We start from the raw sequence: 576,716 nt of genomic DNA on the forward strand, positions 1-576,716 counted from the left end.
TTGTTGGCATAGGTGCCTGTTCCTTTGTTGTACTGTTCTAGGTTCAACAAATTACTGCTTTGCAGTCTATCATAGAAAAACCCACAGTAGTGTCAATGTGGTCGGACGATAAATTGTTTGTGATAATTACATCTTGGAAATTGTTGCATTAACAAAGGATTAAAAATTCACACCATTTTCTTCTTGGCCTTCTGCCAATTGTTTTATAACACATGAGCTGGTTAAAGTCCAGAGCAGGTGTACCAGATGGTGGGGGGTAATGGGTCAGTCGTGAACTGGCGATAGCTCAGCAGTGGAAGGGGGAAGCAACCCCTACGATTAAAGCCCAGCGTCGTTGGTAAGACACTGGATCAGAGTTTAGCACAGGTGGGAAGGTCATCAAGGTCAGAATCTAACAATGACGGGGGAGTACAGGGTAATGTTTGGATTGCTATTGTCAAAGAGTCACTGGATTACTGCACAACATTGGTGGGAGCACACTTTGATCAAGAGTCCAGCGTAAAAGGAGGTGGGGGGATTGGAATCTACTTGTACTGGGGGCAGGGTGGCCTTGGGATCAGAACTCAGAAGAGCAAAGATAACGGTGGGATCAGAGGCAGCACCTTGTGTGGTCTGGACTAGATAACCTGCGCTTGGGAATAAGACCAAGATCAGGGTCTGATCATGTGTGGTGAGATCAGGGTCACTGAAATGATGGAGATGGTTTGAGAATGGTGGCAGTGAGGATGGTGGGAAAGGAGAACGTGGGCTGTAGATGTCTTCTGTGAGCTGGAAACAGAGATTGGGGAATGTTGGGGAATGGGACGCATAAATGTGAGCTCTGCAATAATGGAGAGCATTTCAGAGGGCCATTGGTGTCGGGAGCATGTCAAGCACAATAACTAGACCAGGTTGCTTTGGTCTTATTCCCAAGCGCAGGTTATCTAGTCCAGACCATGACAAGAACCAGAAGTACGACTCAGGGAATGACATTCTCCCTTGCATTGTTCAGATGAGGAGTAGATCCCAGTCATATTTTCAAAGTGATACGATACAATCTGGGAATGGTCAATATCATGCTTCATTCACAGAAAAATTAATTGCAATTAAAAAACGACTGAATTATTTGACCAAAATTTGTGGGCAACCATTATAGTATGATTGAAATGAAAGGACAGTGTTTTTTGATTTAGTTTAGTTTAGAGATACAGCGCCGAAACAGGTCCTTCAGCCCAGTCTGCAACAACCAACGATCCCCGCAGTTTAACACTATCTTACACACACTAGTAACAATTTTACATTTATACCAAGCCAAGCAAACCTACAAACCCACACGTCTTTGGAGTGTGGGGAGAAACCGAAGATCTTGGAGAAATCGCACGCAATCTCGGGAAGAATTTACTATCTCCGTACAGACAGCACCCGTAGTCGGGATCGAACACGGGTCTCTGACGCTGTAAGCATTGTAAGGCAGCAATCTATCGGCGCGCCACCGTGTCGCACTGATTTGATCAACAAACCCATATCTTTTAACTTATATATTCCCACCTTCTAACAGTAACCTCAGCAAAGAATTTTGATTGTCCCTGGATAGATTATGTTGCCAATGCTTTGTATTTTCCTGGATCTTCTGCCAGTATCATGGTGTGGAAAATCAGTCAACCCTTTCTCAACACCTCCTCCAATTTTCAATCTCTGCAGAAATGGTTACCTGGGTCTCACCCCTTCTCCCCTTTTATACCGGCTATCTCCCTTCTCCATTCTCAGTCCTGATGAAGGGTCACGACCCGAAACATTGACAATATTTCCCCCCCCCCGACAATGCTGCTCAACCCGCTGAGTTCCTCCAGCAGATTGTCTGGTGCTCTAGGGTGAAAGTTTGAGGTTAGCTTCAAACAAACAGGACAGACTGAGAAGGGGAATCTCCTCTTCTTCCAGAGGATTCCCATTCATAAAATCTCACAGTCAATAGAAGCCCTTGATTCTTTTTACCATTTTCCTCTTCTCACAAAGACTTTAATAAGAACTTATTCTGCTTTCTTAATATGATCAGTTGATTCATTTTTTATTGAGTGCATTTAGTACAATACTTTCCAAAACTTAACTGTTACAAACTTAAACATACTTCACACAAATAACAAACTGGGAATGTACAGGGAAAGCAAAGCAAAAAATAATATTTTACAGAATTTCATTCCATATTTACAGGGTGCTGCTCGCAACATGCCCGTGCGATTTGAGGGAGCAAATGTGTAAAAGTCATGGAGTAAGAAAGGAAGTTGGGCCGTTCAGATACAACCGTGGGCTGTGGATACTGTTTATCCCATGGGCTGTGTGTTCCTCGATAAACGACTCCCACCTCCTTCCACTAGCTCTCATGCCTTTACCCTACAATCAAAGAGGACAAAGGACTGTTATTGTGAGCGTGTTTATCATACATTTCAGAACTTCAACAGACATTTGATCAATTTCAACAGACAATTGATAATCAATGGGTACTTTTGAAATAAAAACTGAAAATGCAGGAAATATTCAACACATCAAGAGAGAGCGAAAGAAGAAAAGTTTCAAGCTGATCAGAAGTGAGTTTTGAAATGTAGTCTTTCTTATAGGCAACCTGAAATTTATAAAACCCATAAAATGCACAGAGACACTAATCAGATAATCAGTTTTAATGTTGCTAGTTAATCAATTACAATATCCATGAGCGCAAAGCAGTGAGCACTCCAATCTCACCCACTCTGAATGCACAGTGCTCCGCTCACTCAGTATCAATCCAAATATTTTTATCAATCCGCCAGTGAAGGAGGTGCTGTAGTAGTCTGGCAGGCTGACCTTCAGCGTACTGAGGCCAGGTGACAGCTCTTGGACACCTCCCCATACCTACTTCTTGACAATGATCCTGCAGAGGAACACCAGGCAATCATCTCCCAGACCGTTACTGATCTCATCACCCCTGGCAATCTCCCCTCCACACCCCCCAAGCTTATGGGTCCCCAGGCCCGTACTGCCTGTTATTATCTCCTACCCAAAATCCACAAACAGGATGCACTTGCAGACCAATTGTTTCTGACTGCTCCTGCCCCACAGAAATCACCAAATATGAGTGGTATGGTGGCGCGTTGGAGAGTTACTGTCTTAGAGTGCTAGAGACCCGGGTTCGATTATGCCTGTGGGTGTTTGTCTGTACAGAACTTCGGTTTCCTCCCACACTCCAAAGACGTATGGGTTTGTAGGTTAATTGGTTTGGTATAAATGTTTTAAAAAATGCCCCTAGTGTAGTGTTAATGTGTGGGAATCGCTGATCTGTGCGGACTCAGTAAGCCGAAGGGCCTGTTTCCGCGCTGTATCTCTAAACTAAACTAAATTAAACACTTTGATTCTTTCTTGTCCCCCTTTGTCCAATCTATTCTGGTCTACATCCGAAACACCTGACATGTTCTTCAACACCACAACGGCCCAATTTGCCCATGCTGACTAAGTTCTGGATCTGAGCTAGTCCTATTCACCTGTATTTGGCCTATATCCCTCTTCACCTTTCCTGTTCATATACCTGTCCAAACGTCTTGAAATATTATAATTCTACCCCTCTCCACCTCTTCTTCAATCAGGTCCTTCCATATGCCCTCCCCTCGCATGTTAAAACGTTGCCCCTCAAGTCTCCATCTTCTTTGCCCTCTTACCTTAGATTACTGCCCTCAAGCTTTAGTCTCCCCTACCCTGGAAGAAATGTCCCATCGTAGGGAGTATTGCGTAAGGGAATGGAGACCGTTGAAATTGATGCACAAATTCTTGAAGCATTCCATATGTTTAAGGAATATTCTGAATGCCTTGTGAGAGAATGATATGATGTATCTTGTGGCATGATTTCCCTGAACAGACTGAAAGACACACTTTGGTTTGCTTAAACTCGTTTGTTTTCCAGTACAGTGAGATATCCATAGGGAATACTGTTGATTTTCACATTCCAGTCTGCAGGATTATGTAGTGAATGGAGCACTGAAGTTTGGTGCAACTAATGCAAAGGCTCTGAGGGAAAGAACTGCAGTGTTAAGGAGCTGCCAACACTAGACATTGAAGGACTTAGCCATCTGTAAAAGCCTCTCAAACATTTGAAGTGTAAATCAATCAAAAGGGCACGACTGGCAATGGTGCCTTGTTACACAGTATGTGCAAGGATAATCCGATAACCCAGAACCTTCCAAACCCATAACCTTTTCGGAGATTTTTAGAAGCAAGAGGGTAACTCGAAAAGTTACTCATGTAACTTTGAGAAGGTAACTCGGGAAATTGATAGATAGGATGGTTTTCATGGACTTTAGCAAGGCTTTTGACAAAGTCCCACATGGCAGGCTAATCCAAGGTGTGTAGGGAAACTAGATCCAAAAATTCCTTGGGAACTGGAAGGGCGCTTTCCCAACTGGATGTCAATAACCGATGAATGTAGGATGAATTTATATATTTCTATATTTAAGAGGGAGTTAGATGTGGCCCTTGTGGCTAAAGGGATCAGGGGTATGGAGAGAAGGCAGGTACAGGATACTGAGTTGAATGATCAGCCATGGTCATATTGAATGGCGGTGCAGGCTCGAAGGGCCAAATGGCCTACTCCTGCACCTATGTTCTATGTTTCTATGAATGCACTGAATCTTTTACTCAGGTATGGGAATCAAAAACCAGAGGACATAGATTTACGGTGAGAGGGGCAAGATTTAATAGGAACCTGTGGGGCAACCTTTTGACTCAGAAGGTGGTGGGTATATGGAAAGAGCTGTTAGAGGATGTTGTTGAGGCAGATTCTATAACAGCATTTAAAAGACACGTGGACAGGTACATGGATAAGAGGGATTTAGAAGGATATGGTCCATACATGGACAAATGGGATTACTTTAGATGGGGCCTCCTGTTTGGCATGAATGAGTTGGGCTGTAGGGCCTGTTTTGGCAATTAACAGAGTTCAGAAGCAGAGAACTTGTATTCCACAGAGCCCACAGCACATACTCGAATGAGGATACGGTGGCACTGCTTAGGTTTTATCAAAGGTCATTTAGAAAAGCGACTGAAAGCACTTGAACAGTATGAAATATAAAATTATGAGGCATAGATTGTGTAGACAGTAAGTATCTTTTTACCAGGGTAGAAATGCCAAAGGGCATAGGCATACGATTAGAGGGGAAAGTGTAAAGGAGATGTGTGGGACTTGTTTTTTCATGACTCTTTTTACATACCCAGTGAGGGCTGGAAATATGGAAATCATCAATGCATAGAAATCGTTGACACAACGTTCAGGGGATTTTAGTTAAGCAGATGAAAAATTGGATTAGAGAATGTGTTATGTTGCTACAGGCACCGTTTGGGTTTAATGGTCTGTTTCAGTGCTGTAAATTATGTATTGCCATGGAATTTACAACCACCTTGCTCGTCAGTAGCCATAGGTCACAACTAGAGATGAGCTCGACGATTAGTCACACACAACATTCTGAACTCATGGCCAGAAACACTGAGAGAAAGGTGTGAGCCCCCAACAACCTTCTGCCAACCAAGGACATTAAATCAGACATTGAATCAAAAAAGATATTTGGATAGGAAAGGTGTAGAGGGATGTGGGCCTAATGTGGGCAAATGTAGACTGGCATCACGGTCACTTCCCACCATCAAAGGGATCTACAGAAAGCAGCTTTTATCATCAAGAAGGCAGCTAATATCAGTAATGGCCCACACCTATCTGGCCACGCCCTCGTCTCGTTGCTACCATCGGCAAGAAGACACAGGAACCAGAGAACTGTTGGTTCCAGGTTTAAGAATAGGTTCTTTCCATCAACCATTAGGTCTGGAACCACTCTGCATAATCCTGACCACAACAATTACCTCGTGTACATTTTGTACAGATTGCATTACATGCTTTTCTTGCACTATTATGGTCTGGTGATCTAGTGTAACTGATAATTTATTGTATTGTTGTTTATTGTATAGTTATTAGTTGTGTTGCTGTGTTAACGTGCCTATAAAGCTGCAGCAAGAATGAATTTCATTGTTCTGGTCCCGATGCCAATGACAATTAAGCACTCAATTCTCCTGCTTGAGTGTTGCGTGAGCTACATGGCCCAGGCACTGTGTGGTGCATCTGCTCACTGACGTCTGTGTTCAGCCTGGCCTGTTGCTCGGCTTCCTGTGGTCAACCTGAAACACTCACTGAGCCATTGTTCAAGCCAACAACCTGACAACTGTTTCAGGCCCCTGGGTGATATCAGCTGGCAAACCCTGCACTCTTGGGCACCCAACAGCTATTTATGAACAGGACACCAGAGGCCACCAACCAACCATAGGTCAACATTGTGCTGTTTCCTTCCCCTGAATGTGCAGGAATGTCTTTTGAAAAACTGAAAGCCACAGCTGTTATTGCTCAAACCGCCCTCCCTATAACTACCCCTTCTACACCTTTCCAACCCATTTGCTGCCTCGACCAAGGGCAACAAGGTCTGGGCTGTAGCTTGCATAGAGCTATAAAGCTATACAGCATAGACACAACGCATCCATGCTGAACAAATTGGCATTCTGGGCTCGTCCCATTTGCCTGCATTTGGCCCATTGCCTTCTAAACACTTCCTATCCACATATCTGACCAAGATATCTTTTGAAAGTCGTAATTGTATCCGCTACTATAGCTTTCTCAGGCAGCTCGTTCCAGATACAGACTACCCTCTGAGTGAAAAAGTTGCCCCAGAGGACCCTCTTAAATTTCTCCCCTCTCACCTTAAGCCTATGCTCTCTATGTATAGAATCCTCTACTTTGGGGAAAATACTGTGATATTCACTTTTTCCATGCCACTTATGATTTTGTACACTTTATTAAGGTCATCCCTCAGTATCCTACCCTCCAAAGAACAAAGTTCCAGCCTATGCAGCTTCTTCCTATAACTCAGGCCTGCAAGTCCAGGTAACATCCTAGTGTGTAGGAAGGAACTGCAGATGCTGGTTTACATTGAAGCTAGACACAAAATGCTGGAGTAACTCTGCGGGACAGGTAGCATCTCTGGATGGAAGAAATGGGTGACGTTTCGGGTCGAGACCCTTCTTCAGACTGAGCCAGGTGAATCACTTCTGCACCATCTTAATGGCATTCTTCCCAAAGCTGGGCAACCAGAACCACACACCGCATTCCAAGCATCCAGTTAGCATTAGCACACACAAACTCAAGTTTGATCAGCTGTGAGTAGACCTTAAGGAAGAGTGAGGTGTATGTAGGGAATTCCAGGCCTAGGCAGCTGGAGCAATGTCCCCTGGTGGCACGACTCAAATGAAAGATGCTCTGTATTACAGAATTAGAGGAACATAAATTTGGTGAAGGATTTTGGGGATGTGTAGAATATAATTTATAATGCCCAGGGCCATGCAATATCAGTGCACATGTTGTATTCTATCCATTTGAGGTTCTCACAATGGATTTACAGTAAAAACTTCATTATCCCCTACCAGACCATTCAGAAATCTGTCCCACTGGGTGATGTTTGCTGAGCACCCTACCCACTCGCCAGGCACCCAAGTTCTCATGCTTTCTTTAAACTAATGTGGTCTCTTTAAAATCATTGGTTCACTGAAGTATTACTGTGCAACATAGTTTAAAGTAAGTGATTTAAAAGTGTGCTGAAGCATTAATAAAATAACATCCAATCATCCTGATAATCTGCTAGTCAGGCACCACCAATGTCCCAAACGTTCTGGATTAACAGAGTTTTACTACAATTTGCAGCACATGGTGTATCAGTCATGATTCAAAGAACATCAATTCAAATGCCACCCTGGCAGCTGGAGAATCTGAACTAATTTTCAACCAACTGTTGGATTAAAATAAAAACGAACTGATCCACTAGAACCCTTCAGGGAAAATAAAACGTTCTGTCCTTACCTTAACTGGTTAACATACGAGTTCAAACCCACATCAATGTTTCTCTGAATATCACTGAGCTCTATCCTACTGACCAATGGTTCAATAAGGCAGCTCACAACCACCATCTCAGAATGACAAGGGATGGATAAAAAACACAAGCCTGATCAGTGTGTTCCACATCCAAGGTATGAACTGAGAATGTAATGGGCAGATGCTGGAAGAGTTAGAAAGTATAAGCGCCAGGAAGTCATATTGTAGCTTTATTGGGAGTATTACGTGCAGCTCTGGTCATCCTTTTACAGGAATGATGTGGAGGATTTGGAGAGGATGCAGGTTTACCAGGAGGCTGCCTGGGTTAGGCAAATTTGCGGATGACACAAAGCTGGGTGGCAGTGTGAACTGCGAGGAGGATGCTATGAGAGTGCAGGGTGACTTGGACAGGTTGGGGGAGTGGGCAGATGCATGGCAGATTAAGTTTAATGCGGATAAATGTGTGGTTATCCACTTTGGTAGCAAAATCAGGAAGGCAGATTACTATCTAAATGGCGTCAAGTTGGGAAAAGGGGAAGTACAACGGGATCTGGGGGTCCTTGTACATCAGTCTATGAAAGTAAGTATGCAGGTACAGCAGGCAGTGAAGAAAGCGAATGGCATGTTGGCCTTTATAACAAGAGGAATCGAATATAGGAGCAAAGAGCTCCTTCTGCAGTTGTTCAGAGCCCTAGTGAGACCACACCTGGAGTATTGTGTGCAGTTTTGGTCCCCTAATTTGAGGAAGGACATTCTTGCTATTGAGGGGGTGCAGCGTAGGTTTACAGGGTTAATTCCCGGGACTGTCATATGCTGAGAGAATGGAGCAGCTGGGCTTGTACACTCTGGAGTTTAGAAGGATGAGAGGAGATCTCATTGAAACATATAAGATTATTAAGGGTTTGGACACGCTAGAGGAACGAAACATGTTCCCGATGTTGGGGGAGTCCAGAACCAGGGGCCACAGTTTAAGAATAAGGAGTTAGCCATTTAGAACGGATACGAGGAAACACTTTATCTCACAGAGAGTGGTGAGTCTGTGGAATTCTCTGCCTCAAAGGGCGGTGGAGGCTGGTTCTCTGCATACTTACCAGAGAGAGCTAGATAGGGCTCTTAAAAATAGCGGAGTCAGGGGATATGGGGAGATGGCAGGAATGGGGTACTGATTGGGGATGATCAGCCATGATCACATTGAGTGGTGGTGCTGGCTTGAAGGGCTCAATGGCCTACTCCTTGTGTCTATTGTCTATTAGAGTGCATTAGATATAAGGGGAGGTTGGAGAAACTTGGATTATTTTCTCTGGAATGTCAGAGTTGAGGGGAGACCTGATCGAGGTTAAAATTATGAGAGACATTATACATGTAGAGTCAGAACCTTTTTTTCCAATGTGGAAATGTCCAAGACCAGGGGTGTAGTTGTAAGTCAGAGAGAGAAAATTTCAAGGAGATGTGTGGGATGTGTTTTTTACACAGAGAGTGGTGGATGCCTGGAATTTACTGCCAGGGGTGGTGATGGAAGAAAAGATGACAGTGACATTCAAGAGACTTTTAGATAGAGGGATATGGATCACATGCCCAGGACATTAGTATAATTTGATAGCATGTTCGGCACAGGCAAATTGGGCTGAGGAGCCTGATTCTGCAGCTGAATTGCTCTCTGTTTTATGTTCGATGTATAGATATTCACGTTTAATACAGGATTGTTTGCGATTCCATTTATTGTGCACTGTTTAATATCATTTTGTATGGCAAATTCAGGCAAGAAATCTTCTGGTCAACGATAATCCTTTGTCACAATGGTCACTCTCTCAGCACAAATGCATCTAATAGCCTACTTAACCCCCAGATATGGCCTATATCAATCACGTTCCCTGGAACTTATCCAGCAAGTCTATTATCTGTTCAGTGAAAAAGACATTCCCTGACCTCTCCTTCCTCCCAGACTCCTAACTCTCAAATTTGTATCCCTTGGCACTTAGCCCTCCCCCACCTTGAGCAAATGGTCTGTCTGAGCTGTGTCAGGTCCCTCTAATCTTCAGAACTTCAATTCAGATATTGTGTCAAATAAATAATAATTTGTGTCCCGGGATCTGATTGAACAAAGACCGTGAGCTGAACTTGATTTAGGAATGTGACCCTCGTAGTCTGATAATGCTTTTGCCAGCAACGGCAGACAGCATTCAGTGACCCCTGTGCCCTCTGCCTCGATAATATATCACCACCCGCCTAATTACAATCAATACAGGTATCATCCATTTCTTTTGTTTGACTAAGAACATAAATCATTCATTGGTAGCTCAACCTTTTCCTTTTTTTTGGCCATTTTTGCCATTTAATTTATACACTGTGTATGGCTGGTTGCTTTTTATTTACTTCTGTATGATGATTAATAAAAGACATCTTAAACCCTATTTACTTTGCAAACTAAAATGTTTTTACTGCTGAGATTTAGGATTGTCAATTCCCTAATCGACAGGAATTAAAGATAAATGATCAGAGATAACAATTTATTTCAATGCTCTTGTAGCATTTGTCATAAAATTATCCAAGCTGGAGGGGGAAATAAAACGACTGCATCTGATGATGAAGAGTCTATTCCTGACAAGGAAAGTGGCAAGTTTGAATGATCATGTTAGCCAACCAGTCATTGGGAGTGGCGTTGGATTATGTCATTTAGACACCTCCAGGATCCACCTAAAGCAGGCAAGCCTGCCAAAGGATGCCAATGGATGCTGAAGCTCAAATCCATTGGTAAAATCAGGAGGAATGCCTTTGGCCAGACAATGCTGGGAGTGGGTCAATTGCCACTAGAATATGGCGGTGGGATGTTGATGGGAATGTGGGGAGGCTAAAATTGATTTGACTAGGATTTGTGTAAAAATGGGTGATGAAGGCTGGAGCTGCATTGAAGGCTGATGGGTCTACTTCTGTACTGTGTGACACGAAGGAACAGTTCAGGCAAATTGTATAGATGCATTAAGAGAAAAAGCCAAATAAGCTAATTGAAAAGGAACAGAAGGATGTGGAAGGGGAAACAGAGTCTGTTGGTGCTGAATGACCCGATTCTCTGCTGTAAATTTTGCTGTGTAAATGTGCAGAGGAGGGGTCTCATGGTGAAATGTGTACTCGCTGTTTGGATGGATTTAGTGCAGTGCAGCAGAGCCTGGTCAGAGGGTGGATTGTGTTACTTGATGTGTTTGGTTCCTAGGCTGGGGAGTTGCACCTCAGCACCTGTGAATCTAATCATCACCACAGTTCCCCAGTTCAGAGACTGGCTGCCACTGGGCCCTGTCACAAAACAATCACTCAACAAGCACTTCCTCAGTCGTTTGTCAAATTTTGACAGCGACTCCCTCGAGTTGAGATCCAGGGTTTCTTTTCCTTCTACTTATTTGTTTAGCTTGAGGTACAATCTGTCATACAGGTCAGTTTCAAAAGTGCAGCCCTTGAATAAGGTTCAAAATCAGGAATGTACTGACTGCCTATCTGCCGCACCAAAAGAATATTTAAAACATCACTGTAAGAACGAGGTCTATTTTCTGCTTTGACCTTCCATTCCTGTATAATCCATAACCATATCTTCTTGAGCTCTCTCGTACATATATTCCTCTTTCAACAACACATACTTCATTGTTGGAATAAGAATAACTTTGTTAATTAAAACTGTGTAGCGGGGACTCGCTGGAGTCCAGCCAAAAACTAGTCGGACACGAGTTGTGTGCACTAGGCGTGTCAAGGGCGCTTACCACATAGTGATAGCGAGTCTCGTCGGGTGTAATGCCGCGGATGTAAAATTGGGATTCGGCCTGTCGGACCCCCGGCTGCGTAGTTCAAAATGTTGGTAGCTTTAGGGACACCGCGTTGAGTCCGGTCTCGTCAGCCTCATAGGCAGCAGCAGCAGAATGCATTGTTTCCTCAAATTTCCCTTCCAGGATTAAACTCCTGGGCATCGGGGGTCACCAGTATAGGGGGGACTCCCAGGAGTCCAGCCAAAAACTAGTCGGACACGAGTTGCGTGCACTAGACGTGTTTAATCTCTTTAATTCATTTCCCTACTCCTTCAAGGACACGGGCGTTGCCCGGCCTTAAATACCAAATCAGGTGCCGACCCGTGACTAGCGCCTCCCACACCAAGACACCGCCTGCTAGAGCTGATGGTTGGTTGTGACCTTGGGTTGTCACCCGGTGCCGCCACAACTGCAATATGAGTGTGAGCAGTACTAAGGGCCTTTCCCAATGGGGAACCAAGCATAGCCCGCATTGTGTCCACTACAGCTCACTCTGCTCTTAATCATACAATCTCCATCCTGTTAACCCAAATCAGTCAACAGTTCCTTCTTGCGTTCAGTCTGATCTGTAGCCTTTATCTATCTGGTGGAAATGTTCATCAAAGTTAAGCAGGAGGAGTTTCCTCATATTACCACAACAAGTAAAACTGAAATCACTGCGAATACAGGGAAAGAGTCTAGTGATTGGGGACAGACCTTGCACAAAGGAAGGCGGTTGTGGATGTTGGAAGTCAGTCATCCCAACCCCAGAACATATTGCAGGAATTTGTCAGGCCAGTGTCCTCGGCCCAACCATGTCTGGCTGCGTTATCAATAACCTTCCCCCAAACAATGGGTCAGAATTGGAGATATTCACCGATCAACGTGGACAACGTGTAACGATATATTTGCATCAGCACAAGTAAAGCAGTCGCACCAGGACAACATTTAGAGCACAAACCAAAGCATTGGAAGAACATGATAGGTTGAGCAGCATCTTTGGAGGTAAAAGGATAGTTGACGGTTCGGGTCAAAACCCTGCATCAGATCTGCTGTCACCTGTATAACATTTAGATATGGACTGATAACATTTAGATGTTGGACTGATAACATTTGTATCACACTATACCATGCAATAACTGTCTCCAACAAGAGCGGGCTCGATAATGGGAGCACCACCATCTGCAGATTCCCCTCCAATGTATTCGCCTGCCATGGTAAAATATCATTGGCCCTTCACCAGGAGCTGTTGTGGGCCAGTCCGCCCAATCAACCTCATCCACATGAAGCTTGGCTTCAACACTAAATTCCAGCTCTTCTCATTCTTCTTGACTCCCTTGTAATTTAAATATCTGCAATTTCTGCCTTGAATATATTCACAAGTTTTACCTCTGCAGCCCCTTTGGCCAAGTATTACAAAGGTTCATGATTTTTCTTTATATCCCCAGCCATTAGCTCCAGTAATCTGATGAAGGGTCACTGACCTGAAACAGTGACTCTGTTCCTCTTCCCACAGATGCTGCCAACCTGCTGAGTTTCTTGCATTTCTTGTGTTTGTTTTAGATTTACATCATCTTGCAGTTTTGGTGATTTTCAGCTACATTAATCTGCTAGACACTTTTCCTAGTGAAAGGGAAGGTTATAAGTTCCTCCCTCCAAACAGACCCTTGAATATCTATTATTACCGGAACACTATGGACAAAGAACCAAAATAAAGTTCCATCAGTTCCCTTCAGGCTCTAACATTCCTATGCCCATTTGGGGAAATATAGAGCGGCCAGTAAACCTACCAACCTGCACGTCTATGGGATGGTGGAGGAAACGGAGGCACCCAGAGGATGAAGAGAATTGAGACAGTTAAACATTGGATGAGATAAATGAGCAGGATTAGGCCACTCGGCCCCGTGAGACTATTCCGAATTTCAGTAAGATCATGGCTGATCTAATTGTAACCTTAAATCCACAGTCCTGCCTATCCAGACACCATTCACCCTGCTGGTTTATCCATTGACCTCAGTCTTGAAAAATTCAGATTCTGCTTTGAACACTCTTTGAGGAAGAGAGTTCCAAAGATCATGGCCTCTGAGGTTGAAAAATGGTGACCTCATGGGTGCCATCGACTTAATTGTTACCCACTTACTTTTGAACAGTGATCCCTAATTCTACATTCTCCTAAAAGTGGAAAAACATCCTCTCCACCCTGTCAACAAAACTCAGGATCTTATGTGTTGCCCTCAAATCTACCTCACTCTTCTAAACCCCATCAGACACAAGCCTAATCTGTCCAAGATCTCTTCATGAGACAACCTGTCAGGCAGCATCTCTGGATAGAAGGAATGGGTGACATTTCTGGTTAAGACCTTTTTTCAGAAAAAGACTCTTCCTGAAGAAACCTCTCGACCCGAAACGTCACCCATTCCTTCTATCTGGGGATGCTGCCTGTCCCTTTGAGTTACTCCAGCATTTTGGGTCTATCTTCGGTGTAAACCAACATCTGCAATTCCTTCCAACACCTGTCCTTTCCAAGTGTTGGTTAAATAAACATTCCTTAAATTATTTCCAATTGGCATCCGTTCATATCGAAAGACACCAGCATAGTATACAGAGGTTCTGAAGTAGTTTCACTAATGCTCTGAAGAACTGAACATAATTACTCTAGTTTTGTATTAAATTCCCCACACAACAAGCAATTGTATTCTATTATAATTCGTAATTACTCACTGTACCTGCATTGACACGTTTTGTGAATCAAACACAAGGACATCAGACCTCTCTTAGAGCTCTGCAATCTCGCACCAGGACCTTCTAGCAGTAAAGAACATCAAAAACTCCAACCTGTGCCACAGAACAAATACTAGTCCCCAAATAAACTTCAAGAGGAGGTACCTGTTTAAACTGTGGAAAGGATATCTGGCTTCTTACTGTGAGGGGGAGAAACAAATGCATTAACGTAATAAGGGTGAATTAAATCCCACACTTACCAGCAAGTTGATGCAGCAACGCTCTGAAGACTGGGTTAAACGGACATCACTAATTCCAACAAGTACTGACACACAAATTAAAAAGTCCATTGAAGAGAGGTGCAATGTAACACCAGAGGTACTTCATTTCGCTGTCCAACAACACCTCTCTTGCCAAGCAAGTTCAGCAGGTCTGTCGCTTGTACCGCTTGCAAAGATTCACATCTTTTCTGTACAGTCATTCAAAAACAGCCAACAAGGAATCTGATCAGCAAGACCTGCCAGCTGCATGTGGATCACATGATAAATACCTACTTCCCTTTTGTACAAGTGCGGATGGCTCAAGATTTGGCAGCATTTAGTGTCATTGCTATCAAAACACAGACATAGTTGCAGAAAATGCAAGCAAAGAATGATTACTTCTTGTCATCTTCAATATGAAGATATAAAGGACTTAGAATCCATTTCAGGGAAGGGGGCAGTCTATTATTGGCACCAACATCTGAAGAAAATCATTCATGAAAATAAAGAAACGCATCTAACAAACATCAAAGAAATAGCACAGGATGTTCTTTGGAAAATTGGGATACTTCCTCGATTCCAGTTTCACAGGCCCTTATTTCGTGAAGAGTTTTTTAATTCTTTTTTTAAAAAAAGATTGTCCAGTTAAATCTGGAAACTGTACTGTTTTGTGGACAGGATTTGCATGGTTTTGGAGTAGGCTGAGGATCAGTCTGGTAGACAGTGACAACGTGTTTCCTTCATAAGAATGGTCCGGGGCCATGAGAAATAGTCTGGGTCTTTGTTTTGCTTTCCTCTGGTGCTGCTCAATCATGTCCCTTGATTCTGGAAGATACCCTTGATTCCCCCGTCGTCATGCCATGGCCGAAGTAGATTGGCTGATCTGTCCTCTCATTGACTGAATGCTGTTCAAAATTTTCTTCTGGTGACCGGCCAAAGTGACCCCTATCCTTAGCAAATCCCTGCAGAAAAATATAAATAGTCATTTGTTTAAATTAACACTGTTGAAATGTGGCCGCAGTTGTGTTCTGCTTTACATTATTTGTGCGCGTGGGTGTGTGTTTTTTACATGCACCCTCCCTTACTGAGGAAATACATTGTTTGTGTGACATGCCTTGTTCCTTGCACCTCCCATGCCCCAACATGAATGGCTCGCTTCCACTGAGCAGCCATCTTTCTGATCTCATCAAACCACATCACACTCGTGGGCACTCAACAGTGCCAGGCAGCTGCTTCACCAGGAGGAATAGGGAGCAGAGGAGGCGAGCATGGGAAAGGCGCCCAGCAAAACCCATACTTTGGCATGTGCCCACCCATGGCCATCATCCAGCAGAGGAATGCACCTCGCAGGCATGGATGGACGGGTATTAAGATCTTCAAATGAAGGGCGAGTTTGTGATTCACAGCACCAACTGTACCCTGAAACAAACTCCTTGGTGTGCAAACTTTCCTGTCATAAGCTGGATGGGGAAGGGAACAATTCAAAACAGCTCAACTGAAAAGACAGCAGTTCTTCCTTGTTATTTGGGCATGAGTATAGGAGGCATGATATTAATTAAGCTGTTCACTCTCCTAACTTCATCTTCCAATGAAGTTTTCAGGAGGGCTCTTCATACTTCACCCGAGACCTGGTCTTGGAAGGCTGCAGCTGGGGGAAGAATGGGATTGGGATCAAAACATTTTTTAAATTTTGGATGGTGAACAGGACGTCATTTTAGATCTTTCCTGGTTCCTGGTCAAAACTGGGACAGGGGGTCAAAACATGGGCTGACCAGATTGAGAACTTGGGGTTGACTAAAATGGTCACAGGCATGTTTTGATTCGAAAGCAGTAAATTGTGAGTTTGATGTTCTCCCTCAATGAGATGTATCTGCGATACTCACTCTGAAGTCATCTGTGTTGTTAACTGGAGTGAGGTGAATCCGGAGTTGAGGAAATTATCTCTGTACTGACTCATCTTGATTGCACTGAGCCAATCTTCTACTGAGGTAAAAGCAGTGAAGTCAGGAATGCTACGATCCAACAGGGGCTGAGAAGGCCTGGATTCATTCAAAAACAACATAAAGCAGCATTACTAAGCAGGTACAAAGGGCGGTCTCAAAATTATCTCTCAGTTATAGGTTCAGGATAAGCTTGAGTTGTTATCTGGTGATGGGTTAGTGATGGAATCTAGGGGGAGTGCATGGGAATGTGGGAAGATAAAATGGGTTAGACTGGAATTAGTGCAAAGATGGGTGCTTGATGGTTGGAGCGGAACATGTGGGCCAAAAGGTTTGTTCCACACTCTATCCCCAAGAATCAATGATGTGTTTTTCTATACATACTCAGGCTGCCTCTTCACTCTCAGCTTGCCTCTGTGGGGAGCACTCTTACATACACCAGAAGGCCACAGACTCAGCAATTCAGTGCTGGACAGTTAAGGAGGTTGTACCTTTGGATCAGATTGTTAAACAAGGCCTTGTCTGTCCCATCAGCTAGATGCAAATAGCATTAATTAATTAGTCATGGAATGGGTAACTGCCATGTCAATATATCTCCTTAAACTATCACCACAAAGATATTGCACAGCACTTGTGGCACTGTGTGCAAATTGGTCTATTTGAGTACAAAATCACAGTAACAACATTTCAAAAAATAATTAATTGGCAGGAAAGCACTTGGGACACCTTGAAGACATGAGAAGTTATATCGAAATAAAAAAATGTTTCTTGTGCTATTCATTCTCCTTAAGAAGAGACAGTCTGGCCACACTCATTTCCATAGCCATTTCCAAGGTCATTCCTCAAATAAGTTTGAATTAATCAGCCTTGGGCTCGGGAGGTTTTCAGAAAAGGAACCTGGAACACACGTCAACTTTTTTCATGATTTATGAAAGTCAGACAGTCTGTAGACATGAGTTGAAAAGTCTAAGCATCACTTGGTTCCAGTTACTGAGCTGTCCTGGTTCTCATTACAGTTATTAGATTATAAGTTCAGATGAATGAATGGGGGGTTTGTTTATAAAAGAAGGTTGCACTGTAATGGAACACCACTTTGGGGGCCCTGGAAAGAATTAATCCTTTCGATTTCATGAGAGGACAAAATGACCCCTGGCCCTTTTGAATTGACTTTTGCAGGACAGAAATGGCTGGGGGTGGGAAACCTAGGGCATTAAGAAGACAAACCTTGGTTATAAATCCCACAGTCACAGAAAAATTGATGTTAACTTGCCTCTGATCTTCCCTGTGGCTTATCTATTTATTGGCTTTTCCTGCCTCAATTGTTTTGATAGTTCGACCGGAGAGTTTAAAAAAAGTTATGGTTTCATCACCTAATCCCAGTGGGTTTAAGAAGAGGTTGGATAAAAATGTTGATATTAGTTCCTGGGCTTGCAGCAGGATGTTACAAATATAGGTTGGGAAAAATACATGGTTGCATTGACAGGATATGGGAGTTTTATGACATGGAGAGTTTGATGTGCAACAGGACTTAACGCTTCTCATTGTTACCTAAAAACTGATCCTTCAAAGCAGTTAAACCCATAACAGTCAGATTTTGTTTGTAGAGGAAAGTGCATTTTAGCACTGTTTCCAGGCACCACCACATTCATTATCTGTGCCTTCTTCCAATTGAGGCACCTTGTTTTGATGTAGTGAGCAGTACATCTTACTAAGAAATAAATTCTCCATAACTTGGCCTAAAAATTTAAGGAACAGTAGAAACGAGCATTGGATTGTTTTCTCTGAAGCGTCGGAGCTTGAGGGAGAGTTAATAGCAGTATATAAAAATTAAGAGACACAGATAGGATATAGAACCTTTCTCCCAGGGTGGAAATGTGAAGACTAGAGGGCAGAGCTTTAAGGTCAGAGGGAGAAGGTTTAAAGATGTTGCGAGGCAAGCTTTTTTATTCAGAGGGTGGTGGGTGCCTGGGTTGCGCTGCCTGAAATGGTGGTGGAGGCAGATATGATAGTGGAGTTTGTGGCTTTTAGATAGGCACATAGGCAAGCAGGGAATGGAGGGATATGGGTCATGTATTGGCAGAGGGGATTAGTTTACCTTGCATCATGTTCCGCACAGATATTGTGGGTTGAAGGGCCTGTTGCTGTGCTGTACTATAAGAGGGTAGAGCAATGTTAGCACCCAAGATGGGTAGAGATAATAAAGCCTGTGAGAAAATTGATCTGGCATCTAAACATTAGCGCTGACAATTGGATTGAAAGCCCTAATTCTGACCTGCAGATTATGAGTAATTTGATTTAAATACACCTGACAAAGTCATGCCCACTTTGTCTTGGCATTTTTCATGCACAAATTGAGAGAGCAAGAACCTGCAGCCACATAACATCTTTCATCATCTTCAGATCATCGCAGTTACTCAAGAACTATTGAAGCATAGTCATTAATGTCTGAAATTATGGCAGCGCATCTACACATACCAACATCACACAAACGGTGAAGAAAGATGAATATTGAATTAATTATTTTTTTGGTCATTCTAGTTGAGGGATAAATATTGTCCAGGGTATTGGGGAGATTTTCCATCATCACCTTTAATTAATGCCATAGATTTGGTTATGAAGGAGAATGCACCTCATCCAACTAACAGATTGTCTGGAATATACCACTGAGTATCACAAGTCTCAGCTTTGGATGTGTGGTTGCAAGTTCTTGCTCACTCAATTTGTGTGTGTAAAATGCCAATGTAACATAGGAGTGACATGGCCAAGTCTATTTAAATCAAATTTCTTGTAATCTGTAGGTCAGAGGCAGGGTCTTCAATCCAACTGGTCTGTGCTGATGCTTTGATGCTAGACCCAGTAGTTCACAAGCTTTATTATCTCTACCCACCCTAGCCTCCCATATGCTGATGGAGAGGCTGGCACCCTTTTGCTTGTCAAAATGGATGCAAAACGAATTCAGATGCTGTGAGGATTATAATATTTAGTATTATAGTATTATATTTTAGGGTTTTAAACATAGAAAATTGCACAAATTCTTCCCTTATGTGACATCTGCATTTCCTTCAGGAAATATATTATTGCTTAAAAGACAATTTCCTGAAAGTTCACTGTGGTCAGTTGCGATAGATATGCTATATGGACAAATCATAATGTTTCACTCTGCCTCAAATTTTTTTTTCTATGACTTCAATATTCTTTCATATTTAATGCTTATATTCTGCACTCGGTTTTCATTCTCTTTGCACTACCAGTTGTATTTGTGCACTTATGTATGGTATGATTCGACTGAATAGCATGCAAAACATGCTATCAATGTTTTTCAATGTTTCTTGGTACACATGACAATAATAAACCAAAAGCAATAAAATAAATTTGGAATCCAGAGTACAATTATAGTCTACAGCTGACACAACTATTAACTGGAGATGAATTTCGAGACAAATATATTTGTCTCTCATCACAGGAGATTAGTTTAACTTGGTATCATGTTCAGCATAGACATTGTGGGCTGAAGGGCCTGTCCCTGTGCTGTACTGTTCAATGACTAAGACTATGACATAATAGCGTAATATAGCATGCATTATATTTGAAAAAAAACGAATGGACACTACTTCCACATCAAAAGTCAGGAGCGAACACCTTGGAGAAGGATTTCATTTTTGTTGCCTCTCAAGACACTAAATAGACAATGTAGGGATTGGGATGAAAATTTGCCCTCAAGGAACAAAAGTGTTAGTCTGAAAACTGTGGTGGTATCAAGGAGTGGAGAATCTGACCGCCACAATAGGCAAAATCAAATGGACAAAGTGGCAGCATGACCAGACCGCACAAGAGAAGATGATCAAAGCCTACACTGTGGTGATGGTGGCCATGGTTTTGAGGCTGGCTGGGTTCCGTATCATTTTGTCCAAGGTGTTGACATTCTGGGCAAATTTAGGCCTGGAATTACGGTCTTTCTGCCAACAGTCCAGCATCAGCTGGTGCAGGGCAGCTGGACAATCCATGGGTGGTGGGAGACGATAGTCCTGATCGATGGCATTGATGACCTGAAAATACAGACAAAGTAGATGCTTACAAAATGGTCTGAAAACAAATACCACAAATAGCCATGGCTTTTTAACTTTTGGTAAATAAGGTGGTACCGAGCCACTGAGAATGCATGAAGGATCTGACAACAAAGGTCCTTCACACCACCGGTCAATTCTATCTTTCTGCTTGCAAACAAGAAAGATTGAGACACCAAACTCTCGAGCCAAAATGAGCTGCTGGAGGAACTTAGTGGGTCAGGCAGCATTGGTGAAGGGATATGGAAGGTTAACCTTTCGGCCCAACCCCTCATTCGGATTGAAATGTAGAGGGGGGATCGCCAACATAAAGAGGTGATGGGGAGAGGAAGGGCAAGGGCTGGCAATTAATAGATGGATCCAGGTGAGGAAAGGTTTATTGACAGATGAAATCAGGTGGGGGAGGGAAGTGCAAAGATAGCGACAGAGGCTGACATGTGATAGTTGGAGACAACAAAGGACTGCAGATGATAGAATCTGATAGGAAAGGAAGAGAAGTATGGAACGGGCTAAGGGAAATAGGGTGGGCAGATGGGAACAGTGTGGGGAGGGGATCCAGTGGGTGATGGACAAATGGAGTGAGCAGGGAAGGGTAAACTGGGTGATATGGGGCTGGGGGAAGGAGGTGTTTGGAGAAAAGGGTGTGTGTGACAGGAGAGAGGAAAGGACAGAGGGGAGCAGGTTTCTGGACAATAATAGAGGGCACAAATCCAGCATAAAAAGGTGGTTCGCTCATCCCTCCCCACCATCCATCCAACCATGCCGGCACTTCCCCATAGGAGGTATTACACCTGAGCCTCTACCTCCTCCCTCATCACAATTCAGTACTTAAAAAGACCTTTCTGGTGAGACAGAGATTCACATGCCCTTCCTCCAACCTTGCCTACTGCATTTGGTGCTTTCAACACCAAAAACAGCTTCTTATGATAGAATTGAACAATCCAATATCGAAAGGCTTGAGGCAAATTCCTACAACAGGAACAGTGCTATAAACAGGGAATAAATGCCGATCAGTTAAATGGTGAGGAGGACCAATAGTGAGCATGCTTGGTGAGGAGGACCAATGATGAGCATGCTTGGAAAGGATTACCAGATGGAGGAGTGCCTTCTTGGATGAACAAAGTGTAATGTGCCAAAAGAGCTGCCTCATCCCCAAAGATCTAGATGAAGGTGGCATTGTGGCACAGCTAGTAGAGCTGATGCCTTATAATGCAAGAATCATGGGTTTACCTCAGGTGCTGACTGTGTGGAGTTTGCATGTTCTCCCTGTGACCATATGTGTTTCCTCTAGGTGCTCTGGTTTCCTCCCACATCCCAAAGGGTTTGTAGGTTAATTGCCATTTGTAAAATTGCTCCTAATGTGTAGGGAGTTGATGCGTAGTTGGGATTACATAGATCTAGTGTGAATGGGTTATCGATGGTCAGGTTGGACTCAATGGGCCAAAGTGCATGTTTCCATGCTATATTTCTAAAGTTCAATGGAAGGTGAGATAGATTGGGAAGCAACAGAGAGCTGATAGGAAAGCAGGATTTCAAAGTAAGTTGCTTCAGAAGTAGGGCTGAAGGAATTAATGAAGGCTTAGTTACAGTAGGATATAATGTGGGAATTTAGATTTGAGCAATGAGTTTATATGTTGTCCATCCCAAGACTGCCCACTTCTCCTCTCTGACACTGGCTTGTCTGAGGTCAGCTGCTAGTGAGTACGTCAGCCATAGCTTCCCTCCAGGCGACAATTCCAATCTTCCTTTGGCCAGTTGTTCACCGCCCACTCGGCATAAAGTTGGACTTGAGCAAAATTAATCTCCTAACCCATATCGACCCACCGAGTTATTGCCTGTCATTACCTGAGTACAGCCAATGTTTAATTTTCACCTGCACGTTCAATTCCACTATCTACTTTGGTAATATCCCCAGCAATAAACCCCTCCAACGTTTTCACTCTGTTGACCTTCTTTGCAACTTCAATGATACTGCCCTACTGTTGTCAGCCTTACTTTTAACTTTGTTCACTCTGAGCTTCAGAATTCCTTCTCTGATTCTTTAGATAGGTCTTCATAAAATTAACCTCTTTAGCAAAGTATTTCATTATCTGCTCTGGTACTTATTTTGTTTCAGTATCAATTATTGTGCCTGATAAGATCTCTTTGAAGTTGCTTGGGGTATTTTACTGTGTTAAAAGCTTTATCTCAATTCAATGTGTTGTAGAACACGGAGCTGGAAAAACATGCATAATGGAGCGATAAAAGAATGTGGAGTTAAAGCTTAAGAGCCCCTCCATCTTGTATAGATTCCTTTATGTGCCTTTTTCTTTTTAACATAAATCTTTTGTGAGCATAGCAAATGCAAGTATATTATGCAGATGCTTTAGCAGGATAAAATACGCCCTTCAATTTGAGATTGCACTGTTCGGTAAATTGCCAAAATTGGTAAAGTGATAGAAGTTAATTATTGGCATATGTGATTGTTCATTGACCTTAAACAGTCTCACTGTCCTTGTGTTTCCTCATGTTGATTAAAAAGGAGCATTTGTTTGAGGGACACAACCTCCTGGCGTGACTGGAGGAGTGGAGCTGATTTCCATATTCAGTCAAAGCATCTGACCTCAAAAGGCTGTCAGACTCAATAATTCCTTCTCACCAGTTCTCTGGAGGCCCCCCATAAAAACCAAGTGTTGGAACAAAAATAAACGGTAAAAAAAAAATGAAGTAACCTCACTAATGCTTGGAATAATTATTTTTAAATAGATTATTTCTTGGCAGAACTGTTGGTGAATTGTACTTGAGGGGGCGATTTGATTCAAAGGTTTTATGTATGTTTGATCTATTGCCCCTCATGACCAGGAGTTCTGTGAATTTAACATTTGAACTACATTAACACTCGCCGCTTGATAAATGTCAAAAATTCTTTCCAGCTGAAAATATCAGCTTTTTTTTGTCAGCCACAGACATTCTGTTGTGTGTCAGACAGTGCTGGTGAGGAACACTTAGCACAAACTAACTGCCAAGTATATCAGACGGCATTTCCTCTGATATGATTTACTTTGTAATGTGCCAATTAAGAAATAAAATGCAGGACGGGAAGACAATAATTGCCATGGATAGGGAATGTATGACAAATTGGTTCGGGCACCTATTGCTCTGGAAACTTGTGATGGCAGTTCCTAAAATGCATCTCCTTCATCAAATTTCTACATGGACAAGGCACAATATAGTAACACCCATGGTGCAGTGCTCATTTTGGTGCATTGTAGCAGGACTAATTAGTCTCAGGTGTGATCATCGTTCGCGATTCCTGGGAAAATCATGTTTTGGAAATGCATTGTTGGATCACGATATCTTGAAGGCTGGTTGCCTACTTATCCCAAATCTGACTAGTGGTCCCAATACCAAACCAATGACCAATACCACTCTTATGATCTCCCTCTTGACTACGTGGGGCATGTCCTGACTTCTCAACCCTCCGATCCTCCCAAAGGTTCCAACTGCCAACTCTAAATCCCGCACCTCTCCCAATGTCTCAAAATACAGCCAACACAAATTCTTCCTCCAGCCCTTTGAAAAAGCCTGTCTCCTGACCTAGGGTCTAGTTCTACTGTCCTCCTGATTAAATGTTACTGATTGTATACCATGTTGTCACCTTTCCCTCAGCTAACAAAGAACCATTCTACATTTCCTTCAAGAAAGAACAGCAGATGCTGGAAAATTCGAAGATAGACAAAAATGCTGGAGAAACTCATAGGGTGAGGCAGCATCTATGGAGCGAAAGAATAGGTGACATTTCGGCTCGAGACCTTTCTTCAAACTGAAGAAGGGTCTCGACCCGAAACGTCACCTATTCCTTCGCTCCATAGATGCTGCCTCACCCTATGAGTTTCTCCAGCATTTTTGTCTACCTTCGAATTTTCCTTATCATTATATGCTTTGATCTGTCATTTTCACACATTAACCTTCTATATCTCTAGACTCCCTCTCACCAGACTCTCAGTCTGAAGAAGAAGTCTCGACCCAAAATGTCACCCATTCCTTGATCCAGGGATGCTGCCTTCCCACTGAGTTACTGGGGTCAAGGAAAGAGCGTTCACGTCGCGGCCCTGTTTCAACCAATCTTTCCACCACCACGCACAAGAAGCACAAGAAGCGCAAGACAGACACCATTGTGCAGATGTCGAGAAGTGTGTTCAGCTCTGGCTGAACAACTTCTAATCCTGTGTGTGGACTCGATAAGAAGAAGACTGAGTTACTCCAGCATTTTGTGTCTATCTTTGGTATAAACCAGCATCTGCAGTTCCTTCCTACTCCTGACCCAGGGGATGGACCACGGAGGTCTTGAAGAACAGCAGCTGGTGCTATCATGAACTACACTCCTAACCCCTTCCCTGATACTCAGGGAAGATATTCCCCATGTTCCTGATCTTCTGGGATGCTTGACTCCTACCGCACCCAATCATTGGCAAATTGCCCATTACAATCCTGATCTTCAGTGATGACCTACATAAACCACAATCCTTTGTGAACTGTTCCTCCAGACTTCGTCTGGTTTGTGGATGTCCCCGGCCAGTATCTTGAATCCCTGGTGCTTGGTAAAAGTCCCTCAAACCACCACCCGTTCCCCAGGTAGGCAAGCCAACCACAGGCTCCATCCTTATCTTCCAGGTGCCACCCCCATTTTCTTCCCAGACCCAGTTTCAACTCTGTGTAATATACTTTCCACTGCGGAAGCTGGATACCTGTCTAAAAGACATTAAAGACCTGGATCCACTAAAATCACTGGTGGCCAATGATTGAGAAAAGTGTTGGCGTTTCTTGACGCAAAACACACGTACCACATTACTTTAAGCGTAAAAGAATGGCTAATCTACAAGTTTCTGGTAGATAAAGGCATCAAGTGATGAGAACAAAAATAACTAAATGGAATTTTGCTGCAGATCAGCCATGAATGACTGAATGGGAAAGACAACTCAATTAATTCCGATGTCCCCTTCTTCTTGATGGCCTTATCGGAAGAAGTTGATTAGTTTTTCAAGATATTAAAGGGAATTAATAGGTCTGCCAGATTAAACTTGTTTGGACGAGTTTAGAGCTAGGAGATAGGATTTTAAGATTAAGGCCAGAACATTCAGGCATGATATTAGGAAACATTTTACAAGCGGGGAGTGATTTAAATTTGCAATATACGTCTGCAAATTGTTAATATTTGGCTAAAGTAGACACAAATAGCTGGAGTAACTCAGCGGGACAGGCAGCATCTCTGGAGAGAAGGAATGGGTGATGTATCGGGTTGAGACCCTTCTTCAGACTGGGCTAATTGTTAAATTCAAAGTGGTTCAATGTTTGTTATCTAAAGGCATTAAAGCATATGGGGGAAAATACATGGAATCAAGTTTTAGATCAGGCAAGATCTTATTGAATAGTGAACAAATTTGAGTCTTTTACCTTTTGCCTGCGTTAATTCAAGGAATATAAAACAGTTTATGCAATCTCTACCATCATTTAATCTTTTAAATGAAATTTCATTCTTGAGATAACAGTCAAACTGAATATGGTTCTCCAGATAGGCTGTACAACTGGATAGGATCATATGGAATCTTGACAGGGTGGATGTAAAGAAGATGCTTGCTCTTGAGGGAGAATCTATAACTAGGAACCACGGTTTAAAAACAATGACTATTTAAAGAGATAAGGCAATTTATTTTTCTCTTGGAGGATCAGGTATATTTATAACTCTCAAAGATTGTTAAAGAAGAATCTCTGAATATTTTTAATGCAACTGTAGATTGATTCTTAGTACGCTTGGGGCTTATATGGGCACTAGTTGCAGCGGGAAAGTAGAAGTACGGAGTTAAGGTGACAATCAGCTGAGTCATTGAATGGCAGAACAACCTTGCGGGGCTGAGTAGTGTAATCTTGTTCCTGCAGGGTCATATGTTAGAGACTTATCGCACAGAAACAGGCCCTGTAGTCAACCGAGTCTGTGCCAACCATCAACCTCACAATTACCCTAATCTGTCTCAATCATTTTAATTTCCCCACTTTGTCATCAATTCTCCCCCTCCCACACACTAGCACACTTGCACACCAGAGACAATTTGTAGTGGTCAATTAAACTTCTAACTGTCTTTGGGATATGGGAAGAAAAGGGAGTACCTGGGGAAATCATTCAGCCACAGGGAGAAAGTGCAAACTCCACATAGACAGATCCAATGATCAGGATTGAATTGGTTTATTGGTGATACAGCACGGAAAAAGGCCCTTCAGCCCACTGAGTCCACCCTGAGTCATCCCAGCACATTAACACTATCTTAAAAACACTTGGAACAACCTACATTTATACCAAGCCAGTTAGCCTACAAACCAGTACGTTTTTGGAGTGTGGGTGGAAACAGAAGATATTGGAGAAAATCTACGTGGTCACGGGGAGAACATACTAACTCTGTACAAACAGCACCCATAGTCAGGATCGAACCCGAGTCTCCGGCGCTGTAAGTGCTGTAAAGCAGCAACTCTACCGATGTGCCACCATGCCGGCAAAGCTAACACAATTTTTTGGGGGTATAACATCCACCCGTCCGTAATTCAAACCCCAGCCATTAAAGCCTAGTATGAAACAGTCTCTACCTCTTGCTGCCATTCCATTTCTTCTACTACCTAAACTTCTCCAATTCATCTTTCTCCCGTTTTTTTTGGAGACTGCACCAGCCCAAAGGCAAAGCTGAGAACCTCGGCTGACCTGTCTGGTGTCAGCATCTGTCAGAGACTCAGACGCCACAGGACTGATTCCCAGGCTCAGAATCCTCAAGCCACCACTGTCTACAACACCTGCTTGAAAGCCGAGGAGCTCATGTAGGCAAAAGCAAATCGCTAATCAAAGTCCATTAGCTGCTAATCAGTTTGTCATTATGCAGATCAGCACCACTGCTGTGATCAAGACAAAGAAATGATCTCAGTTGCAGTTATCTCACGCACTCTCAAAAATAACAAAGACTGACAAATAGAAGAAAAATATGAGCATATTCGTATGGTAAATGATGCAACAAAATCAATGCACTGTTCCCATAGGGTTGTTGTTTTACATAACAAGACTGATGAAAAAGAATAGGAATAGATTTCACGAGTAGATTTTAACTCTACTTGTTCCGTGGACCAAGTAAACTTCTGTCTGCCACACAAAAATCCAGATTTGAACCTGGTCTGAGCAAAGATTGCAGGCATTTGTTTAATAAAAGGAAATGAAAAATAGGTGCTGGAGATCTGAAATGAAAATTGAATGCTGGAAACTCCGCAGTCAGGCAGCATCTGTTGGGAGAGGAATTACACTGATGTTTCAGATCGAATGTTTCGCTTTCCACGGATGCATCCCGACCTGATCAGCGATTCCAGCACTTTTTGTTTCAGTTTCAGGGTCCTTCTTTAAATGCGTAATTCAAAGCTGTGACCAAAGATCCTATAGCAAGCAAGATAGTCCACTCCTGCTAAATCCAATGGGCTGGCGCGTAGTACGCAACATGTGGGCCATTTCAGTAATATCGACCCGACTTTGGTTATCCCACTCGCAGTGTAATCAACGTTGCGGGGGAACAGTTTGTGTTAATAAATTATAATTCACACACACATATATTTCTCCCGATTTTTATATATAATGATAAACTTTATTTCGGACTCAAGGCCCAGACAAGGGACAACATTGCATAAAAATACATTGCAAACCTCCCACAACTTTACCCTGGCGTCCCAGCCGTGCTGATCCGGGCCAGACTTCCCACACGCTGTGGAAGGAACATAGGCATCTTTTTGCTTTTTATTGTGAGGCAGACAGGCAGAAAGAAAATGAGGAGAAGATTTTTACCAAAGATCTTTGATTTTTACGAGGATGTTTCCGTAACCAGCCTCCGTCTCCGAACTAGTATATTTGCTCCGCTGTGGGATCTTTGGTGCGGAGACAGAAGCCAGTTACGGAAATGGGGCCGAAGATTACCCATGACTCTGCCCATGACCCTACTAGGTATTTTTCATCGAGTGGACTATCTTGCTCGCTGTAGGATCTTTGGCTGTGACGTTATCCTGACGGTGCCCTTCACTTAGCTCTGTGTGAGGGGTGCATAGTTAACATCAGGCCAGTGCTGCTCTGAAGAAGCCACAGACTAAAAGACACCCTGACAAATATGGTTGTCGTTTCTTCTGTGATAGGTCCATAGGATCAGAAGTGTTCCTGCCTCCACCACCACTCAACCTCTCTGCAACTCTGGACTTCCTTCAACTCCTTCCTATCCAAGATGTGGGTCACACCCCAAAGTTGGCTCCTTCAAGATGGTGGTAACTTAATCAGGTCCATGGGTTAAAATAACTACATGTCTGTGGTGCACTTTTCTACACCAATGGAGGTAGTTAACACTGAATCTTGAGGAGGATGACTATTTTCACATGTACTATTTCCCCCAACACTGCTGTGAGCATCCAGCACCCCTTACTCAGTTCGTAAAGAAGATTATTACAGTGCTGTGACAATATGTGTAGGAAGGAACTGCAGTTAGGGAACCAGTCTGAAGAAGGGTCTTGACCCAAAACATCATCCATTCCTTTATCCAGAGATGCTGCCTGTCCCACTGAGTTACTCCAGCTTTTTATGTCTATCTTCTGTGACAATGTGCAATAGGTCACGAAGGTAAACAACATGCGAGGCGCTGCATCCATCAGTCTTTGCTCTGACAGAGCAGGTATCAAGTCAGTGTCTGGCCTAACCCATTGGTAGTTCCAGCAATTTGATTTCCCTGAGCCATGTGCTTTCCCACAAACTCATTCTAAAAGCAATTTCTTATACGTGTTGGTGCTGAATTACATGACAAGGTTGAACTTACATCTTGATTCGACATGTCCCAGTAGGGTCTCTCTCCAAACGACATCACTTCCCACATGACAATTCCATAACTCCACACATCGCTGGCTGAGGTGAACTTGCGGTACGCAATCGCCTCCGGTGCAGTCCATCGCACAGGGATCTTCCCGCCCTGCACAAGCAATTAAACACCGTCCATGGTTAGCTTTTACAATCATTGTCATGGAATCCCCATTAAGTCCGTCATATCAGCAGAAAGCTCTCGGATAAAGAAAATCAGTTCAGAGGCCAGTACTTCCTTACATCAGCACAAAAAGTCAAAAACATAAAGGAAATGGTATAAGGAATAGGCTACCAGGCCCCTCAGGTCTGCCCTGCCATTCAATATGATCATGGCTGTTCTATGCTGGCCTTAACACCACGTGTACCAGTTCCCCGTAACCCTCAATTCCTTGAAGTTTCAAATATTTAATTATCTTCAAATTAAATACATCTGCTAATCTGGACTGCAGCACCCTCATGAGCAAAAAGTGATTTGCTACCCTCTGATAGGAGGTACATGACCAGAGTGACAAAAAGATCTTCCACAAACACAAATCCATGACCTTTAGCACCAAGGAGGACAAGGACAGCAGGTGTACAGCAATACCATTACTTGCAGGTTCATCTCCAAGTCACAACTTGGAGAATATATTGGCATCCCTTCAATGTTGCTGTTCCTGTAAATAAATGTGGGAACACCTTTACGAGAAGGACTGTGGTAATAGACGAAGGTAGCTCATCCCTGTTTCAGGTCTGAGATTTGAACCTTTCTGTTTCCTACATTTTGTTTTTTGGATTCTATTTGTCAACCTGCCCTGGCTCACAAAGGTTCCAACTTTTTGGACCAGTGAAATTCCACTTTGAATTTTGTCAAAGGTCCCAGTGAAGTCTGCTCTGGCTCCCTGGTAGAATACTGATGACCATGCATTCTGCAAGGAGTCAACATTTGAATGAAAAGCATGCCGGAATAGAATTTTATTCCTGATCTGACTATCTTGGCAAATTAAGACCGTGAGACAACATTGATGAATAGATGACCTAAGTGCTAGCAGAGTAAAGAGTCAGGAAGGAACGCATTCATGTGCTTTTTCATTACTATCAAGGTTGCAGAGAGAGAAAGCCAGGCTCAGCTTCTGGCTCTCCCACTGAGAATAGCCACACAGTGCATCCTTGCCTCACAGAGTGGAGTATGGAGACATCAACTAACCCTGCCACTGTGCTGGATCTTTAGGAACCGTTGGATGTAAGCTTGCTGCACAGTTGAATATTAAAAAGAGAAAATGGGAAAATACTGCTCAAGTGCTACAATCTATGTGAAGCCTTCAGTCCTGTGGGAAGGAGTTGGGATAATGTTTTTATATTTTGTCTAAGTTAGCCCTATTAACCTCTGCTCTTTTGTGTAAGTGGAAGAAAAGTAACATCTCATCATCGCACTGAATCCTTGAATCAAAGCGGTAGTTACGTGAAGTGATTTGAAAATATTATACTTCACAAATCTGAGCTAAATGTTTGTGGTGATCCTCGGGGCATTTATGTGCCTTGAGGGACTGCAGGATGGGCCAGTGTATTTTGCTCAATCATCTAAGGGGGCAGTGGGCCGCCAGGGCATGTAGCTGAAGGTCAAGTATAGTCCTTCTCCTGTTCATCTCTGCAGACCAGGACATGTCTGTGCCTTCTGGGGCATAGTGGTATTTGCCTTTTGCAATTTGTATTCCTGCTTAGTCTAAAAACAAGTTCCTACACTCAACAATGGGCCCACTGTCTACTAGAGCCAAAGCATGGAAACATCCATAGCCTGCAGTTCTTCCTCTACACAGCATGGAGCACTCTGCACCCTTGTCACCAACCATCACATCCTTATCCCCTCAGATCCTTCAATACCAATTGAGACTGCAGAAAAAAATGTATTGAATTTACAATATGGAAAATGAGCAGCTTAGCTAAACACATAAGCAAAACATTCAAGTCACATTTACCAGCTCTTTTTCAGAGTCAGTGAATCATACAATATTGAACTAGGTCCTTCGGCCCACCTAATCTGTGCTGATCACCAGGCGTGCATCTACAGTAATTTACATGATTCTCCACATTCCTATCAACTCCCTCCAGATTCCGTGACTCCCCTACATACAAGGGCAACTAACAGTGGCCAATGAGGAACTGAAGCATGCAAAGGAATCCCATGTAAATTCCACATGGTCAGGATGGAAACAAGGTCACTGAAGCTGTGACGCAGTGACTCTGCTACCTGCACCAGTTTCACTGCATCTCATTTCCATCCATTTTCCATTCTAACATTAAGAGAATTATGGATATCCTGACCTTGTGAAAGAGACACTGGAAATATTCCTCAGTTTTACAAGGTTCATCTTCTCGCGCACATCTATGAGGATTTCTGCAGTTCCCCATTTGGTTCTTTTGTACAACTTGGAATTGAACTGCTGCATCACCAGTACCTGTTCTCCAGCTCCATAAACCTCTAACTTGCCTGCAAAAAATCAAATTGCTGGAAGAGAGTTTGGCAGAAGCCTGTGGAGGGAAAGGGACATACCATGATAGGACAGGTTTGGAGGGATATGGAGCAAATACAAGCAGGTAGGACTAGTGTAGCTGGGACATGTTGGCGATGTGGGCAAGTTAGGCCGAAGGGCCTGTTTCAACACAGTATCATTCTATGACCATGCTTTGGGTCGTACCATGTTTTCCCTCCACAAATGCTGTCTGACTTGCTGAATTTCTCAGCAGTTTGTTTGTTGCACAAGGTTCCAGTATCTGCAGTCTCTTGTGCCTTAAATTTGCTACCTCTTTCCCCTTTGCTGTTTACCGTAGAACACAACATTTAATAGTGTTCGTGACATCTGCACTCTTGGGCCTTTATGCTTTTCAATATTACGCTCATATTGAACATTTCTTGGGACACTCAACTATGGTGGGAGTTCTAGGAAAGCTATATACATTCAAATGTGTTGTTTTCTATAAATTATGGAAAGCAGATTGACATTTTAGACTTTAAAATTCAGAGATACAGCAGGGAAACAGGCCCTTCGACCCACTGAGTGCACGCCAAACACCAACCACCCCATACACTAACACTATCCTATACAATAGGGACATTTTTTATAATTTTATAATTTTAATTTTAATAGCCAATTAACCTATAAACCAGGAGGAAACCAGAGCACATGCAGTCACAGGGAGAATGTACAAACTCTATACGGATAGCAGCCGTAGTCAGGATCGACCTCAGGTGACTGGAGCTGTAAGGCAGCAAGTCTACTGCTGTGCCAATCTGCCGCCTAAGAATCAAGTTGCCTCTTGCTTCTGCACTACATTGCAGAGTGAACAAGCCAGACTATCCTTAGGTTCCTTTTTTCATTGGTGGGGGGCACCACAGACTAACTCACCCCATAGAACACTCATAATGATAAACATAGCGTATTTCATCGATCGACCTTAATGCTTAATCCACTTTCTTATTGGTTCTGGAGTAGACAAGAGGGAGGAATTGTGAATTGATGCCAAAAGGTGGATGAATTTGAACTAGAGCAACAAATGTAACGACAACAGTAGTAGCAGAGTTGTTACAGTCTCAAGGTGAAAGTAGATATTAAAATCGAGGAGCCCACATGTGAAAAAATAAGACCCTTGTGGAAGGTATAGGAGAAAAATGTTACAAAGTAGTGGACGGTGAATTAGCAGCCTTGATTTACTCTGCTGATATAACTTCTCCATCACGTTACAGACCAGTCTCTCCCTTAGAAGTGGAGGAGAGTTACATTTTCTAGATCAGTCTGGTCTTCTGAGTTCCTCGAGCACTATATATATTATATCTAGACCCCAGTATCTGCAGTCTCTTGTACCTCCAATTAAATGTTCTACCTGCCTTCTAAGGCACTGAACTGTCCCACAGCACCTACTGAACCTGGCTGTTATATTCAGGAAGGCTATCATTAAGGCATTTGGGCGAGTTTGAACAGTGAGACCCAGAAGTCCTGCTGTTACCTTGGATAGTTGCCACAAGTCTTTACTGCCCTTCCCAACTCTGCTCTGAGTGTGAGGCAGCTGCAGACAATCTCTCAGTGCAAGAGGCCCTTCCCAAAAGCTGTCTGAACAGATTACTTCAAAGGGAGATGGCTCATTCCTTTTCATTCTCGCTCCTTGAAAATATATTTTCTCTGTTTCAAAAGTTAAACCTCCTATTAAGCATCTGTAACTCGTTTGTTCAAATTGAGAATGACGACAGAGGCATCCTGTCAAATTTATTGTCTACTGACGTAAAGTCAGCAAAGTAATCTCATCACAATGTCAACTTCTTATGACCAAGGGACCAGAGCCTGGGAATTGCTTTACTGGCAATAAAGCAGAGTTGTATGTCATCCTAATTGCAGGCAATAGTGGAGTTGCTGCCTCATAGCATCAGAGACTCGGGTTAAATCCTGAACTCAAGCGCTGTCTGTTTGGAGTTTGCATGTTCTCCCTGGGACTTTGTGAACTTCCACCAGGTGTTTAGGTGAGTGGTAGAAGAGGGCTTATTTCTGAGCTGTCTCTTTGACTTTATGACAAACAGTGTGAAAGACTAATACACATTGAGATGTTCACCGAACAGGGCTGTGGTCATTGCAAGTGTAAGATCATGCTGTATCACTTCTAGCATGATGCTTTTCTTCAATTCATTGCAGTTTTAGCCCAGCTTGAGAGATCTTTCCACGTGGTTCTTAAAGGGGCACAACATAATCCAAGCTGCACTCTTCCTGGTAATTGGGAAGTGTTGATAGGACAGGCCCTATGGCCTGACATCAACCATGATATCAAATTAATCTAATTCTATCTGCCAGCACATAGTCTATATACATTTGTCCACCCCGGCCTATTCTTGTGTTTGTCGAAATGCCTCTTAAATGTTGCTATTGTATTTGCAGTTCAACAGCAGCCAGCAAATCCATTCCCTTCCATCATGCTGGCCTCCCAAATGGTTGTTCATATGTACGGGGTGTTTCTAAGTCAGGCATTTGTAACCCAGGGAGGATCTGTGCTGCTGCAACATAACTTCTCAACTGTTATGCTCAATGCCCCAACACAGTACAGATGCCATTACGCCTTTTTTTCACTCTATCTAGCTGCATTGCCACTTTCAGGGAATTACTGTATGGGCTTGCACCCCATGATTCCCCTTTACCTAAATAAGCATTTTACCTTTTGCAGTATACTTTCCTCGTGCATTTGACTGCTCAAAGTGGTACACCTCACACTGTCTAGATTAAACTTCACCCGTCAGTTCTCCGCTCATATCGCCAACTGATCTGTATCCTGCTTGGCCAACCTTCTCATTGTCCACAACTGTGTCAATGATTGTGTTACTATTCATCATAAAGGTACATCATAAAGAACATGAAACATGTTCATGATGCATAGGATGGGGCAATATAGAAACACTCAGGGGCTACTGGCGTCGTCTCCCACCATGAGCTGCCAGAGAGGACATGAGCGCATCGTTTGCATGGCCGCACTTGATTTTCAGGATGCTCAAGTCAAGTCAAGTTTATTTGTCACATACACATACGAGATGTGCAGTGAAATGAAAGTGGCAATGCTCGCGGACTTTTGTGCAAAAGACAAACAACCAAACAACCAAACAAACTATAAACACAATCATAACACACATATTCTTTTACATAATAAATAATGGAAGGAAAAACGTTCAGTAGAGTTAGTCGCTGGTGAGATAGGCGTTTACAGTCCGAATGGCCTCTGGGAAGAAACTCCTTCTCAACCTCTCCGTTCTCACCGCATGGCAACGGAGGCGTTTGCCTGACCGTAGCAGCTGGAACAGTCCGTTGCAGGGGTGGAAGGGGTCTCTCATGATATTGTTGGCTCTGGAGTTGCACCTCCTGATGTATAGTTCCTGCAGGGGGGCAAGTGAAGTTCCCATAGTGCGTTCGGCCGAATGCACTACTCTCTGCAGAGCCTTCTTATCCTTGGCAGAGCAATTCCCAAACCAGATGGTAATGTTCCCGGACAAGATGCTTTCCACCGCCGCTGCGTAGAAACACTGGAGGATCCTCGGAGACACTCTGAATTTCCTCAATTGCCTGAGGTGGTAAAGGCGCTGCCTTGCCTTACTCACGAGTGCTGAGGCGTGTGATGCCCATGTAATATCCTCGGAGATGTGGACTCCCAGATATTTAAAACAGTTCACCCTATCCACAGGATCCCCATTTATCCTCAATGGAGTGTACGTCCTCAGATGATGTGCCCTCCTAAAGTCCATGATCAGCTCCTTCGTTTTTTTGATGTTCAAGAGGAGGCTGTTATCCTGGCACCAGAGTGCTAGAGGCTTGGCTGAGATCAAGGAGGTGCTGTTGGGTTTCTTGTAGCGGGTTCAGGTGGATAAATCCCCAGGGCCTGATGGAATTTATAAAAGATTATGGGGAGAGGTAAGGGAGGAGATTGGAGGGGCCTTGATGAAGATCTCTGTATCCTCACTACCAACAGGCAAGGTAGGTCCCAGATTGAAGAATGGCCAATGTTGTGCCTTTATTTTACAAGAGATTATCCAGGAAATTATAGGCCAGTGAGCCACATGTCAGTGGTGAGGAAGGTTTTGCAGAGGATTCTTCAGGGGAAAGGATTTATTCACATTTGGAAGTGAATTAGAGACAGTCAGCATGGCTCTGTACACAGCAGGCCATGTCCTAGTATATTTATTGATTTTTTTGAGGATGTGACAAAACTGACTGATGAGTATGGCAATGGATGGAGTCTACATGCAATTTAAAGGTATTTGATAAAGTCCCTCCTAACCTCCTCAGGACAATGCCCAACACAAATTGCTCATTCAAGATCGATTCCAGACTGCCATAAAACTGTGACCACCACCTTCTCCGTATGGTAGAACAAATATTGAGTGATAAGTTTGAGCCCTTAATATAACCAAAGTTCCACAGGTATTCGCAAAACAACATTTGAAAGCAATTTGATGCAATTGATGATTTCAGATTTAATTTTGTGATTTTGTCTATTATAGGAGTTAAGCTGACTGAATATCCAGTAGATTTTAATAGACATTCCAAACCTTTGACTTGATGCCAGTCCTAAAATCGTTCTTGAGCATCTGCTTCCTTTATTTATGAGCAGATTTCATGTGGGATTGCTCAATGTGAATCAAAGCCTTGCTAAACTATGACATGAAGAGTAATGGGTGCAGGAAGAATGTACCATATGTCTAACTTCCAACACTCGATTACAGGTAACGGTTAGTTTGGTCTGCCCTTGCCTTTTCTCACTGACAACGGCTCAAAAGTTTGCAGATCACTAAGATACATACAATTCATGGCTCTCTCATGCGCAAGAGGATTAATGTTCACAATGTAACTGTGTAGATTCCTATCAGGAAGCAACCTGTAATGAATTATGGTGAAATTCAAAATCCAGTGTGCATAACAAAACTTCAAAAGTCTTCATTCTTGCTGTTTCTGGAACATGCAAGATTCAGGTTTCCACTGGAATCCCTTGTCGCCCTCAGTAATGTGAAATACTATAGGGAGAGAAGTTCAGTAATGTCAGCTCATGAAGTCACGTCTGTGATAATTAAACCCAGCAACAGCAGAGTTCCTGGGCTGATTAGGTTGTTAAGAATGTGGGGAAATACCTGCCATCCAAAACTGTTTCTAAAGAATAACAGTGTGTTCTTAATTATTAACTCAGCACAAGGTGTGATTTGCATGGGAAATCTAAGACACAAAGTCTCCAGTCTCAGCATATTAGGAAGTAGCTGCTGATTAGCACTTCCCTTTTCCGACTGTCAATTGCACTCTTGACCCATGAAATGGCTTTTGCATTTTAACATAGCTTTGCAGCAAATAAGAATCAAACATTTTCTTTCAGATTGAAAATGGTTCTGAATGATACTAGCTGTGTCTCGGAAGGCTGATTCTACACGATAATGTAATTGGGTATTTATCACTTGTTGTAAGGCGCCTCCACTTGACAACACCAACCAATATTTAGCTGTGCCCTCTGTGGGTTATCAGTAATCTGGCATGCAATTGCCTTTAATTATTGCCTATTAATTGAATTCACATTCAAAGATAATACAACTCTTTGTCACATAAAAATCCAGGAATTCCGTAATCAAAACCATGAGGTAAATCACGACATTTAAAACTTCGACAGGTACGTGGATAGGTTAGGTTTAGGGAACTAAGGGCCAGGCTCAGGCATGTGGGATTGGCTTGGTTAATTAACTTGGTTGGTATGGACGAGTGGGGCTGAAGGGCCTATTTTCATGCTGTATAACTTTATAGCTTCAAAACAACTCGAAGGAAACCATTAGCAAGCACAGATTCTCAACACATGTCAGAGTAATACTTGAGTTCACCAGAAGAATTTAGTAAAAATTGTAGAGGCAGGTAAGGTCAAAGGATCTATAGGACTCAAGGGCCTGAGCTATAGCTAGATATAGGGCAAGGTAGGACATTATTCCTTGGAGAGCAGCTGAGGAGTGATCTAATAGAGGTGCATAAAATTATGAGGGGAATTTACAGGGTGAATGCACTATAGTTTTACACAGAGTAGAGGAATCAAGAACCAGAGGACATACGTTTAAAGTGAGAGGCCAATGATTTAATAGGAATCTGAGGCACAACATTTTCACTCAGAAGGTGATGGGTACATGGAGTGAGCAGCCAGGGGAGGGTAGTTAAGGCATGTACAATAACAATGTTTAAAAGACAATTGAACAGGTACAAGGTCAGGAAAGGTTTAGAGGGATATGGACCAAACGTTGGTGAATGGGACAAGCTTAGAGGGGGCATCTTAGTTGGCATAGGCAAGTTGGGCAAAGTGTTTGTTTCCATGCAGTACAAACATTCCGTGTAAATAATATCTCAGTATCTCCCTTATTCACTTTCTAATACACTCTGCATTGAGATATAGATGGTCGCCTTCAAGAAACAATTATTTTCACAAACCATTATTGTTTCTGACACAATGAAATGCAAATAAGTAACAAAGAAGATTGATGAGGGCAAGGCTATAGACAGTCTGTATGGACCTCAACTAGCTCTTGATGGGGTTTTGCATGGTCGGTTGCTCTGGAAGATTTGTTCGAATATGATCCAGGGAGAGCTAGTTGATTGGATTCAGAATTGGCTCGAGGATAGGAAGCGGAGGGTGGTCGTGGAAGATTGTTTTTCAGATTGGAAGCCTATGAGTATGGTGTGTCTCAGGAGTGAGTGCTGGGCCAATTGCTGCTTGTCATCTATATCAACGATTGTGATGAATATGTACAAGGCATAATTAGTAAGGTTGCACACAACACTAAAATAGATGGCATCATATTGAAGATGGTTATCAAAGATTACAGCGGGATCTTGATCGGATGGATAAGTGGGGCATGGAATGGCAAATGGAGTTTAATGCACATAAGTACGAGGCGTTCCATTTTAGTAAGTTAAACTGGAGTAGGATCTTCACAGTGAACTGTAGGGCCATGGGGAATGTTACAGAGCAGTGGGATGAAGAAGTACAAATGCACCGTTCCCTGAAAGTGGCATCGCAGATAGCTAGTGATGAAGAAGGCTTTTATCATGCTGGCCTATATCAGTCAGGGAATTGAGTATAGAAGTTCAGACATTATCATATAGTTATACAAGATGTTAATGAGACCGCACTTGCCGTATTGGATTCAGTTTTGCTCTCGCTTCAACAGAAAATATGCCATCAAGCTGGAAAGAGTGCAGAGAAAATGTATGGCAATAATGCCTGGACTTGAGGGGCTGAGCTATTGAGAGAGGTTGGGCAGGCCTTGGATCACAGTGGGCTGAAGGGTGATTTTACAGAGGAATATAAAATTATGTGGAGAATAGGTAGGGTGAATGGACAGATGTTTCTAGGATTGGGGAATGAGGAACTAGGGGGTATAGGTTTAAGGTGAGAAAAGGAAAGATTTAATAGGAACCTGAGGGCATAGTTTTCACACAGAGGGTGGTTGTTATATGGAATAAGATGCCAGTAGAAGTCATTGAGGCAGGGACTATACAACATTTAAAACATATTTACAGGTACATGAGTAGGAAAGGCTTAGAGGGGATTTGGCTTAGGAAGTAATTACCAGAACCGATGTGGAATAATGATTTAAAACAAGGCTTTCCATACAAGATTTCGAGGTGCTTAAGGGAGAATTCACCTTATGCATTTTCTAAAATGAATTGTTTTAATTGAATTATGAGATGGGGGTGCCACTGGAAATGATTTTCCTAACTGAGCAAACTCACGGTGTTTGAGAAACAATCACATTCATAGGTCTGGGGGGGGAGGGGCATAATTTAGACTTTAGAGATACAGTGCAGAAACAGGCCCTTCGGCTCACTGAGTCTGCACCGACCAGCTATCACCCCGTACAAAAGCGCTATCTTACACATTGGGGATAATTTACATTACAATTTTACTGAAGCCAATTAACCAACAAAACGTGTACGTCTTTGGAATGTGGGAGGAAACCAGACCACCTAGAGTTAACCCACACGGTCACGGGGAGAACTTACAAACTACATACAGAGCTCATAGTCAGGATCGAACCCGGGTCTCTAGTGGTGTAAGGTAGCAACTCTGCCACTGCACCACTGTGCCACCTGGAATGGGTAAGAATGGCACATTTCCTTCTTTGAAAGACATTAGTGATCTAGATATTTTTTTGGCAACGTGGTGGTGTTGAGTTAATATTACTGCTACAATTTGAATTGTGAGAAGATATATTTATTTATTCAGTTTCATCATGAATGGCCAAGGAAAGCAATTGCTTTTATTAACACATATTGTACAATGATAGTCTACTAAACAATGTAACATACAGCCGTCAGTATTTTTAACTTGCAGTAGCAAAAATAAATATATAGTTATTAAAAAGACCTTTTGTATTTGAGGATCATACATGAAAAATAACTCTCTAGCCTCCAGACTCTTTTCCTTAAAGGCATAATTATTTTTATAATGCAATTTTCTAAAATTAAATCATCATCATCGTTGAAAACATCAACGGGCACCGTGCTTTACAATGCTATGTACGACAGTGATCGCAACTTCTACTGAAGTGTGGATGGCCGTTGGCTCGCTAGGAGCTCATCCGCCCTTTGACAGGTCTTGTTTTTGGTCCTGCTGGGGGTCCACAGCCCCCTCCTCACCTGGCAAACCAGGTGGGGGAGATGGTTTAGTCGCCGACTATCCAACCATGGAGCGGGTGGCACGGGATTACATGGTACCCGTGGCGGGGGGAACTCCCCCCGACCTGACACAAAATTAAAGGTTTCTCAAAAATGGCACTATTGCATTATAGCATAACTGTCTGTACTGAACCCTGTAGAATCACATTGATAACAACTCTCAAATCACAAAAAAATCCATCTAGAATGATTCTTTACTTCCTGGATATAGACATAGAAGAGCAGCATTGGAAAGCACTAGACCAGTAACAATAACAAGTTTCAATGTCCTTTATACTCAGCATAAAAGTTTTAGAAAAGGACAAAGCTGAAATAGGAGTAAAGGTTCTAAGCTGAGATAAGGCCAGTTTTATTAGATTTAGCAAGAGTGCACCGGAAACTGCAATTTCAAGGTGAATTAGCATCTGCGGACATTAAAGGTAATTCAAGGGATTTGGTATAAATCTGTTCTCAGAAAGCTTATGCGAGAGAGTAACACCGTAAAACAGCGGAAAGCCTGGAACAGTTTAGAAAGTGTAGGAGTGAAATTAAAATTGAAGTTAGGAAAACAAAGAGACACAAAAAAATTACTGGCATGTAAAGTCAAAGAAAATCCAAAGATATTTTACTGGTATACGAAGAACGAAAGATTAACTAAAGGTAGAGGAGGGCCGGGAAGGTCATCTGTTCATGAGGTGGACATTGGTAAAGGGGTTATAGGAGAGATGAGGAGAAATTTCTTTCATCCAGAGGTTGGATGGGTGAATGGAACTTATAGGACAGAAATGAAGATAGCCTGATTGTACCTGCTTGATCACATGGTGTGAGATGAACTTACAGTCTTTCAGCGGACAACCTGTTGTTCAAAATTAAACAAATTGCCAATTTGTTTATGAGAACCTTAAAGGTAGTTAGATCTCTGGAGAGAAGGAATGGGCGACGTTTCGGGTCGACACCCTTCAGACTGAAGAAGGGTCTCGACCCGAAACGTTGCCCATTCCTTCTCTCCAGAGATGCTGCCTGTCCCGCTGAGTTACTCCAGCATTTTGTGTCTACCTTCGATTGAAACCAGCATCTGCAGTTCTTTCCTACACAGGTAGTTAGATCTAAGCCATGAGGCAAGAATGATCTTAGATTATGTTTAATTCATTGGATTCTCCAGTTAACCTGCAATGACCACACCAATAACACAGGGGCTAATTTTCCCCTGTTTAGTCGACATCTTTAACAATTTTATCCACTGGTTAGCAAGCTGCTGCAACGTGTGGCATTTACATTCCATGACAACCTGAGAACGGCCTTAAAGCAAGTGTTTTGGGATTCTCTGGTTACAACACAGTGAACTTCACAATGGGGTATCTACCGAACATCTCAATGCACTGCAATTTATCCAGTCAATAAAATGAAGATTAACAGCTCTCTATTCTCTGAAGCTTCTTGCTAACACTGAGATTTCGAGTTGTCCAGATACGTGAATACTAAAGAATGATATTATTTCAGCCGCTCTTTACATCAACTCAGCTTAAATGTCAGGGTTCATCTTGTTATCTGCTGCCCTTGTATAAATTTTTGACATGTACATTCTCTTTTCCTTTTTGCGGTGACAGGTTTTTTATCAGACATCTGCCATTTCAGTTTTACTATGTTTAGCATTTCACTCACAAGTTAGTCTGAGTGCTATTGTCTACTTCATGGCATTTGAGAAGAGGCACAAGTTCCTCCAACATGGGACCTTAGTAACGGAAGAGAGATTATGGGACAATGGCATGCCTGAGGTTTACTAGAAATTCTATATTCTTGATTGGTTTTGAGGGAATAGGAATCTAAACGGGAAATTTTCAATCTCATGTTATAGCTCTGAGACTTGATCTGCATGAATGCTCATGCTAAGCCGAATTCCCACTCTTGTGTATTGAGCACAAAGTTTAGGCTGAGGATTCAGTGCAGTGTTAAGGGTGTGCTGTGGTCTTTTAAGGTGACCAAGTATTTTCTTGTCAAATGTTGATTCAAGATCCCATTCAAAAGATACTAGATTATAACACAGGGGGCTATTTAGTCGATATCTTTAACAATTTTTTCCCCCGGTTATATGCAACCTCAGAGTCTGGCCAATACTTATTCTTCAATTAAACGTCTAAACAAATCATAGGGCCACGTATCTTAATTCTGTTGGGTAGAGATTATTTTAACATAAAATGGCTGCTCTATTCATGAAAGTACTTTTTACTGACTTCAATGGTGAGAAAAACTGAGTAGGCAGCATAACCTGCAACCAATCAGTAATTGTGGGCTCCATCGAAAATTAATTTTCACAAAGACTGGTCATTGCATTCAAAACTGAGAGTTGGAATATACACGTCCTTTTCAGGATGTAACTAGTGGAGTATCCCAAAGATCGTTTCTTGGCCCTCAATTATTTATAATTTATATGAATGACCGAGAGAGGGGACAGAGTGTAAGGTAGCCAAGTTTGCTGATGACATGTAAATAGGTGCAGGGGCATGTTGTGATGAGGATATTTGGAGGCTGCCACAGGATAGAGACAGGTTGAGTGAGTGGGCAAAAACTTGGCAGATGCAGTTTAACGTGGGAAAGTGTGAGGTCATGTACTGTAGTAACAAGAATCAAATTGTGGCTAACGATTGAAATGGAGAAAGATTGCAGGAACAAATTACAGAGGGACCCAGGTGTTTTTGTACACATAGAAAAATAAATGCAGGAGGAGGCCATTCGGCCCTTCGAGCCAGCACCGCCATTCAATATGATCATGGTTGGTCATCTAAAATCAGTACCCATTCCTGCTTTTTCTCCATATCCCTTAATTCCCTTAGGCCTCAGAGCTAAATCTAACTCTCTCTTCAAAACATCCAGTGAAATGGCCTCCACGGCCTTCTGTGGCAGAGAATTCTTTGGGTGAAGAAGTTTTTCCTCATCTCAGTCCTAAATGGCCTACCCCTTATTCTTGAACTGTGACCTCTGGTTCTGGACTCCCCCAACATTTTTCTTGCATCTAGCCTGTCCAATCCTTTAAGAATTTTATATGTTTCTATAAGGTCCCATCTGAGCTTTCTAAATTCCAGTGAATACAAGCCCAGTAAACCCATTCTTTCATCATATGTCCCGCCATTCCGGGAATTACCCTGGTGAACCTACGCTTCACTCCCTCAATAGCAATAATGTCCTTCCTCAAATTAGGAAACCAAAATTGTGCACAATACTCCAGGTGCGGTCTCACCTGGGCCCTGTACAACTGCAATCGGAACTCCTTGCTCCTAAACACAAATCCTCTCGCAATGAAGGCTAACATGGCATTAGCTTTCTTCACTGCCTGCTGTACCTTTCAATGACTGATGTGCAAGCAATCCAGGTCTCGTTGCACCTCCCCTTTTCCTAATCAGACCCATTTTCCTAATCAGACCTGGTCCTAATCACCAAGGCAAATTCCTTGTATGTGTAAATACTTGGCCAATAAACGTATTCATTCATTCATTCAGATAATAATCTGCCTTCCTGTTCTTGCCACCAAAGTGGATAACCTCACATTTATCCACATTATACTGCATCTGCCATGCATTTGCCCACTCACCCAACCTATCCAAATCACCCTGCATCCTCATAGCATCGTCCTCGCAGTTCACACTGCCACCCAGCTTTGTGTCATCTACAAACTTGGAGATGCCACATTTAATTCCCTTGTCTAGATCGTTAATATATATTGTAAATAACTGGGGTCTCAGTACTGAGCCTTGCGGCTCCCCACTAGTCACTGCCTAACATTCTGAAAAAGACCCGTTAATTCCTACTCTTTGCTTCCTGTCGGCCCACCAGTTCTCTATCCATATCAATACCCTACCCCCAATACCATGTGCTCTAATTTTGCACACTAATCTCTTGTGTTGGAACTTGTCAAAGACTTTTTGAAAGTCCAGATACACCACATCCACTGGCTCTCCCTTATCCACTCTACTTGTTACATCCTCAAAAAATTCCAGATCAGTCAAGCATGATTTCCCCTTCATAAATCCATGCTGATTTTTACCAATCCTGTCACTGCTTTCCAAATGCGCTGCTATAACATCTTTAACAATTGACTCAAGCATCTTCCCCACTACCGATGTAAGGCTAACTGGTTATAATTCCCCATTTTCTCTCTTGCTCCTTTCTTAAAAGGTGGCTACCCTCCAGCCCACAGGGACTGATCCAGATTTGAGAGAACATTGGAAAATGATCACCAATGCATCCACGATTTCATGGGCAAGCTCCTTGAGTACTCTTGGATGCAGACCATCAGGCCCTGGGGATTTATCTGCCTTCAGTCCCAACAGTTTACCCAACACCATTTCCTGACTAATGTGGATTCCTTTCAGTTCCTCCCTCCCACTAGATCCTCGGTCCCCTGGTATTTCTGGGAGATTGGTTCTGTCTTCACTAAGGAAGACACAAACAAAGTACTCATTTAACTATTCTGCCATTTCCTTGTTTCCCCATTATAAATTCACCTATCTCTGATTGTAAGGGAAATACATTTGTCTTCACTAATCTTTTCCTTTTTACATACCTGAAGAAGCTTTTAGAGTCAGTTTTTATATACCCTGCAGGCTTTCTTTCATGCACACATCACAAATGTTAGCCGGCAGGTGCCATTATTAGGGGTGGAGTTTAGTTTTCGGTTTTTGTTTGTTTTAGAGATACAGCGCGGAAACATGGCCTTCGACCCACCAGGTCCGCACTGACCAGTGATTCCCATATATTAACACTATACACACACCAGGGACAATTTTTACATTTAAATCAAGCCAATTAACTTTCAAGCCTGCATGACTTTCGAATGTGGGAGGAAACCAAAGATCTCGGAGAAAACCCGCGCGGTCACGGGGAGAACGTATAATCTCCGTACAGACAGCACCGGTAGTCGGGATCAAACCCGCGTCTCCGATATTGAAAGCACTGTGAGGCAGAAGCTCGAACATTGTGCCACCGTGCCGCCCCATATTAGAAATATGGAAATACTGTTAAATTGGACATGGTACCGGTGAGGAAACACCTCGAGTCCTGTGCACAATTGTTTGATACAGGTGCACAACCTTTTATCCGAAGATCCAAATAACGAAAACCTCCGAATAGCGGCCATTTTTTCGGTCCTTGAAGAAAGGTCCTTGAAAACGTTCGCCGAGGGCGGCCCGCAGAGGTGACAGCGGAACCTCCGGTCGGTCCTCGAAGAAAGGGGAACTAAATCCCCATTCATAAAAGAGAAGATGAGGGTATATTGCGCGGGAGGGTTAATAATTGACAATATGCTGCTGCCTGCCCGCTGAATTAAAAAGTTCCCACGGTAGACTCACGATATACAGTGTTTCGTGAGTCTTGCGTGGGAACTTTTTAACTCAGCGGGCAGGCAGCAGCAGATTGTCGCTCCCTTCAGTATCACCCCACCTACACCCCTCTGCTTCCCGGCCATGTGTGTGACCCCTTCCCTCCCCTCTCCAGCTCCCCGCCCATTGCACCGGCGCGGGGGCTTTGCACTGTCTTCACGTCGGCGATTTCGCAGGACCGTGTCAGGACCAATTGGACACCGACCACCAGGCCCACCGCAAGCACGGAGATCCCAGAGACCCACAGCCAACAGCAGCCCAGCCCAGCCCCACTCCAACTACAGAGGAACCTGGGTTGCGGATGACGGGGCGCAGCTCGGGGCGTCGTAGGGGCCCATCGGGGAGCAGCCACTCAAAGCCACGCCGGGAGATGTAGGGCCCTGCCCCGGCCTTGATGTTGGAGCCCCCGGCGGGCGCTAGCAAGTCCACGGCAATTTACAGCCGCGCCGGGCGTTGTAAGGCCCCCCTCCAGGTCACTCTCAACCTCTATGATGTTTGCTCTCAACCCCGTAATTTGGGCGGGAGAAGTCGCCGCTGCCGGTGCCCCGCAAAGCAGTCTCCCACCGGAGACCCGCGAGCTCCCGGTGTCACCATCCACCGGAGTCGGGTCGCAGCAGCTCGCCCCCGCAGCTCTCCACGCTCCGAAGCTGGCTAGCTCCACGGAGGTAGGTCCGTAGGTCCACAGCTCCCACCGCCGCCCACCGACCCCCAGGCCCACTGCAAGCACGGAGATCCCAGAGACCCACAGCCAGCAGCAACTCCAGCCCAGCCCCGCTCCAACTCCAGAGGAACACGTAGGGGCAGAAGCTGATGGTGTGCAAGGTACGTCTTGTTCTTGGGGTGGCGGATGAGGGGGCGCAGCTCGGGCTGTGGGCGAACTGCCACTTGTCGCTGTAGCGGCCAAAGATCATAGAGGAGCTCCTCTATGATCTTTGGTAGCGGCCCATCGGGGAGCGGATTCCTCTGGAGTTGGAGGGGGAGGGGGGTATTGTGCTGTTTGATCGCCCCCTGCTATCCCAGGGACAGGGAGACACAGCGGCTTTTTAGACTGATGGGCAATCACTTCCAAAGTTCTGCCCACACAGTCAGTACACTTCTCCTACACTGTATTTCATACAAACATTTATTCTGCAAGAAAAAACGACATTGAAGACTCAAACTCGCGATCGAGTAACTGCCAGGATCAAGGCGCAAACTCGCGACCTTGCGGATATGAGCCGAGCACTCTACCACTGAGCCAGCCATTAAAATCTACGCTAAAAAAATTCCATTCCGAAGACCGACAAATTCTGAATTACGAAAAGTGTCTGGTCCCAAGGCTTTCGGATAAAAGGTTGTGCACCTGTATACTTATTTAAGAGAGGATATACAAGCCTTAGAAGTAGCCCCACTAGGAATTACTGGGATAGGAGCATTGCCGTATAAAGAGCCCTAAAGCTTTGGAAAGGGTCCAGAGGAGTTTTACCAGAATGCCTGAATTAGGGGTATTAGCTACAATGAGAGTTTGAACAAATTTAGATTGTTTTCTCTGGAATGCCAGAGGTTGCGAGGAGATGTGATAGAAGTATGGGGCAGCATAGTGGCACAGCGGGTAGAGTTGCTGCCTCACAGTGCCAGAGACCCGGGTTCAATCCTGACTACGGGTGCCGTCTGTACGGTGTTTGTACCTTCTCCCCGTGACTGTGTGGGTTTTCTCCGGGTGCTACGGTTTCCTCCCACATCCCAAAGACGTGTGGGTTTGTAGGTTCATTGGCCCTCTGCAAATCCCTAGCATGTATGAAGTGGATACGAAAGTGGGAAAATATAGAATGGGTGATCGATGGTCAGCGTGGACTCAGTGGGCAGAAGGGCCTGTTTCTATGCTGTATCTCTAAACAAAATTAGAAAACGAATACAATCCAAACTAAACTAAACTAATCCAAACTAAACAAAACTAAACTAAATATGTATGCAAATACAAAGTACACCACACGGACTTCCCCAACAATACAGCTGTTATTCCAGCAGTTTGTGTCTTTTTCTTAGAATAAAGGGGAGGTCATTTAAGACTGAGGTGAGAAAAAACTTTTTCACCCAGAGAGTTGTAAATTTATGGAATTCCCTGCCACAGAGGGCAGTGGAGGCCAAGTCACTGGATGGATTTAAGAGAGAGTTAGATAGTCAAGGGATATGGGGAGAAGGCAGGCACGGGTTATTGATAGGGGACAATCAGCCATGATCACAATGAATGGCAGTGCTGGCTCGAAGGGCCGAATGGCCTCCTCCTGCACCTATTTTCTATGTTTCTATATGTAAAATCATTAGAGGCATGGATGGAGTATACAGTCCGAATCTATTTCCTAGGATGAAAAAAATCAAATACTAGAGGGCATAGATTTAAGATGAGAGGAGCAAAATGTAAAGGAAATGTGCAGGGCAAGTTTTTTTACACAGCGGGTGGTGAGTGCCTAGAACACACTGGCAGGAGTGCTTGTTGAAGCACATAAGTCAGTGGCATTTAAAAAACTTTTGGATAGGCACATAGATATGCAGGGGATGGGGGGGATATGGGTTATGTGCAGGTGAATAAGTGATGGACTTGGCATCCTGTTCAGTACAGACATTGTGGGCTGATGGGCCTGTTCTCATGGTGTACTTGTGGCATGCTATATGGTCTATTTCTTACAAACTAGGAGTCCATTCAGCCCACTGTCATGCTGGATTTTAGAGTGTTGTTAAGGTGACACATTGCCTTATTTACTTTTCAGAAGCTCTTCTCTGCCATATATCCATTGACTCCCACTCTAGCCCCCCCTCCTCCTGCCCCCCCCCCCCCCCCCCCCCCCCCCCATTCTGCTGCTCCCTATTTGCTCTCGGGTAACTAGCCAACTAACCAATCAAAGAGCATGTATTAAGGATGCAAGAGGAAACTGGGGAAACCACACAGTCACAGGAAGAACATGCAAACTCCACAACAGACAGCACCCAATATCAGGATTGAAACTAGAACACAAGTTTAAGGCAGCATCTCTGAATACTGTGCATTGTGTCACCTCGACAACGGGAAGGTACAAATGGTGTTTCCTAGCCGAACCAGCTATGCGCAGGGATCTCTGCAATTGGATCCTCGACTTCCTCATTCACAGACCACAGTCTGTTCGTATTGGTGGAAATGTGTCAGCCTCGATAACAATCAGCTGCGTGCTCAGCCCCCTGCTGTACTCACTCTATACTCATGACTGCGTAGCCAGTCACAGTGCGAACTCCATCATCAAGTTCGCTGACGACACCACTGTTGTGGGACGTATCACTGATGGGGATGAGTCAGAGTATAGAAGAGACATCGAGCAACTATCCATATGGTGCCAGCGCAATAACCTGGCCGTCAACACCAGCAAAACCAAGGAACTGATTGTGGACTTTGGAAGGAGTAGGAGGCGGACCCACAGCCCCATTTATATCAACGGGTCGATGGTTGAAAGGGTCAAGAGCTTCAAATTCCTGGGTGTGCACATCTCTGAAGATCTTTCCTGGTCCGAGAACACTAATGCGATTATCAAGAAAGCTCATCAGCGCCTCTACTTCCTGAGAAGATTACGGAGAGTCGGTTTGTCAAGGAAGACTCTCTATAACTTCTACATGTGCACAGTAGAGAGCATACTGACCGGTTGCATCGTGGCTTGGTTCGGCAACTTGAGCGCCCTGTAGAGGAAAAGACTACAAAAAGTAGTAAACACTGCCCAGTCCATCAGCGGCTCTGACCTTCCTTCCATCGTGGGGATTTATCGCAGTCGCTGCCTCAAAAAGGCTGGCAGTATCATCAAAGACCCACACCATCCTGGCCACACACTCATCTCCCTGCTACCTTCAGGTAGAAGGTACAGGAGCCTGAAGACTGCAACAACCAGGTTCAGGAATAGCTACTTCCCCACAGCCATCAGGGTATTAAACCTGGCTCGGACAAAACTCTGATTATTAATAACCCATTTTCTGTTATTTGCACTTTATCCGTTTATTTATTCATGTGTGTATATATTTATATTACGGTATGTGGACACACTTATCTGTTTTGTAGTAAATTCCTACTATGTTCTGTGTGCTGAAGCAAAGCAAGAATTTCATTGTCCTATACAGGGACACATGACAATAAACTCACTTGAACTTGAACTTGGTTAGCAATGGAGACAGGAATGGGATGGCACCATATGAGAACGATAATGAGAGTAATGATGGTTTCAAATCTTGCACAGTGTATTCTCAGTCGGAGGTGGCCAGCCCCATCCTGCAAAATTTAAATTCAGATGACTGAACCCTGGAACAGAAGTTGAGGGGCAAAAAATGCTTGTCACATAGCATCTCATTTTGAAAGCTTGTCAACTGGAGACAAACATCACACTGAATTGCTCAGGCTTTTGGAGACCATGAAGCCGTTACACTGTCTTTTAAAAATATAAATCATAAGGAATTTCTATTTGCCTTCAATCAACCACTAGTTTATTTCTATCTGTATGCTGGTTCATTATTTTTCCCCTAAAAGTAATATAAGTATTTGCTTTAGATTCCATCAGGGGAATTACCGAACAGTATCACTGAGTCAAACAGTGCCCATGGAGTGAACCAACAAACAATTGAAATGCTTTATCGGAAGAAAACTGCACTGATTAGTGATTGTAAACCAACCAGTGTTAATCCATTCTATTAGTGCTAGGGACTCCAATAACCCCTACACGGTTACATTGCCCTGACAATGTCAATTTGGACAGGATCTTTCCCTCCAAATCATTGCATAAAATTTGTCAGCTTGACAATGTCGTTACATATTCGGTGTAAGAAGGAGACTTCTTTATTTCTCTACATGGTAGAAGGCATGGAATAATTGTACCACTGCCTAGCTTTGAATGTATTGTCAATTTTGCTGCTTTTTCTTCCATGGAACATCCAACCTCAATGAAGAATGTACAGGTAAAACTTAGTATACTTATGCAGACTGGAAGGTTTCTTGGTGCACTGTTTAAAGCAGGGTTCTGCAAATAAGTGCACTCCATCATTCAAGTCAGCTTGGCGAGATAGAGGACAATAGAACATTGCTCCCGATTCACGTGATGTTAATCCTTAATAGATCAATTACTGAATTGTCAGTGAATTATTTTCCATAGTCCATGGTTTTAAAACATCTTTAACTGTGCTGATACCCTTTTGTTTGCCTTGTTTATCAGATGGACGATAAAAGGAAAATAATAACCAGATTAATTATCAAACAACTCTGTGTTTCCATCTTCTTGTTCCGTGTATGTTTGGAGCTGGAAGTTTATGGCACCTGTATGCTGTAAAGTTACTAAAGAGAACTGTAAAATGTATCAGCTCGTGCTGCTTTTAAACAGATCCTGGAGTCAAGCATTATAAGCTACTAATTCAACAGCTTCTGTGCTTACATGTGTTTAGCTTTAACCCTTAATAAACTTATTTTTTGCTTGGAACCAGAAATAAACGACCTGCTACCATGGTCTACCATCGATCACAGAGATTACAGTGCACATTCCTCAGCAGTAACTATAGCACACAAGCTCAACGCTGAAGAATTCTATGTTCACTGAGGGACTCATTGCTTTCTTTATTTGGTGGTTTCAGAAAGGAGGGAGAAAGAGAGGGGTTTGTAAACAGTATGGATTATTGTTTGGATGGATGCAATAAGTATGAAGATATAGCACAATGTTTAATATCAGCATGACTACCAGTTCACTGGGGTGGAAATGATGCAGCTGGTCCCTGGCTAGCCTCTCATTTTTCTGTTTCATTAACGTGTTGGGAATTATTGTCAATTCCAGCCCATTTATTGTTGACAAAACTGAGTATTACATTGCTGCTTGTCAGGCAACAGCTCACTCTCACTCAATTGTCTCAGCCCTGAGCACAGTACCAGATCGCAGCCTCGCGGAAGGAGCTCCCACATTTCCAATCAATCCTTCATCCCATCTGCTGTCCTCCGACTCAGATCTCTGCTCTCACCCCACACAGCCGCTTACCTGCTCCCTGATCTTGTGATCTGGTCTGGAGGCAGCAGGCTTATTTACTCTTAGATCCTTTAGCAATGGCTCTTAATTTGATGTTACATTTGCTTGGAGCTAGCCTGGGTATAAAAGAGCTGCACCTCAAAACAATTTTATACAAAACATTTCAGTGTAGGTGAAACACTGTGATGCTTTCTACAACCTTAGGACATTGCAAGGAAGATGGAGGATGATTTATGGGAAGTCTCAGTTGAATGCAGGCATGTGCACTAGCCAGTTTATGCACAGCAAGATCCACAAATCATCATTTAAGTGATCAAGTTATCTGTCTGATACTGGTTAAGAATAGCAATTTGGATGGAAACCCCTTTAGTTTAGTTTAGAGATACAGTGCAGAAACAGGCTCTTCAGTCCACCAAGTCCACGTCAACCAGTGATCCCCCACACAAATAGTATAACTGACTCCAGTTATACTAGTATAACTGACAGTTATAACTGACTCCAGCATCTTCCCACCACCAATGTCAGGCTAACTGGTCCATAATTCCCTGTTTTCTCTCTCCCTCCTTTTTTTAAAAGTGGGATAACATTAGCTACCCTCCAATCCACAGGAACTCATCCTGAATCTATAGAACATTGGATAATGATCACCAATGAATCCACGATTTCTAGAGCCACCTCCTTAAGTACCCTGGGATGCAGACCATCAGTCCCTGGGTGTTTATCAGTCCCATCGGTCTACCCAAGACCATTTCCTGCTTAATGTGAATTTCCTTCAGTTCCTCCGTCATCCGAGGTGCTCTGCCCACTAGTACATCTGGGAGAATGTTTGCGTCTTCCTTAGTGAAGACAGATCCAAAGTACCTGTTCAACTCGTCTGCAACATACAAATTGCATACAGACAGCAGCGATAGACTGGATTGAACTCGGGTTTCTGGCACAGTAAGGCTGCAACTCAACCACTACGCACCATGTCGCCCCTGCGGAAAGTTCTGTGTACATTTCTGCCTGTGAATGCAGGTCTCTGGAACCTGGTCTCATCTGTACAGAGAAATACTTCACTGCAACATCAACCATGATGAGTCAAATGTTTGGGAAGGACCTTGAGGCAGAAACTGTAACAGCCCCATTTCCATCAGTAAGGCAGAGTGGGTGACATATGTCTTGACATCATCATCATCACACATGCACGTGTCAGCTGTGAAACATGTCCCCAGGTACCTGGCCCTATTTCACCTTGGGTAGAGTTTCAACACAAAATGGTCGCTACAACAATAAAAAATACATAAAGTGACTTTTATGGATGTGATTTGCACACGGATTCCGTGGCTGAGATACTTCTATTCCCACTGTAAGAGCAAGCCAGAAAATGAGAGCCCAGGTGTATCCATCACGTCGAGAAAGTAGAACGGAAGAACACTGAACCATTCCAAATATATAGGCAATGTATTGAATGTACACATACAGACAGGGCAGATGAACCACATGCTCTTTACATAAATCACAAAGTAATACATTGCAAATAAAAAAGTTATTGCATTTTCAGGGCCATTCATTCTTTTATTGAGTGTGAAAAGCAAGTTCCCCAATGACCAATAAGTGAACATAGGCTAGACTTATGAAAGATAAATGGACAAAAGTTACGTAATTAAACAAGATGGCTTGCATATATTTAGCTGCACTGAGTTGTTTATGTAAGTAATTTATCAAAACTAGTTGGGTTTCAAGCATGCAGATGAATGTACCAGGTCTGTAACCTTAAATAACACCAGTAAGTGCTGTGGAATCTCAGGCAGTTTTCCAGCATCTGTTTAACAGATCAGTGGAATTCAAGCAGTGGACTCAAAAAGAGTGAAACTCTCCAAAATGAAAATCAGAAATTAAAGGATCTGTTCTGAAAAAGGGTCATCAAACTGAAGCATGAACTCTTGGGCTCTTCATAAATGCTGCCTAATCTGCTCAGTAACCCCAGCAATTTCTGTTTAGTTTCAGGCCTATAAAATATTGGTCATTATCTTGAGGAAGTGGAATACAAAAGGGATGGTTCAGCTGAAGTACATGGCAGGACAGAAGGGTGGGGCTACAGATGGAATACCTGAGATGGTGAGCTGTCAACCGGTTAAGATTAAACTTGGACGCGTTGTCAGTTAAATTGCAGTAACAACCTGCCAAAGAAACAGCTAAGTGATCTCACAATCAATGGATGGGGTGAAAGCTTTGCAATCCTGCCACTTCTGGTTTTGTATGGAGAAGGCATTTGGGAACATCCCCATCCTCATCAATAGCAGGTCAGTGCTAAAGACTGAATTGGAATCAGCTGCCAGTGGAAGTGGCTGAGGCAGCATAATAACAACATTTAAAAGTCATTTTGGCAGGTACATGGATTGGAAAGGTTGATTTTGGATGGTCAGCCATGATCATGTTGAATGGCGGTGCTGGCTCGAAGGGCCGAATGGTCTACTCCTGCACCTATTTTCTTTGTTTCTATGAGAGGGATATGGGTCAAATGCAGGCAAATGCGATTTGCTTTGAAGTGGCATCTTGGTTGAAATGGACAAGTTGGGCCGAAGGGCCTGTTTCTGTGTTCCATGACTCTATGAAGCATTTGCAAGCATGTTCAGCCAGAATTGGATGAGGCATTGTGATTCCTTCCAAGATGCCCATCATCACAGAAGCCAGGTGCCAGCTAATTTGATTCACTCCACATGATACCAACAAAGGGCGGGTAGCACTGTATACAGCGAAGGCTACAGGTTATGACAATATCCCAGCTGTAGTAGTGAAGACCTGCGCTCCAGAATTAGCTGCAATTCCAACCAATCTGTTCCAGCACAGCCACAACACTGACACGTATCCTCCAAGGTGGAAAATTGCCCAGACATACCCTATCCACAAAATAACTCAAATCCATCTGTCCAATCAGTCCCTTCTCAACAACCAGCAAAGTGATGATGGTGTCAGCAACACTGTCATCAAACAGCAAATAATCATCCGCTCATCAATGCCCAGTTTGGTCTTTGCCAGAATCATTCCACTCTAAGAGACATCATGTGTTTAGTCCACATATGGACCACAGATCTGCATTCTGGAGGTGAGACTGGAGTGATCGCCCTTGAAATCAAGACGCATACAACCATTTGTGGTATCACGGAGTTGTTGAAACACTAAGCATCAACATGACCAGGTCAGCCGTTGGATTCGTACCTCACACAATGGGAGACAATCATCCCAGCTCCAGGACATCACTGCAGGAGTTCCGCGGGGCAGTGTCTGATCGAACCATTCTCAGTTGCTTCATCAATGACATTCAGGCATGGCCTGATAGGTGGCCTGATGGTACCTCAAAAATCCTAGGGAATAACTGGCTCCACCAGAAAGTCTGACAACCACTAAAATTTCAGAGATATTGGCAATGAAATGCTCAGGGTTACATTTCTCCCAGCTATTTTCTAATTGGCTCCTAATACACACATGGAAATGGTACCAGAAAGGATTGTGAACTGTCATGCAGCTATCAATGAGAATGAAGTCACAGATCAAAGTGTCTCAAACAGCATGTTGCCCACACATGAATATTGCTTCATAGCGAATCATAATTTCCAAAGTTATTTTGATTTCACAGAGAATGTAATTAACAAACTAAAAGTGCCACAGTAACCTGTGACCTAGATTTTCTCACAATATCAATCCATCTCGATTTACATGTAACGGTACATAAATGTTGGAGCATGTTTTAAAAAAAATAACCAATCATCTCTAAATTACTGGTTCTGCAATTTCCTTTTCCTGGGAATTCATCCTGAGCTACAGGAAGTACATGGACAAAAGGTACAAAAACATTGCACTTCAATGTTTGCTTGTGTATGATTTAATCCACTGACTGCACTGGAAAAGTGAAAGTGCAAAAGTGGGACTGCAGTTTAAAACTGGAGATCTGTCTAATATTGGCTAAGTCTGAAATTTGTCAAAGGTAATTCTGAAGAACAGTGTAAATCTTTATTTAAAAAGACATTGATTAATCAAAGGTAGTCAGCATAGATTTGTGAAGGGAAGGCCAAATTGAATTTCTTGACGAGGTAACGAAGTATATTGAAGGGGGTAGTGCATTTGATGCAGTTTATCTACTGGGCTGACTAACTATAAAAGTATAAGCTTATGACATCCAAGTGAATGCAGCAGGTTAAATCAAAACTTGCTGCAGGTTGGAATTTGCAAGTTCTCCCTGTAACCACATGGATTTCCTGGATGTTCTCAGTTCCACCTGCCTCTCAAAGATGTGTGACTTGATGGGTCAATTGGCTGCAGTGTACGGCAGTATTGGGGTGGGGAGATAATGGAAATGTGGGGAGAATAAAGTGGGAGTTGGTCAGCCAAAGGCTGTTCTCCATGCTACATAACTAAAAGTTGTTCAGTGGTAGAAAACAAAGGCCAATGATCAAAGGAAACATAAATGACCAAATGGTTATGAGGATTGATAATAATCACTGCAAGGTCCTTTTTTTGTGGTATATCAAAGATATAAAAGCTGACAGTGTGGTTGACAAAGAAAAACATATTGAAGGCTGCAAGAAGAAATCAACTGGTATCCAAAAACTGGAATTAGAAGTTTCAACAAGGCTTGAAAATAGTGGAATACACAGTGAAGAGTGAGATAGTGGACCATGGAATCGATGAGATGCATAACACTTCGCAAATGCAATGCTAACATTTATTTCAATAGGACTAGAATATATAGAAAGGTATAAGTCATACACTGTGGAAACAGGCCCTTCGCCCAAGCCCACACCACCAACAATCACCCAGCTACACCAGTCCCACTTGCCTGCGCTTGGTCCATAACCCTCCAAACCTGTCCTATCCATGTACCTGTCTAACTGTTTCTTAAATGATGGGATAGTCCCAGCCTCAACTACCCTCTCTGGCAGCTTGTTCCATACACCCATCACCCTTTGTACAAAAAAAGTTACCCCTCAGATTTCTATTAAATCATTTCCTCTTCACCTTGAACCTATGTCCTCTGGTCCCAGATTCCCTTATTCTGGGCAAAAGACTCTGCATCTACCCGATCTATTCCTCTAATGATTTTGTATACCTTCATAAGATCTCCTCCCATCCTCCTGCGCTCCATGGAATAGAGACCCAGCCTTCTCAACCTCTCCTTATAGCTCACACCCGCTAGTCCTGGCAACATCCTCGTAAATCTTTTCTGAACCCTTTCAAGCTTGACAATATCTTTCCTATAATATGGTGCCCAGAACCGAACACAATATTCTAAATGCGGTCTCACCAATGTCTTATAGAACTGCAACATGACCTCACAACTTCTATACTCAATACTCTGACTGATGAAGGACAAAGTGGCAAAAGCCTTTTTGACCACCTTATCTACCTGTGACTCGACCTTCAAGGAACCATGCACCTGTACTCCTAGATCCCTCTGCTCTACAACACTAGCCAGAGGCCTACCATTTACTATGTAGGTCCTGCCCTTGTTAGACATCCCAAAATGCAACACCTCACACTTTTCTGTATTAAATTCCATCAACCATTCCTCTGCCCACCTGACCAATCGATCCAGATCCTGCTGCAATCTTCCACAACCATCTTCACTATCTGCAAAACCACTAACTTTTGTATCATCAGCAAACTTGCTAATCTTGCCCGGTATGTTCTCATCCAAATCATTGGTGTAGATGACAAACTGTAACGCCCAGCACTGAACCCTGAGGCACACCACTAGTCACAGGACACACCACTAGTCACTAATCACTAGCATGTAATGCTGAGGCTTTATAAGGCACTGGTCAGACCTCATTTGGGGTATTGTGAGCATTTTCGACACGAAACGTTGCCTATTCCTTCGCTCCATAGATGCTGCCTCACCCGCTGAATTTCTCCAGCATTTTTGTCTACCTTCGATTTTTCCAGCATCTGCAGTTCCTTCTTAAACAATATCTCTGGATCTGTAGGTTTAAAAAGCCCTGAACCAAATGTGGGTAAATGTGACTAGCATAAGTAAGTGAAAGGTTGGCATGGACATGTTCAGAACTGCCAAGTTTTGTCAGAGACATGTCAGTATTCTAGTACCTGAAAATCAGTATCTTGTTGAGGAAATCAGTATTTTTACCCAGTGCCATTTTGCTGAAAAAAATGGGTTTTTTTAATGTGCGGTCATACCCATGTAAGAGTACAAGAATGCATAACTTTGCTACCAATTGACATGTCTTCTACGCACCTTACTTGACAGTGCATTCATTGCCATCTCTTTGTATACATCTGTTTGAATGGCTGCTTCCTGCTTTTAGCACCAGATGATGATGTCGAAGCCATTTTGGAAGCCTCCCTCTCCCTCCCTCACTCTCCCTCCCTCCTTCCACTCTTTCCCTCACTCTCCCTCCCTCCCCCTTTCCCTCCCTCCCTTCCTCCCTCTCTCCTTCATTTTTTCCCCTCCCTCTCTTATTCTCTCCCTCTCACTCCCCCTCTCCGACCAGTCTGTGACCCATAGCGCTGTGGCCATAGCGCTATGTTCAAAGGCAATAGCGCTCCAACTGGTCGCGCTATAATTAGAACACATAGCGCTGTTCGTTTAAATTCCCACGCGCTAAACTGACAGCACTGTTTAAACCTGTAGCGGGACAGGCAGATCAAAGCATACAAAAATAATCATCCAGATCTTGAAATTTAAAATACTAATCTGCTATAATTTTTAGAGTTACAGTCTGACTTTTTATATCCTTGCATTTTTTAAGCAGCAAGATGAAACAGGAAGTCGGGACGATTTAAAAAAAAATCCATATTTTACAAAGCAAATCCGTATATCCGTATTCTTATCGCATTTCCGTACAAAACACGGAAAATCTGTACTATTTGGCAGCTCTGCATGTTCACTGTGCTGTACGACTTATTGATTCCATGACGTAAATTGTTTGGTAGTAGAATAACAAGAGAGACATTTATTTCATCCAGAGAATGGGTCAGGTCTGGAATTCAATTCCCAAAAGGATGGTGAAGGGAGATTGCTTCAACACATATAAAAAGGACCAACAAGTTACAGGTTGTGAAAATTAATTAAATAATTTCTCCTTTGCCCACCATGGTCACAATGAGTTGAACAGCCTTCTGCTGGGCTACAATTCTATGATTCAATGTTCTTATGACTTCCATATCGCAGGGAACACCCATGACCATGCTATCTATTTGTTACTAATATGTACAGATAGACTGTTGTACTAACTAAAGCACCCACCCAACCCCCACCCCACATCCAGACGGCCTGATGTGCCTTGGAAGTAATTGCTTTTCCATTTCAGTACTTAATTAATTGTTAAACGTGGTCAAGTGTCAGCTTCTTCTGCTTGAAGTGAATGGAAGAGAGGGGAAACAGCTGAATGGTAGTGGTGTGCTCTCCCTTAGACAGCAACACCTGCATCACTGTCACCCACTGACATTGGTATGTATAAACTAGGCGAAGCAAGCCTTTCATATTATACACTGGCTGTCACCGACTCGCTTGGCTGCTTACTGACATTACTTCATACCCGATAGAGGCATTCCGTTTGTATCATCCCACAGCCTGTCAAATACAGATAGCAGAACACTGCCAACATGGTGTTATGCATTTGTGTGTGTGTGTGTGAGCGCTCAGGCTGCCTACCACAGGTCAATAGATTGATCGTTTTATTTTTAATGTACAGGGTCTGTGATGAGAACCTGTCCTGTTGGGATTTATTTTGTTTTGGCAGCAGCCAGAAAGTTAGTGAAACTTTGGAATTCTCTGCTCAAGAGTGCCGTGGAGGATTGATTGTTGAAGACAGAGGTGGAGAGAATTTGCAGCATGAAGGGAACAAAGGGAAGGGGAAAATGGAGCTGAGATACGAGATCAGCCATTTTAGTAGTGGACAAGGTGTGAGGAGCTGAATGGCGTGTTCCTGCTACCATTAATTTGCATCACCTTAATACAACAATAGCTCCCCCACACAACATACTGGTCTGAAGAAGGGTCTGGACCCGAAACGTCACAATTTCCTGCTCTCCAGAGATGCTGCCGGTCCCACTGAGTAACTGCAGCATTTTGTGTCTATCTGTGTAAACCAGTATCTGCAGTTCCTTCCTACACAACATACTCCAACGCGCCTCAATATCTCTTCATATCAACACATCCCTCCCCTCACAACACACCCTTTCCTCTTCACCACAAAGCACTGCAGCACGCCACCGCAGTTCCCAAAATACTCCTCAGCACCCCCTCCGATGACACCACACCCCCAAGCAGCCTTCCCCTGCACAACTACCCCAATCCCATCAAACCCCCTCCACGAGTGACCCCAGCCCACACCCCCACTTCCGTCAGTCCCACCACTACTCACCACCATTTTCCCAAGCCCAAATACCACTAACAACACCGACCCGCCCTGTCCCCCCTCCATTGCCCCAACCCACACTCTCAACGCCCCCCACCCCCATTCCACGCTGTCCCAGCTGTGCCCCCAGTGTGGGTAAAGTGAGAGTTTGACTGACCAGAGAGCTGGTGTAGGTGGGGTCCGAGGTGTCATCCTGGAGGTAGCGAGACAGGCCGAAGTCCGACACTTTGCACACCAGGTTGCTGTTGACCAGGATGTTGCGTGCAGCCAGGTCCCGGTGCACGTAATTCATCTCCGACAGGTACTTCATCCCTGCAGCAATGCCCCGCATCATCCCCACCAGCTGGATCACCGTGAACTGCCCGTCGTTTTGCTGTGGGAGGCGAACAGATCCGTTAGAGGCCGCGCAAAGGTCAACAAGACGGAGAGTGTTCTGTACTGCCATGGGGGGGGGGGGGGGGGGGAGGAAGACCAAGCCCAGCTTTCACCTCGCCCCTCACACCAACCCGAGTCCACCTGGCCTGTGCATCACACAACTCGCACCCCACAACATGTACACCCTGCAACATATACACCCCACATGCACATGCCACAACATGTATACCCCACAACATGTATACCCCACAACATGTATATCCCACAACATGTATATCCCAAACATGTTCACCCCACCTCACAATGTGTACACTCCACACCACAAACCCACACGCTGCACGCACCCCAAAGCATAACACCCACTCACCTCACAAGAGTAGCATACAATATCTAACTCCAAATCAACCGCATTTTCCCCAATCCCCATATTCCAGTTATTATTGTCAATAGTCTAGTTTGATGAGTTTTGTAATTATGTGGTGTCTAATTCTCAAAACCACCATACATTGGCACAATTACAGTTTGGTTGCTCAGCTGGTTACATGAGCAAATAACGAAGCAATTCAATTTGCTCTTTTGTATGGTAGAGGAAAAGAACGTGTGTAAAACAGTCACGTGTGAGATTCTGTACTTAGATGTGTATATAATTAGTCACTTAAATGCCCAAATCTGACAGATTTTTGCATTGGCCGATATGTGACAGGCAACCCAATTGAAAGAAAAAGTAATTGAGAGGCTAGGTTAGCACCCGTTAACAAAGGCGTGGAAGGTCCCAACTAAGGAGGGCCATCGGAGAGCTGCCAGAGGTGAAGGAGGGCTGCAGATGAGTGAGGAGGGGCGTCAATAATGAAGGAGGTCCAGGTGGGGAGAGGGGAGCCGACTGAGAAGAAAGGGGGACCCGACAGAGTGAGGGGGCGACTGCCACATGTGACAGCAGGCAGCTGGTAGGAATGTTTGGTGAACTTTTGTAACTTTGTTGGTGCCAAAACCTGACGACACTTGTGTACTGCCTCAGTGATGTCTGCTGTATGATTTTATTGGGTTGTATTCAAAACAAAGATCATTGTGTACCCAGGAACACGTGACAATAAACTATCAGTGAATCTTTCCCCTCTCACCTTAAACCCATGTCCCCTGGTTCTTGATTCCCCTACTCTGGGTAAAAGATTGTGCATTTACCTTGTATATTCCCCTCATGACCATAATATATACCTCATAAAGATAATTTTTGTTCTCCTGCGCTCCAAGGAATAAAGTCCTAGCCTACCCAACCTCTCCAATTATTTTAGGCCCTCAAGTCCTGGCAACATCCTCGTATATTTTCTCTGCACTCTTTCCATCTTAACAGCATCCATCCTATAGCAGGGTGACCAAATCTGAATACAAATCTGACCTCAACAACATCTGGTACAACTGTAACATAACATCCCAACTTCTATACTCAGTACCCTGACTGACGAAGGCCAATATGACCACCTTAATCTACCTGCGACACCACTTTCAAGGAACTACGTTCCTGCACACCTAGTTCCCTCTGTTCTGCAACACTCTGCAGGGCCCTGTCTGTAAATGTCCTGTCCTGGTTTGACATCCCAAAACACAACACCTCACCCTTATCACACGTTAAACTCCATTAACCATTCCTCAGCCCACTTGCCCAACTGATCAAGATCCTGCTGCAATTTCTGATAACCATCCATGATACCTGCCACTTTAGTGTCATCTGCAAAGTTATTAATCATGCCGCCTACATTCGCATCCAACTGGGCACAATAAATTGCCCTGCTGTGCAGCTAGTGAAAGAATGTGAGGAGATTCACAGAGTCATCGAGCTACACAGCACAGAAACCAGCCGTTCATGCCAACCAAACTACTCAACTATCCAGTCCCACTTGCCCATGGTTCATATCCCTTCAAACCCTTCCTATTCATGCATCTGTCTGTGTATCTTTTAAATATCATAACTATACTCACCTCTACCAGCTCCTCTTGCAGCTTACTCCATGGACCCACCAACCTGTGTGAAAATGCTGGCCCTCAAGTCCTTTTCCAATCTTTGCTCTCTCACCTTAAACTGACACCTTTTAGTGTTAGACTCCTCTCCCTGGGGGAAATGTTGTGGCTATTCACCTTATCTACAGCTCTCTATAAGGTTACCCCTCATCCTCCCACACTCCAGGGAAAAATGTCCTAACCGCACCAACCTCTCCTTTCAATTCAAAACCTTCAGTCCTGGATACATCCCTGCACAGTGGCGCAGCTGGTCGAATTGTTGCCTCGCAGCGCCAGAGACCCAGGTTTGATCCTGACCTTGGGTGCTGTCTGTGTGGACGTTGCATGTTCTCACTGTGACCACTTGGATTTCCACCGGGGGTTCTGGTTTCCTCCCATGTCACAAACACGTGTGGGTCTGCAGGTTAACTGGCCTCTGTAAATTGCTCCTTGTGTGTAGAGAGCAGGAAAGTGGGGTAACATAGATCTAGTATGAGCGGGTGATCGATGGTTGGTGTGGTCTCGGTGGGCCAAAGGACATGTTTCGACGCTGTATCTCCAAACTAAACTAAAATCAATGTTGTACCCTTTCTAGTTTAATATCATTCTTACAGCAGGGTGACCAGAACTATACAAGGTACTCCAAGTGTGACTTTACCAACATATTGTACAACTGTAACATGACATCTCAACTCCTCTATTCATTACCTTGGTCAATAAAGCCAAGTGTACAACATGCCTTCTTCACTACCATGTCTATCTGTGTTTCCACATTCAATAAATAATGCTCTTGCACATATATGACTCACTGTTCTGCCCTAGTGCAATAGTTTGCCTTTATTTGAATTAAATTCCATCTGCCATTCCTCGACCCATTGACCCAGTTGATCAAGATCCTGTTGCGATCTTAGCTAACATTTTCCACTGCATACTAATTATATCACCAATTATAGTATTATCTACAAACTTAATGCCTCCCATGTTGTTATCCAAATTGTTCATATAATGGATATACATTAAACCATGTATAAATTAATGGGTATGTGGAGAGAATAAATATAAGATTAGTATAAATGAGTGCTTGAAGGTCAGGTTAACTTCAATGAGCTGAAAATTTGGCATGATTTTATAGGCTATGGATATTTCAAAGTGGAATGACAAGAGAGTGATTAACAGAGGCCAAGGTTCTCATGCGTAAATCCTGGACCATGGAAGTTAACGATGGTGCATCTTTATACAGTGTTGGAAGCCTTCTGTTCCCTGTGAGTTGATGCTGGAGAACACGTTGGTTTTACCAACATACTTTGAAAATAATTTATTATTCTCTATTAAATCGCATGCAAATGCTTCAGCCCAATACTAGCTTCAGAATCTATTACTTGAATCTTAAATAACTTGTCAGCTTACTGACTGCAAGTTGCTGACTTGTCGCAGTTGTAAAACTAAAGTCACATTGAAGCAGTCTCTGCCATAACTCAAACCACAAACTCTTGCTGTGAGCTCTCAAGACGGCACTGTTCCATTTTTGATTTTATCAAAATATTTTAGGAGCAGGAGTAAGCCACTTAGCCCCTCAAGCTTGCTCCATCCACTATTTGATACAATCATGGTTGATTTGATGGTAACCTCAATCACATTGCACTATTTGCTTATCAGGGCTACATCGACCTCTGCCTTAAAATCATTCAAAGATGTTGTTAAGCTGTAATGGGTGCAGAAAAGATTTACAAGGATGTTGCCAGGGCTCGAGGGCCTGAGCTATAAGGAGAGGTTGAGCAGACTAGGACTTTATTCCTTGGAACGCAAGAGAATGATGGGTGATTATAGAGTATACAAAATCATGAGACAAAAAAATTAGGTAAACACACAGAGTGTTTTGATCAGAGTAGGGGAATCAAGAACCAGACGACATGGGTTTAAGATGAGGGAAAGAAAATGTTATGGGAACCTGATGAGCAACTTTTTTTACACAGAGGGTAGTGAGTACTTAATGCAGATGCTATTGCAACATTTAGGAAGCATTTAGACAGGTACATGGATAGGATAGGTTTAGAGCAATAAGGGCTGAATGGAGGCAGGTGGGACTAGTGTAGATGGGACATTCTGGTCAGCGTGGACAAGTTGGGCTGAAGGACCTGCTACCACACTGTACGACTATGACTCTTAGTTCAGATTCTCACAGCCTCAGAGAGAGAAAAAAAATCTTCACTTCTGTGTTAAATATGGAGACCCCTAAAGCCCCTCTCCCACTGTACGAGGCAATTCACGACTTCTCCCGAGTTTTCCCCCGATTCGAACTCGGAGAATGTCCGTAGCGGGTCTGTAGGAGTTGATGGATGTCTCGTAGCGGCTGGTAATGCTAACGGTAGGTATAAAAAGTAACACATTTTTTCATCACGAGTATTTATTTACTCGTGGACATTTTTTGCAGGGATGAAATAACGTCACGAGTTACCGGACATCCAGAGTACCTACCGTTAGCATTACGAGCCGCTACGAGACATCCACGAGCTCCTACAGACCTGCTATGGACATTCTCCGAATTCGAATCAGGGGAAAACTCGGGAGAACTCGTGAATTACCTCATACAGTGGGACAGGGGCTTTATTCTTAAACAGTAACCCCATGTTCTAGATTCTTCCAGAAGTAGAAACATCCTTTCCACATCCATCCTGCCAAGACATCGCCCCTCTCTACTGTGATTTTAACTATAACTGCCTCTCGTGAAATGTCCCTAAAATTCATCATCCCTTAAAATATTTTTGAACATTTGCCTTACATCACAGCCCGAGCAGTCTGAAACATAGTGGCACAGTTATTGCTTTGCACGGAGCATTGGGGAATATGAAAGCACTGGTTTGAGCAGGATGACACTAGTACAACAGCAATAATGGACTGGAAACTGGGTCACTGATTACAGCTCGTCCCACTCTCTGGTCCAGCAAAAGGCTATAAATATTAAACCAAAGCCTTTTCTTTGTTTTTCTGAGTATAAACCTGCTGTCCAGAAGGACTTGCTGTGAAGCACAGCCTTACACAGCAAGCTCTTGGCCTTCAGGGGCAGACCTAATATTTCTGACATCATTTTCACTGTCTAAACATAGGCATACTGACTGACTGTACAGAGAACCCCTTGGGCCTTGTGAACGGGCCAAAAGGAAAAGGGCTGCAGAGGGCCTAATTGGGGTGGGTGGGGGAAAAGATGTGAGTGGATAACCCTGAAGGAGGACTGGAGAAGGAGAGGAGAAAAGGAGGAGGTGAAGAAAATCTAGGAGAAGATATGGGAGAGGGTAGCAGACTGGAGGAGGCACTATGTGGGTTTCCTCCAGGCACTCTAGCTTCCTCCCATGTCCCAAAGATGTGTGGGTTAGTAGTTTAATTGACCATAATGAATTGACAGTGTGTATGTGAATGGTCAAATATGGTGGGAATGTGTGAAAGATAGAAATGGGGATAATATAAAGTGAGTAGTCAAGAATCAGCATAGACACATTAGGCCGAAAGCCTTGTTTCTGTGGTGTATCTCTCTCCCCGACTAGAAGAAACCAGGAAGACGTTTTGTTTAGTGTAGTTTCGCGAAACATCGCGGAAGCAGGCCCTGTGGCCCATGAGTCTGAGCCGACCAGCGATCCCTGCACACTAACACTATCCTGCACACACTAGGGACAATTTACAATTTTACCAAGCCAATAAGCCTGCAAACCTGCACATCTTTGGAGTTTGGGAAGAAACCGGACCTCCCGGAGAAAACCTAAGCAGGTCATGGGGAGAACATACAAACTCCGTACAGACAACACCCGTTGTCAGGATCGAACCTGGGTCTCTGGCGCTGTAAGGTAGCAACTCTACTGCTGCCCTAGTTGGGAATTATTTGACCAGAGGTACTACCAGCAAAAAGCTGCTTTAATAATTACCCTTAGGAAGGAATCGAGTGCTCCATTCTCCATGAACTCTGTGATGATCATCACCGGTCGGCTTTTGGTGACCACTCCTTCCAAGCGGATAATGTTTGGATGGTCAAACTGCCCCATGATGCTAGCCTCGCTCAGAAAATCCCGCCGTTGCTTCTCAGAGTAGGCGGCCTTCAGGGTTTTAATCGCTGCATAGATTTCCCGCTTTGTTGACAGCTTGAGGCGGCCCTTATACACTTCCCCGAATTCTCCTGGGTGGGGGAAGGAAGGGGATGTGGGTGCACAAGAGCAAAGGTAGGTAAACGGAAGGGAAATCAGAAAGACAATTTACAAACCAAAAACAAAAATACTTCAATTATAACACCACCACCACAAAACCAGTCAAGATATGTCCCACAAGTGAGAAAAAAAGTCAATGCGCACAACATTTCAAACACCACAAGACGTACCTGCTCCAATTACTTCTTCAATTTTCACACACGAGACATCAATCTCCTTGGCAAACTCTCGTACTGCCTCATTTGGGTCCTCGTAAGTGAATGGATCAATGTAGATCTTCATCCCAGGAGAACCTATGGAGAGCAGACAGTAGGTATCAATTAAATCAGCTGACGGGTTACAAAGCTGCCAAGATCCTCCTCTCTAATTGTGGTGCTTGTAATGAATATAGAACACTGATACTCTACGGAACATAAAAATTACACTTTTATTTTAATGTTAGAAAGATTGTGGTTAAGAGATGGCTTTTGCATATCCCCCCCCCCCCCCCCCCCCCCGATTGAGGGAAACCCCTGGTTTATAAGATTGCTTCAGTTTTCAATGCACAAATATCTTGTCCCTGCCATATGGGTTGACTGGAGGAATTTAACAACTTGAAGTAAGTACAACAGAGAGGTAATTAGTTGCAAGATGGTGGATCTGATTGCGTGAAGAGAATTTTAAATTAATCTATCAAGTTTACCGCTCCACTTTCTCTTAGCATATTGCACATCTGTCAGGTCCATCAGCATACATTGGCATTTCTTCTCACCTCATTACAACACCATCAGGTCCCAGTGACCAAGAGGTCAAGTATTTGGAGTGAATCTTAATTATTCTGATCAAATATTCGTGTTCAGATGTATGAACGGTTCATGAAATATTAATTGCAGCTATTATATTCTTTTCTTAACTAGCTGCACTTATGGAAGTCACATTTCATGCTGGAGAGCAAACTGAATGACAAGCAGGGCAGTGCTGAGACCCCCATCTCTAAGGGATGTCAGTGAAAGTCACTCTTCTTCCCACATCCCTCCGCCGCACAAGTCCGTCTTTGTGAGAACTTCATCCAGCTGTGCACATCTGGTAAGTGTGAATGAGACTGGGGGGGGTGAACAGTGACTCCAGATAATGAGCATCCTGCCTGATATCAGGAAATGTACTTGATTGAAAGGCCCAGGGTGGCTGAATATTGTAGATTGGTAAATCTGTGCACACCTCTGCCATGAGGGAGTGCTTGGAAGCAAAATGGATTTAAAATTATTCTGGGTGTAATCAGCCCTTTAACTTTGAGGGAACCTGCAAACTCCACCAGCAGAATGGAGAAGTACAGTTTGGTGACCAGCGAGTTACCCTCCAAGTCACACACCACCCTGATTTGTAAATACATCGTCAATCGTCCATTGCACTGTGGTGATACCTTCACCAGAAGGTCAGCTGGGGTTTAATAATCCCGCTTTCTCCAAGGAAATAAGGTTGGTCCATATATAACAGATTTTCCCGTGAAAAAAATGTTCAAACACACATTTTAACCAAAAACTGGCAAATAAATTGGGACTATTCCAAAACAAAAAAAGTTAGGTTAATGGAGCATATGTGGTGCAGCTGATAGAAATGCTGCCTCATAGTGCCAGGCACCCGGGATCGGTCCTGATCTCGGATGCTGTCTGTATGGAGTTTGTGCATTCTCCCTGTGACCATGAGAGTTTCCTCCAGGTGCTCTGGTTTCCATCGGAATCCCCAAAACATGCGGGTTTGTTTAATTGACTTCTGTATATTGCCCCTAAAGTGTAGGGAATGGATGCAAAAGTGGAATACCATAGAACTAGTGTGAACAGGTAATTGATAGTCTGGTAGGTAATTGATAGTGGACTTGGTAGGCCGAAGGGCTGGTGTCCATGCTGTATCTTTCAATCAATCAATCAATCGACTTTAGTGGCATTTTTTGTGAGTGTTATGGGGAATGGATGAAGGTGCTGTGAATGGAACTCAGGCACAAGTGGTAGTGAATGGTGGACAGACCTGAGGGGCTGAATGGCCTGTTCCTCTTCTGTACTACCTCTGACTGTACTCAGTCTGAAGAAGGGTCTCGACCTGAAACGTCACCCATTCCTTCTCTCCAGAGATGCTGCCTGTCCCGCTGAGTTACTCCAGCATTTTGTGTCTACCTCTCAATAATGTCTCAAAGTGCTTGCATCCGCATCATGTTCATGACAGAGGGTGAGCATCACCATGAATTGTGATCACTAAACCCACTAAGTTTTTGCTGGCTGCTAGAAGCATCCGTGCAACATCACCCATGGCCCTGCAAGTATTCTCCTTTCACATGGACCCAATTCTCCTCTGAAAGATGGTAGAATTAGATACATCATGGAAACAGGCCCTGTGGCCCATTGTATTCACACAATCATCAACCATTTACTTAACCTACTCCTCTCATGATCCCGATTTTATTCTCTCATACCTTTCACCAACTCTCTCATGATTCTAACACTCACCTATATTCTGTGGATAATTTACTGTTGCCAATTAAACTACCAGCCTGCACAAGTTTGGGACATGAAAGAAAACTGGAGCACCCAGGGGAAACCGACATAATAACAGGGAGAATGTGTAGACTCCACATGGACTACACCCGAGGACAGGATCAAACCCAGCTCTCTAGAGCTGTGGGAAGTGGCTCTACCAGCTGTGTTGCCTATTAAAATGGTATCTGACATTCTCTTAACGCGTCTCATAACTTGTGTAAAACATTTATTTTCCTTTGGTTCACTTGCCAGAATCTTTGCTAGATTTGCGACAAATTCTCAAGTCCTGTTTATGTGAAATCAGTTAAGGTCATTGATTCACACAGTAGAGAAACTAGCCCCTCACCCAACCAGGCACATGCTGACCATCAGGTACCTCTGTACACTAATCCCATTTATCTCTCATACTTGGTGAATCAAGAGGTTGCCTAAATACTTCTTAAACACGATGAGAGCTCCTGCCACCACCACCTCTCAGGCAGTGGATTCTAACCATCCTCTGGGTGAAGAGGTTCTTCCTCAGATCACCTCTATCCCTTCATGCTAAACCTACAACCTCAAGTTTTATATTCCTCTGCTTTGGGTGTCTAAAGTTCTTAAATCCCTTTAATTGCATTGTTATTAAAACAAAATTGAATAAGGTTAACAACTTATCCTTCCCATAGTGTGTCCACTACCACAAATCAGAATTTCTAGGGACACACTACTTAGTTGTTCAGAGTAGTACCCAGTCCAATTTACAAGCTGCAGGGGAGTAGGGGCAAGGGGAATGGCATTAAATCATCTATTACGTTGGTCATTCCCAATCCACCAGTTAGTATTTAGGGCCTGAAAACTGATCCAGAGCCCACATCGGTAACACAATCTTTTTCGTGCATTATAAACCATCCCCAAGATGACGGCTGATATAATATTGTGACTGTTATGCAGTAATAGGAGTATTGATTGCACATAAATCTATTCTCTAATGTTAAAGCTCTTTGACATACTGTACTTTACATCCAATTTCACAGTGCCAAAGTTTAAGCAGAGATCTTTGGTAGGATAAGGTTACCCCATATGAAAGTTTGCTATAAGACGCTCATGGAATGTTAAGTGCAGTTCAAATGATATCAATCACAAGCACTCTATCGCTGATAAGATCTAGTTGTGGGGGATTGGGGAAAGAAGGAAAGGGGATTTTACAATGCCCTAAAATTAGAGAATTCAATGTTTATACCATTGGGTTTAAGCTACCCAAATGGACTACCAGATGCTGTTCCTCCAGTTTGTTTGTGGTCTCACTCTGGCAATGGATGAGTCTGAGGACGGAGAGGGCAGGATGGGAATGGGGAGTTAAAATGGTTAGCAACCGAGAGATCCAGTCAGCCTTGGTGGAGCGAGCACAACATGGTCACCGGGTCTATGCTTGGCCTCGCCAATGTACAGAAGCCCACATCTCACTAGATGCAATGGATAAGGCTAGAAGAGATGCATATGAACCTCTGTCTCAGCTAGAAGGACTTCATTACATTAAAATACTACTGCATCCCGGCTGAGAAAACTCCAACTGTACCCCAAGGCAGTGAATTCAACATTCAACAAAGCCAATCCTCCGATATCCCAATACAGTTCCCTTACAAACAACTTTAAAAATCCAACACACTCTTTTCCATGATATTAAATCCAAACTAATCTTCAGTATTCCAGTACAACATACTCGGCAGTTGCTTGGGATAACATATTTCTAAAAATCTCTGATATTCTTACAGCTTAATCCTTCATATCTTAGTACCGTTCTTTTTCTGATGTTCTAATTATTCCAAAACAGATCATTTGTTACTAACCCTGATATTCCAATAATTATTCCTTGCCATCTCAAACCAGCTCACTTGCTGATATCCCCATTCAATCTGTCTCCTGATATCACTGTGCTGCTCTCTGTTTTCCCAAGCTCTCTGTTCCTTCCTTCATGTATTCCCACATTTCATATACCCTTCCTATAGCTTTCCCTCACTCCAATCCAGCCATTCCAGTGCTTCCCTCACTATGGCTTGTCATGTTCCAGGTCAGTCTCTTCCTGCCCCTCACGCAGTGCCCTGGGCCCCAATCACCTTCAATTGTGGCATCAATAATGCTCCTTCCATTATAAGCTCTGAAATGGGGATCTTCGTTTATGATTATGTTCAATTCAGGTCGCAACTCCTCAGAAGTATCGGTCCCTACCAAGACCTTGACGACATTCAAGCATGGGCTGAGGAATGGCATGTTCACTGCACAGCAAGCTTATTAAGTCCCGTAACAATGTTGCACCTTCAAACAAAGTTATTTTCTTATCCTCCCCACCATCTCGAACAGGAAATCCAACAAACTACTCTCAGCATTCAATGGAAAAATCATCACAATGGCACAGAACCACAGGCACGGGTACAATCTGCGTGGAGTTTGTACGTTCTCCCCGTGACCACGTGGGTTTTCTCCATGCACTCTGGTTATCACCCACATAAAGACGTGCAGGTTTGTAGGTTAATTTGCTTCTGTAAGTCACTCCTGATGTGTAGGATTCGAAAGTGGGATAACATAGAACTAGTGAATGGGTGATCGAAAGTCAGCATGGACTCAGTGAGCCAAAGGGCCTGTTTCCACACTGTATCTTTAAAACTAAAAAAATATAGTACTATGTGCTCCAGCTCCCAGTAGCAACTCGGCTATAAATAAATAAAAATATTGACCTCATCTCTCCTACTATCCTTCTCCTATTTATACGTGTAATTTCATTTTCTACTGTAGTCCCTTTCCTGATATCCCAATACTGCCCTCTCTCCAGATATACCAGTCCTCACACTTTCCTGATTCACAATGCAATTCCCTTTCCTAATGTCCCATTGCTGTCCTCTCCTATTTCCCAATGCTACTCCCTTTCCTGATATCCCAATACTGCCCTCTCCTGATATCCCAGTGCTATGCTCTCTCTCACTATCCTATTGCACCCATCACTTCATATATCCCAATGCTATCCCCCTTTGTTACATTAACTACCTATAACCTGTGTTATTCTTTCTTCTGATATTCTGGGCTTCCCCCCTTTCCTGATCTCCCAGTACCTTCCTCTCTCCCTGATGCCAAAAAAACCAAGGCTGTACTTACTCCCAGTCCCTTTACCAGTTCACTTAAGTGAACAGTTGAAAAATCTCTTCATCTCACCTTCTGCTGGCTGGGAATAACACCATTCACCACACCCGCAAAAGAAAGTCATGGATCCATTACAAGACAAAGAGGAAGAAAGCACAGAGATCCCAAATCACTGCTCTGACCCACTCTTAGTCAGTAGACCCACGCAGCCCGCAAAACACAGAAAGCTTGAGGGAGTGATCTAATAACACTCTGTGCCTTGGCTATCTTGAATGGCCTTGAGAAACAGAATCAAAATGAAAAAGCAATGACCAGCAGTTTTTGTCAATGACTAACGCAATTAGAGCAAAGTGCTTAAGGTGAGCACTCGGCAAGGGGATGTAAAATGTGCTGCTACTGGGGAAAAGACTCACAAATCAGCCGCCCTGTCTTCATAATACAGCAATTTGGAGGGACCGCATCACGTTAAGTGTCTATATTAAGGCTCACCATATTTCAGAATTTCCTGACACTTTCATGTAAACTGAGATTACTCGGGAATATATTCAATCTTGAGCTGTGACAGTGTTTATTTCGATATATTTTCAGATGAGTATGATTAGCCAGCTGGCACCATCTGGGAGCCTAACAACTTCCCATTAACAGGGTGCTGTGTATACATCAGTGCCATATAAGCTGTCAGACACATTACCATTTACTGCTGGTTACACACTCCTCTGAATTTACTCTGCACTAAACATGCAGTCATACATCCTTTAAAGAACTGTTGTCTAATTCCATGCTCACGGTTCACCAATCACTAGTCATCCACATCTTTGCTTAGTTTAGTTGAGTTCAGAGATACAGTATGGAAGCAGGTCCTTCAGCCCACCAAGTCTGTGCCAAACAACAATCATCTGTAAACTAGATTTATCCTACACACTAGGGACAATGTACAGAAGCCAATTAACCTACAAACCCGCAAGTCTTTGAAATACGAGTGGAAGCTGGAGCACCCGGAGTAAACCCACACGGTTACAGGGAGAACTTACCAACTCTCTGTACAGGTGGCACCTGTAGCCAAGATCAAACCTGGGTCTCTGCCATGGTAAGACAGCACCTCTACCGCTGTGCCACTCTTTGTTTCTGCACAAGTTTCATTATTCTCATTTCAGGGTATTAACCCAGTAAATTTCCACGGCCTGAAATTCATCTGCACCAAGGAGGTGAACTACAGTTGATCTGCAGCAACCCTCCTGGTGTTTTGGCCCTGGGTCCCAAGAAGTTGTCTGCATGCATTCCTCCATGGGCTGCACCACTGCTGACAGACGTGAAGGAGTGTAGAAGGCCTGGAGAGTGACGGGGTCATAGAGAGAGAGGCAGGAATCAAAGCCTGAATGGTATGCAGTCTGGCAATGCCTGGATATGCAGGATGGGGACTTAACATGGGAATGGGGTGTCACAATGAGGCTTCAGTTGAATCAGCATTCAGGATGTCCTGACAGGTTGTGTCATGGCCTGTTGTGGAAATTCCAACATACCAGGAATGCAAGAGGCTGCAGAGGGTGGTGGGCTCAGCCCAGAACATCAAAGGCACAGTGAAAGTATCGATATGAGGCACGGCTTCAATAAGGTGGCGACTTAAGCCTCGGTCAGGGGTCAGATTGGGAGTTATGGTGGTGATCATGAGCCAATCTGTGAGTTGGATCAAGAAACCAGGAATAGAATTGGTACTTGGATGTCTTTCAAAGGGTTGGAATCTGGATCGCAGGTTTTATTGGAGTTGGTGCCTTAGTGAGATAGTGAACAGGATATTGGGGCCTGGATCAGGGAAGTGGACAGTTGGTTCTGTGCATCGGGGCCCGGCCTGATGTTGAGGCCTCGGTTGAGGGCCAAATCGCAGAGTCTGGATCTCACTTTTGGATTGGATTGGGGGTTGGGACCTTAGGCAACAAAAGGGTTCTCAGATAGATCAGAGCTGTTCTCTCATGGTTGTTCTATGCTTACTGTAAAGGAACGGTGCCTAGGGAATTACCTTATCCCATGTGTGTCAGACTTGGAAAGGTGTCACAGGTTTATATGTGTATCAGGACAAGAGTTGCCTGGTGGAATTCCTGAAACGGCACACTTCTGTCCAGGAAACTGTCAGAATCCTTTGGTTTACTGATGGATTGTTTTACCTGTAGCACTGAACAAAACAATTTTGCTCGTCCCATGTGCTCAATCACTGTGCTCCTGCCACAGGCTGATGATGAAGGGTCCCGACCCGAAACGTCACCTACTCATTTTCTCCAGAGATGCTGCCTGATCAGCTGACTAACTGCAGCATTTTGTGTCTATCTTTGACAGAAGCAGGCAACTTACCCCAACCTACTCTTATTAACATTTACCCCACACAGGGGCAGCACGTCAACTAGCGTCACACTTTGCCACCATACACCCCTCATTTCCCTTCAGTTCAAACACCCACGTAATGTGTTTCTAAATGGTGACAAGACCATTGCATCAAGCACTGGTTGTGTATGTGTATTTCATTGTCATGCCATCCTCTGTGCAGTGCCTCTCTTGGTTCAACATTCAAGTTTATATCTGTGTTCCTTTATTCTAGACCCTCCACTACCACATCCCTTCATAATTAGTTAGTCATAGTCATAGAATGATAGTGTGGAAAATGGCACTTCATTCCAACTTGCCCATGCCGGCCAACATGTCCTAGTTACACTTGTCCCACCTGCCAGCATTTGGTTCATATCCCTCCAAACCAGTCCTATCCATGTACCTGTCTAAGTGCTTCTTAATTGTGGGGATAGTCCCTACCTCAACTACCACCTCTGGCAGCTTGTTCCATACATCCACCACACATTGTGAAAAAATTGCCCCTCAGATTCCTGTTAAATCTTTTCTCCTTCACCTTAAACCAATGTCCATTGATCCTTGATTCACCTACTCTGAGCAAGAGATTCTGTGCATCTACCCGATCTATTCCTCTCATGCTCTTATACACCTTTATAAGATCACCGTTCGTCCTCCTGCACACCAAGGAATAGAGTCCCAGTCTACTCAACCTCTGCCTGTAGCTCAGACCTTCTAGTCCTGGCAACATCCTCGTAAATCTTCTCTGTACCCTTTCCAGCTTGGCAACATCTTTCCTATAACACGGTGCTCAGAACTGAACACAATATTATAAATGTGGCCTCACCAACGTCTTATACAACTGCAACATGACCTCCCAACTTCTGTACGCCTCCATCAAATGATCTTCCTAATTATTCTAACAAGGGCAACTGTAATGTTTTAATCCCCCCATTTCAACCGGATACAAGATGGTGGCTCTATCAATGTCTGACTCTCTGGAGCAGGGAGAGCTGAGGATCCTGGCCTGGTCATGCATCCCTCCATCTCTCCCATTGCACTTCATGCAGTTGGAGCCAGCTAATTGTTTGCAGTTAGCCACCTCTGCTTCACATCCATTGCTAACTCACCTAACAAAACTCTCGCTTTTTAATCCTGAATGCTTCAGTCACAGCAACATCTACAGCCATTTAGGAGCTGGAAGTACCAATCAACACTAATTTTAGACAGAAAAAAAATGCCTTCTGATTTTACTCCTAAATTATCGAGCTCTAATTTACTATTCCGTTAGCCTTTCTGCAGCTTTTTGAATCCTGCTGCAAGTCTTTAATAATTTGTGTACTCCACATAGTGCTTCAATCCTCACTGTCCACAAAACACTCATATTTATCTCCTTTCAGTCCACGGTTTGTGATTTCACACTCACACTCTCTGCTCATTCACTTAACCTTTCTGCATCTCTACAACGTTGTACACCCACCTGGACTACGTAGCCGGCATCCTAGAAACATCCACCACAAACTGTCACCAAAAGTGAGATGTCAAGATCCACCCTGCTATCCTGACATAAGCCGTGACACCTTTAGTGGGCAACTGGCAAAGTCTTGTAATTTCCTATGGTAATTCCCTATGGTCTGGCAGCGATACGAGCCACATTGGAATATTTACTGCATTAAAGCTGCTTTAGAAATACAAGTTGTTATAGTTCATAGATTCACGGAGTGATACATCTGAGGAACAGATCCTTCGGCACATTGATCATCAATAATCCCATTTTCACACTAATCCTACCCTCATCCATTTTATTCTCTCCATATGGCCATCTCCCAAATTCTACCAATCTTTGAGGTGATTTAAAGAGTCAACTTAACCTACCCACCTGCATGACTTCGGAATGTGGAAGGAAACCCGACCAATCTCCATGTTGTGTCTCAAAAATAAACTAAACTAAACATTCAGAAGAACCCATATGGTCACAACTGTACGTTAAAACTCCACACAGATAACATAGAATTGGTTCTGGATTCCTGGAGCTGTGAGATATTGGCTCGACCAGCTGCACCACTGTGTCATCACATTTGAAATCAGTTAAGATTCTTCTGTGTTGGAGTAAGACAGGTACATGTAGCCTCAACGAGGAAGGATTCTGCCAGCAGACAATCCGGCTATGTTGTGGTCACTGCAACTGAGGCCAGCTTTCTGCTCCCAGTTGTTTTTTCCACATTCCTAAAGGAAGTGGTAAGATTTGAACTGTGTCGTTGGTGTTTTCTCTGGGGGCTCACTCACCTCGCCCAGTGCTGTAATGTTGGAGTTTGTCGCTGTACACAGCCTCTTTACCATAAGCACGTTTCCTGCAACAAAAACAAAGGAGTGAACCCTCGTGGTTGGAACAGCTATGTTGTCTGAAGAGACACAAGAGAAGTAAATGATGTGATTATTTAGACCAATGCCAGACTGTGTGAAATATTTGAAATTATCTTTGAGCATTTCTGCCGTATTTTCAATTAAAACTCTGAAAATGTGACACATATTGTTGTAGACTGGGAGATTTTCTGGACAATTGGATGTTGTCATTATTAATCATCCACCACACATTCTCTTCGCTTTATTTTGGGTGTTGCACAGTGGCATAATAATTTTGACCTGTGCTGTCTCCGGACATAAGACATCTTACTCCTAACTTTCAGTACCGTCAATAAAAATAATACAGCTCTATTTCTGAGTGTTGGACGATTCACGTTCATAACAACCTGCTGCAGATGATGGAGACGGCCACCAGCGAGACAATGAAGACCACTCCCGCAGCTGCTGAGCCTGCGATCAGCGGCAACTGTTCCCTCAGGTCAGACTTGTAGTCATCTGCAAGGAAGAGTATTGGAACATGGTGAGAAAGTTCACTGCCAACCGATGCAGTGATAAGTGAGGCGATCAAAATAAGTTAAGACTGGAGGCTCTGATTCAAATGCATCAGCACCACTTTGTCCTAGTTTATGTTAATATAGAATGCATGTCAAATGCACTCTGACAGCATCACACTCAAACCCGCGGCATCTTCAATAAGTGTATTTCCTGCCTATCACTGCCTTTGCTTCTAGGCTTCAGTTTAAATTGCCTTGTAATCGAGTTAGCCTAACTCATCCCACACTGTATTTCATTTCTGCCTTCTAAATTGCAAAGCTCTTGCTTCTAGTTTGTTGAAGGTCTAAAAAAAAATTGATTCTGGGAATCATGCTTTCTTTAAAAGGAGATCAGTCAGAATTGCATTCCAAATGTTTGGAATTATGGTCAGAGGGAAGAACAGGGTCACGGATCAGGAAGAGCCAGATGCTGGTTGAATGGTAAGGTTGGATGTCACAAACTATGCCGGGGCTCTAACTGAATGAACTCTGCATATGAGAAAGAGCACAATTAAAAAAAACGGGAAATGCAGGGAATGCTCTGCAGGTTTGGCAGCATATGTGGAGAGAGAATCAGGATTAATGTGGGAAAAACGTGATTTGTTCAAGAGTCAGAAAGCAGTATGGAAGAAACTGGTCTTCAGCTTGGATATCCAGGCCTTCAACTTCTGTGTCTTTTCCATAGGTGTAATCAAGAGCATTTCCTTGTCTTTGTTTGTCACAGAGGCAGTGTAGTGAAGGTTCACTGGATGATGGGTCCACCATAATGGAGAGATTGAGTCAACCCAGCCGATATTCTCCAAGAGTTTCGAAGAATGAGAAGAGGTCTCATTGAAGTATACAAGGTTTCACAGTTAATATTCAGAATTGGTGCATCTACTACTGACTGAGGAGTCTGGGACTAGTGGCACAGTTTGAGACCAAGAGGTGGGCTGTTTAAGAGAAATGTGTTCACTCCTAGGGTGGAGGACTTTGGTATTTACACCTGGGAAGGCTACAGAGGCTCAGTTGCTGTGTTCATTCAATGCACAGGTTGATAGATTTCTCGATAATAATGATGTGGACGATGTTGCAAGAAAATGGTGATGGATTAAAGATCAGCAACGGTTTTGATGAATGGCAGAGCGAGCTAGAAGGATCGATGACCTACTCTCTCTCCCAGCTCTTAAGTTCTCATCATCCACTTTGAGGGCATGGTGTTGAGTTTTTATGGGTTGGTTCATAGGCATCACCTTGTATTCGGGTCAATGGGAGAGTCATCTTCCTCTGCATGTTACCAGCTTGGATTTGCCCTGCTTTACAAACCATTGAATTGCTATTTTCCCCTCACATTCTGTAACTTATCTGCTCCTGGTAAAACCAGAATGGACCTTCAATCTTTTGACTCACAAGCTCAGTTGATGATTCTCAGTCCTGTTTATTTATTAATATGCTGCAGGCATCCTTCAATGAATATATTTACTCTATTTTACTGCAAGAAAAATTCTGCGTTTTTTCACTTCCCTCCGACATCCAATAATCCTGAATTTTTCAGTCGATAATAAGATTTTGTGTTGCACAAAATGATAAATCCCCTGTCGTACTGCACTGCAGACAAAATGGGAAAACTGTCCAGCATAACATTAATCTGTCCAGCTGCACGGAAAGAAAATCCATTTCAGCTAATGTACAGCTCTGATGTCCATGTTGTGATCAGCGAGTAAACCTCACGACTCTCAAAGATCGCAAGGTGGTGTGAGCAGGGAGGAGGCGAGGAGCTGTCCTTGTGGGAGAGAGTTCACTGCTGTATTGATCTTTGCCACTCCATCTTTCCCAGCACTGAGAATGCGCCAAATGGAATGGACACGGCAGGTAAAGCTAGTGCAGAAACACTGGTGACTAATTGTCAAGCTCCCGGCCCAATTCTCAAGCGTCAGAAGGAGATTGGGAGGGCTGTACTGCGAGTTGCCAAAAAATCCTCTCCACTGGTCACAATACAATACAATTTTATTCGTCACATTGCACATAAAGTGCAAGTGAAATGAATTTGCCAGCAGCGGTACAATGATAAAGAACACACAAAAACACAATAAAAATTTAACACAAACATCCACCACAGCATTCATCACTGTGGTGGAAGGCACAAAAATTGACCAGTCCTCCTCCATTTTCCCCCATGGTCAGGACCTCAACCCTCTGCAGTCGCTGCCAAAGATCCTATAGCGGAGCAAGATAGCTTACTCCTGCGAAATGCAATGGGCTGACGTGTAGTACGCTACGGAGGGGATCCTGGGCATTTTCCCCCGCCCATTTTAGTAACCGGAGCCTACCTGACCCGACCCGACTCGCAGTGTAATCAACTGCAACAGTTTGTGTGTGTGATATAGGGTTAGATTCATAATTCTGTCAGTTCATACTTCTGTTAATTCTTGTTAAAGAATAAAAGATCTGTCAAGAATAAAATTTGACTCTGGTAATTGTCTTTTTTAATGTTTTTTAAATCATTTCTTTTTAAATGGCTCACAAGCAGTGTTTGAGTTGATTTTGTAGTAACCGGAACCTACCCGACCTGACCCGACTCGCAGGGTAATTAACATTGCGGGGGAACAGTTTTTGTGTGTGATATAGGGTTAGATTCATAATTCTGTTAGTTCATACTTCTGTTAATTCTTGTTAAAGAATAAAATGTTTATAAACACACATACATGAATGTGATATAAATGTATATAATCATATAACACACACAATTATATTTCTTCTGATTTTTATATCCAATGATGAACTTTATTTCAGACTAGACAAGGGACATTAAATAAGAAACATTGTAAACCTCCCCGCACCTTCACACACACTAGGCCCTATCTCACCCCTCAACTCTCTCTTCCCCCCCCCCCCCCCCCCGCCCCCCCGGCACTCCCTCGCCTCCCCCCACACTACAATGTCTCCCCTCCTATGCCCCTCTCCCCGCTGTTCCGGGCCGCACACCCCCTCTCCCCGCTGCCCCGGGCCGCACACCCCTTCTCCCCGGGCCGCACACCCCTTCTCCCCAGGCCACACACCCCTTCTCCCCGGGCTGCTCTCCCCGCTGCCCCGGACCCCCTCTCCCCGCTGCCCCGGGCCGCACACCCCCCTCTCCCCGCTGCCCCGGACCCCCTCTCCCCGCTGCCCTGGGCCGCACACCTCCCTCTCTCCGGGCCGCACACCCCCTCACCCCGCCCAAGTCAAAGACCAAAGCGAAGATACGGGTGCGGAGGCGGATGTAAAGAGCTGATCTTTGGCCGGAAGCAAGATGGCGGAACAAGATGGCGGAGGCTGGTTGCTAAAATGGGTCCTATAATCACCCATGAATCTGCCCATGACCGTACAACGCGTTTGCGTGAGAGTAAGCCATCTTGCTCTGCTATAGGATCTTTGGTCGCCGCTGCGGGCGTCCAGATGAATGAAAGTCAAGGTAAGTCCTGAATCGGTGCCTCCCCCACCGGAGACCATGGCTTCAGGTTGGTGTAGGCCTACATCAGGAAAACCAAATTTCACCCTCCAAATCTCAGGCCAGTTTAATTTTAATTTAGTTTTAAGCTGCAGCACGGAAACAGGCCCTTAGGCTCACGGAGTCCGCACCGATCAGCAATCCCCGCACATTAACACTGTCCTACACACACTAAGGACAATTTACACACTTATATCATGCCAATTAACCTACAAACCTGTACGTCTTTGGAGTGTGGGAGGAAACCGAAGATCTCAGAGAAAACCCACGTGGTCATGGGGAGAACACACAAACTCTGTACAGACAGCACCCGTAGTCGGGATCGAACCCGGGTCTCTGGTCTAATTTGAGGAAGGACATTCTTGCTATTGAGGGAGTGCAGCGTAGGTTCACAAGGTTAATTCCTGGGATAGCAGGACTGTCATATGATGAAAGAATGGAGCAACCAGGCTTGTATTCACTGGAGTTTAGAAGGATGAGAGGGAATCTTATAGAAACATATAAAATTATTAAAGGATTGGACACGCTAGATGCAGGAAACATGTTCCCAATGTTGGGGGAGTCCAGAACCAGGGGCCACAGTTTAAGAATTTGGGACCACAAACCAACTGCAACAAAAATCAAATTAATTAAGTTGCAATAAAAGTAAACCAAACATTGCGGTTTATTTCCAAAGGAATTCATTGAAAAGTAAAGAAGTCGTGTAATTTTTTATAGAAACATATATCATGGGAATGATATTCAACACGTTGCAATGATATCTTGATATTAAATCAGGTAGGTTTTACTGCTGTCAGCGTAACTTATTCATTGCTGAACTGCGATTCTATTTCACAGGCTGTAAATCGCAACCTTCGGATATTATTCGGATGTGATATCAGGTAAATACCACTATAATATGCTCTGTGCACATTGATGACATTGGCACTGGGGGGGGGGGGGACTGTGCCTGAAAGTACCAGGTCCAATATTTCCATGGGAGGTGCTGAGAGTCATGGACTTATCCAGCATGGAAACAGGCCCTTTGGCCCAACTTGCCATGCTGACAAAGTTGCCCCATCTAAACTAGTCCCACCTGCCCCAATCCCTCTAAACTTTTCTGATCCAAATACCTGTCCAAATGTCTTTTAAATGATGTTATAATACCTGCCTCAACCACCTCCTGTGATAGCTCATTCCATATACCCACAACCCTCTGTGTGAAATAGCTGCCCCTCAGGTCCCTATCACATATTTCTCCCCTAACCTTAAACCTATGTCCTCATGTGTTTGATTCCCCTACCCTGGGTAAATAACTGTGCATTTATCCTAACTATTTCCCTCATGATCTTATACAGCACTATAAGATCACCCCTCATCCTCCTGCGCTTCAAGGAATAAAATCCTTGCCTGCCTAACCTTTCCCTTAAGCTCATGCTCTCAAGTCCTTGCAATATATTTATAACTCTTCTTTGCACTCTTTCATGCTTAACAACATCCTTCCTATAGCATGGTGACCACAACTGAACAGAATACTCTAAATGTGGCCTCACCAATGTCTTGTACAACTGTAACATAACATCCTACTCAATACCCTGACTGATGAAGGCCAATGTACTGAAGACCTTTTTGACCACTAGTGATGCCACTTTCGAGGAACTATGCACCTGCACTCCTAGATCCCCCCTGCTCCACCACACTACCCAGGGCCCTGCCATTCACTGTGAAGGTCCTGCCCTGTTTGACTTCCCAAAATACAACACCTCGCACATAAACTTCATTAATAGTTCCTCAACCCACTTGCTCAACTGATCAAGATCGCGCTATAATCTTTAAAATCCATCTTCGTTATCCACAAGACCATCCACTTTAGTGTCATCTGCAATCTCACAGATCACGACTTCGATATTCTCATTCAAATTGGCGATATAAACCACGAACAGCAATGGGCTCAGCACCGATCCCAGAGTCCCACCACGAGTCACAGCCCTCCAGTCTGAAAAACAATCTTGCACCATCACCCTGCTGCTTCCTTCCATTAAGTCAATTCTCTATCCAGTCGGCTAGCTCTCCGTGAATCCCATGCGATCTAACCTTCCAGAGCAGCCAATGATGCAGCACGTTATCAAATGCCTTGCTAAAGTCCACTATAGACAATGAATTTACCCTCTTCAACCTTTTAGGTTACTTCTTCAAAAAACTCAAGATTCGTAATGAATGATCTGCAATATTCCAGGTGAGACTCCACCTGGAGTATTGCGTAAAGTTTTGGTCTCCTAATCCGAGGAAAGACATTCTTGCCATAGAGGGAGTACAGAGAAGGTTCACCAGACTGATTCCTGGGATGTCAGGACTTTCATATGAAGAAAGACTGGATAGACTCGGCTTGACCTCGCTAGAATTTAGAAGATTGAGGGGGGATCTTATAGAAACGTACAAAATTCTTAAGGGGTTGGACAGGCTAGATGCAGGAAGATTGTTCCCAATGTTGGGGAAGTCCAGAACAAGGGGTCACAGTTTAAGGAAAAGAGGGAAATATTTTAGGACCGAGATGAGAAAAATATTTTTCACACAGTGAATCTCTGGAATTCTCTGCCACAGAAGGTAGTTGAGGCCAGTTCATTGGCAATATTTAAGAGGGAGTTAGATGTGGCCCTTGTGGCTAAAGGGATCAGGGGGTATGGAGAGAAGGCAGGTACAGGATACTGAGTTGGATGATCAGCCATGATCATATTGAATGGCGGTGCAGGCTCGAAGGGCCGAATGGCCTACTCCTGCACCTATTTTCTATGTTTCTAATATACAAAACCATGCTGACTATCCCTTATCAGAGCCTGCCTATCAAAATCATTCAGAATACTTTCCAGTAACTTACCTACCACAAATGTTAGGCTCACTGGTCTATAGTTCCCAGGCTTTTCATTGCAGCTGTTTTTCAACATACACACAACATTAGCCACCCTCCACTCTTCCTGCACCTCACCCATGTCTAGTGATGATTCATATTTCACCGGGAAATGTGCTCAAATACTGGAAAACGTTCCCAAATGCACATAAAATAAACAAACACAAGTGGATTTCCTCTAATCTATTTTCTAGGCTTTCCACTTGATTACAATAGCTTTGCTTTTTTTTAAATATTTCAGATGAACATTTTTTTTAAATAGCTGTAATGAAAGCTGAAGAGCCAGAGGTTGCAACAAACTAGCTGTAACCAGATCCCAAACAGAGAACCCAACATGAGAGATTGATCACCTTTGGCACTATTTCAACACAGGTGCTGGTGCTGGAGTGGCAGTGCCAGTCCTCTCTCCTATGGGCATGTTCCTGGCGTGATCCACTCACACTGCCAGGAACTCATAATGGCGCCAGGCCAGGAATCTCAGATGCAGAAGGAGAGACAGAGCCACAGGTGGAAAACATCAGATAATCAATGAACTGGAAGACCCTTTTTTATTCCTTTCTCCTTCCTTCTCCGGCCTCCCTCCCTGCCTGCCTGCCTGAAGATGGCCACGGTCATTGGGGGAGGTTACATCTCCCAGTTAATTAAGAGCTTTGCAAACACCGCGATCGACTTCCCTTGGCAGCATCCCACTTGCCAGGCTTACCATCTGTCAGTGTTTGGAAACACATTTTGCCGCTGTATCTCCCGAAGCCGGCGACTGTCCGGGCTCGCACCTGCACCACGTACACCACTCCAGGCCGGAGGCCCTCAATCCGAGCTGTGTTTGTCAGGCTCTTCACCATTGAGGAATTGAACTCGTTCTGATCCTGAAAGACAAAGCACACTCACCCGCTTTTTATTGCAGAATAATACATCAAAGTTGCATGCATTTACCTCATGGTGCCTGCGCTGACCTGTTGGAAACAATCTCCTTCTTTCTTGGCCTGCAGGCTTTCAAACTTATCCAATTCCCTTTGGAGTGTTATCATGGGCTCTGCTTCCTGTGCCCTTTCATATCTTAGGAACTCCCTGCATAAAAAATGCCTCGAAACTCACTCCCACACCAAAGCACCCGAAGTACTACAAAGTACAGGCTGCCCCCGGCTACAAATGCCTGACTCACACTCCCTACCTACGAGAGAGCTCCCATCATATTAATAAATGTAATTTTGATGTACATTCATACACTTATAACTATGGGTGGCATACCTAGTTTCCTCCACCTCCACTGCTATTTTACTTCGGAGTCACGTGAATGACTACGTGAAGAATCCCGCCAGGACGCATGCGTGTCATATCGCTACACGCATTGCAATGAGTCACAGCAGGGGGAACGACGTTCCCCTTAGCTGCAGAATTTAAAAGCCGGGAACAGCAGGTAAGGAGACTCTGCGTTCTTTCCACTTACTTTATCACAGGTGGAGGCATGGACAGATCCAAGAGAAACAAGAAGGCTGCGAAAAAGCTGGCGGGGGAGAACCGCGGAGAAGCGGGCAGCCAGCAGCAGCCAACGGCACACCAATCTCCCGCAATGGGAACATCTGTGCCCGACTTCGCCCCCGCACCGGCCAAATCAACACCGCGGCCAGGCGGTAAAGCGAAGCAAAAAACTGACAGAGCCGTTGACTCCGATGAGTCCGACTTTGAACTGCCACGAGCGGCCAGTGCCCGTGAGTATTGGGGCCGGTTGGAGCGGCTTCAGGAGTAGCCGCGAGCGGCCAGTGCCCGAGAGCATTGGAGCCGGTTGGAGCGGCTTGAGGAACAGGAGCAGCCGCGATTGGCCAGTGCCCGAGAGCATAGGAGCCAGTTGGAGCGGCTGTTGGAGCAAATACTCCAAAGTGGCAGGCTCCGGGAGATGGAGACTAGTCACAGTGGGCAGCTAGTAAGTCCTACAGCAGTACCTCTTGTAGGGCTGCACAGTGTTTCTCCCTCATCAGAGGGGAGTACGGGGGGTCAATTCTGGGCTGACCCTGAAGAGGGGTGTGCAGAACATACTCCTAGTGTGCATGGGGTGCAAGAAAACCTATTGGATATGGTGTCCCAGTTCATTCAACCCGACTAAACTGGCCAAAACCTGGAACCTAAAATAGCTGCGTATCGACTACATGTCATTCAATCAGCTACAAGGACAGGCATTACTGGACACCACAGCAAGACACTTACCACCAGGGAACTGCAAATCACTGAATGTTCCCAGTGTCAACCAGTGTATTTGGAAACATGTCGGAGCATCAATCAGAGCCAGGGACTTGAAACTACAAAAAGTTCTGAAAGTCCTAACAGCGGGAATTACGGCTTTCGCCCGCACAATCAACGAAAAAGACATGACACAAGATCACCAGGATGCACTGGCTTTATTTTGCAACTCCCAATACGAGTTAAATAGTATTAGGAAGAGTGCCATCCAACCGGCTTTAGACCCCAAATTTGCAGGCCTGTGCAAACCTGGAACCTCCAAACCACCAATATTACTATTTGGAGGTGACTTATCCAAACAGGTAAAAGAACTTAACGAAGAGGCTAAAACCCTGGGGCTCATTAAAGCAACGTCTAAAAACTACTTCGGCCAGAAACAGCACCCCTACGCACCCACCAGCCGGACAAGACAAACTGGTGAAAGCTCGAAGGCCAGGTACACTCAACATCGGTCTTTTTTAGGCCATGGCCCAGGCCGGCCTTCCTGGAAAATGCGCAAACCCTCAACACCGACCCAACTACAGACCCAGACACCGGCGCCTCATCGTCCACGGAGGATACTGAAAAAGTAATAAACCTACCACTGGTAACCATGGAGGTAGGTGGGTCTGGTTCCTTACGAATTGAAGGGAGCATGGAGGTTGGTGGGAGATTACACTCCTATCTGGATGCATGGAATAAGTTAACTACCGACACTTATATTTTAAGCAGTATCCAGGGTTATACCATAGAATTTATACAAAAACATAACCCTCCAGTTCAGCATGTACCGAACCGAATGTTCGTGCTTACAGGCAAAGAAAAATCAAAAGCACACGCTGAACTACAGCGGCTTTATAAAAAAGGAGTAATTAAGAAAACCCAACACGAATCACAGGAATTCGTGTCCAATATCTTTATCAAAAACAAGAAAGATGGTGGTTGCCGCATCATCATAGATTTGACTCATTTGAATACTTTCGTACAATATATTCATTTCAAGATGGAAACCTTTGTTACTACTAAGCAATTGATTTCCAAAGGTTACTACATGGCAAGCATCGATTTAAAAGGTTACTACATGGCAAGCATCGATTACCCATCAGAGGTGACCACAGATGTTATTTAAAATTCAACTGGATGGGTCAGCTCTGGCAGTACAGGGCACTACCTAATGGTCTAACATCAGCCCCCACTAAAATTTTGAAACCAGCCCTAGCGTTTCTGCGGAAACAAAAACACATGGTAATGGCATATCTAGATGACATACTTATTGTGGGCAAAACTTTGGAATTGACTAAACAAACCGTAACAGCCACAAAACAATTATTTGAAAAACTGGGGTTTATCATCCATCCAGTTAAATCTAAATTAACGCCTTCAACCACAATGGATTATCTAGGGTTCACCATTAACTCAGTTCACATGTCAGTGACTTTGCCGAAAGAAAAGGTTACAGCCTTAATAGAGGCTTGCAGCAAAATCATTGACATCACTAAACCATCCATCAGATTGGTAGCAAGAATAATTGGCAAAATAGTGGCTGCGTTTCCAGCCACACAATTCGGATGGTGGTCATTTTGACAGACCAATGAAGCTACCAACAGAGGCCATAATGGAACTAAAATGGTGGAAAGATAACATTAGGCATTGTTCCAATCCAATCATTATCAGCAGACCCTAGGGCAGCAGCAACAGATGCATTTTCGCTGCATTGGGGGAAATTGTTTATTTATGCATTTCCTCCTTTCTGCCTCATCAGTCGGGTATTAAGGAAAATACAGCAAGACTCTGTGTCTGGTATTTTGATAGTACCCGATTGGCCTACTCAACCATGGTTCCTGGTGATACTCGACATGGTATTAGAACCATGCATCACCATCCATCATAGACCTAATTTACTGGTTCATCCCGTAACAAGGGAAAGTCACCCATGTCATAATTATATAAACCTATTAATTTGTAGAGTTTGAAAGCACCTCTACTACACCTGGGACTGACGGACCGAACAGTGGATATTATTTCAGCGGCCCACAGACAGTCCACCAAAAAACAGGACTTGGTGTACATCAAGAAATTGGAAATGTACTGTCACAACAATAACATCACCCACAGATCTATGAACATCCCGTCTGTTCTGGAATTCCTGGCAAGCCTCCATTACGATGAGGGGCTCAGTTATAGTGCCATCAACTGCGCCAGAAGTGCTCTGTCAACATACCTGTGGCAAGGAACAGAGCGGCATTCTGTTGGGACACACCCCCTGGTAACTAAACTCATGAGGGGCATTTTTAATGTTAATCCCCCAAGAACCAGGTACTCCCAAATATGGGATGTGAGCATTGTACTGACCATGTTAAAAGAAACTGGTCTCCAGCTACAGCTCTGTCCCTACAGAAACTGACTATGAAAACAGTCATGCTGATGGCCTTGGTCACGGCACAAAGGGTCCAGTCGCTACAGAAACTAAGGCTGGACAACATGACTACTTCATCTGGAAATTTAACTTTTCACATCAATGAATTAGTCAAACAGAACAGACAGGGGTCAGCAGGCCTAAAAATAGAATTCAGGGCCTACCCGACAGATGATCGTCTCTGTATTGTAACACTTGCTATTATATATGGAGTATACTAAGATCATCAGAGGCAAAGAAATGGCACTTTTAATCAGCTACAAACAGCCACACAAAAAAGTGACAGTCCAGACCATCTCGAGATGGCTAAAACTGGTCCTAATAAAGGCTGGAGTAGACACTAACATTTTTAAATCTCACTCCACCAAGGCTGCAGCTACATCGGCAGCTATGAAGTTGGATGTTCCTATGGACCAAATCCTCAAGACAGCAGGATGGTCAATGGAGAAACTTTCCAACGATTTTATAACAAACCAGTAATTGAACCTGGAACATTTGCAGAAACAATTTTAAGTTCTGTAATATAAATTTACCCCATGAATAGGGGCTATAATTTGGTGTTAATAAATTTATCGTTGTTTTTCAATATCGTATTGATGTCTAGTAATGTTAACACTATTCTCCTCATAACCAAGGCAGATGTGATGCATGGATTCGTTTCCATGGCATGGAATCACAGAGCTTTAAAATCTTCACGTAGTCACTCACGTGACTCCGAAGTAAAATAGTAAGATTAAACGAGAACTTACCAGTTCGAAGTTTGATCATTATTTTATGAGGAGTACGTTGGGGGAATACGTGCCCTCCGCTCCCACCCTTGATCATATACTCAACTGGTATCTTCTTCTCTAATCTTACTATGTTTAGTCATTACAGTTATCTTTGATTTCACACCGCTGCTTTGAAGAATGACACGCATGCGTCCTGGCGGGGTTCTTCACGTATTCCCTCAACGTACTCCTCATAAAATAATGATCAAACTTCGAACTGGTAAGTTCTCGTTTAATCTTACTATTAATTGTCCTTGCTTTGTCACCATTCATCACATTACTGTGGAAGTACAGTTACCACAGAGTGATTTTAGTGTATTTTCTGACTTTTCGGACAAAATCATTTACAAAAACGTACAGTAATCTGTTTGTTACATGGGGACAGTCTGTAGTGGAATAACTTGAATTGCAGAGACAGGTTAACCTATTTGCTGCTTTTATTTAGCACCAGCAAAGGGGAATGAGCTTAATATTTGTGTTTTCCACTCACCCAGTCTCTTGTCATTTCTGCTGCGGGGGGATTTATCTCTTCCCAGAACTAATCAATGACTGCCCAGATCAGCGTGGTTACATAAGAGCAGTTCCCTAAAGTTGCTGGCAATGGTTTAAAATGTGTGCAGCCACCACAGTGTAAATCACACCAACACAGTAGGATGACTTCATAAAAATGATCTCAGCTGAGTTACTGAATTTGACTACACACAAACATCGGGAGAGTTCAGTAGATTAACACAGAGCTCTGGCTACCGAGAAGCTCTGGACCTGACAGGATGTACAAGGTGGATTAACGTTAATTGTGACCTGGCCATCTACATGTTAATGCTGGCTGTGAGAAATAAGGCAGCCTAGTACCATCCTGGGGTGACACCGTGGTGCAGCCAGTGGATCCGCTACCTCACAGCACCAGAGACTTCGGTTCATTCCTGACCTCGTACCGTTTGTATGGAGCTTGTACCTGACCCTTGTTTCCAGCTTGTCTCCGGGTGCTTTGGATTCCTCCCACATCCCAAAGACTTATGGATTGTGCAGTTTAGTTTAGTTCAGTGTAATTTAATGTAGTTTAGTGTATTATAGTCACGTTTACTGAGGTACAGTGAAAAGTTTTTTGTTGCTTGCTATCCAGTCAGCGATATGACTATACATGATTACAATTGAGCTGTGTACAGTGCACAGATACAGGATAAAGTCCAATAAAGATAGGGAGTGGTAAAGAGTACTACATGATAACTAGAGTGACCCAATGGAACCTCTATACATGGTGGATGATTTTATAAAATGAGGAGCAGGTGTAACGCACTCAGCCCCTCAAATCTGCTTTGCCATTAATCAAGATCCAGACTGATTCCTTACCTCAGCACCAAGTTCCTGCAGTATCCTTATAACCCATGGTTCCCTTAATATCCAGAATGAACTAAATGACTGAGCTTTTATAATATCTGAGGTGGGGAATTCCAAAAATTGAAGTAATTTCTCCTCCTCACATCCTAAACTGTCTACATCGTTATTCTGAAATTATGACTGATTCTAGACTCCTCAGCTAGGGAACGTATCCTCCTTACATCCAGCCAGTTGGGCTCTATAAGTTTCAATGACAATAGACAAAAGACAATAGGTGCAATAGTAGGCCATTCGGCCCTTCGAGCCAGCACCGTCATTCAATGTGATCATGGCTGATTATCCACAATCAGTACCCCGTTCCTGCCTTCTCCCCATATCCCCTGACTCTACTATATTTAAGAGCCCTATCAAGCTCTCTCTTGAAAGCATCCAGAGAACCGGTCGCCAGCGCCCTCTGAGGCAGGGAATTCCGCAGACTCATAACTCTCTGTATGAAAATTGGGAAGTCTTGCATTGGGAAGTCTTGCATTTATATTGCATCTTTCCAAAGCTTTCTAACATCCCAGAGCACTTTGCGATTAAGATGTATTCTTGTAGCGTTGCAACCAATTTGCACCTGTCACGGTCTGAAGAATGGCAATGAGATAAATGACTAGACAGTCCAATCCAACAATATGATTGTGGTTGGAAAGACTCGATGCCAACCTGTTGCTCTACTCTGAATAATAAAATGCCATATTTTATTCCCATGGACACTTTCACCTTAGCTCTTTTACCTCGGAGTTGAAAGATCATCGATTCGATGCCACTACTAGGATTTGAGCGGAACCTCAGTTAATGGTTTAATGTTATCCCAGGTGAATTGCAGTATTGAATGTGCATTCTTTCTGGTGAAATATTAATCCCTTAACATGAAGAATTCAACTGGACAACTGAATGAGAAGTTGGAGGTTCCACTCTCTTGGCAATATTTATCCCTTCTTCAACACCAAAAAAGATATCAATTCATAATATAATTGCTATTGTGCGCCTTTTTGTAGAGTTTAGATAGACAGCATCGCAACATGCCATTACAGTGGCACAGCGGGTAGAGCTGCTGCCTCACACAGCTAAAGATCTGGGCTCGATCCTGACCTCTGTGCTGTCAGTGAGCAGTTTGAACATTCTCTCTTGACTGCATTGGTCTAGTCCGAGTGCTCCGGTTTCCATTCACATCCAAAAGACTTGTGGGTTTGTAAAATTGTCCCTAGTGTGCAGAGAGTAGATGAGAAAGTGGGAAACATGAATAAGAATAAATGGGTGATTCATGGTCAGCGTGGACTTGATGGGCCAAATGGCTTGTTTTCATGCTGTATCTTTCAAGGCCCTTTCTCCCACTAGGTCCACGTCAACCATTGATCACTCCTTCACACAAGTTCTATGTTGTCCACTTTCTCATCCTCTCCCGACACGGGATGAGGGGCAATTGTATTTTTAGGGGGGGGCAATTAACCATTCTTTCGGCTGCAGGGATGATTGGGTGACTTGCTCTTCCCTTCCTATCCCATTTTAATTCATTTCAAATCCCTGAATAAGTGGCTGGAACTCGGAGTGAGCGATTTCTCTTCTGCCACATCTACGTCATGTCTGCGCGGTGCAATTGGAAAGCTTCAGAAGATTGCACAGAGCCATTTTGCAACAATGGATTTGTGGATGATAACAGCTAGGAAATTTCCAACAGCAAATTGGTTCCATCCTCCACACAACCGTGGGCACTAACTTCAGAACCACTTCACCTGGCAGATAAGGTAGCTTTAATGAAGACGGAGGATATGAAAGATGCTAAATAAAGGCAAGCTCAGTAAACCTGTTACATTACTTGCTTCAAATTATCTAATTTGTCTGGGTATCCAGTGGCACTATATTTTTGTGCTATTTTTCCAGTGTAGGACAACTGTGCCAAATGGCCAGATAGGGCACTATAAATACTATGCTGGTTCTTTATTAAGATGCTATGTTGGATACAGCAATTAAAAGTGTGCCACAGCAACAGTATGAATGACACAGAGGAAATTCTGAGCTAGAGTGATTAATAAGACATTGTCTTTGGTTTCAGTACAACCCTGGCTAATTGGAAACTAATTAGCCACTGATGCTTTGAACAGTTTATCAGGTCTTATACCAGCTGACTTGAAGCAGTGGTTCACACTAGACATATTTGTCAGTGATGGGTCACAAATGCAATCGCAGTCAATCTAAAACTAAACCAATTTGATGATAATGAAATGATTTGGTTTGGAACAGGGGGTATATTTACCCTCTTTGTTTCATGCTTTGTCCTTTGGAAAGGTTGGCTGTGGGCTAAACACGTAGGGTTTTTCCCTCATGAGCTCTGCTGAAAGAGACAAGTGACCATTCCCATCCCGATGCATTGGCCCAGAACCACGCAATCAAATTACAAAGCGATGGTTCCTGCTGCAGGGATGACCAGGACCAGTGTTAGCAAGGGCTCAACATATTTTACACTTAGGCTTGGCCTAGCTTCAATCCCAGAAAGTTACATCACTGGGACAGAACAACCAGCCCATCGTGTACTTTCTGATGTTTGTAAGTGCTTCTTAAACGTGTTGCACTCTCCTGCTCTTTCTCAACATCCCTGTGTTATTTATCCAATTCCTCTCTAAAATTCACCACTGAATCCAGCATTCATCTCCCTTTCAGTTCATAACAATTGACAACAGTCTAAATTACCAAATGAACTCTAAAATACTGAATTAATGTGGGTGACACAGTGGCTCTGCTGCCTCAGAGCCTGAGCTCTGTTTTGATCCTGACCTCAGGTGCTGAGTGTGTAGAGTCTGTATGTTCTTGCTGTGACCACATGGGTTTCCTCCAGATGTTCTGGATTCCTCCCACATCCCAAAGATGTGCGGGTTTGTAGGTTAATTGGCCTCTGTAAAATGGCTCCTAATGTGTAGGGAGTGGTGAATGTGAGCTAACATAGAACTAATGATCAATAGTCGGTGTCAACCCGATGAGTCAAAGGGTGACACGGTGACGTAGCTGCGCCTCAGTGTCAGAGACGCTGGTGCAATCTGGACATCTACTGCTGTCTGTGTGGAGTTTGCACGTTCTCCCTGTGCCTGCATGGATTTAGTCTGGGTACTCCGGCTTCTTCCCACAACCTAAAGGACGTATGGGTTTGAAAATTAATTAGTCTCTGTTAATGCCCATAGTGTGAAGGGAGTGGATGAGAAAGTGAGATAAAGTAGAATTAGTGTGAATGGATGATCGATGGTCGGTTTCAACCTGTTGGGCCAAAGGGCCTGATTCCATGCTGTACCTTGAAACTAAACTAAACCTTTGGTCCGCTTCTGCATATATCATGCTTGCCTTATTCGGTCGGATTATTGAGTATAAAAATCAGGACATCATATTGCAACTTTGATTAGGCCATATTTGGAGCTTTCTGTGCCCTATTATAGGAAGGATGTGAAGACTGGAGAGGGTGCAGAAAAGACTCATCAGGATGCTGCCTGCATTAGAGGCCATTCACTATAAGGAGAGGTTGGGCAAACCTGGATTGTTTTCTCTGGAGTGTTGAGGGCAGTGTATGATAGAAGTATATGAAATCATGAGAGGCATAGGTAGATAAGAGTCATTTTCACAGTGTGTGCATTTTAAATACTAGAGAGCATAGGTTGAAGGTGAAAGGGTGAAAATCTAAAAAATATTTGTAAGACAGTAATTCTGATACAGTGGTAAATGCCTGGAATGCACTGCCAGGGGAAGCATACGAAAACAACATTTAAGAGGCATTCAGACAGCCATATGAACTGGCAGTGAATGGAGGGAGAGACCGCATGCAGGCAGATATGCAGTTTAAATTAGTGTCTTGGTCGGCACAGACATTGTGGGCCAAAGGGTCAGTGCTGCACTATTCTATATTCTCTCACCACAGATGTTGCCTGCCCCGAGTATGTTTGTATCCCCTGAAGTTATTTAAGCAAAGGATGCTTACTAAACCAGTGGTCAGTTTATTTTTCCACACTACGCACTCTTCCATTCTCTTCTGCCCTCTCAAGAAGGTTTTACTCTATTTCCAAAGTTCCTAACATTTCTGCAATTAATCTTAAATGGGATTGAGATTAGAAAGGGCAAGTTTTTTCTCTTATACTGCCTGATCTGCAATGCATTTCCAACATTTGCATTTGCATTTCTCTACTGATAATTACTCAATACTCATTTGCTTAGATTGCCTCTCTGCCTAGCAATAAGACCAGTGCATGGAGTACGGCAATGTGGCTCTTCAAAATATGCTATGTGATCTTTTAAACCTTTGTAAGAGGGGAGAAAGACTGTTACTCTAAACGACAGTACTTCCCTGTTCTGAGCAGTGTTCCCTATTCAGGATGCAGCTGAACTATTACCCTACGATTATGAAGACAATTCCTCGTGTAGGATTTGGAGCCACTGCCTTCCTGCGAGTAAGATTGCAACTAAACTTCACAAATTTAAATAAGTACTTCCACAGTTGAGAGAAAAAGTGGAATGCTAAACAATGTGTGCCAACTGTGAGATTAAAGTGGCAGATGTAGACATTACAATGGTTTGATGGGTTGAAGAGAATACCTTTTCTCTGTGTTGTCTGAGAGTCCACATTAGGTTCTGAAGGGATGTGAAAATGGAACAATTTGAATGAAGACTTTGCCATTAAAATTCTACCTATCTCGGGAGGTACGAAATGAAAAAGCAATGGCAAATTACCAACGTATTGAAAATGGCTGTAATTCCTTAATAACTGACATTTTAAACCATTATGCTCACTCTGGAGGAAGTACAAATAGTTTTCTTGTCAGTTAGACCACAAAAGATGCAGGAGTTTATTTGATGGGAAATTTTAAATCAAAGCAATACATCCAAATGGAACAATGCATAGCTCTGGATATCATCAGATCAATACCTCTGCTAAAGGCATTCTCACTGAATTTACTGGGGCATGCCTCATGTATATAATGAGCAGAATGCCTAGAACTTCACTTATTTTATGTTCACAGGTGCCATGATGAAAGGAAAGCAGAATTGACTTCCCACAGCTGAAGGGGGTGCGAAAAAGGGAAAGAAACAGCAGGCCCAGCACAAATGTCCAACCTTTAATGAGCTTAACATTTAACACTAACTGGATTTGCCTGAGATGGTTGATCTGCTCAAGTCGTCTGCCACATTGACCACTAAGATATAAGAGCATTAATCCACAGACTCTGACCAAGAGTCCTGAGAAAGATAGCATATCTAGCTTTTTTTTTAATTCAACTTTTTTTTTCTGCCTCTGCAACAAAACTTTAGTGGAAGCTTAATTGCCAATTACTTGCACACATATAAGAGCAGGAGCAGAAAATAATTAAGAATAAGAAAAATGAATTATTTAACCACTTGATCCTGCAACTAGTTAAAGGTTTGATATCATAAGTAGCAGTTGATAATTCCATAACCAGTTGATGGTCAAAGTAAAACTATCAGAAATTAGTTGTTGATGGATGCACCCTAGCAGAAAAAGGTTGTGCTATGAAACCATTTTTTCCATCTAACTATAGCACCACACTTATCAATTTTATTTAGAAAGGTTAAGGGTGTTCATTGCTGGCTCTCTGAATGACGCAGTTTAGCATATCTCGGGGCCCTCGACACTAATCCAGCTCAGAATGATTGGTTGAGAGGTTCCTCTGATCTTTGTCAACTGGAAAATGACTTTAGGGCACTCACAACCCAATTTTAATGATTAAATTGTGCCTCAAAATATCAGTGTCACCTGGGAGTCTCTGAGGAATGTCTGCTACAGGAAAGTGAAAAAGAAATTGTTCAGTTTCTATTCTAGATAGAATTAAAATACATTCACAAAGCTAGGTCGAGTTTTACTTTTCATTGGACTCAATTCTTCATAAGAGCATTGGCTGCAAAACAAAAAGATACTTCATTCCTTGACTTTTATATTGAGCCAATTTATCAAACATTTCTGGAACTCCACATACATAATACCAAACACACTACCCTCATCACCCCTCGCTATCATGCTGTCAATGAGCCAAATTGTGTTCAGCAAAAGTGATTTTCCTTTAAACCAAGGGTTCCCAACCTGGGGTAAATTTACCCCCAGGGAGTAAATTTCACTTACCCATGGCATAGATTTGTTGATTCTGGATTTGTACATATTTTTTCTCATCGACTGACTGTGTTTGGTTCTGGTATACCAGTATCTGTTCATCTGGGGTCCTTGCGTCCTTATGGCATTAACATTGAATTCTCCCAATTTGGCTAGCCCTTGCTGTCTCCTCCCCTTCCTTAACCCTCTAGCTGTCTCCTCCCACCCTCCCATCCGCCCGCCCTCGGGCTCCTCCTCCTCCTCCCCTTTTCCTTCTTTCTTTCCCCACCCCCCATCAGTCTGAAGAAGGGTTTCGGCCCGAAACGTCGCCTATTTCCTTCGCTCCATAGATGCTGCTGCACCCGCTGAGTTTCCCCAGCAATTTTGTGTACCTTCTGTTCATCATTAGTTGTTCATAAATAAGTGAAATAACATTGTTGTGTGCTATTAAAGTTGCCAGGGGTAAACGGGACGAAAGAGGTTGGGAACCCCTGCTTTAAACCATAAAGTATTGGCCAATCCTCTGGCTAGCCAATTTACACGAGGCCTAAAGGTTTAAATGGTGACCGGAAGATTGAGGAGAAAGACTAAGAGGATTTTTTTTTCATTGTAAACTTGCACTGCAAGTTTGAAAGATGTTGCCATAAATGTCTTGGTGAATACATAATACAACACAACCTATGCTTCTTTAATACCACATGATCATGATCCAATTTACTTAGAATAACTGATCATTTAACATATAAACTTATTGTTGTTGTTGCATTTAATGTAACCTATGAAGCCACAGCAAGTATGTTCCAGGTTCATATGAAAAAATAAACACTTCTGAATCTTGAATCTTGAAATTGTTCCAGGATCTCAAATCTCTCTTCATGCTGTTGTATCCCAATATTAATATTCTCATAGTACTCAAAACTACATTCATTGTTCAAACCAGACACACTTCTATGAGATGTTACAAGTGTAATTCATGCAAGTATGTGGAACAATAAGCCAATAAATATTATAGGCAAAAGGAACAGTGGCATCTATAATATGACAGACAATCGGATGGATTTCTGTACCTTTTCATAGTATCGTAGTTCATAGTCCAAAATGATCCCATTTGGTTGATCAGGCTGTGGCCAGGATAAGGTGATACTGCTCATTGTGGAGCCCACTTGATGCATGATGGGAACCGTGGAAGGAGCTGCAAAAAAATCGAGAGAAAGGGAGAGTTAGTCTGTTTTTCCTTCATAGAGAAATCTGCTTTCAAATCCAACCACTTATTTCTGGCCTTGTTTCAAAATCATCTACATTCTGGGCATCCACAACTGCAGTTCAAGCCATAATTGTTAAACAAGTTCTTGCTCACAATCAGGTGGAAGGGAATCTTAACTTTGAAGTTGGGAAAAAGTGACAGGATGGTCAGAGAAAATCAAAAAAGTACTCATAGCTCAAATTGTTTTTATCTTTCAGTCAGTTATGTTTGTGGCTCTATTTCCAATTCTATACAGTAGTGGAGTGCCCCACCATGAATATTATTTAATGCACATTATTTTAGATTGTTCTTTTAAGAAGAACTCTGAATGGGTTTTCCATTCAGCCAAAGGGCGACCAATTTCCTTATCTGGGAAACTAATTCAATTCTATAGTCATAGAGTGTGGAAACATGCCCTACTGCCCAACTTGCCCAGCCGACCAAAATGTCCTATCTACACCAGTCTCAGTTGCCTGCATTTAGCCCATAGCCCTCTAAACCTGTCCTATCATGTACCCGTCTAACTAATTTTGAAGTGTTGGATTAGTCCCTGCCTCACCTACAGTATCTCCTCTGGCAGCTTCTTCCATACACCCACCAGTCTTTGCATGAAAAAGTTACCCCTCAGATTCATATAAAATCTTTCCCCCTTCCTCTGAAACCTATGCCCTCTGGTTCTCGATTCTCCCACTCTGGGCAATAGACACTGTGCATCCCCCCCAATCTATTCCACTCATGATTTTATACTCCATGATATTTTATACACCACTATAATATCATCTTCATGCATTCCAGTGAATAGTCCTAGCCTGCTCAGCCTCTCCCGATAGCTCAGATCCACGTGTCCTGGCAACATCCTTGTAAATCTTCTCTGCAACCTTACCAACATCTTTCCTATAACATGGTGCCAAGACCTGAACACAATAATCTAAATGTGGCATCACCAACATCTTATATAACTGCAACATGACCTCCTGACTTCTATATAATACTCTGACTGATGAAGACCAGTATGCCAAAGGCCTTTTTGACCACCCCATCTACCTGTGACACAACCTTCAAGGAACTATGTACCTGCACTCCTAGATGCCTCTGCTCTTCAGCACTTTAAGAGCCCTACCATTCACTGTATAGGTCCTGTCCATTAGACTTTCCAAACTACCACATCGCACATTTATCTGTATTAAATTCATGGCAAGAAAAACTTAGTGCTCTCAAAGGATCAGCAGGGTGTGTTCTATGATATGGTCTCTGAATTCTGAGGAAAAGTAGAGAAGCTGATGGTTTGCACAATTTGCTAAATATGAATGTTAGCAATTGTTCTACTGTGCAAATGTCTGTTTGCATGGAAATCCACCTTGTTAAAAATAAAAACAGGAAGAGCGAGAATGCACACAAAACTTCAGTGATCATCCACAGAAATGAAGTTGTTTTAATTGATTGACTGAAAGATACAGCATGGAAAACAGGCCAGTGCTCACCCACACACTAGTTCTATCCTACACTGTAGGGGCAATTTACAGAAGCTAATTAACCTACAAACCGGCACGTCTTTTGGAATGTGGGAGGAAACTGGAGCACCCATAGAAAATCTGCGTGGTCACAGGGAGAATGTGCAAACTGTGAACAACAGGATCGAACTCGGGCCTCTGGCACTGTAAGACAGCACCCCTATGGCTGAGCCACTGCACCACCCTATATCTGGCATCATTTGAGGATCATGCTGTTAATTCCCTTTATCCTGATGCCACCCTTTGTTCGGAGATATGACAAAGCATGAGCCTTCCAGACAGTTAACCTTTTCATAACATGTCGTGTTTGTGCTTGGGTTAGATTTGGTGAGATGATGTCATGCCGCACATATATTCTAGTCCAGTCAAAATAATAATAAGATTTTAAACAGCTCATATGAGGAGTAAATAAATCCAAATGCTTTTCTCTATTGGATTTTCTTTCTGGCAACAGATTTAGGTACGTGTGAGCCATCCAGGGGTGAGTTACCATTCAGGAAATGAACCAGCAATGAGTCCTTCTTTAACTAACAAGAGCTGCCACTTCAGGCCCATGTGTTGCACATCTCCCAATTTCCCTTGCTCTGGGCTCTAGACTTTCTTGAATGTTTTCATCCCACTATCGGTGAGCGTGCCTTCAATTAGCTGGGTCCAAAGCTTCAGAATTCCCCTTCAGGCTCAATCTTTCACTCTCTTTCCTTAAAATCAAACTCCGTACCGACAGTACCTGTAGTCAGGATCTAACCCGGGTCTCTGGCACTGTAAGGCAGCAACTCTACCACTGCGCCACTGTGCCGCCCTTTGTTTCAAAAAGTTACCCTTCAGGTTCCTATTAATTCTTTCCCCTCTCATCTTGTGGGAGGGGAAATTTGTAGTAAATGCCTACTATTTTCTGTGTGCTTAAGCAAAGCAAGAATTTCATTGTCCTATACAGGGACACATGACAATAAACTCACTTGAACTTGAACTTGAACTTAAATAACTAGCTTGTGATTCCCAAAACCTGGGTAAAAGACTCTGCGCATTAGCCCTATCTATTCCCCCCATGATGATAGACGCTCCAAGGAATAAAGTCCTAGACTGCCGAACTTCTCCCTATGACTCAGGCCCTCAAGTCCTGGCAACATTCCCAGGAACAAAGAACTGCATATGCTAGTTTACCAAGGAAAGACACAAAATGCTGGAGTGACTCAGTGGATCAGGCACCATCCTTGGAGAAATGGATATGTGACGTTTCAGGTCAGGACATTTCTTCATACTGATTGCAGGGGTGGCGGGAAAGAAAGCTATAAGAGTGGAGTGGCAGGACAAAGCGTGGTAGACCATGGCACGGGGGAATTTGATAGGCAGATGGTTGGATGAAGACCAGAAATGAACACACGATCAAGGTGTGGACAAAGGATTAGAGAGTTGTGAATCATGTAATTAGAGGATTGACGAGGTGTAAATTATTTAGGAATATTGTTTAGGAGTTGTTTGTTCCTAAACAATTCACACCTAGTCAATCCTTTATCTTTACAATTCACAACTCTCTAGCCTTCTGCTACATAGTCAATCCTTTTGGCTCACACCTTGTGTGTGTTCATGTAGAAACAAGGAACTGCAGATGCTGGTTTATAAAGGAAAGATACAAACTGCCAGATCAATCACCCCCACCCCTGCAATCAGTCTGAGGAAGGGTCCCAACTCCAAATATCACCTATCCATGTTCTGCAGAGATGCTGCCTGAACCGCTGTTACTCCAGCATGTTGTGACTTTTCTTGTGTGTAGTTATCTCTAGCTTTTGTCCAACCATTTACCCTTCCACTTCTAGCTTTCCTTCTCGCCACGCCTGAAATCTGAAGAAAGGTCCCGACCCTAAACGTCACCTATTCATATTCTCCAGGGATGCTGCCTGACCCGCTGAATTACTCCAACTTTGTGTCTTTCCAACATCCTTGTAAGTCTTCTCTGCATTCTTTCCTGCTTAACATCCTTCCTATAGCAACAAAAGGAATTTCTTGATGAGAGGGCGATGAATCTGTGGAATTCACTGCCAGACGGCTGCGGAGGTCAGGTCGTTGGGTATTTTTTTAAGGAGGAGTTTGACAGATATTTAATTGGTAAGGGTGTCAAGGGTTATGTCGAGAAGGCAGGAGAATGGGTTTGAGAGGGGAAGATAGATTGGCCATCATTGAATGGTGGCACACTCTTGATGGGCCGAATGGCCAACACCTGCTCCTATGACTTTTGAACATGAACATTCTTCCTATAGAATGCTTCCTATCTTGTTACATACATGTACACGGTTTTAGAACAATCCTGAATGAGCCAAGCATATCTTCAGATGTCTCTGCATTTCCTACCCTTGCTTGTTACGTCACAAATAAGCCCAAATATGACGGATAGAGAAAAGAATTGAAGCTACCTGAAAGAATGAGGTTGCAGAAGTGACTGTCTACATGTAGATTTCAGATGCGTCACAGTGCGACCCAACCACTTGACTTTAGGCTTGAACACAGACTCAAAAGTGAATGAGACCACTGAGTTAAGGCTCAAAACTATTAAAGATAGCTCCTCAAACCCACTCCAAGTACATTAGGAGTCTTGGATGCCCGTGATAAAAGTGGGAGCCCTTCCCTTCTATGCTGATGGTCTTCGGGATTAAAAAAAAGAGTTCCAAATGAAGAAGAGGGTCAAAAGATGTTTGGTCGAATTGAGCCAAAGGGGAACTGAAGAAACTGAAGGGGAACTGAAGAAGACGTCTGAAGAAGGGTTTCGGCCCGAAACGTCGCCTATTTCCTTCGCTCCATAGATGCTGCTGCACCCGCTGAGTTTCTCGAGCAATTTTGTGTACCTTCGATCTTCCAGCATCTGCAGTTCCTTCTTGAACACTCTTGGGAACTGAAGAAAGCCGTCTTAGTGATAGGAAGCAGTTTGGATACGATCACTGGTGCAGCAGACCCCGAGCACCGTGCTAGGTGAAGGATGCTTAATGAGAATACAAAGAGACTGTGGGGAGCCATTAAACTGGTTCCTGGGGTGTAGAAAGTATTGCATTCAGGACCAGAAATGAAAGGTCGGGTGAGATGATTAGTGACTATTTGCTTGTGCTGAAGAATTTGTCACGATTTGGAGCCTTCCTGAATTGAACACCCTGGGGCAAGTTCACTTCAATCAACTTTTAAAGGTTTAAAAGTCAAGTAAACTCAATCTATATGATTCACAATTCATGATTTAACTTCTATGTTTGCATGTAGAGTGGATATTTTAGTGGAGATGGCTTCCAAAATCACCATACAACTTTTGGCTGGTGCATTACAATGAGACATTAGTATCAATGAAGTGTGTTGCTTCACAGCAGCAACAATAAGTAGGAACTTCAACATTATGCACCATGCATGTGAGTGTCTTTGGCATGAAAGACGAGAAGATGGGGTAACATAAGATGGGAAATCGCTCATCACAGGGATCCCAGTTACAGCGGCAAGAATACTTCTCTCATAAAAGGAAAGGGCACAGTGGCCTCAATGTGCTTGGCAGAGTCAGGATGCCAAGCCAGAATATTGTCAGCCAAGGAGGTTCTCAGTCCAAGAGAAATGACAGAATCACCACAGGAAATGCCTGCATGATGCTGAAGCCAACGAGCAGTGTGAAGAAGGGGCAGTGACAACAGCCTCTCTGCCACTGGCCACAAACACGAAAATGCAGTTATGTTACAATCAGAATAGTACAGCTGCCGACTGCTTGATTATGGGCAGAAATATGGGCACGAGAAAGCTCAGTATAAGGTGGCCTTAGAGAGGTATATAAAATCATGAACAGTGTACATTTGGTGGATGGTCACAGTCTTTTTTCTCAGCAGAGGAGAGTCTAAAATCAGAGGGCATAGATTTAAAGTGAGAGAGTAAATGGTTAAAAGGGATGCGAGGGACAAGTTTTTCACATAGAAAGTGATCGGTATATGGAATGAGATGCCAGAGGCAGTGTACAGAAATGAGTGCAATTACAATGCTCAACAGATATTTGGACAGATACATGGATAGGAAAGGTTCAGGGGAATGGGTCAAACACAGGCAAATAGGACTAACTCAGATAAACATCTTGGTTGTCATGGACCTGCTTCCATGCTGTATACCTCTATAACTATGCTGGATGGTTAACTGGTTGGTGTAATTTACCCTTCAGTGAAGTGAAGCGGTTAGAATCAAAGCAATACGGATTTGTTGTGCATGCGACAGAATAAGTTACAGGATAAGGGAGAGGGGGAATGGGACTGGTGGGATTTCCCTGAATGGGTCTAATAGGCAAACGGCCTCTTTCTATGCTATAATAAGGAAAGGAAGACATAGTCTGATGAGATGCTGAAAACCCTGGGTGAGATAATAATCAAAAAGGGAAGATACTACTCACAATAGTCAACAACAAAAACAGACCAATTTTGTTAGGAAAAGATCGGCTCCAAAAGTGAGCTCTTTGCAAGTAGATTAGAGAGGCTTCCAGAGCAATATTCAGATTTAATTATGGACGTATCCACTGGTATTAAGAAGCAACTCCACTGGGGAGTAACTGAGCAGATTGGAATGATGTGGTGTGCTGGTGATCTCGGCAGGACTTCATCATGTCACTGACAACCCATCATCGCACAGGAGGAGGACAGACCACGACAGTGGACTTAGATCAGCACAAGGCATGGGATCTCTGTAAGTGGCACAGTGATGCAGCTGGTACAGCTGTTGCCTCACAGCTCCAGCAACCCAGCTTCGATGCCAGTATCAGGTGCTGACTGTGTGGAGTTTGCACATTCTCTGTGACTGGGTTTCTTCGCCGCAAGCATCTAATTATGTAGCTGGGGCTCATTTCTTTACCTTGTGAACTATGACAAGGAGTAAAAGAAACTAAACCCAGAAAGAGAAGCAGCCATTGGCAATTATATTTAAGATCCCAATATTCCATTGGTTCCCCTTTGTAGGTCAGTGACCACAAAGTTCCGCCTGGCATTAACGTCATAGATTCATAGATATAGCATGGAAACAGGCTTGTTGTCCCATTAAGTTCGCTACAACCAACCATCTACACTAATCATGTCCTGACCCCTTTTATTCTCCCCATATTCTTATCAACTCCCCCCCAGATTCTACCACTCACTCACACACTGGTGGCAATTTATACAGGCACGTGTCTGCAATGTGGGAGAAAAGTAGAGCAAAATCACGCAGCCGCAGAGAGCACGTGCAAACTCCATGCTGGGCTCACTAGAAATCCGGAGAGAAGTCACGTCACCAGTGTTGTCAGGCAGCAGTTCTACCTGCTGCATGACCATGCCACCTCTTACACACATCCCTATACTGTGGTTCTTCAGCTACTCAGCCACACGAAAGATAATCAACAGCAACTAATTAATTTACCAGCATATCTTTGGGATAATGGGAGAAAACTGGAACACCTGGAGGAAACTCACATGGCCATAGTGAAAATATGCAAACTTCACACAGACAGCACCTGAGGTAGGGGTTAAACCCTGGAACCATGTGGCAGCAGCACGCACTGCTGCACCTGACCACAATCTGCAGTCAACATCAATTTGGGGTCCAAGTACATTCTTGAAATAAAGTCTGTGATTTCCACAAAGGCAACTTTGAGCCAACACATAGAAATACGATATGCACCAAACATCTTGGTGCTGTAGATACCGTCGTATAAAGACACTGATTCAGACACAGAGGGTGCAACATACACCCTACAAGCAGAAGGGGACAATCTTCTTGTAACAAGAGACGGCGTATCCAGTATCCGCATCAAGCATGAAACTGGACTGATTCTGATATATAAAGCATCACAGAGGTTATGAATTTAACACAATTCAAGGCTGCAGCAAATGGGACCAGAGAATAGTTATAGCCAATAATGCAATAAATACAATAATGGATTGCATCTGGGGTCAGCATGAGCAGAGTCTACCAAGAAGCCACGGACAGCAATGCTGCCAGTTTGAGTCACCCGGGGGCTATTCCAGCAATTCCACACAGACCACATGGGAAGGGTGTGGACCATTCCCTGGTGCTGGTGCACAGCCATTCCAAGTGGATCAAACGATAGCACGTGGGCTCACACACCACCACTGAAAGCACTAGAGAGGAACTCAGATTCATATATGAAACACCTTTGGGCACTTTGCAACTGGACTGCCTTTATTTCCAACTGATTTTAAAAGCATTGAACTCGAGTTCTCAAGTTGGAATGGTGGAATTTGAATTGAAATGTATTATTAGCCCAAGCCTCAGGGTAACTAGTTCACTAACACAAGCGCTCCAGTCTTCTACACTCAACTCGCTGAATGGCTATCTGTTTCTCACTTAAAAGGTACAGGAACTGGCAATTACCCCCTGCTACAGCCTGGGTGAATGAGTTGGCAGAAACTCAACTCGACAACTGGACTTTCTCTCTCAGCAGTTAGCCCTTTCTTTCTAAGGAGGAGAATGTGTGATTAAAACCAAATCAATACGATGGGACTTTTGCTTTTTTTAAAAAATGAGAATTCTTGTCTGGCAAAAACACATTAATCAGGCTGCGTCTCACATTTATGACTGAGGTCCCATGAGATGCAATTCAAGTTATTTCTGAAATTGTCAATTAAAGTTTCAATTCAGTGTATGTATCTAATTGATCAGTGGCCTCAGTGAATACAAAGGAGGGCTCTTGTCTTTTTTCCCCTTTTCTTTGCTTTTAAATGTCAGTAATTTTGTTGGATAATGCTGGCAGGTGCGAGGTGTGTTTAATCACCGTGTCCAGCCCTTAAGGTCAGGTTAGATTCTGTCAGCATGAAATACCAGTGGAGCAAGCTGGTAAGCTGAACAAGAGCACTAAAGACAGGGAAATGTATGAAACAAATAGCTCTGTCAGGGGTCTAATCATCATGTTGTCAAGCCTCAATCTTAGTATCTGAAGCCAAGTGCCTGACATTTCCATCTGTGCATTTGTACCACAGGTATACTGCATACAATCAGCAGTAATTACACAAGGAGCACTGAGGCAAGCAATACCTCTCATGGCACACAGAAGGGTGCTTATTCAAAGAGAAAGTGCTGCAATAATATTCTGTAATTCTCTAATCCTTGCCTCGCTCTGAATCCTGCTTAATATACAATTAACTTGCACAAAATCCTGAACAACAAAATCAGTGGCTACTGAATAACATCAACAAGATGCATTGCAGCAACTTGTCGAAGCTGGTCCAAACTTGCGAGTTTAGTGAGGAAGGCTGTCAAAGGACACAACGGAATATAGATCAGTTACAGATGTGGGCGGAGAAATAGCAGATGGACTTTAATCGGATCAAGTGTGAGGTGTTGCACTGGGAGATCGAATACAAGGAAAAAATGATGGCTAGCCCCTTAACGGCTATTGCTATACAGAATTAATGGCTAGACCCTGAACAGCATTGATGTGCTGAAAGGTCTTGGGGAGCAAGTCCATGAAATAGCGTATGTAGAGAGATTGGTAAATAAGGTATATTGTATGCTGCCTTCATCAATGGGAGCATTGAGTATAAGAGACAGGAAGTTAATTTTATAATACACAAGACTGTGGGACCCGTTGGGTCCCATGTTCACATGGGAGGGCTGGTCCCCCAACGCAATATTCCACCTCTCCACCAATTCCAATATCTGTGGCCAGTGGGGGGCGGGGGGCTTTCTGGAGTGCTAGTATGGGTGTGGGCTGAAGAGACTGGTTTCCAGAGGGCTAGTATGAACATTGTGGGCCAAATGGATTCTTGGGGTGGCAGCTCAGTTACTCAAGCCTGATGTGCTGGCAGCTCACTCACGGCTGGTGGGCTGGCAATTGACTCACGGTTATTCCTTGAAATACCATTTCAAGCAGGGTGCAAAGCTACCAAATTCAAATGCAGTTTCCCACCATTTCAAGCAGGATGCAAGGGCACCAAATTCAAGTACAGTTTCATACCACTTCAAGCAGGGTGCAAGGCCACCAAATTCAAGTACAGTTTCATACCACTTCAAGCAGGGCGCAAGGCCACCAAATTCAAGTGCAGTTTCATACCACTTCAAGCAGGGTGTGCAGTTTCCTACCACTTCAAGCAGGGTGCAAGGCCACCAAATTCAAGTGCAGTTTCATACCACTTCAAGCAGGGTGCAAGGCCACCAAATTCAAGTGCGGTTTCATACCACTTCATGCAGGGTGCAAGTCCACCAAATTTAAGTGCAGTTTCATACCATTTCATGCAGGATGCAAGGCCACCAAATTCAAATGCAGTTTCATACCATTTCATGCAAGGTGCAAGACCAACACATTGAAATGCAGTTTCATACCATTTTAAGCAGGGTGAAACCACCATAAACCACACAAAACACCACATAAACACCACACTCCCAGTTCAGTAGACATTCAGTATGTTCAGTTGAGACAAAGCCGTGACCTCTCCCTCCCCCATCTTGCAGAGACTGAGCCACACCCACACTTCCGGGTTTTATAATCCCTCCCCCTCCCACCAGAAGGGGTGTGGCCTTCATGGCGTGATTGACAGGGGAGAGATTCTCAACTTTTTTTAAGCACTAACAACACTTTTATTTTTAATTGATGGGAAGAATCCTCTGCACCTGATGAGCGTAGGGGGACTGAGTAAGATGGCCAAAAATCACAGTGGTCGCGTTTTATCTAAAATCAATATACAGTGCAAACAGGAAGTCAAGTTTAGACTTTCAACCGTTTGCTGTGCTTTATTTCAAACCAGCCATCACCAACAACCATTTGCTGTGCTATATTTCAAACCAGCCACCACCAACAACCATTTGCTGTGCTTTATTTCAAACCAACCGCATTTTCATTTTTAAACCACATTAATGGCACTCAAGGTCAGTAAAACCACACTCACAATTTAGTAGATATGTGTTCAGTTATTCACAGCTCAGACTGAGAGATGTGACTCTCTCACTTCCCCCATCTTGCAGAGACTGACTGAGGCACTCAACACTTCTGGGTTTTATTGTCCCTCCGGAAGGGGCGTGGCCTTCAGGAGAGAGAATCTCAACATTTTTTAAACACTAATAACTCTTTTATTTTTCATCGATGGGAAAAATTCTCTTGTCCTGCACAGCGGAGCGGGACTCTGAGTAACATAGCCAAAAATCACAGCCGTATGTGGCAGCGTTTTTTCTAAAATCAATATATAGAACAACAGGAAGTGGTCAAGGTCAGACTTTTAGTAATATAGATTGGTCAGGTCGCATTTGGAATATTGTGTCCAGTTCTAATCGCCAAGAATGTGGAAGCTTTAGATAAGGTACTGCAGATATTTACCAGAATGTTGCCTGGATGAGAAGATATTAGCTGGGATAGAGTGGACAAACTTGGATTGCTTTCTCTTCAATGTTGAAGGTTGAGAGGAGACCTAATGGCAAGATCACCTTGGATTCCATGCAATCTAACCTTCCAGACTAGCCTACTATGCAGCATCTTGTCAACGACCTTGCTAAAGTCCACGTAGACAACATCCACTGCCCTGCCCTCATTAATCATTGCCCAGACCTCTTCAAAAAAGTCCATCAGATTTGTGAGATATGATCTTCTAGGCACAAAGATATGCTGATTATCCCTAATCAGTCCATTCTTTTCCAAATCCTGATAGATCCTGTCCCCAAGAATACCATCCAACAACTTTCCCACCACTGATATCAGACTCACCGGCCTATAGTTCCATGGCATCTCATTGCAACCTTTCTTAAATAACAGTACATTAGCCATCTACCCCCGTCTACCACAACTTCCCCAGAGTCTAAAGATGATTCAAATACCTCTGCAATTTCCTCTCTAACGTCTCACAACTCCTATGCCTCAATTTCTTAGCTTCCATGATCTTCTCTTCAATAAAAACAAATGAGAAGTATTCATTTACTATCTTCCACATCTCTTTTAGTTCGACACAAAAACGACCATGCTGATATTCGAGGGGAGGCTTTTCTTTCCCTGGTCACCCTTTTACTCTCAATATCCCTGTAGAATCTCTTGGGACTTTCCTTTGCCTTGCCTGCCAACATTTTATGTCCTCTTTTTTCCTTCTTAGGTGTATTCCTATACTTTTTATACACAGAGGGATGTACTTGATCCTGACGGTATAAATCTGATGTATGCCTCCTCTGTCGTGTTCGTTCCCCCGACTTGCAAAGAAACATAGAAAATAGATGCAGGAGGATGCCTTCGAGCCAGCACCACCTTTCATTGTGATCATGGCTGATCAGCCGCAATCAGTAACCCATGCCTGCCTTCTCCCCATACCTCTTAATTCTGCTGGCCCCAAGAGCTCTATCTAACTCTCTTTTAAATTAATCCAGTGAATTGGCCTCCACTGCCTTCTGTGGCAGAGAATTCCACATATTCACAACTGTCTGGGTGAAAAAGGTTTAAATGGCCTCCCCTTTATTCTTAGACTGTGGCCCCTGGTTCTGGACTCCCCCAACATTAGGAACATTTTTCCTGCATCTAGCTTGTCCAGTCTTTTGATAATTTTATATGTTTCTGTAAGATCTCCTCTCATCCTTCTAAATTCCAGTGAATACAAGCCCAGTCTTTTCAATCTTGCCTCATTTGACAGTATCGCCATCCTGGGGATTAACCATGTGCACTCCCTCAATAGCGAGGATGTCCTTCCTCACTATGGCAGAGAATTCCAGAGATTCACCACTCTCTGTGTGAAAAATGTTTTTCTCATCTCAGTCCTAATAGACTTTCCCCTTATCCTTAAACTGTGACCCCTTGTTCTGGACTTCCCCAACGTCGGGAACAATCTTCCTGCATCTAGCCTGTCCAACCCCTTAAGAATTTTGTAAGTTTCAATAAGATCCCCCTCAATCTTCTAAATTCTAGCGAGTACAAGCCGAGTCTATCCAGTCTTTCTTCATATGAAAGTCCTGCCATCCCAGGAATCAGTCTGGCGAACCTTCTCTGTACTCCCTCTATGGCAAGAATGTCTTTCCTCAGATTAGGAGACCAAAACTGTACACAATACTCCAGATGTGGTCTCACCAAGGCCCTATACAACTGCAGTAGAACCTCCCTGCTCCTATACTCAAATCCTCTTGCTATGAATGCTAACATACCATTCGCTTTCTTCACTGCCTGCCGCACCTGCATGCCTACTTTCAATGTACCATGGCCCCCAGGTCTCGTTGCATCTCCCCTTTTCCTAATCGGCCACCATTCAGATAATAGTCTACTTTCCTGTTCTTGCCACCAAAGTGGATAACCTCACATTTATCCACATTATACTGCATCTGCCATGCATTTGCCCACTCACCCAACCTATCCAAGTCACCTTGCAGCCTCCTAGCATCCTCCTCACAGCTAACACTGCCCCCCAGCTTCGTGTCATCCGCAAACTTGTAGATGTTGTATTCAATTCCCTCATCCAAATCATTAAGGCCTGGAATGGAGTGACCTACTCCTGCTCCTATTTTCTGGTGGGTTGGTAGGGTAATTGGCCACTGTAAATTATACCTAGTGTGTGTGTGTGTGTGTGGTAGAATCTGGTGCGAGTCGATGGAGGTGTAAGGAATAGGATTAGTGTGCAATTTGTTTAAATGGGTCAGTACATTGAGCCTGTTGAGCCAAAGTTCCTGCTTCCTGTTTTGTGTCAGTTACCAGTTGATCAAATGTCTAAAGTCAAATTCTGCTTTACTCCCTATGATTCTTTCCAAAGATTGTTTTCACTGGAATAGGAGGGTTAAAAATATATAATTCCCTATTTAACCTAATATGTTTAGGTGTGCCCTAATACGTTTGTGCATTTTTAATAAAGGTTTGATTTAAAACCATCTCAAAAGAACAGTTTATCTGTGCCTGTGTTGAACCTTAACTTGTAAAACCACTGCAGATTTATGAAAATTGGTGTAGCATAGTACAATGTAACTATTTGCTACCCACAGATCTGGTGTCTTTTCTTAGAAGAAAATGAAACATTTTTTCTTAACCACTTGGAAAATAGTGCTGCTTCATGAATAAACTGCAAGATGCTTCGCTTCAACTATCAGTGTACAGATTATTAAATTGCCATTTTTCAATCCAGACAATCGCAGGAGCAGATAGCATTCAATCATTCCTGCCAGGAAATTACTATTACTTATCATACAAAGTTCCAGTATCCAAAAAGATAAATCAAATTCCCACTGACCCAATTAGAAAAGGTAAGAATTATTTTGTGATGGTGATGAATTTAAATATGAGACAATTGCAGCATTTTATGTCCTCTTTTCCTATGTCTATTTCTCTTATCCCTCTGCTCTCAGGGAAATATCCAACTTAGTTATAAATATGCCAACCATCCATCACCCATTCATACAATGGGAGGGGAGCTGAGGGCAGCACAATGGCACGGCAGGAGATTTACTGCCAGTGCCACAGACCCAGGTTTGATCCTAACTATGGGTGCTGTACGGAGTTTGTATGTTCTCCCCGTGACTTACGTGGGTTTTCTCCAAGATCTTCTGTTTCCTCCCACACTCCAAAGACATGCAAGCTTGTCGGTTGATTGGCATGGAATAAATGAAAATTGTCTCTAGTGTTAGTGTTAGTGATAGTGTTAATGTGCGGGGATCGTTGGACAGTGTGGACTTGGAGGGCTGAAGGGCTGTATCTCTATACTAAACCAAATCTACAATAATGCCAATTTTTATTTTCTACACATACAGTTGTACATAATATTGATGCCACAGAGTATTTTGATCACTCAGCTATAGGAAAGAAGCTGGAAAGAGTCCAGAGAAGATTTATGAGAATGTTGCCAGGACTTGAGGGGTTGAACTAAAGAGAGAGGTTGGGCAAGCAAGGACTTCATTCATTGGAACACAGGAGGCTGAAGGGTGATCTTATAGGGCAGGGTTGTGGAGTCGGAGTCATCGAGTCGGAGTCGGGGCAATTTTGATGCTGCTGGAGTCGGAGTCGATATAAAAAAATCCTGACTCCGACCTCAACATAAATTTCAGAGAACATAAATCGTAGTAAATTCTGCTTATCCAGAAATAATAAAATTTGCAGCTATGATAGTAACAGCCATACCACCCACTCAGGTCAGCGTGGAGAGACTGATCTCCGCACTGAAAATAATTAAATCAGATTTAAGGGCTTCAATGAAAGAGGATCTGGCAGAAGTAATTCTGTTCCTAGGGATGTTATTAATAAATTTTAAGTATGTACTTTTGTAGCAAACGTAACGACCTATGCATTTAGTTTTAATTTCTATTGCACGAGAAATTTTTGTCATAATTTAGCCATTTAGTTCATATCTGTTGCCTGTATAATAAATGTTGTTATACTTCTTTAATTTTTATTTAATCCAATGGAATTTTAATTTTGTCATAGTCCTATATGTTTTTTTGTTCTTTTAGTATATTGATGTATGTTTTTTTTCAAGAATGAACAATAAAAAAGCCACACCAGCATAGCTACAATCATTAGACTCAAAACTTTAAGGACATGGGTTTAAAAGGTAGCCTGATAATTCATGTTGTTCTTATGTAATGCCATCTAGTTTAATGTCATCATAGCAGATTTAGAATTATTATACCTAGGGGTTGGGGTCGGAGTCAGAGTCAGGTGTTTCGGGTATTGATTCCACAGCCCTGGTAGTGAAGCGGATTCAGGGAAAATAACTGGCATTGCACTTAGCTCAAGGGAAGTTGTCTGTGGTTGTAGGAAGCCCATACATAACATGCCCAGCCAATCACTGTAGTTCTTCAGCAAGTATACTCAGGCCAACCAACTTCAGCAAAGATCTTCCATCCATCGAAAGGTCAGAGGAAGAGATGCCCATAAAACATTCTGTATCTGTGTACACCAAGATCAGGGCAACATTCAATCTTGGTAAACAAAATCAAACCCAACAGAGCAACCAAACAGATTGACGGATGGCTTTGTGCTTGGTCAGCAAAGATGACCCTAAAGGGCCTGTCCCACTTACGCGACTTTTCAGCAAACTGCAGGCGACCATCAAGCTTGGGGGCACTCGCCTGAAAAACCGTGAGCAGGATCGACTGTCAGCGCTAAACACAAACACAAACACAAACAAAAACACACAAAAACACACACACACAAAAACACACACACACAAAAACACACACACACACACACACACACACACACACACCCCGCAAAGGCGGGGGCCAGGGAAAGCAGGGTTGCGCTGTCTGAAATTCATACATTGCAAAGCAAAGGTGATACCCGCGACGAACAGGAAGGTTAAAGACGGCTGGCACAGTGTACGGTAAGTCCTTTAAAAGAGTGGGGGGGGGGAGGGGGGAGAGAAGGGGGGGGAGGGGGGGAGAGAAGGGGGGGGGGGGGGTGAAGAAGGAGTGGAGATACTTTTATGAAGACAGACAACTTTTATGAAGCCAGAGATACACAGCTGTGAAGTTTAGCGGGCATTTAACATTACCAGTCAGTTTTCCTTAGTTTAGAAAACTCTTGCTTACGTTTTTTTCCACCTAATGAGCCAATTAAAATGCCCGGTCAGCCAGGGAGATTACCTACAGCTACCTCGACTACCTACAACGACTTGTCGACCCCACTACCACTGCACTACGAGTTCAAAATTATCGATTTTCTCCATGCTGACCAATTTTTACTCACAGAAAAATGTTCAGCTTGTTGAAAATTTTTCTTGACCAAACTGAGGCCGTGAGTAGTAACCACTATGGCCATGAAGGAGACTTACCAGTTGTAGCGGCCATTTGGCTTGTTTTGTGTGTCATTGATAATGGCATGTGTCTTTAAATTTTAGACTGCCCGTTATATTGTGGGTGGGATTTATGACGTATTTTAGGGCGTGTTTGGAGCTAAGTTTCTTGCGCAGAAGCTTAGTTTTTAGTTTAGTTTGGGAACAGCATGAGGAAGGCATACCCTTTGACCATACGAAACGTAACGGAGACCCAAGGTGTTTTCTAACCTTTAAAGCGATAAGCTGGAGTTCGATGAAGATTATAGTAACGAGTCGGAAGAAGTTTGGATGCACCTTATTGTTTTTCATCAACAATAAAGAATTTATTAATCAAAGGACTGTGTTTTGAAGATTTATCTGTGAAGAAGCTCTGAAGGTCTTCGACGGAGAGCTCGCATGTGTACAAAGACATTCCCCTTAACCATGTGGTCCATTTAGCGGCGAGAGGGAGTAATCTCTTGAATGATATAAAAATCTGCCGCAACACCAGTGACCACCTACTACCATGTGTCGACCATGCTGTGAGCTTGTGGCGAGCGCAAACTCTCCTCGCAAATAAGGTCGCCATAGTGGGACAGGCCCTTGAGTTTTCCATTGCCAATCACTCTATCATTCTTAATCCCACTCCCATACTGGGATGTGTGACTGCAGACTCCGACAAAGACCAAATACAACATAAAATTAAAAAAATATCTTATCCTCCACCTGGGCAATTATTTATTTTCTGGAATAAAGAGTGAATTTTCCAACTACAGGTAAACTATTCCATCATAATTTCCCATTATTATGTTTAATGACCTTTCTCATCCTATTTCTAAAACATACCCTGCTTATGCTCCTCATTACCTAATCTGTCGGAAATCTTATACCTTACTCCTGCCCCCAGCTTTAGTTTCCAAACTGACATCCCTCCACTCTTTCCCAGTTCTGAAGGTTTCTGACCCTACACGTTAACTGGTTTCTCTTTCCACAGATGCTGCTTGACTGTCTGAGCTCTTCCAGTATGTGTGTTTTTGTTTAACATTCTGTCTTGGACTGACAATTGGAAAATTTTATTCACCCCACACCTAAGGCTACGTAATGATCACCATTTGGGAGAAATTATTTTGAGACACCTTCCCAAAAAATCTCAGATGAAATTTAACTGCGAAAAGTCGAAAACTGGCAAGTCAACAGTGTGCATCTGTTCTAATAACTAACAGTCTACGAAGTCTATGTCAGAAAGTGCAATACACCTCAATTGTGTGGAGAAAGGCAATTCCAACAAGTTCCACACCATCCAAGATAAACCAAGCCGCTCAAGTAGCGACCTATCTACCAACCAAAACATTCACTCCCTGCACCGCCAGTGTACAGCGCATGCAGTGAATTTCATCTGCTTGTGTGTTGCCGAAACTCACAATGACTTTGCATACCCTGCAATCTGTACCACCTATAAAAACGGCAGGTTCATGGGAACCATATCCACCTTCACTTCCTGTTCACACAGAGCTCCTTTGTCACTGCTGAATCAAAATCTTGGAACTCCCTGTTAAAACTGTGGAACTTAGACTTTCACCACACAGACTGGCGCTGTTCCAAGAAGTCTGCTCAATGTCAATTAAGGATGAACAATAAACACTGGCCTTGCCAGCAACACCCATGTCCTGTAAATGAATAATAAAAATAAACCTGGAGCTACCTCAGTCCCAAAGATAAGGCATGACCTCCCCTCCCCCTCAACTCCAAGCGATTAGTTGACCATGAGATGAAATACAGTTGCTGGTTTGAGCTCCTACTGGGTAAACAGCAAGAAGCGGAAGCTATTTACGAAATGCACCGAGGATACGCACTTGAACAATACCTGGTCAGTCCTCTGTCACTGTCTACCATCTTCCTCACTGAAACATGACTAAAACAATGCCTTCAAATAATGGGTTTTAAAATTGGATGAAACAATTGGCCTTACAACTATGCCCTCTAGTTTTATGCTTCCCTACCTTGTGAAAAACACTGTGACCATCCACCTTATCGATGAACCTCATGATTTTATATACCTCTATAATGTCAGTTTTTGGCCTCCAATACTCCAGAGAATGTCATAACTTATCCAATCAACCCCAATAAAACAAGCCCTCCAGTCTTGATAACATCCTTGTAAATCTTTTCAGCACCCTTTCCAGCTGAATGACATTGTTCCGATAATCAGGCAACCAGAACATCACACGATACTCAAAATGTGGTCTCAGTACCATCATATATATTTGGAACATGAAGTTAATTCCTTGACCCACTTTCCCACTTGACCTAGATCCTATGTAATTTTAGATAACATGTTTCACCATCCACTAAACTACCTATACCATCAGTGCATATGGGGCTTTTTGGATATTAGCACTGAGCCAAACTCTAAAGGACCTGTCCCACTTAGGCGACTCGTTAGGCGACTGCCAGGGACTAGTTTTAATGGAATTCACCTACGACACTTGGCGACAGCCTACGACAGCATCTACGACAACACCTTCGTCAACCTACAACACCAAAAATTGTCACCACGGTCACGAAAATGTTTCAACATGTTGAAAATGTTGCGGCAGTCGCCTGTAATCGCCCAAAAAAATCGCCTGTTGGACAGGCCCATTAGTCTTTCTTAGATTCATCCCACACCCAACAATGTCACATCTGAAATGTAAATACTTTGTAAATATACTAATTCCTTGCCCTCATTAGAAATCACTTTAATATCAATTTAATGATCCAAAGTGGTAACGATTACATTGCATCTAGAGAGGGAAAAACTCACCACGGAAATCAAAATCCCAAATTGGAACAAAGTAGATTTTAGCTAGAAACCAAGGATTCATTGCAGAGGAAGCCTATATGCCCGTGTGCCCTCTGAGGCAGATTTAAGTGTTTTCACAGCAATAATTTGGAAAGAACAGCAGAATTCTTCCTAAGCACCCTATTGGGAAGAAGGTACAGGAGCCTGAGAGCTATTACTTCCATGATCGAGAACAACTTCTTCCCATTAACCATTAATCTCCTAAACGACCCTGCACAACCCTAACCAAAAATCCACCTCAGCACTGAACTACCATAGAACTACAGGTTGCACCACATGCGTCAACTCAAACTATTATGGTTTGGTGGTCTAACATAAGTGATAATTTATTGTAATATTTTGTATTATATATCTGTTGTGTTGTGTTAATGTGCTCGTAAAGCTGCAGCAAGCAAGAATTTTATTGTTCTATCCCAGTGCATATGTAATTAAATACTCTTGACAATCTTGTGGTCAATATTTATGCTTTAACCAACATCTAATCCAGACATTTATTACTTGGTACTGTTCAGTATCTAAATCTGCTGCCATGCTTCCTATATTACCGTCGTGACTGTTGTACCAGAATTATTACAAATTGTTTTGTGATTCTCGGAGTTAAAGATACAAAAAAAAACAAGATTTAATGTAGATCTGCTTCACAGAGGGGCCAAAAGTTCAAAAATAAGATCATGCCTACATTGTAATAGAAACATAGGCATACAGTAGGTGCAGGAGTAGGCCATTCGGCTCTTCGAGCCAGCACCGCCATTCAATATGATCATGGCTGATCATCCAGAATCAGCTTTTTCCCCATATCCCTTGATTCCGTTGGGCCTACGAGCCATATCTAACTCTCTCTTGAAAACATCCGTTAAATTGGCCTCCACTGCCTTCTGTGGCAGAAAATTCCACAGATTCAAATAATGTCCACGGAAAGTGAGGTAGTGTTAATAATTCCGACTGAGGATAAATTGACCTTATGGCAACCATGCTCGGTGATAGTAAATAAAACAAGATGCATTTTAGTTTATGTTAAAATGTAATTATTCAGCCGAAATAGCGAAATGATACATTGCCAATGTATAACATAGAACAACATAGCACCATACAGCACAGGAATAGGCCCTTCAGCCCACAATGTATGTGCCAAGACAAACTCTTATCTGCCTGCACATAATCCATATCTCTTCATTCCCTCTATATCCATGTGCCTATCCAAAATTCTCTCGAAACATCACTATCGTATCTGCCTCCATCATCACCTCTGGCAGCACATTTTAAGGACCCACCTCCCTCTGTGTAAAAAAACATGTCGAGTGCATCTCATTTTAAATGTTCCCCCTCTCACCTTAAAATTATACACTCTAGTATTTTACATTTCCATCCTGGGTAAAATATTCTGATTCTATGCCTCTCATAAATTTATATACCTCTATCAGGTGTTCCCTTAATCTACAGTGTTCCAGAGAAAACAATCCAAGTCTGTCCAACCTCTCCTAGTAGCTAATACCCTCTAATCCAGGCATCATTCTTGTAAACCTCCTTTACCCCCTTGCCAAAGCCTCCACATCCTTCCTTTATTTGGGCGACCAGAACAGTATGCAATACTCCAAATGCAGCCTAACCATAGTCCTATAACACTGCATGTAATTTGCACTTTTGAACAGGCACTGTAGGAAGGGAGTTGGTTTGTACCTTAAATATGAAAGTCAGATCTGATGATATTGTGGACATTCTTATCCAAGCCAAGATATAGAATCTGTTCATGAGCCAAACCTGGGGCATAAATAGTGTTAGTGCATATGGTCAGAATTCCCCACCTTGCAATGAACTGATTACAGGAAACAGAGAACTAACAGGCTGGAACATCCATGTGATACTGTAATGTTTCACTGGCACATCTTTAAATGTTCAAGTCATCCCAAAATGCAATACCTCATCTTGGCTGGGTTAAACACAACCTGCCATTTCTCTACCCATATTTCCCTTTGATCGATATCCTGTTGTATCCTTTGATAATCATCCTCACTATCCATATTTCGTGTCATCTAACTTGGTGAAGATGTTAAAAAATATTTAATTTCTAGAAAAAAATTAATCAGTTGTTGGCAAAAAGAGGTAAAGGAGATGGTTTCAGCTCCATGCAAGATGGCTCCCTGCATCCACAGAATTAAGGAACAACTTTAGCACAGGCGGTCATTTGGCCTATCAAGTCTTCGCAAAAGCAATCCATAATTTCATTTCCTGCCTTCTCTCCTTTTCCCTTAAGATGCTTAGCTGCAATTCAATTCATATTTTTATTTCAAGCAATTAATTTTGATTCAAAAGTTCTGATGTTTTCAATAATCCATGTTATTCTGGTGTTAACTGGTTGTGATATTCACTGAGGAAAAATGGAGGAGGACTGGCCAAATTTTGTGCCTTCCACCACAGTGATGAATGCTGTGGGGGATGTTTGTGTTAAATTTTTATTGTGTTTTTGTGTGTTCTTTTTCATTGTAACGCTGCTGGCAAATTCATTTCACTTGCACTTTATGTGCAAGTGACGAATAAAACTGATTGTATTGTATAGTGGAATGAAGAATACTAGCACATAAATAAGGAATTAACTCAACTTGGGTGGCAAAAAGTGATGGTTTACCAAGAAATGTGACAATGCTCAATTGGAAGACAAATTAGTTCATGTCCTGTCAGGCAGAGATGATTCATGATGGGCTCAAGGGTTGGAAATAATTTAATTGTTTCATGCAGGATTAGCAAACACATAAATTTGAAACAAAGGATGGGTATTAATACTTGCAGAAAAAAAGATACTTAGACCCAGAGATATTAATTCACTTAACTATGAGCTCTTCGAATGTATTTTATTTTGCTTTGCTTCTTAGGTTGGATGAATAAAATATTTATTTCTTCTCCGCGTGTAAGAGAACTGCGAGTGTTGCAAACATGGGTGGTCCCAAATCTATTCCTTCTGAGTCTCGCATTACAGGCAGAAAAAGAATTAATTCAGGATTAAAACATTATCCCACTGAGGGAAGTGTGGCAATTTCACAGGTCAGCAAATGATATTCTGTAAGTTGCAGCAATATTACAGGGACTCTCACACTTAGAAGTGAGGTAACTTTGGGGTTCCTTCCAAGTGCCTGAAATGATGATTTGCCTTGACCGTCCATCAATGCGAAACAGTGAAACGAGGTTAGATAGGAAGATCAGATCACCTCAAGTCAGCGTAGCCAGTCCTGGCAACATGAGCAATGGTTGATATTGGAGCATATGGATGTTTCAGTAAAAAAAATGGCACCGCAGAATGTGCAAATAATAATAGGTTTCAAGTCCTTGTGTGAGTGAGCATGGGGGTGGGGGGAGGAGGTGGTGAAGGTTGCTTTGAATAACACTCATTGCTTAAGTGGTCCATACTTGAAATTAGAACATCCAGATTTGGGCCAACAATGTCATGCAAATATTGGGCTATAGCGTCCCTCAAGCAATCACTGCAACTCAACACTCAGTGACAGGTTCATAGCCAAATCCCCAACCACAGCATCCTGAAGATGAGCACTGACAGGAACATGTTCAGCTGTTTTCTTGAACACAATCTAAAAAGCACAAGTCAGGACTGTCAGGAACACTATACATCTGCTTTGCGGCTGAATCGGCAAGACGATGCCAGGCAGGCCAAAGACATCAACAGTGAGTCTATCCACTGCATCAGACATATCCACTGCATCAGACATACACACTCCACCATATGCACAACCCTGCAGAAATCCACCAGGCTTTCCTTGAAAGCTTCTCCCAAACCCAGTACCCCAGAAAACCCAAACCCAGAAAATGATAGCAGTAGGTGCATGGGAATATCACCGGCATTGCACACCCATCCCAATTTGAATACATATCACCAAACCATCACTATCATAAGGGTCAACATTTAGTAACATCATATTCAATAATACTCACAACCTGAGTCAGGGTGGCAGTTCTCCAAGCACATTCCTAAGGACCGGAGAAACAAGGAACTGCAGATGCTGGTTTACAAACATTTTTTTTTTAAATGCTGGAGTAACTCTTCAGTCGAAGAAGGGTCCAGACCTAAAATGTCACCTATTTATGTTATCTAGAGATGCTGCCTAACCCACTGACTTACTCCAGCTTTTTATGACATGCCTAAGGAACGTTCAATTACGTAGTCAAAGAAGTGATAGTCACTGAATCAAACAATACGAAACAGCCCCTTCAGTCCATTAAGTCAATGGTGCCATCAACCATCCATTTACACCAATCTGCACTAATCCTATTTTATTCTCCTCACTTTCCATCAATTCCCACAGATTCTACTACTGACCTGCACACTAGGAGAGATTTGCAGGCCTACCAACTTGCAAATCTTTAGGATGTAGGAGGAAACCAAGCACCTGTGGGAAACCCACACATTCTTAGGGAGAATGTGGGTGGCACGGTGGTGCAGTGGAAGAGTTGCTGCCTCACAGCGCCAAAGACCCAGGTTCGATCATGGCTACGGGTGCTCTCTGTACAGAGTTTGTACGTTCTCCCCGTGAGCACGTGGGTTTTCTTTGGCTGTTCCAGTTTCCCCTCACATTCCAAAGACGTACAGGTTTGTAGGTTTATTGACTTCGGTAAGAAATGTAAATTGGCCCTAGTGTGCAGGTTAGTGCTAGTGTACGGAGACTGCTGGTCGGTACAGACTTGGTGGGCCAAAGTGCCTTTTTCTGTGCGTATCTCTAGTTACCTAAACATCCAATCTCCAAACACACATCACTGGAGGTGTTCAAACCTAGATCTCTGGAGTTGTGAGGCAACAGCAACATTACCACCGTGCCACCCACTATGCACCATGGTTGGATATTTAATTAAAATCTTTTGACTTATCTTACTTTACTGCAAATGTAAAGGTGTGTAGGTAAATTAATTAGAAAAACTGAGATAGAGTTCAAAGGATTAATATCTGAAGTGTGAAATAGTTATCATAATTAGTTTTATACACAAAGTAATTAAACATAGAAATACAGATGAAGCATGGCAACAGGAAATCTTGAAACTGTTTAGATTGGTAGGTTTTTCGGATTAAAAATGAGGCAAATGTATATTGTTTTTGGTGCCTTTGATTAATGATAACTTGTGTTGTCAACTGTGTCTCCACGCCAACATACGTCCAAGCGAGTCATAAGGTCACAGGTTCAAGTTCCATTCTCGAGAAGGTAAAAATATTGTTTGTCCCTCTGAATGCAGTATTGAGAGATTCCTAAACTATTGCAGGTACTTAGGCTCCACTTGCCTCATTTAAAGAATATCAGAGAGGGGCAGGGGAGTTCCTTTACTGTGATAGCCAATATTAGTCCTTGCGCCAGCATCAATGAAACATATGACTGTTGTTTGTGTGTCAGGCAGCACAAACAATTGGGTTTCCTACATTTCACATAAAAAATAAGTTATTGGTACAAGGTGCTTTGGGATCTCCTGAGGTTTTGAAAGGTTCTAGAGTTTAATTTTAGTTTGGTTTAGAGATACAGCACGGAAATAGGCCCTTCGGCCCACCGGGTCCGTGCCGACCAGCATATTAACACTATCCGACACACACTAGGGACAATTTTTACATTTACCAAGCCAATTTACCTGCATACCTGTATATCTTTGGAGTGGAAGTCCTTTAGAGATGGAAGTGCTCTCTACATCTGTAGGTGAATAGCTTGATTGAGTAACATGCTCAATGACATAATACAGTCTGCTGAGGTGACTTTGTGCTGGAAGTAGACAAGGTCAGAGACTCGTCAGTGTCTAAAGGGCTAATTTTGGCGGAGGGTAAGCAGGATCAGAGTTTGGGGTACTCCTTAACAAGTGAGTGCACCAGGCTGTACAGAGATTTATGCTGGTGAGCAAAGTCCATCTATTCTCCCTAGTAGGAAGAGAATTGCCTGAGATAGATTGTGTGGCTGGGAGAGAAATTGGTATGTCAAAAAAAATAATGAAAATGAATGGACTGCCGACCAAAATCTGAATATGTTATCTCCACAGCTGGGGACAATCTGTCAAACTAAGTGTGTCGAGGGATTTTCTAGTTCATTATTTCTAGCCAAATTCTATTTAAGTAAACAGCACATTCTTCAAATAAGAAGTGTAAATGAGGAGAAGGGGATGATTATGTTTTTTTAATTTAATATTCATATTCACTTCCTGATTAATGTTTATTAAACACAGAGTTTGTTTGTTTAATGCTTGGTAATTATGAAGCTATAATAAAGGAAATGCTTTAAGACATCACACGTAATTCATTACATGGAGCACGTGGCTAAAGGGTGATTGCCCTGGAGTTGGGGTTTTAACAGTTTGTCCCTCTAACTTCACTTGAATTACTTCTGCAGCTTGTCATTATCGTTGAACGTATATACACATTTCTGTTTCATAAAAACACAGTAAGTAATGTGCGATTGGGAATAGAGGGAGAAACTATTATTTATTGCATTGCTTCCTGTCCCTTATGAGCACTATTTACAACCCAATTTCTCAATTTTGTGCCAGAAAAGTAATCATTCCTCTCAGTCGAAGCATGTGTATGAGACACAAATTATAATTTATCAGCCAATCCTACAAATACTCCCATAGCCCGTGATCATGCTTTCTCCCTCCCTGTATCTAACATATGCCTTTCCTCTCCCTAGCTAGAAGGTGGATGCAGTAACAGCACACTGTAAATATCCAGGGAACACAAATGTGAAATCTGAAATTTTTATTTATTGTAATTGATTCATGGTCCCATAAAGCTTGTCGCAATTAGGTTTCAACTCTCTTTCAAGAAGATAACAATACAAATTGACTTGACAAATTGTACTAGATTTTACTTAATAAATCTGTCTTAAATGTACCTTCCAAACAAAACCAAGGCATTCATTCAAACTCAGTTTGCTCCACTCACATTCAACAAACTTTCCCTTTCATACACAATTTAGTGATGAATAGTGATTGTAGAAGGAGGGGGCGTAACGTAAATATCACTGAGGAATACTAGTCTGCTGTATTGACTGAGAACTTGCCACTTCTCTGAACCCAGATGGATTGGTGACCCTGGAGTGTTTGCAGGCTGTTCCAACCAAATCTGTATCTTTCAAAATAAATATTTTTACAGCTAGAAAGGTCATGGCAGAACCTATAGTTTGTTTCAGCAAGGGGCATGGTTATGGCCTTGGGCAAGTTACACAACACTCTACTTACAACTTTGTTGTTGAGCTGGAGTCATTCAGTGTTGGGCTGCAGTGTGTTTGTCATTTGGGAGGAGGCAGTTGCACATTATTCATGGGACAGGACCTAGCAGGAGGAGATCTGAAGGATAGTGCCTTAACCCCTTGCATCACACAGTGCCGAGCTGCTAAATTAAAGAAAATGGCAGAACACCAGCTCCTTTCAAAACACAAGCGGTTGGGATGGAGTGGTGGGAAGGAGCCCCGGGTTTATCTCTCCTGCCTTCCACTCTCTGCTATCCAAATCAAAATGGTCAGGAGATGGGGAGGGCTGCGATGATGAAGGCCACCCATCCCAACCAGTTGGTACTGGATTTGCCCAACCAGTCCCATCCTCCTTCAGTCTCCGTACATCATACAAATTATTTTCCTTCAGATACTGATCCAACTCCAATCTGAGTGTTACAGTCGAACCCCCCTCCACAAAAAAAAGGGAAAGCTGGAAAAGATAGTTGGGGGCAAGGCAAAACCTGGCAAGTACACAGAGGGACAAGTGACAGGTGGATACAGGTGAGGGGGTTAGGATTATCTGTTTGTTTGTCAGATGGGACACAGGGTAGATGTGCAGAGGAGATAAAGGGTCTCAGGTATGGAGAGCAGCGGAGTGAAATGTAGAGCCAGAGGAAGGGATAGAGGGTGGAGGGGAAAAAGCGTTGATATAAGATTCAGGGATGGAAGATAGCCTCCGGCCATTGAGGCCAAGCACAGAAAGGTCGGTAGGGAACGGGAAGGGTAGTTCAAATTGTTAGCAACCAAGGGGTCGACCAAAAGAACGCAAGTGTTTGGCAAGAGTGTTGTGTAGTCAATGCTTTGTCTTGCCGATGTAAAGAAGCCACCTATGGAGCATTAAATGCTGTAGCCAAAATTTGAGGAGGTGCACGTGAACCTTTTCCTTCTTGCCGGTTGGTGCAAGAAATTGCTGGAGATCAGGGGCTGGATTAGGACAAGCGGTTAAGGTGGGCAGTAGTTTGATGGAGATTAGCTCCTAGTGGAAAAGTTCAAGACAGAGACCAAGCGTGAATTGTGGATCCAAGGTGGGTGGCAGCACTGTGACAATCAGCATTTTGGGGTTGAGATTGTTGGGTGGAGGAGCTGAATGTAATGGAGGTGGCTGGGGACTGGGATGGGGGATATTTGAAAGGGGGTAGGCTCCTAGCTTACAAACCTGCTGGTTCTGTGCATGTTCACAGAGGGCCCACCAGCTTAATGTGAACAAAATTCTCCAGCAACACTACAATACAATACAATTCAATACAATACAATTCAATTTATTGTCATTTGGACCCCTTGAGGTCCAAACGAAATGCCGTTTCTGCAGCCATACATTACAAACAAATAGACCCAAGACACAACATAATTTACATAAACATCCATCACATTGCTGTGATGGAAGGCCAAAAAAACTTATCTCTCCACTGCACTCTTCCCCCCCCCCCCCCCCGATGTCAGTCAAAGTCAAAGCCCCCGGCGGGCGATGGCGATTGTCCCGTGGCCATTAAAGCCACGCCGGGTGATGCAAGGTCGCACACCGGGTCTTGTTGTTGGAGCCCCGGCGGGCGTTTGCAAAGACCCGCAGCCATTCCAAGCCGCGCGGGGCGGTGATGTAGGCCCCGCTCGAGGAGCTATTCAACCCCGCAACTCGGGCGGGAGAAGTCGCCGTTGCAGGAGCCCTGAAAAGCGGTCTCCCTCCAGGGACCCGCGGGCTCCCGGTGCCGCCGTCCGCCAGACCCGCAGTTGCAGCCACCGAATCTCCGGGGGTCGGGTCGCAGCAGCATCCACCACCGCTCCACCCGCTCCGGACTCGGCCAGCTCCGCGACGGTGAGGTGAGTAGTCGGCACCAGTGCTCCCGGTCTTCCTGTTGGAGGCCGCTCCTCGTTGCAGCCCCAACGACAACGGACCCGACAAAGAAAAGGTCGGGTCTCCCGTGCAGGGAAAGATTTAAAAGTTACCCCCTCCCCCCCACACACATACCCCAACAAAAAATAACAAAAACTACATAAAAACATAGACATAAAATAATAAAAACGCAGACGGACTGCAGAGGCCGCTGCTGACGAAAGTAGCGCCGCCCACCGGCACTACACTTCAAAATAGCCATGGTAGAAGGGATTATATTTCTTGATGCGTATCCAACGTGGAAATAAATGCAGGTGCATGAGGGCCAATAACAAGTACCAAGGAAAATGATCTTGCTTGAGCACTACAAGAAACCCACATACTAACAGACAGCACTGGAGGTCAGGATTGAGTAAGGGTCTCTGGCAGTGTTGGCAGTGGCTATGCCACCACTTCTTGAAGTCTGCAAGACTATGCTTTACGGTTCTAAAATGTCTCTAGTATTGTGTAGCATACAGAAAATATTAAAAGTGGTGTTGATGTTAAAAATCATGATAACAACAAAAGTAAAGAACTAAAACACCTTAAAATACTTACAAATCATTTGAAACATTAAAATGTAGGAAAACTAGAAAATAAATATACCTGCTCTAATCTGCAGGGCAATCCCCATTGAAATGTAAAGGACTCAGATCCAGCACCAAGTTCAGCAAAGGTCTGGAGAAATGGGTGCTCCTCTCCCAAGTGGTATAACAACATTTAAAAGACATTTGGCCAGATAAATGGATAGGAAAGGTTTAGAATCCTACTATGCATAAGCACAAACACACCGAAGTACAAGAGTGTAATAATAGTAGATTTCATTGAGGCAGTTTGTGTACTGGCTCGATGTTTGTTGCCACGTGTCCAGTGCCATCAAGTTCAAAGTTCTTAAAAACAGAGTGCCAACTTGGTCCAGGCGATGCTACTGGGTCAGAGTTGCACAGGTCGGCCTGGTGTGGCAATAACGTCGGTGTCCTCAACCATTGCTCCATGTTGTTGTAGGCCACAGCGATTCGCGTGATGAAACTGCATATTCCCCAGCAGGCATATGGTGGGCTGAATGGCTTCCTTCGGAGGCATTACGGGTGTTTGGCGACAGAGGAGCAGCAGCCCCAGACACCTCCCACCACAGTCATCATTGTCAGTTTATATTTGGAAAGATACAAAGTAAAATAAGCTTGAGCAAACTCCATGAAGACCCAAATGGGCATGACTCCAGCAGAATATTACAGAATATTCCCATTTTATTGGCTGACGTTTTTGAGTTTATTGTGCTGATTTTGCAGAGTCTCCACCCTTACTTAGGTTCTATTCAGGAATTCAATGGCCAGGATAATGCTGCTCTTCAACTAAATCAAATTCTGGTTGATCCATGTACCAACCTGCCTTTTGTTTGTTACTTTCACTGAATAAAAATCTAATAATCTTGAGTCTAAAAATTTCAGTTGTGATCCTTCCCTCAAGCCTGAACAGTGTATCCAGATAGAGTACTATATTGGTACAGGCCCTTGCATCTAAAGTTCTACCTAACACTGTCTGGTTTGGCTCCATTTTAAAGATGATGAGGGTTAATTTTAGGAACCCACCGGAAACAATTTCTCTGTAATTGCATTTTAAATCAGTTTAACATTTTAAGCATCTTGACCCCCGTCACACTCAATCTTCAAAACTCAAGGTAATAGTTTATGCAAGATGTCACTGCAGTTTACCCTATTAAATCTGGGGCCATACTGTTAAATTTGCCCTGGATTCTGAAATAATCCAACATAATTTCCATAAGTTTCAGGGCTAACTCAAAACTCAGGCTCCAGGGAATGGCTGAGGTCAGATACAATTGAAGCTGAACATCCAACACTTAGGTATTCAAAAGGTACTTTGTCTGCACATTGAGCCAGACTGCTTAGAGGAAGCGCCTTAGACCTGAGAAATTTGCCTTTTTTTCCCTCTCCACCTGGCCTGGTTATTGCTTCCAGAATTTTTAGATGCTATTTCATATTGTCAATAAGAGCACTATTTTGTTCAACATGTACAGCTCCTGCTATATCTTTTTTTTCCTTTCTAATTATTTATCCTTCTCCTTTGAAGATGCTTCCATTGCACTTTTACGTGGTCCATTATAAATTCTGGCAACCCACAGTGTAAAGAAAATTCTTACTTTCTCTCTGGGTCTTTTGCCAATTATCCTAAAACCATGTCCTCTGGTTACTGACCCTCCTGCTGGTAGAAACAGTTTCAACCCACCTTCCCCATCAAAACCCTCCATTATTCCGAACACTCATTGATTGCAAAGGAGTAAGAACCTTTTGTGAGGTATGGTTTGATCACAGGTCACCAGCCATCTGGATGGTGTTCACCTCATGTATCCAAGGCTGGAGGGGTGCAAAAAGGAGGGAAGTAATGATCATGGGAAAATACAGACCAAAAAGAAACAAGCCTATGAGTTTAGAGCTAATATAAAATTCCACACATCCAGCATGAAAAAATGCTGACAGCAAACATTTTTGATTTAAGTTCCACATAATTATGTAAAGGTGAACAGGAAAACAGGAGGCTGCAAATTGATTGCCGGTCTTACAATTAAACTGCAAGACAAAACCAATTGCCTTGAAATTCATTCCTGGTTAATGCACTAATCAACTATATGGTAGCATCAGTGAGTTATATTATGCAAAATTCATTCCAATGATATCAATGGATTGAATGTTGGAATCAGTATATAAGGCACTCAAGTGGTTGTACAGCACAATTAGCACTATCAACAATGAATATAAACTTCCAGTCAAGTATCAATTTGTTATTAAATTAATATCTTCATTAACATATTGATTGATTTTTCAGTTGAGGATTGATTTTTAATCTATAATGTCCATGTTCTTGATTAAAGAATATATTGGATTTCTCTTGTCATTTGGTTTGTTCTGGTGATTTGCATAGGGTGGCGAAATAAATTATCCAGAAATAATATTACATGGAAATGTCCACAGGGACTGTTGGATTATTGATGACAGATCCTATGATAGTGCCACCCAGATTTGCAGGTCCTGCACCTGCACTGACAGCTCATCAACAACAGGGTTTTATTTCCAGAATAAGTAGGTTACACTAATGAGGGACCACTTCACCAGCTTTCACTGCAAGCTAACGTTGCACCCACTGGGAGCATGCGGAAAACAATGCACTCTCCATAAATTCAACAGGTTCCATTCACAGCTGACACGTTTGAACTAATGAAAGCAGCCGATTGATGGACGAAGAGATCACACAAGCAGGAATGGGATATATGAGGGAGCAAGACACAAAATGCTGGAGTAACTCAGCGGGTCAGGCAGCATCTCTAGAGGGAAGGAATGGGTGACATTTTGGGTTGAGGCCCTTCTTCAGACCCTAGTTGGATGTTTCTCAACCCTAAACGTCACCCATTCCTTCTCTCCAGTATATCTGCTGCCTGTCCTGCTGATATAGTCCAGCATTTTGTGTCTATCTTCTGTTTAAACCAACATCTGCAGTCCTTCCTACACTTATGAGGAAGTAATCTCTCTTTGGGTTTTGAAAGAAAAATAAATGTAGGTTGGATATGCTGAGCAGAAGGGCATGTTTCTGAACTGTATGATTCCATGACTTCAATTGCTGGAGATACGGTGGCTGCTCCTCTCAGAATTTGTTTCAGGCAACTTCCTCTTCCATTTTGAATTTATTCAGTACAAAATGGAGGCATTGCTGGCAAGACCAGAATGTATTGCCTATCATCATGCACTCCTGTTCAACAAGTCAGTGGTGTGCCAACATTGTCAGTCCATCTGGTGAAGGTGCTCCCTCAGTACTGTTGGGGCAGGAGTTCCAGGATTTGGAATAAGAAACGATGAAGGACTGGTGACATAGTTCCAAATCAATATTGCATGTGACTGGGAGGGGGATCTGAATGTGGAGGGGATCCCATGTTCCTGCTGCCCTAGTCCTTTTCGAAGTTGAAGATTTCAGAGATGCTGTTAAAGATGTCCAGCGGATAACTACAGTGCACCTTGTAGATGGTACACACACACACCACAACCACTGGCAATGCAAAGCATAAATGCTTAACGTGCTGGTAGGTTGACTGGGAGGGTAGGTGACACCTCACACAACAGACATTGCAGCATTCTCTCAGCACCCCTCTCAGACTGTCAGCCATGTTTAATATTCAAATCTCTGAAGTCAGGTTTGAAGCCATGAATCTCTGACTTTGTTTCTCACAGTTGATGTCTCGGATGCATACTGTTGGTGTTGCCACATATCCCAATGAACATTTGTGGTGACCAGCTTGATCTAGTGATCCATCTAGTGATCCATCTAGTGATCAATACAATCCATCATCGTACACAAACTACAAATAAAGCAAGGACAAAATAGTGCTGGACCATAAATAACAACCAGCAAAGCCAGTAACCAACCAGGTACAATGGGCCTTTATAAGAATATCCTATATAAGAATGCATTTTACCACCAATTCCTCCAGTGCAGTTGGGATGTGGAACACAGATCAGTCTTATCTGCAACACACACATACTAAGAATAATTTTAAAATATACGCATGACCGCATTATCTACATGTGGGAATTGTGGCGCTGGGGTTAAATTACCAGATTAGTAGCCCAGAGACCTTGATACCAACTAGAGACACGAGATCAAATCCTGCCATGGCAGCTAGGGAATTTAAATTCAATTAATTCAATATTATGGATCTTAAATAAAGATTGTCAGTTATGATGACCATGAAATTATTGTATGCTGCACTAAGGAGGACAATTTACCTGGCCTTAATGTAAAGCTAAACCCTCAGTAATATGGCAACCTTCAAATGGTCTTACAAAGCTTTTGGCTGAATCAAAATACCTTTCCCAAGGGCAGCTAGGGATAAGCAACAGATTGAAAAAAAAGTACTGGAGGTTCACACTCGATCAGGCAGCATCAGTGAAGGATATGGACAGATAATGTTTTGCGTTGGGACCTTTCCTCAGACTGACGGGTCCTAATCCGAAACATTGTCTTTCCATATCCTCCACAGATGCTGCCTGACCGGTTGAGTTCCTCCAACACTTTTCTTTGCTCACGATGCCAGCATCTATGGTTTCCAGTGTCGCTATACGCAATGGATTGGACTTGCCTGTAATATTACTTCCCAAAAATGTATAAAATTAGATAAAAGTTGTTTGCAACGTTAATTTTAGGATACAGTGAGGATGCTATGTAGGTGTAAACCATGTACGAGCAACACCATAAATGAGAAAGGCAGTCAGTGGCGTCCAGGTTGTGGTGCAAGCGCTTGGTGAATATCAAAACATCAGCCAACAAGCTGCTCTTGTGCACAAGCTCATTGTGCTCTCAAACATCACCAACATGTCAAATTATTGATGAACATGTCCTTGGAGTCTCCTCCATCCATTAATATTCAATTGTTCATTTTTGATGTTGCAAACAGGACTGCAGAGCTTTGATCTGATCTTCTTCTTGCGAATGAAACATTAACCAAAGGAATACTTAGATCTCAAGCCGGGTGTTGAGCAGCCAGGTTGTTGTCTCTGCGTTAATGTCTGCCAGGCCCTGAGCTCCATTTGGTGGGTGGTAGAGCGGGCACCCAGAGATGAATGACATGGTTGGCTGTCTGTTGTTCTGCTCCGCATTCACAGGCTGGGCTCTGGCGGAGTCCCCATCTCCACATGCTGGCATTGAAACGCCCAACTTCAGTACCAAGTCTGTTGAGCTTCACCCATGCTCTTCTGGGGAAGTCAGATCCTGGACAGCTTTTATCTGGTGAAGAGATGTAGCTGTGTAATGGAGATGAGATTGCTTACCACTCCTGTGACCATTTGGTGGCTATCCAGTGTGCTTTTGTCTCAGTTGGCTGGATGGATGCCAGGAGTTGTTTTCCATGTGCAGCAAAGGGGTGACGGGACTCCAGTAGAGGTGGCCTCTGTTCTCTGCTGATAGCCTGATGGAGGAGGTGATCTGGATCCATGGCACGACAAGATAGTTGCTGCTTGCCTTCGGATCCCTGCAGGCAGAATGCCTGCAAGTATAGGGAGTTGCTCAACTGAAGTAGGTTGAAGGCACCCAGTGATGGTTCGTAAGATGCTGTTCAGGCTCGAGTCTACCAGGCTAGTATGTCTACTGCTACTCCATAAGGGTGCGCAGTACTCAGCTGGGGCATACACATGAGCTAAGGCTCCCCAACTTGTTCCTGCCAGGCGTCGGATGAGGCCGCTATGTGTCATGACCTTGTTGCGGAGACCAGCCAGGTGTTGACGAAATGTAAGCGACCTGTCCAGCTTTATGCCGAGGTAAGTGGGTGTTTGTTGGAAGTCCAAGCACCTGTTGTTGATCTGATCTGTTGATAGTGAATCATTTAGCTCTAGTCCATCAGATGATTCTTTTGATGCTCAGCATGTACTTCAACCTTTGATGCAGCATCACCAGGTTTGCACATCATTTTTCAGTGTCCCTGGCTGATGTCATAATCATACAGCATGGAAAGAGGCCCTTTGACTTAATTTTCCCATGCAGATCAAAAGACCTAGTCCTCCCTGCATTTGGCCCATATCCCTCTAAACCTTTCCTATCCATGTACCTGTCGAAATGTCTTTTAAATGCTGCTACAGTACCTGCCTCAACTACCTCCTCTGGCAGCTCGCTCTATACACCCTATGTGAAAAAGTTGCCCCTCAGGTTCCTATCAAAACTTTCCCATCTCACCTTAAGCTTCTCTCCTCCATCCCCCTCATGATCTTATACACCTCCATAAGATCACCCATCATCCAACTACAGTCCTAGCCTACCGAACATCTCTCTTTGCTCAGGCCCTCAGGTTCTGGCTATATCCTCATAAATCTGCTCTGCACCCTTTCCAGCATCACAAGTTTCCTCTAGCAAGGCAACAAAAAGTGAACACAATACTCCAAAGGTGGCCTCACCTGTGCCTTGAACAGCTGTAATGTAACATCCCAACTTCTATACTCGATATCCTTACTGTTGAAGGCCAATGTGCCAAAAGCCTTCTTGACCATCCTCTCCAACTGTGATGCCACTTTCATGGAACTATATACCTGCACTACAAGATCCCTCTGCTCTACAACAATTCCCAGAGCCCTAGCATCCACTGTGAATGTCCTGCCCTGGTTTGACTTCCCAAACACTTATTTGTATTAAAGTCCACTAACTATTCCTCAACCCACTTGCTCAACTGATCAAGATCGTGCTGTAATTTTTGATAACCAAATTTGCCATTGACAATACCACCCACTTTCGTGCTACCTTTCAACTTAATAATTACACCTTGCACATTCTCATTCAAATCGTTGATCTAAACCACAAACAGCAATCGGCCCAACACCAATCCCTGAGGTAACCACCAGTCACAGTCTGAAAAACAACCCTGACCTTCCTCTGCTTCCTTCCATGAAGCCAATTTTCTATCCAGTTGGCCAGCTCTCCCTGGAACCCATGCAATCTAACCTTCCAGAGCAGCCTGCCATGCAAAATCTTATCAAAGGCATGACTGAAATCCATATAGAAAATGTCTATGGCTCTATCAATCTTTTTGGTAACTTCCACAAAATATCAGATTGTGAAAATTCAATCAACTGTGTTTTGGCACATTTTTCTGCAATCCTCATGGTTGATCCACTGGCCTGATAGTAATGATAGAGTAAGGAATGTGTCGGGTCATCAGGTCACCGACTGTGGCAATAAACTTCTCTGCTGCTACTGATGGTCCACAGTGTCTCATGGATGCCAGTATTGAGCTATCACATCTCTTCTATACCTACTTCATGTGACACAAAGAAACAGCCAGGACAAAAATGTCTGTGAAATGCAACAACATCTCAACTTCAGTGCTGATGATCTGGGTTCAGAACTAGCTGAAAATCACAAATTAATTATTCCAGTACAGTAACAACACTGGCGTTTATCCAACAAAGAGTGCTGAGACATGGCCTGTCAGTAAAAAGCAGAACAAAATACAAAAATCAATCCTGTCCAAATGCTTTCCTACCATTTGCATTCATCAGCAAAGAGATGGAAAGTTCAGCAGCAGCTTCACGGAGCAGTAACCTGCAAACAAGAAGCAAATCACTACGCTCAGTTTTAGTTTAGAGATACAGCAGGTCCTTTGGCCCACCAAGTCCATGCCAACCATCAATCATTTACAGCACTTTGATACCCCACTTTCTCACCTACAACTTGGGGGCACTTCACAGAGGCCAATTAACTTACAAACCCGAGCATCTTTGGGATGTGGGAGAAAACCAGAGCAGCTGAAGGAAACCCATGTGATCACAGGGAGAAGGTGCAGACTCCACACAGACTCCACCCTGATCCTCACTGGATGACATTCACACCACTGTGCTGCTATGACACACATTCACAAGGACAAAGCAACATTTATACACAGGAATGTCACACAATGACTATCTCCAACAGAGAGTGACACAGAACATTTTTCTCAGGGTGGAAATGGTCAACACTAGAGGGCATAGCTATAAGATAAGAGGTGCAAAGTTTAATGGAAATGTGCGGGTCACGTTTTTTTACAGAGAGAGGTGGAGGCCTGGAACACATTGCCAGGGATGATGGTGGAGTCAGTTCGATTTGTGACATTTAAGAGGCTTATGGATAGACATATGGAAAGGGCCATTCCTGTGCTGTACTGTACTATGTTCTAAACAGTCTGGACGATCCATTGGACAAGGCCAGCAGATAATTGATAATATCGTCATGTGCAAGTTAAAATGTATTTACCTCATCAACCTTGGCCAACATATTTAAGTGCACTACTCAACCTCATTGCACCATCACCAAGCAGATTACTGCCAGTTTAGGAAGGTGTCTCACAAGGATATTTGTGGATGGCTCAACTTACATATAATTCCCATGTCTATTAAATGGATCATCAACAAGAGCATGAATATCTGGATTGTGTTTTACTCGTGAAGGATTCCACCCAGTAAGCTTTAAGTCTCGGTTCTGGAGAAGAAGACTGTGGCTGATTTGCCATTGAGAAGGGAATGATGACCGAGCCACTGGGAGGTCTGGCCTCCAATTACAGTATCTTCACCCTGGAGCTACCCTCAAACTGCTGATTCAAAAGCAAAGAGAGACTCATAGTAACTCAGCGGGACAGGCAGCATCTCTGAAGAGAAGGAATGGGTGACATTTCGGGTCGAGACCCTTCTTCAGCTCCAGTTTTATTTAAATATTTGAATTCATATTTTCCAGCTGCCATGATGAGATTCGAACTAATGTCTCAGAACTTAAGTGGTCTAGCACTCTGGCTGCTAACCTGCTAACTTAACCGCTACACAACATGCCTCATACAGGCACCTGCAGCAATGTAGGGAGGACTGGTGATTGACCCTACCCTTTCGAGAAATAACCAACTGCAATGCCGAATTCTGGATAGCTTTCAACAAAGGGAGATAGGAGAGTGGGTATTGAGGCGCACTGTAAAAAATGAACTCAGGATGCAATGAACCACTGATGCTGAAGAACATTGATCTGCAGTGAAGAGACACAAAACACATTCATCAATATAAAACCTACGATCCATTTCAGGAAATTTTAGAACGCATGAGAATAAAGAAAATAATTCAAGATGCTGACCTAACTTCAAGATTAAAAAACATGGACGTAAAGGAAAAGAAGCTTTAATGCTGAGGACAGTTCTTTTTAAACCATTTTCAAAGGTTCGATCATTGACACAATCTAATGGCAATAGAAGAATCAGTTAATGGACTGGAAAGAGCACATAACTGTGTAAATCATACAAAAGCAAACAAAAATCAATGGTATCTTCAGGACACAGAGACAGAATTTGAGCAATTTACTCCATTTATATAGGCCACAGTTATTTCCTACCATTCGCCGGGAAAAAAACTGGAGCATCACCCTAATATCAAAGATACATATTCCATTATAGAGGGTCATTAAGATTCTGACTGGAATCATTTGTTACAGAGAGATAATAGAAATGTAATGATTTTCCAATAGAAATTCAGGGGACCATAACAGTTTTGAGGTGGTATGAGTTGATCAGGACTGCAGCAGCACTTGAACAGCGAGCGGGGTGTTAAAACAACCTAACATTGCTGGAAATGTTCCTGTTGCATTAAGGATACTGATGATGAGAATGAATGATCCTTCAGTTCAACGTATTGATCGTACTGGTGCAAGAAAATGACCTAAAATTTCACCATGTCATTTAGAGGCAAATTAAAGCAGTGTTATGCCAGGGTCATAGTGCTGGTTTTTGAGGTGGTGGATAAAGGGGTGTAAGGGGGAAAAGAGGATTGTGCGGGTGTCAATATGATAGACCCTTCTTCAGACTATGTTTCTTTCTTCAATTTCTTATTCGATGCTTGCAGCATTTTCTGCATTTATTTCATATTTTTAGACCAATGAGTTTTTAACAGGAAATAATAATGGAAGTTGCTTGTGAATCCATCAAATTGATTCAAAACCAATCAATTTCTTTGAAGTACAATGACTGCCAAAAGTAGCAAACCATTTTGCTCAAAGGAGGGAGCCACCAGCAAGAATCACACCATTGTCCACCTCAGTATTTCGGTGTAGTAGAGGAAGGGATGTTGCTCTTCCTTGCAAGCACACCAGAAAACATCAGCAAATCTTTCCACATAAACTTCAGTACAGAACTAACTGCTAAGATCAACCAGTTTCCTTTCATCTCTCATCAAAAGGCATTCATGCAAGTTGTACAGCAGCCAAAAAAATGTGCTAGCAGTAGATAGTAACCTATATTAGTGTTTCTCAACTTGTTTTAATGAAAGCCTCAGTTTTTCACACTTGTAATGCATATGCATCTTACAACACCATGACAGCTAGCGTACTGAGTATAATTTCATTTATTTTTACCTTTCTAAATAATGTTATTAGCATTTCGCAGATGCTTTGTAACCTTTGATGATTTATCCCACATTCAAGAATGTTGCACACCCCAAACTGGGGCATACAAATAATTCTGCTATAACGTGGGTTGGATATAATGTGATCAACGAATTAGGGAACAAAATTATTTACATTACGCAGGCCATATTGAGTACATTGCGATTTTAATTAGGAACTAGGGGACTACTTAAAGTTACTTTGGAAATTGGGAAACAGAAGAAAAAAAAGCCTTGTAACCTCCACACAGTAAACAGACACCATTGAATCCTAAGAACACAGCTACTACTCTCACTGCAGGTGGCCATAGAAATTGGCAAGCAATCATTTCTACAGACACTTGTAAAATAATATTCTATTAAACAATGTAACATACAGCCTTTACTATTTTTAGCTTGTAGTAACAAAAATAAACTTCCAACTATTGAAAAAATCTTTATTTTTGAAAATCCTGCGGGGAAAATTAACTTGGTCATTGCGAGTCTGAAACTCCCCTCTCCTTTCCCCCATTGACACAATTGTTTCATTATGCAATTTTCTATACCACAAGGTTTCTTCTGAATATAACAATCACATTAGAGCTGTGCAGGAAGGAGAACTGCAGATGCTGGTTTAAACTGAAGATCGACACAAAAAGCTGGAGTAACTCAACGGGTCAGACAGCATCTTTGGAGAAAAGGAATGCGTGACGTTTTGGGTCGAGACCCTTCTTCACATCTGAGTCTGAATAAGGGTCTTGATCCAAAACATCACCCATTCATTTTCTCCAGAGATGCTGTCTGACCCGCTGATTTACTCCAAGTTTTTTGTGTCTATTCAAGTTAGAGCTGTATTGGTTTAGATTATACCCACTGGATTCATGTGCAAGTGTAAGACTAAACCTTTATTTGACTAAGTTACTTCCTATATTCAATTGCCGCAAAATAAACAATTTTCATAATATTTGATAGCTCAAACAATGATATAAAGATGAAAGGGAATGGTGGTCGGATACAATGTAAACAATGAATACAATTACCTACCTTCCCATAATGTAATTTCTACATGGTTCAACAGTTATAGATTTACTAGCAAATATTTATATATCTTCAAAACCCTCGCTCTAGTAAACAGTTCTAGTGTAGATTATCTTTGTGTTCCATGTCCATTTTGCAATGGACATAAAAAGCTTCTCCACATCATTAATAATGAAAAACATACCGAACAGGAGATAAAACAATTAAGATGATATTTACTTCTCAAAAATGGAAAACACTGATTTCTAAAATAAGATGTTCAAATAATTGTTTATAATTCTTCTAGATATTTTTTCGTGTTTGTTTTCTGAGGAGTTCTGCTACTGAAACCTTGGTTGCAGTATTTATACACAAAATGTGATGTTTCGAACTCTATATCACAGGTTCGCATCTCAAGTGCCATCGTTCGACTGTAGCTAAGGTCAGGACCATTACAAAGGTACATCCAAATACACCCAGCTACCTAGTACACTACTACCCTACCTAGCACACAGGGTAAGTTATCAGGAATGAGAGCTCAAATGGAGCTAAGCTAAAGGAGTCAATACAACATTTATCGAGGGGTTACTGACAGACTACCGTACCTGTTGTGAATCCTGCATTGAAATGCCACATGTTTTGGTGTGGAGAGGGCTACTGTGTGACCGCTCAGTGCTGAGACAGATGGTGTCATAGAGAGTAGCAGCATAGAGAGTAGCAGCACACAGCACAGCACAGCACAGCACAGATGGCTGCCGTGAAGAGAGAGTGGACGCTGGCGCGCTTTGGCTGCCGCTGCTCTCTCTTCACACTGTGTTTTTGATTTTCTGTTTTTGGATTGAATTCTGTTTTTAATTTGTGTCTCTGTGATGACTTTATTACTTGCTATATTCCGATTATATGTTTTTATTCCGATTACTATGTAAGGTGTCCTTGAGATGTCTGAAAGGCGCCCATTAAATAAAATTTATTATTATTATTATAATAAATCTACACAACCATTTGTTTCAACCCCTAGCTCTTCGAATAGTAAAAATCTACCTCATTATCTATGATCAATCTACCTCAATAGTGAGCCTCCGATGACCCTTGATCGGACTTTGCTGGCTTTACCTTGCACTAAAGGTGATTTTCCCTTGTATCTATACCCAGTAAATGGCTCGATTGGAATCATGCATTGTCTTTCCACTGACTGAATAGCACGCAACAAAAGCTTGTCACTGTACTTTGGTGCATGTGACAATAAACTAAACTGAACTGATCTGGCCATCAAAACTTGCAGATACCATCATTGACAAATCACACGATTGGCACAAAATGCTGGCGTAACTCCGCGGGTCAGGCAGCATCTCGAGAGAAAAGAAACAGGTGATGTTTCGAGTGGGAACCCTTCTTCAGTCTGATGAAAGGTTCCGACTCGAAACGTTACCTGTTCCTTTTCTCCAGAGATGCTGCCTGACCCGCTGAGTTACTCCAGCATTTTGTGTCTATCTTCAGTGTAAACCAGCAGCTGCATTTCCTTCCTCCACTGAAAAAATCATAAAGTTGACTGACAACTGGTTAGAGTAGTAGTTAGCTAAATGTGCAATTGTTACATTGTTCAATGGCACAGGTATTTTGGAAATAGCTGTTTCTTTACCTGTTTGAGGTTTCACTCAATAGGTATCAACTAAACAGAAACAATTCCACTAAACCTTAGGTCAAAACAATGTGACATGGCCCTGTTGCTGTGAGTCTCTTCCCATTCCATTTTCCTTTTCCCACCTTGTTGCCAACATTCCTCTTTTCTTCGTCTGAAATATTCACTGAATCTACCCAAAAGCTTCAATAATTCCATAGAGCAGACAGGCACAAAAGATGAGCAGTCCTTGTCGCTTGTCAGAGGAAAGGCCGTTTACTTACACATGTCAGTAAGTCAGCCTGGAAAATACATTTTATGAAACTGCTGTCTGTCCTTTGACACTTTCATTGACTCTGCAGTCACGATTGTAAAAGACGACGGCTATAATTATATTAATGACCGTCTTACAGCCAATTCTGTGGCACACACTGACAGGCACAAACGGGCTTTGTAATTGCACGAGATTTGATTTTTTTGCTGGGCATTATTTCACTGAATAGGAAGGCACTATTAAATACTGTAACCATCTGGCAATTGTGGTAACTGCTACAATGGGGGGTGATTTTCATCACAAGGTTCAAAGTAAATGAACGACCAGCGACAACAATGGCACCAATTGATAAAGACAACTGAATCTTCACTTAGCACTACAGTAAGGCTTTGGAATGGAACTTCCTGCAAAGGGAAAGCTTCTCACTCATTGGATTTAGTAGTTTCTGGAACTGAAAGGGATGTTAGGGCATCTTTCAGAAAGTTTCTGCTTTGCATTTTCAGAGTTAACTTCACCAGAGACTTTGGTCTGGAGGTAATAAGAATAATTGTCATTACATGCTACATACAATAGTGTTAATGGCTTCCTTCAGTCCCCTGTATGTTACAATAGTGCGTTAATGGTGCATCTAGTCTGCATGTAGCATTCTCACCCTTAAGTTTGCAGTCTGTGAATTTGAGACACGAGCATGCAAAACTACACTGACATTCTCTCACACCGACACTGACATTACGGGAAAGTAGTACTATGGGAAAAGAACAGGCATGATTTTATTGACTGTAGAAACAGAAACAAGGGGTAAAATGGCCTCCTCCAACTATTATTCTTTCTCAAACACAATTTCAAAGAAGAGCAGGGAGCTGTCCTCAGTTTCCAGGCCAATGTCTTTACCTCACTCAGCATCACTAAACATAAATAATCTGGTCATTATCACAGTAATGTTTGTTGCATCTTGCTGGGCACAGACTGCCAAGCTTTTCTCTTACATGCCAACAACAGCTGCACTTAAAGCAGCTCACCGGAACCTGGGACACATTTAACCGAGTTAAATAAAATTATAACAGACCCAGACAGAATCGAAGAGAAGCAGTTTAATTTTCCTACTCCGCAAATAGCTCAGAGGCGTCGAACTGTACAGCATTGGTAGGAGGCAGAGTATTGGAAGGAGAATCAGAAGTGAAATAAAGGAATCACATGAGGGATGGTGGGAGTCTGGAATTCACTGTTTAAAAGGATGCATTGGCGATGTGTTGATGAAATTGATTGAAAATGACAGAGGGAGTTTAATTCAGGCACATTTGAGGTGATGCTTTTTAGAAGTTTGAATATTGCTAGAACATACAATGTGATGGAGGGTTGTAAGATTTGGGGCACAATTAGGCCATTCGGCCCATTGAGTCTACTTTGCCATTCAGTCCTGGCTGATCTATTTTTCTTTCTCAACCCCATTCTCTTGTCTTCGCCCTATAACCTTTGACACTCTTATTAATCAAGAACCTATTAATCTCCGGTTTAAAAAAAACAATAACTGTCTCCATAGCCATCTGAGGCAATGAATTTCACAGATTCACTAAGTTCTGACTAAATAAATTATTTCTCATCTCCATTCTATAGACACGTCATTTGATTTTGAGGTTGTGCCCTCTGGTCCTAGACTCTCCCACTACTGAAAAGACCCGCTCCCCATCCAATCTATCGAGGCCTTTCATTATTCAGTAGGTTTCAATGAGACCCTCTTCATCCTACTAAACTCGAGTTCAGGCCCAAAGCCTTCAAACATTCCTCAAATGTTAACCCAATCATCCCTGGGTTCGTTCCCTTAAATCTCTCCTGGACCCTTTCCAAAATCAGCACACCCTTCCTCATATATGAGGCCCAAAACGGCGCATTATGTGGTCTGAACAACATCTAATTATAAAGTTGATGCCAAGATAAAATAATTTAATACATTCCATATCCCTCCATTCCCTTCATATCCATGTGCCTATCTAAAAGCCTCTTAAACACCACCATCATATCTTCCTCCACCACTAATCCTGGCAGCGTATTCCAGGCACCCACCACTCTCTGTGTAAAAAAACTTGCCCTGTACATCTTCTACAAACTTTGGCCCTCTCACATTAAAGTTATCAACTCTAGTCTTTGACATTTTCAGCCTAGAAGAAAGGTTCTGACTTCTTCTCCTATCTATGCCTCCATTAATTTTTTATAATTCTATCAGGTCTCCCTTTGACTTCGTACATTCCAGAGAAAGCGAGAAGAGGACATTGCTGGGTTGGTAAGGATCCTTGATGACAGATGCTGCTTTCATGTGGTATCACTCAATATAGATGGTGGGAGGGTTGTGTCCATGATGGATCGGACCAAATCCACCATTCTCTGCAGCCTTTTTCATTCCCATGGGTTGGAATTAGCTTTTTTCCATTTTAGACCCACTAGGCTCCTGTAGATTATTTATCAACACATTTGCTACTTGGTTTAAAGCACTAAGCACCACCTACCAGCCTGTGCCAAGTTCCCACTCTCGCCAAATTCCCTTCTTTTCTATTTAACACATTTCTGCTCCAGTGGATTCTCTGTGCACGACGACAGTATCCCTGGCCTCTGCCCATGTCACACCCAGCCAGCGGCCCTCCAATCCCTCACCAGGAAGGGAGCCTCCATCAGATGACTCATAGTCATCTGGGACTATAGGCGTACAAAGTTCACAGCATTCAGCCTGACTGAACGGAAACTGAGGAACAATTGTGAGCCTCCGAGGTAGCTAAGGTCAACATGGACACAAAGTCACTGCTCCAAGGAGAAGCGGAAGGAATTTCCTTTGTTGTACAATCTATATTCTAAATAAAGCAACGAGTTCACAGAAAAAGCCACTATAAAAAAAGTCACTTTTAGCAATGGGGACATTTGTCAGCTTCATTTCATTTCGCAAAGTGTGTGGAAGCACATTCTACTTCATCCTAACTTTCTTTTAATGTGTGCATAGTGACCACCAAAGCAAGAGTTAGGCTTGAAACACATTACATGCTGTTTACTGTTGAAACCATCTTATACAACCATCAAGGATGTCTATCGCTCGATCCCTTGCCTTCACTTGGGGAAATCAGACCATTAAGCGGTGCTGCTTCTACCTGCATATAGGCAGCAACTGAAGAGCGCAACCCCAGAGGTGAGGACTGCACAGAGCTGCTTTGGGGAGGCAGAGGAATAACTACAGGACTGTTGGAGTCAGTAGACTGGGCAGTGTTCAAGGACTCGGCAATGGACCTGAATGAACACGCCACAGTTGTTACAGACTTCATAAGGAAATGTGTGGAGGACTGTGTTCCTACAAAAACCTTCTGAGTGTTTCCTAACCAGAAGCCTTGGATGAACCATGAGATCCGCATTCTTCTGAGGACCAGATCCCGGGCATTCAGGTCTGGTGACGCAGAGGTCTATAAGAAGTCCAGATACGACCTTGACAAGGCCATCAAAACGGCTAAAAGGGACTTCCATTCAAAGCTGGAGGATGGGGCTGATGTTCGGCAACTGTGGCAGGGCTTGAATGCCATCATCTCCTACTAAGCGAAACCAGGAGGCAGCTCAATTGACAGCGAGGCAACACTCCCTGACTAGCTCTTTGCGTTCTACGCACGCTTTGATTGGGAGAACACTGATGTGCCTTCCTGAGCCCCCATACACACGGATGGTATTACAGTCACAGTCACAGAGGTCGATGTCAGAATATCCTTCAGGGGGGTGAACCCTCATAAAGCGCCTGGACCTGATGGTATACCACAGTTCTCAAAACCTGTGCAGACCACCTGGCTGGAGTTTTTGTGGACATTTTCAACCTCTCATTATTGAGGTCTGAGGTTCTCACTGTTTTAAGAGGGCATCAATAATACCAGTGCCCGAGAAGAGTAAGGTGACGTGCCTCAACGACTATCGCCCAGTGGCACTAATGTCTGTGGTGATGAAGTGCTTTGAGAGGTTGGTTATGGTGCATATCAACTCCTACCTCAACAAAAACCTCGACCCATTACAGTTTGCTAACCGTCACAACAGGTCAATGGAGGATGCGATCTCACTGGCTCTTCACTCCGCACTGGACCATTTGGACATTAAAAAAACACTTACGTCAGGCTGTTGTTTATAGACTACAGCTCGGTGTTCAGTACCATCATCACCTCCCAGCTGGTTACCAGGCATCTCCCTCCGAGGCAGGGAGGCGTGTCCTGTACGGGCTCCTCCTCCACACCCTGCACTTCATCGCCCTGGTCCACCGTCCGGACACCAAGTGGCGGTCGGTGTTGCCTTCCGGTCGCAAGGGGGGGGGGGGTCCCTCTACGCAGGGATTCTCCCCCTCTACATTGGGGACCTGGAGAGGAGGGTATTGCACCGAGCTGTTCCCTGCAACCTGTTTCTCTCGCGGTTCACAGACTCGCCAGCCACTTGCCACTTTTGTGGGCTGGAAGAGTCTGTGTACCACGTGTACATGGAGTGCGTGAGGCTGCAGCCACTGTTTGAATACCTAAAGGGGCTGCTCCTTGCCTTCTGGCTGCATTTTTCACCCACCATCCTCATCTTTGGACACCCTGTGCGTAGGGGAGAGGGTAGGGCCGAGGATGTCCTAGTTGGGTTGCTCCTGGGCCTGGCCAAACGGGCCATCCTCGAGTCACGGCGCCAGGCGGAAGAGGGCTTTGCCCGAGCCGGCTGCCTGCCCCTATTCCAGGGTTACGTCCATGCCTGGGTAGTGTGAGAGGGACTAAATGCTATCCTGGGGGATTTCCAGGACTGCTGGGCACCGCGGGGGGCTGAATGCATCCTTGACAAGGAGTGTAAGTTGTTTAATAGTGTATCGTTTGTCGTGTATTATGGTGGTGGTTATGTTTTATTTTTTATACTGTACTCTATATACTATTTTAATATTTGAATAAATATTTTTGATTAAAAAAATTAAAAAAGCTGGGTACCAAACTCACGGAACTGGGTCTCTGCACATCACTCTGCAATTGGATCATCGACTTCCTCATCCACAGACCACGGTCTGTTCAAATTGGCAGAAATACTTCTTCCTCATTAACAATCAGTATGGGAGCACCTCAAGGCTGCGTGCTCAGCCCCCTGCTCTACTCACTCTATACTCATGACTGTGTAGCCAGATACAGTGTGAACTCCATTTTCAAGTTCGCCGACGACACCACCGTTGTTGGACGAATTACAGATGGTAATGAGTCAGAGTGTAGATGTGAGATCGGCCGACTGACCAAATGGGTCTCAATATCAGTAAAACCAATTAATTGATTGTGGACTTTGGAAGAAAAAGGATGAGGGACCACAATCCTGTTTATATCAACGGGACGATGGTGGAGTGAAAAACATCAAATTCCTGGGCATGCATATGTCCAAAGATCTCTCCTGGACCCAGCACACTAATGCAATTATAAATAAAGCACATCAATGCCTCTACTTCCTGAGAAAATTACACAGATTCGGTATGCCAAAGAGGATTCTCTTGAACTTCTGCAGGTGTACAGTAGAGAGCACTGGTTGCATCGTGGTCTGGTTCAACAAATTGAACGTCCAGGAGCGGAAATGACTGCAAAAAGTGATGAACACTGCCCAGCCCATCACTGGCTCTCCACAATATCGAAGGGATTTATCGGAGTCGCTACCTCAAAAAGGCAGCCAGCATTATCAGAGACCCACACCATCTTGGCCACACACTCATTTCACCCCTGCCATTGGGAAGAAGGTACAGGAGCCTGAAAACTGATCAGCTTCTTTCCTACACCCATCAGGCTATTAAACACTACAACCTCAAATAAGCTCTGAACTACACCAGAATATAATTATTATTATTATTATTATTATTACTATTACACTACTATTGTTTTGTGAATATGTGTGTATGTGTACATAAATATATATATATGTATATATACACACACACACGTGTGTGTGTGTGTGTGTGCGTGTGTGTGTGTGTGTGTGTGTGTGTGTGTGTGTGTGTGTGTGTGTGTGTGTGTGTGTGTATACACACTGAACTTTTTTTTTCTCTTGTTTATCATATTGTTTACAGTGTACTATGTTTACATATTCTGTTGTGCTGCAGCAAATAATAATTTCATTGTTCTATCTGGGACATATGGCAAAAAACACTCTTGACTCTTGAAATCCTTTTGAATACGGCTGGGAAATGGCATATATACCCCCTTCTCCTGGGAATATTTGGATAATAGTGTCCTTCAACACTTATTGCAAGAGTAATGGAACTGCAGAGGCCTGGACACAATTCACAACTAAAGATGACATCCTGTCCCAGTCCTTGCTGTTACAATAATAACACGTATTGCAGTCAGCGGGCCAAACTCACATTGTTAGTCACTACCTAACCAAAGCTTCAGTATGAGGTTATCATTTCTATTTCTGAACATAAGAAAATAGGAGCAGGAGTAAACCGCCAGGCCCCTGAAGCTGTCCCTCCATTCAATATGATCATGGCTGATCTGTGCTGATCTCCGCTGTGCCAGTTCACCATAGCCTCAGTTCCCTTCTTTCAGCAAGTTAGAGCTGGTAGAGCTGCTAAAGCGGGTTTGACTGCTGATGGTCAACATGTGCAGCGGTCAGTGCTGCTGGCTCACAGTTTCAGTGTTTGATAGCAAACTTGGGAATGTGGAGTTCGCACGTCCCACCTGTGGGTTTTATCTGGGTGCTCTGAGTTCCTCTCACATGCCAAAGACGCATTAGGAAATCGGGGACTAAAAGATAGGAGAGGTGGGAGATGAGCACATTGAGCAGGGAAAAGGACCAGGATAACTGGAGGGTAGAAAATGGTGGGAGAAATGTGTGCCCAGTGGAGTGGGGATGATGTCGGGAAACGGGAGGTGGTGTAGGGGAGTATGACTTGAAATTGGCTAATTCAATATTCATATCATTTGGGTTGTAGGGTACCCAAGCAGAATATGAGGTGCCGTTCTTCGAGTTTGCGTGTGGCCTAATTCAGCCAAATTCAGCAAGTGATATCAGCACCGACCGATCCTCACCACCCATCCCGACACGGACTGATGTCAAAAGCAAGGTTTCACCATCTCCACAGGTCTGTGACGTCCAAATGATGAACACTTGATGCTAATCAACAGTGAGTGTCTACTTTCAAATAGCGAATACTTCCACCTTGTTAAGCTGAGAAAAGTGTTGACAGAAATAACTAATAACACTCCTAGTTCGACTGCCATTGGCTATCTAACACCAAGCTGCTGTGCTCAGATCTCAGAATCTAATTTCAATCGTCTCACCTCTGCACTTGACTCCCAATGCTCAATCAGTGGTGTGAACATGCACTTGCTCATTTATGGAGGGATATCATGTCAAGTGGAGCCAGAAGCGAGGAATCCTACTCATTAGGGAAACAACCTTTCTTCTCCCAGTAACAATCAGTTGGCAAAAAATTCCACAACACTACATCTCCTCACACATCTCTGCACATTCATTAGATGCTCGGCAATAAATTGGCTGGTTTTGGGGTCAGTCGAGGTTTATTAGGATTGTGCGATGTGTGGTAAATCACACTTATCGCCTAGCCTTGCAGTATGTCATTTGAAATAAATTGAACCTCTTCTGTCAAACAAAAATATGAGCTCAAAGATCATTCTACAGAACGCAATTATTAAAATAGCACTTCTAATGCTTGAAAAGTCTTCACACATCTGGGAGATGTACAATTTTGCATGGAAGTTAGAATCCTTTATATCACCTTAATGATAGTAAAGCATTTTTAGGTGTTGCCTATGACACAGAAGGAGTCCATTCAGCCCATAAGGTCCATTATAGCTCCCATCAAATCAATCCAACCAGTGATGAATCAATTCATACCCTGCATATCCATATACCTATCCTCTCTAATAAGCCTGAGACATCACCTTTAATCACCCCCCCTCTAACCTTAAAGATACCTTCTAGTCTTTGGCATTTCACCCTGGGAAAATGTTTTCCACTCTTAATTCCATTTAACCCTCCTCCAAATCTCTGTCACATCCTATCAACTTCACTTTGAGTTTTGTTACCACTGATTCCCACCAAGGGGCAAATTACAGTACCCTATAAACCAAAATGCATATCTATGGGATGTGGAAGGAAACTGGAGCCCACTTGGCCACAGGGAGAATGTGTGAACTTCACTCAAATTGTACCAGAGATCAAGATCTAACCTGGGTCACTCGATCTGTGAAGCAGCAGTATAATTATTGCACCCCTGTGCTTCCCAAAGAGAAATATCTGACAAAATATATCAATAAGATTCTATGACGGGTGACCAATAGGTTCATTAAACACAAATGTTTTAAGGAATGATTTAAAATTGGAGAGGGGTGCAGAGGTTGCAGGAGGGAATTCCAGAACTTCCGACCAAAGAATCTGGAGATATTGACAGGACAGCACAGTGACACAGTGATTACAGATGCTACCTCGCAGCTCCAGAGACCTGGGTTTGACCTGACCTCAACTTCTATCTGTATATTGTTTGCACCTTCTCCCTATGACTAAGTAGGATTTTCCCATGTGCTCCAGTTTCCTACCACATCCCAAAGATGTGGGTGTCAGTAGATTTGCTATAAATTCTCCCAATGTGTAGGTGGATGGTAGAATTGTAGGGCGGGAAGTTGGGGGGAAGGTGATCTTGAATGGAAGATGAAGATTATAAAATAAGATTACCGTAGAATTAGTGTTATTGACTGATTGGTAGTCACAATGCATTTGGTGGGTTGAAGGCTTATATAAACGCCCAATTATAGGAAGGATGTCAACAAAATAGAGAGAGTACAGAGGAGATTTACTAGAATGTTGCCTGGGTTTCAACAACTAAGTTACAGAGATAGGTTGAATAAGTTAGGTCTTTATTCTCTGGAGCGCAGAAGGTTAAGGGGGGACTTGATAGAGGTCTTTAAAATGATGAGAGGGATAGACAGAGTTGGCGTGATCAAGCTTTTCCCTTTGAGAATAGGGAAGATTCAAACAAGAGGACATGACTTCAGAATTAAGGGACAGAAGTTTAGGGGTAACATGAGGGGGAACTTCTTTACTCAGAGAGTGGTAGCGGTGTGGAATGAGCTTCCAGTGGAAGTGGTGGCGGCAGGTTCGTTGGTATCATTTAAAAATAAATTGGATAGGCATATGGATGAGAAGGGAATGGAGGGTTATGGTATGAGTGCAGGCAGGTGGGACTAAGGGAAAAAGGTTGTTCGGCACGGACTTGTAGGGCCGAGATGGCCTGTTTCCGTGCTGTAATTGTTATATGGTTATATGGTTATATCACTACATAACAAGTGTTTCTAAAATAATCAAGTTTGAGCAGATCAAAAGTATTCACTAAATGAATTCCTCAGAGGAAGTGTCAGAGGGATAAACCCATTGGGTAATTTTAACACATGGATGACAATCTTGGAATGTTGCTGTTGGTACCATAAGTCAGTACAGGGCATTAGGTGGGAAAAAGGGGCTTGAAGTGAGGTAGGGCGTGGGAAACAGAACTCTGTTGTACATCAGTTGATGCAAAGACAGGGATGGAACCAGGAGGAAATTACAAATGATGACAGTGTCCAGTCCTCAAATATTTTATAAATAAAAGAGATAGATTCATGATAAGCAAGATGGTTAAAACATCAGCAGGGGTTGGAAACTGAGATTGAAGTACAGAGCAGCCTGTTCCCAATTGCGATGTCTACATGCTTTGAAAGATAACTTCTGTTTGCTGGTGTTTCAGAGATTGAAGCTCATCCCTACTCTGTTCATAGACTGAATCTGAATGGCAAATAGGATTTAGGGACAATTGTAAAATTTAGCTAGAGGACAGGATTATTTTAGAAAAAAAAGATTTTGAGTAAATTATTTCAAAAAAACTTACATCAGCTAAATTCGCTGGATTGCCAGAGATTGAGGGGAGACCTGATAGAAGTATATACAATTATGAGAGGCATAGATAGATGGACATTCAGAGGCGTATTGGGTAGACAGTCAGAACCTTTTCCCCGGGATGTAAATATTAAAAACGAGAAGGCATAGCTTTATGAGAAAGTTTAAAGAAGATGTGCAGGGCAAGCTTTTTCACACTGAGAGTGGCGAGTGCCTGGAACTCACTGACAGGGATGGTGGTGGAAGTAGATATGGTAGTAGCATTTAAGAGACTTTTGGATAGACACATAAGAGTTGGTCTTGGCATCACACTCAGCACATATATTGTGAGCCGAGGGGCCAGTTCCTCGGCCATACTGTTCTATGTTCTATGACAGCTATGCTTTATCTTTACTTCTGCCAACAAGATAAAACTTTTGGTGGTTACTGAAGTAACACGCTAGAGGAATAGTTTATACTGCGGTGTTGAGCAGAATAATAGCAAGAGCAATTTTGGAATAGTTATAGGAATACTTTGTTGTCACATGTGACTAGGCACAGTGAAAGTATTTGCTTGCTTGTATTGTGTTAAACAAAGTGTTAGGCAAGGTGTTGAGAGACTCATTGAGTTGAGTGTTGAGCTGTGCAACACACTGTACTGGTATGCATGTCCTTGAAAAAGGAAAAAGGGGGAAAAAGGATTGATAAAAATTGAGGAATAATTAAAAGGTATCAACAGTGAAGATTTGGCATGAATTATCAGGTTAGGTTCCTGGATCATAATCCAAAGGCTGAGGATTTTCAATAGAAATAAGTGAATTTGAAATAAAAATAAACTGCTCTCAGCAGCAGTAACCATGAAACCACTGGATTGTTGTAAAAACATATTTGTTCACCAATGGCCCTCAAGAAAGTAGCCAACTTAATCACGGGCCACTCACACCCTGGTCATTCCCTCTTCTCCCCATTCCCATCAGACAAAAGATACAAACGTTTCAAAGCACGTATCCACAGATTCAATAACAGATTATTTTCCCACTCTCGAACGGACCTCTCATATGATAAGGACAAATTCCAAATCTTCCAACCTACCTCATTGCAGCCCTTGCACATATTTATTCTGTACTTTTTATGCAGCTGTTACAATATATTCTGCACTCTGTTTATTTTATTTTTTGCACTACCTCATTTACTCCCTTATGGTATAATTTGCCTGGACAGCTAGCTGCAACACAAACCTTTTCATGATATCTCCTGTACATGGCAATAATAAATCAATACGAACTGTGAACAAACCAAAAACTATCATGGAGTTAGGGGCAGGGTCTTTACGCTCACTTACCCGCCTGATTGGTGGTCACATTGACCGACACATGCTGTGGTAAAAATGTACTCTTGCCCGAGACTCCGTTGACGGCCTGAATCTCAAAGGTGTAGGGCGTGTGGGCCCACAGACTGCTGATGAACACTCTGGTTTCGGTCAGGCCGAACTGCCGTGGCACAAACTCCACATTCTCGTCACAGCGGGTGCACAGCTTGCGGTTGTTGTGGCACTTCTTGCAGACGATGTTGTACATGACGTCGTCACGCCCGCCAACATCACGCGGCGGGTGCCACTCAAGGATAATGGACGTCTCGTTCACGCTGGAGATCACATTCCGTGGGCCGGATGGAACACCTGCAAACAGAAGATAAAATATCGTGAGGAGCTTGCCCAAAAGAGAAAGGAAACTGGAAGCAGGCAGCACATGGCACAGGCATGGATTACATTCGTAAAATAAATCACAACAAATGAGGTGGTCATTTGGCACATGATGCCGGAGTTGGTGTGATTAATCTAATTCGAACCCTTTGTAACCTAGCAAATTCCTCCTTTTTTTTTTTTAAAGGCCTGCCCAGCACCTTTTCAAGTTGTTTATAAAATGAGCCTCCATCACTTCTTCAGCAATAGCATCCCAGGTCCTCAGATTCACAGAGAGCAAATATTGATTCTCATTTCTACTGTATGTTTGTTGGATCTTGAATGACCTGGCATTCATGGCACTCAATGATGGGAGTAGGGTTTTTTTCTTAAACTTATCTGAGAAAACACACTCATCATTTTATAAGTATCTGTTAAATCAGCAACACATTTCTATTCCACCAAGAACAATCCAGTCTATGACTTTGCTCATCGTGAAAGAGCCCCAATCCTGCTAGTGCCAGATGATTGTCCATTATAGCCTTTCCAAGGCCATGGCAACATTCCTGAAAGTGTTGTGCCCACAGGATGGCAGCTTAGTTCTATCCAGGAATCTCCAAATGTGTACCTTTATCTCAGTGATTTTATAGTCTATGTCATATAATAAATGTACATTAGTAACCATTATAACATTGTCATCATCAAGGATTTGTGTCTGGTTGTGCAATGTTCGTGACCCTCCAGAGCTTCTGCCCTATCCCTGCATCAGAAGGGAATTGGAAGCCAACTATTTTATCTCCATTCTATTCAGTCAATGCTTGTTCTTTTCATTTGATGTGGGAGTCACTGGTAGTTAAAATGTCCTATTTCTTTGAATAGCCCTTGAAAATATAGCTTACGTGGCCATCTTTGACTGTTAGAGTCTATTTGGTGCAGGTTCTAACAGTGTTGGAACACAGAACATAGAACAGTATAGCACAAGAGCTTGTCCTTTGGCCCTCAATATTTGTGCCAAACATGGTCATCCAGCATGGAAACAGGCCGTTTGGCGTAACTTGCCGATACCGACAAAGATGCCGCATATGCACATCCCACCTGCCCGCATTCGGCCTATTTCCCTCTAAGCCTTTCCTATCTATGTACCTGTTCGAATGTCCTTTAAATGTTGTTATGTTACCTGCCTCAACTATCTCCTCTGGTATTCAAGAAGGAACTGCAGATGCTGGAAGATCGAAGGTACACAAAAATGCTGGAGAAACTCAGCGGGTGCAGCAGCATCTATGGAGCGAAGGAAATGGGTGACGTTTCGGGCCAAAACCCTTCTTCAGACTGATGGGGGGTGAGGGGGAGAAGGAAGGAAAAAGGGAGGAGGAGGAGCCCGAGGGCGGGGGGATGGGAGGAGACAGCTCGAGGGTTAAGGAAGGGGAGGAGACAGCAAGGGCTAGCAAAATTGGGAGAATTGGGAGAATTCAATGTTCATGCCAACCGTACGCAAGCAATATGAGGTGCTGTTCCTCCAATTTCCGGTGTTGCTCACTCTGGCAATGGAGGAGACCCAGGACAGAGAGGTCGGATTGGGAATGGGAGGGGGAGTTGAAGTGCTGAGCCACCGGGAGTTCAGGTAGGTTATTGCGGACTGAGCGGAGGTGTTCGGCGAAACGATCGCCCAACCTCCGCTTAGTCTCACCGATGTAAATCAGCTGACATCTAGAGCAGCGGATACAGTAGATGAGGTTGGAAGAGATACAGGTGAACCTTTGTCGCACCTGGAACGACTGCTTGGGTCCTTGAATGGAGTCGAGGGGGGAGGTGAAGGGACAGGTGTTGCATTTCTTGCGGTTGCAACGGAAAGTGCCCGGGGAGGGGGTGGTACGGGAGGGAAGGGAAGAATTGACAAGGGAGTTGCGGAGGGAGCGGTCTTTGCGGAAGGCAGACATGGGGGGAGATGGGAAGATGTGGCGAGTGGTGGGGTCACGTTGGAGGTGGCGGAAATGGCGGAGGATTATTTGTTGTATTTGCCGGCTGGTGGGGTGAAAGGTGAGGACTAGGGGGACTCTGCCCTTGTTGCGAGTGCGGGGATGGGGAGAGAGAGCAGTGTTGCGGGGTATGGAAGAGACCCTGGTGCGAGCCTCATCTATGGTGGAGGAGGGGAATCCCCGTTCCCTGAAGAGCGAGGACATTTCCGATGCCCTGGTGTGGAACGTCTCATCCTGGGAACAGATCCTTGTTCAATACGTACCAGGGCCCCATCCCCGACCTTTACCTCCGTTACATTGACGACTGCTTTGGGGCCACCTCCTGCACCCACACACAACTGACTGACTTCATCCACTTCACCACCAACTTCCATCCGGCATTCCAATACACCTGGACCATTTCCGACACTTCCCTACCATTCCTTGACCTCACCATCTCCATCGCAGGGCACAGACTTCTGACCGACATACACTACAAACCCACTGACTCACATGGCTATCGTTTCGCCGAACACCTCCGCTCAGTCCGCAATAACCTACCTGAACTCCCGGTGGCTCAGCACTTCAACTCCCCCTCCCATTCCCAATCCGACCTCTCTGTCCTGGGTCTCCTCCATTGCCAGAGTGAGCAACACCGGAAATTGGAGGAACAGCACCTCATATTCCGCCTAGGTTGCTTGCGTCCGGTTGGCATGAACATTGAATTCTCCCAATTCTCCCAATTTTGCTAGCCCTTGCTGTCTCCTCCCCTTCCTTAACCCTCGAGCTGTCTCCTCCCATCCCCCCGCCCTCGGGCTCCTCCTCCTCCCTTTTTCCTTCCTTCTCCCCCCCACCCCCCATCAGTCTGAAGAAGGGTTTCGGCCCGAAACATCACCCATTTCCTTCGCTCCATAGATGCTGCTGCACCCGCTGAGTTTCTCCAGCATTTTTGTGTATCTCCTCTGGTAGTTTATTCCATATACCCACCCCCCCTTCAGTGTGTAAAAGCTGTATGTCAGGTTCCGATTAAATCTTTCCCCTGTCACCTTAAACCTATGACATCTAGTTCTTGATTCCCCTACTCTGGGTAAAAGATTCTGTGCATCTACCCTATCTTTTCTCTTCATGATCTTATACACCTTTATAAGATCACCCCTCATCCTCCTGCACTTCAAGGAATAAGTCCTAGCTTGACCAACCTCTCTCTGTAGCTCAGGTCCTTAATTCCTGGCAACATCCGACTGATGAAGGCTAATGTGCCGAAAACCTTCCTGACTACTATATCTACCTGCGAACTATGTTCCTGTGATCCTAGATCCTGTGATCCTAGATCCATCTACTCTACAACACTCCCCAGGGCCCTGCCATTCACTGTGAAGGCCCTGCCCTGGTTTGACTTCGCAAAATGCAACACCTCACACTTATCTGCATTAAGCCCCATTAACCATTCGTCAGCACACCTGTCCAACTGATTAAGATCCTGCTATAATTTGTATAGCCATCTTCGCTATCTATAATGCCACCCACTTTAGTGTCATCTGCAAACTTACTAATGCCAAGATCATCTCTTAGCTACCTGCACAAAATCCCTCCATTCCCTGCATATCCATATGCCTATCCAAAAGTCTCTTAAATGCCACTATTGTGTCTTTAATATTCAATTTCCATTTGAACCAAGTATCAGACGGTCTGGAGATGAAAAGTCTTCATGATTCTCACTTAGCACCAGTCACAAAAAATTCCACACAGCACTCCATTCATTTTACTGATGATTATGAAGAAGTGGTATTGTGACAATTGGCTTTGCTAGATCTGTTCTGCATTGTCAGAACAAAACTCTCTGTACAACTGTAATTTACAGTGTTCCGACTGTATTGCAACAGATTGAACTGGAATTAGGTTAATTCTGTAGCAAAGGCTCTCAGCACTGTAGTTGGTACAAGTATTGGTTTATTATTTCAGTCATGTGTATTAAGTTACACTAAAACAACATTGTTTTTGTGTGCTATCTCGGCAGAGCTTGCCACATATAAGTACACTGGGTAGCGCAGAGATAGAAAATAAAGAGTACAGAATATAGCGTAACAGCTGCAGAGAAAGTGAACGTAAAAAAGTGCAAGTTCTGCAACGAGGTAGGTTGGAGAATCCAGAACTTCATCCAAGAATATGAGAGGATTGTTCAAGAATCTGATGGCAGCAGGGAATGAGCTGTTCTTTAATCTGGTGGTACTTGCTTCCAATTTTCTGGTGTTTTCTGCCTGATGGGAGAGGGGAGAAGGAGTGACCAGGGTGAGTGGCTCTTGATTATGTTGGCTGCTTTCCTGAAGCAGCCTGAAGTGTGGATGGAGTGGAGTTGATGGCAGTGAGGTTAATTTGTGTGATGGAGTTTGCTGTCCCTACAATTCTCTGCAATCTCTTACAGTTGATATATGGCCGTGATCTGTTTGCAGAGAGATACAGGAATATTCAGACTAAAGGTAAAGCAGCCATGCAGTGAGAAAATAGCAAGACATGGAATGACAGGTGGAGGGAATATAGAGAGAGGAAAACAGCCAGGGAGAAAGTGAGCAATAGGTGGGGAAGAGACAGTTGGAGATCTGGTTAGATTATAAAACGTAAATAAACAGATTAAAATGTAGAGTTTGGCAATCTGTGTCAGGCAGAGATCAACAGCTTGATAATAAGATGGAGAGATAGAATATTGGATGCAAATGTCAAGTGAAACAGGTTAACAGGGGGACTGAGAGAATGAAAAATCAATAGATATGCAATGCGTATAAACAAATATGCAGACGGGTGAAAAATTCAATAGATGGACAAGCAGTTTAATAGATGGATAGAATTTCAGAGAATTGGATAGACGGAAACAGAGAAGAATAGACACGTGGGAGGTAGATAATAGACAAGCAGACAACTGATGGTTGGGGTGGGCAGACAAACAAAATGATGCAATGGGAACCTAGGTTACTGCACCGATCAGCAATGCTGTCTTCACTACTTCATTAAGTATTTAGTGAGATTTTTTAAGCAGGTTGAAACATCCATTAGAACACCAGAAAGACACATCCAGGCATAAGCCCTCAGGGTCCGCTGATGCACCATGTGTAATTTCACACATCAATGGAGTGAGATGACATCATAGACCACAAGAGTAAAGCTCGAGTGATTTATCAACACTGCCCTAACCCAGAAACGTCTCTTGCAGTGTAAGATGCTGTGGAGCAGTACCATGTTGTGGCAATCTGTCACGGTGGGCAGATGGCACCTCACATCCAATCATGTGACTCTACAGGAAGCAACACATGAGCAATGGCGTTGGGGAGGGCAAAACACCACAACTCAGAATAACGGAATTGAATGGCAGAAATTAATTTTGAGGAAATCTGGATAAATGGATGAGGGCGCGTGGAATGGGAGGGTATCAATATGTGGGATGAGGCTCCAGTGACACACATATCCACATGGACTAGTTTGGTTGCACTTACTCCCATCATCACCAAGTGCTTCGAGAGGCTGGTCCTGGCACACCTCAAAGGCTGCCTACCCCCCACATTGGATCCCTATCAGTTTGCCTACCGCAAGAACAGGAGTACGGAGGATGCCATCTCAACGGCACTTCACTCCGCCCTCTCCCACCTCGACAACAGAGACACTTACGTAAGAATACTGTTCATCGATTACAGCTCAGCATTCAACACCATTACACCCTCTAAACTGATCACCAAACTCGGCGACCTGGGCATCGACCCCTCCCTCTGCAACTGGATACTGGACTTTCTAACCAACAGACCCCAGTCCAAGCACACCTCTTCAACCCTCACCCTGAACACCGGTGTTCCACAGGGCTGTGTGCTGAGCCCCCTCCTCTACTCCCTCTTCACCTACGACTGCACACCTGTACATGGTACTAACACCATCATCAAGTATGCAGATGATACAACGGTGATTGGCCTCATCAGCAACAACGATGAGTCGGCCTATAGGGAGGAGGTCCAGCTCCTAGCAGCATGGTGCGCTGACAACAACCTGGCCCTTAACTCCAAGAAGACCAAGGAGCTCATTGTAGACTTCAGGAAGTCTAGGGGCGGCACGCACACCCCCATCCACATTAACGGGACGGAGGTGGAACGTGTCTCCAACTTCAGGTTCCTGGGGGTCAACATCTCCGATGACCTCTCTTGGACCCACAATACCTCAACTCTGGTCAAGAAGGCTCACCAGCGTCTCTTCTTCCTGAGGAGACTGAAGAAGGTCCATCTGTCTCCTCAGATTCTGGTGAACTTCTACCGCTGCACCATCAAGAGCATCCTTACTAACTGTATCACGGTATGGTATGGCAACTGCTCTGTCTCCGACCGGAAAGCACTGCAGAGGGTGGTGAAAATTGCCCAACGCATCACTGGTTCCTCGCTCCCCTCCATTGAGTCTGTCCAAAGCAAGCGTTGTCTGCGAAGGGCACTCAGCATCGCCAAGGACTGCTCTCACCCCAACCATGGACTGTTTACCCTCCTACCACCCGGGAGGCGCTACAGGTCTCTCCGTTGCCGGACCTGCAGGAACAGCTTCTTCCCTGCGGCTGTCACACTACTCAATACTGTACCTCAGTGACTGCCAATCAACCCCCCCCTGACACTCCTCCCACAGGAAAAACACTATGACTGTATGCATGTAAATAAATTTATTTATTGAAATCATATTCTATGTCGCTCTTCCAGGGAGATGCTAACTGCATTTCATTGTCTCTGTATTGTACACTGACAATGACAATTAAAGTTGAATCTGAATCTGAATCTGTTGAATCTGAATCTGATCAAGCAACTCCGCTGGCAATTCTATGCAATGGATACTGCAGCCATTCTGGAGATAGATCGATTCTGGATATGGTCAATTATTTCACATAGCTGCATTTATGGCAATCTCCTCTTAAATAATAGACTCAAGATAAGCTGCAGAGAATACTTAGTCCTCACAATAGACAGAATCAAAACCTTTGCTAGCCAACTGGCATAAGAATTGTTTTGTGACAAACCAGGATGGAAGCAGAAATACAGGCCAACAAATTACGTTTCCTGAAATATGGAAGATGTTCAATCTGAAGAAGGGTCTCGACCCGAAACATCACCCATTCCTTCTCTCCAGAGATGCTGCCTGTCCAGCTGAGTTACTCCAGCATTTTGCATCTACCTTTGATTTAAATCAGCATCTGCAGTTCTTTCCTACACAGATGTTCAGGTCCCTTGGAAGCAGATTGATTCTGAAAGAATGTATTTTCTCCGTGTGACTCACAGACCAGAGGTAACACTCAGTAACTGGCTCTAGATCTCAGCAGCATGCCCCTAACAACCTCAATAAAATCCCAATCTGTCGCTGCTGTACCTTGGGTATCTGGAGGTATAAAAGTCTACTTAATCGTGCGAAACTTTGAAATAAATACAAAGTCTGATAATCACGAGAACAGCAGCAGTTACTCCCAATCCTGAAGTAATCTTCCTTGAAAACTTTGATAACACAAGCATTTTGAGTGAAAGTACATTTCGAACTTCGGATACATCAGCCTGCGTAGGTGGTGAAAGATTGCTTACATTTCAACTGTTGACTGATTGGCACCTAATCAAAGAAAGGGGCTGAGAGTTTTGGGTTGAAAACAATTCGAAGGAGCTCTTTGCATCCAATATTGTACCTCACAAAATGATAGTGTCTACAACACGACAGCTTCAAATTGGGGGGGGAGAGAGAAAGAGGGGGGGGAGGGGGCGAGGGATAGGGCGAGGGAGAGGGCGAGGGCGAGGGAGAGGGAGAGGGAGAGGGAGAGGGAGAGGGAGAGGGAAGGCCGATCGTTCTCTTTCTCTTTCCTTTCTCTTCTTCTTTTCTCTTTCTCGTTCTCTTTCCGCGCTTTTCTTTCTTTCTCATCCTCCTCCCACCACTTCGCTCCTCGGCCAAAATTCAAAGATGATAGCCCAGAGTGGCATTGGTTTAAGAAATCAACCACAACACAAATAAATCTTATTGGTGCTTCCCATATAGCTAGAGATGTTCTCCTGCACATGTGCCTGTCACTGCCCCACACAATCCCAGTTGCAAACTTCAGACTCTAGATGCGAACACCCTCTGACTGTCAACATTTCTGACTCTAGCATGATCCATTGCATTTCACCCCGGTCTTCCCCGAGATCCTCAGAGTACCTCTAACTGCATTGGGCCAAGCTCCACTCTCAAGGTGCTGTGAGTGGCCTTGTGAGCAACAAACTGTTGCACCTCACACCAGCAAGCTTCCAACTAACAGCTTCCTTCAAACCACAATTGCAGTTACAATTCCAGAAAAGGAATTATTTTCATATTCCTGAGACAGGAACTCAGAATATGGTTTTATTTTTGGAAATTCATTGTATCTATACCTCACCACATCTGTGCATGTGACAATAAACTTGGTTTGGCTTGACAAATCGTGTGTAATAAAATAATATGGGTAAATAAAATTGGAGAAGCAAGCTGAAGGCCTCGTGGGAGAAATGTGTTACAAGTTGTGGAGCAATGGCACCAAGACCGGGGGAAGACAGGGCTGTTCCACTGGGATGGGCATCAACTGAACTCTGTTGGGACTAGGGGCTTAGTACATGGTACATCTAGGATTAGAGACTGGGCTTTAAACTAATTACAGTGAAGAAGGTGCAACTGATGGGAAATATAATAAATCAAATAAAAATGGCACTGAGTGGGAAAGTGGTGAAGGGAAATCAAAGCAGGTCATGAAGGAGTGGAGCACGTAAGCAAAGGTATGCATCACAAATTGGAATCGGAATAAGTAACAACTTAAAAGGTCAAAGCTTAAAGACCTGAATGCATGTACCATTTGTAACAAGATAAATGAGTTGACAGCACTGATCGAAATAAATGAGTTTGATTTAATAGCAATTACAGATGGTGGTTGCAGGCTGACCAGGACTGGGAGCTCAATATTCTAGGTTGTTCTATGCTCGTGAAAGTAGGCAAAAAGGGGATCGGAAGTGGAGTAGCTGTGTTAATGGAAAGCAGTATCAGTGTGGTGCTGAGCGGTGATATAGACGCAGTGGATCATGACGTGGAATTGTATCTCCCAACATTGACACCTAACACAGGTGCATGGCATCATCATCTCCTGCATTTTTCCCCTCATGTCCCACACCATCTGACTTGGAAATACAGCGCTGATCCTCCATCATATCCAGGTGCACAACTACCTTCCCAACAGCAACTGTGAGAGAACTAGCACCAGAAGGATTGTTCTGATTCAAGAAGGCAACACGCTGATATTTTCTCTGGGGCAATAAGAGGTGGGAAATAAATGCTACCATTCCTGAGACAAGAATCAATCGAGAAAATAAAAGCTCATGTTCCTCAGACAATTCAGCAACCCAATTCATCACAACTGGGTCTCTAATCTCCATGAGCCTCTGGTCCCAGATGGGAGAACGGGTCTCCCCGGACTACCGGTTGCGGACCCTCTACCTGGACACCAGGCTGACTGGCGGCGAGGCTCAGATGCCACGGATGGAGGTGATGGACTGGGCGGGCAGACACCGCAGCCCCCCGGGCCCGGAGAAACGGGCGCTCCTTTTTTCCCCCAAATCATCCCGCGGGTTGGATTGGACCCTTCGCGAGTAGTTTAACACCCCCGATATAAAACAAAGATTTTTATTACTCTGGAAAAAAGGGGGGGGTGCGACCGCACCCATCACCTCCAGTTTAAATTCCATTTGGAATATTTTGGAGGACCAAGAAACCAAGAACCAAGAACCTTTGGACGGCCATGATTCAGATGTTGCTGTTGAGTCAAGGTTGTCCTGGACTAGTGAGATTAGCATTCAACCCAGACCCGCCAAGACACTGGAACCAGTATGGTCTGCCTTGACTTGATGGCCTTCCTGTTAGCAACACATTTTACAAAGGATCTGATTTTAACGGTTACTTAACATTAAGTCACCTGGTCTCACCCTATCAGAGATAACACTTTCTTTGTCCTACCCATCCCTCTCAACCCTCTGCTACCTAAAATTATTATTTTTTCGCTTGTTCCCAGTTCTATTAAAAGAGTCCCGGACTTGAAACATGAACTATTTCTTTTTCCACAGATATGTCCTCACCAACTACGTATTTATAACATCTAGTCTTTGTTATTACTGGTGACAGAAGGCCAAGGGTATCAATTCTGGGCAGGGGGACCGTACCAGAGAAATCTCATACCCCTTCCGCTGCAACTTACTTGTAAAGGTGGAATATAAAGGTTACTAAGTTTACACTGCACAATTTCCAAACTTCTAAGAACAATAGCAGTGATAAGGGTGGATAAGGGTGGATGAGCTTAGAGTCTGGATAGACACCTGGAAGTATGATGTTGTGGAGATCAGTGAAACATGGTTGCAGGAGGGCTGTGATTGGAAACTAAATATTCCAGGATTTCGTTGCTTCAGGTGTGATAGAATTGGAGGGGCAAGAGGTGGAGGTGTTGCATTGCTAGTCAGGGAAGATATTACAGCAGTGCTTTGGCAGGATAGATTGGAGGGCTCATCTAGGGAGGCTATTTGGTTGGAACTGAGAAGTGGGAAAGGTGTAGCAACACTTATAGGGGTGTATTATAGACCGCCAAATGGGGATCGAGAATTGGAAGAGCAAATATGTAAGGAGATAGCAGATATTAGTAGTAAGCACAAGGTAGTGATTGTGGGAGATTTCAACTTTCCACATATAGACTGGGAAACACATTCTGTAAATGGGCTGGATGGTTTGGAGTTTGTAAAATGTGTGCAGGATAGTTTTTTGCAGCAATACATAGAGGTACCTACTAGAGGAGGGGCAGTGCTGGACCTCCTGTTAGGAAATGAGACGGGACAGGTGGCGGAGGTATGCGTTGGGGAGCACTTCGGGTCCAGTGATCACAATACCATTAGTTTCAATATCATTATGGAGAGGGTCAGAACTGGACCTAGGGTTGAGATTTTTGATTGGAGGAAGGCTAACTTTGATGAGATGCGAAATGATTTAAAAGGAGTGAACTGGGACATTTTGTTTTATGGGAAGGATGTAGAAGAGAAATGGAGGACATTTAAAGGGGAAATTTTAAGAGTACAGAATCTTTATGTTCCTGTTCGGTTGAAAGGAAACAGTAAAAATTGGAAAGAGCCCTGGTTTTCAAGGGAAATTGGACATCTTGTTCGGAAAAAGAGGGAGATCTACAATAATTATAGGCAGCATGAAGTAAATGAGGTGCTTGAGGAGTATAAGGAATGTAAAAAGAATCTTAAGAAATAAATTAGAAAAGCTGAAAGAAGATATGAGGTTGCTTTGGCAAGTAAGGTGAAAGTAAATCCAAAGGGTTTCTACAGCTATATTAATAGCAAAAGGATAACGAGGGATAAAATTGGTCCATTGGAGAGACAGAGTGGACAGCTATCTGCAGAGCCAAAAGAGATGGGGGAGATATTGAACAATTTATTTTCTTCGGTATTCACCAAGGAGAAGGATATTGAATTATGTGAGGTAAGGGAAACTAGTAGAGTAGCTATGGATACTATGAGTTTCAAAGTAAAAGAAGTACTGACACGTTTGAAAAATATAAAAGTGGATAAGTCTCCAGGTCCTGACAGGATATTCCCTAGGACATTGAGGGAAGTTAGTGTAGAAATAGCCGGGGCTATGACAGAAATATTTCAAATGTCATTAGAAACGGGAATAGTCCCCGAGGATTGGCGTACTGCGCATGTTGTTCCATTGTTTAAAAAGGGTTCTAAGAGTAAACCTAGCAATTATAGACCTGTTAGTTTGACTTCAGTGGTGGGCAAATTAATGGAAAAGATACTTAGAGATAATATATATAAGCATCTGGATAAACAGGGTCTGATTAGGAACAGTCAACATGGATTTGTGCCTGGAAGGTCATGTTTGACTAATCTTCTTGAATTTTTTGAAGAGGTTACTAGGGAAATTGACGAGGGTAAAGCAGTGGATGTTGTCTATATGGACTTTAGTAAGGCCTTTGACAAGGTTCCTCATGGAAGGTTGGTTAAGAAGGTTCAACTGTTTGGTATAAATGCAGGAGTAGCAAGATGGATTCAACAGTGGCTGAATGGGAGACGCCAGAGGGTAATGGTGGATGGCTGTTTGTCGGGTTGGAGGCAGGTGACTAGTGGGGTGCCTCAGGGATCTGTGTTGGGTTGTTTGTCATGTACATCAATGATCTGGATGAAGGTGTGGTAAATTGGATTAGTAAGTATGCAGATGATACCAAGATAGGGGGTTTTGTGGATAATGAAGAGGATTTCCAAAGTCTACAGAGTGATTTTAGGCCATTTGGAAGAATGGGCTGAAAGATGGCAGATGGAGTTTAATGCTGATAAATGTGAGGTGCTACACCTTGGCAGGACAAATCAAAATAGGACGTACATGGTAAATGGTAGGGAATTGAAGAATGCAGTTGAACAGAGGGATCTGGGAATAACCGTGCATAGTTCCTTGAAGGTGGAATCTCATATAGACAGGGTGGTAAAGTAAGCTTTTGGTATGCTAACCTTTATAAATCAGAGCATTGAGTATAGAAGCTGGGATGTAATGTTAAAATTGTACAAGGCATTGGTGAGACCAAATCTGGAGTATGGTGTACAATTTTGGTCGCCCAATTATAGGAAGGATGTCAACAAAATAGAGAGAGTACAGAGGAGATTTACTAGAATGTTGCCTGGGTTTCAACAACTAAGTTACAGAGAAAGGTTGAATAAGTTAGGTCTTTATTCTCTGGAGCGCAGAAGGTTAAGGGGGGACTTGATAGAGGTCTTTAAAATGATGAGAGGGATAGACAGAGTTGATGTGGACAAGCTTTTCCCTTTGAGAATAGGGAAGATTCAAACAAGAGGACATGACTTCAGAATTAAGGGACAGAAGTTTAGGGGTAACATGAGGGGGAACTTCTTTACTCAGAGAGTGGTAGCGGTGTGGAATGAGCTTCCAGTGGAAGTGGTGGAGGCAGGTTCGTTGGTATCATTTATAAATAAATTGGATAGGCATATGGATGAGAAGGGAATGGAGGGTTATGGTATGAGTGCAGGCAGGTGGGACTAAGGGAAAATAATTGTTCGGCACGGACTTGTAGGGCCGAGATGGCCTGTTTCCGTGCTGTAATTGTTATATGGTTAATTCAAATAATCAACCGGAATAAGAACATAAGCAGCTGGTCTCAGCAACAATAGCCATAACACAAACCGCAGAAACACTTTGTTTTTTGCTTAAGAGTTCAGCATCTGTGGTCTCCTGAGTCTTGACAGCCATAAATCTATTGTTATAAATACCAATCTGGCTCACAAATGTCCAAAGGGAAGAAAATCGACCATCCTTCCCCAGTCTGTACATTTCCTAGAACTTATTTATTGCTCATAAAAATCACTGAAAGTGGATTGTAAGGGTTAACACTGACAGCGAAGAATCTTGTTGTACAGAGAGACCACTGACAAGACGACACGCAGGGGAGGAAGGAAAGCTGCAGGAGCCATGTGATGGAACTGGTGCTTCCTTCTACCCAGACATGGTTGTGAAGGGCAGGATAGTAATTATGGGAGATGGTACTTTCACCACTGTGACAGATGACCACCTATGCCCCCCCCCCCCCCCAACACTGCCTGACTTTCTCTAACAGGTAGCAGGTAGTGTGAGTCCCACAGACTAAGGGAGATAGCTGTGCACATCAGGCCATCAGTGACATTCATTGACTGTGACCTTCCACTCCGCATCAATGGCCAGGCCAATTCCACCATCGGTCTTTGCTGTAGTTTCACAATGCGTCATTTAACGCCAGTATCCCCTGACAGGTTTGTCATCACAGCTTCACTCCACTTTGTCAGGGTGGCTCGCACTGCCTATGAAGAAGGGTCTCGACCTGAAACGTCACCCATTCCTTCTCTCCAGAGATGCTGTTTGTCCTGCTGTGTTACTCCATGTCTATCTTCAGTTTAAACCAGCATCTGCAGTTCCTTCCTACACGGTTAATCATATTGGTTGTGCCTGCCTGTTGATTTGATTGAGTTGGCTTCCCTCACTGCCTGCATTCTGGCTAATTTGAATGGTTGAATGTCATGACATTTGATCCCAGGCGAGACAGGCTAATTTCCCTGCTGAAACTGCCCTTTCCACAAGAGGATAATCCAACTCTTCTTTACATCAGATTCCTCCTTCCTTACTTATCAAATTCCCGTATTTGCAGCCTCTTTTTCCTCCACTTTCAACTTCCACCCTCTGTCTCTATTACCACTCTCCCCTACACCCCATCTGGCCCCAATTGCACCAACCACCAGTCACTGCATAATACCTCTTTGCACTGGCTATTATCCCTCTTCACTCTCAGTCGATGCAGGGCCTCGACCCAAAGCATTACCGTCCATCTGTCTTCATAAAAGCTGCCTGATCCACTGAGTTCCTCCAGCTGTTTAAAACTAAATCTAAACTCTTCTGCTCTGTACGAAATGGCCTCTGCCTGTTACCTCAGGGCAACATGGCAGCTAAGCAGGCTGTAGATAGACTGTTTGGGAATAGCTCTAATGTTCCCTTCACAAAGTTGGTTTTTACCCACTTTACTAGTTTCTGGGATTCATTTAGATTTGGCTTTATGTGGGGATTTTGTTTTATTGATATAAGTAAAATTGTTTCAAGAAAGAGCACTTTAATTCCCATTTCCATGTCAGCCAGTCTGTCCTCGGCCTCCTCCACTGCCAGAGTGAGGACAAATGCAACTGGAAGAACAGCACATCCTATACCACTTAGTTAGTCTACAACCCAACAAGATGAACATTGAATTCTATTCAATTTCAGGTAAACACTCCTCATCTACCCAATTTAACTACAACCCATCACCCGTACAAAACTTTCTTTCCAATCCCGCCACCCCTGTCACCCAGTTCCTCCCCCCTCCTCCACCGTCTCTCATAAACCACCCTTCCCTATTCCGGGTCCACCAGTTTTCTTCATCCTCCATTCCTATCCCTATCCCACCTTCCAATGCTACATTTCATTCTTCACCTTCCTTTATTATCAGATTCCACCACATGCACTCTTTTATCTCCATTTATCACCTTCAGTCTTGATTACTATCACCTCCCCTCTCTCCTCCACCTGACTCATCTGGCAACTATACCTTCTTTCCCTGATCCACCTGTCACTAGCCAGCTCTTGCTGCACCCTTTCCCCTCAACTCTTTATTTCAGCTGTCTCCCATCTACTCCATCAGTCATCTGCCATTTCCGGCCACAGATGCCGTCTAAAGGTCTTATTTGCTGGGGGGGACACTCGCCTCATGAGCAATGTACAAGTAATCCAATGAGAGGATGTTAACCCCAAATGTAACCCCAATAATATAGGGCATAGTACCTTTCAAGGCATTGTGCTCTTGGTTCTTGGTCTTGGTCCTCCAAAATAATCCAAATGGAATTTAAACTGGAGGTGGCGGAGGGTGGACTTAAGCAACAAAGCGTTCTTGGAGAAGAAGAGCTACCTTAAATTTAGTTGCATCTGGTTGGGTAACTATGGTAGGGTGAAGACTATTCCATGCTTTAATTGTGTGGGGGAAGAATGAATTGCTGTACACATCTGTCTTGGTAGCTGGTATCTCAAATTGGATCGAATGCCCTCGTCTGCTCCTAATAGGTTTGGGTGTGGTGTAGGTTTGGTAATCTATGTCGAGCTGACCATTTAACATTTGTAAAAACAGGTCAAACGGTGAGCTTTATGTCTGTCTTGGAGGAGGTTCCACCCCAGTGAATTCAGAAGTTCGGTAACACTCGCTTCTCTCTCATAGGTATTAGTAACAAATCGAGCTGCCTGTCTTTGGACACGTTCGACGAAATAAATGTTTTTATTTGTGTATGAGTCCCATGCTGCAACTGCATAGTCCAGTAAATCAAACATCAGGCAGGGTGCCACCTACATGATGTGGCACAGTGCTGTTACCAACCTCCCAATTCTGATACAACGTCAGGTTAGCAATTTGACATGCCTTGCTGCAGTGTCTGAGCCAGTCTCGTTTGCAGTTAGTACTTCCTTTGAGAGGCACCAGCTAAAAACAAAGGTGGTGAGAGTACTCACTAATTGTAAGCTTGCAAGGGGACAGAGAAGGGTATTATACTCAACTGTACCAAAATATTGCTCTCACGTTATTTCTCGAGGGATTAACACCATTTAATGTCAGCTTGCAGTGGGGGTGGGGAATACTAAATGAATGCTGCTTTTTAAGCCAGATAGACTGTGTGAAATAGGAACATGGTTGCAAATAATTTCATTGGACCGGGGAGAATATGCTCCACCTCAACCGAGAAAAATGTTGAGATATGTTTTTGTTCAAATGCAGCTGGTTTGGGAGCTGGAGTCAGGATATGAGAGAGAGACAGAGAGAGAGAGACAGTGGCAAAGAGCCAGAGATCTTTCATGAAGAATGAGGGAGCAGAAGGGGAAGTTAGAGACACTTGTGAAATTCATTCAGTTGGAGGCTGGTTTACTGAATCCCTTTCCCTCCCTGATTTAGTCTTTCAGGGCTCGAAATTAACGGTTGCCCGAGTGCCAATGACCACCCAAAGTGCCGCCGGGCAACCTAAACGCCGCTGCGTGCCACTCTGCCAAAGGCGCTTTCAAAACAAACCCTCCCGCACGCCGAGGCCGGGAGGAGGGAGGGAGGGGGAGGCCTCCTTCCGCCATCTGAAGCAGCTGCACCATAGATCCTATAGCTATAGGATCTTTGAGCTGCACCGCTCGGTCCCGCACCTTGCTGTTGGCTGGCGGCGGAGGGGAGGCGATGTCGAGGAAATCCTAACCGCCTCCCCCTTTGGCGTCGGCACTTGGCGGTGGACAGGGAGGGGCAAGGCAGCGGGCGATGTTGTCCGAGGAGCGCTGACCTTCCTTCCTCCACACCTCCCCTTTCTCTCTCTCTCTCTCTCTTGTCAGCCCCCTCCACCCCCCCCCCTTATCCTGAGACCCCTCCTCTCCATCCCGCACTGATACCCATTCCCGCCTCTATTCAGTCCTCACTGACATCCCCTGTGCTCCCCTCCCCATCTACCCCCCCCCCATCTATTCATCCAGCGTTGATCACCCTATCCACCTCGCATTGATTCTCCTGTCACCCCTCCATCCATCCTGCACTGCTCTTCCATTCATCCTGTACTGATCCCTTCATTCATCCTGTACCGATTCCCTCATTCATCCTGTACTGATCCCCCATTCATCTTGTACTGATCCCACCATTCATCCTGTACAGATCCCCTCATTCATCCTGTAGTGATGCCCCATTCATCCTGCACAGACCCTCTGATCCACACTGTACTGACCCCCCCACCCATTCATCCTGTACTGATCCTCCCCCCATTCATCTTGTGCTGACCCCCCCCCCCCCATCCATCCGGTACTGAAGAAGGGTCTCGACCTGAAACATTGCCTATTTCCTTCGCTCCATAGATGCTGCCTCACCCGCTGAGTTTCTCCAGTACTTTTGTCTACACCCATTCATCCTGTACTGACCCCCCATTCATCCTGTACTGATCCCCCATTCATCCTGTACTGATCCCCTCATTCATCCTGTAGTGACCCCCCATTCATCCTGCACATACCCTCTGATCCACACTGTACTGACCCCCCCCCCCCCCCCGCATTCATCCTGCGCTGTTCCCCCCCTCATCCATCCTGTACTGATCCTCCCATTCAAGAAGGGGGGAATAGTCTGAAGAAAGGTCTTGACCCAAAACATTGCCTATTTCCTTCGCTCCATAGATGCTGCCTTATCCGCTGAGTTTCTCCAGCATTTTTGTCTACCCCCATTCATCCTGTACTGATCCACCCATTCATCCTGTACTGATCTCCCCCATCCATCCCATACTGATCCCCCCATTCAATACTACTGACATCCCCCGTGCTCTCCGCTAACAATTTTACATACTGCAACCAACACGTACTAATTCACCTGCCTCAATCCATCCATTCCGCACCGATTGCCTTCTCACCCCCCCCCCCCCGCCGCCATCTATCTACCCCACACTGATTCACACACACCCTCCCCCCCACTCCCTGACCGTATTGTGCTAGCAATGTCTTCAGAGCGAACATTGACTATGTTTGATAACGGAATGCAATCAAATGTGTTTTAATTCCCAATGTTATTATTTATTTTAGTCCATAAAGATGGATTAATTAAATTGTGAACACGTGAAACATTAAAACCGCAGTGTTCGATTGTCATTGCTACCATTGACACGTTATTACAGAATTAATTTTAACGGCAAATCAATGCTCTTAATATGGAGTATCAGTACTGTAGTTATTTAATGAGCAACATTCACAACTATACGTTGGATTTATCCAGGTTTACTTCTACAGTCGGTCATATACATCACAAATTTGGTCAGGAGATGTTTCAGTTGAAATTTTAATGTTAATTCTGAAGTGGGAATGATGGAAACAACATTTATCAATAATTTTCTTTAATCTGGTGCGTACAAACAGGGTATCTTCATTGCTGTTCACAACACGTACATCTAATCTGAATGTCTGGTAATGTGGCGTTTTGACACCTTTAAACATATTGCCAAAAGAATATTTGCTGCAGTTATGTCCTTTGGCCATCCCTTGTCAGTTCATGTAATGTTTAACCTGTCAGATGGGTATAGTCGGTTTAACAGCTATTATCATAAAATGCCTTTAGAAATTTCCTTGCAACCTGTATATTTTGTTATGGATAAATTATGTGGGAAGTGAGAGTGTTTCTGTACCAATAGCAATAACGACCCATGCTATGGCCATGTCATGTAATTTTCAGTCCTTCATAGAAAACATGCTTGCATCAATCTGTAGTGTGCATGGTTAAGCATACATGTTACCATAGTCCAGGATTTATTGACACAGGTTGATCATGCGCTGAATAATCCAACCACATTTTTGTTTGGAAGTGGAAAGAATAGAAATTGCATTAATTGCAATGTGTAAAAAGAGTTGAGATACTGTATTATAATTTTGCTGCATGTCATTGTGGTATATATCATGTCTTGATTGGTGAATATGTTTAGTTTGTGACTTTATTTGAATCAAAAATAATATGTGAATGCTTCATTGAGCATAATTCCGACTGGTAACTACGCACTTCGTCCGAGCACATTATCGCACGTGTCATGCAAACCGTCTTAAATGACCACCTAAACTGTCATTCGGCAACCTAAAAAGCTACCAAGGTTGCCCGGCTGGCAACAGGGATAAAAAGTTGTGAGAGTCCTGTCTTTGCTTTGCATCTTAACTTTCACGTCACTTCAGAAAAGATCACAGCAGCAGGAGGTGGAAATGTATCGGTGACTTGGTTCTCTAACTCATTCGCGAGGACTGCAGGCTCATGGAACTAGGACTCACAAAGCACATCCATGAGACTAAGTTGAGAACTAACTGCACATATGTATTTTGCTTCTTTAAAAGTTCAGGAATATCAAGTACACCCAAAATGTAGCCTGACATTGTGCACTGAAGAGTTATAGTCATAGAGTTATACTGTACGCAAACTGGCCCTTCAGCCTAACTCATTCATGCTGACTAAGTTGCCTGCATTGGGCCGATATACTCTGGACCTTTTCTATCATGTACCAGTCCAAATGTCTTTTAAACATTGTAACTACCTGCCTTTACCACATCCTGTAGCAACTCATTCAATATATCCATCTTCCACCATTACACAGTGAATGGTAGAGCTCTGGAAAGTGTTGTCGAGCAAGGGGATTTAGGAGTGTAGGTACATAGTTCATTGAAGGTGGTGTCAGAGGTTGATAGGGTGGTCAAAGAGGCTTTTGGCACTTTGGCCGTCAGTCATAGTATTGAATATCAAAGATTGGAGGTCATGTTGCAGTTACATAAGACGTTGGTGAGGCCGCATTTAGAGTTTTGCGTTCAGTTCGGGGCACGATGTTAAAGGAAAGATGTTGCTAAGTTGGAAAGGGTGCAGAGAAGATTTACAAGGATGTTGCTAGGACTCAAGGGTCTGAGCTATAAGGAGAGGTTGAGCAGGCTGGGACTCTATTCCCTGGAGTGCTTGAGGATGAGATGTGATCTTATAGAGGTGTATAAAATTGTGAGAGGAATAGATGGGTGGAGCTTCTTCCCTACAGCCATCAGGCTATTGAACACGGCAACAAATAAGCTCTGAGCTCTGAACTGCAAAAGACTATATTATTATTGCACCATATTTGTTATTTATTGAACTTTTTTTTTCTCTTTTCCTGTTGTGTACTATGTTTACATATTCACATATTCTGTTGTGCTGCAGCAAGTAAGAATTTCATTGTTCCATCCGGAACATATGACAATAAAACATTCTTGACTCTTGACACACAGAATCTCCTGAACTAGAGGACAAAGGTTGAAAGTGCGTGCGGAAAGATTTTAAAGGAATCTGAGGGGTAACTTTTTCACGCAGGTGGGTATATGGAATGAGCTGCTGGGAGAGGTAGTTGAGGCAGGGACTATTGCCACGTTTAAGAAGCAATTAGTCAGGTACGTGGCTCAGACAGGTTTAGAGGGATTCGGGTCAAATGCAGGCATGTGGGATTAGTGTAAATGGGACATGTTAGTTGGTGTCGGCAATTTGGGACAAAGGGCTTGTTCCACACTGTATGACTCTCTCTCACTGTGACTCTAGCCCCTTCATGTCCCTTTTAAATCTTTCCTGTCTCACTTTAAATCTATTGTATGCCCTCTAGTTTTCGATTCCCCCATTCTGGCAAAAAGACTGTGATCATTCACCTTATGTACAACACACAAGATGTTTTTTATATGGCCATAAGGTCACCTCTCTGTCTTCTATGCTCCAAGGAAAAAATGTCTGAGCTATCCAGTCTCTCCTTATAACAGGTCCCAGTAAAATGCTTGTGCAGCTTTGCTGCACCCTTTCCAGCTTAATGACATTTTTCCTATACCTAGATGACCAGAACTGCACACAATACATATTGTACAGTTGGTGAGACAACACAAGTGCTGGATTTAGGGAATGCAGGAATGCAGCTCCTTAACTGACTGTTATACAATCTTCCTCTCGAGGCAGGATTTACAACATGGGACGATACTCCCAGCAAAAACTAATTGGCATTTGGCTTATGCCACAGTTTTAAAGTGGATGTGTATTTGTTAAAAGCACATTGTGTTTGACCAGCCTGTTTAAATACTTTGACTGAATAATAGCATGTGGTTGATGAGGGTAGTGTGGATGAAGTTGTGAAGAACTTTCGCAAGGTAGGTAACAATGTGCTATGTGTTAATAATGGCCCATGGGGGCATTGGGCAAAATAGGTGCATGGAGTGAACCATCAAAATTTAGGGCACAGAAGGACATCTGACCATGACAGGCAAAGGTAGATTAATTCTTCTTGGATGAGTGGTTGATGGTCGGTACAGACTTGGTGGGCCAAAGAACCTATTTTTATTTATATTTTTCTTATGATTCTATGACACTTTCCCAGTTCCTAGTTTACAGTCCTGCAAGATGTGGTCATTTGAGTATTGAAGATATGAAATTGTGCAAGGATTAATGAAGCAGAGTAACTGATGGGTTGCTTTTCAGCTGGAGGGACACACATAGTGGTCTTCCTCAGTTATCAGTTTCAGCATCATTGTCCTTTATTAATTTGGTATTCCGGTGTCTGGAAGGATATGGGGCTTAATCTCAAAGCTTTCACATGTCACAAAACATGAAAGTATTATCAAGAATGACAAGGAGGACAGCAGTAGAACACAGACACACTGGCAGACGTAGCCCGGTGACATTTACCAGCGAAGACAGGGTGAGCAAGGAAAGGTAATTGGAACCAGGCTATCATTATAAAATGACTGCAGAAACAAAGATCACTGGGCCTTTGAATGTGATAGCACATGCTGAGAGGGCTGCTAAATATGCACATGGAGCCTTTGGTTGAATACCAGAGGCACAGGAAACAAAATCAAGAATGTTTCACCAACCCTTTCCCAATTGCAGGCAGAACTTCACCTGGCACAGCATATTCAGATGGAAGTTGTCCGGCAGCAAAAGAGACCACACAGGAAAATTTATTTTTATAGAACAAATTACTGTCATTCAAATGGCTGTGCCTGAAAGGGCTGTGGGGGAGGCTGCTAATTGAAAGAGAAACTAGATACATTCTCCAAGGGTAGAAAACAAACGGATTGTGGCAAGCGTCAGGGAATGGAACAGTTCTAATGAAGGGTTAGCAAAGGACTGCTTGGCTGAGTGGCCTTAGAACTCTACTCAATATGCAAAGGATATTGTCTGTATAGCCTTTAGCAAGGCTTCTTACAAAGTTCCACATGGGAGGATAGTCTGGAAGGTTATAGTTAACATTATTCATAAATTTGTAGATGACACCAAAATTTGTGGTGGAGTGGACATAGAGAAAAGATCCCTATGGTTACAACAGGACCCAGATCAGTTGCGGAGGTGTGCCAAGGAATGCCAAATGGAATTTAACTCTAAAAAAACCAGGAAGAGATTTACACAGTAAATGGTAGAGTCCTGGAGAGAGCTGCAAACAGAGAGATCTGGGAGTACTGGTGCACAGTCCGCTAAAAGTAATGAGGTGAACAGTGTTGTGAAGAAGGCAGTTGGCATGCTAGACTTCAGTAGAAAGAGTTTTAAGAGCAAAAGAAGGCACATCATGATGCAGCTGTAATAGTTGGTGAGATCATATTGTACCGTGTGCAGTTCTGGTCGCCCAGCGATGGGAAGGATGCCATTAACTTGGTACGGGTGCAGAAAAGATTTTCCAGGATGTTACCTTCTTTGTGGGCTTGAGTTATAGGGAGAGATTAAATAGACTGGGACTTTTTTTCTTTGGAACGCAGAAGGTGTCCTTACTGAGGTATATGAAATCAAGAGGGGCAAATGAAAGCTCACAGTCTTTTTCCAAGATTAGAGGATTCTAAAACTAGAGGGAATAAGCTTAAGGTGGGTAGGAAGAGATTTAAGAGAGGTTTCAGGGCCAACTTTTTTACTCAGGTGGTAGTCTGTATCAGGAATGAGATGCTAGAGGAAGCTAGAGAAGTGGATACAATTAGAATTTTTAAAAGGCATACACTTAAATAAGCATATATGTGCAATTGAGCACATGAACATCAACTGCACATTTGAATGTACATACATATGTACCTACACTAGATTGTATGAGTACACTTAAAGCTGGAGTTACTCAGCAGATCAGAGAGCATCTCTGAAGAAAAGGATTAGGTGATATGTCGGGGGTGAGACCCTTCTTCAAACTCAGGTTTTCTTCGGGTTTAAACCAGCATCTGCAGTTCCTTCCTACACATTGTATGAGTATATATATATATATATATATACTGGAAGCATATACGAGTGCATGTGCATTTTCATGTAAACACAGATGATGATACACTCCCAGGAATGGGAGCATTAATAGAATCAGTGTCAAAAAGGGCTATTATGGTCAATTTTATGGCACGATGTATAACTGACTGCTGCTGGTGTGAACATTTCCCCTCTCTGGCTGCTGCGCCTGGTTGAACCAGCAGTCAGCTTGCTGCCACAGAAAAAACTGGACTTAGGAGAGCGGGGCAGCCAAGCAGATCTTCCACCATGTCCGCCCACTGAATCTGTGCCGTCTGTCAACATAAAGGGCAGGGTCTGTGACAGGCTGGCCACCTTTGATTGAGCATCGGACCTCAGTGGTAGGCAGTCACACTGCTCGGCACAGGCCCCTCCGCACAAGCTCTGCCAGGCAGCCTCTCTCTCCGCACCATGCTGTGGGAGATTCGTTATTGGGGGATTGGGAAGCAGTGAATCGTGCCGGTTTCCTGGCATAGCAACGAGCAGGATGGGGAGTGCAGGCAAATGTATGTCTTTTTAACCATACCAAGTTTTCACCTGAGCACAAAAAAAAACTGCTGGAGCAACTCAGTGGATCAGGCACCAACTGTGGAGGGAAATGGATAAATTCAGGGCCCGTCTTCAGACTGAAGGGAGTGGAGGGGAGATGGCTGATTGAAAGAGTTGAGAGAAGGGGTGGGGTCAGAGCCGGCAGGTGAATCCAGGTAAGGAGGAGCTGATGGACAGATGAAGCAGGTAGGGGAGAGATGGGTGGCGATAGTAACCAAGGCTTTGGGAAATAGGAGGAGAAGACAAAGGGGTACAAATGATGGAATCAGTTAAGAAAGGAAGGTGGAGAATGAAATGTAGAACAGAGGGAGGGTTTTGGGCACATGGGAACGGGGGAAGTAATAAGGTGGAGCTGGTGTTAGGAGAGATGGGTGATGAGTATTTGAAGAGGGTGAAGGAAGGAAAAGAGAAGGAATGGATGATGTTTTGGGTTGAGACCCTTCTGATCTGATTAATATTGTTATCTGGGGCAGGGTCTTCACAATGTTTAATAAAGAGGCAGAGGCACTGATCCAGGTGTTTCAAGCAAGAGCGGAACTCGCTATCAAAACATGGAGGGGACGGGGGACACAATTTTTTGGTGGTCACGCGCGCCTGCGCACACTCACACACACACACGCATGAGGCTTCAGAGGTTCAATCCAGCGCTAAATGCAGCCCAACTCTGCCTGTATCGCCGGGTTAACTACAGCCCTGTCTGGACTGACGGGACACCAGCGCTGCTTCTCCACGCTGGCCATATTTCCCGCAAGTCCAGGGAGGGCTGTAGGTTCACCTGGCGGGACACGCAGAGTTGAGCTGGGTTTAGCGCTGCTTCTCTGCGCTGGCTGTGGGCCTGTGGGCCTGGGGGTACAACTCCCGTCTGACTCCTGACCTCTCTGGCCACCCGTGGAGAGAGGGGGGGGCACTCGGGTTGGGACGGGACAGTGCCGGAGACCCGGCGGGATCGATCCTGGCTGCGGATGAGGTGCAGGTCTGTGCCACGTCTCCCTCCTCCAATCCCCGTGCTCTATCCTCAGCCCCACCCTCCCCTGCCCCCCCACTCCTCCCTCCTCCAATCTTCGCGCAGAATCATCATGCCCCGCCCCATTGCCTGCTGACTGACGTCTCTCTCGTCCAATCGGCGCCCTCGATCATGAGTCCCACCCCCACTGTCTCGCGGAAAGCGGAGATTTTAAAATCCGGATTACAAAAACTTGGGGGGGATGTCCCCCACCTCTCAAAAGATGGGGGGGACGTGTCCCCTCTGGACCTCCCCGGGTTTTCCGCCCCTGGTTTCAAGCATCGCCACATTCCTTGCATGTATTCAGCCTTCTACTTACTTGTACAAGACATTGCAGGCAAGTCGAAGGCCGCTCGATAATATCCGTTACGACATAAACACACGCTGGATGCCTCAATCAAAGACCTGCTGTTGGCAGGGCAAGGGATGCACAGCTCACTGCCTTGGTTTGCTTTAAACGTCCCAGAATGGCACGCTGGAAAAGATAGAGAGAGAAAGTCACTTAAACTGCATCTCAGTCGTGAAACAAGCACAGATTTTCTCACATCTCAGGTCTGTACCGCACCAAGTCCGCACACATCTCCTTACCACAGCAGACACTTGCCACCTCGACAGGTCTGTGGTGTTGGCCATTGGAGGATGTCTTATGGAGGATAATGGTCCTCCAGCCTTATCTGACACAAGTTAAGACCCAAGGCAATGGATTGCAGGAAGCAATTTTCCCGAGAAGCCATTATTACAAATTCTTACATCATTTCAGAATACCCATTCTTGCAGAATTAGGTTATTTAATAGTAAACCAATTGTAATACCAAGTAGGATGTTTAATAGTAGAAATTCTGATTTAGATCCAAACTGTCTCAAAAATACCCAGGAATACCGAATACATCAACAGCAAAGATATAAAGTGCTGGAAAAGCATCAGCAGACAGAAGGTGTCGCAAGAGAACCAATCAACGCCTTGGGGTCTGCAAACCTTTGTCAGTACCGAGAGGTTGATTGCTTCTCTCTCCATAGATGCTGTCTGTATTGATGAGTTTTTATCCTACAGCAGTATCTGTTTTTATTTCACAGTTCAAGAATCTGCAGCTTTTTAAAATATTTTCTAGAACATTAAGAGGATGCCTAGCACGTCTCAACCCAACTACTCCAGTGGGCATACATGTAAGAATATATACACCTATTGCCTAATACGACTACCCAAAAATTCAATCCCATAATGATACATTTTCTCTGTTAAGCAATTGAAAATTAATATTTGTTGGAAAAAATTGATTTAACGACCATTTGCGTTGTTTAGTGACACATCAGAACTTGCCCAGCGTTTCATGCTGTGAATCATCCTTGAACTCTGATGTGATTTCTGAGTTGGGGAGACAGGGATGACATCATTCCTTGCACAGGCTCCTCCTGGAACATTCCCCATGGCCAAAACATCACCGGTTGTGTGAGGTTGGGTCCCCAGGCAACACAGCAAGACTATTTCTGCAGTGTTGGACTAGGCTTTACGTGCCAGGTAAATTAATGACTTCAATGAAAATCCAATCTGAGACATTCCACTGCGATTCTTCCCACAGACATGGCTGGACCTACTGAGTGTTTCCAGCTTTCCTCTGGGGATAGAGTCACACAGCATAAAATCTGGCCCTTTGGCCATTCATCTGCACTGTCCTTCAACCACCTGTTTACACAAATCCCATTTTACTCTGCCCATATTCCCATGAACTTCCCCCAGATTCTACAACTCACCCACGCACTAGAGGCATGGTACAGCAGCCAATTAAGCTAAAAATGTTTGGTAACTTGCCCCGAGTGTGTGGGTGAGTGGGAGGAAACCGTAGCATCTGGGAGAAAAATCACACTGTGAGAGGGATAACGTGCAAACTCCATACAAACAGGATTGAACATAGGTCAGGATTGAACATAGTTCACTGGAGCTGTGAGGCACTAGCACCACCTGCGGCACCACTGTGCTCCCAGGTTTAATTTAATTACTTACCTGCATCCTCTGGGGACCCCCCCTCCCCCCACCCCACAGCTAACCTTATGACCACTTCTAACTCCAGACACTGACCAAGGTTTAGGCCTCTGTCTGTGGTCCCTGAATTCCCACATGCTAGTCCTCTCCCCATCACTACAAATCCAACTATGTTCCCCCATATTCCAAAATGCTGGACTGATACATTGGACCCCCGACATGTGGCTGATGACTCCCTGAACGCACCCTGCCGCTGGGTCCTGCAGTACATTCCCTGGGGTGCAGTGATGTTTCTGTGCGACAGGGACCCCAGAAATCCTCATGTTTTAGGACCACAATGCGCCTCTTGGAGTGGATGTTAAACCACCCTCTCAGCTGGATGTGAAAGGTCCATAATGAACTAGGCGGCCTGGCATTCCATATGCAATAATAAAGAACAAATATACAACAGTCTGGGACTGTCACACACAGAAGCTTAGAGCACAGAAACAGGCCCGAAGGCATATTGAGTGCACACTGACCATCAAGCATCGGTTTATGCTAATTCTGCATTCATATCTTTTTATTCCGCCCACATTTCCACCAACTCCATTTGCATTCTATCACTCCTCTACATGCTAGGGACAGGTTGCCTATCAATTAACCTACCAAACCGTATGTCTATGGGCGTAAACTGGAGCAGCTGGCAGATACCCACGTGGCCTTAGGGAGAATTTGCAAACTCCACACAGACAACAACAGAGGCCAAGATTGAACTCTGGTCGCTGGAGCTGCATGGCAGCAGCTAGTTGCATGACTGCGCCTCCCAAAGCCTTTTGGGTTTTTATACCCTATTGGCCCTGTAGGAGGGAATAGTAATCACAAATACTGATGTTCATACACGTGGCAACATGCTGTGCATTGTTTCAGTCTGTGTACAAATGCTATGCACACACGGTATACAGTATTAAACACAACATGTACTAGGTTGTTCAGGAAGTCTACACTAGCGAGTCATTAAAGAGCTTTCTCAGTCGGTCTATTACTAATTGTCCCTCTCACCACACCACTGTAGAGCACTGGGCCAATTACTGGCAGTGAACCGCTTGGGTTCATTTCTGAAACAACGTAGCTTGTTCTGGCTGTTCACTTCTCAGCCATCTTTCACTCATACTATCAGCATAAAACACTTGAATTAATAAACTGCAATTTCTCAAACTGTCACGCTATGAATTTGTCAGATCTGTCAGTTCCTGTTACGGCTCTGTCAAATGTTAGAGTACCAATAAAACTAAAGTCCTCATATTTTATTTCCCTCTCTCATTCTGCTGAGTACTTCGTATCTGGTTAACAGTTCTCATCTCTCCCCTCAAATATCACGGGCAGGGAATGAACAGGACACTGGGCAAAAGTCCGTCAGGGGAGTGGTCTCGACAGCAAGGTTGTGTCACATAGTTGTACAGCACATGTCTTTCGGCCCGATTCATCCATGCCAACCCAGCTGCTTATCCGCACTATTCCCATTTTCCGGCATTTGGCCCCCATTCCTCTATTCCTCTCCTATCCATATACCCTTCAAAATGCTTTTTAAACATTGTAATTGTATCCGCTTCTACAGTTTCTCTGGCAGCTCATTTCATTCCATATTCCCTTCACCCTCCATGTGAAAAACACAACCCTCAGCTCCTCTCTAAATATCTCCCATCTCACCTTACACCTGTTCTTTAGTTTTAAATTTCTTACCTTTGGAAAATAACTGTGTCTGTTCACCTTATCTTTGCCCCTCATAATTGTATAAACCCTGCACTACAATGAGAACAATCGCACACTATCTAATCTATCCTTGTAACTAAAGTCCTTTATTCCACGCACCATCCTGGAGAATGGTTTCTGCAGCTGCAACATGATGTTTTCTGGTTGGTTTACTCACTACCTCTGCAAGCAAGCAAAACACTCCTTCTCTACCTTATCCACCTAAGTCACAATTTTCAGGGTGCCATGAATTGTGTCCTAAGGTCATCCTGCACATCAACCCTTCTATGCTCTTTGCCATTTACTGTATATGTAACATAATTTGTTTACAGTCATGCATCTGACGGGTTTGAGGAGATATAAAAAGACTACGGTCCAAAACAACATCTGTGAGGTTTAACATAGGTTCAAGAGCAGGAGGCTGTGAGACTCTTGAACGCGCCATTAGTAGACCGATCGTAGCATTTATGAAGAGAATAATTGGCTGAAAGGACATGGATCTGAGCTTCAGCTCACACAAAGTGTATGTACCAGCACCTAACTCCATGCCCTGCTTTCTAACCAGATTGCTGTGAGCCACCAAATTCTATCTTTGACACATTAACACATGCAAGAGTGCTACCCATTTATCACCCTCTTGAATCTTGTTGAATCTTTATGCTTTTGCATGGCTTCTACTACAGCCAAACTTCCCATCAATACCACCGGGGGGGGGGGTACCGAACAATGGCTGCCTTGCAAACGTTCTGTCTCGTCTTTTTCCTTCTTTGTGTTTTCAGTTTGTTGTAAAATGTATGTTTTAGTTTATCTTTAATTGTGTATTATGTGCGGGGAGGTGGTAAGGGGTGGGGGAATGTTTTTAAAATCTCTTTCCTCGATGGAGATGCCACTTTTTCCCCATCGTGTCTCCGTCTGCACTGCAACCAAACATCGTGGAGCTGGCAGCCTCTTGCTGGGGGCCTGTGGACTAAAAAACTCGGAGCTGGCAATCCCTTTGCCAGGGATCGACGTCGGAAGCTCCAGTCGTGGGGGCCTGCGAACTTAACAACGTGAATCTCGCGGTCCCTGGTTATGGATCGGCTTCGGGAGCTCCAACCGCAGGAGCTTTGACCGCCCCGATCATGGGAGCTTCGATCGCCAGCTGCGGGAGCTTCAATCGCCCCGACTGCAGATGGTTCAACTCCCTCGACCGTGGGAGTAAAGGAGGAAAGAAGATAAGACTTTATTGCCTTTCATCACAGTGGGGAATGGGGAGGAGCCGCTGTGGTGGATGTTTATGTCAATTTTTTATGTAGTTGGGTGTCTTGTTGCTTTTTTGGTACGACTGTATGGCAAACCAAATTCCTCGTATGTTGCAAAACATACTTGGCTAATAAATTACGATTATAATTATGATCAGGCAACAGTAGTGGATACAATAGCTATGAACCCCTAAGGTCCAGAAATTCCTCTCACTACAACATAATGTTGCATCATACATGGTCCAACTGTGAAAGTGAGACCACTGCAGAATAATGCTAAGTTGCTCAAGTGAAAAGACAAGGGTGAAAGTAGTTTATCATAACATGAGGGGAATAGATAAGGGATGGTCACAGGCCTCTTCCCAGGGTGGGAGAGGCTAAAACTAGAGGATATGGGTTTAAGGTGAGAGGGGGAAGATTGAAAAGAGACTTTCACACAGAATGTGATGGATATATGGAACAAACTGGCAGTTGATGTGGCAGAGGTGGACACAATAGCAAAGTTTAAAAGCATTCGGATAGATGCAAGGGTAGAAACGGTTCAGATGGATCTGGGCCAAATGGGACTAGCTCATGTAGGCAATTGGTTGGCCAGGGCAATTAGGGCTGAAGGGGCCTGTGGTATTGCTATATAATTCTATGACTTTATGACTCTTTCATTGGACTGAGCACCATTGTGCTGGGAGAGAGAGATCGTCTTTGAGATGTTAATCAAACACAAACTCTGCTCTCTCTCAGGTGTGCATAAGCAATTCGCTGCCAATCATCAGAAGAAGATTGGAGAGAATGTCTGCAGAGTCTTGGCCAATAGTTGCCTGTCAACGTATCTCCTTGCTTTGCATGGAATGGTTCTATGTGCGATTTAGCTGACACATGATTTGATGACAGCAGTGACCTAATTAGCAATAAAGGGCAAAGGCATCTCCTGCGATCCCATTGAATTTCCAAAATAATTTCAAAGTTTTGGAGAGGGTGACCCCAATTCTTGGTCACCTTTCATGGACTCTCGCAGAAATTCTTAGGTGATCACAGGGAATGTGTGAGCAGCTGCAGTCTGCTTCGACCTAGGGCAGCTTGCAAAACTGCTGGAAGTAACACCCATGAGTTTTAACCACGGGCTTTGAGCCAGATCATTCCAGTAACCTCACGCAGCCTGTAATACGGTTGCACAATGTGATAAAAGCTGGTTCTGGTAATTGTGAGATTAAGAAAACACTGATAGTCTTGAATTGGCTGATACCCAGAGTTGATAAATGTATCAGCCAATTCCCAAACACCTCTCACAGGAAACCACTGAAGGATTACTACCAGTTCCCTGCTCCCTGAAACATTGGTTGTGCACTACACATCCATGATGAAGATAATTCAGAATGTTTATTTCAATCTTCTCCAGGGCAATTGGCTCTTTTATATAGACCATCGCTTGAAAATTGGGCACGATTTCATATTCAACCGAATTACATCCTTCTAAAGCTTTCCTTATGAAAATAAGCCAGTTATCTGATCAAAATAAATTGCTTCACTTATTGCATCTAATTTATATGAAAAAGCAATATCGCTTACTGTTGTTTTCATATTTGTCTTGAGTTATTAAAGAGACATTACCTGCAAGAAAGATTTGAGCAATTTTGTCTGAAGCAAGCTCTGTGTTTATGAAAAACATTTTTCCCTCCAATGACAACAGCAAGCGGGAAAGTGAGTATGATGTCATCTACAATTCTTCTCTGCATTTTCATGCAAATATCATTCATACATCTCCTTTAATTCAAACAAAGTATCTACCCCCAACCTTTCATCTGTCTCCTCGCTGGTCTGAGACCCTTCCCCCTCAATCGATCTAATTTAAACCATCCTGAATAGCACTGAACAGTCCCTCATGGTAGGCTGATCCAGAAGATCAAGATGCATGTCCACAGTGACCTGGTAGCTTGGATTCAGACCTGGCTTATCCATAAAAAATAGAGGGTAGTGGTGGAGGTATTTCCAGACTTAGGAACAGCTTCTTCCCCACCGCTATTCGACTGCTAAAAGTAGGGCTTGCTCTAGGGGAGCGGCCTGTTGGAGAGCGGCCTTGTTGAGGTGAAGTGTGTCTTTGGCTCAAGAGTCTTCGGCGAGGAGGCTGAGGCAAGGAGGCTACACTTGATTCAAAATTTGTGATTTTTTTTTGTCCAAGAAATGGCAGGCAAGTTGGTACAGTGTGTTTCCTGCAGGATGTGGAAAGTCTGGGACACTGCTGGTGCTTCTGACAACTACACCTGCAGAAATTGTGTCCAGGTGCAGATCCTGAATGAACGTGTTGGGGAACTGGAGCAGCAGCTGAATGACCTCAGGGCCATCCGGGAAAACAAGAGTTTCTTGGACAAGACCAACAGTGAGGTTGTCACATCAAGGATACAGGAAGAGCGAAGGCGGGTGACAATGAGAAAAAGGAGTAAACGTGGAGTACAGGAGACCCCGGTGGCTATACCCACTGTAAACAGGTGCACCCTCTTGGGAGCAGATGACACAACAAGATTGAGTTGTAGCCAGGCATGTGATTCCAACTCTGGTGACGAGGCTCAACGGGGAAGAGTGACGTCAGGCAGAGCCATAGTGGTGCGAGACTCCATCGTCAGAGGTGCGGACAGGAGATTCTGCGGTAGCAGGCGAGACTCAACAATGGTGTGTTGTCTCCCTGGTGCCAGGTTCCAGGACATCTCGGAGCGGCTGCACGGCATCCTCAAGAGTGAGGGGAAGCAGCCGGAGGTTGTTGTGCATGTTGGCACAAAAGATGTAGGTCGAAAGAGGAAGGAGGTTCTGCAACAAGAATTTATGGAATTGGGTAGAAGACTGAAAAGCAGGAACTGCAGGGTAGTGATCTCAGGATTGTTTCCAGTACCTCGTGCTTGGGAAGTTAACCATAGGAAGATTGGGGAAATGAATGTGTGCCTGAGGAGTTGGTACAGGGGGCAGGGATTCAGGTTTCTGGATCATTGGGATCTCTTCTGGGGCAGGGATGACCTGTATAAAAGGGGCGGGTTATAAAAGAAAAAAATGTATAATGTATAAAATGTATAAATGCAAAAATGTATAAAAGAAAAAATGTCGGCGCCCATTACAGGGCACCATAATGTTTGGGACACATGGCTTCACTGGTAATGTCCATGAATCGCTGACTTCAAGCAGTCATTGCATGCAAAGGATATGCAACAAAATACTGAACATGACTACTTACATTATGGTGTCCTGAAATGGGGGGGGGGGGGGGGCTATGTATAAACACTGCTGTAATTTCTGCATGGTGAAACCAAAATGTATAAAAATGGCCTTTATTAAAATCTGACAAAGTGAACTTTATCCACATATGATTTTTATTATTACAAATCTCAAATTGTGGAGTACAGAGGAAAATAAATAAATGACAGGTCTTTGTCACAAACATTATGGAGGGCACTGTACATAATATAAAATAATGAAAAATAGAATAAATTAATAACTGTAATACTAGGTAACTATAATAATGCATAAACTGGTCAACAAAGCCACAGTCCACAGAAGATCAAAGTTGCTGAGGTTAATGTTGTTTTAGTATTCAAGAGCCTGATGATTGCTGGCAAAAAACTATTAATCGCCCTCTTGATGAATCTTCTAACATCACACTTGGTGATTGAGATTACAATGCCATTGGGGGCTATGAAAACAAGTGTAGCCTTTTGGATACTGTTGGGGAGGGTGATCAAGCAGGAAAAGCAGGAGCAGCAGTCAGGTCTGTGTCAACAGGCCTGGCTCTGAGGCACAGTGTGGTAAGATGAAGGTAGACACAAAATGCTGGAGTAACTCAGTGGGACAGGCAGCATATCTGGATAGAAGGAATGGGTGACGTTTCGGGTCGAGAGGTAGGATGAAGTCAGACAGGGACATTTGCTCATGCTACTTTGAAGGATTTAAACTAGACTGTCGGAGGGAGGGGTCCCAGGCCAGAAAGGAGACAGATGAGAAGTTGGGGGCAAATACTGTAATCAGGGAGAGCAAGATTATCAGATAGGACAGGCAGGTACATGGCAGAGAGAGAAGACAGACAGCTAGCTTAACCTTTATTTCAATGCAATGCTCAAGGCAGACAAACTCAGTGTGTGTTAGCTCAGGGGACTGGAAGATTATAGCTTTTACAGAAACATGGCTGAGAGACGGGCATATTCTTGGATGATCGTCCAGTGAGATTTTATGGGTAGCACTTTTCAGCAGGAAGGGAATATTCACTTTGATGGAACTGTTTTAGTTGGAGATTTTAACTTGAAAAATAACTTGGACAGGGTGTAATTTGTTAAATGTGTCCAAGAAAGCTGTTTTAATCAAAATATAGAGGGGCTTAGGAATGAGGATGCAACACTCGACCTCTTCGGAAATGTGGTAGGGCAAGTAACAGAAGCATCAGTGGAGGAGCATTTTGGGACCATTGACCATGATTTTATTCATTTTAAAGTAGTTATGGAGAAGGATAGGACTGGCCACGAGTTATCTTAAATTCGGGAAAGGCAGATTTTAGAGGCAGAAACTTGCATGGGTAGATTTAGAGAGTCCGTTTGCAGGTAAGGGGGTGGCTTGCAGGTGGGAGGCTTTCAAAAGTGAAAAAGAAAGAGCACAGGAGTAGTATGTTCTTGTTAGGGTGAAGGGGACAACCTCATCTACTGCATCCATTGTTCCAGGTGTGGCCTCTTAAATATCAATGAGGCCAAACGTAGGCTGGACGATCGTTTAACTGAACACCTTCCCTTGGCTTACTGATCTCCCGGTTGCCAAACACTTTAAATCCCCTTCCATTCCCACACTGACCTTTCTGTCCTGGGCCTCCTCCATTGCCAGAGTGAGACCAAATGCAAAATGGAGGAACAGCAACTCATATTTCGCTTGGGCAGCTTACAACCCATCGGTATATTGATTTAACTAACTTCAAGTAACCCCTGCATTCCCTCTCTCCGTCCCTCCCCTACAGAAGTTGGTGTAATAATTTCACTGTCATCCTGTTGAGCTTTATTGTCTCTATTAACTCGTTATCACCTACCCCACAACCAACAATGGACCGTTTCCTTGGTATTGTTACTTTTTGCACATCTTTCATTCCTTTGTTTTATATTTCTCTATACCACGGTCTTCATTTCTCATTTCCTTTCCCCCAGACTCTTAGTCTAAAGAAGGCTCTTGACCCGAAACATCGCCTATGCCTTTTCTCTAGAGTTGTTGCCTGACCCGCTGGTTTACTCCAGCTTTTTGTGTCTATATTCAGTTCCTTCCTACACATTTTAAAAATTCAATTGGTTTCAAAACCTGTTAAAGCAGACAGTGAACTTTATGTCCTGGTGGCTCCTAATGACCTGGAACCAGGATGGTGGAACAAAAGCAAATTACTGATTTAAAAGTTCAGCATTTCAAGGTCATACTGTAAACCTGCGTAGCAATGGCGATTGGGAATTGGAACCGATTGGATTGCTGCACATCAAGCCAAATGGCCTACTTTGTGAAGTGAGCCTAAATTCTTTTCAAAACCAACCACACTTACACTTGTCGACAACCTCCCCACCTGGGGAACCTGGGTTCAGATCTGCAACTTGTAGCTGGACCTCGAACATTCTGCTGTGGATTTTATCCAAACATAATTAGTTCTGCTCATTATCTTTTATTAGCGCAGTCTGCAGGTTAATGGAAGTTTATCAAAACGTTCCCTTTCCATTTCCCCCAACCTCTCTCCCTCCTGGTGACCTTTGGTGGAATTACACAGACAAACAGAGGCCTGTGATAACAAGACAGCCATATGTAGAGCTGCCTGATGACCTGGGTCAGCTCCACGATAACCTCAGCACGGACCATGCAATCATTGGAAGGAAACAGCAATTATTTACATCCTTCGCGGTGTTTCAAGCAATCAAAGCCTCTCAGTGGCATTGCTTCCCCCCCCCCCCCCCATTACACAGAGAATTCCAAAGCATTGGAAAAAACAATTATTTTTTTCCCAAAACTTCATCGCTCTCCTGACCTCATATCCTAACAAATGACTGCACGTTGAAGGGAAATACCTGCATTTTCCTGCACCACTTCACTGCACAAATAGTAGCAACTTCAGGGTCTGTATGCAATGGTTCAGTGCCTTTCTGCTGATGGTGCTTTGATTAGTCCAGTGAAGAGAAAATAAATTTGCAATGACTCTCCAGGACATGGACACATTTGTCTGGTTAGACTGGACACACACAGGGGATATTTTCCATTCATTTTAATGGGAAGCAGTTGCTGTGAGAAGACAATAGACAATAGACAAAAGACATTAGGTGCAGGAGTAGGCCATTTGGCCCTTCGAGCCAGAACCGCCATTCAATGTAATCATGGCTGATCATCCCCAGCTAAGACAAGCACAGGTCAATTTAGATTTTAATATCCTTGCAATGATTCAAATGTTTACGTATTTGCAAATATTTTAGAATTTTTAACTTTTATTCTTATGTGTTTAAAAAAATTTCAACTCGTATTTAACAAAAACATAAAGTGGTGCCAGAACTCAGCAAGCCAGGCAACATCTGTGGAGGGAATGGACAGATGACTTTTCGGGTTAAGACACTTCGTCATATTTTTCAACTTTAACCATCTTTGAATGCTTTGGAATCTGAGAAATATTCAAGTCTAGAAGTTTGTGTGTGTGTGTGTGAGGTTTTGTTTCATTGGTCAACATTAGTTCACATGAAGAAATGTGCAATTTTCCAGCATGGTTGATGAAATAATAAAGCAGAGGCATTTTAAAAGGTAAGAGACTGGCAGACATTGGTCTCCTTAGGGACTGGGATATATCTCTAGTCACAGACCACAGTACAGTGACAAAAGATCATGAATGGATGATCTGCAGTTAACCCTCATTCTTAAATCCTTTAGAGTCAATGAAACAATTTCCCAAATTATTTTAATGTGTGAGTATACAGAATACAGAAACCAATTTCCAAATGACAAACTCTCAATAAACACTGTTTATGATAACGATCAGATAATCTGGAGGTGGGCTCAGCAAACAGTTAGAAAACAAGCAAATGATACTGTAGTGATTATTCTCATGGATCTTTGAATAAACCTGAAAAAATATCATGGGTCTTGATATGTAACCTGGAAAAAACTACACCTGGAGAACAAAGATTCTTTGAAAAAATATATTTACTACAAAAAATTGTATCAAAGATTCATGAGATAAATTCTGATGATCAGGGTCTAGGTCTATGATGGTTCTTGGTTCTTGGTTTCTTGGTCCTCCAAAATATTCCAAATGGAATTTAAACTGGAGGTGGTACCTCATGGTGGTACCCCATCTCCCCCCTCCCCCACACCTCTCACCCCCTCCCCTCCCTCCTCCCCTCCCCCACCCCTCTCTCCCCCCCTCTCCATCTCCCTCTCCTCACCCCTCTCCCTCTCCCTCTCCTCCCCCTCCTCCTCCCACCCCCATCCCTCTCTCCCCCACCCCCTTCCCTCTCTACCCCACCCCTTCCCTCTCTCCCTCCGCCCCCTTCCCCTACCCCTCTGTCCCTCTTCCACCTCTCCCCCTACCCCTCCCTCCCTACTCTTCCACTTCTCTCCCACCTACCCCACCCCTTTCCCTCCCCCTCCCTTCCCCTCCCTCCCCCTACCCATGTCCCTCTTCCACCACTCCCCCTACCCCTCTACCCCTCCCTCCCTACCCATTCTTCCACTTCTCTCCCCCCCTCCCCCTCCCACTCTCCCTCCCCACTCTCTCCCCCCACCCCTCTCCCCATTGGGAGATGGCATTATTGGAAATAGAAGCAGGAGCAGGCCAATCTCTTGAGCACACTTGGACTTTCAACAAGCTAATGACATCTTTCAACATATCCATTTCCTGTCCTTATATCTCCTTTCTTAATATTCAGAAATGTATTTCATCTCAGATCTGGATCCAAATAGTCAGAGGGTTTCCAGAGCCCTCTGGAGTAGAGAGTGAAATGCCATCAAAGTGTGTGAAGAAATCTCTCCTCACTTCAGGTCCTCCCCTTAACGGAACACAAAGAGTCCTAATTCCTGTGAATACTAACGTACAGGTACAGCAAGTCAAGTCAAGTACTTTATTGTCTCACGCACAAGTATGGTGAGGTCCAATGATAATCTCATTTGCAGCAGCATCACAGGCAGAATGACTCAGTCCACACAAACATAAATTAAACATTAGTTCTACAAGTCAGATAAAAGAGGAAACAAAAATACATACAATGATACAGCATAGAAACAGGCCCTTTGGCCCAACATGCCCATACCGGCCAACATGTCTCAGCTACACTAGTCCCACCTGCCCGTGTTTGGTCCTCATCTCTCCAAACCTGTCCTTTCCATGTATCTGTCTAACATATTTCGAAAACAGCTCCATGATAGTGCAAGAGGTGTCCACTGTAATATACTGAATCTCTTTAAACTTCGAAGAAAGTAGAGGCCCTGGTATACCTTCTCCGTGACTCCATCTAGATGTTATGCCCAGTATCAGGTTATTAAAGATGTTAATGGCATGAAAGTTGCTGTTAACTCTCTCCATCCCCAACCCACCTATGAAAGGTGCTGTGTGGTTTCTAGATTTCCCTTTCCTGAAGCCAGCGGTAAATCGTATGTCAGTATTAAAAGTTGGCGGAATTGAGTACAAAACAAAACATGTTTTCTTGCAATTACATAGGCCCCTATGAGTACACACCTGGAACAATATGAACAATTTTACTCTCCTTAGCTAGAAAGGAATGCACTTACTATAGAGGCAGCAGTGCTATAATTTACCAGATTGGCTCTTGGCTTGGCAGGTCTGTCAGACACGGAAAGATTGAGAAGCTAAGCTTTTATTCTTCAGCATTGAGAAGAATAGGAGGTGACCTTAATGAAGCATGCAACATTCTTAGAAGGCTCAACAGAGTAGATGTAGGGATAATGTTTTTCCTGACAACTAAGTTCAAAGGCGCATAGTAACCCCGTAAAAATATAAAATTCTGCTGAAGGATTTAGGATATGAGACATCCCTTTCCACAGATGGTGCCTGATCAGCTGCGTGTTTCTAGCAATTATTTTATTTAGGTTTTTGTTCAAATTTCTAGCATCTGCAGGTTTTTTTGATTTTCAGATAAAATTCCAAAGATACTTAACAGGGTAGAATCTGTCAATTGACTCGACTAGAAGACTCAGAATAAGATACTAGTGCAACTGGTCGAGCTGCTGCCTCACAGTGCCACAAACCTGCGTTCAATTCTGAATTCAGGTTTTGACTGTTGTGGAATTTGTACATTCTCCTTGCGAATGTGTGGATTTCCTGTGGTGTTCTGGTTTCCTCCCACAACCAACATCCTAAAGATGTGGGATTTGTAGGTCAATTGGCCTCTGTAAATCACCCCTAGTATGTAGGGAGTGGATACGATTGCGGGATAACATAGAACTACTGTGAACGGATGGTCAGCGCGGACTTGGTGGGCCAAAGGGCCTGATTCCATGCTGCATCTTTCAATCAATCTTTGGGACTGAGAACCTCCAATTTACTATAAGACTTGTGACTATCTATAACTAAGTTCCACAGAGAGCAGTGGGTGTTCAGTCAACAGGTACATACACAAGGATTTCTACCGCAGACACGTAAAAAGTACAGGAAAGTGAAACTAGCGCCAAGGATCCATCATGGCTTTATTGAACGTCAGCGTGGACTCAAAGAGTGAAATGGCCTCATATTTCTTATGCTCCCCTCTGAATGAGATTGAGGGGCATGTAATGAGATTCTGACCTGCGAGAGTTGATTTAAACATGGTTCCCATTGTCTAAAGTAGGACACCAGCCCCCGGCAGGAATTACAACAACTAATATTCAAAGCAATAGCAGCGAATGCAGATGAAATCGCCAGCAGCAGCAGCAGACAGAACAATCTATTTGCTTGGTTACTCTCGAGCCGCAGTGCTCAAACCTACATCCATGCCATGAAACTGGAGGTTATGATATATATCAACCGGCCAAGCACCTTTTTTAATTAAGGCCATTGGGTTCCATAGCCTCCATCCATCTGCAACAGAGGTCGAGTGCAACCCATCATCAATTAGCTCTGGGGCAGAGCCGGCTGATCACAAGGAGGGAAGAGAGAACACATGAAGAGGTAATATTCCAGCACAGCGTGGCCATCTGTTTGTTTAAAGCTGATTGGGCTTCTCTGGCAATGGGAAAGAGACCATAACAATACATTCTCACCACAATAAATCAAACTACAGCAACACAAGGAGGGTGCGCTCGTGAAGACAAAGTTGAAAATTATATCGCCATGGCAACGCTGCCAAATTGAGAAACATTATTTGAGTTGTTTTCTTGGGAAGCTCCATCCCTTCCAGAGCTCTTGTCAAACCCAGGTGGAAAGGCTGGCAGGTTTGCTGTGGGTCCCAGATCCTCAGCGATCACCACAATCACATTCAGCCGATGAAGAACTTTGTTATTAAAAACCTTCACATCTCCGCTGATGAAAAGGTTAATCTTCACACAGTTAATCTTCACACAGCAAGATCCCACACCTACCAATAAAATGAAGGGCTGTTCTAGTGATCTTTAAGTTTAGAGAATAAATATTGTCCAGGTCTCAAGAGGGAAGTGCCTCGCTATTTTCTTATCTGTGATGCATTACTACCAATTGTGTGAGGCTCTGTCTTTTAGACTTTAGAGGTACACCGCGTAAACAGGCCCTTTGGCCTACGGGGCCCACACCGACCAACGATCACCCCGTTGCACTAACGCCAACCCTATCCTTATGCACTAGGGATAATTTTACAACTTAACAAATTCAATTAACCTACACTCTCTTTTGTCTTTAGAGTGTGGGAGGAAACTGGACTACCCGGAGAAAACCCACGTGGTCATTGGGAGAAAGTACAAACTCCATACAGACAGCACCTGTAGTCAGGATCAAACTCGAGTCTGTGGCACGGTAAGGCAGCAATTCTTTCGCTGTGCCACTGTGCCGCCTTGCATCAGAATGTTGGTCTTGGTTTTATGCTCGTGCCTTTGGAGTGGGACTTGATCTCATTACCTTCTGACAGAAGCAACAATGTAATTGTTGAGCCATGACTGAGCACCGCATATATAGGAACCCTTCCCATCACCCGTACAACCCATTACCCCTTCCTCATTTGCTGGCTCTTCTTCAAGATGTTTCAAGGGGCCCACTCAGACTCCTTACACTTTTGCTATGCCTTAATTCGTCACTGGGGTCAAGGAAAGAGCGTTCACGTCGCGGCCCTGTTTCCACCAATCTTTCCACCACCACGCACACGAAGCACGAGAAGCGCAAGACGGACACCATTGTATGCGGATGCCGAGAAGTGTGTTCAGCTCTGGCTGAACAACTTCTAATCTTGTGTGTGGACTCGACAAGAAGAAGAATTCTTCACTTGAAAATCGAGAAAACTTTCAGATCAACATCTGATGTTCAATCTTTCTAACACCCTTTGCTCTTACTCACCAACACCTGTTCCCCTAATGGCTCACCAAGGCCTCGTTCTCATGCACTTTGTAAACTGACCGGGGGCCAGCTTTCATCAATCCTTCTGAACTCCCAAGGGTCTGCTTCCACGTCCCTGTTCACTGAAGCATTTATCACACTGGATGTAACATGCTAGTATAACACACTAGGTATAACATGTCACATATAAGCTTGGTGGATTTAAACTGGGCTTGGTTATTTAAATAATTCATTTCAATACTCTGGAAAATCTGCACCAAAGTCACGAGGTTGTCAGGTTATTGAGGTTTACTGAATAAACAATGTTCATAATCCAGTCCATGAAACAGATGACATTCTGTTAAATATTTATTTTAAATCAAAGCAATGCACAAAAGAGCAGGTTTGAAAGCTTTCCCAGCATAGGGAAAGAGAGGGATTTTGGCACGCTGCAAAGTTCCTCAACCAGTCGCACTGTTATCTGTATTTTCTACTGACCTATTTAAAAAATATTTGCTGGACCTGCAGGTTCTCAGCACTGACTACCCTCTTTAGCAAGGGTCAAAGGTTAGCACTGACAATCACTGCTCCATGGCCGACAGAATTCACCTCAACAAACAGAGGCTCTGGAATTGTCCAGAATTATTTCTTTCTTACACCATTTGCACTGGTTTCAACATTTCTGAGTGGTTGACAATGTTCAGTCAATGTTGTTCACAAAAAGCAAGACGTAGACTGGGGGCAGTTGTCTAAGTGACTAGTGGAGAATACAGCATCCTCTAACCAAATCATCAAAATTACATAACAATATATTTCTTCACATATATAGTGCATGTATGTATGTGCATCTACAGAAGCACACACACTTACACATATGTACCTGCACACATAGTCTGTGCTTAGAACTAGACTTTTCCCAGCAGTATAAAAAACCTATGTATACCATTTTACATCAAGCCGACACTATGTTTTAGCAGATGAATATCTTTCTACCTCAGCAGTTTACAAATTGCTTTGATTAACACTAAATGCACCCACTGAGCAGAGACTGGTTAGTCCTGGGAGGATTCCACCAACACAACAATCACTCCCGGAGCTTCTCATTAGAAGCCTTTCAGTAAATGAACACAGCACAAATACACGAGGTCACGCTAGAAAATGACACTTGACCTTTGGGAAAGTTCATGCTGTGTTCTGAGCAGAGAATGCCCAGTGAAGTTTTGACTGTCTGTTCTGACAGGATAGGCAGGACAAAGCCCAGAGGCAGTCTAATCTGTGGGGGTGGGAGTGAATAATTCACATTGTATTCATGACCTTTGTCAGGGTGTAGGGAAGAGTGCAGAATGTGTCCGCTCTCACACATTGTTTTTGGTGTAATTTATATCACTCTTTGAATCCTCCAATTGTCTTGGTTTTCCCCATCACTCTTTATACATCGCTGTGCTGAGGCTTGAAGAGATTGATCTTTGCAACGCGCTCTAGGATACAAACCTGTGAGATTCCGGCAATTTTCTAATTGTATCATATAAAATCACTGCTTTCTTTACTCCATGACTGCCGTGCCTCCAGCTAGCAATGAAGCTGGTGCGACTTGGGTGGGGGAGGGATAGAGAAAAAGGGAATGCTGGGGCTACCTGAAGTGAGAGAACTCAATATTCATACCACTTGGCTGCAAGCTGCCCAAGTGAAATATGAGATGCTGTTCCTCCAATTTGCGTTTAGCCTCACTCTGACAATGGAGGAAATCTAGGACAGAAAGGTCTGTGTAGGAATGGGAAGGAGAATTAAAGTGTCCAGCAACTGGAGATCAGGTTGGTTCAGGCGGGCTGAGCGAAGGTGTTCCGCAAAACGATCGCCCAGTCTGCGTTTGGTCTCGCCAATGTATGAGAGTCCACATCTTGAACAACGGATAGAGTAGATGAGGTTGGAGGAGGTGCTAGTGAACCTCTGCCGAACCTGAAAGGACTGTCGGGGTCCAATACCTTCTGAATTTGTAGTCAGCAGGGCAGTACTCTGCATATCGTCAACTTGGATGTGTTGTGCATTCTAACGTGCTGTTAGTGCCCCCTTAATACTGTCTAGTGAAGGTGATTTGAATATATTGTTGTCTAGTTTATTCCATTCCCTTAAGGATCTAACAAAGAATGAGTTCTTATAAATATCTGTCCTGGCGAATGAGATTTCTATTTGCATATTATTTCTCTTTCTTGTTCTCCTTTCTGTTGAGTACGTTATGTATCTATCTGCAGTAATGCCCATGATCCCCTTTTGAATCTTGTACAACATGGCTAGTCTGTTCCTTGCCTTTCTTGTTTCCAGCATTTCTCACTCCAATTGGAACAGCATCTGGGTGACACTATTGTAGTTCCCGATGCAAAAGCGTGCTGCTGTATCCCTTCTAGTTTGTTAATATGACCAGTTTTGTATGGGTCCCCGGCACATGAAGCATATTCCAGTAAGGGTCTAACCAATGTTGTATATGCTGTGGTTTTCACTTCCTTCGGGTAGAACCAGAGGTTTCGTCTAAGGAATCCTAGTGACCTAGTTGGCTTTAGTGACCGTGTTGTTCACGTGTTCACGCCACGAAAGCTTGTTATCAAGATGAACTCCAAGATATGATTGTGAATTTGTACGATGAAGTATTTGTCCACAGAAGACGTAGTCTCGAGTAGGGGGTTTCTTCTTGTTTGAAATGACCATAATTGAACATTTGGTTGAGTTGAAGCTCATCTTCCATGTGTTTTCCCATAATTTGGACTTAAGGTCTTCTTGTAAGGTCTTCATATCCTCTACATCAGTGACAAGTGTATGTATAAACAAGACAATCATCTGCGAAGAGTCTTGTTTTACAATTTATGTGTTCAGGTAGATCATTAATGTATGTCAGGAACAACAATGGTCCGAGGCCTCATCTATGATGGGAGAGGGGAACCCCCTTTCACTAAAGAATGAGGACATCTCGGATGTTCTAGTGTAGAACGCCACATCTTGGGCGCAGATGCGGCATAGACGGGGGAATTGGGAGCAGGGGATAGAGTGTTTGCAGGACGCAGGGTGGGAAGAAGTGTAGTCGAGATATTTGTGGGAGTCAGTGGGTTTGCACTAGACTTAACACCAGAACTGCTCCCCCATCCAGAATTCCCCACCCATCTAACTCGTCCTTCCTTTAACACTATGTTTAACCGACCACTCTTCCCAACCCCCAAATCCTTGCTAATCTGGTCGATATTACTCTAAAGGTGCAATTTGAACTGAAACTCCCTCCTTCCCCTCCCCCGCTCTCCCACAAGCCTACTGTCTCCGCCTCTTCCTTTATTTTTCCCGCTCCCCCCCCCCCGACATCAGTCTGAAGAAGGGTCTCGACCCGAAATGTCGCCTATTCCTTCTCTCCATAGATGCTGCCTCACCCGTTAAGTTTCTCCACCATTTTTGTCTACCTTCAATTTTTCCAGCATCTGCAGTTCTTTCTTAAACACTAAAATGCTCTAATGATTGGTAAAATCTAGGGACATTTTATAAGAATGTGAGGGAGAGTTTAAGAAATGGGATTACTGAAGAGTAATCTATACATAACTAAAACTCTGATCTTGTTATCTTCCGGTTTGGCGGTCTTTCTATTTGCACAAAAAAGGTTCACGATAGCGCTTCGATTTTTCACCAGTTCACCCACCGATCTCCTGTGCAGCAAGTGTACCAAGTTTTGTTCCGATCGGTTGAATGTCGTAAAAGTTAGCAAGGTTTAAAAATCTGGGTGCGCAGATCAATCTCTTCTCCTGCCAGTCAGCGCCACGCGGATTTGTCTTTTCCCCTGTCACTCCCCAGGATGGTCCGCCCCTTCCTGCGCCATTGCGTCTTTACTGGAGCTGAGGATGGCCGGCGGAGGTTTCCAACCGGACACAATTTTCGGAGGGACCCAAAGCAGCCCAGCCCCAAGCAGCCCAGCGTCGGAGACCCGACCCAGCCCAGCTTAGCTCCTGCCCAGACTAGTGTGGGAGACCAAGCCCAGCCCAGAGTCAGAGTCGGAGGCCCAGCCCAGCCCGGAGTTGGAGATGTCGCTGAAGTCGTCAAACGAAGAATCTGATCCCGGCAGAGGTGAACGACCAGCACCCAGCGCCCGCTGTGAGTCCCCATCGCACCGCCAATTCCAGCCACTACCCCTCTGGTCCCCCTCGCTGGCTCCTCCCCACTCCCCCGTGTTGCCCCCCTCTCCCCCATGGCTCTCCCCCATGGCTCTCCCCCGTCTTTTCTCCGAGCCCAATCCTCTCTCTCTCTCTCTCTCTCTCTCTCTCTCTCTCTCTCAAACTCCATGGAAACATGAAATGATTTATTTGGTGGGGTTTATAGAAATGCTGAATATTTTTCAAAAGACGAGAGACTAGTAAAGGTTGATATTCGGAGAGCTTATTGTCTGACCAGTGTGATCCACATGCAGGCAATGTGGAATTTGAGCCTTTTGTTTGAGGGGACAGGAATATTAGGCGGTCTTGCTAGAATTCCAGAGAACTATGATGAGCACACCTGGAGTACCATATGCCATTTCAATCAACATGTCTAAGAAAGGAAATACTTGCCTTGGGGCGGTGCAATAAAGCTTCATTAGACTAGAATGAAAAGGCTGTTGCATCAGGACGGTTCCAGTGAGATTATCTCATTGAAACACAAGACTTTATTTGCATGGTGAAAGATTTTGTCTGAATAGAACTGAGGAAGAGTATTAGAATAAAGGATCAGTTGTTTTTGATGGAGAGGAAGAGAAATTCTTCACTCAAAGTGTTGTAAATCTTTGGAATTCTCGACCCCAAACTATTTTCACTCACTGACTGCATTCAAGGCGAGGACTGATAGATTTGGATACTGATATAGCTAATGAATACAGGGCAACAAACAATCTGCTAGAGGGACTTAGCAGGTCAATCAGCATCTGTGGGGGTGGGGGTTATTGTCAACATGAAGGAATATGCTGATCAGGCAGGAATGTGGATTTTGATGCAATGGTTCAGGAATGGTCTAATGAATGGCAGGACAAACCTGAGCTCCAGATGGACTTGTCCTGTTCCTAGTTCATGAGATCTTTAATTCAGTGCAAACCAGGTATACTAAGAAACAACAGTAAAACAACAGAAATGCCAGTTCAATCGCTCTTATTTACTTTTATTGGTTTTGAAATTTTATCGTGAAAACATGCCAATGAACAAATTATCTGGAATAAAATAAAATCACAGAGGTCCTATACTTCAGGAGCTTTGCAATGAACCTTAGATGTCATTTGGTTGTGCCATGAACCAACTGCCTGTGCACAAGCATCAGAGATCAGTCAGAATGTTCTAATTTTTCATGCTGCCCTTTTTCAGAACTGCAGAATATATTCCACGAAGGCTTTCCTGAAGAACTAGCAACAACTGACCAGCAACTTTAGGTATTCCATTTAGTCTCATTGCCCCCTCGTAACACAGCAGCGCTAATGAACTAAAAACCATGTTTATCCAGATGTCTACACATCAGGGTTTCTGCTTCAGGCCAAAGAGCTCCCTCTGTGTTTTAAACTTACAACATGATGAATGCACACCACTCTGTTTATTGTCGGATTAAAGATTAAATACCTATGGCATGAGTTCTTATTGAAGTTGTGCACAAGTGTAGTTAACACATGGACCCAGACATGCCGTCAGCAATGAGTCACCTGTATTATTGGTATCTCTGTAACATGAGAGAACATCACTGAGATCACCCCAATGAAGTATTTAAAATATAGAGACAAAAGCGGCTGCAGATGTTGGAATCATGAGCAAAAAAAAACAGGAGAAACTCAGCGGGGCAGGCAGCATCTGTAGAGGAAAATGGACAGACAACGTTTCCTTTCTTCAGACCTAAATTGGCTTCACTGAGACCCCGTGTCTCTTATCATTCTGATATCCTTGCGGAAATACATTGAATGTTCTGACTTCCCCAGGACGGAGACAAAGACAGATGCAAATGAATGAAGATATAATGAAAGCCATTCAGTCACAACATTACGTTTTCATGCCCACCCATCCAACAACTCAATAATTCAGCAAACCCAAGTCACACCGCCTCTGGGACTAATTTCCACTTATGACCCTTTTCTGCCATTTGCCTAGCAATTCCCACTCCTCTCCAGGAATCTTTACTGGGCATTTTGTGTTGAACACAATTGGAAGGTGAAAAACACTCAACTGGGCTACCATCCCGAGGCAGTAGTGGTCTATGTTTCTATGCTTCTATGATCTCTATCCTCAAACACGAAGGCCGATGACTTATCCAAGGTTTGTGAGGTGATGGCACCATTCAAATGCCAGTTTAACATGCTGTTCAAGAGATATTTCTGGCTGTAAAATGTTAACCAGTGAAAAACAATGCACAACTCAGTCCAGATTTCAAGAGAGTTCTACTGAAATTTTTTGGCAACGTGCAGGTGTAATGGCCAGGGAAAGTGCAAACCACCATTTCCAAACAGTTCAAATGTGAAATGTACAGAGAGCTGAACTTCAGTTCGGTATCTTCCCTCAGGCCAATGTGCTCCTGTGGTATGTTAAACATTCCACTTGATGAATGCATAGCACTTTGTTCAAGGCCTAATTAAAAACTAAGTACATATGGAATTCGTTCTCAACAAAGTTTACCCAGGGCAGTGGTGCAGTGAACAGCATGGGAAGGCCAAGGGCTAGGAAAGCCCTTGCTCTCCTGGATTAAGAAGTGCAGCAGGTGATGGATCTGATACACATTGTGCCCAGCTTGCAAACAAAACTCATAAGCAGTTCTTGCAGCCTTTAACAAATCCAATTATTACTCCAAAAACGTAGGCAAAATAATAGCATGAAAATGTAACAGAGAAAATGTACACAGAATTTTAACCGGTTTATGATCACAACGATGGAAAAAAATACTATTTTTTCCTGCTCATTGTTAAAATATCCAACATCAGGGTACAATGTCGCAAAACATGATAACAATACTAGTGGACTTATTTAAAATACCACCTGATTACCATTTTGAAAACCTTCTCCTGAAAAAGTTTCTGCATGTTACTGAATAGTCCAACAAAGTTCTAAAGATGCACTGTAGAGAGTATACTGACTGGTTGCATCATGGTCTGGTCTGGTATGGCAATTCCAATACACAGGAATGCAAGAGGCATGCAGAGAGTGCTGAACACAGTCCGATCCATCACAGGCATTGCCTCCATCAAAAGCATCTACATGTAGGTGCTGACTCAAGAAGGCAAGGACTCATCAAGGATCCCCATCATTAGGGACATGCACTCTTCTCGCTGCTACCATCAGGCAGGAGTAAAGAAGCCTGAAGGCCCAAACGATGAGCATCAGCAACAGTGACTTTCCTACAACCATCAGGCTATTGAACCCACCTGCTAATCCCATCTCAAAGACATAAACTTTAAATTAACTCTTGTATTTGTTTTCTAATTGTATATTTTTCAACTAAACAAAGGAAATTTAGTAGGATGTGTCTTGGACTTGCAAGATTGATTTACAGAAAGGTGGGATAAGCTGGGACTTTTATCTTTGGAGTGTAGATGGTTGAGATGTGATCTTATTGAGGTCATTCGAGGCATAGATAAAGCGAATGCTCACAGTCTATTTTTCCTGAGTAGAGGATTCTACAACTTGAGGGCTCCATCTACATAAGGTGAGATAGGAGAGATTTAAGAGGGACCTCAGGGCAATACTTTTATTCAGAGGGTAGTCATATCTGCAATGAGCTGCCAGAGGAAGCCAGAGAAGTGGATCCATTTACGATGTTCTAAAGACCAGAGATCTGGGATGAGCTCAGGATGCCAAAATTATTGGCATTGGCAAGTTAGGCCAAATGCCCTGTTTCCATCCTATGAATCACCGTATTTGTACATATGATTAAAAAAAATCAACTTGACCTGGCCAACTTTACTTTGTTAACTTTCTATGATACAATGCCAAGCACTATCATGTTATTTTAATATTCTGTGCCTGTGTGGCAAGTAAATATTGTGGAGGCTGGGAACAGGTTTGGGAACTGCTTTGTTGGTTAATTAAACCATCTCAGCAAGAAATCACATGTACAACACCTACGAAACATGAGGAAATACCTTGCCTTAAATAGTAATATTGGTCAATTATTTCTGGATTACTTGTTGGGTTAAAAAGGAAATTGCATTACACATTTTAGAATTTGCTTTAATTTAACAAGTTGAACTAATTACAGCCCACACAACTGTCACAGATCTACCTCCATGTTTCACACAATACTTAAACAACCTGATGCCCAAATTACTCAGAACACTAACACAACAATTCAACCACAACTCTGCAGAAATATTAGCAAAATGTCATTCGTACAGTTGGCTACGCAATCATTAGTTGAGAGGAGTTTGAAATCACTTACAATCACCTCTGATATTTAACATCTCATACAGCGATACCATGTTACATGCAGAACTGTATCTTTTGTGATCAGATGTTTAATGTTTGAATATGTCTCTCAATCTATGTTTTGCTATTTTATAATAATTTCTGTTTTATATATATTTACAAAACTTTAAAGAACAGAATTTCAAGTTTATTTTAGTTTAGAGATACAGTGTGGAAACAGGGCCTTTGGACCACCAAGTCCACGTTGACCAGCGATCACCCATACACTAGTTCTAGTACGACACGCTAAGGACAACTTACAGAAGACAATTCGCGTCCAAACCTGTATGCCTTTGTAGTGTGGGACTAAGCCAGAGCTCCCAAACAAAACCCACTTAGTCACAGGGAAAAGGTACAAACTCCGTACAGCCAATTGCCTGAGTCAGGATCAGGTTTCTGCCATTGTAAGGCAGCAACTCTCTCGCTGCGCCACTGTTCCGCCCCTAAGTTAAGTGAGCTGTTGCGATACAAATACTGAAATGGGCTTAACTTGATTCCATAAACACCTCAATGCAAAAGAAACACCATACAAATGGTGAAAATTTCAGTTTCCCCTGAAATAGTTTTCTTTTTTTGCAGAAGCTGGTGATTTTAAGCAGCTGTAGATTTTAATCACAATGAATATTTCAGTTTCATTCTCCATTCCACTGGCAACCTGGCATTTTTGTCCTTTACTCTTTCTGACTGCTGGTATTTTTCCATATATATTTGATCGTTTCGCCCAAACATGCCTAAAGAACGAAGAGTCATACAAAGGTAAATGATGTAAACAGGCCCTTCAGCTCCATCGTCATTATCACCCACCATCAACAACCTATTTGTAACAATCCCATTTTATTCGCCCCACATACCCATCAACTCCCCCCAGATTCTACTTCTCATCTTTGTACAGTGGCCATTTAACATGCCCATCTATCTTTGGGATGTGTGAGGAAATTGGAGCACCCAAAGAAATCCATACGGTAATAAGGAAAACCTGTCAGTATAGACTGATTTGTCACCGTGGGCTGTTGTACATCAGCCTCTTCAAGGGCACGCCAGCTTTGGAAGAGTTTCTCTAAACACCTGTGGAGCTAGGTTCAGGTTCATTGGGAGTTCCAAGCTCCTGATGTAGCAAAGCTTCAACTGGCCAGGGCCAGGGGTGTGCATCTGTTGTCACAAGGTGCGGTTGCTCTTGTCTGTTCATGGTCTGTTCAATGCGGGGTTAATTAAGAGCTCTTGCATTGACCCAGTGACACCCAAAAGAGTCAGGGTCGAGGGTCAGTGGCAGTTGTTAATGTCTGAATTGTTCATTGAGAATTATGGGCTTAACAGCTGTGGAGGAGGGAGGGAGGGAGAAATGAATTTCTGGGTGATGTAGTAGTAGTGAAGGGACATTGTTCTCTTCATTCCCTCTTCATTCAAGTTCACAGATCTGAAACATTACAGTACATCACATTACTGAGGGGTTGATTTCCCAGAAAACTGACCACATCACAATGTTCCGTAACGTGACCCCATGATAAATATTGAGAACATTTGTCATCTCTTTCACGTCTTGTTCAATGGTTTTTTTTCGCATATAAATTCCATGAGAGTGAACTTTTATTCCATATTTCTATTTTTTTTGGCGGTGATTTGAGAATCTGTGAATTTCCGTTACCCAAACTGCCATTAGATGGGGATAAACTGTAGATAGTTTAAGCCCTCTGCTAGATCTTTGCTCTGCAGCATTCGATAACCTGAATAAGTATTCAAGTACCCTTAGATCAGATGCAATCTTAGCTGCCTTTCCGCCAGTTCTTTCAAGGGGACAAACATTTATTAAGTAGCAGAGTACTCCAAAATGTTGCACGTGGTAATTCTCAAACAAACTTTGACACCCGCCCCTGAGAGAGATTCGTAAGGCAATCAAAGACTGGGTAAAAGAACAAGTTCTTAATGGGGTGCCAAAGAGGAGGAGCAAGGCCACAGACATCCATCAACACAGAATTGGGAATCACAAATCCCAGACATTTCCAGAGAATGCAATGTAACAAACATGGGGAAATAGATTTCAATTAGAGTTAAGTTAGCAGCCAATAAAATAATTCAGAGCATGCCTCAGGGCCATCTCCCCGATATTGGTTATGCAGCAGAGGTGATAAGTGCTTTACTCAACAGGCAAGGGATGATAGTGATTGCAGCTTCATGATTCATCCCAGTTTGTTGACTGCTGAGCAAATATGAACCCTCATAGGCAAAAGCACAAGCTTAAAAGTTTAATGTGCATGATGCACCAGTTGGCACAATATCAAATATTGCAACTGGTAACTTTTGACACATGAAAGAACAAGGCCAAGGGTCAATGTTTTTTTTTTTTAAGTACTGGTAGCTGCCTGCTTAAATTAGGTTTATTTTTTATCTAGTTTCATTCAAATTATGCTTGTCCATATGAATGAGGATGCACTTGAACCTCCGCAGTGCAAACTATCTTGCATTGATCAACTCATGTTTAATAAAGAGGGTTGGTGTGGTGGTGCAGTGGATGTTAATGAAGCCTGGATTGATAATGTCAAAACATAAATTCAGATCCCACCATGGTAGTGGAGGAATTTAAATTCAGTTAATCATCTGGAGTTTAAAGCAAAGCTAGCCATTAGCAATAAGAAGCACAAGACTGCCAGATTCTCCATCCATCCAGCATGTAAAATAAAAGTCATATCCTTCCCTAGATACCATGTACGTCACTCCAAATCAACAGGAGCAGTTGGCTCTAAAATTAACCAGCAAGCCACCTACTTGAAGGGCAATGGACAGGCAAATGCTGGCCCTGATAAACCCACAATCTCTTGTAAGATAAATAAAATTAATCTCCGAGTTGCAAAATTGCAAGTTCAAGATCTACTTGAAAGCTTACATATTTAATCGAAGCTGGCAGGAGACATTAAATCAAGGCCCCACCACGCTTCTCAGATGGACAAGGCATCACGTAAACACAGCAGAGTAATAAGCGAGTTTGGTATTCCGACTGCGCATGCCCAGGTCATAGGTCACTGGAGGTAAACATTGGAGGGTGCGGATCTGCTGTGTGTTATCTTTGGTTATCAGACCTTCGTTTCAGTGAGTGCTTTATGCTTCGTGCTGCTCCGTGGGGTCGGGGTCCATGGTCGGGGTCAGACACAGGTCTCCGGCGCTTTTGACGGACAGGGGGGAGGGGGCGTACTGCCGGCCGTGCCTCTCTCCTTGTCCAGTGGCCGTCGGTTTGCCCCCTCGGTGGAGGGCATGTCAGTGAGTCAGTCGGAGCTGGGACTGGCAATTAGTTACACTGGAGCTGCTTGTATTCTTCCGGCGTCAAAGGCCCTGCTGGTGGAGGGTGTTGTGGCTCAGACGGAGAGGTTTGGTGGCGGAGGGAGCCGAGCCCCGGCCACTGGCGGGGACACACACCGGGTGCCGCGGTGGGCCAGGCAATATCTCCGCAGAAGGGTCTTGACCCGAAACGCCATCCATTCTTTTTCTCCGGGGATGCTGCCCGTCCAGCAGAGCCACCGCTGCACCCCCTGCATTTTACCCCTCCTACAGCTCAGATTTTATCTGATGTCCTCAAAGGAATACTCACTTCTCAACTCCCCCATCTAAGCCAACTATGCAGGCAGCACCATGCCTCACAGCTCTTGAGACTATGGTTCAATCCTGACCTTGGGTCTTGCCTTTGTGAAGTTTGCACGTTCTCCCTGTGTCCGTGTGGTTTTCTCCAGAGTGCTCCGGTTTCCACCCACATCCCAAAGACATGCTGGTTGGTAGGTTAATCATCAACTGTACGTTGTCCCCAACGTATGGCTGAGTGGGAGAATCTGAGGGGAGCTGATGGGAATGTGAGCTGAATAAAATAGGATTAGTGTAAGATTGGGCAGCACATTGGTGCTACTGGTAGAGCTGCTGCCACACAGCGCCTAACACCTGGGTTACATCCTGACCTTGGGTGCAATCTGTGTGGAGTTTGCACATTCTCCCTATGACTGTGTGGTTTTCCTCCAGGTGCTGTAGTTCCGCCCTAAAGACCTGCAGGTTTTCAGGTTAATTGGCCTCTGTAAATTGCCCTTGGTGTGTAGTGTGGATATGAAAGTGGGATAACTAGAGTAGAACTAGTGTGACTGTGTGATTGATGGTTGGCATGCACTTGGTGGGCCGAATGGCCTGTTTCCATACTATCTCTAAACTCTAAATTAAATTGCTGCTTCATGGTTGGCAAAGACAAAAAGGGGGTGACACAGAGGTAGAGTTGCTGCCTTACAGCGCCAGAGACCCGGGTTCGATCCTGATTTATGGGTGCTGTCTGTACGGAGTTTGTACGTTCTCCCTGTGACCGAGTTGGTTTTCTCCGAGAGCTCCAGTTTCCTTCCACACTCCAAACACGTACAGGTTTGGAAGTTTATTGGTTTCAGTAAAAATTGTATATTGTCCCTAGTGTGTAGGATAGTGCTAATGTATGGGTGTGATCGCTGATCGGCGCAGACTCGGTGGGCCGAAGGGCCTGTTTCACGCCATTTCTCTATATTCTAAAAAATAAATAAAAACATATTGGGCTGCTCTGAGTTTTTATGGCTCTGCAACCCCAAATCTTTCTTACACCAGTATCAACAAAAACCTAAAACAACATTAGCAACTTTACCATGCAGACCAATTTAGTACAAATTGCAATCTTACTGCTTGAGGACCTTGGCAAAAACCTAAAACAACATTAGCAACTTTACCATGCAGACCAATTTAGTACAAATTGCAATCTTACTGCTTGAGGACCTGTCTCTCTCCAGCAGGTTACCAAGCAACCACTTGATCACACCACTTACATTAAATATACTGTGTATGTGAAAGACAACAGATCCTTTGAATTTGCCATAAAATAAAATTGATGCAATAGTGTTGCTCACTGCAGATATGCAGGATGCACATAAATAACAGTATTTGACCCATGCAAAATGACATGGTGAAGTGTTTAAAGAGCTCAGTGCAGCTTATAGCATCCTCCTGTGTCTTATTTAAGTGCTTCATTGAGTTGAGCTAACCTTTCCTGGTGCTAGGAGAATTTCTGGATCTCGTAAACTGAACATGAAGTGTACTTCCAAGACAGTTCTGTGAGACTTGGATTGGGTTTTGTGAGAAATTTAGGAGTGTGTTGGTACTGGTAAACTTCTACTGCTAAAGTCTCTCCTGGTTAATATTAAGCTGGGCTAACTAAACAGTAGAAAGAGAGAAAGTCACTGAGTAAAATTTTAACTTAATGCTATATATATTTGTCTGGGTTTAATTTAGTTTTGTGATACAGTGTGGAAATAGGCCTTTAACCACCAAGTCCACGCTGACTAGTTTCATCTGTTGAGCTGAGTTTTCAGAATACCTGAAAATTTCTAGAATGCAAACACGTAATAGCAACTGCTAGAAGCAGTAGTTGTGGCGATGTCTCTTTTTATCTCTGACCTTTGTCCACCATCTGCCTATCAGCCACCCCCTACCCCTCACCTGTATCAACATTGTCTGCCGAGCTTTGCTCTGGACACAAAGTGCTGGAATAACTCAGCGGGTCAGGCAGCATGTGTAGGAAGGAACTGCAGATGCTGGTTTAAATCGAAGATAGACACAACATGCTGGAGTAACTCAACGGGACAGGCAGCATCTCTGGAGAGAAGGAATGGGTGATGTTTTGGGTTGAGACCCTACTTCAGACTGAGAGTTATGGGAGAGGGAACTAAACAGGCTTTGTTCTTCCCCTCCAGTTCAGTTTTTCCTCCATGTGTTTCCATCCAAAGACCTGAAGGTTGGTAAAATCAGTGGCCACTGTAAATTGCGCTTAGTGTGTAAAATATGGCGGGGAGTTGAGAATGGGGAAGAATAAATAAAAGTTATGGTGGTGTGAGTAGGAGTGGCACAGTCTTGGTGGAACAAAGAGCCTGTTTCCACTTTGCATCCCTCAATGACTTTATGGCTTGTTTAGTTTAGTCTATCTTAAAGATACAGAGTGGAAACAGGCCCTGCGGCCCACAGTCCACACCGACCATCAATCACCCATACTCTAATTCTATGTTACCACAATTTCCCATCCTACGCATTAGAACCAATAAACTTACAAATGTGCACATCTTTGGAATTGGAAAGAAACCACAGCATCTGGAGAAAACATATGCAGTCACTCGGAGGGCATGCAAACTCTGCACAAACAGCACCTGTAATCAAGATTAAAGCCAGGACTCTGGTGCTGTGAGGCAGCAGCTCTACTGCAGCATCACTGTACCACCCTCTGGGACTGGAAATGGCTCTACAAACCTCTCCGCCTCACACTCTCCTCCTTTAAGTCTCATGTCCACAAAACATGTCCCCTTAACCATGTTTTTTGTCATTTACCTGAAAATCTTGTTATGTGATTTGATAACTCTCCTTAAAACATTTCAATTCATCAGAGGCACTATATGGTACGCACTGCTGTTGGTGTTCCAGATGTCCTGTGAGGTAAATGCATTTCAGCATTCACAGGCTCACTAATGTGTTACTTCAGTGTTATTGAATGCTTTCAGCAATCACAGCACTTTACCATTACGCAGCAAACATTAAATGGAGATTCCCAGCAATGCGCGGATATTTATAGTTTGCTTCTCATATTTACAGTCTATATTTTCTGGCGCTTCACGATAATGAAAGCTTTGTACTAATTTTTCAACATAGACACACACACACACATGCACAGTAACTCATGTCTGCCCCAGCTCTGTAGGCTTTGAGATGAATGTTCTTCTTGCGTAAGGCGTGCACAGCCTAAAGTTGTAGGACAACTTGTTCTATTTGATCATATTTAATTGTGCAAGCCGGGTTGATTGCATTTGTCGAAACAGGGCGTGATGTACCACGTGAGACCATGTGAAGGTTGAAGTCATTGTGAGTCATGTAGCCTCTGCCACAAGTGGGACAAAGGTTGGCAGTTTGGGGCAATATGGTCTTCTTCTGCTGTTTGAAAATGACCTTCACATACCCCAGGTGAAGAGAATAAAGGTTCTCAGTGCCTTCCCGAATGTTTCTTCCCTGTTCTGATGTACCATGTGCTAGAGGAAGAAAGTCTATTTCCAAAGGGTCCATTTCCAAGCTCCATCATACTGTGAAGTGAGAGTAATAATGGATGCTTGATTGGTGAGTATGAATTCGATGGGCTGTAGGGTCTATTTCGAAGCTGTATCACTATGTGGCGTGGGGTCAATCCACAGGAATTATTAACATGTGTTCTCTCCACTCAGAACCTTGAGGAGCAGGGTGGCGCAGCGGTAGAGTTGCTGCCTTACAGCGCCAGAGACCCGGATTCAATCCTCACTACCGGTACTGTCTGTACGAAGTTTGCGCGTTCTACCCGGGACCTGCATGGATTTTCCCTGGCTGCTCCGGTTTCCTCCCACACTCCAAAGACGTATAGGCTAGTTGGCTTGATAAAATTGTAAATTGCCCCTAGTGTGTAATGGTGTTAGTGTGTGGGGGTCGCTGGTCGGCATGGACTCAGTGGGCGATGGGCCTGTTTCTGCACAGTATCTCTACACTAAACCCAAATCTCAGTTATGAGCTGCATGGTGTTTTCCTTTGTGGTAATGCAGAGCCAACTACATTTGCTTGTTACATTTTCTATTAACAAAGAGAGGTTGAGACTGTGCTTCCTCTGACCTCCTGGCAATTTTGTGCTGCAATGGGATTCGGAGTGGACAATACGATTCCAGCGTCAATGTGGCCACTCACCAGAGCTGGCTGAATGTGATGAGGGTCTGGATGCTGGCTGCAAGACACGGGTGATTTGGAGGACTTCGGGCGACTGATTTATTCAATATCTCTCCCTGATGCTTTAAGGGGTGGGGAGGTGCATGTTGTCTGACTGCAGCTGGTTGGTCAATGACCATTGTCTTCTGGATGTTTAATTTAAGGTTCTTTCTTTCACAGATGGCAGCAAAGGAATCTACAATGAATTGGACTTTGGCTCTGAGTTGGCACACAGGAAAACATCATGCAGCTCATGACTGAGATTTGTGTTAACATGGTTCTGAGTGGAGAGAATGCACATTAATAATTTCAGTGGGTAAACCTCACTCCACAGTATGATAGAGCTTGGAAATGGACCCTTTGGCCTATCGGGTCTATACTCAGCCATCAATTATTACTCTAATCGTACACTGACCATTTTGTTTTCCCCACATTCCCGATAACTGAATACTTTGGGACATACAAACTCTACATAGTTTGCATCCAAGGTTGGAACTGAACCCAGATCACAGAGCTGTGGGTGGCAGCTTCATAAGTAGTCCCATACGCTCATGGAGTGCAGTATTACAGTATGACAGATGGCCAAGCAGGTTGGTGCAATGACCCATCTTTCCCCTCTGCTCCGATCTGTCTTGGGAATTTTGGTTAGGATATACCATTCTGTAGCGGATTAAGGATGGTGATGAAAGTTGGGAGTCATACAGATCTACGGAGAATTTCCTGTGACTCATCACAGTTGATCGCTGCCAAGATTTTTGTGATGTTGAAGAAGGCCGTTCCCATCATTGATCTTGGCATTACGAAACAGAGAGGATCAGGTCTATTGCTCCTCTAGAGGGACAGAGTTTACATTGTAACTCTGGGAGCAACCTTTTCTTCTCTAGGAGGAGGTAACTAAGGACTGTTTTAGGACGGCACAGTGGCACAGCAAGTAGATCTGCAAACTCGCTGAACCAGCAACTCGGGTCCAATTCTGACTGCTGTCTGCGTTAAGTTTGCACATTAATCCGGTTTCATGGGTTTTCTCTGTGTGCTCCAGTTGCAGCCCAAAGATGTTCGGGTTGGTAGGTTAACTGCCTGCTGTAAATTTCCACTCGTGTTAGCCGAGTGGTAAAATCTGGGGGGTGGGAGGTGGGGATAGTTGATGGCAATGTGGGGACAATAAAGTATCCACCGCCTCATAGAGGACGTGGACCGAGTGGATTGAAGGGCCTGTTTCTGTGGCGCATGACTTGATGACTTGGCAATGGCGCTCCCTGGGGCAAGCAGTAGGAAGACCTGCTTCATTTACAATTGGCCCTGTCTCCTTTCTTAAAGGAAAATGGTGCCTATTACACCAATTCTGAGGTTGAGACACCCCAGCTGAAGATCAGGAGGGTTGCAAATTCACACCATAAAATGGAGCATGGCGCATAAGGAGGGCGCTGTTTGGAATGTTTTACAAAGAATGAGATGCTCCAGTGTTTCCGAATGATGCTGTTGGCAAGGTCAGATTTTCGCTCAAGTAACAAGTTGCTCAAGAAGAAGTGTTGCTGGGCCAGTATCCGGTGCTTATGGTGATGGGGCCTTTATGGTCCTGCCGGGGCAGATATACAGGATTTAAACCCAGCAACAACGAAGAAATGACAATACAAGTTAGAATGGTGTACTTATTTAAGCAGTGCTGCTGTTACACATACTTCACTTCTCAAAGAAGGGAGGAGGGGTGAAATTTCAGAGAAAGTTTATAGAATGATTTATCAGTATTGTGTTGGTTGCATATTGGTATTTCTTGGCTACTGACACCTTCCTCACAACCTGCTCCTCACTCAGCGAATACTCACATCATCAAATCCTAATTCTTGGCTGTTGACAGCAGGCATAGATAACTGACCAAACTATAGATAAGCTTGTCCACCAGGAATGACTTCAAAGCTCTTTTACCATCCACTCTGGTGATGGGCTTTCACCACAGTGTGTGATATTGTGTGTGTCTTTGATGAATAATCATCCCCATGGGTACAGATCACAACAATATAAAGATCCAGCCTTCTCTCCTCTGTCTTAATGAGGCAGTCACTCGTCCGAACTGTGTCATACCACATTAGAATGCCCACATTAGAATAATGGAATGAAATGCCATTGCCACTCACTGCATGAAACATTTTCTTTTGCTTATTTCAAGGCCAATTTAACAGCGATATTTTGTCAACACTTATAAGCTTCCTTCCTTTAACTTCATTGCGATATTTTCTTCATTTTGCATTATGTAGCTTTAATGTTTCTTTGTTTGCATACTCTCTCGAATTGCCCTCATTGTGTTGCTGCTGTTCAGTTTCTGTCTCACTAATTCACTTGATGACCCCTGGCACTTATCCTCATTGTAATCCGGGCCTACCAAAAATGTTCCCATTGTCTTTGCACAAACCCCCTTCCAACACCAAATGATGGATGCAACCTTAAACCTTTGTTTTCTTACTTTCCCAGTTTTAACAAACGTTTCTCTCTCCACAGATGCTGCCTGACCTGTTGAGTGTTACTAGACCTTTCTGGATTTTTATTTCAGATTTCCATCATGTGTAGATTTCGATCACCTTACAAGAAAATATTGGTCAGTTGAGGGTTATATTAACAGAAGTTTAGAAAAGAGAGGAGATGATTAGAGTAAATGTCCTGGAATCTAAAGCTTTTGGTTTCTGTTCACCCATTTGAACCAAAATAAGGCAAAAATACTTATCTCTACGAGTGTCAGGGGCCTTTGGAATTGAATAGAAGGTAATAGAAGCAGTGCCCCTGAATATTTCCAACCCAGAGGTGGATAGATTCCTGATGAGCATGGGGTGAAAGGTCATCCTGCATGGTCAGGAATCTAGAGTTGAGGTCAGTCATGATATTAAAAGAGCAAAGTGTGCAGTCTTAATCCTGGTCCTTAACTGTGTGTTCTTACGAGTGACAGTGTTTAAATGCTACTGTGGGTATATTATTTATATTGTTCATTGGTGTAGGCCATGGAATTGGTCTGCAGGCGGCGTGATGGCAGAACCTCCCAGTGGGGTGCGGTGTTTTAGCGGAAAGGGGCCAAGATGGCCCCTGCTCGCACCGGGGGTCAGGCGGGCTGCGGTCAGTTGGGGGAAAGTTACCGAACAGGCTTTGCTCTTTGCTGAAGACCAGGGACGAGGAGGATGGAGTCGGCGATGACGACGGATGCCACAGGTGAGGAACAAGGCTGGTATGAGAGGAAACTGGGCAATGGCCTACCCCACCCTCATGGTCGGCTGCGGGAGGTGCCCCAGGAGCCCATAGGTAAATGGGTGAGGAGAAGGACATCAGTTTGCAGGTCAGTCCAAGGATGGTGAACGCTGAGTGGCTTGCAGCAACCTGGGACTTGCCTCAATTGGGCAACGCTCATAAGAACTAGAGTGAGACTGGACATGAAAATGGTGCCAAAACACAGCGGACTCAGTGGACTATTTCAATGCACTTTGCTAATCGGGAGGTGCTTAGTTATGGCAATTGTAGGTAAGAATGTTGGTCTTGGACTGCTTGTAAGAAAATAATTTCAGTGTTTGCACGCTACAATAAAGCACCATTGAACTATTGTACCTGCACCAAATTCCGCAAAGACTGAGTTTATGAACAGCTGGTCTTAGAACATATGACATGGAAACAGGCATTTTGGCCCAACCCGCTCTTACTGACCATGATGCCCACGTTTGGGCTGCTTCCCAAGGACTATCCTGTATCAGGAACTTCACAGACTGGTTATAACGCACCTTCCCAGTGGCCGAACCTCCAGCTTGCAGCAACCTCCATCTGCTCTGGGCCGGCCAGTGGTGGGTTAACAGCTGGAATTGACAACAAAGGTTTGCTGCTCCTCGCACAAGATAAATGAGACTCAAATGCTTGCACACAATGAGCTGCATTTGTTGCCACTTGATGAGCTGGCCCCAATCACCGCTCTCACTCCTCCGACTTACTAAAATGCTGCTGCTGTGACCGCCGATGTTATATTACCGTCTGCAGCCCCGAATGAGCAAGATCTTCAGAACAACAACCATCTGGATGAATTCGGCAATGATCACATTTTGCCTATTTGCACAATTAAATACAGCACGGAATCTGTCCCACTGACACTCGCCCACAACAAAGTGCTCAATTTTCCCCACCACCCACTGCTCCCAATGTAGTACAGTACATTAAATAGGTCACTGCAAATGTCAGCGAGCCCATGGGAGAGAGGCAGCACGCCACTCTGTGTGGTTAAATCACTTTCCCTTCAGACACTTGACCTCAATGCAGAAGACAGCTCTCCGCGAGCTTCACACCGTATCCACAAGGTGCAAGAGCTACGTCCCAAACGTTTAAAGAACAAATGTTTAATTTGTCACTTCCTCAGACAAAATAAAACACTGCTCGGCTTTGCAATTGTAAGTATGTCAAAGATGCAGAGCCAGTGAAAACGGGACAGCGGCAATGCTGACTGCAGGCAGCGAGAACAGTGTGAGGTGACAGTGTATGAACCAGGGCAGTAACATGAACCTATTGGCAGAATGCGAGAGCAGTGAATCTGCTTCCTGACCAACTGCTGAGAAACTCACCCCCAGCCCATCCCACTGGCACCCCACTCGCCGGGACTCCTCCCACCGGGTGCCCAACCCCACCCTCACTCACTCGGACTGCTGAGCAATTCGGCCCACGATGTCTGTGCCAAACATGATGCCAAGACCATTACTTACCCACCTGCACATAACTCATGTCGCCCCTTCCCTGCATATCCATATGCCCATCCAAATGTATTTTAAATGCCACTAACGTACCTGCTTCAACCACCAACCATGGCAGTTTATTCCAGATGCTCACTGCACCCGTACATCTCCTTTATACTTTGTCCCTCTCACCTTAAAGCTATGGGGTCAAGGAAAGAGCGTTCACGTCGTGGCCCTGTTTCCACCAATCTTTCCACCACCACGCCCAAGAAGCACTAGAAGCAGAAGACAAACACCACTGTATGCAGATGCCGAGGAGTGTGTCCAGCTCTGGCTGAACAACTTCAAATCTTGTGTGGACTCGACGAGAAGAAGACCTTAAAGCTATTCCCTTTAGTATTTGATTTTTCCATCCTGGGATAAAGATTCCGACTCTACCGTATCTATGACTCCCATAATTTTATATACTTCTATCAGGGTTCCCCTCAACCGCCGGTGTTCCAGAGAAACCAATCCAAGTCTGTCCAAACTCTCCTTGTTGCTAACACTCCCTAATCCAGGCATCTTTCTGGTAAATATTCTCTGCAACCTTTCCAAACCCTCCACATCCTTCCTGTAATGGGACGACCAGAACTGCACACATGGAGCCAGAACAAAATATTATAAAGCAGCATCCCCCCATGACTTCTTGACTCTTAAATTCAATGCCCCGGCCGATGAAAGTAAGCATACCATATGCCTTCTTTATCACTCTATTTACTTGTGTCACTCCTTTCAGGCAGTTATGAACTTGGACCCCAAGAACCCCTTGTACAACAATGCTGTTCAGGGTCATGCCATTAATTGTACATTTTCCCCTTACATTTGACCTACCAAAGTACAACACCTCACACTTGTTCGGATTGAACTCCATCTTCCACTTCTCCACCATTTCTGTAGCTGATCTATATTTCGCTGTACACTATGACAGCCTTCTTCACGTCTTCTGATTAAATCACTATTAATTCGATGCATCTTAATCTTCTGGAACAACTACCATGGGGAATTTAATAAAATCCACATAGACAACATCAACCACCCTACCCTCATTGATCACCTTTGTCACCTCCTCAAAGATCTCAATCAAATTACAAAGGCATGACCTGCCAAGTACAAAGCAATGCTGACTGTCCCTAATTAGCCCATTATCTTCTAAATGGGAGTCAATCACATCCCGTAAAATCCTCTCCAATAGTTTCCCTACACCCAACATGAGGCTCACCAGCCTATAATTCCTCTACTTCTCTCCACTTCCCATCTTAAATAAAGCTACTCTCCAGTCCTCCAGGACCTTGCTTGTGGCTTGTGCAAAGATCTTCGTCAAGGCTCTTGCAATCTCCTCTCCTGCTTCTCTCAATACCACAATAAATCCAATTTAGTCCTGGGGATTTCTCCACCTAAATGCTCTTCAAAAGCCCCAACATCTCCTCCTTCTTGATCTCAAACTGCCCTTGTGAGCTTACATACTAGTATTCTCCACACCGAATCTCACTGGCCCCCATATCCTTCTTCTCGGTGGAAACAGATGCCAAGTACTCATCTAGAATCTCGCCTACATCCCCAGACTCCAAGGTCATATTCCCTCCTTTATCCTTGAGTGGTACTACCTTCTCCCTGATAATCTCTTGTTTTTAATATTGGAATAAAAAGCTTTGGACAATTCTCTAATTTGACTCACCAAAGTTATTTCATAGCCCCGTCTGGCCCTTCTAATCAGCCACTTGAGTTCTTTCCTCCTTTTTTATATTCCTCAAAAGTCCGGTCGTATTCCAACCTCTTAAACCTCACATGCACTTCTTCTTTTTGACAAATGTACAACCTGTTTGGTAGCACGAATGAACCTTCTTGCAAGGATCCAGGTTCAAGTGCAGGATCACATCTCTTTTTCTACCAATGTCATTTGTGCCAACGTGCACAACGACTTCCGACTCCTAGAACTCCCCCTTGAGAATGTTCTGCAACTGTTCGGAGACATCTTGGACCCTGGCATCAGGGAGGCAACACATCCTCCTGCAGTCTCGTTTGCTGCCATTCGAGATACAGCGTGGAAACTGGCCCTTCATCCCACCGGGTCTCTGCCGATCAGTGATCACCCCGTACACTAACTCTGTCCTGCACTCTAGGGATAATTTACGATTTTATCGAAGCCAATTAACCTACAAACCTGCACGTCATTTCTGTGGGTACTCTGGTTTCCTCCCACACTCCAAGGATGTACAGGTTTGTGGGTTAATTGGCTTTTTGGTAAAAAATTATAAATTATCCCTAGTGTATAGAATAGTATTAGTGTACTGGGAGATTGCTCGTCTGTGCTGTCTAGATGGGCCAAAGGGCCTGTTTCCATGCTGTATCTCCAAAGTAATGTGTACTAAAAGACTTTGGAGTGTGGCACGAAATCTGAGCACCTAGAGAAATTCCACACGGTCACAGAAGAACATACAAACTCTGTAAGACAGCACCCATAGCCAGGATGGAACACTAATCTCAGGCACTGTAAGGCAGCAACTCTACCGCTGCACCACTGTGCTAATCTGAATAGAATAGAATCTGTATGGACTGCTAACTAACTCTGTCTGATTCTTCGCCTCCCCACTGTGCCTCAGAGCCAGGCCCGACACCACAGGCCAAATACTGCTGCTGCTGCTCTCCCATGAACAGTATTCTGCCACAACAGTATCCAAAGGAGTATACCTGTTGTGGAGAGGAATGGCCGCAATGGATTCCGCTTTCTACCTACTACCTTTCCAGGTGGTCACCCATGTACTTCCTGCCTGCATCTTAGGCATGACCACCTCACTGTCACTCTTATCTGCAACACTCACACTCACCCGGATAATCCGAATGTCATCGACCTTAAAGTGGTCCTTAAGGAGCTGCATTTGAACACAGTCCTTGGAGGTGTTGTCCTCAGGGTGACTGGACATGCCCCTGACTTCCAGCAACCTGCAGGAAGAGCATTCCACTATCCCACCTGCCATCTCTATGACACCAAAAGCCTAGGATGAATGATCCAGAAAAACAGATCGTACCTTAACCTGCTATTACCCGCATCTCGGCTCTCTCGCCAAATGCTCTTGAGCTAAAGCCTCTGTCCTACACTTTCCCTCAACACAATGCTTCACCTCAACACAGCCTCTCTCACCACTGTCTGCTCCGCTAAACCTTCTCTGCCCTTTATCAGCTGCTGTGTCTCTTCCTCTGCCTAAAAACACCTGCTTTTTAAATATCTCACCTTCACATAAAGCCCCCCCTCCCCCTCAACTCGCTGGGTCTTGGACCCAACCCCACTCATCTGGACCCCCACTCAGTGCTTTCATACAAATCATAGAGCTGACAACTAATTTTAATGTGAATTCAGAATTACTGAAAAGCAGATGGTACGAGAGCGAGTAATTATATTTGAACTATTTGAAACATCCTTCTATAAATCAGAAAAATCCTTTTATGAATCAGTGATCCAATTATTCACAATTATGCAAATAGCCTACATGTTTGTCATTTGACCTTTGAAAAGAGCCATGTAGCCCATCAAAACAGTCTGGGCCAGAAGGGTTAATGCTGGTCTGCCATCGGTCTTTGTTGCTCACCCAGCTGATGATATTCTCTCCATAATGAAACCTTCTCGCCCTCCAAATTTGCAGAAGAATATTTCACAGATTTGAATGTTAGTATGGATATGTCAGCGCTATCTGTCTCTCTGACATCCTGCATAACAAACTGTGTCACATTTTATCATCATGCCATTATTCTTACACCTTGAACCATTACACATTTCCGCTCCACTCCCTGATCCTAATTAATGATCACTGCACCTGGAAAACCAGAACCTGCAAATTCCGAGGCTATTTTTATTTTGTAATGTAACTGACACTAAAAAAAGCGTTTAAATCTTTCTAAAGGCAGATCAGATAGCTCCGCAGGAGTAGAGCACGGGATTCATCATCAAAACCTCCCTCATTACTCAGTGCTTCCTATTCTTTAATGAAGTGCAGAATATAGAACACGGAAAATTACAGCACAGGAACAGAGCAATTGGCCCACGATATATTTGCCCTACATGTTTAATTCAATTTAATCTCCTCTGCCTATACGTGATTCATATCCCTCCATTCCCTGAAAGTCCACATGCCGATCTCAAAGCCTCTTGAACGGCACTATCATATCTGCTTCTTCCACCACACCTGGTCATGCAGTGGCGGCCTGGGTCTAAAAATATTGGTTGCCAGGAGACAAAGGGGGCCCACCCACAACTACAATGCTATCATTCAACAGGGGCCCACTTGCCATCACTTGCTATCACTTCATCAGGGGCCCACTTGCCATCGGGCAAGCTGACACTCTGGCCAGTCTGCCACTGTGGTCATGTGTTCCAGGCACCAACCCACTCTGTGTAAAAAAACGTGCCCTGCACTCTCCTTTAACTTTCTCTCCTCTGAACTTAAAGCTATGCCTTCTCGTCTTTGCAATTTACACCCTGGGAAAAAGTTTCTGACTGTCTACCCCATCTGTGCTTCTCATAATCTCATATATTTATTTCAGGCCTCCCTCGGTCTCTGACGCTCCTAAGGAAATAATCCAAGTTTGTCCAACTTCATAGCTAATATCCTTGGATTGAAGGTGAGGAGCGGAGGATCGTGGTGAAATGGTTTTCCTAACTAGAGGCCTGTGACTGTGCCTCAGGGATCAGTGCTGGGCCCATTGCTGTTTGCCATCTATATCACCAAAGTGGTTGAGAATGTACAAGGCATGATTAGTACAGGTCGGTAAGCCCAAGGGATCATTGGTAGGGAAGCTATTGGAGAAGATTTCCTGGGATAGGATTGCCTTCGCGATAATCAGCATGGCTTTGTCCGTGACAGGATATGTCTTCTGAGGTAGATTGTGCTTTTTTTAGGAATTGACGAAGGTGATCGATGAACATAGAACAGTAGGGTGTTGTCTACATGGATTTTGGTAAAGCATTTGATAAAGTCCCTCAAGGTAAGCTGATGCAGAAAATTAAGATGCAAGAGATCCACAGTGACTTGGCTGTTTGGATTCAGAATTGCCTTACTCATAGAAAACAGAGAGGTGTGTGGTGGAAGGGTATTATTGTGGCTGGAAGTTATATTCATTGAGTCATACATCACGGAAACAGGCCCTTTGGCCCAACTTGCCCATGCCAACAAAGATGTCCCATCTACTCTAGTCCCATATCATTCTAAACTTTCCTAACAATGTAGCTGTTCAAATGTTTTTAAAATGTAATAATAGTGCTTGCCTGAACTCTGTCTTCTGGTAGCTCATTCCATATACCCATATACCTCTGTGTTAAAATGTTGCCCCTCAAATTTCCCTTCCCACCTGAACCACCCTCTCCGGGCACTTTCCCTTGCAACTGCAGGAAATGCTACACTTGTCGCTTTAGCTCCCCCCTTGACTCCATTCAAGAACCCAAGTCCTTTCCAGGTGCGGCAGAGGTTCACCTGCACCTCCTCCAAACTCATCTATTGCATCCGCTGCTCTAGATGTCAGCTGCTCTACATCGGTGAGACCAAGCATAGGCTTGGCGATCACTTCGCCGAACACCTCCGCTCGGTTCGCAATAACCAACCTGATCTCCCGGTGTCTCAGCACTTCAACTCCCCCTCCCATTCCGAATCCGACCTCTCTGTCCTGGGCCTCCTCCATGGCCAGAGTGAGGACCACCGTAAATTGGAGGAGCAGCACCTCATATTTTGCTTGCGCAGTTTGCATCCCAGCGGTATGAACATTGACTTCTCGAATTTCAGGTAGTCCCTACTTTCTCCTCCCCTTCTCAGCTCTCCCACAGCCCACTGGCTCCACCTCTTCCTTTCTTCTTCCCGCCCCCCCCCCCCCCCCTCACATCAGTCTGAAGAAGGGATTCGATCCGAAACATTGTCTATTTCCTTTGCTCCATAGATGCTGCCTCACCCGCTGAGTTTCTCCAGCATTTCTGTCTACCTTCGATTTTCCAGCATCTGCAGTTCCTTCTTAAACACTTTCCCGAATTTCAGGTAATTTCTTCAAAGTGTAAACACTGTATAAAGGTTCAGAATTTCAGAATATTGAACAGAGAAGCTTTGACAAATAATCTTGGAGAAACTGTTTGTGTACAAATGGCTTAATTCAATAGCAAAGGGAAGTTGAAAAGCTTCCTCACTCAAAACATGCTCCTATTGTCATTATGAAAGTTGTAAATAGTGGTTAACACACAGGAACTAGGTAAGAGAGGGGTCAAGAGGTGGTCGTGTTTGCTCAGGCCAACAGAGATCAAAAGGAATTCTGCAATTGCTGCTGATTGTGGCTGGGGGATTGTATCTCAAATGTGAAAACTCTCAGTCAAGCGGCCTTTTCACGGGGCGACTTGACGCAAGAGTTAACCAGAGTTTAACATCATGAGAACCTCGTGCGATAACAGTACGGCATTCGTGGACCACCGTGGACCACCGTAGCGCTAACGGCAGGTAATCGTGTATCTTGGTCACTCGGGAGAAAATTCAAGAAAGTTTGAATTTCTCCAAGAGTGACTTGTACACTTGTGGTTGAGCATTGCAACATTGTATGAACATAGTAGCCAGTGCGATATCCGTAATAACTCTTGCGGGTACCGTGGGAACTCCTGCGAACGGTGAACCCGGAAGCTGGACAGAGGGGACAGAAGGTGAGTAAAAATTGTCTTCTGTGGGATTGAATTTAAAAAATAAATAAAAATAAAGATTTGCATCTGCATATGGACATCAATTTATTCATGAGTTATGTTAATGAGATTCAAGAAAATAACTATAATCTTTAAAAGGGACTTTAAAAGGGACTTTACTGAAAGGTTACGCATTTTTATGGTCCGTGAGAAATTTTTCACATGTACTTCTTTGAGAGATACAGCTCGGAGTCCTCGCCGACTAGCGATCGATGCCTTTCCGAAGCAGGGTCCGGAACGCTACCGATCAATGTTGTACAGAGACCCGTGTAAGGAGTGAACTGCACATGCTGGTTTAAACCGAAGACAGACACAAAAAGATGGAGTAACTCAGCGAGTCAAGCAGCATCTCTGGAGAAAAATAGCTGATGTTTCGGGACGAGACACATCTTCAGACTCAATTCCGATTAGGCTGTCTGAAGAAGGGTTCCGATTCGAATCGCCACCTATTCTTTTTCTCCAGAGATGCTGCCTGACCCGCTGACTTACTCCAGCTTTTTATGTTTTTCTTCCCAGATCTGACTTACCTCCTGAGTTACACCAACATTTTGTGTCCTTCTGTGCGTATTAACCAGCATTAACCAGCGTCTGCAGTTCCTTTAGACATTACCTATCTTCAGATTTTAGAGATATAGCGCGTGGGAACTCCTGCGAACGGTAAACCCGGAAGCTGGACAGAGGGGACAGAAGGTGAGTAAAAAAGGTGGTCTCAATATCGACAAGGGAACATGTGTCCTTCGAGGACGTCCCACCTAATTGTCATTGTTGGATAATCTTTTTAACAGGAACACTTGCAGAGATGGCTCCCAGAAAATCTCAAAGAAAGGGGGTAAAGCGTGTCAGAGATGTTTTTGCCATGCAGGAGAATGAGGAGGAGACGCAGCAAGAGAGACAGGTGGAGAGGCAACAGGAGATGCCACAGATAACACTGCCTGTGGGCTCCTTGGAGCAGGGAGAGGGTGAGCAAGGTGGATTTCAGATTGCCTCCCCAGTAGCCATTGTAGGAATAGCCTCTACAGACGCTTATGTAAAGGGAAGATGGCAGAAGGTAAGGCCATATGACTTCACCAGGGAACAAGAGGGGGAACTTGTAGAATGGTACCAATTTAACGAGATTCTCTACGATAAATCCAGAGAGGATTATAGAAACAGGGAGAGAAAAAGGAACCTGCTGGAGACGAAGGCTGCCGAGTTTCCCGAGTGCTCATGTGAGTTTATATAACGATATATAAGTTCATCAAGAAGAGAACCATTTAATGTTATCCAAGATTTAAAAACATACATTGCTATTGATGTAAAAGTGCTGTGTTTGCAGTTAACTTAAACTTCTCTTATAAGTCTGTCTGTGCCCTGCAGCTGCAAAGTAAAAAAGTCGCAGACAGCGCGTCAATGAAAAAAACCACCATCCTGTACTCGAAATTACTTAGTATAGGCATGTCTCCAAATGAGCCAATTCAACCAAGGGAGGATATTTATAGTGTGTGAAAAAAAAAGTTACATCATTTGTGTCACGTGTAGTTCACGATGTTCATTCAAGATTTAATGCGAAAGCTCGGGAGACGGACAAGTCACTCGCACAAATAACAGAAATGCCGAGTACCGTGGGAACTCTTTATCTACCCCCCGTTATATCGTGCGAGACTCGTGCTGGACCACGACCACTTCACTCTGGTGACATCTTGCGTCAACTCGCCCCGTGAAAAAGCCCCATCAGGGTCAGGGCAAGAGAACTGTGCAATTTGCAAAAAAAAGTCAAACACTGAGATGGGGACTGCAGTTAGGGAAGTGAAGTGGACATTTACTGGGAGCAGTGTATGATTGGATCTTAGGCTGATTGAATCCCTGGATGTTTGTGTATACTCGAGGCCTGGGTTACAGCAAGAAAATACAAGATCTACATACATTTGGAAAGGCAACGACTGATTATGGATAGCAAGCATGGAATTGTGTGTGGGGATATCATGTCTCGATACTATACGATACAACTTTATTTTTCTCAGGAGGGAAATTGAACTTCCAATAGTCATAAAACACAAAATACATGAAATTAAAGTGACCAGTGGAAAGGATTGAGGATGCTCCACAGTTTGATGAGCATCCTCACCTCCAAGACCACCTCCCATTAATCCAACTCCGCCCCTGGGACAGAGCCATGAATTTGAATCTCATGAATTTGACTTATTTTGAAGAGGTAAGTAATGAGAAGATTGATATGGTCAGTGTGGTAGATGTTGTCTACATGAACATTAACAAGGCACTGCATAGTATGGAAATAAAATTGGCTTGAATGTTGGAAAACAGACAAGATTTCAGCCTAGATTTACAGTAATTGGTAGGGCACAAATAGGCAGGATGTTGCAAGTGGCATTTGTCACGCTTCGTCAGTCAAGGCTTTTATTAGAGGAGTTAGGGCATCGTGTTACAGCTATAAAATACATCAGTAAGTCCACGTTTGGAGAACTGTGTATAGGATGTGATTATACTGGAAATTCTCATGAGGATGTTACCAGGTCTGGAGGATCGAGTTATAAGAGTGAATAGTCTTTGGTCCCTTCTCCCTGGAGCATCGCTGAGAGGTGACCTTCTGGAGGTATATAAAATCATGAGGGGCACAGTTAATGAGAATGCCTGTCTTTTCACTAAGGGTTGGGAGTCTAGAACTAGAAGGCATGTTAAGATTAAAAATGGGAAAGATGTAAGAAGGACCTAAGGAGCAACTATTTAATGGAGGGTGATGTGTATATGGAGTAAGCTGCCAGAGGAAGCAGTAGAGGTGGGTACAATTCTGACATAAAAGGCATTTAGACAGTTAAATGTATAGTAAAAGTTTGGAGGAATATTATCGCTCATGTGCAGGCAGACGGGGCTACTCAGCTGGGCAATTTTGGTGACATGGATGAGTTGGGCTGAAGGGCCTGTTTCCTCGCTGTGTACTCTATGACTTTGAGAGGCAGAAATAAATCATATGCCAATTGGTACATTAAAGTTGGACAGCACAGTGCTGATACTGGCATAGCTGCCGCCGCGCAGCTCTCATGGTTCGATCCAGACCTCAGGTGCTGTCTGTGTGCAGTTTGTCTTGTTCTGCTGGCAGTGGATTCCCCAAGGTGCTCTGCTTTCCTCACACATCCCAAGGATGTATGGGTTGGGAGGCTCAGTTCTCAGTGTGCATTGTCCCTAGTGTGTGGGAGAGTCCAGAATCCAGAGCACGGTTTTAGTGGGAATGTGGGTAGGCTCAAATGGGATTCATGTAGGATTAGCATGTACTAAATGGCCGACATGGACTCATTGGGCCAAATTACAGAACTGTCTGATTAGCATAACTTTAATCACTCAACCTCGAGGAAAGACATTTCACTGCAGAATAAAGAATTTTGATTTGCTTTAATCTTGTAAAAAAGTCAGGACTTCTGGCAAGCCGACAATAATCATATTACTGCTCCACTGCAAGTGTGCAGAAAAGGGGGAGAAACACCAGTCCAACATCTGCAATGTTGTGTGGCCAGGAAACTCGGCAAACAGCCCTGCCATTCTTCCAAATATCAGACAAAACTGTTTATATCCAAGAAAGCAGAGAGGGTTTATGGTCTCATCTGGAACATCACACTCATGGCAATGCACCTCACTCTCAGCCCTTAGCTCCCACTGGGAAACTTCTCCATGTTAATTAAACTGAGAGATACTGCGGAATAAACACATCTGCTCTGTGAATCAGAAACTGTGGGTTTACCACCGCTGGACTCTGCATCAAGGATTGCGTGTAAACAGAAGGCATCCAAACCTTTGCTCAGCTGAAGGATATTTGCAGCTCTGATGTCCATTAAGATTTGTAAATGTCTCCCATCGGCTGTGACACATTGATTGCAGTAAATCTATTCAAAGGTAATGGCTCACAAACGGGCTGCAAGCTGCCACAAGCACATCGACTGGTGAAGTTACAGGTTGGCAGTTTATTACTAATGATTGTACTGTTGCACCATTAAATTGCTTACACAGGAATCAGGCAGCTCCACAATGGGATGAGGGAAGCAAAGGCATCTGAGTAAATAATGACAGTGAGCAAAACACAAAGTGCTGGAGGAACTCAGTGGGTCATGCAGCATCTGGGGAGGGAATGGAAGGCAACATGGGCAGCAACCCCAACGCTGTTAACTACTCCTTTGCCTTGGTTCACTGAGTGGGTATGAACCTCTCTAGAAGGAGCCTGGCATAGGTGTCTTAAGACAGTGGTGTGGGACCTCCATGCTAACCCATTGCAGAGGGTGGCAATAAACTGGGGTTAGAGTCACATACAGATCGCACCAGACAAGGGAGAGGGTATCTTTCCCTGCAGAATATCAACCAATCAACGGCGTTTACACGGAATCACAAGTTCACCATTATGTGTCCTGATTTACTGCAATCAACTACATACTTACCTATGAAAAGTTGAATTTAAATGCTCAAGCAACATGGTTGAACTTGAGTTGAGTTTGAAACAAGAAAATTTTAATTCTTTAACTTTTTTGCTTTCTTGGTCATGATGTGCTTTTTCCAGAAGTGAACTATCCAATAGTCTGACCAGGATGTTAATGATCTCAATAAATACCACTCCACCAACCTACTCATCTCAGACCCCCTTCTCACCCACCCACCACACCTTACTGACACAACATCAATCCCCATCCACCCCGTCTTCCGCCCCAACACACATTCTGCAGCATCACCAGAGATTGTGTCTATAATTTGTTTGGTTGTTTGGTTGTTTGCCTTTTGCACAAAAGTCCGCGAGCATTGCCACTTTCATTTCACTGCACATCTCGTATGTGTATGTGACAAATAAACTTGACCTTACTGACACAACTGACTTGACTTGACTTGACTTGACTTGACTTATTGCCTTATTAAAGCTGCAACAGAATGAAGCTCGTACTGCATAATTTAGCAGCCAATCATTGTGGAAGGTGTTTACAGATTATCAGCATAAATACAGTGCTTTATAAACAGTGCTTGTATTATTAGATTAACATTCAGTGGTATAGGTTTATTGCAAATGTACACAGTGCAATAGGTTTACATTCTGGTAAATACTTAGAAATAACATTCAATAAACAAGACCCACATTCCCACAGAGGTTACCCACGATGGATGTGGTGAGAGGACAAGAAATCCTGCTGCTGATCGCAATGGATTTATCCACTCGTCCAATGGTTTGTGGCCCTATTGCTTTATGTTTTCCTGACATCGTAGAAACATAGAAAATAGGTGCAGGAGGAGGCCATTCAGCCCTTCAAGCAAGCACCGCCATTCATTGTGATCATCCACAATCAGTAACCCATGCCTGCCTTCTCCCCATACCCCTTGATTCTGCTAGCCTCAGACCTCAGCTCCTCAGTCTGGTCTTCCATTCCACAAGACCTAGGCAGGTCTATACCAAAATTCTATTTTCCACTCAAAGGCACCCCAGCCTTGGTCAACACAATCTCTTTGGGAAAGAGATATTCTCCGTTCTTTGTGTGAAAAAGTGTTTCCTGGTTTCATACAGCGAAAGCCTTAATTTAATGTTATCATTATGCCTCACTTCCCAGACTCCATACCACGGGAAAGAGCGTTGCTCTGACAACACTAACAGCCGTTAAACACCTGTGTAGGAAGGAACTGCAGATGCTGGTTTACATCGAAGATACACAAAATGCTGTACTAACTCAGCAGGACAGGCAGCATCTCTGGAGAGAAGGAATGGGAATAACATGCTGGAGTAACTCAGCCTTAAACACCTCCAGTGTGGAATCAGTGGGTTAAGTGATGTGTTGTGTTATTGCATGACTCCACAATGCACAGCCATGGCCGTAAGTTCTATAATAAACACAAAAGGAATAAAGGATAGGTTGAATTTTGGAAATTGCCTTCCACAAGTGTCATTCACGTGTTATAATTCCCATGGCATAATTTGTTAACACAAGGTCCCAAAAGTGTTTTGGCCAATTGGTTTTAACAGAGATTAAAATGGGAAAAGCTTTAACTAGTGAATAGATGAGACACACAAAACTAAACTACAGATGCATGAATCTTGAACAAAATACAAAGTGCTGGAGAAACTCAGGAGGTCAGGTGAATGGACAGACAACCTTTCAGGTCGGGATCCATCTTCAGACGAATGGAGTAGGGGGTAAAAAGTTGAAAAGAAGTACGGGTTGGGTAAAGCCCGGCAAGTGATAGGTGGATACAAGTGAGGGGGGGGGAATTGGCAGATGGGTGGAGTAAGTGAAAAAGGCTAAGATGTGAACATGAGACAAATGGGTGTCAGATAAGGAAAAAAGAGGAGGAAAAAAAAGTAAAGCTGGAGAAAGGTTCAGTGAGTGAGTGAGCAGGATGACTCGGGCAGTGTTGAGATGGTGAGATAAATATTTGTACAGAGAACAGGAAATTTTCAACTCAACAGATTCATTAGGTTCCAATTAATAACTGAATATTTCTAATCTCTGGCCCACGTACTATTCAACACTTTCACACTTGCAAATTGTACCAGCATTTAGTTTTGATAAACTCCCCATTGGATTGCAACCTTGTCGTAGTGGGGAGCTTGTGTGTCTCAGTGACCGCTTGAGCTATGCCAGCAGGAGATTCGTCTCCTGTTAGGGTCTCCCATGCTGGACAGGTCGAAGGGTAGAGGCGAGACGAAGAGCGATCCACTGGTCCTCCAGGTTGGAGGTTGAGCACAGGGCTAACAACCCTGTCTCGTAAAACAAATATGTTACGGAAACAGCCACTGAAGGAATCAACACGACTGGCCGTGATGGACTTCCAGGGCTATCGCCCAAGAATCGCCCTGCATTGGACACCGGAAGGGAAAAGGAAAAGAGGGAGATCCAAAACCACCTGGTGTCGAACTGTAGACCTGACCTGGGGTAGTGTCCAGAAGCTCGCCCAGAACAGACAGGAGTGGAGGTCCTTCGTTGCTGCCCTACATGCCAGGAGGCATAATAGGCAGTAAGTAAGTAAGTAAGTAAGTTCGTTTTGATAAAACCAGTGAGAAGTTTGCACTGATATCACAAGGAGAGAATGGATCATATTAAAGGCTTTGGTTAATGCTGGAACTGAAAACAGGAGACAAATCTTATAAAACCAATGCAGGGCCTTGAAGATCCGGTCCATGCATAGTTAGTGTTACCTAGGACAAGTTACTGGAGAGCAGTCACAGATATTAGACACTTACAGAAATGTGAAGTAGCTTCTCTACAAAACACACAAGATTCACGCACATTTCTCCACAAGAGTGGCTGTTGCTGTGGCTGTGATCAGTTCTGAGTCTCAATGAGTTTGTGGAGCTTTGCCTGGTATGGGAATTTAATGTATAAAGTCGTGGCTTGGAGCAGCCCGTAAGACACAAACTGTTCACCACCCAATATTAGCAAAAAAACAGCAAGGCTGATTCACTGACTTGTTTAAAGGGCTGTCAACATCCAATTTTTGGAAAAAATATAAGTACTGCAAATTGCACAATTTTTTTAAGCTCTTAAAATTCTTGAAGTTTTCATATTAGTTGTCCATGTGTCCCATTACACCAAATGTAATGCTGGACTTGACTCTTCTCTTTCACCCCAGGGCTGAAAGGAGCTTTGTAAAACAATTGCAAGAGTCATAGTGTAATACAGGGTGGACGCAGGCCTTTCGGCCCAACTTGTCCATGCAGACCAAGATGCTGCATCTATGAATCAGAAAGCTCAAGTTTGCCATAGTTTGACCCATATTTCTCTAAACATTCTAAACCTTTCCTATCCATCTTTTGGTCCATGTCCCACTAAAACTTTCCTTTCCACTTGTTTAACCCCTGTCCCTCTCTAAACCTTTCTTATCACTGCCTGGAAGGGGGTTAAAGAAATAATCAAATTGTTATAGTCAAATAGACTCTTCCTCCCCAATCCATTGAGTCATGGAGAGATAGACATGTAAACAGGCCCTCGTCCCGGTGAGTCTGCACCAACCACCAAGCACCCATTTACAATCATTTTTCTTATTTCCACCCCCCATATCTCCATCAATCTGCCCAAATTGACACCAGGGACAAATTGACACCAGGGCCAACTAATCTGCCAGCCTGCACGTTGCTATGTGAGAGGAAACCACAGCACCTGGAGGAAACCCATGCAGTCACAGGGAGAACATGCACAGGAGATGACACCAATGTATTATACTGAGGGTGTAATGCCCAGTGAGAAGTGTTGTTTTTTCAGCTAAGGATTTTAATTCAAGGCTTTGTAAGAGGTTGTGAGCAGCAGGGGAGGCCCTGGCCAGGCAATATCACTGCAACAGATTAGTTGGTCATTCATCACTCTGTTGTTTGTGAGAGCTTGTTTAATGTGAGAGAGGGAGATCTGGCTCTCAGTCTGCCTTTGAAACATGGCAATCCATCTAACTAAATGCTTCAGCCAGGTTTTGCTTCACGAGAAAATTAGTGAACAAGCTGCTCAGACAGACCTGCGGAAACCTCTTGAAATGCACAAAATTAAAAATGATTTGCAGTTCTGCTTCGGTTGATACTGACTGGCTCTGTCTGCGAGGGCTGGACAGACCTGCCAAGAAATGATTGTTTAACTTTTCATTAGCAAGGCTGCTTAGTTCCTGCTTTTTTAAAGTGAACCTGAATTTTGTAATTGAAAACTTTCTACCATCCTAACGCTCTTTAGATCCAGTCTTTAGATCCAGCTGTCTCCATGGTACCTATGGATCTTACAGTTTCCAGAGTAAAATCACAGGTCAGGCAGCATCTGTCCTTCAAAGATGTTGCCTGACCTGCTGAGTTACTCCAGCACTTTTTGTTTTACTCAAGATTCTAACATCTGCAGTTTCTCGTGTCTCTACCTATGCATCTCCCATATGGATCACTTGGCTGCAGGTTAAACAAGGAGAGTGATGCTGAACTGCCCCAGTAATGTGGGCAGCACCCTGTCTTTTTGTCTGTTTTATGCAACAACTGCAGGGGCACCTTACTTCTGAGAGTTACAGGAAAGGCCTTTGCCAGGGTGACCTTGCAGTCTTCACGGACTCGCTGACAGGATATACCCTGAGGCTCAGTGCGGTTTCTGCAGTTGTAGATCCATAATAGAAATGGTCTTCTCCCTGCGTCGGATTTGAAAAATGCAGAGAGCAGCATACCCCATTATACATCGCCTTTGCGGATTTTACAAAAGATGATCCAGATAACTGTTGCTCAGTTTGTAGTAGACGCAGTCAATAGTTATTCTCCTGTGATGGAAACAGAGAGATGAAGAGCGGGGAGAGAGGTGTCAGAGATTGTCCAAGTAAATTTGAGGGCAGGGTATAAGTTAGTGGTAAAGTTAATGAAATTACCAAGTTCTGCACGGGTGCAGGAGTGTACAGGGAATTGGTTCTGGCAGATTATTAATTGGGTTTGTGTGCTAGTACAACATTTTCAGCAACAACACAGGCACTCTCTCTTGGCACGGAAGCACAGCAAATACCTTGTGCTATTCCTGACAGTGTTCCTTGTCGGTAAGTGGCTGTTTAGTTTACTTTAAATATATCTATGAGGCTGAAGTTGGCCGAGTGCGATAGCGGTTATTTCTTTCCACAGACATCTCAATCCATCTAAAACCAACCTGCATCATTCCAATTCTACTCAGACATGGCTGTCATATCGATCCCACTCAGAGAACGCTTCAGGCCGCAAAGCACAATAGTTTACAAACTGCACTTTGAACAAAGGTCAGATACACATGGACAGATAGTTCACATTTCTCTATTTAACAAGAAGATGCACCAATAACCAAATCTTAAACCAATTCCTTTCAGTTCATGCAATATCAAGAATTATCTCCTAAAGGCTATGAGACCAGGTTAATGGGAATCAAGAGGCAAATGTTTCTCTGGCTGGAATCTTGGGTTACTAAGTGCAGAATAGTTGTAATTGTTGGAGGTTGGTTATTCCAGGCCCAGGCCAGATCCAGCCATCTTCAGCTGTTTTATCACAGACCTTCGTGGTGAAGACCAGAGGTGGGGGTGTTTGCTGATGACTGTATAGTCTTCAGTTCTCGTTGCCACTCCTCAGCAAATGAAGGAGCCCATGCATGCATGCATGCAGCAAGCCAGAGGCAGCACTGAGGCTGATAAGTGCCAAGTAATAATTGTGCAGCAAAAGTACAAGGGAATTACCATATCCATTTCCAATAACAAGAAGCTCAATACCAGTCAGGACAAAGCAGCCAATTTAACTGGAATCTAAATTTCATAAATTAGCACCTAAATTTATCACTTTGCTTCCATGGCTACTACATGTATAATTTCCACAGTGCTCTGCAGTTACTCACTTGTTTCACCCCCCAAACCTGTGACATTTCCTACCCATGGTACAACACTATTTCAAGTTGCATACCATCCTATCTTGGAAAAGTATCATTGCTCCCTCATCATTGCTTGGTGTAAATCCACCTAATAGGCACGTGGGAATTCCCTCACCAGAAGGACTGCAATGATTTCAGGAAGGCAGCTCATCGCTACTTCCTAAAGACAAAATGCTGGCCTTGCCAATGACACCCAGGTAAAGGAAGGAACAAATGAAAGGCAGCCACGGTTCAATATCTCATCTGAAGGACAAGATCTCTGACATTGTAACGAGTTGCACTGAGCTGTCAGTTTAGATGATGTCTCTGGAGTGGAACTTCAACTGATCAGATTCTGACTCAGAGGCAAAGGTCCAGCCACACCTAACACATACAGCGACTTCAAGGTCCAGTGTGAAGAATTAAACAAAAGTTCATTCAGTGCCAACTGTAGGGGTGGAGGTGCTCAGAAAGCCTTGAATTTGTTTTACAGGTGGACCAGCAGGTGTTGTAGTAATTGACATTTCGGAAGTCCCACGAATGTTAAAGTTGTCAACACCTGAATGTGAATGTGTAGAGGAATCCTTTGTGAGCAGACTGGCCCAACAAACACCGCTTAACATGCAACAATAAAGAGTCTCCATTTCTCACCAACGGGAACTTGTGTTTATTTTAATTGGTCTCCACCTGACTGGCATGGCTCATATTGTCAATGTTAATTAATAAGAAATTCCACAGATGAAATATCATTTTTATGCTGTGTAATTTGTCACACAAGATAAAAAAATATGCTATGACTGAAGGATGTACTCATTTTTCATTAATATTAACTGTAATAAATTTTCTTTCAAATTGGATGATGGATCAGTTTTCATGGCTCAGTGTATATCTGAATGTCCAATGTTTTAGCTCTGGTTGCCAGCTTCACATCTCAGAGCTACAGGAACAAGGCAGCCCCCGGTGCTGATAATACATTAAGCAACAATTATTCACTCTCATTCTGTTGATTACACTGAAAAATTAATTTATTTATGCGCACGCTCCAGACTCCACGACATCTTTCACACCGAGAAGACGATGAAAGGATTGGTGTGATTTACTGTCTGAAATCCTAACCCCACTTCATTTATTACCTTACATGCCCAAACTTGGTTGTTTACAGCTAAACCTTTGCTCCTCTTTGTGGTATCAGACAGTGAACTCAAAAGTGGAACTTAATAAGATGTTTACCTCAGAGACTAATCCAATTTGAACAAATCAATAAAAGTCAACAGCTTCAGTATTTGACTATTCATGGAGTTGCTGAATGCCTGAAACTATAGTTTGTGCATACGTGTGTCAGAAGCAGAGTGTACAAAAAGGCATCTGAGTGTGTGCATGGGAAAGCATACATACAAAGGGAATAGTGGATATGTGCATGCTCGTGTCAGTATGTAAGAGCATGCACTTTTGTGCGTATGTTTGAATGTGTCTTGTGCACTTGAGTGCAGGTGTATGATCCCGTGTACATGTAAGTGTGGGACAGCATGTGTACAAAGGTGTGTGTGTATATGTGTGTGTATGTATAGATGTGTGCTTGAGTGATTGGGAGAGGGGGCATGCGCCAAATGGAGGAATGTGCATGTTGGAGAGCATGGAGTGAAATTGTTGTGGGTGTCAACTTACATAACTGTGTGGGTCTCATTATTACAACTCTTAGCCCTCAGCAGACATCATGAGGGATGACTGGCAATTTTAGAGAGAAAGTTACATGTAAACTTGTACAGCGCTTTGTACCTGTTGTATTTAAGTAACACCTCCTCTAAATTAGCAATCAAGCTCCATGATAGATGCTCAACCGCCAACATCACTTGGCAGTTTATGTTAACAAGTCTTTAACATGCAGTGTGTGACCATTGCCTGAGTTTCTGGAACTTGTGATTCAACCAGTTACAACATAAATTGACTCAATTTTAGTATTATATACACAAAACATCTAAACCTCTCAATTAATGGATAAACATCTGCCTCTCTTGGATGGATATCTGTGACTTTGTTATACAGGGAACAAGATCACAGGGTAGGCGGTTATTTTTGCATACCAGTCACATCCAGAATTAATCTGCATGTAAGCATATTAAGCTCTGGAGAGGGTTCACAAAGCTCTGCAGTCTTGCAGAACAAAGACAACCATTTGGCCCATTGCTGCCTTGCTGTTTCTTTAAAACACTGACCTTCGCCCCTACTATCAAGTTTATCAAATTCCCTTTTGATCGAGATTTATTGAATTTGCAATTCTGCAAGCTTTGTGAGTTTAGTTTAGAGTTTAGTTCAGAGCACAGCGAGATCATGACAGCTTTGCGACATCTTTCATCCGTTCAATTACAATGATGCTTGGGTGAGAATTGCACCCATTTACAAAGAAGCAGATGTAATGGAATATAGCACATTGCTTCTATACTGTGAAACACGATGAAAGTGAATCGCTCCATGGTCAAAGAGTTTGCTGACATTTAATTCCTCACCCCATCATTCCAATCCACTTGACCAGCATCTCAAAGATTGAAACGCAGCCCACTATAGCGGAGAGAAGAGGAGTGCTGTGGATATTAATCCTAATTTTATTCCAAATGGTTTAAACCAATATAATCCCAGCTATATTTGGTCTGATGCATTACAGTATTACATTAATGATGTCCCTTTGCACATTTAAATTAGGTTAATTCAGATGAAGTTCATTAAAAGTCAGAAGATGTATGACAAAGTGTATGTTTGAAAGCCTTGGTAAATATAATTGTTTAGCTATAAGCGATAACATGGAATGAATTATGGTGATTGCAGCTGATTTGCATTAATTAGAAAACACACATTTCTCTTTAACACAGAATTAGCAAATGTTATAATTGTGAAACTTTAAGAATTTAATTGTAATGCCTACAGGGATTGTACATGCAAATGAGCTTAATTAGAAACCAGATTTCTCTATTATTTAATTAATAACAATACATTGTGCGATCACACAGTAGCAAATGTAGAAAGGGTGTAAGTGACCGAACTCCATAGAGAAATCCTGAAATGAATAATCGGCTTATTTCCTCACACTCTGTCAATCAGAATAGTGCTTGTTCAAACCCAACATGCAGACCTTCGCATGTTAAACACACGCCTGGACATCACAATTAAACATCAGCAGCCTCCCATCAGTCAATCTCAATAGGCACCATAACCGAAGAGTACGGCATTCCACAGACCAAATATTTGTATTAGATGAGAAGTGACCTAAACAAGCTGACCCTGTATGCTGCGAGTTAATTATTACATACAAAGGTGATGAGGTTGGCAACATTCTGGAGATGTGGGCTCTGCAATTAGGCCACGCACACAGGATGAAGTCTCATTTCACTGGAAGTAAGGTCATAATCTGGGTTGATGTTCGAGCTGGGAAAGGCCAACTAAATCACATCCTGCCATTACCTGTTGTTGTCTGAAGTGATGCACAGAAATGGTCCTCCACTGAGGTCCAAACTTTGGGGTCAGTGTTTGGAAACAATGGAATTAACTGGGGAAACGTTAACAATCTCCAGTTGCAATCAATGCAATGTCACAGTTGATCACAACTTCCTTGGATCCCGGACTTCTCATGGATTCCACATGACTAGCTTGGGAAGTATTTGCAACCTGCTGGTGCCATCCATTTTTTAAAAAAACTCCGATACTCCCAACATGCAAAAGAGCATTAACTTGATCCGAATGGCAAAAATCTCTCCCAGCTATCATGGGATTTCAGCTCACAGTTCAGCTGATGTTACCAGTTTCAATTTATAGGCTTCCACTGTTTTGATGATATGGTATCACATGGCATTCGTTTTATACTGAAGATGATTCTTGCACTGTTACATCAATATTATGAGAAAAGAAATCCATGTGGTTTTTAAAGGAAGTCAACTGGGATAAAAGAGCTGTTAGTCAATATTAAGGCCAGTAAAGCAGAGGCTGTTAGTGTATTAAATTTTGACTTTTCGTTATAACTGATGTTCAGAAATATTTGAAATGTCAGAGATAAATGTCTAGTCCTCTGGGTGCTAATTTAAATGTTTAGCAGATCAATTGTTAATGCCTAAATATTTTAGTTATTCACAAGATGAATGAAGAGACAGCACAGTGGTGCAGCTGGAAAACCTGTGACATTACAGCGCCTAAGAGCCAGGTTCAATACTGACCTACAGTATTTGCTGTCTGTGTAGAATTAGCTATTCTGCATGTGACGTAGATTTCCTTTGGACGCTGTGGTTTCCTCCCACATCCCAAAGATGTGCATATACGTCTGTTAATTGGTCCCTGTTAAATCTGAGGGGCAGTTGATGGGAAAGTGAATAAAAAATGGGATTAATGTAGGATTAGTGTAAATGGGTGGTTAATGGTCAGTAGAGTCTCAGTGAGCCAAAGGGCCTGTTTGGGTGCTGTATCTCTCCGTGAGACTGTGGTGCACTGTGGTTAATTTACTGGATCAATAGGAATAGGCGTTTGGTTAATCCAGAATTGTGCGTTCAAATCCTACATTGGCAGATGGAGATTTCAAATTTGATTTTCTTTATTCAATTTTGGTCACCCCACTTGAGGAAGGATGGAAGATTCCCAGTGACGTTGTTGCTAAGATTCACCGGATAGGTATCAGGGCTGAGAAAATGTTGCTCCAACATAAGAATAGGAAAAAGCTGGATTTCTCCTTGGATCATTCATGGACCAGGATCACAGGCTAAACATTTTGCACAAAAATACAAGAGGAATGCTGGGTGAAGAATGCGAAAAAAACTTTGAAAACATATTTTTTAACTGAAGAATAGTTTCAATCTGGACTTCATTGCCTCTGGAAGGGGGAAAGGGAGGGAAGAAACGGGTGGAACAGAATCAGTGCCTTCAAGAGGGAAGTGGATAGTTCAGTTCAGTTTTGTTTATTGTCACGTGTACTGAGGTACAGTGAAAAATCTTTTTGTTGCGTGCTATCCAGATAGATACTTGTGAGAGAATAAGATGGGGCTGTAGGAAAGAGCAAGGTAATGGCACTGACGGGGTTGTTAGATTACAAGCTGGTATGGACTTGATGGGCAGAATACCTCCCTTTTATGACATAATAGTTTTCTGAGGAGATCTTTATCATCCACATTGCTTGAGGACGTCTGGGGTAATGAAGCACATTATATAAATGTAGGTAAATGTAAAACAAGCAAGGATCTTTGAAAATTCAGCTGGGAACACTTTACGATAAACAACAACTTGCTTTTTAGTACTAAATCTCCCAAAATTTGCAAACTCGCAGTCATCTCAGTGGGAATATTAAGCAGATAAAAACATCTTCTGGTCTGTCTTGGGACGAATGATAAAAAGAAAAGTTGCGTAAAATTTTATCTCTGGTTGTTAGTGCCAACCACACTGCATGGCTGTATTAGTATGCTGCACTCACACACTGAAGTCATAGATTTCTAGGCAGGTACATTTGTCATTAATCCATATTCATTCCCCTTACTAAAATAAGATGCCATTAGTCATAAATATGATGATCCATGCACATCATCACTGGCTGACAATAGGTTGCCTTCCCCTGGTTTATGGGCTGGAGCTTTAATACTTAATTGGTCTTTAAGACTGCAGGTCTGATCTTTGTTTGGCTCCTTCTCTGCAAAGGCTGCACACACTGTCAATTTATATAAGTGGTTAACTCAAGAATTAGCACATCTCCCTTCTTTGTGTTATTTCCTCCTTTAAACCCCACTCCCTTTCTCTGACACCATGTAAATGTTGCTCAACAACACCATCGTGGCTGCAGTAATCTTGCTCTGCCTCTCAGAAGGAATAATATTAATCCACCTACTCTGAAGTATTAAGTTATAGTGGACACAAGAAACTGCCGTTGGTGGAATCTAAAGTAACAAACAACCTGCTGGAGGAACTCAATGGGCAGACCAGCATCTGCTGGGGGAAACCCACATTTTGGGTCAAAACCTTGTGTAGATGGTTTATGCATGCAACCTATAATGTAGCTACCTCATCACCACTAACCACGCCCCATCATATTAGTATAACTGTAGTATCCTCCCTTTGTTCCTCCCACTAGGTCCCAGTACGCCTGAAGGCTGGATGCAGTCAGTGCTGGGACGTGTGTGCCATGTGCTATAATAAACTCCTAGTAAAGGTTACAGTGTGTCAGCTATCACTCCTTTACACCTTGCATCAGGACTGACTGGAGAAGGGAGATATATGGCATAAAGAGGAGAAGATTTACACAGATTTTCATTAGCCAAATAATCTGGCAGCACTTCTTCGAGAAAGCTTGAGGGTTTGATGAGACCCCCATGGTCGTGTGGTGACGTTACAAACTCCACACAAACAGTACCCAAGGTCAGGTTCAAATCTGGGTCTTTTGAGGTGCAAGGCAGTAATATGAACAGCTCTGTCACCATCCAACCCTGCTGCATCACTGTGCAGTGTAACTTTCTTTGGTGTAGCTCACAATGACAGAAACGCAACCTGGATGGATTTACCTTGAAGGATGTTTTATTGCTGTGACGTATGCTAAGGCACAGATTTAAACGTGATAAGTTGTTCTGTACTGATCACAGTCAAATTGCACACCTGCTCTCTGATTTAGAGTCCATAGAGACATATATGAAACAGAACGTTCAGCCCATCAAGTCCATTCTGGCCATCAGCCAGCCATTTATACAAATCTTACATTTTCTGCTCCCCATATTCCCATCAACTAGGAGAAATTTTACAACGTCAATTAACCTACTAAACTCCACTTCGCTGGGATGTGGGAAGCAAACCAGAGCACACACTGGAAACCCTTACACTCACATTGAGAACTTAGTTCAGGATTGAAACCAGGACTCTGGCACTGTGAGGCAACAGTTTGAACTGTTACACCACTGTATTACCCACATTTTGAATAAGAAATAACAACTAATTGAATTGGGGTCAAGTAAAGAGCGTTCTGTCGCGGCCCTGTTTCCACCAATCTTTCTACCACCACGCACAAGAAGCACAAGACAGACACCATTGTGTGCAGATGCCGAGAAGTGTGTTCAGCTCTGGCTGAACAACTTCTAACCTTGTGTGTGGACTCGATAAGAAGACTAATTGAATCAGGACTGGAGAGCTCATAACATCTGTGAAACACTGCCCAGCACAAACCGTTAACAGAGAAAGAGAGGAATAAAATTCAAAACTTTAGTAACAGAAATGAGATAGCAGAGAAAAGAGAGCCACATATAGAAACATACTGGTGACTTTAAGTTAGGCTGTTTCCTTACTTCTAAAGCATATGGTGAACATGACCTGGCATCAATGTGTGATCTAGCATCAATCCGTCAAGTTGCTGAGCTGGAGTTTGCGATAGAACGGCACTAACAGGAAGTCACCAGTCAGCTAAATATGCTACTTGATCAAGGAGTCACTGATTCGTTACAAGTCCCAGCTCGTTTATCATCTCCAGTTTAAACCGCCTGGCACGTATACAGCATTAACATAAACTCTGCCTCTCACGTGCCCTCCGTTCTGCTGCTGAAAGCTTTGTTTCTCCCCTTCCATGAAAATGATTTCTCATCATATCACTATTCAGCGTGGATCTAACAATTTTCTTTCTGCTAAGTTCTCCATGACTACACTTTTCATATCGTCAGTGACTACACAAATATATTCATGTAATATTATTAACAGCTTTTGAAAAATGGAGCAAGTGAAGTGACCAGTGTGGCTCCAGTTCCAGCTAATGATTCATCCCTTATATGTATTCTGCTGCTGACTTGGAATTGCATCACTTATCTTTTCAGGGACCTACCTAGCAAAAGGATGGTGATGCGCTGAAGACGATAGAAAGGATAGGGATAATGAAATAATGGCATAAGAGAGAAGGTAATGGGCTACCCAGTTTAGTTTTAGTTTAGTTTAGAGATACAGCACGGAAACAGGCCCTTCGGCCCACCGAGTCAGTGATCCCTGCACATTAACATTATCCTACACACACTAGGGACAATTTACAATTTTACCAAAGCCAATTAACCTACAAACCTGCATGTCTTTGGAGTGTGGGAGGAAACGGAAGATCTCGGAGAAAACCCTCGTGGTCATGGGAAGAACTTTCAAACTCTGCACAGGCAGCGCCCGCAGTCAGGATAGAACCCGGTTGCTCCTGATGCTGTAAGGCAGCAACTCTACTGCTGCGCCACCGTGCCGCCCTTTCATCAAACATCTACCACCATTCAATTAAATTTGGATGCCTTGCAACAATATTCAATAAATACATAATGTCATACAGCATGGAAACATACCATTCAGCCCACCAAGTAGGCACAAGCCATTAAGCACCCATTTACTCAAATCCATCTTTACTTTTTATCATATTCCTTGATGTCTTAATCCTAAATTCATCGATCTAATTGGAAATCTTCAACACCCACTATCCCTTGTATTTGAAAAAAAAGCTTTCCTTTTTCATTTCCTATTGGACATAGCACTGTATTTAAGGTTATGCCATTTTGAACTTGATTCACCCACCATGAAATAACTTTTTTGTGTAGCCATCCCATAAACCACGATCATTTTATGTCGGAAACAGAGGCTTCTCAATCCTCAAAATCAAAGGAAAACAAGAGAACTTACAAACTCCACTGAAGATGAGGGAACTTGGGAAAGTTAATGGCGATGCCTTGAGGACAGTCCATATTACAGTTGAGGGGGTATTGGGGGTGTTATGAAGATAAATCTCCTGGGCTTTATAAGGTATATCCTGGAACACTGTGAGCAGTTAGGGAAGAAATTGCAGGAATCGGGTTGAGATACATTATAAAAATCATCATAGGCTGAGCTGCCAGAAGACTGAAGGGAGGTTAGTTTTGTGCCTCTATTTCTCGACAGGCTGCAAAGAAAAACCTGGAAACTATAGACCAGTAAGCCTAACATCTGTTTTAAGCAAATTACTGGAGATGATTCTGAGGGATAAGATATAAATGCATTTGGAAAGACAGGGTTGATTAGGGATAGTCAGCATGGTTTTGTGTTGGTGGAGATCGTCTCACAAATTTGATTTGAGTTTTTGGGTGAAGTAATCAAGAAGGTTGATGAGGGAAGGGTCGTAAATATAGTTTATTTAGACCTTTGTTAAGGTTCCAAATAGGAGGCTGCTCTGGAAGGTTAGATCCCATGGGATCCAGGGAGAGCTCACGAACTGGATGCCGAATTAGCTTCAAGTTAGGAAGCAGACGAAAGTGGTGGAAGATTGTTTTTCAGACCAGAGGCCTGTAATTAGTGGTGCATGTCAGGGATCGGTGCTAAGCCCATTGCTGTTTGTGGTGTATATCAATGATTTGGATGAGAGTATACAAGACCTGAATAGTAAGTTTGCAGATGACACTGAAATAGGTGGTATGGTACACAATAAAGACGGTTATCAAGAATTACAGCAGAGTTTTGGCCAGCTGGGCTAGTAGACCGAGGAATGGGCATTTTGGGAAGACAAATTATGGTAGAACCTTCACAATGAATCTGAGGGGCGATTGAATAAGAATCTGAGGGTGATTTTTTTTCGCACAGAGGCTGGTAGGTACATGGAACCTGTTGCCAGAGAAAGTGGCAGGTGCAACACCAACATTTAAGATATTTGGACTATACATAGTTAGGAAAGGTTTAGAGGGATATGGGTCAGAAACAGGCAAATTAGACTAGCTTGGATGGGCATCTTGGTTGGCATGAACGAGTTGGGCCGAAGGGCCTGTTAGGGTTAGTATGATTCTATGATGCACAGAAAGTTCTTAAGGGCAGAACCGGATGAAGCTTTCCAACTCATTTCAGTGCAGACTTTTTACAAGGATATAATCTGCAGCTCTGACAGAGGAATTATGGATTGTAGATGGAGGCCATTCAGCCCTTTAAGGATGTTCAGCCACTGTACTCTATTTACCCTACTTTTCCCCGTAATTAAAGAACATTAGTAACAAAAAGAAACCCATTCATCTATCCCACCAATTTGGAGACATATGCAAATTTAGAGACCATGGTTAGTCATGTCAACTGTTCCGTATTACATTTGTCTAGATGCTCCTCTATTCTCTCCTTTCATAGGGATTTCATTCGTTTTCCTTACACCCATGTTCTAACATTCTTAAGTACAAACATTGCATTGGTATTGGTTTATTAATGAGATACAGTAAAAAAAAAAATTTGCGTTGTGTGCTATCCAGAGAAATTACACCTTACATGATTACAACAGATACAAAAGAGAAAGGAACCAGCGTGCAGGAAATAGTGTCATTGCTGCAGAGAAAGTTCCCAGATAATGGCGTGCAACGGCTGTATTATAGTAGATTGGGAGATCAGGAATACATCCTTATTAGTCATCTGGTGTTTTATATTATATTTAATAATTCATTATTCTCTTTAATCTCTTCCCTGGATTCCTTTAAAATGCATGGGAGCAATCCATTGGGACTAGGAGTTTATCCTCTTTGATTTTGATGGATTCATGCCACGTATCCCCCTATCTAAATGCATTTATCTCATCTTTCATCTCAAAATCCAATGTCATGTCTACCTTTTCACTCATCCTGGTGAGCACCAAGATGAAATAATATTTTAATATCTTTATCTCCCTGATGTTACAACAGTTTGGATTGTCTATCCACTAGATACCCTATTTCCATTCCAAACATCCTAATTTATTGATGTACCTACAAAATATTTTACGATTTTGCTTTGTTCTGAGATGATATATTTTTATATTTCCTACATCTACATAATTGTTTTTCATCCTTCTTAATGCCCTCAATTCTCTCTCACCTTGAACTCCTATGCTGTATTAGTTCTGAATGTCTGTTTTTTTCTTCTTACTCTCATGTGTTGTTCCTGGTGCCATTATTTATTTATGGAACTTCATGAGTGTTTAATTTGTTTTTTCCTTTTCACAAAATGTTTATTTATCCTTCACTATATTGAACACTGTTTAAATGTTACACATTGTTATTTTATCCTGTTCTTTGCCAATATGAAAGTCATATATCACAGGAACAGGCCTTAGATTTCTTCCTGAGCTAGTCCCGCTTGCCTAAGCCTGGCCATTTTTTCTCCGAACTTTGCTATTGATGTTCCTGTCCAAGTGTCTTTTAAACACTGTAATTGTACACGCCTCTATCGCTTCCTCACCACAACCCTATCAAATTCCCTACCTCCATATTCTCCACACCAGCAAAAATTTACATTGTCCAGTTAACCTATCAACCCACACATCTTCAGGATGTGGGAGGAACCAGAGTACCCATAGGAAACCCACCTAGTTACAATGAGAACAGCCAGATTCCCACCGACAGCACCCGAGGTCATGATTGGACTGGGGTCTCTGCAACCGTGCAACAGCAGCTCGACTAGTTACGCTACTGTGCCATCTTGGTACAGGAGCTGTTATGCTGATCTGGTGTTAAGCCTCTCTCCTCATCCAGAATATGGACTGCTCTATCTGTTTACTCATGCTTCTTTAGTAAAACAATGAAGTACATGGCAAGTTGGTGGACGTGTTCTATGAAGACCTTGCACTTACTTCAGGAATGAGTCCCACTGAGAAGGAAGGTCATTTTGAAGCAGGAAAAAGGAATGTGTGGGAGATAAAGCAACTATCAAGCCCCAGTGAAATGAGACAGAGCTTAATGCTCATTTCCACTCTTTGGCTCATCTGCATTGATCTACGAATCAATGTCATTAACCATGGTGACTCAACGCCCGATCCTCTCAGGCACAAACTTGTAAATTAAAATCAGCTTTTGCTTCTTATTAACTCAGAGCTTTTTTTCCCCAATTGTTGCTAGGATACACCAATATCATTAAAATAAATACAGACAGCATGTAATGATAAATGGTAAAAGTGATAACAGTTTCAGAATATCGCACGGGTATGATAGACATGGAGGGAGAAGTCTGCTACCCAGCACTTCAACCGTCCAAACTTGATTAGTACAGGTGTCAGAAGGCAGGAGAATGGAGTTAGAAGAGGGAAATAGATCAGCCATGATTGAATGGCGGAGTAGACTTGATGGGCTGAATTGCCTAATTCTGATCCTCTTACTTATGACCTTATGAACTGCCCCAACAAAAGACCGGCCAAATCTCAGTCTCTGATGCACAAAATATATGTGATAAAACCAGAATTTCCATTCAGCCCATCGTCTACTCCGCCATAAAATAATGGCTGATCTATCTCTCCCTCCTTATCCCATTCTCCTGCATTCTCCCTATAATCCTTGACACCCGTACAAATCAAGAATCAAAGGCCACTCTGTGCTCAAGGGATGGAAGTAAACACATTAAAAATATACCCCATGCAAACAAGACAAACCATTATAATACTATTGGTATCACGTGATCACGGCCAGGCATTAGCGGCTGGGGTTCACATTAATAATATGCATTTTCTATGTTAAACTTTATTCTGAATTCGCATCTACCATAAACCTAGAGAGACACTGAGGCCCTGAATTAACCATATTTGAGAACATTTACCATTAGAGACAATTTTGTCCCATATACGAGAGATTTAGTCTCAAATGTGAGATGCTGGAGAACAGTGTCAACCAACATGATGATGAAATGCTCAAAAAGGAGGAACATTCCAACATGACTTTAGGCTACAGAGAGCCCCCAGCTCTAACTCTAAGGCCATTGTCTGGAAGCGCCAGACACTAGAATAGTTCATTCTGTATCCTGGCAGGCATCAGCAGAAGAATTTATAACTGGCAGACTTTCCTCGTGTGGCGTGTCTCTGATCACTGCCATGCACACTGCAGGGACCGAAGTATTCACTGTGGGAGTTATCACACATTCATTGACTGAAGTTCGCCAGGTAACTAGCATGAGCTTCTACCCCTTGTTTTAAACAATCAACAACAACCAGCAGGATTTGGGGATGCAGTTCCTTTGGACACAAAGTGAACGGTTGGATCGAATTTCAATGCTGATTTGCCCAAACCAAAAATGAGATATTTTCTGTAATTCCCCAGTTACCTTATTATTAACAGATTATTATTTTCTCCTTGTTCTTTTAACTGAAAGTCATTTACATTATTCCCAGAGAGTTGTGAAAAAGAACGAAACTGCTATCACACAGAATAATAGACAAATGGTAAAGATGCACACAAGGGGACCCCCGGAGAGCTCGTGCCAGAAGAGAAAGAAAAAATGCAGGTTGATATTAAACCATAAACTTCAGCATGGAACTGGTTGAAGCAAAGGTTTGTTGTAAATTCCTTACAATTCTGTGTGTTATGAAATTTCAAGCAAGAACAGTTAGGCAGGTAGGAATGGCATAGTGGGATAAGACAAAGCAAATAGCATAGGCATCCCAATCAGTGTGTATGAGGTAGGTTGATAGGGCCTCTTTCTGTGCGACACAATTTTATGGTTCAGTAAGTTCTCCCTTTCGTCTACAATTCACGATGCTTAATTCAAATTATTTGACAATTCCAGTTTTTGAGCTCAGGTTAGAACATTAAACAGTACAGTGCAGGACCAGGCCCTTCAGCCTATAATGTCTGTGCCACACATGATGCCAAATTAAACTAATCTCTTCTGTTTGTATATGATTCATATCCCTCCAGTCCTTTGCATATTTATGTGCCTATGTAAAAGCATCATAAAGAGATTCCGCCCCCACCACCACCCTTGGCAGCATGTTCCATGCACCCACCATTCTCTTCGTAAAATATTGCCCTGTATATCTCCTTTAAACTTTCCTCTTTCACCTTAAAGCTAGGCCTTCTATAATCATATTTAACATTTCCACCAGGGAGAAAGGGTCTGTCAGTCTATCCTTGCCTACCAATTTGTCCCTGAATCCTCAGCATGAGCCTGCAAAGAATGTGACTCCCATACGAGATGGGTGCTTGAGATTCAGTGAGTAGATAGGCATTCACATGTTTGGAAGGTTAAGATGGCAGTGCTATGCAGAGGCACTCAGATATAGCAGGGACAGGGAAGACATCAACCTGAGTACAGGTGTAGGCCAGCCAATTGTTCCATTAATTATTCAGATCATAGCTATGGGGAATTGCACGGGCCCCAGCTATGCCAGTCTTTTTGATGGTCACATTAAACAATCCACGTTCCAAACTTACCCCAACTCTTCCTCCATTACATCGACAACTGCATTGGGCCTGCCTCCTGTATCTGTGTACAACTCATTGATTTCATCAAAATTATCACAAACTTCTACCCTGTCCTCAAATTCACTTGGACTCTGTCTGACACTCTCCTCTTTCTCAATCTCTCTGTCTCCATCACATGCATCAGTAGATGGACGACTGACATCTACTTGGGATGACAGATGGCACAATGGGCTAAGTGTTCGGCTGGCGACCGGAAGGTGGCCGGTTCGAATCCCGCTTGGAGTGCATACTGTCGTTGTGTCCTTGGGCAAGACACTTCACCCACCTTTGCCTGTGTGTGAATGTGTGTGAATGTGTGTGAGTGATTGGTGGTGGTCGGAGGGGCCGTAGGCGCAGAATGGCAGCCATGCTTCCGTCAGTCTGCCCCAGGGCAGCTGTGGCTACAGAAGTAGCTTACCACCACCGAGTGTGACTGAGGAGTGAATGAATAATGCGATGTAAAGCGCCTTGAGTATTAGAAAGGCGCTATATAAATCCCATCCATTATTATTATTATTACTACAAACCCACTGACTCCCACAGTTACCTTGACTACACCTCCTCTACCCTGCAAGGATGCCATCCTTTGTCAATTTTGCCATCTTCATTCTAGGACATGCAAAATGACCTGTTTTTTTTCAATACATTGAATCAAGGAACTACAGATGGTAGTTTACAAAAAAAGGCACAGAATACTGGAGTAACTTAGAGGGACAGGCAACATCCCTGGAGAACATAAATAGAAAGCTGGAAAACAAGATCAGGCCAAAGCGGGCAGGTAATAGGTGAACGCAGGAGAGGGGAGTTTTGAAAGGCAGATGGTTGGACAAAAGCCAGAGATGAAAAACGGAATGTGTGAGACAAAGGATTGAAGAATTGTAAATTGTGAAGCCAGAGATAGGAATGTGGGTAGAGGGGGAGGGGAAAAATAGGTGCTGGTCCAGATAGGACACAGGGAAGTGGGGAGAGGGATGAAAGGAAGAAAAGGGGGAGAGGAAGGGAGGGCTGTTAGAAGTTACCTAAATTTGATGAATTCAATATTCATACCGCAGGGTTGTAAGCTACCTAAGCAGATAAGAGATGCCCCATCTACTGCTGAAATGCTGCCTGACCTGCCGAGCTACTCCAGCAGTTTGCGTATTCCCGAGATTGGTGGATTTGTGCTGAATATGGCTACGGAATGCTATAGAACTCAAGTAGATGGAATTAAGATATCGATCAACTATAACCTAATTGAATTGTAGTTCCGTTTTAAGGGGCTGAATATTCTACTTCTGGTCCATTGTTCCCAAGTGAAAAAATAAAAAGCACAAAACTCACAGTCAGAGTTCAGAGAGTTGATGATGACCAGGTCAACAAAAAAAATCACAGAGGAAAAGAAAAATGTAATTTATTTTCAATTATATGGGTACTTCTGGCTTTCAAAGTGCCACCTGCTCTGTGAAAGATCCCTGAGGGTATCTAGTTCTTAATCCTGACATAAATCGTTCCTTTTCACTCCCTGAGGTAAACTGCAAATCCAGCAACTGGGTCTAGATTTACGGCACAAGCTTTTAAATCTGTTTTGGTGTTAAACGTGCTCAGTTAATGCAGTCATAACATGCAGTTTAGTGTGGACCAATATGTACTGAGTTGCTATAAGTGATAAAATCAGAGTAAAATAAACTTTAATTGAACCAAAGATTCAGTATCATGCAGTCAACCTTAAAACCATAGAACCATAGATAAAAACATAAAAACAAACAATAACTACCAAAAATCAAAATTGAGAGGATGAGGGGCAGAAGCAAAACTTAACCAAGACAAATGGAGATTTCTCCAAAGGCAACTGAATTTCTCACGTTCTCCAACAGGCTCATATTCAATTTTATTGCTGCGTGTTGTGATGAAAATACGAAAACCCTTTCATGTTTATGAGCTTGTTCGGTCTGCTCCTATTGCTGCTGTCCCACTTCGGCGAGTTTTTGGACGATTACAGGAGACTGCTGCAAAATGTTCATCATGTTGAACATTTTTCGTCGACAGTGGAGACAATTCTTGCTGTCGTAGGTTGTCGTAGGTTGTCGTAGGTGCTATCGTAGGTTGTCGCCAGGTGTCGTAGGTGAATTCCATTAAAACTAGACCCCGGCAGTCGCCAAAAGAGTCACCTAAGTGGGACAGGCCCTTTAGTAAGATACCTCCCCTACATTCTATGTCGATGCATAGTGGTCTCTGTTGCAGCTAAATTCTTATCCTGATTAACAGCCAATGTTGCTTATTAGCCCAAGGAATAGAATCAAGAATCATGCTGTTGAGGCCTTTATTCTATTTTTACCTATGACATTGGGGCCAAGCAAAGACTCTTATCGTAAACAGTTTAATTGAGATGATGCTCTCCTGGAATCTCACAAAGCTTACACTTGACTATATGATGAATGGTTTATCAAGAAAGCACGCAGCACAGGTTCAAAGATCATAGAACAGTACAGCATTGAAATAGACCCTTCGACTCACAATGTCTGTGCTGAACATGTTGCAGATAAACTCTATTCTGCATGCACATGATGCATTTTCCTCCATTCTCCGCATGAGCCTATCTAAAACCATTATAAATATCACTATTGTATCTTTCCATATCACCCCTGACAACACGTTCCAGGCACCATCACCCTCTGAGTAATAATTGCCCCGCACATCGCCTTTAAAAATTGCCCCTCTCATCTTCAAGCTATGCCAGCTAATCTTTGACATTTCCACCCTGAGAAAAGGCTTCTGACTGTCTACCTTATGTATGCCTCTCATAAACTTATCGGGTCTCCCCTCAGCATCTGATGCCCCAGAAAAATCAATCCAGGTTTGTCTGACATCTCCTTGTATCTAATACATCTCCAAAGCTTCCACACCCTTCCTGCAATGACCTTCTGCTATGTTTTAGCAGCTCTCTCCGCGAATATTCTAGATGTTGATGCAGGCTGCTGGTCCGTCTAGCAGAGCTAACAACAAACTGGATGTACCCTCTGCAGTCCCATGGAAGCAGTAAGAAACACTAGAAAAAGAACAGAACCTTCGGTCCACAATAATTATGACAAACATCATAATCATACTTTATTAGCCAAGTATGTTTTGCAACATACGAGGAACTTGATTTGCCATACAGTCATACCAATAAAAAGCAACAAGACACACAAAACACATTTTAACATAAACATCCACCACAGTGACTCCTCCGCATTCCTCAGTGATGGAAAGCGAAAAAAATAAGTTCAATCTTCTTCCCTTCTTTTGTTCTCCCGCGGTCAGGGGCCTCAAGCCTTCCGCTGACGGGATGATTTTGGATCCCGTAGCCGTCGGACGGGCCCTCTGCATCAGGGCGATCAAGCTCCTGCATCGGGGAGATCTCAGCTCCCTGCACCAGGCAGTCGGACCCCGGGCCGGGGCTAGTCGAACCTTCTGCGACTTTGGAGCTGCCCGACATCGGTCTCTACCCGAGATTGCGAGCTCCTCAACGGTGAAATCCGCAGGCCACAGTTGGAGCATCGATCCCAGGCAAGGGATCGCAGGCTCCGATGGTAAATCCATGGCCCCGCGGTGGGGCTCAAAGTTAGTCTTAAGCAAGGCGGCCAGCTCCATGATGTTAGGCTGCAGAGCGACCAGAGATACGATCCGGAAAACAATCACATCTCCGGCAAGGTACGAGATTGAGAAAAAAATTTCCCCCAACCCCACCCCCCACCGCCCACATAAAACAAACCAGAGAACATTAACACAAACTTTTTTAAACACATTAAAAATAACAAAAAAGATGAAAAGACTGACAGACCGTTGGCGAGGCTGCCATCGTTGATGGTGCCACCCGGTGATGCCAAGTTGAACTCCTCTGCGTGCATGATCCATATCTCTCCATTCTCCGCATAAGCATTAATTCCACTATCATCTCTGCCCCACCATCACCTCTGGAAGCACGTTCCAAGCACACACCACCCACTGTGCAAAACACTTGCCCTGTACATCTTTTTTAAACATTCCGCCACTGACCGTATACCAATGCTCTCTAGTCTTTGATATTTCCACCCTGGGGAAAAAGTGTCCTATCTACCTCTCTCTTCAGCAACCCTGCAGGTGAGGTAAAGCAACACATTTTGTTGGTTCCAAATAATCCTGTGTCTACAAGATTACGAACTGGGTGAAAGGCACCCTCTGGTCCGCCCAGAATGCATTGCTCCTCCCTTGCAAAGACCTAATGTTGCAGAATTCCACGATCCAAGGTCCAGTATTCTTGTGCTGGGAGTTGTACTAAGGCTTGGTGCAGCTGCTGTGTAGTATTTTGTGGAAAGGCTACAGTTTCAGGCCAGGAAGCCAGTGCCGAATTACTGCTGGAACCCCCATAAATGCCCTTGTACTATTTATTGCTCAGTTTATCTAGAGGAAGTGATTTATGACCTGCTGAAGTCACATAAATCTGCAGAATGAGCATGACTATAATAAACTATGGACAGTAATTCACAAATGCATTATGTACTACATTACTCATAAATTTTCATGAATAATTTAAATTTTGGAGAAAAAAAAGTGTCACCTCTGTCAAACCTACCTTGCACACGATGTAAGGGAGCACAGCCAATATAGTGTTCCAAAATAAAAAGCACACTGTTACGACCAAGAACCTGGTGGATTCACCAAAAGTAACAATGTTGCCTGTCTTAGCATGGATGGTGTATGTGTGCATCCTTTCATGGTTAGTCATACAGCGCACATGCATGCATTTTTTGCCCACCATTGTAGATGCCAACAGTACCTGTGACTGAGAAGACTACTCACGACCATACAGGTGACAGCCCGGCGACCATGTGGTGACAGCCTAGTTGCCTGTAGTCGCCCAATAAACCGCCTAAGTGGGACAGGACCTTTACTCCTCATCTTAAATAAATAACCTCTTGTTATCTTCGTTAGATATCTTATATAGATATCTTCATTATGGAGACATCCACTGCCATGAAATAAATAATTTCACAGAGCATTGAACAGTACAGCAAAAATACAGGCTCTTTGGCCCACAATGTCTCTGTCGAACATGATGCCAAGACCAACACTTGCCAGCCTGCACATAATCAAAATCCTTCCATTACCTGCATAGCTATGTTCCTGTCCAAAAGTCTCCAAAATGCCACTAACACATCTGGCTCAACCACTTTTCGGTATGAACCAAGAGCAGGGTTCTTACATTGTTCTCCAAACCCTCTTCGCACATTCACACCCTCTGCAAAGAGATGGACGGCTGTTTCCTCTCCATGATCCTTGAAGATAGATGCTCCCTCCTTAAAGCAGCATCCCATGTAAATGTCTTCGATGGTATGGAGCATTGTGCCCCTGATGGACCGGTGCACAGATTAAAAACTTGGGGTAAAATATACAACATTAGGAAAAATATTAATTTTCAGAGAATGAGATCAACCTGGAATTATCTTGACTTTGAGATAGTGGAAACAGAATCATCCAGGGCCTTCAAAAGGGATTTGGACAATCTGTAATTTGCAGGGGGAATAGGACATGGAAATGCTCTATCGGAGCTGGTATTATTGTCTTGAAGGGCAGAATAGCCTCCGTCCACACTGCAGCAATGGGATTCGCTGTGATCCAGAAACTATTCCAGTCTATTCCTATCGCCCACTATGTTCATTCTGAAGTAGGAACTGCAGCACAAAGGGATTTCTTGGACAACGTTCCTGAGGCAGTGGGTCAGGGAGGTCATGCCTTGAAAAACAATCTCCCTGAATGAAAGCCTGTGACTGAATGACTCTGAAAATAGGTCTCTCACTGCGGGACAGCTGCTCTACGTCTGAGTGGGTTTTGTTTGAATAGGGCCCCTTCTCGGCCTCAAATGTTCTGCTGAAAATGTGTCAGACAGCTTTTCAGATGTGCCTTTACTCTGTTCAAAAAACCAACACTTACCTTTTCTTTCACACACCATTCCTGTTTGTCATTCATAGCGTGCTCTAATTATCTCGCGTTAATTATTGTTCGCTGTCCAGAAAGTGGGGTAGAATCACAATGCGTATTGACTTCCCTGAGAGCTTTGCATTCTCAGCTCAAATTATTGATCAAATCTTCCCTCCCCCTCTCCAATTTAAAGTGCTGCAGCCCATTTGCTGTACAAATTCAAATGAGACTGGATGGATAACAGAAAAATAATAATAAAGGCAGCTTGTGCAAGCCAGCACCCTTACACTCTGAACATGGGGCACACAATTTGAAAAGCGAAGCTTAGATAGAGTACAAGGTGTCCAGTCCCAGCACATAGTCAACATTCAGCACAATGCATCAACACATATTGATGTGTGGCACAGCGATGGTGTTGCTGCCTTACAGCGCTTTCAGCGTCAGAAACCCAATTTCTATTCTGACTACGGGTGCTGGCTGTATGGAGTTTGTATGTCTCTCCGTGACCGGGTGGGTTTTTTCAGAGATCTGCGGTTTCCTCCCACACTCCAAAGATGTACCGGTCCATAGTGTGTGTAGGATAGTGTTAATATGCGGGGATCGCTGGTCGGCGTGGACTCGAAGGGCCTGTTTCTGCGCTGTATCTCTAAACTAATCTAAACATCATACACTGTAACACACAGCTCCAACACACAGTTCCTGGTTAATACTAGCTCGTCATACAGACGCAGTACCAAGCATGTTCCTAAAATAAAGCACAAGGAACTGCAGATGCTGCAATCTTGAACAAAAAAAATGCTGGAGAAACTCAAGCCATATGTGGAGGGAAATGTTTCAGGTCAGGACCCTTCTTCAGACTGATGGGGTTAAGGGGAGTTTGCTGATGGAAAGAGGTAAAGGGAAGGGTTGGGGTAAGAGCTAGCAAGTGACAGGTGGATCCAGGTATGGGTGAGATTAATGACAGATGAGTCAGGTGAGGGAGAGAAGGGTGGTGATAATAACCAAGGCTGGTTATTGTGTATTCCCAATATATGTGTTCCCAATGTACTGCATTGGACCCAGTGATCTGTGCATTGCTGATCCACATCTTCACAATCTTTCAGTGACCAGGTCTCTATCTTTCATTTATCTGGTCTGTAACATTCATTCCACAGTGCATTCTTCTGCAGAAGATATCAGATGATTATTTAAATTTGCTATAGCCCCGAGCAGGTAAAACACATTCCTCTGAAATGAAACTGGAGCTCTACTGCAGTTTAGTAATGTATAAAAAATAAAGATACAATCAGAACTGGTTAACTGAATAACAACTCAAGTGTGAAAAAATGTAACAGCCCTATCTTTTATTCTCCTTTTTATTCATTCCTCTTTACTAAGCCCCTCACACCTGCCATTTCCTATTACTTCAGCAGGTAGGTATTTACTGTTTTTATAGCTCTGTGATAAACATCAGTTCATATTAATACACAGAGAGTGAACACAGCTAGAATACTAGCAGTGTGCCTACATATTGTGTCAAAGTCAAAGCAACAGTAAATGCCAAATTCCAAATTCCTGTTAGGAGAAGACTATTTTTCTGAAAGCTGGGACTTTTGATGCTTTCCCTCTAACATAAGTGAAATTTATGTTTCTTTCGTGAATTTAAAATCCATGTAAAGAGAAAGAATGAGGTCATCAGGTCATAAATGACAGGAGCAGAATTAGGCCATTTGGCCCATCAAATCTGCTCCGCCACTCAAGCATGGCTGATCTATCTCTCCCTCCTAACCCCATTCTCCTGCCTCTCCCCCCAACCCGACACCTCGGGTTGATTAGGACTTGATTCCTGACATTGGCCAAGTGTGAATTTCAAAAGTATTGAAGATCTCAACACTAAATACTCAAAGGTGGAAAGATTGGAACTTGTAATTAATGCTGACATTTGACAGTGGTACTTATATTTAAGAGGGAGTTAGATGTGGCCCTTGTGGCTAAAGGGATCAGGGGGTATGGAGAGAAGGCAGGTACAGGATACTGAGTTGGATGATCAGCCATGATCATATTGAATGGCTCGAAGGGCCGAATGGCCTACTGCACCTATTTTCTATGTTTCTATGTTTCTATGTTAGGGAGTGCCACACTGTTTTTGGTACAGCTTTAATGCATAAGCATAACAAATACTAGGAAATGTTACCAACCTCCTGGCCAGCTGACATCTCCACATACTATTACCCAGTCATTCTTCAGATTAACAGTTTCTAGGTCCTTGTTGTATGTAAATTAATTGCTGTATTTGTCATACAGATCGGGAAGGTATAACTTGTGATATGCAAAGCAAGTTCATACCAATATGGAAGCCAGGCTTTAGATGTCATATTTACACTTAGGTTTGGTATTTTAGGAGGCTTGTTGTTTCCATTGAACAATGATGTAGTCCTCCGGAACGGTAGAGATGAAATAAGAAAAAAATAGAAAGGAAGTACTTGGTTAAAATTACTCTTGTGTGATCTGAAACAAATCTGCTTTTGCTACAATCTGTTATCATTGAATCCTTGAGTAGATATGGAATCAGGTCATTCACCACACCCATCAACCACCCTTCTACACTAATCCAATTTTATTCTCCCCACATTCTTGTCATCCCTTCCCAGATTCTACCTCTCACCCACACTCCAGGGAATATATATAGCAACCAATTAACCTACCATCCTGCACATCTTTGGGATGTGGTAGGAAACTGGAGCACTCTGGGCAAACCTTTCCAGTTACAGGGTGACGGCTTCTGATCAGGCTCCCACAGAGCAATATTGGCACATATGAGGATGAACAGATTTGGAGGTAATCTTGTGAATTGGGATTCACAATTCATGATGTTGGAGCAGTTCATGGAAATAAAGAAACATGTTCAAATTGGGGAACACAAATTGACTGATGCCACCAAAGATTTGTAAAGGGAGAGGAGCTATTGTGGGGATTTCTCAGCTTGTCACCACATTCATTATTGGTTTGAGACATTAAAAATGAGAATGTTTATTCAAGTTCAAAAACAGCAATAAACCAGGAGGCACGCTTTTGTGTGTGGACGGGAGATGTTATAAAGGGTTTTTGACAGTTCAGTAAGGGGATAAAACCGGGCCAATATGGGGAATTAAGATATCCTCCAATTTTGGATCTAAGAAAGATTGGATCAGAGTGCTTCCTTATGGATGAGTGATTTAGAAATTGTCATACTAATAAGAGAGTTAGAGGTCAATGTAAAATCAGGTACATAGGAAAACTGGTAAATTCAAAAGGCTAATGAATGATCGTGTGAAAATAGGAAGATGCTTTAATTACATGGACAATGTGGAACATTGGATATTCACCACCCCGGTAACGTGCCCGTAAAGTGGCGTCACAAGTCAAGAAGGCTTTTGGCATGTTGGCCTTCATTAGTCAAAGTGTTGAATTTAGAAGTTGGGAGGTTATGTTATAGTTATGCAAGACATTGGTGAGGCCACATTTGGAGTATTATGTTCAGTTGTTTCACCCTGTTTTAGGAAGGGTGCAGTTAAGCTGAAAAGGATGAAGAAAAGAATGTTGCCAGGACTCAAGGGCTTGAGCTATAGGGAGACCAAGGCCAAACGCAGGCAGGTGTGACTAGTGTAAATGGAGCCACTTGGTCAGCTTGGGAGAGTTGGGCCGAAAGGCCCGTTTTCTACACTGTACGACTATAACGGCGTCATTCAACTTCCGCCTGATAAATGTAAAATTAGAGCAGTCAACCAGACAAACTTTTCACGCTGGAATTTCCGAAACCATCTCCAGGAATAGTAACGTACAGTTTCAAAGCGTGGAGCTGTCAGATTATTATGAGGTGAAGGAAAGGGAAACAGAGTCAAGGAACAAAGGATTAACTGAGCCGAGGTACAGACTAGCCCTGACCTGACTCAATGGTGGAATAGGCATAGGGTTAAGTGGCCAACGTCTCGTTGCACAGTCTTCTCCTTATGTTATTTTATTTACATGAATCCTTCTATTATTCCCTCTCACCCTTCCCCCCCCCCCCCCCCCCCCCCAAAAAAAATGTTCAGTGGCCCTTTTAAGGGAAGCTCAGGCACTTTAATTGAATGGAATGTTATGTACTTAAACCTTGAGGTCGCAGCTCTTCGGAGTCAACACACCAAAGGGCCCAAACGCCTGCCTTGTTTAATATCTAGCGGCTGCATTAAAATCACTTCCTGCGTGCCAGCGACGAGCACGATTTGTTTTTGGGAGGGAAGTGGGAGCTGTGAAAAGGACTTGACTGGGCTGATCATACTTAATGGGGGAAAAACCATGTCAAAAAGGCTCACAAAATGCTGTTAAAGCAAGTCTGTCAGCCGGAGGGCATAATTACAGTATGTGATAACTGTCAAGTCAACTGAAGGTACAAAGAGTTTCTGTCTAGCAAGTGAATGCATAAAAAGCAATACTTGCATAACTGTGCAACTTGACAAGTGTAAGAGGACCTGAAAAGAGTAATAACATATTCGTTGCTTTGCCTCATTCTGTGTTCAGAATTGACATTAGCCTAATTTACTCTCCAAATGTAAACCCCGATATGCAGGCAGTGATATTTTAGTACAACTAGGCTGCAACACTCACCTTCTTGGATTATATTAGTGCAGCTGTACCTTACTGCTAGTCAAATTACACCCCATTGTATTTATAGTGCATTTTCAAAGCCTTTCACAGGACTGAAACATCAGAAAGGCAGGTCAATCGTTATTTCAATGAAGAGGGAACATATCCTTGAAAGATTATATCTGAGCCAAGTAGTTTCTTCAACTCAGTCCAAGGGACTGTGTTGCTCAATGCAAAGCTGTACAAATGGGACAGAGGGAGGGGGCAAAATGGCTCATATCAATTATAGGAAGGATTGACAAACCACTACCCTTGGGAAAAAGTGGTGCAGCTGAGGTTATTTCAGAAGAGATTAATACTGAACCACAATGGTTACCACTGCATCCAATTTGCTCAGCACTATGTAGCCTGTAGGGTTATACAGTGTCTGCAATACTCAGTTAATTTGGAGCATAAGCACACACACACACACACACACACACGCATTGTGTGGGGATTATGTAATATTTCCCACCTTTTAACATTTGTGATAATCAAAGCATAATAATTTCCTGAACAAATCCTGTCCAAACCGAATGACTAAAGAATAAGAGCTAAAGGAATAGGCTGAAAAATAGGAGTTCCACTCCAAGGACTACTGGCATAGGAAGGAGCAGTGTTTACGGAACATAAATGTGGAGTATAAGCTGATTAGAAGACAAAAAAGTGCTGAAGTAACTCAGCAGGTCAGGCAGCATCACTGCAGAAAAAGTTTTGGAGATGTTTTGGGCAGAGACCCTTCTTCAGACGCAATTTTTTTTTTTTTGGGAGAAGGTAGAAGTGGGCCGTGCTGCGCTGGTGAATGATGAGGTTGGAAACTGTGGAGGGCAGATCACTAGAGGTGATGAAATCAGAGATAGTCCTGGAGATAATGGCCAGGCGCTCATCTGTGGGGTTATGGTCGAGGGGTATGTACGGAGACGATGGAGAGCTAGCATCTGACCTAAGCATGGCCGAGGTCAGTCCGGTGTGTGGCCCAATGGATTCCTAATAAAATTCACGGTGCATAAAGAACAATTGAATGAATTACAGGCAAGGATAGATTGGTGACTGTCAGGACTTGGAAGTAAATGAATCAAGAAAATTGTATATAGGAAAAAAGTCATATCATGGGGAAGAGAAACAGCACCAGTGATTACGAATGAATTTACTTCTGCAATAAGAAACCGTATCACTATTACAAGTAGGCAGTTAAAACATTATTGACAGAATTAGGAACTAGAGGAAGATTTCATTTTGCTGTGGGAGTTGTGTGTCTAATAATATTTATTTAATGGCAGTCATTATGCAATTGAGTTTAATGTGTTTGAAAGGAAGAATAGTATTGTGGCAGAGTGAATCTGGATCTAGGTAATGCAGAGTTACAATACAATACAATACAATACAATTTATTGTCATTGTCATTTGAGCCTCAGTGAGGCTCAAACGAAATTCTGTTTCCACAACCATACAAAGACAATTCCTAGACATACACACAATTTAGTTCACACAAACATCCATCACAGTGGACCCACTGTGATGGAAGGCAAAGTCTTTTCTCTCCCCTGTTCTCCATGACTCTCCCGATGTCGAAGCCCCAGGCGGGCGATGATAAGTCCCACGGCCATTTTAGGCCGTGCCGGGCGATTTACGGCCCCGCTCCCGGTCTAGAAGTCTCGAAGTTGGAGCCCCCGGCGGGCGCTGGAATGTCCCACGGCCATGAAGCCGTGCCGGGTGATATATGACCCCGCTCCAGGTCGTTCCAACCCCGCGACACGGGCTGGAGAAGTCGCGTTGCGGGAGCTCCGGGAAGCGGTCTCTCTCTCCCCTCGGACCCGCGAGCTCCCGATGTCCCAGTCCACCGGACCTGCGGCTGCGTTGCTGGAGCCTCCGAGCCTCAGGAGTCGAGTCGCAGCAGCGAGTCACCACCGCTCCCCACGCTCCGAGGCCGGCCAGCCCCACGATGGTGAGTAGTCCGCAGCTCCGCAGCTCCGCAGTCTCCCGAGCCCCCGGGTCGTTCAGGCTGGAGGCCGCTCCACGGTGCTAGGCCCCAACGACAACGGAGACCCGACAGGGAAAAGGTCGGATCTCCCAGACAGGGAAGAGATTTTAAACAGTTTCACCCTCCCGCCCCCCACATACACATTTAAATGTGTTTGAAAGGAAGAATAGCATTGTGGCAGAGTGAATCTGGATCTAGGTAATGCAGAGTTCAATTGGATGAGGCAAAAACCATCTACAATAAAGTGCACAAATCTGTATGTGGGTAAAATGACAGTACATCGTGGGATGGGAAAATAATCCCAAGTGATGAATAAAGCGATCTTTCAATCAATTCAATGAGGAACAAGACCTCTCATTGCACTTGGGTAGCTTACAACCCAATGTTATAAAAATTGATTTGTCCAATTTCAGGTTAGACACACCATTCCCCACCCTCCCACGTCCACGGTGTGCTCAAACAGTATCTCTCCCACGCATCCTGCTTCATACCCCTCCTCCATAAACTCATCTCCCTTCCCCAAGTTTCATATTTCTATTTTATCCCTCCCTATCCCCTTACACAGATATCCCTTTCTCCAGTTTTACATTACATTTGGGCGGCATGATGGTAGTTGCTGCCTTACAGTGCCTGAGACCTGAGTGCTTGTCTGTACGGAGTTTGGACATTCTCAACAGTGACCTGTGTAGGTTCACTGAGATATTCGGTTTCCTCCCACACTCGAAAGACGTACAGGCTTGTAGGTTAATTGGCTTGGTATAAATGTAAATTGCCCCTAGTGTGTGTAGGATAGTGTTAATATGTGGGATTGCTGTTTGGTGCGGATTTGGTGGGCCTAAGGGCCTGTTTCCACGCTGTATCTCTAAACTAAACTAAATACTCCTTCTCTACTTATCGGACACTCTTCACTGAAGGGTCTCGACCAGAAACATCACCCATTCCTTCTCTCCAGAAATCCTGCCTGTCCGGCTGAGTTGCTCCAGCTTTTTGTGTCTATCTTTGACACCCTTTTATCTTCTTTTCACTCTCGCCATTGCAGCTTACTTCACTTCAGTTGCTAACCAAACCCTCTTCATCTGTATCCACCTGTCATATCAGTCTGAAGAAGGGCCCCCGCCCGAAACGTCACCCATCTGTGTTCTCCAGAGATGCTGCCTGACCTGTTGAGTTACTTTGGCACTTTGTGACTTTCTTTTTAAACCAGCATCTGCCTTTCCTTGTTTCTCCATCTATCCCTCACTTGCCAGGTTTTGCCCCACCCCCACATCTCTCTTCCTGCTTTCTCCCGCCTATTCTACGAGTCTGAAGAAGGATCCTGACCCAAAACGTCGTCTGTTCATTTCCTCCAGGAGATTCGATGTGTACAAGATGGTGACTGGTTTAGATGAGCTAAATAGGGAGAGGCTGCTTACATTAGTAGATAGACCAGGGACAACGAGAAGGGCAGAAGATACAAGCGAGGGGGCGAGATCATTATCCGCAAGAGCCCTCCATGTCGAATCAGATGAGCACATAGAAGGAAACAGAACAAAAGGATGGGTGGGACGGTGGAAGTTGAACTGATTTGATTACTCCACAGGGATCCAGAAAATAGGAATACAAGAAATTGAAGCTGAAGGCCATTTGACCCCCTCATTCCTGTCCCACCATTGAATACAATCACGGCAGCACCATTTTCTAGCACTATCCCAGCTTCCCTTTAATACCCTCATGATCCAAAATCTCTCAATCACTATTCGGAATATACTCATCAACTGACTTCCACAGCCCTTATGGGTTCAGTATTTCACCATTCTCTGGGTGAAAAAAAATATTCTCATCTGTTTTGACCTGCTGATTCCTTATTTTGAGATCGTCAATCAAGGTTCCACATTGCAGTGGTTTCCTCTTGCATATACCTCTGCCTCCCTGCATAACATTGCTACATATGGACATTGCCAAACTGTATTATAAACCAGATGGAAGCACAACAGTCAGTGGAGCAATATAACGCGTATGGTATGGCAACAATGTACTAAACAAAGACACATAAGGAGAAAGGAGAGGTGTCAGCTCATTACTAATCACTAATTTAGCACCAGACAATCCAGTGGTACTGAGCATCAAGACAGTGACACGGTCCCAGACTGATTGGCCTTATGGTGAGAGTTGTCAAAACAAAACTGGAGCTAAATCTCTCTTTGCCATCCGAGAGTGGACACCATCAATTAGACTAACACCAAAGGATGGCAGGAAAAGGTGATCAGCATGGATACCACCTCACAGGGGCAAAGGGAGGCATGGAAACAATTGAGGCTGTAGAAAGGGCACTCACCTCTGCACGACGTGGTCTTTTCTGGCTCGTACCCTGCCTTGCAGGTGCAGCTGCCAATAGGCACCATCCATTCTCCGTCCCCGTTACAGTACAGCTTGATGGGCACGTCCACTTCCTCAGCGTTCTGCACACAGGTGCCCTTGGCAATGACCAGCGAGGTGCTCTCTGTGCCCGTCATGGTCTCTGCAAAGGTGGCATAGTTCTGAATGATACTTGGACACGTCTTGTAAAAGACACGAACAGAGAGCAAGGACATGCAGGCGCCATAGTCCTGGAATGCCAAATAAAATCCATTCCTGCTCAGTGGTCCAAAGCTACGGATCTCCGTGTTGACCTTCATCAGCCTGCCACCAAAGTCAACCTGGGAGAAGCTCTCATCGGCAGCGATGGTGTCCACTTTGAGATAGGGCATCTCTGTCCACAGGGTAGCACCTTTCATGCTCAGTCCAGAATCGGTCTCATAGTAATACAGGTTGAATGTTTCTTTACAGGAGCCTGGGACATTTGGGATGCTGCTGCAGTCACGCACCGTAAACCTCATCTCCACGTAAATGCGCTGGGCTCCACGCCGGTTAACAAAGGTGGTCCACAGCCAGTTGTTCTGGTTGGACTCAAAGACATTGCACACCTGGTAGGTACGGATCGTGTTAAGATTCTCATCGTAGCCGCTCACCTCTTCCCACTACAAAGCAACAGAAAGAGACAAGAACACAGGTCATTAATTCAGCATTATCAACATCTGGGTTGAAAGCTCCTTAGGTCTGTACTGAACACTGAAACACACGCTCAGAAACAAGCTCCTTGTCAAGTGTCTCGTTCAAAAAGAGATTTACCCGTAGGGCCACGTTTAATGTGGGAAGACATGACCACATCTTTTGTTTTTAAAAGCTTCGCTCAGATTAAAGCATAAATCCTGAAAGAGGATTATCTGGGGACACATCAGTATTTTTCCATGTCATCGCTGACATTTTCCTGCATGAAAGTTTGCATCTCTAGGATTTCCACATGAAAGCACAAATCCCAAACATTCAGTGAGTAATCTAGTGTTATTTCGCCCACAGCCCTCCTTTGCTGGCATCCTCACGACCTCCAACATGGGGCACGAATATGCGGCTGGTGACGTGGAAATTCACAAATATAAGATGTTTAGTCAAGTTAGAGTCATTAGTGTACAAAATCATGAGAAGAATAGATTGTTAGATGCACAGAGTCTCTTGCCCAGAGTAGGGGAATCGAGGACATAGGTTCACGGTGAAGGGGAGAAGAATGAATAGGAATCCGAGGGGTAACCTTTTCACACAAAGGGTGGTGGGTGTATGGAACAAGCTGCCAGAGGAGGTAGTTGAGGCTGGGACTATATTTAAGACATTTTAAGAAACAATTAGACAGGTATATCGATAGGACAGGTTTGGAGGGATGTGGACCAAGTGCAGGCAGGTGGGACTAGTGACATCTTAATGATCCTCAGGATCTGATATGCTTGAATATGAACTCCCTCAGTCTTCTAAACTCCACAGATCTGTTTAGCCTCTCTTAATAGGACAATCCTCTCACCCCAGGAACGGGCTTGGTTTTGGACTTCCTCCAATGCTACTATATATTTTCCAAAGTAAAGGAACCAAAACTGTGCTCATAATAATAATAATAATAATAATAATAATATATTTTATTGTCATTGCACGTCAGTGCAACGAGATTTAGTATGCAGCTCCAACCGATGAAAAATCATCGCTCCAACCTCATCATTGCAGATGTGGCCTCAACAACACACGTGTAAGTTGTAACAAAGCTTTCTTATTTCTAAACTCCTTTGCAACAAATGCCAATATGCCATTTGCCCTCTTAAACCTGCCTCTAATCTACAGAGTACATTGGTAACTCCAATCTAGCCAGGAGGCACGCCAGAGAGCCTGATGCCAATGTTTTCTCATCTTCTGTGTGGGCAGGGTCAGGTATCGTAGTGTCCCTATTACATCTCAGAAGGTCTTGGCCACATTCAGCAGCATCGATGCTTCACATGGAGTTGTTAATGAAGTCAAATATTCCTGTGAGATGATCTTATGCTAATGCAGAGCCAAATGGAGAGATTCTGCAACATGGTTTTAAAGAGAATCTTGGTGGAGGAAACAAAAGTTGCTTCAGAACTCAATCTGAGTGCCAGAGAAGACTAGAATTGGAAATGGCCAGTAGGCCTGAGGGTCACAAGGCTGCAGAAGATGGGAGATGAAGGATGTACAGCCAGTAAGGCATTTCCAAACTCACCAAGCACTGAGTGCTTATGTGATATACCCAGGCCCGCCAGTGTTCTCCATGTGGAAAGTTGCTATAGTTACCCAAACGGGACCAAGTTAACATCAACACCAGACACAAGGTGCTGGATCTCTGGAAAACATGAATAGGTGACTAAAATCTGAAGAAGGGTCCTGACCCGAAATGTCACCTATGCGTGTTCTCCAGAGATGCTGCATGACCTGCTGAGTTGATTCAGCATGTTGTGTCTCAGTGAACCAGCATCTGCAGTTCCTGGTTTCTACTTTTAACATTAACCCCAGCACTGAAATACACAATGCAAAAAAAGGATAATTGAGGGCATACATATTCATGACAGTTTCATCACATAATCACACACAGGAACTTCTTTGTGTTTCCAGGAACATTCTGGCTTATTTTGGGATTAATAATTTCAGAGAATTCCAATTGAACGCCTTTCTCTCACAGTCAATGAAGTAGCCTATGCCTGTATATTGTATGTGTCTTCACATTGTGTTTTTAATTTTTTGTCTTTGGAGCGAATTCTGTCTTTAATTTGTGTATTGGTGATGTCCTTATTATTTATTTTACTCCGACTATATGTTTTTTCTCTCTTGTTAATTTCTGTAAGGTGTCCTTGAGACTTTGAAAGGCGCCCGCAAATAAAATGTATTATTATCATTATTGTATACAACAAGGCAAAGACCACGGACCACCGTAAGTTGATTTGTAGAAAGTGACATTCGCACCACAAAAGTGTCATACAATGATCTCCACCGAGAAAGTCTAATCACCTACTCTTAAGTACGGCAGTCCCTCACCATCACCATCTTTGAGACCAGCCACATAAATGCTTCTCGAACAAAATCACCATGTCTTCCATCCCATACAAGCTGTAAACATTTTTGATCATGCTATACCACCATCAGCTACGCCTATCTCTTTATTCCGTGCTGGGTTGTAAGTTTCCAAGCGAAGTATGAGCAGCTTACAACCCAGTATTATGAATATTGATTGATATTGAAATGCAGCTTACAAGTCAGCATTATGAATATTGATTGATATTGAAATATTGAAATCGAACTTCAAGTAACCCTTGCATTCCCTCTCTCTCCGTCCCTCCCCCACCCTAGTTGGCCTATTAGTTTCACTGCATCCTGCTTAGTTGCTGGCTTTGATTTGTCCTTATGCATACCTTTCATTCATTTGTTCTTTGTACCTTTTCATATCTCTAATTTCCCTCTTCCCTGACTCACAATCTGAAGGGTCTCGACCTGAACGTCACCTATTGCTTTTCTCCAGAGATGCTGCCTAACCCGTTGAGTTATTCCAGAATTTTGTTTCTACCTTTGGTGTAAACCAGCATCTGCAGTTCCTTCCTACACAACCTGGCCCTTAATGTTAGCAAGTCAAAAGAGTTGCTTGTTGACCTCTGAAAGCGAGCGGTGAACACAACACTCTCCTCATCGACAGAGCAGCTGTAGATATGGTTGACAGCTTCACGTTCATAGGCATCCGCATCACCTGCTTCCTGACCTGGTCCTTTTACACTTATGCAGTAATCAAAACACACAGCGGTGTATTTACATGTCCACAAAGATTCTCTGGAATTTCTACAGTTGCATTATGGAAAGCATTCTGACAGGATGCACTTCAGCCTGGTAAGGTAACTGCTGTGCATTTGAACACCTGAACCAAAGCGATGAGCTCAGGCTGGTCCATCGCGGGTTCATCACTTCCTTCCATCCAATGTATTTTCATGGTGCATTGCATCGTATCAGGAAGGCTGCAAGTATCACCAAGGATGACTGCCATCCTGACCATACTCTTTACTCTGTTCCCTCTTCTACTTTATCAGAGAAGATACAGGAACTTGAAAGACCAGGCATCCAGGCATCACCTCTTTCACATCCCATTCCTAAATATTCTGCCACATACCCTTACTCTTTACCTTATTTGGTTATTACATTATTTTATTGGTTTTTTTTCACCACTTCAGATTGCACTGGAATCTTTGAACCATGCTGTCTTGTTGAATTTGTTGTTACATTTATCATTGTCATGTAGACTGCTTACTCTATGAGCTTCACGCTAACACGGAATTTCATGCACCTTGATGCGGATGACAATAAGCTAATCTAATTTGAACAAATACCATACCAACGAGAGCAGGCCAGAGGCTGGTTATCCTAACTTGCTGACAACCTAGAGCCCTTCCACGGCCCAGAAGGCAGGGCAGAAGTACGATAGATACTTTCCGTTTTCCCGGACAAGCGTAGTTCCAAAAACTGTCAAGAAGCTCAGTAACATCCAGGACAAAAAGCCGACTTGATCAGCACCACATCCCTCCACCACTGGCATACATGGCCGCAGGGTGTATCATCTACAAAATGCACCACTTACTAAAACACAGGCCCGCTCTCATTTGTTCTGTACCTGATTATATCACTAGTTTGCCTCACCCTTGACTCTCAGTCTGAAGAGGGATCTCAACCCAAAACGTCACCCATTCCTTTTCTCCAGAGATGCTGCCTGACCTGCTGAGTTACTCCAACATTTTGTGTCTATCTTCTGCTCTTAATAGCATCTCCAAAATATTTGAACTTCATCATCAAGAAAAACAAGGGCAGCAAGGGCTTGGGAACACCACCTCTTGGCAGTCGCTTGGGTCTAAATCTTGGAATCTTAAGCACCTTAAGCTGAGGAAGCACCTTCACCAGAAGGAATGCAGTGGTTTGAGATGTTAGCTCAGCACCACCTCTCAAGGAGAGTTAGGGTTGGTCAAGGAATTCTGTCACTGCTAACGTTGCCCAGATATAAAAATTGAATAATTTTTTTTAATCTTCCATCATCGGCAGAAACCCCGGTACAATGTCTGCTTCCTGCAATACACTAGCAATCGCTCACTGAGTTCACAGGGTAGAAGAGAAGCTGCAGCTCTCACTTGGGCTTCTCCACAGTATGAATAATTTCATTTTAAAGCGTTATTGTTATTTGTTATGGATGTTCCATATATGTCAATTATGCCAAAACTTAAACAGTTATAATTAAACTGTAAAACTATTTAAATCCAATAAATATATTAAGTCATATTTAATATAATAGATATGGCTCATGTTTCTGAGAGCATTTAACGATCCTTGCAACATAAAATACATTGAAGATAACAGAATTGAAGGTTATAAAGCAAATATAATCAGCATCCAAGCTGCCATGCATACACATTGCTGATATATGAAGATAAAATTAGAGTCAGTCATACAGCACACGAACAGGCACTGCAGCCTAACTTGTTCATGCTAACCAACCTGTTCATTACAACTGCTAGTCTCATTTGCCTATATTTATCTATTATCCTTCTTGACCCTTCCTACCCATGTACCTGTCCAAATGATTTCTTCTACCCTGGGGAAACAACAAGGTGTCCATTCGCCTTATCTGTGTCCCTGATGATTTTATATACCGCTATAAATTAATTCCTCAGCATCCTACACTACAGGAATCCTGGTGATTCTTTTCTGTACCCTTTCTAGCTTAATACCATTCAATAGCACACCAATTACAAGTCCACAGAAAATCCAGAATACCGTATGGTCTTACCAATGTCTTAATGTCTTATACAGACTGTAGCCCGACACCCCAACTTCTGTACTCAATACCCACACCAATAAAGGTAAGCATGCCAAACACCTTCTTCCCAACCTTGTCAAGTTCTGGACCATACCCTTCAGTCTCTTTACTCTCAACACTTTCCAGAACCCAACCACATACTATTGAAGTCTGGTTTGACTTACCAAAATGCATCAGTTCACACTTATCAGAGTTACATTCCACCTGCCACTTTTTAGCCCACTTCCCGGGTTGATCCAGATTCTTTCGTAAACTTAGATAGCCTCATCACCGTCCCATATACCACCAATTTTGCAGTCAGCTACAAATTACCCAACCACAATAATTACATTGTCATCCAATTATTTGAACATAGATGATAAACAACAGGAGACTCCGCATCAATGCCTGCGGCACTAACTGGTCACAGGCTACCAATCAAAACAACCTGTACCACCCTCTGACTCCTTCAACTAAGCTAATTTGGCTTAGTTGGCTGGCACACCCAGGATCTCATGTGATCTAACCTTCCCAACTGGTCTACTATACGGGACCATGTCAGCGGCCTTGTTAAAGTACACATAGGTAATGTCTAATGCCATGCCCTCATCTACTCTCTTGATGAACTATATCAGATTCGTGCAACCCGACTTCCTATGCACACACCCATGCAGACCATTTCTAATCAGTTCTTGCCTTTTCAAATACTGGCAGATCCTATCCCTCAGAATCTCTTGCACCTTCATCAGAAGGACTGCAGTGGTTTAAAGTGATGGCTCACTGCCACCTTCTCAAAGACAATTCTATCTGGGTGATAAATTATGGCTTTGCAAATAAGCCCTCAATCCTGAAAAATGAATTCATAAAAGCAAACAGTATTTGCTGTGTTTGCAAACTCTGTGAAGTCTTGCTTGGAAGGCAAAGCTGGAAACTCTCCAAATTTCTCCGAGTTATTAAACACATTTTATCAATGGGAGCTGTTGTTACGTGTGCTGTAATCAGGGTTCGTGACAATGCACATGAGGTGCTCTCTTCCACCTACCTTCACAATAATACATAGTTCATAGAACACTACAGCACAGGAACAAAACACTTTGGCTTGCAATGCTTGTGTTGAACGTAATACCATATTAATTTCTAGTCCTATGCATGATCCAGATCCCTCCATTGCTGCATATACATGTGCCTGATCTTAAAGTTATGCTCTCTAATCTTTAACATTTCCACCCGAGGAAAAAGGTGATGGTTGTCTACCCTATTCACACCTCTCATAATTGTATAACTAGATTATAACTAGACATAATTATAACTAGATCTCCCCTCAACCTCTGATGCAGCAGAGAAAACATTGCAAGTCTATCCAATCTCTTCTTCTAGCTAATACACTCTAATCCCAGGAGCACCAATACTGAAATGGCTATCAAAGAAATATGTTCAAATATTTTTTTAATTACCCTAATTTAAAAATATACTCATGATTTTTTTTCTTGCATTCACAAGGCAGTGCCCAGAGTTAGTCAAAGAGTCAAGGGGCTGTGCAGCACAGAAACAGGCTCTTAGCCCACCTTGTCTGTGTCGACCAAGTTGATATTCTGGTCTGGTCCCCCCTTGCCCACATTATCTCCTCTTAACCCTTCCTATCCATAATAGAGTCTTTAAGTCCCTGAGAATTCAGAGCAATCCTAGAATGCCAGTACCAATATGAGAAATCTTATTGCTGCTTTTTCAGTTACAAATCAGGGAAGAAATTCAAGATTACCAAGGAGGGTTAATGGAGGGAAAACTATTAGATTTCTTTGTGTTTCAAAGCAAGAGTGCCACCAATTGAGCCAAGCAGTATGCCTTACCTCCCATCGGCTGTGACAAATGTTGGCCTGATCTTTTCCATGCATCTGAATCATTCCCAGAGCACCACAATGAGCCTATTTCATTCCCTATTCTTCTGCCCTGCCCATCAGCCAGCATTAGTTGGCAATTCTGGGTTCAGTGTTCTTTGTCTCACTCCACGTCAAAGGAGAGAATTGAAAAACAATGTTGGAGCCTGGAGGATTGCCAGGCACACAGCATGCACAAAATGAAATTCTAATTATAAAAAGCCGCACTGTTAATCTGCTTTTCACTCAGACCACTTTCCCGCTTTGCAAAGGAGCTCACTTAAATTCTCTAAACAGAGAGGGAGAAAAGCACGGCTCAGTTTCAGAATCAGCAATAGGTGGGGTAATATGGAGGGGTAATATGGAGGGAAGGGGCAGGGAGTAAACATCACCAAGCGAGGGAAGTCGGGAACAGAAGAGCAGAGGGAGAAAAATAAAACCAGCAAACAGAATAGAGGGGGAAACAGAAACAGAGAAGAATAGAACAGAGAGATCAAAGGGAAACATATGGATTGGTGGCTTTGGAGATGGATTGGAGTGGAAACAGAAGAGGACAGATGGATTGGAGTGGCTTTGCAGGGAGGGATAGCATAATATCTCAACGGTACAGAAGCCAGGCTCCTGTTTCTCCTCTGCTCATTCTTTCATGGAATATGTATGGCAGAGTTGATATTTAAAATTATGTCTTATCACCATTTAGCATCCCAAGATAACCCTTCACCTCCACAATGAGACACTTGTATACATATCATGCCAGTTAGCAGGAAATAACAAACATCAGTCACTGGGTGCCCTCTCATTAAGCAACACTCGCTGTCTCTACTTAAGGTTTATTCTTGCATTCACTGCTCTCCAAACATGTAACTTCGCAGCTTTAATGTGATTTTTACGATCTATCAAGGAATTATGCTGCGGGCTGTTCCAACATTTTTTTTCATCTGCACAAAGGAATTAATCACAGAGCTTTCAGCCAGCACAATCTTTTATTTATTTATTTCCTGCGCAATTGAACTGTTTGTTTTTGCTGAGCAATTAATGTTAATTTGCCTGAAATCAATAAGTGCTGTTCCGCAGCTGCCGAGGAAAACACAGCGAAGCTAATTTTGTTTTAATGACAACTGCGAAGAACATATCGATTGTGTCTACATTTTGGCAAAGATAATTGTTCTGGCAAATCAGTGATGTTCAGAGAGTCCTGCGCATTTTCAATTAAATCTGCATTTATTGTCATCTACTCTCTCCTCCTGCCTATACCACAGCAAACATTCATAGAAAGCCTTGATGGCCACTTGGATGATGACAAGTCCTCCCCAGCTCAAAACCAGCTTGGAAAATTAATCCAGAGAACATGTGTGTGGGAAGGAACTACAGATGATGATTAACACCGAAGATAGACACAAAATGCTGGGGTAACTCAGCATCACTGGATAGAATGGGTGACGTTTCAGAAGAAGGGTCTCGACCCAAAGCGTCACCCATTCCTTCTATCCAGAGTCAGAGCAAGTGTGTGCTTGGTTTATCCTCTGCTGAAGGAGGCACTGCGGTTCCGATATGCCATACATTCCTCTCTAGGTTGCATAATCCAGGCTGGCATGGAGTGGAGTACTGAGGGAATGCCACCCTGTCAGACACACCACCTTTCAGACTTTGTATTGCACCTGTATCTTGTTGCTCAGTCAGCAGGACACAGACAGGCGGGAGATTTTAATTTGTGAAAAAGATCAGAAGGACCAAGCCAAGATATAATTTATCCAGAGGACGACAAAAATGCTGGCGAAACTCAACGGATGAGGCAGCATCTATGGTTCAAGTTCAAGTGAGTTTATTGTCATGTGTCCCTGTATAGGACAATGAAATTCTTGCTTTGCTTCAGCACACAGAACATAGTAGGCATTTACTACAAAACAGATAAGTGTGTCCATATACCATAATATAAATATATACACACATGAATAAATAAACTGATAAAGTGCAAATAACAGATAATGGGTTATTTATAATCAGAGTTTTGTCCGAACCAGGTTTAATAGCCTGATGGCTTTGGGGAAGTAGCTATTCCTGAACCTGATTGTTGCAGTCGTCAGGCTCCTGTACCTTCTACCTGAAGGTAGCAGGGAAATGAGTGTGTGGCCAGGATGGTGTGGGTCTTTGATGATACTGCCAGCCTTTTTGAGGCAGCGACTACGATAAATCCCCTCGATGGAAGGAAGGTCAGAGTCATTGGCGACCATTCGGGTCGAGACCCTTCTTCAGACTGATGTGAAGGTGTGGGGGGGCGGGAAGAAGAAAGGAAGAGGCGGAGACAGTGGGCTGAGGGAGAGCTGGGAAAGGGAGGAGAAAGCAGGGACTACCTGAAATTGGAGAAGTCAATGTTCATACCGCTGGGGTGTAAACTGCCCAAGCAAAATATGAGGTGCTGCTCCTCCAATTTACGGTGGGCCTCACTCGGGCCATGGAGGAGGCCCAGGACAGAAAGGTCGGATTCAGAATGGGAGTGGGAGTTGAAGTGCTGAGCCACCGGGAGATCAGGTTGGTTATTGCGAGCTGAGTGGAGGTGTTGGGCTCGGTTCGAACCATCCGTCGGGGCGATTGAAGCTCCCGCGTCGGGGCGATCGTAACACTCGGGTCAGGGCGGTCGAAGATCCTGCGGCTTGGAGTTCCCGAAGTCGGTCTCTGACCAGGGGCCGCAAGCTCTGTGATGTTAAGTCCGCAAGCACCCACAGTTGGAGCTCCGAGGTTGATCCCTGGCAAAGTAATCGCGAGCTCTGCGATGTTAAATTCCCATAGGCTCCTCAAGGTGGAGCTCTGAAAAGGTGGTCTGCAGCAAAGGCCGCCAACTCCTCGATGGTAGGTCGCAGTGCGGACGGATATACGATACAGGAAAAAAAAAATTTGCATCTACAACGAGGTAAGGGATTCGAAAAAGTTTCCCCCAACCCCCCACCCCCCACATAAAACAAGCTAAAGAACACTAAAAACATACATTTTACACATACTATTAAAACAAAAAGAATGAAGGGACAGACAGACTGTTAGCAAGGCAGCCATTGCTGGCGCCGCCCAGTGGTCAATTTTACGGGAGTAAAAATTAAAAATGTACACAAAAGTTGAGGTCAAGGACGAGCGGACTCATGTTTTGGTTGCGAGACTGTCAGAACACCCTCCGCCGTCCCATCCTCGACCGTCGGCGCCCGTGACCTCGACCACCATTGCCCGCCCTAGACCTCGACCCCTTACTCGATCGCTGGTCTCCTTCTCGATCTCGACGACACCCTTCTCGACTGCCAGCATCCCCCCCCCCCCCTCCCCCCCAAACATCAGCCCAACTTACTCATGCCGACCAAGCTCGCATTTGACCCATATCCCACCAAACCTTTCCTATCCAAGTACCAGCTATTCACTGCAATTTTACAGACACATGAGAGGCAACAACAACAAAAATAAATATACAATGAATTATCATAAGGTCATAAGTGATAGGAGCAGAATTCCGCCGTTTGGCCTAATCAACACCACCATTCAATCCTGGCTAATCTATCTCTCCCTCCTAACCCCATTCTCCCACATAACCCCCGACACCCATAGTAATTAAGAATCTATCTATCTCTGCCTTTAAAATATCAATTGACTTGGCCTCCACAGCCTTCTGTGGCAAATAATTCCATAGATTCACCACCCTCTGACTAAATAAATTCCTCTTCATGTCCTATAGGTTATTCTAAGTAAACTAGAATATGAATGTGGAAAGTATGTAGAGCAACCCTAGTAGTGCACAGTTAAGGGGGAAAAAAACAGCAGTGCACAGTCGACAGTGGTTCAGTGCTGAGGTAGGGCACCTATAGCTCCTGTTACAGAAGTTGAACCCAAAACCTGGGAAGAGGTCAGCAGGTGATAGTGTGGGCAACTAGATAAAGGTGTTCAGACTAGGTGTGTAACTACAAGATTTGGAATTATACTGTGTGGAAGTGTCTAACACTGAAAAGGAAGTCTCCAGCTGCAAGAAACCAAATCATTACATGGAATGTTTAGCAAAAGATCCAGGAGGGAATGGGGCCATTATAGTGGGGATGGCTCAGAGTGGATGTGCAGCCCACCTGAGTCTTCTGCATAATATCTGAAGTATAACATCCATTAGGGACCTGTTGCCCTACCCACTGGCCTGGATGAGTTCATTCATGCCTTGTGATTCACTGCATGTAGAACTTGTCTCAAATTACTTGAAATGACCAGTTCTGACGGGTTTACAGATGACACCGGCCAGGATGGTCCATCTTATTCATCCTCTGAGTTTTGCACCTTCACTTCCAGAGGCAGAGCTGGTCTGGTTGCTGCGAGGAGACCACGGGATGATGGGAGAAGGATCATTGGACATTGGACATGATCCGACCACCTTCCTCAATGAGCTCCAATGCACCACTGACTCTACAGATGCCAACCACTAGACCAAACGCTCCTTGGACAACTTCAGTCAAAGTTGAACCCACCAGCCCCCTCCCAATCTCCATACCCACCCTTCCAATCTACTTGTGCAGTCAGCGATCATGGGCTGCCTTCGTAAGAAATGGTAAAAAAAATGTTGGTAGGTATGTGCTGTGTGTGTTTGTGTGTGTGCGTGCGTGTGCAAGTGAGCGGGAGGGAGTGATATGTTTGCATGATGGAACAGCTGTAAACATGGCTGAAGTTGTGCTCAAGAGCAGGCCCTTCAGCCCCACAATGTCCACACTGAACACGATACCGTTAAATTAATCTCCTCTGCTTACACATGTCTATATCCCTCCAAAGATAGATACAAAATGCTGGAGTAACTCAGCGTAACAGGCAGTATCTCTGGAGAAGGAATGGGTGACGTTTCAGATCGAGACTAGACTGAGAGAGTCAGGAGAGAGTGAAACTAGAGATATGAAAAGGTGCAAAGAGAATGTAAGGTGTGAAAAGGATAGATCAAAGCAGATGATGTTCAAGGAAATATAGAATGGTCCGTTGTTGGCTGTGGGGAAGGTGACAACGAGGCTCACAAATATTAAAATTAATCAGGACAATAAAAGTAGTTGGAAAACTAGGACGGGGGAGGGACCGAGAGAAAGGGAAAGGAAGGATTACTTGAGGTTGCCTCTATGTGGCGACTCTTTGTATGCCAAGGTATACAAAACTATGCACCTGACTTGTCACATGTGACAATAAAATCTATCTCAATCTCAATGCAATAATAATACTAATGAGGTGTAAGCTGCCCAAGCAAAATATGAGGTTCTGTTCCTCCAATTTCCTCTGTCCTGGGCCTCCTCCAATGGAGGAGGCCCAGGACAGAAAGTTTCAGTATGGGAATTGGAAGGTGAGTTAAAGTCCCTCCATTCCCTGCATATCCATTTGCCTTTCAAAAAACCTCTTACTGTAAATGCCACTATTGTATCTGCCTCCAACACTACCCATGGTAATATATTCCAGGCAGCCACCACTCTGTGAAAAAGACTTGCCCCCCACACCTTTCAACTTTGCCCCTCTTACTTTCCCTCTAGACTTTGACATTTCCACCCTGTGAAAAAAGTTCTGATTATCTACCACATCTATGCCTCTCATAAATGTATACATTTCTATCAGATCTCCCATCGACCTCTGACGCTCCGGAGAAAACAATCCAATGTTTTTCAATCTCTCCTTTTAGCGAATACCTTCTAATCTAGACAGCATTCTGGTAAACCTCTTCTGCACCCACTCCAAAAACCTCTACATCCTTACTTTAATGAGGTGACCAGACTGAACACAACACCAAACGTGACCTTCCCTTGCTGTTGATAGGCAGGGTTATCTGCAGAGTGTTTCCAAGGACTTACAGACCATTAAATGTTCTTTAATAACACAACCTTCTGAATGTCTCCATCCCTTTAAAAACATTCAGTTTCATATTCCTATGAATAATATACTTCTGACACCTGTCCAATTGCAATAATTACAGAAATATATTATGGCAGTTTAGAGCCACTCACTCCAAACCTTTCATTCTGGTTGGCGAAGGTCAGTTCCTTGATGGTTTATGCCAATGAATTGAATGTATTTTTGGTCATTTGCAGGGAAAGCAATGAATATTGTGTTTCTACTGTGTTGCTGTTTCATCGCATTGTTGCTCACTTTGTAATTTAATAGAAAAATTAAATCAGGCAGGTAGTTATATTGTTTGATACATTCGTAGTGATGCCTAGGCACCAGGAAACGCTTCCAGGGGCTTTCAAATCATATCTCCGCAGCTCCACATTTAAATGAATCCCATTGGAATTCATGGATAATTAAGATTGCTTCCGTTGCATTTTAATCCTGGGATTCTGCAGTAAAATTATACCGATTTTCAAAATTAATTTATTAGCAGCTATGACAAGTTCCTCATTGAGCAGGCAATTTGAGTGCAGCTTATGTATAAAATGAAAACGTACATCTCTGTACATCTTTTTCAAATTAATTCCCTCAAAATGCTGACCTTATTAATTCACTATTTGTACTGAGGTCAGAGATGAACTGTACACTTCCACTTTCTGGTTCTCACTGAGCAAATTAATCAAGTTCGAAGTAATTAATTGTTCATGTAACTTTTACAATTAGTATTGGTCCCAGGAAGTTTTGACGGGGTGTTGGGAAGTGTTCAGTTTAAGTGAGCCCCTTAATCTCAGTGCAAGTTTTAATTATTGCAGTTTTAAAAAATAGGCGCCGACAGTAATCACTTGCTAATGGAACCTCTAGGTCAAGTTTGTTAATAGAATATATCAGCCACTTTAATCATTATTTACTTAAATGAGGTTAACAGTTCCACAGCATCAAAGGAATTAAAGATGATAAAAAAAAAGACCATTGAGTTTACTTTTTACCATCTGGCAGTCAACAGTAATGGAACGATTGATTAATTAAGGAACTATAGCGGATGCTCAGCACATTCATCCCAACTAAATGCCAGCCTTTTATTCCATCTTCACAACACCCCGACACCACCCCTAACCTACCACTTCCAACCACCATTATAACCTCACATGCCTCTCGCCTTCTTCGGCTTGTGTGACAATCCTTAAATGCATCAAATTAATTTAAGTGAAACAATGTTTATTATTGCAAAATAACACATGATAGTACAGACAGAGGCCATTTGGCCCCTCATGACTGCTTTGCCATTCCGTGAGATCATGGCTGATTTTAGACCACAGCATCTCTTTCCAGCATTTACCGCACCAAACTCGATTTGTTTAATAACTAAAAACCTGTCCTGAATATATGCTTTCCCCAAGCGTCTTGGCTGGACAATTCCAAATGTTCACCATTTACTGGGCAACTAAAGTTCTTCTCATCTCTATATTATTTGAGATGGTGACCCTCTGATTCAAGAGAGTCTGACAAGGGGCAGCACCATACCTGCATCTACCCTGTTAAGTCCCACAGTTTAAAGCACTGGTATGACCCCAAAAGGAATATTGATACCGTTTTGGTTGAGCTATCTAAGCAAGGATATACAGTGCATTCAGAAAGTATTCAGGTCCCTTCACTTTTTCCACATTATGTTACGTGGAGACCACTTACGAGCATGAGAAAGAGTTACGAAGACCTCCTACGACCTCATGGCGACCATGCTGCAAGTATGAGTCAAGGGCAAACTCAGCATAGGTCGCCAATTAGGTTGTGAAAGTGGGACAGGGGCTTTACAGAGCTGCATCATGACTTCCTGACTCTTGCAATGTCCCTAGCAATGAAGGTAAGCATACCATACGCTTTCTTTACCACCCTATCTGCTTGTGCTGTCACCTTCAGTGAGCTATGAACTTAAACTACAAGATCTCTCAGCACATCGATGCTGTTACCATCGATGGTCTTGCCATTAACTGTATACACTCCCATTACATTCAATCTCCTAATGTGCAAGACCTCACACTTGCTTGGATTAAACTCCATCTGCCATTTCTCCGCCCATTTCTGAAGCCGATCTCTGTCCGAATGTATAAAAGTCTTGTGTTATAGAATCATACACAGGAACAGACCGTTCTTCACACTGAATGCATGCTGACCACATGGCGCCCATTTACACTTGTTCCATTTTAATCTCCCAACATTCCTATCAACTTCCCAAGGTTCCACCACTAACCTACACAGTAGGGACAAGTTATGGAGACCAATTAACGTACAAATCTGTACATTTTTGAGATACGGGAGAAAACGGAAGCATCTGGAAGAGACCCACTTGGTCACAGGGAGGATATGCAAACTCTACACACAGCATCGGAGGTCCGGATTGAACTGAGTCTTTGGAGTCGTGAGTGAGCAGCTTTAATCAACTATGAACATTGAGGAACCAGGGAGTCTGCAAAAAGACCTGGACAGGTTGGGAGAGTGGGCAAGGAAGTGGTAAATGCAATACAGGTCAGTTATATCACTTCTTGTTACCAATCACTGCACATTCAAATTCACCAGGACATTGCTGGGGTTGCAGGGCTTCAATGACGGAGAGGGATTGGATATCCTGGCTGTGTTTCCACGGGAGCGAAGGAGGCTGAGAGGCGACATGATATAAAACATTATATGAGGCATAGATAGGGTAAATAGCCAGGATTTTATTGCCATGGTAAGGGCATCAAAAATAAGTGAGCAGAGGTTAAAGGTATAAGGAGGAAACATTAAAGGGGATCTAAGGGGAAAGTTATTTTTCCACAGAGAAGGGTTGATATCTGGAACTCGCTGCCAAAGGAGGTGGTGGAATCCAACAAAATCACTGTGTTTACAAGACATTTGGACAGATATTTAAATAGGCAGAGTATATGAAGAGCATTGTGAGTAAATGGGATTAGTGCAGATGGGGAATGTCAGCATGGATGTGGTGGGCCAGAGAGCATGTTTCTGTGCTCTACAACTCTGCAACTATGACTAGGTACCAGCCTTCCCTGCACTCAACCTCATCGCCAACAGCCTATTCACGGATCACCATGGCCCTGGTCTGCTGGACTCTCTCCAAGAAGCTCATCTCCCTCTGTGGTTCTCTCCAGGGCCCCTAAAAAAACAGTCTCTTTAATTTCCCAGCTTTTTACCCTTGTAAAATGTTTTCATACCAAAAGTCCTATGAAAATGTAAACTGATATTTATCAGATAACAGCAGCTCAGCTGATAGTCTTTGCAGCCAATTCTGAACTGATGATTTGATGTTAGGCAGGCAATGTAAGTCTGGACCACCAGGGAAAGGAAGCTGATTAAGTGTGAGAGAAACAAAATGAAACTACACGGTCGACTGGAAGCAAAACTATCAGCACAGGTTAATAATGAGACTGATCAAACTACAGGGGTTTTGCACATATTAAACTTACTAAACTCTGTTTAAATCCCTTTTTAATTTAAGTGTCAGACTGCGCCCAGGGAGTAGCTCTTGCCCTTGATACAGAGGATGTGGGATATATCATATTCCAAAGACGACACTCCAAACTGATTACAGAAGTGGTGAAGAAGTTGACAGCCTGTTTGTGGATGAATAGAAACAATCCCATGCCAGCACTATAAGGACAAGAGAGTAAAGGATTCCCAATAACTATGGTGGCACAGCGGTAGTGTTGCTGCCTTACAACGCCAGAGACCCGGCTTCAATCCTGAACACGGATGCTGTCTGTCTGTACTGAGTTTGTAGGTTCTCCCCGTGACCTGTGTGGGTTTTCTCTGGGATCTCCGGTTTCCTCCCACACTCCAAAGATGTACAGGTTTGTCGGTTAATTGGCCTGATATAATTGGAAATTGTCCCTAGTGTGTGTAGGATAGTGTTAGTGTGCGGAAATCACTGGTTGGCATGGACTCGGTGGGCCGATGGGCTTGTTTCCGTGCTGTATCTCTAACCTATACTACTTATTAATCGATTTGCTATTGGTGTGCAAATTGGCTGTTGACATTTGCTGCATAAGAGCAGTTCACATCATATCACCTTAAAGATATTGTAAAAGGTGTTTAATTTGCTGACAGTGTGTACGGTTGGCTTTCTGTCACTTCCTAAAGTCTCACTGTAAGGTGGTGTAATACTATTTATCCACTGAAACTTAGATTGTCATGTGCTATCATTGGATATCTCAAAACATTACCAAATGATCATTATTTTAAACTGTTGTGCAACCAAAAATGTTCCACCCCATTAACAATCCAAATCTTGATTTTTAGTGTCCTGTTTTGCTCAAAATGCTTCCTAAAACACATGAGAATGTATTATGCAAACAGCTTGTGTAAATCTTTTTACAGATAACCACAATACTCATGACCAGGATTTGGACGAGATTCAATGGAATTGTTTGTAACTGTGCATTAGGCAGCTTTAAGATAATACCTTCAGTTCCCTCTTGATCAATTAGAATGAATGTGATATTAACCAGTTTAACCACTTGCCAAAACAGTTTTAAACTCTCAGCTGTTATAGAGTCATAAAGTTCATGCATCATGGAATAAGGCCCTTTGGCCCAACATGTCCATGCCGACCAAGCTGCTAGTACAACTGCTACAACTTGCCTGCCTTCTCAGTTCAGCTTTCAACTGGATCTATTTTAAGCACCGATTTAGACTGATTGGGGCAATTTCAAGCTGTCCTTGCTTAGGACAATGGACAACATTATATGAGAAATTTCCTGAAGCTGAATGTTGACTTTGGAATTGTCTACCTCAGATGCTAAGATTGCTCCATCATTGAAGTCAGAGATCAATGAGGTTTTGCATCCATGAAAAGGGAATTGATCAGAGTCACGGGACCCAGATAATTACATCAAACAAAGAGTCTTATAAAGTTACCAGAAATGGCATAGAACACCCAAAGTGCTGTAGTCTTCAGTTTGGATTTCAATCTGAAACATCATCTCCAGAGATGTTGCCTGACTTGCTGAGTTACTCCAGCACTTTATTTTTAATGCAAGATTTCAGCATCTAGAGTTCCTTGTGTATGCCAGAAATACCAATAAGCTTTGAGGATGTTGAGTATAACAGAACTTGGCAAAAGAGATATGAGATTTTGATGAACACCAGACAGAATGTGAGTAACATAAAAATGTTAAAATCTTTAATAGGTCTGTAAAAGTGAAAGAGCAAGTGAGGACAAATGTTGGGCACTGCCACGGAATGGCAAATTAAAAATGGGGAATAAGGAAATGAGAGAGGAATTGAATTATTTTATGTCTGTTTTCACAGAAGAAATATCTGCCAGATATATTAAACAATCAAGGGTTCAGATCAAATTCAAGTAGGTTTATTATCGTGTACACCAGGCTGCAATGAAATTCCTTGTTCATATGAAGCTGACAGAGTAAACAATATACATGGTAATGATAGATACAACAATTAATGAGGACAAGTGCAAAAGCAGCAGAATGTTGCATGATTTGTACCGCAATTTGCAGAGGACAAATACTGAATGAAGTAGAGTCAAGTATGTAGCAGCACCTCTGGGAAGTGGTGAAAGAGGCGATGGATTCAGTAGTTTAATAGCAGAATTGATAGGAAGTTGTATGTACATTTATGATTGATCATTTTTCAATATGACCAACTTCTCTTGTGCCATTTTTTAAAAATGGGTCACGTTCAGCCTGGCAAGGCTTGATGCTGTGTCCAAAAATATCCAAACTATAACAATGGTTCAGATAAAGGGATCAAGTGTCTCCTTGTAAAGTATCCTAGTTTGCTCACATTATAAAAATAAAATGGATGACTCCAAAGTGTATGGATAGGCTGAATGAGTAGACAAAGAGATGCAGATGGAGTATATTGAGAGGATTTTTTTCCCCATAGATTCTGACAACATAGAAACATAGAAACATAGAAATTAGGTGCAGGAGTAGGCCATTCGGCCCTTCGAGCCTGCACCGCCATTCAATATGATCATGGCTGATCATCCAACTCAGTATCCCGTACCTGCCTTCTCTCCATACCCTCTGATCCCCTTAGCCACAAGGGCCACATCTAACTCCCTCTTAAATATAGCCAATGAACTGGCCTCGACTACCCTCTGTGGCAGAGAGTTCCAGAGATTCACCACTCTCTGTGTGAAAAAAGTTCTTCTCATCTCGGTTTTAAAGGATTTCCCCCTTATCCTTAAGCTGTGACCCCTTGTCCTGGACTTCCCCAACATCGGGAGCAATCTTCCTGCATCTAGCCTGTCCAACCCCTTAAGAATTTTGTAAGTTTCTATAAGATCCCCTCTCAATCTCCTAAATTCTAGAGAGTATAAACCAAGTCTATCCAGTCTTTCTTCATAAGACAGTCCTGACATCTTAGGAATCAGTCTGGTGAACCTTCTCTGCACTCCCTCTATGGCAATAATGTCCTTCCTCAGATTTGGAGACCAAAACTGTACGCAATACTCCAGGTGTGGTCTCACTAAGACCCTGTACAACTGCAGTAGAACCTCCCTGCTCCTATACGCAAATCCTTTTGCTATGAAAGCTAACATACCATTCGCTTTCTTCACTGCCTGCTGCACCTGCATGCCCACTTTCAATGACTGGTGTACCATGACACCCAGGTCTCGCTGCATCTCCCCTTTTCCTAGTCGGCCACCATTTAGATAATAGTCTGCTTTCCTGTTTTTGCCACCAAAATGGATAACCTCACATTTATCCACATTATACTGCATCTGCCAAACATTTGCCCACTCACCCAGCCTATCCAAGTCACCTTGCAGTCTCCTAGCATCCTCCTCACAGCTAACACTGCCCCCCAGCTTAGTGTCATCCGCAAACTTGGAGATATTGCCTTCAATTCCCTCATCCAGATCATTAATATATATATTGTAAATAGCTGGGGTCCCAGCACTGAGCCTTGCGGTACCCCACCAGTCACTGCCTGCCATTGTGAAAAGGACCCGTTTACTCCTACTCTTTGCTTCCTGTTTGCCAGCCAGTTCTCTATCCACATCAATACTGAACCCCCAATGCCGTGTGCTTTAAGTTTGTATACTAATCTCTTATGTGGGACCTTGTCGAAAGCCTTCTGGAAGTCCAGATACACCACATCCACTGGTTCTCCCCTATCCACGCTACTAGTTACATCCTCGAAAAATTCTATAAGATTCGTCAGACATGATTTACCTTTTGTAAATCCATGCTGACTTTGTCCAATGATTTCACCACTTTCCAACAACCTTATGTTGAAGAAGACCATTTTGGCCCATCAAGTTTATGCTGCTCACTGAGCAATACCATCCACCAAATTCTTCTGCCAGATTCTACCCCTCACCCACGATAGCAATAATTTACAGTGGCCAATTAACCTACTGATCTACAATTCTTTGGGAGGTGGAAGGAAACCGGAGAATCAGTGGGAAACCCATGTGGTCATGGGGAGAGCATGCAAACTCCACCCAGATAGCATCGAAGATCAGAATTGAATCCAGCTCAATGGAGCTGAGGCAGCAGGTGTGTCTGCTCAGGTATGAAGTTGCCCACATTGGTATGAAGAATAGACCATAGAATATTGTTAAAATGGTGTGAAGTAAATGCATGTTGATGTTTTGAGATGACTGAGTTCCCTTGCACAAGAAACACATGGGGTGATTTATAGAAGAGCGGTCAAAATGTAGAAATAAGTAACTGCAAATCCCGGTTTACAAAAAAAAAGACATAAAATGCTGGTGTAAGTCAGTGGGTCGTGGAGCATTCCTGGAGAATGTGAATAGATGATGTTTCAGGTCAGGACTTCAGACTGATTGTGTGTGGGGGGGGGGGGGGCTAGCAGAGAGGAGGAACAGGACAAAGTGTGGCAGGTAAATTGGTTTGGAGGTGAAGATAAGCAAGGAGGGGGTTGCGAGAAGCAGACCGATGGACAAAGGCCAGAGATGAAAAAATGGTGTAAGACAAAAGGATTGAAGGGTTGCAAATTGTGAAACTAGAGAAAGGAATACAGGTGGAGGAAGATGGGAGAAATTGATGCGAGTCTGGGTGAAGCTAGGGGAGGTTAGTTGTAAATGCAGCAATATTTCATATGGAGCATGGAATGTTCCCTTTCATGCAAGAGGATGGAGTTTAAAAGAGGGGAGCCTTCTTGCAAATGTAGAGAGCATTGGTAGATCATTGGTAGGCAGTGAAGAAAGCAAATGGTATGTTAGCATTCATAGCAAAAGGATTTGAGTATAAGAGCAGGGAGGTTCTACTGCAGTTGTACAGGGTCTTGGTGAGACCACACCTGGAGTATTGCGTACAGTTTTGGTCTCCTAATCTGAGGAAAGACATTCTTGCCATAGAGGGAGTACAGAGAAGGTTCACCAGACTGATTCCTGGGATGGCAGGACTTTCATATGAGGAAAGACTGGATAGACTCGGCTTGTACACGTTGGAATTCAGAAGACCGAGGGGGAATCTTATAGAAACTTACAAAATTCTTAAGGGGTTGGACAGGCTAGATGCAGGAAGATTATTCCCGATGTTGGGGAAGTCCAGAACTAGGGGTCACAGTTTAAGGATAAGAGGGAAGACTTTTAGGACCGAGATGAGGAAATAAATTTTTACACAGAGAGTGGTGAATCTGTGGAATTCTCTGCCACAGAAGGTAGTTGAGGCCAGTTCATTGGCTATATCTAAGAGGGAGTTAGATGTGGCCCTTGTGGCTAAAGGGATCAGGGGGTATGGAGAAAAGGCAGGGATGGGATACTGAGTTGGATGATCAGCCATGATCATATCAAATGGCGGTGCAGGCTCGAAGGGCCGAATGGCCTACTCCTGCACCTATTTTCTATGTTTCTATGTTTCTATAAGTGGAATAGTGTACGTAGTTTTGATCTCCTTATTTAAGCAAGGATGCGGTTGCCTCAGGGTATGCATATCGAAAATCGAATTAGAACAGAAAGTGCTCATCTTATCACTAAAGACAAAGCAAAATGGGCCTATCCATGGAGTTAAGGACAGAAGGCGATCTTACTAAAACATATCATGTTCTGAGGGGCAAGACAGGGTGGAAGCTGAGAGGTCTTCACTGCTGGGGAGTGTTTAGTACAAGGGGCATAATCTCTGTTACATTAGATGGAGATAAACAGGAACCTCTTCAGAAACCTGCAAGTCTTTGGAATTCACTGCGGAAGCCGAATCACTGTGCATATTCAAGGCTCGGACGTGAGATTTTTAGTCTGTGTGAGGTTTGGGACCCATGGGGAACTGGCAGGAAAATGGAGCAGAGGCTTTGCTCTGCCAAGGTGCAATCTTATTGAATACTGGATTGAATTTATGAAAAATATTAATGAACATAATTTTTTACATTTACAGTCAAATAAAACATACCACGATAATGATATGAACTAATCATCCTTGCATATCCCCTTGGAGACAGCCTTCCAACTGAGCTTACTCCTACTTGTCCACATTCAGCATTCTGGTAGTTTACTCCCTGCTTGATTGTGTTCATGTACAGTCTGATTCCACAGGAAGGCACGTAAACTCGTTTTCACTGCATCTCAGTACACTTGGACTCAGTTTATCTCAGGACAACAATAAACAAATACCAATAACAATTTTATCCCTTTGGAGCCAGGCAAGGATGGTGACTCCTGGTGCCTGTAAAGGTTCACTACAACCAGTGCATTTTTTGTGATGGTACCCGCCAATCTGGCGTGCTGCCTCCTCTAAAAATGTAAAACGATAGATTTTCACATTTTTTAAATTATTAATATTACAAAAAGATTACTAATGTTTTAAAATAATATGCATTAACTAGTTAAGCAACTTATAGAACATAGAACAAGTGCGGCACAAGAACAGGTCCTTTAGCCTATAATGTCCATGCCGAACATGATGCCAAGACCGACTCCTATCTACCGGTATATGATCCATATCCTTGCATATCCGTATGTCTATCCAAACATCTCTAACATGGCGCTGTCATATTTGCATCTTATACTCTTTGCCTCGAACTATGAAGGCAAGCATTGCATATGCCTTCTTTGCTACTCTATATACTTATGGAGCAAATTTCTGGGAGTTATGGATTAGGGTCATGACATTACTTGTATATTTTCTTCTTAGAATTAATGATGATGATCACCACAAACACCAGCAGCAAGGAAAATATATGTGCCCGCACAAAAAAAAAAGCACTGACTCCAATGAACTCTAAAGCTGGACATATGGTTGTGACTGCACAATTTGGTTTTAACAGATGCAGTTACATTCAAGGGCATTGAGAAGAAACTATTGGCAGTCCTCCCCCTCCAGCAACAATGAGATCCCAGATCTCACTGAACAAACCTGGAGGCAGAAAGCAGAACTCTACTGTTATCCAGATACTTCAGCTGGGATGTTGTTGCAGGCTAGCTCTGTGAGCACCACGTAACCATGAGAGTTTGCCCTTGACTCATACTCGCAGCATGGTCGTCACGAGGTCGTAGGTAGGTCGTAGGAGGTCGTGATGCTAGTCGTAGGTGCTCGTGGCATCAAGTAGGTCGGGGCGTTTTTCTAGCATGATGAAAAATGTCCACGAGTAAAAAAGATCATGAATTAGGTCGTGAAAGTCAAGTCAAGTCAAGTCAAGTTTATTTGTCACATACACATACGAGATGTGCAGTGAAATGAAAGTGGCAATGCTCGCGGACTTTTGTGCAAAAAGACAAACAACCAAACAAACTATAAACACAATCATAACACACATATACCTTTACATAATAAATAATGGAAAGAAAAACGTTCAGTAGAGTTAGTCCCTAGTGAGATAGGCATTTACAGTCCGAATGGCCTCTGGGAAGAAACTCCTTCTCAACCTCTCTGTTCTCACCGCATGGCAACGGAGGCGTTTGCCTGACCGTAGCAGCTGGAACAGTCCGTTGCAGGGGTGGAAGGGGTCTCTCATGATATTGTTGGCTCTGGAGTTGCACCTCCTGATGTATAGTTCCTGCAGGGGGGCAAGTGAAGTTCCCATAGTGCGTTCGGCCGAACGCACTACTCTCTGCAGAACCTTCTTGTCCTTGGCAGAGCAATTCCCAAACCAGATGGTAATGTTCCCGGACAAGATGCTTTCCACCGCCGCTGCGTAGAAGCACTGGAGGATCCTCGGAGACACTCTGAATTTCCTCAATTGCCTGAGGTGGTAAAGGCGCTGCCTTGCCTTACTCACGAGTGTTGAGGCGTGTGATGCCCATGTCATATCCTCGGATATGAACAGTACTATAGTGGGACAGGCCCTATAGTCACACTCGCAGTCATATCCGTTCCATTGCCCAGCTGATCAAGATCTCACTGTAAGTCTTTATAATCATTCACACTCACACTGTCACATCCACATTCACCCACACACTTTTTTACAGTCACACACCCACGCATGCATATACTCCCACTGATACATGAACACTCACTCACACTGATGTTGATACATGCACACACGCTCATACTCGCACTGTGCTGCAGATGCATGTGAAAATCCTTGGCTTCTTGGAGGTTGGGAGCCCCCTTGGGAGATTGGGGGTAAGAGCATGAGGGAAGAGCACGGTGACAATCTGCTGTGAGAGATGGAAGGTCCAAATCAGAAGCTCATCGACTTTCCTGCAGTCAGTTGTGATTCCATGGCCTAACAACATCTTCTCAGGCAGAAGGTGAGAATCGAGAAAGATTTGCTTCCATGCCAATTTAGTAGCTTCTGAAGATGGTTGATGAGGTCAATTTGGTAACCGCGGATGGGTCTGGTGAATAGGTGCTTTGAAAGTGATCCACTCCTTCTGTCTGCTTATCAAGGGCTCCTAGGGCGCAGCTTTGCCATTCTCAACACCCTCCCCTCTCACCTTAAACCTTTGCCCTTTAGTTCCTGATTACCCTATTCTGAGAAATAATTTCAGTCACCCTATCTATTCCCTTCATTATTTTATACACATCAGTAAGATCATCCCATAGCTTCCTGCATGCTAAGAAAAAAAGCCCTAGCCTGTCCCCTGCTCCCTATAGCTCAGTCCCTCGAGTCCTGCCACATCCCCGTCAATCTTCTTTACATTCTTTCCAGCTTAATGGCAAGAATGCCAAACTTAATGGCATGTAGATTGGTTAATGCATGTGAACTAATCATAGTGTAATAGCATCACTAACCCCACCTTACTGTACGATTCATACTAACACCCACTTCCTATACTGGTCAGTCTTGGTAGCGGTAACGATGAACAAACAACTAACGACCTGCTATACCGCTATAATATGGGTACTGATTAAAGATGATCTTGAACTCCAGACTGTGTAGTCTGAGTATTTACATGGTGTCAGAAGTGGGAAGTGTGTTTAGCGCATTCAGGAGAAACACGACATCCAGAAACGATCACATGACAAGTCCAGCAAACCACTTAAACCACTACTACCGGGCCAAGTCGTCCGCTTGCAAACTACCGTCTAGGTTGCGTTTTCGGCCCGTCCAAAGAACCCCGATCCTACCTTGTTGACATCGATGGCGCCTTGTACCGTCGGAGCCGCCAACACTTGCTGGTTGTGAAGGAACCACGTCCCCCACCAGCCGATCCTTTCGCTCCACCTCTACCGTTCCAGCCGTCTGCTGCCATGGCCACCACTAGTTCCAGCATGTCCCTTACTCCACCACAACCGGCGGCCATGACTAACAACAACACTACCTCACCCGCATGCTCCCCCTGTCGGTCAGCACGAGTGTCCCCAGCTGCTTTCTCACTTCCGGGTTCACCGCCTCCCTCTAACTTTTCTGGCGAAGGGGGAGAGGACTTGGTCCGTATGCGTTTGGGCCGTATTAGTAGACCGCCTGATAGATATGGCGAGTATGTTTAAATTCCAGCTGCATGTGTGTTTAACTATATTCGCTCTTTACGGGGAAGGATGTAGATTGGTAATTGCATGTGAACCAATCATAGTAGAATAGCATCACTAACCCCACCTTACTGTAAGATTCATACTAACACCCACTTCCTACACTGGTCAGTCTTGGTAGCGGTAACGATGAACAAACAACTAACGACCTTCTGTACCGCTATAATATGGGTACTGATTAAAGATGATCTTGAACTCCATACTGTGTAGTCTGCTTATTTACAGTGACCAAAACTGAACACAATACTCCAAGTGTGGCCTCATCAATGTCTTGTACAACTGTAACATATCGTCCGAACGTCTATACTCAATACCCTGAATGATGAAGGCCAATGTGCCAAAAGCCTTCTTCACCACACTATCTACCTGTGACATCACTTTCAGAGAATTATTTACTTGAACACCTAGACCTATCATTCACAGTGCAGTTCCTGCCCCGGTTTGACTAGCCAAAATACATCACCTCGCCCATCTGAATTAAACTCAATTTACCAATCCTTGGCCCATTGCCTAGCTGATCAAGATCTCACTGTAATTTTTAATAATCATCTTCACTGCCTCCGATACAATCTACTTTTACATCATCCACAAACTTAATAATCATTGGGTTCAGCCCCAATGCCTGAGACATGCTATTATTCACCGGCCTCCAGTCTGAACAAAATCCTTCCCCAACAACCTCTATTTCCTATCAAGGAGTCAGTCTGAAGATGGGTTTCGGCCCGAAACGTTGCCTATTTCCTTCGCTCCATAGATGCTGCTGCACCCGCTGAGTTTCTCCAGCATTTTTGTGTACCGTCAATTCTGTATCTGGTTAGCTAGCTCTCCTTAAATCACATGCGATATAACCTTCCAGAGTAACCTACCACACGACTTTATCAACGTTGATGTCCATATAGACTACATCTATGGCCCTGGCCTTGTAAATCTTTTTGTTAATCTCTTCAAAAAACTATCAAATTCACAAGGCACGGTCCTCTATACACAAAACCAAGCCCATAGAATTGTGGTCGCTTATCCCAAAAGCATCAACAACTGACTCTCCAGTCACTTGCTCTGTCCAATTCCCTCAGAGTATGGATGAGTAGAGATTTGATGTGAAGAGATTATTTCATCTAATCATAAAATGCACAAAGGCACCAATCTACTCAGGAGTGAAATCAGAAAACACAACTCTGGGAATATTGGAACTTCCAAGGTCAAAATAAATATTTTTTTATTAAGGTAAGAAGAAAACGGTGCTGAGGAACAGACATGAGCAGCTTCTTCAAGCTTTCATGTTCCCCAAAGACCGACCATATCCAACAAGTGAGGTTGATTATCTGCAGACATGAAAACTAGAGTATCTCCCAACACAACCAGTGAATTGACAACAGCAGCTAAATGACAGCACAGCACTGCATATAGAGTCCATGTAAAGTAAATGCATTGGACAATGGTAATGTAGCAATACATAGTTAACGCCTAAATTATGCCGTGTGGTTCTTCTCAATTGCAAAGTAGAAGCATGGCCTGAATAGTCACATCTTCCTTCTGAAGTATTTTGCTGGTGCTGAATGAAGTGATTGTTGATTCCACCGGACACAAGAAAGTAGCCCATTTATCACTAGAAATGTCACGCAGAGGAACCTTGACTGCATATATCTGATTGCTCCATCTTACTGCATTCCAGCCACCCGACTCCATAGATGTTTAACTCTGAGTTCATGTAGCATGGCAAATACATTTCAGTAAGGTTAGCGGATACCACAGAAAAGACTGCCACATACTCATGCAGGCCAGAGAGAAACATAAATTTGAATTTCAAGTATCTATTTACGTGTACCTCATTCTGAAAGCACGCTCTTGGTATTATTGTGAACACAACCAAGGGCAATTCCATTCTCGACTATTGTGCTGACAGCTAAGCTTGTACGGTAATCAATAATCTTTTGTTAAGCTTAAAATTATTCAACTGACTTTGTTGGTGAGCTGCAGCAACTCCTCCCTTCCGCAACACAACTTCAGCCAAAACGCTAAAGTGGGTCTGTGACCAGACTCACTCTATTCCAGAGTATCATTGGTTGCTAAGCAACATGACCCTGAGAATGTAGACTAGGTCAGGGTCTGGTCAAAGAATGTGTTTGTCCTGTACAGGTAATTTTGATTCATTGCTGTTACCTTCACACAAAGTTGCCCCTGTTTTATTTTCTGCATTCATTAACTCTTGCCCCATGCTTGTGTTATTTTAAACTGATTAACAGATGCATTAAAACAGGAATTTGGCAGATCCCGTTAACCCGAGCTGTGAAAATAGAGCTCAGAGTAAGTGAGACTCAGGTCTCCAAATGCACTCATTAAATTGTCACTCATGAATCAGTTTTTTTTTTAAAGGGAAGATACACTCATGTAAAATCAATGTAACAGGTGAGAGAAGGCCTCTTCATTTGGCAGTGATCATTCATTACTGACAATGAAATGCTTGTCAGCACCTGTTTGAAACATGAGTTGATCTCCCACATGAAGAGCCGAGTCCAAGTCAAACATGCAGGTGAGCAGGCCTGGAAGTGATGGCATTGATGGGGGTGGGATGAGACTGCTACAGCTTGTATTTCCTTTATAAATTCCTGCAAGCACATGGAATTGAATCATCCTGTAATTATAGTGTCTGTTGTTCCTTTGTATTGTAGCTCACATAAGGAGATACACAGAGACAAAGCTACAGGCAGCCAAAACCTTAACTGAAGACAGTAGTTGTTAACTAAACCGAAATGCCTGGTATAATAACCTATAAAGGTCACGTCACACAGTCAGGCAGGAGGTACAGAAGCCTGAAGTCCTACACCACCAGGTTCAGGAGCAGCTACTTCCCTACGACGATCAGATTCTTGAACTGACCTGCACAACTTTAATCCTACCTCGGCAGTGGAACACTGCAGATCATCTCCACCATGGACTCATTATCTATTTGTGTTTTACTGTGAATGTTTCTTTTGCAGTCTTTTTCTTTTCACACACTTGTATAATTTATGTTCTGTGTGTTGTCTGTGTGTGAAGCTGCTGCAAACACGATTTTCATTGTACCGATACCTCACCGTACTTGTGCATATGACAATAAAATCGACTTGACATTTGATGTTCTACTCCCTTATTTATGCAGCCTGCTCAGAAGGTAGCACCTTCCTGTGGACCTTGACCTCTAACAATCCAAGTTTAACAATTGCTATGACATCTTCTGCACAGATCAACACCGACTCTGAGGTTAGACATAAAAAGCTGGAGTAATTCAGCGGTTCAGACAGCATCTCTGGAGAAAAGAAATAGGTGACGTTTGAGGTTTGTTCTCAGCACTCTGCCCTACCCTCACACTGGCTGCTAATTCACGACACTCACTAATGAACTTACTGTGGGAGGTTCATCATCAGAATGCATATGATGTATCTCAGTCACCAAGAGCAAACCTCTGCCAGTCCAGAAAATGGAAAAAGGCTAAAAATTGCTGAGAGTTGTGGATGCTGTTGTGGATGCTGTCCAGTCCATCACACAAACCAGCCTCCCCCACCCCTCCATTGATCCACCTGTATTACACACTGCCTCAGTAAAGCAGCCATCGTAATCAAGGACCAATCACACTCCATTCATTCTCTCTTTTCCCCTCTCCCATCAGGAAGTATCAGGAAGAAGATACAAAATATTGAGATCATGTACCAGCAGATAGTTATCAGACTATTGCACAGACCTCTCATACGCCCCAGATAAATTCCCCACCTCCCAATCTACATTGTGTGGCCTTTGCACTTTAAAAAAAAATCTGTACTTCCTCTGTAGACATGATACTATATTCTCTGTTTCCTTTCTTTTCAGCACAACCTGTTGTACACGCATAATATATGATTGTGTGATCTTATTGTATGATCTTATTGTATGGTCCGCGCAAAACAAAGATTTCACTTTATCTCTGTCCATGTGACAATGGTAAACCTATACCAATACCAAGGTTGCAATTACCTTCAACTACGTTTCTATTTTTGTGGACAATGAAGACATTAAATCCCCAAAGGAACATTCCCCATCAGCATTCTATCTTCATTTGATATTTCTTATTGGTCATTGGTTATCCTCAATTATAACAGAATCTGCAGATGCCAATCATTCACATGTATCTTTCTCCAAGCAGTGCAACTGCGAGAACCTTTGAACAACACATTCTGGTCAAATTCTCTCCTATATTTAAACTAGTGACTTGCATGAAGCTGAATCTATTTCCCTGCTGTAAGTTCAGCAGCCGTGTAGCAGAAACTTCACCTCAGAAGAAATTTTGGCAATGCTGAGCAACAGCTATGAAGAAGTTCTTGGCTGAGTCCCAATTCCATGTAAGATGAACTCACATTTAATTAATAATATTTAAAAGAAATTAAGAGAGTTGACCTCACTTGTGCTTCCCGTCCATCTTAATGCCACTATGTCTTACATTTGTCAGGTCCATAAAACTTGTGCTGCTAACCAGCTATTAATGGGACAACTTATTCTTTCAGTTTATGATGTGTATGCAACCCTATACTGCCAGATTTATACCTCCAATGAAGCTGTAACTTCACCAATTTAAGAATAACACTGAAATTTACATGTCACAAATCAAACAAAAATCTTAGAGTCATTCAGCCATTATTTCATTAATTCAGGTTATGACAGGGTTAATTCATTAATTAATTAGGGCAGTCATACAATACAGAAACAAGTTGTTCACAATGTCTTTGTCAACCATTAAGAGCCTATCCATACTAATCACATTGGCCAACACCTGGTCTGTAACTTACAATGCCTTCATGATTCAAGTGCCCGTTCAGTTACACCTTGCATGTGAGAGTCTCTTCCTTCACCAGACAATGTGCTTCAGATTCCAACCACCTTCTGAGTAAAATTAAATCTTCAGATCTACACTAAATATCTTACTCCTTATCTTAAACCTATGGCCTCTGGTCTCAGCCAACTCACTTAGATAGGTTTCTTCCTATTTATCTTTGCCGTCTTAATTAGGAAATACATGAATGGAAGAGTCTAGCACTGGAAATGTGTGCACTATTCAATTGACACTATTAACCACTGTTTATAAAAAAAAATACGAAGTAAAAATAAAATTCTCAACCTCTTCCAGATTTGGAATTTCAAGATCCAACTCAGAGGCAACTCTGCAAGCATCTTCTCGGAAGTCAAAAGAGGTTTAGGGAAAAGATGAGTATGTTTAATGCTGTGACCTCCACACACTCAGTCCTTTTCAAAAAGGCCTTTTGATGGTCCTACCATTGATTCCATTCTGCTGGCTTTGCTTGACATTACTAAATGCCGGTTAGTTTTTTTTGTTGGTTTCTTACTCATTTTGTGTCCCTCAGGGTTAAACAGCAATGACCTTTCCTATCCTATTCTTTTATATTCCTCTGCTTTTAAAAATAGTCTATTGGCCCTCAGCACAAACATTCATTTTACATCAGGTTGCAAGAAATGACAACAAAGTTAATTAAGGGACGAGCATGCACAATTGACCAGGTTTCTTACGTCTGCTTCTGTTCTTGAAATGATGCCAAAACTGCACCCGATTATTCGGTTAACTAATTAACAATTAACAAATCTCACCAGCAATCGGAGATTTCATTTCAATAGACAATAAACAATAGACAATAGGTGCAGGAGTAGGCCATTCGGCCCTTCGAGTCAGCACCTCCATTCACTGTGATCATGGCTGATCATCCCCAATCAGTACCCCATTCCTGCCTTCTCCCGATATCCCCTGACTCCGCTATCTTTAAGAGCTCTATCTAACTCTCTCTTGAAAGCATAGAGGAAATGCTGGAGTAACTCAGCAGGACAGGCAGCATCTCTGGAGAGAAGGAATGGGCGATGTTTCAGGCTGAGACCCTTCTTCAGACTGATGGTTTCTGAATCCCTCTCTGCTTTTACACTGTGCTTTCTGAAAAGCCTTCTCACTGCCCAGATCTCCCCACACACAAACATCAAACAAGTGATGACCAGTGCCTCTTGCAGGTGAGGATGCTGTGTAATGTGTCCATTTAAGTAGTACGCAAGCGGGAATTAAAAAAGTATTCTCCATTGGGGCAACACAGTAACACGCTGGTACAGACCATCAATCTAGGTTAGATCATGACTTTGGGCACTACCAGTTTGGAGTTTGCATTTTCTTGCTGTAATTGTGTAGATTTCCACTGGGTGTTTCGGTTTCCACCCCCATACCAAAGACGCATGTGTTGGTCGGTTAACCCGGAGTTAGATGCATAGAGTTATACAGTGCACAAAAAGGTCCTTTGGCCCAACTCATCTGTACCAACCAAGATGCCTATCTACAGCAATCCCATTTGCCTGCTTTTGATTCAAATCCCACAAAACCTGTCCTATCCTTGTACCTGTACAAATGTTCTTTAAATGGTTTAAGATTTTTGTAAAGATTGGAACTGAAGCCAATATTCTGCAACAACTCCTCAGGATACAAGGGCTGATGAATAAATTGGCTACTTTGCAGACAAATGAATTTGTTAGGCTATTCACAGTTAAACATCTTGAAAAGGGGCTCCCAACTAAGTTAGGAGAGACCGTTGAATGCCCTCAATGATTGCGTTAGCCAGTTTCAAAGAACCAGCACCATAGAAATACTGTAGTTCCTGCATTGTGTGGAGAGTGGGGTGTGGTGGGATCTGTCTGAAGACCAAGAATATTTTAGGGCCGGTCTGCCCACTGTCTGTCTGTGTAGTGTTTCTGATGCAGTTTATGTCTCATTTCTGGTGGTGATGTGTTTGATGGGTTAAAATACCGCAGTAAGGAATTTAATACACAAGCACAATAACCAGTACGGTTCAAAGCACCCAGAGGAAATAAAATCTGGAGCTGTTTCTATCCCTTATCTTACATTTTATTAATCATAAGTCTTGGTTTCGTATTTACGTGTTCATCTGCTAAAACGTTTCAAAATGTTTGTTGCAATGAATCGTCATTTCACCACAAAAGGACACAAAACGTTGGAGTAATTTGGTGGGTCAGGCAGCATTGGCCTGGAGAATATGGATCAGTGACGTTTTGGGTCAGAACCCTTCTCAACTTATTATGGTGCACTGGGACACACTGTTCAGTGGGAATGGATTCTGAGCCAAAAGATTCCATGCTCCCACACAACCAGAGCCCATGAGCAAGTCGACTGCAAGAGCAGTAACTGTTTGAACTGAAATATCCACAATAGAAAAACACTGAATTATAAACCCAACAGAAAAGGTTGTCAGGTGTGTGTGTAAGAGTGATGTAATGTAGATAATGCATTCCTAAAGTGCTGACACTCTCCCCACACTGAGCCATTTAGCAGAGAAGGCATTCAATCTTTGGCATGTTAATATCTGTATGGACTGAATGCCTGCAGGCCAGTATTAACCTCTATTTAGGTGACTCCGCTGGTATCTATTATTGCGTGGGTTGATTTTACTTTCCAGCTGTGCACATCCAGAGATACGCAGCTTCACCGCAATATATTCATAAAACTCGGACTTGGAAAAGATTAGCCACCCCTGTGAAGTGACAGTCTGCGTGCATTCTGAACTTGAGCAGAGGAAGTAGTTCTTGGCAACATGCAGGCACTCCCCTACTTGCATAATAGGCGACTTACGTAAACTCGCACTTACGTAAACAATTCACAATAGGTGGTCTAATTTTCCTGCATGACCGGTGTTATTGCAACAGGAGGAAGGCAAGGGCTTGCAGCCCCCCCACTTCATAGATATAAAAGCATCACCCGTGCTTGCTGCTCTTCCAGTGTTATGGTGGAACAAAGTGCTGGAATAACTAAGCAAACTGAATCAATCTGAAGAAGGGTCACCTCCCCATGCTCACCAGAGATGTTGCCTGACCAGCAATTTGTGTCATTTTGTGCATTATCCAACATCCACAGTTCTTTGTTTCTACCTAGTTTTAAGATGATTCTGATATGCGTAAAATCTGACGCGTAAGGCTTTACAGAACTCCCTTACGTGAGTCAGGCAGTGACTGGAAAAGGATCACACAGTTCTCTATCCGATCCATCAAGAGGGCACTCTGCACCAGTAGCAACATTGCATACATTGTTCCACTGTATGGCTTTGGTTTTTCCCAATCTCTCAGCTCAACAAAAGCATGGCAAAACCTACATTTTCTAACCTTACATGAACCTCACCACTTCTAAAGCATTTGATTGTATCCCAATTAAAGTATTCCAAATACACATGTCATAAATAATTGTCTTTTGTACCAACCAGATAATTCCAATTTCTTGTGTCCTGTGCAAACAGTTCTAACTGCCTATGTTCTAACTTAATGACTATATACTAAGTGTATTCAAACCAGCACTACCCTTGCTATCACCTGTATCCTGACCAGAGCACAGTACAGCCTCACATTATGGATGGGTTGTATTCCAAGAATAATATCTATATCATAATTTTTCATAACATGAACGCATGGCCAAAATATGACAACATTTATTTTACATTTTGTATTTACTTAGTTATATTTTTCTCATATTATTTCAGTATAAGCACATTTTTATTTTCAGTTTTTTGGCTGTAATTTGTGAATTCTGTAAGGGTGAATTATCATTGCCCAAACTGCGGGGTACATAGTCTGATAACAGCCAGGGCAATTCTAAATTACTGTATATTAATCTGAGTCACCCAATGGCCTCTATAGAAACCAGGGCATTTCTAGTGTATTTCAATGTCTTCATTTTAACTGGTTTATTCCAACTGGATTCCAAGCAGATGAGGCCAAACCAGTGGACACTTCTGCAATTTTCAGAATTTGAAGTCCCTGACCCAAATCACAAAGAAATAGTTATGTATTCATTTTTATGTATCGGGTGAAAAGTTTAACACTGTTCATTTAGTTTTAAGTTAAATAGCAAAATCCTTTTAACTTTTAATTTGGAGCAGAAGATCATTTCACAGGTCCATGAGAAAAAGCATTCAGCCCAAAATGTTCCACCTTCCCTGGATGCTTCCTGCCCTGCTGAGCATTTCCAGAAATCTCGGTTTATAATTCAAAAAGCTAAGATAACAATGATTTTGATTTATTTCTCTCCAACTCCAACTTGGTTGTTGTTGCTGAACTCAGTACAGCAGAGGTTATGTGTAGTCAAGAAGTTTTGAAATGTATTCCAGATATTTGTAATTCTTTTTGTGGAGTTTAATGACTCTGGAGACTATAACAACAGGTGAAGGAGAATGCTGTTGTAGCCTTATCTATTATAATATAATTAGAATTTTAATTGCCTTCTCTGCAAATAAGCTATTTGATATTCCAAAGGAATTATGTTTTTTAAAGCCCAATGCGTTCACATGAGAGAATGTTTTTTTTATCAACTTCTCCCATTGTGTTTTAACCTTCTTTCATGTTTCAATAGTGAAGACAGGTTCCAGGCAAAAGATACTGGAAGGAGCTACAGAGAATTTAGACTCCTGAGTGTGAGAATGATTTGAGTGGCTTTAGGCAAACTTGCTGCAATATAATCTGCAGAATAGTCCAATGTATTAATTTGGTTCTTGTGCATATCAGACTGGCATCTCATGTGTGTTTTAATGGTTTTATAAAAAATAAAGCACTGGGCAAGTCACGTGAATAAGCTTAAACTATTTATCTGAGTCTAAATTATACGGTGTAAAATTAACCCATTAATTAAACTATTTATTTTACTCCGGCATCCTCAGGTTATCTTTATAACTGAATTAGAATACTCGTAATAACTTTAATAGTGACCATAATGACAAGGGATTACACAGTGGATACACCAAAACAGACCATTCGGCCAAGTAATTTATGGTTGCCTGTATGCCCCTTCAAGCAAGCTTCTTTCCAACTTCCACATCTAGAATATCCGATTAACCTTCTCCTCTTCTCCAACACATGCTTGCTCAGCTTCCTCTTAAGTTCACCTTCATTCCCACTTCAGCTCATCTGCTATGAAATCATTATCGTGAACTCATAGCCTCGACTCCAGAGTGCTCCATTGTTGTCCTGGACAGAGTAAAATCTCAAGTAATTTGTACTCATCCAAGCTGTATCCCATCTCACACTAAATCCTATTCATCAGTCACTCCTTGCTTGTTGATCTTCTTTGGTTCAGTCATGCAATGTCTCAGTTTTAGTAGTCTTATTTTTGGCTTCAAATCCCTCCACTGCCTCCCCCCTCCCTATCTCTGGTGTGCACTCTGCTTCTTCAATTCTCGTCCAGTTGTGGTCGTTTACACGTGCCAGTTGTAACCTTCCACCACAAACCCAACCCAACACCCTAAATGGGATGCTGTACCTTCAGCTGCATAAAACCTCTATGCCCTTCTCTACTTCACTCTCCTCCTGTAAAGTGTTCCATGACACCTAACTTGTTGACTCAGCCATTGTCATATGCCCTACCACCCCTTTATGTACTTAAAGACAAAACTTGTTTGCAAATGCTTCTGTTAAGTACAATGTAATTTTTACGTGATACTGTATAATTGCAATTTTTTTATTGTTTGCTACCAATTAGGAATATCCATGAGAAATAGATTTTTTTCACAAGGAATATACAAATTCACTGTACATTAATCAAGAATATTGAATGTGGATAAACAGAGGCTAAAAATTCACAGAGGAAGAGCAATATATAGTTGTATGGATTGTTTTTAATGTCGGATCACCACAAAGACCTTTACCATTAGTGAAGTATTTTTAAAGTGCAGTCACTGGAAATTGCGTCAACAATGAGATGATATCAGAATAACTTTTACATAAATGCTGTCCGTGACAATGGGGAGAACTCTGCCTGTCTAAAATAGGTCTACATGCTGTTCAATAGCCACCATAGTGATTGATTTACCAACCCATTCAAAGGATGGCACCTTAGACAGTGCAGCAGTCTCTCTGTATACTATTGAGGACGTCAGCCTGGGTTTACATCCTTAGATTTCTATAGTGTTTAGTTCAGTTTAGAGATAAAGCGTGGAAACAGGCCCTTCGGCCCACCGTGTCCATACCAACCAGCAATCCCCGCACACTAACACTATCTACACACACTAGGGACAATTTTCACACACCAAATAGCCATGTAACCTACAAACCAGTACGTCGTTAGAGTGTGGGAGGAAACCGAATATTTTGGTGAAAGCCCGTGCGGTCACGGGCAGAATGTAGAAACTCCGTACAGACGGCACGCATAACTTTGGAACTCAGGGACACGAGTGTTTACCGAAGGACCATGAATAATATCTTGGCACTGACTGGTTACGAAAGAAAATACTTTTTCGGCAGACAGTATAATCAAATTTCCTGCCTCTCTGTGTTAGACAATGCGGAGGCTCATATCATGTTCCATGCTGGATTTCTGTGTAACGATGATCCAACTTGCTTCAAGACATTGCATAAACTACATCATCGCAGAGAAACATTGTAATGGGCCTGTCCCACTTAGGCGACATTTTAGGTGACTGCAGGAGACTATGCAGTCGCCACATGTTCGTAGGTGGCTGCCTGGCCATCGCCTTCATGGTCGTGAGGAGTTCCCATATTCTGGGAATTAGTCACGGCCTCGTTATAGTCGCCGCAAATTTTTCAACATGTTGAAAAATTAGCGGCAACTAGAATGAGGCCACCATGGAGAATAGAGAAAATTCTTGTGCCGTAGGTGGGTCGCCAACGGTCGAAGGAATTTAATTGGCTCATTGGGAGAAAGAAAACATAAGCAGTAGTTTTCAGAACCAAGGATAACCGACCGGTAATGTCAAATGTCCGCCGAGCTTCACAGCTGTGTATCTCTGGCTTCTTGAAAGTTGGCTCCACTGCTTCTCCCCCTTTCTCCCCCCTCTCCCCCCCTCTTTTAAAGGTCTTACCGTACACTGTGCTTTAGCCATGTTAATTACAGTGCGAACCTTCGTATTCATCGCGGTGTGTGCCTGTATCACCTTGGCTTTGCACCGTGTGAATTTGACTCAGACAGCGCTCCCCCGCCTGCCCTGTCCCCTGCCTGCATAACGGGCTGGTGAAGGGGGGGTAGGGGGGAGGGGGTGGTGTGTGTGTGTGTGTGTGTGTGTGTGTGTGTGTGTGTGTGTGTGTGTGTGTGTGTGTGTGTGTGTGTGTGTGTGTGTGTGTGTGTGCATTCCATTCTGACAGTCGCCGTTCCAGACACCCCCCCACACCTTGAGATATTCGCTGTAGAAAACCCAGTCAAAGTGGACAAGAACAGGTCTTCAGTCTCAAATGTCTGTCACATAGTCAAAAGTAAACCACACCACAATCAGGAATGTAATGTTCAGTCTTCATAAGGAAGCACAGTCTGGAAAACAGAAGGGCTGTTCTGGTTCAGTGGAGGTTACTGTACACATAAATAACCCGTTTGACCCAACTAATCTATCTTCTAGACACAAGAAAGTTCAGATTCTGGTAAGCAAAAAAAGGCATAAAGTACTGGAGTAACTCAACGGGTATGGCAGCATCTCTGGCAGACATGGAAAGGCATGTTTCGGGTCAGGGTGGAGTTGGAGGGGGGGGCGAGTTCTTTGGCAGATGGGTGGACAAAGGCCAGAGATGAAAAGAAGGCAAAGGGATAAGAGATATGGAGAAACAGTGCAGAAAATACATTATTCCCATTTAGTCTGCGTTGAGTTGCATTGAGCTGAATAAACTGCTGTCATGGTCGGAACCGGCTCTTTTCTGTTTTATTGATTCCTACTCCTTGAATCTCAGACACATTATAAGAGGAAAAACATTGACTAATAATTGCCATAAACAATAGGAGTAAAAGCTAGCTTGCGAAACAACAATTGAATATGATTAATCTCATGATTTGGAGGAACTAAAGAGTTAATACCATGCAGAATATTACAGTTACAAAAGTGCAGATTAAAAAAAAATGAAATGACTTCAACACGGGTAGGTTGGAAGTTCAAGAAGTATGGTTGAAATGCCGGCAAATAGAATAATTTGACATTTGGGATGGCTATTGAAGTACTAATTAACAAGGACTAATTTATAGCAGCATTTATTCTCATTGCGCGTCTTTGGAGTGTATGAGGAAACTGGAACCTGGGGGAAAATGAGGCGGTCACAGGGAAAATGTGAAAACTCCGCACAATCAGCACCTGAGGTCAGGATCGAACCTATGTCGCTGACACTGCGAGACAGAACTCTATCAGCTATGCCATTGTGTCGGTCCTGAATGAAGAACAACTTTTCAAATTTGGGGTGACACAATTTGCATTTTCAGTGACTTTGGGAAGAACAATCTGGCAGAGAAAATTGTGAGTTTTGATAATGATGGCCCACCGGGGAAACTGAGTGACCATGGTCCATCCTCCTGTTCTGTTACCCATGAAGAAAGATCAACATAGAGAAACAACCTCTCACACTCCAAAATCCTGACACCTCCCACAGTAAATGAAGCACTGTTTGCAAGTCTCATTATTGTTTGAATTGTGTGTGCCAAAGTCCCCTGAACAACAGCAAGACCAGCGTCAGACAAGCTGTGCACTGGATGTCGATTGCGGGTTGGCCAGACACCCGGAGAGTCTAGTATTTCCTCACAGACTGCCTCAGGATCATTCCAAATCATCTAGCCAGGCAGATACGTGTGTGTTTTAATGTTTTTTTGGGAAAGACGGCATTTTCCCCAGTTCTATCCTGAACTATAAGCAGCGGGATCCAAAAAACAGCAGTGTGTGCAAATGACCAGGACTTTGTAAGATTCTGGAAGCTGGGACGCAGACAACATAGGTTCATAAACTTCAAGCCACTCCTTCAGGGTTAAGATGTTTCTCAGGAGAAATGTGGAATGATGCAGGTTAAGCGGTTTGAGGAGAAGTTTGTTAAATTGAGCTTAAGAGGAATTGTGCAGGGAGCTTGTTAATATAATTAAGGTGTGGGTGCCAAAGGTGAACGACCGACAGTGGCAAGAAAAGGACAGTCAGGATAGGATCCTGGAAGGAAGTTGAGAGCTGCCCAAAGAATGGATCTGATATTCAAACAACCGCAGGTACATCCTCCGCCCACCCCTACACCCACGGCCTGTAAATACACCCTGCCACCCCTACACCCACACAGCCTAACACACACTATCCAATTACCTATATACCACACAGCCTGTGTACACACACACATCAACCACCTCTAACCACACACAGCCTGTACACACACACCCACCAAACCACCCCTACACCCACACAGTGTGTAACACACCCTCACAACCTGTGGGACTTGTCCTTTAACGGACACATCCTATGGGCACACCATTTATTTACCCCTACACCCACAGAAGTTTCCAACACCACAAAGTTAAGCCTCGTTGCCACTCCCTGCTTTCATTGTCTTCCTTCCTGCCCCTCACTCACAGCTTCATTTAGATTATGAATAAAGACTTTATTCATCCACTTAACTTCATCCACTCAGCCAGTGTTGTAGTCAAATACAAATATACAATAGACCACCAGTACCATTATATTACAATACAAATAGATTCCTAGGCTGGTCAGAACCCTGAATAGGTAACGGAGCTTATGTGGACCATGGTTATGCTTCAACAAGTATGCACCAACATCAAGGAGTTATGGTATGTAATAACAGAGGTCAAACTACCACATGGTAGTTTATTTTGCTGCAGAAACAAAGCTTCCAGTTGAATCTCATAATCTTTGCTATTAATCCAATTGAAAAGGACTAACCTCATCTGTCTGAATCACTGAGACCTGTTTACAGGTGGCTGTGACTTCATGAATCTGACCAGAAATATCCTGTATGGATGGGGATAATACGGGACTAAGGAATTCACATGCATTTGAAACAAACGGCACCACTAATTGCATCCTGATAAGATATGAAAGGACACGGCCTTTCATAGAGTTTAGGCTGGATTAAGCCAGGTATTACAAGATTCATAACTGCCTTAAAGCTTCCACCAGGCCCTCCCATTACCTTTCAAAGCCATCAAGGTTAAAGTAAGCCTTCAATTATCTTCTGTCACTGTTTGCCCACTGACAAGCAGGTTAAAGGTCCTTACACGGCGTATAAAATCTGTTAGTTAACTCAGCATGGCTCTGTGTCTCTCTCCCTGCCACCGCTTGTAACGCTTCTTGATTGTGTGAAAGTAGGGGGGGGGATGAATTCCAAAGAATGTGGTAAATGGAAGAAGCACGTGAGAGGGATTTGGTATGAAAAAAGGGAGAGGCCAAAGAGCACCTAATCATTCATCTCAAATTGCTTTGCAATTCAAGCTTTCATTATGTCTTCACGAACAGTCCTTCTCCTTTCAGTCAGTTGGTACCCATTTGTGCAGTACATTGGCAGTATTGTCTTGTCGTGAACAATGGACTGGAGGTAGACAAGGCAGCGAAGCATGCTTATAAAAACAGCTCCACGGTGTGGAGAGGAATTGGCCAGGGACCCTGCTCCTAATTACAACCCAATAATGCCAGCCAGCAGAGAACATGTGCAGAGGTCAATAAAGGGCCAGATAGCGTTAGCATGAAAGACTTGCTGACTCTCGCACTCGAGAACAGTGCTTCTCAACATATTTTTGAACTCGGACCCTTGTGAAAAAAAATGTTGGCCAGTTGTGACACTGTAAGCAGTTTAAAATACACAAGTAATTTGGCCCCAAATTAATCGATTTATTGGTACAGACAGTTGGAATAACACCTCTTAGAGTACGAAGCACTGAGCTTGACAAGTTGCTTCTAATTTTTGGGAGAGATTTATTCAAGAGGTAGGTTCTTTGCATTGGTCCGAAGTTGACCTTCAATAAGATGGATACAAGCCAGCTTTGGCTGACGCATTATGTTTAAACTGAATTACATATTAATAGGCCACAGAAAACCAAATGTTTCTAATAGTAGGATGGTTAGCATGCAAGAAAATATAATGCTAACTAGACGATGTACCTCTCATCCAAACTAAAAGAATTGCTAAGTTCATGACGCTGAACTGGATTCATATTGGAAGCCAGGAGAGCATAAAATTGCTTCCACCCTGCAAGAAGGAGCAATGACTATCAAAAGTGAAGGAAATCATCTAACTACACTGCAGACAATCACCATCTATCAGATAAAACATAGAAAAGATTCTATGCCTGGCATGGAACACGGGAACCTATTTAAGGGCGAGCCGTGTGTTTTCAGCTGCAATCCATTTTCCCCGCCACACTCTCGGGCCGCAAGCCAAAGACTGAAAGACACTGGCCTGATGTAAATCTTAAGATGCAGAGGAGATGAGGCCTACAGAATAGCAGCCCACTCACAGGATTACATCTGGAAGACTGCAGAGTAATAAAACAACCAATACTTAGTCAGGCGTAGCAGAATGTAACAGAAAGCAAGATCTGGTGATTGAAAATACATTTAATGTCCGCTTGATTGAGTTGGTGGATGGACCCAAGATAGAAATGGGCAAATACTGCATCTTGGTCAATTTTCAGATGAAACGTTGAACTGCACATCCCCAGCAGATGTATTTAAATATCCCATGGCAACCAATGGAAGATGACCACAATCCTTTTCTCAGGAGTCCTGGTCAATATCCATCTCTTGAACAGCATTCCCCATGCCAGGGTGTCTGCTCATTTGTCTCACTCCTGTTTGTCAGACCTCGCGAAACGTACACTGATGGGCTGAAGGACTTCCTTCTATGCCAAAGCTGTTCTGTAATTCCACGCTTGCCCATAAACAGTTTGGGTCTACGTTCAAAAATTAATCAGTCAGCCATGAAGAACTCTTGAATGCTCTGATGACGTGTTGTAAATAGCAAGCTTTTGCACTTTCTTCGTTAAATTAACAAGGCTGGTTAGACAATTTTCCCTCTGCTTGCTATTGAACATCAGTAAGATTAATTGCAAACCACAGAAAGAGCAGCACAACTATCTGCCATGTGGAGACTGTAAAAGTATTTGAGGTGATGTTTTCCATCATTTACTGCTCTGCAGATACGTGCATTGAGAAGTAACTTTAATAATGTGTCTGTGTGAGGAGAAAATCGACACTTGGAGACCGATCTATTGGTAGGCTGAACATCTCCAAGCTGTTAATGCAATATGTTGAAATGTCACCTCGAAAAGCTGTGTCACTAATGCTTTTAAATCCCGTCCTCTAAAACGACACAACCACAAACCCATCTAGCAAAGTGGTTTACTTTCTGTCAGTAACATATCAATCTAAAATTAATCATTAGCTTGCAATCCAAAATCGCCCTTGTATCTCCTCTGTAGGCTGGTAAATTACACCAGACAGTGGTCCTGCCACGCGAGGACTTCGCCGACACTTCACCCACACTTGTGCAGGCGGCAACGGGCAGCCCCACAAGTACATTTCCAGCAGCGGTGGTAGATATCAGTCTTCGATTACAGAATCAGAGGGTCAGAAACATAATTCGCATACAATTACACAGGGTTGTCAGAACACATCACCAAAACTCCAGGCTCCATGTCGAAAAATCTGTGATAATCATCAGGGCCCCTCAGCATGCTCCTATTCCTTCATTTTTTTATAGCCACTCAGCATCTCCTCGCTGAGGTCAAATCCTTTCTATCACAGTATCTCCCCTGTGATATTTGTTATCCTTCCACACCTCTTATAGAGTCATCGGGTCCTACAGCAAGGATACGGGGCCCTTTGGCCCAACGTCCCATCCACACTAGTCCCACCTGCCAGTGTTTGGCCTATATCCCTCTAAACCTTTCCTATTCCCATACCTGTCTAAATGTTTCTTAAACATTGTGATAGTACCTGCCTCAGCTACCTCCTCCAGCAGCTTGTTGCATTCATCTACCAGCCTTTGTGTAAAATAGTTGCCCCATAGGTTCCAATTAAATCTTTCCCCCTCACCTTAAACCCAAGTCCTCTGGTTCTTGATTCTCCTAATAGAATCATAGAAATATAGAAAAAAGGTGCAGGAGTAGGCCATTCGGCCCTTCAATATTGATCATGGCTGATCATCCAAAATCAGTACCCCGTTCTTGCGTTTCCCCCCATGTCCCTTGATTCTGTTAGCCCTAAGAGCTAAATCTAACTCTTTCTTGAAAATATCCAGTGAATTAGCCTCCACTGCCTTTTGTGGCAGAGAATTCCACAGATTCAGAGCTCCCTGGGTGAAAAAGCTTTTCCTCATCTCAGTCCTAAATGGCCTACCCCTTATTCTTAAACTGTGACCCCTGGTTCTGGACTCTCCCAACATGGGGAACATTTTTCCTGCATCTAGCCTGTCCAATCCCTTAATAATTTTATATGTTTCTATAAGATCCCCTCTCATTCTTCTAAATTCCAGTGAATACAAGCCCAGTTGTACCATTCTTTCATCATATGTTAGTCCCGCCATCAATTAACCTGGTGAACCTACACTGCACCCCCTCAATAGCAAGAATGTCCTTCCTCAAATTAGGAGACCAAAACTGCACACAATATTTCAGGTGTGGTCTCATCAGGGCACTGTACAACTGCAGTGGGACCTCCTTGCCCCTAAACTCAAATCCTTATTTGGCTAAATTGCACAGATGGGCTGATTAATCTTTTGGCTTAATCTGGCTAAAATTGTGCATTTACCCAATCTATTCCTCTCATGACCTTGTACAATTATAAAATTATCCCTCATCCTCCTGCACTCCTAAGCTATCTCTCCTTGGATTCTATGCAATCTCATCTTCCAGAGCAGCCAACCATGGTCAAATGTCTTGGTGAAATCCAGATACGTCTAAAGCTCTGCCGCCATCAACCTTTTTGGCCACATCTTAAAAAAACAATAACATTTGTGAGACATAATCTCCTATGTAGAAAACCCTACTGACTATCCCTAATCAGCCTCTGTCCATCTAACTGCATGGATATCTTATCCCTCAGTATCCTTTCCGACCACAGATATTAAACTCATTGGCCTGTAGTTCCCAGGCATTTCCCTGCAGATTCCCAGGCTTTCCTCTGCTATTCCTCTGTCCTCCTTTTCCTTTACGTTTGTCCCTGAATCATCATTGAGAAGAAAGACCATCAATCTGAAACATTAACTGTCCCCACAAATGCTACCTGACCTACTAAGGATGCCCACAAGTTTCCATTAGTCTTGATCAGTCTTCCAGAATTTTGTTAGCTTTTTGGTCACAATGAATGTGCACCCTAACATCTCTCTGCACTGGTATGGATCCTGTCATTCACTGTATATTTTCCTCATACACATGAATTCTCAAGTGCAACATCTCACATTTGTCCAGTTTAAACTCCACTAGCTATTAGCTCCACTAAATCCACTAGATATATCATTTGACAACCTTCCTCACTATCTACAACTTCAATGTTTTATTACTCGAATACACATATGCAAACATACAAATCAGCCCATCTACATTTTCATCCAAATTATTTATATCTAATCATAGAGGTTCCAGCACTGTTCCTCAGGGTGGATCACTGGTGCTAATGAGTACAGGTCCAATCTGCTCCATCTTTCCGCATCTGTCAATGCTTAATCCAAGAATCATTCAAGCGAACCTTCACTGCACTGCCTCCAAGACAAATAAATCCTCCTTTAAAGGATTTCAAGATCTGAAGGGTTCTGATCTAAAGGCACTATATCCATATTCTCCAGCGATGCTGCCTGGCCCGCTGAGTTATTTTATCATTTTGTGTCTTTAGTATAAACCAGCATCTGCAGTTCCTTTTTATTACATCATCTTTCCTTAAATATGGAGATCAGAACTCTGTACTATGGGAGCAGTTTCACCAGCACCCTATAAAACTGCATCAAAACTTGTTACTATTGGTTTACTCCAGAGCTCCCCCAAACCAATAAAGCCAAATATTCCATTATTATCCTTCCTAATTACTTCCATTATTCCATTAAAATATATTCAAATTACTCAAACACTTTTTTTAAATCACAAAACAGTATAGTCTCACTTCTTTGTTTTGTCATTGCTTCATCTGCCAACATATTGCTTATTCTCTTAACCTACGTAGGCTCTTTGTATTCTTCTCACAACTTGCTTACCCACTTATCAGCCAGCATGACCACAATATATGTAGCCCCTTCATCCAACTCATTTATATAGTTAATAAATGCCAACGCTCCACTACTAACTGTCGCACCCCACTAGTTAGTGATTGCCAATTGGAAAATGAGCCACTTATCCCAGCTATTTCCTATACCGCTTACAGCAGCACCGTGGCACAAGGGCAGTATAGTGGCACAGTTGGTACAGTCATTGCCTCACAACACCAGGGACTCAGGTTAGATCCTGACCTTGGGTGCTGTGTCCATGTGGAGTTTGCTCGTTCTCCCTGTGACCACTTGGGTTCCTTCCAGGTGCTCATGTTTCCTTCCATATCCCAAAGACATGAGGTTTTGTAAATCATTTACTGTCTGTAACTTGCCCCTAGTGTGTAGGGAGTGGATGAGAAAGTGGGATAACATAGAGCTGGGTGAATGGGTGATCAACGGTCGATGTGGACTCGGTGGGCCAAAGGACCCGTTTCCATGCTGTTTCTTCAAACTATTTGTTTACTAATTACCATTATACATTTTTAATGGTGATTTATTAATCATCAATCCATACAATCTCCGACTCCAGTGACTCTTAAGCTTCAAGTACAGTGCAAGACTGTGTAAATAAATAATTAAAACCATTCACTGTATAGAGTAGACAAACGTCAGTTTAACATCTCCAAAACAATGTATCAGAGACTGCTGCACTCCCATGGTACTGCTCTGAAGTGGTCGCTTTGATTTGATTTGGAGTTTCTGCAGTGAGACAATGAGTGGGACCACCGTGCCAAAGCTGGCATTATCAGTTGCCAAATTAAGGAAAGAGTCCCATAGTTGTTGCAATATCCACAGAGTTCACTTTGTAAAATATATCCAAACACAGTCGAATGGAGGACAACAGTGTTACACCTGGATGTTGTCTATGCTGAAGGTTGCATCTTTTTATCCGGTCTGGGCAATGCAACAGACATGGTCCTTTACCATCTCCCCGCCAATTACACGGATAACATTTGCCAGGTGCAGGGTTTCCATAAGGCTCTGCTGAGACGGAATTCCAAGCATGATGCTTTGTTAGAATGAAGAATAAAGATAATTACTGTTTTCACATCTAGTGAAGTGCACCGATTTAATGATAGGTTTGAAGATATTCAAGTAGTTCTATCTTTTCAGTTCTTTGGCAGCATCTTTGCACCAATTATATCAAAGGAAAGTGAATATTCTGCTCCCCCTTCTGTTTTCTCTGCAGGGTAAGCAGCACAGCTCAGAGCAGAGCAGAGCTGTTGCTTGTTTGCTCAGTTCTCCTCGAGGAGGAGATGTTGGACTTGGAGGAAGCACAACTTGCTTTCACCACAATGCTCTTGGGATTAATGGTGCTAAATTAGTGGTACAAACCATAAACATATCACTTATATTCTCATGAGCATAGTGATCTGACTGTACTGAAATGCTAAAACACTATTTAGATTAAGAACTACAGGGGAAACAAGCAAGGGAACATCATCTTAAAGCACAGTAACAACTTTTCGTTCTAGAGTAATAAGATCATGAGCTCTCTGCCCCACAACAAAAAACTGGATGCAACACACAATTGGAGGTTTTAAGTTCAAAGTCATCAGTTTGGCACTAAACAGGCATTATGTTGAAGGAAAATATCTTGATGTCCTGCCCAATACTCACCATCACATTGTTCAACCAAATATTGCTCAAAAATGGAGATGTACCACAATATCTTTTAATGATGCTTTACTGAATGCCAATTTTGAAATAATTAGATGGCTATAAATTGTTTTGCAGTGTCTTATCAATGACTGGCTGTCTGTCCTCCTGGCTCCCACTCAATACTCATCTCCACATACATCCTCCCACTTACAAAGATGCACCATTGTTGTCAAATACACCGTGGTCTGAATTGTTCTTACCCCAGTAGAAGGAAATGCTGTCCAACCCAGTTCAGCCGTGGCTATCCGAGTGTCCAACAGGGTCTCTGAAAGACAAAGAAGACAACTGGTTAACCATTGAATGTCAATCCAGTGAGGTTGCAGTTCTGTTGATGAAACGTATCCACGGCATCACTTAGCTCGCTCTGATAAGCTGAGTTACCTGGAAGTCTTTGACAATCGGGGTGGAACCAACACTCTACAATCTTCGATCGGCTTCAATCTGGATCACTAATCTGGGTTTTATTTTAGTGACAGATGCCAATTTTCACATTAAATGGCAAGGATTTGGACATCCAAGGTGAAATTGTGAATGGGGATTAAGTGATTAACCATAGGTTGAGACCAGGGTGTGGCAGCTTAGCCTGTTAAATTACCAAACTGATGATTTGGAAACAAAGTTCAAATTCCCGCACAACAGGTGGCATTTTAAATCTACTTATCAGGGATAATAGGGAACATGAAGGAATTTCATGAACTGGTTTAGTTTAGATTAGATGAGTTTAGAGATACAGCGCGGAAACAGGCCCTTCGGCCCACCGAGTCCACACTGACCTGCGATCCCTGCACATTAACACTACCTTACATGTACTAGGGATAATTTACATTTATGCCAAGCCAATTAACCTACAAACCTGTACGTCTCTGGAGTGTAGGAGGAAACCGAAGATCTCGGAGAAAACCCACACAGTCACGGGGAGAACATACAGACTCCATACAGACAGCCCCCGTAGCCGGGATAGAATCACGTCCTGGTGCTGCAAGAGCTGTAAGGCAGCAACTCTACCGCTGCGCCATCTTGCCGTGGTTCACTAATGTTCTGACAGGAAAGACCATGTCTTTGTTCAGTTCTGACCTATGTATACATGATTCTCCAGCCACACACTAAAGGCCCTGTCCCACTTACATGTCCTTGGCACGCAAATTACGTGACCTCGTCGTCGCATTCAGGCGCACGGGCATCGTGTGGCCGCACGGGGCCGGTCCCACTGAGAAGCGCGGAGGGGTATGGAGTTGTGCGTGGTATACTGTGGCGCTCCGGGATTTTGGACCGAACAAAATCTTTGCGCGCAACCGGCCTGTTGCGTAACTGACGGCCAAAGTGGGACAGGCCCAAGACCCTGGCACGACGCAATGTCTCACCTCCAACAGCAGCAGAAGCAGGCAAACAATCGTCGAACTCGGCCTGGGGCTCTCGGCAGTTGCGGATCCAGTCCGCCCCCACTTCTACTCCCAGAGCGGGGCCAAGAAAATTGAAGATAGACACAAAATGCAGGAGTAACTCAGTGGGACCGGTAGCATCTCTGGAGAGAAGGAATGGATGACGTTTTGGGTCAAGACCCTTCTTCCAGACTGAAGAAGGGTCTCTACCCGAAACATCACCCATTGCTTCTCTCCAGAAATGCTGCCGGTCCCGCTGAGTTACTCCAGCATTTTGTGTCCATCTTCAAATGACGTCATGCGCTCCAGACGGCCGTGCGGGCGCATGAAGACGCGCGCGACCTTCGCGGGACCGTCGCGCCTCAATGCGACGACGAGGTCGCGTAATTAGCGTGCCAAGGACACGCAAGTGGGACAGGGGCTTTAGTGTTTGCCTTTCATTTCGTTTCTGGAATGACAGAGTAAAGCACCCTGACTGAGGGACAAATTTCAAATCTGTAAATACTTCCTGTGATTCAATTTGAAACTAAAAATTGCATTCAGAGTCCAAATGAGACAACCTCCAAGCTGAGAGCCCGAGTCATGGGATGGAAGATAGATACAAATTGCTGGAGTAACTCAGCGGGACAGGCAGCATCTCTGGAGAGAAGGAATGGGAGACCCTTCTTCAGACTGTGGAACCACACAAAGCAGTGATCCAAGTTGTGATCCAAGCTGTCAGCATCCTCAGCTCTCCAAACAGTTCCCAGGACTGGTGCCATGACCCCGCCATTTCTCTGACAATGAGAATACAAGTAACACTGAAGACTAGCCCTGTGTAGTTCATTGTCATCATATAGGAGGCTCTTAATGAATTAAAGGTACAAGGAAGACAAAAATCCTAGCAAAATGTCAGAACTCAAATTTCCCATAGGGTTCTAAGAATCTAGATGATTTGAATCTAGAAGCTGGGCACATAAGGAACTAAAAAATCAGCTACACCTAAAAAAAACACCTTACTCCAGTCCTCGTGCACAAGGGTCGCCGACAGTGATTGCAGATATTCTGGGCAGTTTATCGTATGATCTCATCATAAATCATCCCGCTCCCAATGTTCAGAGCTCACTGGCTTCCCAAATCAATTGGAAAGCAAACTGACTTGCCATTGACCAACTAATTGATTTTGAGTGCCAATCACAAAGCAATTTTGCTTTAACTTAACCATATGCATAACTAACAACATTCAAAGAAAATAAACCCACAGCATAAAATTATTTTTGAACTACTTTATTTTCCTATGATGTCATAGAAACATAGAAAATAGGTGCAGGAGTAGGCCATTCGGCCCTTCGAGCTAGCACCGACATTCATTATGATCATGGCTGAAATCAGTACCCTGTTCCTGCTTTCACCCCACATCCCTTGATTCTGTTAGCCCAAAGAGCTATATCTAACTCTCTCTTGAATACATCCAGTGGATTGGCCTCCACTGCCTTCTGTAGCAGAGAGTTCCACAAATTCACAACTCTCTGGGAGAAAATGTTTTTCCTCAACTCAGTCCTAAATGGCCTATCCCTTATTCTTAAACTGTGACTCCTGGTTCTGGACCCCAACATCGGGAACATTTTTCCTGCATCTAGCCTGTCCAATCGCTTAAGAATTTTATATGTTTTTAAAGATTCCCTCGCAACCTTCTAAATTATATTAAATTAAATTGAATATAAGCCTAGTCAATCCATTCTTTCATTATATGTCAGTCCCGCCATCCCGGGGAATTAACCTGATGAACCTATGCTGCATTCCCTCAATAGCAAGAATGTCCTTCCTCAAATTAGGAGCCAAAACTGCACACAATACTCCAGGTGTGGTCTCACCAGGGCCCTGTACAACTGCTTGCTCCTATACGCAAATCCTCTCGCTATGAAAATACTGATGCCCTTCACTATTTATGTTTGACCATGTTGACTATTTTCAATGACTGAGCAACAAGTCTGCTTTCAGACTAAGATGCAAAGACCGACAACATTTTGTGAAAATATGTTTTCCTTGATCTCTGAGCCCAGCTTTTGACCTGTGATCATAGCTCGTAGTTCCCACCCTTTGAAATATCCACCCAGCCTCTTCCCTGTCAAGTAACTTTCAAACTACTTATTTCAGGGGATTCACTCCTCATTATTTTTCAGAATGCAGTTTAGTCTTCTGAAATTCTCCTTGTTGAACAATGCCCTTAACCCAGGGTTCAGGATATGAACCTCTGTTGAACTCCGTATGAGACAAGTATTTTGTCATTATTTAATGGCACCAAACTATAGATAGTACTCCAGACACAGTCTCACCACGGTCCAATTTAACTACAGCAGGTCTTCCATGTTATTACCCTCTTTTATCACGGCTAAATATTGTTTAGCCCTAAATGCTTGCTCTCTTTCCCCAGACTTCACACAGTATGCGCATTAGGACAGGTCCATGTGAATACCAACAATCCTCAGCCTGACAAATGAAACAGCGCCAGGCCTGTGAAGGTGAGCAAGCAGCCAGTTTGCTGAGCATTTGTTCCTGTCCCACCAGTTCAGCATGCAAATTACAAAGTGTATGCCAGAAGTATGTATCTTCTGATGCTGCTTTGGTCAATATTGCTTAATATTCCTTAAAGTAGTCCATGTTAATTTGGTTCAGAGGATGGATGAGCCGTGCCTTTCTACTGGCCCATCGTTGTGCAACATGTAAAGGATGTTGATTCGGTCCCTGCTCTGTTGAGGAGCCAAGGTGAAGACAGCAATAGTCGGAGGAGTGGGACAATAGGAAGGGGCAGGACTTCAAACCTCATAGCCAATGGAGGTGGGCAGTGGGGGGTCCACTGGGAAAATCAGATGGAAGGGTGTCAGATTAGAGTGGTGCATGGATGGATGTGTTCCAGGTGAGGATTGTAAGCTTTGTGGAGGACTATGTAGGGTGGAAAGCAATAGGTACCTGCTCAACTAGGTTTCCCAGCACTAACCTGGGAAGCTCTGATAGTCCTGACCCTGTCTGCACTGGTCATACCATAGCTGTGTTCACTGATGATGGGGGCAGTCCATCGCTGCCAGGGAGATTACTGAGGGAGTGACAATGTAACGAATGTAAATGTTTATTGTTTAGTTTTACAGTCGTTTATAGTCACGTGTACCGAGATACAGTGATTGTGAGTGGGATATTTGTTATTCTGAATGTATTGGGAAGGGTGATGGGTTGTATATATGACTAAGAGATACTGTATAGTATATGAGGGGGTTTTTTAAAACTTTTTTTCTCTCTTTTTTTGCATGGCTTTGTAAATATTTGATTAGTGTATAAATGTAAATAATTTGGTGTACATATAGCTGCTGGTGTACATATGGTGTACATATAGCTGCTAAATTTGTATAAGACAATTATAAGGAGTTGAATAAGGGGTGGGAATTAATAAGCTTTGGCTTCTTCCTGCTCCTTTTCGGACACATACAATTTCATTTATTTATAGATATTGTTTATTTCACTTTATAAATATTCTTGTTTTGTTTTTTCTATGCTGTTTCACTTGCTTTTTATTCTTTTATTCTGTTCGCAATAAAGAATTAAATAAATAAATAGATAAACAGTGAAAAACTTTTGTTGCATGCTCTCCAGTCAGCAGAAAGACAATACATGATTCCAATCGAGCCATTTACAGTGTATAGATTTAAGAGTGTAGAGTGATTGTAATATATGATTGCAGATCCGCTTTTGTGGCGAGCCCGCAAATAGTCGCCTGGGTTTTGGCGCCATCTTGGAAGCATCTTTGAGGGTCAACCAAGTTCAGAGGCCTGAGCTCAAACACTTAGGTCACAGTCTATTCAGTACTAAAGGACTGCTGTATTGTCACCCTGATGAAGTATTAAACGGTGCAAGATTACCAGCAGACACAAGGTGTTGCAGATGCTGGAATCTGGAGCAAAATAAAATTACTGACACTCTTCCAAAAACTAGCAATGGATGTATCTGGCACTCCAGCCAAAATTTGTGACTCAGCCATGGGAACAAATGAACTAATCACACCCATAATTCAATTTGAGGCAATTCAGCCAAAATAACATGTAAAGAATGTTGCATAGAAAAGCAACAGAAGAGATTGTTCTGGCGTTTACTTCTGGCATATACCTTTGTCATTGTATGCACCCTACATCATTGACTCTTGTTTTTATCATTTTCAGGCCCTCCGAAGTGCACAACTTTGGCAGCTCCATCGCAAGTCTCAACAGGAGCCTTATGGGCAACACCTGTTCTCAGTTGCAGGCCTTCCTTACACACAAATACACGTTCATCCATGTACCTAGACGTGACACAATGGTTAATCAGAAGCATTTGCGTCATTAAACTGCTGTGATTAAAACCTATTTTCCAACTCCTAATTACTAACTCCGAAACTCAATCGGACTTTTTATTTGTGCATGTGCCAGTATAATGAGTGGCACTTCTGCTTAGCGGACTCCAGTGGGAGATTACAGAGATAATCTGGGTTCACATCAGCTGGTGTGCCAAACAGCTGTTAGCAAGAGAGGGCACCATCCCATATGTCTGAGAGGATTTGAACCCAAATCTCCAGACCCTGTGACGAAATGCAGCAATCTTCTTCCAGAATCATTTAAATGTGCCCGTCTCAAAAAAGCTACAAGACACTGCTGCTGTTATTTCTTCTCTCATTTATTTTGTCTAAACTGCTTTTTATTTGGTATTGTGGTTAATTTGTATTAATTATAGAGTTCAAATCTCAGGGTCAGCACTTAAGAGCAAGGAAACAGGCCCTTCAGCCCAATACATCCATGCACACAGCAGGCTTACCAAACGAGTACCAGTGGTCTACTGCAGGCCATATCCCTCCAAACCTTTCCTGTCCATGTATCTAAGTGTCCTTTAAATGTTGTAACCATACCCACTTCTACCACTTCCTTTGGCTTCTCATTGCAGACACCCACCACCTTCTGTGTAAAAAGTTTTCCCTCAGGTCCTCCTAAAATATTTACCCTCTCATATTAAACCTATTTAAATATTTAAACCGAGATTTAAAGACCACGTGGGTGAACTCCAAAAATTGTTCATCCCTGTCTGGCGAGAAAATAAAATGGTGGAAGGCGGTTCAACCGTGGCTAATGAGGGAAATCAAGGATAGTGTTAAATCCAAGGAAAAGGCATATAAATTGGCTAGAGGAAGCAGCAAACCGGAGGACTGGGAGTAATTTAGAGCTCAATGGAGGAGGACAAAGGGGTAAATTAAGAGGGGGGAATAGAACGTGAAAGAAAGCTTGCAAAGAATATAAAGACTGACTCTAAAAGCTTTGTTAGATATGTAAAAGGGAAAAGATTGGTGAAGACAAATGTAGGTCCCTTATAATCAGAGACAGGTGAATTTATAATGGGAAACAAAGAAATGGCAGAACAGTTAAACAAGTACTTTGGTTCTGTTTTCACTAAGGAAGACACAAACAATCTCCCAGAAACACTACGGGACCAAGGATCTAGTGTGAGGAAGGAACTGAAGGGAATCCATATTAGTCAGGAAATGGTGTTAGGTAAACTGTTGGGACTGAAGGCAGATAAATCCCCAGGACCTGATGGTCTGCATCCCAGAGTACTCAAGGAGGTGGCCCTAGAAATCGTGGATGCATTGGTGACCATTTTCCAATGTTCTCTCAACTCCTGTGGACTGGTGGGTAACCAATGTACCCCAACTTTTTAAGAAACGAGGGAGAGAGAAAACGGGGAAATTATAGACCAGTTAGCCTTACATCAGTAGTGGGGAAGATGCTTGAGTCGATTGTTAAAGATGTTATAGCAGCGCATTTGGAAAGCAGTGACAGGATCGGTCAAAGTCAGCATGGATTTATGAAGGGGAAATCATGCTTGACTAATCTTCTGGAATTTTTGAAAATGTAACAAGTAGAATGGACAAGAGTGTACCAGTGGATGTGGTGTATCTGGACTTTCAAAAAGCATTTGACAAGGTCCCACACAAGAGATTAGTGTGCAAAAAGAGACCACGTGGTATTGGGGATAGGTTATTGAGATGGATAGAGAACTGGTTGGCAGACAGGAAGTAAAGATCTGGGAATAACTGTGCATAGTTCCCTGAAAGTGGAATCTCATGTAGATAGGGTGGTAAAGAAAGCTTTTGGTGTGCTGGCCTTTATAAATCAGAGCATTGAGTATAGAAGTTGGGATGTAATGTTAAAATTGTACAAGGCATTGGTGAGGCCAATTCTGGAGTATGGGGTACAATTTTGGTCGCCTAATTATAGGAAGGATGTCAACAAAATAGAGAGAGTACAGAGGAGATTTACTAGAATGTTGCCTGGGGTTCAGCAACTAAGTTACAGAGAAAGGTTGAACAAGTTAGGGCTTTATTCTTTGGAGCGCAGAAGGTTAAGGGGGGACTTGATAGAGGTCTTTAAAATGATGAGAGGGATAGACAGAGTTGACGTGGATAAGCTTTTCCCACTGAGAGTAGGGAAGATTCAAACAAGGGGACATGACTTGAGAATTAAGGGACAGAAGTTTAGGGGTAACATGAGGGGGAACTTCTTTACTCAGAGAGTGGTGGCTGTGTGGAATGAGCTTCCAGGGAAGGTGGTGGAGGCAGGTTCGTTTTTATCATTTAAAAATAAATTGGATAGTTATATGGACGGGAAAGGAATGGAGGGTTATGGTCTGAGCGCAGGTATATGGGACTAGGGGAGAATACGTGTTCGGCACGGACTAGAAGGGTCGAGATGGCCTGTTTCCGTGCTGTAATTGTTATATGGTTATATGGTTAAAGAGTAGGAATTAACTATTCACAATGGCAGGCAGTGACTAGTGAGGTGCCGCAAGGCTCGGTGCTGGGACACCAGTTATTTACAATATATATTAACGATTTAGACGAGGGAATTAAATGTGACATCTCCAATTTTGCGAATGACACAAAGCTGGGTGGCAGTGTGAGCTGCGATGAGGATGCTATGAGGCTGCAGGGTGACTTGGATAGGTTGGGTGAGTGGGCACATGCATGACAGATGCAGTATAATGTGGATAAATGTGAAGTTAGCCACTTTGGTTGCAAGAATAGGAAGGCAGATTATTATATGAATAGTGTCAGATTAGTAAAATGGGAGATGCAACAAGGCCTGGGTGTGTTGTACTTCAGTCACTGAAAGTAAGCATGCAGGTACAGCAGGCAGTGAAGAAAGCTAATGGCATGTTGGCCTTCATTACGAGTGGGTTTGAGTTTAGGAGCAAGGAGGTCCTACTGCAGTTGTACAGGGCCCTGGTGAGACCGCACGTAGAGTATTGTGTGCAATTTTGGTCTCCTAATTTGAGAAAATACACTATTGCTATTGAAGGAGTGTAGCTTAGGTTCACCAGCTTAATTCCTTGGATGTCGGGAATGACATATGATGAAAGAATGGGTTGACTGGGCTTGTATTCACTGGAATTTAGGATGAGATAGAAACATATAAAATTCTTAAAGGATTGGACAGGCTCGATGCAGGAAATATGTTCCCGATGTTGGGGGAGTCCAGAACCAGGAGTCACAGTTTAAGAATAAGGGGTTGGCCAATTAGGACTGAGATGAGGACAAACTTCTTCACCCAGAGAGTTATGAATCTGTGGAATTCTCTACCACAGAAGACAGTGGATGCCAATTCACTAGATGTTTTCGAGAGAGTTAGATCTAGCTCTTAATGCTAAAGGAATCAAGGGATATGGGGAAAAAGCAGGAATGGAGTACACATTTTAGATGATCACAGGTGAATGGTCTTCCCTGTGCCTTTTCCGGTTTGTATCCAGTTGTAATAGTTCAGGAACTCAACACATCATCTGTGGGGTGAAATATACTGACGATGTTCGAGTTAGGACCCCACCCAAAAGGTTTCGACCCAAAATGTTGACCCTCCATCTCTCTCCATGCATGCGGCCTGACCCGCTGAGTTCCTCCAGCAATTTGGTTTTTTTCTCAAGATTCCTGCATCAGTAGTCTCTTGTGTCTCCGTAATAGGTCAGGGGTGGGTTACAATATAAAGCCGATTCCACCACCTCCCAAACTAGGAACTGAGCTGATGTCATGAAATATGCAGCATGACATTGGAAGCGTGTTGCAGTGGTGTCTGTGGTATATGTTTAACAGAATAAACTCATGTTTAAATTCTTAAAATTGTTCTCTGATTTTTCCCCTTCCTCTCCAAATTGAACTGATTAGTTTGCAAATGTTGGCATCAAGCGCAGGCTGGGTAGTTCACCAGACTTGATATCGCAAAACCAATCTCAGCGTTGACAAACTCAAACTGGCGGATAACTGTGATCAGGACCAGGAATCATGATGGAGTTTCCCTTTCTCCAACCTGAGCCCTGATGCTCAAGTTGTGTCCGAGCTTAGTTTCAACCTTTCACTTAATTTCAGACGCCTAAATTAGATTGTTCCAAAACTATCTATTAATGTTTACTCACACACTTCAAACCAGACTTGTATCATCATTTCCATGGATAGGACAGACACAACTGCTATGACTGCACAAACGTGGGCAGGTGGGACTAGTGTAGCTGGGACATGTTGGCCGATGTGGGCAAGTTAGGCCGAAGGGCTTGTTTCCACACTGTATCACTCTATGACTCTATTTCTCAACTTTATTGTACTGTGACAGCTAACAAGTTAACTAGCATCATGTTGAGAAATACAAACAGGAAGCTCACAATTCCAATCAGTTTGTATACCACAGCTTCCAAAGAACCCAGCCCAACCCTGCAACTATTGTCATACGGCACTGTTATTGTTTAAAAATGAATGTGAACTATATTAATAAAATCTACACTATCACTCACACTGAATGTTATTCTCCTAGATATATATTATTTATGACTGCACAAGCTAAAGGTCCATACGGTATCAACCAAAAACCATTACACAGCGCTCTTGCATTTGAATCAAAACACCTTGAAATCATTTAAAATCTCTCGCCAGAAACCTGGACGTTATGTCTAGGCCAACACTCACATGAACTGCTAAGCAAGTCAGAGGACCCTTCTTTTGGATGAGATGCTGCACCAAGATCCTGCCTGGAGTCTCAGGTGAACACTAAAGGTCCCACGATACCATTCTCAAGCAGAAACTGGAAGAACTTCCATGCAGCTAATCCTATCCCTCGGAACAAAACTGATCAATTCATTTATCTTATAGAAACATACAATTCTTAAGGGATTGAATAGGCTAGATGCAGGGAAAATGTTCCCAATGTTGGGGGAGTCCAGAACCATGGGTCACAGTTTAAAAATAAGGGGTAGGCCATTTAGGACTGAGATAAGGAAATACTTTTTCACCCAGAGAGTTGTGAATCTGTGGAATTCTCTGCCACAGAAGGCAGTGGAGGCCAATTCACTGGATGTATTCAAGAGAGAGTTAGATATACAGTAGGGCTAATGGAATCAGGGGCTATGGAGAGAAAGCAGGAATGGGGTACTGATTTTGGATGATCAGGCATGATCATATTGAAGGGCTTGAAAGGCTGAATGGCCATCTCCTGCACCTATTTTCTATGTTTTTAATCACAGAATCACTATTGTCTGTGGAAGCTTACAGTATGCAATTGGTTATACAGTCGGTTCTCTGCATTGCTTCAGTAACCAGACTAACAAAACAATTTTGGTTATTTACTTTAGGCTGTTGCATAAGATGTGAAAAGGCACTATATAAATGAAAAACTCATTCACATTAATTCATTGTACAGAATTTTTTTTTAAACTCTCAACGTTCTTTGAAGCATTTTAATTCTGTTGCACCTTGAGATATCCTCCAGGAAATCTGATCTTGTGAAGCCATGAAAATTTTATAAAGTTACTGCATACATAGCTACATGATTAATCAATAGCAAGAATCTGGCAGATTTAGCTTGGCACTTACAGCATTAAATATTGATACTCTGCAGACTTGATCAATAGTGTTTTTTTTAATTAAAAAGTTGAATGGGGTAATCAATTTTATACACCTCAAACTGGTTTCCCCAGATCATTAGAGGGTTAGGCTGTTAAACAGTACTGGGTGATATAATCTGATGGGGCAGTGTAGGAAGAAGATATACTGCCCTGGGAACAAGGCTGCTCGTTATGAGCAGTGAAGAAAGGGGCAGATGAATGCCCTCAACCAAAAACATCCACCTACAGAGGCATAAGCTGAGCATGGTGCAGAACAAAATTACATAATTTAAAAAAATCAATAATGTTGAAAGAGCTTAATAACAGTATGCCATAGACCTATTAATAATACCTTCCAGCAGAATGTTTTGGAAGAGAGTATCATTAAAATGAAAGTTTTAATGAACAAGTTATGTTCGCCAACTATGGTTTAGGTCTTATCAGAACCTTAAACACTTTATTCCCACCTCCATTTTGACCCATACCCCGTGCAATGTCGTCAGCACTATATTACAGCTTCACTGTCTGATGAGCCACTGTTTGCTCAGTGGAAGCGCTTCCCTTTGAGACAAGCGAGCCTCGGCATCTGCCACCTCCACATTGACCAACAATGTGAATCACACCGTACCACTGAGGTTCCAATCGTCCACAACTGAGCTTACACCACAGCACAGAGATCACCAACCCCTGCAAAACTGGTCACTTCTGACCCTGTAACATGGGGCAGTTTCCGTTCCAGGTTAAAAGTGCTATCCAACCAGTGCCAATGTCAACATTTTTATTAGCTGAACATGGCTCAAAACTGAAATTCGGTTTCTCTAAAGAAAATGAAACTAAATAAGCAACTTGAGAGTTTCTTCTCACATGACAGACCTTGAAATTACTCGTATATACTGTATTTGAACTGAAATCTTTATGTGACAAGATTTAACAGTAATAATAATAAAACAGATAACTAGAAATTATTGCCAATAAACGTCAGCTGAATGTGACAGTAAAATACATTTGTAAATGGGCTTCATATCACAACAGTGGGAAATGTGTCAGCCAGTTAAAACAAGTTATCTTCTTTATAACAAAGACACCAAACTGCAATGCACCCAATAATACATATCATATATTTATTCAAAATACAAACATGTTAAATGCAATTCAGATGAATTGCATGATATTTACAAATGCAGGATGTGCAGTAATAATTTTCAATTTTCAATTCAATCAACTGTAAGAACACGAATTGCAACTCTCTTGAATGTCTGCAGTAAGTAGTAACATGCCCGATGTTTTGTCTCACTGGCATTAACTCAGGAATGCTGAGAGCAGATGAATGAGGTTTGTTCTCAACACGGCTGCTAATGGACACATTGATCTGCTATCCCTTGGAAATCATTGTAAAGCAAAATAATTAGATCCAAGAAGTTTCAGCGGGTTCCAAAAATAAGAGAGGACTTTAAAAACTGATGCAGGACGAGGCTACTCAGCCCCTCTGGCCTACTTCGCCATTCTGTAAGATCCTGGCTGCTCCTTTACCTCAGCGCTACTTTTCCTGTAACAGCTCCCTTAAGGACTGAAGAGTCCCTGTCAACAGCTAAAATCTGAGGAGGTGGCTGCTGGAAGGCAACACTAATGGGCCTGTCCCACTTAGGCGATTTTTCAGCGGACTGCCGGCGTCTGTCAAGTTGCCGGCACTCGCCTGAAAAACCAGGAAGTGGAATGGCGACTGTCAGAGTGGAACACACACACACACACACACACCGCAAAGGCGGGGGACCAGAGCAAGAGGGGGGAGCGCTGTCTGAAATTCACACGGTGCAAAGCCAAGGTGATACAGACACACACCACAGTGAACTGGAAGGTTAAGACGGCTAGCACAGTGTACGGTAAGTCCTTTAAAAGAGGGGGGGGGGGGGGAAGAAGGGGGTGAAGGGGGAGAAGGTAAGGAGACACTTTTAAGAACAACTTTTAATAAGCCAGAGATACACAGCTGTGAAGTTTGGCAGACATTTAACATAACCAGTCGGTTATCCTTGGTTCTGAAAACTCGTGCTTACGTTTTTTCCCCCCAATGAGCCAATGAAAATGACCGGTCAGCAAAGGCGATTAACTAAAACTACCTACGACTGCCTCGACTACCTATAACTACATGGCGACCCCACTACAACTGCGCCTACGACTACTGGATTATTGATTTTCTCCATGGCGATCAATTTTTGGTCGCAGAAAATTTTTCAACATATTGAAAAATTTACGCCGACCATACTGAGGCCGCGACTAGTTCCCAGAATGCAGGAACTCCTCACGACCATGAAGAAGACTCACCAGAGACCACCAGCGAAAATGTGGTGACCATGTGGCGACCCTGTGGCGAGCGCAGTCTACTGCACTCGCCTAAAAAGTGGGACAGGACCACAAGTGGGCCTCAACCCCCAGCTTGCTGTAAGGCTTCCTCCTCTCCTTAACCCCCACTTCCTCCTCATACACTGAGCTTGCCAGGCACTCCAACATAAAGATTCATCTGCACAAATATAGGACAACCTGCACAGTGCAGACAATGTTTATGGCAACATACAATTTTCCCCTGCTCTTGGGAGAGTTGACGTCAGTCGTTATAAGGGTGTGAAATAGGAAACATTTGTGTGGCCTTGCCTTGTTCTTTCCCTCATCAGGTTGCCCAAATGATGCCCACAGTAGGGCATTGGTTGGATGTGGAAACTCACTGCTGTGGCATTATCCAACATCCTGGTGCTAGATTCCATGCAATGGAATGGTCTATGTGGCCAGAAGCAGGGTACTGAACTGCCACTAAGTTATGCATAAAAAATCATGAAACTTGAGTTGAAAAATGACAAATAAAAGAGTCAATTGAGAGGAACAATATATGCTCATATCCAATCTCAATACAGCAGGCAGTGAAGAAAGCGAATTACATGTTGGCCTTTATAACAAGAGGAATCGAATATAGGAGCAAAGAGGTCCTTCTGCAGTTGTACAGAGCCCTAGTGAGACCACACCTGGAGTATTGTGTGCAGTTTTTGTCCCCTAATTTGAGGAAGGGCATTCTTGCTATTGAGGGAGTGCAGCGTAGGTTTACAAGGATAATTCCCGGGATGGCGGGCTGTCATATGCTGAGAGAATGGAGCAGCTGGGCTTGTACACTCTGGAGTTTAGAAGGATGAGAGGGATTTCATTGAAACATATAAGATTGTTAAGGGTTTGGACACGCTAGAGGAACAAAACATGTTCCCGATGTTGGGGGAGTCCAGAACCAGGGGCCACAGTTTAAGAACAAGAGGTACGCCATTTCGAACAGAGACGAGGAAACACTTTTTCTCACAGAGAGTGGTGAGTCTGTGGAATTCTCTGCCTCAGAGGGCGGTGGAGGCAGGTTCTCTGGATGCTTTCAAGAGAGAGCAAGATAGGGCTCATAAAAATAGCAGAGTCAGGGGATATGGGGAGAAGGCAGGAACGGGGTACTGATTGGGGATGATCAGCCATGATCACATTGAATGGCGGTGCTGGCTCGAAGGACCGAATGGCCTACTCCTGCACCTATTGTCTATTATCTATAGCATATGGGAAATCTCCCCTGCCTTCCTTCCATGAATGCCACGGGATCCCGACTTTAGATTAGTTTAACTTAGAGATACAGCGTGGATCAGGTCCTTCGGCCCATTGAGTCAGTGCCGACCAATGATCACACATACACTAGTTCTATCCTACACCCTAGGGACAATTTACAGAAGCCAATTAACCTACAAACCTGCACGTCTTTGGAATGTGGTAGGAAATCAGAGCACCCAGTGAAAACCCAGGCAGTCACAAGGAGAATGTATAACTCCGTACAGGCAGCATCCTAGTCAACCGAGGTCTCTGGTGCTCTAAGGCAGCTGTTCTACCACTGCGCCACTTCTTAATTAATATTTAATTTCACCACAAGTTCAAGGAACAGACTGCACTCAAGGTATTAGTTACACCATGGTCCTCTGCACTGCCTGTTAAATGATGTGGTCTCTCGTGTTTGCAAATACTTGTGTTTACTTTGCCAAAACCCACAGGATATTCTAACTAAACAAACACGTTCCCCAAACCAGTCATGAATCTCATCCCCATCTCCCAATTACGACTGATGTTCTGCTGATTTATAGATTCTGACAGATGCCAGATTTTTATGAATATATTAAAAATATATATGTACATGTACGTAGGTACCAGTAATGTCGTTAGCTTCAGGATTTCCATCACTTTAGCATCATAAGTCATTATCCTTTATCCTTGTAAACCGATCCATGCAAACACAATCCAAATTTAGCAGGTAATTAAAGTCAAGTGGGAGAAAAATGCTTTCTTGGTCAATTGAAAGATTCATGATACATCCCACGAGACATCACATCCATGCCCATGAGCCTCGCTTAACCCTTGGCAGCCCCTCACACGTTATTAATGATGCTATCACAGCCATCCCTTTGGGCCAAGCCTCGGAGGGCCAGTGTTACATCTATCTGCATGGAAAGCAGAACTGCATTTCAGACACACAGTAACATAAGCAACTGTCGAGACCAGAGTAAAGTTAAAAGCTTTGCAACCTAGCGAAGGGGAACTTCTCCACACATGGAACCACGGCATGTAAATTCACTCTTCGGGATTGGTGGTAGAAGAATAATTTCCCTCAACATTCAAGATTCAGATATGCGCACACGCATCCAAACAATGCACATGAATGCACCCAAGCATCCAAACAACTATGCACAATCATGCAGACAGCAAAACACACACACACACACACACACACACACACACACACACACACGCACGCACGCACGCACGCACGCGCACACACACACACACTGCTTCTGATCGTGAATCAACATACAACCCTGCCATTCACACTATTGAAAGAGTACCAGGACCCCAACCACATTCAATGGTCTGAAAACTAAGCCCTAGCAGAACTTCTTTAATTAGTTTTACACGTAAAAATCTGTAGTGTTATCATTATTTTTGTTTCCATTTATTGGCTGATGTGACGGTATGATGAGCACCTGTCTCGCATGCTTATTATGCAGTGTTCTGTGTATGTCTCTGTGCTCTGCTGTGTGACTGTAAAATAAATCACATAACTATACCTTCAGGTGTTCCAACATCTTCAAGTACACGTCAAGAAATACACTGAGGTGTCACTTCATTTGCTGTTCAGCTACCTCCTTGGAATTATTTCATACATAGTCTAACGCCTGGAATAAACCTCCTTCAGGAAAGTCTCACCCTGGAATTTTACAGTGAAACAATCCCCATTAAATGTCACAGGTAAGATGTGTTCCTTAACTATGTGCTGTGTTTACAGAACTGAGCTGTCCTCTTCTGTTGGGAATGATGGAGATTTTGTTTATAGGTTCGAGATTTCTTGACCATCCCGAATTGAGCTTGTGAATATGGTGATGAGCTGCACTCTTGAACTGCAACTGTTTACCTGGTGGAAATGCTCCCACAGTGCAGTTAGGGAGTGAGTTCCAGGAATCAGATTCAGCCACGATGAAGGGCCTGCAACATATCTCCAAGTCAGGATGCGTGTCATGTAGAGAGGAGCTAGATTATGTATGTGCGCCTCTTAATGGCAGAGGGCATGGGTTTTGGGGTAGTAGGGCGGGTGAGTAACCACAGTGCATTTTGTACGTAGTAGACACTGCAACCATTGTGCTCCAGTGGATGAATATTTAGTGTAGTATATGGGGTACCAACCAAGTGAGCTGCTTTGTGTTGAACCGAGGTGTGGTCTTGAATGTTGTCAAAGCTGTCCACATCCAAGCAAAAATGCGGGGATGGGGAAAGAAAGGATCTTGATCCTAACTTGTGCCTTACAGATGTTGAAAAGGCTTCCGGCTGTCAGGAAGTGAGTCACGGACTGCAGGGTACCCAATCTCCGAGCTGCTCTGTATCTGTGTCACTGACGCGGTTACGTTTCCAGTCAATAGTGATCCCTGTCCAAACACTAGGATATTGGCATTAGCAATCCCTTTGCATGGAGTGGGTAGATATACAGACTCTTGTCGTACTAGGGAGGACTCAGATTGTTGGGAATTCAACAAGTGCAAGGCCGGGTGGTCTAAGCATTCCTAACAGGGTCTGGATCAGTGTGTATTCACCAAGAAATTTAACATTTCCCGTGCTGGGCCTAGTTTCGTCAAATAGGTTAATTAGACTACACAAGTTAAAATTATTATCAATTCCCAGTGATATCTACAAAGTCTAACTTACATACAGTATTTGGATGAGTATCAAGCTGGCACATGGCAGGATTGTCACCACCTGTTAATCAAAGGTCCGAGATGCAAAGGCATGGATTTCCACCTCCATTTAATGACTCGCACCTCCATTTAATGACTCGTCCCATCAATCACCTATTCACACTAGTTTTATATCCCACTTTTTCACTCCCAACACACTAGTGCCAATTTACAGAAACCAATTAACCTACAAACCTGCATGCCTTTGGTGCGTAGAAGAAAACCGGAGCACTCAGAGGAAACCCATGCTGTCACAGCGAGAATGCACAAACTCCGCACAGGCAGCACCCAAGATAGGAATCAAACCAATGTCTCTGGCGCTATGAGACAGCAGCTCGACCAGCTGCACCACTGTACAATAGGAGCATTCCGACTCTTTTATGTGAAACAATTTCCAGGCCAGGCATGAGTTTTCATCATGAGTCTGAAGAAGGGTTTCGGCCCGAAACGTCGCCTATTTCCTTCGCTCCATAGATGCTGCTGCACCCGCTGAGTTTCCCCAGCAATTGTGTGTACCTTATGAGTTTTCATCAAACAGCTCCTGTTTCTTCCCACATCCCAAAGATATGCAGGTCAAGAAGTTAATTGTTCATTGCAAACTACCCCGAGTGTGTAGGTGTGTGGTAGAATCAGAGAGAAATAGGTGGGAATGCATGGGGATAAGATGTTCAGAATGCTGCACGTTGAACCAGGATTTACGTATATGTGTGCTTGATGGTTGACACAGATTCGATGGGCTGATTGGCCTGTTTCTGTACTGTAATGATTTTTGTTACTGAACTGTACTCTCCCTTCATGACTTTACCTGATCTGTCATCTGCAACCTGTGCTGTCAATACAGTAAATATAATGGCTCTTCAAACTGACCCATCACAGCATAAAGCGCTTCCAAACTGAGGAGTCACTCACATAATCTTATAGTTTGTTCTTGCCTCCCTGTCAACCACCCAACTCAAAAAAGGGGTGCATTCCAGCTAATTGAATGTCAAATTATAACTCGGGATACAGGGTCACGGCCCTTCCCTTGCTAACAGTCCAGCATGTGTAAAGGGTTACAGCATTTGGGTTAGAAATGAACATCATTAATCCTCTGGGGTACACAAAATTGCTGGGGAAACTCAGCGGGTGCAGCAGCATCTATGGAGCGAAGGAAATAGGCGACGTTTCGGGCCGAAACCCTTCTTCAGATCCTCTCACTGGATCTGCTCTATGGAAGTGGCTGTAACCCTCTTCACTGAGTGTAGTGTTAATAAAAACTATTAACTTCTTCTTCAAGGATTCTGTTAGTTAAGAAAGGAGTGCAACTCTCTCTAACGCAAGTGTATATTTATCTGTTGGATGCTGTAACCCTTTACACTTAATGTACTGTTATCTAGGGATGACTACAACCCTCTACACTTAATGCACTTCCACAGCACACACTAGCTATTTTGAACTGTCTAATGACTTTGAAAATTACACAGTACAAAATTACAGTAATAAGTATTGTGGGAGAAAGAGTATAGACAGAACTTCACATGGAAAATTGTTTAATTAATAGTATTCTACAGTTTGAGTTACCATGTCATTATTAGCAGCTGGATATAAGATGGTTCCTTCACTGACAGAGCAAACAAGACAGGAGAACTTCAGATTACTACTTGCTCCACATCACTGTTTTGGTGGGTGATGGAGCAGACAAAATCTCTAATGCACAAAGTACACCTTTTTGTAAATCCCAGTCTTCCTGCCTCTGAACCTCTGTATAAGTTAGGGAAGTTCAAAGGCCCTCTTATCGTCCCGTAGTGTGGTATAGTTCCATGAATCTAGTAGAAGTCCTTAGAATGACATCAATGTTAATAGTTCTACGTGTAGGAAAGAACTGCAGTCGCTGATTTAAACTGAAAATAGGCACAAATGTTGGAGTAACTCAGTGAGTCAGACAACATCTCTGGAGAAAAGGGATAGGTGACGTTTCGGGTCGTGACCCGTCTTCCGATTGAAGAAGTTCGGAAGAAGTCTTGACCCGAAACATCACCTATTTCTTTTATTCAGAGATGCTGTCTGACCCACTGAGTTTAGTTTGTTAGTTTAGAGATACAGCGGGGAAACAGGCCCTTCGGCCCACCGAGTCGCGCCAACCAGAGATCCCGCACATTAACGCTATCCCACACACACACACGCACACACACACGCACGCACGCACGCACACGCACACGCACACACACACGCACGCACGCACGCACACGCACACGCACACACGCACACGCACACACGCACGCACACACACACACACATACACACACACACATACACACGCACACACACACACACACACACACACGCACACACGCACGCACACACACACACACATACACACACACACATACACACGCACACACACACACACACACACACACGCACACACACACACACGCACACACACACACACACACACGCACACACACGGGACAATTTTTTATCAAAGCCAATTAACCTGCAAGCCTGTATGTCTTTGGAGTGTGGGAGGAAACCGGAGCACCCGGGGAAAACCCACGCAGGTCACGGGGAGAACGTACAAACTCATAACGTTCGTAACAATAGGATTTCAGTATAGGTGTAGAGAGATCCTTCTGCAGTTGTATAGGACTCTGGTAAGACCACATCTGGAGCATTGTGTACAGTTTTGGTCTCCTAATTTGAGGAAGGACATCCTTGTGATTGAGGCAGTGCAGCGTAGGTTCACGAGATTGATCCCTGGGATGGCGGGACTGTCATATGAGGAAAGATTGAAAAGACTAGGCTTGTATCCACTGGAGTTCAGAAGGATGAGGGGAGGATCTTGTAGAAACATATAGAATTATAAAAGGACTGTACAAGCCAGATGCAGGAAAAATGTTCCCGGTGTTGGGCGAGTCCAGAACCAGGGGGTCACAGTCTTAGAATAAAGGGGAGGTCATTTAAGACTGAGGTGAGAAAAAACGTTTTCACCCAGTTGTGAATTTGTGGAATTCCCTGCCACAGAGGGCAGTGGAGGCCAAATCACTGGATGGATTTAAGAGAGAGTTAGATAGAGCTCTAGGGGCTGGTGGAACCAAGGGATATGGGGAGAAGGCAGGCACGGGTTATTTATTGGGGACAATCAGCCATGATCACAATGAATGGCGGTGCTGGCTCGAAGGGCTGAATGGCCTCCTCCTGCACCTATTTTCTATGTTTCTATGTTTTTAACTCTTCACAGATAAGCACCCGTAGTCAGGATCAACCCGGGTCTCTGGTGCTGTAAGGCAGCACTCTACTGCTGCGCCACCAGCATTTTGTATCTGTCTAATAGTTCTACATTCGTCATATCCACCACTCTGTAGGCTGACACAGATTCCACGCCATCTTTATATTTGCCAATTACACCATCATTATTGGCCAGATAATGGGTAACGACGAGTCCGAATACATGTGGAGGATGGATAATCTGGTTTGTATGGGTGCCTGAACAGCAATCTTGCTCTCAATGTTAGGAAGACCAAGGAGCTGATTGTTAACTTCAGAAAGTGAAATCTGAGGGTACATGAATCTGTCTTAGATAAAATATACAACATAGAACAGTACAGCATAGGAACTGGCCCTCCAGCCCATAATGTTTGTGCTGAACATGACGCCTATCTGAACTGATGTAATCTGCCTGTAATTGATCCACATCCCACCATTCCCTGCAAATCCATGTGCCCCTCTAAAAGCTTCTTAAACGCTACTATCGTACCTGCCTTCACCACTACCTCTGGTAACTGTGTAAAAGACTTGCCCCACATATCTCCATTATATTTCCCCCCCTCTCATCTTATATGCCCTCTAGTGCCCTCTAGTGCTAGACATTTCTACCCTGGAAAAAAGGTTTTGACTGTCTATCATATCTATGCTTCTCATAATTTTATTAGCAGGGTGACTAGGGTGGGGCAGGGAGGGAGAGAGAGGGAATGCAAGGTTTCCTTGAAATTAGAGAAAAAAATATTTTTACCGCTCCCCCACCCTCGTTGTCGTGCTAGTTTCACTGTTCGTATCCATTCGTTATCACCTCTTCCGCAGCCAACAATGGACCATTGTGGGCTCCACCTTTCCTTGGCCATCGGTGCCGGCACTGATTTATTTTGAACTTTTCATACCTCTAGTTTCCCCTCTCCCATTGACTATCAGTCTAAAGAATGTCTCCACCTGAAACGTCACCCATTCCTTTTCTCCATCGATGCTGCATGACCTGCTGAGTTACTCCAGTATTTTGTTTCTCTCTTCGGTGTAAACCGGCATCTGCAGTTCCTTCGTACACATTCTGTCCTGACCAAACCTCTCTTCCAGTTTTCTCCCTCCACCCCCACCACAATCAGTCAGAAGAATGGTCCTGACCAGAAAGGTTACCTATCCATGCTCCCCAGAGATGCTGCCTGACCCGCTGAGTTACTCCAGTACTCTGTCTTTTTTTGTAAACCAGTACCTGCACTGCCTTGTGTCTCCAACCATACGACAGCCTGACTGTGCAGAATGTGGAGCACAATCAGGTACTTGTGTTACTTATTCCCACTGCTGCTTCTTGCATAAATGCAAACATTATTTTCTCTTTATTCAATTACCCCAGGTGAAATCCTACACAATCCTTTCCTGAAACCATTTAATCCCAGTGGAATATTCCCCCATAATTGTTAGAAATAATTAAACCTGTACAGTCCATCGAGGAACTTAACAGAGTCATGTGTCATTACCCTGGAAACAAATAAGATTTGGGTAAATAAAATATTCACAGAAGGAAAAATGTAAACAGCTGAAGTTATTCACTCCACAGAAGTGAGCAGAGTGGCTGGAGACAGCTAGCAGTATGTGTGATTTTAAAATCTATTCAGAGTCTGTGCTTACTGACTTCAAAGGGCACTGCTAGCTCACAGGGGAGTGTCCTAACAAGCCCTTTTCCTCCGATCGCCCAGAGCAAGGCATTGTAATTCCTTCCTTTCCAGCTGCAACACGTTCAATGCTGAGCAGAAACAGCAACATCAATAACCTGTATTTATACGGCACCTGAAATGCAATAATGCAACTCAGGATGGTCCACAGCCATCAAACAAAGCGCGATACCACGTCCCATGATGAGATTCCAGATCTTGGAACAAGCAGCAGGCATCCGGGAGCCTTGTAATGGAGGAAAGAGAGGTACGGATTTGGAGTGGCTTAAGGAGCCAATTCCCAAACCTTGGACGGAGGATGCGAAGACACAGCTGTCAGCCGTGGATGGTCAGGCTCACAGGCAATCATGAGACCGGAATCGAAGCTGTGCGGAAGTCAGAGAGGGTCTCACCGGGGGAAAGCGCTGAGAAACATGCAGAGGTGGATTTTTTTTTTTAAATGGGATAGGAACTGTAAATCAATGATGTTGGTTATCTAGTCAGTGAGCACAGGAATAAATAAAGAGGAAATATTTTGAGTTAGTAAATGCAGAACGGATTTTCAAAGGACTTGAAGTTTACAGCCCATCGAGGAACTTATGGGCCTGTCTCATTTAAGCAACATTTTCAGCGACTGCCGGCGACTATCATAGTCGTAGCAGGTTGCCGAAAAACCGGCGACTGGACCCCCCCCACAACAATGTCTATAACAACCTACGACATTGTCGTAGTCAATGTCGACATCCAGCAACGGCAAGCTATCGACAACCGGCGATCCATTAGGACATCCACCTACGACCTCACCTGCGACAACCCACGTCCACCCGCGACAAGCTACGACAAGGTAAGACAATTCAGTCGCCTGTACCTGTAGCTGGTTGACATAGGTAGACGCCAATAGAATTCACCAAAGTTAGCACCGGCGACAACCTCGGTCATCCTGGCGACAACCTATGACAGCACCTACATCAGGAGGTCAAGCTACGCTCATTGGCGTCAAGCCAACTGTCGCCGAAAAGATTTGAACATCTCAAAATCCAGCGGCAAATATAAAAACGCTACTATTCTTTGGGCGACAGAGGAGACTACTCACGACCATACAGGCAACACCCCGGCAACCATGTGGCGACAGCCTAGTCGCCTGTAATCGCCTAAAATATTGTCCTAAGTGGGGCAGGGGCATTACTGTAACAGAGTGATTTGTGCCATAACGCTGGAAATGAATAAGATCTGGGTAGGTGAAATATTCACTCAGCAGAAGTTATTCACTTTGCAGAAGTGAGCAGGCTGGCTGGACTGGAGAGAGCAGTAAAAAGGCAAATGCAGAAGTAGATATGGAACAAATATTGTTTTCTTTTTCTTGTCTTGCTTACTTCCTTCTCATAACATAAAACTAGAGGTTGTACATAGAATGGATTACGGTATGACATAGTTGGCACCTAAAATTAGGTTCCACTGTACTGTTTTGTACTGTATTAACTTCTAATAAAATAAACAAAAAAAAAAAATAAATAAAAATAAATAAAATAAAAAAAAGAACAAATGAATGAAAGATATACAAAACAGTAACAATGATAAGGAAACAGGCCATTGTTAGCTGTGAACAAGGTGAAACCGAGTTACATACAATGAGTCTCAACAATCTGACTTTGAAACTAGTACAATGACTGCTGTGGGAGGGGGATGCAGGGAAAGGTAAAGCAAGGATTACTTGAAGTTAGAGAAATCAATATTTATACCGCCAAGTTGTAGGCTGCCCAAGCAAAATATGAGGTGCTGTTCTTCCAATTTGCGTTTGGCCTCACTCTGACAAAGGAGGAGGTCCAGGACAGAAAGGTCAGTGTGGGAATGGGACGAGGAATGAAAGTGTGGGAATGGCAACCGGGAGATCAGGTCGGCCCAGGCGCACTGAGCGAAGGTATACAGCGATACAGTGAAGAAAACGCTGGAAAACCGCAGGTCAGGCAGCATCTGTGGAAAGAGAAACTGCTAACATTTTGGGTGTCTGGCCCTTCCTCGGAACTGGGAAAGAGCAGGATACGTTAGTTTTAACCTTGCTGGTTTAAGTTGCCTCCATTTCAATTGCTGATGTTAAATGTAATTGATTCCATCTGTTCTCTCAGAGACTTAGGGAATGAAGCGGCAATGGAACGATTTGAAGAATCGATGAAGAATTTCAAAATGGGGCTGTTGCCACTATGGAAACCAATGTAGCTGTATGGGCACAGTGCTAGTGGGGGAACACTACACAAGCAGCAGGGAAGTGAGTGTAGGAGACCAAAGTTATTGGGAGAGGTTCAAGACACTAATTTGCTGACCAAGTGGTGTCAGTGCTGCCTACATTAATTCTAGGTGTCAAGCCAGCTCATCTTACTCATTGGGGCAGTGCAAGATACTCAATGACAGAGCCAGCTACACATCAACTTGATAAAAGGTCATCAACACGATAGGTCACCAAGCTGAAGCATCCGTTTCTGCTTCCACAAACCCTGCTTAACAGAATGTAGACATCTACATAGTCATTAAAACCAGGCCCTTTAGTTCAACAAATCTCTGCCAACCATCAAGCACACACAGGGAGTGATATAGTACGAAACAGGCCCTTTGACGCATCAAGTCCTCATTAACCCATCAAGCAACCGCTTGCACTATCCCCACACTAATCTCACTTTATTCTCAACATTGTTCTCAATGTCCCCAAGAATCTATCACTCACCTACATGTTAAGGGCAATTTAAAACATCCTATTAAACCATCGACCAAAACTTTACATTTTTGAGATGTGGGAGGAAACCCATGTAGTCACAAGGAGAACGGGCAAACTTCACACAAACAGCATCAGAATTCAACCTGTGTCACTGTTGCTGTACTAACTGCCTAAAGCACTCGTTGACACTAATCTTACACTAATCCCACTTTTTAGTGAGATGCATTGTTATCAACTGCCCCTCAGATTCTACCCCTCACCTCCACAATAGTGGAAACTCACTGTGCCAATTAACCCATGTGTCTTTGCAGAACCTGGAGGTAACACATGCGGTCACAGGGAAAACAGGCATACTCCACACAGACAGCAGCCAAGTTCAGGATTGAACCTAGGATGCTGGAGTCGTAAAGCAGCAGTCCACCAGATGTACCACTGTATCATCCCACTGATCCACTGAGTGTTTCAAGCATTTTATCTGCCATTTCTGCCTTTTGTATTTTTACTCACAAATTGATGTTTGGGTCTGATGGGCCAGAGAGAAACAGGAGAAGAAACAAATCAAGAAGATGCTGAAGTAATTTTTTATGAATAGAAATCATTTTCCAGGATCATTCATCTACAAATATCATTCATTCCACTCACGCCTTGTGAATTCAAAAGGTTGGAAGATTAGTGCAGTGCAATAATAGTAAACCTTGATTTGTTCATAACTGGCTGATTCTTTTAGCCACTTACTAACTGATGAAGCTTTTTATCAGCAATTAATGGTGGATTCTGCAGAGTCAGAATGAAGTTCTGTTGGTATTGTGAGTGGCACTTTGTATACCTATCAGTGAACTGAAATATATTCCACCAACAGCTTGCAAAACACATTAATCAGAGAAAACCATGACAGTGGACCTCACGGAATCGCACTGGGGGGGAAAAATCAGCAAATAGACAAAGGGAAAACTACAGGATGGAGGACAAAACGTTTGGATAAAGAGTAATTCAAGGGTAGCTCAGAGCCACAGAGGATGGTGGAAGTGTTCACAGAAGAAATTCCTGAGCAAGCATCTCAAGTCTTTGATGGCATAGTTCCAGTATGTGAAGAGAAGAGCAACAGACTAAAGACCATCCAAATAAGTGATTTACAGTGTCAGGAAAGTTGTTTACTATAGATAGCATGCTGTACACGAGAATGTTAAGCACTGGGGACAGGGACCATATCTAAACCACAAGGAGCTGAGCTTGTTATCAGTATCACATTACCAACTGACAGCAAGCCAAATCACCATGATTTCACACACATGTTACTGACAGTGGATTACAGGAACAATTTACACAGGCTCTGGTGGGACAGTCTAGAATGAAGGGCCAGTCATAGTGTCAAGTTCAAGTTCAAGTGAGTTTATTGTCATGTGTCCCTGATAGAACAATGAAATTCTTGCTTTGCTTCAGCACACAGAACATAGTAGGCATTGACTACAAAACACATGAATAAATAAACTGATAAAGAGCAAATAACAGATAATGGGTTATTAATGCTCAGAATTTTGTCCAAGCCAGGTTTAATAGCCTGATGGCTGTGGGGAAGTAGCTATTCCTGAACCTGGTTGTTGCAGTCTTCAGGCTCCTGTACCTTCTACCTGAAGGTAGCAGGGAGATGAGTGTGTGTCCAGGATGGTGTGGGTCTTTGTTGATACTGCCAGCCTTTTTGAGGCAGCGACTTCGATAAATCCCCTCGATGGAAGGAAGGTCAGAGCCGATGTTGGACTGGGCAGTGTTTACTACTTTTTGTAGTCTCTTCCTCTCCAGGGCGCTCAAGCTGCCGAACCAAGCCACGATGCAACCGGTCAGCATGCTCTCAACTGTCATAGAGTAATGCAACACAGAAACAGGCCCTTCAGGCTAACCTGCCTGAAGTTCATTTAAAATGGAATAGATAGAAATTTCATCCCACAATTGGTAGAGAACCTCTGGAATTCACAACAGAGGGGTTGTGGAGGCTAGATAATTGTGAAATGGACATAGACAAATTATGAAATGTTTGGGGAAATGTGGACCATGGAAAACTAGCACAGTGGAGGAGTTGAAGCCTAGGGCAGATGCAATGATCATATTGAATGATGGGACAGGCTTGAGGGCCGAGTGGCCTATTCATGAGCTATAACACATTTGGAACAGAACAGTCAGCAAGGCTTTGGCTGCAGCTTGTCATATCTTATCAACACAAATGAGTTTTTTGAGTCAGTGATGAAGGTGATTGATGAGGATACAGCAGGATATTGTCTTCATGGATTTTGGAAGGTCTTATAATAAAGTCCCTCGTGGTAGGCAGATCCAGAAGATTAAGTTGCATGGGATCCATTGTGACTTGTTAGCTGGCTTGGTAAGTAGAACTGGCTTACCCATAGAAAACAGAGGGTGGTTGTGGAAGCGTCTTATTCTGGTTAGAGGTTGGTGACTAGAGGCGACATGGTGTAGCGGCAGTAGAGTTGCTTCCTTACAGCGCCAGAGACACAGGTTCGATCCTGACTACAGGTGCTTTCTTTAAGGAGTTTATATGTTCTCCCCATGACCGCGTGGGTTTTCTCCAGTTGCTCCGGTTTCCTCCAACACTCCAAAGACATGCAGGTTTGTAGGTTAATTGGCTTCGCCAAAGATTGTAAATTGTCCCCAGTGTGTAAGATAGTGCCAGTGTACAGGGATCGCTGGTCAGCGCGGACTCGGTGGGCAGAAGGTCCTGTTTCCATGCGATATCTCTAAACTAAGAGTGTTCCCCAGGGATCTGCACTGAGACCTTACAGTATATATATTTATAAACGTAAATAGAGATGTGTTAGATAGTAAGTTTGCAGACTGCACCAAAATTAACAGGATTTGCAAATACTGCGGGAGGCTATCAAGGGATAGAGCGAGATATAAATCAGTTACAGATAGAGTTACCAGCGTCCCTCTCCTCGCCTGACTGTCTTTGTGTCCTGGGGTGCCTCCTGCAACTGATCTTGTAGGTGCTGGAAGCAAAACCCTGGTCCCTCTCCTTACGGCCCACTACTCACGTCCGTCACCGCCTCCTTCATCCTCGGCTCTCCGTTTCACGGGGCTGAGCTCAGCGGCTTCTGGCCTTCCCCCCCCTTGTGGACGCCGCTGCTTGCCAGGTCCCTAATGGCAATGAAAAAGGGCTGCCGCCATGTGTAGCCGTGGACAGTCCACGTGTCTGTTCATTCAGCCCCACGGCACATCCCGGGAGTCTTCTGCCGCAACCGCAGCACATCCCGGGAGTCTTGACAAAGTGGTGAGAAACTGTTTTCTTGAACCCTGCGGTTCATCTGGAGAAGATACTTCCACAGTGCCGTTCGAGGAGAGAGTTCCACTAATGAAGGACCAGTGATCGTTCAAACGAAGATAGTGGGTAACTTGGAGGGGACTCTGGAGGTGGTGGTGTTCCCATGTATCCACTGCCATTCTCCTTTGTTTGATGACGACAAAAAGATTCTGTGACAGGACATTGATGTATTGGATCAAAACCAAGCAAATACAGTTTAATGTGAGGAAGTGTGAAGTCATGCACTACATTAAGAGGAATTGAAAGGCAAGATTATAATCTAAATGGAGAGACACCGTAAACAAGTGAACTACAGAGAGACCGAGGCACTCGTGCATTCAAGACTCACAAAATGTTAGCAGGCAGGTCCAACAAGTAGTTAAGAAGGCAAATGGTATGCTGGCCTTATTGCAAAGGGCTTGGAATTTAAGAATAGGGAGGTTATGTTACAGTTGCCCAGGCTGTTGGTGAGACTCCACCTAGAGTACTGTGTGCAGTGTTTGTCGTCGGACCTATAAAGGATATAGCAGTATTGGAGGCAGTCCAATGGAGATGTCAACTAGCTAAGTCCTGGAATGTCTATTCAAGAGAGGGGTACAAAATAAGGAGCTGGTCATTTAAAACTAAAGTGTAGAGAAATTGTTCATTCAGAGTAGTGAATCTCTGGAATGTTCTGCCTCTGTGGGTGATGAAGACCAGACCATGAGATATATTTAAGTGAAGATGAGTAACTGCAGTGTATTGCAAAGATGAGGGGTACTTATTGCAGTCACTGCTTTTTTACTTTAGTTTTAGTTTAGAGATATTGCACGGAAACAGTCCCTTCGGCTCACCGACACTATCCCACACACACTAGGGGCAATTTACAATTATACCAATCCGATTAACCTACAAACCTGTACATCTTTGGAGTGTGGGAGGAAACCGGAGAAAACCCGCGCAGGTCACGAGATAACGTTCAAACTCCGCATAGACAGCAGCCGTAGTCAGGATCGAACTCAGGTCTCTGGCACTGTAAGGCAGCAACTCCACCACTACGCCACCATGCCACAAATGTGCTGAGTAGGTGGGAACAAATGTCTTAGTGATTGATAAGGTGCCAATCAGTCAGGCTGTATAATCCTGAATTGTTGCAGCTCCACTCATCAGAGCAAGTGGAAAATATTTTATCATATCCCTCACCTATAACTTGCAGTGGATAAAAAGGATAAACATTGAGTCATTTGATATTGGATGCCCAAGATCAAATCCATCCTTGATATTTAAGTGGCTCTGTCGGTTTGGGTTCTTCGCTTGTGGTGGCCCCCAGGACAGTAGGTGGTAATCGATATAAGGTTTGCTTGTCCGTATTTCATCTGAAGCACTGAGACCTGAAGGGGTTTGGAATTAATGTTGAGGACTGCAGTGCTACTCACTCCCGCCTTTCCACTGCAGAGCCTTCCCATCCAGTGGGGCAGTCCTGTCATGCTGGTGGCACAGGGCATACCCAGGTTTGTGATGGGGGAGTCTGGCAGCTTTGTAAGGTCTGATTCTGTGACGTGGTGGTGCAGCGGTAGAGTTGCTGCCTCACAGCACTTGCAGCGCTGGAGACCCGGGTTCGATCCCGACTACAGGTGCTGTCTGTACGGAGTTTGTACGTTCTCCCCATGACCTGCGTGGTTTTTCTCCAAGATCTTCAATTTCATCCCACACTCCAAAGACATACAGGTATGTGGGTAAATTGGCTTGGTAAATGTAAAAATTGTCCCTAGTGTGTGTAGGATAGTGTTAATATATGGGGATCGCTGGTCAGTGCAGGGCCAAAGGCCCTGTTTCCGAGCTGCATCTCTTAACTAAACTAAGCTAAACGGTGAGAACAATTATACCAGGCTGTTGCTTGACGAGTCCATGGGACATCCGTCCAAATTTAAGCACAGCCCCTGAATGTGAGGTGGACCTAGCAAAGTCAGCTGGACTGGGAGAGATCGCTGCCATGTTGGAAATCAACGTCTGAGTTGGCCACCAGTACCGTTTCATTCCCTCTGTGTTTAAACATTGCAGTAGTGGGCAACCTGGCTATCTGGATCACTGCCAAGTGCAACAGCATTGCAGAGTCTGGAGTCACATATCAGCAGACTAGGTTTTTAGAGATACAACATGGAAACAAGCCCTTCGTCCAACCGAGTCCTCATCGACCACACTGGCTCTATGTTATACCACCTTCTCATCCACTCCCTGCACATTAGAGGCAGTTTTGCAGATGACAATTAACCTACAAACCCGTTACATCTTTCAGATGTGGGAGGAAACCAGGTCACCCAGTGGAAACCCACGCAGTCATAGGGAGAATGTGAAAACCCACACATACAGCACCCAGGGTCTGGATCAAACCCAAGTCTCTGGTGCTGCGAAGCAGCAACTCCACTAGGTAAGGACAGTAGATATCATCTGTGAATGACATTGGTGAATGAATGGGTTTTCAACCACAATCTAGTGATCTGTATTCTTCATTATTATTAACACCACTTGTTTAGTTACAAATGCAAGATTATTTACAAGTTAAATTCCACAGCTGCTGTGAAAGGATTTGAACTCAAGCCTCTGCAATTGTCGGTCGAGGTTCCTGTGCAAGAATGAGACAGCTGGGCTGCGGACTTCAGAGAGACGCGCACTCTCAGCTCTCTGGACAACAAAGTGCAACTGTGTGTTTGGCAAGAGTAAATCTGTGTTTGTTGGCACACAAGGATGAATTCCGAGACCTCCTGGGAACAGTCACCAAAGGCTGTTGGAATGGCTGTCAGAAATTCTTTGGGCTGCTCTGTGAATAGCGCCACTCTGTTCCACACAATCCGAAACAGAGGCAGCCCTGAGCTACAGCCCAACATCAGCCATCCCACAGCTTGTTGGGCCAATGCAAATGCACAACATCAGTTGTGTGAACAAGGTTAAGAAGCAAAGAATGGCCAATTCTCCTTTCTTTGTTCGTCATTGGAGAGGAGGTTAAGCCTCTTACAATGAAAAGAATTCTCATCCATTCTCAAACAGTCTGTCTAAACTTTTTCTACTCAGTCAGTCCTAGCCATCACCTCAACTATCACGCCCACTGTGGACAAATCCAGAAATGCAATATGATTTTACCATTACACCAATATCAATCACAGTTTTAATAGGATGGAGATGTAACGGTATTGGAGAGCAGAATGACACTGAGCAAATTATGCTTTCTGATAAAGGGCTCATTATGGATCTGCAGTCCAAGACGCTGTGTTTAGATAGTAGCCTCCACTGGAGGTGGGGTTCAATTCCCGCTCCTGGCAGTTAGACATTTTACTGCAGAGTTGTACGGCAGAGTGAACACATCCGAGTCCATCACGCAAACCACTCCTCCCATCCCTCTCTGTTAAAATCTTCATGTGCCTTCAGAGCAAAGTTTTCTTTTGCAAACATCATCACAATTGCTGTGATTTCTCTTCCTTGCATTTGTCATGGAGTGTGGTCAGCATTTCAGAATTAACAAGATGCAGTTTGTAATATTTTCACATCATCTCCCAACCTCTAGTTCTGAAAATTGTACGCAATCTGCTGCTGGACCACATTATTCAAGCTGTGAAACTGAAATTGATATTAACATGATGGGCAATGACAAAGAAGGAAAAGGAATGCATTCGGCTTCTCTACGTTGCAACGTTTCAGTTGCAAAATACTTTAAACTACATGAAAAAGTCATAGAATTCCAAATCTATGATTCTTTTTACAACCCAACAACAGGGACTTTCACGAACACAATATAGGTATCAGTCCTTTCATTGAATTCTGTCTCAAACACACATTGGTAGCAATCGCTTTTTATGCATAGATATTCAAACTCTCTGTAAACAGCTTTGCATGTTTTCTTTCTCCCACACAAAAGGATTCCTTTTTTTTTTTTTAAATGGATAGCGAAGAAAACTGCATTCTGAAACACACGCACACACACACACACACACACACACACACACACACACACACACACGCACGCACGCACACACACACACACACACACACACACACACACACACACACACACACACACACACACACACACACACACACACACGCACACACACACACACACACACACACACACACACACACACACACACGCACGCACGCACACACGCACACATGCGATATACAGCCTAAAGGGCAGAAAAAAAGCATAAAGATAATTAAAATTTGGGTAGCACCTAATTATACTGCTATTGCTTATCTCGTCCTTATTTTTCAAATGCAGGGAGCATCCTAGGAGCTTTGTTCTGGCTCCTTTCCCCTTTCTGCTGGGCTGTTACACAGAGGTGGGCAAGATTCTGCCTCCAATCCCCAACACATTCAATCCCCATTCAGATCAACAGATCTCCACTGGTGGACTAGACGTTAGGGATTTCTGCTGTATTTTGATCAATGATTTGAGTCACGCCAAGCAACAGAATAAGGGAAAACATGTCAGGCTTTACAGTGGGAATTCAGTTCCCAGGTGGATTAAAAACACTAATTCACATGCTGTTTTGCCAAGTTTCCTGGGCCTCTGGGCTAATGATCTAATCATCATCATGTTAAAAAGATGTTTGTTTTTGCTCAATTTCTCCCTTATTTGATCTGTGTGTGTTCTCTCTTTGCTTTGTCTTATTTCAACATTCATTTCCTCCCACTGCCTGGCTCACTCCTTCCCTTCGTTCGATCTGCTAGAATTTGCTTGCTGTGCAGCCACTGTTCTCTATGACAGCCCTACTGCTGGTGCAACGTAAAGTCTCCAAGTTGGCAATGTTTGACAAAGTACATCAGCTGCCAAACAGTTTTGTCAGAAGCTAATGCAAAATATTTTTTACCACTTAACTAACATATATTTGGAAGCAGCATAATAAGTATAATCACTGGGTTACTCTGATCAAGATCATACGCATCTGATGAAATAGTAATCATGTTTCCCCTTCCACAGATATCGCCTGATCTTTTTAGTTTAGTTTAGTTTAGAGATACAGCGCGGAAACAGGCCATTCAGCTCACCGAATCCGTGCCGACCAGCGATCCACATACACTAACACTATCCTACACACACTAGGGACAATTCCAATTTTACCAAGCAAATTAGCCTACAAACCTGTATGTCTTTGGAGTGCGGGAGGAACCGGAGCTCCTGGAGAAAAACCACGCAGGTCACAGGGAGAACGCACAAACGCTGCACAGTCTCTGGAGCTGTAAGGCAGTAACTCTACCGTTGCGCCACCATGCCGCTCGATCAGCTGAGTATCTCCAGTGTTTTCTGCTTTAATATCAAATTAGCAGCATCTGGATTTGTGTTGCTTTTAGATCGCACCAATCCTACCTGTCTAATTGTAATGCTCGTTAAAACTTGCTACGGCAATTTTTCAGCTGACCTCCAAGATTTAAAACTAGCAAACATTGTTACACAATTCTCCATGACAGCTAGTCATTGTCTTCTTCTCCTTCACCTTTCCAAGGACACAAGGAGTCTTGCCCTTGATCTGCACAATGGTTTCCGGAGTTGCTGAGAAGCGGGATGAGGTGCCTCACTGCAACCGATGCCCCAGGATGGGTTGATGTCTGTGCTCCTTGGTTCCAGATTCATGGTCTGAGTCAACGAGCCACTTCCACAGTAGGCAGCGTGGGAGGAATAGAGAGGCCTGGTTAAATCTGGGGATCCTGATAAGTTGTTAGTGACAAGATATTGTTCTCTGCATTGCGTGTGATTCTCGCAGATGTTGTTAGATCACTGTGGGTGGAAAAAATGCTGATGTGGACCAGCATTGGGTGGGGCAGTGGGTTGAAGGGCCTGGCGGCATATCTGTACGTTGATGTGGGGATCGTGATGCAGGACGGTGTTCCACACCACAGGGTACCATGCCCTGCACTGCCCTCAGACTCATCCACTATGTCCCGACTTGTCTGGGCCAGGTTCACCACGGCTTTTACTTTCTCGTCAATTTCACCAAGAAGATTGGCTCTGTGATGCAGCTAGTTGCGCTGATGGCTGCTTCCCAACACCAGGGACTGGGTTCAATCCTGACCTTGGGCGCTGTCTGTGTGGAGTTTGCACATTCTCCTAAAGACGTGCGGGTTTATAGGTTAATTGCCCTCTGTAAATTGCACCTGGTGTGCAAGGAGTGGATGAGAAAGTGGGATAATATAGAATCAGTGGGAATGGGTAATTGATAGATGGCATGGACTCGATGGGCCGAAGGGCCGGTTTCCATGCTCTATGTCTATATCAAAACTAAACAAGCAGGTTGGTTGGACAAATTGTTCTTAGTGTATATTTAAATGGTAGAATATGGGAGGAGGAAAGAGGAATGGCGGGAGATGGTTTAGGATTGGGGTAAATGATTGTTGGCATGGAGATGTGGGTCGAAGATGACTGTAGGAGCTGATATCTGAAAGTTCCATCAGGATCCAGGTCTAGAAATATAATTCCAGCTGATACGTCAGACAATGCTGAGAAATTAGCCCACTGTGCTGGGTGCTTGACCCTAAAGTTTAATAGACCCCAATTTCACTTTTACTCTTAGTAGGCACTGTCCACCATTGGAAAGCACATTGCTACTTCAGTTTAACCTGGTTCAAACTCACTAACATGAGCACTACCATTTACACTATACCGTCACTAATCCCATACTATTCTCTTGCCAGTCCCCCTAATTCCTACCATATTCTGCCACTCACCTATAAACTAAATGTATGCAAAAAAAAAAAAATCACTGTACTTAGGTAATGCGAGAATAATATACCATTGAAGCAGAGAAGAATAATTTGCAGTGGCTGATTAACCTCCCAACTTGCATGTCTTTGGGAAATGGAAGGAAACTAACATGGTCACAGGGTCAGTGTGCAAACCAAAGATACTAGGATCTTTGATGCAAACACCAGACAGGAGACGACGTCAGGATTGAAGCCGGATCGCAGAGGCTGTGAGGCAACAGCGTCACCAGCAGATGAGGTGTATTGCCTATAGGAACATAAGAAACTGAAACAGTAGAAGGCCCCACTCCCCCCAATGTCTGCTCCACCCTTTAATAAGATCATGGATGATCTGACATCAACACCACTTGCCTGCATAACTCTACAAATATCAATTTCTTTGATGTCAAAAAATCTATCAACGTCCCTCCTGCACATATAATGTTTTCCTTATTCAGAAACATTCCCATTCTATTTGAAACCTGTTAAGTACCATGTTACAACAAACCAACCCACACCCACAGTATAGATTCTTTTAAGCTTATAAAATCATGAGATGAATGGATAAGGTGTCGAGACAAAGAACGGCAGATGCTGGTTAATACACATAAGGCACAAACTACTGGAAGTAACCCTGCAGGTCAGGCAGCATCTCTGGCGAACATGGATCGGTGATGTTTTGGGCCAACCCTTCTTCAGACTCAAGGTGAATAGCCACAGTCTTTCCCCAGAACATGGGAGTCTAAATCGAGCGGGCATAAGTTTAAGGTGAGAGCCGAAAGATTTAAAAGGCCCCAAGTGGCAACTTTGCACACAGTGGGTTGTGGGTGTAATAAACAAGCTGCCAGAGAAGAGTTGGAGTTTGGTACAATTACAATGTTGAAGAGACTGGTACAAGGATAGGAAAGATTTGGATATATATGGGCCAGGTACAGGCAACCGGACTAGCTCTTTGGACAATAGTGTCAGCATGGACAAGTTGGGTTGAATGTCAGTTTGCTTGCTGTAGACCATGGCTCTGTTACACATTGATGGGAATATGGAGAGGATAAATGGGTTACTGCAAGATTAGCATAAATGGATTGGCATAAACTCTGACTATGACTCAGATGTGCAAATTTTTAGACGGGCATCAACTCTCAATAAATTTGGAAAATCTTACTGCCATTGATATTGATTTATTATTGTCATGTTTACTGAGGTACAGTGAACATCTTGTTTTGCATGTTATTCAGGTAAATCATACTATACACAAGTGCAATGAAAAAGGACACAAGTACAACAGTGCTAAAGAGTGCAGAATATAGTGTTTTACAGCTACCGAGAAAGTGGTGCACGGGTCACAATGTGGAAGATTGGGTATTAGCTATGAGGTAATCTAGAAGGGAAGATTATATAATGACTTCAATAAAACTCTGATAACCGGTTACTTGACCATACGGAAATCATGAATGTGATCACTGGGTGACATTTGCATTTCCCACCCGGCCAGGCTTCCCATCTGACAAGCGCAAGGATCGCAGTGTCAGTGCACCGGGGGATAGACACCGGCGACCACCCTCCTCCCATTGCCGCCCCCTCTCCCATATCAACTCCTGTTTGTCAGCTATAAAAACCTGGATGCAACATAACTTCCTCAAACTCAACAGCGATAAGACTGAATTCCTCCTCATAGGCTCCAAAGCCACACTCAGCAAAATCAATAACCCCACTCTCACCATCGACGGCACCACTGTCTCCCCATCTCCCCAGGCCCGCAACCTTGGCGTGATCTTTGATTCCACCCTCTCCCTTGAGCCTCACATCCGCCATGTCATTAAAACCTCCTTCTTTCATCTCCGCAACATCGCCAAACTCAGACCCTCTCTCACACCTCCCGCTGCTGAAAGACTCATCCATGCCTTCATCTCCTCCCGACTGGACTATTGCAACTCACTTCTCCTTGGCATCAGCTCCACCTACATCAACCGACTCCAACTGGTCCAGAACACAGCCGCCCGACTCATCACCCACACCAAATCCTGGCATCACATCACTCCAGTCCTCAAACAACTTCACTGGCTTCCCATCTCCCACTGGATCACCTACAAAATCATGATTCTCACCTACAAAGCCCTCCACCATCTGGCCCCCCCATATCTCACTGACCTCCTTTTCCCCCTACCAACCCTCACGGTCCCTCAGATCCACATCAGCCGGTCTCCTCTCCATCCACAAGTCCAACCTTCGCAGTTTTGGGGACAGAGCCTTCTCCAGGGCAGCTCCCAGGCTCTGGAACTCCCTCCCCCAACTGATCCGCAATTCCGTGTCCCTCACCATCTTCCAGTCCCGCCTCAAGACCCATCTCTTCACCTCTGCCTATCCTTAGCCCCACGTCCCCGTCCCTTTTCATCTGTGCATTAATTGCCTCATATTGTGTTTTGAATTGAATTCTGTCTTTACTTTGTGTACTAGTCATGTTTCTACTATTTATTTCATTCCCCTTACATGTTTTTCCTCTACCTGCTAAATTTTTGTAAGGTGTCCTTGAGACTCTTGAAAGACGCCCATAAATAAAATGTATTATTATTATTATTATTGCCCTCCCCAGCCAACAGTGCACCACTGAGAGCCAGGAGCACAGGCAGCTGAGACCATCAGCATCCAGCTCGCCTCCCATCGGCAGGGAATCACAACAGCCGCTTTGTAAAGTGACGATGTCCCAATTTTACTATTTAACAAATGGGCAAAACATTGTTTCAATTTTTCATGTCCAAAACTTGTGGAATCTTTTATATTGCCCCTTTCTGCACGAGTTAATCCAAATGATTAAACTAGATTTCCTTTCCCATAGATTTGGACAATATACAACTTGAAAAGAATTCTCGTGCAAAGAACATGTCTCAACGGTTTGTTAATCACTAACAAAGCCTGTGGCAGAATCACGGATTAATACATCAGACATGAAGAGCTCAAACAAAGTGTACATCATTTATTCAAGGCTTTTCATGGCTCTAATATTTTCAACAATGTTTCAACCTAAATAGCAGTTAATTCCAAAATGTAAACAGTTAACAGCTATAAAGTAGCAATTGCTCTTCACAATCAATAAAGTTACTCCATAACTTCAGTGGCAGAAAATAAATGAGGCCATTGGTTAGGTTAATATTATAGAATGTTGTTTTTGGATGATGGCAGAATTAGACTCAGCTTTCACCTCCGACTGTAAAAGACACTCCCTAGACTCTCAAATGGTTGCTCAAAGGAAATTCTTGTCCTCTGATGTGAATATTTCATTCCCGAGATGATGCACCTCGTTCAGGCCTGCTGCTTCTTAAGCGGAAGATAATTCTTATTTATTGTCACTTAGATCTGGGCATTCCATCAGATTAAAGCCTTGATTTGTATCTTCGTTATAAATGCACCTGGGCACTGCGCAGATGCAATAATGACAGTGGAAAGCGATACGGGGATAGGTGTAAAACCTGTGTGTGGTTCAATATCTTCAGAGTCCTAACGGGCAGGTTAAGCACAAACCACCCCACTGTAAAATGGTGATCGGTGAACTACAGCAATGCTCAAACCATGTTAACCTCTCGTATGTCTGATTACCCATTATCAATCCCTCGGGAGATCAAATAAGGTATGGATAAACGTATCTCTACTTTAGGCACATCTGACAAGTAAAGCAGTCCATTGCTAAAAAGACAGAATGAGATTTAATAGCAAAATTGTTTCTTATGGTTCCACATAAACCATTCCACCATGCCATACCACACAGGCCTGAAGAAGGGTCTCGACCCGAAACGTCACCCATACCTTCTATCCAGAGATGCTGCCTGTCCCATTGAGTTACTCCAGCATTTTATGTCCATCTTCACTGCTTCCTCAGTTCAGGGGTAATAATAGAGGGGCAATACAAGTTTGTGACATCCCCTCCCATGTACATCTACAACAAAACTACATGACAACATTAAGGGGTTAGTCTAAATAAATAATTTATATATTTTCAGAAGAAAAAATGGGATGAAGGACATTGGCCAGAATGCTGGGCCTGTTTGGCTTCACACTGGTTGAATGTTTCCAGCAGTTTCAGTTTTTGTTTTATAGTTTCAGCATCTGTAAAAAATTTGCTCTCAGATAGAAGTATGTTGGAGGTCTTCTCCATCGAGAGCAAACTTAAACCCTTCAGCAACCTTCCCGTCCATAAAGCAAATCAAAACTCATTGAGTCGAGTGTTCAATGGTCTATGCATTCCCTCTTTTTGAAACTATCCTGTAGAGAGATACACGGGCTTTCCTGTTAATCATTGTTCTGTTCTTCTCCTGACCCTCACACCACCAATATCATATTGTGAACATCTTCCCACCTCTGTCCTACTTTTTCTATCTCTCCTTGCTGGACTGCAGGAGTGGGGCGCCGTTGTGTATGGCTGCTCTGCCTGCAATCCGTCCTTTCACCTTTTTTAATTTTAATTTTTAGTCCTGTTAAAAACAAAATGTTTGTTGGAGGTCTTCTTTTATGTGGTGGGTGGGGGAATCTTTATTTCCTAGTCCCTACCTGGTCGGAGAGACGGCTTCCCTCCGAGCTGCTTCTTTGCCCCTTCCTTGCAGCCTACCAGCGGACTGGAGCGGCGGCGTTTCCTGTCGGGACAGGCTGGAACCCCAGCTTCGGCGGCAGCACAGCGCTGGGACACCATCACGGAGCGGGCGATGCCCTATCCGGGTCACCGTGCGGTAAGCGTCGGAGTGCTGTGACCGCCAACTCCAACATCCGAGGAGCTGTGGCTGCGGGTGTCCAGCCGAGGGCAGCGCTGGATTTAGAACGCCGCGGAGCCTGGGATCCGAGATCGCCAGAGTCGGAGCTCCAACCAGCGCAGCCTGAGGACTTCGGGTGCCGCGGTCTCCGGGGAGGAAGCGGCCGCTCCAGACATTCCAAGCCGCTGAGGAGTGCTCACCCATGTTCCATCTTCCCGGCAAGAGGGCCTATAACATCGGACTGGTTGCAGAGGCCACAAATAGGCCCCGACCTCGGGTGAGCACAGAAGAAGAGGACTGAATTTTCTGGTGCCTTTCCCCACAGTGGAACATTTTGATTCTGCTGTGGGGGGGACGTTTGTGTTGAATTCTATAATGTGTTGTGTCATTTTTATTTATTTTTTATTTTTCTATGGATGTACAGAAACTTAATTATTTCTTCTATGTAAAGCACTTTCGTTTCAACGCGAGTTGGTTTAAACGTGCTATATAAATAAAATTTATTTACTTACTGACTTATGCCAGTGATGATACTCCAAATTGTGTCTCACTGGGATTTGAGCCATTTTGGATTTCCTCAGATTGTGGCAGGTTTTCAGATAATTCATTGCGTAGCAATATGAAACACTCTCATTTATTTCAGTTTTCTAGTAGTGCTGTATTTCACAGTTCTGGCACAATATTTTCCCTACAGACAGAGTCATACAATATATGAAAGCCGGCCCTTCAGCTCAGCGAGATCATGCCAGCTATTTACAGAAATCCTACAGTAATGCTGTTTTCTCTCCACAGTCCAATTAATCCACAGCCAAATTTTGCCACACACCTAAGTGTGAGGGACAACTTACGGTGGCTGGTTAATTTACTAACCTGTTCACCTTGTGGAAGTGGGAGGAAACCAAAGCATCTGAGGGGAAACCTTAAAGATATTTGGCAGGCAGAGTGGTGGGTGTAGCCCAGTCCATCACATCAATGAGCTCCTCCATCCCCCCCCCCCCCCCCCCCCCCCCCCCCCCCCTTCAATTCCATCGACACTTCACACTGCACAGGAAATTAGTCAACATAATCAAGGACCATTTTCACCCGAATCATTCAGTCATCCCCAGCTCGTCCTTTGGGCAGCAGATACAAACCATTGGGAGCATGTTCCACCAGATTCAGCAACAGTTTCCACCTGCAACTGTATAATCAAACTCCTGAATAGTCTTCCCATGACCATGTGTGTGGTGTACATCTTCCAATCTACTTCATTGCAGACCTTACTCTTTTTTTTATCTGCACTTTCTCAGTAACTGTAACGTTATAATCCTGTAACATTATATTCTCACTCTGGTGTTTTTCTCTTTGCACTGCCTGTTGTACTTGTGTATGATTTGATTGTACTCATGTACAGTTTGATTTGACTGGATAGAACGCAAACTGTATCTCAATACACGTGACAATAACAAACCAATATCGATTCCACACCCATGCAGTAACTGGGAAAAAGTGCAAACTCCACATAGACAGCACTGGACGCTGGAGTGCTGAGCTGCACACTTGTGACACTCCCTCCTTTCCGGAGATTCATCTCCCTGTTTACACCAGCTTCAGACAGATAAACTGTGATTAATAATCCTTCCACCCTCTCCCAGCCAGAAGCCCCATCATTTGTCTTCCACTCTACCCTATCATAGACATCCCCTTTGTTCTCTCCTCCCCACCCTCTTCTCTGCAACTTAGAAAACCCCCAGTTTCTCACTTTTCCCAATTCTGATGAAAGGTCATCAGCCTGAAACGTTTCCCAATACTGTTGAAAGGTCATCGGCCTGAAACTCTGACCCTGTTAGTCACGGAGATGTACAGCATGGAAATAAGCTCATCGGCCCAAATTGTTCACATTGACTAAGTTGGCATACAGCTAGTCCCATTTGCCTGTATTTGACCTGTAGCCTTCAAAACCCTGTCTCCCCATATAACTGTCTAAATATCTTTTAAGAGCCACAATTGTAAACACGTCAAAAGCTTCTTCTGGCAGCTTATTCCAGATACAAATTACCTTTTGAATGAAAACGTTGCCCCCGAGATCCTTCCCCCTTCCCCTCTCACCTTAAACCTCTGCCCTTTCGTTTCAGAATCCTCTACTTGCTCCCAAACTTGGAAAAAAATGATCTTGTGGTTTCTCTAACGTGGTTCCTCTCTCCACACGTTCTGCATCACCCCCTGCTAAGTATTTCCAACATTTCAGTTTTAATTGAAGAATGCGAAGTGCAACTGCAGGTTGACATATAGTGTAAAAACTGCTGCCCTCTTAACATCGGAAACAAGAAGCCCCTCCAGATGTTACCCAGCCAAAGACACTCACTTCTGACCTTCATGCATTCTTCCAACATAGTTTGCTTGCATTTACCACCTTGGTGAGGGTAGAGGGATGAATACACAGAAAGTATGGGTGGGTGACAGCACAGGCACATTGACTGGTTCAATCCTCATCTCTCATGGTGAAAGCTTTGTTTGCTTTTGAGGCCATATTCAGAACCAAAGACATGCCAGTCAGCATTCTACTCTGGGGCTGAGCTTGAGAGGGGGTGGTAGAGGTAGAAGGGTTAAACAGTCACCAGCCAACACACAATTGGGTTAGTGACAGAGGGAGTGGTGGCATGAGGGATACACATTGGACCAACACAATTTAGGCCTGCGTGTAGATAAGGGAGATTAGGGTTCAGGTTGCATGTGGTTTATTGGAAGGAACCATCAATGGCCACAACACAGGTTGGGTGGAGATTTGAAGGATGGGCTTGTAAATTATCAGTGTGGTGCAGGCTGGTCCAAGGGTGAAGCCAGATCAATCACTTCTATTGCCAATCATGCTGCAGTGTGTGGACCATCTCCCGAATTTCTGAGCAGATGTCCTCATCATTCCTGCAAGACCAACTGCATGAGCTTGTGATTAATCGACGTCAGATTGCCAACCCCAAGCCTCGATCCTTGACTCTTGACATCCCAGAACAATTTAAAAATCCATCAATCTCAACATTTATAATTTAATCCCAGTTTCAATGGGATTTTGGGAGCAAGTGCTTCAATCTCCTTAATGTGAAAAATTGCTTCTGGCATAACTTTGTCTCAGTGGTTGGGCTTCAGGAAAACATTCCCTTGTTCTGGACTCCCCCACTCTCTATTCACATTCAATTCATTAAACAGCAATCTATCAATCTAACATGGCAAGCAAGGATGCTCTATTCCCTCAGTTGAAACACTGCAGTCTGAATGGACTGGGGAATACAAAACAAAGACATTTGTCGACTAATCTTATTGGGAAATTACTCAAAATGCATAATAATGTAAGGCAGATAACACTTTGCAAGAAAAATTAGACTTTACCTGTTCCAACCCATTGTTACCTTAAACATTTACAGTACAGGACACATGACCTACGAAGATTGAATAGTTTTATATGAACCAGAGCAACAAAACCAGAATCCATTTATCATAATCTTATTCAAGAGAAACAAAGCAAACTGCTAGCAACAGGCTGACTGAAAACAAATTACCAACCGCAAGAGAATAGCCTGGGTGAAGTGAGCCGGAGGATTTATTGACAATGAATGGGTAATGAAACGTGAGTCCCTTTTCTTTAGACTCTCCTGTCACTCTCTTGCGAAGGAAAGCAAATAAGAGGAGTCATTGTGTGTTGGGCAAAAGGAGTGAAGAATAAATTCTGCAGAGAGCAAAAAAGAAAACAAAGAGGGCAGAATATTCCACACCCACCACTGCCACCCTGACTAAAAATAAGGAGCTGAGTTACCCAGGTGTTGGTTGAAGAGCTCTAGTACATAAAGGAACAAAAAAGGCAGCTTTTTTTCCCAAATAAATAATGAAGCAACTGTTTGCAATGCCTGCTACTCGGGCAGGGCAAGGAAAAGCTGTTCGACTCATCAAGCCTCTCCCTTTCACAGTGCATGAGCGAACTCCTTCACAGGGGGCAACAGGCCACCCACATCACCTCCCGATGGGAAGCCCTCTAGCCCCAATACTGATTGTGTCAACATTATCAGGCTCTTAAAATCCACCATCAATTTTGAAGCCAAGCCTTCTAATTTGGTAGGGCATGCAACATGAAGCAAGAGAAGCACTGCAGTGAAATGCAACGCATGGTTTGTCTGTTGTGCACTCAACCACTGAGTCCTGAGTTAACGGGAACACAAAGGTGCAACCCAAATCCCTGTTGTCAGGCTGGGCTGTTAATGTAGACCAGGACTGACTCTCTCTGGTATCATTCACTTCTATTAGAGATGCTCCTGATTCATGTAACATCTCATAGTCATCGAGCTACACTGCATTAGTGAAGGGCCTGTCCCACTTGCGCGACTTTTCAGCAAACTGTCTGCGACCTTCAAGCTCGGGGGCACTCGCCTGAAAAACCGCGAGGTGGATCAACCGTCAGCGATGAACACACACGCAAACACATCGCAAAGGCGGGGGACAGGGAAAGCGGGGGAGCGCTGCCTGAAATTCACACGGTGCAAAGCCAAGGTGATATCCGCGATGAACAAGAGGGTTAAAGACAGCTGGTACAGTGTACGGTAAGCCCTTTAAAAGAGCGGGGGGGTGGGGGGTGGGGAGAAGGGGAAGAAGGGGGGGAGGAGGGGGGGAGAAAGGGGATGGGGAGAAAGGGGATGGGGAGAAGGGGGATGCGGAGAAGGCTGATGGGGAGAAGGAGTAGAGACACTTTTATGAAATCAGACAACTTTTAATAAGCCAGAGATACACTGCTGTGAAGGTTAGCAGGCATTTAACATTGACAGTCTGTTTTCCTTGGTTCTGAAAACTCGTGCTTATGTTTTTTTTCCCCCAATGAGCCAATTAAAATGCCCGGTCAGCAAAGGAGATTGCCCAAGGCTACCTCGACTACCTACAACGACATGTCGACCCCACTACCACCGCACTACGAGTTCAAAAGCATCGATTTTCTCGATGCCGACCAATTTTTACTCGCAGAAAATTTTTCAGTTTGTTGTAACATCGAGTAGTAACCACCATGCGGGAACTCCTCTCGACCATGAAGAAGGCTTACCAGTGACCACCTACGACCATGTGTCGACCATGCTGCATACTTGTGGCGAGCACAAACTCTCCTAAACTCGCAAATAAGGTCGCCATAGTGAGACAGGCCATTAACAGACCCTTCAGCCCAACTTGTCCACGTCAACCAAGTTGGCTAACTGAGTTGATTCTACTCGTCTGCAATGGCCTATAACTGGACATGTGAGATGCCTGTGTGCTGAGTATCTCAGACCATTCTATCTAATGGCGCTTCTAGCATTCAATCTAAACTGCCCTTGAATGATCAGATCAAACCAGGAATAAATCAATTAGTATTTTGAACTTGATTGTATGATTTGATTTCATTGAATAACATGCAAATCAACGATTTTCACTGTATTCCGCTGCACATGACAATAATACATCAATACCAATCCTATACAACTCTTTCCCTGAAAATCTCAGAGCTCAGCCACAACAGCTGAATTCCCCAGAATTGCTGCTAGTCACTTTCTGTTCTGCCTCTGCCTGGTATCCACTGTAGTATACACCAGTACACAGGTGCAGCTCACACACCGTCTCCGTGATAGCTCAGTCCTTTCCTTAATATCCTGATGTAGCCAGACCTCTCTGCTGCTCTGGTAACCTGCTACCTATGCTGTTCCTGGTTCAGATACATTTTATAGCCGATTTGGAATTTGAATCACAAAAAGAATGATATTTAATTGGGGCGGGCTGAAAGCAAAATAAATTCAAAGCATTAAGAAGATGTTGCAAAGTCCAGAAAATTGCTGCACTGACAGGTGAGAAGAATGAAGCAAAACCTACAACAGACCAAGAAGAGCCCAAGGAAAGCTGGCTTCCCATCCCCACCATGTTTCACAACAACACTTCTGACATCAAGCAAAAACTGCAGATGCTGGAAATTTGAAACAAAAATAGAAAATGCAGGAGCAATGCTGACTCAGCACAGTGAAAGTTTCAGAGTTAGAGGTTCAGTAAGAAGTGCCTGACAAAGGGTCTTTGGTGAACCATTAACTGTTTCTATCTCCTCAGGCAAAGCCCAAGCTGCTGAGTGTTTCCAGGTTTTCAGGCGTTTATAACATCCAGTCTTCTTTGGTCATGATAGATATTCACAGGTTACCTGTCGAGAACAATCCATGTTCTCACCCACAAACACATCTCTGACAAAGGGGTATTTTTAGACAAGTTAAAAGTAAACTGACCAACATTGGTCTATTGGAACAGATTATTATATCATCTTGATTTTATTCAGCCTTTAAACAATTCCCATAAAGAGGACCACACAATTATGGTTATGCTGTACTAATACAGCTGGAAGCACTTATACTTCTGGCACAAATGCCCTCTCACACCCCTCCCACGTATGTCGTGAAACAGCTTATCCCCACGCCTGGTTTGTTTTAGAGTCATACAGTGTGGAAATAGGCCCTTAGGCCCAACTTGCTCACACCAACCAACATGTCCCATCTACACTAGTCCCACCTGACTGCATTTGGCCCATATCCCTCTAAACCTGTCCTATCCATGTAAACCTGTCCTATCCATGTACCAGATAAACAACTTGCCCAAGCTTTCACAGCACCAACATCCAACCCATGGCCTCCACTACATTACAGGCAACTTGAGTAACAAAAGCTCCGCCCGCCATACCGCCTTCGTTTGTACAGAAATTACAGTTGCTTCATTATTGCTGGATCAAAATCCTGGAACCCACCTTCATTTGATGTCTCTTTCTTGACAGCCCGGAGGCAGACAAACAGATAGCATTGGTTCTGGAGTACAAAAGGTACAGCGGACTCATACAACGGAAGATGGGAGCAATAAATGGGCTCAATGGTTGTTTGTGACTTTCCCATGCAAAGACTGAATAAAGCAAGGCAAGGAATTCAATGGGCAAAATAATGCAGTAAGGATCAACTGCTGTGAAAATTAGGCGGTAAAAGCCTATCGGGGGGAAATGAAAACACTTATCAGTAAGGGCTGAATGTACAAGATGCATCAAACCATACAAAGATTGTAAGGATGCAAATGAATTTACAGCTCACAATGCAGTGGTGAAGGCGTTTCAAGTGACACATTCAATAAGTCACTCTCCTTCCATGTATAAAATCACAGCATTGTTCCAACCTACCTATTCCTTTTTGCAGCTCATCACAACAACTGATAATCGAGTCAACTACCAAAATCTCAAAATGTACTTGGAGATACCAGAACCAGGGCCTAACCGTGAGGGAGAGATACAAAGACAAGACTACTAACTAAATCAATTGACTGCCTGACAGGGGACTGAGGGTAGGAGCTGGGGGGTTATGGTGCGAGCAGCTAGTGAACCATGATCCGTGTTCATTCCTGACCCCAGGTCTTATCTGTGTACAGTTTGCGTATTTTCCTTCTGACTGCATGGGTTTCATGCAGGTAATTCAAGGCCCCTGCCACATTCAAAGACGTGCGGGTTGGTAGGTTAAATTCTGCTGCAAATTGTCCCTGGTAAAGATAGGTGGCAGGAGAACGAACGGGGAAGCATAAGCATGAGAGAGAGAATAGGTTACATGCGCCTTAATTTAGTTCAACAAAGAAACTGACAAGTTAATAAAGAACTGAAAATGGGATTCCTCGATGAGCCAAAGAGCCTGATTCTACATTGGAGAAGAGTATGATGGAATGTGATGGTCAGGATGGTCTTGGTGGGCCTTCGGGACTATCTGCAATCCACCATTGGCAACACACAACTACCCAATGAGTACTCAGTGGTAGGATGGGACCTCACAGAACATACTAGGATGACATCTGTCTTTCACAGGGCATTGCCATCTACTGTAATTTAAGGGCATGAGGATGGAACAGTTGGCTATTGGCCCCAGATAGCTGTTCTGCCATTCAACAGAACCATGCTGATCTTTAAACTCAGTGTCACTTCCTTACATTAACCCCATATTACCTGTTGCCTTTAAATTCCAAAATCTTATTGATATTTCTCTTAGATATTCTCAGTGCCCTCGTTGTTAAATATGCAGTAACCACAAGAACCACAGATTCAACTCAATTAACAAATTCAACCGAACATCTGGACTGAGGCTCATCAATCACACTGAGGTTCGACGACAAAGCGCAAAATCATCTTTGCCATGTTTTCGTGTTCCAAACGTCCACCATCGGCCATTCTCCATTTGTCCTGCCCAACAAGTCACGTCCCCTATTGCTGGACTAATCAAGCTCCTTGCACCTCCCTTATACAAAGTACATGGATCAGTGGGGTGCATGACCCCCACCAACCCACTGAGGATTCCACAATGCAACTTTGAGCTCTGTGCAGTTTATTCAAGAGCTGCACATGTCTCTGGAACCTTCCACAAAACATTGCCATTGCATCAACACCAGCTCATTGTATGACGATATCCCCAATGGTGCTGTTGTCTCAAAATAACAATTATTGCTCACAACTATATTTTACCTTCATTGCTCTGCTTTCCCATATTTAAAAAAAAGCATAAATTTGGATTTACTCTGGAGCATCCGGAGGCTGAGGAGGGCCTTGTTCTTGTGCTGTGTTGTTCTATATTCAATGTTCTTCACAAGTTTAACTCAATGACCAGTTTCTCTGCTACTGGCAATCATAACAGCAGTAACAGTGACCAAGGCTCAGACTCATCAGCCGCCGTTGGAATAACCCCCACCAATGCCACCTTATCATGACTCCTGGCAGTAACCTCACACATCGAGTGCTCTTCAAAATCAGGCAGGCTCACTTCAGAAAAATTGTCAACGTGCACTTTTCAATCACTGGGAATGAATATCAACCTGCATTTCATGGAGTTCTAATTTTCACAATTTCCAAAGATATGTTTTTACTAGCATTTCAATGTCCCTTCTCCATAGCTCCAAAGTACTGTGTGTATCTTAGTACACGAACTCCATCATGCAAGCTCAATATCGTCAAACCTTTGCATCAGGGACTGGTATTGCCTTTCCACATTTCCAAGGAGCACAGGAAGGAGATAAAGAGCTTAGTAGCATGGTCTCAAGACAACTACAACTACCCCCCCCCCCCCCCCCCCCCCTCCGCAATGTCAGCAAAATGAAGGAGCTTGTCACTGACTTAAGGAAGCGGGGTGAAGTACACACAAAATGCTGGAGTAACTCAACAGGACAGGCAGCATCTCTGGACAGAAGGAATGGGTGACGTTTCGGTTTGACGAGAGTGATGTACACACTCCAGTCTGTATCAATCATGCTGAAGTGGAGATGGGCAAGAGGTTTCAGGATGAATCATCACCAACAATTTGTCCTGGTCCAATCACATTGAAGTTATGGCAAGGAAAACACATGAATATGTCTACTTTCTCACAAGGCTAAGGAAATTTGGCTTGTCTCCGTGAATCTTACCAGTCTCCACAGAGGCACTATAGAAAGCATCCTATCGGGGATACATCAAAGTCTGATAAGTTGCAGAGATTTGCAAATGCAGCCCAGTCCATCACGCAAATCATCCTCTCCCACCTCCAACTCCATCTACACTTCATACTGCCTCAGGAAAGCAGCCAACATAATCAAGGATCAGTCACACCCCCAGGCATTCTCTTTTCTCTCCTCTCCCATCAGGCAGAGTTACAATAAGTGAAAGCACATACCACCAGATTTAAGGGCAGCTTCTTCCCCGCTGTTACCAGATTTTTGAAGGACCACACATATGTTAGGGATGAATTTCCTGATCTTCCAATCTATCTCAGCCCTTGGACTTCTTAAATTTGCACCTTCTCTCCAGCTTTAACGCTATATTCTGAAGACTGTTATTTTCTCTTTTGGTCTACCAGATGTGCTCATGCATGGTATGATTTGCTTGCATGTTACAATAAACAAAGTCTTCACCGTATCTTGGTACACATAACCAGTAAATCAATACTTTCACTTTCAAGCTGGCTTTTGTGACATGCAACCCAGTTATATTCAGACATGTGTCTCTGGAGCAGGAATAGATCACTGGCTTAACTTCAGGATATTTACATCATATGCGCAAATAAAAATACATGTCAACCATCGTTGGAGAGTAAGAGTACCTAGTTTCTGGGGTCACCAGTCTTTCAGTGTTGTGTGGAACATGATACATCATAGCACTCTTCAAATCCTTCAAAATGTCTTAATCATCTAAGTGTCAGTCCCGGCTTAACCACAGGCATTCTTGCCCCCAAGGCAGCGTGTTTTGGGTTCAAGTTCCACTCCAGAGATTAGATCAGATAGTCTTTGCTGACAGTTCAATACTGCCTTTTGTAAGATCCATTAAACCAAAATTTGGTCTGGGTTTCTTATGTGAATACAAAAATCTTTTGAAACTTTAGGAGCAGATCACCCTGGCCTATATTTGCCCACTGTGAAAATAGATATTTGCTTGTTTCCAACAAGATTGAGATGGTTTGGAACTTCCTCTCTAAAAACGACATGGTAAAGTGATGCAAAGCCAGTTAAATCTTGCCCAGACAACAATGAGTCATGGCCCACCTGAATATTAAAAGATATTGGGAACAGGGTCGGGAATAAGTTCACGCTCAGTTCCTTCCTCATTTCTGTGTGTGACCACACAATATTACTGTAGTATTTGGTATTGGCATTGTTATTGGTTTACTATTGCCACATGTACCGAGATACAGTGAAAAACTTTGTTTGTGTGCTATCCAGTCAAATCATACAATACATGAATACTATGAAGCCATGCACAAGTTCAGCAGATAGTGCAAATAGAAAAATAAAGTGAGTGCAGAATATAGCATTTTAGTGTTCCAGTTACAGAGAAAGTGCAAATAAGAAAATATGCACGAGCCCCAGTGAGGTGAAGTTGGAAGATCAGGGCCACACCCTTAGATTATGAGAGGTACTTGCATTCAGTGGTACGTCTACAGCGGGGAAAAGCTGGTCCTGAGTTTGTCGGTACATGATTTCAAGCTTCTGCATCTTCTACCTGATGGTAGTGGGGAGAAGAAGGACTAACTAGGGTGAAAATGGTGCTTGATTATGTCAGCTGCTCGCTTGAGGCAGCATGAAGTGGAGATGGAATTGATGCAGGGGAGGGGCACATCTACAACTCTGGGCAACATTTACAACTATGCAATTGCCTGCTGTCTTGTGCAGAACATTGCTAAACCAAATAGAGTTGGAACCTCAGGATGCTTTCTACAGTGTATCTGAATGATAAGAGTCCTTGGAGACATGCAGAACTTCCTTAGTCCACTGAGGAAGTAGAAGCGTCGGCGTGCATTTTTGACCGCTTTTTTGTTAATCAGCTTTGTGTGGTTGATCCAGGACAGATTATTGGTAATATTTATGCCTATGAACTTGAATCTCTCAACTATCTCCACTTCAGCACCATTGATGCTGACTGGTAGTGTATGCCACCATTTCATAAAGTCAATAACTTGCTCCTTCATCTTGCTGACATTGGGAGAGGTGGTTGGCACCATGTTACTAAGCTCTCCATGTCCTTCCTGTCTTAGGTCTCATCATTGTTCAAAAGCCAGCCCACTGGTACCAATGGCAAACTATTCCCCAGCAATTTCCCTTCAACAGTAATTAACTGTCTGTAATACCATTGCCTGATCCACTGGGCATTTCCTGCAGTTCCACATTGCACAGCTTCTACATGTTATTCTGTTTTTGCCTTTCTTGTCTACTAGCCTCATTAGCCAATCAACCAGATATCCAAAACTTATCACCAGAGCAATGGGCAGGGTCAGCACAGTGGTAGAGTTGCTGCCTTACAGAGACAGAGACCTGGGTTCGATCCTAACTGCAGGTGGTGTCGTTATGGAGTTTGTATGTTCTCCGTGTGGGCTTCCTCCGGGTACTCTAGTTTCCTCCCACACTCCAAAGACATTCAGGTTTGTAGGTTAATTGGCTTCGGTAAAAATTATAAATTGTTCCTAGTGTGTAGGATAGTGCGAGTCTACGGTGATGATAGTTGGTTAATGAGGAGTCAGTGGGCTGAAGGGCTCGTTTCCATGCCGTATCTCTATAGTCTGAAGCAAATCTGGCCTTACACTATCAAAGATATTCATTCAATTTTATCCACCCTTCTCTGCTATTTACAGCCAACGTCAGTCTGAAGAAGGGTCACGATTCGAATCATCACCTATCCATGGTCTCTAGAGACGCTGCCTGAGACGCTGAGTTACTCCAGCACGTATGTCTTTTTTTGTAAACCTGCATCTGCAATTCCTTTGGGTAATATTGTTTTATCTCTTGCCTCGTTGTAATGGAGGGTGTTCGAGCCATAACATTAACCGTTTCTCCTTTCACAGATGTTTCCTGATCTGCTGAGTGTTTCCAGATGTTATGTTTTTAGTGCAGTTAATGCAATAAATTGAACATGTCAGGGAGGGACAATCAACAGCACCGCAGCAGAGGGGAAAAAAAAAAACCTAAAGGGGTCCTCTTCTGAATTGTCAAAGCTTCCAGAATACGACAGATGGATTAATGGTGCAAGTAGATAATTTGATTAAATAGCCATGCAGATAAAGCTGCATGATGTGCAAAGATGACTGAAATTTCCCGAGTACTTCACACTTTGTAACGGTGGAGAGCATCAGAGAGCAATACAGGTTGACATTAGGGAAGTAGTGAGGGAGAAACTACTCAGGGGATTGGGAAGTAGAAGCAACTTGGGTGATGTGAGAAATAAGAAGGGGACAAAATCATTGGTGGGAGTAATCTACAGGCCCTTCCAACAGATAGATAGTTGGAAGGAGTGTCAATCAAAAACTAATTGGAGATTTGTAACAAAGATAATGCAATAATCTCAGGAGACTTTCATTTTAATACAAATTAACTTAATACATTTGGAAAAGGTAGCTTTGTGGACCAGTTCATGAAATGCATTTGAAGTAATTCCCTGGAACACCTTGTCTGGACCCAAGCAGGGCAAAAGGCAATTTTAGATTCAGTCCTGAACAATGAGACAGGATTAATTAGTAATCTTATAGTAAAATATCCTCTGGGGAACTGTGATCACAGTATGATAGCATTACATATTCAGTTTGAAACAAGAGTCTTTGACTTAAATATAGGCAATTACGAAGTTATGAAGGGCGAGTTGGCCAAGGTAGATCGAGAAATTAGATTATAAAGCACAACAGCAGATAAGCAATGGCAGGCATTCAAAGAAAAAATTCTGATCTTTCAACGAATATACATTACATTAGAAATAAATTCTCCATGGGAAAACCATCCGTGGCTAATCAGAGCAGTTAAAGGAATTTGCGAGGCCGCACAGATCCTAGATCATTCTACTCTACAACATTCCTCAGGGCCCTGCCATTCACTGTAAAGGTCTTGCCCTGGTTTGACTTCCAAAAATGCAACACCTCACACATATCTGCATTAAAATCCAATCATCATTCCTCAGCTCACTTGCCCAAATGATCAAGATCTTGCTGTAATTTTTGATAACCATCTTCGCTATCTATAATACCACATAATTTGGTGTCATCTGCAAACTTACTAATCATGCCTTCTGGATTCTCATCCTAATCATTGATATTTAAACTATAAGCAGTAATGCGCCCAGCACTGATTCCTGAGGTACACCACACTGATCACGGGCCTCCAGTACCAAAAAAACAACTTTCTACCTTCACCCTCTGCTTCCTTCCATGGACAATTCTCTATCCAGCTATAGATAGACACAAAGTGCTGGAGTAACTCAGCAGGACAGGCAGCATCTCTGGAGAGAAGGAATGGGTGACATTTCTTCAGACTCAGGGGAGAGGGAGACTAGAGATATGGAAGGGTAAGGTGTGAAGATAACAGATCTATCCAGTCAGCTAGCTCTCCCTGGATCCTATGCGATCTAACCTTCCAACGCAGCCTACCATGCAAAACCATATCAACTGCCTTGCTAAATGTTTTGCCCTCATCAACTCTTACGTCAGATTAATAGGACACGATCTCCGACATACCGCCACGCTGACTGACAATCCCTAATCAGCCCGTCTATCCAAATGCATATATATATATATTATCCCTCAGAATCCTTGCCTACCACAGACGTTAGGCTTACTGGACTACATTTCCTAGGCTTTCCTTGTAGCCTTTTTTAAATAGAGGCAAAACATCAGCCACCCTCCAGTCTTCTGGCACCTCACCTATGTCTAATGATGATTCATATATCTCAGCCAGGACACCGGCAGTTTCTTTTCTATCTTCCCACTGTGTCGTTGGATATATCTGATCGAGCCTGGGAGATTTGTGCGCAGGGAGATAGAACAGAGAGGAGAGGGGGAAATGAAAAGGGAGAAAAAATGGCAAGGGAAGAGAAAAATGGGATGAAAGAATTGTAGGGAGTGAAACTGAGAAGATGGAAAGGGAGGATAGGAAAAGAAAGAGGGGCAGGAAAAGGGAGAAGGGGGGACAGATAGGAAAATAGAGAGCAAAAGGAGCAGAAAGGAAGGGGAAATCAGGAAATGGATAAACAAAGGGGAAGGTGATTGAGAGGGGGTAGGAAAATTAGAGAGAGAGGGGAAATTAAGAATTTGTCCTTCAGGGTGACTACTGAGAGAAAAAGACCACACCAGGGCCAACATCTGCTGCTCTCCAATACTTGCACAAACCAGATTTATGAAAAATTAATGCAAAAAAGCAGGCACAAAATGTTCTCTTTAAATCCAGTTTCAAGTCTCCCAAATCTTGTCAACTGAAACTTAAGCTGACTATAATGTTCAGCAATTCAAACATCCTTTAGGCTGAAAGTGCAGAGGCAACACGAGAAATTAACAAAGAGGAAACCTCAGACTCTGCACTGATGAACGAGGAACCAGCTAAATGTAGCAAAGGGGCAAAAGCAAAGGAAACAGTGGAATCCTCACACTGACCAGAGGTCTCTCAGTGATGGACAACTTATCAGCCGACTTTTGCCTCCCTTCTGTAATCAACAGAGCCAAGAATTTTCTTGTCAGAATGTGAACTATTTCTGGCGCTGGTTGAGTTCAAAGAAAAAAATCCTGAGGAGAAAGTAAATTATATCCAAGGCACCACAGACCATTACTTTCTGGTGTTTTGGAAACACGTCACTTTGAAGTGCAGTGAAACAGGACTCCTTACTCTCATTCCTCTCAGAAAACTCTGCCTCCAGTGAAAGGAGATCTGGCCCACAGAGAATTACAGTTGCGTGCACTGAGAAGTTTGTGAAGTTGCTTCAACAGCACGCCTCAAGGGAGCCACAGTTGGATTCTAATGCAGAGGGGGATTAGGAGGAAAGGGAACTTGCCACAGGTTTACAAACTTGAATGCCGGAGAGTGTGAGGTGCATGCAGCACAAAGATCCCTTTCAAACAGGAAATCATTCCCAGCCATTCCTCAGTTAGTAGAAGAAATTTTGAATCCTGTGGGCTCTGTTATTTTCTCACTCCAAAGAAAAGCTGAGAGGCCAACAGTGTACCTGGCTTACGTCCAGTCTCAGAGCAAGCACAGTGCTGACCCAAGCCCAGACACAAACCCCCAGACTCATCAGCACCAACCCAAGCCCAGACACAAACCCCCAGACTCATCAGCACCAACCCAAGCCCAGACACAAATCCCCAGACTCATCAGCACTAACCCAAGACCAGACACAATCCACCAGACTCATCAGCATTAACCTGTCCAAATGCAATCTCCCAGACTCATCAGCACAAACCCAAGTCCAGACACAATCCCCCAGACGCCACGATACTAACCCAAGACGAGACACAATCCCCCAGACTCATCAGCATTAACCTGTCCAAACACAATCTCCCAGACTCATCAACACAAAACCCAACTCCAGACACAATCCCCCAGACTCCACTAACCCAAGACCAGACACAATCTCCCAGACTCATCAGCACTAACCCAAGACCCGACACAATCTCCCAGACTCTGCCTTATTAGGCCAGTCCAGGCAGAACCCCAGACTCTGCAGCACTAACCCACACTTTATCTCTAAACTAACAGTAAGCATGCAGGGACAATAAAAGGTAACAGAAAAACCTGGAATAAAGGTGTGAAAAGGATCAGTAAAGACAAATGAGACCCCTTCCATTCAGAAATAGAGGTATTTATGATGGGAAACGAAGAGATGTTAGAACAATTGCTTTGGATGTGCCTTCACAATGTTACAGTTTTAAGTTTGCAGGTGGCGCAAAGCAGGCTGAGATGCGAAGTGGATGAAAAACAGCCTCCTGAGTGATTCAGACAAGTGCGTGGTTAATACAGTATAAAGTGAATAAAGTCCAGCATGTGCTTAAAATGGCACATGTTATGTTGGCCTCACAGCAAATTTGCTGCAGCTGTATAACCACCTCCATCTGTGGTTTTGGTCTCTTTATCTGAGGAAGGATGTTCTGCATGGGGCTGCTCAGCAACGGTTCATCAGAGAGATTCATCTGGCCTCACCGCACCAAAGATCCGGGTCTGATCCTGACCTCAGATGCTGCCAGTGTGGAGTTTGCACGTTCCTCCTGACAGCATGGGTATACTCAAGTTTCCTCCCACATCGCAAAGATACGCCAGTTAGCAGTTTAATTGCCCATGTAAATTCCCTCTGTAGGGAGTGGATGAGAAAGTGGGATAACATAGAACTAGTGTGAACAAATGATCAATGGTCAGCATGGATTCGGTGGGTTTCTTTCCATGCTGTATACTTCAATCAATCAATTTCTGAGATGGCATGTCTGTGATGTAGAGATTGGGATGATCAGGTTTATGTCCATTTGAGTTTCTTAAGAATGAGAAGGACCCCATTATAACTTCCAATGAGACTGGGCAGACCAACCGGATGCAGGACGGTCGGTCTTGATGGTGAAGAAATCCAGAACTAGGAGTCACCGGCTAAGGAGACTCCCGAGTGGATGGGAAATTTCTTCACTTTAAAATTGGTGAGCTTGTGGAATTCTCGACAACGAAGGTGGCTAAAGTCAAATCTTTGAGCAGACTCAAAGGACTGAATAATCTGATACTAATTTCTACATTTCTGTGTTTTAAAACAGCATCATTGATAAACACCACTGGACAGAAGCTGCAGCAATATTCTCCGCTGACCCCATCAGAAAACCGCAACCTTGTAAATGAGAACAGGCTTCGGCCGGGCTGGCAGATTGGAGCCATCCTTTGTGGGCCAGACTGACATGCTTTTGTGACAAGACTTCATGGCAAACATGGGTACCAGGGGGTTATGGGGAGAATGCAGGAGAATGGGGCTGAGAGGTAGATCAGCCATGAGTGAATGGCGGAGTAGACTTCTTGGGCCGAATGGCCTAATTCTACTATGAACAAACAAGCAGTGCCCCTGCCATTAAGATTCAGACAGACGCCCTAATCTCCTTACAATTCATTTTCACTGAATTTGAAATAAAATGGGATCAAACCTCTTTAGGTGACCTTTTTCTGGCCAAATGCCAAACGCGTGAAGCTAGAAGTTTAAAAAGATCGATCCATTCCTCGAGGCCAAGTGCTCCTATTCCAGCACCCTACCTATAAATGACCCCTTTTCTAATTTTATTTTTAACATGTCTTTCACATTTCTTCTTTCTCAGTTTTTAATCTCCAATTATCCATTTCAACAGCAGGAGCAGGAGGGAGAGCAGAACGATTCCACCCATACGACACTGGGACAGCTGTTCGTGTCAATTCATCTCCAACCGGCGGGAATTGCAATGATTTGTTGTGAGCTTTGGCCTTCTCTACTCCTCCTTCCTCATCGCAACCCCCGTCATTCAGATGGAGTTCTTCATTCTTCACCATGCTTAATTAGACAGCCCAGCCGAGAGCGAACAGAGCTCATTCAACCAAAAGGAATGAATTGGCGTGACAGGCCACTGTGGGACATTAAAATGTCGCAACCTTCTGATTAGGAGTCAAGCACTTTGCAGGCCCCACGCTACAAAATCATTGGGGACATGTCAATCTCCCCACTGCCTTACCTGTCCCCAGGGGAAACATAGGCTTAGGCACAAATTAAATTAAATATTAATACAATTAAATATTAATGCCAAACCGAGACCAGACATACAAGGAACAAAGGTTAGTCAACACCTGTCAAGCTGCAAGGGACATGAGACGAATGTCGGAACTCCGTAAGCACTGCCATTCCCTCATCTTCCTGAAAATATGAAGGCGTTTATCATTCCCTCCACTGATTTTATTTTTGTTGAGGATTTCTCATTTCATTTCACTATATTTTTATGAATGAGAGTCAGAGATTGGATCAGCATTGATCCAAATCATCCTTTCATTCCAACACTGCTGACTAGTATTTCTCCAGGTTGACCTTGCGATTTACATTTATATTGACTAGAAATGGTGAGGGTTGGTCACTCTGTTAGCCCACTCTGGGTTTTAACTAATCTGGATGCCTGCACCTTTGACCTAATCCCATAGTTTAATTTACAGCCGAATAACAATGGGATTAATGTAAATAAATGCATGAGGTACACAGTGTCTTATGGTCTGTTTCTACGTAATAAAAGAGCAGAAATTGACCGCTCCACCCCTCAAACCCAACCAAGCAATACGATCATGGCTGATCTATACTAGCCACAACTCCTCCTCTGTCCTTATACCTGAAACATGGCCAGTTTTTCACAGCCTTATCCATCAACCATGGTCCTCCAAAGGCCACAGTTCAATACTTTTCAATCATTAAAGTCACAGAACCCAAAAAACTAGTGGGCATCGTTTACGGTAAGAGAAGTGGCGGTGCTGTTAACAGCTGCGGCTCGCCTGCAGTCCGTCTGTCTTTACTTTTTTCTGTTGTTTTTTTTGTTTTGTTTTGGTTAAGTTTTAGTTTGTTGGGTTGTGTTAGAAGGGGGGTGAACATGTTCTCTGTCTCTTCCTTCGGGGGAATGCGGCTTTTTCGTGTCGTATATCCCCATTCTCTGCCTCCGTCTGCGCTGAGGCCTAATGGCGGAGCTGGCGGCCTCCAGCCTGCGACTGACCCCGAGGCTCCGGAGGCAGAGCCAGCCAGGACTCACCAACGAGAGGCTGGCCGTCTTCAGGGCTGAGGCAGCGGTGGCCCGACTCGCTGATGCGGCGTTCTAGCTTTTGGCGGCGGCCTGGAGCTGATGCAGCAGGGCCCGGAGCTGGGGCAGCGGCCTGGAGCTGGGGCGGCTGCCCGGAGCGGAGACTGCGGGACCCGGAGCTGGGGCGGCGGCCTGGAGCGGAGACTGCGGGACCCGGAGCTGGGGCGGCAGCCCGGAGCAGAGACTGCGGGACCCGGAGCTGATGCTGTGGCGGGCCGTCTCGGAGCGAAGACGGCGTTCCGGCTTTCGGCGGCGGCGACATCACCACGGAGGTCCGCTGGACTGGAGGGCGGCATCTCCGGCCTGGATCGATCGCCTCAGCGCAGAGGGAGAACAAGGAGGGAAGAGACGGAGACTAAGACTTTGCCTCCATCACAGTGAGGATGTGCTTGGTGAACTCACTGTGGTGGATGTTTAATTTGTGTTTATTGTATGTTTTGTTTTTATTGGTTCTGTGTATGACTGCAGGCAACATAATTTCGTTCAGACCGAAAGGTCTGAATGACAATAAAGGAATCAAATCAAATCAAATCAAAGAGAGATTTAAAAGAGTTCAGGGGCAAAATTTTCACTTGAATAGTAGTCTTTATTCAGCCTGTACATGGTAGTCTATACATGGCTGTGATCAGCCAGGTCACATTGAATGGCGGTGCTGGCTCAAAGGGCCGAATGGCTTACTCCTGCACCTATTGTCTATTATATCTGAAATAAGCGTCAGGAGAAAGCAGATGCGCGTACGGCTTTCAAAATACATTTTTAGAGGGATTTGGGCCAAATGCAGGCAAATGGAAAGTTGCACTATCAGAGGTGCCGTCTGTACAAGATGTGATACAAGAGTTGATGTAAAAGCTCACACTGAATGATATTTATCTTCAATCAGTATAACTAAAGCAAATTAATTGTCACTATCACCTCTTTGTATAGTTCAAACTTTGTTTCCTGAATTAAACACTGCACCTTGAAAGGTTGGTTTCTGAGACTTTATAGGGTGAACACAATGCATGAGCCTTTTTTTAAATAGCTCTCAGGCACAAGAACATACCAGCAGAGGAACACTGCGGCCAACTGCAAATGATCCATCCTCAATGAGATAACCCCACTCAGACTTGGCTCAAAGATGCTCAAGGTCTGTTTGGCTCAGTTTCACACGCAGCTATCCCTAGCAACCAGTCGCAGGGAGCATGGCTTTTTCTTGCCCTACGTCAGTTGCCAGGAAGTGCACATCAATGGTTCGACGGATAATCTAAAGACCTTCAGATCAAACCACGGAGTAGATGTGCAAATCTGTTTAAATGAAAAGCTGATATCAATAATAATATCTGATTTAGCTGTTGGTTTACTAAGGTGCTCGGGAAATGAAATCTACCCTCTTTTATCTGACTGACATGCCCACAATCACAACATGATTGCAACAGTCGATGTAGGCAGTCCAGTATCATCTTCCCGGGATCATGTGGGTTATAGCTGGAGCTGGTGGAAAATTCTTTCCTCCACTCCAATAACACAGAACTAAAAGCAATCACAAAGAATAAAGAAACACGTCAATTAATGGCTGCGTAATCTTTCTTCCTAATGAGCCTTTAAACTTGGAACACCATGTCAAACCTGAAGTATCAGCACTAATAATTCCAGCTGATGGAAACCTGATGTAATATTCCTGAGCGACTCTCCATGCAATCACCTTCCACCAGCATCATCAAATACCCTATCTACTCCATTTTTGTTTTCCCAAACCCCAGTTATTCTCCCTCAATGCTTCATCCACAACTCAGCTCTTGACAGCCTGCATGTGATTGTGTTAGAGCAGACATGAAATCTCTCGTTTCCCTTTCCCCTGACCCTAGTCTGAAGAAGGGTCTCGACCCGAAACATCACCCACTCCTTCTATCCAGAGATGCTGTCTGTCCCGCTGAGCTACTCCAGCCATTTGTGTCTACGCTTGTGGCGGTCCCTGGTGGTTAGCCACTCGTGGTGTGAACCCTCGCCTCTGAGGGTTGGGTCATGTGACTGGGTTTGGCGGGAAGAGCGGGTCACGGGTCTCCCCTGGGGTATACTGCTGGTAACACCCTTGCCCCTTGTTGTGGTTCTGAGAGCTGTCCTGTGTTAATCTAATAAAGATCACTTGTTTGACAACACGCGTCTCGCTATATGCTCTTCTGGTTTCCCGATTACAAGAGCGATATCGAGCTCGTCCGGTTCACACAAGAGCTGGAGGGATACGGTTATCAGAAGAGGTTGTGGCTCTTCTCACCAGTGAAAAAACTGATGGGTGACATCATTGCAGTGTTAAAAATAATAAAATGATTTAATAGCTGCAACTAGAGATTGTGGAACCTAAAAACTAAGGCCCATAAATAAAAGGTAGACTTTAAACCTTTCAACAAGACATTCAGGGGAAACTCAGAAAGGGGATTGCATACCATAAGGACGTTGCCGTGAAAGGTATTAGAGGCATTTAAGGGATGGCAGGAGAAGTGTGAGGAATAGCACAGTGTTGGCTATGAGATGTTTGCAGCCACACCTCTGCCCAAGTGACACTGCCAACAAAGAGGTTATAAATTTGGTCAAAAAGAAAAGAGAAGTGCATGCAAGATTTAAGAGGATGGAATCAGACAGGGCATTTGGGAATATAAGGACAGAAGGAAAGACATCAAGCTGGTGATCAGAAGGGCCAAAATGAACCACGAAATGGCTCGGGCAGCTCAGATGAAAGAAAATCAAAAGGCTTTTTACACCTATATAAAAAACAAGAGGATAACCAGAGAAAAGAAAGAACCATTCAAGGATAAATGAGGGAATTTGTGCTTAGAGTCTGGGAATGTAGGCGAGGAACTAAACAAGTACAATTCATCTATTTTCACCAAAGAGAAAGATATGGAGAACAGTGAGATCAGGGTGGAGAATGCTAATATGCAAGGGCAGTTTGAGGCAAAGTACAGAAGAGAAGGAGGAGCTTTTGGGAGACTTGAAGAGCATTAAGGTGGACAGATCCCCAGGACCGGATGGGATTTATCCCTGGTTGTTGAGAGGCAAGAGAGGAGTTTGCGGGAGCCTTGACAAAGACCTTTGTGTCTTCTCTAGCCACAGGCGAGGTCCCAGAGGACTGGAGAGTAGCTAGTTGTTCCTTTATTTAAGAAGGGAAGAGGAGAACATCCAGGGAATTAAAGGCTGGTGAGCCCCGCATCTAGGAAAGTATAGGAGAGGATATTTTAGGATAGGACTTACTTCAATTTTTAAGAGAATGAGTTAATTAGGAACAGTCAGCATGGCTTTGTATATGGCAGGTCGTGTCTTACTAATCTGATCAAGTTTTTTTTTGAGGAGATGACAAAGGTGATTGATGAGGATAGTGTGTTGATGTTGTCTACATAGATTTCAGTAACGCATTTGATAAAGTTCCCCCACGATAGGTTGATCCAGAATGTTAAGAGGTATGGTGTTAATAGTGACTTGGTCATATGGATTCTGAACTGGCTGACTGATAGAAGACTGAGGTTTATGGTGGAAGGACAACATTCAGGCAGGAGGTCTGTAACCAGTGGAGTTCCGCAGGGATCAGTGCTGGGACCACTGCTGTTTGTGATACAAATAAATGACTTGAACGCAAATGTCGGCAGGTTAATTAGTAGATTTGCAGGTGACACTGAGATTGCTGAGGTCACGGACTGTAGGAAGGCTGCTAAAATATACTGCAGGATTTAGATCATCAACAGAAATTGGTGGAGAAATGGCAAATGGAGTTTAACCGGAGAAAGTGCGAGATTTCACTTTGGGAAGTCAAATGTAAGGGGAATAATACAATGAATGACATGACCCTTAACAGCATTAACAACAGGGTTTTGGGATCCAACTCCATAACTCTCGGGCAACACTAGTAGATAGATTAGTAACAAAAGTATAAGGTATGCTTGCTTTTAGAGATTGGGGCATTGAAGAGAAGAGTGAGGAAGTCATAATGCAGCTTTATTGGGCTTTGGTTAGGTCACGTCAGGAGTTTTCCGTGCAATTCTGGTCACTCCATTACAGAAACGATGTGGAGGGTTTGGAAAGTGCGCAGAGGAGGTTTACCGGAAAGATGAATGGATAAGGGGCGATTAGCGACTGAGAGAGGTTGGACAGACTTGGATTGTTTATCTCTGGAACACTAGAGATTACAGGGAGACCTGATAGAAGTATATAAAACTACATAAAAGTATGAGAGATATAGATCGGGTAGGCAATCGGTATCCTTTTCCCAGAATGGAAGAGTCAAATACTAGAGAGTAGAGGATTAAGGTGAAAGGGTCAAAATTAAAAGGAGATTTGCGGGGCAATTTTCTTTGCACAGAGGGTGTCGAGTGCCTGGAATGCGCTGTCAGGAGTGGTGGTTGAAGCAGATATGTCAGTGGCATTTAAAATACATTTGGATAGGTATGTGATATGCAGGGAATGTTGTAACATGGTTTGTGTGCATGGAGATAAGTGATGGTCTTGGCATCTGTTCTTGTACTCTTTTATGTTCTCTGTTCTATAGGCTGAGAGACTGACATGGTTCTGGACTGTCCAGGAGGTTTGGATGACAACAGGACATGGTCTATAAATGGCAGACCTTCTCACATGCGACAGCAGAATTATTTAATATTTTTTTAATTCATTTTCAGAATATGAGATTGCTAGTGTTTAGCACTGTCTTGTAAATTGGCTTTAGAATTAGCTCTGTCACTTACTTTATTGGCAAAGGGAGGGGCTTCCTTGTATCAGGCAATGATCCAGAAGGAACAGATGGCAAAATACGGACTGATTAGGCAAAAGTTCTCAGTCAAACATGCAGCGTAAAAGAGAACCAGTGTTCAGCACTCGCTGAATGTTACCAACATTCAGGCACATGGAACTTGAGTTCTTTCCTGCAGACCCCTTTCGCTATAATTGGAGGTTATTCAATATGAAACACTTCATATCCAGCCTTCTGCTCTAGAGATTCAAAAGACAAAGAGATGTCACTGGATTGATATAATCTCAACACAATCTAGCCTGTGTAAGCATCACACATTGAAGGATCTAATTATTCTGCACCCGCAGAGTGAATGTTGATTTTTTTTTGTCCCTCGCTCTTACAGTGTGCAAATTTTTTTTTAATGATTTCAGTGAAGCCTTCTTGATATTCTTCCATATTCTTCCAACTCCCATCCAAAACACTTCAGCTTAATGTTAATGCAAAGGCAGGGGGTGTGGAAACCAACAAGACATTCGACTGATTATTGAGGCTGGCTAAACTGATTATAAAAAGCTGAAGAGAAATGTATTCACAAAGGCAGCAAGATCCAGGAAAGGCAGCTTTTATCCTCTCACAGAAACCTTCTGAACCAGCTGTCAAAAGTGAATTAACATCAGATATAGAGAGGGAGTCCCCACATATTGCAAGTGACAGATAGGAACAGTTCAGGTCACTTTCTAGGCAGCTAAACAATAAGAAGAAGGCAGAGAGTAAACCTATACTAAACATGAAATACAGACCTGAAGATAGAAAGACATTCTCAGGTAAATTAACAAAAGTAGCTTCAGGGAACTGGGGGATTCTTGGGGAATTTCTAGACTACCCCGCACTTAGTAAAACACTATATCATATGTTTAAGCAAATTACGTTATTACTGGGTTTAGATGTGATTATTTTAAGGCAAATGTAGAATACTAAGAAGTATTCATTGGAAGATCCAAAAGTTAGGCTGTGGATAAATAAAAAATGTTGTTCTTAATTCTGCTCTTAATGAAAGCAAAGAGAAATTGAACGGAGTGGTAGACACATGGTGCTGGAGTAACTCAGCGGGTCAGGCAGCATCTCTGGGGAAAAAGGATGGGTGACGTTTTGGGTCGAGCCCCTTCTTCAGACTGAAAGAAGGGGGGAGGGAACTGGAGGTAAGAAAAGGCCAGATCAAAGCAGGGCCAGCAACAGTTGACAAAGGAAGAGTGGAGCCTATAATGGCCCTTTGTTGGCTGGGGAAGAGGTGATAATGAAGGGATACAAGCATGCGAGCAGTGCAACTAGTCGGATCCCCTAGTTGGGTGCGGGATGAAGGGAGAGAGAGAATGCAGGGGTTACTTGAAATTAGAGAAATTAATGTTCATTATGCTGGGTTGTAAGCTGCTGTTCCTCTAATTTGCGTGTGGCCTCACTCTTGACAGTGGAGGAGGCCCAGGACAGAAACGTCAGGGAATGGAAAGGGGAGTCCTACTGGCACCCCCCCCCCCCTGCCCTAGTCATCCTACTTGTGTCCCTCTCTCTCCCCTACTCCACCCTAGTTGTCCTACTACTTCCACTGTTCAAATCCTTATATCCCTTTGTTATCACCTCTTCTCCAGCTAACAATGGGCCACCGCCCTTCCTTCGTCATGTATTGCCAACCTGCTTTGGTCTGGCCTTTTTCTCCTGAGATTTGTGTCGACCTTCGGTATAAACCAGCATCCGCAGTTCCTTTCTACACATGTTGAAAGCAGTGATCCTGTTGCATGTCAGCTGAGGGTCATTGGGTTGTACGTGAATCGAGAATTTTGCTTACAAGTCCCACAAATCCCGATGCAGTAGAGATGGTGCCCTTTGGAGAGTCTACCACCCTTCAAATTGATTAAAAGTATTAAAGCCGTTCTGCTCAGGTGGATGGAAGACTCCATAACAGCATCATGAAGGTCACCCGACTGTTTACTCTATTTACTTAGATGAAACCTGTTGATGGGCCTTGTTGCCTTCAAAACGCTTAAATGACCGCAGAGCTCTTTGGGAAGTTCTGACATTGTGAAACGTGAGGCCTTCCTCTTAAGGTTGACAAAACAAGACAGACCTCCTTGGATCTCTTCTGCCAACAGCTTTGTAAGCAGCGGAAACAGACACAGTCCACACGCCAGGAAGTTCAACGAGTGTTGACAGCAATGTTCTGGCGTGATGGTCTAAGTAAACACTAGTAAATCACATTCAGTGGTTCTCTGGAAGGCAGAGTTGTTTGAGCATTAAACTCCTTTTAGTTTTGTCCTGTTTACTAGCAATTGACTAATTATACTTAACTCACAAGAACAAGGCTTCCATATTTTGTTTCTTTATAAATGTGGTTCTTACCCAAAAAACAGAAGAGCACAGCTGTAGGGAGAGATGACTCTGAATCAATTCCATCACAGTTTCCCATCAGAACAATTCCATTAATTGGAACATCTGCATTGTGCAATTCTCACAGTTCTGAGCAAACTATTTGTACGTCCGAACAGAACGTTCCATTAGAAGTTGAAAAATCTAGAACATGGAACAGTACAGTACAAGAACAGGCTCTTCAGCCTACAATGCCTGTGCTGAACATGATGCCAGGATGTTAACTGCCTGTACATAATCCACATTCATATCATAATCCATATCTCTCAAGAGAGAGCTAGATAGGGCTCTTAAAAATAGCGGAGTCAGGGGATATGGGGAGAAGGCAGTAACGGGGTACTGATTGGGGATGAACAGCCATGATCACATTCAATGGCGGTGCTGGCTCGAAGGGCCAAATGGCCTACTCCTGCACCTATTGTCTATTGCCTATATCCCTCTATTCCCAACATGTCCATGTGCCTATTCAAAATCACTTAAATGCCAATATTGTATCTGCCTCCACCACCACCTCCGGTGGCGCGTTCAAGGCACCCGCCACCCTATGTGTAAATAACTTGCTCAACGCATCTCCTTTAAGCTTTGCCCCTCTCACCTTAAAGATATGCCCTCTAGTATTTGATATTTCCATCATAGGAAAGAGTTTCTATCTACCCCATAAATGCTTCTCATAATTGTATATACTTCAATCAGAATATAAATATATAAAAACAGAGGTGACCTTTGTGCATCAGAGCTAATTGAGTTGGGGGCGGCTATATTGATTTTCTCTAATAGTTTCCTCATGCTGACGAGTTTGCCAAAAAGAAAATCCAACTCACACTCTTGAGAATGCAAAACTGGATTGCACTATAATCTGAGACCATTCTGCTGTTTTGCACTCATTGTATTTAAAGATAGAGTCATACAGTGCAGAAACAGGCTATTTGGCCCAACTGACCTATGCTATCCAAGATGCCCCACCTACACTAGTTCAACCTGCATGCGTTTGGCCCATATCCCTCTAAACATTTCCTATCTATGTAGAAATGTCTTTTAAATGTTGTTATAGTACCTGCCTCATCTACCTCCCCTGCAGCTCATTCCATAAACCCACCCCCCTCTGTGTGAAAAGGTTGCCCCTCAAATTCATGTTCCGGTTGTCTCAAGTTAAAGATCCAAATTCTTCACTGGCCACATCGTGTACCTGTCTATTGGAATAACTTCAAATCTAATAAAACCTTTTGTAGGCAAGGGGATCAAAACTATGACCTGTATTCCAGCTGTGGCCTCACAATTGTGACAAACCATCGCTATTTCTACTCTTGGCTACACTCCTCAGTACGTGCCTCTTTTATTCAACTTATTGTGCCTGCCCTTGGTCGACATGGTTGAGTTGGGCTGAAAGGCCCGTTTTCATGCTTTATGGCTTTGCAAGACTAAATCCCCTATTTCAACTTGCCACTTTCCCTCCACAGTCAGCCATTAATTATTCCTGTTGCAAATGAATAACTAAAAATGATCAGCCTCATGTTTAAGAAACCAATTCTCGGAATTCTCATTATATTTTTAGCCAAGCGGCGCCCCGCTGAATCAGGGACAGGAAGAATCTGTCCTCTGCCCCATTTGTGCTGGATTTGTGATCAGCTCAATGTGATAATTTTTGCATGCAGGCATGGTTGCCATAGAAATAGCAGCTTCTTTCTTTGTCCCTTAATTCTAAACTAAAAAATTAACTAACTGGGTTAGCGAGTGCCGCCTGCACCTATTTTGCACGCACTGATTCTTCTCTCCTTAATCACTTCGTTGCAGATTGATTACATTCTTTTTAAACCTCCTTGTGCAGTGGATCCCATTTAAATTCTTTGTTTGACAAGAGCATTAGATATTTGGGTGGAGGAGGAATAAATGGAGGAAGGGAAAGAGAATTAGACTCTTCCAGATGGTTTGCAAGCCACTAAATAAGAACAGCTGAACCTACCACAGCAGGAGGAATATTTCGCCAACAGCTCTTGTTCTGATGAGCCCTTTGTTGGACAGGTGTTCTCAATTCGATGGGTAACTGCGCATTGCATATTAAGGGTTGCTCCATATGAGAGACAGACACTCTCCCAATGATGGGGAGAAAAGAAAAGAGGGGAAGAGAGAAGGGGAGAGAAGGGGAGAGAGAGAGGAGAGAGAGGGGAGAGAAAGAGGAGAGAAAGAGGAGAGAAAGAGGAGAGAAAGAGAAAGAAGAGAGAAAGAGGAGAGAAAGAGGAGAGAGAGAGAGAGAAATGGCACGAATAAAGCAGAGGATCAGTTAGCTCATTCGGTGGAAAACCTACTAGTTGACCTGGTCACTACTCTTTCCTGACAGCTATTTTGTTCCCTGTTCCCTAATGAAGTATAAAATCGTGTAACATGACTTTCCTTTCAACTCCATCAGTTTCCCACTGGGATATGGGTTTTCCATTGAACTGGTTACAATTATAGCTATAATAATGCTGATCAATTGTCTCATGGCGAATTACACTTCCCAATTTAGTGTCAGTTTAGTCATACAGCACAAAGTCAGGCCTTTCAGCCCACTTGAGTCCATGCTTGCCATCAAGCACCCAGCTACTTCACTCCCATTTTTATTCTCCCTAACCCATTGACTACTCTTCCCCCCCCCCTAGACACTTGAGTCAATTTACAGTGACCAACTAATCCACCAACCCACAAGCCTTTGGGATGTGGGAAGAAATTGGAGCCCCCAGGGGAAATTTAGACTGTCACACGGAGAACATGAAACTCCACACAGATAGCAAGCACCAGAGTTCAGGATTGAACCAGGGTCACAGGAGCTGAGAGGTAGCAGCTCTGATAGTTGTGTCATTGTATCACCCAAAGATATAAATCTTATGCAGCATACTGAAGCAGCAGCGTGAATGGTCACACGCGACACTAAATATAGAGTACAAAAATGCCCTTTGGTCCAACTAATTTGTGCTGGTGTGTAGGAAAGAACTACAGGTGCTGGCTTAAATCAAAGGTAGACACAAAATGCTGGAGTCTGAAGATGGGTTTCGACCCGAAACATCATCCATTCTTTCTCTCCAGAGAAGCTGCCTGTTCCAATTTGTGCTGGTGATTGTGTCCCTCCTCCTACACCCATACCCAGTCATATAGTTATTTTATTTTGTTCCCAATATGGGGTCTCCCACTTTCTAACTATTTTAACTCTCCATCCTATTCCCATACTGGCTTTTCTGTCCTGGGCCTCTTCCATCGTCAAAGTGAGGCCACATGCAAACTGGAGAGCCCACACCCCATATTCTGCTTGGGTAGGTACAACACAAAGGTATGGACATTGAGATAGATGTTGGTACAAGGAACTGCATATGTTGGTTTAGGGAAAAAAAAGGAAGAACAAGGCACTGGAGTGACTCAACAGGACAGGCAGCATCTCTGGAGAACATGGATATAGGTGACGTTTCGGGTCGGGACTCCTTCAGACCAATTGTCATAGGGAGAAGAAAGCAGGAAGGGAGGTCGGGGCGTGACAAAGTCTGGCAATGATTGGTGTATACAGGCGATAGTTCTTTTCCCATTGGCAGATGGTTGGACAAAAGCCAAAGATGAAAAGACAGAAAGTGTGAGATAAGGATAGAAGATGTACAAAATATGAAGCCAGATGAAGGAATATAGGTGGAAAGGGATAGGGACAATGGCTGTGCATCTAGGCAGTGCACAAGGAAGACAAGGGGAGATGGGAAATCAGGGATCACAGGGAGCCTCCTGTGCTCCAAGGAATACAGTCCTAGCCGGCCCAACCTCTCCCAATAGCTCAGGCCCTCAAGTCCTGAGGAGGGGGGGGGGGGGTATGTAAGTTGGTTACCTTAGAGTTGTACAGCCACACAGCCGCCCAGAGTTTGCACCGACCAACATGCTCCATCTACATTTGTCCCACCTGCCTGCTTATAGCCCACATCCATCTAGACCTATCCTATCCATGTACCTGTCTGACGTTTCTTAAGTTGTGATAGAACCTGCCTCAACTACCTCCTCTGGCAGCTCATTACATATACCTATCACCCTTTACGAAAAAAAGTTGCCCCTCGGGTTCCCCTCTCACCTTAAACCTATGTCCTCTCGTTCTTGATTCCCCTACTCTGGATAAATGATTCTGCATTTACCATGATCTATTCCTCTCATGATCTTATATACCTCCATCCTTCATTCTTTTGCGCTACAAGGATTAAAGTCCCAGCCTGTTCAACCTAACCCTACAGCCCTCGAGTCCTGGCAACATCTTTGTATCTTTTCTGCAGACTTTTGAGCTTAACATCTTTCCTATCACAAGGTGACCAAACCTGAACATAATTCTCTAAATGTGGCCTCACCAATGTCTTATACAACTATAATATGCCCTCCCAACTTCCATACTCAATTCTGTGATTGAGTATTGTGCCGAAAGCTTTCTTGATCACCCTATTAACTTGTAATGCGACTTTCAAGAAACTCTGTACCTGCATTTCTAGTTCCATATCCTCCACAATACTTCCCAGAGCCTTGTCCTTGGAGAATTCATTGTTCATATCACAGGTTGTAAGCGACTATGCTGGTAGCATAAGGCGAATATGCTGTTCCTATACCTTCGGCACCTTCTGAATTTTGTAGTCGGTAGGGCAGTGCTATGCATAGCGCCAATTTAGACAATTTTACATTTTTATCAAGCCAATTAATCAAGGCAATTAACCTACCAACCTGTACGTCTTTGGAGTGTGGGAGGAAACCGAAGATCTTGGTGAAAACCCACGCAGATCGCAGGGAGAACGTACAAATTCCATACAGACAGCACCCGTAGTCGGGATCGAACCCGGTTTCTCTGGCGCTGCATTTTGCTGTAAGGCAGCAACTCTACCGCTGTGCCACCATGACTGCGTGTGTGTGGACTCACTTTGGCAATGAACAAGGCACATGTCAGAAAGTTTAGTATGGCATAGGAAGAGGAGTTAAAATAGTTAGCGACCGGGAGGACAAGTGGTCGGTGAAATGGTCGCCTAGTCTACCCTTGGCCTCATCAATGTAAAGGAGGTCACATTGGGAGCACCAAATGCAGTAGATGTGGTTTGAGGAGGTGCATGTGAACCTCTGTCTCACCTGGAAGAACTTCAGGTCTCTGGGTGGATGTGCGGGAGGAGGTATAGGGACAGGTGTTACATCTCCTGTGCTTACAAGGTAAAGTACCTTGGGAGGATTTAGGGATGGGATGATTGAACCAAGAGTTGTGGAGGGAGTGTGGTCTCTGCGGCTGTGGGTGCAAAGATGTGACGTTGTGGATTATGTTGAAGGTGGTGGATGGGTTGGAGAATGATACGTTGGCTGGAGAGGAGGGGAGACGGGGTGGGGGCAGTGAGGTAAGACCAAGGGAACTCTATTCATTCAATCATGGTTCATCTATCTCTCCCTCCTAATCCCATTCTCCTGCCTTCTCCCCATAACCCCTAGAATTTACAGACCTGTTATGCTACTGCAAGAAAGAAGTTCATTGTTCGGTTTTCAGATTCCTATAACTTCTTCCCAATGGCAGCAGTGAAATGATAGCATGGCCAGAGTGGTGTGGGGTTTTTGATGATGCCGGCTGCCTTTTTGAGGCCGCACATCTTCTAGATCGCTTCGATGGTGGGAAAGTCAGTACATGTGATGTTATCCACCATTTTGTGTAATCTTCAACAGTACTTATCAACATACTGAATTTCATCAATCTTTTAAGGGAGAAGAGGCTTGATGAGATTTCATTATTATAGCATCAATGTGCTGGGCCCAGGACAAATCTCCAGAGATATGCATTCCCAGGAACTTGAAGTTGCTGACTCTCTACATCACCTATGCATGTTCTCCAGAGATGCTGCCTGACCTGCTGAGTAACTCCAGCACTTTATTGTCCTTTATTTCTGACTCTCCCGTGGAAAAAAATTTGTGACTATCTACCCTCACAAGTTTTAAACCTCTGGAAAGTTACCCCTCAGCCTCCTTCACTCCAAGGAAAACAGTCTCACCCTATTCAATCTACCCTTGGCAGCAACACAGTGGTGCAGCTGCTGCCTCTCAATGCCAGAGACTTGGATTTGATCTTGTCCTCGGGTGCTCTCTGAGTAGAGTTTGCACGTTCACCCCGTGACCGCGTGGGTTTCCTCCGGGTGCAACGATTCCCTCCCACATCACAAAGACGTGCAGGTTGTAAGGTTTATTGGCCACTGTAAATTGTCCCCAAGTTTGTGGTGAGTGAATGAGAAAGTGGGAAAAACATCGAACTAGTGTTAAAGGGTGATTAATAGTCGGCATGGACTCAGTGGGCCAAAGGGCCTGTTTCCATGCTACATATCTCTAAACTAAACTAACTCAAGGACTACAGTCCAGGAACATTCCTGTGAATCATGTCTGCACTCCCTCTAATGTAATCACAATATTCCTGTAGCGTAGTCACCAGAAATGCACACACCGCAATATCATTCAACAATCTGGAAATCAAAGACCAGTTTATTTGAAATTTTCAGTAAGAAAATTAAATGAATGCACAAGTAGCTGGGAAAAACCATTTAAACATGACAAACTCATTTCACGACTGTATCTGAACTGCCTCTGACAGAACTGAACACTAAGGCAGCCAGATAACCAGGAGCATTGGATAAATTATTGGAAAATGTTCTGAAGGACAGAGAAATTGTTTTTGAAAGGTAAAGATTAATGAAAGGCAGCGTGAATTTAAGAAAAGGTCACATTTGACTAACATGCATGAATGTATTGAGGAGATAAAAAATGTCAACGTAGGTTACACAATTGATAGCCTACATTGATTTTAGCAAAGCTTTTGATAAGGCCGGTCAAAGAAAGTAAAAGCTCATCGGTTTCAAAGAAAAGTGGCAATTTGTATTTGAAATATTGGCTCTGTGTTGGAAAATTAGGGCAATAGTTGGCTCGGCAATTGTGTGCAGTGAGGTTGTGTGGGGCTCAGTGGTTTCTGAGGTAATCATCAGTAACTTGTTCAAGTTAGCACTGGAACTGTAATTGAAAGGTTTGCACCTCACCATACTAATACATTTGACAATACCTTGAGCTTCAATTGGCCATCAGCTTGATGCAGAGGAAATTGGCTTTGAACTGTGGGGATGTGCAAAGAAAACTGGGTCATGGACAGGTTGTTGAGTAGAGAGACATGGAGCGGAGAGGTGGCAGTGGGTTGCAGGTCTGGAGATGGGTGGAGGGAGCAGATATCTGGAGATGGGAGGGTAGGTTGTGATCAATTGCTGGGAGGACTCATGGTCAGAATTGGGTTCTGTTTAAGACTGTGGTTGGATTGGGAGTATGCTGTTGATTTTGGATGGCCCAAAAGGAAGGCCACCAAGGGGTGGATAGTTATCTGACAGATCTATACAACACTGGTGGTACACAAAAATGCTGGAGAAACTCAGCAGGTGCAGCCGCATCTATGGAGCGAAGGAAATAGGCAACGTTTCGGGCCGAAACCCTTCTTCAGTCTGAAACGTTGCCTATTTCCTTTGTTCCATAAATGCTGCTGCACCCGCTGAGTTTCTCCAGCATTTTTGTATACTTTCGATTTTCCAGCATCTGCAGTTCCTTCTTAAAAACAATATACAAAACTGGTTTTCAGTGCCATCCTTCACAAATTGAGTACAATCTCTTTAAGAAACATTGAGGCAAGTCTCCTCAATGACTCTGAAGTTTACAGCTGGAGGGGCTAATCCCCAGTCCTGGATTCAGGTTACAGAGGTAGCAGCCCTGCCTGCTTACATAGGCACAACCACCTTCCAAGCCCATAACTGCATGAGAAATAGGAGCAGAATTAGGCCATTCAGACCATTGAGTCTGCTCTGCCATTCAATCATGGCTGATCTATCTTTTCCTCTCAACCCCATTTTCGTACCTTCTCCGCATAACCTCCTTCCTAATCAGGAAAAGCCAAAGTGTAATATGGCATGGAAAAGGGCCCTTCGGCCCAACTCAAGCATGCTGACCAAGATGGCCCATCTAAGCTAGTCACATTAACCTGTATTTGGCATATATCCCTCTAAATGTTTCCATTCCATGTACATGTCCAAATGTCTTTCAAATGTTGTTTTTGTACCTACCTCAACAAATTCCTCAGGCAGATCATCCCATACACCCACCATCCTCTGTGTGCAAAAATTACCAGACAGATTCCTATGTTTAAGAAGGAACTGCAGATGCTGGAAAATCGAAGGTAGACAAAAATACTGGAGAAACTCAGCGGGTGAGGCAGCATCTATGGAGTGATGGAAATAGGCAACGTTTCGGGTCGAGACTGAAGAAGGGTCTCGACCCGAAACGTCGCCTAGACAGATTCCCATTGAATCTTTCTCCTCCCAATTTAAACCCAATTTATTCTCCAGTTCTTGACCCTCTACCCTTGGAAACAGAATCTATGCATTCACCCTATCCATTCCCCTTATGATTTTTTTCACCTCGATAGGATCACTCTTCAGCCTCCTGTGCTCCAAGGAATACAGTCCTAGCCAGCCCATACTCTCCCAATAGCTCAGGCCCTGGAGTCCTAGCAACATCCTTGTAAATCTTCTCTGCATGCTTTGCAGTTTAATGGCACCTTTCCTATAGCCGGGTGACCAAAACTGAACACAATACTCCAAGTGTGGCCTCACCAACATCTTTTTCAACTATAGCCGTTCTGTGTGTTTGCACTCTCAGATTCCTCCACTCTGCAACAATTTCCAGGGGCCCTACTGATCATTGCGAAGGTCATGCCCTAGTTTAACTTCCCAAAAGGCAACAACTTGCACTTATCTGCATTAAAATCATAGCCATTCTTTAGCCCACTTGCTATAATTTTTGATAACCATCTTCACAGACTACGATACCATGTAGTTTAGTGTTATTTGCAAACGTACTAATCTTGCCTTGTATATTCTGATCCAAATCATTGACAAAGGTAACAAACAGCAATGGCCCAGCACCAATGCCTGAGCCACACCATTCATGAAAGGCCTCTGGTCCAAAAACAATCGCCCATCACTTCCTTCTACGTCTACCATGAAGCCAATTCTGTATCCAGTTAAGTCCCTGGATCCAACGATATAACCTCCCAGATCAACCAACTATGCAGAACCTTATCAAAGGCCTTGCTGAAGTCCATATGATCTACATCTACGATCCTACCTGTGTCAACCTTCTTGGTTATTTAATTTAGTTTACTTCAGAGATATGGTGTGGAAACTGGCTCTTTGGCTCAGTGTCCACACCAACCACTGATCAACTGTTCACACTAGTTCTTTGTTATACCAATTTCGCAACCACTCCTTACCCACTAGGGGCAATTTACAGATGCCAATGAATCTGCATACCCACATGTCTGTGACGTGGGAGGAAACCACAGCATTCGGAGGAAACCCATGCAAACCCAGGGAGGACATGCAAACTCTACACAGACAGCACCCAGGGTCAGGATCGAATCCACGTCTCTAGCATGTGAGATTTCTTTGAGCATTTCGAGAAACAATGACATTCATGAGAAATAATATCCCACGTATAAAACAATTCTGACTATCCCGAATCAACCCCTGTCTATCAAAATACATCTATTTTTTAACCCTCAGAATATCCATAACGTTTCTACCACAAATGTTAGCCGCACTGGTCAAAAGTCCCCAGATTTTTATTTGAAACCCTTCTTAAATAGAGACAAAACATGAGCCACCCTCCAATCTTCTGGCACCTCACCCAAGTCCAACATTGATTCATATTGCAATTTCTTCTCTAGCTTCCCAGAGTGTCCTCGGATATATCTGATCAGGCTCGGGAGATTTGTCTACCTTCATACCTCTTAGGATGTTGACTATCTCCTCAACTTATTATGGGCTGGCCTCATTACATCTCCATTAAATGTCCCAAGTTGCCTAGTCTTCATATCTTTATCCATGGTAAAAACAGAGGAGAAATATTGTCAGCACAGTCTAGGTATGTTGCAAAGCCTACCTGAAGCGTCTTTGAAAATCTGCCGCTGCGGGTGTGAGCGATTTTGGCGCCGTTTAGAGGGGGCGGGTTTAAAACGCGATTTTCTCTAGGCTGTTCAAATCGAAGATGTTCAGCCTAGTTAATTATTAACGAAAAATCGCTGGAAGACCCCGTCGCAAAAGCTATTATTAGGTTTAAAGGCCTTGAATAATAGTTATAGTAGTTTAAAAATCAATCTTTAAACCCGCGACCGTCAGCAACCGCAGGGTCTCATAAAGAAAATAGCAGAAGGTAGGTTGTATATTTTTACATTCAAAAGGGCTTCTAAAGATCCTTTTATACTAAGTTTAATATTGCGAGTAGCTCAATTTGGGCCCATTATATCGCGCAGTATTTTTCTCGGCATTTGAGGCACAAATCTACCGCAATGTGAACGTTCTAAACCAGCGCGTTCCACAGGGACTCACTGGAAAGCTGATTTAAATGGGCATTTATTTACAGCAATTAAACACTGAATTCCTTCCATTTGGCCTATAAATTAATGTAAATGAGATTTAAAAATCATGTTTTATTGTGAATTATTTGTGAATATTATTTGGACATTTAGGCTATTTAAAAATGTTAATCATTTATTAAGAAATGGATAGATGTTTAGATCTAGTAATTGAAGTCTGAAATTAGCTACAATTAGGTAACTAACTAATTATATGCTTTAATTTCAGGTCATCCAAGTAAGATTATTTTATATTTGTTTCAGAATGCTTCAATCTATGATAACTGAAAATTTCATTCAGTTCTCTTAATTTTTAAGAAAGTTATGGGCTTTTGACTGTTCACGATCACAACTTTTTTGTTATGTCCATAGAAAATCAATAGGGAACAAGATGCTCATTTCCGAGTATGAAAATGGCCATAACTTTTTAAATACTTGAGATATGAAAGTGAATTAGGTGTCAAATTAAACTTATTTTTATGCTTTATCTGATGGGATAAATTACAGACTTGATTTTTAAAATCTCAAAATTTTGTAACATTGCTACACAGTCGGTGTGCAAAACAGAGTGAAAACTGGGCATTTAGTAACTCTCCTCAAGCCCCCATTTTTCTTCACTTGAACATTTTTCTCAAGGATCACTGCATCACATCAACATTAAAGTCATTTCTATGCCATGAACTTGCTTGTTCCTTGTGAACATTTCTCTCCATAATTAATGCCAATAACATGCGAAAGTAACTGTTGAAAGTTAATTCTCTGAGAAATCAGTGTTTTTGGACTGGACCCATTATAACTTTGGCAAGACATTGTAAACTCAAAACTCCCAGTGGATCCAAATGTTTTTACTTGAGTGTTGCATAATGTGATATATTGTTCCATATGAAATGCTTTAGTCTCAGCATGTACCTTACTCATCAGTCAACATAAACACGAAGAACAAGTCTGTGAGTCCTGTAGTGTCGGTCTCACCCTTTTCCCCGGTTTCCCCAATTCCAAATTGTTCAGCTCGCTGTGGAAAGAAGAAACAAAGGGAGGGGGCCTGAACCACTGCCAAACAAATGCAAGAGTGAGCTTCCTGCCCCAACACTTGCACATATTACTGGTAATTAGGGGCTGCTGGGATTCACCTGCAGTTTTGTTTTAAGTTCTGCAGCTCTCTCTAGATCAACTTCTCCTTGCTTCTTTCCTGATTGCTTTTGCTTCCACAAGTATCGCTGTACATGGTGTGTACAATTGACTAGTGTCGTGCTTGTCCTTCCCCATCTCAGATTTCCTTTATCGAAAAACTAGCGACTCAAATGATGCTTCTCGAGAATGCTCACATGCCAAAAATAAATAAACAGGGCAAAACTCCATCAAGACGTATTTATTCTTAATGTTTTAATGTTTTATGTTTTATTCTTAATGGTTCACTGTATGTCGTGTTGTTACTTGCGAACGGTGCACCAAGGCAAATTCCTTGTATGTGTACATACTTGGCCAATAAACTTATTCATTCATCCAGTCATTGAAAGTAGGCGTGCAGGTGCAGCAGGCAGTGAAGAAAGTGAATGGTATGTTAGCATTCATAGCAAAAGGATTTGAGTATAGGAGCAGGGAGGTTCTACTGCAGTTGTACAGGACCTTGGTGAGACCACACCTGGAGTATTGTGTACAGTTTTGGTCTCCTAATCTGAGGAAATACATTCTTGCCATAGAGGGAGTACAGAGAAGGTTCACCAGACTGATTCCTGGGATGTCAGGACTTTCATATGAAGAAAGACTGGATAGACTCGGCTTGTACTCACTAGAATTTAGAAGATTGAGGGGGGATCTTATTGAAACTTACAAAATTCTTAAGGGGTTGGACAGGCTAGATGCAGGAAGATTGTTCCCGATGTTGGGGAAGTCCAGAACAAAGGGTCAGTTTAAGGATAAGGGGAAAGTCTTTTAGGACCGAGATGAGAAAAAAAAAATTAACAGAGAGTGGTGAATCTGTGGAATTCTCTGCCACAGAAGGTAGTTGAGGCCGGTTCATTGGCTATATTTAAGAGGGAATTAGATGTGGCCCTTGTGGCAAAAGGGATCAAGGGGTATGGAGAGAAGACAGGTACAGGACACTGAGTTGGATGATCAGCCATGATCATATTGAATGGTGGTGCAGGCTCGAAGGGCCGAATGGCCTACTCCTGCACCTATTTTCTACGTTTCTATGTTCACTCATTTCAGGTGGTGTTGGTCTAGTAGGTTATTCAGACAATCGTATGGTTTTCTACCACAACAGTTTAAGTAAACTTTTTTTATGTAGAAGATGTTATCCAGGAGAATAATACACTTTGTGGTTTATCTGAATTTGGAGTGTGCCGCATAGAATCAAGCCAGTTTAAAGAGAGCAAAGGAAACGAGGTTCCAGTGAGTGAGAATGTGGGAGCAGGGGCCCCAGTGAGAGGACGTGGGAGAAACGGAACCTCGGTGACTGGGATTGGGGGAAAACAGGGCCCCAGTAAGTTAGAGTGCAGAAACTGGGGGCCCAGTGAATGGAAAGTGAGTTCAGGAACTTGTGTCTTGGCGAGTGGGGGTATTAGAATCAGTATCCGGTACTGAATCTTTGGGATTTCCAAACAATCGAACAGCAGTTTAACGAGTACTTAATGAAGAAAGATGGAAGGACACAAACACTCCTCGGCGCTTCCTGGAAACCTAGAATTCCTCATCTTGCTGAAGAGCTGCAATTTATTTTGTCAGTAAGTGGTGGAGCTGTTGGGCAGATAAAGGTGGATCTGATAATGGAACAATCAACAACATGTTGATGAAAGGAGTGACCTTCCTATTCAAAGACGGCATCTGATGTAAAACCATTAATTCTGCTTTCAAAAATCTCTTTAGGAGATGATATCGTGATGAAGTGCTCTGCAAACGTTTGTGTGCAGAATGTTTGTCAAAGACATGGACAATTTGAACAAAACGATCACTGTAAGTAATTCATTATCTGTTAATCAAAACAAACTGTTATTCCGCTGAGTCCACCGCGTGCATGGAGCCTCAGAGTGGTGGTGCATAGTGCCTACGACTTCACCAGGGGCCAGGCCGACTCCTACACCACTGATCTGGTGCCACTGTCAGGTCAATGGGCTTCAAGGCCAAGGCAGTAGCCACAGTCTTTTCCCCAGGGCACGAGAGTCTAAAACTAGAGCTTTAATGTGAGGGGGTAAAGATTTACCAAGGACATGAGGGGAAATGTTCTCATACAAAAGGTGATACATACATGGAATGAGTTGCCAGAGGAAGTGGTGGAGCAGGGTAACATTAGGAAAGCTTTGGGAGGGATATAGGCCAGGTGCAGACTAGTGGGGTTAGCTCAGTTAGCAAATTGGTCGGTATGGAGGGGTTGGGCCAAAGGGCCTGTTTCTTTGCTGCACAGCTCTATGACTCCATAGCTCTATGACTCCATAGCTCAATTAGACTGTGCTGCATCTGATAACACCTGTGGATTTTATCTTTGCATTCAATTGTATTTTCCCTTCACTTCTCATTCTTCCACTTCTCCTAAATTCCTTCAAATGCTCGTGGGCAGCAGTTGAGCAACTGACACCCAAGACACCACCTATCCATATTCAACAGAGATGCTGCCTGAACTGCTGAGTAAAAGGTCTGTCCCACTTGGGCGTCATTTACGCAACATCATTTATGCGTCATGACGCACGACGCTCGTGTCGTGACGCGCACGTGGTGCGTGGTGACGTAGCCAGTGACGCTATTGTCGCTCGCGGCGCCCCCGGATTTTGGGGGTGTACAAAATCTTTGCGCGCCAACTGCGTGATGCACAAATGACGCCCAAGTGGGACACGCCCTTTACTCCAGCACTTTCAGTCTCATTTTTTCTGCATCCACAGTTCCTTGTTTCTGCATTTGGAGGATTAGCCTTTGAGTTGTGGCAGGTGTGATTTGAGTTTCTCTTTCACTACCTGTTGTATGAGCATGGTATGATTTGTCAGGGCAACACACAGAACAGTTTTTCACTCTATCTCTGTACGCGTGATAATAATACACCAGTACCGATACCAAAAATGCTGAAAACTCTCAGCCGGTCAACCACATCTCTGTGTAGAGAAAGAGAGGAGATATCTCAGGTCAGAGACCCTTTGTTCAGTTCAAACAAGCATTTACTTCTTTATTTTCACATTTCAATGTTTAATTGGTAACTAACTTTTCAAAACCAAATTATTGTCGACAAGCAGTGAGGATTCCGAATTAGATGTCCCTGTGTCTGCAGCCAGTGACTACTTTTACGTAACAAAACTCCACAGTATATTCTTCCATGCTGATCTTAAGTACTGGTTCCTTGCTAAATCAGATTGAAGTGGGCAGTTTCACCGTACACACATTTCCAAAATCAATACACACTGACACACAATTTTCTCTCAGAAAGAAAGAAAGGAGCCCTCGACAGCCAGTGCCTCCATCACAACAAGGATGAACAGCAGGGATCGTGATCGCCATGCCTTCTCCAAGACCAGGACTGAGCTGCCTGGACAAACTCGAGATCGTCAGCTCCACTGCACATGCACCTGATGGCGAAGAACTCCGCCTCTATGCAGTCCTGGACCAATGTAAATTAAATATACCATGCTAGTTCACCCTACTGCAGATGTCACTGTGATTACTGCCAAAACCCGTCGCCACACCTTCCAAACCTGTCTTACCAATGTAGCTGTCCAAATGTCTTCTAATTTTCAAAACTGTATCCACTTCTACCACTTCCTCTGGCGTCTCATAACATATACACACCACCCTCTGTAGGAAAAAACCTACCACTCCGATCCCAATTAAATCTCTCCCCTATCATCTTAAACATATGCCCTCTCATTTTTGTCTCCCCTACCTGTGTAAAAGACAATGGCTATTCACTTTCTGCCCCTCATATAACGTTTTATAAACCACTTTAAGGTCACCCCTCGGCTTCCTGTACTCCAAGGAAAAAAGACTCAACCTTTCTTCACAGCTCAAATCTTCCACACATCCACATAAATCTTTTTTGCGCCCTTTTCAATTGAATGACATCCTTCCTTTAACGGGATGACCAGAACTGTACAGTACTCCCAATGTGACTTTACCACCGTCTTGTCGAGCTGTAACATTATATACCAACATGTACTTGAAGAGGGAACCTTAAGAGGACTCCTTAAGAGGGCTGTGATGATTCCAGCGTGTGCACAGCTCTATGTATTGGGATAACACTAATTTCCCCCTATAAGCCTCAGCACCTGCCATTCTGGTCTCAGTTCAGTAACTTTCGGAAGTATTCTCCAACCATTTGGTTGACAAATAGCTTCACAAAACAAGTCACAGATAATAAAGGTAGCACGATTGTGCCAGCCAACTCACATAAACCCCTGAGTTAAAAGTCAAATATTTACCTCCTATGTCAGTGGTACTTGCAATAACTGGACTGCCGCACAGCGCACAGCATTTGCTGGATGGTATTTCCAAACTAAAATTCACAAAAAGCATTTTTCAAATTCTACACATAAATATAGTTATGTTCTTGTTCTGCAGTTAAATTAGTGTCGAAACCTTTGCCAGTGTTAGGGCAGTAGTTAATAGCTTCAGCTGACATTTGAGCTTCATACTTTACTCTACACCCTCCACACCCAGCCACTCCTATACTCCTCCTATGTACACTCGGTACTCATCGTCCTCCCTAAACTCTCCAACCTAATAGTACTCTTTCAGCCTCTGGCTACAGGCTAAGGAAGTAGTGCATGCCTTGACAGATCCCCGCAGTTAAGGTAATTGAGAGTAGACATCTCTCTCCCCTACCCACCCAAATCTTATGTCTGCAGCTGATTCACAGTAGCTGATTCACAATTACCGTTTGCAATTTTAACAAAGGGATCTCAAAGATAACTGTTGTAAGACCACAAGTTCCCACAATAAAGTAACACAACTCTCTCTGAGGTCTTTCATTTCCCCATTACATTCTGCCCTGCAGCATCTGTCTTGTGATGGTTTTCATTAACAAGCTACTTGAGTTCCTATTAAATCTTCCCCCTCTCACCTTAAACCAATGTCCTCGGGTTCTTGATTTCCCCTACCCTGGGTAAAAGACCCTGTGCATTCACTCTATCAATTCCTCTCATGATTTTATACACCTGCCAAAGATCACCTCTCCTAGGCCATTTGGCCCATCAAGTCTACACTGCCATTCAATCATGGCAGATCTATCTTTCCTTCTTAACCCCACTTTCCTGCATCTCCCCATAACCCCTGACACCCTCACCAGTCAAGAATCTATCTATCTGTGCCGTAAAAATATTCATTGACTTGGCCACAGCCTGTGGAAGTCTCACAATGCGGGTCACTGCAGACTAAAGTTGCCTCAAACGGAAGGGGTGAGGTGAAGGTTTGCCTCGGTATCTTTGAAATCCAGCTTTCAGTTTCAGACTTTGTTTGCTCAGCAAAATATTACTCATTTCCATCATTTGTATTTTGGTACTATTGGTAAATCATTAATGTATTTCCACATAACGATAAGGATTGTCCTGAACTGCAGTTGTATCCAGCAAGAACTAATTTTTTGCAACTAAACAGCCACCATGAACTGGGTTTATGTAGTGGAGTCACAGTCATATACAGCTCAGAAACTGGCCCTTCAACCCACTGCATCTCTGTCAACCATTTTGCTCATCTACACCAATCTCTTTGGCCCTCATTAGGTCCTGATTTGAACAATGTCTGTTTCCCAGAAATGGCCTGAAGTCAGAGTCATACAGCATGGAAATATCCTCTTCAACCCATTAAGTTTATGCTGACCACCGATCACTCATTTATATTCACCTATATTCCAATTAGCTCCCATCTTCATTCTTGGAATGTAACAGAGCAAGTTCCAATGCAAAAGCACTGGAACTAATTGGACAAATGGGATTGTGAAGGAGGCCTTAATTAATGAAGGCAGAGGCATGGCTTGAAGAGAAAGGTCAAGTTTTCACAGAAAAGTATTGGGTGGATACTGAGTAATTCAGGGTATAATAGTGTAGCAATGAATAATGCTAAAATAAAAGATTTGAGGCGCTGCATCTAAATGCACGACACATTTTATTTTAGATTTCCCACAAATGCAGTGTTTTGCTTAACTAAACACATAGTTGAGCATCACCTGGTCTGTGGTGTAGATTTCAGTCCTCACCCCTGAACCGGTAAGACCACAGGAGTGAAAGGCCTGGAGTCCTCAATGCTAACCTGCTAACATGGTGTACCTACCCCCCCCCCCCTCTACATTGGGGACCTGGGGTGGAGGGTATTGCACCGAGGTGTTCCCTGCAACCTGTTTCTCTCGCGGTTCTCAGACTCGCCAGCCGCCTGCCACTTTTGCGGGCTGGAAGAGTCTGTGTACCACGTGTACATGGAGTGCGTGAGGCTGCAGCCACTGTTTGAATATCTAAAGGGGCTGCTCCTTGCCTTCTGGCTGCATTTTTCACCCACCATCCTCATCTTTGGACACCCTGTGCGAAGGGGAGAGGGTAGGGCTGAAGATGTCCTGGTTGGGTTGCTCCTGGGCCTGGCCAAGCTGGCCATCCGCGAGTCACGGCGCCAGACGGTGGAGGGCTCTACCTGAGCCAGCTGCCTGCCCCTTTTCCGGGGTTACGTCCGTGCCCGGGTGGGATTAGAAAGGGAATACGCCCTGTCTGCGGGCACCCTGAGGGAGTTCCAGGACCGCTGGGCTCCGCAGGGTGTTGAATGTATCCTCAATAAGGATTGTATCATAGTTGTATAGTAGTTTGTTACATGTTTATATTGTATTATGGTGGTGGGTTCTGGCTTGTTTTATTGTAGTGTAATATTATTTTTTAATAATTGAATAAATTTTTTTTTTTTAAAAAACACAAAAAAAACAACAAAAAAAACATGGTGTACCTATGGACGGACCATTGCCTTGGCTCTGTCCTGAAGGCGGTTGCTCAAATACTCATACTCACTCGTTCACGGCCTATTGACAACCCCGATCCCGACAGTGAGGCCCAGACGCAGAAGGTGCGCCGCCGTGCCGGCAGCTTTGCGCAGGATGCGGTACAGCCAGAACTCAGTGCTCGGCCACTCCGCCATTGCGGCTGCCTGCGCCACTGCGCCTGGGCGCCGCGGCCTCTGTCACGGGAGGTACCGGAGATGAAGGAGGTCTGCAGGCCGAACGATTACGGAAAAAAAAATACGACTGCAGGCCGGATGATTTCGGGTTACGGGCCGCATTAGGCCCGGGGGCCGTAGGTTGTCGACCCCTGCCTTAGGTCATTGAGTCATACAGTGTGGAAACAGGCCCTTCAGCCCGACTTGCCCACACCGACCAATATCCCATCTACACTAGTCACACTAGCCTGCATTTGGCCCATATCCCTTTGAACGTGTCCTTTCCATGGACCTGTCTAATTGCTTCTTAAACATTGCAATAGTCCCTGCCTCAACTACCTCCTCCGGCAGCTCGTTCCATACAGCCACATCCAAGAGTCTTTTTAAAGACTCCAGCATTGGACCATGTTGAGAATGAGAGTGGGGTGGACCACTTTGGAAGCTCGAATCCTCTGCATTCTTCTAGCCTTGGAGGTTATTTGGAATGCTAATCCAATCTACCTAGTAAAAACATTCTCCCATTAATTCTACAGTGCAGAGAACTGCATGAATGATTTGGGCTGAAGGGCCTGTTTCAGTACTGTATGATTCTGTGATTCACTCATACCAACAGCATGGAACATGACACAATCCCATGAAATACAATGTATTTCTGCCCACGATAGAGTAGGTTCCTTTCTATATTTTCATCCCAGATTTAAACTTTGGATGGATTGTTTCAGAATTTAAGCCATGCATTTCTCATTCATTTTTTTTCCCTTCCCTGACCCGCTGAGATTAATTAGCTTGCACATTCCCATAAATAATAAGAAATTATTAGTAGCAACATTGAGATTTTTGCAATGATGGCTTCTCGAAGCACATCACAGCCACCGTCTGCAATAAAACTGCACTGGAAACATCCAGAACCAGGGGTTTGCGCATCCCCGTTGATTAGCAGGAGTGCCCAAGATCACAGTGAGGTAGTCCTAGCAGCGATGTTCCACTGTCAAGGCTGTGAGTCGTCAGACTCCATAATCCAACTAATTCTGGCATTGTTAAGCACAACACTGACTTTTAAAAGACTTCCTCTTCCCTGCTGCCGAAAGGAACTGTGAGCAGGTTCCTGCCACCCTGACGTGAATTTTATGTGATGTAAAGCAGCTCCAAGAAAATTCAACCGCGTTCTCCCTCCATTTCCAAGCCTCCTGCTGCTCGCTGTTCTTTTTCAATCCATTCTTTTCATGCCAACAAAAGATATACAGTCTGTGTAAGCAGCAATCTGCAATTACAGCCCCGCCAACCTAAAGATAGTGCAGATGATGGAGGACGTGATAGCACACCATCTGTCAAGAAGACAGACTGCCTTCTGAGAAAATGCTTGCACTTCTTCAGGTATGAATGAATTAGATCCTCTCCACAACACAACAGATGATGGTGCTGCACCTGCTTCCCTTCTCATGTCAGGTGGAAGCCCTGGAACATCAGTTATATACAGAATCATAGAATGATTATAGCACAAAAGGAGGCCATTCAGTCCATCAGGTCCACACTGGTTCGCTACGAGAGAAATTCTCTGCATCCACTCTTGGCACTTTCACTGCAACCTTGCAAACAATTCTCCACCATATATTTATCTAATTCCTCCTGTTGAAGGCCACGGTGGAACACTACATCTGCAGTCAGTACATTCCAGATTGCAAACGCACGCTGTTGAATAATAGCATCTTTGGCACGACCATGGGCTTGTTTTCCAATTGTGTATTTTAAATGAATGCCTTTTATTTTTGCCTAGTCTGGTTCATTTCACTGTTTTGCGAAATTTGGGTAATCTATGTGTAACTTATGTGATTTGTTATTGTGCTTCCTCTGAGTCTATGCATCTATGATGTTGCTGTAAGCAAGTTTTTCATTGTACTTGTACCTCACAGTACTTGTGACAATAAAATCGACATAAATCTGGAAACAGGGTCTCGACCTGAATCGTCACCCATTCTTTCTCTCCAGAGATGTTGCCTGTCCCGCTGAGTTACTCCAGTTTTTTCCGTCTATCTTCTGTTTAAACCAGCATCTGCAGTTCCTTCCTAAATAAATTGTCAGATGCTGGTTTTTATTTCATGTGTGGGATGTGGATGTCAGTGAGGTGGTAGCAATCCTCGCTCCTCCCAGGACAGGAACACAAAGAAAGCACGGTGACACGATTGAGTTGCTTATTGGGCTACTTCAGGGCGAGCCTGAGAGTCAACTGCTTTCAGATTTGTTTCAGGACGCATGACAGAATGTGGATTTCTTCATTATCTTCATAGACCATTCGGAGATCTGTGACAATGATCACCCTCACTCTTGCTGGCACCAGGTTTTTATAAGTCTCAGATAAATGGATGCACCAATTGGATCTGAGTGGCCCTGTTACACAACTTGCCAAGAAGTCTGCAAAGAGTTAATGCAAGTATATTGACTCCCCTCATGACGGTCTTACGAACCCTCCGACATATGAATAAGCTCCCACAAAATAGTTGGGTTGCAGGAAGTGTCGTTTACCACACTTTTAATGAAGAGTCCAATCAGATACCAGCCTGCACATTTCTCAATTGTCATCACCCAATTCACAACTGTGGAAGGTTTTGACAGTGTAAACAAGGAGCAGCGGTTCAGGAGTGTAAAAATTGAGTTTAAATATGAAAAGCTGCAAGGTGTATTAAGCGAGAGAGGTTTCTAGTGTGGGTCTTCTTAAAACTCAAGGTCTCTCTCCTCAGACAATGAATACGGATAAGAAGGGATGCAGTGTGTCAATGATACCCAGTGTGGAGTATTACTCGGGGCTGTGTACTCCAGCATTCATCTGACTGACAAGGCAGTGAGGGGTACTGTGGGAGAGGCAGAGTGAATCTTCAGCAGTGAAATTCCCTCACTGTTTCTTTAGAAAGCTACCTTGAATACATTACTGTTGCTACTCCCAAACACTCACCATAACCAGTCTGGCAATTACTAGTAATCACTGTCCAATAGCTTGAAATAACGTCATTTGTCTCTCCTGCAGACAAGCAGTATGTCAGGGCGCTGAGTTTTGGCAGAACAAATATATTCACCATCCTTAACAATGCTGAACATATCAAAGTAAAACATGTCAGATGGGATTGAAACTGCATGGGCGCCAGACATGTTCTATCCCCTGAAAGACATCAGTGAACTAATTTTAACAGCAGTTCTGAGGTCATTCTTTTTTGATACTATCCCGATATTCATAAGCTTTAACAAATTTAGTTTTATAGCTTACAAGGATGGGGTGCAAGCTGGTCTAATACAAGCCAATACCCAATAACCCTTCCAATCTTTTGTGAATGCATCAAAAGCATGCCTTGTAAATGGAACGCTAAAGCACTGTAGTCAGCAATGGTTGCTTCTTTGCATAACCAGCTCAAAACCTGATTAACTCTAGTTCAGATCTGCCTTCCTTGCTTTGTAACCACTGTCCCTGCTCTCCCTGTCCTGCTTCTCACAAAGAGCTTGTGGACTTCTCCATTTGAGGTGCTTCACAATTTGAACAATCTGAGTTGGTGACCCCCTCATTGTTTCCTTCCAACCTCCTTTCATCGGCATTAAGAAGTTTGGAAGGAAAAGTGCAGGTTGCTTCACACTGACAGGAGAGACAAGATCACGAGCACCTACAGACAGCTCAGTGGGCCACTCCACGATGGCCCTCTTACGTCATGGTCCCGATCTTGAAGACTGAGACTGAAAAGCACCGCGTCCCAAGGATAGTACAGAATCCAGGCAGAGCTTTTCCTCTTCACCTGTGTGAAATACCAGGCAAATCCAGGACCATGGCCATGCCCAGGGTGTGACTGGTGGGGGGGGGGGCGTTATGGATGGGTAAAGGATGGAGTTGCTGTAATGGTTGACTTACAGATCTGCAGGTGGTAGACTTGTGGAGAACGTCTGGGTGTCAATTCTGGCAGCTGCCACAAGTCGGTGGGAATTTTGAAGTAGTCTTGGGTTGGCTCATATGCTCCTGGCGTTTGTATCGGATGATGTAGCAAGTGAGTTGGGTGATTGGTGAGGGGGGATGACAATGAGGGTCATGAGCTGGGTTGGGGTGGAGCTCAGTGCTTTATGGCGAAGAGAGGGGGTGGGGATTGAAAGAGAGCTGATGAATAAATACTTTAATATGGAGCTGCCTCCTGAATGAGTTGATCAGTGCTGTTCTGGACCCCCGGTGACCCCCGGTCAGTCCATTAACTGACAAGCTTCACAACACCATTAAACATTTGAACAGCAGCACTCTATATGAGCAGACGGTAGGTGGCACAGTAAGGTAACTGGTAGAGACACCACCTCCGAATGCCAAAAACACTGGTTCAATTCTGACGTCCGATGTTGTCTGGGTGGAGTTTGCATGCTTCCCCAGAGACCACATGGGTCTTACAGCACAATAACAGGCCGTTCGGCCCACAATATCTGTGCCAAAAGAGATGCCAACACCATGTCTTAGCTACCAGGATATAATCTATATCCCTCCCATTCCCTGCATATCAAAATACACATACAAGGGTCTCTTAAACGCCACCGACATATCTGCTTCAACCACTACCCCCAGCAGAGTGTTTCAGGCACTCACCATCCTCTGCGTAAAAAACACTTGCCCCACAAATCTGCATTAATTCTACGCCCTCTAGTATATTAATTTTCCTTCCTAGGCTTTCTAGACAGCCTACCCTATCCATGCCTCTCATCATTTTATATACTTCTATCAGGGTTATCAGAGAAAACAATCCAAATTTGTCCTTACCCTCACTGTAGCTAATATCCCCTAATTCAGACATCATTCTGATAAACCTCCTCTACACACTTTCCAAAGCCTCCACAACCTTCCTGTAATGGTACTCACAAAATGGGCAGAGTTGCTGCCTTACAGCATCAGAGACCCGAGTTCAATCCAGGTGCAATCTGTGCAGAGTTTGTACATTCTTCGGACTTTCCAGTTTCTTCCCACATTCCAAAGAAGTGCAAGTTTGTACTTCTGTAAATTGTCCCTAGTGCGTTGGATAGAACTAGTGTGCATGTATTTGTTGCTCATTGCAGACTCGATGGGCCAAAGGGCCTATTTCCACGCTGCATCTCAAAACCAAACTAAACTAAACAAAACAAAACCTGTAAGTCAGTTCTGAATCCATACAACCAAGTCACTATCAATCCCATACATCTCAATCTTCTTGATCAGTTTACCATATTTATCATACACCTGACTAAAATCCCTGTAGACAACATCCTCCACCTTAGCCTCATTGATCACCTTTGTCACCTCCTCATAAATTATGATCAAGTTAGTAAAGCACAGCCTGCCGTATTTAAAACTATACTATCCCTAATTAACCCATTGTCTTCCATATGGGAGTAAATCCTATCCCATAGAATCCTCTCTTATAGCCAATAGCTAAAACAATATCTTGTTTTCGGCGACCTCACATTCGCCACTGTGATGGAAGGCGAATAACTTCTACCTTATTCTTCCTTTTCTCCTGCGGCGGGCCGATCAAAACATCTGCAGTCGGGGCGATCAAAGCTCCCGTAGTTGGCGATCGGATCCCCCGCCAAGGGGCGATCGAGGCTCCCGTGAATGGGGTGGTCGAAGCTCCTGCGGTTGGAGCTCCCGAAGTTGATCCCTAACAAAGGGGCCGCCAGCCCCATGATGTTAGACTGCAGTGTGGACGGAGATACAATGCGGAAAAAGTCGCATCTCCGTCAAGGGAAGAGATTAAAAAGGTTCCCCCCAACCTCCTCACACACATAATACAAAAATAAAGATACACTAAAACATACAAATAAAACAGACTAAAAACAAACAAAAAAAAAGGACGAGACAGGCTGTTGGCGACGCTGCCACTAACGGCGCCCTTTTTAAAATTTATTATGTTATAATGTTTTGAGAGGTGGGGGACAATCCCCCCACCTCTCAAAACATTATAACATAATAAATTTTAAAATGTTTTGTAATCCGGATTTTGAAATTTGGTGAAAAAAAATCTATTAAAAATCTCCGCTTTCCGTGAGACAGTGAGGGCAGGACTGATAATCGAGGGCGCCAATTGGACGAGAGAGACGTTGGTCAGCAGGGAGTGTGGGGGGCATGTGCTTCAGCGCGAGGATTGGAGAAGGGAGGTGTTGGTTAAAGGCGGAAGTAGGGGGGTGGGACTGAGGATAGAGCACAGTGATTGGAGGAGGGAGCCGTCCTGGTGGAGCAAAGATCATAGAGCGGAGCTTGAATCGGCCCGTTCGTGGGGCCTTTCATCGACGGCGTGGCTTAAATTCAGCCACGGGATGTTCCATCGCCCCGGGGTCAAAGTCCAGCATTTTTATCTACCCTCGATTTTTCCAGCATCTGTAGTTCCTTCTTAAACAGGTCAGCTCCCGATGTTACCGTCCACAGGGCCCACGGCTGAAGCCTCCGAAGCCTCGCGTGTGCGTGTGTTTGCGTGCGCGCGCGCGTGTGTGTGTGTGTGTGTGTGTGTGTGCGCGCGTGCGTGTGCATAGCCACGAAGAAATTGTGTCCCCCCATGTTTTGATAGCGATTTCCGCCCCTGTGTTATACAATGAGTATTATGTTTACAAACCTGTTGTGCTGCTGCAAGTAAGAATTTGTAATTAGTGTCAACTGGTGATTGATGGTCAGCATGGACACACTGGGCCAAAAGACCCGTTTCCGTGCTACAACAATGATGTCATGACACAGCCATGAGCAGCGCAACCCAATATCGAATTCCCAGTGTCATTCAGTCTCCACTAAAAGCAGCATGTTCATGCTCCACTCCAAGGTACATTTGCTGTCAATGGCACAGCAGTAGACAACGTCTCTAGCCAAACAGTTTTAGACAAATGAAGGCAGAACCTTAATACAACAATATGGTACCAAAAGTATCAGTCACTGCAGGAAGCATCCCTGCTGGAGATGCAATCATATCTTCAAAATAGTACATGTGTCCTTTGCATACAGCCCCATGGACTGTTTTGTAGAGTGCCAGTGAAGCTCTTAATGGGTGTTCCAGTCAGTATTCGCTTGTTTCAGTCACTTGAAACAAGTGAATGAGATTTACTGTACCTGGTTGTTATCTCAGATCGTGAGAATTAGCTCAGTGTGAAGTAGCTACTCATTCCTCTAGTAGAGCAGAGATTCTAATTCAAAAGTACTTCAGTGGTAGCAAAAGGCAGCCTTACGCCGCAGAAAGTGCTACATCCTCGCTGTTCATCCTCACTGTGTTCAGCGCACTTGTCAATGCTAACGAGATGGTTCTCAAAGCGATAACCACAAGCATACACATTTCCCTGGGGTTTATTCAGATACCATCAGATGTTCAGTTTTCTTTTTCTTCCCTCCTATGGGGTCAAAACACCATGGTACCAGGAGGAACAGCACCAGAAGAAAGAGGCGACTGGAGCAGGAACCCCGTTTGAATTTGCTACAAAGCGCAAAAGGCCAAGGGAAATTATATCACAGATTAAATGTTGTCCTCAGTCTGACCCTCGGATGACCATTTTCTCTCTACTCCAGCTTGTGGTGCTGAGATAGCTGATGATGCCAGTGGGAACTGCAAACTCTCCTAGAGATGGGTGCGTTTTTCGGTTGGGCTAAACACTTTAAATTAGTTCCATAAAAGATGTAGAACCAGTTGAAAGACAGAACCCCACATGAGAGGAAAGACGGAAATCATTAGTTAACATGTTCGGCAGAGTGGTGCAGCTAGTAGTGCCATTGATTCAGAGCTCCTCAATCCTGACCACTAGCACAAGCACAGAGTCCTACAGCGTGGAAACAGTCCCTTCGACCCAACTTTCCCACCAGCCAACATGCCCCTGCTGCACTAGTCCCACCTGCCTGTGTTTGGTCCATATCCCTCTAAACCTGTCCTATCCATGTATCTGTCTAATTGTTTCTTAAACGTTGTAATAGACCCTGGCTTAACTACTTCCTCTGGCAACTTGTTCCATACACCCACCACCCTTTGTGTGAAAAGTTACCCCTCAGATTCCTATTAATTATTTTTCCATCCACCATAAACCTATGTCCTCTAGTCCTCGGTTCCCCTAATCTGGGCAAAAGAGCTACCCAATCTATTCCTCTCATGATTTTATACACCTCTGCAAGATCACCCCTCGTCCTCCTGCACTCCAAGGAATAGAATCACTATTCAGCCTCTCAACCTCTCCCTAGACCTTTGAATCCTGGCAACATCCTCGCAAATCTGCTTTATACCCTTTCCAGCTTGACAACATATTTCCTGTAACATGGTGCCCAGAACTGAACACAATACTCTAAATGCGATCTGACCAACGTCTTATATAACAGCAACATTACCTCCCAATTTCTATACTCAATATTCTGACTGATGATAATCGGTATTTGTGGAGTTTCCAGGTTCTCGCTGTGAGTGCACAGATTTTGTTCCAGGTGCTCCAGTTTCGTCCCCTATCCCAAAGACATCCTGATTGGTATGGTAATTGGCCTTTGTAAATTGCCACTGGCATGCAGGTGAGTGATCAAATCTGGGGGAGGGGGAAATGAGGAAGTGTAGGGGTTGATAGGAAGGTGGGGAGAATAAAATAGACTGAATGGTCGAATTAATAGAATGAATAGGCTCGATGGTCAGCAGAAACTAGATGGGTTGAAGGGCTGTTTCCATACTATAATTCTATGAATTCAAGCTCATCTGTAACGAGGCATCACTTCAGCCTGAACTCAAGGATCCTTAGTCCATGTGATTGTTTAGATCCAAAGGAAAGGCTCGTTTTTGCTGGGTGCAATTGCAATAAAGGAGAGTCTTTATTGTTATGCAGGAATGTTTGCATTTAATGGGATCATTTATGGGTCGCAAGAAAACAATATCTAACGCGTTTAAGAAGGAACTGCAGACGCTGGAAAATCGAAGGTAGACAAAAATGCTGGAGAAACTCAGCGGGTGAGGCAGCGAGCTAACAGATATCTAACGCGATCTAGAGTTGACTGCAGAGAATGCAAGAAAGAAAGACATAGCAGATAAGTTAAAGGAAAGACAGAGATCACCAATGAAAAGATAGGGATTATATGTTAAATAAAAGAGATCACTTGTGAAAAAAAGAAATATAGTACTCGTTAATGAAGAGATAAAGATCGATATCTCATACAACAAATCATTAGCTAAAGGCAAAAATAGTCAAACAAAAAAAAGTTGCTGGTTAATGAGGAGAAAATATCACTTAGAAAGATCAAGATTACATTAAAGAGCAAAGAACAGCAGTTAAAGACATCACCATCCTTCTTCTTCTTGCGTATGGTGTGCACAGCCTAAAGTTGTAGGTCAACTTGTTCTATTTGATCTTATTTGATTGTGCACACCAGGTTGATTGCATTCGTCGAAACAGGGCGGACCACGTGAAGGTTGCAATCATAAGAAAAGGAAGACACTCCTGGTGTAAGATAATACAAAGCTCAATAAAAAAGATATCAATATCAAAAAGTGGCCACAAAGGCATAAATTGTCAAACAAAGTCAGAGAATATAGTTAATGAAACGACAACTGCCAAATGGAGAAAGCACATCATCAGTTAAGGAAAATTGATTACCAGTATAACAAAAGGTAGTGATTACTGGTTACAAACGGTAGTTCTTGTTCATTCAAAATGGGACACTATTTTTTTTAAATGTCATTATTTAAGGAAATGGCTGAAATACAATTAACCGAGTCGGTTAGCTAAAGAATAAAAGAAAATATTTTTGAAATGTGTTCAGCAAAGCAGAAAACACTAGTTAAAGACAGTGATTACTAGTTAAAGAAAACATATTTTGAGCTAAAGAAAACAATCATAGAGGGATAAATGTATATTTAAGGAAATGACAAAGAAGCTACTTAAAACAGAGACAGAATTCACCAGCTAGAAAGGCAGAGGTCACTAGTGAAAGACAGTTAATTATAATTAATGAACATATACATATTACCCGTTAAATCAAGCCAAAGATAGATAGTTGAGGCAAAAAAAAGTTAAAGAAAACTGAGGTCACTCGTCAAAAGAGATAAAACACTAATTTAATCCAAATCATTAGTTGTAGACAAGTCAAAGGCCACAGCTAATGAAAAGTCAGAGTACTACTTAAAGACAATGTGATGTTTTTTTTGTAAATGAAAAGACAGATTTCTAAATTAAACAGCAGCATAGCTTGCTGCCATACAGCTCCAGTGAACTGGGTTTGATCCTGACTCCTCGTGCTGTCTGTGTGGAGTTTGCACATTCTCCCTGTGACTATGCAGATTTCTAACAGTTCTGGCATCCTTCCTTATCTTTCTAAAGTCCAGCAAGTACAGGCCCAGTCATATGCTCCAAATACATTAACCCATTCATCCCTGGGATCATTCTTATAAAACTCTGCTGGACCCTCTCCAACCCAAGCACATCCTTCCTCAGATATGGAGATCAAAACTACTCACAATACTCCAAATGCTGTCTGACTAGTGCCTTATAAAGCATTAGCATTACACCCTTGTTTTTATATTCTAGTTCTATGGAAATGAGCACTAACATTATATTTGCCTCCCTTACTACTGATTCAAGCTGTAAATGAACATTTTGGGAATCCTGTACCAGCACTCCTAAGTCCCTTTGCACCGCTGATTTCTGAATCCTCTCACCATTTAGAAAGTAGTCTGTGCCTTTATTCATACTACCAAATTGCATGACCACACAATTTGCTACACTGTATTAACTATCCAGCCACTTTTTTGCCCACTCTCCCAACCTGTCCATGTCCTTCTGAAGACTCCCTACTCGCTAACTACCTGTCCCTCCACCGATCTTCATATCATCCGCAAACTTGACCACAAAGCCATCAATTCCATCACCATAATCATTAATATGCAACATGAAAAGTAGTAGACCCAAACCCGACAAGTCACTGGTGGCCATCCAGAAAAAGTCTCCATTACTTTCATTTGTTGCTTTCTGCCATTTGGCCAATCTTCTGTCCATGTTAGCATCTTCCCTCTAATACCATGGCTTCTAATCTTGTTTCGCAGCCTCACGTGTGGCACCCTATCAAAGGCCTGGGTGCAAAGCAAGCAAATCACAGGAATCTCCTGACTAACAGGGTCTGGATACAAACAGATACTTGATAAAAGGGAGCATTTACCTTGCATAAATATGTGCTACAACACCAATTGGAAATATTGGTGAAGAAGTCAACGCAACTACTGATTCCAGTAGTATTCACAATGTGCATGCATCTCCAGGCCAAATCATTGTGGAGTTAGCCCTAACTTTCTACCTCAAAGAAACAAAATGTGCCTGATGTGCATCGGCTTGTAAAATAATGACTGAGTTGGAATTTCAGGAAGTGGCAAAAAGCCAGCTTGGACATCAGGCATTTTAAAGTCAAGTCAAGTCAAGTTTATTCGTCACATACACATACGAGATGTGCAGTGAAATTAAAAGTGACAATGCTCGCGGTCTTAGTGCAAAAAAACAAACTACAAACAGAATGGAACAGAATCACATATTCTTTTGGGCGGAAGGAAAAAAACAGATACGTACTACCTAAAGTTCGATGTCTTCGTCACAAACTCAACAAATTATCTTGTATATTAATTTAGCCCACCAATTCATATGCTTTAACAGACCCATAGCCAATGTGAAAATGTGGCACACAAACAATTAACCTTTACCACTAAGGCTCAAATCTCAAAGCAATCTTTCGACACAAGATTCGGTTTTCCAAAGACAACACTGGTTGGGTTTCAGTGAGATCCCACGATAACAGCCGGCTTTTGCGGTGTTGATGCATTGAGGGGAGTGGAGTTACTATAACTGGTGACAGAGCCACTCTGCACCTGCCTCCTTCCATCCTCTGTTTTCAATGGCAAACTTTCCGGTGTCAGCTGCAGTTCAGTAGTGGCACTCTCCTCTCAGAGTGAGGAAGTCAAAGGTTCAAATTCCACTCCAGCTGCTTGAAATTCCAAAGCAATGCTGATAGAGTGCAGTGCTGGTAAAGGTGCCCCCTTTTGGAATAGGTGTTAAACCAAACACCCTCTCCCTTCTCAGGGACAAAGGTATGTCAAAGAAAACAATGTCATAACTCAGATTAATCGGTCACTTATTCTGCCACTGTCCAAGGGAACCTGCTATGAAAGAATGCCTGACATCGTACGTTACAACGGTAAGCACATCCCTAAGCAAAATAAATCCCAAGACTGGTCCAGAAGCACTGAATTCTGATGAAACGTAATTGGCGGCAAACACTAACCACTTCTCTCTATATACATGTCGAACTTCCAACAAACTCTGTTTCTATTTTATGAAAATAAAAACTCATATTGTTTGATAGTGTGTGCTTGGATGGACTGCCCTTGAATTCCCAAGTATAGATTAAGAGCTACGTAAACTGACTACTTCAGACAACGAAAGGGCTTTAATGGAATATTTTGGAGAAAGGGGAGAGATGGGTGTACATGTTTCAAATGAATGCCTGTTCAATCAGGTCTGTTTGCAGAAAGCACTTCCTTTACACAAGGACAGTGAAAATGTGAAGCACTTTTTCGCAGGAATGCTGCGAGGTTTGCGCTTCCATTGGAAACCTCCAAGAGATTCACAGATTTGTTTGTTCATTGGAACATTGCAAAACCAAGGTCCATGGATGCTGTGACATCACTGCACAGTGGGCAGGCCTCATCCTCCACCTCCTCCTCTTGGGCTCCAGGTGCTATGCAAATGTATTAACTTTGCTTGTGGATTCACACAGCATAATCTCAGAATGAATTAATGTATAGCACAAGATCACTGTAACGATTGTATTCTGGCTACTGGCCGTAGAGTCTGAGTACAGTAACATTCTAAAATATAGCAATTGCATGTGGTATATCACAGCCGATGTGCATGCTGCCTGACTCCCTGTATACAGTAAACCCATTAGTGTGCTTTCATGCGATGACAGATTCATCGCATGAAAACAGGCTCTATGACCCAAATCATCCATGCAGTCCAAGACTAAGCATTAGCCCACATTTGCCCCATACCTCTCTAAACCTTTCCTATCCATGCACCTGTCCAAGTATCTTTTAAATGCCGTTATAGTACCTGCCGCATCTACCTCCTCTGGAACTTTGGTCCATATAAACCACCACCCTCTGAGTGAAAAGGTTGCCCCTCAGATTCGTATTAAATCTTGTCCCTCTCACCTTAAACAAACGTCCTCCCCCCAGAGAGCAAAGAAAGTGGAGCCACCCCACCTTGCATCTGCCCACAACCAGAATGGCCCTGGCTGCAAAACAGCACCGCGTCTGAGGAGAGACAAGCATATCAACAAACAAGGACCCCTATAGACCTTCCACACCAGTACTGCAGCCGATCAAGTTATCAGCTACATATTGCCTTCTCAGGGGTAAATATCAATGTGCATTAACTGCCAGACACACCACGTTCTTCTGTAAACCCATGTGTTAATCGTAAATCATCCTCTTGTAGAGAGGGCAAAATCTGCGCTGACAAAACACGGGGAACATGTTCAAACTTTAAGTTTAATGGACCCTTTTATTCACTGTTCGACTTGCGGTTTTGTGGAGATAACACAACGTTTAACTGCATTCACAGATCATACTTGGGGCGAAAAGCCCGTATGAGACCTTCAGCTCCAAAGAATTTCTGCCAGCAGAAGTTCAGCATCTGTGCCATGCTGCAGATTCAGGCTGTGTGAACCCGTCACAATGTTGCTGCAGTTGTTCCAAAACTCAGTGAACAGAAGCCGTGGAAGTGCATAATATCTACACAGCCAGCACAGTTGACACCAATTAGAACGAATGGCTTTTATCAGAACATTAATTCACCAGGTAGATTATTTTCAGGCTGGTGTTAAATCTTACTTTTATTTACCATCTGTTATTGGATTAAGTGTAATGAAGGGAAGTGATACCCACTGACTGTGATAAATACCTTTCACCAGGTCATTATCAAGGTTTTCATTGCACATGAAAGCCATATCCGTTTTCCCCCAGTCTTCTGTGGAACACTTTGCATCATGGTTCACATAGCCACTGTTTGCCAGCAGAATCACACACAGCTCTCCAATAAAACTATCAATAGCAAGTGTCCTCAATACAGCCTCCAATACCACAGGCCACTCTGCCCTGCTGCTAATCCCAAAGGAGTGAGATTGGGTGTTTGCCAAACTGATAAAAAATAATTCTCATGCACAACACAACGTCTCCTAAAGATGAGCAATTGTCCAAAGTGTAAACGTTCATGGAAAACCAAGGAATAATACACCCTGGATTTATTATGTTATTGATTAAGGAGAAGAATGGAGTTTAAGTACTGCCTTTCCTTTGTTTTTGATCACCCTTTCCCTCCAGTGGCTGAAAGTCACATTGGCATACTGGGGACAGTGGTGATGGACGTTAAGAGGTTTCTCTCCATATGTGAAAGGTGATCCCTCTGAACCAAGTGGACTCTTGACTGTCAGCAAGGAATGGTATAAGACCTCAATCTGCCAGGTAAACATGGGCAACAGTGCTTCCTCCACCCCTCTATGATCCGAACACACGGACAACCTACAGCAGGCAGCTCAAAGTATTGGAAAGATACCAATTGTGGTAAATTCTCTGCTAAATTCCCCAAATACACAAACAATACAATGCCAGCAGTCCATCCCAGGTCAATATTCCCAGCACTAAGGTTTGATCCACTCAATCAACTCCGATGGGCTAAACACTGTACATGCTCAACCATAGATACTGAAGCAGGCACTTTCCTCCGATCACATCACAGCAAGAAGTTACTTTCAAGGATAATCCAGCACTCTCGTGACCATGATGGTACCAGATTGGCAGATTCCCTGGGTTATTGGATGTCACTTCTATTAACAACATACTTTTAGCTCACTTTGTTTTGGTTTACACTGTAGAGCAATATTTTTTCAGTGAACTAGGTGCATTCAAGGAGAGCATAGAAATAAAGTCTTATGAGTTTAGGTGCGATGGAACAAGGCACAGATGAGTTTAAAAGGAGCAAGGCAACATCACCCAGTGAGTGATGCTGAATCATTGGGATTTCCAAACAATGGGATAGTGGATTATCGGAATTTTAGTGCACAAACACCGACAAGACAAGACTCCAATAAATATAGGAATTGCGCAACCCCAATTGTTGGATTCTCAATGCAAAATATATAGCTCTTTTGAGGAGAAAGAAAACAATGGAAAGTCTAGTGTCATTTTTTACAGTTAAAACCACCAAAATGGAACCTCGTTTAGGCTCAAATTCCTTTCTCAAGGGAGAAAGAATATAACAATAAAAAGACATACAGTGTTTGAGTAACCCAGCGGGATATGTGGTGTTTCAGGTCAAGACTCTTCTTCAAGCTGATGTAGATGGGGTAAAAAGATGGGAGTCAGAACAAAGTCTGGTGGGTAATAGGTTGATGCAAGTGAGGGAGGATTTTGATAGGCAAATGGTGGACAAAGGCCAGAGATGAAAAGACAAAAGGATTGAGTGTTGGAGTCAAAGGAAGGAATGTAGGTGGAAGGAGATGGGGAGGGGAGAAATAGGTGCGAGTCCAGGTGGCACAGGAGACGGAGGGTAGATGGGGAGAGTTCTGTGGTTACCTAAAATTGAAGAATTCAATGCTCATACTATTGGGTTGTAAACTACCCCAGTGGAACATGAAGTGTTGTTCCTCTAGTTTACATGTGGCCTCACTCTGGCAGTGTAGGAGGCCCTGTACAGAAGCGTCAGTATTGGAAGAAGAGTTAAAATGGTTTGCAACCAGGAGATTCAGTTGGCTTTGGGTGACTGAGCGCAAGTGTTCAGTAAATCGATGACCAAGCCTATGCTTGTCTCACCGAAGTACAGGTGGCCAAATCGGGAACAGCAGATGCAGTTGGTGAGGTTAGAGGAGGTGCACGTGAGCCTCTTTCGCATCTGGAAAGGTCGTCTCTTTTTGTAAACCAGCATTCGAAGTTCCTTGTATTCTCAAGAATATGACAATGTTTGATGAAATACCTCCACCACTTTCTATGCAGAGGAACAGACGGAAAACTCTAAATGTATTATGTGTCTTCTTGTAAAATAAACATTCCATTCTCATAACACAGTCCTTGAGAGTTGAGTGCTTGTGTGTTTTAATGAGTTCGATGTAGTATTGAATATCCCCAATGGCCCAATATTGAGGTTGTACAGCATTGCTGGAGAGAGCAAACTGAGGGATCTATAATGACCGCGAGATGCTGTATAATCTTATAATGGTGTCTGGTTCCTCATCCTAAATCTGTGGAGCTGTCAATATTATGCTTTGGACTGTAGATGTGGTAAATTCAACAGTACTAATGAAGATGACGTGCTCGGTTGTTTGCATGTGAGTGATACAGCGATTTGTGAAATGCTATTCGCCACAAGTTGACGATTATGTTTCCCACTGTTAACCTTGTTCAACAGCACTATATCCTTAGCAGCAACATGAATTTCCTGACATTATGCAGTCCACGCCAATTGTCAATGCAGAAAGATGCTTAACAGCATAAGAACTATTTATATCACTGTAGTAACTGCAGGAAGATTTAAACATACAGAAAATGTTTTATTCCTATTTTTCTTTCCCAACTCTTTTTTCACTCTAACAAATTTCCCCCCCGTTATTTCTCATTCTCTATCTGATAGCGGTAAGTCTTTCCAAGAAAATCATTAAATCCCACCTGTTATAGAGATAAACTGCAAGTTTCATCATACACTCTGGCCCCAGCTGTCCCGTGATCTTGCTGTGTCATTATCAGCTCATGTTTCCAATCCCATGGGCTATTTTCTTTTTAGCTCTAATGTGGGGTGCAAGGTCAAACTACTGGGGCACATCGTAAGATGCCATGTTCCAGCAAACCCTGGACCCACCACTGGAAGAGCACACTTGCAGATTTACAAACATCTCTGTGCACGTACAGTGCTTGGGACTTGCTAAGTTTAGAATGCCCTGTATTAGGGGCTGGGAGGTTGCTATGGAAATGGGTTGTGTTTGTTCCATATAGCAGTAGAGATCACAGCCCACTCACCGCATTTCTGACAAGAGGCAAGCAGGTAAGCAGAGTTGGGAGGGAGACACGATCGTGTCTGATGGCCCATGTTAATTCTGCAGAGAGCGGAGTGAGACCCCTGAAGTTCAGGACCCCAGGAAAATATTTCTTATACTTTGCCCCTCCCCCCTTTATCCTTTTTGTGTGCTCTGAAGCAGCATGTAAAATGGCAGTACCCAGCTCAGGTTAGTTTCAGAATGGTATAACAGACTGCTGAAGTTGAACATGGCGGAAGCTTCCAACAGTAGAAGGTTACTCAAAATCCTCCATGCTGTGTTCAACCGAATAATTTTTGTGCTTGTTCCCCGATAGCACTATTATCCATCTCTGAGATCCGCAACAGGAAATAAACACGGCACAGTGTTACTTTCCATTGGGAATTCCACTGTGCCTAGAGTTACAGACAAAATCATTCTCCATTCCAGCCATTATTTGTATGGTGCATAGGAAGTGCAAGCCCAGTGGCAAAGGCGGTACCAGTTAATGGCATGCCTTTAAAGTCCAAGATGGCTGTGCTGCCTTCAGTTATGTTCAATGCCCTGATCTTGACCCACTGCCCAGAGAGATGGAGTCAAAATAACTTTTACAACCTGCATGGACAATGGATTGCAAGTACCCTCCCACCCCCCTTTCACATCTTACACGTCCAGAAAATACAACTGCAGCACAAAGCAGAGCAGAAATACAGGAGCAAATCATCCATCCCCTCTCCAATACTGTTCCGTTCTGTGAGATCAGACCGAGCTGTGAGATGTGAGAACAGAGTATATAAATCATTCTCCCTAACAGTAGGAATCATGTGGGAACTGAATAATTCTTGTCTTCGTGGGTAAAGAACCATATTAAGGTGAAGAAGGTATATGGAATGAGCTTCCAGAGGAGTTAGTTGAGGCATCACTATAATAACATTTAAAAGACATTTGCACAAGTACATGGCAGGGAATGGTTTACAGAGATATGGGCCAAACATGGGGAGGTGGGACTAGTATAGATGGGGCATCTAGGTCGGCATGGGTAAGTTGGGCCAAAGGACCTGTTTTCATGCTATATGACATCTATAAGTCTGGCTTGCAGCTTTGGAAGATGGACTTGATCCCAGCAGATTATGTGGTTGAAAGATCTGTCTACTGGAGCCAGGTTAACTGGAGCAGTGGGTTACCAGATTACCTCTGCTCAGAAAATCTCCAGTTTTAGCAGAAAATAAAAGCATTCACATCATCTCCAACAGAAGATACTGATACTGTACAACCGCAGCACCCACTCAAAGGTATAGTTAGTTCATTCACTCTATACGATCATTCATCGCGACCAAATTACTAAAAGTTTCAATCGCCAAATACCACACATACCCAGAGATCACCAAGAATCATTACAGCAAAGATATGGAGGTTTGGGGAGGGTGCAGAGGTTTACCAGAATGCCACCTGGATTAGAGGGTTTAAGCTACAGTGAGGTGTTGGGCTGTTTTCATGGAGAGTCGAAAGTTGAAGGGAGACGTAATAGAAATATTACAGAGCCATAGATAGGGTAGACAGTCAGAACCTTTTTCCTCAGGGTGGAAATGTCCAAAACTAGAGGGCATAGCGGGAAAGTTTAATAGAAATGTGTGGGGCAAGTTTTTTTTTTACACAGAGTAGTGGGAGCCTGGAACACATTGTCAGGGGTGATAGTGGAGGCAGATATGATAGTGCTGTTTAAGAAGCTTTTGGATACGCAAGACGGATATCGATCATGTACAGGCACAAGAAATCAGTTTAACGGCATCATGTTTAGCACAATCATTATGAGCCGAAGGGCCTGTTCCTGTGCTGTTCTACATAACGTGATACTCATTAAGTTCTGCACACAGGAACAGGAGTGGGCCACTCGACCTCTCAAGCCTGCCGCACCATTCAAGATGATCATGGCTGATATGCCCCAGGTATATGTGCCATGTTCCCCATTGCCCGCAATTCTCATATCTTTCAAAAATGGATTTACTTCCACTTTAAGAAGTTCCGATGATCTAACTTACTAGGGTAGAGAATTCCAGATTCGAGAAGTTCCCTCAGCTCAGTTTCAAATGACCACCCCTAATCCTGCACCTCCATGCCCTCATTTGAGACTCTTCCATGTGTGGAACCATGCAGAGTGATCCGCCAGTTTCACACAGCAATCACCATTTCTGCCCAACTTGCTCCTGAAACCAACAGTATCTGTACATGCTTTTATATTAAGGATGTGCCCACATTGTCTTTGCCTGCACGAGAGATACAATGAACACCATTCATGCTGGCATTCCACAAGAAAATATCAGTTTACTCTTCGCTTTCTTTTTCAGACATCTTTCTTTGAAGCAACTAGAGGAAAACTATTTTTTTTAATGTAAGCCAACTGCACTGATAATTAAAAGAACATATTCTCTTTTTACAAAACTACAAAACATAAACAGTGATGACCGTGCAGGCAAATAAAACTGGCAGCAGTTTCTACATTACAATTCAACAGATTATACCACATATTGCAAGCAGAAACAGCAGACTTTAGAGTTTTCATTACCACACCCTGCAAATCCACTCTTTTGGCTTCAAAATGGCTCTGATCAGATATCTATCTTATAAATGGGGAGCTATGGTGACCAGATGAATAACCTATAGTGGTATGACATACAATGTCATATTTGTTTAAAGGAGATCCCGATGACTGGACCCAAATTCAGAATTTGACATTGGGCTTTAATTTGTATGGAATAAGTAAGGTGCAGAACAGGAGTGAAAACTGGTGTAACACGTTTCCCACTAACTGTGAGCTTCTTTCATGGCCACCATTAATTCCTGGCTGAACCCGACTCCTGATCTATAACTCCCCGGCAACAACCTCAACATTATTCACAGGAAAGATTCAAGATTGATAACTAACCAGGCCGTGCAAGATGAAATCAGCAGGAAAGAGAAAGAAAGAAAGCGAGAGACTCAAACAGGGAAACACTCACACATACAACACCCACAAACATAGGCAGACATTCATTCAGGAAGACACACAAATATGTTCAAGGAAAAACACACACATTCACACTCAGGTGGACACATACACATTCAGGGTGATACGCACACACTCGGGGACACATGCAAATGCACACAGAAACATTCTGAAAAATACAGGTACACACAGAGGGAGAGACACACACACGTATGATTGCACAGCCCCCTATCAGGGCAGATGCATGCACACACACACCTCATTCATGGGGGCAGATACATAAACACAGATACACATTAACAGACGAAGTCAGAAACACACACAATCGCACTCACATACACACAGTGCATTCCCACAAACAGACGTACACCCAGAGAAGTAGACAAAAGGGGAGAGTGAGAGAGCGACACAAAATACTGGAGTAACTAAGCGGGACAGACAGCGTCTCTGGAGAGAAGGAATGGATGACGGTTGGGGGAGTGAGAAAGTGAGCTCGTACACACACACAGATTACTTCTTCCCATTTTATGAAGTTGTATTTCAGAGTTTCAGTTGCACAATAGCCTCACGTAGGATTTTAAAATACTCAAGAAACAGTTGCTGCCATGCACAGGAGTTAAAGATCACCCAGTCATGCCGGCTACTCCCAGAGCTGCTGCGTTAAAGACAATACGTGGACGGGGTTTGAAACTACTCTGAGTCGAGCGAGAACGTGATCCACTTGATTTTGAGCCCTGATGGACATTTTCTGCGTGTAGCCAACTTCGCACATTCTTCAAGAGTGTAAGCATGAAACCACCACAAAGGTACACTAACTGGGACCCTGAAGGCCCTCGCAGTATTACACGTATGGTTGGTTTACATTTCATAGGTCTCGGTGGGGGGGAAACGCAACTCTCCTTTACAAAGAACACTCAAGCTGCGATGTGGAGGCTTTTCGGACGATCACAGGCAGCGTGCAGTGAATTTCTCCCCACTGTCAGCTGGACAGGTTGCAGTCTAGGCAGGGACCAGGGATTTGCCACAGGTCCCAGTCCTGTGGCCGAGAGACCCTTGTTCCAGTCTTCAGCCCCATCCCCCTCCCCTCCTCGCTCCCTGGCTGCATTTATTGCAAGCTGAAAGGTTTTCCTCCCGTCTTGACATCTCGCAAATCCCCCCTTGGATTAGTGGTGGAGGAAGATGTGACTTGCAGGCAAATGCGTTTGAAATGGCTTGGGGGAGGAGGAGGAGGGATGGGTTGTGAAGCCCCATCTCCCCAGAGACCCTCATTAGAAGACTCATTAGAAGCAATGTATTAATGAACTCGGAGAGTGGCGACGTTGAGGCACTCCTCGAGCGACTCAACAAGCATTTTGATGGCACCGGTTGCAATAATGAGACCATCCTATTTCCCGGATTCCAGTCCCCCTACCGCCAACCAGTCTACCCGAACCTAAACAACAGTGCCCAGACTGTGGCTCCGCAAAACGCAAATTAATTTATTTACATGCTTTATGGATTCTTAAACATATGCAATCACAGCTTTGCTGATTCGGATCTGGCAGGTTGCACGAACATCTGAGGTTATTGTATCTCGAAAATATGTTAAAGAGAGGAAAAGTAAAATAAAATAGCGTGCACCGTGAAATGTTACAATAAAACACTAGGATCGTGCACGCATTGAAAGCACTGCACATTCTTAAAAAGACTCTGCTTCCCAGAGATTGAAGGTACAATATAATCTCCATGCTGTCCACTGCCCGAACACGTTCGATGTTTAAAACATCCATTGGAAAAGGCAGAGAAAGGGAGATTAGCGGCAGAAGGCAGGAGATCGGGAACAATAGTGAAGACACATTTAATGCAACTTTGTACGTTACACCATGCCAGGTAATGAGGTATTCACATTTAAACACGATCTCTGCGATTTTGCAGAAACAGCCCGAATTACTCAGGACGCTCTTCCAGGGCAGTGAAAGAGAAAGATCCTGGCCATTGTCTAACACAAGAGCAGGGCTAACACGGTCAGGGGCAGACGATTCCCGTTGACCCACGCAACACCTGCACACCCGTTTATCACACCCGGCTCCCGAGCACCGCTGGCACAGGTAGATGGACAAAAACATCGCAGTTCCCGACATCTTCGCCTTCGCTCTTGCGGGGAAGTCCCGTTTTCTGGAGTGCGCTAACTGGCGCGGTCTGCTGTGTTGGAATGTGCAGCCACCCTGCCGCCCCCGATCGCTTCCTCTCTCTCCTCACACACACATGGGAGAGCACCAGGACCCCTGCTCACTGCCAAGCAGCCCCGGTGATGCGCCGGGAGCCACACGGACCGGGAGAGGGGCTGCGGTTACAGAGGGGAGAGGGGGTGACCCGGGCAAGCCGCAGGCTCGTCCATCCATCAGCTGAGCCCACTGCCTCGATGCATCATTCTGAGGGGCATTGAATGAACTCTTGCCCAAAATCCGCTGCATTGCAGCTGCAATGGGGAGAGGGTGTGGGGGGAGGTCGCAGAGGTTAAATGCATTACTTTTTCCACAAGCAGAAAGAATGTCATTTCCCCCTAGAAAGCTCGTTTGCAACTTTTGACTTCGAACATGCAAGTTTCCCACCAATGCAAGGCTGCACAGGTGAGGATGGGGTTTTGGTTTACCTTCCACGGCAGCAACTGCAGGCAGCAGGCAGAGAAGCAGAAGAGAAGCCATGCTCTGGATCGTGCCCGGAGGTCTCTCGCTGATGCTGATGTTAATGTATGTGTATGTGTGTGTGTGTGTGTGTGTGTATGTGTGTGTTACATTGCACGCTGGGCAGTAGCGGAGCGCTCCACTCTCACCGACAGGCGAGCCTCCTCCCCCATCCCAGTCCCTCTCCTCTCGCTGCCCCCAGCACACCAATCAGCAGATGGCCCGCCCCCCCGACCATTCCTGGCGAGTGCAGCAAACAGCAAACTTTGCACATTTCCAGGAGCTGCAAGTGCAAAGAAAAGTGAGATGGCACTATCTAGTGGGAGCAGCGAGAACTGCGCACTCCGTCTCCTCTCGCTCACGAACTCGCTCCGCCTTCACCCTTCAACACCGTTTAATTGCCGGAGAAATTATAGCTGAGGTCTCCGGAAACAAATCACTGCACACGTTGGAAATCTGAAATAAAAGCAGAGCAGCGGGCCCGGGAACATCCGCAGGGAGAGGGGCGGTATTAAGGTGCCAAGTCTATCGTCCTGCATCGGAACTGAAAGAAAAGTTAGAAATCAAACATGCTTACGGGTGCAGTGAAGTTCAGATTCAGATTAGTTTATTGACCATATATTGTCTATTATTTTGCACGAAGCTCATAAAGTATACATGGTAGCGCTAGATACAAGAACAATTAAATACAAGAACGAATGCCACCTGTAAGTTCAGCCGTCTCACAACACCATCGACCCGGGGCTCAATGCCAACCTCGGGTCTTGCCTGTGTGGAGCTTGTGTGTTCTCCCTGTGACCGGGTGGGCTTCCATGGGTGACGTGGGGTGCGAGGAGGTGGGTATTAGGTTCCTTCACTCATCCCAAACATATACTGGAGCGTCAACTGTTCATTGTAAACTGCACCTTAGCGGGTGGCAAAGGAATGAGAGGGGAATGATTGGGCATATGCCAGCATATGAATATGATGCAGGGAACTAAGGAGAGGGAATGAAGACAAAAAAATGCTGGAGAACCTCAGCGCGGGTGAGGCAGCATCTATGAAGAGAGAAGGAATTGGCGACGTTTCGGATCGAGACCTTTCTTCAGACTGTGTGTGTGTGTGTGTGTGGTGGGGATGGGGGATGGGGGGGGGGGGGGGGCGTTTTAGAGTCATATAGCACAAACGTACCTTCAACCTATCGCTCCATGCCAACCTTTTTACCCATCTACACTAATCCCATTTCCCTGAATTCGAACCATATCCTTATAAGCTTTGTGTTCAAAAAGTCACATTGACGACTGCTTTGGGGCCACCTCCTGCACCTACACACAACTGACTGACTTCATCCACTTCACCACCAACTTCCATCCGGCACTCCAATACACCTGGACGATTTCCGACACTTCCCTACCATTCCTTGACCTCACCATCTCCATCGCAGGGGACAGACTCCTGACCGACATACATTACAAACCCACTGACTCACATGGCTATCTGGACTACACGTCTTCCCACCCTGCCCCCTGTAAAGACTCCATCCCCTACTCCCAATTCCTCCGCCTACGCCGCATCTGTTCCCAGGATGAGACATTCCATACCAGGGCATCGGAAATGTCCTCGTTCTTCAGGGTACGGGGATTCCCCTCCGCCACCATAGATGAGGCTCACACCAGGGTCTCATCCATACCCCGTAACACTGCTCTCTCTCCCCATCCCCGCACTCGCAACAAGGGCAGAGTCCCTCTGGTCCTCACCTTTCACCCCACCAGCCGGCAAATACAACACATAATCCTCCGCCATTTCCGCCACCTCCAACGTGACCCTACCACTCGCCACATCTTCCCATCTCCCCCCATGTCTGCCTTCCGCAAAGACCGCTCCCTCCGCAACTCCCTCGTTAATTCTTCCCTTCCCTCTCGCACCACCCCCTCCCCGGGCACTTTCCGTTGCAACCGCAAGAAATGCAACACCTGTCCCTTCACCTCCCCCCTCGACTCCATTCAAGGACCCAAGCAGTCGTTCCAGGTGCGACAAAGGTTCACCTGTATCTCCTCCAACCTCATCTACTGCATCCGCTGCTCTAGATGTCAGCTGATTTACATCGGGGAGACTAAGCGTAGGTTGGGCGATTGTTTTGCCGAACACCTCCGCTCAGTCCGCAATAACCTACCTGAACTCCCGGTGGCTCAGCACTTCAACTCCCCCTCCCATTCCCAATCCGACCTCTCTGTCCTGGGTCTCCTCCATTGCCAGAGTGAGCAACAGCGGAAATTGGAGGAACAGCACCTCATATTCCGTCTGGGGACCTTGCGTCCGGATGGCATTAACATTGAATTCTCACAATTTTGCTAGCCCTTGCTGTCTCCTCCCCTTCCTTAACCCTCTAGCTGTCTCCTCCCACCCTCCCATCCGCCCGCCCTCGGGCTCCTCCTCCTCCTCCCCTTTTCCTTCCTTCTCCCCCCCCCCCCACCCCCCATCAGTCTGAAGAAGGGTTTCGGCCCGAAACGTCGCCTATTTCCTTCGCTCCATAGATGCTGCTGCACCCGCTGAGTTTCCCCAGCAATATTGTGTACCTTCCTTATATGCCTTGCCTGTTTGTGTTTGTCCAAATATCTCTTAAACATAATGATTGTATTGGTATCTGATCTACCATCTCCTCTGGAAGCACATTCCAGATATCAACCACTCTTACCCTAAGATCCTCTTTAAAATTCCTACTTCTCATTTTAATCCTATGCCCTCATGTTTTTACTAAGCCTGCCTTGGGAAAACCATTCTGACCATCTACCCTGTTCATGCTTTTCATCATTTATAAAATGCTATCAGTCACACCTCAACCTCCTTTGCTCCAGAAAAGAAAAAGCTAATTTTATTGGATAATAATATAACTAGAGTCTTCCCCATAACGAGTCCCACACTCCAGGCCACATCCTGGGACTCCTCTGCACCCATATGCAATCATATCAAAATCACAGTGTGATGACCAGCATTGCATAGAACAGTCATATCTGTAAATATGACTGGTAGGATTGAATATCCTGAGTCCATAGGGCAAAATAATATTCTGCATCAGAATAAGTAAATATGTGGGTTTCGCAGTCATCACTTCCACACCAAAGCATAGCTGCTACCTCTCAAAACTAGCATTCTTTACATTTTCACCTCCAAATTGTGTAGGGATTATGTGCTCGATCTATGTCACCTATCCATGTTCTCCAGAGATGTTGCCTGACCTGCTGAGTGGGAGGTGAAAATGTAAAAAATAACTCAGATTCTGAAAATCTGAAATAAAAACAGAAAATACTGGAAAAACCCAGCAAGGAAGGCAGCTGTCCTGGAAAGAGGAACAGTTAACATTTCAGGTCTGCGACCCTTCATTAGAGCTGGGTAATAATAATAATAATAATAATAATAATAATAATAATAATAATAATAATAATAATAATAATAATACTTTATTGTAAATACATACAATGAAATTTCAGGTGCACTGCCCGAGCGGAGCTCCAACGTATCAGATAAATAATAACAAATAACGAATACAAAAGCGGTAAGAAAACGTTGTCATAATGTGCAATATTTCACAGTATAGTGTTGTGGCAGTACAAAAACTGTGGCCCCTGGTTCTGGATTCTCCCAACATCAGGAACATGTTTCCTGCCTCTAGCGTGCCCAAAACCTTAACAATCTTATATGTTTCAATGTGATCCCCTCTAATCCTTCTAAACTCCAGAGTGTACAAGCCCAGCTGCTCCATTCTCTCAGAATATGACAGTCCCGCCATCCCGGGAATTAACCTTGTAAACCTTCGCTGCACTCCCTCAATAGCAAGAATGGCCTTCCTCAAATTAGGGGACCAAAACTCCACACAATACTCCAGGTATGGTCTCACTAGGGCTCTGTACAACTGCAGAAGGACCTCTTTGCTCCTATATTCGATTCCTCTTGTTATAAAGGCCAACATGCCATTCGCTTTCTTCACTGCCTGCTGCACCTGCATGCTTACTTTCATAGACTGATGTACAAGGACCCCCAGATCCCGTTGTACTTCCCCTTTTCCCAACTTGACGCCATTTCGATAGTAATCTGCCTTCCTGTTTTTGCTACTAAAGTGGATAACCTCACATTTATCCACATTAAACTTCGTCTGCCATGCATCTGCCCATTCCCCCAATAGGTGACGTTTTGGATCGGAACCCTTCTTCAAAATGGCTTAAGGGCAGCAATTACCAGTACATTAAGCTTCTTGGTCTGTGTAATGTGTTGTTAAAGGTAAATTGGAGAGACCTGAGAAGTGTTATTTTTCAGATAACATTGTCTGAAGAAGGGTCTCGACCCGAAACGTCACCCATTCCTTCTCTCCAGTGATGCTGCCTGTCCCACTGAGTCACTCCAGCTCTTTGTTTCTATCTTCGTTGTAAACCAATGCTTGGTTGCCCACACAGGTTGTTTCAAGTTATTTGTATACCACTCACTGAAAAATGTCATATCACTGCTGAAAAATGTCATATCACAAAACCGTCAGGAAGGGAAATGGTACCATACCCCTTATTTAGAGATGATTTGTGTTCGGTCGTGAAGATATTTGACTTTGATTGTGTACAACCTCAGTGAGAGGCCCCTGCATAGTTCTGATCTTGTTACCAAGAAGAAAAAAAAGGATATACTCAGATTAATAGTGTACAGAGAACATTCACTGGACTGGTTCTGGAGATGGCAGTTCTGATGTTTTGGGAGAATTGAGCAGACAAGGTCTGTATTCTGGTAGCTGCACCCGCTGAGTTTCCCCAGCAATTTTGTGTACCTAAGGTCTGTATTCTGTCTGGATGAGAAATTATTTCAATGAAACTTATAAAATTTCGTCCAGGACTTGATAAGGATGTTTCCCCTGGTGGATGAGAATCAGGGGTGATCGTCTCAGAATAAAGAGTCCAGAAGGCTCAGAATCCAGGATTCTGATGGGGAGAGATTTAGTCCTGTAGAAGATAGTGGATTTTGATGGCGTTCTCTATGCCAGAGAGCTGTGGAGTCTCAGTCACTGAATGTGTTCAAACAGAGACGGCACAGTGGTTCAGTGGTAGAGTTGCTGCCTTACAGTGCCAGAAACCCGGGTTTGATCCTGACTACGGATGCTGCCTGTACAGAGTTTGCATGTTCTCCCCATGACCACGGGGTTTTCTCTGGGTACTCTGGTTTCCTCCCATACTCCAAAAATGTGCAGGTTTGTAGGTTAATTGGCTTTGGTTGTAAATTGTCCCACACGTTTACAAGTTATAGGAGTAGAATTAGGCCATTCAGCCCATTCTCTGCCATTTAATCATGGCTGATCTCTGCCTTTTTCTCCCATTTTTCTGCCTTCTCCCCATAACCCTTGACACCCATTCTAATCAAGAATGTTTCTATCTCTGCCTTAAAACACCCACTGACTTGGCCTCCACAGCCCTCTGTGGCAATGAGTTCCACAGATTAACTACCCTCTGACTAAAGAAATTCCTCCTCATGTTTCTTAAAGAGTGCCCTTTAATTCTCAGGCTATGACCTCTGGTCCTAGACTCTCCCACCAATGGAAACATCCTTCTCGCACCCACTCAATCTATGTCCTTCATTAGTTTGTAAGTTTCAATGAGGTCCCCCCTCAACCTTCTTTAAGCCAGCGAGTTGATGGCCCAGTGCTGTCACACGCTCACCATATGCTAACCCATTCATTCCTGGAATCATTCTTGTAAACCTCCTCTGGACCCTCTCCAGAGCCAGCACATCCTTCCTCAGATATGGGCCCAAATTTGCTCACAGTACTCCAAATGCGGCTTGACCCGCGCCTTATGAACCCTCAGCATTACATCTCTGTTTTTGTATTCCGGTCCTCTTGATATAAATGCTAGCATTGAGTTTGCCTTCCTTACTAACGATTCGACTTGCAGATTAACTTTTTGGGAGTCCTGCACCAGCACTCCCAAGTCCCATTGCACTGCCAATTTCAGGATTCTCTCCCCATTTCGAAAAGAATCAACACCTTTATTCTTATTACCAAAATGCATGACTCCGCACTTTATTGTCCCTAGTGTGTAGGATAGTGCTATCACATGGGGATCGCTGTCGCTGTGGACTCAGTGGGCCGAAGGACCTGTTTCTGCACTGTATCTCTAAACTAAACTAAACTAAGATAAGTAAGTTCTGAATATTAAGTTAACAAAGAGATAAAGGGCAAACACAGGTAGACAATGAGTTGTTTCCATGATGAATGGCGGAGACAGCTGAAAGAGATGGGCAGCCTTGCTCATGTTATCAATTCTTGTGTCCTAATGCAAACAATCCCATGGCACCATTTATTAAAAAAAAGCAGAGAGCAAAAAAAACCTTCAATCGATACTTCAGAAAAACACTTAATTATATAATCCACTGCAGTCTGTGGGATTTTACTGTGCATTTTCCTATCCAGCAAGACTCAGTTAATCAGGCACTCTCGGGACTTCAATGGCATCCTTTCCAGATTATTGGTTATTATTACCATCACTACCCAACACACTTTTCATTTAATTTTATTACGTATTTCATAATATTATAATACATTTCCAGTGAACCCAGTGAGTATAAAGAAAACTCAGGAACAGGGCCTCCAGTGAGTTAAGGTTTAGCACGGGTACTAACGCCCTGGGAGTTGAGGTTGGTGAGCTAGTGCCAAGCTATCTAAGGGATAGCTAAGGGAAAAAAAAATTGTTCGGCGCGGACTTGTAGGGCCGAGATGGCCTGTTTCCGTGCTGTAATTGTTATATGGTTATATGGTTATATCATGATCTCCATATAATCAGATAGCAGTTTATCAGAGTTTTACTGCATTTGCTAATCACTCAGGCAAAAAGTCCACTTACCAACACAAGCATTATGTAATTTGACAAAGAAAATATTAAAAAAACATAGTAGTCAAATATAGCAGTTAAAAGAATGAGATAGTGAAGTGGATAGGACATGACAACCTAAGGCATGGCCAATAGCGGAGATGAAAACATTGAGGATATTCGGAATGTAGACACAAGGAACTACAGATGTTGGTTTATATCAAAGATAGACAAAATGCTGGAGTAATTTAGTGGGTCAGGAGCATCTCTGGAGAAAAAGGATGGGTGATATTTTGAGTTGGGACCCTTCTTCAGACAAAGTAGAGGGTTTCGGGGGGGGGCGGGGGGGGGGGAAGGGGGTGGTTGGCGCTGGAGGTGAGTAAAGACCAGGACCAATCATGGCCGACCACAACCTCAGGCAGGACGATGCCTGGTAAGTCCATTGTTGGCTCGCAAAGCAGTGATCTCAAGAGGGAAAAATGTTAAGAACTATGGAACTGGTAAAACGACTAGTGTGCAGGAAGGATGCAAAGTGGGAGGGAGGGAGGAGAGGAATGTAACTAGACATTACTTAAAATTAGAGAATTCAATGTTCATACAGTAGACAGAATCATCTATGACAGATGTGTACCCATGTTATCTCAAGAATGGACATCGATGGACATCTATTACAAACCTACCGACTACCAAACCTATGCAGACTACACTTCTTCCCACCCTGCTTCTTGCAAAGATGCTATTCCCCACACTCAATTCCTCCGTCTCCGTCGCATCTGCTCCCAAGATAAAGTGTTCCATACTTGAACATCCGAGATGTCCTCATTCTTCAGGGAACATGGGTTTCCCCCCTTTCTATCATAGATGAGGCCCCCACAAGTTTCCTCTGGGTCCCGTAGTTCTGCTCTCGTTCCCCCTCCTCCAAGACACAACGTGGACGGAGTTACCACTTTTCACATTTCATCCCACCAGCCTCTGCATCTAACACATTATCCTGTAACAATTCCGTCACCTCGTCAGTGATCCCACCACTAACCACCTCTTCCCATCTCAAAGCCTATGCTCCTCCCTCAGGGACCACAACTCCTTGGCTCATTCATCTCTTACCCCCCAACTACCTCCTCCCCAGGTACTTTTCCCTGCAATTGCAGGATATGCAACACCAGATACCTCATCAGATGTACCTCCTCTAACCTCATCTACTGTATCCAGTGTTCCCAATGTGAGATCTTTTACTTCAGCTAGACCAAAAGTAGACTTGGCGACCATTTTACTGAACTCACACTTAGCCTGCCTAGGCCTATGGGATCTCCCAGTTGCCAACCAACTCCCCTTCGCATTTCCCTACTGACCTTCATAGCCAGAGTGAGGCCACAAGCAAATTGGAGAAACTGCACCTCATATTTTGTTGGGTAGCGGGGGGGTTGTGGCGTCGGGGTGTTTGGGGGGGGGGTTTGTGGGAGCAGGGCGGTGTGGGGGCAGGTGCGGGGTGTGGGTGGGTGCGGAGTATGGGGGGAGGGGGTGTGTGGGCGGGAGGGGGAGTTGTGGGGGGAGGGGAGTGTGTGGGCGGGGGGAGTTGTGGGGGGAGAGGGGAGTGTGGGCGGGAGATGGGTGGGTGGGTGGGGGGGGAGATGGGTGGGTGGGTGGGGGGGGGGGAGTGAGCTAGGAGAAACAAATAGATGGAGTGTTTTGGTGTCTACAACTTTAGGCTGTGCACGCCATACGCAACAAGAAGTACTCTATAACTAGTATTCGGCTTACCAGGCACCGTCCTGCTGGAGGTCGTTTGTGGCCGGCCCAGACTGATGCTGGCCTATTCTCGCCTCCAACTTCAACCGCCCTCCCACCCGCCACCCTCTGCTTTCAGTCTGAAGAAGGGTAGTGATCCGAAAAGTCAAGCATCCTTTTTCTCCAGAGACGCTGCCTGGCCCACTGAGTTCCTCCAGCACTTTGTATCTAAATTTGAGGATATTCAGAAGATGCTCAAAACACTCAGCAGGTTAGGCAGCATCTGGGGAAAGAGAAATGGATTAACATTTCAAGTTCAAGTGAGTTTATTGTCATGTGTCCCTGTATAGGACAATGAAATTCTTGCTTTGCTTAAGCACACAGAAAATAGTAGGCATTTACTACAAAACAGATAAATGTGTCCATATACCATGATATAAATATATACACACATGAATAAATAAACTGATAGTGCAAATAACAGAAAGTGGTTGGTAATAGTCAGAGTTTTGTCCGAGCCAGGTTTAATAGCCTGATGGCTGAGGGGAAGTAACTATTCCTGAACCTGGTTGTTGCAGTCTTCAGGCTCCTGTACCTTCTACCTGAAGGTAGCAGGGAGATGAGTGTGTGGCCAGGATGGTGTGGGTCTTTGATGATACTGCCAGCCTTTTTGAGGCAGCGACTGCGATAAATCCCCTCGATGGAAGGAAGGTCCGTGCCGATGATGGACTGGGCAGTGTTTACTACTTTTTGTAGTCTTTTCCTTTCCAGGGCGCTCAAGTTGCCGAACCAAGCCACGATGCAACCGGTCAGCATGCTCTCGACTGTGCACCTGTAGAAGTTAGAGAGAGTCTTCCTTGACAATCCGACTCTCCGTAATCTTCTCAGGAAGTAGAGGCGCTGATGTGCTTTTTTGATGATTGCATTAGTGTTCTCGGACCAGGAAAGATCTTCAGAGATGTGCACACCCAGGAATTTGAAGCTCTTGACCCTTTCAACCATCGACCCGTTGATATAAATGGGGCTGTGGGTCCCCCTCCTACTCCTTCCAAAGTCCACAATCAGTTCCTTGGTTTTGCTGGTGTTGAGGGCCAGGTTATTGCGCTGGCACCATATGGACAGTTGCTCGATTCTCGATTCAGGTTTGATAAAGGGCAACACACTAGCAGTGCTGCTGCTTCACTGTACCAGTGATACAGGTTCAATCCTGACCTCAGATGCTGCCCACATGGAGTTTTCACGCTTTCTTTGTGAGCGTGCGGGATTTCTTCGGGTCCTCCAGTTTCCTCCCATATACCAAAAACATGATGGTTGGTAGGTTTATCTGCCATTGTAATGTGTGAAGGAATGGGATATGATGGAAATGTGGTGAGAACGAAATGTGTTAAGGTAAATTAAATAGGCCAGCACAGACTCGGTGGGTTGTAGTGCCCAATTCTACGCTGTAATTCTCTATGACGCTATGTTACTGATTCTCTTTCCACAGACACTGCCCAACATGCTGACTGTTTCCAGCATTTTGCATCTTAATTTCCGACTTACACATCTGCAGTGTTTTTGAGCACAGAGATCTCAAAGGATTGCCAAGCAGGAAGAAATTACAGAGAATGGGAGTTGATCAGAAAATCTAAATATGAACTTTAAAGTCAGGTGTGCTGAAATGGGAAACAAATTAAGTTAGCAATGATACCGGAGATGGTTGAAAGGGACTCGGTGGTAATTGGGATATTTCTTTAGGAAACAAATTTACAGTTGAAGAGGGGAGGGATAAGGGAATTGTAATCGACAAATGCAGAGATAACCAAGGGGTGATGAGGACATTAGTACCTTATGTGAACATATAAGATATGTTCATCTTGGAGCTACAGTCATGGGTGAGTAAGCTTCATATTTTATGGTTGCTATGTTCTGAGGCTGATGGGATTTTTAATCATCTGTTTTCTAATGACACAAAAGGTCATGTGCAGTGAGATGCAGAGAAAATAACCCTGTCGTGTGTTATCCATACCATACATGAGTATTTCAGACAAGGCAAAAAATAGATAAACAGACTGCAGAATAGAGTGTTACACCTATGGAGCAAACAGTTTAAGAGAAAATGCAGGTGCCGAAACAAGGTAGACATAAATTCATCCTGCGTCTATGAGAGGTCCAATCAAGAGACTGATAACAGCAGGGAAAAAGCTGGAGCACATTCAAAGAGAAATGCATTCTGTTGGGAGGAAAGGCACCACCATTTACAGCACCTCAAAGAACAGTCTCATAGCATCAGAATAAAACATCAGAATAAAGGTCATCGACAAAAAATAATAAGTGGCAAAACAAGTGGCAAGGTGGTACTGCTAATAGAGCCACTGCCTGTAAATTGTTGCTACGGTGTAGGATATAACTGGTGTAGGATGATCGCCTGTCGGCATGGACTCATTGAGCTCAAGGGCCTGTTTCCACACTGCATCTCTAAACTTAACTAAAACTACAGATGCAACTTCAACATTCAAAAAGGAGCTGGATTAATTATCAGAAAGGAAAAAATTGCCAGGGCCGTGGGGAGAGGTCATGGGTATGTAATTAGTTTCATTGCTCTTATATGTCAGTCAGTATAGACTCTACGGGTAGATCTATCCTTTCTTGTTGAAAATATGCTGTGATTCTGTGGTCAAAAGAATCATCAAACAGCTTAATATGGGTGAAGTCATAACTTTGACATCAGTTGAGAAAAGATAACATAATCTTTATTCAAAGTTCAGAAGAAAAATAATTGGAAGCTGAAATTACACTGATGTATAGTACTTGCAGATTACAAAGGGGAATGTAAGACTTGAACCTCTGTAGAATTTTTGAAAAATTGTCAGTACAAATAGATGTTGCGACAGCCATCATTCAACATTTACAATAAAAAAATCATCCTCTGAAATGAGAAGTACATTTATACAATTTGCAATCTTATTAAATGCTGTTATCAATGAGGCAGACTACAGGCAATAAAATAAGTTACTGCTTAGATTATACCCAGTACAAATGATTAATGCTGAGACAGTAATTAGTTAAGCAGTTAATACTGAGGTTGTGATCAATGCCAGAGGTTAATACTAAGGATTTCTCAATGACAGGAGGTTCTTGCATCGATTATTAATATTTTATACTGACCTTAGCCTCAGTTTTAACATTTCAGTTTAGTTTAGTTCAGAGATAGAGTGGAACAGGCCCTTCGGCCCACTGTGTCTTGTCCTAGCAACGATTACCCATACATTAGTTCTGTACTACACACCAGGGACAATTTACAGAAGCCAATTAACCTACAAACCTCTACTTTTTTGGAATGTGGGAGGAAACCGGAGCACCTGGAGGAAACCCACATGGTCACAGGGAGAATGTAGAAACTTTGTAGAGACAGCACCAGCAGCCAGTCTCTGGCAGTGTAAGGCAGCAACTCTACCGCTGCGCCACTGTGTCTCCCCCTATGGATGAATCAGAGTCTCAGTATTAACCTCTTGTTACTGCCACAGTATTATTCAAAAATCAACCACAGATGTTGAAAACCCGGACTAGGAAAATAAATTACTGGAAACATTCAGCTTCAATTTTAATCTTTGCCATCTTCCTTCTTCCTGAACGATAGCCTCCCCTCTGCCAGAGTGACAAATGTTGATCATGTCTCATTTATTTCCCACACCTCTGCTCTCACTTCCTTGTCTCCTGGACAGAACAAGGTCAGAGTTACTCTAGTCTACCCCTGCCACCCCACCATCAATTTTTGTCAACACCAAGAAGATTCCACCATGAGATGCATCTTCCTCTCCCCTACCCATTCAGCATTTCAAAGGAGCAGTCTGATTCTCTGGTCCACGCATCCATTTCACCAACTGTTCCCCATCTTACATGCAACCATGGGAGCTGTAACACCTTCTCCCCTTCCCCCCATCGTGGGACCCACAGGTTCCTTCCTGGTGAACCAGTGATTCATTTGCACTTCCTATTTCTCTAGCATACAGTATAGCAGTTGGTATTCACACTGTAGTGCCCACTACAATGGGGCACAAAGACTGATTGGATGACTTATTTGCCCAACACCCTTAATTAGTTCTAGGGGCAAACCTGAGCTTCCTGATGCCAGAAACATCAAAACCCATTCCACTCTCACTCTGTCATCTCTGTCCATGGCCTCTTGTATTGTTACCAGAAGCTTTCAAGCAGACAAGAGGAAACAGTATAGTCTTTTTTGCTGACTGGCTTTTTTTCCCATTGTACCTTAGGACAGGTGATAATAAACTAAACTAAGCACAAAACAAGTCTGAGGAACAACACCTCGTCTTCTCTCTGAAAACATTGCCGCATGTAGCACTCGATGTGAAATGCTCTAACTTCGGTAAACTCCTATTCTTTGTCTCTACTTAAACTGGCACAACTGCTGCAAATCATCTGGATCTGTGATACTGGTTCCATTTATCCCTCTCCGATTAACACAGCCTGACCTGCTAGGCATAAGCACAGATTTATAATTAGCACAGGTTACAATTAATTGTTATGCTCCATCAGCCTTAAACTGGCCCAATTGATCAATGTGACTTATCTCCAAGTCTGAAGGATCCTGACCCAAAATATCCTCTGTCCATTCCCTCCACCTACTGACCTTCTGAGATCCTGCTGCAATTTGTTTTGTGACCTATCGATAGGGTGACCTTTGTCTCATCCTGTCACAAATATTTCCTTTTGATCTACCAAAATCTATCTATCTATCTTTGAAATATACAGTTACAGCTACAACTGGACTAAACATTCCAGTCCCGTGCTTTTCACTTCATTAGAGAATATGGTTAGGTGTGTTGCCAGAATCAAGGATGATGAGGTGTGTAGCCAGAATCAAGGATGAGATGTGTAGCCAGAAGTGGCAATTGGGTGGGACCCGTGCTTGGAGATTGGAGTCTGGGGCATAGATAAGTGCCCAGACAGAGTGGGTACAGGGAACCCAGCAAAGTGTGCAACCAGAGTTGGGAACTGGAATGTGGGCAAGTGTACAGGTAAAGCCAAGTATCGGGAAAGATTGGCAAGTGGTGGATTATGGCAGCTGAAATGTGGTTAGGTGTTGACTGGTGCCAGAGCTCAGGAATACATGGACATAGACATAGAAAATGCAGCACAGGTACAGACAGCCCTTTAGCCCACAATGTCTCTGCTGAACATGATGCAAAATTAAACTAATCTCCTCTGCCTATATGTGATCCATACCCATCCATTCACTGCATATCCATGTGTCTATCTAAATACCACTTAAACATTACTATCGGCAGTGTTTTTCAGATACCCACCACTCTCTGTGTAAAAACCTTACCCGCACATCTCCTTCTCTTACCTTAAACCGAATATCATCTAATAATTGTGGGAAAGAACTGCAGATGCTGGTTTAAATCGAAGGTAGACACAAAATGCTGGAGTAACTCAGTGGGACAGGCTGCATCTCCGGAGAGAAGGAATGCATGACATTTTGTGTCTATTCTCTAATATTTTTCTCTATGCTGGGAAAAGATTCTGACTGTCTATTTATGCCTCTCATAATTTTATATACTTCTATCAGGCCACCCTCTTTCTCTGATGCTCCAGCCAAAACAATCTAAGTTTGTCCAACATCTCCTTAAGCTAATACCCTCTAGTTCAGACAGCATTCTGATAAACGTCTTCTGTACCCTTTCCAATGCCTCTACACACTTCTTGTAATGTGGTGACCAGAACTGCACACAATACTCCAAATGTCTTCTAACCAAAACTTTACAGTACAAGGCTGCAATATGACTTCCTGATTTTTATACTCAATGTCCTGACTAATGAAGGCATACCATACATTTTCCATTATCATTCTGTCTACCTGTGTTGCTATTTTCAGGGCGCTATGGACTTGGAACCTAAGATCTCTCTACATCCATGTTGTTGAGGGTTCTGCCATTAACTGTATACTTTCCACTTGCATTTGAATTTCCAAAGTACAACACTTCACACTTGCCTCGAGTCCATCTGCCATTTCTCTACATAGTGTGCCTTGGTCTGTTGTGGGAGTCTGGAGAAATATACATAACTGTATGAAGTTGAAATCAATTAAATCAAATTCCACTGTGGATTTAATGTGAACTGGTGCTAGAATCAAGGCGAGGACAAGATGCACTCGAGTATGTCTTGTTCTCGGCATCTCTCCTTCTTATGAGAGCTTTTCACAGACTGCATGCCAGAATTGAGGACTTGGTCACTGAGAGTCTCTTGTGCGACCAAATCCCTGCCTTGATGACCTTCTTCCCAAATTCTCATTAAAAATATAGTCATGGAGGCCAATTTTCAAGGTACGTGCAGCAAGTCTCTTTTTACTTATTTCACATCAGTAAAGGATCCTTACAATAGCATGCAGGTACAGCAGACCCTCAGAAAGCTAATGGCATGATGGCCTTCATTGCAAGCGGATTTGAGTTTATGAGCAAGGAGGTTCTACTGCAGTTGTACAGGGCCCTGGTGACACTGCACCTGGAGTATCATATGCAATTTTGGTCTCTTAATTTGAGGAAGGACATTATTGCTATTGAGGGAGTGCAGCATAGGTTCACCAGGTTAATTTCCGGCATGGCTGGACCGGCATATATGAAAGAATGGGTCGACTACTTTTGTATTCATGGGAATTTAGAAGGATGAGAGGAAATCTTTTTGAAACTTATAAAATTCTTAGAGGATTGGACAGGGTAGATGCAGGAAAAATGTTCCCGATGTTGGGAGAGACCAGAACCAGGGATCACAGTTTAAGAGTAAGGGGTAGGCCATTTAGGACTGAGATGAGGAAAAACGTTTTCACTCAGAGAGTTGTAAATCTGTGAAATTCTCTGCCACAGAAGGCAGTGGAGGCCAATTCACTGGATGTTTTCAAGAGATAGTTAGATTTAGCTCTAAGGGATAAGGGAATCAAGGGATTTGGGGGGAAAAGCCAGAACAGGGTACTGATTTTGGATGATCAGCCATGATTGGATTGGATCACGGTTTGGATCATACCGACGAGAGGGCCTGTACATTGGGCCATCCGTAGTGGCGACTACGGAGGGGTTATGGCCCTGACCACGGGTGAACAAAGGAGGAGGACTGGCTGAACTTTGTTGCCTTCCACCACAGTGAAGAATGCTGTGGTGGATGTTTGTGTTAAATTTTATTGTGTATTGCATGTTCTTTTTAAGTGTATCGCTGCTGGCAAATTCACTTCACTGCACCTTCGGGAGTATGTGACAAATAAAATTGACTTTGACTTTGATCATATTGAATTGAAATGGCTGAATGGCTTAATTCTGCACCTATTTTCTATGTTTCTATTTTTCTAATAATCCCACTGCACACGGAAAAATTCAGTTCAATTTCATATATGCATTATCATCAATTGATCTACCTGTTTGCATGGAGCTTGCTGCCAGTACTCTGATGTTACTGGTGAATTGGGGCTGATAAGATTCCACTTCCATTCATTATAATGGAATGAAAATCTCACTTGAACACCCAGTTGCTTCAAGCTACTGATCTCAGTTATATGGTAATCATTTCCCCACATGATTTAAATAGGTGATGCCTATAATTTAAATACAAGAAGTTTACTTGGTTTTGCAATGAATTAGATGGGGAGCTAACTGAAGATAATTCAAAAAGTGGTTAATTTGGCTGCTGGGACATTTCAAAGAGCTATCACCAATCTATCCTAACAGGGTAGGTTTATTTATAGCACAGGCTTCAAGGAGCAAAACCAGAATGCATCCATCACTAGCAGTGCAGGATGTTCCTTAAACAATTAATTACAGCATCAGTCCACCCTCAAAGCCTCATGAATACATGATACAAACAAGGTCTCCTTTGGATGTCCACAAAACAAACATATGATTTATTCTGTATGAAGTGAACTATGCTAAACAGAATTTATTGCGAAACCTCACAATAACTCACAAATAGTGTTAATGTGAAATATATTGCAAGAAAGATAATGGAAGCAGTTTTAATCATTTTTTTTAATTCATGAGATCCTGGCATCAATACTGGGGAAGGAGATGCAGTATTGAGACACACTCAACCAGGTGATGCAGTGAATATCTAAGTCTATAATTCGGGTTTTCAATTAAAAATGGGAGAATAAGTATTTGGATGTGAGAGATGTTATAGATTTAAAGGGAAAGGTCAAAGTCATAGAGCAGCACTGTCAGTTAGGCGACGACAATAGTGTGTGTCAGGAAAGGACAATGTGCTTAACAAAAATAATATATCAGTGAATGAAAACAAGGTATGGAAAAATGGCATGATAGTTCAAAAGAAAGGCACTTTATCTCAAAGTGAAGCAGAACAAGGTAGATGAATTAATGCACAAGGAGAAATAAATAGGTTTGATCTAATAGCCATTATATTGTGAATGAATGGTGGCTGAGCCAGGGGGGATATATATTCCAGGATTTGAAAGACACTGGGAAGGAAATTCAATGTTTGAAAGGACAAGTAAAATGGAAAAGAAGTGAGTGCAACCATGATAGCAAGGGGTGGATGTAAGACAGTGATGAGGAATGATATTAGCTCAGGAAAAGAAGCAGCAAAAATCAGTAGGGGTGGAGAAAAGAGATGACTTCATTGAATACTTTAGCATATCTGGCATTTGGGAAGGACGGATTGGAAAGAGAAAGGTAGTGAGATAGTGTTGCTAATAAATGACAGTCAGGAGGATTGCTTTGCCCTGGATGATGTCTAGCTTTTTGAGAACTATTGCGGTGCACTCTTCCATGCAAGTAGAGAGTATTCCAAGACACACCTGACATTCCTTGAAGATGATGGCAGTAGTTCACCTAGCACTGGAAAAGCTGCAAGTCGTTGTTGGCAAACACCAGATGGCTGCCCTGATGCCTTTGCTATTAGTGCCTGGAACTTCAACAAAGCCTGCTTGAACAATCACTTCCAAACTACCACCATCACCAGGTTCAGGAACAGCTTCTTCCCAACAACCATCAAGCTAATGAACATAATGACCTCCAACTTAATGCTGAACTATGAACAGCCTTGGTTGCACTAGGAACTTTTAGTTTTGTTCCGCTCTGCATTATATTGGGATTTTTATTATTTAACTTTTTTTTTGTTTCTCTATTACGTTAACTATTGTACTGAGTACTGTGTTTACCATCCGTTTGTGCTGCTGGAAGTTAGTATTACATTGTCCCATTTTGGATGGATGGCTTGTGGATGGGCGGCTTGTGGATGTGGCCCGACCCGCTGGACCCACTGCAGTTTGCATATCGGGCCTATAGATCTTTGGATGACGCAGTCAACCTGGGCCTGCACTTCATCCTACAGCACCTAGACCACCAGGGGACCAATGCGAGGATTTTGTTTGCTGATTTTAGCTCTGCATTCAACACCATTGTGCTAGAGCTACTACACTCCAAACGTTCTGAGTTGACTGTGCCTGAACCCCTCTGTTGGTGGATCACCAGCTTCCCGACGGACAGGAAGCAGTATGTGAGGCTGGGAAAACACATCTTGGACCCGCAAACACTCAGCATGGGAGCACCGCAAGGCTGCTTACTCTCCCCCCTCCTCTACTCACTCTACACCAACGACTGCACCTCCACAGACACTTCTGACAAGCTTCTCAAGTTTGTGGACGACACAACCCTGATTGGACTGATCCAGGATGGGGAGGAATCTGCCTACAGACAGGAAGTTTCACAGCTGGCGTCCTGGTGCCATTGCAACAACCTGGAGCTCAATGCTCTTAAGACAGTGGAATTGATTGTAGACTTTAGGAGAGCTCCCCCTCCCCTCACCACTCACCATCAACAACACCACAGTCACATCTGTGGAGTATTTTAAGTTCTTGGGAACCATCATCTCCAAAGACCTTAAGTGGGGGGCTACCATCGACTCCACAGTCAAAAAGGTCCAACAGAGGATGTACTTCCTGAGGAAGCACAATCTGCCACAGGCAATGATGGTCCAATTCTACACGGCCATCGTAGTGTCTGTCCTCACCTTCTCCATCATGGTCTGGTTTCGCTCAGCCACCAAGCACGACACCAGGAGGCTGCAGCGAATTGTCCGATCAGCTGAAAAGTTATTGGCTGCAACCTTCCCTCCATTGACGAATTAAGGGCCAGGAAGCGAGCGGGTAAGATCATCTCTGACACCTCTCACCCTGACCACAAACTCTTTGAATCACTTCCCTCTGGAAGGTAACTCCGGACTGCCAAAGCTGCCACAGCCAGACATAAAAACAGCTTTGTTTCATGAGCTCTACTCAATAATCAAAAATCTGTAGCCTCCTTTTTCTCTGGTATTTTATTTAATTCACATGTTTAATCATCAATGTTTTATTATTAATGTTTAATGTTTTATGTATCATTCTTAACTGTCACTGGATGGACAGACGGACAGACGGATGTTTAGGAACCGAGTATTTTAAGTTCAGTGTTAAAGAAGGAACTACAGATGCTGGAAAATCGAAGGGAGACAAAAATGCTGGAGAAACACAGCGGGTGAGGCAGCATCTATGGGGCGAAAGAAATAGGCAACGTTTCGGGCCGAAACCGTTCTTCATTTTAGGTTCAGTACCATGTTATGAGAAAGGGTTACAGAAAAACTCCAATAACCTGCCACCCTCTGGACTTTGGTATTGCAACATTGACAGACTTTCAGGACTATTTTTCTGGTTAATATGTCAATAGACTTTTAATTTACTTTTTATTTTAAGATATTACGCACCATTGTAACACATTCTTCAGTGAACCCAATGTGTTTAAATTGAATACTAGGAAATTAATCCCAATATGGAGCCCTGCTGAGTTCAAAAGAAGCACAGGAAATGAGCCCTGATGCATTTTAAGAAAACCTGGGAAACTGAGCCCCAGCAAGTTTAAAGCAGCATGGGAACGAAATTTAATGCAGGGTACACTAGGTCTCGGTGAGTTTAAACTGTGTTTAGGAACCAGCTTCTGGTGTGCCAGATGCCCAATTATCAGGATAAATTCCAAACAATTGAATGGTGGATTATTGTAAAATTGTGGTAATTGCCCAGAGAGCCCAATCAGGGATTGGAGCTCCACCAAAACAGATTATCCTGAAATTAAACGACATAGCAGTTCTTGAAGACATCATGAAGAAAGTGACAATCGGAAAAAAACTGATGTTTGAAGGAGAAAACATAAGGCTCTTCAGAGATTATCCAGCAGAGGTGGTCAAGAAAAGTGCCCTTTTTACGAAGACTTGTCTGATTCTTAGAGACATTCTAGACCTGAGATATAGAATGATGTATCCTGCCAAACTAAGGGTCACATATGAAGGCTCGGAGCGTTTCTTTATTGACCCAGAAGCCGCATTTAAATATGCCCAGGACTTAGAAAAAGACCGTAAAGGATAAGTAGAATGCCATGGCTCTGTTTGATTGGCAGGGCTCAGACCAGGCTGAAGGCTAATTGGATCGATCAAATATATCACTCCTCCTATCTCTCCAAATCTAGAGGCACTGCAACTATAATCCGTAAGGGCATACCATTTAAACATAAAAACACCATGGCAGACAAAGATGGTAGGTACTGGGGTAGGTTTCTGGGGAGATATACTCTACACCACTCACTATGGTAAATATCTATGCTCCTAACTTTGACAACCCACAATTTATTTAATAACATCTTGAATATAATTTCAGACTCCACCCAGCAAAACCTGATAATTGGGGGAGATTTCAATTGTGTTCTGGATCATTATTTGGATAAATCTTCACAACAAAAGAGATGTAATACAAAATCAAAATCCAGCGAACTCTTAAATACGTATATAAGAAATACAAATATAACAGATGTATGGATCATTGTAAACCCATTCGGAAGAGAATACTCCTTCTACTCATCAGTACATAAAACCTATACACGGATTGACTATATTCTAGTGGACACTAAATTAATACCTTTCACAATTAATCCCATATACTATAATAGTACTATTTCTGTTAATTTCCCGCTAACCTTCTCCTTAAAACTAGAAGGAATGTTTAATAAAAAATCATTCTGGAGGTTTAACCCTCAAATACTAAATAATCCGGACTGTTGTAAATATTTAAACAACAGATGGAACTCTTTTTTGAGACCAATGATACCCCAGGTATTTCGCCCTTGTTATTATGGGAATCTTTTAAGGCTTTTATTAGAGGTTCTATCATTTCATATCAAGCATATCAAAACAAAAAGAATAGGATGGAACAATTGCAATTAGAAGAACTGATCAGACAACTTGACTTAGAAAATGCGATAGATCCGACTATAGATAAACATAACAATATAACAGTATTGAAATTTAAGCAAAATCAAATTCTATCTGCAAGAGTTATCAGATTATTTCAAATTACAAAACAGGAAAATTTCGAATTTGGCGACAAACCACACAAACATTTAGCACGCCAGTTGAGAAAAGTTGAAAAGGACCATACTATCCAAAAAATCAGATAAAGGTGGATTGTTAACGCTTCCAAAAGACATTAATGAAAGATTTTCCCAATTTTATCAAAATTTATATACATCCAAAACATCAACAGAAAGGAGAAAAATTACAAACCTTCTTGATAACTGTAAACTTCCAACACTTAATCCGCTGGAAAAGGAGGCAATCACACTGTTAAATACAGATCATTAAGAGCACAGATTTCAATGAAAGAAATAGAAGAGACAATCAATTAATTGAAGAACGGCAAAACAGCAGGACCAGACGGGTTTAGTAACAAATTTTATAAAAGATTTTATGAGGTAATTTCCCCGCGTTTATACAACCTTTATACATACGCATTTAAAGAACAGACATTACCACAATCACTAGCTGAATCAACTATCACACTTGTACCCAAAAAAGATAAAGATCTAGAAGACCATACAAGGCAATCACACTGTTAAATACAGATCATAAAATATTAGCGAAAACTTTGGCAAGAAGATTAAGTAAATACATTAATCAATTAATACACTCGGATCAAACGGGGTGTATACCTAAGAGACATTTGTTTAATAATTTGAGACGCCTTTTTAACATAATGTACTCACACAGAACTAAAAAAGAAGACTTATCAATTATTTCATTAGATGCAGAAAAAGCATTTGACCAAGTAGAATGGAAATATATTTTTACAGTATTGCAAAAGTTTCAGTTGGGAGAAAGTTTTATCTCATGGATAAAATTGTTATATGATAAGCCGACTGCCAGAACACTGACTAACCATATACTCTCTCCTAAATTTCAGTTATCCAGGAGCAATAGACAGGGATGTGCATTATCACCCCTGTTATTTGCCCTTGCGATTGAACCTCTAGCGGAAAGTGTAAGAGTACATCCGAACATTCACGGCTATAATTCTAAATACTCCAATAATAAAATATCATTATATGCAGATGATGTATTATTATATATCACCAATTCCCAAGTTAGTATTCTAAATATATTAAATCTTATAGAGGAATTCGGCTCCTTTTCAGGATATAGAATAAACTGGAACAAACGTGAAATTATGTCAATAAAACCTGAAGAGCTGACACATCTTCTAAAATTCCCTTTCAGAATTGCTACGGAAAAACTCAAAAATCTGGGTGTTCAGGTAACCAGAAAATATACCGCTCTCTTCAACGCAAACTTCCCGCCTTTACTTACTAAATTAAACGCTCTTATTCAATTCTGGAAAACACTCCCGATGTCTCTAATAGGCAGAATAAATGCTATAAAGATGATCTTCCTCCCACAAATCCTGTATTTATTTCAATCAATACCGATATATCTTCCTAAAAATGTTTTCAAAAGACTTGATTCTCTGATTACAAACTTTATTTGGGATTATAAAACACATAGAATTCATAAACGGCATCTATGTAAACCCAAAGAAACGGGTGGATTGGCTCTCCCCAACTTCTTATACTATTACTGGGCAACGAATATTAAAAATGTAATCGACTGGCTGGACAATTCAGGCCAACAGGTAGATTGGTCAATAATGGAGAGAGAGGATTGTTCGCCTTTTAATATAGGCGCGATTCTTCTCTCTCTCCAATAAATTTGAAGAACAGACTATATGATAAAAATCCGATTATTCACAGCACTATGAATCTGGAGACAAGTAATATCAACTTTTCAAATAAGAAATTTATCTCTTCTTTCACCAATAGCCAATAACCCTTTGTTCAAGCCATCTATTATAGATAAAACGTTTACATATTGGGAAAGACTAGGAATCAAAAAACTTGGAGATCTTTATGAGATGGGAACTCTTCTCTCATTTCAAGAATTACAGTCGAAATATCACCTGAAAGGTAATCAATATTTCAGATATCTTCAAATTCGAGACTATCTGAAAACATATACCCAAGACTACCAAACGTTGCTGCCAGATATACTAGACGAATGTATGAATAGAAATTCAAGTTAACATCATATTTGTATAACACCCTTTTAAATATAGAAATCCCATCATCAGAAACAATTAGAAGAGCCTGGGAAGAGGAACTAGGCCTAAAAATTCTAAAAGACAGATGTGAAGAAAACCTTTTATATATACACAATTGTTTGATTAACGTTAGACATAGGTTAAATCAGTTTAAAATATTGCATAGACTCTACTATTCAAAGTCTAAACTGAATAAGATCTTTCCAAATGTAACCCCTATTTGTGATAAATGTCTCATTCCGGAAGCAACTATAACACATTCCTTCACCTCTTTTCATAACATTACATAATTTTTGGAGAGGAATTTTCGAAATTCTCTCAAAAACACTAAAAACAAAATTGGACCCCGACACGGAACTGATTATTCTAGGTACGTCAGAAGCCTGCTTTGAGCTGTCATTATTTCAAAGACGTTTCCTCAATTATGGCCTGATAAGGGCGAAAAAACAAATACTCAAATTTTGGAAACATCTGTCCCTACTCTTAAAATGTGGATTACAAACATGTCTAAGACGCTACATCTTGAAAATATTAGACTTGTCTTAGCAGAAAAACCAGAGCACTTTTCGAAGACACGTACACCATTCATTGATTTATTACAAGGATAGTATGGTGCAACACAATTTTGGAGTTAAATCTAATTACGGGTTGGGTGATGGGTGGGGAGGGATGCGAGGCAGGTATATCATCACTTTTTTTTTTCCTTTCTGTTTTTGTCTTTTTATTTCTCTACGTCTTCCTTATTTATTTTATTTACTCACACTTTGGCTACACCACTTTGGTAGTCTAGGGGTTCTATCCTTGCACATTCCACTCTTTCTCCCTCTTGCTTTTTCTCTCTTCTTTTCTCTTAACTGTAGCTAAAAGTCAAAATTGAAGTTGTACAATAACTGTATTATGTCTTATGCCACTGGTTATATTTTTGTACACTTGCTTCTAATAAATAAAAGAAATAAAAATTTTTTAATAAAAAAATTGTGGTAATTGTAATGAGTCGAGTCAAATACATATCAAAATACAACACATGTTTATTAAATCTACTTACAGCATCGAACTACAGGACATTACATTTCCTAGCAGCTACTCATACTGACTGGCATAGGCAAACTCTTGTTAATATAAAATGCATATTAGGCTGAGTCACAGCTAACAAACACTACAATTGGCTAGTAAGAAATAACCAATCAACAGTAATTAATAATCTTGCTGCAAAGTGCACATGGGAAAGTACAATAGGGTGATTTCACGAAAGGTCACTGGAGCGTAGATCCGCACCCACGTGACCGAAAAGTTTAATTGTCAGCTGTTCATTTGACAAAATCAGGAAATTTTTTGGCTAATAATAAAATGTCCTGATTTTGTCAAATGAACAGCTGACAATTATACCATTCCTTAGCTTGCATCTGAGTAAAATTTATTTCAAGACGCATTTATGATTCACGGATATTTAAATGGTGAATGTAGCTTCAGAAGCGTGTTCATTTTGCATGTTAAAACCCACCCGAGAACCATGGGCGATTTTGCAATTTTACTGAAGGATTTCTAACTTTTAATACTTTTCATATAACAAATGAATAAAGATAACAAAGCCAATAATGCCTTACTTTTGATGAAATGCAGCGAGCAAACGCGATAATTCCCGATATTTTGGATCTTTAAATCTCCACGGCAAATGTCCGCTATCAACTTCCGCTTATTTTGCCCCTTCAGCTCCCTCTTGTATTTACCTTAGTTTCTATCTTTTTTTTTTACTGTAAATTTAGGTAGCTGTGCCTCACGGTCACCCCGACTGGGACAGTAAATTGCAGCTCAAAACCTGGCCGTTTTCGATGTTTTTAACGGGTGTGAAAGTGCGTGTTTTCCCATTCACTAACATGTACCGGAAGTGACGCTTGTCCCCCAGTTAAAATTTTCGGTCACGTGGGTGCGGATCTACGCTCCAGTGACCTTTCGTGAAATCACCCTATAGTCTTATGTGATACTTAAAGTAATTCAATCTGAAACCAAGGTTTCTAATCTATATCCTGTACATGTGAGTACCCAGGGTACCTGATAACACAGGGTGTCAGAGTTCCATATCTCTTAATTCTTTAACTGAGATCTATGGGTCTCTGATTCTCCGAGGTAGAACATTCCAAAGATTCCCCACCTTTTGAATAAGCTGTTCCCACTTTTCATTCTTAAACATCTACTCCTTATAGATATCTTGATGTTTAAGGAATCAAGAGAAATAGGCAGACGCAGGAATAGAAATAAAAGATCAGCTTTGCTATTCTTGAATGTCGTTGCAAGCTGGATCAGAATCAGAATTAGAATCACGCTTTATTCGCCAAGTATGTTTTGCAACATACGAGGAATTTCATTGGCCAGGTCAGTCATACAATTAAAAGCAACAGATCACTCAAAAAAACACATTTTAACATAAACATCCACCACAGTGACTCCTACACATTCCTCACTATGATGGATGGCGAAATAAAGTTCAAGTCTCTTCCTTTTGTTCTTCCTCAGTCGTGGGCCTCGAGCCCCCGTTGACGGAATGATATTGACTCCCGTAGCCGGCGGCATTCGAGCCCTCTGCGTGAGGTGATCAAGCTCCCGCATCGGGGGGATGTCAGCTCCGCCGTGTCGGACGATCGAACCTCGCGTCGGGACTGGTCGAACCTTCCACGACGTTGGAGCTCCCAACTAGCCTCACCCGAGACTGCGAGCCCTTGATGTTGATTCCGCGGTGGTCGCGGTGGGAGTGATCCTAGGCAAGGGATCCGCTCCGATGTTAAGTCCGCACCACGCGTTGGGGCTCACGACAGTCCGAGGAGGCTTCCAACTCCATCGATGGTAGGCCGCAGAGCCCGGAAAATCTCCGGGAAGGTAAGAGCTTGAAAAAAGTTTCCCTCGATCCCCTCCCCCCTCATAAAACAAACCGAAGAACATTGAAACAAACTTTTAACGCACTAAAAAATAACAAAAAGAAAGAAAATACGAACAGACTGCCGGCAGGGCAGCCATAGCCCCGATGCCCCTGGATGGGCCAATGAGTAATTTTTGATCATATTTCTTACATTCATTTGCTCAGTGCTTAGAAAAAGATATCATGGAGTCACAGAATAGTGACTCCATGATATCTTGCATTGTGTAATGGAACAGGATTAATCAGTAATCTTAATGTAAGATATACTCCAGGGAGAAGTGATCACAGTGTAATAGAGGCTTACATAGAGTTCTGGAGTGACACACTTAATTTGAAACAAGAGCCTTGAGTTTAAATAAAACAAGTTACATAGCTCCAATGAGTGGACCGACATAGCCAGGGAATTTAGATTGAAAGTCTCGCTGTCACATAACAATGAAAGACATTTAAAGAAATATTTAATAATTTGCATCCAAGAATCATGACTTTATACACCTCTATAAAATCACCACACTGCCTTCTGCGCTCCAAGGAATAAAGTCCTAGCCTGCCTAATCTCTCCCTATAGCTCAGGCCCAGAGTACATCCTCGTAAATCTTCACTACACTCTTTCTAATTTAATGCCACCTTTCCTAAAGCAGGGTGACCAAAATTGAACACAATACTCCAAGTGTGTCCTCACCAACTGTTTGTATACTTTATACTCAGTTCCCTGATTGATGAAGGCTAGCATGCCAAAAGCCTTCTTCGATACCCTTTCTGCAATACACATTCAGGCAACTATATAGGCACAACATGCTGGAGTAACTCAATGGGTCAGGCAGCATCTACCACCACTACCTTCGTCTTTTGACCTTGAAGGCAATTCTGTATCCAGTTAGCTAGCTCTCCCTGGATTCTATGTGATCTAATCTTCCAGAGCAGCCTAATAGCCAAATAATTCCACCATACGGAACCTTATCAAAGGCTTTGCTGAAATCCATTTGGACTATGCCTATGGCCCTGCCATCATAAAACTTTTGCTCACTTCTTCAAAACACTCAATCAAGTCTGTGAGACACAAACTCGTACATTCAAAACGATGCTGACCCCTAATCAACCCCTACCTATGCAAATGCATGTATATATTATCCCTCATAATTCACTCCATTATCTTTCTCACCACAGATAGTCATAAGTTCATAAGTGACTGATGAAGTCAAATATGCTGAAAACTTTGACCACTTACATATGAAGCTCCCATTCTCCTGACTAATCTTGAGGTCATCCAGCTGCAGCTCCAGTTCCCTAATGCAAGGAGCTGCACCTGGACACAATTCCCACAGGTGCAGTCATCAGGGACCCCAGCAGTTTCCCAGACTCCCCACATCCTGCAAGAGGAACATTGCACCATTCTGCCTGCCATCTCTACTGCACTAAACCAAGAAACTAAAAGCACTAGAACCACACAGAACAGCAGACTGCACATTTACCTCCTGTTCCCTCCACGTAGTCTGCAGGATGTGAAAGTGGGATAACATAGAACTAGGGTAACCAGTAAGATGTTAAGATTACTGGTCTATAGTTCCCAGAAACTGAGGGCATCAAACGGCGAGTACATCTTGCATATACGAGTGAGTGCTGTGAATTATTCAATTTGAGTAAAGGAATGACAAGATAACTATTTGAAAGAAATCATACTAATCAATCTGTTTTAATGCAGAGGCTATGTACATTGGAGTAAATCAAGGGAAATGGTCGATGTTGTGTATTTGGATTTTCAAGGCATTTGTCAGGTGCCACATAGTTGATTGAACTGGTTCACTCGAACTTGAGTGAACGCGTGATCAATGGTCAGCATGAACTAGAAGGCCCGAAGGGTCTGTTTTTTGCAGTGTCTTTCAGTCAATCAACTGTGTTGATTGGTTTCAACCGAAGTTAGACCCAAGAAGTAGGTATGTTGCAAAGCCTACCTGAAGCGTCTTTGAAAATCTTCCGTTGCGGGTGTGAGCGATTTTGGCGCCGTTTAGAGGGGGCGGGTTTAAAACGCGATTTTCTCTAAGCTGTTCAAATCGAAGATGTTCAGCCTAGTTAATTATTAACGAAAAATCGCTGGAAGACCCCGTCGCAAAAGCTATTATTAGGTTTAAAGGCCTTGAATAATAGTTATAGTAGTTTAAAAATCAATCTCTAAACCCGCGACCGCCAGCAACCGCAGGGTCTCATAAAGCAAAAAGCAGAAGTTAGGTTGTATATTTTAACATTAAAAAGGGCTTCTGAAGATCCCTTTATACAAAATTTAATATTGCGAGTAGCTCATTTTGGGTCCATTATATCGCGCAGTATTTTTCTGGGCATTTGGGGCACAAATCTACCGCAATGTGAACGTTCTAAACCAGCGCGTTCCACAGGGACCCACTAGAAAGCTGATTTAAATGGGCATTTATTTACAGCAATTGAACACTGAATTCCTTCCATTTGGCCTATAAATTAATGTAAATAAGATTTAAAAATCATGTTTTATTGTGAATTATTTGTGAATATTATTTGGACATTTAGGCTATTTAAAAATGTTAATAATTTATTAAGAAATGGATAGATGTTTAGATCTAGTAATTGAAGTCTGAAATTAGCTACAATTAGGTAACTAACTAATTATATGCTTTAATTTCAGGTCATCCAAGTAAGATTATTTTATATTTGTTTCAGAATGCTTCAATCTATGATAACTGAAAATTTCATTCAGTTTTCTTAATTTTTAAGAAAGTTATGGGCTTTTGACTGTTCACGATCACAACTTTTTTGTTATGTCCATAGAAAATCAATAGGGAACAAGATGCTCATTTCCGAGTATGAAAATGGCCATAACTTTTTAAATACTTGAGATATGAAAGTGAATTAGGTGTCAAATTAAACTTATTTTTATGCTCTATCTGATGGGATAAATTACAGACTTGATTTTTAAAATCTCAAAATTTTGTAACATTGCTACAAGAAGCTGGAGTAACTCAGCTAGTCAGCCAGCATCTCTTGAGCAAAGGAATTGGTGACATATAGGGTCGAGACCCTTCTTCAGACGGCTTGAAATGCTGTCTGACCGGCTGAGTTACTCCAGCTTTTTGTGTCCATCACTAATTTCTGTTATCCCTGTTTAGCACGAGGGAGCCATTTACAGGATCCAATTAACCTACAAAACCCGCATGTCTCTGAAATGTGGGAGGAAGCCGGAGCACCCGTAGGAAATCCTTGTAGTCACAGGGAGAACGTACAAACTCCACACGGACAATACCATAATCAGGTCTTTGGTGCTCTACAGCTGCACCACTGTGCCCAACAATCCTATTTCCTAGGTAGACAAAAAATGCTGGAGAAACTCCAGCGGATGAGGCAGCATCTATGGAGAGAAGGAATTGGCGACGTTTCGGGTCGAGACCTTCTTCAGACTGATGTCTGGGGGGGGGGGGCCGGAAAAATAAAGGAAGTAGGCAGAGACAGTAGGACTTGTGGGAGAACTGGGAAGGGGGAGGGGAAGGAGGGAGAAAGTAAGGGCTATCTAAAATTACAGAAGTCAATGTTCATACCGCTGGGGTGTAAACTACTCAAGCGAAATATGAGGTGGTGTTCCTCCAATTTGCGCTGGGCCCCACTCTGACAATGGAGGAGGCCCAGGACAGAAAGAATGGGAATGGGAGGGGGAGTTGAAGTGCTGAGCAACCGGGCGATCAGGTTGGTTAAGATGGACTGAGCAGAGGTGTTCAGCGAAGCGATCGCCGAGCCTGTGCTTGGTCATGCCGATATAGAGAAATTGACACCTGGAACAGCGGATGCAGTAGATGAGGTTGGAGGAGGTGCAGGTGAACCTCTGCCTCGCCTGGAAAGACTAATTTGGATTTATTTGAGGCCTCTGCACTGCACCAAACATAATCAGTTCCATAATTTCCACTGCAGGCTGCCTTCACAGTTGCTTGAGTTGGGATCTCTCCTGACGTTAATGCAGGGCAGACTGTAAGTCTGGTTACACTCTCATCGATTATTCCATGCTCCAGCTCCTGATGTCCGAGCCAAGTCTCCTGAAAACAATTTTGGTTTTATTTTTAATCTCTTTCAAAATAGAACAAAACCATAAAGCAAGCGAGGATTAAGGAAGTAAATTGATTGGCATTGCTTTTTAATCCATTACATTGGTCGAGGAAGCAGTTATTAATATTTATCATCCCAGTCTTGGCAGAGTAGTACAGATCTGAGCCATTCAAGTCCTGAGCTAGCTCTCCCTATGACCAGACCAGAAGAGCTCGGGAGGGTGGTGAACAATGTCCTTGAATGTCACACAATGCGGTGCTCTCTCAGTACTTCCCCTCCCACTGTGCGTCATTCCCTCAGTATAGCCTCCCCCCCCCTCCCCCCCCCCCAGATTACGGCACTCCATCCGGCTGCCTCCCGCAGTTTGTGTCAGTATCAGTGGGGTCGCACAACAGCAGGTTGGAGGAGATACTTATTCATGGGAGGGAAGAGAGGAGATCTCACAGGGTTGGTGGGTGAACTCACTCTGACATTTTAACAAGTCAAACATCACTCATTGACTCACAGGGAGCCCATTCCCCACTGACTGTATTACAGAGGATGATATGAAAAAGCCCATCACACAAGAGGTGACTGAGAGAGTCCCACACTAAGACCATTGCCTATGGAATTAATGAGAACCTCACTGACCATTTTGTAATGAGGCGAGTCATGTGCATGTCAAGGTACAACACATGTTTATTAAAGTCCACTTACAGCATTCTTCTTACAGTAGGCCAGCAGCTACTCAGACTCATTACTTCTGACTTCTGATAATATAAACCAAAGATCTTAGAGCAGAGCAAGATAGGCCACTCCTGCGAAATACAATGGGCTGACGTGTAGTACGCTACAGAGGAGATCCTGGGCATTTTTCCCCGCCCATTTTAGTAACCGGAGCCTGACCCGACCCGACTCGCAGTGTAATCAATGTTGCGGGGCAACAGTTTGTGTGTGTGATATAGGGTTAGATTCATAATTCTGTCAGTTCATACTTCTTGTCAAGAATAAAATTTGACTCTGGTAATTGTCTTTTTTAATATTTTTGCAAACATTTCTTTTTAAATGGCTCACAAGCAGTGTTTGAGTTGATTTTGTAGTAACCGGAACCGACCCGACTCGCAGGGTAATTGACATTGCGGGGGAAGTTTTTGTGCGTGATATAGGGTTAGATTCATAATTCTGTTAGTTCATAATTCTGTTAATTCTTGTTAAAGAATAAAATGTTTATAAACACACATACATGAATGTGATATAAATGTATATAATCATATAACACACACAATTATATTTCTTCTGATCCAATGATGAACTTTATTTCAGACTAGACAAGGGACATTAAATAAGAAACATTGTAAACCTCCCCGCAACTTCACACACACTAGGCCTTATCCCACCCCTCAACTCTTTCCCCCCCCCCCCTCGGCACTCCCTCGCCTGCCCCCACACTACAATGTCTCCCCCCCTCCTATGCCCCTTTCCCCGCTGCCCCGGGCCGCACACCCCCTCTCCCCGCTGCCCCGGGCCGCACACTCCCTCTCCCCGCTGCCCCGGGCCCCACACTCCCTCTCCCCGCTGCCCCGCTGCCCCGGGCCCCACACCCCCTCTCCCGCTGCGGAAACAAAGATCCGATCTTTGGTCGGAAGCAAGATGGCGGAACAAGATGGCGGAGCAAGACGGCGGAACAAGATGGCGGGGACTGATCGCTAAAATGGGTCCTATAATCACCCATGAATCCGCCCATGAGCGTACTACGCGTTTGCGTGAGAGTAACCCATCTTGCTCTGCTCTAAGATCTTTGATATAAACTGCGTAGTAGGTGGAGCTTCTACTAACAAGCACTACAATTGGTTAGTAAGAAGTAACCAATCTACACATTTTTACTGGTACTTCCTCTAATTCCCTATTTAATTATGCCCTCCCCACTTCCCAATTTTGAAATCAATCTCCTGACAAATGCCTTACTAAAGTCCACGCGAGCAACATTTACTGTCCTAGCCTCATCAACTACCTTCGACACCCTTGCTCTCTATTTGCTGGGATCCTCTATTTATTGATGCCCTCCTCTGAACCCTTCTTCCCATTGACAGGTGCCCATCTCTGTGTCCCCATTTACTAGTACTTACCCTATTATCTCCATTCATTAACCTCTTCCCTAGTTTCCACATTTCTAGGACCAACTCCCATTTGCTGAGATCGTCCACAAAACCCCTATTTACAGCAGAATCTGACTGCACCGTCATGAGTGTATAGGGGGTATTGTCAGACAATGAGACAGGGCATTAATTCATGTTTATTAGGACCTTTGAATAATTCATAATTTACTGGAACCCTTTACAAATTTCCCGTTCAAAGGATCCTTCATAATTTATCAGGTGATTTTATTAATTCCTATTTATTAAAGCCTTTGCCTAACTTCCCATTTACTGGGACCCTCCCTAATTCCATTAAATATCCTTTTACATTTGTGCCCTCCCTTATTTCCCTCTACTGGATTCTCCCAAATTGGGATGTGGGAGGAAAGACCTGGAGGAAATCCATGGGATTGAACTCGGCTTGCTGGAGCTCTGAACCAGCAGTTCCATGTGATGCATCACTAGACTTCCTTTGCCTTTCCTTTCTTTTCGTCCAAGTTTATCGTATTGCAAATTTAAAGAGTAAGTCATACGGCACGAAACACAGGCCATTCCGTCCAAATCATCCATGCCAACAAAAATGCCCCGTCATTTCATTCTGGAGCAGAAAGGATCATGTCTTAGAGAGATATGGGTCAAATGTGGGAAAATGCAACTAGCTATGTGGACATCATGCTCGGCATGGACAGGTTGGGCTGAAGAGTCTGTTACTATTGTATTGTATTGTGTTACTATGCTGTATATATGACACCTCTTCCTGTCTTCTCCTAAATAAAGGAAATTAACTTGAAATCTCTGTGGCAGACGAGCAACAACCCTTCCAGAAATATTGCTCTGGGTGCCATGAATGTTATTCAGGTGTAAACCCACTTCTCCATATGGTCTGAAAGAGGTTTCAGCCCTCAATTTACATAAGCAATGTGTCTTTTGCTAGTTGCCGACAAATTGCATAATTAATCTTCATTTGGGCATCTTTGATTCCTTTGCCTTCGAATTAGTGTTTGATTGATTTCTGCCTTTATCTTGTTCTTTCAAAAGATTCAAGTACTCTTCATCATAATCAACACACTTACACATAACATAGCTTATTCCCAGATAGATATAATTGGATTGAAATGCATTATGAGCATTTATGCAATATATTTCCATATTACGTGCATTGTTCTCAAGAAACCAATGGCAAAACAAATGTTATTTTTTAAATGTATTCCTTCTTTAGAGATCTTTGCATTGTCAGCAAGGATAAGATTTATTGCCTGTCCCCATGCTCTTGAACTGAATAATTTGGGGGTATTTAACATTCAGTTAAAACATTGGCTTTGGATCACATTTCAACCAGTCTAGAAAAGGGAACCAGATTTCAACCCCTCCAAGACAATAATGAATTGAATGGATTTTTATAACTATCCAGTAATTGTATGGTCATCCTTACTTAGACCATCTTTATATTTCAAAAGGAATTTCAGATTATTAACTGCCATGTTGGGATTTGAACTCAGGTGCTCTGGATTGCTAGGCTAATTAGACTGTGATAAATACATATATGACTTGGACATAAATGGCTTCTGTAAATTGTCCCTAGTGTGCAGGATAGAACTAAAATGTAGATGGTAACTAATTTAGTTTAGTTTAGTTTAAACATACAACATGGAAACAGGCCCTTTGGTCCACCAAGTCCATGCCAACCAAAGATCAACCATACACTAGTTTTATCCTACACACCAGAGACAATTCACAGAAGCTAATTAACTTATAAACCTGCAAGTCTTTGCAATGTGGGAAGAAAACGGGGCACTTGAAGAAAAAACACGCAGTCACAGGGAAGAACTCCGTACAGACAACACGCACCATCAGGATAGCATCCAGGTCTCTGGTGCTGTAAGGCAGCAAATCTACTGCACCGCTAGGGTCATAGAGTCATAGAGTGATACAGTGTGGAAACAGGCCCTTCGGCCCAACTCGCACACACCGGCCAACAATGTCCCAGTTACACGTCCCACTTGCCTGTGCTTGGTCCATATCCCTCCAAACCTGTCCGATCCATGTACCTGTCTGTTTCTTAATCAATGGAATAGTCCCAGCCTCAACGACCTCCTCTGGCAGCTTGTTCCATACACCCACCACCCTTTGCGTGAAAAAGTTACCCCTCGGATTCCTATTAATTTTTTTCTCCTTCACCTTGTACCTATGTCCTCTGGTCCTCGATTCTCCTACTTTGGGCAAAAGACTGTACATCTACCTGATCTTTTCTTCTCATGATTTTGTATTCCTCTATAAGATCTCCCCTCATCCTCCTGCGCTCCATGAAATAGAGTCCCAGCCTACTCAACCTCTCCTTATAGCTCACACCTCTAGACCTGGCAACATCCTCGTAAATCTTTTCTGAACCCTTTCAAGCTTGACAATATCTTTCCTATAACATGGTGCCCAGAACTGAACATAATATTCTAAATGCGGTTTCACCAACATCTTATCCAACTGCAACATGACCTCCCAACTTCTATACTCAATACTCTGACTGATGAAGGCCAAAGTGCCAAAAGCCTTTTTGACCACCTTATCTACCTGCAACTCGACCTTCAAGGAACCATGCACCTGCACTCCTAGATCCCTCTGCTCTACAATACTACCCAGAGGCCTAGCATTTACTATGTAGGTCCTGCCCTAGTTAGACGACCCAAAATGCAACACCTCACGCTTCTCTGTATTAAATTCCATCAACCATTCCTCCGCCCACCTGGCTAATCGACCCAGATCCTGCTGCAATCGTTCACAACCATCTTCACTATCTGCAAAACCACTAACTTTTGTATCATCAGCAAACTTGTTAATCTTACCCTGTGTGTTCTCATCCAAACCGTTGATGTAAATGACAAAGAGTAACGGGCCCAGCACCGAACCCTGAAGCACGCCACTAGTTACAGGCATCCCGTCTGAGAAGCAACCTTCCACCATTACCCTCTGCTTCCTTCCATGGAGCCAATTTGTTATCAATTCAGCTTTCTCTCCTTCGATCCCATGCGATCTAACCTTCCAGTGCAGCCTACCATGCGGCACCTTGTCGAACTCCTTACTGAAGTCTATGTACGCAACATCTACAGCTCTGCCCTCATCAATCTTTTTGGTCATGTCTTCATAAAAATCAATTAGATTTGTGAGACACGACCTCCCATGTACAAAGCCATGCTGACTATCCCTAATCAGCCCTTGCCCATCCATATGCCTGTATATCCTATCCCTCATAATATTCTCCAGTAACTTACCAACGACAGATGTTAAGCTCACCGGCCTATAGTTCCCAGCATTTTCCCTGCAGCCCTTCTTGAAAAGACGTACAACATTTGAAACCCTCCATTCTTCCGACACCTCTCCTGTATTTAAGGACGACTCGTAAATTTCAACCAGGGCTCCCGCAATTTCCTCTCTAGTTTCCCACAATCTCCTCGGATATATCAGATCAGGCCCTGGAGATTTGTCTACCTTCAAACACGACAGCACTTCTTCGACAGTAACCCTGACTGCTCTCAAGACACTTCCAGTGACTGCTCCAATTTCCTCCATCCTATTGTCTTTCTCCTCGGTAAATAGAGAGGAGAAATACTCATTTATGACCTTGCCCATCTCCTATGGCTCCACACAGAGGTGACCGCTTTGATTCCTGAGAGGCCCCACTCTCTCTCTATTTACCCTTTACCCCTTATGAATTTATAAAATCTTTTGGGATTGTCCTTAATGCTACCCGCCAGAGCTTTCTCCTGACACCTTTTTGCCCGTCTGATTTCCTTTTTTAGTTTACTCCTTAGTTCCCAAAACTCCTCCAAGAATGCACTTGATCCCAGCTGCCTATACGTGTCCCATACTTCCTTCTTGATTTTGATTAATGTCTCAATTTCCCTCGTCAGCCAAGCTTCCTTACATCTGCCTGCTTTACCCTTCACTCTAGCACATCCTGAGCTTTCTTCAGTACACTTTTAAAAACATCCCGCTTGGCTGATGTTCCTTTCCCCTCTAATAACATGCTCCAGCCAACTTGAGCGAGACCTTCTTTCATACTCTCAAAGTTGGCCTTACCCCAGTTGAGAATTTTAACATGTGGACCCTCTCCGTCCCCATCCATAACTATCTTAAACCTAATTGAACTGTGGTCACTGGTCCCAAAAGGCTCCTCCACAAACACTTCATTAACTTGCCCGTTCCAATTTCCCAATCCAGCATTGCCCTCTCATGTGTGGTGGCCTCCACATACTGCTTAACAAAACTCTCCTGAACACTTTTGAGGAATTACACCCCATCTGAACTCTTCACGCTATGATTTTCTCAGTCTATATTAGGAGAGTTAAAATCCCCCACTACAACAACTTTATTTGACATGCAGCTGTCTGCAATCTCCCGGCACATTTGTTCTTCTAATTCCCGTTCACTATTCAGGGTCTGTAGTACACCACCAACAAGATGATCATCCCTTTCGTGTTCCTCAGCTCCATCCATACAGCCTCACCAGACGAACCATCCATAATGTCACCTCTGGACACAGCCGTGACATCCTCCTCAACCAACAATGCAACCCCCCCTCCTCTTTTTCCCTCAACCATGTCTCTCCTGAAGCTCCTGGACCCTGGATCATTGAGCTGCCAGTCCTGCTCCTCCCTTGCATTTGGAGTATTGCATGCAGTTCTGGTCACCGCATTACAAAAAGGATGTGGAGGCTTTGGAAAGGGTACAGAGGAGGCTTACTAGAATGCTGCTAGGATTAGAGACTTGCAGCTACAAGCAGAGGTCAGATAAACATGGATTGTTTTCTCTGAAACGTCATAGGTTGACTGAAGACGATGAAAGTATATAAGATTATGAGATGCATAGATCGGGTAGACAATCCAAACGTTCTCCCAGGATGGAAATGTCCAACGCTAAAGGACATACCTATAAGATGGTGGGAAAGTTTACCAGATGCGCGGGGCATCGCACAGAGTGATGGGGGCCTGGAATACATTGCCTGGGGTGGTGTTGGTGGTGGAGGCAGATATGTCCGTGGTGTTTAGGAGGTTTTTCGATAGGCACATGGAAGTGCAAGGAATAGAGGGACATTGATAGAGTTAGATTTAGATTAGGGCTAAGGGCATCAAGGGAAATGGGAAAAGGCCAGAACGGGGTACCGATTTTGGATGATTAGCCATGATAAAATTGACTGGCGGTGCTGACTCAAAGGGCCAAATGGCCTACTCCTGCACCTATTTTCTATGTTTCTATATTTCTATTTACAGGCAGATGAGATCAGTTTAACTTGGCATCATGTTTGGCGCAAACATGCAGGAGCTGATCGCCTCGATTCGGAGGGCCCAAACGCTGCTGGCTACGGGAGTCAAGATCGTTCCGTCAACAGAGGGCTCAAGGCCCTCGACCGCGGGAGAGCTAAGGGAAAAGATTTGAACTTTTTTTCGCCTTCCATCACAGTGAGGAATGCGAGGAGACACTGTGGTGGATGTTTATGTTAAAATGTATTTTGTGTGTTCCGTTGCTTTTTATTTGTATGACTGACTTGGCAAATGAATTCCTCGTATGTTGCAAAACATACTTGGCTAATAAAGTATTATTGTGATTGCAATTGTGGGCCGAAGGGCCTGTTCCTGTGCTGTATTGTTCTATGTTCTGCCTTCTACCTTGTCAATTAATCATCCAGTAACATTATGGCTGCATCATCAACATTATTGCATTACAAAATAAAACAAAAGATATAGAAACAGGAGTTGGTCATATAATCTTTCAAGCCTGCTACTTTACTCAATAAATTATGGCAGATTTAGTATATCACCACTTCCTACACAATGCCAGTATTCCTCTAATTATATCCAGAAAACTATGAATCTCGTGTATAAACCCTCAATCATTTTATTGATATAGACTGTGAACAACATCGATCCTGTGGCACCTCACTTGTCAAAGCTTCCTAATCTGAAAATGACCTGTTTGTTCCAATGCTTCATTTTGAATCTGTTAATCATTTCTCATAGCTTCAACTCTATGTGCTCTGAGGCTGTTCAATGTTGAATTATAAAATGCATGCATGATGGTTTGCGGAGACTGTAGGTGTGGGACCTGGTTCCAAGCTGGGACTTGCTATCTTAATAACAGGTACCAGGATTGTTCCTACCACTAACATTAGGTTAATTGGCCATTAGTTACCTCTTCCTCTCCCGTTTCTTTCTTAAATAGTGGGATTTTGTTTGCTACCTTTCAAACTGTGGGACTCATTCGAAAATCTTTGGTATTTTGGAAGATGACAGCCAGTGAAGCCATTATGTGTGATTCCTACTCTTTGAAAATATTAGGGGGCTGTCCCACTTGGGCAACCTAATTGGCGAGTTTAGAAGAGTTTGAAAAAATGACATGTAGAAGACCTCATTCGACTATGTAGAAGACCTTCGACCTCCTTCGACTGTGTTGAAGACCAGCTTCGACTAGCTACGACTAGCTACGACTAATTTTGGGAAAATTGGACACTGAATAGTGGAGAGTTAAGATGACCTCCTTCGATCTTCTTCGACCTCCCTTCGACCTCCATTCGACTATGATGAAGACCATCTATGACTACCTTTGACTACCTTCGACTACCCTCGATTACCTACGACTAACATGCCGACCTACTACAACCTACTACGACCTACTACGACTAAACCTACAAGTAAGAAAAGTATCAATTTTTTCCAAGGCGACCTTTTTTAACTTGCGGGCATTTTTTAACATATTGAAAAAACACCGCGATCTAGCTGAAGCCTCGAGTACGCAGAGCCTATTCTTGAGCATGAAGGAGAGTTACGAAGACCTCCTACGACCTCGTGTCGGCCATGCTGGGAGTATGAGTCGAGGGCAAACTCGCCAGAACTTGCGGATCAGGTCGCCCAAGTGAGACAGGCCCTTTAGTGTGCCTGTCATCAGACCAGGTCAGCAGTGACAATAACTTTTCACTCATTTTATGTTTTTCTCGCACTCATTTTTTTCAGCACTCCATTTACTTTTGATTTGCTCTTCTCCACAATTTCTAGAATATATTCTGTGTCTCGGTGAAGACAGACAGATATTTCTCGGCCATTTCCAATGAAATTCTTACTTGTAGCAGCACAACAGATATGTCCAGATAGTACTCTGTAAAACCCATACTAAATAGCAATTTAAAAAAGTACAATATATATAAACAGACAAAATAAACTAACAATAATAGTGCAAATAATAACTTTATTTATAGAGCACTTTAAAAACAACCACTGTTGCAACAAAGTGCTGTACATGACTAATCATGAACAAAAAATTATTACAAGACAATAAAAACATTAAAAGAGAGAGTAGAAACAATAAAAAACATTAAAAACACTAAAACAGGAGCAAAGTCTCATGCAGGGTCAAAAGCCAAGGAATAGAAAAGGGTTTTAAGACTGGTTTTGAAGATGGACAGTAAGGGGGCCTGTCTGATGTGCAACGGCAGAGTGTTCCATAATGTCGGAGCAGCAACAGAGAAGGCTCTATCCCCTCTGAGCTTCCGCTTAGACCTCGGTACCTCCAGGAGCAGCTGATCAGCTGACCTGAGGCACCGGGCAGGAGCATAGGGATGAAGCAGCTCAGAGAGGTAAGGCGGGGCGAGACCATTTAAAGATTTAAAAACGAATAGAAGAATCTTAAAATGAACTCGAAAGTACACCGGCAGCCAGTGGAGGGAGGCCAGAATTGGCGTTATGTGCTCCCTCTTTCGAGTTCCAGTTAAGAGACGAGCAGCAGCATTCTGAACCAACTGGAGACGAGCCAGGGAATATCGAGTAACTCCAAAATAGAGTGCGTTACAGTAATCCAGCCTAGATGTAATGAAGGCATGGATTACTGTTTCAAAATGCTGCCGCTCAAGAATGGGCTTCACCTTTGCCAGCTGCCTTAAATGAAAGAAGCTGGACTTAACTACCGCGCCTATTTGATGATCTAATTTAAAATCACTGTCCATCCTAAAACCCAAGTTCAAAACTGTTGGCTTCACATACAGTGCCAAGGGGACCCAAGTCAACAGGAGGAGGTTCACGGCAGCCATTGGGACCAAACACTATCACCTCTGTCTTCTTTTCATTAAAACCTAGAAAGTTTAGGGCCATCCAGGATTTAATGTCATCAAGACATAACAGAAGTGATTTGACAGAGAAAGCATCTTCCTTCCTCAGCGGCATATATAGTTGGCTATCATCAGCATAACAATGAAAAGAGATGCCATGCTTTCTAAGAATGGAACCCAGAGGAAGTAAGTACAGTGAGAAAAGCAGGGGCCCTAAAATTGAGCCCTGTGGAACCCCATATGACAGAGGAGCGGAGGAGGATTCAAAACCAGCAAGGCTTACACACATAGTTCTGTCTGCCAGATAAGACCTGAACCATTCCAGGGCACTGCCACAAATGCCCACTAGGTGCTGTAACCGAGATACTAAGATACCATGGTCCACTGTATCAAAGGCGGCAGATAGGTCCAGCAGGACAAGAACCACATAATCACCAGAATCATTAGCTAGGAGGATGTCATTAAAAACCCTTAGCAATGCTGACTCTGTGCTATGCATAGTTTTAAACCCTGACTGGAAAACCTCCCGAATATTATGCTCGTTCAAGAAGAGTTTTAGCTGAGCATAAACAACTTTCTCCAGAATTTTAGAAATAAAAGGCAACTTGGAGATCGGTCTAAAATTGGCCAGAACAGTTTGATCCAGGCCAGGTTTCTTAAGTAGTGGTTGCACTACTGCATGTTTAAAATTTATGGGGACAACCCCAGAACACAAGCTGCTGTTGATAATAGCAAGGACCGACTGCCCTATACTAGGGAAAACCTCTTTAAAAAGATGAGGAGGGACAGCATCACAAGGGGAACCCGATGGCTTAATATGGCTAACCACATCCTCTAAACGCGACAATGTCACAGGCACAAACTTATCCAATACCACCAGGCATGGGACAGAAACAGAGGGGTCAGAGGCAGGAGCTGAAATGAGAGCCCTTATGGAAACAACCTTATTAATAAAAAAGTGCAGGAAGTCATTGCACATTTCAGACGATGCTTCCAGGCAGACAGGCTGTGGGGCATTAAGAACAGAGTCAATGATTTTAAATAGCACACGTGGGTCGTGACGCTTAGACACAATAATATTTGACAGGTATTCTCTTTTGGCCTCTTTAACAGTGTTCTGGTAATGACGCCAGCAGTCTTTTAGGATTTGAAATGAAACCTGCAGCTTGTCCTTCTTCCACTTGCGTTCAGCTTTGCGACACTCCCGTCTAGCTGTACGAGTTACGTCACTGAACCAGGGCTCGGGTTTAGCTCTAGGCTGCAATGTTTTTAATGGAGCCACAGAGTCCAGTATAGTTCTGCAGGAGGAGTGAAACCAAGAACTGATCTCCTCCGTATCAAGAGAAGTGGAAGCAGAGGGGGCACAGAGCTGATCGAAAGCAGCAGAGAACTGGCCGGCAGCAAAAGGGTTGAAAGTCCGACAGCGCCGAGCAGGAGCGCCAGATTTAACTGCAGCACAGGAGAAACCAACATCAAATAATACGGGCATATGATCAGAAACCACACTGTCACAGATCTCCAAATTTAACACAGACAAGCCATGAGAGAGAACAAGGTCTAGTGTATGTCCATGTTCGTGTGTGGGACGAGACACACACTGCACAAAATTAAAAGAGTCAATAAGGCTTAAAAAGTCCTTCACCAACGGCTTATCAGGACAGCACACATGTATGTTAAAGTCCCCAACCATAAGGACACGATCATAGTTGGGCATAATCCCAGCCAGAAAATCAGAGAAGTCATTCACAAAGTCCTTATGATATTTTGGGGGTCGGTAGATGACAGCGCAAAGCACCGGGTCAGAGCGACCCACCTCAAATAAAGTAGCTTCGAAGCTGGAGAATGAGGATGATATAGCGCACTGCTTGCATTTAAAGTTATTTTTATAAATAGCCGCTGTTCCTCCTCCACGGCCCGACATCCGCGGCGAGTTGAAATAAGAACAGCCAGCCGTTAAAAGTTCAATAAGGGCGCTGCACTCACCAGGACCGATCCAAGTCTCTGTCACACAGAGGAAATCCAGGCCACGGGAGCAGAAGAAATCCCTCAGGATAAAAGTTTTGTTTGCCAGCGATCTGGCGTTCACCAAACCAATCCTGGAAGGGGATGGACTCTGTAGATCGGCGGATCGGGGAGCCCGGAGCAGTGTCCGCAGGTTCCGGAGATTCACCTCGCGGTGGCGGGGCCGAGGAGAGCAGGGGGGGCGAGGCCGGTCTCGTCGCAGCTTCTGATCGTAAGAAGGGAGGGGGGGGGGGGGGGAGAAAGGATCCACCCGGAGGAGTTGGCGTACCTGGTGACCGCCTTCGTCCCCTCCTAGACGGTGTGTCAGGCCAGTTCTCCGGGCAGCAGCAGGCGGACAGCACTCTGGATCTCCCGGGAGGAGATGGTCCGGTGGCAGCTGAAGAGCACCAGGCTGGAGACCCCGGAGGCGATGCTCACGAAGATGTCGCTGACAAAGGAGTTGCTGACGCTCATGGCCTTGGAGGAGATGCCCGCGTCCGGGCGCACCCAGTTTAAACTTCACCAGTCGACCGCTGCGTTTTCCACGGCGACGGCGACGCTTCCTTCGGGGTAAGGCCCAGTCCAGGTGAGTCGGGATTCCCGAGATTCCCGATAGGAGCGGGGGCAAGGTATTATGTTCGCGATAATCAAACGCACCGACATTATGTTGAAGATCTAAGAGAGATTGACGATCGTACACCAGCAGAAACTTTAACTGTATAGTGCCAAGGAAAAACACCAAAACCAGTGAGAGCAACAGACGGGCAGCCACACACACCGGCGCCATCTTTAAAGTAAAAAATAATGACCCAAAGTCTAGATTGTCTATTTGGAGGTTGTAGTGTTTAATAGCTTCCAGGAGAGAGAGAATGGAAGAAGTAACTTCAGCAGGAATCCCAATGTTTTCATTGAGCAATTATCCTGCTGAACTTCAGCTAAGGGTACATCTGCAATCTTTTCATTTTTGGATATGTACATCATTAAGGCCCACATTAATCGTTAGGTTAACAATTTAAATGAACATGATTTGCCAAACAATTGCGCTCGGTCTGCGATGGCTTACTGGACTTCCCGGCTTTAACCATTTTAACTACCCCCTCACCCCTCAATTCCCATACTGGCCTTTCTGGCTCCGACCTCCCACATTGCTAGATTGAGGCCACATGCAAGCTGGAGGAACGGCACCTCATATTCTGCTTGAATTGCTTACAACCCAATGGTATGAACATTGAATTCTTCAATTTTTGGTAACTCCCTCAAACCCCCCTACCCCCACTTTCTCCACACCACCCCTCCCCCTTTCTTCCCCCCTCTCCCCTCTGCCCCATCTTGACTTTGCACCTATTTCTCTCCTCCGCTTCCCCCTTCCCGTCCACCCGCATTTCTTCCTCTGGCTTCACAATTCTTCAATCCTTTTGTCTCATACCTTTAGTTTTAATCTCTGTTTGTGTTTACCTATCACCTGCCATGCTTTGGCCTGTCCCTCCTCTTTCCCAACTTTCTTTCCCCCACACCCCCACCCCCTACAATCAGTGAAGAAGCGTCCAATCCAAAATGTCACCTATCCATGTTCTCCAGGGTGAAACCTGACCTGCTCAGTTAACCCAGCACTTTGTGTCCTTTTTTGTAAATCTGCGGTACCTTTCTGCATATTAATTGTACACCTCTACTTATGCTTGAGAAGGTTTTCTTCTTCTTGTGAATGAAACATAAACCAAAGGAATAGTTAGATCTCAAGCCGGGTGTTGAGCAGCCAGGTGGTTGTTTCTGCGTCAATGTCTGCCAGGCCCTGAACTCCATTTGGTGGGTGGTAGAGCGGGCACCCAGAGATGACATGGTTGAGAAGGTGATAGTGAGCTACAATCCTGAATCACAGCAGTCCTTCACTGAAGGTTCTTTTGCTGTCATTGAGGGAGTTTCAGTATTTAGACTTACTGACAATGAAGGAATGACAATGTATTTCCAAGTCAGGATGGTGCATGACCTGCAGCTGATACTGGTGCTCCCATAAGGTGACTGCCCTTTTCCCTTGGAGGCAAAGTTATAGGTGCTGTCAGAGTGGATTAGGCGAGCACTATTTAAAAGCAATGCACTTTATAGGCGGTGTTTAGTTTAGTTTATTTAATTAGTTACATTTATTGTGATGTGTACCGAGATACAGCGAACAGCTTTTGTTGCAAGCTAAGTAGTCAGCAGAAAGACAATGCATGGTTACAATTGAGCCATCCACAGTGTACGGATACATGATAAAGGGAATAATGTGAGCATAGTTAAAGTAAGAAATGCTGCTGTTGGAGTAGAGATTTAAGTGAGTGGAGTGATTATAATGTATAATGTATGATTGCAGATCTACTTTTATAACCAGCACACAAAGACTTGCCTGACTTGTACCATTTGGGGGAGGACTTCTACTGAGCCAGGTGAGCACTGATGATTTGATGACTTGTTGGCAAGTTCTGAGTGATTCCTCCTTGGGGAATAGAGCAGGTAACTAGTATCTGATCAGCTCTACGTAGGGACACTGATAGAGACACTGTCTTCAGTCAACACAGGCCAAGAAGAAAATGTGGAAAAACATAAATAAGTAAACAGAACCGTATATATCTATAAAAACTACTGGCAACTATAAATAGGATTGAATTGAAAACACAGAGGAGCTTTTAGGCATTAAGATTGCGTAGATCAGTAATTCTCCTTCCTTTGTGTAAATTGGCAATCCAACATAAGTCAAGTTTTCAGAACTGGCCTTCTGCATCGAGCTTTCATAAGGTGACATTTATTTCATTCACTGATCAAAGACAGAATGACACAGTAAAACGAAACATAGGAAACAATGCATACAGTAGCAGAATTTGAAATTATAAAAGAGCGTTTCGAAACAATGAGGATGTAACTTGCGCAATTATCCACTAGTGTTAATTTCATAACTGATAATAACCCTTCAGTTCCAAGCATTTATCCGGAATGAAGAACGAGAAAGCTAACAACCGATTAATATCAGGACACATTGGACATAAGACTGCTTGTAATAAACCTCCCTTACTTCTTATTCTACTATTTCAGGTCAATAACAAAAAAAATAAAACATAAGCTATAGTTATAAAGTGTATTACTGTATAAGATTTAAGGTTTGACTGCAGTAGCAGGAGAGCCACTGTAGTTTTGAACAATTGGGTGTACTATCGATGTAAACAGATTAGGATAGATGTGAAAAGGTATCTAGCATCAGTACACCACATAAATGCTACCTTTTGCTAATTACTTAATTGCCAAGAAGGAAAATATAACTTCATCCTCTGTGCTCTTTTAGGCTAGAGGTTCCTGGTCTCGAAAATCACTGGCTCCTAAATAGGAATGAGCAACCATTGTCTTTTCATATTAGTGCCTCTGAACTTGGATATTTTATTGTGAAAGTGTCTCTGTGCAATTTGAGTGTGCAGTACTTCCTTTCTCTGATAAAAGTTAGTAATTATTTGCAGTACCACACTTCTGGCATTGAATTGATGTCACAACTTGTAACCTTGGGGACCAAAGTGTTCATTTTGATCAGGTGTTGGAAGTCACAAAGTGACATCACTACTGGGAAAGCCAATTTGAGTTATTTCCATTGGTCCTGGAATATCTAATTGTTTTTTACTGCAGCCCCTCATGTTTTAAACACCATGGTTGGTATACATTGTCTTGAAGTCCTCATTACTCCATTCCTTGCAATGTTAGTGTTGGTTGTGCCACATGCTCCATATACAACTAGTCTTCTTTCATAGTCTTTCATTGTGCAACAGTTTACCCAGTGGTTGGATTAACCTAAATGCTCATATTTTCCAAGTCCCTCTGATTTGAAATTCCTCTGCTTTTAATGTAGCACTCATTGCATGGTGAATGTCAAGTCTACACAGCTGCTCAATTTGTTGATTGGATTGAAAGGTCATGGGCTTCAAATTCCCCATTGTCCAAAATGCTGAGGTAGGCAAGTGTTCAGATAATACATAGTTTCAGATGTTGAGCCTTAAATCGTTGCACCTCTCTCCAAGGATTCAGTTAACACCATTGATTGTACTTAATTATTCTTCTGGCAGAGAAATCCCCTTGCTGATGATAAAGCAATCTCTGTGCTGTCTTTTATAAAGTCTGAGCCATCAGGGCTGAGGCTGCAGCTGTGAAAGGCAGAGAACCCTTCACAAGGGAAGGAAATAATTCCTTACCCACCACACTCCCTCTGCCAGCGGAGAGTTCTGCCTTTAGTCAGACTCATTTGCTATCAGGATTGTCCCGCTGAAAGCAGGTCACAGCATTGACTGCAGGCAGAACCTAATGGAACTGAAGGATGGAATCTTGAGGTACAGACATTAACCGTCAAATACCTAAATTAAGCAGCCGATGCCTGCATACCCAGCCCCAAGCAGCCCTCTCCACGTGAGAATGTCTGTGCAACAACATACCCAGAATTATGTCTTTATTAGAGGGCATTAGCTATAGGGAGAGGCTGGACAGACATGGATTATTTTATCTGGATAGCCGGAGGTTGAGGGGATAGAAGTATATAAAATTATGAAAGGCAGAGATAAGGTAGACGGTCAGAATTGTTATCAAATACTAGAGGGCATATCTTCAAGGTGAGAGGGACAAAGTTTAAAGTAGGTGTGCAGTGCAAGTTTGTTTTACAAAGAGGATGGTGAGTGCCTGGAACGTGCCACAGGGGTTGATGGTTGAGGCTGATATGATAGTGGCATTTAAGAGACTTTTCGATAAGCATTTGGATACACAGGGAATGGAGGGACGTGGATTATGAGCAGACAGATATGTGTTGGTCTTGGTATCATGCTCTGCACAGATATCGTGGGCTGAAGGGCCTGTTCTTACACTATTACTTCTATGTTCTATGATCTCGGTCCTATGTTTGATGTTTTATGTTCTACGTTCTAAGGCCTCCCTTTACAGCAACCTGCTGACACCTTCACCTTCAACAGGTTTCCTCTGCCTTCCCAGTCTCTTACTCTTCCTATGGGAAGGTCTCAGGCACAGTTTGGGCCTAACTGGTGGAAAGCTATGTCGGTGGCAGAAGACAACATTCCTCTATTGACAGTGGAGTCCCACATTGAGGAGAGAGTCGGCATTTCCCACAGTGTTCCTGTGGCAATCATTGCAAAATTCTCAGCTGCATTCCTTGGATTATAGGTAGAAATCAGAAACTAGGGTGATCATTGTCTTCATAAACCCACGTGGGGTGGTGGCTGAAAAATGGCAGGCACAATGAACATCCTCATGAGCTTAGAGCCTCACAAAGGGCCCAAGCATAAGGCATTGACCATGAGAAATCGCCGACTATACATTCAGATAGGATAGCCCTCATGACTCATGTTTTCCCAGCAAAGATTAAAATGCCACTTGAAGGCAAATAATTTACTCCTGGAACCTCTGAGTAGACCCTAATCCTTGCTCGTAATGTGTTGAAGGTTTCTGCTTGATAAATGGGAGACAATGGCACTTTACCCTGGGTTAGAGCATTGTGGTCTTACAAATGCTATAAGTGCCACAAAAGTGGATACATGGCTAGTCCAGCTTCCACAACCAAAATACTTTTGAAACTTGAAGTTCAGGGCTGACTTTTGATCTCTGTGACACTTCTTGCATGAACCTCATAACAACTTGACTCCTTTAACATCTAAAAATCTGACAATCTCCATCTTAAGCATACTCAACAAATTAGCCTGCACAGCTGCCATCAATAGAGAATGCTAAAGATCAACCTGCCTGTGGGTAAAGACATTTCTTCTCATCTCAGTCGTGAATGATTTACTTTGAGCCTGTGAGCCATGGCTCAAGTCACCCCGGCAAGATTAAACATCAGCCTTGCAACCACATTTGTCAGAATCCTTAAGAATGTTATTTGTTATAGTGAGGTTAGCTATCATCCTTCAAACGTTTACAGAATGTAGGCCCAATCTGCTTGATTCCCACTCATTGGATTAAAGAATGACCAAGGACTGTATGTGTGTGCGCGTGCGTGTATGTGTGTGCACGTGCATGCGTGTGTGCATGTGTCCAACTGGCGGCCAAAACCGAACACAATACTGTAAATGTGGCCTCACCAATATCCTATATAACTGCAACATGACCTTCCAACTTCTGTACTCAGTACTCTGATTGATGAAGGCAATGTGCTGATAGCCATCAACCATCTTCTCTACTGTGACACCACTTTCAAGGAACAATGTACCTGCACTCCTAGATCACTGCTGTATAACACTCCCCAGAGCCCTACCATTCATTGTGTAGGCCCTGCACTTATATCCCAAGAAGCAACACCTCATATTTTTCTGTATTAAAATCAATCAACCATTCTTCAGCCCACCTATCTAACTGATCAGAACCTGCTGCAATTTTTGACAACCATCTTCATTATCTACAATACCACCCACTTTTGTGTCATTTGCAAACTTGCTAATCATGCCATGTATGCACTCATCCAAGTAATTGATGTTGATGGCAAACAGCAATGAGCCCAGCACCGAACCCTGAAGCACACCACTGGTCACAAGCCTCCAGTCCTAAAAGCAACCTTCCACCATCACCCTCTGTTTCTTTCCATGATAGCAATTTTCTATTCATTCAGCTTTCCCTCCTTGGATCCCAGATCTCTGATGCCTTAGCCTTTGCATTGATTGCTTCTTGGAGATCTGGAAGCATCATAGTTGCTTAATTGCTCCTGGGGGATAGCGTCTGAGGGCATGAACCTTTCTTTAGCTATAGGGCACTGCAGCGTGGAAACATGCTCTCCGGCCCAACAGGTTCACGTGACTATCAAGTACCCATCCATTCTAGCACATTTACAAGCAATTTGGTCCATATTCTTCTATGCCTTGATGTTTCAAATGCTCATCTGGATAAATGTGATGAGAGTCCCTGCCTCTATCTTTCTCTCGGGCAGTGTGCTCTAGATTCCAACTACTCTCTGGTTGAAAAAGCTCTTCCTCATATCCACCCTATACCCCTTCATCCCTTACACTAAACTTTGGAAAGTATCTGAAAGAAAGCTCTTCAGTTTTGGTTCCATCCTATTGCCAATTTTGACAGGAAATTTGAATCATATTCCACCTTTCCCATCCTTACAAATTACTAAACTGTTCTGAGGTCATAGACACATTAGAAATGATTGGGGTACATTTTCCAACTGCCTACCTATGCCTCGCATAATTTTGTATACCTCTCTCAGGTAACTTCCACTCCCAACTCAACCTCCTCTGCTCCAGGGAAAACAAACCCAGTCTATCCAGTCTCTCCTCATAATTGCTCCATTCCAGATCACATCCTGGTGAATCTTATCGACACCCTCTCCAGTGCAATTGTGTCCTTCTTGTACTATAGTGATTGTACACAATACTCCAGAAATGGCCTAATTAATATTTTATAAAGTTGCACCATAACCCATCCTGCTGTTATGTTCTAATCACTGGATAAGGAATTTGTAGTCATCTTCTGTCCTCTTTAAGAGCTTTTAGATGGGCAAATGGATATGCAGGGAATGTTAGGATATGGATCACGTGCAGGTAGATGAGATTAGTTTGACCTGACATCATGTTTGGCATGTACATTGTGGGTCTGATACTGCGCTATAGTTTTCTAGGTTCGATGTTCAGACAGTCTCCAAACCGCAATGCAGTAGATTGCAGGCACACACTTTCAGACAAGCCATTAACTAGCAGTGAACTGGACACCAGGAAAACACGATGTCCTCAATATCCCATAACCTAATTTTGGCCACTAATTCTCCACATGAGCCTTACATGATAAATGATGTTACTGCAAACGAAAAATCTCCCATGTACCACTCTCAAAAGAGGCAGCTTGAGTTTTTAGAATTCACCAATTTATACAGATTATTCATTTTTTTGTTATTTATACAAAAAAACACCAAGGTTTGCTGATGGAAAACAGGATGTTGTGCACTGGAATTTCTAGCACACTGCATTTCTGGGGCTACTGTGAAGTACCTCTCCAATTGCTCTCTTGAGAAGCATGTTTGAACCTGCCGAACAATTCAACTTACAGACGGTTCTCCATGTTGAACATCAAAAAACTGCAGGTGTTGGAAATCTAACATTAAAATAAAACACATCTTTAAACACTCAGCAGGTCAGGCAGCATGTGTGATGAGAGAAACGAGTTCCCAGCATTTTCCGGTTTGGATTCTCCCCGTCACCATGACCAGTTTTTATCACTCAATAGAGTCATTAAAATCGATTATCCTGTTGATTTGTGGGATCTTTCCTGAGTCATTTCTAATGTTCCAACAGTATCTTTGACTTCAGAGCACGTTGGTAATTTTTAGACAATCGACAATAGACAATAGGTGCAGGAGTAGGCCATTCGGCTCTTTGAGCCAGCACCGCCATTCAATGTGAACATGGCTGATATCCCCAATCAGTACCCCGTTCTTACCTTCTCCCCATATCCCCTGACTCCGCTATCTTTAAGAGCCCCATCTAGCTCTTTCTTGAAACTATCCAGAGAACCGGCCTCCACCGCCCTCTGAGGCAGAGAATTCCACAGACTCACAACTCTCTGTGTGAAGAAGTGTTTCCTCGTCTCCGTTCTAAATGGCTTACCCCTTATTCTTAAACTGTGGCCCCTGGTTCTGGACTCCCCCCAACATCGGGAACGTGTTTCCTGCCTCTAGCATGTCCAAACCCTTAATAATCTTATAGGTTTCAATAAGATCTCCTCTCATCCTTCTAAACTCCAGAGTATACATGCCCAGCCGCTCCATTCTCTCAGCATATGACTTTTAAAGTCTATGAGGGGGATATTAATCTAAGTTCCTGTCAGAGTTGGGGCCTGGAAGAAGCTGAAGCTTATTCCTTCTGCTTACTAAATTCTTCAAGAGCAATGAAAATTGTCCGCAGGCTCTTGAGCTCTGGCTCCAAGTCTAAACTGTGGCCAAACCTGAACAGTAGCCTTTGGTGCACTTTGTGCAGAAGGAAGCAATTGATTACACTTGAACAGGAATACCATATGTATGTGAACAAAGCATGAGTGACACGCAGGGTGCGTCACACAAATTTGATCTGTTCAACATACCATGGGCCATACCACGTGGTTTGAATCTTGGATCTAATGCAATTGCTTACAAGAGGAAATCTTGTTGAGATCAGTTGCACAGAACTTCGTATTTATTAATTTTTAGGGAGAAATTTGTAGGTTAATGCATTCATTCTTATTTTATCGTTGGTCCATGGACAAGGCTGTGGGAGGAAATAAGAGCACCCAGAGCAAACCTACACGGTCACATGGAGGTTAGGATTGAACCCAGGACACTGGTGCTGTGAGACAGCAGCTCTAATAGCTATGCCATTGTGCCACCATTACCATAGCTGGGAACTTTTGGCCAGAACCCTGGGATGGGCTGTTACTTTCCCAGCTGGAAGAAAGTAACTGGATCTTGTTTTTGGCACATGCTTGGACAAGTAGATGCTCCCCTGGCCTGAATCCTTGGCTGGTCATTCACACTCCCTGCTGGACACACAGGGGAGAAAGCTGTTTGGGTTGTATTGCAGAAAGAAGTACTGCGCAACATATATGTTACAGTTAACGTAGCAACGCGTTTTACATTATTCAGATTTTGCAACATCCACGGAGGCATTATCCATTCCCAGTGATAATCAGGAATTAGGTGTACTTTTCCACAATAAATAAAGCATGTAATTGCTAGATTTTTCTCCTGTTATCTATTACTTCTGCTGTTGAGCAAAATGGTAATCCTTTGAGATTGGGGGTTAAGTAGCAAAGAACATCTTGCATGCCGTTTGAGATAAAATATTTATTCTTAGTACATCGTGTGTGTTCAAACAAATAAGAAAAAGGCATAAATGTCACACACAAAACTCAGACCCACTCAGGTTATGCAACCCGACTCTTTTAGGAAACTTCCAGATTTCCTCTCCCCTGACTCAAATTGTCGCCTATTCCTTCTCTCCAGAGATGCTGCCTGACCCGCTGAGTTACTCCAGCATTTTGTCTATCTTCTAAGAGGGCCAGTTTCATACCTTGTTCATTATTTTCATTCCCTCATATTCTGCCAGCTGTACCAACCACTGTGTCAACGTGGCCAACTGCAGCAGAGTTAACTGTGCCAGCAGTCCCATCTGGCCAGTTGTGATACTGTCAAAGAAGAGCTCCCCAAATCCCCTAGGACTGACCATTTCAAAGTCAGGTAATATTTGGATAGAATTAAACTAGCTCTGTCATTCTGATAGATAGAGAAGGGAGTAGTCATAATCCGAGCTGCAAAAAATTGGGGACGACACTGTCCCCTGGTACCCAGCGAATTGGTTCATCCTTCAGTGTTCATGCATGTAAATTCAGGGCAGGAGTTGCGTAGTGTCACTGCAACTGCTGAGGAATCGAGCATTTGGAGATTGCACAGAGCACAGGGTCGGGGATGCATTCTTCTCTCAGGCAAGCGCACTTTGTAGCAAAGCATCTCAGGCCAAGTAACAAAACTGCAGTTGGACATGATGCAACTGTCTCTACCCGATCATCAGTAGCAGCTACACATCTACAAAACCCAAAGGAGTCAAGGAGAGGCCACTGAGCTCCACAACCTTATTTTGCTATCTGTATCCTAACTCCATTAACTTGCTTTTATTTCATATTTGTTGGTGTGTTTATACAACGGAAATCTCACCCTTCTATAGGTCAGCAAGCTTCAGCAACCAGACCCTTTGAGAGTGAAAACACATGGTTGTGGTGTAAAGTCGGTATTCTGGCTAAGGTCTGTGATCAGTGAAGTTCTGCAGGAATCTGTGCTGAGAACTTTGCTGTTGGTAATATATACATAAATAACATGGACGTAAATGTAGATGGGTTGGTGAGTAAGTTTGCTGACATCATCAAAATTGGAGGAGTTGCAGACAGGGAGGAATGCTGTCAGAAGATACAGTGGGATGTAGATCAGTTGCAGAAATGGGCAGAGAAACGGCAGATGGAGTTCAACCTGCGCATGTGTGAGGTGTTATTATTCGGGAGATTGTATGTCAGGAGAGAGTATACAGAATGGTAAAACCCTTAACAGCATTGATGTTCAAGGGATCTTGGAGTCCAAGTTCATAGGTCACTGAAGATGCCAGCATGTGGATAGGGTGATAAAAAAAGGTGTATGGTGTGCTTGCCTTCATTGCTAGGGGAATTAAATATGAGAATCAGGATACATGATGCAGGTCCATAGGACATTGGTTAAGCTGCATTTGGAGTATTGCGTGCAGTTCTGTTCGCCCCATTACAGGAAAGATGTGGAGGCTTTGGAGAGGGTGCAGAGGACGTTTACCGGAATGCTGTAGAAAGGAACTGCAGATGCTGAATGATACCTAAGATAGACACAAAGTGCTGGAATCACTCAGCAGGTCAGGTAATCCTAAATAGAGTTCCAACTCAAAATGTCACCTATCCTTTTTTTCCAGAGATGCTGTCTGACCCGCTGAGTTACTTCTGCAATTTGTGTTTATTACCAGAATGCTGCCTGGATCAGAGGATTTCAGCTACAGGGAGACACTGGATATACTTAGATTGTTTTCTCTGGAAAGTTGGAGGGTGAGAAGAGATGATAGCAGTGTATAAAATTATGAGAGACATAGATCGGGTAGACAGTCAGAACCTACTTCCTGGGATGGAAATGTCCAACACTAGAGGGCATAGCTATAAGGTGAGAGAGAGAAATTTTAATGCAGGTGCGCAGGGCAGATTTATTTTACACAGAGAGTAGTGGGGTCCCAGAACACATTGCAAAGGGTGGTGGTGAAGGTAGTTACCATAGTAACAATTCAGAGTTTTCCGAGCAGATGAGATCAGTTTAACTTAGCAACAGGTTCGTCACAAACCTTGTGGGATGAGGGGCCTGTTCCTGTGCTGCACTATTCTATGTTCTATGATGCAATTCACACAGCCCTTCATTGGATAGATTATGGGAAAGTAATCACCCAGTTCCTCGTGTTTTAGACAGTCCCGGGCAGCTTAGGTGATGTTTGCTGATCTGATGTAAGGGAAATAGGATGAGTTAGATAACACTTTGCAAGAGAATGAAATGGCATGATAGGACAAGTGACCTCACGCCAAGCTGTAAGTCTGCCATGGAACATATTGCTGATATTAATTATTCATGTAGTATGGGTACAGTCTGCTATAAAGCTATAAAGCAGATATTGAGCATGGAGTAAATGAGTAAGTCAAATATTTCTTACCAGACTCACCTGGTTTCTGCACCTTACTCCAGGGATGTATGAAAACGGCTGGCAGGATAGAATCCAAGAGTGTTGGCCCAAGGCTGGCAGATGGAGTTTAATCGCACAAGTTATGGATAGAGACAGGGCGGGCCCACGAGTTAAAATTCGAAATTGGGTTGATTGGAGCAGGTTGTTTGAAAGGGAAGGAACAGTTGATATGGACCACAAACAGCAATGGGCCCAGCACAATCGCTGAGGTACAATTCTCTCAATGATCTATTTTGATATTTCATGGAGTAAATATAAAAGTCGGGATTCTGTGATAGTAGGAGTCTCACGAGGAGGTTTAAGTGGATCACCGACTGGTTAAACGTGGTCGTGAATGCTTTAGTTTTCTCTTTGATATACAGTTGCTTTGGCCCAAATATCAATGAAAGGTCTCCAGTCTGAAAAATAACCTCTAGGCAGTGGAGCGAAATGGACAGACAGCATTTTGGGTCAAGACCTTTCATATGGAGATTCGATAGGCTGGGTTTATTTTCTCTGGAGTGACGTGACAGAGAGGTGACCTGAGAGCACAATACAAAATTAAGTGGATAATCAGGGTCTATTTCCCATGTTGAAGGGTTCCTAAACCACAAGGGAATTGGGTTAAAGTGAGAGGGAGAGTTTTTACAAAGAGAGTGGTTGATATCTGGAACTCAATGCAAGAGGAGGTGGTGGAATCAATCAGATACAATCACTATATTTAAAAGATATTTCGACAGATATTTTAATAGACAAGACATAGTACTTTATGGTCTTAATGCGGGGGAAAAGTTAGCATGGATGTAGTGGATTGTGCCGAATGACTAACTTATGACTCCATGACACAAATCTACCTGGAGTCAGACTCTAGCACCCTTACATCCAGGGTGCAGCTCTCTTCCATTCCAGCCATTTACTGAGTGACTGGAGAAGCCTGCAGCATTGGCAGAATGCCTTGGAGAACAGGTAGAAGTGGACTCATGATGTGTGAATAACACACGGCCCGGATGCCTGAAATATGAATCAGAGAATCATATAGCATAGGAACTGGCCCTTCGGCCCAACTTCTCTATGCCAAGCATCAACTCCATTGATCCCACCGTAACCTATTTTATTCACCCCACTTGCCCATCACCCTCTCCTCTGCATCACCTCTTCCCAGATTCTGCCACTTATCTACACCGGCACCAATTACAGTGGTCAATTCACCAGTGGGCAAGATTAAACTTGGTCCCGGGAGAGGAGGAACAGACGTATGCAGAATAAGTGATGGGCACAGAGGACATGTCAACTAAAAAATAATGCATTAAATGTATGCTTGTTGGAAAGGAGAGTAAAGGGATAAAGTTGATTGCAGGAACACGGAACAGAATACGATTCAAATGCAACATAATTTCAAATGAGCCGATGGAACATTTCTTTATTTAAGATCAACATTTGTGATTGTGTGCGAATGCTGTAGCACGCAATTAATTATACTTCTGTGTCAAATTATTAATCTATATTTAGAGGAACTGAGCATTTAATATAAATGAAGCCCTCAATTTTTGCAATTCTTCTAAATCACAAAATATGAACCTTACTTTAATGCATGGTATTGGTTAATTTACCACCTAACTAGGTCACTCTGTGATAGGGCATGGATTTGACTGGTGGATTAGCCTTTTTAACTGCTATTTATGGACTCCTTGGCTACCTGACTTAGGCCAGACACTCACTTGCTTTCACTTCTCTTGTTTTCTTGAAGTATTTTTTAAATGGTGCAGGCTATGGAAAGTACGAATCAATCCTGCAGCCAGCAGTTCTGAACAAAGCTCTGCCTTGCTGTCAGTGATGAAAGGAGGCAGAGAGTTCAGTTACACATGGAAGGAGGAGGCTCTGAAAAAAAATCCCACTTTCTTTGATATTTGGGCCAAAGCAACTGAAAATCAAAGAGAAAACTAAAGCATTCACAACTATGCTTAACCAGTCGATGATCTACTTAAACCTCCTCCTGAGACTCCCACTATCACAGAATCCAGACTTTTATATTTACTCCATGAAATATCAAAGCCGATCATTGAGAGAATTGCATCTAGCAAAACATTCTGTGGCAAACAACATTCTGACTGCAGTGTTGAAGACCTGCACAATAGAACTAGCTGTAAACTAGCTGGGATGTATAAAATCATGAAGGGAATAGATAGAGGGAATGTGCAGTCTTTTTCCCAGGGTAGGAGAATAACGAACGAGGGCATAGGTTTATGCTGAGAGGGGAAGTACTTAGCAGGAACCTGAGAGGCAACTGTTTCCACATAGAGGGTGGCCTTCTTCTTGCGTATGGCGTGCACAGCCTAAAGTTGTAGGACAACTTGTTCTATTTGATCGTATTTGATTGTGCACACTGGGTTGATTGCATTCGTCGAAACAGGGCGGACCACGTGAAGGTTGCAATCTTCCACCCCGTTGAGGGTGGTGAATATGTGGAACGAGCTGCTAGATGAAATAGTTCAGGCAAGTACGATAACACCATTTAAAAGACATTTGTGCAAATACATAGATATGATAGAATCACTCTGAAGAATCACTCTGAAGAACTATTCATGTCTTCCAAACATGTTACCTGACCCGCAAGCTACTCCAGCACGTTGTGCTTTTTTGTAAACTGGCATCTGCAGTTCCTTGTGTCTCTAGAATAGGTTTAGAGGAGTTTATGGGAGTAGCTTGAATGGGGCATCTTGATCAGCATGGACAAATTGTGTGAAAGGGCTTATTTCTGTGTTGTATGATGCTATGAGCCTATGACTATTACCAATTTCCCCAGATCACCATAGAAAGCATCCTATTGTGATGCGTCACAACTTGGTATGGCAGCCGCTCCACCCAAACCGCAAGAAATTGTGGACACAGCCCAGTTTATTACGCAAACTAGACTCCATCTAACTTCACACTGCCTCAGAATAGCAGAAAACATAATCAAGGATCACTCACCCTCTGGTCATTCCCTCCTTTCCCCTCTTCCATCGGGCAGGAGATACAAAAGCTTGAAAGCAGATGACAACAGATTCAAAAACAGCTTCTCCCCCACTATTATTAGCCTCTTGAAGAGACCTTTCATTAGGGATGAAATCCCAAATTCCCGATCTATCTCATTGTGGTCCTTGTACTTTTTTGCATCTGCAATTTCTCTGGGGGGGGGGGGGGGGGGGGGGGGAGGGGGAGGGGGGAATTGTTGGAATTGGAGTTGGAATTGTTAATTGATAATAACACAATGTTAATTCCATTTGCTCTTTCTGAGCTATTAAACTTGCAAGATCTAGACAATATTCAGCCATGGATTGATACTTAAGATTTTAAGTAACATCTGCGACACAAAAGTGCCAGATAATGATTATCTCCAATGAGAGAGTCTAATACCTTGTCCTTGATATTCCATGACAATTTCATCACTGAATCCTCCAACATCAGCATTGACCAAAAACTTAATTGGTCCTCTCACATAAAAGCGTTGGCTGCAAGACAGTCAGAAGCTATGTATTCTGTGCTGAGCGATTCGTCCAAAGCCTTTTCGCCATCTACAAGGCACAAGGCATTTAAGTGTGACAGAATATTGCCCACATGCCTGGATGGGTGAAGAAAGTCCAACAATATTCTAGAATCTTGACACTATTCAGAACTAAGCAACCTGCAAGACTGGCACCCTCTCTACCACCCAAACACACACTTTTTCCACCACTACCATACAATGGTACAATCTACAAAATAGATTACAATTACTTTACTCGGCTACCCTGTTAACAGCTCCAAAGCCCATGACCTCCACCAGTGAGATATACAGAAGCAGCACATACATGGAGATACCAGCACCTGCAGCTGATTTTCTCCACACTCACCAAGCTGGTGGGGAAATGTGTCATTAGTCTTTCTTCATTATTGGGTCTAAATACTAGAACTTCCTCCCAAACAGTACTGTGGGAGAGTACAAACCAAAATTCTGGAGGAGCCTTCTTTAAGTTGCTAAACATCAATCCCCAACATTATTCCCAGTGTCCTAAATCTGGGGTCTGAGCAACTGGACGTCAATTCCACAAATGCCATGTATCTTGTGCTGTGTGATTTGTCTAAACTCTTTATAAAAAGTGTAGTTTTGCAAACTGGATTCAATTCTGCATGAAGCAGCACCTTGCACATGTACCCCTGCACTGATGTTACTTCCTACCAAGCTGCATCGGTTCTCTAGTCAGTAGAAAAGCATTTTCAAGAGCATCATCTTTGGCCTTTAGTCAAAGCCCTGTGTCTCTCTGGCCTGTCTCATCTTTCTTCATGCTAGGCCATGGACACTGATAAGCAATACTCATGTTCAGCTGGCTGTCTCAGAGCAGGGACTTATTCATCATCCTCTTGAAGCATCTTTACATTATCATATATTACCGTCTCTTCAATAGTGTCCCTACAACCTTCCTGGGGATCAATGATTACAACTTAATTTTAAAATACTTAGGAATAAGGATGTCAGGATAATGGGCAAATTACAAGATTATTAAGCAGGAACTAGGGAGAGTAAATTGAGAGCAGCTGTTTTTAGGTAAGTCAAAATCCGACATGTGGCAGTTATTAAAAGACAAGCTGACCAGAGTTCAAAACCAGCATCTTCCAGTGAGGAGGAGGGACAGGGTAAGGAAGCCTTGGTTGAAGAGAGGTTGTAAATTTGGAATCAATGACAAGTTGCACCAAAGAAAATCCCAAGGCTTTTCATCCATACATTAAAAACAAGAAGGCACCTAAGGAGAGGGTAGGACCACTCAAAAATAAAGGAGGCAATTTGTGCTTGGACGTAGAGGCTGCAGGCAAAGTATTAAAGGAGTACTTTGCATCTGTTTTCATCAAAGAGAAGGACATCGAGGATAGTGAGATCAGTGTGGGTTATGCAAATGTGGTAGGGTACTGAGATCAAAAAGAAGGTATTTTGGGGTTTGGAAATCATTAAGTGGGTATATCCCCAGTGCCTGATGGGATCTATCCAAGGTTATCGAGAGAGGTAAGAGAGAAAACTGCTGGGCCTTGGTGCCTGGGCAAAGATCTTCATCAAGATCTGTTTCCTCTCTAGCTGCAGGCGAGGTCCAGGAGATGATACAGGAAATTATAACCAGTGAGCGTCACACCAGTGGTAAGGAAGCTATTGAAGACAATTCTTAAGGATAGGATTTATTGCATTTAGAAGAGAGTGGGCTAACCAGAGACAATCAGCATTGCTTTGTGAGGGGCAGGACATGTCTTACAAATTCTATTGAGTTTATGGAAAAGGTAACAATGGTGATTGATGAGATAGGGCAGTGGTTGTTGTTTTACAATACTTTAGTAAGGCATTTGACAAGATTCCTCATGTTAGGCTGACCCAGAAGGTTGAGATATATAGGATGCATGGTGATTGGTAGTTTAAGTTCAGAACTGCTTTACTCATGAATGACAGTGATGCAAGAACATTATTTTGACCGGAGACGGGAGGAAACCTCTATTTCCACTAGAATGTTGCTTAGATATTATATGAGGCAACAGCTCCAAGGAGAGGTTGACAAACTTGGATTGTTCTCTTTGGAGCATCGGCGATGCGTCCTCGACCGACCTCAGTTCAGTTTGGTTTATTGTCACGTGTACCGAGAAACAGTGAAAAGCTTTTGTTGTGTGCTATCCAGTCAGCAGAAAGACAATACATGATTACAATCGAGCCAGTAAAGTGTATAGATACATGATAAAGGGAATAATCTTTAGTGCAAGGTCAAGCCAGCAAAGTCCAATCAAGGATAGACGGAGGGTCGCCAAAGAGGTAGATAGTAATTCAGCATTGCTCTCTGATTGTGGTATGATTTAGTTGCCTGAAAACAGCTGAGAAGAAACTGTCCCTGAATCTGGAGGTGTGCGTTTTCACACTTCTATACAAGGGAGGGGAGAAGAGGGAGTGGCCAGGGTGTGATTCGTCCTCGACATCCCACACTCACCGTGGGCCCATCCTCGGCCGCCCGCCGCCAGGCCCTGTCTTGGACGGCCCACCTCGCTTTCAGCTGCCCTCCTCGTTCCTCGATGATCCACCTTGCACCTCGACACCCCACCTTGCACTCGCCGGTTACTGGTGGAATCCTCCTGGCTCTTGTGGCGCAGTCGATGTCTGTAACGGGCGAGCCGGGCCTACCGGGTGGGTCCAACCCATTCCCGGCGGGCGAACCGGGCCTGCAGGTGGGCTTGGCCCCGCTCTCTGTGAACACTCCCAGGGTGACTATTAACAAAATATTAGCTCTGTGCAGAGCAACAGGTCAATGAAGAGAGGAGAACCGATTGGGACTCTAAGTGCATTACCTCAGTCAGACTTCAGCCGATAATTAGTTTTGTGAGCATCATCTGCATTAAAACACTGACACTCACTCCCAGTCCTGAGAGGATGAAAACATTTTACGATGTTCTGCATCATTATCAAAGGGTTACTATTACAACATGAGTATTCTCACCCAAGAGTTTAATGTAAGAGTTGATGCCAATGAAAACTCAATTCCAGATTGCTTTGAACCTCTTAATATCAATTACATGAATTATGGCCAATAACCTCCTAATTTTTGTGCCCAAAACTACTGCAGCCTTACAGGTACAGAACTGCTGGGTGGAAGATTTCGTTTTTATTAATTTTATTCACACACCAAAGAAAAGGAACAATTTTGCCAGGCCCCAGGCATTTGTAGTAATCAAGGTTGAACAGATAGTCACACATTATCCAATGTCTCTATGTCAAGAGTTTCCATCCATTGTGTTGAGTGAATGGATGAAAAGGTTACAGCATGGAAACCGGTCCTTTGGCCCATCGAGTCCATGCTGACTATCAGTTACCCATTCACACCAGCTCCATATTATTCCACTTTCCCATCCACTCCCTGCATACAAAGGGGAAATGATAGAGGCCAATTATCCTACAAACCCAGACATCTTTAGGATTTGGGAAGAAACTCGAGTAGCCGGAGGAAACCGACGTGGTCACAATGAGACCGTGCAAATTCCACATGGACAACACCCGAGGGCAGGATCAAACCTGCATCTCTTGCACTGTGAGTCAGTAGCTCTATCAGCAATGCTGTCCTAGCTGTGCCACCGCGTTGCCCTTGATAACACATTAATGGTGAAAATGTGTCGACGTATCCAGATTGGAAGAGAAATTGGAAGATCTGGTGGATGCATGGAACTGGTTGATTAAAAAAGGATACAAAGTTCTCTCCCACTCATCTCTCATTCTCCATCATCCTGTTCCTCCCCCACACACCCTCCTTTCTGCCCTTCCCCTTCCTCCCCTCTGCTCCACATGCACTCGCACCTATTTCTCCCTTCCACCTTACCCTCCTCCTCCCCCTCGCCCTTCCCCTCTGGCATCGTAATTGGCAACTCTTCAAACCCCTTGTCTCACACCCTCTGTTTTTTCATCTCTGCCCTTTGACCAACCATCTGCCTATCAAAACCCCCCTCGCCTGTGTTCACCGGTTACTTACCACACTTTGTCCTGCCCCTCCTCTCTTCCAGCTTTCTTCCATCCTCTACAATCAGTATGAAGAAGGGTCCTGACCTGAAACGTCACCTATCCATGTTCTCCAGAGATGCTATCTGAACCGGCGAGCACTATTTTTGGAAGGTCTTGTGTTCCAGTGCAAGTGCAGCTCTTATCCTAAGAGATAGAGGACATGGACATGTGGAGAGGCCTCTTGCTATTGAAGAACTTTGGCAAACTGCTACAAAACCCTGTCCTGATTCTGTTGCTTTGGTCTGCCCATATCAGCTACTTCAGTGGTTACCATGAATGTGGAGTGTGTCATGCTTTCACCAGCCAGTTTCATGCTGGCTAGATCAGTTTTGAATCTATCTCAATCGGCATAGTGACAGAATAACACATCATGATGGAGGATTTCCTCGGTGGGAAAATGAGATTTCATCTCTGCCAGGGCTGCTTGCAAAGATGAATTTTTTCCTTCATGCTGAGCACACCTTCCACTGTGATACATGCTGCCACCACTGTGGTAATTGGGATAGATTCAGAACCAGTTTGGCTGCTTTGAACAGAATCATTTGTCACAGGTAAGTGGTGGGAATGAGAACAAGTCAGTTTATCTTTCACGTTAATTTGCTCTCCACCTGCTCCTGGCCCAGTTTAGCATCTCTGTCCTTCACAACTCATCTAACCTGATCAGCGTCGACAGTGTGGAGCACCCACTCAGAGTATCAGTCAGTTCAGTTTAGTTTATTGTCACGTGTACCCAGGTACAGTGAAAAGCTTTTGTTGCGTGGTAATCATTCAGCAGAAAGACAATACATGATTACAATCGTTCCATTTACAGTATACAGATACATGATAAAGGAATAACGTTTAGTGCAAGGTAAAGCCAGCAAAGTCTGATCAAGGATAGTCCGAGGGTCATCCAATAGGTAAATAGTAGTTCAACACGTTTCTCAGGTGATTTAGTTGTCTGGTAACAGCTGGGAAACAACTGTCCCAGAATCTGGAGGTGTGCGTTTTCACACTTCTATAACTTTCGCCTGATGGGAGACAGAAGAGGGAGTGGCCAGGGTGCGACTCGTCCTTGATTATGCTGCTGACTTTGCCGAGGCAGCATGAGGTATGAATGGAGTCAATAGAAGGGAGTTTGGTTTGTGTGATGACCGGGGCTGCGTCCACAATTTGCTGCAATTTCTTGCGGTCCTGGATGGAGCTGTTCCCAAACCAAGCTGTGAAGCATCCTGATACAATGCTTGCTACAGTGAGGTCTACAGCTCAGTTCTTCTTCACACTTAAAATAAAAAAGAAATAACTTGTCAGCTTATGGTGGTAATCAACAGAAGGCTCCCTTGTCTTTGTTCGACCTTCGTTCCACAAGATGCATGAGTTCCAATAGAAGAGATGAAGCTCCCAAAGGGCACTGCTTGCCCATTCCAGGGCACTGTGCTGCCACCTCTGATGGTGTTGTTCTGTCAATGGGGAAGGACATCCTCACGCTGTCCAAATGTATTATTACTCGTCATGTTTAATACAACCAAATGGCTTTTAAAGCTATTTCATAATGCAGATAAGAAACAATAGCATTACTATGTGGCATGCTTTCACCAGCTGGTACTTCCTTTTTAGATACACCTGGCATTATTCCCGCCAAGCATGCACCTTTCTATTGGGCATTGGTGAAGGAAAAGCCAAATCCTGAGACTACAGATCACAGTGTAAAAGTGTAAAAAAGTTGCACATGGTGCAAATATCCTTCTGTAAGGACAATGAGATGAAAACCTTCATTATTGTGTGGTGATGCATGTTTGCAATCAGGACTTGCACATTGCTCAAGCATTGATAGATTAAGTATTTAACAGATAACCTTTAATAGGTTAGATTGTACACCGTCTTTGAAATTATATCCATTGAGAGTAAAAATATCAGTACCCTGACACTTAAACCATACAAATGCTGTTGGAAGATCCCCAAACGTGGTGAAGTATGCATTTGGGGCTGTCTGAAACAGCCTGAGGTACAGTGCAGAAACAGGCCCTTCAACAACCATCATTTAACACTAATCCAACATTAACCTCATCTTTTTGTTCTCCCCGCATACGCTCAACACCCCGCACCCACCCAGATTCTCCCACTTACCTACATTTTAGGAGCAATTTAGCAGCAATAATCAATCTGCCAACATACACATCTTTGATATGTGCGAGGAAACGGGAGCACCTGGAGGAACCAGATCGGACATATGAACTCCATATAGGATATACTGGAGATCAGGGCCGGCCTTAGCGGGTGCGGGGCCCAATTGGGAACAATTTTGGTGAACCCCAGATTCCCAGCCAAGGTCTGTCAGCCCAGTTATTTAGTATATATTATGAAATTGTACACTGGGTGGTATGGATTCTACACTGCGTGAATCTCTCCTGCTCCCTCCCGTTTGACTGTCAGTAGTTACGCTGGCTTCCAACCTTTACCGTAGCAGCTAATTACCATTAAAAACTGCATTATGTGATTGGACACAATGCCCTTGGAGACAGCGGCTGATTGGACGGGAGACCTATTTGTTGATTGGACGGAAATTTTAAGGCAAGCTGGTTGGTGATTGGATGCAACCCCCTTAGAGACAGCGATTGATTGGCCGCCAAATAAAATGATCAAATAGGAAAACAAAAATCGCTGGTCGGTGCGAACTCAGTAGACTATCTGGTTGTATCTCCAAACTAATCTGGTTGTATCAACCAGACTATCTGGTTGTATCTCCAAACTAATCTGGTTATATCAACCAGACTATCTGGTTGTATCTCCAAACTAAACAGTATAACATGCAGGTACATTCATTTAAAATTAAATTCAGTGATTATTTCACATGATTTCTCACTGTGTAAAGCTCAATATCTGACCAATTTCTGTTTAACACGTTTGGTCTGTCGTGAGCATTTTTCTCTCCCAAAACAGTTCATATCTAGCAAACCGATCAACGAACCAGACTGCAGTTGGACGCAGTCATAGAAACAAGGTGCAGGAGTAGAGGCCATTCGGCCCTTCGAGCCTGCACCGCCATTCAATATGATCATGGCTGATCATCCAACTCAGAATCCTGTACCTGCCTTCTCTCCATACCCCCTGATTCCTTTAGCCACAAGGGCCACATCTAACTCTTAAATATAGCCAACGAACTGGCCTCAACTACATTCTGTGGCAGAGAATTCCAGAGATTCACCACTCTCTGTGTAAAAAATGTTTTTCTCATCTCAGTCCTAAAAGAATTCCCCTTTATCCTTAAACTGTGACCCCTTGTTCTGGACTTCCCCAACATCGGGAACAATCTTCCTGCATCTAGCCTGTCCAACCCCTTAAGAATTTTGTGCATTTCTATAAGATCCCCCCTCAATCTTCTAAATTCTAGCGAGTACAAGCCGAGTCTATCCAGTCTTTCTTCATATGAAAGTCCTGACATCCCAGGAATCAGTCTGGTGAACCTTCTCTGTACTCCCTCTATGGCAAGAATGTCTTTCCTCAGATTAGACCAAAACTGTACGCAATACTCCATGTATTGCGTATTCAGAAGTGTTATAGAGGGAAATAGGGGGGAATAGAGGGGGTTTAGAGGTGTTCAGAGGGTCCCAGAGGGGTTTAGAGAAGTTATAAGCCCCCCGCGAGAAATTGTATTTCTCTGAAATTGAAGATAGACATAAAGCTGGAGTAACTCAGCAGGCCAGGCAGTGCAGCGACTCTGGAGAGAAGACCCTTCTTCAGACTGAATTGAACTCTCATCGGTTTGAGTACTTGTGATTGTCTGAAGAAGGGTCTCGACCAGAAACGCAACCCTCTCCCCAGAGCCGCTGCCCGTCCCGCTGAGCCACCTTCAACTTCAGAGCCAAACAAAAAACACAGAGTGCTGGAGGAACTCAGCGGGCAAGGCGGCTGCCTCACCCGCTGGGTTTCTCCAGCATTTTTGTCTACCGCTAAACGTCAATGATTCCGGGAATGCTGAGGCGACAGGGTGATAGAGACGGAGTGGGAGAGCTAGAGAGAGATGAGATGGGGTGCGGGAGAGGGAGCGCGAGAGAGAGAGGGAGGGAGAGAGAGAGAGCAAACCACAGAGAGACACAACGTGGGTCGGTAGGTGAATGACTAACCTGCACACCAGGAAGAAGCCCTTTCTCGCGGTCCGGAGCCCTCACTCATGATGGTGAGTTTAAAGAAATTCTCAATGTGTCATCGATCTACATTCCTCAGTAAATGTAATTGTGTTTTAAACAAGTATTATTGACGCCGCGTGAATTTTATTCAAAGGAACACGGCGTCATTAATTCTCATTCAAAACACAATAACATTTACTGAGGAATGCGGATAGATGCAGATTGATGACTTTGTATAACAACTTGTTAACTACTTCAAGTTAAGAAGTGCTAACAGAACGATTTACAAATCGTTTGTGTCTGATGGCCGTGCAGCGGTAGTTATACATGTTCGTTTAAAAAAAAAATCCGGATGGCGAATTAAAAAAAAATCTTTATTTAACAAAGAGAATTCGTATTTCCGTACGAAATACAGAACATTAGTGCGGGGCCCCCATTAGGCGCGGGGCCCAATTGGAAGCAATCGGTCAAATCGGCTTAAGGCTGGCCCTGCTGGAGATCAGGACTGAACCCAGAGTCTCTGGCATGCTGAAAATACAGCTCACAAACTGCGCCAGTATGCTTTCTGGTCTTCCAGAATACAGAGATGTCCATAAGGGAATATTACCAGCGGGCACATTCCAGAGTGCAGGAATACAAGCGGAGGAAGGCACTGAAGTTTGGTACAGCCATGGGTGGGGAAGGATCACAGTTCAGGGTGCTAAGGTTTTACAATGCTGAATCTTTGGGGGAGACTTCTGATCATATTTATTTTACCCTTTGCTCTATTTGTACTTCATCTTGATGATTGGATTCATGTGTGCTATACACTCTGATCTATTTGAATAGCATGCAAAACAAAGCTTTTCACCGTAGCTTGGTACGTGTGAATAATAAAACTAAGCCTATACCTAAAATGTGTTTTTCTTAACTGAGGAGCTGGGCTTTGTGTAACAAATACTTCAACGACACATTTTTTTACAGAGGAGACATGAATGGCGCTGATGCATGGTAAGAGAATAGTACATTTCTGGTGCAATGAACAAAGAAAAAAACATGACCTGATTGTGTTTCTGCATATATTACGAATAAAGCATATTCCTGGAAAATAAATTTGTGACCTTTACACAGCAATTCTTCAATTTCTTTGAAGTTGTAGAAAATGAGATGAGGCATGATACAATTTACAGGGCTGCATCATTTCTCAGTAAGTATTTGCATGGAGCTATTCAAGTTTATTGTGATACGCACAAGTATAATGGAAAAACTTGTTTTGTTTAATGTAGTTTATTATTGACACATATACCGAGGTACAGTAAATAGCTTTTTGTTACGTGCCACCCAGTCAACGAAAAGACTATACATCATTGCAACCGCAGTGTACACGATGAAGGGAAAAACATTTAGTGCAAGATAAAGTCTATTAGTTCCAGTAAAGTTAGTTCAAATGTTTCCAAAAAGGTAGATGGGTCAGAACTGCGCTCTAGCTGGTGTGAGTGTGGTTCAGTTGCCTAATAACTGGGGAGAAATTGTTCATGGATACGGAGGCACGCATTTTCAAACTCCTGTACCTAATGCCTGATAGCAGAGGGGAGAACGAGATGTAACCAGGGTGAGATTGTGCCGGTGGCCTTGCTGAGGCAGAGTAAGGTGTAGATCAGGGGTGGGGAACCTGCGGTCTTAGAACCTGTAGAACAAATCCTTTTATTTTTATTGTATTTATTTTAATGTTTTTGTTCGTCTTTTATTATTTTAATTTTTATTTTAAAATGAACGTATTTAAAATACCAAAGAGTAAAAGAAGATTCGACAAAATAATCCTCCCCGACTGACGGCCACAATTAAAACAATAGTAAGTCATGAGGGATATTTTGAGCAGTATGAAGTGCGAAAGGTTGCATTGCAGAAATTAAAAGATGAAAAGCAAAGGCAAAGGCAGTTATTTTAGCAGCAGTAAGACCCGGAAATAGTGCAACTGACTAAAGTAGCTTATATACTCGGGAAAAAAGGGAAGCCACTTAGCGATGTAAAAATCGTAAAAGAATGCATTGTCGAAGTTGTAGGATGCTTAGATCCCGATAAGGTTTCAAAGTACAAACAACTGCCTCTTTCAAGGAGAACTATAACTGATCAGCAGCATGAATTAGCCCTCAACGTAACAGAACAACTTCACGCAATACTCCAAAAGGAAAATATATTATTCAATCGCTTTGGATGAATCAACTGATACTACTGACTCGGTTCAAGTTTTATTCTTCATTCGGGCCATGACAGAAGATTTTCTTTGCTACGAAGAGTTACTCGCTTTTGGCACTCGTACGTGTAGAACACGAGGAATAGATTTCTTCAACAACTTTCAAGATAAATGTCGTGAAGTTGGACTGGATTTGGTTAATTTAGTGAGTGTGTGTACAGACGGTGCACCTTCCATGACAGGAAAACGTGAAGGGTTCATTGCACAGATAAAAAAGGTATTATCAGATCCAGATGCTCTCATTTCTATTCATTGAATAGAATAGAATAGAATAGTTTCTTTATTGTCATTGTAACATGAACCATGTACAACAAAATTAAAAAATGTCAGCCAGTCAGTGCACCATTCATACATTTCTAAAAGCTAACGATACATACAAGGTAAAATATTAAAAAAAGATAAACAACTAAAATAAATATCATGAAAATAGCACGCATAAACACCCAACCCTACATCCTTCTGTCGATTTCACAGTGTACCACAGTCCCTTAGTATGTATCGCCCCTGCGTTCCTTGGCGGCAACATTTAGTGCCTTTATAGCAGTGGGGTAAAAACTGTTTTTAAGTCTGTTTGTCCTTGTCCTTGTAGATCTGTACCGTCTGCCTGACGGCAACAGTTCAAACAGGGAGTGTCCAGGGTGGGAAATGTCCTTTATAATACTCTGGGATTTATTGATGCAGCAGGAACTGTGTAAGTCCTCCAAGGTAAGGAGAGGGCAGCCGACAATCCTCTGGGCGTTGTCAATGGCCCTCTGGAGCGCTTTCCTCTGAGCCGCTGTGCAGCTGGTGTACCATACGCATACACAGTATGTTAGGATGCTCTCAATGGAGCACCGATAAAAGGACAGCAGCAGTCTCTGAGTGATGTTATTCTTCCTGAGCACCCTCAGGAAGTGCAGTCTCTGCTGGACCTTTTTCAGCAGCGCAGAGGTGTTCACGCTCCACGTCAGGTCCTCCTCAATATGGATTCCCAGGAAGCGGAAATCCGCCACCCTCTCCACACAGTCCCCTCTGATAATTAATGGTACCATGTCCGTTTTATTCTTCCTGAAGTCTATTATTATTTCCTTTGTCTTTAAGGTGTTGAGGAACAGGTTATTTTCTCCACACCACACTGTCAGCTGCTCCGCCTCATCCCGGTAGGCGTACTCGTCCCCCCCGGAGATGAGTCCCACCACCGTAGTGTCATCCGCAAATTTGACAATGGTGTTGCTGTGGTGGGCGGGGGTGCAGTCATGTGTGTAGATGGTGTAGAGCAGGGGGCTCAGCACGCAGCCCTGTGGAGAGCCGGTACTGAGGCTGAGGGCCGTGGATGTGTGATGGCCCACTCTGACTCTCTGGCTGCGACCCGACAGGAAGCTATTTATCCACATGCAGGTGGAGTGTGGAAGTCCCAAGTCCCCCAGTTTGTCCACCAGTTTGTGGGGAAGGATGGTATTAAAAGCAGAGCTGTAGTCCACAAAGAGCATCCGCACGTAGCTCCCCCGCTGCTCCAGGTGGGACAGTGCAGCATGGAGAGCTGTGGCTACAGCGTCCTCTGTAGATCTTACATCAGCAAAATCTCTGTGCTAAATCTACTATTTTAAGTGACATTGTTAACTATATTCGTGCAAATGCAACACGGCATCGTCAGTTTCGTAATATGCTAAAGTTGGACGATGAGGCATTCAGAATGGATTTGTAAAGTGCGTTAGCAAAATTTTTATCTTTGCGAGAACAGATAGTTAAATTTCACGAAGAACAGAATCAGCAATGTGAATTATTGAAAGAAGATTTCTATATACTGCATTTCTGTGTGCTATCATGTCAAAGCAAAATGACTTGAATGTTTCTTTGCAAGGTAAAACTAAGTCTACATATGATTTGGCAAAATATCCAAGCTATCTTTTTTCAAAACTCTTCTTCTTCAAAATGAAATTTCAGATGAACATTTTCCCCAGTTAGCGGAGGTCATTGATGAGCAGGAGGATTCATGCGAATCATTTGAAGAATATGCAGCTGTTACAGACTTATTAATTAAAGAATACAATGAAAGCTTCACTGACTTTGAGAATCATGACATCACACTCAAATTAGCATTTCAACCTCACCTAGCTGATGTCTCCAAGGCTCCTAAAGAACTACAGATGGAATTGATTGAGCTCTCAGAAGATGACATTTCAATGTCCTTATTTGACGCTCAGAAAGATCCGATTGAAATATGGAAAAATGCAATAGAATACCCACGTCTTCGGCAACATGCACGAAAAATGCTTTCTTGCTTTTCAACCACTTATTGCTGCGAATCTACATTCTCCTACCTAACCCAAATCAAGATGCCTTTAAGGTCACAAATGACGGATACCCATCTAGAAGATCAGCTGAAACTGCGTACCTCCATGTTGCAGCCAAATATTCAAATGCTTTCCCACAAAAAGCAATCACAACAGTCATTAAAAGGTTAGTTAACTTTAGAATTAACAATTTGTTTTTCATTTTCTTAAAGTTAGTACACAGTAGTTAGATTTTTACAAAATAATGTACATTTTGATGTATATCTAATTGAAGTTTCTTGGATGTGGCCTTATTAGATTACAGCTAACATGAAAAACATGAAAAGGTTCCCCACCCTTGGTGGAGTCCATGGATGGGAGGTTGGTCTGGGCTATGTCAACAACTCTGCAGTTTCTTGCGGTCTTGGATAGAGCTGTTCCCAAACCATACTGTGATGCCTCCTGATAAAATACTTGGTATGGTGCATCTGCAGGAGTTGGTGAGGGTTGTTGGTGACATGCCGAACTTCCTAAGTCTTCTAAGGAAGTAGAGGGGTGGATGTGCTTTCTTGGCCATTGTTTCTTGTTTGCTGCAGCATCCAGCCATGTAGACAGACAAACACAAGGAAACCAATTATACATAAAGTACACATAAATTATACATAAAATTCTAAAAAGAAAGCACCGTGCAAAAAACAAGATAGTGCAAATGATAATTAGAGAACAAAAATCAAAGTCCAAGATGTGGGCTGCAGTGGTTGTTAATGTAGGACTAGGGTTGTGTAGATTGATTTGAGAATCTGATAATTGTAGGAAGCTAGCTGTTCCTGAACCATGTTGGCATCGGACCTCAGGATTCTGTACCTCCTGCATGACGGGAGCAGTGAAAAGAGGGAATGGCCTGGATGGTGGGGATCCTGGATAGTAGATGTTGCCTTCCTAAGGCATTGCCGCATGTAGATGCTGTCGATGGAGGAGAGGACCATGCCCGTGATGGTCCTGAGTCCACCGCTGTCTGCAGCTTCTTACATTCATGTGCGATGGAATTGCTATACCAATCAACGATGCAATCAGTCAGGATACATTTTAGTGTACATCTGTAAAGGTTTGTTAGAGTATTAGAAGACATACAGGATTTCTTTAAATTTCTAAGGAAGTAGAGACACTGGTGCGCCTTCTTCATGGTTTCATCTATGTGCGGGAATCAGGACAGCTCATCTGGGGTGCTATTGCCCAGATATTTCAAGCTTCTAACTCTTTCCACCACCGACGTACCAATGAAAACTGGTGTGAGCATATTGACAATATCAGATTTACTTTGTACATTCAACATACATTTATTTTTGTGTCAGAATGAAGAAGGTGCCAAATCAGTGTGTGATATTGTGTGATGAGCAGGTGGAATGCTAGGGTTATTTGTCCTGTTCTCCCTCATATTTTGATTAGAGGAAGATAGAATGCAGTGTAGCAGCCATTTACAGTGATGGTCTGAGGATCTTGCCGGTCTTCTTTTGAAGATATACAAAGTACATCTGCAGAATTTCAATATCGTCAATTCTTCCTTCAGTGTTTCCAACTTCCTCAGTCTGCCCTCTACATCTGTTTTTAAGTTTGTCCTTATTTTTCTGTGCAAAATATGAACATAGAATGCAGAACTTGTGTGCAGCACTAAATAATAATAATAATAATAAATTTTATTTGCGGGCACCTTTCAAAGTCTCAAGGACACCTTACAGAAAAAGAAAAAAGAAATCATTTTTTTTTATACTATTCAAAACATATAGTCGGAGTAAAATAAATAATAAGGACATCACCAATACACAAATTAAAGACAGAAATCGTTCCAAAGACAAAAAATCAAAAACTCAAATGGGTCCTTTGGCCCACAATGTTTGTGCTTGAGAGTTAGCTGCTACTTGTGCTTTCTTCCATACACTTAGTCCATTGACTTTACTCTTTACTTTAGACATTAGACATACAACGCAGAAGCAGGCCCTTCGGCCCACTGCGTCCACGCCGACGTGCGATTACCATGTACACTGGCACTATCTGACACACTAGGGACAACTTACAATTTTTGTGGCCAATTAACCTACCAACCTGGATGTCTTTGGAGTGTGGGAGGAAACTGGAGCACCCGGAGAAAACCCATGCGGTCACAGGGAGAACGTACAAACTCTGCACAGACAGCCCCGTAGGCAGGATCGAACCCGGGACTCTGGAGTTGTAAGGCAGCAAATGAGTGCTGTGTGAAGCTGATAGCTGCTTGTGCATATCATGGCAGGGAGCAGAAATGTCTTTGTCTTTCCTTTGTTCTCTCTTCTCTGTCTTTCGCCATCAATTTCTCTCCCTCACAATATCTCACTTCCTCCTCCAGCTCACAGAGGTTCAAGCATTTCATAAGGCACTGGATGCAGTGGTGTTTTTGAAAGGACCGTGCATTAGGGTTAATATTAAGGTTTTAGAATGTTGAATCTTTGGGGGAAACTTCTGTTCATATATACCCTTTGCTTTGTCTGTTGTACTTGAGTTTGAATTGATTGTGTTTATCTTTGGTATATCTAATCTATTTGGATAGCATGCAAAACAAACCTTTTCACTGTAGCTCGATACATGTGACAATAATAAACCTAAACCTTTATCCAAAATAAGTTACAGTTAAACATGAATAAAAATGTATAAAATTGATTACGTCACATTTCCTTTGCAAAATTTGTAGAAAAGAACGCTGTAGCCATTCTCTCTCCCTTTCCACAACCCACACTTTCCTGAAAGCAGGCTCTCTCCATGTTCCATGGTCTCCTTGTCCCACATACTGATTTGATCTTTTGTGAACAAACCTGTTTGCTCATTGTTGTCAACAACTTCCATTGGGTCTTTGTCTGTTTCTCCTATTCCAGATGTGGGCTTAATTATACTCTCTCTCATATGTAGCTTTTTTAAAAAAAACTGTAGCGGCTCCTATCCCCATTTCATTACACTAGCAGATGCGACTGGAATCATGTTTCAGTGCCATAAGCTGATCCAACAACAACTGAAGCAAAGCACATCTAATCAGAGCTGTATAATTCAGAAGGAATTGTGCTTGGCTCTGGATTCCTCAGGTTAATGTAGATCTAGCTCCAACACCTGCCTCTGTGGCCCCCACAGTGTACTTTGGCACAGCATTTGTTTGCCTCGAATTCATTAGTTCCACTTAGACTTATGTACATCAGCTAAGCTGGTTCAAAGCCTCTTATTTACTTTCTGTGCTCTGGTTTGCACAAAGACCACTGAACTGCCAATGGAATATACCAGAGGCGTGCATTTGACCAACATGAGACCGCAGTTGTGAAGAGTCAAGGGCTTGAGCAAGGGGCTTTATGGTCATTGAGGCCTCTGGATAATTCTAACAAATTACTGTACCTACCTACCCGCAGCACAGCTGGGGATGGAAGCTTAGTTCTACATGAACTGTGAGCAGCCGAACGGTTTGTGTATAAATAAAAAGCTGCAACTGCGCGGTAGTGAGATTTATTTCAGGAGCTGATTATCACAAAGGCTGCAGGTGGGTGGCACCAAGGCCAAGGGTGGAGAGAAGCTATGGCAACGGATCACAATCTTGACATAGGGACAGGGGAGCAGAGTAAAATAGCCATAAAAATACTGCCCCAACACTCTGCCTGCTAGTGCGAGAGGGAAAGGGGTGGGGCGATAACATTGAAAACTGTACTCAGGTTGCTGAATCTCCAGAAAGCTTTTGGTGGTGTGGGGTCAGACTCCAGTCGCGATTACTGCTCCAGAACCCAAGGCTGTAATTGGGTATGTCTCGAGGCAAGATCTTCCTGAAGTAGGGTAGGGGTGAAGCAGCGGGGAGGATAACAGCTTATTGTTGAATAAGATCAATTGAGAGACCTGGAGGGCACCTTTCTTGAATATCGCAGGGGCTTCCTATGCTGCAAATTCCACTTTTCCCTCAGTGTGCCCTGGGAGGGGGGGAAAGAGTACATGGTCAAAGTACTCTTCTATTTCTGGCCTACTAAGACCGTGCCAAGCCTGCTCTGGGTGTCCACCTTCAGCAACAGTGGCATAGGCCAGCACAGAGGCACAGCTGGTAGAGGCCTGCCTTACAGTGCCAGAGAACCGGGTTTGATCCTGACGTCTAGTGCGGTCTGCATGGAGTTTACACATTCTCTCTGTGATCTTGTGGGTTTTCTCCAGCTGCTCCAGTTTCCTTCCACAACCCAAAGATATATGTGTTGTACTTTGTAATTGGCCTCTGTAAAATCGCCCCTATTATGTAGGGAATGGATACATCAATGGGATAACATGGAACTCATGTGGATGGGTGATCAATGGTCGGCGTGGACTCAGTGGGCCAAACAGACTGTTAGTAATCCCTGTGGAGATAAGGAGGAGAACTTCTTCAAAGTAGGCATACCTTGAGGAGATAGGAGGAGAACTTCTTCAAAGTAGGCATACCTTGAGGAGATAGAGGAGAACTTCTTCAAAGTAGGCATACCTTGAGGAGATAGAGGAGAACTTCTTCAAAGTAGGCATACCTCGAGGAGATAGAATCAGTCTGAAAAAGGGTTTCGGCCCGAAACGTCGCCTATTTCCTTCGCTCCATAGATGCTGCTGCACCCGCTGAGTTTCCCCAGCAATTTTGTGTACCTTTGTTAGTAATCCCTGATGTATCTCTAAACTGAATTAAACTAAACACAATCATTGTTCATTCCCATCCTTCCTTCTTCCATCTCACTGCTGCTGAACAAAGCAGGAGAACAACGCTCAGCCAGAAGCATAGAGGTTAATGAGAAGCGATAGAACATAGAACTCTACAGCACCCGTACAGGCTCTTTGGCCTCTGTGCTGAACATGAAGCCGTTGAGTTCCTCCAGCATTTTTCTCTACCTTTTCCCTGCATGTGATCTTTGTTCCCCATTCCCTGCATATTCACGCACCGATCTAAGAATCTCTTAAACCTCATCATCAGTCGGAAGAAGTGTCCCAACACGAACCTTCGCCTATCCATTCCTTCCACAGATAGTGCCTGACCTATTGAGTTACTCTAGCACTTTGTGTGTTTTACTCAAGATTCCAGCAAATTCAGTTACTTCGGTCTCTGAACAACACCGTCTATTCTCCAATCATTCTGGGACCTCACCTATGGGTAATGAGAATATAAAGCTCGCTGTCAAGGCCCCAGCCATCTCCTCTTTTGCCTCTCCCTATAACCGGAGATAGATCCCATCAGACTCTGGGGACTTACCCTCATTAAAGTTCTTCCAAAGACCTCATCCCTCATAATATCAAAATGGCCCAAAATATCAGCATATTTTCTGAACTCACAATCCTTTATGTCCTTCTCCTTGGTGAATACTGATGCAAAGTAGTCATTTAGTATTTTGCCCACTTGGCATAAGTTTCATGTCTCTAGGCATATATTCCTTTCTTAGTCCTTTGGTGGCATAGCAAGCAGTCTATTAGGGAGAAACATCAACAATTTCCCACATGCAAAAGGGTGACAAATAATTCCAATACTGTAACATTTGCATTTACAGAGCCATTTGGTGGAAGTTCTCGAGAGACTTGTCCAGCAGAAATGTCAATTAAATCACTAAAAATAGCCTTTATTCTTGGAGAATTAGATGGAAAATCCTTCTTATCAATTCTCTTTTATTATTTACTTACTCTTGGGATGTAAACAATGATGATACCGCAGCATTTAATGACCATTTTATTGGCCCAAGGAGATTCAGTACCAGGAATGGAACAATGACAATCTTACAATAATCAATAATACGATAAATTAATAATCATTAATACTAGGTAACCAGACAATAATAATGTGAAACAAAAGTACACAGTGCAACCAAAATCAAGTCTATCATAGATCATTGCTGAGGTAGGGTTGAGGCAAGAGTTGTGCAGTTTGGTTCAAGAGCCTGACGTTGTTGGGAAGCTGCTCTTTAACCTGGAAGTAATAGAAACATAGAAAATAGGTGCAGGAGTAGGCCATTCGGCCCTTCGAGCCTGCACCACCATTCAATATGATCATGGCTGATCATCCAACTCAGTATCCTGTACCTGCCTTCTCTCCATACCCCCTGATCCCTTTACCCACAAGGGCCACATCTAACTCCCTCTTAAATATAGCCAATGAACTGGCCTCAACTACCTTCTGTGGCAGAGAATTCCACAGATTCACCACTCTCTGTGTAAAAAATGATTTTCTCATCTCGGTCCTAAAAGATTTCCCCCTTATCCTTAAACTGTGACCCCTTGTTCTGGACTTCCCCAATACCGGGAACAATCTTCCTGCATCTAGCCTGTCCAACCCCTTAAGAATTTTGTAAGTTTCTATAAGATCCCCCCTCAATCTTCTAAATTCTAGCGAGTACAAGCCGAGTCTATCCAGTCTTTCTTCATATGAAAGTCCTGACATCCCAGGAATCAGTCTGGTGAACCTTCTCTGTACTCCCTCTATGGCAAGAATGTCTTTCCTCAGATTAGGAGACCAAAACTGTACGCAATAAATTAGGAGACCAAAACTGTACGCAAATGGTTTACGGACTCCTGTACTTCCCTCCCAATGGTGGCAGCAAGATGAGAATGTGGCCAGGGTGGTGTTAGATCTCTTGAGGCAGCGCACCAGTAGATCCCTTCGGTGATGAGGAGGTCAATACCGATGATTGACAGACAAAGTCTATCACTTTCTGCAGCCTCCTTCCTTCCTGGGTGTTCTAGTTACTGAACCGGGCCGTGATGCAACCAGTCAGTATGCCCTCTAGCCTAAACCTGTCGACGTTCAATAGACTACTCGGCGACATACCAAAACTCCTTAATCTTCCAGGGAAGTGAATGAATAAGTTTATTGGCCAAGTATTCACATACAAGGAATTTGCCTTGGTGCTCCGCCCGCAAGTGACAACATGGCATACAGTGACAGTTAGGAATGACACATAAAACATTAAACATCAATAATAAGTGAAGGCATTTAGGAGCTTTCTGTGACGGCATTAATGCGCTGGACTCAGGATAGCTCTATAGAGACGTGCTCACCCAGGAACCTGAATATTAATTAGCCAATATAATGTTGCTTTTCACCCTAAGGATGCTTCTGCTCTAAAGTGAGCATACCTGGATCAGAATTTGTTATTTAGCAGGGTCTGACGTTTGTCTCTCACTTAGATGTATCACTTGTATTGCAAGAATTTCATGGTGTTAAATTGAATCACCCAACGTGATATTTGATGTATTTCAAGACACAGCAAACAGGTGGAGATATTTTGTCCCGATCATAGGAGATAACTGCACATTTCAGACAAATAAATACATTGAGCATTGAGTACAGGGGCTTTGAGTATAGGATGTCTTAATGCATGTTTCTAAACCTTCGAAGGTACACACAAAATGCTGGAGTAACTCAGCGGGTGAGGCAGCATCTCTGGAGAGAAGGAATGGGCGACGTTTCAGGTTGAGACCCTGAAGAGGGGCATCAAGAAGGCCAAGCACTGCCATAAGCTCAGGATTGAGGAGCACTTCAACAACAACTCCGACCCCCGACGCATGTGGCAAGGCATCCAGGCCATCACGGACTACAGACCCTCCAACACCACCCCCACATCCAGCGACGCCTCCTTCCTTGAGGAGCTTAACCACTTCTATGGCCGCTTCGACAGGGACAATCTAGAGACAGCCATCAAGGCTGTGCTACCTGCCGATCACCAACCCCTCACACTCACCCCCTACGACGTATTCGTGGCACTGAGTAGGACTAATGCACGTAAAGCTGCTGGCCCTGACGGCATCCCCGGGCGCGTGCTCAGGGCCTGTGCTGCGCAGCTGACAGACGTCTGGACTGACATCTTCAACCTGTCACTTGCCCAAGCAGTTGTCCCCACGTGCCTTAAATCCACCTCCATCGTGCCAGTGCCAAAACACTCCACTGCGGCAAGCCTCAACGACTTCCGCCCAGTTGCACTTACCCCCATCATCACCAAGTGCTTCGAGAGGCTGGTCCTGGCACACCTCAAAAGCTGCCTACCCCCCACACTGGATCCCTATCAGTTTGCCTACCGCAAGAACAGGAGTACGGAGGATGCCATCTCAACGGCACTTCACTCCGCCCTCTCCCACCTCGACAACAGAGACACTTACGTAAGAATGCTGTTCATCGATTACAGCTCAGCATTCAACACCATTATACCATCAAAACTGATCACCAAACTCGGTAACCTGGGCATCGACCCCTCCCTCTGCAACTGGATACTGGACTTTCTAACCAACAGACCCCAGTCTGTTAGGTTAGACAAGCACACCTCTTCAACCCTCACCCTGAACACCGGCGTTCCACAGGGCTGTGTGCTGAGCCCCCTCCTCTACTCCCTCTTCACCTATGACTGCACACCTGTACATGGTACTAACACCATCATCAAGTATGCAGATGATACAACGGTGATTGGCCTCATCAGCAACAACGATGAGTCGGCCTACAGGGAGGAGGTCCAGCACTTAGCAGCATGGTGCGCTGACAACAACCTGGCCCTTAACTCCAAGAAGACCAAGGAGCTCATTGTAGACTTCAGGAAGTCCAGGGGCGGCACGCACACCCCCATCCACATTAACGGGACGGAGGTGGAACGTGTTTCTAGCTTCAGGTTCCTGGGAGTCAACATCTCCGATGACCTCTCTTGGACCCACAATACCTCAACTCTGATCAAGAAGGCTCACCAGCGTCTCTTCTTCCTGAGGAGACTGAAGAAGGTCCATCTGTCTCCTCAGATCCTGGTGAACTTCTACCGCTGCACCATCGAGAGCATCCTTACCAACTGCATCACAGTATGGTATGGCAACTGCTCTGTCTCCGACCGGAAGGCATTGCAGAGGGTGGTGAAAATTGCCCAACGCATCACCGGTTCCTCGCTCCCCTCCATTGAGTCTGTCCAAAGCAAGCGTTATCTGCGGAGGGCGCTCAGCATCGCCAAGGACTGCTCTCACCCCAACCATGGACTGTTTACCCTCCTACCATCCGGGAGGCGCTACAGGTCTCTCCGTTGCCGAACCAGCAGGTCCAGGAACAGCTTCTTCCCGGCGGCTGTCACTCTACTCAACAACGTACCTCGGTGACTGCCAATCACCCCCCCACCCCCCGGACACTTATTATCACTTATTATTATTTATTTAAATCATTTGCTATGTCGCTCTTCCAGGGAGATGCTAAATGCATTTCGTTGTCTCTGTACTGTACACTGACAATGACAATTAAAATTGAATCTGAATCTGAATCTGAATCTTTAGAATGATGTCAGGGGAGGGGACAAAGATAGAATTGTAATCAGAGATAGTAAGATTAGTGGGAGAACTGGGAAGGGGAAGGGGATGGAGAGAGAAAGCAAGGGCTATCTGAATTTAGAGAGGTCAATGTTCATACCACTGGGGTGTAAACTACCCAAGCAAAATATGAGGTGCTGTGCCTCCAATTTGCGCTGGGCCACACTGACAATGGAGGAGGCCCAGGACAGAAAAGTCAGATTGGGAATGGGAGGGGGAGTTGAAGTGATGAGCCACCGGACGATCAGGTAGGTTAAGACGGACTGAGCAGAGGATGATAAACCTTCAGCTGGGCTGCATTTGAACTATTGTGTGCAGTTCTAGTCACCCAATTACAGGAAGATAGACACAAAAAGGTGGATAGACACAAAAAGACTCAGCGTGTCCCCCGACACCCATACTAATAAAGAATCTATCTATTTCTGCCTTAAAAATGGCAGAGGGAATGGAGGTATATGGATCAAATGCAGGCAGAAGGGATTGGTTTAACTTGGCTCATGAACTCACACACCTCTATGATCACTCCTCATCCTCCAGCATTCCAAATAATAAAGTCCTAGCCTGCCCAACCTCTTCCTATACCTCAGGCCCTCAAGTTCTGGCAACATCATCATAAATCTTCAGTGCATTGTTTCCTGTTTAACAACATCCTTCCTACAGCAGTGTGACTAAAACTGAACACATACTCCAAATGCAGCATCACCAATACCCCGACTTCTATACTCAATACCCTGACTACTGAAGGCCAATGTACCAGCCTTCTTAATCACCCTCTCTACCTGTGATGCCACTTTAAAGGAACTATGTACCTGCACTCCGAGATTCTTCTGTTCTACAACACTCCTCTGGCCCTGCCATTCACTGAGACGGTCATGCTCTGGTTTGACTTCCCAAAATACTCCACCTTACACTTATTTGCATCAAACACCATTAACCATTCCTCATCTCCCTTGTCCAATGTGTCAAGATCCTGCTGTAATTTTTGATAACCATCTTTGCAATCTACAATGCCACCCAATTTAGTGTCACCCACAAAGTTACTAATCATGCCTTCTAAATTCTTATTCAAATCATTGATATAAACCACTAATGGTTGATACAAACACTAATGGGCCCAGCACCGACCCCTGAGGCACACCACTAATCACCGGCCTCTAGTCTGAAAAACAACCTTCCACCATCTCGGCTTCCTTCCATGAAACTAATTCTCTATCCAGTCAGCTAGCTCTCCCTGGATCCCATGGTTTGCCCTCATCAACATTTTTGGTTACTTAAAAAAATGTAATCAGATTCATAAGGCACGATCTCACACATAAAACACCATGCTGACAATCCAAATGCATATATACTAATCCCTCAGAATCTTCTCCAATAACATGCATACCGCAGATATTAGGCTCACTGGACTATCCTCTTCAGGCTTTCTTCTTCTTCTTCTTCTTTGGAGTTTTACGGCAGCCGGCATCCGCAATGTTGCATTGCTGCCACCTTCTGGCTTCATTCCACAGTACTTATGTCTTTATATTAGATCCTTTTTATAAGCCCAGAGGCCCTCAAGAAATCAAACAACAACTTTATTCCTTTTCCTTTCCCTCCACACTCTAGAATGTTCTTTACTGATATTTCTGTCAATCCAATTTTCCGCATTTCAATGATCATAAATCCTCTTTCTGTCTCATATCTCCTACATGCAACTAGGGCATGCTGAACTGTTTCTGGTTGATGGCATTCCTCACACAGCCCAGTAGGGTGTTTTCCCAATATTTTTAATGTGCTGTTCAGGTGAGTGTGTCCTATCCTCAATCTTGTTAATACTACCTGTTCTCTCCTGTTCCCCCCTCTTCTTGCTGTAATGCCCACTCTGTTTTGTAGCGAATAGAGGTGTCTCCCCTTTGTCTCCTGTTCCCAGTATTGTTGCCATTCCTGATTTATTTTCTTCCACACAATGTGTTTTCCTTCAGATTTGGATAGTTGTAAGTTTACCTCTATGTTTCTTTTTTTTTACAGCCTCCTTTGCCAATTTATCCACCTTTTCATTCCCTAGAACACCAATGTGTGCTGGGACCCACAACAAAGTCACGTCACTGCCCCTCCTTGTCACTTGGCTTAATAGTAGCAGGATTTCATAAACTAAGTCAGGCCGCCTATGGGATGCACCAGACCCAATACTCTGGATTGCAGATAATGAGTCGCTACATATTACTACTTTACATGGTTGCACCTGTTCCATCCACCGAACTGCCATCAAAATAGCGTACAGTTCCACTGTATATACTGTCAAATAGTTGTTTGTTCTTTTGTTCCTCCATGTTAATCTGGAGTCAAAATGAACCCCCAGGAAGCAGAAATCTTTAACTCTTTCCAAATTGTTGCCGTATAGTTTTAACTGGACATCCTCTTTAATTTTCTTCCTTGTCAAAACCATTGTCTTTGTCTTCTCTATAGAGAATTTAAAACCCCATTTCCCTCCCCACTCTTCCACCTGAGCTATCCCTTGCTGTACTTTTTCCACGATAAAATCTATATGCCTCCCCCTTCTCCATAGGCTGCCATCATCTGCAAAGAGCGATCGCCCCATCTCTGGTTGAATGTTTGCAAATATATCATTGATCATGACTGAGAATAGGATCGGGCTTATCGCACTTCCCTGGGGAGTTCCATTCTCGACTACACATTTACTAGAGATGTCTGACCCTATTTTAACTTGGATACTTCTACCGTTGAGAAAATCCATTATCCCTCTTCAGGCTTTTCCTCACAGCCCTTCTTAAATAGAAGCACAACATTAGCCAGTCTTCAGGCACCTCATCTGCATCTAATAATGATTCAGCCAGGACACTTATAATTTCTTATTTAGCTTCCCACAGAGAATAAATATTCTCTATTAAGGACAAGCAATTGGCCCTTTGTAATCAGCTCTTTTTAATCACACACTAACCAAATGTTTCCTCCTAATAAACTACATTAACTTAAAGTCCCTATGGGCTATGTGACAATCTACTAGTCCTATTGACTGGGATCTAGAGGTAAAGCCACTATTTTGCTATAAGAATTTTGTCTGTAATTTACACCAAGGTAATTACGGTAAAATCAACTCTTTTATCTCACGTGAGCTCATTTATTAGAGCCATTTGTAAATTATCTGGTTCACGTTATAAAAACAAGATGCATCACTATGCAACCCAATTCTTAATCTGGTATTAAATTCAAAACACATGCCTGATCCCAGTATAATTTACAATTGATTGGAATCCTAATTGACCACATCATTTCCAATTCACTGCACTGTTGAATTATTTGCATGAATGCAATAGAGAAAATGGTTGTACGTATCCAAGTTTAAAATCTACATCTTGTATTCCTCATCTTGAAAGTAACCTGAAATTTGTGTATGTCCACTGAAACAAGATGTTCCATTGGGTTTTCAAGTAGCCTCATGTACAAGTAGATAGGGAGTGCAAATTCTCATCAGTGGAATGTGCAAGAAAAGGAAACATTTTCCAAGCCCCAGGGATTGTATTGATCAAGCTTGAACACATTGTCACATAATTGTCCAATATCTTCTAAAATCAGTGTATGCCGATACTTTCCAACCAATGTTTTGATTCAATTGATTGAAAGATTAGCATGGAAACAGGGCCTTCGACCCACCAAATCCACACTGACCAACAATTATCCATTAACACGAGTTCTATGTTATCTCACTTTTGCATCCACTCCCTTACACACTAGAGGCAATTAACCTACAAATCCGCTTGTCTTAGCACTGAAGGAAACCCCCGAGTTCACAGGCAAACATGCAAACTTCACTCAGTCAGCACCTGAGATCAGGATCGAACATGATTCTCTGGTGCAGTGAGACCACAGTGCTACCAGCTGTTCCACTGTGCTGACCCAACATTTTCATAGAGTCATAGAATGTGCAAACAGGCCCTTCGGTCCAACTTGCCCACACCGACTAACATGTCAAGTCACGAGTGTTTTATTCTCATATGTCCCAGATAGAACAATGAAATTCTTCCTTGCTGCAGCACAACAGAATATGTGGGGTGGAAGATGCAACCTTCACGTGGCCCGCACTGCTTCGACTAATGCAATCAACTCGACGTGCACAAACGGAAGATCAAATAGAATCCTACAACTTTAAGCTGTGCACGCCACACGAAAGAAAAAGAAGAAGAACAGAATATGTAATCATAATAAATAATATGATAAACAAGAGAAAAAAAAAGTTCAGTGTGTATATATACACACATACTCACACACTCATATATATACAGTATAAACTTATACCTATATGTACACATATATACATGCATACTTACTCACATAACAAACAATAACAGTGCAATAATAATAACAATAATAATAATAGCCTATTGTAGTTCAGAGCTTATGAGGTTGTAGTGTTTAATAGCCTGATGGCTGTAGGGAAGGAACTGTTCCTTAACCTGGACCTTACAGTTCTCAGGCTCCTGCACCTTCTTCCCGATGGCAGTGGTGAGATGAGTGTGTGGCCAGGATGGTGTGGGTCTCTGATGATGTTGGCTGCCTTTTTGAGGCAGCGACTCCGATAAATCCCTTCGATGGTGGGGAGGTCAGAGCCGGTGATGGACTGGGCAGTGTTCACAACTTTTTGCAGTCTTTTCCGCTCCTGGACGTTCAAGTTGCCAAACCAGGCCATGATGCAACCGATCAGTATGCTCTCTACTGTGCACCTGTAGAAGTTCAAGAGAATCCTTTTTGACATAGTGAACCTCCGTAATCTTCTCAGGATGTAGAGGCGCTGATGTGCTTTCTTTATAATTGCATCAGAGTGCTGGGTCCAGGAAAGATCGTCGGAAATATGCATGCCCAGGAATTTGAAGTTTTTGACTCTCCACCATCGTCCCATTGATGTAAACAAGATTGTGGGTCCTCAACCTTCCTCTTCCAAAGTCCACAATTAGTTCTTTGGTTTTACTGATATTGAGCCAGGTTGTTGTGCCTGCACCATTTGGTCAGTCGGTCGATGTCACTTCTATACTCTGACACATCACCATCTGTAATTTATCCCACAACCAGCTACACTAGTCCCACCTGCCCACGTTTGGTCCATATCCCTCCAAACCTATCCTATCCATGTACCTGTCTAACTGTTTCTTCAATGTTGGGATAGTCCCTGCCTCAACTACCTTCTCTGGCAGCTTGTTCCATACACCCACCACCCTTTGTGTGAAAAAGTTACCCATCAGATTCCTATTAAACCTTTTTACCTTCACCTTGAAGCTATGTCCTCTGGTCCTCAATCCCCCTACTCTGGGCAAGAGACTCTGTGCATCATGATGTCTGTATCTAAGATTATTATCACAAAAAGACAAATGTAACAAAAAAAATCCAAGGAGCGTTTACAAGTTGCAGAGCTGTGCTACAAAGAGCTGTTGCTCAATCTAACTTAGTTTAGAGATACAGCGTGGAAACAAACCCTTCGGCCCACTGAGTCTGCACCTTGCATTGATCACCAGTACACTAGTTCGGTGTTATCCCAGTTTCCCCTTTTACACATTCGGGGGAATTTATGGAAGGCAATTAACTTCCAAACCTGTATGTCTTTGGTACATGGGAGGAAACTGGAGCACCCAGAGAAAACACACGAGGTCACAGGTCAAGAATGTACGAACTCTGCACCGACAGCACCTGAGGTCAGGATCGAACTCGGATCTCTAGCGCTAAGAGGCAGCAGCTCCACCAGCTGCACCACTGTGCCAATTTATTATGGAAAGTATTAATAAACATTAGGATGCAAAAATGACCTAGGATGTTACTATACCTGAAGGGTTTTAGTTATAAGAAGAGACTGGATAGGCTGGGACACCTTTTCCTGAAGCATAGGAGGCTGAGGGGTGACCTTATGGAGGTTTATAAAATCATGGGGGTCATAGGTAAGGTGAATAGCTACAGACTTTTCCCCAGGGTCAGACAGTCTAAAACTAGAGGGCATTGGTTTAAGGTGAGAAGAAAAAGGGACCTGAGGGGAAATGTTCTCACACAGTGAGAATATAGAATGAGTTGCCAGGTGAAGTAGTGGAGGCATGCAAGACACAAGACAGGTACATTGATAGGAGAGGTTTTATGGGCCAGGCTGCATGTAAGTGGGGTTAGCTGGCTGGGTGACTTGGTCAGTATGGATGAGTTGGGCTGAAGGGCCCATTTCCTGTTTAGCTCTATAACTCCACGTGTTTATGATATTTAAAAAATAATTTTAACAAAATGAGAGGAATGCGACATTATTGGTTGAAAGAGGTTACAGGGTTTGACAAATTCATGAAGAGTAATACCTTATTTTAAACAATGCACTGCTTCCTCAGTAACATATTGAGATTCCGAATCTAGATCTCGTCCCTGCACATTTTCAATAAACATACCTCAGAAAACCCCGGAGAGTAAAAACAATGATCTGAAATAAACAGTGTAAATTCATAGTATCGATCAGCTTTAATATTTCAGTGACCCAATTCCATCAAGAAGCAAATCCACTCATTGGATAAGTAGGTAAAAACTAATGAACACGCAGTATGAAATATTTGGACAAATCCTCCAGTAGAATCAACTACACCAGGTCAAGACAATTGCATTGATCAGCATTTTCAAACTATATCACATTTCAGCAACTGATCAATCATTTGTTACTGACAGCTTTAAAATCACAAAACATTAAGTGCAGGAGGAACTCATTGCATCTGGCAGCATCTGTGCAGGGAATGGACAGGCAATGTTACAGGTCACAACCCTTCTTCGAACTTAAGATGGGTCCCAAACTGAAATATCACATGTTCATTCCCTGCACAAATGCTGCCTGACCCACTGTTTGTCCAGCACTTTGTTTTGTTGCTCAATATTCCAGCCTCTCCAATTCATTGGGTCTTCAATTTTAAAATCACACTACACCTGGAGAACAAAAAGAAATGTTCATAAAATGTGTCCAATTAATATATTGTTTGTAACTGCCTTTCTTGTGTAGACTGTGCAGCGTCCCTAGAGTGTGACATTTATGAACTGAAGAGCCAATTAGTACATATATTAATAATGACCAGTATTGGAATTAAGGAAAATTATGGATGGCAAGATCCCACATTCAAAATCAAATAAAGAATTGTTGAGGCTTTTGGCATCATGCAAACTTGGGCCCATCTCTGTAAACCTCACAAAGAAGAATACCTCACAAATTTTGCATATAAACTCCTTTAAAATATTTCTACAATAACTCTCCCGATAAATGCAGGTTGTAGTTATTGTTGCTGTGAGGATTGAAAGTAACAGGCTCAAGAAACTGCTTACCAATCCTTCCACCTACAGGTCAAAACATGATGTAATACAATCAGATTGAAGGGATGGTGGACAACACCTATGGGGGATTATGTTGAATTCTCAAGTAAATCCAGCTTGATTGAATCAGACAGTACGTTAGACAATTATGTTGCATCTTGTATTGCAGTGAATGATCGATGACATATGTATTTGGTAGGAAATAGACATGGATAGAAAGGAGGCATCCCTTTCCAGGAGCAAGTAATACCTGAGGTCATTGCAATGAGGGTTCGCCTTGTCATCTTTATAGCCCCTACCCAAACTGAAAACCATGCAAAACTATCCTCTATAATTAATCACTAAAACCTGAATCACTGGAAGTTCATGATCATTGATTGAATATTTGGTGAGAGCCATGCTTCAAATTACCATCAATTTCAATTTTCCCAATGATTTCTTTGTTGCTGTGTTTTACTTCAGTCTTCAAGCTGGATATCACTGACAATGCCAGTTATATTTATTGCCAACCCCTAATTGCCTAGAGAAGGTGTCTGTTGAGAAACTGTTGTCCTTCCAGTGAAGGAACGCTCATAATACCATTCGAGTAGTCTAAGCGACCTATTGCAGTACAATTTATACGTAGTCAGGTCTGCAACCACTGTGCACTACTGATAAAGGCACTGACTGTTTCCGATGGCATGTCAATAACGCAGACAACCTTTTATCAGAAATTATTACATGTCTCGAGACTTGTTGACAGTGTTTTCATCTAATCAAGTGAACTGTATTCTAACATGCTTCTGACTGGCACCTTGTAGTTGGTGGAAAGTGTTTGGAATGTCACTTGTCATATGATATCAAGTTTATGATCTGCTTTTACAGTTGTGGTTTAGTTTTAGTTTTTAGTTTTAGAGATACAGCATGGAAACAGGCCCTTCGCCCCACCATGTCCATGGCTGATCATTGATCACCCTTTCTTTTGGTTGCAGGACGAAACTGGAGCAGCTGAAGGAAACCCATGTAGCCACAGGGTGAAAGTGCAAACTCAGTCAGGATTGAACCCGGCAAAGATCCTATAGTGGAGATCCGCTATAGGATCTTTGGAACCCGGGTCTTTAGTAATGTGAGGCAGCAGCTCTACCAGCAGTGTCACTGTGCCACCTGTGGTATTTATGGGCCAGGACTATTCCAGTGCAGGTCAAAGGTAAGCCCCCCCCCCCTCCCCCGCCCCCAGGATATTGATGTTGGGTACATTGACAAAGCCATTGAATATCACTGGTAAGTGGTTAGATTTCCTCTGGAAATGGTGATTGCCTGGCATTTTGTGTTATAAATGTGGTGCCACATCAACCTGTGCCAGAATGGGGTCCAGATCTTGTTGCATGTTGCCATGGGTTACTCCAATTGAAGAGCTGTGAATGGAATTGCACGTTGTGCCATTACGAGCAAACACTCCCACATCTGCTCTTGTGACCGAAGGAAGCAGCTGAAGATGGTTGGGCTCAGTACGTAAACCTGATTGATACTTGTTCTTGTGGCTGGAATCTACAATAACCACAACAATAGAAACATAGATTCAGTCCTTCGAACCAGCACCTCCATTCAATATGATCATGGCTGATCATCCAGAATCAGGACCCCGTTCCTGCTTTCTTCCCATATGCCCATTCTGTTAGCCCTAAGAGCTATATCCAACTCTCTCTTGAATACATCCAGTAAATTGGCCTCCATTTCCTTCGGTGGCGGAGAATTCCACAGATTCACAATTCACTGGGTACTTTACTCAGTACTTTGAGGCACCTTTGGCAGTGATTACAGCCTCAAGTCTTCTTGGGTATGATGCCACAAGCTTAGCACACCTGTATCTGGATAATTTTTCCCATTCTTCTCTGCAGATCCTCTCAAGCTCTGTCAGGTTGGATGGGGAGCATTGATGCACAGCTACTTTCAGGTCCCTCCAGAGATGTTCGATCGGGTTCAAGTCCGGGCACTGGCTGGGCCACTCAAGGGCATTTACAGACTTGTCATGAAGCCACGCCTGCATTGACTTGGCTCTATGGTTAGGGTCGTTGTCCTGGTGGAAGGTGAACCTCTGTCCCAGTTTGAGGTCCAGAATGCTCTGGAGCAGGCTTTCATCATGGATCTCTCTCTACTTTGCTCCGTTCATCTTTCCCTCGATCTTGACTAGTCTCCCAGTTCCTGCTGCTAAAAATCATCCCCACAGCATGATGCGACCACCACCATACTTCACCATAGGTATGGTATTGGCCAGGTGATGAGCGGTGCCTGGTTTCCTCCAGATGTGATGCTTGGCATTCAGGCCAAACAGTTCCATCTTGGTTTCATCAGACCAGAGAATCTTGTTTCTCATGGTCTGAGAGTACTTTAGGTGCCTTTTGGCAAACTTCAAGTGGGCTGTCATGTGCATTTTACTGAGGAGTGGCTTCCGTCTGGCCACTCTACCATAAAGGTCTGATTGGTGGAGTGCTGCAGATATAGTTGTCCTTCTGGAAGGTTCTCCCATCTCCACAGAGGAACTCTGGAGCTCTGTCAGAGTGACCATCGGGTTCTTGGTCACCTCCCTGACCAAGGCCCTTCTCCCCGATTGCTCAGTTTGGCCGGGCAGACAGCTCTATGAAGAGTCCTGGTGGTTCTAAGGTTCTTCCATTTAAGAATGACAGAGGCCACTGCGCTCTTCGGGACCTGCAATGCTGCAGAAATTGTTTTATAACCTTCCCCATACCTGCGTCTCGACACAATCCTGTCTTGGAGGTCTACGGACAATTCCTTTGTCTTCATGGCTTGGTTTTTACTCTGACATGCACTGGCAACTGTGGGACCTTATATAGACAGTGTGTGCCTTTCCAAATCATGTCCAATCAATTACATTTACCACTGGTGGACTCCAATCAAGTTGTAGAAACATCTCATGGATAATCATTGGCAACATAATGCACCTAAGCTCAATTTTGAGTGTCATAGCAAAGGGTCTGAATACATATAAATGTGATATTTCAGTTATTTATTTTTAATTACTTAGCAAAAATTTCTAAACACCTGTTTTCGCTTTTTCATTATGGGGTATTTTGTGTAGATTGATGACTTTAAAAAAAAATGGATTTAATCCATTTTAGAATAAGGCTGTAACGTAACAAAATGTGGAAAGAGTGAAGGCGTCTGAATACTTTCTGAGTGCACTGTAGTTCTCGTTGCACTTTCCCTTTTCCTAATCTGACACCATGCACAACGACTGCAGTTTTAATCAAAGTTTTTGATACCACATTCAGCTAGATACTGCATTGATGCCAAGGGCTTTCACTCTCACTCTCCTCTGTAATTCAGCTCTTGGTCCCATGTTTGGACCATGACTTCATCATCTGAGTGGTTTGTCAGCAATCTACAGAAGTACATGGCAGAAAGCTTTCATGAATGCTCAAAATATAATCTTTACATCATGGGCATTGTTGGTGTTTCATATTTTTTTTAATATGCTGGTTTAATTATTCTCAAAGCAAATTTGACAATTTGATGAAAGAGATCATTTGTTTCTTGAACTATTATGTTGATTCCAAAGATCAGTTCAATGACGTAAATTACACTCTAAATAGAATTATTAGGTGGAGATATCATCCATTAAAATCTGCTGCACCTGATTAGGGTGGTCATGTAAACACTGAGACTTTATAGTTGATACCTCTCCAGCACCAACAAATATGTGCTGGTGATATAATCTGGCCAGGCGGAACGAAAGTGTAACCCTGTTTATGTTAGCATATGTACCTTGGAATCTTTAATAATGTGCTGACAGAAATATTGTAAAAATGACAGGATAAACCCAATGGCAGGAATTTTTTCAATAAAATTGAAATATTGCTGCTTGTCCCTGTTAACACAGTTAACGTTAACACAGCACCCCAGGTGTAAAAATCCGGTTACTCAGAGTGAGCTGAACTGAACCACCATGATAGCAAGAGCAATGCAGTAATTCCTATCGACCTTACGAGTACACAGTGAGGCATAGATTCTGTCAAAGGTTCCTGTCACACTTGTTGACTGCTTTGGGATAAGTTGGTCTTGCTGTTTATGATTCCCATGTGTGGTCATGTGTCCTGCTCTCTGGACTGTAGATGGTATATTGTTCCCAGAACCGCTCCTATGAACTTAACACAACAGCAGAGGGCCCAGTGATTGCACTACCAAATTATTAAACCGTTCCAGGTATTAGAGCAAAAAACAGACTGTTGGAGAGACTCAGCTGGTCAGACAGCGGCTGTGGAAGCAGACGGATGGATAATATTTCAGTTTCTGATGCAGGGTCTCCACTTAAAACTTTGACCATATCTTTGCCTCCATGATGGCACCTAACCTGCTGAGTTCCTCCCTACAGTTTGTTTTTAGATCCAGATACCAACGTCTGCAGTCTCTTGTGTCTCTGGCTCAGGTGTTTGCATTCACTTTCACTTTTTTCCATTTCCACTGGTCAACAAGAACCTGTTCAGTCTTTTTGGAAACATAGTCCAGTTCCTTGTCATACCATCCAGCCAATGTTCTGCTCCACATATTTAACATCCTTAGAGTCACAGTCATATAGCATGGAAACAGGCCCTTTGGCCCAACTTTCCCATGCTGACCAAGATGCCCAGTCTCCACTCAGACCACATAACTGCGTTAGGCCCAGATCACTCTATAACTTGTCTATCAATGTACCTGTCCAACTGACTTTGTTAGAGTACCTGCCTCAAGTACCTCCTCTTGCAGCTTGTTCAACATACCACCCATCATCTGTGCAAAAAAGTGCCCCTCAGATTCCTATTAAATTTTTCTCCCTCAACTTAAACCTATGAGCTCTGTTTTTTTGATTCCCCTACTCTGGGTAATAGACTCTGCATCTACCCTTTCTATTTCCCTCATGATTTTGTACACCTCTATAAGATCACTCCTCGTCCTCCTGTGCTCCAAAGAATAAAGTCCTAGCCTGCCCAACCTCTCCCTTTCGCTCAGGTCCTGGCAACATCTTGTACATTTTCTCTGCACTCATGCACTCTTTCCAGCTTAACATCAGCATCCTGCTATAAGGAAATTTCCTTCTGCATTTCTTATTTTCAGTTGCATTTCATCTGATGTGCTTGAAACCTAACAACTGTTCAAACATTCCAAAATGTCAAACAGTTCTCTTTGTCCTGAAATTAAACTAGGTTAATTTCACCATTCCTTCTCTATACTCAGCCTGTGACATCCCCTTAAACACGAGTCTCCAGTCCATAAATCATGCTCTAACTGCTTTTAGTTTGTGTCCTCAGGATGGTACCTCATTTAAGTCACAGTACACCACATTCAACCTTCAGATTCCTCCCTGAGTTTTCAGTCCATTGTTGCTCCTCGCAGTTCCCAATTCCAGGCTTAGTCACAATCATTTGAATCCTTCACACTAATTCTAAGTTATCCCACTTTCACACCCACTCTCTACACACTTGGGGCAATATGCAGAGGCCAATTAACCTACAAACCCACACGTATTTGCGATGTGAGAGGTAACCAGAACACCTGGAGGAAACCCACGTGGTCACAGGGAAAACGTCCAAACAGACAGCACCCGAAATCAGGATCAAACCTAGGTCCCTGGGAGATTGTGGCACCAGCACTACCAGCTGCACACTGTGCCCCCCCCCCCCCCCTATATATCCTTATATAACATATAAGGATATATGTTGGGCAGGTTTTTTACATCGAGGGTGGTCATTGGCTGGAGCGGGTATTGATTGAGGCAGATACCGTGGTGGCATTTAAGAGGCTTTTTAGGGATGTGAGGGATAAGATGATTAAACCACCATCATTGTGAGGGGCCGAGTGATTGTAGTCCGAGTGAGGCGTCCGATCAATAAAGACTGTATACTGAATTGTATAAAAATAGACGTTTTTCCTTTGCTCGGTGTGTCTCAACTTGGAGAGGCACCCGATTCTGCAGACTCGCAAATAAAGCATTTCTTGTTTCCACGATTTAGTCTCTGAGTAGTGATTGTGAGCACAAACCATATATCTCACAAGTTGGGGGCTCGTCCGCGATCGCCACTCCGGCCGCTTGACGGAGGCACGAAAGGAAGGGAAGGTGCACCCTGCTGATTTCAGCAGTCTCTGATCTCCTTGCTTGCCGTCAGCGGTTTGAGCTGTGGTGCTTGAGCGTTAGTGATTGTGAGCACAAACCATATATCTCACAGGGAGATGCTTGCAATGGAGAGATGTAGATCATGTGCAGGTAGATGAGTTTAGTTTATCCCGGCATCATGTTTGACACAGCCATTCTAGGTCTGTTTCTCCCTGTATTGTTCTATGTATTTAGTTGAGTTTAGTTGAGTTTAGTTTAGAGATACATGTGGAAACAGGTCCTTTGACCAACCGAGTCCACACCGACCATTGATCACTCATTCACACTAATGCAGTGTTATTCCACTTTCTGATCCACTGCCCACACACTAGGTGCACACAAATTACCTTCAAACCTACACACTATGGGATGTGGGAAGAAACCGGAGCAGCTGGAGGAAACCCGCACGGTTACGGGGGAACGTACAAACTCCTCACAGACATTACCTGAAGTCAGGATCGAACCCAGATCTCAGCCACTGTGAGGCAGCAGTTCTACCAGCTGCTCCATTGTGCCGCCCTATGTATATCTATGTAAAGCAGATGTTTATGCACTGGAAAACGAGTGGGTTTGAGCTGTTCCACACACCCCACAAAATTAGAGGTGAATCCTGGATCCATGTGATTTCTCAGAGCTGCACCTTTGATCTGGAGAAGGTGATTGAAGGAGAATTTGTTCAATGTGAGAACTTGTTTCCCATCTGCAATAGTCTGCTGAATAAAATGGAGGAGGAAAGACATTTTTAAACACATGAGGTCTGCAACGACTGGTCTTTTGATCCTCATGCACGGTTGAACATTACATAAAGCACACGAAGGGAAACTGTGCACCCCACAGTGAAAACACTCCACCTGGGCCCAGTGAATGTCTAGACATGGCAATAGATGTAAGAAGTCCTGTTTCAAAGCAGCAGAAGCAACATCAAGAGAGAGATCAGGAAATAGTTCTTCACAGAAAAACTGCAGTACAGGTATCAACATTCAGATGGAATAATGAGGCAAACTCAGGACTAATTTAAGCAACAATTGGATGTGAAATAATGCAACTCTATCTGCTTACTGCATGAATGCAGTAAGTAGTCTCCAAAGTCCTTTCTTATTCCCAATTATCTTGTGTGCTATTGTTGAGTAAGTAACAACCAAATTGACATCAATGTATTGAAGCATAAGATTCACAGGACGGGAATGGTTTTCACTTGAGTAGATTGTGTATACCTTTTTATCTTGAGAGCATACACATATTTATTATCTCACAATTAAAAATAAAGGTTTTATGAAAAATTTGAAATGACATTGAGAAACACCTTTGGGGCAAAAATAATATTGCAGTATTCCGTGAGTACAATTTACACCCTGTCATTTAATTAAAGAAACTGTCCTCTTAGGAGGAACACTAACAGGAGGACATTGGCAAGGAACCAGTGGTGCAATGGGAATTTTTTTCCCCTGAGATCTGACCAAAACTTTATACACTTATTTAAATCACAACCTACTGGGTGTAAAAGCTCCAGAAGAAAACACTTGCTTCCTGTGGTGCTTGGCTCAGAAGAAAAGCAGCAAGCCATCTATCTCGACATGACAACAGCAAAATAGGGAGTGTGCCAGACAGCCATCAATATCCATCTTGATTAATGCAAAAAGTAACAATTCTAAAAACCCACCAGGGAAGGGGATGGTTGGACCTGCTACAAGGAACAGTCTTCATTATGACACTCAGTACCTCACCGATGAAGAATTAGTTGACTAACACAACACCTGATACTCAAACAGTGACACAAAAACACACAGCTTGCTCCGTATTCAGGTCTTTCCACTGATATAGCCTCAGCTATGGGGAGATTAATGAAACCTCATTACCTGCCATGGCAAAGTTGCTTCTACGCTTTTCTCATCTTCATCTCAGTTTCCCAAACATGGCTCCATCAGAAATACTGGAATTCCCTTGGCAACAAATTTATTCCATTTATTTTTCCATTTTGTTATTGCCAAAGAAAAACGTCATTGCATTGCTTTTGAAACATTGTTGAGAGAATATTTGTAAACTTCTGATAATGCTTGTGTAGTTAGAAAATAAAGACATTATATACTAGAACAGTTTTGTAATCTCAGCTTTCAGTTTTCCAGTCATTCTAAGGTTGGCAAAGTAATCGACAAATCAAAATAATATCACAAACAGAAAAAAGAAAATACTGGAAATACTCAGCAGGTCAGGCAGCATCAGTAGGGGGGGAAGGAATCAACATTTAAGGTCAGAAATCTTTCATCAGAACTGGTTGAAAGTGAAATGTTGACTCTGTGGGTGGTGTCATTGATCGTGAAGATGGTTATCAAAAATCACAGCAGGATTTTGATCAGCTGGGCAAGTGGGCTGAGTTTACTGCAGATATATGCAAGTTCTAGCATTTTAGGAAGTCAAATCAGGGATATTTGTTAAAAAAAAAAAAATTGGATCAGATTCATGACCCAATCTCCCATGTACAAAACCATCCTTCAGAATTCTCTGCAGGAACTTGCCTACCACAGATGTTAAGCTCATTGGTTTATAGTTCCCAGGCCTTTCCTTGCAGACTTACTTAAATACAAGCACAACATTAGCCCCCCTCCAGTATTGTGGCAACCCACCTGTGTATAATGATGTCTAATACATCTCAGACAGGATGCCTGCAATTTAGCTTTCCACAGATATATCTGATCAGGCTGGGAGATTTAGCTCATTAACCCACTTTCCATATACACAGAATCTTCTTGGATTTTCTTTAATATTACCTGCCAGAGCTATCTCCTGCCCCCTTTTTGCCTTTCTGATTTATTTCTTAATGTTCCTCCTCAGTTCCCAAAACTTATCCAGAGATACACATGATCACAGCTGCCTTTACCAGCCCCATGCCTCCTTTTTGTTACCTGACCAGATTCTCAATTTCACTAGTTATCCAAGCTTTCTTACTCCCACATGCCTGATGATGCGCTATACAAGATAACCACACTGCCCATCCCTGCCAGCTCCAATGCCTAATATACCTGCAAGAATTACATTAGTTCTGACTGTCCTGGCAGACCCATTGTTTCTGCCTATTCGTGTCCTACCAAACTTATTTCCACATACCTTGACTCCATCCTATCCCCCCTGGTTAAATCCCTCCCTACCTATGTTCAAGACACCTCACACACTCTTCGTCTACTCCAGGACTTCCGTTTTCTGGGCCCCCATTCCCTCATCTTCACCATGGATGTCCAGTCACTCTACACCTCCATCCCCCACCAGGAGGGTCTCAAAGCCCTCCGTTTCTTCCTCGACCGGAGAACCAACCAATTCCCGTCTACTGATACGCTCCTCCGCCCAGCGGGGCTGGTCCGTGCCCTTAATAACTTTTCATTTGACTCCTCCGATTTCCTCCAAATTCAAGGCGTAGCCATGGGCACGCGCATGGGCCCTAGCTATGCCTGCCTCTTTGTAGGGTACGTTGAACAATCCTTGTTTGAGGCGTACTGTGGCCCTATCCCCGAACTCTACCTCCACTACATCGACGACTGCATTGGTGCTACCTCCTGTACCCACACACAACTCACTGACTTCATCCACTTCACCACTAACTTCCATCCGGCACTCAAATACACCTGGAACATTTCCGATATTTCCCTACCATTTCTTGACCTCACTATCTCCATCGCAGAGGATAGACTCCTGACCGACATCCACTATAAACCCACTGACTCCCATGGCTATCTGGACTACACTTCTTCCCACCCTGCTTCCTGTAAGGACTCCATTCCGTACTCCCAATTCCTCCGTCTACGCCGCATCTGCACCCAGGATGAGGTGTTCCACACCAGGGCATCGGAAATGTCCTCATTCTTCAGGGAACGGGGGTTCCCCTCTTCTACTATAGATGAGGCTCTCACCAGGGTCTCTTCAATACCCCATGACTCTGCTCTCACTCCCCATCCCCCCATTCGTAACAAGGGCAGAGTCCCCCTTGTCCTCACCTTCCACCCTACCAGCCGTCACATACAACAAATAATCCTCCGACATTTTCGCCACCTCCAACATGATCCCACCACTTGCCACATCTTCCCATCTTCTCCCATGTCTGCTTTCCGCAGAGACCGCTCCCTCCGTAACTCCCTGGTCAATTCGTCCCTTCCCACCCGAACCACCCCCTCTCCGGACACTTTCCCTTGCAACCGCAGGAAATGCTACACTTGTCGCTTTACCTCCCCCCTTGACTCCTTACAAGGACCCAAGCCGTCTTTCCAGGTGTGGCAGAGGTTCACCTGCACCTCCTCCAACCTCATCTATTGCATTCGCTGCTCTTGATGTCAGCTTCTCTACATCAATGAGACCAAGCGTAGGCTTGGCGATCGCTTCGCCCAACACCTCCGCTCGGTTCGCACTAACCCACCCGATTTCCCGGTGGCTCAGCACTTCAATTCCCCCTCCCATTCCGAATCCGACCTTTCTGGCTTGGGCCTGCTCCATGGCCAGAGTGAGGCCCACCGTAAATTGGAGCAGCACCTCATATTTTGCTTGGGCAGTTTGCACCCCAGCGGTATGAACATTGACTTCTCCAATTTCAGGTAGTCCCTACTTTCTCCTCCCCTTCTCAGCTCTCCCTCAGCCCACTGTCTCCACCTCTTCCTTTCTTCTTCCCGCCCCCCCCCCCCCCCCCCGCACCCTAACATCAGTCTGAAGAAGGGTCTCGACCCGAAACATTGCCTGTTTCCTTCGCTCCATAGATGCTGCCTCACCCGCTGAGTTACTCTAGCATTTTTGTCTACCTTAGTTCTCACTGATGTCAGAAGTAATCAGAAATACATTTTTATAACTTGAAGATGATTGTTGAGAAATTTATCGAATGCATGTATAGACAGTATAAGACCACAAATAATAAATGAAATGATGTTTAGTATGGGTACAAATGTGTTAACAATTTTGAAGTTCATTTTTCATCCAGTTATTATTTATCTGCTTTTGATGAACCCGAAGGCAAAGGCAATTTTTATACATTCCTTTCCGACCAACCACGTAATACCCTAGACAATTCTGCATTGTACTACTAAAGTACAACTCAAACAGTTTTTAATTGGTATCCTTTATCTTTAAGATTATTTTTCCTGCTTAAAAATAACATTTTTTACATTAAGTTGCTTACTTTAATGTTATCATATCAATAGTTTTACTCATTCCATACCAAGTGAAACTTTAATTAAAAGCCTTTTTGTTTCCGTATCACACATACCAATTAAAATGGATGATATATGCCTCGATGTTTTCCTTAGTAGCACCATGTGTTTTCTCATAGATATTAAATCAACCTAAATGAATGTCTCTAATTAAGTACACTTGCTTCATTCTAAAACGGACCATTGTTGCAGGTTGAACCCTCACCGCAACAACTCATTGGATGGTTTAAGCTGCCGGCAATGTTAAAGTTAGTAGAGTAACTGCAGTCAAAATCAGTGTTTGATTAACACTTTTTTACAAAGATAAATTTACAGTCTGCCTGCACCTCAGTTTAATTTTTTATATTAATATCCAGAGCAGGCAGAATTAAGCTCAGTGATGTCCACGTATTGGTGGTAATGTGCTCTGAAGCCCCTGAACATGGTGACACTGGTGGGGTATAAGAGAGGAATGCCGCAGCAAAATGCCACACCATTGCTGCAGCAAAGTACTTAACGTGCAAAATCAGTGGGCAGATTTTGACACCAGTCAAACTGCCATACTGAATCAAGCGCCACTGTTTTAATACTCCAATATCCTCTCAACTGCACACTGCTGGAAGGATTTTCCCCCCTCCTCTCCCACTTCCCCTCACCACACCTAGAAAGGAATTACCAACCACTTGCAGGTTAGTTGCTGGTTCACTTCCTTAGTCCATCATCACATGTACACCAATTTTATTGTCCTTGCCCAGGACATGCTGGGACACGTACTAAAGGGCCTCTGTGAGGAATGCTAGATTAGGTTCAGAGCAAGGGCTGTATTGCCAGTGCCTATGAGGGTGGGCAGGCCAATGAACTTCAATGTTTTGGGCTCTTTCCTGACTAGTGCTGGGGATATCAACACCATCTCGTGGCTTGTGACGTTCTGCTGTAGAAGAAGAGAATGTTCCATCATTGACTGTCATATCATAGAGAAAAAGAACAGTCCAGAGTCCAAGTGTCAAAGCCAATTTTTGAGCTGTTTCTTTCTGCATTGCATAGAAAATCAAGCTAATTTCTGTGATGCCAGTCTGTCTGTCTGAGAGCCATCTCAAGGAAGTATGGCTGATGGAAAAGTGGTGACCCAGAGTGGAGACTATAGATGGTTCTGATGTGCAATCATTGATCTTGAAGGCCAGGGCTATCACTGACACAAGCCAACCATTCAATCTAACCCCAAGTGTGTGGTAAAATTAAGTTGCTCTGTTAAGGACACATGGGTTGGGGAAAGACACAGGACACGTATACATTTACTTTCTACTATAATATAGAAGGAATCCATTGAGCCGATTAGATAATTCCCACTTGTCCCATTCCCCATTATTTAACTGTAGCCCTGTTGACTTATTCTCTTGTCCATCCACTCACCTTTGATACATCTTTCATACCTACACGAAAGGGCAATGATCCTTCCCGCAAGTTTTCAAGACGTGAAAGGAAACTGGTGCATCTGAGAGAAACCCACCTGCTCACGAGTAGAGTCTGCAAAATCCGCATACACAGCATTAAAGGTTAGGGTTGAACAGAGGTCTCTGGATCTGTGTGGCAGCAGCACCAACTGCCACCATGTCACTGCCACTGAAACTGAAATTGTTTTCTAAACACATTCTGGTATCTTTCAAGATTAGAACTCTTAACATTGATCTTAAAATTAAAGTGTTTTATTGCTTTCACCAACCTACCTGAGAAAAAATAATTGTAAGAAAATGATTCTGATTTATTAATTTTCTTTGACATTGACATCCCAGTTTTAAATGCTTAAGCAGAAAATAAATTTTAAATAGGATGAATTTCAAGACTTGAAATGTTGGATTAACCCACATTTAGCACCGTCAATTAAACGAGTTAAACTATTGAAGTTTGTGCGAGAAGCAACTACAGATATATTTGGCAAGTTAATCGCCACTTAATCTGCCTGCTTGCATTTATTGAATGTAGATAGAATTTTGTATTCCAACACTTGAATTAACACCTCTCCTAACAATCAACAGGAACTTAATAACCATAAGTAAATATAACATTGAGTAGAATTTCTGGAACTTAAAAGCGACTTAGTTTTAGTTTTAGTATAGTTTATTAATGTCACATGTACCGAGGTACAGTGAAAAGCTTTTTGTTGCATGCTATCCAGTCAAAGAAAGACTAGACATGATTATAATCAAGCCACCCACAGTGTACAAATGCAGGATAAAGGGTATAAACGTTAGTACAACATAAAGTCTGATAAAGTCTAATTTATTGTGAGAAGAGGGTGGTGAGAGTCTAGATGGCAGCAGCGAACGCAAAGAACAAAAGGCCGGTAAGAGAAACTGGGGTCTTACCTTTCATGTCCTCAAGGTCGGCTGCAAGAGGCGCCCTCAAGGCTGAACGGTGGCCGTTCGCTGGCCGGTGTGAGGATCCAGGCTGAGGCGACGGGTGGTGGCCCTGCAGCAGCCTCGAGCTCGACTGGATGGTATGCCGCTCCAAGAGGTCGAGCGCGTGGAATGGATGTGGCCTGCAGTGGCACAGAGCGGTGGAGCAGCGGTGGAGGACTTCCCTTGACCCTGCAGCGTTGCCAGGACTACTGGCTGCTGTGACCAGCTGCACTTAAAGTAACTTGGATTTTGAAAATGGTGCTAAAACATGGCAACGCTTGTATCTTGTCTCAGTGGACTATTTCTATACACTTTGCACTAAGATTGTGCTATGTATAATAATACTTTACTGAACTGTATGCAAAAGTCAATTCACTGTACCTCGGCACGTGACAATAAAGAACCATTGAACCATTAATTGTAGTCGCCTCTATGACTTCTGCTGGCAGCACGCACCACGATTTGTATGGAAAGGTCGCCCTTCGGGTCCCCTTTAAATCTTTCCCCTCTCTCGTTAAACCGATGCCCTTGAGTTTCCATGAATGTGGTCTTGTTTGACAATGGTTTATTTGGTGCTGTATCCCATATATTCGTGGAGGAGCCATCTTGGGGAACGGCTGCTAACCAGCAGCCGTCCGTTTAATTCTTTTTTTTTTGAAGTTTTTAGTAAGTCTTGTTCTTCGTCTGTTGGAGAAATGGACTTCTTAATGTGGGGGGAAGGGGGTAATTATACGTCTAGGTCCCTACCTGGTCGGTGAGGCAGCTTTTTCTCCGGGCTGCCCCGTCGACCCGTCCTCGTGGCCTACCAGTGGGCGTGGAGCGCCGTTTCCTGGCGGGGACCGCCCAGCACCTCGGCTTTGTTGGCGGCACAGCGCTGGAGCGCTATCGCGGAGCGGGCGATGCCTTGCCTGGGTCGCCGCGCTGGATCGACGCGCTGGAGCTCCGGTGAGCTGTGACCGCTGAGATCAACACCTCTGGGCTGCGGGTCTCCGGAGCGGAGCGGGCGGCGCCGACTCAAACATCGGGAGCCTGGGAGCTCCAACACGGCGCGGCATTGTCGGCTTCGGAAGCCGCGGTCCCCAGCTAGGAAGCGGCCGTTCCAGGTGGCCCAGCCGCTGTGAGGACTCTCCCGACGCCGGGGCAACAGCACCCGGCCAGAACGGCCAGGAACATCGGGCCTCCGTAGAGGCAATAGCGGTGGCCTAAATAGGCCTGGCTTTGGGTGAACTGGGGATGGGGACTGGACATTGTGCCTTCCCCCACAGTGGTATCCACTGTGGGGGGATGATTTTTTTGTGTGTAAGTAAACATGTTAGTCTGTGTCCAAGATGGCTGTCGGAAGGGAGAGTGGACGCTGGCGCGCTTTAGCTGCCGCTGCTCTCTCTTCACATTGTGTTTTTTGATTTTTTGTCTTCGGAGCGATTTCTGTCTTTAATTTGTGTATTGGTGATGTCCTTATTATTCTTTTTACTCCGACTATATATTTTTTTCTCTTCTGTTAATTTCTGTAAGGTGTCCTTGAGACTTTGAAAGGCGCCCGAAAATAAAATTTATTATTATTATTATTATTATTATTATATACTGCAGCCTTTTTAGATGTGTGCTGTGCTTTCTGTGAGACAGAAAGGCTGACAGACATCTGAAAGCAGATTTTTCCCAGTCTGCCACTGAAGAACATCCATCATCTGCTCCATGGAATGTGAACACTGAGCCAGGGCATCACATCGGCACCAGCAAACGACAAAAAGGCAATTAATTTTTTCAGAGAACATAGAAATACTGCAATACAAATGCCTGCTTGCAGGTTTCACATAGTGTAACATGGTCTGCATTTTGGAGATGGAGAGTTCTTTCCTTCACACTGATGAGGGCAGATGGCAGATTGTAAAGACCCATCCCTTGGAGAGGTGCAGTAAACCAAAACTCGCTGACACCGTGAGGTGGATATTTGCTTATCAATAAGATTCAATGTTACACCTGTTTTGTTCCATTTAATATCCTTGGCACAAAAGCAAAATTTACTGAGAATCAGCCAAATGGTCATTGTCTTTCCGCCAAATCACAGTACAAAATATCCTCTCTGGCTTAAGCTTTTTGAAAAGGTTTCTGCTGCGCATTGGAGTCTAAAGACACAATGAAGCAGGTCCAACAATTGAATTCATTAATACCTAATGCCTACCCCTCGTACCTGGGGACAACGCAGCTTCCAGCAGCACATTAATATAAAGGACACAACCCTTTCATCAGTTTGTGCACTTTTATATTGCCATAACAGACTGTTTATTCCATTCCCCGGCAGGATTCCTGTGCCAGTGTGTCTTGAATGTCTGTCTCACAACACACTGAATGCAACGCTTAACAAGAGCCACACAGCAGGTAGTGCAGCCTTGCGGTCATCATCAGATACATACTGAATGTTAGCAAAGGGATCAGCGCTTCTCCCATCTGCCGTGACATGACTATAAACCATGCTATTGAATGCTTCATCTATCAAGTAATTATTTATAATCTCCCTTGTTTTCCCACACAAAGGAACCCTGGAAAATGTGACAGTCATTCAGTCCCGGTTCTCTCCTGGACTGTGGAGGAGAGGCTTGTATACTCCAGTGATACTGAGAGCTATGCCGGATGGGGTTTTATATCCCTGGAAGGTTCAACCAAACCGACAGGTCTCGGGTGAGGAGGCAGACGAAACAGTCCCTGGGCCTCCAGGTTGAGGGTTGGGAGTGTGGTTAACTACCCCACCCGGGAAAAAAGTGTGAGTTACAGAAACTTTGACGAATGAAAACCAAATTACACACTTGGTTGAAGAAGGTGCCCCAGCGATAGGGAACATTACGCTTTCCAGCCAAACCCGCAATGGCGCTGGGAAGCTGACACACCTTATAGACAATAGACAATAGGTGCAGAGGTAGGCCATTCGGCTCTATGAGCCAGCACCGCCATTCAATGTGATCATGGCTGATCATCCCCAATCAGTACCCCGTCCCTGCCTTCTCCCCATTTTGACCTTCTGACGTCAAAACAAGATGGATACAGTCAGGGGAGATCAAATTGTTCAGCGGGCAGTCCATTATCTACTCAGGACAGGAAGAGGAGGGAGTGAAACATACAGAGGGAGTGGCCATCATGATGACGAAGGACGCTAGAAAGGCTCTAACGACATGGGAACCTATCAGCTCTTGCCTCATATCCGCAACCTTCAAAACCAACAAGAGAGTGAAAACCCACATAATCCAATGTTATGCGCCCACCAACGATGCAGAGGATGAGGTCAAAGGCAGGTTCTATGACAGCTTGAACTACCTACTTGGTAAGGCAGAGACCTCATTATCATGATGGAGGCAGAGACCTCATTATCCTGATGGATGACTTCAACGCTAATGTTGGAGGCCAAAACGAGGGATATGAGGCAGTAATGGGAAAGCATAGAGTGGGGAAAATGAATGAAAATGGCAAGATGTTTGCTGAGACCTGTGTTAACAATAATCTAGTGATTGGGGGAAGTGTATTCCCTCATAAAACAATCCACAAAACAACTTGGGTGTCATCAGATCATCAGATCACGTCACAGTAAATCAAATTGACCACATTTGTATCTGTAAAAAGTTCAGAAGGTCCATGGAAGATGTCAGAACAAGAGGTGGAGCAGACGCAGCTTCAGACCGCCACCTCCTGGTTGGGAAATTCAAGCTAAGGTTGAAGAGGCACCACCAGGCCAAAAGCCAAAGAGCTAAATACAACATTGAATACCGCAGTAGTGCTCAAGTGGTGAAGATGTTCAAGGATACCCTCTCAAGGGAAAACACAGAGCTACAGCTGAGGAGGAAGGAAGGATGGGCAATAAATGAGGAGTGGGAACACCTAAAAGCTGCTTGGAGCTCAACCTATGAGGAGGCCCTAGGGAGACAGACCCAAAAGCACAAAGAGTTGATAACACCAGAAACCCTCAACACAATCCAACAGAGGAGAAAGTTAAAAGAGAAAGTGAACAAGAGCTGAAAAGGCTTTGGCCCAAAAGGAGTACAACAGATGCCACAAAGACGTGCGAAAGAACATCAGGAGGGACAAGAGAGCACGGGTGGAGAGGTTAGCCAAAGAGGCAGAAATTGCGGTGACTCAAAGGAACATGCGGGAGTTATATACCATCACAGGGAAATTGTCCGGAGTATATCTGCATTGTAATAAACCAATTACAGACAAGAACGGTCAACTGCTTTCAATCCAGGAGGCGCAGCTCGACAGATGGGTAGAACATTTTGAAGAAGTCCTAAACAGGCCAGCTGTACAGGCACACATTCCCAAAGCCACTACAAATTAAATGTGACAGATCAACAAAATCAGAAATAAAGGCTGCAATCAAGCAACGGAAAACTGGCAAGGCTGCTGGCCCTGACAATATTCCACCTGAAGCCCTGAAAGTAGATATAGACTCATCAACAGACATGCTCTATGGCTTCTTTGGAAGAATTTGGGAAGAGGAAAAGACACCCACAGAATGAGCAAAGAGCTTAAGAAGAAGATTCCGTCCCAGTGCAGTTTGAACTTGATTGTCCAACCATCTTGGTTCCCTCACTCTACCAACGACAACCCAAACATTCCCAATGCCCTTGATACAATTGCATTTTGCGTGAGTGTCTGTCAGTTCCTATGACCCCTTGTCATGTGGCAACGGAGTGATCTGGACGTTTTATTGTGTTCTGGATTCCCCCACTTAAAAGACGTTCATATCTACCTTATCAACCTTGTCATGCTTTTTAAAAACCTCACTTTGATCAAACCTTAACTGTTCTGTACTTGGGGCTATACAACTCCATCTTGTATTTAAATATTGAACTACTGAATTTGTCCTAAACTCATTCAAATCCAATGTGTTCTTCATGAGCCCAAAATTGAGCTCTGGCTTGTATTTTACAACATCCAAGCAGTATTGCTAAAATGGAAGCATTCCATTATGAAACACCTCCGATCTCTCCTTTGATGTTCATCAACACAAGCATGCGACAGAATGAGTGCAGTGCAAAATTATCTTGGAATCTAGAGGAAAAACAAACAAGGACTCAATGGGTCAGGCAGTAAATACTAGACGGCATTGACTTAGGAATTATTTATGACATACCTAACCAAGGATTAAAAAAAAATAACACAGCTGATGGACAGATGTGGATAGCTTTCAAAACCTGTTGGGAAAAGTGCCCCATAATAGACCTGATAACATGATTACAGTTTGCAGAATTGAGGAGGTGTGACAGTAATTATACAAACTTGGTCAGGGCACAGAGCACAGTAGTTGGTGAACATATGTTATTTAGATGGTAGAGAAGATGCTCTTGTAACTCTCACTAGCGGTATTTGGTATTGGAATAAGAGTATCTTCTTGATAATGTATTAACGTCCTGGGTTAGAATATAATGGACACAGATCCTCCAAAAGCTTGGAAATATAGTGATTTGTGAACAAATGAAAGGGATAGCAGCAGATGTTGAAGACCACACGCAGACTGGTGAAATTGGATATATAACAATAATCCCCCAAAACAGAGGACTAAAAGGAAGAAAGACGATATTTAGGAGATACAGTGGAATTAGGAGATGCAGGAACAGGAGGATCAGAGCACTTAGACACATAAATCAGTCAGTGTAAGTTGTCAGACACCTTGATAAAGCTGTTACAAATTAAAACATCGAGAGAGTCTGGCTTTATAAATATATATATAACACAAGGAATGAAGTTCTGCAAGTAAAAAGAGAACACTTCACATACAGTAAAACTTGTTATTACTAAAGTTTAATCAGAGATGTAGGACATTTGGAGAAGTTTGAGAAAGGGGATTGTTCCTTTCAAACAGCTGTTTAGGGGGATTGATAGAAACACCCTATGTTGAATATAACGTGCAAAAATAAACTGAAGCTGTAATAGGATTTTCAGAGAGATATGTAGCCACTAATTGTCTCCCCAAACTCTGATTGCTGGTCCTAGAACTATAACTCTCCATGATTTCTGTTAATAGGTTATGGCAATTTTGTGGGTTTCTCTGCTTTGGGTGGGACACCAATTATCCAATGGGTTGCCAGGTTTACTTACATTTCAGAAGTGTTTTCCCCAAGTTTTAGTACTAAGGCTAATGCCCCTGTCCCACTTAGGAAGCCTGAACGGAAACCTCTGGTGACCTTGCGCCCACCCAAGGTTTCCATGAGTCGCCAGAGGTTTTGGTCACTTGCCTGGAAAGCCTCGACCAAAGTGTGAGCTGCATTTACTGACCAAAGATCCTATAGGATCTTTGCTACCGACCGCGCCCACACACACACACACAAAAATATCGCGAAGGTGGGGGCCAAGGACAGCGGAGGAGCGCAGTCTGCGCGATGAAGAGGAAGGTAAACGGCTGCTACAGAGCACGGTAAGTGCTTTAGAGAGCGCGGGAGGGAGGGAGAGAACAGGAAAGAAGGGGAGAGAGAAGGGGAAGAGAAGGGGAGTGAAGGGGGGAGAACGGGGGGGTGGTGGTGCGGGAGAAGGAGTGGAGACAGTTTTAAGAAGTTTAATAAAGTTAGCGGGTATTTTACCTTCCGGCGGATCTTCTAGGTCCTGAAAACCAAAGATCCTACAGGATCTTTGCTGAGATCTCCAATGAGCCAATCAAAATGGCCGGTCAGCGAAGGCGATTGCCTTCGACTGCCTGTAAGTAAATAGCAACCCCACTCCACTGGCTTCGACCAAACGGCAACCTATTTTTTGTGGAGGCCGGTTTTGTTTTTTTTGAAATAATTGCAGGAACATAGAAGAAGCCTCGGCTACGCGGAAACCACTTTCCACCATTAGGGAGAGTGACCGGAACCTCCGGGAACCTCACGAAAACCTTGGGTGGGGCACAAGGTCTCCAGAGGCTTCTGTTCAGGTTTCCTAAGTTGGACAGGGGCTTAACTTTTTGCATACACACTTAGCCTCAGGATAAGCATCTTTATTCGTGTCCTCTATTTCAATAATGTTATTCACGTGGAAAGGCATCCCTCTTCCATGTATGAAATGAAGGTTATGACTTCTAATTTCATACTTAGTCTAGTCTGGCCTGATTACCACTAGTCTTTTATTTGCAATCATTATGATATAGTCTACCTTTATTGATTGCATTTGGATATGTACTTCAATTCAAATCAATTGATATGGAGTTTTGGGTCGTCACTGCAAAGAAAGCATGACCTCCTTATTCAAAGCCTCATCCAATACTGCTCAGGAACTTCCTATCAACATTATTTCCACCCAATGAATATTTAGTCAAACAATACAATACATAAACCAGCAGTCATAAAGTAACATTATTGGTCACAATCACTCCAGTAACCTTTTATCATTTTGCAGGAAAAGGCCATTTGACCCATATAGTGGAGTCAAATTCATAGCTTTTCATAGCAAAAGGATTTGAGTATAGGAGCAGGGAGGTTCTACTGCAGTTGTACAGGGTCTTGGTGAGACCACACCTGGGGTATTGCGTACAGTTTTGGTCTCCAAATCTGAGGAAGGACATTGTTGCCATAGAGGGAGTGCAGAGAAGGTTCACCAGACTGATTCCTGGGATGTCAGGACTGTCTTATGAAGAAAGACTGGATAGACTTGGTTTATACTCTCTAGAATTTAGGAGATTGAGAGGGGATCTTATAGAAACTTACAAAATTCTTAAGGGGTTGGACAGGCTAGATGCAGGAAGATTGCTCCCGATGTTGGGGAAGTCCAGGACAAGGGGTCACAGCTTAAGGATAAGGCAGAAATCCTTTAAAACCGAGATGAGAAGAACTTTTTTCACACAGAGAGTGGTGAATCTCTGGAACTCCCTGCCACAGAGGGTAGTCGAGGCCAGTTCATTGGCTATATTTAAGAGGGAGTTAGATGTGGCCCTTGTGGCTAAGGGGATCAGAGGGTATGGAGAGAAGGCAGGTACGGGATACTGAGTTGGATGATCAGCCATGATCATATTGAATGGCGGTGCAGGCTCGAAGGGCCGAATGGCCTACTCCTGCACCTAATTTCTATGTTTCTATATACTCATGTTAGCCCATTGAATAGAGCTTTTTAATTTGTCTAACTCCACTGTTCTTTCCTTTCAACCAATTCTCTTTTTGATTCCAATTGAACCTACTTTCCCAACATATTTAATGCAATGATGGAATGTGTTTTGGAAATCTAGGCTCACTTGTTGAAAGGCCTCACCCTTACACAGAGACACAAGAGATTGCAGGTGCTGGAATCTGAAGAAGAGCCCCCATCTGAAATGTCATTTGTTCATTTTCCTCCACAGATGCTGCCTGTTCCATTGAGTTCCTCCAGCAATTTGTTTCTAACACACCCTGATACACTTGGGTTATCATTTCCTCAAAGAGGTGAAATGGCAGTGCATCAATGTTATAAATTATATTTGTACCATTGAATGCAGATACTTAACTCGTTGTGCTGGAAGTTGTAGCTCAACTACGCTATGTTTTACAGTTTGCATATCAAAGACTGTCAGTCTTGTCTCAATGGCAGCAAGTTCACCTTCAGAATCAGAAGGCAGCTTTCAAGATTGGGCATTGCTGGTAAGACCAGCATTTAATGCCTATGCCCATCTCTCGAGAAAGTGGCGGAGAGCCACCTCTTGAGCTGCTGATGAATGTGCTCAAACAATAACATGAATTAAGACCCAGTGACTATGTTACCTCCATTCTGCAAAGCATCTGTTTTGTATTACTCTGTAATCTACACTTGGCTGTCCCTGCATGAACAAACTCAAATGGAATGTATACTGTTTGAATTTGCTCAGAGAGGGAGGGAATCCTTTCTACAACTCTACCTTCATAATTAACAGAAAGGCATTGTCACCCATCATTGTCATACAAGCCTTGTCTGATCACAGACTAACCTCTGACTATAGCTGTGTACGTATCGTGTATGGTTTTCTGACCATTCAGAACTGTCGAGATGTTATTACATTCATAATAAAGGGTAATAAAAGTGAACCATAAAAATGGATGTAAACTGTCAAGTGTATTGATGGAGCTGGTTAAGATTTCCTGTGCAGTTTTAAAACAAAATGTTTCAAGAGCTGTGGTTTAAACCCTCAAAACAAGGAATACACTTTAGATATTCCTGACATTTTATTGCAGTGGTATGGATGAGAAAGATAAGCATTTCAGATATCCTGCAATATTGTCAGGAAATTCAGCTGGTTAAAATAAGATATGATTTATATTAAATGCTTAAGACATTACACAACAAACAATATTACAGTAATAAAGGACTTATGAGGATGTTGCCAGGGCTTGAGGGCCCAAGCGACAGGGAAAGGTTGAGCAGGCCCGGCCTTTATTCCTTGGAGCACAGGAAGATTAGGGGTGAATTTATGGAGGTGTATACAATCAGAAGGGGATTAGAGCGGGTAAATGCCTTTTACCTAAAGGAGGGGAATCAAGAACCAGGCGACAAAGGGTTGACTATGAATTCTTAAATACATTGGACCTGCCTGCTGGGTTTTTGTGCTTTATGCAGAAGAACACCAAGCTCTCTCTCATCTTCACTCATCTGCACTCTCCTTCTATTCACATGATGATTAGCCTTATGATATCTTTTACTAAAGTGTATGACTTCACACTTCATTAAACTCCATTTGCCACTATTTTGCCCATTCACACACACTATATATATCCCATTGCAAAATCACAGTATTCTCATCCAAAGATGCCCTTCCACCTATTTTCATATCATTGTAAATTTGGAAATAAACGACAAACTGTTTTTTGCTCCAGCACATTGATGTAAATAGTGAACAATTGCAGGCCAAGAACTGCTCTCTGCCGAACCTCAGTAGTTACCTTCTTCCATTCTGAAAAGGACCCATTCCATCTCTGTTTTCTATGAAACAGCCAGCTTAAAGCTATTCTAACACACTCCATCCAATACCATGGGCTTTTAATTTATTCTCCAATCTCCTGTGTGGCACCTTGTCAAATGGCTTTGGGAAATCTAAATACACTACCTCTATGGGGTTCCCTCTATGGACTCTCCCTGTTACATCCTCAATGGATTTGAATACATTTATCAGACACTAGACTAAGTGCAACTCCCCAATGCAATATTCCACCACTCACCCATAGCCCCCAACTGCGCAGGCGTGGCTCCCAACGCTCCCTCCCCTCTCCTCCTCCCCTCCCGCAATCCCCTCCTCACCTCTCCTTCCCTCTACCCTCAGTCTCTCTCCCTCCATAACTCCTCTCCCCTATGTACCTCCCTCCTATCGCGCTATCCCCCACCACCCCCACTCCTCACCTCCCCCTATCCCCCCACTATCTCTTCTCACCTCCCCCACTGCCCTCCCCACCTTCTATTCCCCTCCTTACCTCCCCCTCTCCCCCCTCCTCTCCCTCCTATTCCCTTTCCTCCCCTACTCTCCCTCCTCAGCACCCCCACCTTCCCCCCTCTCCCTCCCTACCCTCTCCTCTCCCTCAATCCCTCCACTCTCCCTCCTCACCTCCCCAGGATCTCAAGGTTGCCGCTCGCCCTCCTTGCATGCCCAGAGCAGCAGCAGCCAACGGCCTCAGAGCCAGCCTCAGTGCCCAGGCTCCGGATCATCGGCATGGCCTCTCCCCACCCCGGAGCCGGCCGCTGGCGCCCACAGATGCTGTCCCAGCCTCAGCACCAAGGCGGCAGATGCCCGTGGACCCGGGGCGGCAGAAATTGAAATGGAAGTAATCTTACTCATGTCACCCTTCTGGAAAAAAGATCGCGACCTGAACTCTGGAAAGGCCCCAACTGCGCAGGCGAGGCTGAGGACCCGTTGGGTGCCCTTTGCGACGCCAGTAAAGACACGCACAGGAACTCTCCCTAACTGCGCAGGCCCAGGTGGGGGCACTGTTTTAAGGTCATTTTTTTAAGACATTAATAACTTTTAAAATATACCATCGCACTGAACAAAACTTGTTTCATTTACAGCACAGGACAATGGTGAGTAAGGTGGCCCAAAAAGCGTAGTGCTATTGTGTACCATTTTTGCGCAAATAGAGATACAACACAAACCTGCAGAAAACAAAATGAGAGTTTTTATTATAGAAGATAGATGATCTACTTTTCATAAAATCATGTGGACTCAGCTCTCCCAACTGATCACTATTTCCTCTTTGAATATTGACTCTATTATCCTGTCAATAATAACTGTTAAATTAAATGGCCTGTCATTTCCTGCCTTCTGCCCTTCCCATTTGAACAAGGGAGTCTCTATTGACTCTATGTGAGTCTGAAGGATTTAAAATAACTGGCTGTTTTCCAATCTTCTGACACCCTACTGGAGGGTTAGCAAGTTATGAAAAATCTGATCTCTGCAACCACTTTCTTTAAAATTCTCATGTGCAGTCCATTGGGTCCTGGTGAATTGTCTTACGTTAGGCTCCAGAGTTTTTCCAATCCTTTATCGCTTGTTATTCAGATTATTTTAAATTCTACCAGTCTTTCCTTACAACTGAAGCCTTATAGTCCTGATAATCTCCTTCTCTGACATCCTTCCTATTGATTGTTTACCAGAAATGCAGACAATACTCCGAGTATGGTTTAGTTTAGTTTAGAAATACAGCATGGAGATAGGCCTTTCGGCCCATCGAGTCCGCAACGACCAGCAATCCCCGCACACCAACACCATCCTACACGCAGAAGGGACAATTTACAATTTTACCAATCCAAAACCATACAAACCTGGATGTCTTTGGAGTGTGGGAGGAAACCGGAGCTCCCAGAGAAAACCCACACAGGTCACAGGGAGAACATACAAACTCCCTACAGACAACACTTGGTCTAGTGACATCTAAATTCTTGTAGTAAAGGCCCTGATTGATGAAGGTAAACGTGCCAAATGCTTTCTTCAACATCGTGTCTACCTGAGTGCAACAATGTACTTGTACCTGTGCTCCCTCTGTTTTACCACAATATCTAGGATCCGGCCAATCAGTGTGTATCTCCTGCCCTTGCTTAACTTATCAAGTGCAATCCCGCACTTGTCCAAGTAAAATATTAGCATTGTCTTTCCCGTTGAAGACTAATGAAAAATATTTATTCAACACATGCATCATTTATTAGTTCCAGTAAAGACCCATTCTGCTCAGGAACATTTCCCTACCGTTTCTTGACCTCACTACTATCTCCATCGCAGGTGATAGACTACTGACCGATATCCACTATAAACCCACTGACTCCCATGGCTACCTGGACCACACTTCTTCCCACCCTGCTTTCTGTCAGGACTCCATCCCCTACTCCAAATTCCTCCGTCTATGCCGCATCTGCACCCAGGATGAGGTGTTCCATACCAGGGCATTGGAGATGTCCTCATTCTTCATGGAACGGGGGTTCCCCTCTTCTACTAGAGATGAAGCTCTCACCAGGGTCTTTTCTATACTCCGTGTCTCTGCTCTCACTTCCCATCCCCCCAATAGTAACAAGGGCAGAGTCCCCCTTGTCCTCACCTTCCACCCTACCAGCCGTCACATACAACAAATAATCCTCCGACATTTTCACCACCTCCAAAGTGATCCCACCACTTGCCACATCTCCCCATCTCTTCCCGTGTCTGCTTTCCGCAGAGACCGCTCCCTCCGTAACTCCCTGGTCAATTCGTCCCTTCCCACCCGAACCACCCCCTCTCCGGGTACTTTCCCTTGCAACCGCAAGAAATGCTACACTTATCAATTTACCTCCCCACTTGACTCCATCCAAGGACCCAAGCAGTCTTTCCAGGTGTGGCAGAGGTTCACTTGCACCTCCTCAAACCTCATCTATTGCATCCGCTGCTCTAGATGTCAGCTGCTCTACAACGGTGAGACCAAGCGTAGGCTTGGCGATCGCTTCGCCGAACACCTCTGCTCGCTTCGCAATAACCAACCTGATCTCCCGGTGGCTCAGCACTTCAACTCCCCCTCCCATTCCAAATCTAACCTTTCTGTCCTGGGCCTCCTACATGGCCAGAGTGAGGACCACTGTAAATTGGAGGAGCAGCACCTCATATTTCGCTTGGGCAGTCTGCATTCCAGCGGTATGAACATTGATTTCTCTAATTTCAGATAGTCCCTACTTTCTCCTCCCCGTCTCAGCTCTCCCTCAGCCCACTGGCTCCTCCTCTTCCTTCTTCTTCCCGCCCCCCCCCCCACCCTCACATAAGTCTGAAGAAGGGTTTCGACTCGAAACATTGCCTATTTCCTTCGCTCCATAGATACTGCCTCACACGTTGAGTTTCTCCAGCATTTTTGTCTACCTTCGATTTTCCAGCATCTGCAGTTCCTTCTTGAACATCTTACCCATTCTGCTCAATTTTTCCTCATAGGAAAGACCTCTTAACTCTTTTTCAAGTGAATAAACTATGCTGCAGAGTCATTAACATTCATCCAAAATAGAGCTACGATGTGAAAGTGGATCCAGCACATTATCAGCCAGTATCAGGCCTGAATCTATGGGCCAAGAATCAATAAAGTGACAAGAGACTCCACTGAGCTGTCCCTCCCGCAGCTGAGAAAACTCACGTTCAGGATACTGTTGTGCTTGAAAGTGCTTTGGAGCAGGAAACAGAAGGCAATGGGGCAAACCTTCCTCTTCCTACAGTAATTCAGCAGGAGAAGGGTTTAAAATTAATACCTTCTTTTAAAACCGTCCCCAGAATCCAGTGCTAAAGGATTTGAATGAACTGGTCACAACTCACACTGACTGACTTTGAAAAGGAACCTTCACATGTTGGTCTCTTTCGTGACATTTCAAAGGAGCTTGATGTAGTCAACTGTCCAGGTGCTTATGTAAATATGCTCTTCTAATCTTCCCTCCAGTCTAGTTCAGTTAATGCAGCACTGAGTCAAGCACTGGACCAACTAAACTTTATTTTTAGATTGAACAGCAAATTCCCCTATATGATACCTAACCACCGCGGGTTCGATCCTTGTATCTGCCTGGCCAAGCCCTTTAGCCTCGTGCAAGCAGAGACACTCCAAAAGGTCACACAGTCCCTAGCGCTCTTTCAGAAGATAAACAAAGGACCTCGTGGGGGCTGCCTTTTATAGGTCCCCAAACCTTGAGGGGCCAAACTACAGAGGGGTGGTCTCTTTACAATCCAATCAAACATATTAATTACGACAATATATTATTGACAGTTACCCAGACCAATAACAGAATCTCCCTTACATTGTTTCAGGAGAAGCTTCTCGAGGAAGCTAACTTAATTCGAATAATGCAACATTTACCCTGGAATTCAAAACAACCCTGCCAGGGCTTAACACTTTGGCCAATCAACAAACAGCAGGGTAACTGTCTGACAACATTATTTACAATATACAATCCAATCACATCAATGCATTTTAAACTTTCTTGGAGGTCCTCTGCAGAAATCTCATTCATTCTGTCAATTGAAGAGATACTCAAACATTTCTTATCTGCAACACTGATCTGGGCCCTAGACTTACTGGCACCATTCAGAAGCTTGCTGCAGAGCCCACCAGACTTTACCAAAATGGCCTAACAATGCATGAAGCCTTTACTAAATTTTGGTGATATTACTGCTCTGTTTTAGCCGGGATTTACACTTACAAGTACCATTCACTCAACAAACCTCCAGCACATTATACCTTGATTTTAAAATCCTTATCCTTGTTTTCAAATTCTTCTTCACCCACCCAATTTCTGCTATTTCCACTAGCACTGTAATCCACTGCTAGCTTCTTGAATATCTCCCAAATGCAAACACTCTGCTATTGATCATGGTACCATCAGCTGTCAAGAACCTATCTCCCTATTTCTCTTCAAAATGTTCTTTACAACCAACCTTTGAATAATGCTTGGTTATCTGCTTCAGTGTCTCATTTGATTTATTATCAGTCATATTCCTTTGAATAATCTTGAAATACTCAAAGATGCTGTCCATGGTTTGTAGTTGAGAGGAGATGCTCGTGTTTGTTGGTACGATAGTTCGATGTTGTCATGGTGACATCATTGGCATCTTTGTTTTTTAGAATTTCAGAATTTTAACTGAGGAGATCCAAAGAGTGATTTGGAGAGAAGATTTCAGAAAGGAAGAGTAGATCAACATCACGATGGAAGTTAAAGTAAAATGTAACAATTGTATGAGTAATGTGATCATCCTTACAGCAGGAGATACTCTGGTACTGAATCTATGTTTACATGTATTTACATTTGCAAGTCTTTCTTATACTGGGTAACAGGATCTTCCAGTTGCATAATGACAATATTCAATCGGCTCCTCTGGCAAAAAATCATGATTATTACTAAAGCAGAATTAATTAAACTGTAAAGTCTAGTCAATCCATTTATAAAAGATGTCTGCCTAGAAATTGGTACAGATGTTGGCGCCGATGACCATTTTGCCATTGAGTCATCACAAGACTCTTCAGTTGAGGTAAAAAGGCCAATGGTCCAGCAGTTTGCTTGTTGTTGAAGATAATGGGGTCAATAAAATGCTTTGGTGCGGAGTAACAATGGCCGGCAGATTACTTGAGGGGCAGTCAGAGAGGATGGAGGCTGGCAGTATGCTGGGTGATCAGGAGACTAACAGGATGAAGAGTTGTGAAAATTAGAACCTATGGATATTTGCAGATTGCCAGATGGGTTCTCCTTGATGTGTAAGAAGGAACTGCAGATGCTGGTTTAAACCGAAGATAGACACTAAAAGTTGGAGTAACTCAACGGGACAGGCAGCATCTCTGGAGAGAAGGAATGGGTGACGTTCCTTCTCAAGTCAAGTCAAGAGAATTTATTGTCATGTGCCCCAGATAGGACAATGAAATTCTTGTTTGCTGCAACACAACAGAATATTGTAAGCAAAAATACAGAACAGTTCAGTTCAATATACACATAAATAAGCAGATAAAGTGCAATAGGCTGTTACAGTTCAGAGTCTGTTTGTTGGCGAGTTTAATAGCCTGATGGCTGTGGGGAAGTAGCTGTTCCTGAACCTGGATGTAACAGATTTCAGGCTCCTGTACCTTCTGCCCGATGGTAGCGTAGAGATGAGTGCGTGGCCAGGATGGTGTGGGTGCTTGATGATGTTGGCTGCCTTTTTGAGGCAGCGACTGCGACTGCGATTGCGATTCCTTCTCTCCAGGGATGCTGCCTGTCCCGCTGAGTTGATCCAGCTTATTGTGTTTATCTTGTGTTCTCATTGATGTTGGGAATGCAGTTGTATTTTGTTACTTTTTCAGGCCTCCTTCACTTCAGGCCACTTTAATGTAGTGTGCTCTGAAGTGAAGACCACTCTTCCAAGGAACAGTTAGTGACGTGAGGACCAGGGCAATGTGAGCCAATACACCTTACAGCATCAAGGCAGCCTGATGTACAAACCGCCTATGGATGGCAAGGATAAGGAATGAGGGGAGGTGACTTGTCAAATTTTTCTGGCGAGCTCTATACCCTGGAAGTATTTCATTCGTGAAAAACTAAAATATAATTTCAGTTGCACATATTCCCAGGATTAATTCCTGTTCACTTCAGAGACTGAATTGGGGGGGGGGGGCTAGGATAAAGAGTATGGCATCTAAATATATTTCTCCCCAGGATCTTCCAAAGCCTGCACTTCAACAATGTATCACGCTTATCACATGTTTAGAGGCATCAGCGAGAGGAGAGCTGACCCCCTTCTGAGACTTTAAATGTATTGCAAATTGCAATGGACAAAGCTTGTCTCACTGATCTGGAAGAATTCAAATGTACTTTGGCTTTATCTTAAATGACTTCCGCAGACCATTTAGAAACCCTGGATTTGCATACAAATGCCTTGTGTGCAAATTAGCGATGTCAGCATTGTGCAGGCAAGGGTTTTGCTCCAAGGCTTGGATTATGGCAAGTTGCTAAGAGTCAGGAGAGGAATGGGTTGCATCCAACCTGGGTACAGCTAAGACTAACAGGAAGGACTAACCAGTATAAAGAGGCCTGGGCTATTTATATCGAGCCACATTTGTATATCACCATCGAGAATGAGGAATTTAAAGCAAAGTCTGCAATAAAAATCTAGCCTAATTAACGATTACTACAGAATGGTTGGTGTTTTGTTAAAAGAATCATCAGTTTAACAGCAAAGGAAATCTGCCTTACTCTATCTGGCCCACACACGACTTGCAATAACCATCAATAGTCTAGCTACCTGGTTGAGAGGGCGATGGAAGATGGTTAATGAACACCAGCCTTGCCAGTGACTAAATCCATGAGGCATTAAACATCACCCTTACTTTGAACAAATGCTTGTTATTTGAACACGTTCTGAATAGATCTCTGCCACCCATTTGAATTTGCAGTCCCCTCTGCCTTGCTTGAGCAAAGAGGAAGGACATCCTGATGTACAGTACATATCGAAGGAATTGCATTGTGGAGAAATTGAAGGGTTACACTTTACTACCTTTACTCCTGCATAGTAATTGCAAAGTTTTCTGACATATGATTCAGAACCACAACTTTTAATCCGCATGTTTTGGTTCGTGTTCCGGTGGTGCTGCGAGTCGGCTGCCTCGCCTGCAGCGGTTTCGTTGTTTCGACTTTTTGTGTTTTTTTTAGTATGTCCAAATGTATGTTTTAGTGTTTGGCTGTTTATCTTGTGTGGGTGATGGTGGGGGGGAATAGGGGGAAACCGTTTTCAGGTACCTACCTCGACGGAGATGCAACTTTCTTCCTTGTCACTTCTTCGCCCCCCCCTCCTCGCGGCCTTACAGCTGGATTGGTGCGGCCTTTCCTGGAGTCATCACCAGCAGCGGCGCAGCGGGGACTTTAATATCGCGGGCACAGAGCTTCAGCGGAGGCGCAGCGGGGACTGTAACATCACGGACCCCCTTGTCGGGGGTCGCCGGAGAAGCGCTCCGACTGCTGGCCTGTAGCCAACAACATCTTGGAGCCTCGGTCTGTGGACCTTCTGGCGGCAGGCGTGGAGCGGACCTTCCATCGTGGAGCGGGCGATCCCTCGCCGGGGGTCACCAGAGAAGACCTCTGACTGCCGGCCTGCGGCCTACAACATCTGGAAGCCACGGTCTCTGGTAAGGAGGTGGCTGATTTGGGAGCTCCGGGCTGCGGTGTGTGCGCGACCTGTCCCGACCTTGGCATTCCGACCATCCCGACCAGAGGGCTTGAACACAGGGCCATCCGTAGCGGCGACTACGGAGGGTTAGGGCCCCGACCATGGGTGAACAAGGGAGAAGGAGGAGGAGTGAACAATGCTGTGGTGGATGTCTGTGTTGAATTATGTTGTGTATTGTGTCCTTTTTTAATTGTAATGCTGCATGGTAAATTACATTTCACTGCATCTTATGGTGCATGTGACAAATAAATTTGAACTTGAACTTGAACTTGATGTTCGCCAAAGGTCTTTCGAAATTTGCTTACTCCATTTGTGCTTGAGATGTGAGTCTTAGAAGTTTATTTTGCCTAGAGACATGACAGGCAAGAGCACGGCTTCCACTGTCTAACATACATTTCCTGCCTGTCTCATCTAGACACTCAATGTGAGGTCATGTCTTCTGTCAATAGATTTTACACTGCAGCAACAAGGAAACCCTTCTTGTCTCCTGATTCATTTTCATCCATAATGCCAGAAACTGATCACTTTGTGGGACCTTGCTGTGCAGGTAATGTGCTAGTACTGCCCCATTTCCTAAATATATTTCAAAAATAATTATTTGGCAGTGTTTTTACATTCACCACCAATTTAGGTTAACCCCTCCCCCCCCTCCCAAGCCCCCTCTTCATATTCCAACAACCGCCCCCCATCCTAGAGCACATCTTTCCATCCATTCCCCCACTCCTGTCATCGTCTCTTTCCTGTACTTCCTCCATCAACTCATCACCTATCCTTCCCTAAATTGTGCCCCATTGAGCTTCCCATGTTCCCTTCCACCATCTTTCCCTCTCGTTCTACACTTCACTCCCCACTTTCCTTTCTCATCATTCCACCATTTGCACCCATTCAACTTCTCGACATCACCACCAGCCTTGGTTACTATCTCCACCTTTCTCTCTCCCACCCACCCCATCTGCCAATTAACTTCACCTTATCTTGATCTACCTCTCACTCGCCAGCCCTTCCCATCACTTCCTTCTACCAGCCATGTGCCAACGCGAAATGTCCATTTCTCTCCACTGATGCTGCCTGACCCATTGAGTTCCTCCAGCAGTTTGGGTTTTTTTTGCTCAAGATTCCAGCATCTGTGGTCACCCAGGTCACCCTCTGTACTTTGCTTGGGTTTGCAGTTAAATATTAATTTATATTCAAATACTCTTAAGAATTGTGGTGCAGTATATGTTAATGGCACTCCAATTAGGTATATTCACATCCAGGTATATTTAGATAGATTTCACATCACCTTACATGGTTTCAAGCAAGACATTTGTTATTAGTTCTGAGCTAAATCAAGAGCTTTTGGATTACAGAGCCCAGTTGCTCATTTTCATGTAGTGAATAATTTAGATTTATCAGGTTTTGAGAAGCATAAACAGAACAATCGTGCATAAACGAAAAACTGAAATGTTGATAGAAATCTGCTAAAAACAAATGTCATTACTGAACAAGTGCCCAGCCATTTTCCAGTGAGATTGGTGAAACAGAAAATGTGGATAAGGATTCCATGGCTGTAAAGAACTTTGGGACATCTTGATTTTGCATGGTGCTGTCCATTTTCCTTCACCTGTTTGCTTTAGCCTCTATCAATCTCTCTTGTTGAAATTACAATCCTAACCATTGCAGTACCTTTATGAGAACATGGGGAAGCAAAATAAGCTCTGTGGAAATTCCTGTTGATTGTTGGTTCACTTTACTGCTTCTGGATTGAAAATAACGGCACAGGAATCTGCAGAGGTTTCATTTTCATTTTCAAATTGGATGAGAAATGTCTTTGGCAGTGTAACTGTAATTGAGCAACGCCCTTATGTGTATTAAGAATACAAAAAAGGGTGATACTCCAGGATGAATTAAAGAGTGGAAATATGTTTTAGTTTTTAAATTGCATTTATCACCAAAGGTAAAGCTTTTTCATGTGTTCAATCATTCAGTGATTTTTGAAACAAGAAATGTACAACTATAGTTGAGCTGAAAACTCAACAGGTCAGGCAGTATCTGTGGAGGGAATGGTCAGGCGACATTTTGGGTTGGATCCCATCTTCCAATATCTGCAGCTGCTTGTGTCTCCATTAAGTAAAATTAGAGTCATGGAGATATACAGCATGGAAACAGGCCCTTCAGCCAAACTTGCCCACGCCAACCAAGATCTATATCTACTCTAATCCCACCTGCATGCATTTGTCCCCTATCCCTCTAAATCTATCCCTCTATGTAACTGACCAAATATCTTATAGAGATATCTATCAATTTCATCTTATTCACCCTATTCAATTTATTCAATAAATTAGATGATTGTTATAAAAGAAACTGCTAAGAATACTGAAAAAAACTGCTTTGACCACAGATGGGTCAGGTAGCATCTGTGGAAGGAAAATACAACATTATGTTGTAACCCTTCTTCAGAATTATGGCTCCCATCTATCAGTCTAAAAAAGGATCCCAACCCGAAACTCTCGCTCATCTCCCTCGACAGATGCTGCCTGACACACTGAGTTCCTCCAGCAGTTTTGTTTCTTGCTCAGGATTTCAAGATCTGCAGTCTATAGCTGAGTCTCACGTTGCGAGTTGACACAAGAGGTACCCCGAGTTAAAACTCGTGGTAATAACATGTGATTAACGTACGGAACTCGTGGACGCAACGTAGAGACTCGTGGCGCTAACGGCAGGTACTCGTGAAACTTGTCAACTCTTGCAAAAAATCAAACATGTTTAAAATTTTCCACGAGTCAATTTTACTCTTGTGGTTAAGAATTGAAACATTTTAACTCGTTGTAAGAACGTAGTGGCCCGTGCGTTTACCTTAGTGTATCGTGAGTCTACCGTGGGAACTCTTTAACTCAGCGGGCAGGCAGCAGCAGATTGTCGCTCCCTTCAGTTTCCCAGCGACAATCACCTGCCATAACGCGAGAGAGATCATGCACTGTTGTAGGTCTCCTTTGCACGTCGGTGTTTCTGTCTTTTTCCACTCATTGTTGGCCCTATCTGTCACCACCCCCACCTACACCCCTCTGCTTCCCGGCCATGTGTGTGACCCCTTCCCTCCCCTCTCCAGCTCCCCGCCCATTGCACCGGCGCGGGGGCTTTGCATTGTCTTCATGTCGGCGATGCCAGCAGGTCAGTGCCAGCGGGTTCCTCTGGAGTTGGAGCGGGGCTGGGCTGGAGTTGCTGTTGGCTGTGGGTCTCTGGGTTCTCCATGCTTGCAGTGGGCCTGGTGGGCCTGGGGGTCGGTGTCCCGTTGGTCCTGACATCTCCGGCCACCCCCCTGGACAGGAGCTGAGACTGGGAACTGTACCGCCCTTGCCCCCTCCCTCTGCAACTGCAAACAACCCCACTCTCCTGCTCACCTAACACACCCAAAACGGCTGTTCCTGACGCTAAAGCCGTTGCCCTTCGTGTTGGCGTGGAGGGGGGGGGGGGTATTGTGCTGTTTGGTCACCCCTGCTATCCCAGGGACAGGGAGACACAGCGGCTTTTGAGACTGGTGGGAAATCACTTTCAAAGTGTCTGCCCACACAGTCAGTACACCTATCCTACACTTGTCTCCCGCACTAAGATCATCCCGCAGAGAATGATCCCAGCCTAACCCAAGAGCCATGTCACCCCAGACAGATTAATGACGCCCCCCCCCCCCAACCTCTCTCCACCTAAACTCACGCCTGGGCACCAAAGCAGCTCAGGAGGCGAACCCTGAGCTCCGTCTCACAACAATCTGATGTGCACATCCGTCCACATTCAAAGATTTCGTCTCCCGTCTCCCCGCAGTGTGTAGACATGGCAGTAAATTCAATTAAAACAAACAAATCATAAGTATAACTGCTCTGGCACTGGATGGTGCGCATTTTCCCTTTGTAGGTCACATCAATAGATGCGGCCGCGCTGAATTCTATCTTTAAAACAAAGCCACAGGATGGAGAGGTCTTCTTTAACACTGTTGCTTATTAAAACATAACACTGTTGCTTATTAAAACAAATCTTCAATCAGGATTGGCTCAAGAGTAACTCGGGAGACGAACTTGGAACATCGCAGAAATGACAAGTAAACGGCAAACTTGTCATACCCGTGGGAACTCGGTTAAACTCTTGATCATACACTTGCAATCTCGTACACAACCATGAGTCTTTCACTCGGGGTACCTCTTGTGTCAACTCGCAACGTGAGACTCAGCTTTAAGGATTCAGAGTTTATAGAGGCATCCCTAAAAGTTGTACAATGTGAGCATGTTTATCTAAGGAATCAAACCTTGAAGCTGCAAAGTGACTGCTGAAAGCATGGATAATTAATTTTACCATCAATGTTTACAGAGGTTCTGTACTGATTTCACCATGTTTGCATAGATTGCACTGATGATATTTGATGTTATTAGCAGAAACTCAAAACTGCCCTGTCTATGTTTGGATTCCAAGTTCCACAGAAAGATTATTTTAGAGAAGCAGTTAACCCCATTATATTTCCCAGATCTTATCAGCCATCAAGATCATTAATAATACTCTAGTAGAGTTATGCTCAATGGCTGGCACTCTAATGGAATACTGAGGGAGTCCTGCAGAGTCTCAGATTCAAACTTCAGGATGAAGCATCATGTTACGACAGTCTGCTTAAAGAAAAGCACCTGGAAATTGTATTACTATTTTTGAATGACTTAAAAATCAGCCTGCACTTCCAGTTGCTAGGGTGTGATGCACCTGTATGAATAATTCTGTAATGGTATGAGGTGGGTTGGAGAATATTCCCAAGATTTACGAGGCTGTTGCCATGACTAGAGGGTGTGAGTTATAGGGAGAGTAAGCTGTGTCTCTATTCCATGGAGCACAGGAGGATGAGGGGAGATCTTATAGAGGTATATAAAATCATGAGAGGAATAGATCAGGTAGATGCACAGTATCTTTTGCCCAGAGTAGGGGAATCGAGGACCGGAGGACAAAGGTTCAAGGTGAAGGGGAAAAGATTTAATAGGAATCCAAGGGGTAACTTTTTCACACAAAGGGTGGTGGGTGTATGGAACAAGCTGCCTTAGGAGGTAGTTGAGGCTTGGACTATCCCATCCTTTAAGAAACAGTTAGACAGGTACATGGATAGGACAGGTTTGGTTGGGTATAGACCATGCGCAGGCAAGTGGGACTAGTGTAGCTGGGACATTGTTGGCCGGTGTGGACAAGTTGGGCCGACGGGCCTGTCTCTATAGTCAGGGGCACATGGATTGACGAAGAATAGGGCGAAGGAATGCCTGGCCTTTTGTGAGGGATGGGATGGGTGATCATGGAGAACTTCCAGGCTGCTAGACTGGCAAGAGATTGCTGACAAGTTACCCGTGAGGCCGCAAATGAAGTCTCTCGATGCCTGCACTGTGGGAAAACCTGCAGCATCCACTGATCCCATGATTCCAAATATGTTGCAAGATCTGCAAAATATTTCCGGCATTATCTGTTCATAAAAGTGTTTTTCTTGCACTGCAGTTTGTTCCGTTAAGAGCAAAACACTTTAAATAAATACTGTACCAGTAGCCATGAGAATTTGCGGTACAGCATGAACACTATTCCTAAACATAACAGTGTTATGTTGTGTCGTGGACTTTCAGTGTTTGTGCTTTTTTTTAAATTCTATTTTATTTTTAATATGTTTTATTATTTATTATTATTTTGTTATTTTTTATTTTTATGATACTGCCTGTAAGGGAAATTCATTTTGTTGTCTCTAACTGAGACAATGACAATAAATTTGAATACAATACAATACAATAATTCAAGTGCAACATTATACAGTTGTGCACTTTACAAATGACATTCTTGAACTTGATGCAACTCTCATAAACATCATTAGGATGAAGAATTTAACAGCATTAAAATTAGTTTAGTTTAGTTTAGAGATACAATATAGAAACAGGTCCTTCGGACTACTGAGTCCGCATCAACCAGCGATCCCCGCACATTAACACTATCCTGCACACAGTAGGGACAATTTACATTTATACCAAGCCAATTAACATACAAACCTGTACGTCTTTGGAGTGTGGGATCTCGGAGAATATCCACGTGCTCACGGGGAGAACTTACAAACTCCGTACAGACAGCACCCATAGTCAGGATAGAACCTGGGTCTCCGGCGCTGTAAGCACCATAAGGCAGCAACTCTACCGCTGCACCACTGCGCTGTCCTTATCAGTAATGCAAATCCACTCTACCTGCTCCTGTGGGGTAATGAAACTGTGAATGCAGTCTCCTACCCCTGAGTATGGAGGTTCTGTGACCTCCTTAATGCAGCAGTGAGTAGCAAACCGTGACATGTAGCAGCAGCAGCCAGGAATAGTCCTGAGGTCAGGAAGCTGGGAGTGACCGTGATCCTTACCTCCATGGGCAGGAATGTGGAATTAAATGTGAGGTTGAAAAGTTCACACGTCTCAGTGAGGATGAAGATTTCAGTTTGAGTGCTGGTTCCTTTGAGTAGCATGGTTCCGGGTGCAAGGGTTAGTTAAACCTGGTTCTTGTGTCAATAAATAAGAACTATTAGTGTACAGATCAGTAAGGTTTAAAACATAATTGCAGATAAATATTCCATGTTACTCTACTGTCAGTGAAATTTGAGGGAACTTTTTGCCAGAGAAAGGTGATGGTTCAAACGAAAGCCCTGCCGATAGGTTAGAAGACAGATTCCCCGGTATCATGGGTAAATATACATTACGCTGACTTTCAGCTGCACAGGTTTTGGAGTTGAGCTGATGAATCTTTAGTACCTGGTGGCATAATTTCATTATTTCAAAGATGAGCAGTGGCGTTATCCCCTGTCTGACAAACATTTATCCCTCAATCAACCTTGCTACACAAAACAAATTATCTATTGATTATAACATCACTGTTTATGGGAGTGTGATTTACCCATGGATTGCCACATATCTATCTATATTACTAAAAGTCTGATCTTGACCGCTTTTGGCTCACTGTGCTGTGATTTCCGAGAGAACGCTGCCACCTACGGCCGTCATTTTTGCCCACCTCGCTCAGAGCCCCCTCCACCTTCCTGGACCAGAGGATTTTTCCCATCGACAAAAAAATCAGAGAGATATTAATGTTTTTTTTTTAATTGCCATTCTCTCTGCTGCCCCTGCTGGTGGGAGGGGGGAGGGACTATAAAACCCAGAAGTGGTGTGCCTCACTCAGTCTCTGCAAGATGGAGGAAGCTGGAGGGTCATGTGTCTCTGAGGTCTGAATAACACTGAATATATGTCTACACAACTCTGGGTGCCCTTAATGTGGTTTGAAAATGAAAATATGGTTGGTTTGAAATAAACATGCACTGCATGCAAATGGTTGTTTGGGGGGGTTTGGGTTGAAGTAAAAAGGCACTGCATGCAAATGGTTGTTTGGGGGGTTTGGGTTCAAGGAGGCCTTGCACCCTCCTTGAAATGGTATGAAACTGCACTTGAATTAGTTGGCCTTGAAGTGGTATGAAACTGCATTTGAATTTGGTGGCCTTGCACCCTGCTAGAAGTGGTTGGAAACTGCACTTGAATTCGGTGGCCTTGCACCCTGCTTGAAATGGTAGGAAAATGGACTTGAATTTGGTGGCCTTGCACCCTGTTTGAAATGGTAGGAAAATGGACTTGAATTTGGTGGCCTTGCACTCTGCTTGAAATGGAATTTCAAGGAATAGCCGTGAGTCAACTGCCAGCCCATCAGCCGTGAGTGATCTGCCAGCACATCAGGCTTGAGGGACTGAGCTGCCACCCCATGAATCCATTTGGCCCACATTGTCCATACTAGCCCTCTGGAGACCAGTAGTCCCTACAGCCAACAACACTCATACCAGTGCTCCAGAAAGCCCCCACCCCCCCCACTGGCCACCAATAATGGAATTGGTGGAGAGGTGGAATATTGCGTCGGGGGACCAGCCCTCCCGTGTGAACATGGGACCCAACGGGTCCCACTTAGTGTAGTCTTGTATTATAACTATGACTATTCTTCATCATACTTTATGAACTATAAAGGAACTTGCCTGAAGTGATGTATAATTCACTCTAACATATCTAATTCTTCCTTAATCCAGCATTGCTTGTGTAAACCCCAAATTGAATTTGCCATTGCATAACTTTATCAACGAATAAACTGAACTTAGAGTAAAAATAAACTGGATACAGCTGTCCCATGTTTTACAAACCACTGCCTAATGCCTCTCATCTTGCTGAGCCTCACCCCCACCCCGCTTCCTTCCAACAAAAAAAGTTCCAAATCCTCTTCTGTTAAATGTTTGTCTCTGCAACTCGGGAGGTCCCTTTAGAACCAAGGAGTTCCAGACGGCCTGGAAGCAATGTTGTAAACCATTCAACACATATTCTGAAGCAAATGAAACTGTCTACATAATACTGGGAGGTTTAAAGAACTCCGCATGTCAAAGTGGACACACAGATACACTCACAACAAGGTCCACGCTCTCTGCAAGGGGAGTGCATAATAACCAGCCTTCTCTCTGCAGATTCTGTCCAAAGTACAATGGTGGCAGCGTGCAGGCGTATAATGAAGTGATTAATTCCCATTTGTCATTTTGAATTATTGTGTCTACTGCTTTGGCAAGCCTTCTGTATGGTGATTAATTTTATATTGTCATATTGAGTGATTACACCTGGAATCTCTGCCCAGCTCCAATAATATGATCATTTTCCTTTCGTTATTTGAATAATTGAACTAATGTTAATGGTGTTAGTGGCGTAAATGTTTTAAACAGATATTGTAATATCGCAGAAGCATGTGAAAATATTAAGGGAATATCAGTCCCCTCAATAGATTATATGTGCAGATATACCATCAAATATAAATCAAGTTTATGGAAAAATGATTAAGAATGAATCACAATTCTAGTGTTAGCAGCCGATCGAATGCGGTAAAGTCTGCCAGGAGCCCCATGATCACAGTTATTATAATTTTTTGCAATTTGTTTTAAAATGGGGTGGAACACATCTGTTGTACATACAGCATTCTCTGTTTGGATTGTCACTATGAAGCAAGCCTTTTCATTTCAAGCCACAGTAAGGAGATAATTGTACTACAGAATAAAAAGATGGAAATGCAGTGCATTGAGGGTTAGCCCTGAAAGCTTGGAAATCTGATGCAAAGCAGGAGAATAGATCCACAGAAGCAATGGATTAAGATAGAAACTTCAGGGAATCGGGTGTAAGAGACGACATGATGCGAATAAAGATCAGAAAATATCAGTGTTTGCGTGAGGAAGCTTTGCACTATATTTACTGCACATTGAGCTATGAAGCTATCTTTGCTATGGAGCACTCACACACAACTAACTAAAATTAGGGCAGCACAGTGGCGCAGCGGTAGAGCTGCAGAGGCAGAGACCCAGGTTCGATCCTGACTACGCGTGCTTTAAATGCAGAGTTTGTAGCTTTGCCCTGTTACCGTGTGGGTTTTCTCTGGGTCCTCCTGTTTCCTCCCACACTCCAAAGACATACAGGTTTGTTGGTTAATTGGCTTCGGTAGAAATTGTAAATTGTCCCTTTTGTGTAGAATAGTATTAGAGTACGGGATGTATCTCTAAAGTCTAAACTAATGAATGGAAGACCACAGTTGTGTAAAGCATCGATTGAGTAGTTATCAGTGGTCATGTTTTACTAAAGCCAGCACAAATGATACCTTGCAGAAAGTTGACCTCATGTTCCAAATGTACCAGCACTAGCGGGAGTTGGGAGTTTGTATGGTTTATGTTTCCCATTTCTTCACTTCCCTTTTTCACATGGCAAGTTAAATCACATCCTCTGAGGTGGACAGACAATTCTTTGGCACTATTCTGAGAATGTGAGAGTTCTTCTCCTTGCAGTGGCTGATATTTAGAAATAATGTTCTCTAGAATATATCAAATAACTATTTCAAACATTTCTGCCATTTTTAGAATCATAGGGTAATCAGCACGGAAGCAGACCCTGAATTGAATTCTCTGGTTTCTGACTTTCATGCTAGTGAGAAAAAGAATCTCCTTAAAAACCCATTCAAAGTCCTTCAAAATTCCATCTATCGATTGAAACTCACCTTGATCCTCTCTGCACTATATTAATATCTCCACCCTTCCCATGGAACCAAAGTCTCTCATTCCTAGTCTCAAGCTTACAACCCCCTACTTTGCACTCATTTCCTGAACATGCACCTCCTTGCATTTACATACGAAGGATGTAAACTTTTTCATTAGACTTTCTAACTGGGATAGAAGTGCATGAATGAGAGAGAGAGAGGGGGGAGGGGGGAGAGTGAGTGATAGATATTTTAACTGAATTCATGCTGTAGTCAGAACTAAATAGACAAAAAAGATAAATAGATTTAATCTAATGCCCAATGGAGAAAGTTGGTGTATCTACTGGACTAGCATTCCAGAGACCTAGACTGAGACTAGACCTAGACTAGACTAGACTCAGGTAAATAGGTAAAGCATTGAGGGAGAAAGACCTACAGAGGGCAAATAGGATTAGTAAAAAGAGGATGTGGTGGGTGAAGAGCCCATTTCTGTGCTGTACAACTCTATATGACCTGAGAATAGATAGACCCAAATGGAAAAGGAAAGGGGGATGATCTTGGCTGAGAAGAACAGGAAGAAGTATCAGTTTGTCTAGACTTCAGAACGAGCAAGAATAACACACATTCATGCCAGTAATTTATAGCACGTGTTAAAGTTTATAAACAGCATTAGGCCAACTATTAATCATGAGGAACTAGTAACACAGATAACAAAATAATCAAGAGGGCTTTATGTGGACAGTTCAAATGAAACCTGCAAATGTAACTCTCAGCTTGAGTAATGGAATGTGTTTAAAGGAGCAAATGTGCCAAACAGCCATCAAGGTAATATGGTATTTTAGATTATTTCTTGTACAATAAAAATCTTATAGAAAGGGATCCTCCTCAGAAATAGTCATAAAATGGTTGAATCTTGCATTGAATTCTGGATAGGTGTAATTAATTAAATACACCTAATGGAGATTGAAGGAGTAAAAGGAGATTGAGAATTTGATTAAATCTACCACTGTCTCTAACAATAGAAAATATTTTAATAACATTTTGCTCTATTCTGCTCTAATTCTGCTCTAACTCCATTTACAAGTCTGCAGATCATGCCACAGTAGTGGGCCATGTCTCAAACAATAATGAGACAGAGTATAGGAAGGGGCTAGAGAGCTTAGAAACATGGTGTCAAGGAAACAATCCCCCCCCCCCCCCACACAATGTCAGTAAGATGAAGTCTGAGGAAGGGCATCAGGGAAGCAAAGCACCGCTACACTTAACAGCTGGCTTAACAGCTGCGGCCCACCTGCAGTCCGTCTGTTTTTTTCTTTCGTTTTGTTCATTGTCATGTTTTAGTTAATTTTGTTTTATTAAGTTGTGTATGTGTGTGGGTGGGGTGGGAGAAACATGTTTTGGTCTCTTCCTTCGGGGGATGCGACTTTTTCTTCGGTCGTATTCCCCGTCTCCGTCTGCGCCGAGGCCTAATGGCGGAGCTGGCGACATCGGAGCTGTAGCAGCAGCAGCGGCGGCAGCGGAGACCTGACTCGGCCCCGAAACTGTGGCGGCGGCGGCGGCAGCAGCGGAGACCGGACTCGGCCCCGAAGCTCTAGCGGTGGCAGCAGCGGAGACCGGACTCGGCACCGAAGCTGTAGCAGCGGCAGCAGCGGCAGCGGAGACCCGGCTCGGCCCTGGGGCTGTAGCAGCAACAGCAGCGGCAGCGGAGACCCGGCTCGGCCCTGGAGCTGTAGCAGCAACATCAGCGGCAGCGGAGACCTGACTCGGCCCCGAGGCTGTGGCGGCGGCAGCAGCAGCAGCGGAGACCCGGCTCGGCACAGAAGCTGCGGTGGCGGCAGCAGCAGCAGCGGAGACCTGACTCGGCCCCGAAGCTCTAGCGGCGGCAGCAGCAGCAGCGGAGACCCGGCTCGGCACAGAAGCTGCGGTGGCGGCAGCAGCAGCAGCAGCGGCAGAGACCCGACTCGGCCCTGGAGTTGCGGCGGAGGCAGCAACCACCCGCGGAGTTTGAACCGTCGCCTCGGTGCAGAGGGAGAACAAAGGGGGAAGAGACAGAGACTTTAAGATTTTGCCTTCCACCACAGTGAGGAGGTGTTTGGTGAACTCACTGTGGTGGATGTTAAATTTGTGTTGATTGTGTGTTTTTGCCATTTTTAAAAATTATATGTATGACTGCAGGGAAACAAAATTTCGTTCAGACCGAAAGGTCTGAATGACAATAAAACGAATCTAATCTAATCTAATCTAATCTACACGAAGCGTATCGAGGAGCATTTTAACAGCTCAGACTCTCGACGCGTGTGGCAGGGCATCAGAACCATCACCGGCTACAACAGCTCCACACACGCACAAAGCTCATCCCTCCCTGACGACCTGAACTGTTTCTTTGCCAGGTTTGATTGCGCCGACAGCAGTGACAACACACGGGCACAGCAGGGACCCTCACCACCGGTGCTGACTCTGAGCCCCCACGACGTGAGGCGGACCCTGCAGCACATCAACCCCAACAAGGCCACCGGACCTGACGGAGTACCAGGGCGGGTTCTGAAGCACTGCGCAGGGGAGCTGACTGCGGTGCTCACGGACCTGTTTAACACATCCCTGCTGCAGGCCTCCGTCCCCACATGCCTCAAGACAGCCACAATCATCCCTGTGCCAAAACAATCAGCCATCAGGTCCCTCAATGACTATCGGCCAGTGGCGCTGACACCGGTGGTGATGAAGTGCTTCGAACGTCTGGTACTGGGACACTTGAAGAACAGCATCCCCCCCTCCTTAGACCACCACCAATTTGCCTATAGGGCAAACAGGTCGACGGAGGACGCAGTGTCACTGGCCCTCCACTCCACCCTGACACACCTTGACCAGCGGGACAGTTATGTGCGGATGCTATTCATAGATTATAGCTCCGCCTTTAACACCATCCACCCCCATAAACTAGTCACTAAGCTGGACCACCTGGGCCTCAACACACACCTGAGCAGCTGGGTCCTGGACTTTCTCACCGGCCGACCACAGACTGTGCGCATGGGGAGGCAGGTCTCCTCCAGCATCACCTTGAACATCGGTGCACCACAGGGCTGTGTGTTGAGCCCCTTCCTTTTCTCCCTCTACACTCTCGACTGCAAACCCACCCACGAGGCCAACACCATATTTAAGTTTGCAGATGACACCATCGTGGTAGGCAGGATCACGAGTAACAACGAGGCCGCCTACAGGACAGAGGTAGAGAACCTGGTGAGCTGGAGCCGTGGGAACAACCTGATCCTCAACGCAAAAAAAACAAAGGAGATGATCCTGGACTTCAGGAGGAGACCGAAGACCTTCGTCCATCAGCCCATCACCATTAACGGCGAGACAGTGGAGGCTGTGCAGAACATCAGGTACCTCGGGGTCAACATCAGCCACGACCTGACCTGGACCGTCAACATCACGGCGACGGCCAAGAAAGGACTTCAAAGGCTTCACTTCCTGAGGTGCTTGAAGAGGGCACGTCTCCCACAACAGCTGCTGGTGAGCTTCTACAGGTCAGCCATCGAGTCAGTTCTCACCTACTGCATCACAGTATGGTACTCTGGCTGTACCGCAGAGAACAGGAAAGCTCTCCAACGCGTCATCAAGACTGCTGAGAGGATCACTGGCACCCAGCTCCCCAGTCTGGAGGACATCTACCGGACCCGCTGCATCCGGAGGGTCAAGGGCATCATTAGAGACAGCACACACCCTGGACACTGTCTCTTCACCCTCCTGCCCTCAGGAAGACGATACAGGACACTGAGCGCCCGCACGACAAGACTGAAAAACAGCTTCTACCATAGAGCTGTGACACTACTGAACTCTATCCCCCTCCCACACTGATCCCCCCCCCCTCTCTCTCACACACCCGCCAATACTCCTGTATGTTTATGGTTATAGTTAAATTTTTTAATAGTTCTTTTTTTTAAATTGTATTTTTATACTTATATTCCTGTGCAGCTGGAGGACTGCTCCAACAGAATTTCGTTGTCTTGTACAATGACAATAAAGATTATCTTATCTTATCTTATCTTATCTTATGAAGGAGATAGTCATTGACTTTAGGATAGTAGGTGGTGTTCATGCCCTGGACTGTATCAAGGATGCTAAAGTGGAGAGAGTCAAGCAAGTCAAGTTCCTAAGTGAACATATCACCAACTATTTGTCCTGGACCAATGTCATTGAAGCTATAATAATAATAATAATAATAATAATAATAATAATAATAGTAATAATATTAATATACTTTATTACGGACTCAAGGTCCAGACAAGGGGCAACATTACATTAAAAATGCATTGCATATCAAATATCATAAATACATATAAAATCTTGGTATATCACATAAAAACATCATAATTTATATATTTTTTAAACACAACACTTAAGTTAAAAATCCAGATTAAAAGATGATCAATGTCCTACAACGAGACGATACCAGTGTCTCCACAGCTGGGATTCGTAGCGTGTAGTGCTAACCCTTATGTTTGTCAAGGCCACAATAAGCACATTTTTAGAGTCATTTATCCTGCAAATGAATTTATACATGTGGTGTCTTAGGATAGCTTCTAAAGTACTGACTCCTGCAGCCACAAACATATTACTGGCACTACACCATCTAGGTTGCCTTAGTAGTGTTCTCATGGCATAGTTATATGCCACCTTTAGTCTCTGCATACTTGTCTTTAAATAGTTCGACCACAGGTGCGCAGTGTAGAGTGGTGTGCAGTATGCTCTAAATAGCGACATCTTCACCACATCTGCACACGCACCAAATTTACACAAGAGGATATTCGCCTGTACATACAGCATGCGTCGTTGCCTATAAATATCCTCATCATCTGTCTATAGTTAGGGAGCACACCAATGCCTCAACTTCCTCAGAAGACAAAGGAAGTTCATATTACTCCTATGTATCTTTTCAACTTCTACAGATGCACTGTAGAAAACATAATATCCAGATGCATCACGGCATGGTTTAACACCAGTTCTGCCCAAGACTGTAATACGTTAGTGAGTTGCAAATGCAACCCAGTCCCTTACACAAACAGTCTTCCCCCATTGAGTCTGTTGACACTTCACACTGCCACAGGAAGGCAATCTGGGAACCATTTTTACTCTGGTTATTCCCTCTTCTCCCCTCCCCCATCGGAACATTAAAAAAAGCTTTAAACCAGCCGATTCAAAAACAGTTTCCCCCCCGCTGTTTCCATCCTACTGAAAGGTACTCCCATAAGCTAATGTGTAGCCTCAGCCATCGAACCGCCTCAGTGCAGACCATACAGATTTATAGGAATGGCCATCAATTTGAAATCAACAAAATATAACAAAAAACTGATCAAGTGGGTGATGAAAATGAGCCTAAGTTAACATCTTCTACAAAAAGGAAGTGAGTAGCAAATGGAAACATGAGTTACAGATGCAAAGAAAACTATTATGGGTAAAAATGAGATGAAAGAGACATTTAACAAATATATTAATTTAGCAGCTGTAGACTAAAAAAAGACCAGAAACAATGGAGAACCAAGGTCCTACTGAAAGTGAGTATTTTTACTATGAATGAAGTAAAATGTACTGATGGGATTAAGTGGACAGAATGCTTACAGTACTGTGGCCAGGATAGCTTACACCCTGGGTTCCATCAGAGAAAAGGAGATAGTGGATGCATTGGTGATGGTGCACTGAAGTTACAAAACCCTAGAGAGTACCAATGGATTAAAATGGTGGTATACCAGTTGAATTACCAGACTAGTAATCAAGATGCTCTAACTAACAATCCAATGATGCAAGTTCAAATCCCATCATGATTACTGTGAAATGTAAAGGGCCTGTCCCACCAGCATGCGACTGCATGCGGCGAGCGCGACCAAACCCAAAGCGGGGGCCGCGCGGAGGTTGAGTGATCCCGTACGAGTTGACGTGAAGTTCGAGCAAAGTCCGCGGGAAGTTCGAGCTAGGCGTACGCCGTCAAGACGCTGCATATGGCGTCAAGACGCTCCGTGCGGCGTCGAGATGCTGCGCACGCCCGTCGAGGCGTTGCGTACGGCCTCAATGCGGCTGCGGGCTGGCAGGCCGTTGGCGCGCGGAATTTTTGGACAATGTCAGTTTTTCGGATCCCCGCGCAATGTCGGGACCAGCTCCGCACAACTCCATACGGCTCCGGCGATTGAAGTTGGACCGGCTCCGCGAGGCCGTATGGCTCAAGCGACGTTAGGTCGCGCGTGCCGCATGCAGTCACATGCTCGTGGGACAGGCCCTTATGTGTAATTAATAATATGAAATTAAGAGAATATACTGTAGTTTGAGTAATAATATCTACAAATATATTGGACTGTTGCAAAATATCATTTGGTTCAGAAATATCCTTCAGGCAGGGGGGGTAGCAGGGAAGATAAAGAAGGTTACATGACAGATCAAACCAAGAGACATTAAATGACGTGTTGATATTCATTAAATATCTACTGCCTTCCACTCGAGATGTGCTTAGTTTCATCAGCTTCCAAAATACGTAGCAGTGAAATTGAGATTCACTATTCCTGCACCCATAGAATCATAGAGTTCTGTAATATAAAAAATTGTTCTTTAGCCCACCTCATCCATGATGACCACTGGTGAAACAGCTGTATTAATCCCATCTTCCAGCACTTGGTGTGTGGCCTTCTATGCATAGATGATTCAAGTGTTCATCAAGACAACTCAATAAATACTGTCCGTGTCTCTCTTTTCACCTTATGAACATGTCACATTGGTCTGACAAATTTGATCTGACCTCATCTCAGTGGTTATGTCATCTCCACGCAAGATAAACTGTTTACACAAATAGTCATTCATCCAAAGTCTCAGCCTTGGATGCAAACCTAAAGACATTTGTTAGATTATTTCATTCTCTGCAGAACATAACCTAAGGCAAAATAACACATTAAAACTTTTAAAAAAGATAATAAAGGCATGCATTTAAGTTTAACCAATGATTTCAGTTAAAAGCTGCTGCTTATTGCTCCAGGCTAGAACTGTACATCAAACTTGATTGAAATCAGGGCAAGGAGGGAACTGTGAGCATTCAAAAAAGACTAATGTCAAAAGAGAATTCAGAAACTGCTGCCTACAAACAAATGTAGTTAATATGTTTCACAGAAGGAACAATAAGATGGATCATTTCCCATTTTCTCCCTATCGGCTGGACTGAAGAACCCACCATTTAGTGACAACACCATCTTAACCTGACCATTTGGTAATTACTGTCCTTTGAGGAAAGGAGTGTTGTCACCACAATCACTGTCTGGAAAGCAGGGAGATATCTTCAGAGAAAAGCCAAGGATTCACGAATGGCATCAAAAGTAGTTGGAAGCCACTTTCAATGTGAAGCTGCTGACGGAACCATCCAAAGAGAGAGGTTGCTGGCCACTGAAGGCAGCACGTGGAGAAGCAGTCACAGCAACATGACCCATCCGAGGGCCAGCCACACGATAACTAGACTTATGGTTGCACAGGTAGTCAATAATGCTAAATGCCCTTGCACATAGCAAACATTTCCATCAGCAGGGGTGCCATGCCAGCACAGCAAAAGGTGCTTCCTCAGTGCTTCACATTAAAGATACGCTATACAGGCTGAGGTCTCCTTAACTGTTACTGAAAGAAGTGCATGTGAAGTTACCTAAATGAGATAGAACCAAATCATCTATCTCCATCAAAATAGGCTCTTCCTTAATCATTACTTTTGGTATTCCCTCCACCCACCACCTTACCTGTAGATGGTTTTGCTGAACATCTCATTGATCAACTCCTTTCCCTTAATCACTTCTTCCTCATCGCAATCCCATCATGTCCCACCTCTCTCATTACACTAATTCTTTGCTCTTCCATGAGCACCGTTCTTCCGAGAAGCTCAAGGGGATGAACCCTTCAGGTGAAGTTCGACAAGTAAGGATAGTTCTATCATGCCCAATGACTTGGGACCTTCTATCTGTTGGAACTGGTGCAGAGGTTCATTTTGGCCCCAAACCATGAGCCAGTGTTGTATCGCTCCAGGTATTGTTATCGTGTTGTTGAATAGCAGCGAGATGTTCACAATTACAGCCTTGACTGGAAATAATGGATATAAAGCGATGGCGGTCCTTGATCAATGAGCTTTGTATTATTCTCACCACTCTGTGAAAGCCAGCCAGTTTATCATATAGCAGCCACACTGCAGTGCGATTTTAATCTGGTGCATCCCCAGGACACTTTCTGCAACACCTGGTCTAACAAAGCAAATGGGTGTAAAATATAAAAGAAAAGAAAATAATTGCAGTTTAGCCATGGATGGAAAGTTATGCAAGAACCCGAATTGCCAGTCTATTTCCTGTGCTCAAAATCCTGCCACGGCCTTTCATGCAGAAAACCAGAAAATGACTCCTTCACTCAAATTGCTCAAGAGCTTTTCTTTAAAAAAAAGAATAAAGTGGCACCTCTTAAGTCCTATTGGCTTTACCAATGCAGACAGCCCTTTTAATTTATTGGTGTCGATCTTGAAACAATGTGCATATTTTGAATTCCAACAGGCCTGCACTTAATACTCAAATAATAGGTGCAATGGCATTAGTAGTTGTGTTACTGTGCTGGGTATCTGGACCAGTGATTCAGGGGCATCAGTTTGAATTTCTCCATAGTAGCCAGAATTTAAATGCAACTATTTAAATAAATGAAGAATAAAAATATAAATTCAGCAATTAGCATCATAGATGTATATAGCACAGAAATATTCCATTTGGCTCAACTCATCCATACTGGCCAAGATATCCCATCTAACCTAACACCATTTGCCTGTGTTTTGCCCTTATCCCTATAAACCTTTGCTATCCATGCATGTTCTTTGAAATGTTGTTATAATACCTGCCTCAACTACCTCTTCTGGTAGCTCATTCCATGTATGCACCACACTCCATGTGCAAATGTTGCCCTACAGGTTCTTATTAAATCTTTTCCCTCTCAGATTGTGGCTCCTCAACTCCTAAAGGAATCAAGGGTTTATGGAGCCAATGTGGGAAGACAATCAAAGATGGACACAAAAGCTGGAGTAACTCAGCAGGACAGGCAGCATCTCTGGAGAGAAGGAATGGGTGACGTTTCAGGTTGAGACCCTTCTTCAGACTCTCTCCACTCCCTCATCTTTACTATATAATCTCGACTCCATCTTATCACCCCCCTGGTCCAATCTCTACCGACCTATGTCCGAGATACTTCACATGCCTTTCGTCTCTTCAATGACTTCCACTTTCCGAGCCCCCACTCCCTCATCGTTACTAAATAATGTTCTCCCCCCCATGGGAAAACAATCAGTCTGCAGAAGGGTCCTGACTCAAAATGTCAATTACCTCCACAAATTCTGCCTGACACTGAGTTCATCCAATACACAATGTATTTGTCTCAAGATTCCAGCAACTGGAGTTCCTTGTGTCTCCGTAGGAAAACAATGCTGAGATTATAAATCAACTGTGGTCTAATTGAAAGGCAGAGCAGACACAAGGATGGCAACTGGCCCACTCCTGCTTTATTTATTATAATACTATTGAGGTGTCCAAACAACCCATCTACTCAACCAACATAGAGTGATGGAGTGGTAGAGTCATACAGCATGGAAACAAAGCCTTCAGCCCAACTTGCCATGCCAACCAAGATGTTCCATCTACATTAGTCCCACCTGCCCATGTCTGGCCCATATCCCTCTAAACCTTTCCTATCTGAATATCCTATCGAAACCTACCTTGCTGAATGTATTTTAAATATTGTTATAGTAGTTGCCTCAACTACCCAATCAGGTAGCTTGTTTCATATTCCCACTACCCACAGTGTGAAAACGTTGACCATCAGATTTCTATTAAATGTTTTCACTCTGACCTGAAACCTATGTCCTCTACTTCTTGATTCCCTTACTCTGAGCATCTACTCTATCTATTCCCCTCATGATGTTATACATCCCTATTAGACCACACTTCATCCTCCCGCTTTCCAAGGACTAAAGTCCAACTTCTCCCTATAGCTCAGGACCTCAGGTCCTGGCAACATCCTCATACCTTCTCTGCACTCTTTACAGCTTAACAAAATCTTTCATATAGCAGAGTGTCTAAAACGGAAGACACTATGCTCCAAATGTGGCCTCACCAACGTCTTGTACAACTGTAACATGACATTCCAGCTTCTATAGAAACAAGCAACTGCAGATACTGGTATACACAAACAGACACAAAGTGCTGGAGTAACTCAGTAGGTCAGACAACATCTCTGAAGAACATGGATAGTTGATGTTTCGGGTCAGGACCCTTCTTGAGCCTGATTCTCCAGTCTGAAGAAGGGTCCCAACCTGAAACGTCACCTATCCATGTTTTCCAGAGAAACTGCCTGAATTGTTGAATTTCTCCATCACTCTGTGTCCTTTTATCCCAATTTCTATACTCAATGTTCTAACTGATGAAGACCCATGTGCCGAAAACCATTTTGACCACCCTATCTACCTGAAATTGCAATTTTTAAGGAACTATGTACCTGCACTCCAAGATCCCTCTGCTTTACAACACTCCCCAGAGCCCTGCGATTCACTGTGAAGGTCCTGCCTTGGTTTGGCTTCCTGAACTGCAACACCTCACACTTATCTGTATTAAACTCTATTAACCATTCCTTAGCCCACTTGCCCAACTGATAAAGACCCTGCTGTAATTTTTGATAGCCATCTTCGCTATCTACAATCCCAACCAGTTTAGTGTCATCCACAAACTTACTGATCATACTGTACATTCTCACCTAAATCATTGATATAAACCACAAACAACAATGTCACCACTAGTCACAGGCCTCCAGTCTGAAGAACGTCCTTCCACCAACATACTCTGTTTCCTTCCATAAAGCCAATTTTCTATCTAGTTGGATGGCTCTCTCTGGATCCCATGCGATCTAACTTTCCAGAGCAGCCTACCATGTGGAATCTTAAAAGAATGCCTTGTGGAAATTCATATAGACAATTAGAAATCCATATGAACAACATGGACCCACCATAGAGAGGAACTTGCTGTTCATCCAAATCAGTGCTCACTATGGTCACAGATTTATAGTAACACGGTCGACACTGCCTGCTGAAATGGTTTTCCTGGCCTCTCAGTTCATGTGTACTTCAGGATGGCTAGTAAGGCCAATATTCTGTGAATTAATACACTAAAATAAATTACATATGTACCCCTATAGCTGAGCTAAAATTAGAACCTTCTTATTACAACATCTAGATGGATGCTTGTGGAATTTCTAACATATGGTTATTTTTCCTGACTGTTTTTGGACATCAGCAGCAGCTTGGGTGGGCCTCCCACCACCCCTCCCCCTTCCTCTGCGAGCCTTTGCTTGGGTAGCTCCATGGAGGGTGCACTCCAATGAGATTGAGCTAATGAACTTAACACAAAATAAGGTGCGCCAACTCACTGCAACTTCAACTTCAACTGGCCTACATAAATCAGGACCACAATATTGTGTTTATTGTAATGCTTTGCTCTGCATAATTGTTTCAAGTCCCGCTGTAAACAATCAGCCTTCTGTCTCTGTCAACTGCAGGCTGGTTACCAGTATTTCTTCATCACTCTAAATACAAACGCCAATATCTATAGGCAGAGCCATACAGTATGTCACCTGATTGGAAAGTTATCAGATGTTTTAGAAAGTTGTCTTTGGATCATGCAATGCAGACTGTTCCCCCTTGAAAGCCTCAGCCTGGCTCAATGGCAGCACTCTGAAGGCTGTAGATTCAAGAACTACTTCAACATTTGAGCTAGCCGCAAAGATAAAATGTCGCAGTGAAGCATGAATTCATGATATTAATTAATTAATGAGTTGAAGGATATAAGGAATTGGAGACCCATCACATTGTTGAATGTTGATTACAAGATCCTGTCTAAGGCCATCGCCAACTGGGTAAAGTCTGCTCTGGGACGGGTGATCCACCTAACCTAAGCTGCACCTGGCAGGAAAATCTCAGACAGCCTGGAGCTGCTGAGAGATACCATCGCCTACGTGCAGGGCAGACAGGTGGATGCCTGCATAGTCAGCTTGGACCACGAGAAGGCCTTCGAAAGCCTTCAATATCGCACTCGTGCATGAGAGATGTGCTCTCCAAAATGGGCTTTGGGGAGGGAATCAGGAATTGGATCCAACTGCTCTACACCAATATCTGTAGTGCAGTCCAAATCAATGGGTGGGAATCAGACAGCTTCCCCGTCAGGTCTGGAGTCAGGCAGGGTTGCCCTCTCTCCCCTGTCTTGTTTGCCTGCTGTATTAAACCTTTTGCCGAGTCCATCAGGAAGGATGCGAGCATAAGAGGACTGACATTGCCAGGCAGTGGGGGCACTCAGGTCAAAACCTCCCTGTACATGGATGATGTCGCCGTCTTCTGCTCGGATCCAGGGTCGGTCCGCAGGTTGATTAGCGCCTGCGACCAGTTTGAGTCGGCCACGGGACCCAGGGTGAACTGAAGGAGGAGTGAGGCCATGCTCTTTGGCTCTGGCCCAACCGATCTTCCGTCCCCTTCACCATCAAGCCTGACTTCTTGAAGGTGTTGGGGATCTGGTTCGGGGGGGCTGAGGCATATGACAAGAATTGGCTGGAGCGGATAGGCAAGGTGGGTAAGAAACTGGAGCTGTGGAAGCAACGCTCCCTCTCCATAACGGGGAAACATTTGCTCATCAGGTGTGAGGTGCTCTTGGGACTGCTGTACTTGGCGCAAGTGTGGCCTGTCCCTCCCTCCTACACCACAGGGATCACCCAGGCCATCTTCCAGTTCATCTGGGGGTCGAGGATGGACCGGGTGCGACGGGCCACAATGCACCTGTGATGCTGCTTTCAAGGAGCTTTCACTCCTAGATGGCTCTGTTCTATAACACTCCCCCGAGCCCTGCCGTTCATTGTGTAGTCCTGCCCCGGTTTGACTTCCAAAAATGCCTCGCACTTATCTGTATTAAATTCCATCAATCATTCCTCAGCTGCCTGCCCAACTGATACAATACAATTTATTTGTCATTTGGACCCCTTGAGGTCCAAACGAAATGACGTTTCTGCAGCCATACATTACAAACAAATAGACCCAAGACACAACATAATTTACATAAACATCCATCACATTGCTGTGATGGAAGGCCAAAAAAACTTATCTCTCCACTGCACTCTCCCCCCCGATGTCAGAGTCAAAGTCAAAGCCCCCGTCGGGCGATGGCGAATTGTCCCGCGGCCATTAAAGCCACGCCGGGTGATGCAAGGTCGCACACCGGGTTCTTGATGTTAGAGTCCCCGGCGTGCGCTCGCAGAGTCCCGCGGCCATTCCAAGCCGCGCGGGGCGATGATGTAAGGCCCCGCTCCAGGAGCTCTTCAACCCCACAACTCGGGCGGGAGAAGTCGCCGTTGCGGGAGCCCTGAAAAGCGGTCTCCCTCCAGGGACCCGCGGGCTCCCGGTGCCGCCATCCGCCAGACCCGCAGTTGCAGCCTCCGAAGCTGCGGAGGTCGGGCCGCAGCAGCGCTCCACCACCGCTCCACCCGCTCTGGACTTGGCCAGCTCCGCGACGGTGAGGTGAGTAGTCGGCACCAGAGCCCCCGGTCTTCCTGTTGGAGGCCGCTCCTCGTTGCAGCCCCAACGACAACGGAGACCCGACAAAGAAAAGGTCGGGTCTCCAGTGCAGGGAGAGATTTAAAAGTTACCCCCTCCCTCCCTCCCACCCCACCCCCACCCCCCCACACACATACCCCAACAAAAAATAACAAAAACTACATAAAAACATAGACATAAAATAATAAAAACGCAGACGGACTGCAGAGGCCGCTGCTGATGAGAGTCACGCCGCCCACTAGATCAAGATCCTGCTGCAATTTCTGACATCCATTTTCGCTATCTGCAATACCACCCACTTTAGTGTACCTGCAAACTAACTAATCATGCCTTGTATGTTCGAATCCAAATCATTGATATAGACGACAAATGGCAAAGGGACCAGCACAAAAACCCGAGACACATCACTAGTGACAGGCCTCCAGTCCAAAAAACAACCTTCCACCATCCCCCTCTGTTTATCTTCCATGAAGCCCATTTTCTATACAGTCGGATAGCTCTCCTTGGTTCCCATGTGATCTAACCTTCCTGTGCAGCCTACCATGCAGAACGTTGTCAAATACTTTGCTAAAATCGATACATACAATGTCTACACCTGTGCCCTTATCAACCATTTTGGTCACATCTTCAAAAAACTCATTCAAATATGTGAGATACAAACTCGCACATACAAAACCATGCTGACTATTCCCCATCAGCCTTTGATCATCTCAATGGTTCAATGGTTCTTTATTTTCACGTGCACTGCATAGTGAAATTCTTTTTGTATAGCTCACACATGCATAACTCGCCGTATTTTTGCGCCATTTACAAAAAAAAAAGTCCATAATCAGAAAGTCCGGTCCACATGCTGGATGTACTGGAGAACATTTAATTTCGCCGACAATGCAACCATAATTGGATGATCAGTCTGTATGATGAGTCAGAATACTGGAGCGCCTCCAATCCAGGTAAGCCAAGGTAAGCTCCAATATCCATGTATCTAAATGAATGTATATGTTATATCTCTAGTAACTCTCCAACCACAGATGTTAGGACTCACTGGCATTTACAGTAGTTCACAGGCTTTTCCTTGCAACCCTTCTTAAATAGATGCACAACATTTTCCACCCTCCATTCTTCTGGCACCTGACCCATATTTAATGATGACTCAAATCTCAGCCAGGATATAGGTAGGGGGCGCTGCACTGGCAGCGCCTGTCGGCAGCGTGTCCGTCTTTTTTCAACTTTTTTTATTTTTTTAGTATGTTTAAAAGTGTGTTTTTAATGTTTCTTTGTGTGTTATGTGTGGGGGGTGGTGTGGGGGGGTAAGGGGGAAACCGTTTAGGCCGCCTCTTCCATGGAGAGGCGACTTTTTCAGGCCGCCTCCCCCGTGGCCTAACAGCATGGATCGGCGCCGACTTTCCCGGAGACGCGCCCGGAGCTTCAGCGGCGGGCGCAGCGTGGACTCTTGGCGCGGAGCGGGTGAGACCTCGCTGGAGGGGAGCGCTCCGTTACGCTGGCCCGCGGCAGCTGGCAGCCTGAAGCAGCGGTCTGCAGAACTCCAGCTGGTGCGGCGTCTACAGCCCGGGATCTCACGTTGGGGACCCGGGTGGAAGAAGCTTCCACCGCCAGCCCGCGGCCATCTTCTACCGCGGGCGAAGGTATGGACTTAACATCACCCCAGGAGGGGAGCTTCGACCGCCGGCCCTGCAGACTGCGGTGCTTCCGGCTGCGGCACGGCAGGTACTTTAAAACTTTGACCGCCGGCCTGCGGCCTGCGGCCTACACCAGCCTGAAGCCGCGGTCTCTGGTTGGGAAGAGCCGATCCTGGACTCACCTTGACTTTGACTTTGTCCCTTACCATCTGGACGCCCGCAGCAACGGCTGTGGAGGGTGGAGGTCCCGACCACGGGGGAAAATGGAGGAGGACTGGCCAAGCTCTGTGCCTTCCACCACAGTGATGAATGCTGTGGTGGATGTTTGTGTAAAATTTTAATGTGGTTGTGTTCTTTATTATTGTACCGCTGCTGGCAACCCAAATACCACCGACCTTGGTTGTGTGGCAATAAAATTATTTCTATTCTATTCTATTTCTACAATTTCTTCACTAGCTTCCCACAGTGTCCTCGGAAATATCTGATAAGGCCCTGGAGATTTGTCTGCCTTCATGTGCGTCAGGACTTTCAGCACCTACTCAAATGGGAGGACGTGAGTGTTTAGTGTGATGGATGGGTGTCAGTCAAACGGGCTGCTTCATCCTGAATGATACTGAGCTTCCTGTGAGCTGTTGGAGCTACATTTACAATCAAGCAAATGTAGAGTCTTCCATCACACTCCAAGGTTGAGGATTGTAGATAGTGGAAATGCATTGGGTTGTAAGCAAGTGAGGCACTTAGTTTAGTTTAGTTTAGAGATACAGCGTGGAAACAGGCCCTTCGGCTCACTGAGTCCGCACCGACCAGCAATCCACGCACATTAACACTGTCCTACACACACTAGGGACAACTTACACTTTTACCAATCTAATTAATCTACATACCTGTACATCTTCAGAGTGTGGGAGGAAACGGAAGATCTTGGAGAAAACCCACGCAGTCACAGGGAGAATGTACAAACTCCATACAGGCAACATCCGTAGTCAGGATCAAACCCGGGTTTCTGGCGCTGCAAGCGCTGTAAGGCAGCAACTCTACCACTGCGCCACCATGCCGTCCTTGCCAAAGGGTACCCAGTCTCTGTGCTTCCCTTGTAGCCATGATGTGTATGTTGTTGGTTCTCACATGTTGCTGACCTCCGAGTTGTTGACCATGAGAGACCTGGCAATGAAAATGCCATTGAGTGTCAACGGTTAATGGTAAGACTCTCTCTGATCGGAGATGTTTGTTGTCTGGCACTTCTGTGGCATAAATGTTAGTTGCTGCTTATCAGTCCATGTCTGGGTATTGTCTAGAGATCCTACTGCATATGAGCTGTTTCATTTGCTGAAATTTTGCAAATGGAATTGAATATTAGCACCAGCATTAGTGAACATTCCCACTTTTAGACCTGGAAGAGAGGTCATTGATATGTGCTGGTATGAGAAAGTGCTACCCAACTATTCTTACCTTTCAGCACGAGTTCAGTAGCCCAGTAACTCATGGTTCTCTCAGTACTGCCTGACTGGTGGCAGAGGCAGAGGCTGAACCCCAACATATGTAATAATAGGACTCTTCATTCAGTTAGTACTAGACGCACATCATACATGCTGTTGACACAGGCTGAAGATATTACCATTATTTCAGAGGGTTAACCACTCCCATGGGTATTTGTTGGAGGTGAGGTGTCGTAGAAATATTCAGTGAGAATATTGGAAAATAAATGGGGCAACAGTGCAGCCTTGTTTGACGCCACTCTTCACAGAGATTCATTCTATTCCAGACTCATTAGTCTGGATAATAGCTTTTTTAAATTCAATTTTATTTTTAATATGTTTTATTATTTATTATTTATTTATTTTTATGACACTGCCTGTAAGGGAAATTCATTTCGTTGCCTCTAATTGAGACAATGACAATAAATTGAATACAATACAATACAATTACATGCCTTCATGAACTGAACACAAAGTGTAGGCAAATTGCTATGTCACCAAATTTACACAAAGTACCCTTCAGTCTCTTGCCGTTTTTGGAGTCAAAGACTTTAGTGAGCTCATAAAGGGCCATGTAAATTGATTGGTATCACTCCTGCATTTACCTTGTAGTCGTTGCTTGGTGAAGATCTTACACACTAACATGCCAAACATATATTTCTATATATAAATTCTCAAATACATGTATGCATACAAAATCTTATGCACACACGAAGATTGCACGCAATCCTTTGGGCACAATTGTCATCTCACATACATTTGAATTCCAAGTAAAAATATGCGAGGGTACATAAATCGGACCCTTATGTTTGTATTTAAAGTGTTACAATTGCTGTTTGCCCACTCTAGTGACTAACAATACTTTAATTTGCCTCACCAGGCAGTTCACTGTTTACCAAACCAACATCTGCTGCACTGGCTCTTACAGAGAAAAGCCAATGAGCTGCATGAGTGATTCCACGGGGTTTTGTTCAGCTTGATGTGCTGCCAATTCCAGAACTGGAACCTTGTGAATAACAAGACCAACAGGCTACCGCCAGCTCTTATTTATTTTGCTTTTATCATACACTTCTGTATGGAGAAAGGGTTTCTCCATAAATAGGACTGTTCATCATCTTTTACAGATCCAAAATGATTTCTCCGAATGTTACTTGTTATTTATATTGCAACTTTCACCACTTCAATGCATCCTATAATGCCCCATTGCCCATGGCAAACATTGAAAGCATGTTCACTGGCATACTTGCACGGAATGCTCCCATGGGGAGCACAATGGTAATTATTTTTTGGGGGAGCATAACATTGATTAATTTTGTCATTGGTGATTGTTTTTACAAAACATAGGACACAGTACAGCACAGGAACAGACCTTTCTGCCCATAATGTCTGTGCTGAACATAACACCAAATTACACTCCAGTTCCTGCATATTCGTGCCTATATACAAGCCTCGAAAACACCACTATCATATCTATTAACACCCAACCAGCCTTGACAGCGTATACAGGCACCAAACATTCTATGTAAAAAACCTATCCTCACAAATTTCCTTTAAACTTTTCCACTCTGATCTAAAAGCTATGCCCTCTAGTCTTTGATATTTCCACTTTTGGAAAAAGATTCTGACTCTCTACCCTTTCTATGTCTCTCATATACTTCCATTGGGTCTCCCCTCAACCTCCGAGGCTTCAGAGAAAACAAACCAAGTTTGTCCAACCTCTGCTTACAGCTAACATGCCCTGATCCAGAAAGCATCTGGTAAACCCCTTCTGCTCCCTCTCCATTTAAACAGCATTTAATATTCCAAATGAAGCCTCACCAAAGTTTTATAAAGCTGAAACTTGACTTCCTGACTCATCCTGACCCTGGTACCCCCTCCCGTCCTCCCCAATCAACACTGCCAGACCCCAGTCTTCTTCCCATTCACCACTTCACACCTACTTAAGGCAAGACTCCAGTATGAAAAGACTGAACCATTTTCCACCCCAATCGACACTTCACACCCACTCACAGCCTGACCTCAGTCTGCAAAGACTGGGCCCTTCTACACCCACCCCCCTCCAATCACCACTTCACACCCAATCATCCACACCCTCTGTGCTACACTTATCCAATATCAACAATAAAAATAGAGGAGGTGGAGAGGCTTTTCAGAAGACAAAAAATCCGGAAATCTCCAGGATCTGACAATGTTTCCCCCTCTACTCTTAAGCTCTGTGCCAAACAGCTGGCACCAGTCTATACAGACATTTTTAACCAGTCCCTGCAAACATGTACTGTCCCTGCCTGCTTCAAAGTCTCCACTATTGTCCCTGTACCCAAAAAGGCAAGGGTTACTTGTCTTAATGACTACAGGCCTGTAGCATTGACCTCTGTAGTTATGAAGACACTTGAAAGGCTTGTGCTGGCCAAGCTGAAAAATATCACGATCCCCCTGCTGGATCCTATGCAGTTTGCATATCGGGCCAATAGATCTGTGGATGATGCAGTCAACCTGGGCCTGCACTTCATCCTACAGCACCTAGACCACCAGGAGACCTATGCGAGGATCCTGTTTGTTGATTTTAGCTCTGCATTCAACACCATTGTGTCAAAGCTATTACACTCCAAACTTTCCGAGTTGACTCTGCCTGATCCCCTCTGTCGGTGGATCACCAGCTACCTGACAGACAGGAAACAGCATGTGAGGCTGGGAAAGCACATCTTGGACCCGCAAACGCTCAGCATAGGAGCACTGCAAGGCTGCATACTCTCTCCTCTCCTCTACTCTCTCTACACCAACGACTGCACCTCCACAGACACCTCTGACAAGCTTCTCAAGTTTGCGGACGACACAACCCTGATTGGACTGATCCAGGATGGGGAGGAATCTGCCTACAGACAGGAAGTGTCACAGCTGGCGTCCTGTGTCATCGCAACAACCTAGAGCTCAATGTTCTTAAGACAGTGGAATTGATTGTAGGTTTTAGGAGAGCTTCCCCTCCCCTCACCCCACTCACCATCAACAACACCACAGTCATATCTGCGGAGTATTTTAAGTTCCCTGGAACCATTATCTCCAAGGACCTTAACTGGGGGGCTACCATTGACTCCACAGTCCAAAAGGCACAACAGAGGATGTACTTCCTACGGCAGCTGAGGAAGCACAATCTGCCACAGGCAATGATGGTCCAATTCTACATGGCCATCGTAGAGTCTGTTCTCACCTTCTCCATCATGGTCTGGTTTGGCTCAGCCACCAAGCACGACACCTGGAGGCTGCAGCGAATCGTCCGATCAGCAGAGAAGGTTATTGGCTGCAATCAAGATCAACTGTGACCCCTCTCACACTGACCACAAACCCTTTGAATCACTTCCCTCTGGAACGCGACTCTGGACTGTCAAATCTGCCACAGCCAGACATAAAAACAGTTTTTATCCATGAGTAGTTGTGCTACTCAACAGCCAAAAATCTGTAGCCTCCCTTTGATTGATGATATTGATTATATTTTGTTGGTTCACATGCTTGATCAATGGTGTTTTATCATTAATGTTTTATTATTATTAATGTTTAGTGTTTTTCTGAGTCATTCGTAACTGTCACTGTATGTCATGTTGTTACTTGTGGGCGAAGCACCAAGGCAAATTCCTTGTATGTGAATACTTGGCCAATAAACTTACTTACTTACTTACTAACACTCAATGCCTCAACCAATTAATGCAATCATGCCATAAACCTTCTTTATCTATTTCTTTGTGTTGAAAGTAGAACTGGAGTACTTTTCGACCTGGGCATCAACACTTCCTCATATGGGATTTTATGACAGATGGTATTGGATGATTTTGTATTGCAATTCAGATTGGTTTATTATTGTCATGAACACCGATGTACAGTGAAAAACTTTAGTGCTTTGCAGTCAAGTCATACTGTACATAAGTACAATCAAGTCGCATGCAGGTACAACAGGCAGTGCAAAGAGAAATATACCAGAGTGCAGTATATAGGTTTACAACATTATAGTTACAGACGAAGTGCAAAAAGAGTGCAAATTCTACAATGAGGTGGATTGGGAAATCAGGAACATATTTTGGTAGAATAAGAGGACCATTCTAAAGTCAGATAACAGTGTGGAAGAAGCTGTGCTAAAACTGGTGGTACATGCTTTCAAACATTTTATATCCTCTGCGTAACAAGAGAGGGGAGAAAAGAGATTGGCCAGGATGAAAATGATCCTTGATTATGTTGGTTGCTTACCCGAGGCAGCATGAAGTGTAGATATAATTGATGGGGAGGAGGTTGGTTTGTGTGATGGACTGAGCTACGTCCATCATTATTTGCAATTCCTTGCGATCTTGGGCAGAGCTCTGACCAAACCAAGTTATGATGTTTCCCATTGTGCACCTATAGATGTTGTAAGAGTAGTTGGAAGCATGCTGAATTCTCTTAGTCTGAGGAAATAGTGGCATTTTTGGCCATAACTTAAATGTGGTTGGTCCATGATAAATATATAGGCCAAGTAACTTGAAGCTCTCGACCATCTCCAGTTTGGCACCGTTGATGTTGACTAGGCCATATACACCACCTTGTTTCCTGAGGTCAATCATTAGCTCCATTTCTAAATTAATAATGACATGTAATAATTTGCAGTGGTGCTGAGTGAATGGGTCAGTCTGTAACAGCATGATCGTGAGAAACTACTCTTCTCATAACCATTTAAAATAAAAAATACCCTGTGCCTGTACCTGACAACGTCTTGCTTCTCTGAGTTGGAGTCTATGAAAATTTTAGGGAAGGGTCAAGTTAGGGTCAGAATTGATCAAGTATGTGATTAGGTTGTTAAGAGGTTGCATTTATTCCAGGTGAATAGCTCTGGGACATGTAGGATGAGTTAACTTGGATATGGTTATGTCCCATTAGCCAGAGCTAGCACTGTATCTTTCAGGCCTCTAATCCTTTGGACCATGTGGATCGTTGTCAAAGACTTTACTGAGATTATGTAGGATATCACCTTCTCGCACACTCCTCCTGCCAGGATTCTTCCCCCCACATCACAGAAACCTTCAGGGAATTTCCGAGTTCTCATTTCACACAGACTCTCCCTTTGACCTCACACTCTCTCTCTGCTCTCTGCTTCCATGCTGTGTACATGTTTAAAGCCTTGAATGTCTAATTCTGATTTCCCTTTACTCACTACAGTAAAATATTAAAGGATTTCATGAACTCCATCACCAGCAATTCTTCCATCCCCAAATTAATTTTCCCTAATAAATGCTACATGCCCCTGATTTCAATTTTTATTTCATGTCACTATTACAGATAATAGTACTACATTTTATATTAGAATTTTTGAACTAATTTGAATACAAAATATTAAAATTCATAATCCATGAGTTATTAATCCAGGTCATTGAATTACTAGTCCGGCAATATCATCTCACCACTTTCTAGGTGGAAACTACTTTGTGATTGATATAAAAATTCATTCCTATAGTTATCGGCGATTGTACCTTTAAGAATCATGTATGGGCAAATCTATCTTGGGAAGGCATTATGTGCTGACTGTGGTTTTGCGCTTTGTACCCTGCATGATGAGATAAAGTTGTACCCTGCGTGATGAGATTAAGTTGTGGTCCGATGCATGTGTGATGAGATTAAGTTGTGGTCCGATACATCCTTGTTTACTCCATTGTATAAAAGAATGAGTTCGGGCACTGTTTCGGCAGAGAGACTCCCTCAGACGCCTGTACTCTGTGCGATCCTCTCTCATGTATTAAACATTCAGTTGGATCTAAATTTCTGTGACTGTCGTTTGTTGGGAAAATATTTCTAACAGTGATTTCATTACCCTTCCTCAAAGACTGTATAAAGAACAAGGATTGTCTTGTGAAAGACTAAAAACAGAGCAGAAAAGGGAAAGTTAAAGGGGAAAGATTTAATAGGAATCTAAGGGGCAACTTTTTTCACACTGAGGATGGTGGGTATATGGAATGAGCTGTGAGAGGAGGCAGATACTAGAATATTTAAAAGACATTTGGACAGGTACATGGACAGGAATATAGACTCAAAGTGCCAGAGCAACTCAGTGGGTCAGGCAATATCTCTGGAGAAAAAGAATGGGTGGTGTTTTGGGTCGGAACCCATCTTCAGATAGGGTCCTGACCCAAAACATTACCCATCCTTTTTCTGCAGAGATGCTGCCTGACCTGCTGAGTTACTCCAGCACTTTGTGTCTATCGTCAATATAAACCTGCATCTGCAGTTCTACACATGGACAGGAATTGCAGGCTGTTACATTGGTCATGAATTTTAACGGTTTCTTGAGGTCTCTGACATTCAGCAACATAAAAAAGCAATAAAAATGAATTAAAAAATATAACTAAAACAACTTTGTTTAAAAGTACTTGTAAATATTTAGCAGTATTTAGGTAATCACAAGTAATCGAAATTAACAACTTTCCCTCTTCCATTTCTTTCCTGCAGCCCTCTAATCATTGTTATCGGGGGGGGGGGGTTATGGACCTTGCACTGGGTCACAGTGATAGAGGATCAGATACATGGTTCACTGCATTATTGATGGGGAATGTTAGTGAGACAGAGCATTCCCCATCACAGCTAGACACAGCAAGCACAGGGGTGGGTTGAAGTAAAGCATATGTTGCAGAATGATGGAAAGTAACTGATTGGACCTGTAAAGAAATCACAGCAGCAAGAGGTGTAAGGGCCTGTCCCACTTGGGCGACCTAATCCATGAGTTCTGGCGAGTTTGCCCTCGACTCATACTCGCAGCATGGTCGACACAAGGTCATAGGAGGTGTTCGTAACTCTTCTTCATGCTCAAGAATGGTCTCCGTGTACTCGAGGCCTCAGCTAGGCCTTGGGGTTTTTTCAATATGTTAAAATATGCCCTTGAGTAAAAAAATGTTGCCATGGAAAAAATAAATACCTTTTTTACTCCTAGGTTTAGTCGCAGTAGGTCGTAGTAGGTCGGCATGTAAGTTATAGGTAATCGAGGGTAGTCGAAGTTAGTCGAAGGTAGTCGTAGATAGTCTTCATCATAGTCGAAGGGAGGTCGAAGGAGATCGAAGAAGGTCGTCTTCACTCTCCACGATTCGGTGTCCAATTTTCCCCAAAGTTAGTCGTAGCTAGCTGTAGCTAGTCTAAGCTGGTCTTCAACATCGTCGAAGCAGGTCGAGGGAGGTCTTCTACATAGTCGAAGGAGGTCTTCAACATGTCATTTTTTCAAACTCTTCTAAACTCGCCAATTAGGTCGCCCAAGTGGGACAGCCCCTTTAAAGTAGGTGCATCACAGCTCCAAAGTTCGATCCTGTTGTAGGTGCCTATTTGCATGGACAGTGCTCATTCTCTCAACAAACTCTTAAGGGCCTGTCCCACTTGGGCGTCATTTGCGCGTCATTTAAGCGACAGGCTGGTAGTGACTGTCGCGCGAAAATTGTCTAGCAGTACGATAGTCGCGTGCCAAGTGCTCTTGAGGGCCCTGCTTCTTTTGGGAGCCATTTGCGATGTCGTTCGTACTTAGTCCGATTTCCGTGGCAAGTATTTCCACAGTGAAGATTTTTCAAAACTACGATACCCGGGTGGTCATGTGGTGCGGCGCTCAAATGAAGCGCAAATGGCGCGTCAACGGCGTACGGGCGGGGCATGGTTATGGACGTTGACACACGCTGATGCATAATAAATTAACATAGGCAATGTTCATGCGTCACTGTGCGTAACCATGTGTCACCACGTGCTACACGTACGGCGCCGGTATGTCAGCATACGCCATCAGTACGTCAGCGTGCGCATGGGATACGTCACGCAGGTGGCGCGTGAGGATTTCGGGCATTCAAAAATCCTGGGGCGCCATGCGTTACCGCCCATCACTGCATACAACACCACGCCTCACCACACGCCATGCATGCGTCACGACGCGCCAACCAAATTTTAGGATGGTGCGTAAATGACGCGCAAATGATGCTGAAGTGGGACAGGCTCTTATGGTTCTATCCAAATGCTCCATTTTCAAGTCAAGTGTGTAGAGTGTTTAATTGTCATATACACTTGGAACAATTAAATTGCTATTTCTCACTGATTTACCGGCACTTTAATGCAACATAAAATATGAATAGTTATTTTTAATTAACAAATTATCAGTTAGATAAGGTAACCAGCTCGTAATAGTGCAAGCCAAAATATATAGCATGACCCCTGTTCAAAGTCCATGGTAGTTTGGTGTTGAGGTGAAGTTGTGTTTAGGATTATACAGGGTAGTTCAAGAGCCTGTTGATTAATGCGAAGAAGCTGTTCTTGAATCATTAAGTAACCTCCCACATATTGAATTGAATCCTTTATTTGTCATTCAGACCTTTCGGTCTGAACGAAATGCTGTTGCCTGCAGCCATACATGTAATAATAACAACACACAATAAGCACAAATTAACATCCACCACAGTGAGTTCACCAAGCACCTCACCTCCTCTCTTCCCTCCTCTTCTCCCTCTGCGCCGAGGCGATACCCCACCGGGCGATGGTAAGTCAGTCCCGCGGTTCAAGCTCCGCGGCCCGGGGGTGGTCGAAGCTGCCGCCCTCCAGTCCAGCGGACGCAGCTGTTGCCACAGGCGCTCCGGAAAACAGGCCCCAGCCTGTGACCTGCGAGCACCCGACGATGTCGTCCACTGGCCCGCGGCCAAGCCCCGGATTCGGGTCGCTGCCGCCAGAACGCCGCCTCAGCCACCGAGCACCGTCTCCGCCCCGCACCGGGCCGCCCACACGGCAGCGTCTCAGCCCCGCACCGGGCTTCCCCCACGGGAGCACCTTCCAGCTGGGAGCTGGTCCGCCCACACGGGAGCACCTTCCAGCCGGGACCCAGGCCGCCCTCACCGGAGCACCTTCCAGCCGGGACCCAGGCCGCCCTCACCGGAGCACCTTCCAGCCGGGACCCAGGCCGCCCTCACGGGAGCGCCTTCCAGCCGGTAGCCGGTCCGCCCACACCGGAGCACCTTCCAGCCGGGACCCAGGCCGCCCTCACAGGAGCGCCTTCCAGCCGGTAGCCGCACCGCCCGCACGGGAGTGTCTCAGCCCCACGCCGTCCGCCCTCACCGGAGCGCCGAGTCGTGCCGCTGCACGATCGTCGCCGCAGCTCGAAGACGGCCAGCCTCGCTGGCTCTACCTCCGGATCCTCGAGGTTGGTCGCAGGTTGGAGGCCGCCAGCTCCACCATTAGGCCTCAGCTCAGGCGGGGGAAGAGAAGGGGGATAAGACAAAAAAGTCGCATTCCCCCGAAGGGAGAGACAGAAAGCCCTGTTTCACCCACCCCCCCCCCCACACATAACACCACCTAATAACCAAAAATTTTACTGAACTAGACAAAAAAAAACAACACAAAAAAGTAAAAACAGACAGACTGCAGGCGAGCCGCAGCCGTTTCACAGCGCCGCCACTTCCGGATTGGTTCAGTTAATAAACTTTTAGTAATGGATAATGGTAAAAAGAATTAAAGAAGAGCATTTATGAAAGACAGTACGTTGTTAAGGTACAAGGAAAATAAAAGGAGAAATAATAGGACTACTGGGATTGCTCACCTGGAAGCTGGTATGGAACCGATGGACTGAATGGCCTTTGTGATAATACTGTAAATAGCTCGTTCTAAGCTCCCCCCAGTCTAGTTTCAGTCAATAAAATACTGAATCAAGCACTTGAGCAACTAAACTTTATTTTAGATAACACAACATAAATTCCCCTCTATTATTCCTAACCACCACGGGTTCGATCCTTGTATCTGCTTGGCCAAGCCCTTCTAACCTCATGCAAGCAGAGACACTCCAAAAGGTCATGCAATCCCAAGCGCTCTTCCAGAAGATTGACAAAGGACCTCGTGGGGGCCCCCTTTTATAGGTCACCGAACCTTGAGGGGCCGAACTACATGGAGGAGGTCTCTGTATAGTCCAATAACACATATCGAGTACAACAGTACGTGATTGACAGTTCTTCAACCCAATAACATAGTAACTAATACATTGTATCTGTTAAGGCTTCGAGAAGGAAGCTAACATAGATGAATAATGCAACATGTGCCTTGGGATTCAGACAACCCAGACAAGGCTTAACATTACAACCAATCAACAACTAACAAGGTAAGGCTTCGCAACATTATTTACAATATGTATAGCTAGTTTGTATTGATCCAATTAGCTCCATGCATTTCACACTTCATTGTAAGACTTCTGCAGATGTCCCATTCTTTCTCTGCAGCACTTAACTGGGCCACAGACATGCTGGCACCATTCAGCAGCTTGTCACAGTTCTGCAGAGGCACATTTAACTTGTCTAAAATGGCCTAGCAGCACATATGCCCTTACTCAATTTTAATGCCATGGCTGCTCCAATTTAGCCAGGATTAACAATACCAGATAGATAAATATTGCACATTCCATTTGGACTGACAGCTAATCAAGATGCCATACTGTTTATCGGTAACACTATGTGGTAACATTTTGTTATGTGGCATTCAGCGCATGCTAGTTATTATGCACTAGAGTGATATTGAGACAAGAATCAGTCTCTTCAGATAGAGTCATGCTGGACACAGCTTCCTGTTTAATGGGCCACTGTTCCCTGAGGATAGACCCTGCAACAATGCAGCTAAAGAGGAGAATACAGTGAGTTACTGAATAAAATTTGCCACTTGCATTAAGGCTCGAATATTTGAGATGATTCAGCAATTGTGTGTTACATGTGGGAGAGAAGGTCCAGCTTATTTGTATTCTGATTGACTACAACTGTTGCCAGAGCATACTTCAGTTCAGCCCCACTTTTGATCTTCATCGTCTTACTCCATAAATCGGATAGCAGACATACTGGATCACTGAGCAGACCCACAAAAACATTGCTTAGAACAAATCTTTACTGTGCTCTCTTTCCACTCCAGCAAAAGCCATTTGTCATCCAGACAAGAAAGTGGGATACATTTTGAAGTATTCTGCAACAATCAGCTAATGAGGTCAAGCAAAGACAGCACTGCGAGCAACAGGCGAGTGGCAGCATCAGCACTGCTCTGCTTAGAGTGGATTCCCACACGGCCTTTGCTGATATTAGGCGGCTGCACCTCCTGACTGTGGATTCCGGCAGACAATCCAAACAGGCGCTCCAAGCAATACCAAGGGATTAGTGCAATGCTAAATCAAGGCCCTGTTTGTCCGCAGGATGGATGTACAAGAACCCAGGTCACTAGTTATAAAAGAGCAAGAGAATTCTCTGGATATACTGACCTACATTCATTTAAAATGACATCAACTGGATATTTTATCCACAGTTTTCTCCTAGTGTTGCTGCTCCATTACCTATGCTGTTCTAGTGACGACATTTTAAAATATTTCTTTGATGGCAGAGCATCTTCAGTGTGTATAAATTTCTATTCAGTGAAGGCTTGCCCACCACAGACTTGAGTTCCCTTTCAGGCCACCATGATTGCATTGGTAAGGTGAAGAAATATATACTGTTGTCTCCTGTTTGTCCACATCAGGAGACAATGCACAAAAATAAGGCACATTTCTCATGTTGCTGCACAAGGTTATACATAACATCAGAAGGTGTGCTTTGTACAAATCCTTTTGGGAGGATTATGTATTTATATTTGTGGTGAGAAATGAGACATATTCAATGGTTCAATGGTACTTTATTGTCACATGTACCTAGATACAGTGAGATTTCCTTTTTACGTACAGTTCATACTTCAAGGCACCATCATACTTCATACTTAGGTACAAGAGTGCAAGAATAGTAGATTATACTGAGGCAGCACATTAGAATAATTTACTCCAGCATTGAAAAATAGCTAAACACTTCATTTAGTAGCCTTTGTGGATTTAAAAGATGAAAGATTAGGATGGTAACTGCCCAAAAATGTTTTGAAGGAATTCAATGGGTCAGGTATCATCTATGGAGGGAATGGGCAGATGATGTTTCAGGTTGGGATGCTTCTTCATCCTGATTGGAACGATGGGGGTGGGGTGGGGGGGGGGAGGTCTGGTGGGGGACTGGAAGAGAGGTGGGGGCTGGACAAAGTTTGGCAAATGATAAGAGGATTATAGATGACGGGGAGGGGGTTTGATTGGCAGATGGTTGCGTGAAGACCATAGATGAAAAGATAAAGAATGTGAGATAAGGAAAGAACATTTGTGAAATGTGAAGCCAGTAGACGGGATATAGGTGAACGGGGATGGGGGGAAAGGGGAAATGGAGAAATGGGTGTGCATTCTGGCGACACATAGGGAAGACTATCCCTAATCAGGCTTTTGGTATATTGGCCATCAGTCAGGGTATTTTATACAGAAGTTATGTAGACACAAAATACTGGAGTAACTCAACGGGTGAGGCAGCATCTCTGGAGAAAAGGAATGGACGACATTTTGGGTCGAGACCCTTCTTCAGACTGATGTCAGGGGAGGGGGTGAGACAAAGATAGAATGTATCTTTGATACGGAGACAGTAAGACTAGTAGGAGAACTGGGAAGGGGAAGGGAATGGAGAGGAAAAGCAAGGGCGATCTGAAGTTAGAGAAGTCAATATTCATACTGCTGGGGTGTAAACTACCCAAGCAATATATTCCTTCACTCCATGGATGCTGCCTCACCCACTCAGTTTCTCCGGCATTTTTGTCGACCTTCAAGCAAAATATGAGGTGCTGTTCCTCCAATTTGCGCTGGGCCTCACTCTGACCATGGAAGAGGCTCAGGACAGAAAGGACAGATTGGGAATGGGAGGGGGAGTTGAAGTGCTGGGCCACCGGGAGATCAGCTAGGTTAAGACGGAGTGAGCGGAGGTATTCAGCGAAACGATTGCCGAGCCTGCACTTGGTCTCGCCGATGTGGAGAAGTTGACACTTGGAACTGTGGATGCAGTAGATGAGGTTGGAGGAGGTGCAAGTGAACCTCTGACTCACCTGGAAAGATTGTTGGTGTCCTTGGATGGCGTCGAAGGGGGAAGTAAAAGGACAGGTGTTGCATCTCCTGCGATTGCAGGAGAAAGTACCGGGGGGGGGGGGGGGGGGGGGGGGCGGTTGGTTTGGGTGTGAAGGGACAAGTTGACCAGGGAGTTACGGAGGGAACGGTCTCTGTGGATAGCAGAAAGCAGTGGAGATGGGAAGATGTGGCCAGTACTGGGATCTTGTTAGAGATGGCAAAAATGTTGGAGGATTATATGCTGTATGCAATGGCTGATGGGGTGGAAAGTGAGGACTAGGAGGATTCTGTCCTTGTTCTGAATGGGGGGAGGGGGAATAAGAGCAGAGCTGTGGGATATCGAGGAGACCCTAGTGAGAGCTTCATCTATAACGAAAGAAGGAGCCCCCGTTATCTAAAGAATGAGGGCATCGTCCTGGTACGGAATGCCTCATCCCGGGCGCAGATGCGGCGTAGATAGTGGTATTGGGAGTAGGGGATAGAGGGGGGAATTGGGAGCAGGGGATAGAGATGTTATGTTACAGTTGTACAAGATGTTGGCGAGACCACATTGGGTTTACTGTGTTCAGTTTTGTTTACCCTGCTATTTTAAGGATGATGTTAAACTGGAAAGAGTGCAGTGAGGATTTACGAGGATCGTGACAGGGCTTGAGGGCCTGAGCTACAGGGAGAAGAGGTTGGACAGGCTAGGAATTTATTCCTTGGAGCGCAGAAGGATGAGAAGTGATCTTATAGAGTATAAGATCATGAGGGGAATGCACACAGGCTGTTATCCATGATAGGGGAATAAAAAAAAACGAGGGGCAAGAATGAATATGAACCTGAGGGTCAATTATTTCACTCAGAGGGTGGTAGGTACTTGGAACAAGCTGCCAGAGCATATAGTAGAGTAAGGTACTATAGCAGCATTTAAAAGATGCTTAAGCAGGTACATGGATAGGAAAGCTTAAGATCAGATTCAGATTCAGATTCAACTTTAATTGTCATTGTCAGTGTACAGTACAGAGACAACGAAATGCAGTTAGCATCTCCCTGGAGAGCGACATAGAATATGATTTCAATAAATAAATCTATTTACATGCATACAGTCATAGTGTTTTTCCTGTGGGAGGAGTGTCCGGGGGGGGGGGGGTGATTGGCAGTCACCGAGGTACATTGTTGAGTAGTGTGACAGCCGCAGGGAAGAAGCTGTTCCTGGACCTGCTGGTCCGGCAACGGAGAGACCTGTAGCGCCTCCCAGATGGTAGGAGGGTAAACAGTCCATGGTTGGGGTGAGAGCAGTCCTTGGCGATGCTGAGCGCCCTTCGCATACAACGCTTGCTTTGGACAGACTCAATGGAGGGGAGCGAGGAACCGGTGATGCGTTGGGCAATTTTCACCACCCTCTGCAGTGCTTTCCGGTCGGAGACAGAGCAGTTGCCATACCATACTGTGATACAGTTGGTAAGGATGCTCTCGATGGTGCAGCGGTAGAAGTTCACCAGGATCTGAGGAGACAAATGGACCTTCTTCAGTCTCCTCAGGAAGAAGAGACGCTGGTGAGCCTTCTTGACCAGAGTTGAGGTATTGTGAGTCCAAGAGAGGTCATCGGAGATGTTGACCCCCAGGAACCTGAAGCTGGAAACACGTTCCACCTCCGTCCCGTTGATGTGGATGGGGGTGTGCGTGCCGCCCCTAGACTTCCTGAAGTCTACAATGAGCTCCTTGGTCTTCTTGGAGTTAAGGGCCAGGTTGTTGTCAGCGCACCATGCTGCTAGGAGCTGGACCTCCTCCCTATAGGCCGACTCATCGTTGTTGCTGATGAGGCCAATCACCGTTGTATCATCTGCATACTTGATGATGGTGTTAGTACCATGTACAGGTGTGCAGTCGTAGGTGAAGAGGGAGTAGAGGAGGGGGCTCAGCACACAGCCCTGTGGAACGCCGGTGTTCAGGGTGAGGGTTGAAGAGGTGTGCTTGTCTAACCTAACAGACTGGGGTCTGTTGGTTAGAAAGTCCAGTATCCAGTTGCAGAGGGAGGGGTCGATGCCCAGGTTACCGAGTTTGGTGATCAGTTTAGAGGGTATAATGGTGTTGAATGCTGAGCTGTAATATGGGCCAAATACAGGTAAATGAGATGAGCTTAGGGTCTCCTTGATATTCCACAGCTCCGCTCTTACTCCCCCTCCCCCCATTCATAACAAGGACAGAGTCCTCCTTGTCCTCACTTTCCACCCCATCAGCCGTCGAATACAGCATATAATCCTCCAACATTTTCGCCACTACTGGCCACATCTTCCCATCTCCACCGCTTTCTGCTTTCCGCAGAGACTGTTTCCTCCTTAACTCCCTGGTCAATCGTCCCTTCACATCCATACCAACTCCACCCCAGGTACTTTCTCCTGCAACCACAGGAGATGTAACACCTGTCCCTTTACCTCCCCCCTCGACGCCATCCAAGCACACTAACAGTCTTCCATGGACCTGTTGGGCTGGAGGGACTGTTTCCATGCTGTGCGACTTTATGCCTTTATAACTGGACAAGGCAGTTAGTTTATGACCTAAATTGAGGATGTGTTTGGGAGGAAACATAACTTTTCATCTGGGCAAG

The 576,716-nt window shown here is 43.7% G+C and overlaps 2 protein-coding genes, 1 long non-coding RNA gene and 1 pseudogene across 3 annotated transcripts; 1 reads left to right on the forward strand and 3 right to left on the reverse strand.

Annotated features, from left to right (window-relative positions):
- Nucleotides 1-2,019: 2,019 nt before the first annotated feature.
- On the reverse strand, nt 2,020-415,698 carry ephb1 (EPH receptor B1). The gene is made up of 17 exons (XM_033031666.1): nt 415,489-415,698; nt 308,389-308,453; nt 259,990-260,671; nt 177,002-177,157; nt 151,473-151,808; nt 98,115-98,239; nt 84,895-85,057; nt 77,695-77,803; nt 77,231-77,295; nt 67,166-67,288; nt 66,720-66,967; nt 60,596-60,811; nt 29,502-29,651; nt 20,438-20,631; nt 16,529-16,684; nt 14,646-15,607; nt 2,020-2,367 (listed from the first exon to the last, which is right to left on the reverse strand). Exons 1-16 carry the CDS (start codon nt 415,538-415,540, stop codon nt 15,499-15,501), a joined length of 2,949 nt encoding a protein of 982 aa, XP_032887557.1. The 5' UTR covers nt 415,541-415,698; the 3' UTR covers nt 2,020-2,367; nt 14,646-15,498.
- A 39,323-nt stretch (nt 415,699-455,021) lies between these two features.
- LOC116979475 lies at nt 455,022-458,472 on the reverse strand (the record flags this gene model as incomplete). The annotated part of the gene is given in 4 exon segments (XM_033030989.1): nt 455,022-455,649; nt 455,651-456,465; nt 456,733-457,281; nt 457,975-458,472. Coding segments are annotated over 4 exon segments (2,490 nt in total), but the record flags the coding sequence as incomplete, so codon positions are not given.
- Nucleotides 458,473-494,409: 35,937 nt separating this feature from the next.
- On the reverse strand, nt 494,410-513,246 carry LOC116980176. The gene is made up of 3 exons (XR_004413875.1): nt 513,025-513,246; nt 502,130-502,133; nt 494,410-494,419 (listed from the first exon to the last, which is right to left on the reverse strand). It is a non-coding gene; the product is annotated as an uncharacterized LOC116980176 (long non-coding RNA).
- A 1,148-nt stretch (nt 513,247-514,394) lies between these two features.
- Nucleotides 514,395-520,850, forward strand: LOC116979476 (annotated as a pseudogene).
- The last annotated feature ends 55,866 nt before the right edge of the window (nt 520,851-576,716 follow it).

The sequence above is a fragment of the Amblyraja radiata genome, chromosome 13 (assembly GCF_010909765.2).
Source record: "Amblyraja radiata isolate CabotCenter1 chromosome 13, sAmbRad1.1.pri, whole genome shotgun sequence".
In the NCBI taxonomy this organism is placed as follows: Eukaryota; Metazoa; Chordata; class Chondrichthyes; order Rajiformes; family Rajidae; genus Amblyraja; species Amblyraja radiata.

Bases quoted from the DNA above. Each gene is read 5' to 3' on its own strand.
- ephb1 (XM_033031666.1), bottom strand. From the start codon at position 415,540: ATGGCTTCTCTTCTGCTTCTCTGCCTGCTGCCTGCAGTTGCTGCCGTG. The intron at 308,454-415,488 runs GTAAACCAAAAC...TTTGTCTTTCAG, and splicing joins TGCAGTTGCTGCCGTGGAAG to AGACCCTGTTGGACACTCGG. The intron at 20,632-29,501 runs GTAAGTTCAACC...CTGTATTTTCAG, and splicing joins GGGACATGTCGAATCAAGAT to GTCATCAATGCCATCGATCA.